At 39.9% G+C, this 450000-nt stretch overlaps 1 protein-coding gene across 4 annotated transcripts; it reads right to left on the minus strand.

Moving 5' to 3' along the window:
* Positions 1 to 14346: 14346 nt before the first annotated feature.
* On the minus strand, positions 14347 to 354605 carry LOC149156912 (elongation factor P (EF-P) family protein). Of its 4 annotated transcripts, XM_089438785.1 has the most exons (11): positions 354118 to 354605; positions 279128 to 279158; positions 278958 to 278971; positions 278695 to 278745; positions 251884 to 251953; positions 220049 to 220115; positions 219778 to 219845; positions 169361 to 169484; positions 82597 to 82636; positions 28678 to 28745; positions 14347 to 14680 (listed from the first exon to the last, which is right to left on the minus strand). In XM_089438785.1, the coding sequence occupies exons 1-11, from the start codon at positions 354271 to 354273 to the stop codon at positions 14665 to 14667; spliced, it is 705 nt and encodes a 234-aa protein (XP_089294911.1). In that variant the 5' UTR covers positions 354274 to 354605; the 3' UTR covers positions 14347 to 14664. The 4 variants fall into 4 exon arrangements, with proteins under 4 accessions (XP_089294911.1, XP_089294908.1, XP_089294910.1 ...); XM_089438782.1 differs by lacking the exons at positions 278958 to 278971; positions 279128 to 279158; XM_089438784.1 differs by lacking the exons at positions 278695 to 278745; positions 278958 to 278971; positions 279128 to 279158.
* Between the last annotated feature and the right edge of the window lie 95395 nt (positions 354606 to 450000).

Below are 450000 nucleotides of genomic sequence, written 5' to 3' on the forward strand. Positions count from 1 at the left end.
TTACTAATATTGGAGAGCAAGAGAGACAAGGTATGATGTTTTCTACAACTTGAGCTAAAGATTAAAATGGTTTACGATTTCAATTGTCCTTTTCATATAATCGATATGAAAAGATGACAAAACTAATAAGGGTGATGGGACTAGACCAATACTGTTTGGACTATCAATAATTAAATGATTATAAAGTGTTACAACTGTAGCTTAATGTGTGATTACCAACCCCTCAGATATTTCTGGAAAGTGATAGGCGGCATTTATTTTGCAATCAATGTTGTGTACTCACCTCGGGTCGCATTTTCCCGCTTCTTGGTTTGCCAAAACTCCTCCTCTGCCGCTCATTCAGTCATTTGGCTTGTGGTCGCCGAGGGTTGCTCTGGTATGGTTTTGTTAGTTGGGTATGCAGCTGCGCTGCAACTTCTGGGTGCGCCTTCTGGTTTGTTTGTTGGTCTGACTGTGTGACTCTCGTGCTTGTTTTCTTTATGCCTGTGTGGAAGGTCTTTGGCCCTGGTTCATTGGGCAACCGAGAATGTTTCTGCCGCCACCTGGGTAAGTGGTTTTTTGTGCCTTTTTGATTATGGGCTCAACCAGTTTTCGTTCTTTGAGCTCGTGCCCCGGTATGATGTTATCTTGTTTGCAAAACTCAGTGGTTGGCATGCATTCAGGGCTCGGAACAACGATGTTCTTCGGTCTTTGGCTTCAATGCAGGTAGCCTCTTCTCTCCTTGATTCAAATTGCCACTTTCTTTCCTCCGTTTCTAATGTAACTGCTCCTTTGTCTCAGTCGTGGGTTGGTACTCGTGGGTTGATGGCTCGTCCTCTGTTCTCACTGCAAATCCTTCAGGTAAGGTGAATGTATCTTCTGTTTATTTGTTTTCATGCACTGTAATTACGTTTTCCTCTGTCAATTTTGCGTTGACACCTGTGTATGTGCTCCTATGCAGGTGTTAGGGTTTGCGGTTGGATATGTTGGGAAAAAACACCTCGGTCTCTATTCGGTAGGCTCTGCCAACATAATTTGTCTTCAGTTTGTTTCTTGTCTTTAGAACAGGCTTGTGGGTATGAGGGTTGTCTCCCATCGATGCTTGTCAAATGTGACTCTCAATCGTAGCAGCAGTGTTCTGGCCGTCTTGTTGTCTTAGGCTTTCATCGTCTGGTGATTGTTGACTGCAACTTACTATGTATAGAAACAGTTTTCAAAACCCTCACCTAGGGTTTGTCGTCCATTGGCTTATATGTCTGTCTGTGATTTATCTTGCAAATCTACTGTATATTCTCATACATTTGTTTTTGTAATTCGAAGAAAAACTTACAGGAAAGAACGTTGGGTTCGATTTACCTGAATTTTAATTATATGATTAGGCCGTCGTTCTTTTCAATCTGGATTCTACGCCTTCGAACTTCAGTTGTTGTTTTACGGCTGTGCTTGTAATGTTTTTGCACGAACAGGAATTTCTGTGGTTGCTCTGATAATTTGTTTGACGGTCGATTTCAAAATTAAAAGTTATCGTATGGCCTGTGGATGCTTTACCCATCCTGGAACTTATTTGTGTTCGCTCCTATTCAATCAACGTTGTTTTCTTCTGTGGAAATACAAACCCTTGCTCTGGAATTTGCATTTCTGTCTCGCTGTCTGGACTGTCTTCTCAGGAAACAAAAAGAATTAAATGAAATGATCTGTGAGCATCATATTGTCTATTCAGATGTTCAGTTAATTAGGAAGCACAACGAAAGTATAGTAGAACGCACAGATGGATTGAATTGTCTGCTCTATTATTATTATTATTTGAATGCAAGAAATGTTGAACCCTGTACATGACTTCCATTGTTACATTTATATGCTTTTGTCTACAGTTAATGAAACTGTGCAGTTACCTTCAGTTGTAGACCTTATAGTTACATAACTATTAAGTATTCGGTTCTGTCTTTATGACAAGATTTTCCTTTTAGACACATTTGTCTTTTCCTCTTAAAATGACAGGACAATTATTAATCCACTGTTTATTAAAGACAGACAAGTAAATAACCCTAACCGACCAAACTACCTTTGACTAATACAGAGATTAAGATAAAAACAAAATCCTACCTCCTACTCTGACAAACTAAACATATAAGACAAACAAGATGCTAACTCCACTCTCCAACCTAGCAGAGAGAAACACGCGGTCATGGTGCCTTAGTTGGATGCTCCTGCATTAGGCTCCCGAGGCAAAAGGAAATCATGGCTCCTGTCCATGAGCTTCTCGACTAAAGAACCTGTCTGCTCAATCTGCCTGGCATCAAGCCATGAACTGTCCTCATAGGACGGTTCTTCCACTTGACCAGGTATTGCAGATACTCCTTCCGCCGAGTTCGTTTGGCCACCTAAGTGTCGAGAATGCTCTCAATCTCGGGAGGCTGAACGTAAGGCATCTGTCTCATCCAAGCTTCTCCTCCATCCTGGGTATTCCATGTAGGCCATGTGGTTCTGTCTTCTTCTTCTTCTGGGTCAGCAGTGTAAGGGAACAGATCTGCGACATTAAATATAGGCAAAATGTCTATTTCAGGTGACAATTGTATCTCATAGGCATTCGGTGAAAATTCCCGGAGGACTTTGCAGGGACCTATCTCTTATACTTTAGCTTATTGTACGCCCTTTAGGAAAGCGTTCCTTGTGCAAATGCGCGAGGACTTCATCTCCTATGTTGAAATGTACTTCCTTTCTCTTCAAATCTGCTTGCTGCTTATACTTTTGGCTGCTGTCCTACAATTTAATTTTCACCTGCTCATGCAAATCCCTCATCACGTTAGCGAAATCTTCTCCATCTGCGCTTCGCCTTTCTTGCAGTCCAAGATCTCGCAACTCATGCACTCCGCGAGGATGCATGCCGTACAGGATCTGAAATGGACTGTAGCCTGTGCTGTGATTAGGCAAGTCGTTATAAGAGAACTCTACCTGTGCAAGCACTCGATCCCACATTCGCGAATTCTCACCAATCAAGCTTCGTAGTAGGTTTCCTAGACTCCTGTTTACCACCTCTGTTTGTCCATCGGTTTGTGGGTGATAAGCAGAGCTGTAACTCAGCTGTGTATCCATTTTCTTCCACAGGGTATGCCAAAAGTGCCCTGTAAACTTCACATCCCTGTCCGAAAGAATAGACTTAGGCAACCCATGTAACCTAACAATCTCTGTGAAAAACAAGTGGGCCACGTGAGTGGCATCACTGGTTTTTCTGCAAGGGATAAAATGCGCCATCTTCGAGAATCTGTCCACTACTACCATCACCGAGTCATAACCTCGCTGTGTCTTAGGTAGACCCAAGACAAAGTCCAAGCTGACTGAGTCCCATGGTCTGCCTGGAACAGGTAACGGTGTGTACAGTCCCGTGTTTTGACTGTGACCCTTTGCCAACTGGCACACTTTACATCTGTCACAAATCGTTGTACATCTCTTTGCAACTTTGGCCAAAAGTAGAAATGACTGAGTTGCACGAGTGTCTTGTCCATGCCGAAATGTCTAGCTAGACCTCCACTGTGTTTCTCCCGAATAATGTTCTCCTTCAACGAGCAGTTAGGAATGCATAGCTGTCCTCCTCTAAACAACAATTTCTCTTGCAAGTTGTAGTTCAACCATGGACTATTATCTCTCACCAAGGGATTCTGACATGCCTCATAGGCTTCTTTAAAATCTGTATCAGTCTGGTATAAATCTTTAAGTGCTCAAAACCTAACACTTGTATAGTACTCTCCTGTAGAAGTAAGGCCCTCCTACTCAACGCATCCACCACCTTGTTGGCCTGCCCGCTGATGTGTTTCAACACGAAGGTGAAATTCTGCAAATATTCAACCCATTTGGCATGTTTGTGGTTCAGCTTATGCTATTGCATTACATATTGTAGCGCATAATTATGTGAAAACACCACAAATTCATTTCCCAGCAAATAATGCCTCCATTGTTTCAATGCCCGTACACAACATAGAACTCCTTATCACAGGATGAATATTTCTATCTGCTTTCATTTAGCTTCTCGCTGAAAAATGCAATAGGTTTGTCCTCCTGGCTAAGTACGGCCCCAATAGACGTACCACTAGCATCACAACAAACCTGAAAAAGCTTCTTGAAGTTTGGCAATCTCAGGATCGGACCTCTCTGTGATCTTTTTCTTTAATAGCTGAAAACTTCTCTCCACTGCATCAGTCCATCAAAAAGGCTAACTGGCCTTTTTAATGGTGTCCAAAATAGGTGCTCAAACTTCACTAAAATTTCTTATGAATTTCCGGTAAAAACTCGCTAGTCCATGAAAGCTACGTACCTCAAATAAACTTTTCGGAGATGGCCAATTAACTATCGCCGCAATCTTCTCTAGATCCATCTTCAGTTCGTTTTCTGCTATTACAAAGCCCAAATAAATCAATTTCTTCTGTAGAAAAGTACATTTTTTCAGATTTATCAGCAGTTTGTTCTATTGTAATTTTTCCAGCACTTTCCGAACATGTCAAAGGTGCTCCTCCCTTGTCCTGCTGAAAATTAGTATGTCATCCAGGTACACTATCACAAATTTTCCGATGTACTCCTTCAACATCTCATTCATTAACTGCATAAATGTACTGGGCGCATTGCTCAGTCCAAATGGCATGACCAGCCATTCATACAGTCCCTCATTCATCTTAAAGGTTGTCTTCCACTCGTCCCCCTCTCGTATCCGGATCTGATGATACTTGCTCTTCAAGTCTATTTTAGAAAAATATGCTGCCCTGCTTAAACAATCCATCATGTCGTCCATCCATGGCAGTGGAAACCTGTACCGGATGGTGATTTTGTTGATGGCTCTCGAGTCTGTGCATATTTGCCACTCTCCTCCTTTCTTGGGAGCGAGAACCGTTGGAACTGCGCAAGGGCTCAAACTCTCCCTTATCAATGCTTTGTTTAGCAGTTCCTGCACTTGCTTCCTAATCTCTTCATTATCCTTGGGGCTCATTCGGTATGCTGCCTTGTTCCGCAAACTAGCTCCGGGTATGAAGTCAATATGGTGACTTATGCTTCTTTGGGGGGTAATTTTTCTGGCAATCATCCACCACTATGTCTGTAAATTCCTGCAACATTTGTTGGATTTTTGGAGGTAAATCTGATACCTCTGTATGCAACAAAACTATTTTTGTTCTTCTTACAACTGCATAACCCATCTCGCTGTCCTCAACTTGTTTCAGAAACTGGTTTCCGCTAACCAACACCACTCTTAGCTCACTTGTTCCTGTTGTCCCTTCCTCTTTGATGGGCACAAGCGTATGCTTGATTCCATCCTTGACAAACTTATAACAGTTTGTCAATCTGTCATGTACCACCTTTCTGTCGTACTGCCAAGGTCTGCGTAGCAATATGTGACATACATCCATCGGCATTATGTCACAAATGACTTTATCCTTATATTTGCCTATTTGAAACTCCACCTCGCATTGTTCATCCACCAGAAACTGATGGCCTTTTTGTAGCCATGAGACTTTGTAAGGGGTGGGATGTTTCAATCGCTTCAATTCCAAATTTTCCACCATCTCTGTGGACACCAAGTTATCTGTACTACTGTTGTCAATAATTAACTTACAACACTTACCATGTGACTTAAAAACTGTTATAAACAAAGCCTTCTGCTGTGTTTTTTCGGTGGCTTCCTTGGCTGGTTTCAACAACACCTTGTTCAGCACCAGGGCTTCCCCTGTTTCTGGAGCATTTTCTGCTTCGTGGGGAGGTGCCTCTGCTTCCTTTGGTTGTGCAACATACACACCCTTTGTCTAGCTTGGTCTGCCTTAGGACACTCAAATGATATGTGCCCCATTTATGACACCTATAATATTGGTAACCAGCTCCCCTGCCTGGGCCATTTCCCCTGCCTCGCTGGTATGGCCTACCACCTCTCGCATTATCACCTTTGTTTGCTAATCCGGAAGCTCTGGAATTGCTGCCTTCCTCATTACTACTAGCAGTCCGCCCTCTGCCATATGACTGGCCTTTTCCCCTGCCAAATCCTCATCCTCTCCTGGCATTCTGCCTTCTAGTAATTTTCTCTTCAGCCTTTATTGCACTCTGATATTCTTCTTCAATGTTCTTTGGAGACATAATACTAATTTCATCCAAAATTTCTAGTCTTAAACCATTTACGTACTTGGCTGTCTTTTCTGAGGTATCCTCTGTATATCTAGCTCTTAGGTTCACTCGATAGAACTCCTCAGTGTACTCCCTCACCGTCATTCCTTTCTGTTTCAGATTCTGCACTTGTCTGTGTAGTGCAATCTGATAGTCTTTCGGCAGAAATTTGCCCTTCAACTTGGCCACCATCCTTGACTAGGTTCTGATCAACAACTTGTTCAATCTCCTTCTCTCCGTTTGGACACTGTCCCACCACAAGGTCGTGTGTCCCTTCAACTTCATCGCAACGAACTTAACTCTGCAGTTTTCACTGACCTCCTCGCACTCGAAATACTTATCCAGCTCATGATCCAATCCAATAGAACCTCTATGGACAGGCTGTCATCATAGGTTGGGAGTTCTGGTTTGGGTTTACTGCTTGCCACTAAAACAGATCTCAATAGTCTCACTTCTGGGGTCTCACCATCCGATCCATCTATTGTTGCTTCAGCTTCCTCTTCGTTATCATCGCCTACCTCAGGGTCTCTTCTTCTCCCTGCTTCGACTGCCTCCAAACGAGCAGTAAGAATCCCGATCTCCTCTCTCAATCCTTCCTCTGCTATCCTCTAAACACCTCTTCCACGACCTCTCCTTCCTACCTCCATTTCTTCAGTCAATTTAACCTGCTCTGATACCACTATGATGGGACCAACCCAACACTGTTTGGACTATCAATAATTAAATGATTATAAAGTGTTACAACTGTAGCTTAATGTGTGATTACCAACCCCTTGGATATTTCTGGAAAGTGATAGGTGGCATTTATTTTGCAATCAATGTTGTGTACTCACCTCAGGTCGCGTTTCCTGCTTCTTGGTTTGCCAAAAATCCTCCTCTACCGCTCATTCAGTCATTTGGCTTGTGGTCACCGAGGGTTGGTCTGGTATGGTTCTGTCAGTTGGGTATGCAGTTGCGCTACGACTTCTGGGCGCGCCTTCTAGTTTGTTTGCTGGTCTGACTGTGTGACTCTCGCGCTTGTTTTCTTTATGCCTGTGCCGAAGGTCTTTGGCCCTAGTTCGTTGAGCAACCGAGAATGTTTCTGTCGCCGCCTGGGTAAGTGGTTTTCTGTACCTTTTTGGTTATGGGCTCAACCAGTTTTCGTTCTTTAAGCTCGTGGCCTGGTATGATGTTATCTTGTTTGCAAAACTCAGTGGTTGGCATGCATTCAGGGCTTGGAACAATGGCGTTCTCCGGTCTTTGGCTTCAATGCAAGTAGCCTCTTCTCTCCTTGATTCAAATTGCCACTTTCTTTCCTCCGTTTCTAACGTAACTGCTCCTTTGTCTCAGCCGTGGGTTGGTACTCGTGGGTTGACGGCTCGTCCTCTGTTCTCACTGCAAATCCTTCAGGTAAGGTGAATGTATCTTCTGTTTATTTGTTTTCATGCACTGTAATTACGTTTTCCTCTGTCAATTTTGCGCTGACACCTGTGTATGTGCTCCTCTACAGGTGTTGGGGTTTGCGGTTGGATATGTTGGGAACGAACACCTCAGTCTCTATCCGGTAGGCTCTGCCAACGTAATTTGTCTTCAGTTTGTTTCTTATCTTTAGAACAGGCCTGTGGGTATGAGGGTTGTCTCCCCTCGGTGCTTGTCAAATGTGACTCTCAGTCGTAGGCAGCGTTCTGGCCATCTTGTTGTCTTAGGCTTTCACTATCTGGTGATTGTTGACTGCAACTTGCTATGTATAGAAACAATTTTCAAAACCCTCACCTAGGGTTTGTCGTCCATTGGCTTATATGTCTGTCCGTGATTTATCTTGCAAATCTACTGTATATTCTCATACATTTGTTTTTGTAATTCGAAGAAAAACTTACAGGAAAGAACATTGGGTTCGATTTACCTGAATTTAAATATATGATTAGTCCGTTATTCTTTTCAATGTGGATTCTATGCCTTCAAACTTCAGTTGTTGTTTTACGACTGTGCTTGTAATGTTTTTGCACGAACATGAATTTCTGTGGTTGCTCTAATAATTTGTTTGACGATCGATTTCAAAGTTAAAGTTATCGTATGGCCTGTGGATGCTTTACCTATCTTGGAACTTATCTATGTTCGCTCCTATTCAATCAACGTTGTTTTCTTCTGTGGAAATATAAACCCTTGCTCTGGAATTTGCATTTTTGTCTCGCTGTCTGGACGTCTTCTCAGGAAACAAAAAGAATTAAATGAAATGATCTGTGAGCATCATATTGTCTATTCAGATGTTCAGTTAATTAAGAAGCACAGCGAAAGTATAGTAGAACGCACAGATGGATTTAATTGTCTGCTCTATTATTATTATTATTTGAATGCAAGAAATGTTGAACCCGTACATGACTTCCATTGTTACATTTATATGCTTTTGTCTACAGTGAATGAAACTGTGCAGTTACCTTCAATTGTAGACCTTATAGTTACATAACTATTAAGTATTCGGTTCTGTCTTTATGACAAGATTTTCCTTTTAGACACATTTGTCTTTTCCTCTTAAAATGACAGGACAATTATTAATCCACTATTTATTAAAGACAAACAAGTAAATAACCCGAACTGACCAAACTAACTTTGACTAATATAGAAATTAAGATAAAAACAAAATCCTACCTCCTACTCTGACAAACTAAACATATAAGGCAAACAAGATGTTAACTCCACTCTCCAACTTGGCAGAGACCGACACCCGATCATGGTGCCTTAGCTGGATGCTCCTACGTCAAAGGGTGACAATAAGAATAGTAGAAGAAAATAGTTTGAGATTGATCACAATAAAGATTATTTGTAATTGACTACATTGTTATTATTCACATTTTCTATCATTTAACACTATTACATTGTCACTTTACATTCAAAATTTGTATTTCATCATTAAAGTTATTAACAATATTTATCATCTCAACAAACTGAGGTAACTAAGCAGATTTAAAATTGATAAAACTAATCATATCTTCCCTAGCCACACACAGACTAAAACCAACTTAGATCCATCTTAACTTTGGATCTATCAAGTGCCGGGAGGGATCAAATCTCTTTCCTCAAGTTTTTGCAATCAAAAAAGAGGTTTGCAGCTCGAGAGGTTTGATCCCTCTCGGTGGTTATAGATCCGAAGTTAAGATGGATCTAGGTAGCTTAATAGAAAAATTCTATCAATTAATTTTTTTCTTTAGCCTAACCTAGTTAGAAAGAGATGTTGTCACGTAAAGTTATATTTAAAAATAATAAAATAATACTAATAATACTAATAAAATTAAAAAATATTTTGAAATTGGAGACATAATACTAATACAATAAAATAAAAATATTTTGAGATTGGAGACATAATACTAATAAAATTAAAAAAATATTTTGAGATTTTTCAGAGAATTTAAATATTGATTTTGCATTTCCTAAATATTAAATGTAAAATCAATATTAAAAAAATACTAATAACCAAAAAAAATGTTGGCTATAAATAAAAAATTTCAATTTCCATCTTAATTTTACATCAAAATTTATATAGAAAAATAAAATAATTGAAAGTAAAAAATAATTAATTTACCTTTTAATACAAGAGATGTAATTTCTTCATTATTTAATATGGAGTTGATAAATGACATTTACAAATAATATTATTGATACTACATGCTATGTAATTGATTATAATGTTTAGTTAACATGTATGATTTAACACAAATATATTAAAAACAAAAAAATATTTTACCATAATTTTATATAGAAAAAATAAATTAATTAAAATTAAAATTTTTCTTATATTTTATTTTCCATTCTTAACATAAAGTTCATATATAATATTAAGAGGGATAGAGTTCTTATTCCATAATAAGTTCTTTCTAATTCAAGGTATGATAGAGATTTGTAATTCCTTCCATATTTAATATGGAATTGACATAAAACATTTAAAAAAGAAATAATAAGGAGAATAATTATATATATTATACAAAACAATTGAAAAATAAGTGTGTATTTCAAAACTAACATAGACCTATCTTAACTCCAGATGTATACAAAGTTGAGAGAGATCACATCTCCAGAAGTAACCTTTTTTCAAAAAGAATTATATCTCTAGAGGTGCAAATCTTTCTTCAACTTTTGCATTCAAAAATAGGTTTGCATCTTGAGAGATTTGATCCCTCTTGCTTGGTGGTAGATATGGAGTTAAAATGAATCTATGATGTATTATAATAGTCATACCATTGTACTAATGTTAAATTAACTAATAATAAATTGAAATAAATATGTCAAATACATCTTAACATAAAAAATGAAAAGCTAATTAAAAAAGAAAAATAAAAATAAAAATAAAATAACATAAATCTAAATATTCACAGGTTTATACCTAGACATCTTTTTATCTCTCTTGATGCTTAAAATGTATATGGTCAAACATAATTTATGTTAATACTAATCTTTTATTGTATCAAAGTATTGCTGAAATCATATAGGAGTCATTATAAATAGGAAATACATTGGGTGATAATGATGGAGGGGCAATCAAGCCTAGTTTTAGGACATATGGGGGAACACACAATGCAAAAATTGAGTGAAAGAGATACATTAACCAGAGATAAATGTTAGAAGTTAGAGATTAAAGCATTGCTTTAGTGCATCTTGAACAAGTCAATGAATATTGCAAGAATTATGGGCATACATGTGAATAAATAATTGAAAAAAAAAAGCATTTGTTATCACAAGAGGTTATTCTTATGGGGTGATAAACATTAAGAGTAGAAGATTATCTAAGTGTTGAATTATTTGAATTTCAAGTTTAAACTTGGATAAACCATTTTTATAATTTAGATACACATTTATTCACACCAAGGACACAAGTGGGAGATAATGTATATGTAAACTAAATGAAAACAATAATAATCCTTCAACATAAAGTGTCATGCATATAGAGGTTATGTGAGATACATAAACATATTTTATTGCTAGAGAGAATCAAAATTAATGAAATGTTTAGACTTGTTACTCCTGTTTATTTGATGTTAAGAAAATAAGTTAGACATGGTGGGCTAAGTCATCTTGGTAACATGAGGGTTATTTATTATTGAGATGATAATGGAAGTTTTGCAATATTTCATGCAAAACAATGTAATGTTCATTATCACCAATATGACATTTGTAACATAAGTGACGAGCATCGAAAAATAGAGTAGAATTCAAAAAAGATCCCCAAATGTGATAAGAAATCTTAAAATAATCATTCCTTGGATACCAAAGCTATAACATCTAGAAGTAGCATGATGTGTTTGCAAAATTGTAGTAGTGTGCTTAGTTATTGGACTTTGATGTTGGGTGCATGATTATTCATTAGGATAACAATTGATTTCATACATGTAGCTATCACAATGTTGGGCCGTGACTATTAGGTGATGTGGTGTTAAAAAAACACATTCATGCACAAGTGCAATAAATTATATGTAAAAGCATGGATATGGGTTTCAAACCTAGAACAACAAAGGAAATTGAGTTTGTTTATTGAGATTTAATAGATGAAAGTTGCAAACATAAAAATCATAGAGTTGAGAAAATTTCACAAGCAAGTAGACATCATGAAACAAGAGTTATTGCAAGAGGTGATAATAATAGTCTTGGAGTCAACCATTATGTTGGGAGAAGTAAAATAGAAGGTAGGTAAACTTTTTTAGGGGACATGCTTTTATTAAATATATGTTACATGAATTGTATAATAGGGGTATGTTGGGAATGTGGGTATAGGTATCTGATATTTCTAGATTCCAAATTTGTAGGAAATGATAGGTCAAGAGATGCAATAATATATTTAAAAATAAAATAAATATAAAAAAAAAAAAAACTTAAAAAAAACTATTAATTTCTAATTGATAAATTTAAATTATAATATCACAATATTAGTAACACAAACATAAAAAGTTTAAAATTAAAAAATATCATTCACAATTCCATGAGAGCACAAGTCACAATAACATTTTTGAAATTTAATATGACACTTAAACCATAATGATAAATGTACTCTTATATTTATTTATAAAATGTATTAGTGACCATTTACATTGTCATGCTATCAACATTTGTTTGCTTCATATTAATTAGGAAGCACTTCAAAACTTATTTAATATTGATTAGCAATTCACAACACTTCATTAAATTGCTCTTTAAAACAATTGCATTTTGGAATCTCATAACTTTGGTGTGAAGCACAAGAGGATAAAACAAAGATGGTGTGTTGACCACAAATGTAAAATCATTACAAACTATCCAAAATGCCACACTGTTGCTTGGGAACACTAATTTCAATCTTGAAGGGTTGTAAAACATTACAAAATTCCAACAAAGAGCTAGTTAATAGTAAATATTAAGAGTCTTCAACATGTAAATTTGGAAGTTGAGCAAAATCAAAATTAAGATGAATGGATAAGAAAATAGGAAGCTAGCACTATTTGTGATTAAAGAACATGTCCCAATAACTTACATGAAATTTGATTATTATCCTACTGCGGTATTCGTCTTAAATTAAAAGCGGACAATCTTAACTTTGTTTTAGGCGTATATGATGAGGCCCACAAGCTTGGGTATACATGGGTGCTCCGTACTTGATGAGTGTGTTGGAGCTTCCCAATAAAGAGGATATACAAGTTCCCAATAATGAACCTCGATCAAACCCATTACCAACCTCTTGAACTCAATTGCTAGATGTTCCCAATTTTTTCCCACACTCCGGTAATTGCTCTCACCAAATTTGGAATGTTTCGTAACCTTTCCCAAGCTCTTTGGAACACTAGAACATCAAGAACTCATTCATAGAGGCTAAGAGTGCTTCTCGTGCAACTAGTTTAAATATACTCACTTAAAACAATGACAAGTTTTCCATTAAATGTAATGGAGGAAGGAGCAAGAAAACATTAAGATATTCATCAATCATAATTCAAATTTAAGAAATAGTTATATTTGGACTAAAATTTAGTTAATTCTTTAACAATGGTCCTGATTCCATTCTAATTATTAATATTTGTGATAAATATTTATTTACAAATGACAAGATAAATTATTTTTATATTTATAAATTCTTCTAATTAATATATTTTATCATAATTCACATAACATAATTAACAACAAAAAGTATTGCTAATAATCAACAAACAATTACAAAATCAAGATTCAATGTCTTTAACCAACACAAAACTTTAAAGACCCCTGGAAAAAAATTAAATCCTCTAAATGTATACTACATAGAATTGTAGACTTCAAAGGTTTTTACAAAATCAAGATTCAATGCCTTTAACCAACACAAACCTTTAAAAAATCAAGATTCAATGTTTTTAACCAACATCAACCTTTAAAGACCCCTGGAAAGAAAATTAAATCCTCTAAATTTATACTACATAGAATTGTAGACTTCAAAGGTTTAACAAATTCATTTATAAGCAAAGCCATGTGTATTTCGTTTTTCTATAAAAATCCAAGAAGCATGTGTTAATCATCATCAGAAGCCAAACTAAAATAAACTATTAAAAAATAATAAAAAGATAACAAAAAGTTATAATGTTAAATTCATTCAACTAATATAAAATACCCATTGTGAAAATAAATCTCCTACTTCAGTACAACCCTTGCCCAAAGAATTACACATTAAAACTAAATTCATTATTGTCTAGGTTACCATTATACATTTATATAGAGTTCACATGGAAAATAAGGTTGAGACATATTAATGGAGTAAATGGTGATTTTGACCAACCATGATTTCTATAAAGCTGAGACTCAATATGGAAACTTGTGCATGAAATATGAATTTATCAGGGAATCCAATTCTTCGTGGATTTATTAGTGGGATTTGCATTGCAACAACCTTTCAGCAATAGCCTCCTTCAAACTATCAAATCCTCCTTAAGACATTATGGACATGCTAGTGGTAATTTGATAAAGAAGCTGTTGATCAATTATGTATTGTAGTTCAAAACTGCTCACAACCTTTAAGTTTACTCCTTTGTTGAAACTTTGTAAATCATAAATCATATTTTAAAGGACCTGTGTGCCTCTTGCTATTCTTGATCTCAATATTACTTGCTTTATTATAATAACTGTCTTAAGAAAGGATTTGCATTGCAACAAAATAAGGATATAAATGTTACCCAATTACTACAATAACTCATCGCAGAATCATGTATCATATGATACCCTAAACCCATTGTATCCATAAGTGGATTATACGAAGAGAAAATAGCGCCATAATAAATTCTAAAGTCACTAAATTCTACTACCGAATTATAAAGAATACTTCTAAGAATATTTTACAATATCAGCAAAGTCAAGTCCCTTGAGGCTTACGAGAACCAACCAAAACCATATTAAAAACAATGGCCCAACTATAACAACAAATGGAACTAAAGATCTAAAGAGGCTAAATCCAATGTGCAATGCAGACAATTCTAATCTTTATTAGTAGGAGCAACACCATTACATATTACACATAAAATCAGCAATAAATTCAAAATCTCGTGTAGATTGAATCCACAAAATAAAAACCTTCCCAATTGTAAAGTTGCTCCGCTAGCTTTTGGAAGCCCTGGCAAAATAGTGCAAGCAGATCAAGCCAGTTCATGAGAATTGAGATCATCAATGAATAAATCTCAACACTCAAAATCAAATTAATAAAAAATGGTTAACACCTATTATTAATTACAAAATCTGAACCCGCCCGTTGAACAAAAGAGTAGCCAGTTGCAAGTTCAAGTAGATCATAATTCAAGTTAAACCATATAATTTCATTTCTCACACACAAGGAATGGAGAATCGTGTGAAGAAATGCATGTCATCCATGAAGGGTATTAATAGACTAAGGTTTCTGATCTAAAAAAGAAAACCAAAAAGAATAATACCAAAAGGAATAATAGATCATGCCCTTCTTTTGATCTCACACTTTTTTCTCTTCCACAATCTGCTTCTTATATAAATTTGCTTGGCCAAAGATTTGGCACACATTTTCCAATTATTTTCTTTATATATTATTGTTGAAGTATTTTATGTATATCCGTGCTCAGTTCTTTTTGAGTTAATGTTAAATAGAGTAACTTCAAAACTAAAAAAAAAAAACATGTATATGCTATTTTGGTTGCATAATGCTGGTTGCCACCATAGTTGGTCTCTCTCAATGAGAGAGATTGCTTGTGTGTCTCACAAACAAAACAATATCTTGTCTTCTCTCAGCAACTTCACATAATATTGTGTGCATATCTAATTTGGTACCAAATCCATGTTCACTGGCATCTGGGAGGGTCTAAGCCCAGCTTGCTGGCACCCAGGTATCATAACGAGTGTTCAAAACATTGTGGCCATGAAATTGTGACACGCATGGAGTTGAATTTACACAAGGAAATTAGGGCATGAGGCACATGAATCAAAGTTGGAATCTGTTATGTGAAGCATGAGGAGGTAATTATAATTTCACGTGTTTGTTAAAAATGGTAAAAAATAAATTAATATTTCCTTAAAAAAAGGAAAAACCAGACAGCATTCTGAAAGACAACTGAACAATTGACAACAATGACGATTGACATGAGAGGAGCGTACAGAGCAATGCTTCGATACATGTGGCATCAACATGATGTCACGAAGGTAATTTAAATTTTACTAATTTTTAACTTGGAAAAAACATAAAATTTTGGTTTTTGCAGGAATGAATTCATTAATGGCAATGATGATGTGAGGAAAAACAACAAATTAGACCACTGCGTCACAATGAAAATAGACCAGACTAGTGACAAAATTAAGTTAGATATGACATTAGTAGGCAAAACGATAACTAGACATACAAATAACAGATCAACAGACTCCTAGAACTAACCGTCAACGTGCCAGCAAGTCATACAAATAATGAATCGAGGAATTGTATAGAAATCACCAAAAACTAGTGTGACAACTAAGGAAAGCAGGAGATGACAAAACTAGATTGCAGAAAATTACTAAAATTCTATAAAATAGCGAATGGTGATGTTTTTCCACGTGAGCAATAGAAGAGGTGTCTAACAGAATTAGTTGGTCATTCCTTTGCGAGGGTTTGATAGCAATGATGGTTTCACAAGTTTGTTTGAAGATGTCACCACTCAAAATGAATTTGTCCAAAAGTTCATCTTGATTGATTCGACATTGGCAGATTGTGGGTTCATTCTTCATTGACGGTTCATGAGTGATTTAGCTAGACTTAGCACATGGTTGCCGATAATCAATCTCAGAGTTGAACATTGAATAGGTTTCATGCAGGAAGATCTTCATAGCAGTTTTATCCAGGGACTCATTAAAAATAATTAATAAAACTGTTTCCGGGTGGAATTTCCCAAAACGCTTTCTGGGTTCTTTGGAATACACGTGCCCAAGCCTTCCTGCAGAATTTGAGACTTAGAGCACAACCGATGCTACCAAAAATCAACACTCCCTCTTAGGTAGGAATGTGCTCTAGGAATGCCTACCACTGAAGCATCACCCTGACTCATAACATCGTCCTCTACACTGCTGATGTTTGACATGCTATCCACCAACCACTGCGCTACTGCTGCTAACACTGCCACTGTCAACACCACATCCATACTACAACTCCCTCTAAATTTCTGCATCCGTGTTGCTGCTGGCACTGCCACTGCAAATTTCCAAACTGTTGCTGCTACTGCATCAACAATGGAAAAACATCCCAAATTACTGAACAAGTGTTCAACATAGATGCATCTCGATGTTGAAGATCTGACTGCTGCTAGTCTCACGCTATCCCTCTGAAGCCACTGTGCTACTTCTGCTACTGCACTATGCCTCCCTACACTGCTGCAACTCTGCACTACGCTGCTCAGACTTGGCGTTCTAGCCACTGCATTTGTCGCTCCAACACTCCTCTGCACCAACTGACACCTGATCCATCCTGCTACTGCTGATCTGGGCTCACATAGCAAGGTATTGATCCGAGAGGTGGACTCCTCAAGGATCCGACCCATATGTAGCTCTTTCGAACTACAGCTCTAAATCAGCCCACCTCCCTCCTGCAGGTATCTCAACTGTCTTGGTGAACTCCTCCTCGATCTTCACGGGTGTAGCCTTTAATTCATGCTTCTCATCTTTGTCCTTCTTCTTGAGAGGACACTATGTTGCATAGTGACCCATTTCACCACACTTGAAGCATTTGATCTTCGAGACATCCTTCTTCTGCCTTCACTGCTCTTGCTGCCCCTTGGATGCAAGGGTCGCATTCTCATCCTCCTCCTTGGGCTTCAACCAACTGTTGTTGCTTCCGTCAAGCTTACACTTGACTAGGTCTCTCCTCAGCTCTTCTTGCTTAAAAGCTGCTCACATCTCATCCCAATTTGGCAAAATCACCCTGCCCAGGATACTCTGGACAAAGATTTGCCACTCATTTGAGACTGAATTGAGGGCTAATCTAACCAACTCGGACCCTTGAGGTGTAGACCCCACAACTGCTAACTCGTACCAGGTCTCCTGAAGCTTCGTGAGGAATGGATGTATGCACTCCCCCTTCTGCATCCGTGTAGATCTTAGTTTCTTCTCTAAGTACATCTTCCACTGCTCGACAGATCCTTGATATAGAGTTGCCAAGGCATCCCACATCTCCTTAGCAGTCCCTCTGCTAGCGATGTGATAGACTACATGATCCTTTACTCCATCCAGGATCATCCTCTTGGCCTTTGCCATTTCTGCGCAGTACTTCTTCAGCGATATTGATTTGCAGGCACAATCACCACGATGTTGACATAGGTCTTGAGAGAATGCACATCTAGAAGGAATGACATTCTTGCCTTCCAGATGACGTAGTTGGATGCTCCATCCAACCTGTCTTGATCTCTCAGCCCACTGGTTGCCATCTCTGCCATGATCTCTCAGCCCACTGGTTGCCATCTTTGCCACGAAAATGTCGAATTGCTCCTCTCTGCTTCCTACTGTTGTTGCTTAGCCAATAAGAAAACAAACTTCTTGGTAGGAAGTCTACTGAGGAAAAATTCCCTCACTGTGCTTCTCTTATCTCTTCTGGCATCTTTCTGCTCAGCGAAATGACTTGCAGAAAACTACGTTCCACCACTCTTCCTCACACTGAGGCTCAACATTGCTCCCTCTGCTACGACAAAATTTTGATCTAGAAGCCCTTCCTCTCTATCAACTAACTCAGAGAGAGACTGCCTTGAAAATTCATCCCTCCGGCTTGGACTGCGCAAACACCCTGGGCATTCGAACTGCTGCCTCCTGCAGTTATTTCGATATTCTTTTCTGCACAGCGCTAGGTTCTCTGACACTATTCTTCTTGTCTCACTAGCACTCCTCTGATACCATGTGAAAATTCCTTAAACTCGGGAATCCCTACTATAGCAATTGATGATGTTTCTCCTGCTTGTTAGATTTACATGAACAAGCTATTTGCAGTTTCCTACAACAAACATCGAAATCGATACACTGCAGCTTACACCAATTAAATAATATGCCGAAACAAGAAACTGAACAATAGAGAGATACACACAAATGACACAATTGTTTTTGGACAAATGTCCCAGGAAAACCCCAATGCGGGAAAACTGGTGTAGCAGATCTCAGGGTTTTTATTATTAATCTGAAGTTATTTCTGAATACAATCTCTGGATTCCTTGTTGGCAATCCAGTACAGAGAATATCACTCGACAAAAGAAATTAGTGAGATTACCTCACTCTACATTGCAAGTCTCGGCTGATCCGACAACTTAACCAACGAGTTCCCCGACTACTTCTGCGTTGCCCCTGCGTGGGCCTGCGTCAACCTCTAAGGCACTGCGTCACCTCTGTTGGGAATCGATTTGCCTTTTGGAGCTGATTCCAACCCTCCCGACTTAGAAACGTCAACTTCCTTAGCAAATTCAGACTTCTGCATGGGGCCTGCATGAGCCCTTCCTGGTTCTACGTCACCCTCTCTAGCCTATGCGCTGCCTCCTCTGTGTGTCTCTCTGCCTCTCTGCTGAGTATTCTTGGCTCCAGAGAAGATCCTCCAGCCAAAACTCCCTCTGCCCCTCTCTGTGTGATCACTACAAATCATTGCGTTGCCTCTAACTTCAACAATTCGATTTGACTGATCAACTCTCTGTGTTTTTCCAAATGACCCTCAAGCCTACCTAAATAATCTTCTCGTTGACATTCAACGGCCCAGATTAGAAGCTAACCAATGGCTAAGATCATTTTTGCTTGATCCTCGTCTTCTTCTAGAAGTTACACCCATAGTTAGATTAATACCCATTAATTACTTTAATTTCCTAAGTTTAGACTTAGGGACCCATTAAAAATAATTAATAAAATTGTCTCTGGGTGCAATTTCCCAAAACACTTTCTGGGTTCTTCGGAATACATGTGTCCAAGCCTCCTTGCAAAATTTGAGACTTACAACACATTCAATGCTACCAGAAATCAATAGTTCCTTATTTGGGGGTTTGAGTTCCTTGTTGTTTTTAAATGATACTAGTGTTGTAACAATGCCTCCGAGCAAGGGAGTAATTTAATTTTCCTATTAAATGATATATACTGTGCGTGGAATTTTATGAAGAATCGTCATTGTGCCATTTACTAATGGTCTCTGCTTGCATTTTCTTTTCACCATTTCGCCTTTGGTTAGCACCCTAGGTTGCTTTGGTATGCAATCTCATCTGCTTACAACATTAGGTCGCAGGTGATATCTACTGTTAGCTCGATTTCTGTTTCCCCATACAATGTTTTCATCCTCAGCTTTTTACTTTACACTGACTGCCTATCATGTACGCAACTATGGTCTGTTGTAAATGAAATGTAAGAACATTTTGCTTAACGTATGGGGCATAACCATAGTATTGCTATACCGAAGATTCTACTAGTACTTTGTTTGATGGGTTGCTTTCAGTACTTGTCCTACTGCTCAGAAATGTATGCCATTAGTTTGCTTGATGAATGGTTTCCCATAATCGTCTTACTATGCAGAAATGTATAATGTTAATTTTCTTAAGGAAATGATTTCCACCAATGGTCTTACTTTTTCGAAATGTATGTTATTAATTTGCTTAATGAATGGTTTCCAGCAATGATCTTACTGTTCAGAAATGTATTACAGTAATGACCTTGCTACAATAATTTTGAATGATTTGCTACCCTAGCGAATAATTTGACCTGTGGGCCGTAATTTTTAAATAAAATAAAGAATGGTCATAATTTTTGTTTTTGAACCGAATGAACTAGTCGGATACTCTTAAATGATTCACCAATTCAACGTGATCCTAGCAAACTTGTTAGGACATGATTCGCTAATCGTATTAACTCTGGTACATTGAATTAGACTCGCCTCTACCTCTGCTTGACCAACGTGGAAGTTCCTCTCTTTTCTGGGAATGAGTTGGAAGTTAATCTTCCACCTAATTCAATTCTCTGACTGAGTTAAAGACGCGTATGCCGCTTAATGATGACTTACGTCCCTGTTACATAAAGACTATGCATACAGATTTTTTTGCACAACATAACTGTCCCCTCTAAATCCTTCTCCGACCTCAGTTGCCTCTAACCCTAGTTCTACAATAATTTTAAGTTAACCAATTTACTCTCTAATTCCCTTTCTTAATACTCATTTTCTGCGTCCAGATTTTACCCCTCTCAAAGATCATTTCTTTCCTTACCTAAATTTAACTTTAGATTAAATGTATCTTACAATTCCACTAGCCTACCACTGAGAATGATAACACTCCCTTAAGCAGGGTGCTGCACAGGGAGGAATAGCTTTTCTAGCTACGTGAGTTGGGATTTCTCAACCGCACTTCTCCATTGCCAACTAAATCTACTATTCAACTCTTAACAATATAGGGTGTTTACTATTGGAATTTCTAAGTTTAACTTGCTAGAAATTCTTCCTGTACTATCTGATTTATTTCTTCTTACTTGTTCAGTTAATTAACAAGTTATTTACCATGTAAATACTGAAAATGAATACAAGTACAATTTCAACACATACAGATCATAAACTGAAAGAAACAAGCACACAAGTGACACCGTTGTTTTTGGACTAATGTCTGTGGAAAAACCCAATGTGGGAAAACTGGTGCAGTTATTCAAAGGGTTTTATTATTATGCAGTTTCAGAATACAACCAGGGTGCTAGAAATGGCTCACCCAACAGAGAATGCCCTCGGCAGTAGTACCTCTCAGTTGGAGACAGATATTTCGGCTAAATCACAGGATGAACGATCCCACAACAAAAACACAACTTCTGCTGCTCTGCATCACCCTATCCAGCTCTCCAGCTCCAATCTGCGCCACGAAATCTGCTAGCACTGCCTCTAGGGTCTGCGTCATCCTATCTGGCCCAACGTCAACCTCTAGAGCCTCTGTGTCTCACACGTTGGCCATCCTCAGGCTCTCCGTAGCTCTTGATTGCCTCTGCGTGGCCTCTAGCTGGCTCTACGTCAACCCTCTCCTGGCTTCTGTGTTGATGCTTTCAGTACTAACTTTGCCTCTCTGCTATGTATTCACTGCCCCTCAGCTGCAACTCAGATCACTTCACTCAATTTCCTGAGCAAACCCTGCCCCAGAAAATCAAGTTCTTGATCTCTCTTGGTGTATTCTCAACCTGACCCTCAAGCCTCCTCTTATAATTTTCTCATTGGTCCATCAACGGCCAAGATTAAATCTCTCATACGACTAAGATTAGATTTGGCTTGATCTATGAATTTTGGACCATTCTAACTCAGTTTTATATTAATTCACATTAATATTTTATTTTTCCTAAGTTTAGACTTAGGAATTCCATTAAAAATATTAATTATTTTAATATCTCCCAAACTGGTTAGATTCTACCCAAACTATTTCTGGGCCTTTGAGATCTCATGTGCTATAACCTCTCCACCAATTTTCGTGGCTAGAGCACATCCGATGCTACCCCAAATCAACACTCCCTCTTAGCGAGGATTGTGCTTTAGTAATACTCCTCACTGAGTATCACCCTAATCATCCAGCATTGGTCCCTGTGCTGATGCTAGGCCTCCCTGCCCAACATCCTCTACATTGTTGCATCATGTACTGCTACCCATGGCCTTGCCATTCCCACTGCTGCATCCGTACGACAACTCCCTCTGCATCCGTGTTGCTACCCATGGCCCTGCCACTGCCACTGCTGCATCTGCACTGCAACTCAGTTACTGAGAAGTAAGTAACTGATCCTCCCAACTCTGAAATCTCTGTCAGGCTAGAGACACTCCCGACGCTGAAGCTCCCTCTGTCGTTGACAAGTGCTCCCTCTCTGATCTTTGCGCTGTTGCAACAACTCCATGCATCTCGCACTGCTGCCTCACACTGTCCTGGGACTCCTGCACTGTAAATTCTTTGTCGCTCCATTCGCATCCGTCTCTACCGACATCCGCCAATCCTGCTACTCTTTGGGGCTCCCGTAGCCAGGTATAATCCAAGAGGTTGGGTACCTCGAGGATCCTGCCCCTCATTGCCTGTAGTCCGTCTGACTACAACTCGATGTCTCCACACCTCTTCTCTCGAGGTGCATGAGCACTCATGACATAGTCGTCATCAGTCTCCACTTTGTTCTCCGCCTTAGCTGGCGCAACCTTGGTCTCAGAAGCCTCTCCCTTGCTCTTCTTCCTAGGACATTGGTTCGCATAGTGACCGAGTTCCCCACAATGGAAGCACCTAACCTTGGAGAGGTCCTTCTTATTTCTTTTCTCCTGCTTTCCCACAAATGTGAGAGTCACATCTTCTTCTTCCTCGTTCTCGATTTTGACCCCTTTTCCGCTACTCCCTGCCTTGGACACCCGTTTGATCTCTTCTTGACGAAGAGCCACCCACAGTTCCTCCCAATCTAGAAGGCTCATCCTGCCCAGTATGCTCTAAACAAATACCTCCCAATCCTCTGAGACTGCATTCAATGTTGTCCTTACCATCAGTGCTTGATTCGGTGTGGTCCATATGGAAGTTAGCTGATCACGGATCTCCTTCAATCCACCGAGGAAGACATCTATCTACTTTCCCTTCTGCATCTGATATGACTGCAACTGATTTTCAAGTAACATCCTCCTCTGCACGGAAGTATGATGGTACAAGTTCTTTAGGGCTTCCCACATCTCATTTGCCATTTCCTTCTCAGCAATATGTGGCACCACATGATCCTTGACACCATCAAGGATGATGCACTTTGCCTCCTTGTACTTGTCATTTTCAGCTGGGTCAACTGGGATCGTTATCGTTTTCAAGGCGAAGTGTTTGATGCGATACCTATCTAGAATGGACAAGATCCTGGCCTTCCAGACTACGAAGTTTGAAGCTCCGTCCAGTCTATCCTGATCTCTTAGCCCATTTACTACCATTTTGTTGCTCCTCTTTCGACTCTTTCAAGTCTCTTTACTTCCCATCTGGAAGTTCTCGGTTTGACTCCCTTTGAGCCTTGATTTCCCATCTGGAAATCCCTCTGCCAATGTTGAGATGCCCCACTTTGATTGTTTGTGCAACTGCACCACTGATCCAGATTTCTTGGCTAGAAATCCTCGGCAGCAACTCCCTCCTCCTTGGTCTTGCCCTATTAGGTACTGTTCTAACCACAATACCCCACCAGCTTCGCTCCACAACTTACCCACAGCCTCCTATGCCCCAACAGTCTGAAGGTTAAAGCCTCTAGGTTCTGCGTAATCTTGGCACCAGCACAATCTGCACCTCGTGGCCACAGCGTCGATCCTTCCTAGCTGAGAAAGATGACTGGGCACTGCGTAGGTCAGGTCTGCTCCTCTCTGCCTCAGCACTGATCCTCCTCCTGGCTCGAACTGATGACGCAGGCTCTCTGCGTCACCCCTTTCTTGCTGCTTTCTGCTAGGAACAATTTCTGTCATTCGGAACAACTGTTTCCACTGCTACTGCTCTGCTCGGTTGATGCCTTCAGTTATCTTGTGATGTGTAACCACGCTTTGATAACATGTTGGAATTTCTAAGTCCATCCGTCATAAATTCTACCTGTACTATCTGATCTATTTGTTCCTACTTGTTCAATTACTTAACAAGTTATTTACCATGTAAATACTGAAAATAAACACAAGTACAATATCAACACATACAGATCATCAATTGAAAGAAACAAGCACACAAGTGACACCGTTATTTTTGGACTAATGTCCCCGGAAAAACCCAATGTGGGAAAACCGGTGCAGCTATTGGAGGGTTTTATTATTAAGCAGTTTCAGAATACAATCTGGGTGCCAAAAATTGCTCACCCAACAGAGAATGCCCTCGGCAATAGTACTCTCAGTCGGACACAGATATTTCGACTAAATCATCGGATGAACGATCCCACAGCAATATTGCAACACTTTTGCTGCTCTCTGTCACCCTGATAGGGATTGTGTCACCCTATCTAGCTCTCTAGCTCCAATCTGTCCCATGAAATCTCCCAGCGTCAGCCTCTCGGGGCTCTGTGTCAGCCTTTAGAGCCTCAGTGTCTCCCACATTGGCCCTCCTCAAGCTCTGCGCAACTCTTGGTTGCCTATGTGTGGCCGCTAGCTGGCTTTGCATCAACCCTCTCCCGACTTTTGCGCTGATGCTCCCGATACTATCTCTGCCTCTCTGCTACTGTATTCACAGCGCCTCAGCTGCAACTCTGGTCACTCCTTCGATTTCCTCAGCAAGCCCTGCCCCATAAAATCGAATTCTTGATCAACTCTGTGTGTTCTCCAATTAACTGTCAAGCCTCTTCTTATACTTTTCTCGTTGACAATTCAACGACCGAGATTAAGTCCCTAATCAACGGCTAAGATTAGATCTGGCTTGCTCCATGACTTTTGGACCATTCTAACACAGTTTTATATTAATTCACATTAATATTTCATTTTCTCTAAGTTTAGACATAGGGACTCCATTAAAAATATTAATTATTTTAATATTCTCAAACTGGTTAGATTCTGCCCAAACCATTTCTGGGTCTTGGAGATCTCATGTGCTTTAGCCTCTCCACCAATTTCCAAGGCTAGAGCACATCCGATGCTACCCCAAATCAACAGGAATATGAGTGAAGGAGAAGGTTAATTGTCAAGAGAACTTGTGTCTTGATCCTGGAGAGGCTACTAGGTCAAGGGTCTTCGTCTTGGTATTCGTTAATTGGAATTTCTAGAAGAAGAATTTGTGTGGGTTTTCCTCTCAAAGAGAAAGGTTTTGGCCCTGGCTCATAGCCTAAATGGTGTGTCTCTTGTCTATTTACGTTCATGCCTTGATTACTGTTTAATGAAGAAGAACACTAATAATCTAACATGAAGAAGATCCTAATCTAAACAAGTACAAAGAAATCACAAACAGTCGCTAATAGAAGACATATCACCTAATGCTAATGCCCTAGATTTCTCAACATGGCGTCAGAAGTGGGAGCTTAGGTACATTCCCTTTTGGTAGGAATGAGTACATTCCTTTATTGGAATATGTCCTCCCTATTTGAGAGGGAGAGATAGACATGTCATTCTGGTCTTCACCTGGGAAGATAAAATGGAGGATTGGGCATCCAATACTCTTTGGGGATCAGATAGGGCATCCAATGGAAGAGTATTCATGGAGGACCGATATTCTTTGAGGGTTGGGGAGTCCAAGATAAGAATAGTCCTCATGGAACATATCTTGAGAGAACCCAAGTGGGGTATGTTCCGAGAGAGACAATGATGAGGGTGTCTACAAATCATTGGTCTCGCCAGCATTGAGCTCAAATCTTGTGGAGATAAGGATTTGTTAGTCAAGGCCTTGCTATGTAACGATGTTGGTTGGTATGATGCTATACAAATGAGTTATCAATCCAAAATCTTCATATGAGAAATTCTTCAGATTGAGAATGACCAAGTACCATTATGAATACCTCCCTAGTTAAGAGGGAGTGTTGAAAAGTATAACTAGTTTCGGTCTTCATAATGACATGTAATTGTGACTTTTGTAAATGATGTAATGAAGAAAATACAAATTATTTTTGTAAGCCTTGCTTCATGGGTTTCATGAGCAAGTGCTTTTATTTTAGAGGGCTCCCATTGACAACCTAAGGATTCATCATTAAAAGTCAAAGGGTCAATGTCATGTATGAAGAGCTGTTCTTGGACATATGTCAAATGTATATGAGTCAATAACATTGTCAAATAGCCCTCCAATGATAAGCACAAGTCCTCCTCTTCATGTTGGCTTTAGAAAGGAGTAACAAACTCATGTCGCTCACAGTTTGAAGAAAAACTCACAGTTTGAAGAAAAACTATTCATAAGTTCATGTCGGCTTAATATGATGGATAAACCACTATAAATAGGCACCTCGGCCTATTCCACAGGTACAAAATTTCGGTCACATGCCTCTAAGTTTTTCGTATGGGTAGCACAAAAGACAGGTTTGAATGAAAGGGACAACGAAGAGGTGAAGAAGGCTAATCTCAGTCAACAGAAGTTTGGATCCTTTTTCTCAGTTTGGATTGATACATCGCAATGAAAAAGAAGAGGGAGGGGGGAAGCAACATAGGTTGGAGTCATAGGGCCACATACATCAGAGTGAATAAGATCCAAGATTTCTTTCGACCGCGAAGCACTGCTTCGAAATGGTCTCTTGGTATTCTTACCCAATGCACATCCCTTGCAGACACCTTCATGATCTTCCTTTAGATTTGCGATTCCATCTACTATGGAATTTAAAGTTGGAAGAATTTTGAAACGTAGATGACCAAACCTTTGATTCCAAAGTTCACATGGACTAATCTCAATGTGAACTAGGGCTTGGTTTACAGGAGATATTAATTTGTAAAGCCTTCCTTCTCGGATACCAATAACTTTAGCTTGATCCATGCTTGAGTCTTTTCCCCAACCAACTACCTTTCCATCAATGGAGGCTACTCTATCTCCTTTATCTTCTAAACTTGAAATAGAAAGTAAATTTTTGGAACAAATAGAATGTTGTTGAGGTGGATGTTGCTTCCATCCTTGAGTTTTATGGAAGTTGATCCAATGCTCTTCACTGGATAGCTTTTGTTGTCTCCAAGTTCCACAGAGTAAGCGGATTTTTCTTTTGATAAGGTCTTCAATTGGTTAGAGTGACCGGTCATGTGCCTTGATGCACCACTATCAATTACCTAGATGTCTTCGTCTTGGAATGTACCAGAGATAGCCGAAAAGAGACCTTCATCTCTTTCATTGATTGATGCCTTCTTTGAAGAAAATAAGGGACTCCATGCATCCTTGATACCTTTCTTGAGATGGCTTGCAATATTCTTGATGAACTTCTTCATTGTAAATGAGATCTTCATGATGCCCTTAGAGAACCAAAGCTCTGATACCATGTTGAGAATTCAGTAGGGCAATGTATATGCTAATTCTCTTAACTTGATAACTGTTTGTGTTATCCTCTTAATTATTAGCTTTGATATTTATTATTCCAATATGCAATACATCAAAACACTACCAAAACAATAAGAATAGTGACATAGTATATAGGCTGCAAGCCAGGGCCAAAACCCCTCCTCTTGAGGGGAAAACCTGGAAATCTATTCTTTATCTTTCATATATTTCAATTGACGAATACCATGACCTAGACTCAGACAAATACCCTCCAAGATCAAGTCTTCCATGGCTTCCCACTGCAATATCTTCGACCTCCCAGTAGATCTGAAATTCTGCTCCCCAACAATTGCTGCTGCTTCTCTAGGAGACTTCGATCTCCCCCTAACAACCTTAACTTGTGTCTTGATCTTGGAGAGGCTGTTAGGAAACATCAATCTAGGGAACCTCGGCCCTAGATTGATGTTTCCTAACAGCCTTAACGTGATTCCAACAACTAATAACACACTGGATACACGTTTAACATATAAAGTGAGAAATATTGATGTTTCCTAACAATAGATTATTGAGTGCTACTGCTCTAACAATAAAATCATCATCTCTCCCAACTATAACATCTAACAACACATTGGTTACATGTTTAACATATAAAGTGACAAATATTGATGTTTCCTAACAATACATTATTGAGTGCTACCACTGTAGCAATAAAATCATCTTCTTTAACAAAATAATCATCTACCATTGTGCACAAATCTTTCCTTTGCTTTAATTCCTTTGCTCAACATAGCTTATCTTTTTCAGGATATAATATTTGACCATATATCAATTTACAATACAGCCTACAAAGCTCTTCAATTAACTGTTGACATACAATAAGAATCACTAAAAAAACATTGAGCTTGTTGGCCTTCAGTAAAAATTTAAAAAATATACATAGCAGGACCCTTGACAGAAATTTCAGGTGAAATGAAGCAAAACAAAATTTTCTTTTGTTTTATTTTAATTGGCAGTCTGCAATGGTCCTAAATGCTAAATCAGGTCAATATCTATTCTGTGGGCCTTTATCTTTAATCCTATTCATAACTTCAACGTTAAAGAGAATGGAACTGAATATATGATTCTTATGATGGCCAATACAGTTTTGATCAATTTTCGACTAGATTGTAGAGACATGTTTGTGTATGCAGTATTGACCAAGATGCAAAACCAACACATCTTCATTTGTCCAGTGCCCAAAAGTTAAAAGTTAAAACACACGTACCTAGCCATATAGGATTCTTCAAGTGTATTCACAACTATCTTATCACCAACATCTAAATAAGTAGGTCCCTGCATACATAATTGTGTGAAAAGTTACTTATTGAGACTGACATCTATGTTGCCAGAAACATTTACAAACATAAAGGATCGGTCAACTTATCATGAATTTTCTTTCATGCTCAAATATAAAACAGTATATGATTCCAAATATAAAGGTGAATACCTCCTTTGAACATAAAAAGTTGAAACTAGCCTTAAAAATAGCATTTCAGAATCTGAATTTGAAATGAAATTGGTTCTACTATTCCAGTGACGGCATTGTGCAGATGCCAGCAAATCTGCAACACTAAAGTTGCATACTCTTAAAATTGCACTCTTGATTGCTTCTTTGGAGCCCATATTATTAGAACTGGACTGATCATCAAACTGGTCAATCCCAGAAACCAGAACTCGACAAAAATCACAAACAAAACTGGACATAAAACTAATCAAACAAAAAAATACATAAAATATTCAAATTGAAAAAAAAAAATATGTTTGTGGATCCATGTGAATCCAAACATTTATACATAATATGCATGTGCATCCATGTCAATCAGCTCTCCAAACCAGCCCATGAAATTCAGCTCAAAAACTCCAAATTGCTCAAATGAATTGTGCGAGTCAAATAGAGGGCGAGGACCTCTTTAAATAGCATTTGGTTGGGGGAGGGGTGTCCTAAGGTTAGATTTAGTGTCTTACTTTTTTTATTAATTTTTTTTAATTAAATTTAAGTTCAAGTGGTACCTGTTATCACAACAACTCGCACATCATGAGATAATGCACTAAACCTCAAGTGCAGTTTGACTGCAACTAAGAGGGAGGCCACTATCATCTCACCAATCCTCTTCTTCACTTCAGGTCTTTTGTTGCCCAAAGTGTACACCTAAGGCGCAATGCTTAGAGTAGGGGTAGTCACCTATTCCCTACTCACTCCGTTTAAGCTCTTTCTTAGACAAGCTATGGTGGGTAGTCCCTAAAGATAAATGAAAGATGAAAACTTGTTGGAACAACAAGTTCTAGGAGACTAAGGGTAGGGCAATTACTCCTCTAGGCAACCTGAAGTGAAGTTAACGGAAAGCAAGATTATTATTATTATTGAGCAATGTGGATTCTTAGAGATAGAGCCGATTAAATCAAATTGACACTTAACAAGATTAACAATAATGAGACCAATGCCTTAATAACAATGTTCAAATACAAATTAAAGTACTTGCTCAAAATAACTATATCTAAAGTCACAAGACAAGAAATGCTACAAGACAAGGTTTGTATGGAGAACAAAATATTACAACAATTGGATAAATGAGCAATAAGAGATAAACAAGTATAACAATCTAAAACCCACATGTAAATGAAGTAAGCTCACAATTCCAATCACAATAACCAATTGATATGCAAGATGATGATGCAAGGTCTAACTATGTGAGATGCAAGATCTTGGTAAATTTTAATTATATGCTTGTTCTAAGGTGAAGGCCTTCTCCTCAATTATTGAAGCAAGTCTTAGAACAAGGTTGTTGGGAGAACTGCCAAGGAAGGACGCTAAGGCCTCATTAATGATGCCTACCTAGGTGTTCTAGCAACCCAAGAGCCTTTGTTCCTGTTACCCACCATTTTGTGGGTGATATCCCTAGGAGAATTTTTTCTCCAAGATGATCCTTAGCCTGCAGCCACCAACTAGCTCCTTGTGCCACTTCGCCATCACCTGAGCCAGCCATGTGGTCCCTCACCCATCTGTGATGATCGTATGTTTGAAGGTGGGCCTCTCGAACCAAAATGTATGCCTTGTCATTTGGTGATTGAGTATTGTAGTTTTCTTATCATGGACACTTTAGGGCATGGATTAATGGGGTGATTCGGCAGAAAGAATGGGCTAGGTTTGTGCTCTTGTCCCCTAGACCCCCTTTGGGATATCAACCTTGGATTCTAGTCAAGTGGGATCTCTTTTACTAACCATTTGGCTTTAGGGGTGGTATTCCACGGGAAACCTTGATTTTGGTTGCATAGTCCCACTCCCTCATCCGCACACATTACCCCATTTCCACTCATTATTACCAAATTCATCATTTCTCCCACCTGGGACCACATTCCTCCGCTAGGTTCACATAGGGCTAGTTCTCCCCTTCCCCTTGCCCACATCTTGGGTCAGGCCTAGAATGATACCCCGGGGTTGATGCAACTAAAAAAGAAAAGTAAAAGCATAATTAGCCACATTCAATAGGAAAATGTACCACAAAATGCAAAAGATGGTCGGGACAAACACATTTAGAACGTGTGAAAAGCCAATACATGAGCTCTACCCCATCATCATGACCATCACCCTGGTTCCTATAGGTTCTATGAGCCTTCTTCATCATATAAGAACCCATGATTGTCCCAACCCCTGGGGGCAATGAACTGCCCTACCTTAAAAGAGGGTTTTCACTGCTACATCTCACACATCATGCTCTTACCCCTTGAGCCCTGAGCAATTAACTAAAGAAAAATCATAAAAGGGCAAAAGGCATATAAAGAAGGGTGGAAAAATCAAGGTCGAGGCACCTCATGTACCATGATTGCTCCCTCTATACATTATATACCCAAGTGTGGGCTTCCCTTTTATTAGCTACCCTTGTACCCCATCATGTGGCACAGGGCTGCCTACTTCATTCACCTCTTTATCACATACCACCACCTTTTAAAGGATGTACCGTGGACACATTATCCTCTTTAGAAGTAGAAACCACCTAATAGGATACTTGGTTAACCCCATTTGGAGTTTGGAGACATTAGCACATCCCGAAACCCATTATGGAAGGGCAAGCCATTATGAACTCCCCACCTGTGGTCCATGGTTTGTAAGTTCTTTTACTTGATTTCTTTGATGAATTGATGTACTGGAAAGCCAAGGTACGCATTGGATCTTATGCAAGATTGCAGATGGTTTCCATCTTGGGTTTGGTCTTCCTATATGGGGCCCTAACCGTCCAGAGGGCTACATTGGCACATGTACGTTGTGTGTCGAGAGCAATGGGCCTCCACAATAGTAGACAACACTCCAAGAGGAGTTTTGTATGTGGATGATCTTTTAATGACAGGATCATCAAGGCTCATAGAGGACTACAAGAGGAACTTGGCATCAGAGTTTGTTATGAAGGATTTGGGGTTGATGTACTATTTCCTAGGATTGGAAGTATGGCAGAAGGATGGGGAGATCTTCCTTGGGCAAGGAATATATGCTACAAATATTCTGAAGAGGTTCAAAATGCAAGATTCTAGACCCTTGTCTACACCCATGATCACCAACTAGAAGAAGATAAATGCATCAAATGACAAGGATGTCGACCCCACCTTGTAAAGATAGCTTATTGGGTCTCTCATGTATCCGGTCAACACTAGGCCATATATTTGCTTCGCAGTCAATACTCTTATTCAATTCATGGTAGAGTCGAAGAGGGTACATTGGGTAGTAGTGAGGCATATTCTGAGGTATGTGCATGGCACAGTGGAGTATGGGTTGACATATACCCAATGGTATGACGTCAGACTATGTGGGTTCACAGACGCAGATTGGGTAGGTAGTTCAATAGATAGGAAAAGTACCTTCGGGTATTGCTTCAGCTTTGAATCAAGGATGGTTTTGTGGTGCAGCAGGAAGCAGAAGTCGGTAGCTCTCAGCTTTGCAGAAACATAATACATGGCAGCAAGCACAACTACGTGCGAAGTTATATGGCTTCGAAAGCTACTAGTAAGTTTGTTCAGGCAGAGGATGAGGCGACCAAAGTCTATTGTGATAATTAGAGTTGCAAAAAGCTCTCGGAGAATTCAATGTTTTATGACAGGTCGAAACACATAGATATTCGATGTCATTTCATTAGAGATTGTGTACAACGTGGGTCGGTCCAACAATAATATCTTCCCACAAAAGAGCAGGTTACAGAGATACTCACAAAAGCTCTAGGGAGAGCTAAGTTTGTCTATTTCAGAGAACAAATGGGTATGGTGAAGAACCCATTTTAGTAGCAGGGACAGATTTTAAGTTGCAGATGTTGTAGTTGCGGCAGCAACATATGAGAGGGAGTTGTAGTGTTAGCAACAATATGGCAGTCTCAGCAGCAGCAATAACGCAGCATCAAAGTTGCGCAGTAGGTGGTGGGCAATAACAACCAGACATCAATAACGTGACAGGAAATGATACAAAGACAGAGTGTTGTGGCAGGGTGTGCAACACTAGAACACATTCCTCGCTAAGAGGGAGTGCTAGTTTTTGTAGCATTGGATGTGTTCTAGCCATGAAATTTGGTGGAGGCTAGAATACATGAGATCTCAAAAACCTAGAAATCGTTTCTAGAAATTCCACCTAGAAATGTCTCAATTAGATTATTAACTGTTTTTTTAAATATTTCCTAAGTCTAAGCTTAGGGAATATGGTTAATTAATTAGTATTAATTGAGATAAGGTGAGAATCATCTAGAAACTCACATGAATCGATCTAGAAATGATCTGACCCATCAATTAAGATTTAATCTTGGCCATTGGAGCCCCAATAGGAAGATATAAGAAGGGATCGATGTTGTGATGGAAAATACACCAAAGCAGATACTCAGTTGCCCGTAGTTTGATTTTCTCAGTGGCAGAGATTCAATAGAGAAGATAAAGCTAGAGGGCGAGTAGCAAGTGGTAGAGGAGGGTAGCAGCATTCCAGGAGGAAACATTCTAGTCCCGAGAAGAGGTAGTGAGAGGAAGGCTGAAATTCCCAAAGATTTTGCGCAAGCATTGCGCATAGGGTGATGCAGAAGGCTCAACGTGTGGCTAGGGAGGCAATTTCGGTGGCATAAATTAGCTATGGGGTGAGCAAAAATTCTCACAATAATTTAGCTAGTTTTCTCCTCATATTGGATTGCCAGTGGAGCATCTAAATTATTGTACTCAAAATTGTTGTTGAAGAATAATAATAAAACCCTCATCTGCTGCACCGGTTTTCCCACATTGGGTTTTTCCAAGGACAATTGTCCAAAAATAACTGTGTCAAAATTCTTATGTGTGCGCTGAAATTTCTTAGTTTCCAGTATTTTATTTTCCACAGTATTTTCATGGTGAAAATTGCAATTGTGATTTTATTCATTGTTTCTCATAGCAACTGCATAATTTAATTTATAGTTAGGAGAATAATTTCCAGTTGTTACAATCGATGAAATTTTCACATTCCATATATGAAAATGACTCTTATGACTTGTTGACTCAAAGGCAAGCCCTAAAATCACTCAATGGGTGCTGAACTATAAAATAAATTTCCCTTGACCATGAAACCCATGCCTCAAGAATGACAATAATGAATTTATTTTTCTCTTTGCATCAAATACATAAAATCATGATTATATTTGTCATTGCGAAGACCAAACCTAGTTACATATTTCAACACTCCCTCTTAACTAAAGAGGTATTCATAATCCATCCAAGGTACTTGGACATTCTCAAACTAAAGAATTCTCATAATAAGAGTCAGATTGGTAAGTCGTCTCATAAGCTACTTCCTTAGCTAATGCTAGAGCATCTCATCATGCCAACCAATATTGTCACATAGCAAGGCCTTGACTAACAACTCTATCTCTCCACAAGATCAAAGCACAACGTTGGCAAGACCAATCATTGGCAGACACCATCATCATTGTCTCTCAAGGCACATACCCCATCTGAGTGTTCACAGGTTATGCCCTTTTAGAACAATTCCTATCTTGGACTAATACATCCTTAAGGAATTTCCTCTTCGACTACTTTTACATCTTGGATTCCCTACCACATCCTCAAAGAGTATCAAAATCAATCTCAGATGCTTACCCAATCCTCCATTCTTTCTTTGTAACATGAAGCCAATAGTGATGTGTCTATCTCTCCTCATGGTTGTATCCAAGTCTTACGGATGTTAGTCTTGGTCTAGTGCATGACACATGAAGTAGAGAACCATATCTGTCACTCCCTTTAAAACAAGGAGAATCAACTCATTCCTATAAAGGGAATATACCCAAGCTCCCTCCTAACCAGGGACTTTTCCAAGCTCCTCTCAACTAGGGACTTGTTGCCAACAACAACTCTTTGGTGGAGATCATGGTACTATCAACTGCTTGTAGAGCTCCTCCTTTCGATGTCATGAATTTCATCTTCATTATGGAGCCTTCATCTTCTAGTTCTTCTTCGTAGGGCATCAACCATCCATTACTTTCCTTCAACGAATTATAGGATTCAACCAATAGTCATGTCATCCTTCTTTTTATCAAAAAGTGATCTTTCAGTCCACATCTGGCTTTTCTTCATACAACTACATTTTCCAAGCCATGTTTCCTTTAGGATCTTCCATCCAATCACATGAGTGCTAGTTGTAGGTTACATCTACAACTCTCTCTTGGTAGCCCTGTAACAACCCAACCAGAAGTTGTTCAAAAAATAAAAATTAACATAAAATCAAAGTTACCTTTTATGATGGCCTTTCATCATAACATCTGCTTGCTTGCAACATCAACATCCTGCACATTCATAGCCATCTCCAAGACATTCAATGTCAAGGGTCTCCTTCCTTTACAGACTTTATCAGAGTCTTCATGTCTTCTCCATGGAGATGTCTTAGCCAATTCTCTAGTCATCAGATGTTGATCACTTATCTTTATCTTATGTGACAATAGTTGCATTTCTCACAAACTTCTCTTCCTTTCCTCACATATTGTTCCTAGGAACTTCTATACATAGTTCCGTTGTCTTTTTCAAGCACCTCATCTTCCATAAGAGGATATATTATGTTGATTTTATGTTGTAAATATGTGAACTAGTTCAAAACATATGCCTTCATGCATCTTTCCAAAGGAAGAGATTCTTCTTCTTCAATCATGCTCATGAGTTAGAGCATTTAACCATGTTATCTGCGACTATATGATGACATGACATAAACTATCAAATGTATACATAATTATTTTCATCTTTTGGTCATCTAGACTTCTTTCGGAAGATTCTTTTCCTTGATTGTAAGTACTTCAACCATCTTGACATGCAACACTACTATGTCATCATACCATCATCCTTCTAAACAAAGGATCCCACACAAGGTGGAATGTAGACCATTAGCAAGACACTTGCTTCTTCCAAGTAGAGGTGAACCTTCTAATGAAGATTTGAATGGAGGATCTTGATTATCCTCTTCCTCCAAACGCTCCTTCCTATTGATGATGTATGGTGATTTCTTTCTATGCTAGTTCCAACCATATATACATGTTTGGTATGAGCTACTATCATCATGATTGCTACAACCATGTAGACTTTTACTTCAACTATCCTTTCAAGCTTCTATAATGATGTCATGAGCTCTCGCTTCATTCGTATGCTTCTAATATGATGACATCTCCTAATCTGATGCATCCTTTCATACTTACAATGCTTCTACCATGACAAATATCTTCTGCAAAAACTGATAAGGACTAACTGAAGGAGATTATCTCAGTCATAGTAGAGATCTTTCACTTCCTCCTTTGATTTCTTCTTCTTAGGTTCTTCCACTTCTTTAGTGACATGAGCTTCATTCCTTTCTTTCCTTTTCTTGATGTCCTTCTTGAGTTTCAAACAATCTATCTTGAAATGCCCATATTCCTGACAACCATAGCATTGGATTTTTGACATATCAATCTTCTTCTTTTCTGAGGACCAAACTTCCCAAACTTTCCTTTTCTCTTAGCCATGGCAGCAAATACTTGAACTTGTTCACTTGGTCCTACATCACTTTTTGCCTTAAACCTGGTCTCATCATTTTTACACAATCACCATAGTTTAGCTAGTTTAGACTAAGGAACTCCATTAAAAATATTAATTATTTTAATGTCTCTCAAACCAATTAGAATTTGCCCAAACCATTTCTGGGTCTTGGAAATATCATGTGCTTTAGCCTTTCCACCAATTTTCATGGCTAGAGCACATCCGATTCTACCCCAAATCAACACCCCCTCTTAGCGAGGACTGAGCTCTAATAATACTCCTCACTAAGCATCACATTGATTATCCGGCACCAGTACCTGTACTGATGCTAGGCTGATCTGGATTTAAATAGGAACGCAACAAATTACAGATATAACCATACATATAGAGAGGAAGCAGAAATAATACTTCATTTCATTACTGTAAACTACTGAAATATGCTTACAAACATAAATCGAAATAAACTAGCTAGGGCGATGGTAGCTTATCTATGAGAAGAGATGTGGCGACTACATGCCTCTAAACTGTGTTACAATGAGGCTTGAAGGCCTATTTATTGTTGAGAAACAATCAAAAACCATAAACATCAAAAAACCTAACCCTAGAAGATGAAATGCCAAACTTTGGGCCCCATTTGGGTAAATTGGTACATCAACTTCCCGAGATTGTAACTTTGGCATACGATCTCCTAGTTTTCCAAAAAAATCGTTTAGGGCCTCAAAATGGCTCCAAAAGTTCAGGATTTGAAAAACTGCTAAAAATAGTAAATTGTGCTACAATTAAGGAAACTAAAAAGTTGAAAGAAACAATGGTGGGGGTCCAAGTGGACTTGGCGGGTGGCCACCAATGTCCACTTGGATCATTCCTCCCCCCTTAGGAAGCAATGGTCCCCATTGCGTTGAGTTCCTCCATGAGATGAGGAAACTTCTGCTGAACTTGGTCCCTGGTGAGCCACTTGCCCAGGTGAAGGAGTTGGCTTGCTTTGACAACTCGATATAGTTGGATATTCTGTTGGCGAGTGTGCTTGATCTGTGTGTCCATGATCCGATCAGTTGTAGCTTGTTCCATGCAATCTGGATTTAACTCTGTGGGTGTGAGTTGTTCTACAATGTCGGATGTGTCTAGTAATGGTGGAAAGTATGGCTGAAGGCGTCCACATTGAATACTGGGTGCAAGCTAAGGAATGGGGTAATGCTGAGCTCAAATGCATTGTCTCCCACAACCTTGGTAATGGTGTAAAGACCATATTAGAGTGGTTTGAGTTTCCGATAGGTTACGATAAGGCATTCCTTTTGCAAATGCAACCAGAGTTTGTCACCCACCTGAAACTTGTGTGGCACCCGATGTTGATCATGTCGCTGCTTGTACTTGGCATTTGATTTCTCCAGAATGTCATGGACCTGCTAGCGAATATGTTGGATGTGCTCAATGAAGCTATTTGCCTTATCTGTTTCGGACTGGACATGAGCCGAATCTGCGTGAGTAGCTGCAAATGGCATGGCCACATCAATAGGACATAGTGGCTGGAATCCCAAGCCCACATGAAAAGGCTGTGGCCAGTCGAGTTGTGGAGAGCCCGATTGTAGCTGTGCTGAACATAGGGGAGGCTCTTGTCCCATGTGCGTGGATGCTTTGAGTTGTACATGCACAAAATGTGTACGATCATCCTGTTGACAACCTCTATTTGGCCATCACTTTGAGGATGGAAGGATGTGGACTTAGTGAGTTTGGTGTCCAGCATCGACCAGAGACTGGACCAAAATGTACTGAGGAACCTGTTGTCCCAATCTGAGATGATAGACTATGGGATCCCAAAGTGTACCTACACTCGTTCAAAGAAGAGTTTAGCAGTGGCTTCTGTTGTGATATTCTTCTTGTATACTGCCATAATGGCCATCTTTAAGAACGTGTCGACAACCATAAAAACACAGTCGTTTCCATGCTTAGTGGAAGGAAGGCCCGACATGTAATCCATGGAGATGGATTCCCAAGGTCAACTAGGGGTAGGCAGTGGGGTATGGAGGCCTTGCTTTTTGATGGTTGGTTTGGCAATGGTGTAGGTAGTGCATGATTTGATGTACTTCCCGACATCTTGTCGAAGATTCGGCCAATAGAAATACTTTTGCAGCACTGCCACTGTTTTCTAGACCCTGAAATGCCCAAAAGCCCGACTTTAGTGTGCTTCCCAAATCATCTTGGCACGCTCGCTTGAAGGAACACAAAGGTGACCCAAGTGGCATAACAGGGCATCCTGGAGGTGAAAATCTGGAACATGTTGACCCTCCAAGAGTGTCTGGTATGCGTGGCTGAATTCTGGGTTGCTTTTGTAGAGAACTGGCCAATCAGAAATCTCGTGCCCACAAGAGTTGATCACGATGGTTAACGCCATGATCGGTGGTCGACTGAGGCAATCTGCAACATTGTCGGTGCTGCCCTTCTTATACTTAATATTCAAATGGAACTGTTGCAGGTATGTGGACCACTTCTGATGGCGATCATTCTGCAATTTCCCTTGGGTCTGTATGAACTGTAGGGGTCGGTGGTCTGTGTGGATGACCGTTTCCTTCCCCAAAATGTAATGCTTCCATTGTCGGCAGGCCTGCACAATGAATACATCTCTTTGTCATAAGTGGGATACTTTTGGACTATGTCTGAAAGTGTCTCACAGTGATATGCCACTGGATGCCCGTGTTGAGTAAGGATTACTCCAATAGCATAGTCAGAGGCATCTATCTTGACCTCAAATGGTTGTTGCAAGTCTGGTAATGCGAACACTGGTGCTGAGCAAAGGCGATCTTTCAACTCTGTGAATGCTTTTTGTTGAGATTCAGACCAAAAGAATTTTGCTTTCGCTCCTCCCTTGGTGACTTGACTCAAGGGCCAAGTGATATGAGAACATCCCAACATGAACCTGTGGTAGAAGTTGGCAAGACCTAGAAAGCTGCGGAGCTCTGTTAGAGTGGTTGGAGATGGCCAATCCCGAATGACTTGGATCTTGGCTGGATCCACATGCACCCTTTGTTCATCAATAATGTATCCCAGATATTGAACCTAGGTCATGCCAAAAGTGCATTTCTCCAAATTGGCACATAACTTGTGTTGCCGCAGTGTTTGAAGAACCTGTTGGATGTGCTGGAGGTACTCTTCCCAACTCTGGCTGAAGATAAAGATGTCATCCAACTATACCACTACAAATGAGTTGGTGAATGGCCGCAAGATGTCATCCATTAGCTTCATGAAGGTTGCAGGAGCATTCGACAATCCAAAAGGCATAACCAACCATTCAAAAAGGCCCTCCTTGGCTTTGAAGTCAGTCTTCCACATATTGGAGGGTTCAATTGGTATCTGGTGATATCCTGACTTCAAATCGATCTTGTTGAAATATTTTTCCCCCTTCAGTTGGTCCAGGAGCTCATCAATCCGTGGGATCGGATACCTATTACGGACAATGATCTTGTTCAATGCCCGATAGTTTATACAAAGTCTCCAAGTCCCATCCTTCTTCTGTACCAACACGATCGGGCTCCCATAGGGCGATGAACTCGGACAAATGTGACCTTTTTGCAACAGCTCCTAAATCTGCCTCTTGATTTCATCGTTCTCTAGAACGGAGCGCTAATAGATTGGTCCATTATGCAACGATGCACCTGGGGTCAGATCGATGGATTGCTTGACCTGACAGTGTTGAGGAACCCCTGCGGGGGAGTGAAGATGTCCTCGTACTCCTCCACGACCTTGTCCATCTGTAGTTGTCGTGCGAAGGGGCCCTGTCTGGAGGTCGTGGCCACCATCTTCTTCTTTACTTGAGGGCGTATCATCAGGAAAATAAATTTCCCGGTTTTGGAAAGGAGCTTACTGCATTGTTTTGCAGTAACCAGAGAGATGGTGATAGGCGGGGCTACCCCCGGTATCCCGTACAACTTATTTTCCAAAGTACCAATAATAGCACAGGGCCATGATTCATACACAGCGTGTCGCTTCCACAAGTATGGTTGTCCTAATAATACATCCCAAACTTCAAGGGGAGCAATGTCACACAATACCTCATCCATGAAGGGCTTGATGTTGTATGGAAGACAACACCACTGGCTTATGTGAAGATCCCGTCCTTGGTGAAGCCACCCAATGGTGTACGGTTGTGGATGTGTTGTGGTCGGTAAGCCCAGCCGCTTCACGACCTCTGCCAAAATGAAGTTCTTTTGGCTCCTACTATCGATAATAAACTGTAGTGGGGAGCCCTTTACCCAAATCTGGGAGTGGAAGAGACGCTCCTCCTCCTCTGGATCTTCGGGTTCCTCTTTCTAGATCTTCGTGGTGGCAACGGTGGCGTTGGGCTCCGCATCGATAATCTGCGTCCCTTTGTCATTCCCCTTGTCAGGTTTTGACTCAGAGTCAGAACATGCATCTGATTCTGAAACCTTTACCTCAACCACCAGTGACTGCTTGGCCCGACACTCAGTTGTGTTGTGAGTGGAGCTCTTATGTGTAATATTCCTAATTAGCCAAGGCTAATTGGAATATTCGATTTTGCTCAATTTTGCCTTCTATAGTTATTTATAAATAAAAAGGTGAGGAAAAGGGGGACATAACTCACCTTTAGAATAAAGTCACTTCCTAGTAGCACAACGTTGTGACTTAAAGGGGAGCCAAGCGGGCCAAAGGACCACGCAAAGATGGAGCCCACGCAAACACTTGGAGGGATTGCGCAGATGGAAAGGAAGACGTGGCAATAAAGGGACTGTGTTGGAGGAGATGGGATTTGGGATTGAGAGAGGCCAACGCTATAAAGGAGAAGGGAGCCTCCTCATTTTGTCATTCGATTATGTGCATTTGAGCTAGTCACTCCGACTTAGAGCACACTAGCTATTTAGCTAGTCTGCAGCACTGTTTAGTGCATCGAGTGTCTCCGTTCAGAGATCTCACCCTTAGCCCCAAGGGACTTCGAGTGCCTGCTTGGGCAAGGTAGTTTTCAGCAGTCTTTTGCAGAGGGGTTGATCTTTGGAGGGAAGAGGAACTGAGCATTTTGGATAACTGCGCAGTCTTGAAAGAGGGAGGCAGTTCTTTTGGTGGGAGTTCCAGATTGAGGGTTTTGCGGAGGATTTGAGTTGGGAGATTGAGCAGGGGATCAACCCTTGCATATTAAAGGATTTTGGCAGAGTTTTAGGTGGAGTTTTGGAGGATTCTATTCAGTGGCAGCACAGAGCCTGGAGGGACAGCGTAGATCCCCTAGGGATTGATTTTTGGGGGTCGGTTATTTCAGAAAAGCTTTCTGGGTTTTTCTAGGTTTCTTGAGTAGAGTCTGATTCCAGAGTTTCAGCATTTTCTGAGGAGGAGAACAACTCCAAATCCTCATTTGATTTCCAGCGGTGGCAGCAACACAGCAGTTCTCCAGCAGCTTGGACGCAGTTCAGAGAGAGGCCATTCCTTTGCTATTCTGAGTGTATTTCTTTTGCCTTGTGCAAGTCGAGGTGCTACCTGTTTGATCACCTCTTGTACTCTTTCCATTACTCAGTATAATAAAATGGCTTAGCATTTCTCTCTGCATTTCTTGAGTATCTGTTTATATTTCATGTTCACATTATTATATGTTGTACCACTGTTATTTTTAGCATTTTGAGTTTCCTAGTCACTATATCATTTGGACGGGTTTGGTTGGAGTTTGCTTGGGTTTGAGGGATATTCCGGAAACGGGATATTACAGTGGTATCAGAGCATAGATTTGGTTCAGCCTGTGGAGCTAGCAATCTATGACACCGGGCAAAAAGCCCTACATCTGTTACAGAGGTAAGAGATATAGAGACATTGGGCGTAGCTTGGAGAACACCTACGGAGAGGGAGACTGTGTTCGGGTGGTGGACACAGAACAGGAGGAGCCTGCGGTGGACGCAGAGCAGGAGGAATCGATGACAGATGATGACGGGAAGAAATTTGCGGACATGCTCCTCAAATTAGTGTAGGATCTGTCAAGGCAGATCGAGGTGATGGAGCAAAGATTCACAACAGTGGAGGCTAGACACCGTGAGAGCCCACGACTTTTCCAGGTTGGAGAGGGATCGGGTGCATCTCACCATTTGCTAGAGCAGGGTGCCACTCAGTGTGATACTACTCAGCAGGTGGCCACACATGCCCCTATACGCTCTACCATGCCCACTTTCCTAGGAGCGGTTACGGGGACCGGAGCACAGCAGAAGGCATAGCCCGGTCATATGAGCAATTATTTTGCGGAGTACCAGGCATATGGGCATGAGTTTACGGATGCTCTCTCATTTAGAGACTTTGTTTAGCTCCAGCGGGATAGTAGACCCCGCGACCATCACAGAGGATACCGACATTATCATGATGGAGACACCCACCGCACAACTAGATTTCACTTGCCTACATTTGATGGCTCATCAAACAGTCCGGCAAAGTCCTGGGTGGAGAAGCTGGACATCTATTTCCAGCTTAACCAGATGTCGGAGACGGAGGCCATCAATGTGGCGACATTACATTTGGATGGTGAGGCCCAGGATTGGTGGTTCCATGGGTTGGTTACACTCGGACACTCCACAATGACAACATATGCCGAGTTCACTAGGAGACTGATAGAGGGGTTCGACTAGAGGGATCCGGAACAACATTTTGTTGAGTTGACGAGCCTCAAACAGACCGGAAACCCAGATACCTACATTGCAGACTTCTTGAGGGTTTCAGTGATGGTGGCCGATCTATCCACGACACGGAGGATCTACATATATGTTGAGGGGTTAGCAGAGCCACTTCGGGGTCTAGTCAAGTCCACTAGACCAGCCACACTCCAGGATGCTATTAGCAGGACCCGGGACTTACAAGATGCCTTACCCAGGACTCGGACACCTTACCCCCAGAGACAAGCTTTCCAGCCTAAGGGGAAGGATGTGAGGATTCCGCCTCCAAAGGGGAATCTAGGACGAGCACAGATTGATGATGATGCCAGGAGGGAGTTGAAGAAGAAGCGGTTGTGCTTTACCTGTTAGGAGCCGTGGGCACCAGGACATAGATGTGCTACTGGCAAGGCACATTTTATTGAAGTCTTCTCCGAGAGCAGTGGGGAAGAGGATGAGGAGGATGAGGAGGATGCAGGAGGTAGTCATGCTGCGCAGGATCGCTTGCCACCTCTACCACCACCAGTAGGGGGTGCAACTTTTGCACCTACTGGAGGGGCCCTTGCAGCATTGCGAGGAGTCCCCAAGTATTTGACGCTGTGCATACGGGGGACAGTACGTGGCCAGCGGGTATCAGTTTTGGTTGACAGTGGGGCAACCCACAACTTCATCGATGCACAGATGGTTGAGCAGAGAGGTATACAAACAGAGAGCTTCGATGGCTTTTCAGTTTTGGTCCAAGGAGATCAGACTATGGTGTGTGCTCGTTATGTTCCAGAGTTATCAGTGACGATGGGCACCTACACACTGACTGACCACTTTTTCGTGGTCGATATTCCGGACACCAACATGATATTGGGTGTTCAGTGGCTTATCACTCTAGGGAAGGTCACGACAGATTGGAAGACCCTAGAGATGGAGTGGGATGATGAGAAGACAGGGAAGCATGAGAAGATACGGGGACAGCACACATATTCGCCTCAGACTGTTTCGGCTCATCGGATGTGTTAGTGTCAGTCTTCCCAGCCTTCCTTCAGTGATCAAATGTGCTCTTACAAAGTTATTTTGAAGTGTCAAGGTCAAATTTTGTCATTTCAAAGAGTTTTCAAGCAAAATTTGGTCACTAGGCATTAGGTCTAGGGTTTGCCCAAATGTCAGTCCATGTCATCATTCAGCTGAGCCTATCATCATTCAGAGGGTTGTCATTATCATGTCAGTGTCAAATGAGTCATTTTACACCTTATTCATGCTTCAGTTGTGCCTAGGTAAGGTCATTTCCCTCTCCTAGGGTTTTGAAAGCTAATTTCTCTTGGACGGTCAAATCATCGGCAAAACTTGTTTCCAGATGTTCATACACCTTCCCCTATCCTTCATGTACCTTATCAAATGCTTCCCATCACTGAGATCCCCCAAATTCCTCATTTTTGCACAAACCCTAGTTTCTAGCTACAACCTGGCAATTTTCTAGGTTGGATCTGTGTTTTGCCCTTTTGGACCCCTTCCCCTCACTCAATCTCTGAGATTCCACTTTCCCCTACTCCCTAACATCCCTCCCTACTTCCAAAAATTTCCCCAAGAATTTAGAAGCCCCCTATCCCCTTCATTTCGCTCCATTTCGACAAAGTTCCTTGTTTCACACATCGGGACAAGTTTCACTCAAAGGATGTTTCAGAGCAATCAAGGATGAATTTTGGGAAACTGAGAGAGGTTTTTGTCCACAACATGCCAAGGAAGAAAAACCTCCTTCACTTTTTGCACAGGTGTCATGGTTTAAAAGAAATGTCAAGAATACCGTTGCCTCAGGAGAATCAAAGACACCTCTGAAGTGACCTTGGGAAAATCAAGTTTTCTCCTAGCTTGGTTGGCCAAATGATTTTCTTGATGGGTAAAATGATAACTAGACACAAAGAGCTTTCCAATGAGCTATCATGAGCTCAATTTGGGGTTGAGGAAGGCATTCAAAAGTTGACTGCAACAACACTCTTCCTTGAGGCAGCCTCATTTGGCACTTTTTGACCAGTCTTGGGAGATTTGATTTTTGACAGGTCAAATGAACTCCAAATTGAAAAATTCCACTTGGGTTGGAAAGTAGACTCAAAGACCTTTCCAACGAGCTATTGTGCACCCGATTCCGACACCGGGAAGGCCTCCAAAAGCCTCCTGCAAAAGCGCGACCCGTTGAGAGCTCTTCTGCAGTTCAAAAAATCAACGTGCGCGACCCGTTGGGAGGGGCGCGACCCGTTGAGCCGGCCTGCTGCAAACTTCAAGGAAATTTCCTAATCTTCCTCCAAATCATCTAATTTGTTCGAGGTAGGCTCTTTCAACATTCTTTTGTGGTTGGTGATGAATTTAAACCCTGATGCTTGTATTATAACCTCAAAATCATGCAAGTGAAAGGACATTATATGGCTGCAATGTTCATGAGCAAACTGTGCTAGGGTTTGTGTTGTTTCAAGGTATTTCCCTTGGTAAATTGTTTCCCTCCTTCCCTTTGTACTCATATTTGCATTCATGTCTATTTTCCCCATGCTATGTTGTAAATAATTGCAAACCCTACCCCCTCCCAAAGCATCAAAAACTCAAACCCTACTCTTGCTTCACCATATGCATGCTATAAACATAAAAATTTCTTGGTGAATATGTGAAAGGTTTTGTAAACAAGTTTCCAAATGTCCCCTTGATACATACATGTGTTCCCTTATGTTCACTGTTTTTCAATGGATTCCCATATGCAGTGATTTGGTAAATGAGTCCCTATATCCTTGTTATGTACATGTATGCCTGTATATATGCAAATATTTGTTTGCAATGTATTCCCTAAATTCTCTGTTATTCATATATTCCCATTTCCTTGTGCAAGAGGTCCCTCCCCTAACATTTCCCTCATGTCATTGTCCCCTTGAAACAGCATAGAGTTCAACACTTTTACAAGCAGAAACAGTAGTACATTTTGTCCACTCTGCTCCTCAAACATGTCAGAAACCGAAACATATGAGCAGAGTGATGACCAAGCATCAGTTTCCGAGATTGAGGTACAAAGGAGGCTACATAAGGGTGGCAAAGGTGGCCATCACAACAGTATATATGCAGCAGCTAGGCGAGTACTATCTCCACAGCAGGTGGAAGGGGTCTCGCCTTCATCTTCAGCTCAGCGAGTGTTATCTCCACATCAGGTGGAAAGGGCCTCGCTTTCTTCACCAGCACAGGTACTACAGAGGGGCAAAGAGCCCATGATTCATGAGGGTCCGGTGATTGATCTTGAGGCCAGTTCTCCTAGCCAAGAGGCGAAGGAGATCATTCAACATCTCAGGGCTGAAAATGATGTTTTACAGAGGAGACTTGAGGGTGCCCAATGGACTATTACTTACCTGGAGCAGCGGAACAAACAATTGGAGGAGGAAAAAGCACTTGATGAGCTATGGAGGATTCGTAGCGACCGAGTCTTGATCCGAAGAAGACCCGGTGATCCATTGCCTGCTGACCGAGAGTCCATGCTCGTTCAGGTGAATGCATACTTAGAGAGGCTGCTGGCTAAGGCCAACCAAGAGAAAAAGCCGCTGAGAAATATGAAAAATCATTATTGGGCAAGGATGCATGTATGTAAAGCCAAAATGAAAGTTTTTCAAAGGAGGTTGACTGAGGCTCAAAAACAGAGAAAGAAGCCAAATCCCCTCCGTATCTTGGCTGAGGCTTCACTCAAGGATCATGGCACTCAATAGCCTAGCCACAGCTCAAATCCCAAAATTTTTTGAGAATTTTGGGTAATTTTGGCAATTTTTGGAAATTTACAGGTTTTGGCTCCTCAACGGGTCTCACCCCCGATGAGACCCTTTGTCATGGCAGCTCCTTTTTGCAAAAACTCAGCATTTCTAGATTTTTTATGCAAAGTTACATATGCCCATGGATGGACTTGAGTTTCTATGGGGTTTTGGGCCTCCATAAGGTCAAAATACAGGCAAAATTTGACTTTCTGCCCCTTTTTTGAGTTGCAGAAAGCTGTCTTGGGAGAATTGAGTATTGACTGGGCAAATGACCTCTAAATCCAAAAATTCCAGTTGGGTTGGAAAGTAGACTCAGAGACCTTTCCAACGAGCTATCCTGCACCTAATTCTGATACCGGGAAAGCCTCCAAACAGAACTTCCAATGTGCGCGACCCGTTGAGAAAATGTGCGCGACCCGTTGAGGAAATTGTGCCAGATTTGACCAGTTCAGCCAAGAAAACGCAGTTTGGCTCCAGTTTGACTTTTTGAGGTTGATCGTGGTCCTCTTGGATGTAATTGTGACACTTTTTGGATGTTTTTACTCTTGTTTAACTCTTCCAGAAGATTCTTTCAGGTAAAGGGTAAAAATTGAATGTATGAACTGGTTTCCAAGTTTATAGAGGCAAGTTGTTTTGACTGCCTATTTTGTAGTGCTTAGTTTAGAAGTGGTTCAAACAGCTCCTAGGATAGTGAGCTCGACCCATGGAGGCAGGGAAAGATGTTAGATCATCTATATTATGTACTTTCTTGCTCATTTTCATGGTTGGACTCTTGAGGGAGAAGCTATCATTGTATTATTCACTTGTATCTCTGCAATTTTTGGCTAAGGAAGACCAGGGTTTTGCAGTCATCTTTTGGATTCTTGTGGACTCATGTGTTGATGATGTGTATCTTAATGTACTTGTAAGTGTGTTTATGTGTTTCATCTCCTTTCCTTTCTTCTGCATATTAAACAAATGAAGTGTTAAAGTATGAATTCATGCTAACCATGCTCTGCTTTTAAATTTGTTTAATTTCCATGTTTTCTACTGTCTAAAGGGAATTCAAAGTCATTGTTTGCTCTCTTTAGCTCCTCATCTTTCATTCCTGATCATCCATCTCAAGTTAAGGCATCAATACGGTCTCCTACCTCGCCCCAAAGAACCCCCTGCAGAAACTGTGTCAAATCCCCGCACCCAAAATTGCAATTCCTCAATTTGCCACCAAAAACCCAAAAAACCCCAAATCAACCTTTTTAATCAGTTTACTAGCCTAATATCAGTGTTACCTTGTTGGTCATCTCATCCCATTGAAGATTTGCCGAGATTGACCGGAGAGAGCCTTCTCTTGCCCCGTAGGGCTAGCTACGAGGCTAAATGGTTTGATGTAGCCTTGAGGTTTACCTTTCTCAGCCTGAGGTGAAATTTCAAGCGCTAACAGGATGGAGGCAGTCTTCCGGAAGAGAGACGTAGAGTGGGCAATGGAGCTGCGTGCATCAGAGGCAGGGACTACAGGGCAGACAATGAACCCAGAGATACAGTGCATCCTTGACCGGTATGCCATAGTATTTGGGGAGATTCCGCGAGGACAGCCACTAGACTGGGGGTTTGAGCACACCATTGAGCTTGAGCAGGGCATACAGGCAGTGACTACTACCCCCTATAGGCATCCCAAGGCTTATCGAGATGAGATTGAGCAGGCCATTCAAGAGTTGCTGGCTCTTGGGCACATTTGGCTGAGCACGAGTCCTTTTGCTTCTTCCGTGGTGTTGGTGAAGAAGAAGGATGGCACATTAAGGATGTGCATTGACTACAGGGCCTTGAACAAGAAGACCCTAAAGAACAGGTACCCCATACCCAGGATCGATGAGTTGAGAGGAGCCCGGTTCTTCTCCAAGATTGATTTGAGATCTGGGTACCATTAGATTCGCGTGAAGGAACAGGACATTCCCAAGACCGCCTTTAGGTGTCACTATGGGCACTTTGAGTTTTTGGTGATGCCCGAAGGGCTAACCAACGCCCCAGCTACATTCCAAACTTGCATGAATCACATCTTCCGCAGTCACTTGAGGAAGTTTGTGTTGGTATTCTTTGATGATATACTCATTTACAGCAGGATTTGGGAGGAGCATCTCCAGCACATTGAGACAGTGTTGCGCATCTTGGAGGAGCAACAGTTCTATGCCAAGCTCTCCAAGTGTGAGTTTGGATTGACGGAGATGTTGTACTTGGGACACATCATAGGGGTGGACGGAGTGAGAGTCCACGAGGAGAAGATTAGGGCCATCAGAGATTGGCCGGAGCCGAGGAATGTGACGGAACTTCAGGGATTCATTGGTATTTGTACTTACTACCGGAAGTTCATCAAGAGTTTCTCACAGCTTGCTGCACCCCTGACAGATTTGACGAGGAAGGGGGCATTCAGTTGGTCGAATACAGCGCAGCGAGCCTTTGACAGGCTCGAGGATGAGCAGCTGCTTGTATTGCCAAATTTTTCGCAGCCATTTGTTTTGGAGTGTGATGCGTCGGGAGAGGAGATCAGCGCAGTATTGATGCAGGGAGGTCACCCTATAGCCTTTGAGAGCTGGAAGCTACTTCTGCATGAGAGGTTGTATTCTATATACGACAAGGAGATGCTGGCCATCATGCATGCATTGGCCAAGTTCCAACTGTATTTAGTGGGTAACAGGTTCAGGGTGAGGACTGATCACAACAACCTCAAGTTCTTTTTGGAGCAGAAGTAGCTACAGGAGAGGCAACAAAAGTGGATCAGTAAGATCCAAGCATATGCTTTGACATTGAGTATGTCAAGGGTAAGAACAACGTGGTAGCTGATGCCCTTTCACGTAGACCAGCCACATTGTCTCTTATGAGCTTGGACACAGACTGGAGGGCTCGACTCTTAGTAGAGTACTCCAAGGATAGATTTGCATGTGAGATTCTGGATGGGCAGGTGGTGGATGACAAGTACAGGGTGATCGATGAGATCATTTACTATGGGGACTAGATCTTCTTGACTAAGAGATCTCAGCTCAAGAAGAAGATACTCCAGGCATCACATGATTCACCTTTGGCCGGCCATCAGGGGTTTACCAAAACCTACAAGGCCATTAGAGAGAGGTTCTCATGGAAGGCCCTCAAGGAGGACGTACTCCAGCATATCCGGGAGTGCGAAGTTTACCAGAGGAACAAGGGGGAGATGAGCCATTCCACAGGATTATTGCAGCCTCTTTCCATTCCAGAGGGGAAATGGGAGTGTATTTCTATGGACTTCATCACAGGGTTGCCCATGGTACAGGGCAAAGATTGCATCTTTGTCATCGTTGATCGACTGATGAAGTACTCACACTTTTCGCCATATCTGCACACTACACAGCAGCACAGGTGGTCGAGTTGTTCTTTAGAGAGATCTTCAGGTTACATGGTCTTTCCAAGACCATCACCAGTGACAGGGATAACTGTTTCATGGGCGGATTTTGGCAGGAGCTTTTCCGGTTGGTGGGGACGGAGTTGACACTGAGTACCAGTTATCACCCATAGACGGACAGGCAAACAGAAATAGTTAACAAGTGGCTGGAGGGCTACTTGCGTAACTATGTCAGTGGGCAGCAACGAGCATGGCTGAAGTGGCTGCATCTGGGGGAGTACTGCTACAACACTACACATCACATGTCCGTTGGTATGTCACCATTCTATGCTTTGTATGGATATCATACCTTATCTTTTGCTAACGTGATGTTTGGTGCTAGCAAGGCTCCGAGAGCCAAGATTTGGATCCAAGAGAGTCAGGATATTCTCCGAGCTCTCGAGGATAATATGGCTACAGCTCAGAACCAGCAGAAGCTGTATGCCAACAGGGGTCGGGTGGAGAGACAGTTTGAGGTAGGGGACTTGGTCTACCTACGGTTACAACCATACCGACAGTCTTCACTGAAGCAGAAGGGGGCTAAAAAGCTCAAGCCCCGCTTTTATGGGCCATACACGGTGATACGCAGGATTGGATAGGTTGCGTATGAGTTGGAGCTGTCCCAAGATGTATTGATCCTCATAGCTTTCGACAGGGTAGTATTGCTCCTTGATGGCAGTCCGAAATGAATTCCAAGTGGGTGCGACTGAAAACAATGAGTTTGTACTTTCATCCTTTTGCTCATAGTAGGTTTCCCACCAGTCCTTGACGTGGGGGGCAACTTTGAGAAGCACAAAAGTAATCTTTTCCCGGTCGGAAAAATCATGCACAGAAAAATACCCTTCTAGCAGATTTAACCATTTATCTATGGCGTCTGCATCTATTTGACCCTCAAATATGGGAATGTCGAAGTTAACTTGTACCTTAAAGGGTGTGGCCCTTCCAGAGTAGCTGTTGGAAGTAGATGTGTCGCCCCTGGGTAGCCGCTGAAGGAAATGGGCAAAGTTGTCCATCATCTCGTTCCTTTGTCGCTCGAGGGCCTCTTCGAGCAAGATTTTGATAGGATCTCCTGCCCCCTCGTCTTTCTTTTCATCCGCCATGGGAGGCCGTCAGGATTTATGAGGTTGGTCTTGCAAAGGTTTGACCAATTCAAGCCTTAACTCATATCCTGAGCTTGTTGGGGACATGCAAAGAAAAACAGAGAAAGAGCAGACCACTCTGATACCACTAATCCAGATTTAAACAGGAACGCAACAAATTACAAATATAACCATACATATAGAGATGCAACAGAAATAATACTTCATTTCATTACTATAAAATATTGAAATATTCTTACAAACAGAAATCGAAATAAACTAGCTAGGGCGATGGTAGCTTATCTCTGAGAAGAGATGTGGCGGCTACATGCCTCTCAACTGGGTTAGAATGAGGCTCGAAGGCCTATTTATTGTTGAGAAACAATGGAAAACCCTAAACATCCAAAAACCTAACCCTAGAAGATGAAACGCCAAACTGTGGGCCCCGTTTGGGTAAATTGGTACATCAACTTCCCGGGTCGTAACTTTGGCATACGATCTTTGTTTGACGCACACAATATCTCGTTAGAAAGATCTATCCGAGAACTACAACTTTGGAAAAAACAACATCATTCAAAGGACCCATGTTGCTCCGAATTTTTCCAAAAAACATTGTTTAGGGCCTCAAAACAGCTCCGGAAGTTCAGGACCCAAAAAACTGCTAAAAATAGTAAACTATGCTACAATTAAGGAAACTAAAAAGCTGAAAGAAAAAATGGTGGGGGTCCAAGTGGACTTGGCTGGTGGCCACCAATATCCACCTGGATCATAGGCCTCCCCACCCAACATCCTGTCCATTGCTGCATCCTCTACCACTGACCATGGCTCTACCACTGCCACTACAGCATCTGTATGGCAACTCCGTCTCCATCCGTGCTGCTGCTAGTCCATCCTCCCAACACTGCATCTACACTGCATCCCCTCTCATCATGTTGCATCGTGCTACTGCATATTGCTACTGCACTGTAATTCAGTTACTGAGAAGTAAGTAACTGATCCACCCAACTTCTGACATCTCTGTTAGGCTAGAAACACTTCCGATGTTGAAGCTCCCTCTATTGACCTCTGCGTTGCTGCAACAACTCCCTGCATCTCACACCGTTGCAAACCTCTTTATTCCATCCTGCACCGTTGCAACACTCCCATGCCTCTCGCACTGTTGCACCCTGCTGGCCTCGCACTGCCTGGGGACTCCTGCACTATAGCACTCTTTGTCGCTTCATCCGCATCCGTCTTTACTGACATCCACCAGTCCTGCTACTCGTCTTCGGGGCTCCCGTAGCAAGGTATAATCCAAGAGGTTGGGTACCTTATGGATCCTGCCCCTCATCACCTGTAGTCCTCATGACTACAGCTCGATGTCTCCCCACCTCTTCTCTAGAGGTAAGTGAGCACTCATGGCACAATCGTCATCCTCCTTGACTTCTTTCTCCGCCTTCGCTGGTGCTGCCTTAGAGTCAAACCCCTCTCCCTTGTTCTTCTTCCTTGGACATTGGTTCGCATAATGACCCAGTTCCCCACAGTGGAAGCACTTGACCTTGGAGAGGTCCTTCTTCTCTCTTCTCCTGCTTTCCCGCAGATGCCAGAGCCGCATCCTCTTCCTCTTCCTTCTTGATCCTGACCCCGTTGCTACTACTTCCCACCTTGCTCAATCCCCTGATCTCCTCTTGATGAAGAGCCGCCCACAATTCTTCCCAATCTGGAAGATCCACCCTGCCCAGTATACCTTGAACAAACGTCTCCTACTCCTCGGAGACTTCGTTAAGTGCGGTCCTTACCATCATCTCTTCATCCGGCATGGATCCTATGGAAGTTAGTTGGTCCCGGATCTCCTTCAACCAACCGAAGAAGTGATCTATCTGCTCCCTCTTCTACATCTGGTATGACCTTAGCTGATTCTCAAGTAACATCTTCCTATGCACGAAGTATGCTGATACAACGTCTTTAAGGTGTCCCACATTTCCTTTGTCGTCTCCTTCTCGGCAATATGTTAGACCACATGATCCTTGACCCCATCAATGATGTGATGCATTTTGCCTTGGCCATTGCCTCCTCGTACTTCTCCTTAGCTACCGGGTAATCTCGGATAGCCATTACTCTCAAAGCAAAGCCCTTGATGCGATGTCTATCTAGAATGGACAAGATCCTGGCCTTCCAGACTACAAAGTTGGATGCTCCGTCCAGCCTGTCCTGATCTCTCAGCCCATTCCTGGCCATCTCTCTGCTCTTCTATCGACTCATCCAAGTCTCTCTACTTCCCTCTGGAAGTTCTCCTTTCGACTCCTACTGAGTCTCTCTACTTCTCGCCTGGAAGTTCTCTATTGGACTCCCTCTGAGTCCCAATTTCCCTCCTAGAAATCCTTCTGCCAATCGTCAAGCTGCCCTTCTCCGATCGTCTGTGCACGTGCAACACTAATTTGGATTCCTTAGCTAGAAATCTGCCTCGGCAACAACCCCAAGGAAATTGTACCAGCATACTTCTGTGTAGAGAAGGATGTTACTAGAAAATCAGTTGCGGTCATACCAAATGAGGAAGGGAGAACCGATCGACATATTCCTCAGTCGATTGAATGAGATCCGGGATTAGCTGACTTCCATACCCTAAACGCGGTCTCAGAAGACTGGGAGGTATTTGTCCAAAGTATATTGGGTAGAGTGACCCTTCCACATTAGGAGGAAATGTGGGCGGCTCTTCGCCAAGAAGAGATCAAAATGCTAAGCAAGGCGGGAAGCAGATGCAAGGGGATCAGAGCCAAGAAGGAGGAGGAGGATGATGCCCTAGCATTTGAGAGAAAGCAAGAGAAACAGAAGAAGAAGGACCTCTCCAAGATCAAATGCTTCCACTGTGGGGAGTTGGGTCATTATGCGACTTAGTGTCCAAGGAAGAAGATCAAGGGAGAGGCCTCCGAGACCAAGGCAGCGCCAGCAAGGGCAAAGAAGGAAGTGGAGACCGAAGATGACTATGCAATGAGTACACACACGCCATTTGAGCAAAAGTGGGGAGACATCAAGCTGTAGTCAGGAGGACGACAGGTGATGAGGGGCAGGATCCTTGAGGTGCCCAACCTCTTGGATTATACCTTACTACGGAAGCCCTGAAGAGAAGTGGCAGGACTGGCGGATGTGGGTAGAGATGGATGCAGATGAAGCGACAGAGAGAGCTACAATGTAGAATTCCCATGACAGCGAAAGGCTAGCAGGCTGCAACAGTGTAAGAGGCACGAGAGTGTTGCACCAATGCAGGATGGCACAGAGAGGTGTGCAACGTTGCAAGATGTAGGGAGTTGTTGCAGCAACACAGATGTCAACGAGGGAGCACTTGTTAGCGGCAGAGGGAGCTTCAACATCAAGCGTACTATAGCCTGACAGAGAGGTCAGAGTTGGGAGATCAGTTACTTACTTCTCAGTAATTGAGTTGCAGTGCAGCAATTAGTAGCGGTAATGCTATGGGCAGCATGATGAGAGGAGATGCAGTGTAGACACAGCAGTGGCAGTGGCAGGGCCATGGGCAACAACATGGATGCATAAGGAGTTGAAGTACAAATGCAACAATGGCAGTGGCAGGGCTATGGGCAGTAGTGCAGAGGATGATGGGCAACAGGCCTAGCACCAACACAGGGACCGATGCTAGATGATTAGGGTGATACTCAGTAAGGTGTATTACTAGAGCACAGTCCTCGCTAAGCGGGAGTGTTCATTTGGGTTAGCATCGGATGTGCTCTAGCCATGAAATTTGGTGGAGAGGTTAGAGTTTGGGCAGATTCTAAACAGTTTGGGAGATATTAAAATAATTAATATTTTCAATGGAGTCCCTAAGTCTAAACTTAGGGAAATTAAAATATTAATGTGAATTAATATAAAATTGTGTTAGAATGGTCCAAAAGACATGGATCAAGCCAGATCTAATCTTAGTCATCGATTAGGGACTTAATCTCGGTCGTTGATTTGTCAACGATAAAAGTATAAGAGGAGGCTTGAGGGTCACTTGGAGAATACACCAGAGTAATCAGTCATTCTATTCTCTAGAGCGGAGTTTGTAAGAGAGATAGAATAAGTGATCAGTTGCAGCGAGGGGCAGTGAGTATGAGGCAGAGAGGCAAGGACAGTGCCGAGAGATCAGTGCAAAAGAAAAGAGAGGCAGACGCAGAGCCGGAGGGAGCCACACAGAGGCAGCAGAGATTGCACAGAGCCAGAAGGCCTGTGTCATCCACGCAGACGCTACAGGGGTGACGCAGAGAGCCAGAAAGGTTGCGCAGAGCCTGAGTAGGCAGACACAGAGGGTTTCAAGCTGACGCAGAGGCCAGCAGGGCTGACGCTGAGCTTCAGATTGTGCTGGAGAGGGATTTCGTGAAGCAGGCTTTCCGAATACCTGTTTCTGAAGAGAGGTATTGCAGCCATATTTTTTATCTCTATCGAGTTAGCCAACTTGGAACCCAGTGTACTAAGAAAATAACTGCTTAATAATAAAACCCTCAGATAGCTGCACTGGCTTTCCCGCATTGGGTTTTTCTGGGGACATTTTCTGTTTCCTTCAGTTGATGATCTGTAATGTGTTGAGCATGCACTTGTATTTATTTTCAGTATTTACATGGTAAATAACTTGTTAATTAAAAGAACAAGTAGGTAGAAATACATCAATAAAGTGCACGAAGGGTTTCTAACTGTTAGACTTAGAAACTTCAACAAATGAATCACTGATCACTTTGGTGTATTCTCCAACTGACCCTCAAGCCTCCTCTTATACTTTTCTTGTTGGTCCTTCAATGACCGAGATTAAATCTCTAATCAACGAATAAGATTAGATTTGGCTAGATCCATGACTTTTGGAACCTTCTAACCCAGTTATATATTAATACCCATTAATATTTTATTTTTCCTAAGTTTAGACTTAGGAACTCCATCAAAAATATTAATTATTTTAGTATCTCCCTAACCGGGTAGAATCTGCCCAAACCATTTATGGGTCTTTGAAATCTCATGTGCTTTAGCCTCTCCACCAATTTTCATGGCTAGAGCACATCCGATGCTACCCCAAATCAACATTACGGAGAAAATTTCTCCTAGCTTATCATAGATGTCTTTTGAAATTTCCAATTTTGCAACATAAGGGATTAGGGGATCCTTGATTGGTTCTATAAGGATTATTTGAGCCCTTATTTCCCCTTTCATATACTTCGACAATGCTTGATCTTCCTTTTGTGATGGTTTGGAGATTGAACCCTTGACATGCCCAATAACTTCATTCTCTATGAGGATCAAATCTATCCTCTTTTCCATGCAACGAAATTCGATGACCCAACCAATTTATTGTTTTCCTTGCAGACTGAAGTCATTTTGATAATAGATTCAGACATAGATATAAAGATACTTGTCAAGTGAAGACGCTCCTTTGATGATGATATCTTCAACTTGATGCCTTCTTGATGTTGATAATAGAAGATGTCTTCCTTCGAGTATGCTTTGAAAAGTGATCCTTTCTTCAATGAGAGGGAGATTGCTTTGATTTCCTTGATGATGATGATGGCAATGCTTCTTCTTGCTTTTCTTGGATATAGAGACTTCAAGATGCTTCAATGTGTAGTCCTTCTTTGAGTGGAGAAAGGGTTCTTGAGGTCTTCTTTTCCTTGAGCTTCCCAAGAATGTTTCAATTGTAGAACCCTTCTTGGGTTTTTGAGGTATTCTCAGATACTCCTTAGTTCCTTCCTTCAATATGATGAGTGGTTTAGTCCTTCTTGATGATTTCCTTGTGCTCGACCCTTATGTATCCTTCTTTAATAATGGTCTTCAAGCTGCCTTTTCTTCTTGTCGTGGTCACCTTAGCTCTAATACCATGTTGAGAAATCTAGGGTAACTAGATTAAATGATTTTTCTTACTTTGATAACTGCTTGTGATGTATTTTTACTTAACTTGATTAGCTTCTTCTTTAACTTGATTATTATTTTGTTTTCTATCATTAAACAACTACCAAACAATGAAGATAAAAGAGACAAGAGGACAAAATGTAGGCTGCTAGCTAGGGCCAAAACCTCTCCTCTTGAGAGGAAAACCTGCAAGAATTCTTCTCTTCTTATAGAATCTTCAAATGACAAATTCCAAGACCTAAGACCCTTGACAAAGACCCCTCCAATACCACGTCAACCTTTCTCCTTGATGAGCTTTCTTTCCAGCAATTTTGACCCCAATAATTTCAACCCCAGTAGTTTCTTCTGCAACTTCAACCCCAACAGTTTCTTCTACAACTTCAACCCCACCAGTTTCTTCTGCAACTTTGACCCCAACAACTTTCCAGCGATTCGTCTTGCGAAACAACTTTCCAACGCTTCGACTTGCCAAACAAATTTAGAAACCCTAACACAAGAGAGAGAGAGAGAGAGAAAGATCCAAAAACTTCGATCTTGCTTTTCTTCGACCCCAACAGTTTCTTCTACAACTTCGACCCCAACAACTTTCCAGCAATTCATTTTGCTAAACAGCTTTCCAACACTTCAACTTGCCAAACAAATTTAGAAACCCTAACACAAGAGAGAGAGAGAGAGAGAGAGATCCAAAAACTTTGATCTTGCTTTTCTTCTTCTTATCCTTAATTTTCATCCTTTTCCAACTTCCTTTTTGAGGAGATCGAACTTGCTTGTTATGTATCCAAATGAGGTCGAGTTCCTTCTTATATATAGGCTTTCCATGGGTACGGATTGCTTCCTTGAGGCCGACTTGCTTAAGGCACCATGACAAGGTCTTGGAGGGTCTTTGACTCTAATTTGACTCAAATAAAATTTTCTTTACAATATGTAACATGCCCAAAAGGGTCTGCCATACATGATAATGATTCTTATGCCTTGTTGACTCAAAGACAAGCCCTAGAAGCACTCAATGGGTGTTTGACCTATAAAATAAATTTCCCTTGAGCATGAAACCCATGCCTCAAGAATGACAATAATAAATTTATTTTTCTCTTTACATCAAATACATAAAATCATGATTATATTTGTCATTATGAAGACTGAACCTAGTTACATATTTCAACAAATCAAAGGGAGGTTCCAAAATTTAAATGTAGGCCAAAATTTGGATGGCGTTGTAGCACCGACAACACCTTCCAAAGGCAAAACGTACTTACCCTAGTTGAATTTGGCCCTAACTCTAGGCTAGCGGCTTGCCTTAAGGGCCGAAAATTCGAGGAGAGAGAAGAATTGGGTTTAAGGAGATTTTATGGTTTGATCACCTATGTGGAAAGGCTAGTGCTTGATCTTGGGTGATGGAGTCAATAGAGATCTGCTTATGAAAAATCAAACCCTAGAATGGAGTAAGGGGTAATGGAAAACCCTAGTTTTCATACACTATGATGCAGGAGCATCACAAATAGTGAATTCATTTTGACTGCAATGGTCATAAATTTTATTTACTACAGGAAGTGGGTTTCCTGAATTTAGTTAATTATTTGTAATATTTAGAAAATTAGTGGTTAGCTAAAATATCAATTGTTTGTTATAGAATAGGATATTGTTGTAACTGATTTTCGAGAGGTATTTGTATTTAGTTTTAATTGATAGATATCTTCTAGATTTAGGAATTAAATCCACAATTACTAGATCTTAATATATTGTTTCTTTTGTGCTTAAACAAAACTTGTAGCTCAAGAAAAGGCTTCAAAAAGCCATAGATTTTGAGGTTCTGAATTTTCCTATGTGCAACAAGAGATTGAGTTAAATGAAATATTCATAGTTTTCTCTTAATTGTCTTACTGTGATCATTTTTTCTGGTGTGGTCTTGATTAATTAGATTGCTTTAGGTGTAAATTTTAGCTTATAATTCCTGGAGTATGTTGATTTCTTGGTTTTAAATTCGGCCTTTGACCACATTAGATCATAGGGAGAGAGCCATTAGTGGGTTGGCGATTATTGTTTCAATTACAACGTAGTTTTGCTCATTACAAAGTCAAAAACTGTTGATCATACTGGAAGTGCTTAAGTTATATGCTTTTCCCAAGCAGGAATTCTTTTACTCCCTGAAATGATAGATAAACGAAATATTTGAAGTTGTTCGACGTGAGACCCATTGGTCAGGCCATTTCGTTGTTTGAACACCCGACCTTATTCAGGTCATTTATACTATAGTCAAGACCAACCTTTCTCGACTCTTTTCCTAGCTGAACCAATTCTCGACCAACCCGACCCTCGACCTTACTTGGGACGTAAGGCGTATTCGAGCATTTTTGTATTGATTGGGCCCGAATAGGCCAAACTCCTTAAAGCTTGATTTTTTTATGATTATTTTAAAGCTTAAAGCTTGCTAGAGCCTTGGATTCTGGTGCGTAATAAGTGATTTTTGAAGCAGGGTGCTTTGAAAGACCAATTCAACATCACCCTAGCTATTCATTTCATAATGAAATAGAGTCATTGAGGAGAGCTTAACATGAAGGATAACTAAAGGGATTGTCACACAAATCTTAAAGGGTAATGCATACAATACTTTACCAAGATTTCTTAGAAAAATATTCAATAAAAACTAGCAGATAAAAACCCTAACAATATCCATTCCATGCAATAGGCATAAAGGCATTCAACATAGAATACTTACAAGAAAATGCATGAACACATCCATTATTATTCCAAAATAATGTCTCCAAAGCAAGAGAATGAATCCATAAGAAAATACTCCACAAGAGATCACATTTCCATAAGAGACACATCTATTTCAGTGAGGCTGAAATCTCTCAAAGAGGCTGAATCGATTCACAAGTGATCACGAAAAGACAAATGAGGTGACGTCTATTTATATGAGGTCTACCTCAATGAATTTATGACTAATGAAGCCCCTAAACCAAGTTTTACACTAAATAACCTTGGGTTACAAGCCAACCCACTAGCTAAGTGACAAATTAAGCCATAAATGCCCACACGTGTGAGTCGTAGCCTCCAAAAGTGCTGATGTCATGCCCTTTTAGGGCTCCAAATGCCATGTCAAGGTGTGATGAGGTGTGAAAATGTGTCATAGTGTTGCAATCATCCAAAATTTGAGGAAGGTCACTCAAATCCACGTCTCAGGTCCCAAGTCTAGCTGGGGTGCCCTCATGTTAGCCCCATTGGTCTCCAACTCTTAAAATAGGGCCTCCTTTGTCCAACATTAGGGCTTCTCTAGGTGCAACAAGCCCTCCCAAGTCTCTCAATGGGAGATCATCCTCGTCTGGACTCTAAATCAAGCCCTACCAATCAGGTTGTGTCAAGGCCAACCTGGGGACATGTTGGATCTAGTGGTGTCATCATGAAGAATCCTCAATTCTACGTCAAAGTAGACCAACATCGTGGGTTTTGAAAGTGCTCTAGGACATGTAATATCTGCTCAAGTCATCAGGAGGCTGAAATCTCTCAGCATCTACTAAGCCATCTATCTCTCTGAAGAGGCTTGGGTACTTGTGGATTAGGTGCCCTCAAAGCCTAGGCTGTTGTGGACCACTTGAAAAAACAATATGAACTCAAGTTAAAACAACCATCCATTAGAGAATAAGATCATATATGCATCTAAGTGGACCAAACTTGAATGTTAAGTGAATATCAATACTTCAAACAAGGATCACGTTCTGAATCCTGATATCTAGCTAGACCAACTGACACAAAGGTGTTCCCTACCTTAATAGAGGTGGCTAAAGGTCAACCCTATTAGGTACTTCCAACCATCAAGGGGAAGTGACAGTTCCAAGGTCAACCCCTCAATTAATAGGTATTAGTGTAAATCTATGATAATGGAGGGGAAAAAGGCTTCATGGCCAAGTGCCATGGTCAAAGGGACCAACTGATGGGGTATCCACATCCTAATTGTATGAATGTAAAGGAACAAGCAATTGTGGAGGCATGAGCTACCCTGCTTGGTTTGCTTTTTCCACCCCTCTTGTGCGCCTTTTACTTCTTCTTGATAATGCTTTGTATTACTGCATATAGCTCAAGGCTTATAACTTTCTTTTTATGATGTAGCATTTATATTACCCCTTGAGATGAGACAGTTCATTGCTCATCAGGGTTGGGACATGCATGTGTTCCTTTTGATGTGAAGGGGCATCATGTGCTCAGGAATTGGGTGATGGCTAATGAGAGGGTAGAGCTCATGCTAGGCTTTTGCCCACATGCTAATTGATGTCCCCAACCATCTTTTGCATTTTGATTTTCTTCCTTTTCTTTTGTCTTGGCCATGATATGCTTCTTCATTCTTTTAGCTGCATCAACCTTTAGGGCAATTATTTTTTGGCCCTACTCAAGGAGTGTGGACAAGTGGGTGCCAAATCCCAAAGATCCAATGACAAGTTAGACCCAAAGAATGGAGGTGGTATATGGGACTTGTAATTTGGGATAGAAAGTAACAAGTGTGGTATAGGGGGTAATGAACACGCGATCTCAATCCAGGTTTTCCAAGTAGTGCCCCTCTTATAACTCTAAGGCCTCACGTGAGAGAACAAATTTACAGTCAAGATCAATCAATCTTCCATATCACCCCTTTATCCATGCTAAATGCCCACAACAAACAAGTATAAGCACCCAATTGCAAAATGATCAAAGTAACTTTTGAATGTTAACCCACCTTCATCCAAGTGGGTAATGCTAGATGGTGAGAGGTGTATGGTTGATGCAAATGGTGGAGGCACATGGTATATCATCGTCAAATAGTGGATGTCAGGGGCTGCTGGTTGGTTGGTTGTCCAGCTGGCTGTCAAGTGCAGGGTAAAAGTTTTCTCCTATGGGGCTACCCATTTTGGTGGGTAACATGGAGGCTTATTTGCCCTAAAAAGGTATGTTGTCATGCTTGAGAGGACTTTCGACCCACACATGTGGGCTTTTGGTGGTTTATTTTATTATATGGAGCTATTGGGTTGGCTTGTAACCCATTTTCTTCATGTACACTCAAAATTGAACTTGTCATAGGGATTTTAGGAAAATTAATGTAAGTGATTGACCTCATATAAATAGAGGATCACTCCATTCTTATTTCTCATCAATCTTGGATTTCGGCCTCCTTTAGAGAGCTCTACAGTCTACTTAGCCTAGTGTAATTCGTTACTTCTGAAGATGTGGTTTTTTTGAAGTTATTGCTATTCGAGATTGGTTTTGGTCTTGGAGATGTCTTTCTGGGACTGAAAGAAGGCTATTTCATGGAAGAAATGCAATTTTAATTGCATATTTTTATTGCTTCTTATGTGAATAATTAATGTTGGGGTTTTTCTTATTCCATGCCTAAATGCATATTATTTATGGAAAATCTTGGTTGAATGTTGCATGTTAAATTCATCTTGCTTGAAATCCATAGGGGACCTCTTAGAGAGCTTCCCCTATTTAATTTCCTCCCCTCACAAAGAAGATAGGTAGGGTTTATGAAGTGAAAATTAGGCTTCTCCCCCTTACTCCAAACATTAATTCATATTCTATTAATAGTCCTAAAGACTCCATCACCCAAGACGGAAAAGGCATTGGGAATCCTTGTGTTGGTAAAAAATTGCAAAAGCTTCTTATTTCCTATTCTTTTAATTTTATAAGTCCCCAAGGAAAGCTGCCACGACTAGTTTGTAGGGATGAATTCAATTAGGGCAACTCTATGTGGACTTTGCAGCTAAAAAGCTTGATCTTAACCTTGTTGAACCATCTCACTAAAAATCTAGTATTTTACATGGTTAATTTTTCCCTAGAAGGGATGATGTCATCCACCCTAAGTAATTTGTGCCTTCAAAAAAGTTAGAACCCTAACCTTAGCTAAGGCTTCAACTTAGGGCTTAATTTGAGGGTTTTCCTTCTACTTTGTTGATTACATCATTTGCAAATGCGTTCCTTGGTGCTTGTATGCCTAGATGTTACTTTATTGGTCTATATCTTGAAACCCTAGGTCACACATGCCTCTTTTAGGGTTTGGTATATGATACACTTCTATACAAACATAATTGTGTCTTTGTCCATTGAAGAGTATCTCTACCTAGTCTACATCTACATCACCTTGAGCCATATAACATAGAATATCCTTTAGGCGATTACTAGGAAACCTCCCTTGTGCTACAATTCCACTAAAGAGTACGAGGAAGATTGTTGAGGTGACAATGACAATCTCCCTCATTACTACATCAAGGCCTAGCTTTCGCCTTGTAAGGCCTCTCACAAGGCATGTTAGATTTGGAGGCAACAAGGACTCTCCCTTGACCATTAGGAGGTTGTTGGGTTTTAACAATGAGGGCTTGGGCTATAGTAACAGTGGGTCTGTTAAAATTGGCAACTAGGGCCAAATTCCACCTTAGGACAACTCATATGATGGAGATGATTATTGCATTGGATTTGTCAGGCGAGGAAGTAACTCCTCAAAAATGAGATTGTATTATTCATTTAAGTTATTCATTATTATATACAAGAGGGAGTAACTGTTGAGTTTCATCTCCCGATGACTCTCCATTTTCTCTATTATTTATTTACACTATTTACAGTTGTTCACCCAATCCCTATCATTAGGTGTCAAAATTCCCTGCCTTAATCTGAAGGGATGTTGGTGAGTCCAAGCATCATTCTGAATCTTTCAAGCTTTTCTCTTCCAAGCGCTTTGGTGAAGATGTCTGTAATCTGCTCATTAGTGGAACAATGGCGAAGATGGATTGTTTTGGCCTCAACATGATGTCGAATCAGATGATATTTTGTATTGATGTGCTTCGTTCGATCATGGAACTTTGTGTTCTTGGCCAACTTTATTGCCAAGGTATTGTCAATCATGAGTGGAGTCGAATTTACTTGTTTTACCTGCAAATCTTCCAAAATTTTCCTGAGCCACACAATTTCTTTTGTTGCCTCAGCTGCTGCCACATATTCTGCCTCTGTTGTGGAATCTGTTGGAACTGATTGTTTGCATGATCTCTAGGAGACAGCTCCTGATCCAAGAGTCATAGCATAATCCTAAGTACATACCCCAGTTTCTTTGTCTCCATCGAGGTCTGAATCAGAGTATCCAATCAAGCTGAAGTTGCCCACCTGTGTATACTTGAGTCCAAAGTCTTGAGTTCCCTTCAAGTACTTTAGAACTCTTTTTGCAGCAGACCAATGTCCCTCACAAGGCTTTTGCATAAACCTGGAGAGGATTCTAACAGCAAACGAAATGTCTGGTCTGGTAGTAGTTAGGTAGTTGAGACTTCCTACAAGCTGTCTATACTTTGTTGCATCCTCAAATTCTTTTCCTTCAATGGATGTGAGCTTTAAGTTTTGTTCCATTGGAGTAGTCAGAGGGTTGCATTCAACCATGCTAAACCTGTTCAACAGATCTCCAATGTACTTCTTTTGAGAAAGGAATATGGACTTCGAATGTTGAGTTACTTCAATACCAAGATAGTAATGAACATAACCCAAATCAGTCATTTCAAAACCTTTCCTCAAATCCTTATTTATGGATGCAATGTAGCTCTCATTGTTCTCCGTCATCAAAAGATCATCTACATATACCACAAAATATACAACTGTTTTGCCAACTTTCTTGACAAACAAAGTTGCATCATCAAGATCATAATGTTTGAAATTGAGTTTCAGAAGATGCTAAGTTAGTTTTTCATGTCAGGCTCATGGTGCTTGTTTGAGGCCATACAAGGATTTCACAAGTTTGCATACTTTATGTTCACGTCCTTTCACAACAAATCCTTCAAGCTAGGACATAAAAACATTCTCTTTTAGATCTCCATTCAACAAAGCAGTTTTTACATCCATTTGATGGACTTTCCAACCGTTTTGAGCTGTTAGGGCAAAGAGTGTCCAGATGGTAGCCCATTTTGTTGTGGGGGCAAAAGTCTCCTCATAATCGACCCCTTCCTTCTGTGCAAAACCTTTTGCCACAAACCTGGCTTTGTGCTTCTCAAGTGAGCCATCAGCTTTATACTTGTTCTTGTAGACCCACTTGCAGCCAATTGGGTTGGTTCCCAATGGAGGATCAACCAACTTCCAAGTGCCATTCTTTATCAAGACATCATACTCCTTTTGCATCGCTTCTTTCCATTCATCATGAGAAGCAACTTCTTTGAAGGAAGTTGGTTCAAAATCTATAGACAAATTCAATTCACAATCATAAGAAACATCCATATCAAAAAGTGAATAAAAGTCATCTACATCACCTCCATTTTGTCGGGTTGAATTTCTAGTTCCTGTCTTTTCAACCTCATCAGGATGAACACTTTCAAGTGTCTTTGTCAACCACTTTGGGGGACCTTTCTGAGATGGTCCAGGCTGCTCCGTTGATTGAGTTGGGATTGAATCAAGATTGAGTCTTCCAATTCTATCAATAACATCACTCAAAGTATCATCCATTGTTGGAGTTTCATGCGGGGGAGAGAGTGCTTCAGAAGAAAATTCCATAGGTTGATCTAATATAGGAATCCCCTCTTCAAGATGTGGAATTTGATTATCAAATTCTTGAAATGATTTTGCATTTGCGAATCTATCCAAGCAATCAAGTTGTTGCTCAACAACATTGTCAGTTTTGGATGATTCAAGAAAGATTACATCTCTAAATACAACAAACTTTTTATTGACTTCATCATAGATACGGTATGCTTTGGAGGTGCTTGAATACCCCAAGAAGATACACTTCTGACTCCTTGCACCAAGTTTGTTTCTATGTACCTTTGGTATCGTCATAACATGTGGAACCAAAGACCCTGAGATGCTTTACCAAAGGAATGTGCCCATACCACATTTCATAAGGAGTCTTGTTTCTAATAGCATTAGATGGACATCTATTCTTTATATATACAGCACATAGAACTGCATCAGCCCGAAACATCAATTTTACATTCTTGAAAAACATCATGGAGTGTACCATATTTAAGATTGTCCTATTCATTCTTTCAGCTACTCCGTTCTGTTGGGGATTATAAGGCACAGTTGTTTGATGTTTGATCCCATGTTGGCGAAGATAGTTTTCAAAATCATTTGACGTGTATCCTTTTCCATTATTAGTGTGAATAGAGCCAATATGAGATTGTGCATCATTTTCAATCCATGTATGAAAGTTCTTGAATGTTTGAAAAGCATCAGATTTGTTCTTCAATAAATAAACCCAACACATTCTGGTGTAGTCATCAATAAATGTCATCATATATTTATTTCCATTTGCATAAGGAACAGGCATTGGACCACATAAATCTGAAAGAATGAGCTCAATTTTTCTATGTGCTCTAGAATTTGAATCATGAAAAGACTATTTGCTATGCTTTCCTAGAATGCAAGCATCACATTGCTTAAGTTTCCTACGAATTGTAGGCAAACCAGTAACACCATTTTTCTTCAAAAAGCGAAGGCTGTCATAGTTCAAGTGTCCAAATCTAGCATGCCATAATAAACTTGATGGCAATTTACCTTCTTCATAATGAGAATTCTATGAGAAATTTTGTGCATGGGCAGAGGTACCTTGCAGCTTGAGAAGCCTTTTTTCTTCTATCCCCGTCATGACAAGTGAGTGGTTTGATGCTTTTCTCACCTCAACCTTGCCCTCAAACATATGAATGGAGTGTCCTTGCTGGCGGATGTGGACCAAGGACAACAAGTTTCTCCTCAGCTATGGGATATATAAAACATGATGCAGAAGAAAGTCTGGAAGACCAGGGAATTTAAGCCTAATTGTGCCAAGCCCTGATGGCTTGAGTTTTGATTTGTCTGCAAAGTATACTGCTCCATCAACATTGTCAGTAAATTCTTCAAAAAAATCTCTTCTAAAAGTCAAGTGGCAAGTTGCTCCTTAATCAAGCAGCCAATCATTTTTCCAAGAAGCAAGTGAAGCATTAAATAAGTCTTCATTTACTCCAATATTATAGTGTGCCACAACATAGTGAGCGGATTCAGGTGCTTTGCCTTTCTCTTTGTCATTAGTTTTACCTTTGGGTTGGTTTCTTTCTTGCTCAATTCTGTCCCAAGGCAACTTGCATGTGGATGCATCATGTGATCCATCTCTTTTGCAACATATGCAATGCAAATCTGACTTTTCTCAAGAGTGTCAGCCCCCCCTACCTCTGAAATTTCTTCCTCTTCCTCTTCGACCACCTCTTCCTCTAGAAGAATCTTGAGCAAGATTCTTCTCTCTATGTGCAAGACACACAACCTCTTCAGAAGACTGAGGAGTTGTCTTCTTCCCAAAAGCTTTCTCTCTTTCAGCAAACTTTTTTACAAGGGAATCAAAGGTAATATCTTTGAGATTTCCATTTGCTTGCAATGACTCAAGATAATTTGAGTAAGTGGGATAAAGTGCCTTGAGAAAAGCTATCAAAGGAATGTCCAGTTCAACATTAGTGACTTTGATATCATGCATAATAGATTTTACTTTTGATGCAAGAGCAAGAGGATCATCATTTTGTAACAGACCAATCTTGAACGCCCGGAGAATAGCAACACAATCCAGTCTTGAACGCTTTTCGAAATAATTGGAGAGGACGGTTTTCAATAATTGGAGCAGCATTGACCTATGCGATATCACCAAATATGCACTCATCATACCATAGTACAGTCAGAGATATCAGTTCTGCAATATGGGCAGAACATAGGCAGAATAGGCAAATAGGCAGAAAGGGAGTTACAAGGGCAGGAATGCTAAAAATAGAGCTAGCTCTGATACCATCTCAGGCTAGAAGGTAACTCCTCAAAAATGAGATTGTATTATTCATTTAGGTTGTTCATTGTTATATACAAAAGGGAGTCACTGTTGAGTTTCATCAGGGAATCAAAGGTAATATCTTTGAGATTTCCATTTGCTTGCAATGACTCAAGATAATTTGAGTAAGTGGGATAAAGTGCCTTGAGAAAAGCTATCAAAGGAATGTCCAGTTCAACATTAGTGACTTTGATATCATGCATAATAGATTTTACTTTTGATGCAAGAGCAAGAGGATCATCATTTTGTAACAGACCAATCTTGAACGCCCGGAGAATAGCAACACAATCCAGTCTTGAACGCTTTTCGAAATAATTGGAGAGGACGGTTTTCAATAATTGGAGCAGCATTGACCTATGCGATATCACCAAATATGCACTCATCATACCATAGTACAGTCAGAGATATCAGTTCTGCAATATGGGCAGAACATAGGCAGAATAGGCAAATAGGCAGAAAGGGAGTTACAAGGGCAGGAATGCTAAAAATAGAGCTAGCTCTGATACCATCTCAGGCTAGAAGGTAACTCCTCAAAAATGAGATTGTATTATTCATTTAGGTTGTTCATTGTTATATACAAAAGGGAGTCACTGTTGAGTTTCATCACCTGATGACTCTTTATTTTCTCTATTATTTATTTACACTATTTACAGTTGTTCACCCAATCCCTATGATTAGGTGTCAAAAAGATTCCTCTTTTTGAAAGGTCCAATTTTGATATAAAGATCGTTTAGTTATGACAAGAAGAAGTGGAATTTTGAATTTATTCTCTAATGCACAAATTGTCAAGGTTAACCTCAATCAAATAAAGCCCAAGAGATGTGTCTCCACATCTTCAGTGACTTGTATAAATAGGAGGCCACGTGTGGAAGGAGGCCGAATTCTTACCACCAATGCAACCTCTCTCTACTTCGCACTTGTGGCAGGAGACCGAATTCTTCTAGGGCAGAACAAGATGAATTTCCAGAAATCAAACCAGTGTTGACCAAAGCTCATTTGACCTCAGTTGACTTCGATCTTGAGGGCATAAATTAGATCTTTGGAGGCCGATTTATTGGCACAAATATCGAGGAGTTTGGCACAGTTTGACTAGGGTTGACTTTAGATTTGATCGCAAAAATTATAACACTGTTTTCTCTCTCCTTTGACTGGGTTTGACCAAACTGTTTTGGGCTGACTTTGACTCTTCTGGAAGGCCGAATTGGACTGTTGTTGACGAAGCTGCTTGGAGGACATTTTGACGCTGCTTTGACCAGTGTTGACTTGTTGGTTAGGGTTGCAGTTGATCGCTGATTTTGACAGTATTGTTTTGGGCAAGTAAATTTGATATTTGTACTCTCTCTGCTAAACTATGGAGTAATAATAAGAAAATTTGATCAAAGGGTTTTTCCCTAGCATCCGCCAAATCTTGTGTCCTCTTGTCTTGGCTTGTCTTCTGCACATGTTTTTATGTTCAATCTGCATTTACTATCAATGTGTTTAAGTTAATGTGATTGCTACTGGATATAATTGGAAATTGTCATTGCGCTGATAAGGAACATTGAACTTTGAAGTAAATTGTGCTAAAGCATAGAACATACCATTGTTATCTAAAATTAACATGGTATCATAGCTTAGGTGAAGTCAAAGCCCAAGCAAGAGTAAGGAAAAGAAATCACTAAGGGAAGTTGTTGGACAAGAACTTGGAACTAGTCCCAATGACAACTACATCTTACTTCAAATCCAACTATCATGCATGGAAGATGTCTCTAGATTTGACATTGGAAGAAAATGATGCCATGGACTATGTCAAAGGAAGAATAGTGGAGCCTCCTTCAAATGCATCTGCAGCTGCACAAACAAAGTACAAGAAAGGTGAGGTTAAAGCTAAGAAAATTATTGTTGATTCTATTTACAGGCCTTTGATTGTCTATATTTCTGCTTTGGAATCCATTGAAATTTCTAAGTCTGACACATCAGAAATCCCTACTGCATTATCTAGTTTATTATCTCCTACTTGTTCTTTCCATTAACAAGTTATTTATAAATATAAATACTGAAATAAACACAAATGCAGGCTTAAAACACATACAGATCAACAATTGAAATAACTGAGACAATCACACAAGAGACACCGTTATTTTTGGACAATCATCCCCGGAAAAACCCAATGCGGGAAAACCAATGCAACAAATATGAGGGTTTTATTATCATGCAGTTTTTTGAATACAACTAGGGTGCCAGAAATGGTTCACACTTCAGAGAATTTCCTTGGCAGAAGTACCTCTCCTCAGAGATAGATATTCCGGCTAATCAGCAACCGGATGATTGATCCCACGGCAACTTAGATAGTGCCTTAGGTGCACAGCGAAAGCTGCTCCAAGCTTCTCTCTGGAATTGTGTCACCCTCTTCTGCTCTGCATCTGCCTCTCAGCTCCCAGTCTGCCCACGAAATTACCTCAACGCTGCCTCTTCAGCTCTGCTAGCCTCTGCGTCAACCTCTTGGCCCTCTGTGTCTTCTGCACTAGCCTGCTCAACCTCTACGTCAGTCCTGGCTACCTTTGCGTCATCCTTCCTAGGCTTTGCGTTGTCTCTCCGGCAATTTCTCTGCCTCTCTGATATCTATTCTCGGCCTTCTATCGAACTACCCCTCGCTACAACAGATCACTAACTTGATTTCTTAGCAAACCCTGCCCCAGAAAATCGAATTCTTAATCAACTTGGTGTATCTCCAACTGACCCTCAAGCCTCCTCTTATACTCAATGTTTTAAAACTCCGACTCCAACTCCAACTCGGCCAAGGGTCGACTCCGACTCCGACTCTGACTTGGTATCGACTCGGCTGGCTCGATTTCAATGACTCGGTCGTTGTAAAAAATACATTAAATATTTATTTTTTATAAAAATACATAATTTTAAAGATTTTCATTCATGTTTTCAAACACACAGCATTAGAATATAGATAGAAGACAACATATGATCAAAGTAGGCTCATGAATATATCCATTATATCAAAATGGCACCCGGTGCACTGTCCAATACATACACGGTGATGATACACAGATCAAAACAAAAACACATAACCAAGGAGGCTATAAATGGCCTCTACAACAAAAGTTTGTAACTAGTACTACTGGCTACTGCTAGAGTTGCCAACATCATCTAGCTCAGTGTTACTTGGGAGCAGGAGCGAAAGCGGGGAGCGAGAGCGAAAACGGGAGCGGGAGCGACATTTTTAGAAGCTCCCAGTTTGGGAGCGAATCCCGGAGGAGTTTGACAACCAATGTCACTAACATCAAGGTAAATAGAGGGATTGGTACTCTTGATTAAATACGAGTTCCATACCCTAATACATGACAAAATTCAATGGAAACATTGCAATCCCCCAATCCTGAAATCCTGAAAAACTGATAAGTCTGCTAGATTTTGAATGAAATCTAAAATTCTACTTTCTCCATATGAAATCCAATGAGGTCGGAACCACTCTCAAACATCCTGAGTCATTTCATGGTAATGTTAAAAATTTAAGTGAAAGGATGAAAATCAAGATTAAGGAGAATGTCACTTTTACTTTAAGAATTTAACATTACCATGAATAGCATCTCAATACTAGGAAAGGGGAATGGACCCCAAAGACCAACAAACCAATTAATAAAACCATTTGGAGTCCCCCACACCCAGAAAAAAACATAAAAAAATCAAAAAATTTGCGTTTCTGGGGGTTCACTGGTCGCTTTCCTTGACCCGGTGAGTTTGATATGGACTCGGCCGAGTTAATACCGAGCCGGCCGAGTCATGCAATGACTTGACCAGCTCGGTATTAACTCGGCCAGCCGAACCAGTTCAACCACCAAGTTGAAATTTTTTTGGCCAACTCGACAGAGTCGGTTCTGAGCTAGCCAGATTTAAAAACACTGCTTATACTTTCCCTATTGACAATTCAACGACCGAGATTAAGTCCCTAATCAATGGCTAAGATTAGATTTGGCTTAATCCTCGTTATTTAGAACTTTCTCACCCATATTATATTAATACCCATTAATATTTTAATTTTCCTAATTTTAGACTTAGGGTCTCATCCGGGTGGAATTTCCCCAAACAATTTCTGGGTCTTGGAGATCTTATGTGCCTTAGCCTCTCCACCAATTTTCATGGGTAGAGCACATCCGATGCTACCAAAAATCAACACTCTCTCTTAGCAAGGAATGTGCTCTAACAATGTTTCACTATAGAAACATCACACTGATCTTCTGCATCGGTACCTGTGTTGATGCTTGGTTTGCTGCCTCACATCCCCTACATTGTTGCTTCCTATAATACTGCCCATGACACTGCCATTGCCACTGCTACATCTGTACTGCAGCTCCTTCTCAATATGCTGCCCCTAGCACTGCCACTGCTAATTGTTGCATTGCAACTCAGTTACTGAGAAGTAGGTAACTGACTTCTCTGAAATACTGACATCCCAATCATTCAAGAAGCCTCGTGATGCTGAATCTGCCTCTAGTGCTATCCCGTGCTCCCTCTGCTACCACTACGTTGCTACAAACGCCTCTGTGCCTCTCGCATTACTGCAACCTCTGCTACGCTGCTAAAGACTTCTTCACTCTAGCTTTGCCTTACTTCTCCACCACACTTTACTCCACCCGACATTTGTCATCATGCTACTGTCGTTAAGGGCTCCTGTAGCCGGATGTGATCCAAGAGTTTGGGTATCTCAAGGATCCTGCCCAGTGTTGCACGAATAGCCCCCCCCCCCCCCCGGTTCCAAGCCCCGAAGCGCGTCCCGTACGGAAGCGCCTAGGAAGCTTGGCCGGAAGCGCGCTTCCGAAATTTTTAGACGCTTCCTGGAAATTTGGAAGCGCTGGCGCTTCCGAAGCGCCGAAGCGCGCTTCCCAGACGCTTCCCAGGAGCTTCCCAGACGCTTCCCAGACGCTTCCCAGACGCTTCCGTACGCTTCCAGAAAAGCTTCCGGAAAAGCATTTAGAAAATCGTTTTTTTTTCAATTTTTTTTTTAATTTTAGGTGAGTTTGCTTGTTGGGGGTGGGTCCACCTTGGGTTAGGGTGACAAATGAAAGCAAAAAAAAATATAAATATAGCAGATGCTCCCTCATGGTAATGTTAAATTCTTAAAGTAAAAGTGACATTCTCCTTTATTTTTCATTTTCATCCTTTTACTTAAATTTTTAACATTACCATGAAATGACTCAGAATGTTTGAGAGTGGTTCCAGCCTCATTGGACTTCATATGGAGAAAATAGAATTTCATATCCTATTCAAAATTCAGCAGACTTAACAGTTTTCAGGTATTCAGGATCAATGGGATTGTGGCATTTCATTAGATTATATCAAGTATGAAGGTATGCGATTAGCATTTAATCAAGAGCACCAAGCCCTATATGTACCCTGGTGTTGGTGGTGTTAATTGTTGAACTCCTTTGTCACGCGGCACGCCCTTAGCAAAAAATTACCTTTCAATCAAGTCAAAATCATCGATCAAACATGTTAAGCTTTTTCTACCATATTTTAAGTCTTGAATTAGGTAGTTTGATCAAAATTGGGCAATGTTGACTAATATCCCTAGACAATCGAGGTAGAGGCAAAGGCTAGACAAGAGGAGAAGAATCTAGATTCTAGATCATTGATGTACAATGGATGTTATATCTATCTTGATTTATGCAAAAATATGCATGTTTTCATGTCTTCTACAATTAATTTGGTATTTGGGATGTTTGTTTTGAGTATAAATGCAAAAAAATATAAAATATATATATATAGCAGACGCTTCGCTTCCTAGATTTTTGGAAAATGACGCTTCGGCGTCCCCGCTTCCAAAAAACGCTTCCGCTTCGCTCCCGCTTCGTGCAACATTGATCCTGCCCCTAGTGTGTAGTCCTCCTGACTACAACTCGATGTCAGCCCACCTCTTTTCTAGAAGCGCATGAACACTCATGGCACAATCGCCATTAGTCTCGACCACTTTCTCCACCTTAGCTGGAGTTTCCTTTGAATTGGAAGCCTATCCCTTATTTTTTTCCCGGGACACTCGAATGCATAATGTCCTAGCTCCCCACAATGGAAGCACATAACCTTGGAGATGTCCTTCTTCCTCTTCCCTTGCTGTCCTGCAGATGCTAGAGCAGCATCCTCCTCCTCCTCTTCCTTGATTTGGCCTCCCTTGCCACTACTCCCCGCCTTGGTCATCCTCATGATCTCTTCCTGGCGAAGAGCTACCCACATCTCCTCCCAATCGGGAAGAGTAGCCCTGCCCAAACAAAATACTTTGGACAAATGTCTCCCACTCCTCAAACACAGTATTCAGGGCAGTCCTGACCATAAATTCTGGATCCAGTGTAGACCCCATGGAAGTAAGTTGGTCACGAAACTCCTACAACCTGAGAAGGAATGGATCTATCTGCTCTCCCTTCTGCATCTGATATGACCGCAGTTAATTCTCCAATAGCATCTTCCTTTGCACAGAAGAGCCCGGGTATAAGGTGGTCAGGGTGTCCAACATCTCCTTTGCTGTGTTCTCAGTAATATGTGGTATGACATGATCTTTGATCCCATCTAGGATCATGCACTTCGCCCTCGCCATTACATCCTCATACTTCTCGTTCTCAGCGTGGTCAACTGGGATAGCCACAGTTCTAAAGGCAAAGTCCTTGATGCGATGTCAATCGAGGACTGTCAGGATCTTGGCCTTCCAGATGACAAAGTTGGAAGCTCCGTCCAACCTGTCCTGATCCCTTAGTCTGTTCATTTCCATTTCAGCTCCTCTTTTGGATTCCCTCTTAGTCTCAACTCCCCTCCTGGAAATCTCCCTTTAAGTCCTGATTTCCTTTCTAGAATTCCTGTGGCCAACTATCGAACCGCTCCTCTCCAATCCTCCTTGCAACTGCAATTCGGATCTGGATCCCTTGGCTAGAAATTCATCGAGGTAGTGATTCCCTCTACCTTGGTTCCATCTCCTTAGACATTGTTCTGCTTTGACAGAAACAACATCCCACCAGCTCCACAAATCACAATCTGCCACAACTCCCCAAGCTCCAGCAATCGAAGAAACTGAGCCTTTCAGGCTTTATGCAATCCAGACAATGGCTGAATCTACACCTCTTGGCCATAGTGTCGATCCTTCCTGGCTAAGAAAGATGATCAGGCACTACGTAAGTCTGATCTACCCCTTTCGGCCTTTGCATTGACCCTGCTCCTGGCTCGAAATGATGACGCAGGCTCTACGTCACTTCCTCTCTTGTTGCTTATGCTCTGGAATAGTGTTGTCTCTCGGGACAGCTGCTGCTGTTTCAAATCTCAGATTTTTGTTGGTGCCTTCAATCCTCCTGTGATCTGCAATGCTCTGATACCATGTTGAAATTTCTAAGTTTGACATATTAGAAATCCCTACTGCATTATCTAGTTTATTATCTCCTACTTGCTCTTTCCATTAACAAGTTATTTATAAATTAAGCCAAAAATTAAATAAATGGAGAAAAATAAATATCCACACATGCTAAATGTCGTGGAAATGAGGTGGAAAATTATGGAGGAGTTAAAGTGAAGTCTCAAGGTGATGTGGACTCCTAAAATCAAGGAAAGGACATGTGCTCAAATAAAATCGAATTTTTGGCATTAAATGGGAAATCTACTTACTTGGAAATTCGAATTTGTGAAATTAATGCACATTTGGGAGGGGATTTGGGAGAATATTTGGTGGAGATTTCTATGGGAAATTGTCCCCACATGGGTTACCACCCATCTACACTTGTCATTCCATCATAAAATTCGAATTTGGCACATAAGGGAAGAAGAAAATGATGTCTACTTGCCAGAATTCAATTTTTACACTTGGCATTGAAGCTCCATTCAACAAATTCGAATCTCTTTGGCATTGTCACTTCATGCCACTTGTTTAATCACTTCTACATTGGGATTGGCTCCCATAGTTCTATATAATAGAGCCTTGAGCTCTCATTTGTATATATTGTTACTAGCTATTGTACTTGCGAAAACATTGTTGCCTTGTACACTTTCAGAAATATCAATAAAGACTTTGGGGTTTCACTCATGAGGTGTTCCTCCTTTTCGAGTGTGATGAATTATTGATCATTGGTATAATTCTTTTTACTCATGCTTTGAACTAATTTATTTTCATATGTTCTTGTAGATTTGTTAATGTAGAACTATCTTGCATTGGCATTTGATTTAGAAGTATTATCTAGGTATAGAATGCTTTAGTTGGTTTTAAATAAATCCCTAGAGTTTCTTATCATTGTTTATTGCTAAATCTATATGGAACTAATTCTTTATTGAAGTTTTGTAGAGGGAACATCTTGTTGGGATCATAGAATCAAGTGTGAGGGGAAGTATTTGGAGAGACCAACCCACTCTTGATACATTCTTAAAGGAGCTTTCATTTGTTCTTTGAGCCTTCATAATCTTATCTTACAAAGTGGTTTTGCAGAGATTTTGGCACATAGCTTGTACACAAGCCGAGCACTTCTAAATTTAAATCTCTTTAGGAAACATTGTACTTCATTTCTTTTATTTGCTATCTAAGAGCTTGAAGATCGCTAAGCAAAGACGAGAGTTTACTCTTACTCTTTAGCTTAGTCTTTTGTAAATTATAATTGTGCATATACATTTTATCTTGTTAATAGTTTCACTAATACTTAACTTATTTTGCAGTCATTGTTTGGATTGTTTGCTAACTCTTGTGTCACAGATTTTGAAGAGCAACCTCCCTCAACATCTAACAAGTGTTTGCAGGACCTTTGGCAAATGTTGGGGGTTCAGTTTCCAAGGATTTCGTGAGCCCTTTTGAGACTTATTTTGGCCAAGTCGAGTTCACTAGAGGGCTGCCCATTTTCCTCTCTAAGCCGTGGGCATTTGGAGGAAACTCGCACCTTGTTTCTCTTGCATAAGCTTTGTGAGATCTTGTCACTACTTTCTCAAGAAAGGAGGTCTAGTGTCCAAGTTTCAAGCAATTATTTTGAGGACTATCCGTGAAGTTTAGTTGAGGACTTTGAAGGGCCCTCTTCTCATTGTAATATTAATAAAAGATCTAATTTTCTTGTGGGAGCGTGGGATTTCTCCCATGGTATCCTATCTCCCCATTTCGAGGGAGGCTTCTCTTGGGTGGATTGACATTTGCATGGTTTAATCTTTCATGCTTCATTCACTTATATGCATACTTTAATTGGCAATTAACACAACCTCAATATCACATTTCATTAAGTTAAAGTTTGTTACAATTTCATTTGAGCTTGCATTCTCTACCTCATTGTTGCTTGAAGCTAAAAGCTTACATTTTACTTTCGGCAATTCATCATTTACATGCAAGCATTTTATATTCTTAATAAACTTTGATTCGTTTCCATTTACCTTGGTAAATTGTTTCATGGGCACTTGAATGCATGTTTCATTTTTATGCTAAATTGTTATCTTAAATATTGGAGCAATTTATTGTCATTGCCTATTTGAAACAAATTTTACTTTCAAGCAAATTACCTGTGTCATTTTAATTCATTAATGAGACACATGTAACACTTGTAAGCTAATTTTATTCCTCCAATTGAAGTTAAAATTGCAACTTATGTTGAACACTATTTCATTTTCAAGCATTGCAAATCAATCTCTTTGAAGCATTTGCATGTAGCATTATTTTATTTTAGGGAAAAAACTTACATGCATTTCATTTAGGCATTTTAGTATAGGAAGGCCCAAAGTCTCATTAGATTTTTACCTCCAACATAAGTTGGTTGAAGTAGACATCTTAGGTATCTTCTACTCCTCTATTGACTCCTTACTGTGAGATTCATATCTTTGGGCGAGGGTGAGGTTTGAGGATTGAAGATTTAAATTGTAATTTTGTTGTAGAGATAATTAATAAAATTAACCAAGAGCACTTTCCATTACATTCACTTTACTTGTCTCTTGATGGTTTGAGTTTTCATATGCAAAGTATATTCCAAAAACAAATATTGTAATCCTTTCAAACTAGTGCTTTCTTTTCATGCTTCAAGTTTAATTGCATATTGATGTCTTGGTTTAACACTTCCTTTCTTTTACATTTCCAAGTTAATTACTAATTTTTGGGTTTTGGCACGATATGTTTCACATGTTTTGATTTATAAAGAGTATTCTCTCAAAAACATTTTGTATCTTACATATCTTGTGCTAAAAATTTTTTTTACATTTTAGGGTTACTTTGCTTTCTCTTTTGAGAGCATTACATTTTACTTTGAGCAAATATATTTTGAAATTGTTGAGAAAATTCCTTATAAGGCACTGGTTTTATGGGTTTTGTCATATTAATGATTGGCATTGTTATTTCAAGTTGCTCACTTCATATTTGCTCATAAATCTTTAAAAGTCATCCATTTTCACTATAACACTCTCTTAGAAACTCACATCTTTTAACTTAACTTTTCATTAGGAACTACCCCCCTTAGCTAACCTAGGAGATAGCTCAAACAGAGAGAGTCGGGATTAGTGTGAGAGCCCCTTCTCTGAGTTCCCTGCCACCAACCACACCTTGTGGGATTGAAGGTTTTTCTCACTAACTCGTAGGTAGGAGTAGGCGGCAGGTGACAATAGAGCCTACAACAAATGGATGTCCAAACTGCCTTCTTGCATGGCTCGCTTAATAAGGAAGTCTATATAGAACAATCTGACGGGTTCAAAGTTCAAGATCATAAGACACATGTATGCAAGTTCAGTGAAACCCTCTATGGTTTGAAGCAAGCCCCTAGGGCTTGGTATGAGAGGATTGATAACTATCTTATGAAGTTGGGATTCACAAGGAGCAAATGTTGACTCAAACCTATACTTCCAGTATGAAAAGGACAAGCCTTTCATTCTGGTATTTTATGTGGATGACTTCTTTCTAGCAGGTGATGACCCTCTCATTCATCAATGCAAGAGGGAGTTGGCCTCTGAATGCGAGATGAAGGACCTACGACTGGTGCACTACTTCCTAGGGATGGAGATCTGGCAAAAGCCAGGTGGGATTTTCCTTTCTCAAGGAAAATACATTGTGAAGCTACTTGAGAGATCTGGGATGGTGGACTGCAAGTGCGTATCTACTCTGATGGAACTCTACTTCGAGAAGTATGTGTAATTGTTGAGCGAACCCTTTCGAGGATCGTCAACTTGTGGGGGGCCTGATGTTCTTGGTCAACTCTCATCTTGACATATGCTTCGTTGTGAACACGTTGAGTCAATCTATGGTCGAGCCTCATCACATTCATTGGATGGTTATTAAGAATCTCTTGAGATATCTACGGGGCACAATCCACTATGGTTTGAGATACACTGTTGGGAACTGGAGACTACATGGATATTCAGATGCTGACAGGGCTGGCAGTGTGGTGGATCGCAAGAGCACGTCTGGGTGTTCCTTCTCTTTGGGGTCTACTTCTATATCTTGGATGAGCAGGAAGAAGAAATCGGTTGCTTTAATCACTGTCGAGGCCAAATACATTGTTGCAAGTATGGCCTGTTGTGAAGCTGTTTGGTTGAGGAAGCTCTTGAGTGAGTTATTTGAGCACGTGCTAAATACAACTGTGATCTTCTGCGACAACCAGAGTGGGATTCTCCTATCAGAGAATCCCGTGTTCCATGACTGCTCCAAGCACATCGATATCAAGTACCACTTTATCTGGGATATGGTACAACAGGGAGAAATAAGGCTCCAACACATTAGAACAGATGAGCAGGTCATAGACATTCTCATGAAGCCTTTGGGGAAGGTCAAATTCTTAACCTTCTGGGAGAGACTTGGAGTCATGGAACGACCCTCCTATGAGGGTCCCGTATAAGTTGGACAATGAGCTCTGCAAGCTCTTGGGGGCTTGGGGTACTTCTTGGAGCGATGAGCAACCACAGCGTGAGTGGTTCACCTTCCCCTAATGGTGCGCTAGATACAAGGTGAGTGGTTCATCTTCCCCTACCATTGTAGACACATGTATGTAGGGTGAGTGGTACGCCTTCCCTTACGATTGACATATGCATAGGATGAGTGGTTCACCTTCTCCTATGGCATATGAGCAGGATGAGTGGTTTGCCTTCTCCTGTCGATGCCCCAACACACATCCTACCCATGGAGTTTGGAACTCATGAGAAGTACCTCGCATCTGGCTAATGAGATGGGAAAAGATGCTTAGGGACCATAGCACTATCGATGGACGCATAGTGTATTGCCGTACTCCCTATGACTAAGATGCATGGTGTTCAACAACTTGATTTGGGATCAAGGACTGACTTTTGTCAGTGGAGAGTGGTATGATCTTATTACTCACTCTCGATCACTTCTTCATTATTACTTCATGGTTCAACAAAGAAGTGATGATAAAGATGGTACATGATGACAGGATGGCATGATGATGACATATGGATTGGCAGGTGGAATTCTCCCTAGTTGAGAGCAGGTGGAATTCTCCCTAGTTGAGAGGGAGTGTTAAAATTGGCAACTAGGGTCAATTTCTACCTTAGGACAAATCATATGATGGAGATGATTATTGCATTGGATTCCTCTTTACGAGAAGTCCAATTTTGATATAAAGATCATCTCATTATGACAATTAGAAGTGGAATTTTGAATTTCTTCTCTCTCATGCACAAATTGTCAAGGTCGGCCTCACTCAAATAAAGCCCAAGAGATGTGTCTCCACACCCTCAACAACTTGTATAAATAGGAGTGACCTCTCTCCTCATTTGGACATCAATCATCACATCACACATCTCTCTCTCTCCTCTCTTGATTGGTTTGTATAGCTTGGAGGCCGCCTCTCTCTACTTCGCACGTGTGGCAGGAGGCCTAATTCTTCTAGGGCAAAATGGGTCAAATTTCAGGAAATAAACTAGCGTTGACTAGGGCTCATTTGACCTCAGTTGACTTCGATCTTGAGGGCAGAAATTCGATCTTTAGAGGCCGCATTTATTGGCACAAATATCGAGGAGTTTGGGACAGTTTGACTAGGGTTGACTTCAGCGTTGACTTCAGATTTGACCACAGAAATTACAACGGTGCTTTCTCTCTCCTTTGTCTGGGTTTGACCAAATTGTTTTGGGCTGACTTTGACTCTCCTGGAAGGCTGAATTGGGTTGCTATTGACTGAGCTGCTTGGAGGACATTTTGATGTTTCTTTGACCAGTGTTGACTTTATCGTTAGGGCTACATTTGACCGCTAACTTTGACAGGCTGTTTTGGGCAAGTAAATTTGATATTTGTACTCTCTCTCTCTCTACTAAACTATTGAATAATAATAAGAAGATTTGATCAAAGGGTTTTACCCACATTGGGGTTTTTCCCTGGCATCCACCAAATCTTGTGTCCTCTTGTCTTGGCTTGTCTTCTGCACACGTTTTTATGTTCTATCTACATTTACTATCAATGTCTTTAAGTTAATATGATTGCTATTGGATATAATTGGAAATTGTTGGGCCGACAAGGAACACTGAAGTAAATTGTGCTAAAGCATAGAACATACCATTGTTATCTAAAATTAACAGGGTCCCTACCCTCTATGTGCCCATCCAATAGGTTTGCTAGGATCTCAACAACCCTTCTCATCAGATTGGTAACAGGTCCATAAATAAAAACAAGTTAGAACTTGACAAGGGTGCACATTTTGAAAGCTAATGATGGATTGCATAAGGAAACATGAAAGTGTTCGAAATCTTCAAAAAACTAAAACACATCTTCATTACTAGAAGGATGATGCAGAGCACTTGCTAGTTTTGGAAAAAAATAAAAAGCAAACAAGCATGTGCTCTCCAATCATGACAGAAAAATGGCACACATACTGTCCTCCATAAAGGGTATCCAAAAATATTATCAATCTCAAAAAAAAAGAAAAAGCCTCAATTTTGCCCAAATCTTTGGTGCTCTTCAAATTGTCACCTACATTTCTGCATAAAGGGTATTCAAAAGATCAGTTTCTGAAAATATGGCCTTTTTAGAAATAGAAATTAACCCAAAAAGTAGTCTTGGAAAAATTCATAGTACTCTTTTGGAGCTCCCGCCCTCCCATGCATGCATAAAATATTGAATGTCAAATGCAGGCACAAGTAACCTATTGAATTAAAAAAAACTATTAACTCCGTTACTTGTATGAGCATGAAGTGATCCCTAAAGAAAGATGGTCTGAAGACCTGAAGCAAGAGACCTATGCAATCTTTGACTTTGAGAATGAATCTTTGCAGCCATGTGCTAAGTTTAGCAAAAGCACTCATGAACCATCAATGCCAAATAATGAACTTTTGATGATAAGTTCATCCTGTAATGTATCCACAAACTGTTGATCTGAATGATGAACTTCTGATGAAGAATTCAGACTGTAACGTATCCATAAAATAATCAATGCCAAATGACAAACTTTTGATGACAATTTCATGTTGTAGTATATCCATGAACCAACAATGTTGATCCAATCACAATGAACTCTTTGAAAAGTTCATTCAAAAGTGGTAACAATTAGTACAAGCTAGTTAGGTTTGATGACTCCAACATTCAAGTGGGATTTGCCACAATAATATGGCATCGGGGTTTACAACTCCCCCTTCATTTATAAAAGCATTTACCCTTACAAAAAAAAAAAACAGTTTTTGTATCATTTTATATAAATTTATAGCTGGAACAAGAAACAAAAGCAAAATGAAAAACCAAAGAAATTAAAGGTCATAACAAAAGCCCATCAACATACCATCACTGTTCGTCCATTTTCTAGGATGAGCTTTTTATATCTGCAATGAGACAGGTACAACAAAACATTATCTCATGAAATAAGCCACCAAATGGACAAATGGAAGAGCAATTAAAAAATAGTAACTTGCAAGCCAAATAAGATGAAACATTTGCTTGACAACTAATAAAAAATCATTTTAATGTTGACAAATGGGTTATGTGGAACCATATCAAATAGATACAAAGATTATAAAGAATATTCCATTATTGACCCAAAAGCATCAATGGCCATAGATGGACAAATACAATATGAGAATCAGGCAAATAAGAAGAAAATAAAACCATTCAGGACATCACAGTCAATTGATGAGTAATAAAAGTTCTACTTCACATAAGATTTCTTTGGAATTTCCTCAAATACCATTATAGTTATTAGGACACATTTTTCAATCGACTAAAAGGCAAGAACTGCCTTGAGAAATATATTTATTTCAGATCTAAAAAACAAAGAAATTATATGAGTATCTAAAAATGACCAAAAACAGCAAAAGAAATAGTAATTTTATCTATGGTCAAAACAAAGATAAGGATATGTATAAGCTAACAAGTAATGTTTTACAACTAATCCTACTATTGTGAGGCTGGAGTAAACTGACACATATTGATGTGATTAGAATATCATTTATGACTAAATTTTGTCGACAACCACTAGTATTTCATCCAAGAAGTTGAATAGAGATAAGGAGCCCAGAGAAGCTAGATTCCTTAGAATAATGCCATGGAGTGGGTGAACCTTACTGCAATCATGTCTTTCTACAGATATATTCCGAGTTTGTTGCACCAAATATCAACAACTTACAAATCTTCATTTTCTTTTTCTATGAATGTGTAGGTGCACAATGTTGCAGCCCCATCTTCAGTATGCATCATAAAGTACAACATCATTCCATGCAGACAGTGTTAAAGTTATGTTCCTCATATAATTCCAGAATTTGAATTTAACAATGGTTATGTATGTCACTGTAAGACCAATTGTTGGATTTGAATTCTAACTTTGGAGTATAAACTATTCTTTATAAATTCTGTTCAAAATAAGAAAATACAAGCCTAGACTATGTGCTACAAGTGTTAATTTCTAAGTACCATCTTCTGATTTTTGTTTCTTACAGCTATTTTGTTCCCATAAAATATCTTTACTCAACAATTAATTTTCTACTGTAAAGTAAATTCTAAAAGACTATAAAACAGAAATACTCTAGTACTCTCAACTCAGAAATTTTGCAGCGGAATTATTCAAATTTCAAAAAAACTGTCACAAAACAGCCACACAATACATATTAAATTTTCCCTCCAAATTTCTCTTCATTAAATTTTTCTCAAAAAAATTAAGGGCTCCCTTCCCAGGGAAATTGGCCCACAAAAATACAGAAAATTACAGCAAAATAACCTGGAATTTTTTCTGAAATTTCCCAACAGCAGCAGCCCCTCTCTCCCACATGTCCCACGCCCCAGAACCTTCCTGGCCCCATAATTGGTCTCCCAAGTTTATGCAAACTACTATCCTTGCACCTTGGTAAACTTCTGCAGCATTTTTTCCTATTTCTTCAACCTCTCAAACCTGCAGTGAACTCATACAAGTCTGCTAGAATCTCTCCAAAAACAATTGTCTTCATCCTCTCCCTTAAGCTCCTTCTATAATTTTAAATTGAGCAAAATCCTTAACCTTCAATCTTCGAAGTGATAGACGACTAGGATTAAATTCTAACACACTTAGATATCTAAATATCTATCCTTGGAAATTTACTCAATTTGCCAACATTACTTAATTTAATTAATCAATGTGCTTTTCCTAAATTAGACCTAGGAAAGAAATCATATTAGTTGCTCCTCCAGAAAAACCTGTTAGAATTTCTGACACAAAACTCTACTGCAGTAACTGATTTATTTCAACTACTTATTTCTCACAATAAGTTGTTTACAAAAACCCTTCAGCAAACATTAAAATAAATTCTACTGCAGTTATCACATAATAGCATAGAGAAAAATAACAGTGATATACAGGCATAAGAATCAATCACATCAACAGAATTATTTTTGGACAATTGTCCCCCGAAAAACCCAATGCGGGAAAACCAGTGCAGCAGATGGGGATTTATTTATTATTCTTCAGCAACAATCTCTTTACAAGGAATAATTTTGCAGTATATAGAGACACCTTCAAGAAAACACCTGGGATTTTTTCCTCCTCGGCTAGGGGAAATTCTGACACCACAAAGACCCTTTATCCTACACAGCATCACCTCTGCATCATCTGTGTGAGCACTGTGTCATCTCTGCGTCATCTGCGTGAGGGTTGCGTGTGATCTCGTCCCTGCCTGCGCTGTCTCTCAGAGCTCTCCCTCTATGTTGTCTCTCTGAGGCACTGCGTCACCTCCTCCTCAGTCTCTGGTTGATGCTGAAACCTTCCTCTTCCTTCACCCTGCAACTCTCCCTCTGAAATTGAACTCCTTCTCCTTGAGAATCGATTTCCCTCGAGTTACTGAGTATTTGCCCGATGTGTCTCCAAATAACTCTCAAGTCTTCTCTTATACTTTTACTATTGATGAATCAACGACCGAGATTAAGTCTTTAATCAAGGGCTAAGATTAAAACAAACTTGATCTTCGTCTTTTAGAAGTTTCTCACCCATATTTTTACTAATACCTATTAATATTTTTATTTTCCTAAGTTTAGACTCAAGAACCCATTAAAAATATTAATCATTTTAATAACTCCTTATTTGGGTGGATTTTCTCCAAACGATTTCTGGGTCTTGGAGATCTCATGTTCTAGCCCCTCCACAAAATTTCGGAGCTATAGCACATCCGATGCTACCCAAAATCAACAAAAACACTTAAAGGGAACTTCTTCTCCTGTATGCTAAACACAAGACTATGCAAAAGACCTTCTAAAGCTACAAAATCAACACTCCCTCCTAACAAGGAAGGGATTCTCCACCATCCCCAGCTTGTCCACGTAGAACAAAAACTTCCCCTTCATTAGAGGCTTGGTGAGAATATCTACGACCTACTCATCTGCAGATATGTACTGTAATCTCACAACACTTCTTTGGGCCTTGTCACTAATGAAGTGGTATCTGATCTCTATGTGTTTGGACCTGTCATTAAACAATGGATTCTCCAAAAGCATGATGCAACCTTAACGATCGTAGTGAATCACTATAGGTCCCATCTCAAGAGCAAATAAAACTACAAACATTTTGGAAAGTTGTATGGCCTTGTAACTGGCCAGACCTGCAGCGATGTACTCGGCCTCTGCTAAGCTAAGTGCCTTGAGTGTTGCTTCAAGCTAAAGCCTAAACCATGAGATCATACTTGATCCCAAGATGAAACAATAGTAGCCCTGCAACTGCGTTCCACCAACTTTGACATGCCTAAGTCCATACTCCAATGTGCTTCACAAGTACTGGTGCACATGTTTCACTGCTACCAAATGGACCCTCCTTTGCTCCACCATGAATTGGCTAAGTGTGTTCATAGCAAAACAAATATTTGGTCTGGTATTAACCAAATACATCTATCAGTGCCTGTACAAGGTGGGATCCACCAATACACTCTCAAAAGCATTAAGCTTCCTCAAGTTGGTAATCATAGGTGTCAGCATCAACTTGCAATCCTCCATTCTGAATCTCTTCAAGATATCAATCACATTCCTACCCTACCCAAACAATATCTCTCCTTGCTACTGCGACACCTCCAACCCCAAAAAGTATTGCATCATTCCTAAGTCCATCTCAAACTCCAAAGCAAGGTCCTCCTTGCAAATATCTAAGAGCCTCCCAGATTTCGTTAGAAAGAGATCATCCACATAGAGCACCAAGATGAGTAGTTCACCATCGACAAGTACACAGTACAAGTTGGAATCAACCTCACTCTTGGTGAAGCCCAAGCCAAGCAAGTACCCATCAATCCCTGAGTACTATGCTCAACGTGTCTGCTTAGGTCTGTACCAATGTTGCGACTATCTCGATAACATCCCGATTTTATTTCGAAATCATGATTTTTTGGCCTAGCCAACGTTTGCCGATTTTTAAAGATATTTTTATGGTATCTTAATTTTGCCGACTTTTTACTGATATTTTCCCGATTTTTCAGTTTTCTAGACCCTTACTTATTTTATCCCGATGTCGATGTTCGCAACATTGGTCTGTACAAAGCCTTCTTCAATCTGCATACATGGCACTCTCTCCCATGCACCTCAAATCCCTGAGGCTACTCAATATATACCTCTTCCTCAATTACACCATTTATGAAGGTAGTATTCACATCCATATGATGTATCCTCCACTCCATCTTTGAAGCAATGGAAATGACTAGCCTAGTTGATGCATGTTTGGCGACAAGAGAACCCTCTCACCAAAAACCTCATCTTATACTTCTCAACACTGCCATCAACTACATGTTTGATCTTGTAGGTCAATCGAGAAGTGATTGTGGACTTCCCCTAAGCATCAGTACAATCTCCTAGACATATTCTTCACGAGAAAGTTGGTACTCCACCAGAGCATCCCTCCAAACCTATTGGTTTGTTGCCTCTCCAAAAGAAGAAAGCTCAGACTCACTTATGTTTCTCATTAAGGTTATGTAGCTAGAAAATCTCCTCGTAGTCTACTCTCCCTAAAAGTGCTACAAGCAACCTCCACATGCTCCTCAGCCTCCCTCAAAGTCTGCTTGGCTTATCTCAGCCTCCTCCTAACATATATCTTGATCCTCCTCTTGATAATAAAACTATGTTCCAGGACTTTGTGAGCCTGTCACCCCAGAGATAGGTGATCCTCCTGACCCTGGCGTACCACGTAAAGATCCTGATACTTGTGGTGTGGCTCCCTGCTGAGGAGCCTGCTACTCTACTAGATCAACCTTCTGAGACCTCCTCAAGGCCATCTCCTACTCAAATCTCACATCCCACCTCAAGACAAATTTCCTCTGTGCACAAATGAATATGCAGTAGGCCTTGTTGGTCTCACTATAACCTGCAAAGATACCCTTCTCTGCAATGGGTTCCAGCTTCATTCTCTTTTCCTCAGGGATGTGTGAATATTTAAGGCACCCAAAAATCATGATGTGTCAAATCTCAGGCTTCTTCCTAGAAAAAGCCTCCTCGTGAGTCTTACTCCCCCAGGCTCTATGTGGACTCCCGTTCTGCAAGTACATTGCAATGTTACATGCCTCAGCCCATAAAAAGAAAGGTAGCCTTAGATCATGCAACATAGTTCTCGTTGCACCCATTATGGCCTTGTTCTTCCTCTCCACCACCCCATTCTCCTGGGGGTTATAAGGCATTATATACTCCCTCCTGATGCCAACACTCCTAAAGAACTCCTTCATCTCCTTGGAGGTATACTCGACCCCATTGTCTGAATTCAACACCTTGATCTTCTTCCCCATCTAGTTCTCCACAAGAGCCTTAAACTCTTGGAACCTCTTGAAACCTGGATCCTTGGTCTTCAGAAAGAAAATCCAAGTCTTCCTAGAGTAGTCATCAATGAAAGTCACATAGTACTTGTGTCCACTCAATGATATGTCAGACGTACGGCCACACACATAGGAGTGTATCAGGTCTAGGATACTAGCGACCCTATTGTCTCTGCTTGGGAAAGGTGTCTTGGTGTACTTTCCCAAAGCACACCCCCTGCACACATCATGATGCTCAGTGTTGAACTCAGGTAAACCTGTAACCATCTCCCTCAACATCTTGAATGCTCCATGGTGCAAGTGGGCCATCCTCCTGTGCCATATCTCGCACAAATCACTACTATTGGTTTGTGCCGCTAAGGCTCTAGTAAGTTGAAACATAAACCTATAAAGCCTCGCACTATGCACTCCAATCATTCTAGCAGACGTGATACTAGATCCCCTGGGATATATAAGCACTTGTCCTCCTCGGAACACCACCTCATACCCCCTGTCCTCAATACTGGAGACTGAAATCAAGTTCTTCTTCAGCCGAAGAACATAAAGAACATCTGCCACTTTCAAAGGAGGTGATGACTCCCTCTGAAAGGACATTGTCCCCACTCCTACTACTCTGACCTTGGAGTTATCTCCAATTGTTGATTTGAGGTAGCATCGAATGTGCTCTAGCCATGAAAATTGGTGCAGAGGCTAAAGCACATGAGATCTCCAAGACTCAGAAATGGTTTGGGCAGATTCTAACCGGTTTGGGAGATATTAAAATAATTAATATTTGTAATGGAGTTCTTAAGTCTAAACTTAGGAAAAAAAAATATTAATGGGTATTAATATAAACCTGGGTTAGAAGGTTCCAAAAGTCATGGATCAAGCCAAATCTAATCTTAGCCGTTGATTAGAGATTTAATCTCACCCATTGATGGACCAATGAGAAAAGTATAAGAGGAGGCTTGAGGGTCAGTTGGAGGACACACCAGAGTGATCAGTCATTCAATTTTCTAGAGTGGGGTTTGCTAAGAGAAATCGAATCAAAGATCAGCAGCAAGGGGCAGTGAATACATTGCAGAGAGGCAGAGTTAGTACCAGAGAGACAACGCAGAGCCTGGAGAGGTTGACGCAGAGGCAGTTGGGTGTTACGCAGAGGTGGCTGGGAGCTGCGCAGAGCTAGAAGACGCCAGCGTGGGTGACGCAAAGGGCCTAAGGGCTAACACAGAAGCTTCAGTAGCTACGTAGAGGCCGGCAGAGCTGACGTAGGGCCAAGAGCCAACGTTGGGAGGATTTTCGTGGGGCAGACTGGGAGCTAGTGAGCCGAATAGGGTGACGCAATCCCTATCAGGGTGACGCAAAGCAGTGGAAGCTGCAATTCTTGTTGTGGGATCGTTCATCCGATGATTATTCAGTCGAAATATCTGCCCCCGAGGAGAGGTACCACTGCCAAGGGTATTCTCTGTTGGGTGAGCCATTTCTGGCACCGTAGTTGTATTCTGAAAACTACATAATAATAAAACCCTCTGAATAGCTGCACCCGATTTCCCGCATTGGGTTTTTCCGGGGACATTGGTCCAAAAATAACGATGTCACTTGTGTGCTTGTTTTCTTTCAGTTGATGATCTATAGATGTTGATATTGTACTTGTGTTTATTTTCAGTATTTACATGATAAATAACTTGTTAAGAAATTAAACAAGTAGGAAGAAATAAACCAGATAGTACAAGAAGAATTTCTAATGGGTTAAACTTAGAAATTCCAATATGGTATCTGAGCGTGGCTGCAGATCACAGGATAACTAAAGACATCAGCTAATAGAACAATAGCAGTAGATTCAGCAGTCCCAAGTGAATGAGTTGATCCTTGCAGGAGGCGACAGAGGAAGGAGTGATGCAGACTAACTGCGTCATCATTCTAGACCAGAGAAAGGTATTGTAGAGGCTAAGGGAGGCAGTATCAGTCTCATGCAGAGCCACGCAGAGGCCAGGAGGGCTGACGCAGTTGGCTGGGGGAGTTGATTTTTTGGTGTCAAGATTGCCCTAAGCCAAGTGGCTCAATCCTTCAGCTGTTGGGGTATAGGAGGCTATGGGAAATTTGCGGAGCGATGCTGGTAGGGTACTGTGGTCAGAACAATACCTAATAGGGCAAGACCAAGGTGGAGGGAGTTGCTACCGAGACGGATTTCTAGCCAAGGAATTCGGATCAGTGGTGCAGTTGCACAGACAATCGGTGTGTGGCAACTTGACGTTGGCAGAGGGATTTCCAAAAGGGAAATCGAGACTCAGAGGGAGTTGAACCGAGAACTTCCAAACCGGAAGTTAAGAGACTCAGTAGGAGACGAACAGAGGACTTCTAGGAGGGAAGTAAAGAGACTCGGAGGAGTCAAAAGAAGAGCAGTAAGATGGCCATGAATGGACTGAGAGATCAGGATAGGTTGGATGGAGCATCCAACTTCGTGGTCTGGAAGGCTAGGATCTTGTCCATTCTTGACAGATAGCACATCAAGGACTTCGCCTTGAAAACAATAGCGATTCCAGTTGACCCAGTTGAAAAGGAGAAGTACGAGGAGGCAATGGCCAGGGCAAAGTGCATCATCCTTGATGGGGTCAAGGATCATGCGGTGCCGCATATTGCCGAAAAGGATACGGCAAATGAGATGTGGGAGACCCTGAAGAAATTGTACCAGCATACTTCCATACAGAGGAAGATGTTACATGAAAATCAACAGTAATCATACCATATGCAGAAGGGAGAGCAGATAGATGTCTTCCTCGGTCGATTGAAGGAGATCTGTGACCAGCTAACTTCCATAGGGGCCATGCCGGATCAGGAATTGATGGTGAGGACTTCATTGAATGCAGTCTCAGAGGATTGGGAGGTATTTGTGCAAATCATACTGGGCAGGACGGGCCTTCCGAATTGGGAGGATTTGTGGGTGGCTATTTGTCAAGAAGAGATCATACGAGTGACCAAGGCAAGGAATAGCGACAAAGGGGTCATAATCAAGGAGGAGAAAGAAGAGGATGTGGCTCTAGCATCTGCAGGAAAGCAGCAGAAAAGAAAGAAGAAGGACCTCTCCAAGGTCAAGTGCTTCCATTGTGGGAAATTGGGTCATTTTGTGATCCAACGTCCCAGGAATAAGAGCAAGGGAGAGGCTTCTGAGACCAAGGCAGTGCCAGCGAGGACGGAGAAAGAAGTCAAGGAGGATGACGATTGTGCCATGAGTGCTCATGTGCCACTTGAGAAAAAGTGGGGAGACATTGAGCTGTAGTCAGGAGGACTGCAGGCGATGAGGGGCAAGATCCTTGACGTACCCAACCTCTTGGATTAAACATTGCTACGGGAACCCCGAAGAGGACTAGCAAGACTAGTAGATGTTGGAAGAGACGGATTTGGAAGAAGTGGCGGAGAGTGCTACAGTGCAAGAGTCCCCAGACAACGCGAGGCTAGCAGGCTGCAACAGTGTGAGAGGCATTGGAGTGTTGCACCAGTGCAGGATGGCACAGATAGGTGTACAACAATGCAAGATGCAAGGATTTGTTGCAACAACACAGAGATCAGTGGAGGGAGCACTTGTTAGCGGCAGAGGGAGCTTCAGCATCGGGAGTGTTTCTAGCCTGACAGGGATGTCAAAGGTTGGGTGGATCAATTACTTACTTCTTAGCGCAGTAGCAATATGTAGTAGCACAATGAACCATGATGAGAGGGGATGCAATGCTGGGAGATTGGACCAACAATAGCACGGATGCAAAGGGAGTTGTCATACGAATGCAACAGTGGCTGTGGCAGGACCATGGGCAACAGTACAGGATGCAGCAGTGCAAAGGATGTTGGGCGAGAAGGCCTAGCATCAACACAAGGACCGATGCTGAATAATCAGGGTGATGCTCAGTATGGAGTATTACTAGAGCACAGTCCTCACTAAGAGGGAGTGTTGATTTGAGGTAGCATCATATGTGCTCTAGCCATTAAAATTGGTGGAGAGGCTAAAGCACATGAGATCTCCATGACCCAGAAATGGTTTGGACGGATTCTAAACAGTTTGGGAGATATTAAAATAATTAATATTTTTAATGGAGTTTCTAAGTCTAAACTTAGGAAAAATAAAATACTAATGAGTATTAATATAAAACTGGGTTAGAAGGTTCCAAAAGCCATGGATCAAGCCAAATCTAATATTTGTCATTGATTCGAGATTTAATCTCAATCGTTGATGGACCAATGAGAAAAGTATAAGAGGAGGCTTGAAGGTTAGCTGGAGGACACACCAGAGTGATCAATGATTCAATTTTCTAGAGCAAGGTTTTCTAAGAGAAATCAAATCAGTGATCAGCAGCAAGGGGCAGTGAATACATTGCAGAGAGGCAGAGTTATTACCAGAGAGACAGCACAAAGCATAGAGAGGTTGACTCAGAGGCAGCTGGGTGCTATGCAGAGGTAGCTGGGAGCTGCGCAGAGCCAGAAGGCTAGCGTGGGTGACATAGAGGGCCTAAGGGCTAACGCAGAAGCTTCAATAGCTGCGCAGAGGCCAGCAAAGCTGACAAAGGGCCAAGAGGCAGCGCTGGGAGGATTTTCGTGGGGCAAACTAGGTGCTGGTGAGCCAGATAGGGTGACGTAGTCCCTATCATAGTAACGCAAAGCAGTGTAAGCTACAATTTTTGTTGTGGGTCATTCATCCAATGATTATTCAGCCAGAATATCTGCCTCCAAGGAGAGGTACTACTACCGAGGGCATTCTTTGTTGGGTGAGCCATTTCTGGCACACTAGTTGTATTCTGAAAACTGCATAATAATAAAACCTTGTGAATAACTGCACCGATTTTCCCGCATTGGGTTTTTTGGGGACATTGGTCCAAAAATAATGGTGTCACTTGTGTGTTTGTTTTCTTTCAGCTGATGATCTGTAGATGTTGATATTGTACTTGTGTTTATTTTCAGTATTTACATGGTAAATAACTTGTTAAGAAATTAAACAAGTACGAAGAAATAAACTAGATAGTACAAGAAGAATTTCTAACGGGTTAAACTTAGAAATTCCAACACCAAGCACAACCTCCAAGTCAATATTGTCCTCTTTGAGATTCGTTATATGCTCTCTCACTCCAGTCATATGGCAGGAAGCTACACTAACTACAAACCACACACCGAAAGACGTGACGCTAGTGGCAAGACTCGCCACTAAAGCAAACTCTGTGTCAAACCTGGTGGACAACTCATCCACCTCTTCCAAAGTTGCAACACCCTTTTTCTTACCCTTCTTGTTGGGACATTGAATAGCGTAGTGACCCAAATTTCCACAAGCAAAGCATTTCACTTTGCTCTTGTCCATCTCTTAGGCCTTTTGCCTCGCCTTCTGTTGCTCGTCCCCACTAGAAGACCCCTTCTTGACCTTCTTCTTGCCCTTAGCTATGAGGGCAACATTCTCCTCCCCATCTACCCCACCACGCTAGTTGTCACTCTTTGCACTCCTCCTGGTCTCCTCCTAAATGAAATCATCCCACATCCTCTTCTAGTTAGGAAAACGCTCTTTGCCAACAATGTCATCTATGAATCCATCCCACTACTTGGGAAAACCATCTAGAGTCATCTTGACCAATTGGTTCTCAGGGATAGCCTCTCCCACTGCAGCCAACTCATCTCTCACCTGTGTGACCTTGGTGAGGTATGAGGTCATTGTGTCAGTCTTGGTCATCTTGGTGTTTCTTAACTTTTGATGCAACACCATCTTCTTTAACGACCAAAAGTTGTATACACAGCAGAAATCTTTAAAATACTTCAAAGACGTAAATGTCCATTGTAAGACATGTAACTGTATGTTGAATATTGTGTATTGAATTGATATAATATATGAGATGATTACAAATGAGGATAAGGCCTCGTCCTTATATGAATGGTCATGTCTCTAAGACATGCCTCTTCATTACTAACTAACTAACAATTAGTTAATTAATTATTAATTATTATTATTACATTTATATTTATATTTTATATTTTTATTACGAATTATATTCATAACATTGCCTCTCTCTTCAAGAAGCTTTGTCCTCAAAGCTTACTGATAATATCTTTTTGTCTTTGAACTTTCATCTTCGTTGATACAAGATGATATGCTGCTCTGAGTGATAGACAAAATTGTCGTACTGAGAACGGATCAAACCATCCTAGATTAATCTTTTGTGGAATCTTCTAATCTCTAGAAATTTGTGATGAATAATTATTGGAGGACTGAACTCTTCAGACTTTAGTGTTCTTGGGAACATAAATTTGACATTTATGTTCTGAATGATACTAGTACGTAGATTGATTGGAAACTCTGCTCTTATGATTCGAATGTCAATAAGGAGTTCTTCTGGTTGGACTTTCCCTTATCATGTTAGTGGCAATTCCCTGATTTCCTTCAGGTGTTGTTGTTGTTGAGTTGGCATCATCAATTGGAATGTCCGTTGTTTGAACTGTAATTTCTAAATATGTTTTAACTTCTTTTAGTTTCTTATCCTCTTGAGTTGTGAAATTAACTGGATTGGTATTTATTCCTTTATCTTCAACTTGGACTAACGACTTCGACACTTCTTTTGTGATAAGTTCTTCTAACTTGTTTTCCAATGATTTCCTATCATCCTTAAGTTTCTTAATTTGAATGAGTAGACTTCGATTATGGTTTTTGAGACATAAAAGTTCCTCATTTTCTGAGTCAACTTTATTTTGGTATTCAAGCTTCTCATCTTTTAAACACTTGATTTGTTTTAATAACCTTTGGTTAAGATTCTTTAAGCATAAACTTTCTTCCCTTTTTCCTGATAGACTTTCGTTGAGTTTCTTTTCAGAAATTTTCCTTTTCTTGTTCTAACTAGGATTTCTTAGCTTTACATTTTCTTACTTCTGTAAGTAACTTATGATTATGCTCCTTCAAACATGAATTTTCCTTATTTTTGTTGGAAATGACTTCTTCGAGCTCTTTTTGCTTCTTTGATATAGTTTCTAGATTCTCTTGAAACATTAGTGTTAAGTTACGGTATGTTCTATGCTTATAACAGTTTACTTCTTTTCCTTATTATATTCCCCAGATTAGCAATCACATGTACCTAAAGTAAAGTGCAGATAGAACATTAAACGATCGACAGAAAACAAGCCAAGACAAGAGACACAAGATGTGGCAGCTGGCCAGGGACAAACCCCACAATGTGTGGGGAAACCCTTTGATCAAATCTTCTTTTATCTTCAATAATTCAGCAGAGAGAAATAGTACAATAAATCTGATTCATATCAGCAATAGCAAACCCTAGATCAGTAGCATCAGCATTAGCGGCTTCATCATCAAACTAGGGCAAACAATATCTCACAAACCGAGCATCGGATCGGCTTGATTCCACTACCAAAAGTTGCAGCTTCCAGAGGAGGTTCAGATGAACCTACAGCGCAGTTCAGATGACAAGATCTTCTAGTTCGTGCAGGTCAAACTTTACTTCTGTAGTTGCGGCTTCAGTTTTGGCAGCTTCCGGCTTCAAACTAGGGCAGTCGATATCTTGCAAACCGTCCGTCGAATTGACTTGATTCCAGCACCAAAAGTTGTGGCTTTCAGAGAAGGTTCAAATGAACCTACATCGCAGTTTAGATGAGGAGATCTTCTAGTCCACGCAGGTCAATCTTTACTTCTGTAATTGCAGCTTCAGTTTTGACAGCTTCCGGCTTCAAATGTGTGAGGGAGAGACCCTTTTCTGCGCAATAGAGAAGAGACTCTTTTCTGCGCAGTACAAAGAGAGATGTGATGAGATGAGTGAGTCCAAATGAGGAAAATTCCTCCTGTATTTATACACAACGTTGGTGTTTGAATAGATGAGATTGTTGGGCTTCTGAGCCTACATGAGTTGTAGGTCGGCTTGATAATAATTCCATAATCAAAATATATTCATATCTCCATGAATACTTATCGGAATCGGATGATCTTTATATCAATCCTACACCTCTCGATGAGAGGAATCTAATAAAAATATTATCAGCTATGAATAAGATGACCCACATGAAGTTTTGCTCTAGTTGCCAATTTTATAAATTAGTCTCGAAATATCCTTAAAGTCTTTTGCTAAAGGCAATATCAGTTTTGATTTCGTTGTCATGGCTTGGAACGTGACCATCTTCTTCTTGTAAGGGAACATCAAGAATTTGTTTTTTGTGTTTAGAATGAATGTACCTAATTCCTTGAACCAAGGTCGACCGAGAATTATGTCAACTTCTTTGTCAAGCATAGTTACGACACATAATTGAGATATGTACTCATAAAGATCAATTGTCACTTGTAAATCATTAATTTCATATTATTTTCTGCCAAAAGATTTTTTCTTTCTCCTATGCTTGACTTTGGAATTAATAGTTGATTTGCCAAATTAACATTGACGTAATTTTCCTCGATACTTGTGCTAATAGCGATATAGATCTCCTTCCCTTGGGTATTCGCTTTTAATATAAGTGATCTACAATCTGCAATTGAAAGACCGTTATAGGAAAAAATTTCTCCCCTTACTTCTAAATTGGACTCCATTTGTTCCTCGACTATTAAATACCTTGGAAACTTACTATTCCTTCAACATAAATAACCTTCCTTAGTGTGTATATATATATATATATATATATATATATTAACTTGATACTTTGAATACACCCTTGATTTTTTTTAATTAAATAAATGAATTGATTAATTATATAGTTGTAAAACTATATATTATAATTGTATAATTATAAAATATAACTATATAATTAAAAATTTATATAGTTTAAAGTTTACATAATTAAACTTTTATGATTTAAACTTATTAAGTGGGGAGACACAACTTAATAGAATGACGGGCAATGATTGATGGCTTTCACGTTGGTTGACTAAGATAATGCGGCTTGGTGACAGGACAAACGGGCAACGAAAGACAGAGATGGGAGTTGGTTGGTTTGTCGGTATTGAATCATTGACAGAGGGAGCACGCAACACAAATGTCAAGAGTTGTCAAAAGCGAATGATAAGTCAAGGGACAAGGATGGCTTGACCTGCGTAAGGCACGGACGATAGTTGTGGTGACCAGTGCGGACAAGATTCCAGTAGCAATTCAAACAGGAATTGTGGCAGGGGACGTACGGTGCGGTGGCAGTGTGGACACTAGTCGGTAGAGGAAGCGACTACTACAACAACAAAGGAGTGGCCTATAGCGAGTTGTGTGCAACAAGAGAACCGGTGGTCAAGGCAATGGTATTAGGGTGTGACTACGTCGAGGTAGCGGACGGTGTTGGTAGTCTCAATGATGGAAGTGTTTAGCAGTGAGGTGTACCGACAGGTGTGGTGGAGACAGTAGATGGTTAAAGGATGGTTAGAGTTACTGTGGACAATGATTAGTACAACTTAAAGATGGACAGGGTAAGCAAATAACAGTGTCGAGGGTTGTGATTGCAGCGACAATTGTGATTGCAATGATGGCTGTGATGACAGCAATTTAGAGGGGGCAATGGCTACAACAGGCAAGGCACGAACGGCGAGTGGTTGCACGATTTTGCAGGGCAGCAAAGGCGAGATCGGTAATGAATGAGGCTATGGACGCTAACACTGTTATTCGTATGGCAATCGTTGATTACTGTTGTGAGGCCCGTTGTGGCGGCTACGCGGTCCGCGGGTGGGGCTTTGTTTTTTTCTTTTCTTCCTTGCTACCTTTTGAACGACCGCTTCAATGGGTTATGAATCTCGGTGAACCAAGGTTATATAAATTTTTTTTATTAATAATTTTTTATGACTTTCTTTTAAATAATCTATATATATATATATATATATATATAATATTATATTTTATCCCTTTTTTTTAAATAATGGCCAAAGGTTTTTTTTTTTAATAATTTTTTTTTAGCCTTTCTTTTTCAATTTCTATATATATATATATATATATATATATATATATTTTTTTAATTTTTTTTTTTAAATGGCCAAGGGCCTGATAACAAAATGGAGAATCTCCAAAAATGTGTAGCGAAACACTTCGATTATGACAGCAACAAAGTTGACGAAAATTGATGGCTAAAGGCCGTGATTAACCAACGTGGCTCTAATACCAATGTAACGACCAAAAGTTGTATACGCAGTGGAAATCTTTAAAATACTTCAAAGACATAAATTTCCATTGTAAGACATGTAACTGTACATTGAATATTGTATATTGAATTGATATAATATATGAGATGATTACAAATGAGAATGAGGGCCTACTTATATACCCTAGGCAGGTGCCCTTTCATGAATGGTCATGTCTCTAAGACATGCCTCTTCATTACTAACTAACTAACCATTAGTTAATTAATTATTATTTTTTATTATTATATTTATATTTTTTATTTTTTATGTGGATTGGATAATTGAATAATTGTCTATGGAGAATTGGATAGAGGTTGTGGAATAATTGTCCAATATTAGGTGAATTTTTAATGACGAAAGGGACATGGTCATTGAGTTGTATGGAGAAAAGCCTTCTCCATATCAAATCTTGGAGATTGCAAAGGACAAGGGATTGACTTATCAGCGAAAGAATAAAGAGCAAAGTGAGACTCAAGGTGCCCCTAGGCCTTTTAATTCCAGTTTGAATATTGACTAGGGAGGATGAATAAATAATGCAAAGATATTTGTTCCAGTAATGGATATGTTAAAGTTCGCCTCTCAAAAGTCGAAATTATTGAAGGTCGTTTGATGCTCCTCTCAGTAGGAAGCCTAAAGATCCCCATCCGGATGCTCTAGTGATTTTGCAGAGTATGGATAGAGGTAAAGGTAATAAGGATCATCAACCATTCTTCATCACCTTGGTGATCAATGTTTTTCGCTTATATAATTGCAAGTTGGATTCATATAATATTCCTAATGGAAAATAACAGTGAATACCAAAAACATGAACTAGCAACACAATTAAAATTAAAGTCCAAGCACCCAAATCAGAACACCATAGAAAATAAGTAGAATAATAGAACCATTTTATTAATCAATGGGAATCTGAGTACATAATGAGTGAGAACAATGGAACCTGGACTTGCTATGCAAACTATGCAAACCCCAGGTGAAATATCATTGACCCAACTACAAAAATGGCTTCAAACTGATAATGCACACTGCCCATAAAATCTACTACAGGCTGCCAAATGGAACTGGAAGTTCTGCTCAAAATAATGTTTGGAATGGTCTGAAATTGTAACCACGTGCTCCTCTCCTCAAACCCGAAAATACCCAGAAAATGTTTGGTTTATCCCCAAGCCAAAATCGAACCCCCAAAGTGATGCAAATTCCCCAACTAACTAACAATTCGCCCTAATATAAGAATGAGCATTTCAAGCCATAATATCGCCGGAAATTTTTTGTAAAATCAATTGGAGACTCCTCTCCATAATCCCAAAAAAACCCAAAAAGGGTTTGAGCTAAATCCACCAACCCCCGGTGACCCCCAACAAATGCAAATTGCCCAATTTGGCTAGAACACACCCCACAATTTTGATGTTGTGAATTAAGCCCAAATACACCACTGGAAATATCTCCCAACTCTTGCTAAATTCTCCCTTGAGGTATACCTCCAATCTCCAACCCTTATCTCTCCTCAACCTCTATTCCTCTAGCCCTTGCACAACCCTGCCTAGACACCTCTGCACACTTCCAAAAATGTAGAATTTCGACCCCAAGAATTCCCTCAAACTCAACCCTACTAATCACCACAAAATCTCCAGATAAAATAATGGAAAACGCTTGCAAATCCTCCAATGTCCTGCTACTCCATAAATTATCTCCCCACAACTAATTTGAACCACTTTTAGGCACTAGAAGAAACACACACTAGCTATAATAACGTGCAAATATGCCAAATGGAAACTCTGAATTGAGCTCCCCAAATTTGCCTCACTAGGGAGACACTCGCAATTCTCCAAAATGAGGGTGGAATTGTGCTTGGAAATCCTGTGCTAAACAACTCTTCTTGTGCTAAACAACTCGAAGAGAAGATGTAATGTGAAGTGTAATAGTAAAAAATATGATCAACAAATGAGTTCCTCATCCTTTTATAATTTCTCTCCATGCTTCTAGACTCCCCTTTTAATTATTATTTTATTGGTGGGGGGCATTTTCCACTAAGTGACTTTTTCCTTCATTTTAATAAATTAATAATTTGTCACCAATCTCCAATAAAATAATACTTGTCACCTTTCTCCAAAATAATATTTGCCCCTTTTGATTAATGTTACCAAAATTGGGCAAAATTCTCAAGCTCACAAAATTTGGGATATTACAGTCCTCCCCACCAAAAATTGCTTGTCCTCAAGCAATGCCTAAACAAGTGCCTCCACTATCTGTTGGCCCAAATGGCCACTGCAAACAATTACATGATCCCAAATGTTCAATTGAGTCATCCCTGTCCCATGCACTATCTTGTCATTAAGGAATACCGCGATACCAAGATCCCAAGTCATCTTGATCAATGTGAAGCACCCTTTGCTCCACCCTCTATCCAACTAGGTTTAATCTCTAGAAGTCATGCACAAACTATCAATAAGTAGAACATCATGATAATGTAGGACCCTGTCCAACTCCCCATGAAGCTGCGCTACCAAGTAGTCCACCTCATGCAGACCAAGAGTAAACTCCTGAAGATACAACCCAATCCCTATGCGGACGAAGTCTCTCCCGCATGAGCTCCTCCTGATATCCTCCTACTAACCAACCTGCCATGTTGATGAAGTTCCCCACGCCATCAGCAAGTCACTGATGCCCAATGGAAGATCTGAGTGATCTCTCCTCGTAGCAACCAACTCATCCATAAAGGTCGTTGAGCTGTCAAGTGTTGTCATGCCCGGGTCCCATGCTAGTCTCAGAAGGGTGCCACCATGTTGTCGTTGCACCACTCTGACTCTAACAAACTACCCATTGTGCGCACACTGTATCCTCCTCCCCTGAAACTTGATGGCGAAATATCGATGAAGGCCAAGCTCATCCTGCCCAAGTATCTCTATGATGTCAATATCTACCCATTCGTGGCTAATCCCAATCCTGAGCTGCAACTAGAAAAACCTGCCTCACCATACAATGGAGGCATCAACGATCCCCCATGCGTCAACCCCAAAGTGAGGTAGATCACCCTTTGTTATGGTCCTGCACCTCATGAAATAGAGTGTCTAGTCAACAGACTGAATCCTTGGATCCCATAACCAAAACTACTGCAAAGTAGTCCTGATGACTATTGGAATCCATCTACCCCACATCTTTGCTCCCTACATGCAATCGATATATAGGCTCCATACGTCATGAATCAATTAAGTGCACACAAAGTTGCCTTACGCCCACCATACCACATCGTTTGATCTGCTATCCTATCTCTTGGAAGCGCACCCCGATACTACCCAGAGACTAAACATCCGCTCATAAGAAAGATCAACCACCTACTATATATGCTCCTTTGACACCTCAGAGTGCCTCGCCAAAAACATGTCATGCATCCCCTTAAGTGTGAACTCAAGGGTGGAAAATATGCTACCTCTGCAACAAACCATGCACTCACCAAACTTGTACCTATGAGCTCGTGCCTTGACCCAATGCCACCGCTGAGAAGTCTCTCCCCTGGTGCGTTGAGCTACATCCAAATATCTCAGGTGAGCTCCCCACGCCATGTTGCTCATGCCTAGAGTGTCAAAGGACAACAACCAAATCATTTGTGCCTCTAAGCGATGTAGAAGAGGGATAGGCATATGAGTTCGCATGGATACCATCAAATGTCGCTCATCTACGTCCTCATCGATCCTAGGTGAACTACACCCAATGTCACATGGTTTTGGTTCGAGTTTGGGTTCGACAATGAGTAGGCTCGTTCTGAATTCGAATTTTTGATGAGGTTCAAATGAGGTTTGCCATTAAGTTCGTATATATATATATATATATATATATATATATATATATATATATATATATTTAGAATTGGCAAGCAGGGCAAAACTTCATGTGGGTCATCTTATTCATGGCTAATAATATTTTTATTAGATTCCTCTCGTCGAGAGGTGTAGGATTGATATAAATATCATCCAATTCCGATAAGTATTCATGGAGATATGAATTTATTTTGATTATGGAATTATTATCAAGCCGACCTACAACTCATGTAGGCTCAGAAGCCCAACAGTCGCATCTATTCACCCACCAACGTTGTGTATAAATATAAGAGGACATTTCCTCATTTGCACTCATCTCATCACATCTCTTTTTCTCTACTGCGCAGATATGAGTCTCTTCTCTACTGCGCTGAAATGGGTTTCTCTCTCTCACACATGTGAAGCCGGAAGCTGTTGAATTTGAAGCTACAACTGCAGAAGTAAAGATTGACTTGCGTGGCGTACAAGATCTCCTTTGGAATTGCGTTGTAGGTTCATCTGAACCTCCTTTGAAAGCTGCAACTTTTGGTGGTGGAATGAAGTCAATCCGACGAACGGTTTGCAAGATATCGACTGCCCTAGTTTGAAGCCGGAATCTGCTGAAACTGAAGCTGCAACTGCAGAAGTAAAGATTGACTTGCGTGGCCTAGAAGATCTTCTCTTTGGAACTGCGTTGTAGGTTCATCTGAACCTCCTTTGAAAGCCGCAACTTTTGGTGGTGGAATGAAGTCAATCCGACGAACGGTTTGCAAGATATCGACTGCCCTAGTTTGAAGCCGGAAACTGCTGAAACTGAAGCTGCAACTGCAGAAGTAAAGATTGACTTGCGTGGCCTAGAAGATCTCCTCATCTAAATTGCGTTGTAGGTTCATCTGAACCTCCTCTGGAAGCCGAAACTTTTGGTGGTGGAATGAAGTCAATCTGACTGTCAGTTTGTGAGATATGGTCTGCCTTAGTTTGATAATGAAGCCGCTAATGCTTATGGCACTGATCTAGGGTTTGCAAACGCTGATATGAATCAGATTTATTGTACTATTTCTCTCTGCTGAATTATTGAAGATAAAAGAAGATTTGATCAAAGGGTTTCCCCACACATTGTGGGGTTTGTCCCTGGCTAGCCGCCACATCTTGTGTCTCTTGTCTTGGCTTGTTTTTTGTCGATCGTTTAATGTTCTATCTGCACTTTACTTTATGTACATGTGATTGCTAATCGGTGGAATATAATAAGAAAAAGAAGTAAACTGTTATAAGCATAGAACATACCATAACCTAACATGGTATCGAAGCCGAGGTGAAGACAAAGCCCGAGCAAGAGCAAGAGCAATCATTGAAGAGAAGATTGGCAAGGCTATCCTAAAAGAACTATGGGGTCCTCAACACTCTTTCCTACCGAAGACAAGCTCCGTGAGAAAGCTGACTATCACGGATGGAAGATGTCTATCGATCTAACCCTTGAAGATCAAGGAGTGCTGGACCATGTAAGAGGCAATATTGTTGAGCCTTCATCAAATGCATCTGTTGCTGCCTGGAACAAATGGAAAAATGGAGAATTCAAAACAAAGAAGATCATCCGGGACTCTATCGACAAGCGCTTGGTGGCCTACATCTCTGATCTAGACACCTCCAAGGAAATCTACGACAGACTGGTGAGTTTATTTAAAGTTAATGATGCAAATCAAGTTTTGTTTCTTAGAAATAAGTTGAGGGAAATCAAGAAGGGTAAAGATGAAAGTATGCAAGCATACTTCTTAAGAATCACCGAGATCAAGAACGATCTCCCGGGAAACCATTACTGACAGAGAAATGGCACTCACAACTCTCGGAGGATTACCATCCGAATGGTATGTGTTTAGAACTACTCTTCTGAACAATAATGTAATTCCTAGTTTCGAGGAATTAATGGCTAGATGCATTCAAGAACAAACAAGGGTAGAAGAGCAGGAAATGCCCTTGCCGAAAGGTCCTCCTGCTGCTTTTTCTTCTCATGCTAAGAAAAGAAATAATTCTGGGTCTAAATCGAAAAGAAAGGCTGGATTTAAGGGTGGAAGAAAAGGACGATGTTTCATTTGCAATAAAGCAGGTCACTATGCAAGGGAATGCCCTGATAGAAAGGACTCTCACCGTGACGATGATCAAAATCCCTCTCATGGTAATCGAAGGAATGGAAAATTCAACAACAAAGGAAAAAGGAATGCGGGAAATCAAGGAAGAGGGCAACCATTCAAGAAGGCTAGAAATTCCAGGTATGAATCTAACACTATTGACGATAAGCAGGCTGAATATTATCTACCAGCTGCTCTATCTACCTCCGCTCCTTCGGACTCAATGGGAATTTGGCTCATTGATAGTGGTGCCTCAAGACACTTCACTGGTTACAAAGAAGTACTCTATAATCTGGTAGAGAAAGAAACTAACCTGGAAATTGTCCTTGGAGATGACATGAAATACCCAGTGAAAGGTGTAGGCAATGTTTCTCTTAAATTGAATCAAGGTAATACGATTCACTTACAAGATGTATTATATGTCCCTGATCTCAAAAAGAACCTGGTATCCATCTCGGCAATGGAAGACAAAGGCTATAAGGTAACCTTCAGCGATGGTAAGGTACGCATATGGAAAAATAATGTTAAAGATGCTTTCACTCTTGGGTTTCGAGTTGATTCTTTATATCAAGTCGGTGGAAGTCCGCTAGGTGTCATGTCTTGTGACACAACGCTTCAGTCTGAACTTTGGCATCAGAGGTTTTCCCACCTTCATTACAAAGCTCTACCCGATGAAAGACAGATGGTAACAGGGATGCCTGAATTCCAAGTAGAGAAAGAAGGTGTATGTCTGGGATGTGCCGAAGGAAAGCTCAAAAGGGGACCATTCCCTTCAAGTCAAAGCAAGACCTCCGATATATTACAACTAGTTCACTCAGACATATCAGGTATGATGCCTGTGAACTTCTTGGGAGGATACTCATATTATCTCACTTTTACAGATGACCATTCTCGAAAGACCTGGATATACTTCTTGAAAAAGAAGGATGAAGTGTTCCCTTGGTTCCGACACTTCAAAGCCCTAATCGAGAATCAAACCGAAAAGAAGATCAAGATCTTAAGAACTGACAATGGGACTGAATATGAATCTAATGAGTTCCATGATTTTTGTATAGAGGCTGGCATCAAGAGGGAGACTACTACACCATATACTCCTGAACAAAATGGTGTGGCAGAAAGGAAGAACCGCACAATTATGGAAGCTGTCCGGGCCATGCTACATGATCAAAGTCTTCCTAAGTTTCTATGGGCTGAAGTTGCAAACACTGCCGTATATGTACAAAATCGATGCCCTCATCAAGCATTGGGTTCCAAGACTCTTGAAGAAAAATTCACCGGTAAGAAACCTGATGTTTCTCATTTTAAAATTTTTGGAAGCCCTGTATACTTTCATGTGCCGAAAGAGAAAAGAAATAAATTGGGAGCATCTGGAAAGAAGGGAATTTTCGTGGGCTATGGTGAAAATACTAAAGGCTATAGAATCTATGTAGCCGGTCAAAGGGAAGTCATAATTAGTCATTATGTCACCTTTGACGAAGATATGGCTCTCAGCAAGGTGATCAATCTTCTGACTTTGAGGAGCTCTCAAGAAGCCGACACCAGGGAACCGAAAGAAAAGGATGATGAATCAATGCCTGATGTAGAAGAACCCATGGATCCGATTGATCCTCCTCCATATGAGCCTTCCTCTTCTAGGAAGAGGCCTTCATGGCTTAAGGGGTTACTTGATGATGCTGAAGGACATGCTGCACCCCGAGGAACCTTTCGTGAAAGTAAGAAACCTAATAGGTATCAAGGATACCTGACCATCATGAGCATGATCATACAAAATGAGCCTTCAGATGCCGTCAAGCATCAAGTATGGAAGGATGCTATGACCGAAGAATATGAGTCTATCATAAAGAATGATGTTTGGGAAGTAGTTCCCAGACCCCAGGACAAGACTGTTGTTACTTCCAAATGGCTTTACAAGATAAAGCGTGCAGCAGATGGAAGCACGGAAAGGTATAAGGCTCGTTTTGTTGCTCGAGGTTTCTCCCAAAAGGAAGGTATAGACTATGATGAGATATTTGCACCTGTTGCCAGATATACGACCATCCGTTCGATCATAGCCCTTGCCGCTTCACAAGGATGGAACCTACATCAGATGGATGTCAAGACTGTGTTCTTGCATGGCTCGATCAAAGAAGAGGTCTACGTGGAGCAACCCGAAGGATTTGAGATTTATGATCGAAAATCTCATGTATGCAGGTTGAAGAAAGCTCTCTATGGGCTGAAGCAAGCACCCCGAGCATGGTATGAGAGGATCGATAGCTACTTGATGAAGCTGGGATTCACTAGGAGTGAAGCCGATCCTAACCTTTACTTTAAGGTTGAAGATGACAAGCCTCTCATACTGGTGTTGTATGTGGATGACCTCTTTCTAACAGGTGCAGACCCTCTCATTCACAAATGTAAGAGGGCGCTGGCCTCTGAATTTGAAATGAAAGACCTAGGACTGATGCACTACTTCCTAGGACTTGAAGTGTGGCAAAAGCCAGGAGAAATTTTCCTATCTCAAGGAATATATGTGGTGAAGATATTGGAAAGATTCGGAATGGTGGACTGCAAGCCTGCAACTACTCCGATGGAGCTTGACTTCAAGAAGTTAAGCGGTAGTGTTGCTGGACCTGTTTTACGAAATGCTACCGAGTATCGGCAACTCGTCGGAGCATTAATGTTCTTAGTGAACTCCCGTCCAGATATATTCTTTGCAGTCAACACGTTGAGCCAGCATATGGTTGAACCCCACCGCATACACTGGATTGGTGCCAAGAATCTGTTGAGATATCTTCGTGGCACTATCACTTATGGGTTAAGATACATTGCCAGAGATGTGAGGCCTGGATTGATGTGTTCTCCATGGCAATTGTAGCAGGATTGATGTGTTCTCCTGTGAGGCCTGGATTGATGTGTTCTCCATGGCAATTGTAGCAGGATTGATGTGTTCTCCTGTGAGGCCTGGATTGATGTGTTCTCCATGGCAATTGTAGCAGGATTGATGTGTTCTCTTGTGAGGCCTGGATTGATGTGTTCTCCATGGCAATTGTAGCAAGATTGACGTGTTCTCCTGTGAGGCCTGGATTGATGTGTTCTCCATGGCAATTGTAGCAGGATTGATGTGTTCTCCTGTGAGGACAGGATTGATTAGTTCTCCTGTCGAGGCATCCTACCCATGCAGTCTGGGATTCATGGGAAGTACCTCTCATCTGATCAATGAGCAGGGAAATGAAGTTAGGGACCATAGTAGTACCGATGGACGCATCGTTGTAACTACCGTACTCCCTACGCTAGGATGACCTCCATTGATCTGGGATCAATGATACTGGTCTGGGACCAGTGGTAGGAGTTGTACCATACTATGACGCTGACTTCGGGTCGGTTGAGACTGGTCTGGGATCAGTGGTACATACTCTAAGACTGACTTTGAGTCAGTGGAGGATGATATTGGTCTGGGACCATTGGAGTTGTACTCACTATGACGCTGACTTTGGGTTGGTTGAGACTGGTCTGGGACCAGTGGTACATACTCTAAGACTGACTTTGAGTCAGTATGATACATCCTCGATCATTTCTTCTTCTTCATAATTCGGACAAAAGCAGAGTAGAACAGAAAATGCAAGAGCAAAGCAGAACAGAACAAAAAAAGTTCAGATCAGTGCAGGGCAGAACAAGACAAAGCAAAACAGGCAAAATAGAGCAGAGCAAGGCAAGGGTCAGGTTGTACAATGCAGTGCATTTGATGGATGAATAGTAACGACCGATAGACAGATTGCAGATGAAGCTCTCCATGGTTGAGAGGGAGTGTTAAAATTGGCAACCAGGGCAAAACTTCATGTGGGTCATCTTATTCATGGCTAATAATATTTTTATTAATTCCTCTCGTCGAAGAGGTGTAGGATTGATATAAAGATCATCCAATTCCGATAAGTATTCATGGAGATATGAATTTATTTTGATTATGGAATTATTATCAAGCCGACCTACAACTCATGTAGGCTCAGAAGCCCAACAGTCGCATCTATTCATCCACCAATGTTGTGTATAAATATAAGAGGACTTTTCCTCATTTTGACTCATCTCATCACATCTCTTTCTCTCTACTACGCAGATATGAGTCTCTTCTCTACTGCGCTGAAATGGGTCTCTCTCTCACACATGTGAAGCCGGAAGCTGTTGAATTTGAATCTACAACTGCAGAAGTAAAGATTGACTTGCGTGGCCTAGAAGATCTCCTCTTTGGAACTGCGCTATAGGTTCATCTGAACCTCCTTTGAAAGCCGCAACTTTTGGTGGTGGAATGAAGTCAATCCGACGAACGGTTTGCAAGATATCGATTGCCCTACTTTGAAGTCGGAAACTGCTGAAACTGAAGCTGCAACTGCAGAAGTAAAGATTGATTTGAGTGGCCTAGAAGATCTCCTCTTTGGAACTATGCTGTAGGTTCATCTGAACCTCCTTTGAAAGCCACAACTTTTGGTGGTGGAATGAAGTCAATCCGACGAACGGTTTGCAAGATATCGACTGCCCTAGTTTGAAGCCGGAAACTGCTGAAACTAAAGCTGCAACTGCAGAAGTAAAGATTGACTTGCATGACCTAGAAGATCTCCTCATCTGAACTGCGCTGTAGGTTCATTGAACCTCCTCTGGAAGCCGAAACTTTTGGTGGTGGAATGAAGTCAATCCGACTGTCGGTTTGTGAGATATGGTTTGCCCTAGTTTGATAATGAAGCCGCTAATGCTGATGCTACTGATCTAGGGTTTGCTACTGCTGATATGAATCAGATTTATTGTACTATTTCTCTCTGCTGAATTATTGAAGATAAAAGAAGATTTGATCAAAGGATTTCCCCACACATTGTGGGGTTTGTCCCTGGCTAACCGCCACATCTTGTGTCTCTTGTCTTGGCTTGTTTTCTGTCGATCGTTTAATGTTCTATCTGCACTTTACTTTATGTACATGTGATTGCTAATCGTGGAATATATTAAGAAAAAGAAGTAAACTGTTATAAGCATAGAACATACCATAACTTAACAATATATATATATATATATATATATATATATAAAATGAATTATAGGATAAAATAATAAGAAATCAACATCAGTATACATCAAAAATGCTATCATGGAAATGGAAACTGCAAGCATAAATTACAAGCTTGACTTGTAACATGAAGTCATGAGTTTTGATCTATAGACTTGGTCAATGGCTATGAGGTTCGATGAGGTTCGTTGAACCCCAAAAAAAATTTAATGTTCACCAAAATGTGAACCTCAAGGTTAAAGTTCAACGAACCATGTGACATAGACTGCACCCAAAGGTGTGCCTAGTGTCCCCGTTCATAAGTCTCCTTGGAGACAACACTCCAAGAGCTTGTGCATCACCATATGCCCCTGCATACCACCGTGTATCCTTGTACTCCTCGGCATGCCATTGTACCCTGCGGCCTATCCCTGTACACGACTGGATACCTCGTGCTACTGTTATACATCCTTTACCGTCTTGTATCCTCCCTGTGCCACTGTACCTGACATTCCCTGCATGTACTCAATGCAATGTGAGTCGCTCCTCCTACTATAGGCCACTGCTCATCATTCCATGCCCCTATACAACATTGGATGTTAGGGACTAAAATTGGGTTTGTATGCATCAGGTCACATTCCTCTACATAACACTGGACTCTGCGACATATCTTTATGCATCCCTGGGTACCACTGGCTGTTGTCATACGACCTTGTATCATATGCCATCCCGCATGTGCCAACACATCCACCACTCTATTAGTAAGCCCTCCATGATGTGAGCTATATCTCCTCATCTTCCCAGATAGACCTGAGCAACCTAACTCCTCATATGCTAACGTGAATGACACTACTAAGCATATCCTCAGTAGCTCTTGTGTCCAATATACTAGTGAGAGAGCACTGTCTCCATACAATGCCCTATCTGGTGGCCTACCGATGCAACCTCCTCTTACCAACTCCTACCAGAGTAGGCTAATCATGCTACAATCCCATGTACGCCCAACATGCCATGAGAACTCATGAAATCAACCTTCTCCCCTATCAATCAATCTTGTCACTAGTGTTGTCAAGAACTCTGAACGAGATATGAAAAGGTGTGTGCCCAACCACCAAGTCCACCACGCAGCTACTACCATCACCTACCGACTCCACAATGTGATGGAGAATCCCACTTGGATCCCAACAAAAGTTTGGCCCTCGAGCCCCTCTAGTAAACCACAGCCTCTACTGAACTGTGGCCATGGATGCATCTAACCTCCTAACTAGCTCCACAGGATACCAACTCAATATTTCTTGCCATCCAACCCCGAGAGAGGGATCGAATGCACGAACAACCAAACACAGAACAAGTCCTCCATCCTGCAAATGTTGCACCCAACGCTAGTCTGGCCAATCCATGTAATCTACCTAAGTAACCCGACCTCTCTCTCACCAACATGCGAAGGTGGCCCAACAATGTTGCAAGCCCCATCAATGCATGCCTGAAGGGGACTGTCATTTGAAAGTACGACAACTCTTCTGGTTGTCAATGCACCTGACAGCTCCTCATTGATGGCTAACTCTAAGGATGGCTACTCATCCTCCTCCACCATGGGCTCAAAATGAGCCACTAACTGCCCCGCCACAGATAGCTCATCATGCATAACATCCTCAACAATCAGCGATATGTAGCTACCATCTAGAAACTTTGTCACGACTCTGGATAACTTTGCACCTACCGGCACTTTGTCATTGGACATGTCTCTAGGCACCTCACCAATTTGTTATGGGCTATTATCACCTGAAAACTCAAACATGGCCTTGGACACCTCATCAATGGATCCCTCAACAACGGATGAAACCTCATCCATGGGTGGCACCTAATCAATAGATGGCCCTCTAAGTGTAACTCTACTCTCTCCACTAGGGTGTCAACCGGAGCTACCAAAGGGATCTCCAACAAGGGTGACTTCTACGTCACACTGGACACATCGACAAGCTCCTCACACTCCTATTTGCCCATAACCTCATGCTCAACCTCCTCCTCAGGTTCCTGATATCTAAAGCCAAGGCCCCACTGGAAAAGGTGCCTTCTGGTCTCACCATTTAACTGTCCTTGTCCTATTTGCACCTTTTGAGGAGATTCGGTGCCCTGATTTTATCAACTTTCCCCACATAATGTAGATGGTTGCACCCCCACGGCCTATGCACCTCTATTGTCTCTGTTGTAAGGATGAGGATGGATTTGGTCTGTCACCTTCCTCAACTAGGCCAACCTCTCTTCGTTCCAGCGGATTCCACCCCAGAATTCCTACATATTGAATCTTCATTGAGCCATGGGTTGGTCTATGGTTTCACCCGTCACTATGCATACATGCCCAAATCTTCCATGATCTTGCTGGCTACCCCACAACTAGCCAAGATCGTGCTCGGATACCACTGTAATATTCCTAATTGGAAAATAACAGTAAATACCAAAAACATGGACTAGGAACAGCAATTAAAATTAAAGTCCAAGCACCCAAATTAGAACACCATAGAAAATAAGCAAAATAACTGAGCCATTTTATTAATCAATGAGAATTTGAATAGATAATGAGTAAGAATAATGGAACCTGGGCTTGCTATGCAAGTTATGCAAACCCCAAGTGAAATCTCGTTGACCCAACTACCGAAATGACTCCAAACTGATAATGCACACTGCCCCGGAAAATCTACTAGAGGCTGCCAAATGGAACTAGAAGCTCTGCTCAAAATAATGACTGGAATTCTCTGAAATTGCAGCCACGAGCTCCTCTCCTCAAACCCGAAAATACCCAGAAAAGGCTTGGCCTATCTCCAAGCCAAAATCGAACCCACAAAGTGATACAAATTCCCCAACTAACTAACAATTCGCCCTGCTATAAGAATGAGGATTTCAAGCCCAAATATCACCCGAAAAAATCTGTAAAATTAATTGGAGACTCCTCTCAATAAACCCACAAAAACCCAGAAAGGGTTTGGGCTAAATACATTGACCCCTAGTGAACCCCAACAAGTGCAAATTGCCCAATTTGGCCAGAAAATGCCCCACAGTCTTGATACTATTGAATTAAGCCCAAATACACCACTAGATATCTCTCCCAACTCTTGTTAAATTCTCCCATGAGGTATACATCCAATCTCTGGCCCTTATTTCTCTTCAACCTCTATTCCTCCAGCTCTTGCACAAGTCTGCCTAGAGACATCTATGCACTCCAGAAATGTAGAATTTCGAACCCAAGAATTCCCTCAAACTCAGCGCTACTAATCACCACAAAATCTCCAAATAAAATAACTAATAAATGCCTGGAAATCCTGCGATGTTCTGCTCCTCTGTAATTGATCTCCCCACAACTAATTCGAACAACTTCTGGGACCTAGAAGAAACACACACTAGTTGTAATAACCTCTAAATATGCCCAATGGAAACTCTAAATTGAGCTCCCCAAATTTGCCTCACTACAAAGACACTCGAATTTCTCTGAAATGAGGGCGGAATTCTGCTTGGAACTCTTGTGCTAAATAACACTTCTCTTCTTGTGCTAAACAACTCCAAGAGAAGATGCAATGTGAAGTGTAATAGTCAAAAAGATGATCAACAAATGAATCCCTCCTTTTATAATTTTGCCCCATGCTTCTAGACTACCCTTTTTAATTATTATTTTATTGGTGGGGCTCGTTTTCCACTAAGTGATTTTTTCCTTCATTTTAATAAATTGACAATTTGTCGCCAATCTCCAATATAATAATACCTATCACCTTTCTCCAAAATAATATTTGCTGGTTTTAATTAATTGTGATATTCCCAGTTAGCAATATTGCTAAGGGGAAATGTCAATTTTGTTATTTTTGTCATATTTTGGACTAATACTTAGAAAAAGTCGGTTGCGAGACCCCACTTGGAGTTTTGAGCTTAGGTAAGGGCCCGACATAGGAGAAAAGGAGAAAATCGATGGCTAGTAGATGGTGGGGGCCACCCTTAAAAGTGAATACACTCCCTCTTCGAAATACACACTCTTGGAGGGAAAAGTGAGAAATTCGATGGATGGGTCCCACATGGGGGAAATTGGAGGCTCAATGACAAAATAGGAGGCACTCATTCTTGGGGATCTTTGATCATTTGAACATTCAACCTTGACTAGCACGCTTGAGCTGAGAGCCAACTCTGCATGTGTTGTTGAGCACACGAGATTTTCATGCAAGAATCTCACCCTACCTTCGGTGGACTTAGAGTGCGAGCCCTAGGAGGTGTTTTGCATCCTTTCAAATCTGTTCGGAGAGTTTATACAGTGAATTCGTGGAGTTGGGGAGCAAGTGGGGTGCAAAAGAGGGACACATTGCTTTTGGAGGAGTCAGTTGTAGAGGAGGGATTTTGTTGGGCTTTCAGAGACAGCTTAGGGCCTCAATTTGCTGAAGATTTAGAGTATTTCTAGGGCCCAAATTTGTGGGAGCTTACAAAGCCCAAGAGATTCGTACCAAGCACTCTATGGGCCTACGCAGTGGTACTTTTGTGCCACACGTGGGAGCTGGGGAAGAGAAGGATTGAGGGTTGTAGCTTGTGGGATCATTCCAGAGGGACATTTGCTAAGTATTGCAACCATTTTGGGGGCCTTCAACAGTGACATTTACAAGTGGGTCAAAATACCCAGCAGAGAGTGGAGTGAGGGGAAATTGAGCAGAAATTTTGGGGTAACATTTAGCCAAACCCTTTCTGGGTTTTGGTGGGTTATTGGAGGAGAGACTGGATTAATTTCCCGAAATTTTCTGAGCATCGGAAGGGGCTCAAATCAACCATTATTCACAGTCAACAGTTTAGTTTTTTGGGGATCAACGCAGAGCCATAGAGAGGTCAACTATGCAACAGTTGGGGCACTTGCTTTCATCACTTGGGCTTTGCTAGCTTGCCTTGGGCAAGCCGAGGTGCACACCTTCCAAACATCTATTGTAACCCCATACTTTTATAATAAATGGCTCAGAGCAGGGCAACTTTTGGCTTACTTCATGGTGTCTGATGTGTGTGTGATTTTTGTGGGTATTTTTGCTATGCATGCTTTGTTTGCATTGTAAAATTTCCATAGGGATATTACAGTGGTATCAGAGCTCATAATCTTGACTCAACCTGTGGGAGCAACTTAGTCTATGACACCAGAGGATAAGCAGAACGTCACTTACAGGAGGCATAGGTATAGAAGCAGGGAAAGGCAACTACAAATCACTCCTGATCCAGTGACCATTGAACCAGAGGTTGAGAGGCCAAACATGGGGGATAATGGGGGAGACAAGATGAGTAAAGAAGAGGAGTTTGCCCAACATCTTCTGAAGGCCATCAATGATCTATCTAAGGGCATTGATGAGCTCCGACAACAAAATTGCAGCAACAACATGGGAAAAGGGATTCAGGGAGAAATCCATTTGGGTGAAGGCTCAGGCACTTCACACCATTAGGCAACAAATCCACCCAACGCACCACTTATTTCTAGCACACCGCCCAGGTCTACCACCCCTACATTTCTAACATCTGGTGCTCGAGGACCACAAGGGCAGGAGGAGATGCCCATGGGGGACTATTTTGTTGAGAATCAGTCCTATGGGTCTGATTTCAGAGAAGCCATCACATTCAGGGACTTCTGCTAGCCTAAGGGTAACAATTGGAGTAGAGGGCAGAGTGGTGGAGGCTACACACATGGCACAAACCTGTAGCGTAGGATGGGGAGATTATTCCTCCCAACTTTTGATGGCTCACCCAAGACCATAGCCTAGGCATGGGTTAAGATGTTAAATGTTTACTTCTAGCTCAAACAAATGACTGAGACGGAGGCAATCAAAATTACCACATTGAACTTAGAGGGGGAAGCCCATGATTGGTGGTTCCACAGGTTAACCACCATGGAACATGCAGGTGTCATGGCCTATGAGGATTTCACCCAAAGGGTATTGGAGCGTTTTGAGAGGAGAGATTTGGAGGAGCACTTTGGAGAGCTGACACGACTCAAGCAAACAGGGAGTGCTAAGGCCTATATCTCTGAGTTTTTGAGGTTTTCAGTGATAGTGACCGATTTATCAGAGGCCAGGAGGGTTTTCATGTTCTTGGATTGGCTAGCAGAGCCGCTGAGGGCTCTGGTGAGGTCCAACAAACCCACCACTTTGCATGACGCAATTGGAAGAGTCCGAGACTTGCAGAATGATCTACCCAGCGCCAAAATGCAGATACCGCCCAAACAAGTGTTCCAGCAGACAGGGAGAGACACTAGGGCTCCACCACCGAGAGCCAACCAGGGGCGTTGATAGTTGGATGAGGAGACTCGGAGAGACCTCCGGAGGAGGAAGCTATGCTTCACCTGTCAAGAACCTTGGGCACCAAACCACAAATGCACAGCGGGCAAGGCCAGTTAGATTGAGGTCTTCTCTAACAGTGACCAAGAGGACGACGTAGAGTTGGAGGTAAGTGGAGATGGCAGCATGACACATGTGGAGAGGCGACCACCACCACCAAGGGGAGCCCCTTTTGCACCAACAGGAGGGTTCCTTCCGTCCTTACATGGGTACCCAAATTTTTTACATTGAGGATCAGGGGCAGCGTTCAGGCACAGTGTGTCTCATTTTTGGTGAAAACAGTGTCTTAGTTTTGGTGAACAGTGGAGCCACCCACAATTTCATCGAGATGCACATATGGTTCAGAGGAGGGGTATCACGACCAAGGAGTTTGAGGGATTCTCAGTCCTTGTGTCGGGGAACAAGACCATGCAGTGTACGCGATATGTTTATGCTTTGACAGTGACCACGTGGAACTATGCAGTGACGGACCATTTCTTCGTGGTGGATGTACGAGACACCAATGTGGTGATGGGTGTTCAGTGACTCTATTCTCTTGGTCGAGTCAAAAATGATTGGATGAGGTTGGATATTGATTTATAGAGCCGGATGGCAAAATAGTTGTTCTTCAGCGCATGCATTCCTACACTCCACAGACAATCTCAGCACACATGATGGAGGCTAACCCGAGGCATGGTGACATTGAGTGGGTAGTTTAGTTGAGGATTTTTTACGCTGGGGGTCAACTATAGGAATTTACAGGGTAAGTTCCTTAAATAGAACACCAAAACAAATGGCTCACAAACAAATCACAGATTAGTACACCAGTATCTTGACGTGGTTAAAACCCTCAAAGAGGGAAACAGTGAATGGCCTAAGCCAACACAAAAAAAAATACATAAGCTTTTCTCATGAACGGTCACCTAACAAATGACCCTCCATGCTCTTTAAATAGAGATCATGGACCAAACGGGTGTTAAGCCACACATCAAGTGTCGATAATACTGAGGAGAGAATGAATCGTCAGATCACTCCATGTCTAGAACATATCGTGACTAGTTACAAAAAGTACATAGTAAAGAAACACACTTTACCCAACTATACACTATGTGAAAATTCTATCACTGTAGCAACTGATTTATTTTTCCTACTTATTCCATAATAAGTTATTTGTGAAATTACTTCAATAAACATTAAAATAAATATTTTTGCAGATATCACACCGTAATACAGAAAAAAAACATATGCACAAGCATTAACACATTGACACAAATATTTTGGACAACAGTCCCAAAAAAACCCAATCTGGGAAAACCGGTGCAGGAAGGGAGGATTTTATTATTCAGCAATTCTTCTGTAGCACAGGGTGCCAAACTGGCTTACCCATAGAGAGAAATAATTCTCCAGCACTTCTCCCAATCCCAGCGTCAGCCTAGCTGACCTCTGTGTGCCTCTCAAACCCTCTGCGTCAGACCTCGGCCTTTCTGTCACTCACGAAGGCCCAACAAGTGACTGCGCAGTCTTCTGTTGCCTCTGTATCTGCCTGAAAAGCCCTGCGTCTGCATCTCCTACCTCAGTGCTGATCTCCAGTGGCTCATCCCGCCTCTCTGCTCTGTACTTGCTACCTCCTGACTACTCACCAGACCACTAGTTCAATTTCTCAGCTAATCCCACTCCAGAAATTGAACTGACTGGTCTCCCTCAGTATATTCTCCAAGTGACCCTCAAGCCTCCTCCTATACTTTTCTCGTTGACAAATCAAAGGTTGAGATTAAGTCCCTAATCAATGGCTAAGATTAGATCTGGATTGATCCACGACTTTTGGACCATTCTAACACAATTTTATATTAATACACATTAATATTTTATTTTCCCTAAGTTTAGACTTAGGAACTCCATTAAAAATATTAATTATTTAATATCTTCGAAACTGTTTAGAATCTGCCCAAAGCCTTTCTAGGTATTGGAGATCTCATGTGCCTTAGCCTCTCCACCAATTTTCGTGGCTAGAGCATCTTCGATGCTACCCCAAATCAACACTCCCTCTTAGCAAGGACTGTGCTCTAGTAATACTCCTCACTGAGTATCACCCTGATTATCTGACATTGGTCCCTGTGCTGATGCTAAGCCTCCCTGCCCAACATCCTCTGCATTGCTGCATCCTGTACTATTGCTCATGGCTCTGCTACTGCCACTGCTGCATCTGTACGACAATTCCCTCTGCATACGTGCTGATGTTGATCCTTTCTCCCAACACTGCATCCGCACTGCAACTCCCTCTACATCCTTACAGTTATCACTCCCATTTCTGCTACTGAAACGGGTTCTCTACCATCCCCATCTTTTCCCTAAAGTAGTCAAATTTTGTCCTTCCAAGGGCCTTGGTGAGGATGTCCGCCACCTGTTCTCCTGTAGGAGTGTAGCTCAACTATACAGCTCCTTGTTGGACACAGTCCCTGACAAAGTGACACCGGATATCAATATGCTTCGACCTATCATGAAACATTGGATTCTCAGAGAGCTTGATGCAACTCTGATTATCATACATGATCCTGGTCGCCTGCATATTCCTTCTAAATAGGTTCACAAGTAGTTTTCTAAGCCATATGACCTCACACGAAGTTGTGCTTGCCACCATATATTCTGCCTCAAATGAGCTCAGAGCCATGGACTTTTGTTTCCTACTACACCAAGAGGTCATTCCTGATCCGATCCACTAAACTTCCTGCCCAATATGCGTCAGTAAATCCACTCAATCTGATATCCTTACTCCTGGTGTACAAGAGTCCATAATCGACTGTTCCCTATAAATACCTGAGAACATGTTTGGTTGCTGCCCTGTGCGCCCTCTTCAGTTCCACTATGAACTGACTCAGGGTGTTGACAGAGTAAAAAATGCCTGGCCTGGTATTGACCAAATACATCAGGGACCCTATGAGTTGCCTGTATAGGGTGGGATCGACATCCTTGTCTTCTGATGCATCAATCTTTTTCCAGTTGGTGATCATTGACGTAGCCATAGGTCTACAATCCTCCATCCCAAATCTTTTCAAGATTTCTGTAGCATACCTCCCTTGCCCAAGGAAGATTTCTCCCTTCTGCTGCCAAACTTCCAACCATAGGAATTAATGCATTCATCCCAAATCCTTCATAATGAATTATGTTGCTAGATTCTTCTTGAGGTCCCCAATGACTCTGGATGATCATGCCAGAAAGAGATCATCCACATACAATACTAAGATTAGCAACTCGTTCTTTACAACCAGATAGTACAAATTCGAATCCGCGTCACTCTTGACAAACCCCATCTTCTGCAAGTGGCCATCTATTCGACCATACCATGCTCTCAGTGCTTGTTTCAGCCCATACAAGGCTCTCTTCAATCTGCATACATGAGACTTCTTCTAATGAGTTTCAAAGCCCTCTGGTTGTTCAATGTATACCACCTCTTTTATTACCCCGTTCAGAAATGTTGTTTTTACATCCATTGATGGATCTCCCATCCCATCTGGGCTGCAAGAGACATCACGGTCCTAATAGATGTATACCTAGCTACCGGGGCGAATGTCTCCTCGTAGTCAATCCCTCCCTTTTGACCATACCCCTTATTTAATTGTTATGACTTTAAGTTCATAACACAAATACTGACATCTCAGTCAGTCTGGAAGCCTCGTCATCTTGAGGCTACCTCTGTTGCTATCCTTTGCTCCCTCTCTTGCCACTACGCTGCTACAACCTCCTATGTGCCTCTCGCATTGTTCCAACCCCCATTGCGCTGCTACAAACTTCTACACTCTAGCACTGCCTTGACGCTCCATCACACCTTGCTCCACCCAACACCTGTCATCATGCCACTGTCGTTAAGGGCTCCCGTAGCCGGATGTGATCTAAGATTTTGGGCATCTCAAGGATCCTGCCCCTGCATGTAGTCCTCTTGACTACAACTCAATGTCACCCCACCTCTTCTCTAGAGGTGAATGAGCACTCATGGCACAATCGTCATCAGTCTCGACATCCTTCTCCACCTTTGTTGCAGCTACCTTCGAATCAAAAACTTCTCCCTTGCCTTTCTTCCTGGGGCACTGAGATGTATAATGTCCCAACTCCCAACAATTGAAGCACTTGACCTTGGAGATGTCATTCTTCTTCCTCTTCCCTTGTTGTCCGGCAGTTGCTAGAGCCGCATCCTCCTCCTCTTTCTTGACTCGAACTCCCTTACCACTACTCCCCGCCTTGGTCAACCTCCTGATCTCTTCCCGTCGAAGAGTTGCCCACATCTCTTCCCAACTTGGAGAGTCGCTTTGCCCAAAATGCTTTGGACAAATGCCTCCCAGTCCTCGGAGGCTGCATCCAGAGCAGTCCTGACCATAAACTTTGGATTCGATGAAGACCCCACGGAAGTAAGTTGGTCGCGAAATCCTTGCAACCTAAGGAGAAAGTGATCTATCTCCTCTCCTTTCTGCATCTGATATGACCATAGCTAGTTTTCCAATAACATCTTCCGTTACACAGAAGAGCCCTGGTATAAGGTGGTCAGCGTCTGCCACATCTCATTTGTTGTGTTCTTCTCAGCAATATGTGGTATGACATGACCCTTGACCCCATCTAGGATCATGCATTTCGCCTTCACCAAGGCCTCCTAATACTTCTCATTTGCATTCGAGTCAACTGGAACAGCTACGGTTTTCAAGGCATAGTCTGTGATGCGATATTTATCTAGGATTGTCAGGATCCTGGCCTTCCAAATGACAAAATTGGAAGCCCTGTCCAATCTGTCCTGATCCCTCAATCCTTCCACTGCCATCTCTGCTCCTCTTCGAGACTCCCTCTAAGTCTCATCTTCCCTGCTGGAAATCCTATTGCCAACTGTCGAATCACTCCTCTCCAATCCCCCATTGCTGCTGCAACTCGGATCTGGATCTCTTGGCTAGAAATCCATCGAGGTAGTGCTTCCCTCTCCCTTGGTTCTGTCTCCTTAGACATTGTTCTACACAGACAGAAACAGCATCCCACCAGCTCCTCAAATCATAATCTACACAACTCCCTTAGCCCCGACAACTTATGAATCTGAGCCCTTCTATCTCTGCGCAATCACAGTGAGAGTTGGATAAGCTCCTCCTGTCCTCGACGCCAATCCTTCTAGACTGAGAAAGATGACCAGGCACTGCGTAGTCCTAATCTGCCCCTCCTCTGCCTCTGCGTTGGCTCTCCTCTTGGCTCAGAATGTTGACGCGGGCTCTGCGTGAGCCTCTGCGTCACCCTCTTAGCACTGTGTCACTCCTCCTCTTGCCTCTTCAACTCTGGAACAATGTTGTCTCTCGGGACAACTTCTTCTTTGCTGCAAATCCTCGGATTTCTTCTGTTGGTGTCTTCAGACCTCCTTGATCTGCAATCACTCTAATACCATGTGAAAATTCTTGAATCTAGCACATCAGAAACCCCTACTGCAATATCTGATTTACTATCTCCTACTTGTTCTTTTCATTAACAAGTTATTTAATAACATAAACATCAAAGTAAAACACATTGCAACCTTCACAAATATACAGATCAACAATTGAAATAAATTGAGACAACACAAGGGACACCGTTATTTTTGGACAATCGTCCCCGGAAAAACCCAATGCAGGAAAACCAGTGCAACATATAGAGGGTTTTATTATTAAGCAGATTTTGAATACAACTAGAGTACCAGAAATGAATCGCCCTTCAGAGAATATCCTTGGTAGCAATACCTCTATCCGGAGACAAATATTCTGGCTGATCAGCAATCGGATGAACAATCCCACAATGACTCTAGTTGTTCCTTGTGTTGGACAGCAAAAGTTACCCCACGCACTCCTTTGGAACTGCGTCACCCTCTTTGGTTCTGCGTCAACCAATCAGCTCTCAGTGTGTCCCACTGAATCACCTCAATGCAACCTCTGAAGCTCATTGCATCCTCTGCATCAGCCTCTATGGCCTTTGTGTCAACTCCTTTGGCGCTCTGCGTCCTCTGCGTTGGCCTCCTTAGTCTCTACGTCAACCCTTGTTGCCTTTGCATCAGCCCTCCTAGGCTCTGTGCTGCCTCTTTCGACACATTGATGCCTCTCTGATATATATTCTTCAGCCTTGGATTGAAATCCCTTGTTGAACTGCCCCTCGCTACAACTGATCACTCACTCGATTTCCTCAACAAACCCGTGTGTCTCCAACTAACCCTCAAGCCTCCTCTTATAGTTCTCCTATTGACGATTCAACAGCCAAGATTAAGTCCCTAATCAACGGATAAGATTAGATATGGCTTGATCCTCGTTGTTTAGAACTTTCTCACCCATATTATATTAATACACATTAATATTTTAATTTTCCTAAGTTTAGGCTTAGGGTCTCATTAAAAATATTAATTATTTTAATATCTCTTTATCCGGGTGGATTTTTTCCAAACGATTTCTGGGTCTTGGAGATCTCATGTGCCTTAGCATCTCCACCAATTTTCATGGCTACAGCACATCCAATGCTACCAAAAATCAACATCATTCTATTATGCGTCAAAGTGAGGTTATCCTGTAAGAGTTGAAGAACTTGTTGTTGATGCTCGATGTGATTTTCCACTACTTCAACCTTAAAATGATCGTCCAAGACCTTTTGGAGATCTAGAGATATAGATGATTTCATTGTTTGAACCTCTAGTGAATATTATTGTGCAATTACACCCCGTTGTTTTTTCTTTAGAAGTTTTGTCATGCCATTAAAGTTGATTATCTTTCCTGGTTTCCATGCGATACCCCTTAATTCAACTTCCCTTCCCTCCCAAAAAAAATTCAAGAAAAGTTCTTGCAAATTAAAAGCTATCGTACCCAAAGATTGTAACCATTGGACTCTTAGTACAATATCAACACCACCCATTGGAATGGAAAGCATTGGACTATTCAATACATATTCTCCCATGGACAGCTTGATATTATGGCACTTTCCAGAGAAACTTATGGTTCCTCCATTTGCAACAATCACTTGACACTCTAGTGCTGGATATAGGAAGCAATTCGATTCCTTCGTTATCTTAAAATGAATAAAATTATGTGTACTACCCGAATTAAGGTAATAGTGAGAGTTGGGAGATCGGTTACTTACTTCTTAGTAACTGAGTTGTAGTGCAGCAGTTAGTAGTGGTAGTGCTATGGGTAGCATGATGAGAGGGGTTGCAGTGCAGATGCAGCAGTGGCAGTGGCAGGGCCATGGGCAGCAACACAGATGCAGAGGGAGTTGCAGTACGACAATAGTGCAGATGATCGACAATAGGCCTAGCATCAGCATAGAGACGATGCCGGATGATCAAGGTGATAGTCAGTAAGGAGTATTACTAGAGCACGGTCCTCGCCAAGAGGGAGTGTTGATTTGGGTTAGCATCGGATGTGCTCTAGCCACGAAAATTGGTGGAGAGACTAAGGCACATGAAATCCCCAATACCCAGAAAGGGTTTGGGCAGATTTTAAACAGTTTGGGAGATATTAAAATAATTAATATTTTTAATAGAGTCCCTAAGTCTAAACTTAGGGAAAATAAAATATTAATGTGAACTAATATAAAACTGTGTTAGAATGGTCCAAAAGTCATGGATCAAGCCAGATCTAATCTTAGTCGTTGATTAGGGACTTAATCTCGGTCGTTGATTTGTCAACGAAAAAAGTATAAGAGGAGGTTTGAAGGTCACTTGGAGAACACACCAAGAGATCAAAATTTCGACTTTTTGGGGTTGGGTTTGCTGAGAAGGTTGAGAGAGTGATCAGAGTTGCAGCTGAGGAGCAATGAATACAGAAGCAGAGAGGTAGAGATAGCACCAAGAGGATTAGCGCAGTAGCCGGAGAGAAGGACGCAGAAGCAGCCAAGGGTTCACACAGAGCCAGCCAAGGCTCACGCAGAGCCAGCCAGGAATTGCGCAGTGCCTCAGAGAGCCAGCGTGGGTGACGCAGAGGGCCAGAGGGTTGACGCGGGCCAAGCCCGAGTGACGTTGGGCTAACACTGGGCCAGAGAGACGCTGACGTTGGGGTTTCGTGGGGCAGATTGGAGTTGTCGAGCTGCCGGAGTGTTTATCCGAGGTTTCAGCCGAAATATCTGCTTCCAAGTAGAGAGGTACTGTTGCTGAGAGTTTTCTCTGTTGGGATGTCGGATTTAGCACCCAGATTATATTCTGAAACTGCTTAATAAATCAAACCCTCATATAGCTACATTGGTTTTCCCGCATTGGTTTTTTTCGAGGACATTAGTCCAAAAACAACGATGTCACTTGTGTGCATGTTTCTATTTCCTTCAGTTGATGATCTGTAATGTGTTGAGCATGTACTTGTATTTATTTCCAGTATTTACATGGTAAATAACTTGTTAATTAATAGAACAAGTAGGTAGGAATATATCAGTAAAGTGCATGAAGGGTTTCTAATGTGTCATACTTAGAAATTCCAACATTACCAACCGAATGCCTTCTCCAATGAATCAGGTTCCCAAAGACAAACCTCATGTTGGATGTTATCCTTTAAAGTCCCTATGAAGACATCAATCCTAAGCTCCTCTAGAATATCATTTACCCTTATATTCAATTTTTGGAAGTCTTCAATATGCTCCACCATTGACCTCTTTTGTTTGAGATTTATCAATTGGCTAAAGGAGTTTCTCTTCGTATCCTCATAATGTACTATCGTTTCCTTCATAAAAATTGACCAAGTGACAATTTGTTTACGAGAGCAAAGCCATCGATACCATGCAAATTGATTGGATTCTAAATATAAAGTTGCAATGCATACCTTTTGTGTGTTTTGCACATTATGGAGATCAAAATATTGCTCCATCTGTAGTATCCATGTTACAGGATCCTTGCCATTAAACTTCCTCATATCTATTGTTGGAATATGGTGGGTTTTCAATCCAACATTAGAGCCTATGAAATCATGATTAACATTTCTTTTGTTCTCATCATGAGTTTCCTCTACTACCTTTTCGCCATTAGGAAGCATTTCTTGTAGCAAATTTGTCAAGTCTTTCTTCAAATCCTCCATGTTGCCTTTCAGTTCTGCTTCTATACCATCAATCTTAGCTTCTGTTACTTTTTGTGAGAGCGAAATGTGTTTCACTTGGTCTCGCAATTTTGATATATTATGTTGCATTTCTTCCTCTTCTGCACGTGTCATAGTAGAGCTTTCGGGTTGCTTACTAAGTGTTTCCATTTTCTTTCTTCGGGGTATCAATTAATGATAATTATGCTTCACTATGCCCCTTGAATCACTTCAAACTATTTTCAAACAAAACTTATGCAAATTTAAAAACTACAACTCTTTTTTTTCATTTTATAGGACCTAGATATTGAATCTGTTGTAATTCTGTAATTTCAGATCTCCAAGGTCTAAAATTTTGTCCTATGGTAGCCCTTTAAGTCCTTTTTCCAACCCCACAAGTCTGATTGAGATTGGATTCTCCAAGAAAGAGTTATGCCCAATCTCCCACGATGACTTGAATATAGAATGGTTCAGTAGATAGAACTTGTATGAAGTCCCACGTGTCATTGTTTCGATCTTCGGCCCTGAAAACGATACCCAACAATCAACAGTCTGTCCTGTTTCTATCTCTTTTTACAAAATTTGAATCTGATGCTTAGAGAGAAAGTTATGACGATTTTCCCAATGTCACCTGTTTGAGGTGGAATTCGAGAGCCTGCAAAAAGCCTAACTTCCTTGGATCATATCTCCGAAAATATAGCGAACCAAGATCTGAAATTTTTACTCAAATTTCATCAGGATTTCGGCTCCTTGAGATAAGAATTTCAACTTTTGAACCTTCGTAGAAAAAAAGTTATAACACAAATGCCACGATGACCTATTTGAAGCAGTGAAACCCTAGAATCTAAAGCTCTGATACCAAATGTTATGCAACCAGCTACCGAAATAGAAGAAGAGATAGATCAATGACTTCAAAATTAGCCTCTTCGAAGGGGCAGCTTCCTTTACATTACACAAATGAACAATTCTTGAATCATTCAAATGACAAAACCTCATTTCTATATATAGGACTCTAAGGGGTCACAATATAATCATAGTCGACATAACAATAATAATGTAAGGGCAAAACAATAACAATAGTGGGCTTCTATGGGGCACAATAATAACAATAAGGGGACTACATGGGCACAACAATAACAATAAGGGGGCTACACTAACAATAACAATGAGGGAATACACTAGTATTATAGGGACCTAACATATTTCCTATGTTTTTATCTTAGGAAAAGTATATTGATAAATTAATTGACTAATATAGACCTTGGGCTAATGTTTTTCCAAGGATAATTAATTATAAGTGAGTTATATCCAATCCCCAAATTTGATCAAAGGAAGCTAGCATTTAATTCTAGCCCTCAATCACTTTGGAGATTAGGATTTGGCCTATGTAGAATAATAAAAGTAGCCTAAGGGAAAGGACGAAGACAAAACACGAGAGATTCGAAGAGAGACTTTCTAAAGAATTTGCATGACCCATAGTGCATATTCGGTGAGTGAGAGATTCACAAGCTCAACAAATTAGAAGAGTGTGCAGCTGGGAGATTAAGTGAGCATAATTTTTCAAGTGGAGCGCACAAGAGGAGGGTCAAGATTCACTTAACAGTGAGGCCCAGGTGTGCTGTAAGATTGGTGAGGCCAAGAGGGCCAACGCTGAGTTTGTAGAGTGGTTCCATGAGTGCAAGGAGCCAAAGAGGGTTGAGACGAACTAATGGAGGGGTTGAGTTGCTTCAGGAGGGCCAAACTTGTGAAAGACAACCAACAAAGTGCAGGACAAATTTCTGGGGGTTGATTTTTCCCAGTTCCATTAGTTGTATTTTCTGTTTATTTTCAAGGCCCATTTCCCCTGGGAAGTGTTAGAGTCGGTCTAGTAGCCCTCCACCCGAGATCAAAGCTCTTTGCATTTCATGATTAGGTGTCCCATCAGTGTGATCATGTTGCATTTCGTTAGGCATGCCATAATCCTGGTGGAGGGAGTTTGTGTCTTTTATTCCCCTCTTGTTTGGCACTGCTGGTTCAGGGTTGTTTAAGTAAATAAAATCTTCAAAGGGTCATTCATCTTGCTTTAAGTTTCGAGGTCTTAGGTCTAGGGTTGAGTCCATTTTTGTCTTGAGAAGTCATAAAGGACCAGCAGGCCAGAGGGATGTTCTTCATAAAGCATCATTTCAACAATTCTCACTATTGTACAGCTAAATTTTCACCTTGTTTTCAAAACTCTGTTTTTGAAAAACACAGGTCATTATCTCATTTTTTGTAAAAATTCTCAAAATTTCAAACTCTCCAAATGTCGAAGTGTAGCCTTGGTCTCCTTTGCCAAAGCACCTTAGAAGCTATCCCTGCAAAAATTTTTAGAAGAAATCATCATTTCAACCAATTTTTCAAAGAAAAGAAACCAAAAGTCAGAGCCAATTAATTCAAAAAGTGTCAACACTCAAAACATTATAAAGTGGGTTTTGGGCAAGTAAAAATCTAAAGGAAGCCTATAAAAGCACATCACTCTTCATTAGCAACTCATTTGCCTCTCACAAGCTAAGTGAATCCTTGCAAAGGCGATTTTAGGAGTTCTTGAGTAAATTGAGCAGTTTCAGAGGCGCGCTACGCGTCAGGCTGCCTTTCTCAGTGTTATTTTGCACGTGCGCTACGCGTCAGAGGGGCGCTACGCGTTGGGCAAGGCGCACTACGCGTTGGGTTTTTCGCTCAATCAACTGCCAGCAAGCTATCAAATCGACTTTTCTCTCAAGCAAATTGCAGGTAGGCCTCTCCTCCATGGCTAGATTTGGTTTTGCAAGATGAATGAGAAAATTAATATGTTTAAATGCCATGAAAATGATAAGTCAAAACCCTACATTGTTGTGGAAGATTTAAAGTCTAAATGGTGCTAGGGTTTCAAATTTTTTTTGCTGTCCAAGGTTGCCCATTTGTAATCCCTCTTTTCCCTCATTTTCATCACCATTCTCCTTCAAATTTTCCCATGAAATTTCATAATTCTCCTCTCTAAAATTCCTAAAACCTACTTAATTCCCAAACCCTACTTCACTTTAAAATCCCACAATTTTGTGATTTCCCATGTTGCCTTCCCTAAATTCCTTCTTTATGTTTATTCTCCCTAATTCCCTCATGTTCCCCTAACCCTAACAATTCCCTTGTATTTATGTCCCCTTGGTTACAGCATTTGAAAAAGTCAAACAACAGTTAATTGGGTGCAAAGTCAGCAATACATTTCAGCCTTCTTGCCTTCAAAACCATGTCAGAAACCGAATCAGATTATCAGCAGAGTTATGACAGTGATTCAACACCAGAGGTAGAAGTGCCAAGGAGGCATCATAAGGGTGGTAAGGGTGGTCGGCATGTCAGGGAGGAGCCCACTTCTTTGGCTCAATTGCAAGCTTGTCCACTTGCAATGACATGTTTTCAATATCAATCATGCTTTGGATATTGTGAGAGGATCTCACAAATTCAACACCATAGAGAACTAGTCTGCTTGTTTGTCCTACATTTGCACAATGGCCATGTGAACCTTGCAGGAGTGGATTTCACCCTATCACCTGAAATTGTTGCTCAAGCCACCGGGATACCAAATGTTGGGGAAGAGTGGACCAAGCTAGACAAATTTCATTATCAACCATACATCAAACCCGGATGCATGAGACACCTAACTGTTGTTTTACCTTTCAGATTCCTAAGGGATGAGTATGCACCCTTGATGAGGCTCATTATGCACTATTTCACTTGTGAGGGCAGGTTTTCACGTTTATATTCATACCATATCTGTTTGTTGATGCATTTCACCTGGGTACGAATGATGAACATTCCATTTTTCATGTGTTGAAATATAGAGAAGATGGTGCCCGTAGTGCAAAGGAAGAACCTCGCACAGCAACTCAAAAGTATATATCATTATGCACTGATCGAGATCATAGTGATGCATCAGTTGGCACAGCAGGGTATTGCTTGGGAAGATTTCATTTCTCGCGATTTCTTCATAGTGCCACAGCCACCTCCCGAGATTGTCCATGATGAGGGAGGGCCTTCACATCAGTTTGACATTCCTGAGCCAGAGCATGTCAGCGCTCCTCCATATGTTACATATCAGAGAGGCCACAAGGTCTTATTTGCATCTGCACGGCGAGTATTATCTCCACACCAAGTGGAAGGGGTCTCGCCTTCTTCATCAGCACAGCGAGTGTTATCTCCACATCAGGTGGAAGGGGCCTCGCTTTCGACAACAACACAGGTACAAGAGAGAGGCAAGCAGCCCAAGAATGATGAGGGGCCATCAGGTGATCCAGACATAGATATTGTTGACCTTGATATCAGTTCTCCTAGCTTAGAGCTAAAGGAGATCATTCAGCAACAAAAGGCTGAAAATGACTTGTTGCAGCAAAAGTTGGAAATGGCAAATTGGATAATCACATACTTAGAGCAGCGCAACAAGCAGTTGGAGGATGAACATACTCTTGATGAGTTGCAGAGGATCCGAGAAGACCGGAACTTGGCTCCCAAGAGACCCGGTGATTTGACACCTATTGAGCAAGGGTCTATGCTCATTCGGGTGAACACTCATTTAGAGAAGTTGCTAGCCAAGGCAAACAGGGACAAAGACATGCTCCGCCACATGAAGAATCATTATTGGGCCCGCATGCATGTGTGAAAAGCAAAAATGAAGGTACTCAAAGCACGCTTGGCCAAGGCACTAAAACGGAGGAAAAGACCCGATCCACTTCAGATTTTGGCTGAAGCCACCTTGAAGGAGCATGGTGCTCAATGATACACCTCCAGCTCAAAATTCAGGAAATTTGGAGCAATTTTGGTCAATTTTGAATTTTTTTTTGTTAAAAACAGGTTTTTGCCCTCAACGCGTAGCACGCCGCACGCTACCCTTAAGTTGGGGAGGTCCATTTCACGAAAACTCAGCATTTTTGGATTTGTCATGACAAAATACACTTGCTCAGCCACTGCCAAGACATTTCATTGAGGTTTGGGCCCTCAAAAGGTCAAAAAACAAGCAAAAAATGACCTTCTGCCACTTTTTGGACACACAGGAAGCAGTCTTGGGAGATTGCATTTTTGGAGGGGCAAATGGCCACCAAATTGAGAAATTCCACTTGGGCTAGAGAGTAGACATCCAGACCTTTCCAACAAGCCCACTTGTGCCTCATTTGGATGTTGCGAAGTGCCCCAAAAGTGGGCTCAAAGGCGCGCTACGCGTTGAGAAATGGCGCGAGACGCATCAGGGAAATTTGCCAGTTTTGCACCTTTAGCTCAGGAAAACGCAGCATTTGACCAGTTTTGACTTTTTGGTGGGATTTTTCATCCTCCTTGATGTAATTGATGTAATTTTATGTTGACATGACACTTTTTTACTTATTCTAGAAGATTCATTCATAAAATGACAAAAAATTAATGAATGAATTGGTTTCCTAGCTTATAGAGGCAAGTTGTTTTGATTGCCTAGATTGTAGTGCTCAGTTTAGAATTGGTTGAAACAGCTCCTAGGATGATGAGCTCGACCCCTAGAGGCAAGGAAATGTGTTAGCTTGCCTATATTATGTACTTTCTTAGTCATTTTCATGGTTGGACTCTTGAGGGATAAGCTTAGACTGTTTTACACTTTGTATCTCTGCAATTTTGGCAAAGGAAAGACCAGGGTTTTGCAGCACTATTTGGGATTCCTGTGGTTATTTGTGTTGATGGTGTGTTTCTCTCATGTACTTGTAAGTTTGTTATGTGTATCATTTTCTTACTATTCTCTTCTGCAAATTAAGTAAATGAAGTGTTAAGGTAGAATTCATGGTTTCTATGCTCTGCCTTTAAGTTTGCTTAATATCAATGTTTTCATATGTTTAAGGAGAACTCTCGATGGTTTCTTGCTCTCCTTAGCTCCTCACCGGTCATATCCATCCATTCACTTATTTCAAAGGCATCAAGACAATCTCCTACCTTGCCCCAAAAAGACCTCTGCAAAAACTGTGTCTCATCCCCGCACCCAAAATTGTCGTGCTCAGTTTTCCAACAAAACCCTAGAAATTTAAAATCAAACTTTTCCTATCAGTTTACTAGCCTAAAATCAGTGTTCTTTATTGGTCATCTCAGCCATTTGAAGACCTTTTGGCGAGATAGACCCGGAGAGAGCCCTCTCCTGTCCCCGTAGGGCTAGCTACGAGGCTAAGTGGTTTGATGTTGCCTTGGATTTTGTCTTTTTCAGCGTGAGGCCAAATTCAAGCGCTAACAGGAAGGGAGCCCATAATTTCTCTGAGAAAATTTAATGAAGAGACATTACAAGGTTAAAATAATTCTTGTTCTTGTCTTATTTTTTCTGGCTTATTTTTCTGAGATGTTTTCTGGTGCTATTTGCCAAGTTATAGTGCCAAAGAATTTTCTCTTTGTAATTTTCATATTTTATTTACTATGGAAAAATTCATTTACTAGGTAAAATAATTTCTGAAGTAAACTAACTACATAAGACATAAATTCTAAAAAAATCACTTGAAAAGTAACACCACTTAAGCTCACTTTGGTCCCTAATCGGATGGAGGGATTTAGGTGAACTCTCTTTTGGACTCCTTGTTTTATGGGAGCCTGTATTTCTAGGGGTGATCAAAAGTCTATGGGCACGTCCAGTCCACGTCAAGGTGCACCTATATCATTCCACATGGTTAGAGTTTATCGAGTATGTATTTGACCTTGGCCTTGGTGCGATATTCCTCATGACAACTCTCACATCGTAACAATCTCTTTTGACAACATTCACATTTCTTGAGGCAATTCACGTTTCCCAATGCAAAGTGGTTGCAGAGGTCAAAAAGTCAACACAGACTCAGATTATAGAGTTTGATGACAAGATTCCATGCCATGTGCAATTTTCCAGTTCTGAGTATCTGGTGGCTACTTACTACTTGGTCAAACTTGGTCAACGACTTAAGGAAAATTTTCAAGGGAAAAAATAGGAAAAGCATTAGGCAGAATCAAGCATGCAATATGCCAAAAGTGATCAACACGAAGAAACAAACAATACCCATGTGTCAAATTTTTAAAAGTAGCTAAGTTACAAATCTTGCTCAGAGGAGTGATGATGTGGCATACAGGTTGATGATGTGGCAATGTCCGAGGTGATGTGCAAAATCAAAGATACCCAGTACTAATCAAGACATATGGGGCAAAACCCAAGTTCCAGAATTGCTAAGCAAGGACATAGGATATCTAGTAGTAGGGTGACCAAGTCGAGATACTAAAGGAAAAGTCCAGTTAAACTAGCCATTGAAGATCAACTAGCCATTATGGATGAGTCAACCAACCATTGTAGCTAAGAGGCGCCAAGAAGTTAAGTGATGCACCAAGGAAACTGTCGATATAACTAAATTATTCTCTAAGATGACCAAGTCAAGCTACAAGGATAATTCATACCACCTTTTTGAGTAAGTTGAGTTGAGGGTTGGACCAAGGAAGTCGAATATTGGAGACAAAAAAGATACTATTTTGGGGACGAAAGAACAATCCCCCAAATGTTCTCTTAGTGGCTTGCTCATTCAACCACTTGTTTCTTCCTTTATTTCTTTGGCCTTCCTTAAAAAAAATTCCACTCGTACAATCTTGGCTAACCCTGGCGCTCGTGATTCAGATATCAGCGCCTCAGTTTACGATCTAATACCATGTTAAATTTTCTTACTCTGGCAATCAAACAATTAGTTCCGAGAGTATTTATGTCTACTGAATAAAAGCACAGCTAGGGTATTAAGTTTTAACAAAATAAATTCAACAAAAAGAAAAATGTACCAATCTCAATCACCAAAATGAAACAACACATTTCAGCTCAATCAAAGTTCTTCATTAAATTGTTCAAAGCTTACTTGGGCTCCCTTCCTCAAAAAAAGGCCCAACTGAGAAAATACATACAACATTGGACCGGATCCAGCTAATCACGCCCTCATTGGCTAATATGGATCTCCTTGCTGCTCCTTCCTGGACCCAACACACTCACTGAGATGCCTCTCTCAATTTTATGTGCTTGCATGGTGTCTTCTCCTTCTTCCTAACCTTGCTTTTATAACTTTTCTTTGAGCTAAATCCATAACCACAATCTCTAAAGTGATTGAAAGCTAAGATTAGATCTTGCCTCACTTGACATCAAGTGTTAAAATTAAAACATAATCACTAAAGTAATTTACTTTACTTTTCCTAAGTTTACTTTAGCTCAATAAGCCAACATAATAATTATGTGATTTTACTAAGTCTAACTTAGGCTAAGTCACAAAAACAACTTGTTCACACTACAGTAAGTTTCTAAGGAGATCATTGGGCAGCTTCTGCATGCCTAGACACTTAGGCCTATGCAAAGGTACCTGCCCAAGCTACAAACCTTAACAATTCTTAGTATCGTCATCCTCTCATCATGCGTCTACCAACACTTTATTGATTTGGGGTAGCATCAAATGTGCTCTAGCCATGAAAATTGGTGGAGACGCTAAAGCACATGAGATCTCCAAAACCGAGAAATCGTTTAGGAAAAATCCATCTAGATGAAGAGTTATTAAAATAATTAATATTTTTAATGAGTTCCTAAGTCTAAATTTAGGGAAATAAAAATATTAATGGGTTATTAATTAACATAAGGATGAGAAGCTTCCAAAATATAAGGATCGAGTCTATTTTAATCTTAGCCGCTGATTAGGGACTTAATCTTGTCCATTGATTCATCAACAAGAAAAGTATAAAAGGGAACTTGAGGGTCAGTTGGAGATATACTAAGGGAGACCAGTTCGTACGATTTCTAGAGCGGGGTTTGCTGAGAAATTCGAACTAGAGGTCTGGATTGCAGCAAGAGGTAGCGAGTATGGAATAAAGAGTCGAGAACAGTACCAGAAGATCAGCACAGAGATTAGAGAGGCAGATGCAGAGGCCATAGCACTGCGCAGTCACTTGAGGACCTGTGTGGGTGATGCATAGAGGCCCAGTGCTGACGTAGAGAGGCAGGAGTTGACGTAGAAGGTCTGGGAGCTACGCAAAGGCCAGCAATTCTGACGCTGAGTCTGGAAGAGGTGTTGGAGAATTTATCTCTGTTGGGTAAGCCAGTTTGGCACCCAGTTGTACTCAAGAATCGCTGATTAATAAAATCCTCCTCTGTTGCACCAGTTTTCCTGCATTGGGTTTTTCTGGGGACAATTGTCCAAAATATTTGTGTTAATGTGTTTGACTCTTGTGCATGTATTTGTTTCTGTATTATGGTGTGATATCTGCAATAGAATTTATTTTAATGTTTACTGTGTTAGTGTCAGTCTTTCCAGCCTTCCTACAATGATCAAATATGCTCTTACAAAGTGATCTCAGAGTGTCAAGGTCAAATTTTGTCATTTCAGTGAGTCTTCAAGCAAAATTTGGTCACTAAACATTAGGTCTAGGGTTTGCTTTCACTCTGTTCAAAGTTGCCCAAATGTCAGTCTATGTCACTATTCAGCTGAGTTTATCATCATTCATAGGGTTTTCATTATCATGTCAGTGTCTAATGAGTCATTTCACACCTGGTCCATGCTTCAGTTGCCACCCAGGTAAGGTCATTTCCCTCTCCTAGGGTTTTGAAGGCAATTTCTCTTGGATGGTCAAATCATCGGCAAAACTTGTTTCCTGATGTTCATACACCTTCCCCTATCCTTAAAGTACCTTAACAAACACTTCCCATCCCTTAGATCCGCCAAATTCCTCATTTTTGCACAAACCCTAGTTTCTAGCTACAATCTGGCAATTTTCTAGGTTTGGCCTGTGTTTTGCCCTTTTCGACCCCTTCCCCTCACTCAATCTCTGAGATTCCACTTTCCCCTGCTTCCTAACATCCCTCCCCACTCCCAAAAATTTCCCCAAGAATTTAGAAGCCCCCTATCCCCTTCATTTCGCTCCATTTCGACAAAATCTCTTGTTTCACACATTGGGACAAGTTGCACTCAAAAGTTGTTTCTGAGCAATCAAAGATGAATTTTACAAAACTGAGAGAGGTTTTTGTCCACAACATGCCAAGGAAGAAAAACCTCTTTCACTTTTTACACAGGTGTCATGGTTTGAGAGAAATGTCAAAAATACCGGCGAGAACGAAGGTGCTCCAAGGACGGTTGGCCAAAGCACAAAAACGAAGGAAAACGCCCGATCCACTCCAAACTTTGGCCAAAGCCTCTTTGACTGAGCATGGTACTTGATTGGGGACTCCCAGCCCAAATTTCAAGAAATTTGGAGAAAATTTTGTCATTTGTGAATTTTTTGTGCAATTTACAGGTTTTGCCCACGGTTTGGTCTCACCCCGGGTGAGACCATTTTGGAGGACTGCTCGGAATTTTGAAAACTTGGCATTTTTGGAAAGGGCATGCAAAAAGAAAAATTACCAATGCTTGGGAGAAGCCTGGTTTTGAGTTTTGAGCCTCCAAAAGCTCAAAATACACCTAAAAAATGACTTTCTGCCCACTTTTTGAGTTGCAGAAAGTGACCTTGGGAGAAATGGTTTTTGAGGGGTCAAATCAACACCAAATTCAGAAATTCCACTTGGGATGGAAAGTAGACAGGCCAAGCTTTCCAATGAGCCATCTTGCACCTGATTTGGACTAGTGGAACCCACTCAAAAACAGCTGTGAAGGGGCGCGACCAGAACTTCCAGGGGCGCGACCAAAACTTCCAGATTTGCCAGAATTCACATTTTTGGTCAAAAAACACTGTTTTGACTATGGTTGACTATTTTTACTTGTAGATGAAGGATAAATGTAATATTTTCATGGCACTTTGGTAGATTTTATCTTTCTTTACCCTTCTAGAAGCTTCCATGATGTAAAAAGTGAAAAATTAATGCATGGATGAGTTAGCTAAGTAATAGAGGCAAGTTGTTGGGCTGCCTATTTTCTAGTTCTTAGTTTAGAATTAGTTCAAACTGCTCCTAGGAAGCTGAGCTCGACCCCTAGAGGTGGGGAAAGAAGTTAGATGGTCTAGATGGTCTATATTATGCTCTCTCCTTCTCATTTTCATGGTTGGACTCTTGTGTAAGGAAGCTTTATTGTATATTGTGCATCTATTTCTGCAATTGAAGGCAAGGAAAGCCAGGGTTTTACAGACATCTTTGAGGATTCTTGTGGATTTGATTGTTGATGGTGTGTTCTCTACATGTTCTTGTAAGTTTGTTTATGTGTTTCACATCTCTCTTATGCTTCTAAATTGGACAGATAAAGTGGTAAAGTTTGAACTCATGTTTTGACATGCTCAGCTTTTTAGTTTGTTCAATTTTAATGTTTTCTACTGTCTAGAGAGGATTCGAATTGTGTGTTTGCCCTCTTTAGCTTCTCCTCTATCATCTCTGATCATCCATCTCAGATTCAGGCATCAGCACTCATTCCTACCTTGCCCCTTAGATCCCCCTGTGAAAACTGTGCTCAATCACCGCACCTTGAATTGCACTTCCACCAATTGCCACCAAAAACCCCAAAAATCATTAAATCAACCCCCTTATCAATTTACTAGCCTAAAATCTTTATTATTAATTGGTCAGCCTAATCATATTGAAAGATCTATCGAATCTGACCCGAGAGAGCCTTCTCATACCTCGTAGGGCTAGCTACGAGGTGAAATGGTTTGATGTAGCCTTGAGAGTTTGTCTATCTCAGCCTAGGTGAATTCCAAGCGCTAACATACTGAAGAGTTTACGTAAATAACTTATTGGAAAAGAAGTAGGTAAAATAAATCAGATGGTGTAGTGATAGAATTTTCACATGGTATTAGAGCAAGTAATCAGATACACGAAGGGAAAATCAATTATGGGTCATGACCATGATGCAGAGGCATCTACATCAAGAGACTCGCAAAGATTTTCAGAAAATTGCACAAGAGGCAGTAATTTCGATTTCTCTATGTTGGCTTCCAAATTGGAAGAATAAGTCGCTTATGTGACAAGCTCTACATCATTAGAGGTATGGTATATAGACAGTGGAGCCTCCTGGCATATGACGGGAATCCGAAAATGTTTCTCAAATTATCAAGAGGAAGATCACCATGGGGAATAAGGCAAAGTGTACTCCAGTAAGGAAGGGTACCATAGATTTTCAAACAGAAACAGGACAGCAGTTCCGTGCTACCAATGTGCCGCATGTACCAGGACTGGGGATGAACTTACTTTCCGTATCGCAACTTCAAGGCAAGGGCTATGATGTTTTCTTCATCAAGGAGAAAGTATACGTCAAACACCCAAGCTAGAAAAAGAAAGTACAGATCGGGATCATAAGTAACAGGTTGTACAGATTACAACTAGAATCACCAATGGCACTGATAGGTAGTCATGGCGACAAGGATTTGAACGACCTATGGCGCAGAAGAATGGGACATTTGCACCATGGGGCTCTGAGAATTCTCAGGAAAACTGTAACAGGAGTTCCAGATCTTAGTACAGAACGAGATGATGTATGCAGAGGATGTGCTCTGGTAAAATATGCCAAAGGGGCATTTCCTAGAAGTAAAAACAGGGCGAAGAGTGTATTAGGATTGATACACTCAAATATTTATAGACCTATGTCCACTAAAGCTCTTAGTGGTGTCGAATACTTCGTCACCTTCAGTAATGACCACTGAAGGAAAACTTGGAATTATTTTCTAAAAACCAAGGACAAGGTTTTTTGTCAATTCAAAGAGTTCAAGGCTCTGGTGGAGAATCTGACAGGGAAGAAAATAAAAGTTTTGCGCTCAGATAATGGTGGAGAGTATGTCGATAAGAACTTCACTAATTTTTGCGTTAAAGAAGGCATCAAAAGAGAGTGGACAACTCCTTACAATCCAGAGCAGAACAGAGTAGCAGAAAGAAGGAACGGGAATATCATAGAAGCAGATAGGGCCATGATGTATGATCAAGATATGCCAAAGTTCCTGTGGGCAGAAACATGAAGTTCAGAATAGAACTCCTCATCGGGCGATTACTCTAGAGAAAGTCTTCACAAGGAAGACACCTAAAGTCAGCCATTTCAAGATATTTTGGAGCTTAGCATATTACCACATACCCGAGGAAAAGAGGAAGAAGCTGGATCAAACAAAAGAGAAATGATATCTAGTGAGATATAGCGAGAACGCTAAGGCATACAGAATCTATCCTCCACGGAGTAGGAAGGTACTAGTTCGATGAGATGTGAAGTTCATGGAGGACAGGGCCTTCAAAAAATCTCGAGAAATGCCTTCCAAGGAGCAGTCAAAAGATGAGTTGTGGGTCAAACCACTTCAACCAATGGAAGTAAAAAATTCTTCCTCGGATCAGGAAGAATCACAAGAAGAGGAGGAGCTGACAAAAGCACCTGCTTCCAGAGGAAAAATGAGCAAGGAACTTCGTCGGATTCTGCGAGACGCAGAGGATTTCATCAGTGCACCAAGAAACAATAAAAGGGAGCGAAAATAGCCAGATAGATATCAAGGATTAGTAGCTCAGGATGGGAAGCCTGCCAGTTTTCAGGCGACTGCTCAACATCAGGTTTGGTTGGATGAGATGGTAGAGGAATACAACTCCATAATGGTGAACAATGTCTGGGAGGTAGTGCCGAGGCCTCAAAATAGATCGGTGGTAGGTTCAAGATGGATCTACAAGATTAAATACGCTGCAAACAGCAATGTGGAAAAATACAAAGCCAGGTTTGTGGCTAAGGGGTATGCTCAGAAGGAAGGAATTGACTACGAAGAGACCTTCGCCCCAGTAGCTAGGTATACATCTATTAGAACCGTGATATCTCTTGTAGCACAGATGGGATGGGAGATTCATCAAATAGATGTCAAAACGGCATTCCTGAATGGGGTGATAGAAGGGGAGGTATATATTGAATAGCCAGAAGGTTTTGAGACACATGAGAAGAAGGCTCATGTACGCAGATTGAAAAAATCCTTGTATGGGCTGAAACAGGCACCTAGAGCATGGTATGGTCGAATTGATGGCAACTTTCAAAAGATGGGATTTGTCAAGAGTGACGCAGATCCAAATCTCTACTATCTAGTGTAGAGAATGAGCCTCTAATCCTAGTATTATATATGGATGCTCTCTTCCTGACAGGATCATCCAGGCTCATCGGGGACTGCAAGAAGAATCTAGCCACAGAATTTCACATGAAGGATTTGGGACAAATGCATTATTTCCCGAGGTTGGAAGTTTGGCAGTAAAAGGGGGAGATCTTCCTTGGGCAAGGGAGATATGCTACAGAAATTCTGAAGAGATTCAGGATGTAGAATTGTAGACCCATGGCTACTCCAATGATCACCCACTGGAAGAAAATTGATGCATCAGAAGACAAGAATGTCGATCCCACCTTACACACGCAACTCATAGGGTCCCTGATGTATCTGGTCAATACCAGGCTAGACATTTGTTACGTTGTCAACACCCTCAATTAGTTCATGGTGGAACCGAAGAGGGCGCACTGGGCAGCAGCCAAACATGTTCTCAGATATATACAGGGAATAGTCGATTATGGACTCTTGTACACCAGGAGTAAGGATATCAAATTGAGTGGATTTACTGATGCAGATTGGGCTGGAAATTCAGCGGATCGGAAAAGTACCTCTGGGTACTGTTTCAACATTAGATTGGGAATGACCTCCTGGTGCAGTAGGAAACAGAAATCCGTAGCTTTGAGCTCAACTAAGCAAAATATATGGCTGCAAGCATAGCTTCGTGTGAAGCCATATGGCTTAGAAAACTGCTTGTGAACCTATTCAGAAGAAAGATGGAGGCGACCAGGATCATTTGTGATAATAAGAGTTGCATCAAGCTCTCTGAGAATCCAATATTTCACGATCAGTCAAAGCATATTGATATCAGTGTCACTTTGTCAGACACTGTGTCCAACGAGGAGTTGTACATTTGAGTTACACTCTTACAGGAGAATAGGTGGCAGACATCCTTACCAAGGCCCTTGGAAGAAACAAATTTGATTATTTCAAGGAGAAGATGGGGACGATAAAGAATCCATTTCAGTAGCAGATATGGGTATGATGTTGCAGTGCAATAGCAGTATGCAGTAGCATGATGAAGCATGATGAGAAGGGGTTGCAGTGCAGATGCAGTGTTAGGAAGGACCAGCAACAGCACGGATGTAGAGGGAGTTGTAATGCAGATGCAGTGTTGGGAAGAAGGACCAACAGCAGCACGGATGTAGAGGGAGCTGCAGTACAAATGTAGCAGTGGCAGTGATAGAGCCATGGGCAGCAGTACAGGATGCAACAGTGCAGAGGATGTTGGGCGGGGAGGCCTAGCATCAGCACAGATACCAGTGTCGTATAATCAGAGTGATGCTCGGTGTGGAGTCTTACTAGAGCACAGTGCTCGTTAAGAGGGAGTGTTGATTTGGGGTAGCATTGGATGTGCTCTACCCATGAAAATTGACGGAGAGGCTAAAGCACATGAGATCTCCAAAACCCGGAAATCGTTTTGGAAAAATCCATCCGGATCAAGAGTTATTAAAATAATTAATATTTTTAATGAGTTCCTAAGTCTAAACTTAAGGAAATAAAAACATTAATGGGTATTAATAAAGATAAGGATGAGAAGCGGTTGCAGTGCAGATGAAGTGTTGGGAAGAGGACCAGCAACAGCACGGATGCAGAGGGAGTTGCAGTGCAGATTCAGTGTTGGGAAGAAGGACCAGCAGCAGCACGGATGCAGAGGGAGTAGTACTACAGATGTAGCAGTGGCAGTGATAGAGACATGGGAAGCAGTACAGGATGCAACAGTGCAGAGGATGTTGGGTGGGGAGGCCTAGCATCTGCACAGATACCAGTGTCGTAGAATCAGAGTGATGCTCAGTGTGGAGTATTGCTAGAGCACAGTGCTCGCTAAGAGGGAGTGTTGATTTGGAGTAGCATCGGATGTGTTCTACCCATGAAAATTGGCGGACAGGCTAAAGCACATGATATCTCCAAAGTCCAGAAATCGTTTTGGAAAAATCCATTTAAATGAAGAGTTATTAAAATAATTAATATTTTTAATGAGTTCCTAAGTCTAAACTTAGGGAAATAAAAATATTAACGGGTATTAATAAAGATAAGGATGAGAAGCTTCCAAAATATAAGGATCAAGTCTATTTTAATCTTAGCCATTGATTATGGACATAATCTCAGCCGTTGATTCATCAACAGGAAAGGTATAAAAGGGGACTTGAGGGTCAGTTGGAGATATACTAAGGGAGACCAGTCAGTTCGATTTTTGGAGCGAGGTTTGCTGAGAAATTCGAACTAGAGGTCTAGATTGCAGCAAAACGTAGAAAGTATGGAAAAAAGAGTCAAGAACAGTACCAGAAGATAAGTGCAGAGATTATAGAGGCAGACGCAAAGGCAGCAGGACTTCGCAGTCATTGGAGGGCCTGCGTGGGTGACGTAGAGAGGCCCAGTGCTGACATAGAGAGGCAGGAGCTGACGCAGACGGTCTGGGAGTTGCAAAGAGGCCAACAAGTCTGACACTGAGTCTGCAAGAGGTGCTAGAGAATTTATCCCTGTTGGGTAAGCCAGTTTGGCACCCAGTTGTACTCAAGAATAGCTGATTAATAAAATCCTCCTCTGCTACACAGGTTTTCCCGCATTGGGTTTTTACGGGGACAATTGTCCGCATGTATTTGTTTCTGTATTATGGTGTGATATCTGCAGCAGAATTTATTTTAATGTTGACTGAAGGGTTTTTGTAAATAACTTTTAGAAAATAAGTAGATAAAATAAATCAATTGTTGCAGTGATAGAATTTTCACACACTTCACTACTTATGCATCTTGATTAGCTTGAGTAGCTTTATTAGCTAGGTATTTAGTTCTTAGTTGTAAGTTTTGTTCTTCTGATTTTAAAATCTATGTAAAAGTGGCTTTCACACTCCCACATTGTAATCTAGCTTTTGGATGTACTTTACAGTTCCATTAACCTACCTCTGTGGTCATTTGTTGGATAGTAATAAGAAATTATATTATCTTTATTTTATCTCAGTATTTAGTAGATGAGCCTGCAACTCAACTGAAGGAATGCACTACGGAACAATTCTCAGGTAACAAATGATCTGTTAAAGCATAATGTTTTGGACTCTCTTAGAACAATCCCACTCTAGAGTCTATATGCCCAAGACATTGTCAAAAAATCTTACGGCTGTAAAAAATTGTATACTTGATGAATGAATGAAAGGTTTTGTGGATTCTTCTTTCTATGTCCAAACTTTATTGTACAACCTTAATTGCTATCATGAGAGGGTCAAAAGGTGATTTCCTCTTTACATTTGACGTTATCATAGATGAAAATTCTTTTTGGGATGGTTGCAATCAAAGGTTAAACAAATTCCTTGTTGAAAAATCTAGGGCAAATGTAGTTAATGTGATTCTTCTTAGCATGATAACTATTTGTGAGGTGTTTTTCAATTTTTCTTCTTATTCCAATCTTCATTGATTATTATTAGAGTGTGTCTTCGTTAGTTCATCAAATAGCTACCAAAACAAAGAGACAAGAACAAAAGATGTTGGCATCCTACCAGGGCCAAAACCACTCCCTCTTGGAGAGGAAAACCCGCATAAAATTCTTCTTATAGAAATTCCAATTGACGAATACCAAGACCATGACCCTTGACCTACTAAGCCACTCCAAGAACAAGACACCAATCCTCTTCTTCATCAACGGTGAGATCATCATCACTGCTGCTCCATCACCAAGGTCTTCATCAATGAGATCTTCATATTGAAATATGTATAGGAGAGTTGCATGTAGATTCACAGATATCAGGACAGTCTCATCATGACTAAGATCATGACCTTTATATCTTCATCAAGAACGAGATTGTGACTACACCTCAATGTATGCCGAGATAGTGTGTTACTATGAGTTCCTTTCATCATGCCGAGACAGTGTGTTACTATGAGATCCTTCCATCATGCCGAGACAGTGTGTAGTATATTAGGATTCCTGAGATCATCCTTACTACGGTTATGACAGCACTGAGATCTGTACCAAAAAGGAGATTGTTTTCTTCTTGACACCTAGTCATTCTTATGATGAGAGTATCTCACTGTATTACCCATCCGAAATCATAGTGAGACTTCTCCATCCGAGGTCCTGAACTACTGTCTTAATCCGAGATTCCTGCACCTCCTATACCCATCCGAGATTGCAGATAAGTCCGAGATTTCTGAGCTTCTATGATGACCCTACACGCCTATTTATAGTTGTTATGTCTCCATAAATAAGGCGACATGTCCACTGAACCAGTGTGTCACCTTTTATGAGCAGACTTGACAATTATATATGTATTGAGGCCGGCATAATTGTTCTTCTTTATTGTTTAGCTTGCATACTTCTTGTGCTTGTCTTGGAGGATTGTGCTTGTCTTGGAGGGTTGTTTAGACACATGACATTGACTCTTTGACATCCTAAGGCTCTGAATGGGGGCCACTAAATAAATAAACCTCTTGCTCATGAAACCCATGCAGCAAGGAATAATAAATTTATTTTACAAAAAATCATAATTACAATGTCATGAAGACCGAACCTAGTTAAACTTTCTTCAACACTCCCTCTTAACTAGGGAGGTATTCATGATGGTACTTGGTCATTCTCAATCTGAAGAATTTCTTATAAGAAAAATCGAATTGGTAACCCATCTGTTATAACATCATTGTAACCAACATTGTTTCCATGGCAAGGCCTTGACTGACAACTCTATCTCCAATTAGATCATAGCACAATGTTGGCGAGAATAATGACTATAGACACCTTCATCATTGTCTCTCAAGGTACATACTCACTTGGGTGTTCACTGAGTATGACCTTCTAAGACTATTCTTATCTTGTGTTCTCCAAAGAATATCGGTCCTCTTGCCTACTCTTGTCTTAGATGCCCTACACATCCTTAAAGAGCATCGGATGTTAGATGATTACCTAATCCTCCATTCTTTCTTCCAAAGTGAAGACAAGAATGTTGTGTCTATCTCTCCCTCTCAACTAGGGAGGATATCATGTGTTTACATTTCTCTTCATGGCCTTCACCTAGACTTACAGTCGTTAGCACATGAAATAGAAAAACACAATTGTCACTCCTTTTTAATCAGGGGTGATCAGGGACCTGTTAGATCTCCTTCTTAGCTAGGGACTCTTCTATACATCAGCAACTTCTTCATTGTGGGTCCTTCAACTGCTTGATTAATTTCTCTCCTTGATGTCATGAAAATCAGTTGAGCTTCTTCCTTGTAGGGCAACAACCATCGATCACTTTCCTCCTTCGTTTTGTGAAAATTCCTAATCCTCAAGGAACCCTTACTACAGCAAATCTGAATCTACTTCACCTACTTGATTTTAATATACATTATCAAGTTATTCTCTGAATACTTAAGAAAATTACTTCTGCAGCCTACACTACTTTAATATTTGATTACATGAAACAAAAAACTGAGCAAAGAACAAGATACATAGGACATAGTTATTTTTGGACAAAATAGTCCCCGGAAAAACCCAATGTGGAAAAACCAGTGCAATAGCTCTAAGGGTTTTCTATTATTAAGCAGTAGTTCTGAGTACAAATGTTGGATGCCCTCCCGGCAATCCAGTGGCAGAGGAAATACAATGGCGGAAAAATTAAGTGAGTTTTACCTCACTTCACCCAGCAGATTCCGGCTAATCCGGCAGCAAAACTGGCTAACCCCAACTACCTCTACGTTGGCCCGACGTAGGCCCTACATCAACCGTACAGGCTCTGCGTCAGCTCTACGTTGTCTCTTCTACCCACTGCGTCAATGTTAAAATTGGCAACTAGGGCCAAACTCCATGTGGGTCATCTTATTTATGGCAACTGATATTTTTCTTGGATTCCTCTCATCGAGAGGTGTAGGATTGATCTAAAGATCATCTAATTCCGACATGTACTCACGGAGATATGAATTTATTTGTGTTATGGGACAATTCGTCAAGCTCGGCCAGCAACCAAATTGCCCCCACTTATCCTCCACGTTTTAGTATAAATAGAAGAGGACTTTAAGTCATTTGTCACACACACTCTTGTGATCTCTCTTCATTCTGTTTTGGGTTTGATGAAGATGAGATCTAGAGGGAGTGACCTAGGTGATACGTTGCCTTAAAAGGAGATGCCCTAGAAGCTGTGATGAAGAAGGCTCTACGCTATCATGGAGAAGGCTCTATGCTGCCCTAATGGAGAAGCCTAATGCAGCCAAGGAAGAAGCCTTGTTGTTATCATAAAGAAACACCTACACTGGCATTGAAATGATGCCCTAAATCTAATACGTTGTCATGTAAGGATAACCTAGACTCTAACACGTTCATGGTGAAGAAGGCTTTAACACAGTGGAGAAGGCATCTGTAACGTTGGTCTAAGAAGAGACCCTAAGTTGTCCTAAATGCAGGTCTAAGAGACCCTATGACACTGATCTATGAGGCCCTAAATCTGCTACCACAATATGCCCTAGCCGCAGGCTTATGAGAAGATCTATTAGCAGAAAAGAGGAGACATATATACAGCCTATCTAATGTTGTCCATGTGCCCTAAAAGCAGGTCTAAAAGGAGACCTTAAGACACTGTCAAAAGGAAGCCTATACGCTGTCCTAAGGGTGCTATCTACAGCAAACCTATATCTTGTTCAAAAGACACATAGCCGCAGCAAGGAGTAATGTCTGGACTCATACACTCTTGGAATGGATCTGTCTTCTTGTTATCCATGTTAACCTCACATGACAAGGAGCAATATCCCTGTGATCTCTCGGAGGAGACTTCGGACGAGGACATTGTATTACAGTATATGGATCTGCCTCCTTGCAATGTATATCAGTGATATCACAACAACTCAGTAAATAGCCTTGGTATAATATATATATGTATGTATGTACTCTTTCATCTTTTGATGATTGTAAAGTCACAGTCTTTATATGTTTCGAAGACATTCTCTTCAGCATTACTATGTGTTAGGCCACAAGCCATAACGCCATAGCTAGGACTACCTTGGGGCCGTTGTCTTAGTTTGAAGAACAACATGATGATGAATGTTGCAACATAGTGAGGTACAACATAATGTAATAAGGTGTAGCATGATGTAATGAAGTGCAGCATGATGTGACGGATGCAACAACATGAATGGGTGCAGCAGCATGATGATGACGTATTGCAGTATGCATTGAGTGCATGATGGGTGCAGCATAGTGCAATGAAGGGTACAGCATGCTGCATCATGAAGGATGCAACAAAATGGTGATGATGAGCAACTCAGTAATTGGGCACAACACAGTGACGGGTGTAGAATGATGACGAGATGCAGCACAATGAGGTGCAGCATGGTGATGGAGTCACCTTGGAGGATCAGTTGAAGTAGTATGCCTTCACCTAAGTTCAGATCAGCTACCTCATGTGTCATCTTCTTAGAGAAGATCTCTGCTCTTATTTTGACAAGTCAAAATGTTGACTTTTGATGTATATGTACTATCTCTCTCTCTCTGCTGAACTATTGAAGAACATATAGGAAGAATTGATCAAGGGTTACCCCACATTGGGGTTTGTCCCTGGCTGGCACAACATCTTGTATCCTCTTGTTTTCTGCGATTTATGTTTATGTTCTATCTGCATTTTACTATTATCCTAAATGTGATTGCTAATCTGAAATTGATATTTAGCTAATATAGAAAATTGAAGTAAATTTGCTCTCAGCATAGAACATACCTAAAATTAACAGTTAGCCTTCCAGTAGTTTCGGCAGTTCTAGCTTTCTGCATGGAGAGCAGCTTCAGCTTTTGCACTGGCCCTTCTAGCTCTGCGTCAAGCCTGCGTGAACCCAGATTGGCCCAGCATCAGTCCTCTTAGGTGTTGTGCTGCCTCCAGTAGCTTCTCTACGCCTCTTTGTCAGTACTCCCGAACTATCCTGCCCCTCTGCTGCAATTGATCAACTCAAATTCTCAACTTCCTAGCCCTAGAAATCGAACTCCAGATCAATTCGTTCTCTCCATGTGTGTTTCTAAACGAACCCCAAGCCTCCTTCTTATACTTTTCTCATTGAGACTTCAACGGCCGAGATTAATTCTCTAATCAACAGCCAAGATTAAGTCTCTAATCAATGGCTAAGATTACAACATGACTTGGTCAACTTCTAGATCATTCTCACCCATATTTTGATTAATACCAATTAATACTTTAATTTTCCTAAGTTTAGACTTAGGAACCCCATTAAAAATATTAATTATTTTAATAAAATACAATCCAGGTGGAATTTCACCAAACGGTTTATGGGTTCTTTCCAACTCATATGCCTTAGCCTCTCCACCAAATTTCATGGCTAGAGCATATACGATGCTACCAAAAACTAACAAGTTCATCTTGTCATTCCTTTCTTCATGGAAAGTGGCCTTCTTCATATCTGGAACCTTCGTTATATGACTATTTCTTTCTCATCATGCTTCTTCCATCCACCACATGAATGCTAGTTGTACTTGTAAGTAGCCTTGTATGAATTTATCCAGATATTATTCAAGAAACATATCATTAGTCAAATCATACCTTACTAGATGGCTCTTCATCATGACATCTTCCTGTCGGTATCAGCATCCTCCGTACATGTCGACACATCTCCCAAGGATATCTATTGTCAAGGGTCTTCATCTTTTCCATCAGAGTCTTCATATCTTTCCGGGAGATTTCCTAGTCAAGTCTTCTTGGTCTTTTGGATGTTGATTGCCTTCATCAGGGTTGCTTATCTCATGATCTCTTCCTTCTCCACACATTCCATTCCCAGGTGTTTTTAATCAAAATTTCTTAGTTGTAGTCATATTATGTTGATTTCATCTAGTGTGTCTTATGCCTTCCTGCATCCTTTCAGAGGAGGAGATCCTTTTTCTCTTGATCATGCTTCTTAAGATAGAAGATATGATCCATGTTACCTGCAACCATATGACATGACATTATAATATTATACATACCTTATTTTACCTTTAGGTCATTGAGGCTTCTTCCAACAGCTTCCTTGGTTGAAAAGATCTTCAATCCCTTGATTTGCTTCATGTCATCACATCATCATCTCATGAATTCCTAAGTTGGAGCTCCTGTTGAAACACTTGCTTCCTCTCTAGATTAGTGAACCCTACGATGAGAATTGCATTAGAGAACTTTTGAGGATCTTGTATATCCCCAACTGGCAAATGTTTCCTTTTTGACTTGATGTATGATGAACCTTGTCCTAGATGACTTTTTCCTTTCCTTCAATGTCCACTGAGGTTCCCAAGAGCTATATCCTTCATGTTTTGTCTGTCATGGATTTTGTCCTTCATGATTCCCATGGTGACGTCATGAGCTCTTGGTTTCAATGCTTCCATGATGCCAAGATGCATCTTATCATCATTGTCATATCTTATAGCAGAAGCTTATGATAGGACCCTTTTGTGAGGGATACCATCTTACTCATAGGAGAGATTTGTTACTCCCTTTTTCCTTGACCCCTTTCTTCAGCTTCCTCCATCTTTCCAATGATATGAGCTTCTTTTTATAATCTTTCCATAGTATTGAATCTTAGCTATACTTATTCTATCTTGCTTGAGGACCAAAATTGCCTTTCCTTTCTGCACATGTTTTAGTCCTTTAACCTTCAATACTTTTGCCATCAACTTGTCTTTCTTTATTTAGCATAGAGACCATAAGTTGTTGAATAAGGTAACTTTCTTATCCCATGGATAATTGTTACCTTGATTACCTGTTAGTGCATTACAGATTAGTAATGGTTATCTTCCTTCCTTGGTCTTGTAGATGAGACCTTATGAAGATATCCTACATCCTTTGATACCTTTACCTCCATGTAGATCAGCTTTAATGTGATCTTCATTGCATGAGTTTATCATATACGTCTCTTTGACGTCTCCAATGTTTCTATATGAGGGGATCTTTTCATAAGTATCCCTTTCCATAAATTCAGAGGAAACCTTTTGATATGCTCAATGACTTCAGATTTTTAGATGACTATGTCTATCTTCCTTCTTCATGCAAGGAATCTTGATGACCCATCCAATTTATAGATGTCTTTGCAATCATCAAGTCATTTAACCAAACTTGATTATAGAATGAAAAGATACTTACTTGTCATGTGAAGATGAAATCTTCACCTTGAATCCTTTCTTGAATGATCTCCTTCAATGAGATTCTTGCTTGAGTGGTCTGGTACAACTGACTTCTAAGACTTTTCTTGAGACTTCCTTGAATTGTTCAGCACCAAGCACTGTTGCTTTTATAATATATTGAGATCACTTGATTTCTTGATTATAAGGGTATGAAATCAAAATCAAGAATTTTGAGAGTATTGCCATGATGCCCATCCGAGATGTAGCATTGTATTCTCCTTCTTAAGTGATATTGTTGTAATGTATGATGTGATTGTATACCCTTCTAGCCTTGTTGTGATGCTCCTTGCTGGAGTAGAACCTTGCTTGAGTTGACTAGCATGAACAAAGATCTCCTTTGAGACCTTCGAGCATTGTTCAATACCAAGCATCGAAACTACTTCAGACTTAACTTATTGAGATCTCTGTGGTATGACATAGCTTGTAATGACACCCAATTCGGGGCTAGCACTTAAACTGTGAGAGGTACTACGTTTTCCTTCTTTTGATTGTGATCCGAATTCTGAGCACAAGCATTGGGACTTCACTTTAACTAAGATTACTTGATCTTGAATTGTCTTGATGTTGTATACTCCTTGTTGAAGACTGATCTTTCAATTTTGATGCCCTTCTTGAAGCTGATCCTAAAGTGTCCCTTTTTGTTGCCCTTTCCTTGACTTTAGCACTTTCGCTCTGATACCATGTTGAACAATCTAGGGCAAATGTAGTTAATGTGATTTTTCTTAGCATGATAACTATTTGTGAGGTGCTTTTCAATTTTTCTTCTTATTCCAATCTTCACTGATTATTAGAGTGTCTTCATTAGTTCATCAAACAACAACCAAAACAAAGAGACAAGAACATAAGATGTTGGCATCCTGGCAGGGCCAAAACCTCTCCCTCTTGGAGAGGAAAACCCGCATAAAATTCTTCTTATAGAGATTCCAATTGACGAATACCAAGACCATGACCCTTGACCTACTAGGCCACTCCAAGACCAAGACACCAATCCTCTTCTTCATCAATGGCGAGATCATCATCACTGTTGCTCCATCATCGAGGCCTTCATCAATGAGATCTTGACCTTTATATCTTCATCAAGAACGATATTGTGACTACACCTTAATGTATGCCGAGATAGTGTGTTACTATGAGTTCCTTCCATCATGTCGAGACAGTGTGTTACTATGAGATCCTTCCATCATGCCGAGACAGTGTGTAGTATAGTAGGATTCTTGAGATCATCCTTACTATGGTTATGACAGCACTGAGATTTGTACCGAGAAGGAGACTGTGTTCTTCTTGACACCTAGTCATTCTTATGCCGAGAGTATCTCACTATATTACCCATCTGAAATAACAGTGAGACTTCTCTATCCGAGGTCCTGAACCGTTGTCTTAATCCGAGATTCCTACACCTCCTATACCCATTTGAGATTGCAGAGAAGTCTGAGATTTCTGAGCTTCTGTGGTGATCCTACACACCTATTTATAGTTGTTATGTCTCCATAAATAAGTCGACATGTCCACTAAACTGGTGTGTCACCTTTTATGAGCCGACTTGAGAGTTAGATATGTATCGAGGCCAACATAACTGTTCTTCTTCATCGTTTAGCTTACAGAGTTCTTCTTGTGCTTGTCTTGGAGGATTGTGCTTGTCTTGGAGGGTCACTTAGACACATGACATTGACTCTTTGACATCCTAAGGCTCTCAATGGGAGCCACTAAATAAGTAAAGCTCTTGCTCATGAAACCCATGCAGCAAGGAATAATAAATTTATTTTACAAAAAATCATAATTACAATGTCATGAAGACCAAACCTATTTACACTTTCTTCAACATTACCCACCCAAGAAAAGGTGTGTCCGAGTTAAGTTGAATCATGGAAGGAGGTTGAATGATAGTCAAACATATTCACATACTTCTTTTGTTTTAAAATATTGTTTAGTTTTCCTAAAGGAATCTATTGGGTGCATTTCTCATCATGGGGACTACTGCTGAAAATGTGAAATCCCTAAACTGGAATCCCTACTGCAACAATTGAATATATTTCTCCTATTTGTTAGATTTACATGAACAAGTTATTTGCAGTTTCCTATGGAAAATATTGAAATACATACACTCCAGCCTTCACTTAATTAATTTATATGTGGAAACAACAGACTGAGCAAGAAAGAAAATATAACACAATAACATCGTTATTTTTGGACAAATGTCCCCAAAAAAACCCAATGCGGGAAAATCGGTGCAGTAGATCTGAGGGTTTATTATCATTAAGCAGTAGCAAATTCTAAATACATCTCTTAATACCTCCAGGGTTATTCAGTTACAGAGAGAGATATACTAGCAGAAAGATTTGTGAGAGTACCTCACACAATCACTGAGAAAAATCTCGGCTGATCCAGTCACTGGATGAGGTGCCTTTGGCAAGCCATGCGCTGCCTCTGCGTAGTCCTCACGTAGTCCATGAATCAACCCCTTCAGGCACTGCGTCACCCAGCCAGCTGATCGATTTGTTGCCCAGAGTCACTGGGCTCAACCTCCCGGTCTCAAACCCTCGCTCCCGGCTTCTGAAACTGACTCTGCTGCAAAATTTCAGACCCTCTCTCACCCTATGCGCTACCTCTGCATGGACCTGCATCAGCCTTTACATGAGAGTTGCTAGATCACTCTCTACCTCTCTCTGTTGATGATTCTCCGACTAAGAAAATCTCTCTCTCTTCGGATGCTATCCCTGCCCCTCAATTGCAAGAAACCTACTCGATCAGAATTTCCTCCTCCAAGTGCCCATCAAGCCTTCTTTTATAATCCTCTCTCTAATCAATCAACAACGAGATTAGATTATAATCAATGGATAGGATCATATTGACTTGAACTTCGCCTTCTTCTAGAAGTTTCACCCACAGTTTATATACCCTTTAATTATTTTAATTTCCAAAGTTTAGACTTAGGGTCCCATTAAAAATAATTAATTATTTTAATAAAACTTTCTCCGGGTGGAATTTCCCAAAACTATTTCTAGGTATTGGAGAATGATGTGTCTAAGCCTCCCTGCAAATTTTGAGGCCTAGAGCACATTCGATGCTACCCCAAATCAAAACTCCCACTTAGCAAGGAATGTGCTCCAGCAATATACGTTGCTACATACTGCTATGACTCTTAAGCATCATCCTCTACGATGTTAATGTATGACATGTTATCCACCAACTACTGTGTTGCTTGTTGCTTTGTACTACTGCTAACACTGCCACTATCAACAATGCATCTGTACTACAGCTCCCTCTCAAATGCTGCATCTGTGCTACTACTAGCACTGCCACTGCACTGCAAATTGTTGTTGCTTCTTCAGCAGTAATGGAAAAACACCCAAAATTACTGAGCTAATTCAGAATGATACCACGTGAATGTTGAAGTCTCACTGTTGCTAGTCTCTGCGCTAACCCTCTGAATCTACTACGTTGTTACTGACCTCTGCTCTATGCCATCTGCACTGCTGCCAACTCTGCTCTGCGCTGCTCAAACTCTGGCTCTCCTGGCCACTGCAACTGTCTCTTCGACACTCCTCAGCACCATCTGACACTAGTCCATCCTGCTACCACAAAATTGGACTCCCGTAGCTAGTAGGTATTGATCCAAGAGGTGGACTCCTCAAGGAGCCCATTTGTAGCTCTTTCGAACTATAGTTCTAAATTAGCCCACCTCCCTCCTAGAGGTATCTCGACTGTCATGGTGAACTCATCTTCGATCTTCGCAGGCGTAGCCTTCGGATCATGCTTCTCATCCGTATCCTTCCTCTTAAGAGGACACAGAGTAGTGTAGTCACCCATCTCACCACACTTGAAACACTTCATCTTCAAGACGTCCTTCTTACGTCTCTGCTTCACCTGTTGTCCCTTCGATGCAAGGGCTGCATTATCCTGCTCCTCCTTGGGCTTTGACCCACTGCTGCTACTTTCGTCATGTTTAACCTTGACTAAGTCTCTCCTCAACTCCTCTTGTTTAGAAGCTACCCACATCTCATCCCAATTCAGCAAGGTTGCTCTGCCCAAGATACTTTGGACAAAGACTTACCACTCATCTGAGACAAAATTGAGGGCTAGTCTAACCAACTTTGAATCTTGAGGTTGTGAAAATTTCACTATAGTGATTGATTTATTTCTCCTACTTATTTACAATAATAAGTTATCTACAAATATTTCAATAAATATCAAAATAAATTCAACTGCAGACCTCACAAATTAAGAACTGAAAATTAAATAGGCAAGAGAAACACCAGCATATGAACAATCACATTGACACACTTGTTTTTGGACAATCGTCCCCAGAAAAACACAATGTGGTAAAACCGGTGCAGCAGATCTGAGGGTTTCTATTATTGGCAGTAAATTTTTGAATACAATCTGGATGCCCTAGAGAAAATGGCAATCCACTCAGACAAGATAACTGATAGATAAATAGTGAGAATTTTCTCACACTGAATCTGCATATTTTACACTAGCCTCAGCTCCTAGATGACCCACTGCGTAGTCTATGCGTGAGCCTATGCAGTCATTGCGTGGCTTCTGCGTCGAGACTCCCCTCTGACTGCGTCACCATAGTTGTTGTTGGTTCGATTGCTGAGAAATCGAGATTTCTCTAGCCAATCACCCACAGTGATTCCCTGGCACTGATCTCTGCTATCCCCTAGCTGATCTACGTCAACCTCCTCCAGTTGTTGTGTTGTCCCTCCTTAGCACTGTGCTGGCTCTTTGTTCCTTCACTGTCTTCTCTAAAGCATATTTACTGGAACTAGAAATCACTTCCTTCCAATACTGCCTCTAATCCTCGGACCTCACTGCTTGATCACTTGTTTGAATTCCTTAGCAAACCTTGCCCTAGGAATATTGAACTCACTGATCAACTCTCCCTCTTGCAAATGAACCCCAAGCCTCATTCTTATACTTTTCTCATTGAGACTTCAATGACCGAGATTAAATCTCTAATCAATGGCTAAGATTAAATCTTGACTTGATTTGCTTTCTAGAACATTCTCACCCATATTTTAATTAATACTCGTTAATACTTTAATTTTCCTAAGTTTAGACTTAAGAACACCATTAAAAATATTAATTATTTTAATAAAGTACAATCCAGGTGGAATTTCACCAAACGGTTTCTGGATTCTTTAGAACTCATGTGCCTTAGCCTCTCCACCAATTTTCATGGCTAGAGCACATTCGATGCTACCAAAAACTAACACTCCCTCTTAGCGAGGAAAGTGCTCTAGCAATAATGTCCAACTGCATGTTGCTCTGTCTCTGAAGCATCTCCTTTTCCGCATTATTGTTGCCACGAACACTATGCTTCTACTGCTACTGTACTGCTTCCCATGCCACTCCCACTGCCACTGTTGCATCTGTACTACAGCTCCCTCTCAAATGTTGCATCATGCTATTGAAAGGGATTTTCCATCATACCCATCTTCTCCAGAAATTGAACAAGCTTTGTTCTTCCTAGAGCCTTGGTGACTACATTTGCTACCTGATTTCCTGTGGGAGTATACTCCAACTGTACCGCCCAACACAGTCCCTCATAAAGTGACACTGAATATCAATGTGTTTGGAGCGATCATGAAACACTGGATTTTCAAAGAGCTTGATACACCTCTTATTATCACGAAAGAATTTTGTCGCTTCCATTCTTTTCCTGAATAGATTGACAAGCAGTTTCCTTAGCCCTATAGCTTCACATGTTGCTTTGCTAGCTGCATATACTCAGCTTTTGCCGAGCTCAGTGCTACAGACTTCTACTTCTTATTGCACCAAGAGGTCATCCCAAATCCAATACTGAAGCAATACCTAATGGTACTTTTCCTGTCTACTAAACTTCCTGCCCAATCTGCATCAATGAATCCACTCAATTCGATATCATCGCCCTTGGTGTGTCTTAATCCAAAATTGACTATTCCTCGCACATACTTGAGAATGTGCTCCGTTGTTGCCCAATGCGCCCTTTTTGGTTCCACCATGAACTAACTAAGGGTGTTAACAGAATAACATATGTCTGGCCTGGTGTTGACCAAATACATAAGTGGCCCAATGAGCTGTCTGTATAAGGTGGGGTCCACTTCCTTGTCTCTGGAAGCATCTATTTTCTTCCAATTGGTAATCATAGGCGTACACATAGTTCGACAATCATGCATTCTGAATATTTTCAAAATTTCTAACGCATATCTACCTTGGCCAAGGAAGATCTCACCATCCTGCTGCCAAACTTCCAATCCCAGAAAGTAGTGCATTAGCCCCAAATCCTTCATGTCAAATTTTGTTTCCAGGTTCTTACAATCCTCTATGAATCTGGATGATCCTATCAAAAATAGATTACCCACATATAACACCAGAATTAACGGCTCACCTTCTACCAACAGATAATAAAGATTGGGATCAGCATCGCTCTTGATGAATCCCAACTGCTGTAAGTAGTTGTCAATTCGACCATACCAAAATTTGGCTGCTTGGCCCATACAAGGCTTTCTTCAATCTACATACATGAGTTCTCTTTTAATGTGTTTCAAATTCACAACCTTCTGGTTCTTCGATATATACCTCTTCTTCTATCACTCCATTCAAGAATGTTGTCTTCACATCCATTTGGTGAATCTCCCATCCCATCTATGCTGCAAGGGATATAATGGATCTGATAGAGATATACCGAGCTATTGGGGCAGAGGTCTCTTCATAGTCTATTCCTTCCTTTTCAGCATATCCTTTTGCTACGAACCTAGCCTTATACTTATCTACGCTGCCATCTGCAGCATACTTGATCTTGTAGATCCATCTCGAACCCACAACTGATTTTTTCTCTGGTCTTGGTACAATTTCCCAGACATCATTTTTCATAATGGAACTGTACTCTTCTACCATGGCATCCACCCATACCTAGTGTTATACGGCTTCACGAAAACTAGAAGGTTTTTCGACCTGAGCTAGAAATGCTTAATCACTGTCAAGTTGTCTATGCTACCTTTTCTCGGCTCTAGGACCTCCAATGAATTCCTTTGCGTCCCTCAGAGTTTGTCGTACCTCTCGGCTAGTTCTTCCACTGGTGGTGGGAGGTTCCATCTGTTCCTCTTCTTATTGTTGCACCTACTATGACAATCCTGGCTCCTCTTCTCTTGAAGAGATGCTAGTATTGGTTATAGTGCTTGAACCAGATACCTGTCTTCCTGCTAAATCTAATCCCTGTTGCTGGACCAGAGGAACATCCTCAGCCTGTTCTTCAAAAGGAATCTCTTGAGATTTCCTAAAAGCTCTATCTTCCATGAACTTTACATCCCGCCTCACTACAATCTTCCTACTGCTCGAAATGTAGATTCAGTACGACTTTGAAGTCTCGTTGTAACCCACGAGATATCCAACTTCGACAATCTACTCTAACTTGCTCCACTTCTCTTCTAGAACATGACAATAAGCCACACTTTCAAATATCCTGAGGCAACTCACTTATGGCTTTTTTTTGTGAAAACACCCTCTAGAGTCTTCTTTCCTAAAGCCCTATGAGGAGTCCTATTCTAAATGTATACACTCGTGTTGCATGCTTCTGCCCATAAAAACTTGGGTAGATTCTGATCATATAACATCGACTTCACCGCTCCAACAATAGTTTTGTTCTTCCTTTTTGCGACTCCATTATGCTCTGGATTATAAGGTGTTGTCCATTCTCTTTTGATACCTTCCCTTGCGCAGAAATCTGTGAAGTTTTTATCCATGTATTCTCCATCTTTGTCTGAGCACAATATTTTGATATTCCTTCTTGTCATGTTTTCCAGTAGAGCCTTAAACTGCTTAAACCGACCAAAGACCTCATCCTTGGTTCTTAAGAAATAAATCCTAGTTTTCCTGGAATGATCATCTATGAAGGCGACAAAATACTCAACACCACTGATAGCTCTTGTAGACATTGGACCATAGATGTCTGAGTGTATTAAACCCAATACACTCTTAGCTCTATTGTTGCTTCTAGAATAAGCTACTTTGGCATACTTGCCTAGTACGCAACCTCTGCATGTATCATCATGCTTGGTAGTAAGCACTGGAACCCCCGTAATAGTTTCCTTGAGAATCCTTAATGCCCCATGATGTAAGTGCCCCATCCTTCTATGCCACAGTTCATTTAAGTATTTTTCGACACTGACCTTATTGCTTATCAGTGCCATAGGAGACTCGAGCTACAACTTGTATAACCTGTTGCTTCGAGTTCCAATCTGGGCCCTCTTTTTCCACTTAGGATGCTTGACATATACTCTGTTACCGATGAAGTACACATCATATCCTTTATCTTGTAATTGAGATACAGAAATCAAATTCATTCCCATACCTGAAACATGTAGTAAGTTAGTGGCCCGAAGACTATCACCTGTTGTTGTCTGGAATGTAACAGTTCCCTTTCCTACTAGGGTGCATTTCGTCTTGTTACCCATCGTGATTTAGAAGTTCATTTGTTCCTCCTGATAGCTCGAGAAATATTATTGTTCTTCAGTCATATGAGCTGAAGCCCCGCTATCAATGTACCAATCCTCGGCTAATGCAGAACTCGATAAGAAAGCAAATTCCTCTTCCAGCCTGGAAGCTAATTCAAAAATATTTTGATCCCTATTATTCTCCATGCTCTTTTTCTCTACTACCATCTTGCCTGAACCTTGCTCTAATACCATGTGAAAATTTCATTGTAGTGATTGATTTATTTCTCCTACTTATTTACAATAATAAGTTATTTACCAATGCTTCAATAAATATCAAAATAAATTTAGCTGCAGACTTCACAAATTAAGAACTGAAAATTAAATAGGCAAGAGAAACACTAGCATATGAACAATCACATTGACACACTTGTTTTTGGACAATCATCCCCGGAAAAACCCAATGCGGGAAAACCGGTGCAACAAATCTGAGGGTTTCTATTATTGGCAGTAAATTTCTGAATACAATTTGGATGCCCTAGAGAAAATGGCAATCCACTCAGAGAAGATAACTGATAGATAAATAGTGAGAATTTTCTCACACTAAATATGGAGATTTTACACTGGCCTCGACTCCTAGATGAACCAGTGCACAGTCTCTGCTTGAGCCTATGCATTCACTGCATGGCTTATGCGAGGAGACTCCCTCTGACTGTGTCACCCTAGCTGTTGTTGGTTCTGTTGCTAAGAAATCGAGATTTCTCCTACCAATTGTTGAAATTTCTAAGTTTGACACGTTAGAAACCCCTACTGCATTATCCGATTTATTTCTCCTACTTGTTTATTCCATTAACAAGTTATTTATAAATATAAATACTGAAATAAACACAAATGCAGCCTTAACTCATATACAGATTATCAACTGAAATACTGAAACAAACACACAAGGGACACCATTATTTTTGGACAATCGTCCACGGAAAAACCCAATGCAAGAAAACCGGTACAACAGTTCTGAGGGTTTTATTATTATACAGATTTCTTGAGTACAACTAGGGTGTTGAAATGGCTCACCCAACAGAGATTGTCACACGGCAGTAATACCTCTTCTCGGAGACAGATATTCAGGCTCTCAGCTCTAGTCTGCCCCACGAAAAATCGTTCTGGTGCTTCCTCTTGGCTCTGCGCAGCCCTGCTAGCCTCAGCGTAGCTCCCAAACCCTTTGCGTCAGCCTTTTGACTCTCTACATCAGCTCTCTGGCTCTCTGCGTCACCCACGCATGCCCCTCAGCCTCTGCGTATTCCCCAGCTGCCTCTGCATGGCTCCTGCTGCCTCTGCATAGCTCTAGTTGCCTCTGCGTCAGCCACTTTGGTCACTGCGTTAACCCTCTGGCACTATCTCTGCCTCTCTGTTATGTACTCACTGCCCCTCGCTGCAACAGATCACTTGTTCGAATTTTCTCAGCAAGCCCCACTCCAGAAAATTGAACTGACTGATCAATCTTGGTGTCACCCCAACTGACCCTCAAGCCTCCTCTTATACTTTTCTTGTTGAGTCTTCAACGGCCGAGATTAAGTCTCTAATCAACGGCTAAGATTAGATTTGGCTTGATCCATGTCATTTAGAACATTCTCACCCAGTTTTATATTAATACACATTAACATTTTAATTTTCCTAAGTTTAGACTTAAGAACCCCATTTAAAATATTAATTATTTTAATATCTCTCCAACCGGGTGGAATTTCCCCAAACCATTTATGGGTCTTGGAGATCTTATGTGCCTTAGCCTCTCCACCAATTTTCATGGCTAGAGCACATTTGATGCTACCACAAATCAACACTCCCTCTTAGCAAGGAATGTGCTCTATTAATGCTCCACCACTGAACATCACACCGATCCTTCCACATCAATACCTATGTTGATGCTTGGCCTGCTACCCAAGATCCACTGCATTGTTGCTTCCTGTACTGCTACCCATGACACTACCACTGCCACTACTACATCTGTACTACAACTCCCTCTCAATATGCTACCCATGCTGCCCCTAGCACTGTCACTGCTAATTGCTGCACTGCAACTCAGATACCGAGAAGTAAGTAACTGGTCTACACAAATTCTGACATCATTGTCAGTCCGGAAGCCTCCTGATGTTGAAGCTACCTATGTTGCTATCTTGTGCCCCCTCTGTTGCCTCTGTGCTTCTGCAACCACCTTTGTGCCTCTTGCATTGTTGCAAACAATTTTGTGCCTCTCGCACCGCTGCAACCACCTCTGTGCCTCTCGCACTGCTGCAACCCCCACTACACTACTACAGACCTCTGCACTCTACCACTGCCTTGTTGTTCCATCGCATTTTTCTTCTACCTGACATATGTCATCCTGCTACTGTCGTTAAGGGCTCCTGTAGCCAAATATGATCCAAGAGTTTGGGCACCTCAAGGATCCTACCCCTCGTATGTAGTCCTCCTGACTACAACTCAATGTCTCCCCAACTCTTCTCTAGAGGTGCATGAGCACTCATGGCACAGTCGTCATCGGTCTCGACTTCTTTCTTCGCCTTAGTTGGAGTTGCCTTGGAGTCAGAAACCTCTCCCTTGTTCTTCTTCCTGGGACACTGGGATGCATAATGACCCAGCTCCCCACAACGGAAGCACTTCACCTTCGAGATATCCTTCTTCTTCCTCTTCCCCTGCAGTCTCGCAGATGTTAGAGTCGCATCCTCTTCCTCCTCTTTCTTCATTCGACTTCCCTTACCACTACTCCCCGCCTTGGTCAACCATCCGATCTCTTCTTGACGAAGCGCTGCCCACATCTCTTCCCATCCTTGAAGATTAGCTCTACCCAAAATGCTTTGGACAAATGTCTGCCACTCCTTGGAGACTGCATTCAGGGAGGTCCTCACCATGAACTCCTGATCCGGCGTGGCCCCTTTGGAAGTAAGTTGGTCACGAATCTCCTGTAATCTGAAGAGGAATAGATATATCTACTCCACCTTCTACATATGATACATCGACGGTTGATTCTCTAATAGCATCTTCCTCTGCACGGAAGTGCCCTAATATAAGGTCGTCAAAGTATCCCACATCTCCTTTGTTGTGTTCTTTTCAGCAATATGTGGTACGACATAATCCTTGACCCCGTCAAGGATTATGCACTTTGTCCTCGCCATTGCATCCTCATACTTCTCATTATCATCTGGGTCGACTGGGATAGCCACAGCTCTCAAGGAGAAGCCCTTGATGTGATGTTTATCCAGGACTGCCAGGATCCTGGCCTTCTAGATGACAAAGTTGGAAGCCCCGTCCAACCTGTCCTGATCCCTCAGTCCGTTCACTGTTGTCTCCGCTCCTCTTTCGGACTCCCCTTGAGTTTCGCCTTCCCTCTGGAAATCTCCCTCTAAGTCTTTGATTTCCTTGCTAGAAATCTTCCCGCCAAATGTCGAGTTGCTCCTCTCCAATCCCTTTCGCAACTGCAACTCGGATTTGGATTTCTTGGCTAGAAATTCGTCAAGGTAGCAATTCCCTCTACCTTGGTTTTGTCCCGTTAGGTACTATTCTGCTTCGATAGAAACAACACCCCACTAGCTTCCCAATCCACAATCTGCCCACAGATCCCGAGGCCCCAGCAACTGAAGAAATTGAGCCTTCCAGCTCTGCGCAATCCCAGCAAATGCTAAATCACACCTCTGGCCAACTACGTCAAGCCTACCTCGCTAAGTAGGATGACGTGGCTCTTCGTGAGCCTCTTCTGCCTTTTTCTACCTCTGCATTGGCCCTCTCTCTGCCTCGAAATGATGACGCAGGCCCTCTACATCACTCCTCTACTCCCTTCTGCTTAGGAAGAGCTTTGTCTCTCGGGATAGTTGCTACTGCTACAAATATCCGATATCGTTGATGCCTTCAATCCTCTTGCGATCTGCAACCCTCTCATACGATGTTGAAAATTTCTAAGTCTGACATGCTAGAAACCCCTACTGCATTATCTGGTTTATTTCTCCTACTTGTTTATTCCATTACCAAGTTATTTATAAATGTAAATACTGAAATAAACACAAATGCAGCCTTAACTCATATACAAATCATCAACTAAAATATTGAAACAAACACACAAGGGAGTGTTGAAATTTCTAAGTATAACCCGTTAGAAATTTTATCTATATTCTCTGGTTTATTTCGCCTACATGTTAATTACGAAAAAGTTATTTAACCATATAAATACTGAAATAAACACAATACAGTCTCAACCATCTACAGATCAACAGCTGAAAGAAATATACAAACACACAAGTGACACCGTTATTTTTGGACAATCGTCCCTGGAAAAACCCAACTTAGGAAAACTAGTGCAGCAATTATGAGGGTTATTTTATTATGCAGTCTTTCTGAGTACAACTGGGTGCCAAACCGGCTCACCCGACAAAGAAAATAATCTGGCAGTAATACCTCTCTATTCGGAAGAAGATATTCCGAAAATCTGCCCCATGAAACCCTCTCCAGCACAATCTGAAGCTCCGCGTCAGCCCTCCTGGCCTCTGCATCAGCCCTCTGAGGCTCTGCGCAACCTAGGAGTGGGCAGGCCCTTCTGGCCTCTACGTAGCCCCTTCTGCCTCTGCGTGAATCCCTCTGGCTCAGCATCTGCCTTTCTCTGCTTCTACGCTCGTCTCTCGACACTATCTCTGCCTCTCTGCCTCGTACTCACTGCCCCTCGCTGCAACTGATCACTGATTCAATTTCTCTTAGCAAACCCCGCTCTAGAAAATCGAATGACTGATCACTCTGGTGTGTTCTCCAACTAACCCTCAAGCCTTCGCTTATACTTTTCCTGTCAGTCCTTCAACGGCCGAGATTACATCTCTAATCAACGGCTAAGATTAGATTTGTATTGATCCATGTCATTAGGACCTTCTAACCCAGTTTTATATTAATACCCATTAATATTTTATTTTTCCTAAGTTTGGACTTAGGAACTCCATTAAAAACATTAATTACATTAATATCTCCTCAACTGGGTAGAATTTGCCCAAAACATTTCTGGGTCTTGGAGATCTCATGTGCTTTAGCCTCTCCACCAATTTTCATGGCTAAAGCACATCCGATGCTACCCCAAATTAACACTCCCTCTTAGCGAGGACTATGCTCTAGTAATACTCCACACTAGGCATCACTCTGATTATATGGCACCCGTACATGTGTTGATGCTAGGCCTCCCCACCCAACATATTCTGCACTGTTGCATCCTGTATTGTTGCCCATGGCCCTGCCACTGCCACGGTTGCATCCGTACGGCAACTCCCTCTGCATCCGTGTTGTTGCTGGTCCTTTCTCCCAACTCTGCATATGCACCGCAACCCCCTCTCATCATGTTGCATCGTGCTACTGCTAACTACTATTGCACTACAACTTAGTTACTGAGAAGTAAGTAATTGATCCACCCAACTACTGACATCCCTATCAGGCTAGAAACACTCCCAACGTTGAAGCTCTCTCTGTCGCTATCTCGTGCTCCCTCTATTGCCTATGCGCTGCTACAACAACTATCTGCTTCTCGCACCGCTGCAAACCTCTTTGTGCCATCCTGCATTGCTGCAACCTCCTTTGTGCCTCTCGCACTGCTACGGCCCTCTTCGACTGCCCAGGACTACTGCACTGTAGCACTCTCTACCGCTTCATTCGCATCTATTTCTACCGACATCCACCATCCTTTACTCTCACTTCGAGACTCCCATAGCCAAGTATAATCCAAGAGTACGGGTACCTCAAGGATCCTGGCCCTCATCGCCTGTAGTCCTCCTGACTACAACTCGATGTCTCCCCAACTCTTCTCTAGAGGTACATGAGCACTCATGGCACAATCGTCATCCTCCTCTACCTACTTTTCTGCCTTTGTTGGCGTTGCCTTAGAGTCAGACGCCTCTCCCTTATTCTTCTTCTTCGGACACTTGTTCGCATAATGCCCCAGTTCCCCAGAGTTGAAGCACTTAACCTTGGAGAGGTCCTTTTTCTTCCTCTTCTCCTGCTTCCCTGCAGATGCCAGAGCTGCATCTTCTTCCTCCTCCTTCTTGACCCCTTTGTTGCAACTTCTCATCTTGGACAACCATCTAATCTCTTCTTGGCGAAGCGCTGCCCACAATTCTTCCCAATCTGGAAGATTTGCTCTGCCCAAAATACTCTGGAAAAATGTCTGTCACTCCTTAGAGATTGCATTTAGGGCATCCTCACCATGAACTCCTGATCCGGCGTGGCCCTTATGGAAGTGATCCATCTGTTCCCCCTTCTACATCCAGTATGACCGCAGCTGATTTTCTAGTAACATCTTCCTCTGCACGGAAGTATGTTGGTAGTACATCTTCAAGGTGTCCCACATTTCCTTTGTCGTCTCCTTCTTGGCAATATGTTGGACCACATGATCCTTGACCTCATCAAGGATTATGCATTTCGCCTTGGCCATTGCTTCCTCGTACTTTTCATTGTCAACTAGGTCAACTGGGATAGCCATTGTTCTCAAGGTGAAGGCCTTAATGTGATGTCTAACTAGAATGGACAGGATCCTGGCCTTCCAGACGACAAAGTTGGACGCCCCGCCCAGCCTGTCTTGATCCCTCAGTCCATTCATGGCCATATTTCCGGTCTTCCTTTCGACTGCTCTGAGTCTCTACTTCCCTCCTAGAAGTTCTCTCTTTGACTCCCTCTGAGTCGCTACTTCTCTCCTGGAAGTTCTCAACTAGACTCTCTCTGAGTCTTGATTTCCCTCTTGGAAATTCATCTGCCAACCGTCAAGTCACACCTCTCCGATCTCCTGTGCACCTACAACATTGATCTGGATTTCTTGGCTAGAAATCCGCCTAGGTAGCGACTCCCTCTACCTTGGTTTTGCCCCGTTAGGTATTGTTCTGTCTCAGCAGCAACAGCACCCCACCAGCTTCACTCCCCGCAAACTACCCACATCTTCCTAAGCTCCAGCAACCGAAGGAATGAGCCTCTAGGCTCTGTGTAATCCTGGTTGGTTGAAATGCTCCACTAGCCAACTCCGTCAACCCTCCTGGTCTCTGCGTGGCTCTTTGTGAGTCTTTTCTGCCCTCCTCAGCCTCTACACTGGCCTCCCTCTGGCTCGAACTGATGATGTGGTCCTCTGCATCAACCCTTCTTCGTCGCTTTCTACTAGGAACAAATTCTGTCACTCGGGACAGTTGTTTCTGCAGCAAATTCTCTAATTTAGTTGGTGCCTTCAGCTCTCCTGTCATCTGCAATGCTCTAATACCATGTTGAAATTTCTAAGGATATCCTATTAGAAATTTTATCTGTATTCTCTAGTTTATTTCACCTAATGTTAATTACAAACAAGTTATTTAACCATATAAATACTGAAATAAACACAATATAATCTCAACCATCTACAGATCAACAACTGAAAGAAATAGACAAACACACAAGTGACACCGTTATTTTTGGACAATCATCCCCGGAAAAACCCAACTAGGTAAAACCGGTGTAGCAATTCTAAGTGTTATTTTATTGAGCAGTCTTTCTGAGTACAACTGGGTGCCAAACTAGCTCACCCGACAAAGAAAATAATCTGGCAGTAATACCTCTCTATTCGAAAGCAGATATTCGGAAAGTTTGCCCCATGAAACCCTCTCCAACACAATCTGAAGCTCAGCGTTAGCCCTCTTGGCCTTTGCGTCAGCCTGAAACTCACTGTGTTAGCCCTCTGAGTCCCTGCGCAGCCTCCACAGCCCTCTACGTCGCTTCTGCAGCCTTTGTGTGGATGACGCAGGCCCTTCTAGCCTCTGCGCAGTCCCTTCCGCCTCTGCGTGGCTCCCTCTGGCTCAGCGTCTACCTCTCTCTACTTCTGCGCTGGTCTCTCGGCACTATCTCTGCCTCTCTACCTCGTACTCACTGCCCCTCACTACAACCGATCACTAATTTGATTTCTCCTAGTAAACCTTGCTGTAGAAAATCGATTGATTGATCACTTTGGTGTGTTCTCCAACTAACCCTCAAGCCTCCTCTCATACTTTTCCTGTTGGTTCTTCAATGGTCGAGATTACATCTTTAATCAACGGTTAAGATTAGATTTGGCTTGATCCATGTCATTTAGAACCTTCTAACCCAGTTTTATATTAATACCCATTAATATTTTATTTTTCCTAAGTTTAGACATAGGAACTCCATTAAAAATATTAATTATTTTAATATCTCCTCAACCGGGTAGAATCTGCCCAAACCATTTATGGGTCTTAGAGATCTCATGTGCTTTAGCCTCTCCACCAATTTTCATGGCCAGAGCACATCCGATGCTACCCCAAATCAACAGGGTCACCGTTATTTTTGGACAATCATCCCTGGAAAAACCCAATGTGGGAAAACCGGTGCAGCGATTCTGAGGGTTTTATTATTATACAGATTTCTTGAGTACAAGTAGGGTGCAGAAATGGCTCACCCAACAGAGATTGTTACACGGCAGTAATACCTCTTCTCGGAGACAGATATTCAGCCTCTCAGCTCTAGTCTGCCCCATGAAAAATCCTTTCGATGCTTCCTCTTGGCTATGCGTCAGCCCTGCTAGCCTCAGCGTAGCTCCTGAACCCTCTGCGTCAGCCTTCTGACTCTTTACATCAGCTCTCTGGCCCTCTGCATCACCCACGCAAGTCTCTCAGCCTTTGCGCGGTCCCCAGTTTCCTCTGCATGGCTCCTGCTGCCTCCCCGTAGCTCTAGCTACGTCTGTGTCAGCCTCTTTGGTCACTGCACTGACCCTCTGCCACTATCTCTGCCTCTCTGCTATATACTCACTACCCCTCGCTACAACAAATCACTTGTTCAAATTTTCTTAGCAAGCCCCGCTCCAGAAAATCGAACTGACTAATCAATCTTAGTGTCACTCCAACTGACCCTCAAGCCTCCTCTTATACTTTTCCTGTTGAGTCTTCAACGGCTGAGATTATGTCTCTAATCAACGGCTAAGATTAGATTTGGCTTGATCCATGTCATTTAGAACATTCTCACCCAGTCTTATACTAATATCCATTAACATTTTAATTTTCCTAAGTTTAGACTTAGGAACCCCATTAAAAATATTAATTCTTTTAATATTTCTCTAATCGGGTGGAATTTCCCCAAACCATTTTTGGGTCTTGGAGATCTTTTGTGCCTTAGCCTCTCCACCAATTTACATGGCTAGATCACATCCAATGCTACCACAAATCAACACCAATCACCCATAGTGATTCCCTGGCACTTATCTCTTCTATCCCCCAGCTGATCTGCGTCAACCTCCTCTAGTTGTTGCGTTGTCCCTCCTTGGCACTACATTGGCTATTTGATCCTTCATTGTCTTCTTTGAAGTATACTCACTGGAACTGGAAATCACTTCCTTCCAGTACTGCCTCTGATCCTCGGACCTCACTACTTGATCACTTGTTCAAATTCCTTAGCAAACCCTGCCATAGGAATATTGAACTGCCTGATCAACTCTCTCTCTTGCAAATGAACCACAAGCCTCCTTCTTATACTTTCCTCGTTGAAACTTTAGCGGCTGAGATTAAGTCTCTAAACAACGGCTAAGATTAAATCTTGACTTGATCTGCTTTCTAGAAGATTCTCACCCATATTTTAATTAATACCCATTTAATACTTTAATTTTCATGAGTTTAGACTTAGGAAACCTATTAAAAATATTAATTATTTTAATAAAATACAATCCGGGTGGAATTTCACCAAACAATTTATGGGTTCTTTAGAACGCATGTGTCTTAGCCTCTCCACCAATTTTCATGGCTGAAGCACATCTGATGCTACCAAAACCTAACAGAGGTGTATGCCCCGCAGTAGACATTTCATCACGAGACTTCTTAAGCTTCGTGAGGAATGGTTCCACACACTGCCCCTTTTGCATCTCAACAGATCTCAGCTTATGCTCCAAGTACATCTTCCACTGCTCGAAAGATCCTTGATATAGCGTTGCCAAGGCATCCCACATCTCCTTAGCAGTCCCTCTGTTAATGACATGACACACTACGTGATCCTTTACTCCATAAAGGATCATCCTCTTGGCCTTTGCCATTTTTTATCAATACGTCTTCAACGGATCTACATTTGTAGGCACAACCACCACACTGTCGTCATATGTCTTGAGGGCATGCTCATCTAGAAGGAATGACATTGTAGCCTTCGAGATGACATAGTTGGATGCATCGTCCAACCTGTCCTAATCCCTCAAGCCATTGGTTGTCATTTCCGCCAAAAAATAGAAATTCGAATGACCTCTTCTCTCCTTTGTGCTGTCGCTGGGCTAGCCTATGCACTCCCTACTAGAGCTAATAAAACTGTTGCCCCTTGTTGCTGCTCAGCTCTAGAGAATTCGAATTCCTTCGCTAGGAATTCTCCAAGGAATAAATTTCCTCAGTCGTGCTTCTCTTCTTTCTTCTGAAAATTTTTTGCCCAACAAACTGCCTGCAGAAAAACCTGTGTCCCACCATCTCTCCTCATGCTGAGGCTTCAACGCTGCTCCCTCTGCCCCGACAAAAATTTGATCTAGAAGCCCTTCTCTCCGTCGACTCTCTCGGAGAGAGACTGACTCGAAATTTCAGCCCTCCAACTAAAAACTGTGCAAACCCTCTGGGATTTCGAACTGCTACCTCCTGCATCTTTTCGATTTCCCTTTTTTGCTTAGCGCTGGATCTACCGGCTCTACTCTTCTTGCTTCACCTGCAGCTCTGATACCATGTGAAAATTCCTAAACTGGAATCCCTACTGCAGCAACTGAATATATTTCTCCTACTTGTTAGATTTACATGAACAAGTTATTTGCAGTTTCCTATGGCAAATATTGAAAGTACATACACTGCAGCTTTCACTTAATTAATTTATATGCGGAAACAAGAGACTGAGCAAGAAAGAAAATACAACACAATAACATTGTTATTTTTGGACAAATGTCTCGGGAAAAACCCAATGCGGTAAAACCGGTGCAGCAAATCTGAGGGTTTTTTATTATTAAGCAGTAGCAAATTATGAGTACATCTCTTAATACTTCAAGGGCTATTTAGTTACAGAGAGAGATATACTGGAAGAAAGATTTGTGGGATTACCTCACATAATCACTGAGAAAAATCTTGGTTGATCCAGTCACTGGATGAGGTGCTTCTCGTAGGCCCTGAGTTGCCTCTGCGTAGTCCTCATGTAGTCCATGCATCAACTCCTCTAGGCACTACGTCACACAGCCAGCTGATCGATTTGATGCCCAGAGTCACTAATCTCAGCCTCCCGGTCTCACACCCTAGCTCTCGGCTTCTGACACTGACTTTGCTTCAAAATTTCAGACTCTCTCTCACCCTTTGCGCTGCCTCTACGTGACCTTGCATCAACCTCTACATGAGAGTTGTTGGATCACTCTCTGCCTCTCTCTGCTAATGATTCTCCTGCTGAGAAAATCTCTCTCTCTAGATGCTATCCCTGCCCTTCAACTACAATAAATCTACTCGATCAGAATTTCCTCCTAAGAACTTCTCACTTCAGAAATTCGATCTCTTGATCTCTCGGTGTGTTCTCCAAGTGCCCATCAAGCCTTCTCTTATAATCCTCTCACTGATCAATCAACGGTCCAGATTAGATTCTAATCAATGGCTAAGATCAGATTGACTTGATCTCTGCCTTCTAGAAGTTTCACCCACAGTTTATATTAGTGCCCTTTAATTATTTTGATTTCCTAAGTTTAGACTTAGGGTCCCATTAAAAATAATTAATTATTTTAACAAAACTGTCTCCAGGTGGAATTTCCCAAAACTATTTCTGAGTATTGGAGAATGCATGTGTCTAAGCCTCCTTGCAAATTTTGAAGCCTAGAGCACATCCGATGCTACCCCAAATAACCAGGGAACAGAATCAGAGAATGGGTACATTTCCCACATTATTGGCCACACCCAATTTTGCAAGGATGAATGGTATTTCTCATTGCACAAGGCAGATACAATTTGAAAGCTCCTCGGAGTCATCTCACAAGAAATTTTAGAATAGTTCCCTGAGTCTACACATTTAAGTTGAACAGAATCAAGATGCCTAGGCATGGCAACCCATATCAACTATTCTTAGTCAACAGAAAAAAGGAAAGGGATCAATGAGGTTGCCTAATTCAAGATCCATTCCAAAATGGGAAACTGGCGTCTTTTATCCTAAAGCATTTTGATATTTGAATCGCTTTTGGAGGGAAATTTTTTGCATACTCATATGACATAAATTATAAATATTTAATAAACTAAAATTTTTCAAAAGAGACAACATAAAATTTGCACAAATGTGTTGATTATGAAATTTTAAGCTATAGCAAAATGTAAAACATAAACTTGAGTCTTCTTTAAATTGCATGACAGTCTGAATTATTAAAATAGTAGAAAAAAAACTTAAAACTACTACTGAAAAAATTGTACAGTAAAGAGCAAGAGTTATGTAACATACTGAGCAGATGCAGATTGGCCTTTAAAGGAAGGTTCAGCTTGAACAACTCTGCAAGTTACACGAGTTGGCAGAGATGCAGACAATGCTCTTCCTTCATGAAAGCTCACAGTAACTGGCATGCCATCTGTTTATAACAAATATATCAAATACAAGCCCTTGCATAAGACTAGTTAAATTTCCATGAAGCCTAATTAATAAGACACCATAGGTTCCCAATATTCCAGGTCAAATGAAAAATTAATTTCTAGAGATGTTACATGTCTAAGTGTACCAAGATAAAACAAGCTATATTTGTTTAAATTCTCAGTAATAGGCCTACTAAATACTTCAGAGGAATTAGGTCAAGGGTAGAATAAACCAGGCTATATTTCCTTAAAGACTCAATGAGAGGCCTGTTAATGTATAATATTGATATATGTCTTAGACTGCAAGAATTCCAGAGACAAGTCCACAGCAGACATTTTCATCGGTCCACTGTGAACTTATCTCCAGAAATCTCGCAATCTAATTCTACACACCAAAGGAATGGAAAATCTATTATGACTTCTGTTTTGTTCTCATTAATATTAAGAGTATAATATATTATTATTGTTATTACTATATACTTCAAAGTTCAGTCACACCCCCTTCCTGTATTGCACTATATAATTGGGTTATTTCCCATTGAATTAAAAACATCATTCATGGAATAGTGTGCTTATTGATATATTTGTCAACAAGCACGTCATGGAGTTTAGTTACATAGCCATCCTTATAAAAAAGGGAATCTGGCTTAAAACCACTAGCTACCCCTCATAGCATGAGGATTGTCCTGGTTGAACACACTATCCAAGCAAGCTACGTTTGGAGGTTTTGTTTCTTGGTGGATATTGGTTGCATTCATGATGCATATTTCCTCATGGATTATCACCTTTCGTTGGCATCATCATTCCATATTTTGTGGCCCAGAATTTTGTTCTTGATGGAGCAGTAGACTTGATGAGTGTTTTGCACTCATGCTTACTCATTTGTTGACCCCTAGCACATCCATGGAGCAGGAAACCCATCAACCAATGGTTTTCCCTAAGTATTATGTCTCACTGCGTGATTTGAATTATAATTGAGGTAGTGCAATGGCTCGTTTAGCGTGTTGCTACTTAAATCGGTCTTTGTGCACCTTGAAAATGAACACCCTTCAATGGACAGATTCTTAAGCTTTTGGCATGGTATTACTTGAGTTACGCACCTTAAGAATTCTGATGGCTCATTCGCATGGATGAGATGCTTTCTAGAAGAGCGCTCCACACTTTTGGCATGCATATTTAGAGGAAGTGCATCTTTTCATCTGATAATTTCTTGAAGAGGAAGAGCATCTTTTGAGGGGTGTTTCTCTTGTACATGCTTCCTTAGAGTACCCATCCACCCCCACCCCTCCTTTTCTTTTGTGGTCTTTAATGGCTAGGTTTGGTCAAATACACATAAATCAGCAAATTTATCTAGAGTGCCCTAGCTACCTTTGCTAATTTGAACATAGCTAGCTACTTTGAGGTAGTTGATAACTTGATTCCTTAAGCAAGTTGAGTGCACCCTATTTTATAGCATCTTGGAACACTTATTGAAGAGACATAACTACCTTGGACATCTCTCTAGGGCACTGACTTTCGGAGAGATTATTTTAATATTTTGTGGCCCTAGATCTAAGGGGAGACAATGCCACCACTTGCATGAACTTCAAGGACACCACACGTTGGTTGTTTCTTAATTGATGAAGATATGGTCAAGGAAGTCCCATAACCACCTTTTTGCACATATTTCTAGGTTTCGCCTCTTCTAAAGGTTATTTTACATTATATGGCTCAGTGAAGAGATTCTTGGAAAGCACCTTAGCTAGCATGGTGGACACTTAGCAGAAAATAAAGATTATCGTGAGGATTGAATCCCTCTCAAGGATAACTACTTCCCAAGCCAATCTCTCATTAGTGTGTTGCTGCTTGCTTGAGCTCTCTTGCTCATATTCTCCAGACTAATAGTCTTCTCATTCACATACATGAAGATCTTGCCTCACATCACTCTTCAATAATGGTATATCAGCTCTTTTCTCTTACACCTCATATGACACATTGCACTAGCAAATGGTACACTATGCTTTCATTGCACATAGTCATGGTTCTTTGCTTTAGATTGTTTACTTCACTTTTTATGTTATGTTCTTGTATGTGGGTTTGATATTTAGAGATGGTGTTATAACTTATAATCTAGTTGTGAACATGGTAAACACTAAGTATGATCTAATAACACTTTCTGGTAGAATTGGTCATTATGCTTCTAAATGTCCATTTGCAGAGGGATCAAATAGTGATGAAGAAGAAAGTTATAAGAAAGAAAAGAAATATCAAAAAAGAAACAAAGGAAAGAACAAGGGAAAATTCTTCAAGAAGAAAAGTCTTTATTCAAGAGAAGATAGTAGCTCATCTGATGAAGATGATGATAGTGACCATGATTTCGTTAGAGTGCTCTTCAAGGCATTAATACTCAGAAAGAAACTCCTGAAAACTATGAAGGCGAACATGAAGAAGAAGAAGGAGAAGTGGATCTTGAGGCAGAATTGATTAGTGCCTTAAGTGATCTTAGAAGAACAAGGAAGAAAAATCTCATACTCAAGGAAGAGGTAAAGAAACTAAAAGAATGTTTACAAAGTCCTAGCAAGAACTCTGAAGAGACCAAGCGGAATATCATAAATTTGAAATTACACTTAGAAGAAGCTAGAGTGATTGAAGAAACAATCAAAAGACAGTTGGAAGAGAACGAGAGAATAACCAGGAATCTAGAAGCTAAGATAGTCTCCCTGAGGAAGGAACTACAAAAGAAGGATAACTAGCCGAACCTTGGCAAAAGTACAAAAATACTAGATGAAATCATCAGCAACCAGAAACCATTCAATGACAATTCTGGACTAGAATATAAACAAAGTAATATTGATAAAAGTTCAAGCACTATGATGACAGGAAATTAAGCAAAGCAAGGATGTTATGTTGATGCACTCAGGGGTCCTATCAAGAAGGAAGAATACTATTGAAAATGTAACTAGAGTTGGTCTTCATAATGTAATATAAATTTATTATTGATGTATTTATTATATTATTTTATTTTGGTCAAAGAATGTTCTTTATGCTTATAGAGTCAAAAAGAGTCAAAAAGAATTTATTACGACTCAAAGAAAATGCACTTGAGTCATGTCCCATTTGGACATTTGTAAGAAAAAGAAATTTGAATTTATTGAGTCAAAGTCCACCAAAAATTGTCAAGTCAGCCCTCCTTGGGAACAAGTCGGCCTGGGCCTCCAAGAGCCACCTATTCGACCTCCTAGACAGATATATATATATATATATATATATATATATATATATATATATATATATATATATCAGTGTTGATAATATCGCCGAAATATCGGCGATATTCGCAAATATCGCGATATTTTCGGCGAGCCGAAATATCGCCCCGAAAAAATCCCGATATTTGCCTGTTTTGAATTTCGCGCGAGATTTGCGAGATTTCGGCGATATTTTCTAAAATATCGCGCGACGATAGTAAATATCGCCGGCGGGCTGTATAAATTTGGTTTTTGGTTTTTTGTTTCACCGTTCACGTCATTTCGTTTTCGTGAGAGCTGGAGATCTCTCTGTCAAATGCTTGCCCAGCAAGGTTACAACTTCCCTGGCATGCTTGTCTCAGTCATCATATAAACTCTCTGTCAAATGCTTGCCCAGCAAGGTTACAACTTCCCTGGCATGCTTGTCTCAGTCATCATATAAACAAGAGTACTCAATCATGCCATTTCACATAGGTGGCTCCAGATCTGAACTCTGAATCTTTATCAATAACAACACATTCGTATCACTGATCATAAAAACATTCATTAGCACATCCTTGCCATCGGTATTAGCTATGGTAAAGGACCAATAACATTTTTCAGCTAAAAGGACAGATTTGCAGGAAGAACTAATAATCAGCATTTAGGACACACACACGCTTCAATGTTCTGGGCATCATAATGTTTTCAACTCTGTCACATCGCTGTTACATACTGCAATGTGTTCTTAACAATGGTAAGCAGAATATGAATAAAAACCTAACAGCTGATGTAAGCTTCAGATGATTAATAAGCCAAAGTATGTCAAGTCAGGTCTGCTGATGTAGGATGTGCCACTGAAGATGTCCTGAGGTATCTCTGATCTTAATGTCTGAAAATGTGACAAGTGCTTTCAACCAACTACACCGCAACCTCTATCCTTGTGGAAACATCTTGAAATAGTGTTACATAAAGGGGCCTTGATCAACTACAGGAAGATCCAGAAACAGACCTTTGATGCCAACTCGAACAAGCTTCAAATATGATCTAACAATTTATCTTTCTAAGCAATAGTCTTGGATCTAGCACGGTACAAAATTGGTCATAAAGAGTTTGATCGACTCAGAATAGCTTCACGAATAATGCAGAAGGCCTGTCACTGAAAAAACCATTAAACCAGCATTTGACTCAGCCACAGAACTGATCCACTCAGCCACCACAGATTGCTCCATTACACGGCTGCATGGTGTTTTTTGGGGCAAGCAATAAGCCACATATAGAATACCTTCCCAGAACCTTGCAAATGTGTATGGTCCCATTATCCATATGCCCAGCCTGTCAAATGAAGGTTCTGAGCAGAAAATATGCATAGAGCTTATTGCTTGTGCTTAAGAATTGCCTTATCTTCCCTCAATCTGATACCAGGGAATCGGGATAGCTTCCAGGTGTTTGACTTTTGTCAATCCCCTTGCTTGTGACCTCAAACTAGTACTAAAGTCTAATATCACCTCCAAGTGTCTCTCTCCTTTGTCAATCACCTTCCTTATAAGTTATAACCTCAATCTAAGTACTAATATATGATGCTTCTAGGTGTTTATCTCCTTTGTCAATCAAAAGTTAAAACTAGTACTAATATCAAATTCAGATGTCTATGTCCTTTGTCCAATGTCAATAGCCTGCTGCCTTACTATCATATCATGTTTCCAGGTGTTATCTCCTTAGTTAATCCCTTTGCTTTTGAGGGTCAACAAGTAACCAACATCAAAGTAATAGATGCTGTATAGGTTAGGATATACAGCATTTATTACTCTGCTGCAGGGTGCATGATGTTTATCCTTGCTTGGACAATTATCAATTTATCACTATCAGGGATCAGCAGGATTTGGTATCGCCTTTGAAGTTTGATGTATCATTTCTATTTGACATCATATATATCAATGCCTTCTTCATATTTATGTGCCAATGTGTTTAGTTCATGTTGTTATTGCTTTATATGTTTAGAAATCTGAAAAAAATGAATATATTATGCATTTTTTATGCTTGCCGATATTTGCCGATATTTTGCCGATATTTTCGCCGATATTTCCGATAAGATATTTTCCGGGCCCTCGCCGATATTTTCCCGATACCGATATTATCAACACTGATATATATAGAAGACAATTCGATCACATTGAGGCATACATACTCACTCATCATCATATACATCTTCTACACCCTATTAGTTTTTGTAGCATTAGACAGGTGTTCTAGTCTCAATTTGTGTCAGAGACTACGAACATGAGATCTTCAAAACCCAAAAAAGGTTTGGCGAGATAAGCTTGTGAAACGCCTTAATTAAATTAACTAGCCATCATTTAAATTTTTCATAAATCTAACTTAGGAAAAATTGGTTAATTAAGTAGGAATTAATTAAAGAAAGTTGAGAAAGCTCTAGAAACTCACACAAATTGAGTTTGAGATGATCTTAGTCATTGATAATGATTTAATCATGGTGATCCAACGAGAGATTATCAGAGCATGTCGATGGGGATGGAAATAGAGACACTTGAGCACAGTTGTGAGACGCAGGTAGAGTGATTTCCTTCGCAGATCGAGCTATCCAGTTGTAGAGTTCGAGCGAGAAGGAAGCAGAAGTAAGAGGGAGAAGAAGCAGTGATTTCCGGTGAAGTTCCAATGTTGGAGAGTCAGCAACAAGAGGGTCGCATTATTTCCTCAGTGAGGCTACACAAAGGCAACGCATAAGCTTCAGAAGGCAGATCGATTCAGTTGAAGAGGAGGTCGATTCAAGTGCTAGTGGCTGGGAAAATTTCCAAGAGGCCAAGCAAGTCATCTCTAGAGCCAGAGTTAGGAAGAACGGGTGATTCTAAGCAGCTCCACAGGCAGTGCGAGTAGGGCTTGCGCAAGGCGTGTGTAGAGGCTAATGCAGGGGCATTCGAGTGTCCCACACAGAGCCAACTTTTGGAACAGGATCAATTGTCGGGTGAGACAAATTGTTTCACAAATATTTTGGCCAGATTATTTTGTTGGAGGATTGCCAATCAAGCATCCAGATTATTGTACTATGATATTGTTGTTGCATAATAATAAAATAAACCCTCATCTACTGCATCGGTTTTCCCTTTGGGGTTTTTCCAGGGACATTAGTCCAAAAATATTGGTGTCTATTTTAATGTGTGTGTGCATCTATTTTCTCAGTTCCAGTTTATTTTCCGCAGCGTAATTTTATTGTGAAGAATTGCAATGTGATTTATTCGTTATTTTCCATAAAAAATAAATTGCATAATTAATCAGTTAGAAGAATAAATTTCCAATTGCTGCAATTTAAGGAAATTTCACATGGTATCAGAGCATTGAAGATCAGATTAGAGGCTTAATAGTGTGAGGGAAAAAAATTTGTAGGTTCAAAGGAAGATCTGAAGCAAAATTTCTTAGATTTACGCAAGCGACCAGGAAATGCGAATTTGCAAAGGCAGAGGGTTCAATTTCCAGTTCCAGGCAGGAGAAAAATTCAATTAGTCTCAAAGCCAGAGATTTGCATGTTGTGGTTGCCAGAAAGTAGTCTTAGAGAGCAAATCAGTCACATCATTGAGCAGATCTAGGCACAGTTGGTTTACAGCAGGTTTTGCAGTAGCAAATCAACACCGGGTGGAAGAGAAAAGCACACAGAAGAGGAATTTCCAAAATTTCTCAGAGGGTTTCCAAATCCATTTTTCGGGAAAGATCTAAGATTTCCAGTTGCAATGGGTTGTAACAGTTTTTCTAGTTAGTGAGTGCGAGCTTCAGGAGCAGTAGATCATGTGTCGGATTCCAGAGAAGGACTTCCAAAAGGTTGAGCGAGTTGTCCAATTGAGGTAGTAGGAAATGTGAAAACTAGAGGAGGACTTCCGAAGGAAATCAGTAGTAGATGTGCGCATTCCTAAGGGAGTGTGAGTAGCAGAAAGAGGTCGAGCAGGAAAGGGAGGAGATTCTTGTTTATTTCCTAGTTTTTGAGTTTCACAGAGATGGTCGCAGCAAGTCTCAGAGATCAGGATAGACTTGACGGAGCCTCGAACTTTGGTATCTGGAAGGCTAGGATGCAATTCCTGTTGGATGAGCATGGCCTGAAGGAGTTTGTGACAGTACCGGCAAACCCTATCCAGTTCCACGAGTATAGGAAGGATATGGCCAAAGCCAAGAGGATGGTCTTGGATGGAGTCTGAGATCATATTGTCCCGCATATTATAGAGAAGAATACGCCAAAGGACATGTGGGATGTCGTTGTGAAGTTATACCAAGATCCATTTGAGAATCAACATATTGTTCTGAAGGAGAAGTTGACGACTGCAAAGATGATGAAGGGTGAAAGCGTAACTCCATATCTCACCAAAATTCGAGATGTCCGAGATGAGCTAAAAGTTGTACGGGAGACACCAAATGATAGCAAACTTGTGCAAATAGCACTAAACGGGTTTGCGAAAGAGTGGGCCACGTTCATTCAGGGAATTACTGGATGAGATAGAATGCCTCATTGGGAACGAATATGGAGTGATTTCATACAAGAGGAGCTAAGCTCAGTCTTGTCCAGGGTAACTACCAACAGATGTGGCAAAGGGCCGAAGGTAGAGAAGCAGGAGGAAAATGTAGCCCTTGCTAGTAAGGGAAAAGCGAAGAAGGGTCTCATCCAAGGACAAAACTCAAAGGGAGGAGAAAAGAAGAAGAAGGATTTGTTGAAGATCAAACTCTTCAAGTGTAGTAAGTTTGGTCGCTGTAGCACCCAGTGTCCTAAGAAGAAGAAGGGCAAGAAGGAGGAAAAACAAACAACAGCTTTAGTAGACATAGATGAGTTAACCTCCAGGTTAGAGGAATTTGCATAGATACTGATTATACCTCCAGATGGAGGTGGAGCCTAGTACTTCAGTGTTGCAAGATTGGCTAGGGTCCAATAAGGACAGCATCAGACAGATGTTCCCTCATGGATCATCACCTTGGCTACAGGGTCCACAGTTTTTAGTAGTCGGAGGATCAATGTCAGTAGGCAGTCAGATCCTGAGGGACAATTGCAAAGACTAGTTGTATTCAGTTACTAGAGGGGCGCAGGCAATTACTTAGTATATAGTGCAAAGACTAGTTGAGTCAAAGACTCAAGAGGGTTGCAGAGCCAATACAGGGACACAGTGGATCAGTAAAGCATTCTCAGTTATAGTGGTTGCAGCAGCAACAACAGCATGAGAGCAGTTGCAATACAGGTAGTGTTGGCAGCAACATAGGGTGGCACAGTGTAGTGTCAGCAACAGCGCAGGGTGGCACAGTGTAGTGTCAACAATAGCGCAGGGTGGCACAGTGCAGTGTCAGCAACAACGCAAGGTGGCACAGTGCAGTGTCAACAACAACACAGGTGCAGGATGGTTCAGCTATAGGGTTAGCAGATGAATCAGAGTATGTGCAATAGCTTGGTGGACAGTGAATGGTTGTTACAGTTGTCAGACATCAGTGGCATGAGGGAAAATGTTATGGGAGAGAACATCTTCCTAGCCAAGAGGAAGTGTTAGTTTGTAGCATCGGACAGGTGTTCTAGTATCGATTTGTGTTAGAGAGGCTAAGAACATGGGATCTTCAAAACCAGAAAAGGTTTCACGAGATAAGCTTGTGAAATGCTTTAATTAAATTATTATACATCATTTAAATTTTTCCTAAGTCTAACTTAGGAAAATTGATTAAATGATAGGAATTAATTAGGTTGATAAAGCTCTAGAAACTCACACAGATTGAGTTTGAGATGATCTTAGTCGTTGATAACAATTTAATCATGGTCATTGGTGATCCAACGAGAGATTATAAGAGCAGGTCGATGGGGATGGAGATAGACACACTTGAGCACAGTTGTGAGACACAGGGAGATTGATTTCCTTGGCAGATCGAGTTATCCAATTGCAGAGTTCGAGCCAGAAGAAAGCAGAAGTAAGAGGGAGAAGCAGTGATTTCCAGTGAAGTTTCAATGTTGGAGAGTCAGCAACAAGAGGACCGCATTATTTCCTCAGTGAGGCTACACAAAGGAAACGCATAAGCTTCAAATGGCAGATCGATTCAGTTGAAGAGGTGGTCGATTCAAGTGCTAGTGAACAGGAAAATTTCCAAGAGGCCAAGCAAGTCTGTTATGAACATAAATTGGATAAAATAAAATAAAATAAACATAAATAGATATAAATAAATGTAAACACTAAATAATCAAGTAATGATTATATTAAGCAGTCATTAGTTAAGTGAAAAGGCATGTCTAAAAGGCATGCCCAGTCATGAAAGGACACCTGCTTAGGTATATATGTGGGTCCTCATTGTGACATTCTACATCACTTGTACAATTTTATATATAATAAATTATTATTACAAATACCCCTTGTGTATTTTTACATTTAAGTCAACAAGCTATAAGTTTTATTGCTTCAGTGGTATCAAAGCCATGGCGCACAATATAGACATGCAAGTCTTTAAACGTTGTTCGTTGCACAATATGCCATTACATTCACGTCCTAAATTCATCGAGCATTTTAGTAAAATTCAAGAAGCATTTCACCGTTTAAAAAAATCATATGCAGAAGTTAAAGCATGTCGAAAGGAAATCGATAATAAGGAAGATAATAGCGAAAGTGAAGAACAAAACAAGGTGAAGCAGGAGAAGAAGATTTTGATCAGAATGATGATAATGAAAATGAAAATGTAATAGATAATCATGAAAATGATATCGATCCAGATGAAGATGATGTGGATGAGGACTACCTTGTAACGACCCATCTATAAATATAAAGAACGCAAGAATAATAGCAGGCATACGGTACATGCATATGATAGCTACATATGCATGTGTCGCATACACCGCACTAGTATTTCATACTAAATTAATTATAAGTGTTAAATACCATGACACTTCTTGAATGGAGGTTCTACTCATCCATCAATATTGCTTAAAAGAGGACTATATAAATTATGTAACGACCCATCTATAAATATGAAGAACGCAAGAATAATAGCAGGCATACGGTACATGCATATGATAGCTACATATGCATGTGTTGCATACACCGCACTAGTATTTTCTACTAAATTAATTATAAGTGCTAAATACCATGACACTTCTTGAATGGAGGTTCTACTCATCCGTCAATATTGCTTAAAAGAGGACTATATAAATTATACATTCCAGTTTATTGATAAAAAATTATTTTATTAATTTATTAATATAATTTTTATCAATAAACTGGAATGTATAATTTATATAGTCCTCTTTTACATTCCAGTGTATTGATAAAAATTATATTAATAAATTAATAAAATAATTTTTTATCAATAAACTGGAATGTATAATTTATATAGTCCTCTTTTAAGCAATATTGACGGATGAGTAGAACCTCCATTCAAGAAGTGTCATGGTATTTAGCACTTATAATTAATTTAGTATAAAATACTAGTGCAGTGTATGCGACACATGCATATGTAGCTATCGTATGCATGTACCGTATGCCTGCTATTATTCTTGCGTTCTTTATATTTATAGATGGGTCGTTACATACCTTGAGAAACAAGAAGATGAACAATATCATAACAATGAGGAAAATGCTAAAGAAGACATTGATGATTCTGAAGATGACAAACTTTTAAGTCATGAGGTATCTATATTTCCAAAAGGAGCTGCAAAAAAACACATTGGCCAAAGATTCAAAAAAAGGTTTCAATTTGTTGCCTACTAGCAAATTTATTCAGCTAAAGAATCTATGCAAACAGAATCTGCAAAGTCTGAGAATGATTCAGATGATGATGTTCCCTTGCGTATGAGGTTTCAGGCAAAACAATCAACAAAACCACCCAGTGAAGGTTTCCCTATGCGTGGTGTTGACTTCGAGAATAAGAAGCCTTTAGTGTTAAGACATGACTCAAAACCCAAGAAGGGTCTCTTTGAATATACAATGACTCTATAAACGCAAGATTAATCTTAGGAGTCCACAATGGGGACTTTGACTAATATAATGATGACCCAAGCATGAAACCCATGCTTTAATAAGTCTTATTACAATAATAATAGTTATTTTCTTTATTCTTTTGACAAGTACATTTCATGATGACTCAAACAACTTTAAATGAAGACCAAACCTAGTTACAATTTCCAACACGAAAGCCAGGGATTGGATACAGGAGAGCTAGGACATCCTTAAGCTCCTCAAGGAGAATTTGTAGACTGTCCAAAACCAACAAAAGATGCATGTGGACTAGCACAAAACAAAATGTAGCTTCGAGGTAGGAGACCTTGTTTGCCTAAGATTACAACCATATAAGCAGTTTTCAATCAAAAAGAACAATGCAAAAAAACTAAAGACAAGGTTTTATGGCCCTTAGACTAGAGCTGCCATAAGAAAGAAAAATTCACAACATCTTCCATGTATCATGTCTAAAGAAGGCCATTTTTCAGCAAGTCACTACTTCCATTACCCATTTGGATGAAGTAAGGCAACTAGAATTGATTCTGAAAACAATAATGGTAGTTTGAGAAAGAAGATTGAGGTGCAGAATGATTTCAGAATATCTCATTAGATGGAAGAACCTACCTGAAGAGTATGCCACATGGGAAGGAGAACAGATTTTGCAACTCACGAATTTGCAATTGCTTGAGGGTGTTGAGAAACCTAGGGCATAGAGATTAAGGGATTTCTTTTCTATTAGTAACTGTTTGTGAGTGGTTTTTACTTCTTTAGATTAGGATCTTCTTTTACTTATGTTATTAGTGTTACTCTTCATCAAACAACTAGCAGTGCATAAACCATAAAGAGACAAGAGACACAAAATATAGGCTATCATCTAGGGCCAAAACCTCCCTCTTTGAGAGCAAAACCGGAACAAATTCTTCTTCTTATAGATATTCCAATTGACGAATACCAAGACCAAGACCCTCGACCTATTTGACCTCTCCAAGACCAAGACACCAAGCTTCTTATCTTGCCCTCTTGAGTCAATGATAGTTAACTACCTGCTCATTCCTTTCGCGTCGACTTCCTTTCAAATCTTGGCTTCCTTTCATCTGCTTCAGGCCTACAACTTCTCGGCCCTAAATCAGAAACCCTAGCACGTGTAGATGATCGTCCTTTCAACCTTGATTTTCTTCACTTGAGGTGGAGGATTCCTCTTTGGCAACTCAACTTGTGTTGCACCTCAATTTTCTCCTAGATCCAACCTTCAAGTATCATAGCAGAACCTCGGCTTCTTCTACAGTGGACAACACCCTTTCCTCGCACTTGTGAAGTGGATTATCCCAAAACATACCCAAAAATATTACCACAGACTTCGCCTTTTCTTTCCTACTCCTCATTGGTCATGAGACTCCTTCCTCGCACTTCCTATTGCAGATTGTTCCTTGACCGAAAATCTCTGAAATTTTGTCCTCTGAACTTAGGCTGAGTTGCCTATTTATAGTGGTTTGCCTCTGTAAATTAGCCAACATGAGAGAGTTGAGCTGACATGTCTCTTGGAGTAGGTTATTTATTCCATTTAGTAGCAGACTTGAAGGAGTTATTTTATGCTTGGTTTTGGAGGGCTTACATATTGATTTAACGACTCAAACAAAATGTAGCATACCCAAGAAGGGTCATTCATACATGCCATTGACTCAACTTGACTTTATGAGCAATCCTAAGGACTCACAATAGGAGTCATACTAAAAATAAAATCCCTTGCTCATGAAACCCATGAGACAAGCATTACAATAATTATTTTATTTTCTTCTTTGCATCAATTACATAAAATCACAATAACACATGTTGTTATGAAGACCAAACATAGTTACATTTTTCAACACTCCCTCTTAACTCGGGAGGTATTCATAATGGTACTTGGTCATTCGCAATTTGAAGAATTCTCATAACAAGAGTCAGATTGGTAACCCATCTATATAGCATCATATCAACCAGCATTGTCACATAGCAAGGCCTTGACTAACAACTCTATCTCTCCACGAGATTTGACCATAATGTTGGCGAGACCAATGATGTATAGACACCCTCATCATTGTCTCTCTCAGAACATACCCCACCAGGGTTCTCAGGGTGTGTTCCACCAAGACTATTCTTATCTTGGATTCCCAGTCCTCAAAGAATATCAGTCCTCTACAACTACTCTTATCTTGGATGCCCTAGCTCATCCTTAAAGAGTATCAGATGCCAGATGTTTACCCAATCCTCCATTCTCTCTTCCCAAGTGAAGACAAGAATGATACGTCTATATCTCCCTCTTAATTAGGGAGGACATATCTATTCCAATAAAGGAATGTACCTAAGCTCCATCTTGGATTAGGAATTTCCAAGTTTCTTCCAAGTAAGAAACTTGTTTCTAGGCTCCCTTTTAATTAGGGACCTACAGCAACTCCTTGGTGGAGATGATGGAAAAACCAGCTGCTTGAAGAACTCCTCTTCATGATGTCATGAACTTCTTTTCGTTATCTAGGAGTTTTCATGTTTCGGACTTCTACAAGGACGCCGACCATCCATCACTTTCATCCATGAATCAGCCATGTCATCATCAGAAAGTGATCCATCGGTCCATATCTGGCCTTCTTTCATGCCATGTTTACTTAAGGATCTTTCATCCTACTACATGTGCATCGGTGGTGGAAGACATCCATTGATATTCCCTTTACCATGGTTGCATATTCCACGATCTCTTCTTTCCTTTCTTCACACATTTCATTCCCAAGAGCTTCCAATCAAAGTTCTTCAAATGTAATCAACCACCTCATACTTCATATGAGGACATATTACGTTGATTTCATCAAATGAATGTGTGACCCATGCATTCCTACATCCCTTTGAGGGAGGAGATCCTTTCTTCTGATCATGCTCTTAGGATAGAGCGTGATATTTGCAACCATATGACATAACTTCCAAAGTAAGCACACACACCTCATTTTTACTTTGGGTCATCCAGACTTCCTACAGCAGCTTCCTTGATTGAAAGAGCTTCAATCCTTTGATCCGCTTCACTTTATGTTATCATACCATCATCCCATGAATTCCACAAGTTTGGAATTCTTGATGAAACACTTGCTTCCCTTCTTAATCGGTGAACCTTTCAATAAAGATTCCATCAGAGAACCTTGAGGACCTAAAGTATCCCCATCAGCATATTTTTCCATTTGACAGATGTTTGATGAACCTCGTACTAGATGACCTTGCCACTTGTGTTTTTAAATGAGATTCCCAAGAGCTATATCCTTGACTTCCATAGGTTCTAATCATCTTTCATGTTTCTCTATGATGATGTCACGAGCTCTTGCTTTCAATGCTTCTATGATACCTTGATGCATCCCATTATTTACTTAGTGAATCATGATAGCCATATCCTAGAAGACTTAGGAACTTGAAAAGAACCTATGTGAGAAAGACTATCTCAATAGTGGAGATCTATTACTTTCTCCTTCTTGGATTTCTTCTTTCAGCTTCCTCCATTTCCTTGGTGATGTGGGCTTCTTCTCTTCCTCTTATGTTATTGTCCTTCTTGAGCTGAGGACAATCTCTCCAACAATTCCCATATTCTTGACACCCATGGCATTGTATTTTAGCCATGTTCTTCTTTTTTCTGAGGACCAAACTTTCCAAATTGTCCCATTCTTTTTGTCATTGCAGCATAAGCTTGATTTTGCTCACCTGCTCCCACATCAGATTTCGCCTTTAGTCTAGATTCCTCAATCTAACACAATGACCATAGATATTGGAATGGAGTAGCTTCTTTCTTGCCATAAATACTTGAAGTAAAGTTACCCCACTCCTCTGATAATGCATTTAATACAACTATAGTCATTTCCCTATCAGACATGACTTCTCCCAAATCTTGTAGTTGATCCCAGATCTCAGATATCCTCATAAAGTATGATGTTATTCCATCTTCCTTTGACATCTTCAGCTTGTAGAGTTCTTTCTTGTTGATTTGGGGTAGCATCGAATGTGCTCTAGCCATGAAATTTGGTGGAGAGGTTGGGGCACATGAGATCTCCAATACCTAGAAAGGGTTTGGGTAGATTCTAAACAGATCAGGAGATATTAAAATAATTACTATTTTTAATGGAGTCCCTAAGTCTAAACTTAGGGAAAATAAAATATTAATGTGTATTAACATGAATCTACGTTAGAATGGTCCAAAAGACATGGATCAAGCCAAATCTAATCTTAGTCGTTGATTAGGAACTCTCGGTCGTTGATATGTCAAAGGGAAAAGTATAAGAAGAGGCTTGAGGGTCACTTGGAGAGGACACCAGAGTGATCAATCATTCTATTCTTTAGAGCAGAGTTTGCTAAGAGAGCTAGGATTAGTTATCGGGAGATGCAGCTAAGAGGCATTTGAGTATAGAGAGACAGAGAGGAAGAGATAGTGTCAGGAGAGCAACACAGTAGCCAAGGAGAGTGACGTAGAGCCAGCCAGGGCTCACGCAGGGCCACGTAGAGGCAGCTGGGAGTTGCGCAGAGCCTCAGAGAGGCTAGCGTTGCTGACGAAGAGGGCTAGAGGGCCAACGCAGGGCTTCCCAGGGCTAATGCAGACCCATCCAGGGTGACGCAGAGCCAGCGCTAGGCAAAGAAGGGCTGATGCGGTCCAGAGAGAGGTTGACGCTAGGTCTTCTGGGGCAAATTTGTGCTGAGTAGCTGCTCGAAGGTTTATCCGGGGTTTCAGCCAGGAGATTTGTCAGAAACTGAGAGGTATTACTGCCAAGGAAATTCTCTGTGGGTAGGCCAGTTTCGATACCCAGATTGTACTCTGATATTGCTTAATAAGAAAACCCTCAGACAGCTGCACCGGTTTTCCCACATTGGGTTTTTCCAGGGACATTAATCCAAAAATAATGGTGTCATATGGCGTGTTTGTTTCTGTTTCTTTTAGTTGTTGATCTATAATATGTTGAACATGCACTAGTGTTTATTTTCAATATTTACATTGTAAATAACTTGTTAGGGAAAATAACAAGTAGGTAGGAATAAATCAGATAAAGTGCATGGAGGGTTTTTAACTAAGTAAACTTAGAAACTTCAACATGGTATCAGAGCGTGATTGCAGATCACAGGAGGACTAATGACATCAGTCGAGCGAAGCAATAGCAGCAGAAAACAGTTGTCTCGAGGTGACAGAAGTTGTTTCTAGCAGAGCAGCAACAAAGGAAGGGTGACGCAATGCCTACGTCATCAAGGGTGAGCCAAGAAGAGGCAGCGCAGAAGCTAAGGAGGCAAAGGGAGCCTCACGCAGAGCCACGCAGTAGCTGGGAAGGCTGACGCAGTTGGCTGAGGAGGATGGCTTGCTAGTGCCAGGATTGCGCAGAGCCTAGGAGCTCTCACCTTAAGGTCGCTGGTGTTTAGAAGGCTATGGGAAGATTGCAGAGTGGAGCTGGTGAGGTACTTTAGTCAAAACAGTACCTCAAAGAGCAAGGCCAAAGGAGTTGCTACCGAGGGTTTCTAGCCGAAGAACTCGGAGAGTCGGATCAATAGTGCGGTTGCACAAGACGATCAAAGTAGGGGGCATCTCAACAGCGGCAGGATTTCCAGGAGGGAAATCAGGACTCAGAGGGAGTCCAGAAGAAAACTTCCAGACAAGAAGTGGAGTGACTCAGCAGGAGTCGAACCGAGAACTTCCAGACGGGAAGTAGAGAGACTCAGCAGGAGTCAAACCGAGAACTTCCAGACGGGAAGTAGAGAGACTCAGCGGGAGTCGAACCGAGAACTTCCAGACAGAAGTAGAGAGACTCAGCCGGAGTCGAATAGAGAACTTCCAGACGGGAAGTAGGCTCAGCAGGAGTCAAACAGAGAACTTCTAGGCGAGAAATAGAGAGACTCGGAGGAGTCGACAAGAAGAGCAGAGAGATGGCCATGAATGGGCTGAGGGATCAAGACACGTTGGATGATACATCCAACTTTGTCATCTGGAAGGCCAGGACCCTATTTGTTCTGTGTGCCATGAGTGCAAATGCACCACTTGAGCAGAAGTGGGGAGACATCGAGCTGTAGTCAGGAAAACTACAAGCGATGAGGGGCAAGATCCTCGAGGTACCTAGCCTCTTGGATTAGACCTTGCTATGAGAGCCCCGAAGAGGAGTAGCAGGACTGGCTAATGTGGGTAGAAACAGATGCGGATGGACTGGCAGAGAGAGCTACAGTGCAGGAGCCCCGAGACAGCGTGAGGCTAGCAGGTTGCAATAGTGAGAGAGGCACAAAGAGGTGTGCAACGATGCGAGATGCAGGGAGTTGTTGCAGCAGCACAGAGGTCAGAGAGGGAGCACTTGTCAGTGGCAGAGGAAACTTTGGCATCAATGGGTGTCTCTAGCCAAACAGGGAGGTTAGTTGGGAGATCAATTACTTACTTCTCAGTAACTAAGTCGCAGTGTAGCAGTGGCCAGCACGATGCAACATGGTGAGAGGAGGTGCAGTGCGGATGCAGTGCTGGGAGAAAGGACCAGCAGCAGCATAGATGCAGAGGGAGTTGTCAGACAGATGTAGCAGTGGTAGTGGCAGAACCATGGGCAGTAGTGCAGAGGATGTTGGGCAGGAAGGCCTAGCATCAGCACAGGTACTAATGCCAGATGATCAGAGTAATACTCAGTGAGGAGTATTGCTAGAGCACAGTTCTAGCTAAGAGGGAGTGTTGATTTGGGGTAGCATCGGAAGTGCTCTAGGCATGAAATTTGGTGGAGAAGTTGGGGCACATGAGATCTCCAATACCCAGAAAGGGTTGGGCAGATTCTAAACAAATTAGGAGATATTAAAATAATTAATATTTTTAATGGTGTCCCTAAGTCTAAACTTAGGGAAAATAAAATATTAATGTGTATTAATATGAATCTGCGTTAGAATGGTCCAAAAGACATGGATCAAGCCAGATCTGATCTTAGTCATTGATTAGGGACTTAATCTCGGCCATTGATATGTCAACGGGAAAAGTATAAGAAGAGGCTTGAGGGTCACTTGGCGAGGACACCAAAATGATCAGTCATTCCATTCTCTAGAGCGGGGTTTGTTAAGAGAGATAGAATTAGTGATCAGGAGATGCAGCTGAGGGGCATTTGAGTACAGAGAGGCAGAGAGGCAAAGATAGTGCCGGGAGAGCAGTGTAGTAGCCAAGGAGAGTGACGCAGAGCCAGCCAGGGCTCACGCAGGGCCACGCAGAGGCAGTCAGGAGCTGCGCAGAGCCTCAGAGAGGCCAGCGTTGCTAACGCAGAGGGCCAGAGGGCTGACGCAGACCCATCCGGGGTGACACAAGGCCAGCACTGGGCAGAGAAGGGCTGACGCGGTCCAGAGAGAGGCTGACGCTGGGGTTTCTGGGGAAAATTTGTGTTGAGTAGTTGCCAGAAGGTTTATCCGGGGTTTCAGCCAGGAGATTTGTCAGAAACTGAGAGGTATCGCTGTCAAGGAAATTCTCTATTGGGTAAGCTAATTTCGGCACCCAGGTTGTACTCTGATATTGCTTAATAAGGAAACCCTTAGATAGCTACACCGGTTTTCCCACATTGGGTTTTTCCGGGGACATTAGTCCAAAAATAATGGTGTCGTTGTAGAATTTTGTAGAATTTTTCCTACATATCAGCTAGCTTTGATACCATGTAGAACTTTTTCTACAAACCAGCTAGCTCTAATACCATGTAGAAATTGCCCACCTGTAGATCAACCTAGTAATGCAATGTACTAAAGCAAAACACTTGATCTACTTCTACAAACAATTTAGCAGAAGCTTAACCAACCATGAGCAACATCAATAAGAACACGTATAACTGATAAGAAGGAATCAATCACACATAACACAGAAGAATTTACCCAAGGAAAGCACCTGCCTAAAAACCCTATCTCTATATTATCATCCAAATGGAAATATAGTCTGGATTACACAAAGGCTAAAGCCTTAGCTCGGAAGCTATCTAGCTCTCAGTACAATCCCTCTGCTGCTCATAAATAGTCAAAGGCTTCTCACAAATCTTCTCCTCTGCCCTCCAAGCCTCCTATTTCCTTGTGCAATTTCCTTGGGGTCCAGTGACGTCACATGTGTGAATTGGCCTCTTCACACACTCACTAACCTCTGATCTAACAGCACAAACTTGAAGGAGATCAATCCTCATCATGGATGAGCTTCCTTTATAGGAAAAATATTCAGCCAACTGATAGTACAATGTCCCTTCTCTGATCTCAACTGGGTCTCTGTCTGAACTGTCATGCATCAGCGATCCATGAAAGAATACTCAGTTATCTGAAAATAACAATTGTCACATGCATGCAAGCATCAACAAACTGTATCTCATTAATTTAACAACTTGTTAAATTAAACTAACTAAACTTGACTAAGTTAAAGTTCCAGAGTTGCAGGGGAGCGCTCCCCCCCTTTGAACCCGCTCCCAATCCACGCTCCCGGCGGGAGCGGCTCGGGAACGGGTCAGGAGCGCGCTCCCAATAAAAAAAATTCCACTCCCTACCAAAATCGGGAGCGTCGCTCCCGTCGCTCCCGGAGCGAAAATTACAGATCGCTCCCGAGCGTTAAATTTTCGCTCCCGGAGCGATTCGACCGACGACGGGAGCGATCCGGCAGAACAACAAATAATTAACACAATAAAAAAAATAGAAAATAAAAATCGCGGACGCCAAAAAAAAAATCAAATTCAAAAAAAAAAAACAAAAAAAAAAAATATATATATATATATATATGTTTTAAAAACACAATGGAGCAAAAAAAATTTCATTATCACTTGAATGAGTTAAGTAGAAGCTGGAGAGCAAGAGCAAAGGAGCGAGGAGAAGCGAGGAGCAAGGAGCAAGCCTGCAAAGAGGTAAGTAACTTAGTAATTTAGTTAGTTTAATTTAGTTTCTTAACTTTATTTAGTAAAAAAAATTATGAATCTAAATTAAATTAATTAATCTAAATAAATTAAATTAATTTGCAGATTCAAAAGCCTACAAATATCAAACATCTTGGACATGGCTATATTTCTTGGCATTTTCCTCTTCTTGGTCCCTTTTATGGTTATTATGGTGCTGGAGAGTAGGAAACGGAGGGGCCAAAATGAAGAGGGGGATGAAGAAGTTGGAGAAAGTGGATTTGATGAAAACCCCAGTGAGGAGGAGCTGGAGGAGGGTTAACATGACTCTCAAAAAACTAAACAAGACCAAACCCTATTGTGGAAATATGTTAACAAGCCTGAAGCAAGGAGAGGGGGTGGAACCACTAAATTTCATTGCCCCCATTGCAACAATGTTACACAGGTTCATACACCTGTGCCAGAAAACACCTCTGCGGGAAAAGGCCACGGGATGGAGACAAACAAATAGGAATCAAAACTTGTCCAGTGGTGTCAGCAGCGGATAGAGACAAATATATCAGGGAAGAGGAGGAAGCCCAATACAAATCAAAAAAATCAAGGGGTTTCTTTGAACCAAGCTCACAATCACAAGCACAAAGAACTCCTTCAGCATCCTCCCAAGGCAGTGAATATGGAGGCACAGGGTCATCAGCTTTAAGGCGTAGAACCATATCAGATTTCCTTGATGACGGGTGTAGGAATGATGTGGATTCAAAGGTTTACAGGTTTCTCTATGTATGTGGGATACCATTCAATGTTCTTCGCTCACCTTATTGGCACAAAATGGTTTCTGCCATAAATGAAGCCCCTAAAGGATACAAGAGCCCTGGGTATGACAAGGCAAGAACCGTTGGACTTGATCATGAAAAAGCAAAAATATCACATTCTTTGAATAGAATGACAAGTTCTTGGACTGACCATGGCGTGTCCATTGTATCTGATGGATGGACAAATGTAAAAGGCAAGCTATTGATAAGTGTTCTTGCTGTGTTTGTTAGTGATGCCATCTTTCTAACTGCACATGATTACTCAGACAAGTTCAAGACCGCCATCAACATTGCAGAAGCATTACTTGAAACAATTGACCGTATTGGGCCATACAATGTCATCCAAGTCATCACTGATAATGCTCCTAATTGTAAGGCAGCGGGAGCAATTATTGAGGATAAATACCCCAACATATTTTGGTCTGGATGTTTGGTTCACACATTGAACCTTCTGATGCATGATGTTGTCAAGAACAAAAATGCACAATACAAATGGATTGGTGATTTGTACAAGAAAGGCAAACAAATGATAAAATTTATTACAAATCATAGCAATACCCATGGCCTTTTCCGCAGTCACTCGAGATTGGAGTTGTTGAAGATTGCGAAGACCGGATTTGGTAGCTACTACCTCACCTTCAGGCGCCTTTTGAAGGTAAGAGAGTCATTGGCTAGCATGGTATCAAGTCCACATTGGCAGGTATTAAAGGAAAGGCCTACAAATGCAGCTGACAGGCGAGGTTTTGAACTGGTGGAGGAGGCCGCTCTTGATGGTCAGTTTTGGAAAAGTGTGAGGCAAGTATTGAATTTCACCAAGCCCATTTATCACATGATTCGGTTTGCAGATACAGACAAACCAGTGACTGGCGAGGTGTATGAGCAGATGGATACCATGTTGGGGCAAATAAAAGATATTGTTCATAACAGAGATCCCGACTTGTACAAATTGATTCACGATTGTGTGTGTGAATGGTGGAATAGACTTAATCTTCCACTACATTGCTTGGCGTATATCCTTACGCCAAAATACTACTCTACATCTTGGTTGGGCCAACCTGCACCAGGGGGTGGGATTAGGACCAAACCCCATTTAGATGCAAAGGTAACTAGTGGATATTTGCAAGCATTAGAAAAGTTGATACCTGACAGGGAGGAATGTGCAGTCGTACGCCTTGAAATAAGCAAATACTTCAGTGGCACTGGTTTGTTTGGTACCTTCCATGCAATGGAAGACAGAGATAGATTTGATGCTCTCACATGGTGGGAAACATATGGCGGCCATGGACTTTTGCCAAAATTGGCAAAAAAAGTTCTATCACAGGTTGTAAATACTTCTTCCGCAGAGAGGTGTTGGAGCACCTACAGCTTCATACATAATGTGAAAAGAAACAAACTCAATGAAAACCGAGCAGAAAGCTTGGTTTATGTGCACTACAACTTGAGGTTGTTGAGTCATTACTGTGATTGGGCTTATGAGGATCCCACATATAAAATTTGGGACAATCACCCAGAGGATGACAATTTGAAGGATGGTATAGTGCATCTTGAAGAACTGGAAGAGGAACTTATAAGGGAAGAAGATGAAGCAGCTGCAGCATGCCACCTCTACCTCCACCATCCAGTGGTAGTACTCGAGGTCCGAGTCTTGTTCCTTTGTTGTCGCCACCTCCATCTACACCCTCGCGTGGAAGGCATGTGCCTTCTAGTTCTGGTCGTCGATCTATGCGGGAGACTCCTAGAAAACCACCACGGCCTGCTTATACTCCTGGAGACTCTTGTGGCAAGGGCCACATGTAGATTTACAGTTTACTTGTCTTTTCTAGTTTCTATTAGTTTTCATAACTGTTGAGTCTTGAGTCCTTGACTCTTGACTCTGGACTCTTTCATATCATAATGATATTTTTTGTAAACAATATATGACTGTGACAATGAAAATTTGAAGTTTGAAGTTGGCAATTATAACTCATTGGTACTGATTGTGAATTATGAATATGATGCTTCGTGAAAGACTAAAGTTGTTTCATTTCATTATTCATGTTTCATTTTATAACATTTCATTTCATGTTAATAGTTAGAAGTTAGGACTTAGAAATATCTAAAATATTATTTCTTGTAATGGTTAAACTTAGCTTACAAGTACAACTTTGGTGATCAATGATGATAAATGTTATATATTGAATTTTCAATTTTGAAAGCTTGAAGTTGAAACTTTAAGATTGAATTTGATGAATCATGATTCACAAGACTCAACATGTTGCAGTTGTAATATGTATTTTAGTAACTTGTGGACATGGTTGATGAAGATTATAACTTCTAGATGATTGATGTGATATGGTTCAATGATCAATTTATGTTTTTTTATGTTTTTTATATCTAATTCATCATTCTACATGTTTTTTTTTGAAATATATGTATTAAAAAATAAAATATATATATATATATTTAAAAAATCGCTACAGGATTCGCTCCCAAACCGGGAGCTTCTGAAAATGTCGCTCCGGCTCCCATTTTCGCCCCCGCTCCCAAGTAACATTGAGTTAAACTAAGTCAACTGATCCTCTCAATATAGAACTCATCCTTAATTCCTCAATTAGTGGAGCAAATCAAGGACACATTCCCCAATCAACGGAGAAATTATTGCATGTTCTCACAAAGACTTCAAGTTTGATTTTCCTTAACTAATTAACTCATGGAGAATTAATTAATTAATATTCAAACTGTTGGTAAGACCAAATTCGAATTTTACTTCCTATTTTAGACCAGGGACTGTCTAAAAATAGGAATCCAACTTGAACTACTAAAAATAGAACTTCTATTTTTAACACTTCCATTTTTCATTCCCTATTGCCCAAACTGCTATTTTTAGAAGTGCTATTTTTAGCACTTGAATTTTTAGCAATTTCTTGTTGCCAATTTTCAACACTCCCTCTCAACAAGAAAGGCTTCCTCGCGTACCCAATCCTGTACCTCTGGAATGTTCTGCATGCAACACATCTACCAAGTGTGGTTGCTCCAGGCTCCAACAACTCTCGAAACAAAAAAAAAAAACTCCCAATTGACCACTCTGCAGGGCTAGAAACATACTCTGATGTTGAAGCTCTACCTGCTACTGACAAGTGCTCCCTCTCTGACCTCTGCGCTACTGCAACATCTCCATGCATCTCGCATCGTTGCACCCTTCTCTGTGCTACCCTGCACAGTGCAACACACTTGTGCCTCTCGCATTGCTGCAGCCTACATATTCTGCATTGTCTTGGGTTCTTTGCACTGTAGTTCTCTTGCCACTCCATCCGCTTCTATCTCTACCCAATCAGTCAGTTACTACTACTCCACATCGGGGCTCCCATAGCAAGGTCTCATCCAAGAGGTTGGGTACCTCAAGGATCCTGCCCCTCTCCATAGGACGATCACTCCACATTGCCCCACCTCCTACCTGGAGGTATGGCTGCATGTGATCCCTCTGCCCACCTGGCTCGAAGTTTCCCCCTACTGGAGGTCTCTGCATGAGTAGATGTCTCTACTCGATCTCCTCTCAGCTTCCCCTGTTGTGGCTACTCCACAACCTCCTGAAGCTGCTGCACCAATCGTGGCTCCTCCACAATTGTCTGAGACTTCTTCTGGTGCTGCATGTTGAGAGGTAATATACTCTCCCTCTCAACCACCAAGTCTGTAACCTTTGCCTTGCTCCTCAAGGCTTTGCATGCATCTTGTACCTCAAGTGCATACAGGTTCTTGGCTAGCACACCAATCTATTTCCACTTTCCGTCGTCACAAAATTTTCTAGAAAAAGAGTTGATTATAATCAGCGATATCTCCCTCATCTGAACTCCAATTCCGCTGATTTTTTTTTTTTTTTGGGTATTTTTCCGCAAGGAATCCAAATCTGCTATTTATTTCTGAAAATTTTGTACAAAAATTTTCAGATCTGCTCTGCAAACTCTCGGCCCAAAACTCAAAACTTTGAAATATCCTCTCAGTATACTATTCTCTCCTTGATCACCTGTGCTCGGATACCATGTAGAATTTTTCCTACAAATCAACTAGATTTGATACCATGTAGAACTTTTTCTACAAATCAGCTAGCTCAGATACCATTTAGAAATTCCCCCCTGTAGATCAACCTGGTAATGTAATGTACTAAAGCAAAACACTTGATCTACTTCTACAAACAATTTAGCGGAAGCTTAATCAACCATGAGCAACATCAATAAGAACACATATAACTGATAAGAAGGAATCAATCACACATAACACAGAAGAATTTACCTGGGGAAAGCACCTGCCTAAAACCCCATCTTTGTGTTATCATACAGGTGGAAATATAGTCCGGATTACACAAAGCCTTAGCTCGTAAGCTATCCAGCTCTCAGTACAATCCCTCTGCTGCTCATAGACAGTCAAAGGCTTCTCACAAACCTTCTCCTCTGCCCTCCAAACCTCCTATTTCCTTGTGCAGTTTCCTTGGGGTCCAGTGATGTCACATGTGTGAATTGGCCTCTTCACACACTCACTAACCTCTGATCTAACTGCACAAACTTGAAGGAGATCAATTCTCATCATGGATGAACTTCCTTTATAGGAAAAATATTCATCCAACTGATAGTACATTGTCCCTTCTCTGATCTCAACTGGGTCTCTGTGTGAACTACCATGCATCAGCTATCCATGAGAGAATACTCAGTAATCTAAAAATAACAGTTGTCACATGCATGCAAGCATCAACAAACTGCATCTCATTAATTTAACAACTAAATTAATCTAACTGAACTTGACTAAGTTAAAATAAGTCAACTAATCCTCTCAATATAGAACTCATCCTTAATTCCTCAATTAGTGGAGCAAATCAAGGACGCATTCCCCAATCAGTGGAGAAATTATTGCATGTTCTCACAAAGACTTCAAGTTTGATTTTCCTTAACTAATTAACTCATGGAGAATTATTTAATTAATATTCAAATTGCTGGTAAGACCAAATTCGAATTTTACTTCCTATTTTAGACCAGGAACTGTCTAAAAATAGGAATCCAACTTGAACTACTAAAAATAAAACTTCTATTTTTAGCACTTCCATTTTTCATTCCCTGTTGCCCAATCCAACACTGATGCCCAAACTGTTATTTTTAGAAATGTTATTTTTAGCACTTCTATTTCTAGCAATTTCTTGCTGCCAATTTTCAACAGTCATATGGCGTGTTTGTTTCTGTTTCTTTTAGTTGTTGATCTGTAATATGTTGAGCATGCACTACTATTTATTTTTAGTATTTACATTGTAAATAACTTGTTAAGGAAAATAACAAGTAGGTAGAAATAAATTAGAATGTACATGGAGGGTTTCTAACTAAGTAAACTTAGAAACTTCAACATTTCCTTAATGAGATGACTTCTCCAGCAAAGCTTATGAAAGACAACTCTACCAGTTTGTCATAGATTTCTTATGAAGTTTTGAGTTTAGATACATATGGGATGAGGGGATCCTTGATGGATTCTATGAGAATCCTTTGAGCCCTAACTTCCCCTTTCATATACTTGGCAAGAGCTTGAGCATCTTCCTTTCTTGGTTTAGTGATAGAACCTTTGACATGTTCCATAACCTCATTTTCAATGAGATTCAGATCTGTCCTTTTCTTCCATGCAAGATAGTTTGAAGCCCCGATCAATTTGTTTTCCTTGCAAAAAGACATTTTGACAAATTTAGATGTGGACATAAATAGTCTTACTTGATAGGATGCTCTTTCTTGTTGCTTCCTTGATGTTGATGATGATATAGAGGATAGAAAACTTCTCCTTGATGAAGGTAGTTTTCTTCAAGAATTATCTTTGATCCCACAGAGAGTGAGATGACATGGCTTTTTCATCTAGCTTCCTTTCGATGTTTAGTTTTCAAAACACTTTAACTTGAGTAGATGTAGGGTTTTGGCCTTCGTCCTCTTGATAATGATCCCAATACTTCTTTCTAGACTTCTTTGATCTAGGGTTATGATGCTTCTTTTGCCTTCAAGATGATATTCGCTTTGATGTCTTCCTTGAAATTTTATCCTTGAGTGTCACTTGATAAGATGTCCTTCCTTGACTCACCTTAGCTCTGAAACCATGTTGAGAAATCTAGGGCAAAGAGATTAAGTGATTCCTCTTGTATTAGTAACTGTTTGTGAGTGCTTTTTACTTCATTAGATTAGGATCTTCTTTTACTTAGGTTATTAGCGTCCTTCTTCATCAAATAGCAATCAATGCATAAACCATAAAGAGACAGGAGACACAGAATATAGGCTATCAGCCAGGGCCAAAACCTCTCACTCTTTGAGAGGAAAACCCAAACAAATTCTTCTTCTTATAAAGATTCCAATTGACGAATACCAAGACCAAGACCAAGACCTATTTGACCTCTCCAAGACCAAGACACCAAGCTTCTTATCTTTCCCTCTTGAATCTCTACCGGCTCCTTCCTTTTGCTTCAACTTCCTTTCAAATCTCAGCTTCCTTTCCTCTACTTTAGGCTTGCAACTTCTCGACCCTAAATTAGAAACCCTAGCACATGTAGATGATTGTCCTTTCTACCTTAATTTTCTTTGCTTGAGGTGGAGGATTCCACTTTGGAAACAAGGCTTGTGTTGCACCTCAATTTTCTCCTAGATCTATAATGTCTCCATTTGTATTTTCCTCCATGGTACAGCGAGAGTGGATTTCCAGAGTAGGTGATGGCCAGGTCAGTGGAGCAGGTTTATGTCATCAGGGGTCCTGATGGAGTTTTGAGAATTTTTTATGGGATATGATGGCATTCGCTTGGCATATTCCATCATCCACACAGTTTGCCTTTTGTTCCGTCGCATTCCAACAACTTCCAAAAATTAGCATTATTATGGGACCTAACTTAATTAATTATGCTCTAAGGTGGCACTCTGGGGAGATTAATTGAAGGAACACCACAATGTAATAGCTCGTTGGAATCAGAACGAGAAAATATACAACATGGGATGCTGAAAAGTGACTCACAATGGCCAAAGAGAACATGGTGGGCGATTTTCCATTTTCCTTAATTAAAATTAACTTTAATTAGTCATTTAATTAAGGAAAAATAATTAATTAGAGGAAAATGGGCCAAAAGTGACTTAAGTAAAATAAAATAAAATAAAAGGGTCACTTAAGATAAAGTCAATGGAGGAGCTTCTAGAATAATAATAAAATAAGATGCTTCTAGAGGTTTGGAGATTTATCCATCAAATCTATAAAAGAGGAGGAGAAAGTCATTTGGAGACATCTTGGATTTGATATTGTTTCTGGTATGAGAGGTTGGGAACCTGGTTCTCTACTCCATTGGTAGCCCCAGGACTGAAACCCTCAAGTGATTCACTAACATTGGGCAAGCACCCATCTCCCCTTGGTGGATCCATTCAGAATCCACAGGTGTAATGATTGATTTATTGTTTCAGTTTGGAGGTTGGCATTAGCATTATTACATATCTTGGAGGTCCATGTCCAACTATTGTATTGGCATGTATTTATATATAATAAAGTTGGATTTTGTTGCTGCATTTCTCATGGTTCCGCATGTTGTGATCTTTTAATGAGATTTTATGTGCAATTTATGGGTTTACTGTTTGGGTTTTACATGGCAATCTTCTGTTGTGAATGGAATTTTTATCTGGAGTTTTTTTTAGTTAAAAATTCGAGTTTGTTCCAATTTTATTTCATTTGGGACATTACAGTGGTGTCGGAGCATTGATCTTGGCTCAACCTGCGGGTTTTCAATTTTTAGTTGTTGCTATTATGATTCAAGGGTTTCAAGATTACTTGTAGAAATTCTTCCACTTTCTTGGAGCCATTAATATTATTTTGGCCAAAAAGGGTCGAATGTCATCCTGAGACTGAGCCCGCATTTGCAATAGGAGATGGAAGTGTTGGGGTCGATTTTGCTCTAGTGGAGTGTCAAAAACAATTTCCTCAATAGAATTATTGAAGTTGAGTTTGTTGTTGAGAGGGGTGTGTTTCCTCTTGTTTTGCCGCAAACCGAGCCCCGATTCGAGCTATCAATTTTCCCTTCGTTGCTATTGGCTAAGTCTTGACGTAGGGGAGAAAGTCGTGATTGAACTTCTCGTCTGGTGTGGTTGTGTGTGTGACCGAGTCGATTTGAGCCATCAAACATGGAACATATTTTCCCTTGCCTGAAGAGGTGACGCAAGGAGTGTGGCCGAGTTATTTGGCCTAAGTAACCAAAGGGTCGACATTGCTTTAGTCATTAACGCAGAGATCTATTATGGAAACCAATCGCATCCTGGGGGAGGACTGGACTTCAAGTGCGATAGGGATCCAGTTATACACAGGAGAAGATGTAGAATTAATTTATGCACCAACAATGAATCCAGAACGTGATTTGTCGAATACTGGGTTGAAATCAGAACCAAACTCGCACATGTCACCTCTGGAATCTGAGTCAACCAGTAGAGTGATTAAACCAGTAGAGTGATTATTTGTCCAAATTGTTCGTCTGCAAGTCGCCGTCAAATCGATGGTCTTGCCACATCTTGGGCGGAGTTTAACAAATGAGCTAGAAATCAATGGCATATGTGTGAGTTGTTGTCGACCAGCTAAAGAATGAATGCCAGTGGATTAGGTCGATGCTGAGAATCAATCCAGTGAGCATGTTTATCTACGCATCGGAAGGGCATGGCCGATTAGAAGGTGCCGAGAGCCGAGTTCGACAATTCTACAACAAAATTCATCTAGGTTGGATGGGACAAAGCCAGAATTTCCAGTGTGAATGAACGAACATACTTGAAGACTTACATGTGGATCAAGAAGTCCTGGGCTAAGATCCCATCAATTTCCACGTTGAAGAGTCGAATTGGCATATTCGCATGGGACGCCAGTCGAAGATCGGGCCACTGAGTCTCTTGCGCACTGGGGGCCTCAGTCAATAATCCACGTAATTCAGAGCCTCTGGAAGTACGGATCTCAGGGGGGCAATTCTGACAGCCACGTTAGCTGATTGGAGTGACTTAGCCAAGTAAGTCAGCAACGGCAATTGTGTTAAGCTAGAGGAGTTGCATGATCATTCGACTGAATGCTACTGTGAAACCTGCAGTTGTGCTTCGAATAGCGCAATGATGTGAAATCCAGAAGTTAGAATGCGCATGGGAGCTTCAGCAGTTTTTTTTAGCGCAAGTGTGCCACGACCTCACTCGTTTGAGTTGTTGGTATTAGAAATTAAGAACTGAAGTGGGACATTGTCAACAGATCCATCCAAGTTACCAGGTTCTCATAATCCCTTGCTCACTTTGTAATATTTGACCATAAATCTTAGTGTTTTCTAAGGTTGTAATCAGTCAAGTAATTAGTCTCCTGTCTCAATTGTTTCTGCTGAGGTAGTAGCAGCATTGGTTATTTATATCCTTGTCCTGTCCATCTAAGTGTGAGGGAAGTTGTCAAAGCCTGCATGTGGAGTCACCTAAGCTCGTTGTTGTAACTAGGGTTTGTAAATGAGGTGTTTAGAGTGATTGTATGCCATGGACTATTAAGCCTATTCAAATTATTCCATGAAGTCAGCGAAAGATTGTCATTTCCATTGTAAGGTTGTTGGTGAGGTAGTACGATGCAATGAGCAAAGTATTATGAGCTAAATGAGAGAAGTTATATGTTTGTTGTTGTAAATGTGCAGGATGTTAATCTAGGTTGTCATTGATGTCAATATAGCAGTGTTTGTGATGGCAAATTCTTTGATACATGATTGCCCATTGATGCCCATTGATCATAATGCTCATAATGATGAAAGTTCGATATATGATGATATGATGAGATGGAGGACAATTGAACAAAAAATGACGTAGGAGGTCAATTGAACAGCAATTGAACAGCGAATGACACAGGAGGTCAATTGAACAGCAGGAGGTCAATTGAACAGCAAATGACGCAGTAGATCCAGTAGAGCAACAGCGATAACAAAGGAGTAAAGAAGAAAACTATCGGAAGAGAGGAAGAGTGAAGAGAAGTCACAAGAGCAACATCTATCGGAAGAGCGGGGTTAGGAAAGTACGGACTTCCTTGATCGTGGTTGAAGTCCTGCACTCAATCCTAGTCGTCGATCTCATAGTCAACCCTTAGAGCACGATCAACTGCAGGGGTTAAGGCCATTTTTAATCAATGTGCCAGTCGAAGTCCTGCAAACTGTCGATTGCGATAAGGCTGTGGACCCGATGGATTTATTAACAACTGTTTATTGAAATACCACCACATCACAAGCCTCTTTAAAGCCTTGCCACATTGAAATCCGCCGATTACGATATGTATGCAGACCCACTGCACCATTATAATACATCCTAAAGAAATATCACATCTGTCGCATATCGCAAGTCTTGAAGAAATGTAACGATGGTAAACTGCGATTGTAATAAGGCTTGTGGACTTCACAAACCGTCGATTGCGATGGAGCTATGGACCTGACGGATCTATTAACAACTATTTAATATTATATCATGTCCATTTCATCGGCAGTATGAATATCGGCCATGTTACATCGGTGATGTTAAGAGTTGCGATTTCGATTGATGACGTGGATGTGGGACCTCATTAGGTACGGTCTCTCCTATGAAATTCTCCGTAAATAATGAGTCTATTGTATGAATATTAAAAAAGGCCTCTCTGATATAATTTTAATATGCAACATCTATTGTAATTCGGCCTCTCTTCCAAATGAACGTGTCTTTTGAGTATTGGTGAACTCAAAGAGGTAGAGGAAGCCGAAGATCGGGAAACCGAAGGTCGAGCAAGCGCAGAGGAAGACAAAGATCAAGCGAGCGAAGAAGGAAGCTGAAAGGTCAAGTGAGCACAGAGGAAGCTGAAGATCAAGCGAGCAAAGAAGGTCGAGTGAGCGCAGAGGAAGCCGAAGATCAAGCGATCGAAGAAGGAAGCCGAAGGGTCCAGCGGAAGAAGAAGGAAACCGAACATCAAACATTCTGTTGACTGGGTTATTTATTGAAAAGCTTGGACCTATGTTTTAAAGTGATTTCTGATAACAGTTCAAAAGGACGCTCTGCAGATCTAAGAAGATTATCTGAGCATGAACAGGGCAGGGTTGTTTTTTAATTGAATGCACAATATGAAATTGCAACAGTCACTCCTCTTAAGAAGTCATTCTTGAAGCAGTTACTCCTAAAGCCTCACTCCCGAAGCAGTTACTGTAACAATAAGAACAGAGGGTCGAAACAGAGTTGTTTTGAAAAGACATTGAGGCCTAATGCAGATATCTTGTTGATAAGTATCAGCAGATCTTGGAGACATTATTGGAGATCATGATGGCTAATTGAAATCATCATGAGGTAACTTTGCAGACCCTGTGTGGGCAATAGGAAGAGTTGTGAAGACTCCTTCATATGAAGGCAGGTTGTCATTGATGATGTAGCATGGAGACTACAGTGAAGTTGTAGATTGACAAAATTCAGTGAAGAAGATTTTGGGAGCAGAGAATTACTACCAAACATATCCAGACAATATATAGCAGAGGGTTGGAGCCCTTGGGGTTGGTGCCTCAGAATTGGAAGGATTGGTGTCCTTGGAGTTGGTGCTCCTAAATCCAAGGTTGGTGCCTTGACAAGACAAAGTTGGTGCCTTGGAGGTTGAAGCATTTATTCCTTTTGTTCATTTTGTGTTCTAAATATAAATGATTTAACTCGTAAAAATAACAATTGAAAAGAAATACTGATTCACCCCCCCCTCAGTATTTCCAACACAGGACAGATGTGAGGGTGATAGTCTTGTTGACAAAGTTGAAGTGTCTTGTATATGGCATGAGTCTTGTTGTTGTTGTTGATGCTGGTATACCTGAGAAGACAATTTATTGTGCTTTTGGGTGGCTATGGGTGGAGTCAATTTTGTCCAAGTGATTTCTAGTTTTGTGTCCCCAAACTTTGAATATATATTACTAAAGTTAATATTTGAATATGCCAACTTATATGCCAAGAGTGATGACATTTTGCTGAGATTATGCCAGTGATGGAATTTGTAAAACACCTCGTAAATCAGCACAATAGTACCTCCATGGACTGCCATATAAACTTTTTGTCAAGAGGGATTTATGCCATTCTTCAGAAGGAACAACCAAGAGATGTGCAGAAGGAGCAGGAAATAGGGCACAAAATACTTGCAATTGGGACAAGTTTAAAACAAATGAAAATCACATGGAAAGTTCTTTCCAAACTTGATGAACTAGATGCCCTCCTCTCCAAAGTGAGACAGTTAGAAGGGAAGAAATTAATTTGGGCTCTAAAACTAGCTATGTTTGCTCTCTTACAACCCAAGTTCTTGGAGGAACCTTGCGAAGGGATCAGACTTCCAGTGGCATCTTGCCTCAGTAACATCATGATACCTAAGTAACCTGACATGGGGATTCGGGATTCGTAGGATACGGGGATTAGAGTGTCGGATTTGGACTCGTTGACCCCCCGGAATAGGACACATTGGGATACGTTATATATTATTTTACTAAAAATATATATATATATATACATATTAAAAATTAGATATTTCTTACACAAGTTCTCATTAATGATACAAATTCATTGATTTCAAACATAGATCTTGATCTAGATGTAAGTTTTATTGTTTACAAAGTAAGTTAGTAACATTATAGCATGCATAGTACATACAAAATTCAAATACATGTCACATAAATGATAAATCAATGAATCATAAATTCTAAATTCATAAATGATAAATCATAATACATATTCAATTCATCAATGATCCAATAGGATAAAGACAAGATAGTAAGATAAAGACACTGACAGTTGTAGTTTTTTCATTAAGTCATCAAAATCAAAATGTGTTACATAGGTAGTGCAATGTCAATGGAAAATAGAAATAGAAAATACAAAACAACTACAGGTATAAAAGCCTCAAGGCAGTAAGTAGCCCATGACTCATGAGTCATCAATCCTCATAGTCATCATCAGAATCAGCATCATTGTCCTCATCATCATGGTCACCACTACTTTCCTCTGCATCCTCCTCCTCCCTTGTATCCATAGTTGCCTCTGCATCTGCTAGTGTGGAGCATGACTCCTCTACAGTATCACCGTCATAAAATCTAACAGCCTCTAGCACTGGATCAATGAGATCCATGTTGGCCAATGCCAACTCAACATTGTTGTCCAGACCCATAGCATAAAGAAAGACATCCCACATCTTTGTCTTTCCCTTCAACCACTCTTCCCTCTGACTGTAAATAAGACGAAGGTTGGTGTGCACATAAACCATTGTCTTTGCCTTGGATTGTTCAAGCCTGCTCTTCTTAACACTATACAAATTCCCATATGTGCTCCAATTCCTCTCGCAACAAGAGGATGAAGTCACCTGAGAGAGGAGCCTCATGGGTAATTATTGTAGAGGAGGGCTTGTTGCCCCATGATTTGCCCAGCAAGAATAGGGCTTCTTAGCCCCCCTGTCTCTAATCACATCATACCCTACAAATCGACCAGTGCCAGTGGAAAACTCTGCAAAGGCATCCTCCACCTCATCAAGCAATGCTCTATCCTGAAAAACTCGCCTGAATGCACCTTTTCTCCCCTATGAGATTTCACCATCCATGTGAGGAGGGAATCTGCGGGAAGGTCCACCATTCAGCCACTCGTGGTTGTAGTATTTTGGGTTCAGTGAGTGAGCCAAACAATGTAAAGGTGTGCAATTCTTGTCCCATCTTCTAACAAGAATATCCTGTATAGTACCACATGAGGCCTCTGGTGATGTCTCATACTCGGGGCACTCACTCTATAGAATAATGCTCCTCATAGACTCAATCATGGAATCCCATCCCTCATAAACCTCTCCTAGGATGGGTTTGTCTGTATCTGCAAATCGAAGCAAAGAAATGATAGGGTCCATGATCTGAATAATTAGATCTACCCTCTCCCACCAACCATCATCTAGCACTATGTCCTTCACTCTTTTAGAGGCTACTTGATCTGTCTTTCTCCAAAAATACCAAAACTCTGAAATAACCATGGCCCCAAGAGCGGTCTTGACCTCCCTCAACATGATGAATGAAGAGGCACACCGTGTATCAGCAATCTTTAACAATGATAGATTGTTGTACTCTTTGTAGATAATGAGGGCATTTGTACGATTTTGTACAAAGTTACGGATATGTCGTGCATCCCCAATAATGTTACCAATCCAAAGCACATCAGAAGCAATGGATTTCAATGCTAAGTTCAATGAATGGGTAATGCAAGATGTCCAAAACACTTGTGGATATTTAGCTTCCACAATCATGCTAGCAGCCTTGCAAACAGATGCATTATCTGTAATGATTTGCACACAAGAATCAACACCTACCTCTTCAATAACTTTAATAAATAGCTCACCCATATATTGTGCATCCTTGTATTTTCCAAGTGTATCCACTGTTTTCAAGAAAACTGGACCATTCAAGGAAGACACCATGAAGTTGATGAGTGGGTGTCGTGCTAGATCTGTCCATCCATCGGAAACAATGCTAACCCCAGATGTTGGCCATGATGCTTTAATAGGCTCAAGCATTTTTTGCACCTCTTTTTTTGGCTTTGTCAATAGTGTGGTTCTAAGCTTCTCTGAACCAGGGGGCACATACCATGATAGAGACCCGTGAGTGAGAGCTCGACACAACTCAATAAATAGAGGTGAGTGTGCAACATTAAAGGATATGAAGTTTTGATAGAAAAAAAGGCAATGGTGAGATCAAGCTCTTCCCGTTTCTCCTTTTGAAAAATCTTATCCATTGAACCAAGTGAAATTGCCTTTCTTTTTGCTGCTTGTCCCCCAATAGAAATCTCAGATGGAAACTTGGTGGTGCCTTTCCTAAAAAATGGAAGGGGGTCATCATTCTTGGTTTTTTTTATTTTGCAGCCACATTTTCCATACCAACAATGAACTCTTTTTCCATTTCTTTCCTCTTTTTTAAAGGAACTTGTGTACAAACTCCAACTCCACAACTTGGTAAAGCCAACAAATGGCCTTTCACACGAAAATATGTGCTTGTGAAAGTATTGTGGCAAAAGTTGCATCTCCAATTCACATTGCCTCCTCCCTTCCCCTTGCTGCTTGGCCCATCCTCTCTTGTGACATATTTCCACAATGGATATTTCTCAATGTTACCTTTAAAAGGAATTCTTCCCTCAACATTACTTGCAGCAAACTCTGATGATATTGGGGGAGGAGGGGCATTCTTCCCCTTCCTTTTCCCCCTACCTGCTGCCCTTGCTTGAACCATGAATACTATAAAAAAAATAAACAAAACATGGACAAATTTGTAAAACAAATGCATATACAAACTGTTGTAATACAAATGCAAAAAAATAAAGAGGTAATGCACTTACTTGTTGCTTGAATCTCCTTGAAAACGCTCCAAACCCTTGGCTCCTTGCTCCAAACTCCTAACAGCAAACCCACAACTCACTTCTTGCAAAAGGAATGACACAAAATGATCAAAAACATAAGCTATTTCGCCCTTTTATGACTGCACAGGTTCTGATTTGCCGGATTCGTGTCCGGATTTCGTGACACGATGTATTCGAACGGGACACGATCCAGATTCAACCGTGTCCCATTCAAACACGATGTGTCACGAAATCCGGACACGATTTAGGGCGAATCGAATCCGATTCGCCGGATTCGGACACGTGGCCAAAAAATAACAAATCTGGTTTCACTGCTTGAGACTCACTGCCCCTATAGCTCCCTACAATGATGATGTTATGAGGAGAGTCTTCAAGTTGATGGCAGACACCTTACAAGACTTAGACAACTCCATGGATCCTACATTTGGGAAGAAATTTCGGGTTCTGAAAATTATGACCATGACTAGGACATATGAAATCATGTTAGATCCAGAGTGTGATAGTTTGATCTTGAAGATATTCCAATGCTTCTTCAGCATTAGGAAACATCATCCTGACACAGCCATAGCACACATGCAGTCCATCTTGTCATCATGTATGAGAGGTCGTGATGCTATTTGTCGGGAGATGCAATCTCGATTGTTGTCCATTTGGAGGAGAGAACAGCTGGTTTGACCTGCTGCTTATGAATTAGCCGAGAGGTTGGTTGAGCAGAACATTGGGTTTCTCAGGAGACAGTTGACCAGGGAGGAGCTACTCAGGTTTGGTGGATCATGCAGCCAAAATGAGCTGAGGAGGAAAGGACTTTGCTTCATCTGCAAGGGACCTTGGGGACCTAACCACTCATGCCTGAGTCATGCTGAGGAGACAACAGAGGTAGAGCAAGTGGAGATTCCTTCTGACCTTCAGGGAAAGGATTCTTCTTTGGACGAGTACAAGGACGAGGAGCATGAGTCATGTTGAGTCGTTGACAGCAGGCCAAATTCATATGATGAGCAATCAGTGGATCCTAGGAAAGACATTCAGGATGTCACCAGTGGTGATTCAGCACGAGCAATCATGTGAGGTTGATGACAGTAGCCCAAATGTGCATCCATGTGTGGTAGAGGAGTACGACGAGCAACTAATTGTTGCCACGAGGGAAGGAGATCCAGGAATAGATGAGTGATTGATGATTCAGCATAGAGAGCACATAGAGGAGCATAAGACAAATGACACACACAATGTGTGGGATGGACCAATGTTGGAGAGTCAGCTACTGGCTCATGTTGAGCCCATGATAGAGGATGAGTAGACGCCCTTGGAACCAACCATTGATGATGAGCTGAGAGATGTACACGCAGCTAGCAGGGTGGCAGTATTTGCAGACATATGTCTTCAGGAGGTGCTAAAGTATGACAAGACAGTTTTGCAGGAGATTGGTGGGTTGGAGGAGCGTGGAGTTCCCATCAAACGAGGGAGATGGCAGTGCATCCATCTTTTGGTTTACCCATTGATGAGGTGCAAACAGATGGAGTGGCAGCCAGCAAAGTTGCAACATTTTCAGGCAACAGCCCTCTCTAGGAGTACATAAACAAGGCTTGCACCACACTTTGCCCACTTTTTCCCATTAGAGGGAGAAAGGTAGGATTTCTGGGACAAGTTTTGATTGACCGGGTAGAGTATCAGGAGTTGAGCGTGGACCAATGTCAGCATAATAGACGTATTCCTTGCACAGGTGTCCATACATTAGATTGGCAGGAGATCATGAGTTGGTATCCTATTGGAGTATCATTTTTAGTCACGGGCACTATATTGCAGGAGCCCTTAAAGGTGAGGCATATTACATGCTTCAGTTGGCAGCAGGATGTAGGTTGGCCACTCACCGAGTCACCAGTATTTCAACGCAGCATCAGTATGATGAGATTGACCTTGGTTTATGCCAAGGGTTGGATTGGAGAGAGGTGATGAGTTGGTACGTAGTGGATGGAGTAGCATTCACAGTCGGAGCTATAGCACAGCAGGAGCCGTGGAGCATTGATGCTCCTTCTAGGATGCAATGGGATCAGGAGGATTTGTTGATGACAGGTTCAGTCGGAAATTGATCTGGGATCTGGGCAATGAGGGGTCCGTTCATGATGGGTTGACACAGGAGCAGAGTATCACCTAGTGGTTCGTATGGGATCCTGGCATTGGGCGGGAAGACAGCGATGTCCCCATTTGTATTTTCCTCCATGGTTAAGCCAGAGTGGATTTCCAGGGAAGGTGATTGCTAGGTCAGTGGAGCAAGTTTATGTCATCAGGGGTCCCGGTGGAGTTTTGAGGAGCTTTTATGGGATTTGATGGCATTTGCTTGGCAAATTCCATCACCCGCACAGTTTACCTTTCATCTGAAATTAGGCCGAGCTGCCTATTTATAGTGGTTTGCCTATGTAAATTAGCCGACATGAGAGAGTTGAGCCGACATATCTCTTAGAGTAGCCGACTTGAAGGATTTGTTTTGTACTTGGTCTTGGAGGGCTTACACACTAATTTAATTACTCATACAAAATGTAGCATACCCAAGAAGGGTCCTTCATAAATGACATTGACTCAATTTGACTTTATGTCCAATCCTAAGGACTCACAATGGGAATAATTTTAAAAATGAAATTCCTTGCTCATGAAACCCATGAGACAAGCATTACAATAATAATTTTATTTTCTTCTTTACATCAATTGCATAAAATCACAATAACACATGTCGTTATGAAGACCGAACCTAGTTACATTTTTCAACAGAGGACAAGCAATGTTAGGAAGGGGGGACTACAATGTCCTCTACTAATTTATTGCCCAAGTGAGGACGAAGTAGCCTATCCAAACTCATAGGCTATAGACAATGATAAAGCGGGAAAACTTGTGCAGGAGGCCGGAATCAAGGCTAATTGGAGGGAAACTTCAAACCTTTCAAATTAAAATAAGGAGAAGAGACCCCAAAGGGATTCTATAAATAAGAGAGAGAAGAACCATTATTTGCATCATGGTTGTTGGACATTTTTGTTTTGTGAGTTGAGGCTCTGAGGGTTTTAAGACGCATTTTTCCTTTGATTGGTTTCGATGGTGAAAGATTACACCCTAGCCAATCCCTCTCTCTATTTTGATCTGGCATAATTCATCTTAAGCATCTTTCATCTAGGTTTTTTGGCAAGCAAGAGGAATTTTTTTGTGGCTAGTTTGGCTTGAGGAGACACACTATGACAACTTTTATCTATTCCGAGATTCCTGAGGCATAAATCAAGGACAGTGAGGTTATTCTGGAGCATTAAACCCCCATCTGAGTCAGCAGAGGCCCTTTGGGGCAACATCTGAGGCAGTGCACCCTTCCTAAACACTTGCTAGAGTAGTGGATTGATACTGGGGCTCATCCTAAGGTAGTGAAACCCTTTAAGGGCTAGTCTGTGGCAAGTGCAGGGTTTCTGAGGCCCAAATCAGGGTTGCAGATCACGTACAGTAGGCAGCAATCCACCTCCTCATTCATTCTAAGGCAGTGGCATATCCCTGGGAATCAGACAGCAATGTTAGACCAACATGGTGACCAATTCCTGAACAGCTAGGTGTCTTATCAATTCTCTGCGGGAGCAAAGTAGTTTGGAGGCAGTGAAGGCCCATAGTAGCACCAGCAACAACCTCAAGGTAATTTCAGGAAAGAGTAGTTTGCAGCAATAGAAAGCACAAAGTATAAAGGCAATAGGTTGTTGAGGCATGTGAGCAGTAATAGCAGGATTGTAATCTGGTTCGTTGTTGTTGATAGGACAGTTAGTGTGATACTATTACCAGATTAATGAGGTTGTACAGTAAACCCTATAGGCGCAACAGCCATAGGAGTGAATGCTGTAACTTGATGTGTACTATTAAAGATCATTTACATGTTTTAATTGTTATGTTTTCACTATCATCTTTGTTGAATTGAAAGGTTAGTGTGATACCGGAAAAAAAATTGTCATATGTTCTTTGACACTAAGGGCAATATTCCACAAGGGATATTACAAAAACCTAGAGTGAAACTAGTTAAGATGTGTGATTTGTTCTTAAATACACTATTTCTTCCGCAATCATTACAAAAATACATTGGACTTCTTCGGGACAAATGAACCAAGTCAACCCCTTTAGTGGGCATATCATTGTAACTAAAAATTAGTTTTGTAATTTCATTATTCTCCGACATGTGGATGGCAAGTAAAAAATATTATTTTTGGGAGAGGTTCAACTAGCTATTAACTAGGCATTAGAAAAGAAATTTCAAAATCCTAGTCTCTCCTCTTTTTCAAGTTGTTGATTTGTGAAATCACTATATGCCATAATTAAAAACTCATTGTGCAACGGTGCAACCCTTTGTGTATATACATTATGTGGGTTGGATTTTCCTATTTTGCATTTTCTTGATCATTGTTGTACTTAAGTTTTAATCTAAAGCTTTTACACATTAAGAATCAAGATTACACGACAATGGGAGGAACAATTAGTTGAGGGGATACATAGCCATATGAAAAGGGTCGACTAAGCACTAGTCTACACCATCTCTTTTGTTGCAGGCGGGTTGTTTGGACAATGGTAGGACCAATCTTTTAGGAGGTAGTTTCAACCGAGAGAAAATAGCACTCACCGAACAGTTGTATTCGAAGGTGTGGAAAAATGTTAAGACATAAGTGGGTGCAATATTCTCTACTCGACACCAAGCCCACTTCATTGTCCTAGATACAATATCGATCTAAGTGCAATGTTAGTTCACAACCAGAGAAATTGAGGTAAATTGTTGTGGTACAAGCTAAGGTAATCTTCAGCAACCACTTTTATAACAAAAACCAAAATCTTTTATTTTTTGTTTTAGTTTAGCATAATTTAAAATTTTAAACTAACTGACTGATTTTTCAAGTTTTATATTTTTTATAGCTATTTTTTAAACCTTGCAGTTGTGAGCTATAAAGTTAACTCTTAAACAAGGAACGACATACCAAGTCTTAAGTTTTTATCACACAGACATTTTACAGTATGTTGATTTTTTTGTTGTAGATTTGCATTGTTTTCTTGTTGTAACCTAACGCACACGCAAGATTTTCCAGGTCCAAAGCATGTCACAAGTGCTTTTTTGAAAACTTGTAAGTAGGCTATGTTACCACAAAATATAGCAGGCCTTGAACAGGGGTACCCTACAAGGCTATTACTAGACAAAGAGACAACAATGGGGTAGTGACCCACTGTCACCACAGCTAAACCCCCCTGCTCTTTATGGACTTTCACCAATGGGAGGATCCCCCGTATAAGGTCGCCTACAAGCATAGTATTCAAAACCAGTTGGTTTGAACCGTAAACCAGTCAAATCAACCAGTTCATTAGCCAATCCCACCAGACCAGTAGATAAACCGGGTCAAACTTCTCTCCCCGCCGGTTTTTTAAGTCAAACTGGGCATAAACCGGCCTGTTTATTACAAAACTGACCCATTTATGATGGAACCGACTGGTTTTCCCATAAACCCGTCAGTTCTATCATAAACTGGTTGGTTCGCTGTCGAGGCCCCACTGAACACGTTTTTTTTGCTTTTGAGGTGGTTTTGAGAGAAACTGAGGGTTATTTCCCTCCAAAAACAACCCCTCCAAGCCAATAGAAAGAGGTCTCCCTTCTCATTTGCCTCACACATCTCATTTAGAGCTTTTGTGAGCTTCATTGAGAGCTTGGAGAGTGTTGAGTTCTTATTGGAGTAGTCATCTTGGAGGCTTGGAGTTGGACTTGGAGCTAGTTTGGAGCTATTAGTGGAGTTGGCATCTTCAAGAGGAGGCTAAAGGAGTTAGTTTTCATTTCCAGGTAAGGATTTCCGCTTGAAAAAATCCATATTTCATTGCTATCAATGTATTTAATTTTTTTATGTGTTCTATGATATCAAATTTCAAGTTCAACTATTAGTTTTCAAGTCTTACATTTTGTAGGCTAAATATGCCAATTTGTTTCCCAAATTTATCTTAGGTTTTCCATTTTACTTAGCTACATTATTTTTTTGTAATTTGTAGATTTCTTTCATTTGCAAATTTCAAATATTTCTACCCACCATGCCTCCAAAAGCTAGGGACATTGCATTGGCTCATTGTGATGTGATTAATGGAAAAATGATCTGCAAATTTTCCAATAAATTTATTGGAGGGGGGGAGGGGTATTCTATGTTTGAAACAACACTTGACTAGGATAAGAGGCCAAGTAAAGCCATGTCAAGCACCAAAGGAAGTGATAGGAGATGTTAAGGAAGAATACCTCGCCAAGTTTGAGAAGTTTGAGGAGAATAAGGTTAGGGATAAGGCTATCCAAGAAGAAATTGTAAAGAAGAAGAAAATTTTACAAGCCACGAGAGATGGTGGTTATGAAGATTCTGAGCTTCAAGATTCCTATTCCATCCCTTCCACCAATGACCCCTTTCAAGATGTTCCTCCTGCTCTTGGGTCTTATAATGAAGGCCAACAATCTAAAGGAAAAAAGAGGATGAACATCCAGAGTTATTTCTAAACATCTACCTCTGCTAATCCCACTTCCTCCCAACCAAGTCTAACTCAACGTCAACCCACTTTAGATGACCATTGGAAAAAGCAATGCAAAGAATCTTCTTTTCAATACATTGCTAGATGGTGGTATGATGCAAATCTTATTTAATGTTGCCCGCTCACCTTATTACCAAGTTATGTGGGACTCTGTTATAGCTGCAGGAAAGGGCTTCAAAGGCCCTAGTGTGCATGACTTGAGGGAAGCTCTTTTGCAAAAAGATATTTGTTCCATTAATGAGTATTTCACTGAGTATAGAGAATCATGGGCCAAAACAGATTGTTCCATCATGTCAGATGGATGGACAGAGGGAAAGAATCGCACTATCATTAATTTCCTTGTTTCTTGCCCACAAGGAACCATGATTTTGAGATCAATTGATGCATCTGATAAGGTGAAGGATGCAAATCTTCTATTTGAGCTTTTGGATGAGATATTCAAGCAGTGGGGGCAGAGAATGTTGTACAAGTCGTCACAGATAATGCCTCAAACTATGTTCTTGTTGGAAAGAGGCTAGAGTCCAAATATAAGACAATATTTTGGACTCCATGTGTTGCACATTGCATAGACCTCATGCTTGAAGACATAGACAAAGTGGAGTGGGTAAAAAACATTGTAGAGCATGCCAAGTGCATCACAAAATACATCTACAACCACTCATGGGTATTGAGCCTAATAAGGAAAAACATTGGGAGCAAAAAGCTTGTTAGGCATGCAATTACGAGACTTGCAACTCACTTCCTTACGTTGCAATGCCTCAATTCTCAACAAAAAAACTTGCAGAAAATGTTTTCTTTTGATGAATGCACTTCAGCTCGGTGGGCTTGTAGACAAGATGGCAAAGACACCAAAAAGAAAGTTTTTGACAACTATTTTTGGAAAAAGTTTGCAGAGATTGTGAAAATTACCAAGCCACTTGTTAATGTGCTACAGATAGTGGATGGGGAAAAATTGGCCATGGGCTACATGATACATCTATGAGGCAATGGATCAGGCAAAGGAACATATACGTGCAACTTACAAGGGCAAATTAGCTAAATATTGGCATAGTTACGAGATCATTGATAACAGATAGAACAATCAACTCCATTGTCCTATACATGCAGTTGGGTATTTTTTGAACCCAAAGTATCATTATAAACCTCGGCTAGGAGATGTGCATGTTAGGGAGGTCAAAGATGGGTTCTATGACTGCATGGAGCACATGGTCCCTAACCATTCCAACCAGTTGGAAATACATAAACAACATACTCTTTTCACTATGGTAGCAGGTACCTTTGGCAAAAACTTGGCAAAGATGGCAAGACATGTGGATCAACTAGGTAAGCAATTCCAATTTGTTTTTCTTTTGAAGTGCAATTGTTTACAAATTTACAATTCAAATTGTCTATAAAAACTTGTAAATAAGTAATGAAAAGAACTAAGTTACTAATTAATGTCTTTTTCTTTGCAGCACATTGGTGGGAGTCATTTGGCAGCCAATATCCTCAATTGCAAAAGTTTGCAGTTATAGTCCTCAACCAAACTTGCAATGCTTCAGGTTGTGAGTTCAATTGGTTTGTTTTTGAGCGCATACACACAAAGAAGAGAAATCTTTTGGAACAAAAACAGTTAAATGATCTTGACTTCGTGCAATACAACCTTCAACTAAGGTGCAACCTGATCTAGATCCCATTTTGTTGGATGATATTGATCCAACATCAGAATGGATGGAGGAGACAGAAGCGCCTAAGTTTGATCCTAATTTTGATATCGACATGGAGTTACAGGGGGTTGATCCCAATGCAGATCTGGGAGCGCCATTGGAACCAGAACTAGTAGTTGAATCAAGCAAAGGAAAACAACCAATGGAAGGCACTAGTTGTGCAGCTCGACCAACTTGTGCTTCCATTTGGTCTAGTTTGATTGCTACTGTTGCTACTACTAAGGTTGTAGATGAGGTTGAGGCATCTTCAGGCTCTGATCCAGATGATGTTTATGTAGCTCCTGGTGATGATCTTGTGTCTAGTAGCGTTGATAAGTTTGATTATGATGAGGAATGATCTTGTTGATCAATGATCATTGATATGTACTTGTAGACTTGTAGTCTTGTAGTAGGCCAGTGGCCCCATAGCTTGTAGCATTGTTTTTGGACTTTATTAGCCATTTAAAGCCTCATTGCTTATGTATTTTGTCGATGATATGAATTGCACTCAGTTCCATTTTGATATATTCACCTTTACATGGTATATAGATGAGCAAACTTTGCATATTTTGTCTCTATTGTTTGGAATCATGGTTTGAAGTCTAAAAAATAGTTTTATTTCATTACAAATTAATTATTTCATGTATTTTTTTTTAAATTGGTTGATCAAGATCTGACCAGTCACAGTTTGACCAGTGTTGGTTTGAAACCTGGTTTATTAGGTGGACCGGTCGACCAGTCCAGTCACTAGTTCCAATTTTGAATACTATGCCTACAAGAGATGTCCAAGGTACTAAGGGTACAAGGTGACTACAAGGCCTTTAGGGAAAGGCACAACTTAAGTACAAGGCTCTTATCAAAGAGTAACGCAATTTGCTTTCCTTAGAGCAACAAAATATATGCACAAAAGACCTAGGGCTTCACTGGTAGGCTGAGAGTTCGTGTGGCCAAAGGTCGAGGTGAACAGAAAGGATTTCCCACAATTTATTTTAGCAAGTTCAAGGCATATGAAACCCTCAAAATGCCCCCAAGTTGAAGTTATCACTAAACTAGGGTTTACCTTAGAGCAAACAACTAGGGCAAAGAAATTTATGGATGAGATTGAAGTGAATGCCAACCCAAAGGGGCAATTTTGTGGCAACCACTATCCTCTTGATATTTAAACTCTCCAAACTCCAAAATTCTTCGTCCCTAGGAATTTACACCAAGCACTAGCTTGGATGCTTGGTCTTAAACATGGGGGATTCACTGGGGGAGAAATACCATACCACGTCGGTTCAAATTGGGGGATATATATTGAGGAAAAAATGACATAATATATTAGGGGATATATAGGGGGTGAAGGGTTTTTATATTGACGGGTATAAAAAATAGAGCTTAAAGTTAATGAAAAAATATAAAGGGGTATAAAAAATGTTAATGAAAAAATGGATACCTACAATATCTAATGAATGTAGAGGTTTTTTAAATTGGGAAAGTGTATTGGGTTCGTATTGGTAGGGGGTTAAACAATGTGATTTTTAGAGGTATTTTCCAATACGTAGTCAAATTAGGGGTATTGTTTAGGATGCCACAACCGCACGTGATATGTCAGAGGTTCACTGAGAGAAGCCCCTATGGTCTTAAAGGGGTTAAATTAGGTCAAGAGGGAGAAAGAGAAAAATTATGGATAAAAAGCTAAGATGATCATTGACAAGGAAGGCTAGTGCCTAGTCCTAGGGTCAATGGAGTCTATGGGTTCTTAAGATTGATATTATCTTGCAATGGAGTAATGTTATTTTGATAACCTAGCATCAAAACCCTAACTACCACATTTGTGAGGGATCAAAGGTCATTTGGGAGAGCTAACATGAGGTCACCAAGGGGATTTCCATTCACAGATACTATGTGTAATGCATGAAATAATATGACCTAGTTTCCAATAAATTGATCTTCAACAAAATTAGGGCACAAAATTACTCTAGATCATCAATTCATTCCATACATTAGATATGAAATCAAAAATTTGCAATAAGCAAGGCACTTACAAGACAATATGCATGAAACAATCCAATGTTTTGATCCAAAGCGACTTCTTCGAAGACAAGAACAAATGCTCAGCAGCTCAAGATAATTTTTGCCCCATAGATCACACATTTGCCATTAGAACAAGAGGTTGAAACCTCCAAAGTGGTAGAATTATCGAAGTCCAAGTGATGATGATAAACATAATGATCTTCTCCTCTATTTATATGAGGAATGATATCTATTTAGTCTAAAAGCCCCTAAATCTCAAGTAAAATTACAATAATAAATTGGGTTACAAGCAATTGTTTTATCCCTTAATGTTGAGGCAGCTCATTGCCCATCGGGGTTCGGACATGCCAGGGTTCCTTTCATGATGTATGGGAGCAATATGGTGCTTAGGAACTGAGTGATGACCATAACGAGTGAGATAGAGATCATGCTAGGCTTTTGCCCACATGCTAATGTATATGTCCAAACCATCTTTTGTATTTTGACATTCTTTCTTTTATTATGCTTGTGGTCAATATATGCTTTTTCCTTTTCTTTACGCTGCATCAACCTCCGGGAAAAGTTCTGGGCCCTACCCAGGTATGACAATGTATGGGTGTCAAATCCTCGAGAACAAATGGTGAGTTGAACCCGAAGAATGGAGGTGGAGTATAGGGTTTGTAATGTAAGATGAAAAGTGGTAAGTATGGAATGGAGATAGATGGAACACGCTATCTCAATCAGGGCTTCCCAAGTAATGCCCCTCCTATATCCATTGGGTCATTAGGGGAGGTCCCACTGGACTAGGTTTGAAGATTAACCCCCCATTTAAGGTGAGGGAACAAGATTACAGTCAAAACCACTCCTTCCTCCAGGTCACCCCATAATCCATATCAGAAGCCCAAAGTACAAACAAGCATAAGCACCTGATTGCAAAATGAATAAAGTACCTTTTGACAAAAAGCCCACCTTCATTCATGTGCTCTTGCGAGATGGGTGAGAGACATATGACTGATGCAGATGGCGAAGATGAATAGGAGCACGTCATCGGCTAGTGTTGGTTGTCAAGGGCTGCTCGTTGGCCATCTGGATGTAGAAGAATAGGAGAAAAAATTCTCCTATATCATTAACCAATCTTGGTCGGTAACAGGCTCTATATTAAATATGCTTTTCTTATCTTTCATTTCTAGACTCTGAGAAAACAATTTCCAGCTACTATAGATAAAAATTCCTTGCTGGAAATCTTTTGGGCATGATACCTAGTGGCATTTGATCCCTTAATCTCACAAGAAAAAATTCTAGTTTGTTGGAACTTGCAAGTTGTATATTGTTGCTGGTTATGGGCTCTAGAGAGATCTTATACAGTCTATTTAACATATCCTAGGCTATCCATCCCTAGATCATTAATCTAGAGTGTCAAGAAACTGTTTCGGTGGCCATTTCCAAGGCAGTTTGCTGTTGTCTTTATGTTTTATTACATATTTTACAATCTGCAGTCATAGGACAGCAAGAAAAATAACTTTGAAACCCCTCTACCCAAAGCTACAATCACAAAAATAACGTTAGACTACTCATTTTGATATATCTTGTATATTTGAGTGTTATATCTTGCTGGTTGTAAGTTATTTTCTGTAGATTTTATACAGAAACCAGTGGGGCAACCAACAATTAACTCTTCTACCTCATCCATAGACCCCATTTAAGGCACAAGTCTTTATTTGGTTGGGTGAGGTATCAAACGAGAATCCTACCATAGCCTTTCCAAAGGAAGTTGGGCTTAAAGAGAGAGGATTTGAGCCAAATTGATAGTGGACCCTCATCCTGTGTGCCAATCATAGTGGGTTGCCAGGACCTTAGACACCCTACTAGTTTGAATGGTAACAAGGCCTTCACCCATTTTGAGCCTTGATTTCTCCACTCCTTGGTTCCGATACCATATTAGAAAATAAAACTAGAAGAGGAGAGTAAGAAAACCATACAATTGGGAGAGAGAACCCTTGTATATTTGTTCATTAAACTTAGATAGGTCTTCTTACATTTATACAAGCGTAAAGGCAAAGAAGTTGCATGATGAGTTCCCATGAATTTATTCATTATACTAGAGTACTATAATGTACTTTTATTTACGTAAAGTAAAAGCTCTTGAGTGGGCCTAATGGTTAAGGGCATGTGTTTCCTCCTAAGAGCTCACAAATTCAAAACCAGAGGAGGGTTAGAGTAGGTATGCCTTCGTAGACTTAGCAGTCAAATCTCTGCGAAGAGGTGGGTCCCTTGTCCCACAAACAAGGGGATCTCATACACCAATTTGGTGTCTGGCTTGGCTGTGACCTTAAAATTGGATAATAATAATAATAACTAAAGATGTCCATAAATATTAATTATACTAACACAAAAAGTGTTAAAAAAATCCCCAACTATGTAAATTAGCTCCTACATTGAAATTGATGTATATGTATCAATCTTGTCAAACTCAAGCTTGACAAAATCTCAGCCAGCTTGGGACTCACTAAAACTTGACAACACATCAAACTCAACTCAAGGCTCAGCAAAGCTTGGCAAAAAAATGAAAAAATTCTAAATACAGGAAATTTGTGCAAAAAAATAATAAAAAAAATGAAAAAATTCTAATTGCAGGAAATTTGTGCAAAAAAATAATAATCATAGACTTGGGCGATTTTGGTCAAGTTTTGGCCAAGTCTTGGTGAGTTTGGTGTTTAATACTCTTTTCAAGCCAACTTGACAACATTGGTTAGTCTCTGTTGAGTCTCAAAACAATGATGTGTATACAAAGAAAAGATGGCATTAGAGCCCTCTACAATAAGCTTTTCTAGAATGACATGATCCTTTTGAAAAGGCATTAGTTTAGCATTAACTTATATTTTAACTAGGACTATTTATGGAACATGATACACACTAACATGGACTTTGAACATTCAATTTGGATTGTTAATATGTAATCAACTTTAAGGTAAATAATTAATAATATTCACACAAAAATGAATTAAAGGTCTAACCTTGCCAAAATCTGCCATTAAGCATTGTAATGATGTAACCTTAGCCCAATTGTCTTTAGTTTCTTATTAATAGTAATAGCCTTCTATAAGGGTATGAGCTATGGGGACCAAGCACATCTAGATATTGATAGAATCAGATTGAAAGGTTACAAGAACACACGATAATAAACTTTCTTAGATTAAAGGTACACACACCCTGTGAGATACTTTTGGTGGAAATGGGTTTGTACCCAATAGAATGCAAGGCAATAAGGAAACTAATACTATACAGATAAAGAGTGGCAGGAATGAATAGCAAAAGAATACCCACGAAGATCTGCTAGGAAGACTTAAAAAGGAGGAAAGACACATTGATCCTACAATGGAAGCAGTTGCTCAGCAACAGGGACATAACAAAAAGGCTTCCCATTATATAGGAAAGAAGGGAAAACCACATACATGACTGCTACATAATAGGGAGGAAGCAACAATTCTACATGGATCAAGAAATCAGAATTCAAGCCTACTTCAAACAAAACATCCCACACAGAGAAAAACAAGCTTTAGGTCAAATAAGAACCACTCACATAGACAAAGATGCCAAACAGGACAATGCAAAGAACCAAAAGAAGAATGGGGCATGTCGAGCATGTGGAAAGTGAGAGGAGGATACCAAGCAACTTTACCTAATTCAATGTTAGACGTATAACCACCACAAAAGAGTTAGCTTTTCAAATGTGAAAATTTATTTTCATGTTTCCAACTCAATTCACAATCTACTTAGAAACAATAGAAATTAAATAAGAAATATTATTTGCATAGATGGAAGAATACTAGCGATAACTTAGCATCACATATGAAAGTCGTGCTAAGAAAAACTGCGAAGACTTTGCAATTATTAACATACCTGCCAAATATGCAGCTCGTTTGCCAAAAATCTCCTTTGGAAGCTCTACTTGCTCAAAAGTTTTAGGGCTATGAAGTGGCAAATAGCAAAGATTGTTGTTAGCAATATAGAGGAAGAGTTAAACTTCCATTAAGAAATGCTAATGAAAGAAAAGAAAAGTATGTCGCCTAGACCAAAAGGGTACGACTTAGAGAGATTGCTAAGTCATCTCCATACTAAAGCAAGAAATAAATATTCAATAACAAATCACACCACTTTTTCTTCTACTTACTCCATTACAAATATGATATCACCATCCTCGTACAAATAATGAAAAGACTTGTCTTCAACATGAACTCCTGCATGCCAAAGTTAACAACTAAATACAATCATAGAATCGTTATATGACAACAAAGCCTATCATGGAAATTCTAGAGCATAGAAACAACCTGAACATTATACTCATCTAAAGATGTTTATTCCTCAAGGTGATACATGCTAGTTAGTATAAATAAATGTTAAGTTTTTGCAATCATTTAAGAACAAAAAAGAACATTGTCACCAAAAGAAAATGTTGACATCTAATCCTTGTGATTGGGTAAATATATGTAAATAAATAAATAAGAAATGTGAACAGTCATCGGGAGATGAATTGAACAGTTTCTCCCTCATGTATATAACAGACCTACCTGATGGAATAGATAATACGAATCAGTTTTTGCTTCATGGAGTTACTGCCTGGCCTGACATGGTATCAGAGCCAGCTCCTTTTTCAGCCTTTATGTCTTTGTAACTCCTAGTCTGCTCCTATGCTCTCCATATAATTCAATGATTGATTACCTACGCTCTCTATCTGACATTACCTGCATTCTGTCTGCCATACCTGCGCTCTCTATCTGACATTACCTGCATTATGTCTGCCATACCTGCGCTCTCATTGTCTGACATTACTTTCATACTTTGCGTTTCAATCACATTGCTTGGGTTTGGCTTTCCATTGACATCGCTTGGGTTTTGATTTCCTTTCAAGTTGCTTTGTTTTGGCTTTTCATGCACATCTGTACGGTTTGCAATATCAACCAACACATCTGTCACATGGAGGAGCTGCGGTGAGCATGGTCCCGTTTGGAGTCTGGTGGAGAAGCTGGGTATTGTGGAGATGCGAACGCTGGATATATGAGATTAATGAGATTAGATGCGAACGCTGGATTATTAATACGCATATATTTTTTTGTTGAACGTTGTTACAGTGATTATTAATACGCATATATTTTTTCAATGAAAACACCATTCCGTTGAACGTTGTTACAGTGATTATTAATACGCATATAGTCTTTCAATGAAAACACCATTCCGTTGAACGTTGTTACAGTTATTATTTGCCCGAAAGCTTCCATATGTTCTGCCGCTCCTGCGCGTGAATATTTGGGGAGACAGCATGGCTATGCGTGGATATGGACGGGATACACGCTTTGCTTTGGCCATATTTCCGTAATTTTCACCACAGTTTTTATGATTGTATCAGCGCAGAAGGTTAAAGGAGTAATAGTTTATTTTTGTGTGGTAGATGTTAAGACTGTGAAGGTGTTTGAGCAGAAACAATTTTCCTCAAGATTTTCCTTATTTTATTAGTCATTCTGGATTTAAGGAATACCATATATTGATAATGGTGCCATGAGCAGTTCCTTCTTGTCAAGGGCATGGATGCTTGATGTATTGTATGAAATAAGGTTGAAAATACAAATGGTGATATTCTATATGGATAAAATATAGTTTTGCTCTTTGCTAGCAGAAGTATTTTTTTACAGTACACAGATTTTTTCTTGCTAGCAGAAATATTTTTTCTATCAGCAGAAATAATTTTTTACAGAATGCATTCAATCATATCAATGGTGGGAATAGTTCTCACTTGCAAGGAGAACTATCCTGAATGGTCCCGGATGATAAAGCACACCCTCATTTTCAATGAGTTGTGGAAAGGAGTGTGTGTCAGAGAAGGAGACAATGACCCAGTACAGCCTACCTCAGACAAAGAGCTCGTCATTTGGGAAAACAAGAACAGCAAAGCTTATGCATTAATCGCAACATCTGTAAATGAAGAGGTGAGTCGCCATATTTCGTCATATTCAACTACCTTTGAAGCCTTACAAAAGCTGAAAGAACTCTATGACTCACATTCTGCACTTGAAGTTGTCCAACTCATGATTAAACTCTTCACTCTTCAACTGCAAAATAATGATCCTCTTACTCTTGCATCTGAAGTAAAATCTATAATGCATGATATCAAATCCACTAAGGTTGAATTGGATATTCCTCTTATTGCTTTTCTCAAGGCACTTTATCCTACTTACTCCAATTATCTTGAGTCATTACAAGCAAATGGAAATCTCAAAGATATAACCTTTGACTCTCTTGTGAAAAAGTTTGCTGAAAGAGAGAAAGCTTTTGGAAACAAGATAGCCCTTGAATCTTCTGAAGAGGTTGTGTGCCTTGCTCATAAAGAAAAGCATCCTGCTCAAGATTCTACAAGAGGAAGAGGTGGACGAAGAGGAAGAGAAGATATTTCAGAGGCAGGGGGGGCAGACATTCTCAAGGAGAAAAGGCAGATTTGCACTGCATTCGCTGCAAAAGAAATGGATCACATGATGCCTCTACATGCAAGCTACCATGGGACAAAATTGAGCAGAAAAGAAACCAACAGAAAGGTAAAACTGATGATACAGACAAAGGTAAAGCACCCGAATCCGCTCACTATGTTGTGGCACAATGTAACATTGGAGTAAATGAAGATCTATTTAATGCTTCACTTGATTCTTGGAAAAATTATTGGTTGCTTGATTCAGGAGCAACCTGCCACATGACTCATAGAAAAGATTTTTTTGAAGATTTCACTGACAATGTTGATGGAGCAGTGTACTTTGCAGATCAATCAAAAATCAAGGCATCAGGACTTGGCACAATCAGGCTTAAACTGCCTAGTCTTCCAAACTTTCTTCTGGATCATGTTCTATATCTCCCACAGCTCAAGAGAAACTTGCTGTCCTTGGTCCACATCCACCAGCAAGGTCACTCCATTCATATGTTTGATGGCAAGCTTGAGGTAAGAAAAGCATCTGACCACTCACTTGTCATGAGGGGAATAGAAGAAGAAAGGCTTCTCAAACTTCAAGGAACCTCTGCTCATGCACAACATTTCTCATACAATGCTCATCATGAAAAAGCTACACTTGGACATTTGAACTATGACAGTCTCCGCTTGTTGAAGAAAAATGGTGTTGCTGGTTTGCCTACAATTCCTAGAAAACTTAAGCAATGTGATGCTTGCATTCTAGGAAAGCATAGCAAACAGTCTTTTCATGATTCACATTCAAGAGCACATAAGAAACTTGAACTTATTCATTCAGATTTATGTGGTCCAATGACTGTTCCTTCTGCAAATGGAAATAAATATATCATGACATTTATTGATGACTACACCAGAATGTGTTGGGTTTATTTATTGAAGAACAAATCTGATGCCTTTCAAACATTCAAGAATTTTCATAAATGGATTGAAAATGATGCACAATCTCATATTCGGTCTATTGATAATGGAAAAGAATACACATCAAATGAATTTGAAAACTATCTTCGCCAACATGGGATCAAACATCAAACAACTATGCCTTATAATCCCCAACAGAATGGTGTAGCTAAAAGAATGAATAGGACAATCTTAAATATGGTACGATCCATGCTCTTCTTCAAAAATGTAAAGATAATGTTTTGGGCTGATGTTGTTCTATGTGCTGCATATATAAAGAATAGATGTCCATCTAATGCTATAAGAAAGAAAACTCCATATGAAATGTGGTATGGACATGTTCCTTCGGTAAAGCATCTCAGGGTCTTTGGTTCCACATGTTATGCTTTGATACCAAACGTACATAGAAACAAACTTGCTGCTAGAAGTCGTAAGTGTATCTTCCTGGGATATTCAAACACCTCCAAAGAATACCGTCTCTATGATGAAGAAATATAAGAAGTTTGTTGTATCTAGAGATGTAATTTTTCTTGAATCATCCAAAACTGACAATATTGTTGAGCGGCAACTTAATCGCTTGGATAGATTCGCCAAAACAAAATCATTTCAAGAATTTGATAATCAAATTCCACATCTTGAAGGGGGGATTCCTATACTAGATCAACATGTGGAATCTTCTTCTGAAGAACACTCTCCCCCACATGAAACTCCAACAGCGGATGATGCTTTAAGTGATGTAATTGATAGAATTGGGAGACTCAATCTTGATTCAGTCCCAACTAAATCAACGGAGCAGCCTGGACCATCTAAAAAAGGTCCCCCAAAGTGGGTGACAAAGACATTGTTGGCCCTCAGTTTTGGTCTATTTTTACTTAGGGAAACCTACTTAATCCTTATATTTTCCATCCATTTTCCATCACATCCATCTCATTTTGATGTATTTTATGCATATTCAGGTGTTTAATTTTAGTTTTGCAATTTCTAGAAGTTTTTATGAAAATTGAGTTTCAAGTGCAATTTTGGACTGAATCAGAAATTCCCATAATAGCTATGTGGATGACATGTTTGCAGGACACTTGGGCTCGAGTTTGATGCATGGATGGACAGCTTGGGAACTAGGACTAAGCTAACTCCACTTGGTTCGGCCAGAACAAGATTTATTAGGCCCGGTCAAGGCTGGTCAAACATGACTAGTCACCAGAAAATCCCTAATAAATAGGGCAGTTTTGAGATTTTATGGGATTGACCATATTTCTTGGGATGAATTGGATGAGTTCGACTTAGATAGGTGGATATGAGTAGATATGAGTGTTAGAGATAATATAGATCAGTTTGTTTCATTAAACCTCTATTTAAAGCCAAGACTTTGATGGCTTTTGTAATGGAAATGGAATTTGTATGTCACTGTTGTATACTTTGAGTTGGGAGCTAATTTGAAGAACTTGTTTCATTCCAATTTGTTGTTCATGCTTGGTTGATTTACTAAAGTTGCTGTAGCTGAGATTTCTTCAAGTGTGCAAGGCAAGGGTGGAGGTCCCCCACACCAAGCTAAGTACACTTCTTGGTTCAATTTTTGTAGTTTTCATAGACTAGTTTTTGTTTCAAATGTATTTAGATGTGTGATGATTGCTGAATGAATATTGGTTTAATTCTAATCTACATATGAAGGGACACACAAGAATCTAAGTTAAATTCTCCTTCTATTTGATCTTGAACTAAAACTGAATTTCATTCTCCATTTCTTATTTGAAGTTATTTCTGCATTTATGGTTTGAAGCAATGGTGATTGTGATATAGTAGGATTGTGAAGAAGGACAATTTGGACCTCTTAGTTAGGAGCTCTTCTTTTTACATCTTCGGGATCATAAACCATTGTTAATTAGTGCTCTTAGATTCATCTTCATGAAAGTAGTATTGTAGGGAAGGACAACCTGGTTCTCCTAAGTTAGGAGCCTCTTCTCTTATATATTACACAAATGAATTAGAAATTGTTAAAATAGGTTTATATTTGTAATATGTACTTCTTTAAATCTCCAAACCTTATCTTCTAAACTTGATTATATCTGATGTCCATATACAATGGATTTGTCTCCAAGTTTTACAAACCCGGATTGATAATTAAATACTTGTGTTTAATTTAGTCAATAAATTTGCTCAACATTTTGGCACCGTTGCCGGGAAGGTAATTATCAGCATAGTCAAATAGAAGATAAATAAAAACACTAAAAATTTAGTTAAGATACAATTCTCTTAGTTATGTTTCTTTATGCCTAGAAATAGAGATCCTAAAATTAGGTTTCCACAACAAAACCCCCCAACAAAAACATAAAATCAAAAAAAAATAACTACAAAATCCATTTTCAACAACAAGATCTAAAATATGATGTTAAAGAATAGGCTACAACACTACTCCATTCCTCAACATTCTTTCTCATCAAGTCCTTATGATCAAATAAATTTTCATGTCCAAAATTTCATTAAAGTATATTTTTCAAATTTGGATATGAGTTTACTTATGATCTTGTTACGAAAATGGATGCACTGGAAATTCTCTTATACTTGAGAGAATGAATTAGTTTTCTAAAATAGAATAGGATAACATAGAATAAATAAACAAGTAGAATGAATTCACAATAAGACTTCCATAATAAATTTGTTTCAAACAATTTCTTCAAATCACGGTTCAATATTCATTTGAAAGGACTACATGGCAAAATGCAGTAAGAGAAAGCCTATTTTGGGTAGTCATATAGGATCATTTTGAAATCATGGTTTATTTTACATATCTCTTGAAATCTAGTTTTGGAATCCATTTTGAAGTTTTCAATTTATATCACAAATAAAAATGTGATCAAAATCAAAACTAGGTCTCAAGTGAAATGTTGAGGACAGAGTTAGTACAGCCTATATCTGAAGTGTCTAATGGAAACATTTTTATCTGAAATTCATAGGGAAGATAGCCCTTTGAATCTAGTTTCCAAATCAATTTGAATCACTTCAATCAGGTATTATATGAAAAAGTTATTCTTGAAATACTAACTGCTTGTCGAAAAATCTGCATGGTGACAATTCTAGGTCTTGACTGTTCATTGGCATATTTGAAATACCAAATCATCTTCTTTTCAAAACCTGTTTATATGGGAGATATATATTCAAGTCTAGTTTAAGACACAATTTGAATCATCCCATTTGGAAGTGAAATGAAAATGTTATGCCACATTTAGTGACTACATGTCTTCAAAACAATATAGTAAAACTTTGCCTCCTAGGCTTGTTCATCACCAATTTTGTGATATCAAACCTAAGAATTTTTAAAACCTGTTTCTACTGGAAATACAAAAATGAATCTACTTTAATCTCCAAGTGGAATTACATTGATTTGATCTTTATCAAAGAAGTTACACTTCAAACAATGATTGTTGGCCTAGTTAAAAATTAACAAGCAGCTCTATCAAACATGGCACTCCTTATGATTTTTACCATATCATTTTAAACCATTTTGAAAACCTGTTTATACTAGAGGTAGCCATATGAACTCACTTCAACTTGGCTTTGGAATCACTCTAATAGGATATCAAACAAATATTTTGTAAGCAAAATACCACTAGGAGGTTTAGGCTGGCCACCATTCCTCCAAGGGGTAAATAAATGCATTATGTTTGTCTATCATATTTGGACTTGTTTTTTAAGCAATGCTTGTAATGATTTACATGTTTATTGGAAGAAGAGAGACTGTACACCTCTCTTCCTCCATCATCTAATGTTGTATTGCAGGCAAGTGCTATGTTTTTGCAGGTCATAGGAAGAATGAAGGAGTGAACTCCATGGATAAAGTAATTTTCCAAATCAAATTCATATTTTAGAATATGAATACAAATGTTCAAGTCAAAGAAAAGTGAAGATACACCTGATGTTGAGTTCATTCAATGAAACTCAAACTCTTGAAGCTTGCTCTTTAATGTTGACCAACAACACCAATAAACCCTACAACATGATCGAGATCAAGGCAAAAAGACATGACGCTAATCATTAGAAGAAGCAGTCAAGTTCAGTACCATGTCAAGTCACATCAATCTCCGAAGAAGCCTTTCATATTGAATTCATATTGTTCATGATTTGATCATCATCATTTGTTCATGATTTGAATTCATATTGTTCATCATCCATATTGTATGTTAAGCTCCACGACCATGCATGTTGAAGTCCAGACTTATTATCTATCCATTTACTACTTCAATATAACCTATTTTCATAAGCTTTTCAAAATTCCCTACTCCATTACACCCCACCTCCATCTAGAAAAAGAAAAAAAAAAAAAAATAGAAAAAGATCAAAAATAATAAAGGAGTTTGGTTGTGAAAATCCATGAAAGCGGCACAATACAAACTCGAATTCATCTTGGAAAACCAACCAGCTTGGCCAATATGAATTCTCTATTTTGTTTTATCATTTCTTCAATTTGAGTTTTCAGGAATCATCCTCCAAAATAAACAAGACTTGAGGACAAGTCTTCCCATCAGCAAGGGGGGAAGATTCGCAATAAGAAACTTAGTTGTGCAGCTAAATTGACGACAGAACTTGTATTGTTGGCAGTTGGGACCTGAAATATTTTTCAAATCAATTGCAGAGGGACCTGAAATGTTAGCAAACACACATGTATATATTGCATAAAAATGTACATGACAGAAGGGACCTGAGTTATTATGAATCAATTGCAGAGGGACCTGAACGACATCAACAATCAATGGACCAGAATCAATGAAGGATGCTAGAATAGAAGGCAGAAATAAGCTCTATGTTTCTATCTATCTACGATATTCGAACAAGACAATTTCATCCAATATTGTTAAAGAAGAGCAGCATTCATCCAATACTATCAGGGAAGTACAAGTATAGTAAGTTCTCTTGCTCTTGTAAATTCAACTTTTTGTAGAAATTTTTAGACTTTGTTAAAATTGAGTTAATACCTGAATGCATATATTCATTACATCACCCATTATCTTAGACCTAATCTTATATTTACATTCCATTCATTATAATTCATATCCATTATCCTTTCCTCCATTAACCACATTCCTATTCATTATATTCATTTCCATATTCATTATCCTACCCATTTAACTATCATTCCATGTTCATTTCATAACCCTAACCCTAAGTATCTTTCATAAAGCAAAAGTGATGAAAGTGAGGATTTAATAAGTTAAAACCTGCACCACAAATAAAACATTAGTATTATGGGAAATAATTTTAAATATGACCAAAATGGTCATTTTAAAATTAAAGAGATATTGTAAAACATAAGGGATGTGCACATTATGAAATATATTTCAAGAAAATACAAAATAGGAATGATTAATGTATTAAATATATCATAATGCATGAAATGGTAATACGATATTATCATAGCAAACTTTATGAAAATACGATGTGATGGTGCAAGGTTATTATACCAAACCTTATGATAATACGGTTATTATGGTAAGCCGGTGGTAATGCATTGAAATACGATGGTATATATGATAGTCAACAGATAAGTCACGGTAGTGTGAGTTGGTATGCAGAAGGACAGCCATGGTATGGATTGAACGACGGCTTCAAATGAATCACGCATTGGCAAGGCAAAGACAGCCACAACCGGCATGAAGACAAACCTGTGATTAAATGATGCAAGCAGCTGTAAGATTTATGCAACCAATGTGGAAATCAAAACAAACAATATATACAGCAGTCACGGCATATCAATGAAACGATAAGGTGAGACTGGTCAAAAGAACCGACAATTAGCCAATAAGATTTGAAAACAGTCAAGCAATTGAGAACAAATCCTCTGCTCCTCTCAGAAATATTTTGCTGGTTGCTAAATGCATTTTTTTTGACAGAATAGAAGGATGGCTTCAAAGGTGAATGCAAATAATAAAAACAACACAGTATAAACGGTCCTATTCAGCAGTCAAATGGAGACTATACACGGCATAATGGACAAAACAGTGAAAAGGTCAAAACGTTTTGAACAAGCAGAAAAACCCTGTGCGTATTAACAGAGAAGAAAAATGTTTGATGCTCAGAACCCTCTGCGTATTAACAGCTCTGCCACTGTTGCAGCTCAAAATCATAAATTTGCTGCCATCACAGCCGTTGAGAGGCTCAGGAAAACAGTAGATGCCATTAGCATATGGCTGAAAGAAGTGAAACGTTTTGACAGAAGCAGCAATGTAGAATATATAAGCACGCTATGAGAAGAATAATGCATTGGTTCAAAGAGATAGGAGAGCGTAATTCTCTCAATGTTAGCAACGCTCCACCAGACTCCAGAAATCCCGTGAAAGAAGGTAAGAGATTGCCTCCAGTTGTTAGCAGATTTCAAGGAAAAATACTCGTGTTAGGCATTGCATTGTGAGCTAAAACTTCAGTTAAGGATTTATCACAATAGATACACGCTGGCCACCTGTAGATTTTGAGATACACGCTGCCACAACATTTCCCAGAAATTCCTCATGCTTATTCGTTTTCTTTGGTTCTTTCATTATATTTTTTTTGTTTAGGTATATGTTAATCATCTCGATATTTTATACATCAGTTATAAGATATGCATTTACCAGTGTCACGACTGTCATTCATTGAGACTCTTCCATCAGCAAAGCCATAGGGTGTTTAAATGCAGTTTAACAATGGAAAACGCAGTAATTGGGCCACGTTGCAGAGGAATCACGATAGTTCATCACAACCAGTGAGTTTTCTTGCACAAATAAGGCACGGGGAATGCGTTGTTAGCTGTAAGGTGAAAAAAATCAAAATAAATCATTTGACAGATCCCGGTTCTCCATGAAATAAAATGTTTATTATGGGTTGACTGCATGCTGAAGTAATGAATAAAAAGTTTGAGTGAAATCTTGAAAACATGTAGTTCGTTGAGCCTAAACTACACTTGTACATGCATTTCTATGATCAAACAGGCAAGTTTCAGCTTCGATACGTGAAGGGATGGGTCTTTAAAAACAAAGTGTGGGCTGATGTTTAAAGATTTGCGTTCATATTTGCTAACGCAAAGCCAAATTTATATTGATTATCATATTTTGATTGAATTAAACAGCGCAGTGGTGTATATAGGTCATGGAGCAATGAAATGACATATGACGATTGTATAAACAATGCAATGTTTTATATTGGTCATTGAATGATGAAGGGTCATAGTTATATACAATGCTGAAGATTGATTTATACAGAGAACAGAATTTACAGTGGGCAAAATGCGTTTCATCCATGTATGGTTTGGGCAAATCCGTTTCATCTATGTGCACAGTGAAAAAAATTCGAACCAGAGAGGGGATTTTGAGTTAAGAAGCAATGAAAACATGTTCAAAATGTTTTCAAGATCTTTGTATACAAAGAGCAAAATTATTTTTTTGTTTTTATCAAAGCAATAGACTCCTTTTTACAGTAGAAGACATAATACAAAAATTTAAGGCAAAGAAAAATTGATTTCATTGCTAGAGATGGATTGTTGGTAAAGAAAAAAATCAATTTCCTCTAAGATTTTGATTTCTCAAGAAGCAGCAAACACATGTGCAATCAAAGATAGAAGGAAACGAGTCAACTGCTAGTGGAGGTAACAGATAAGGAATCAGGGACCATATCTTTTAAAAAATTCGAAATTGCTAATAAGCCATTATTTTTCGTTGTTTTTCTAAAGCAAACTAGAATGAAATTTGAAAAACGGAGACATGGGTTTTCTTCAGAACGAGCCTAATTAGGCTCCATGCAGGCAAGTTTTTTCAAATTCATTTTTATTTGGGGATATTTTTATGGTTCTTTTGACCCCTATTTTGCAGATTGCATGGGTAAACGAGTGGCTAAGTTGAAAGTGAATGCCTAGACATAAAAAAATTTGCTTCTTTTAATGAGATGTAAGGGCAACTAGATATTGGATCCTTTGAGTAAAATTGTTGATTTGAGAGGGACATGAATCCTGTGTCGGAATGTATTGCAAAATTCAAGTTTTATTTGTTGTCAGAAGCTGCTCATCCAGAATGATATATTGGTAAAGAAAGTCATCCACAAGAAAAGAGAAGAAGTAATGAAAGCATAGATATCCTTTTACAGGTAGCTCAAGAGAAAGCTTCATCTTCAAGGGACAGAGCCATCGATAGAACAGCAAGGGAGGTCAGCGTACAGAGGCAGAAGATCAATGAGACAAAGACAAGCATGAGGACATGCTTGAAGATCAGCAAAGGGGAGATGTTGGCCCTCAGTTTTGGTCTATTTTTTCTTAGGAAAACCTACTTAATCCTTATATTTTCCATCCATTTTCCATCACATCCATCTCATTTTCATGTATTTTATGCATATTTAGGTGTTTAATTTCAATTTTGCAATTTCTAGAAGTTATTATGAAAATTGAGTTTCAAGTGCAATTTTGGACTGAATCGAAAATTCTCGTAATAGCTATGTGGATGACGTGTTTGCAGGACACTTGGGCTCGAGTTTGATGCATGGATGGACAGCTTGGGAACTAGGACTAAGCTAACTCCACTTGGTTCGGCCAGAACAAGCTTTATTAGGCCCGGTCAAGGCTGGTCAAACATGACTACTCACCAGAAAATCCCTAAGAAATAGGGCAGTTTTGAGATTTTATGGGATTGACCATATTTCTTGGGATGAAATGGATGAGTTCGACTTAGATAGGCGGATATGAGTAGATATGAGTGTTAGAGATAATATAGATCAGTTTGTTTCATTAAACCTCTATTTAAAGCCAAGACTTTGATGGCTTTTGTAATGGAAATGGAATTTCTATGTAACTGTTGTATAATTTGAGTTGGCAACTAATTTGAAGAACTTGTTTCATTCCAATTTGTTGTTCATGCTTGGTTGATTTACTAAAGTTGTTGTAGCTGAGATTTCTTCAAGTGTGCAAGGCAAGGGTGGAAGGCCCCCACACCAAGCTAAGTACACTTCTTGGTTCAATTTTCATAGTTTTCATAGACTAGATTTTGTTTCAAATGTATTTAGATGTGTGATGATTGCTGAATGAATATTGGTTTAATTCTAATCTACATATGAAGGGACACACAAGAATCTAAGTTAAATTCTCCTTCTATTTGATCTTGAACTAAAACTGAATTTCATTCTCCATTTCTTATTTGAAGTTATTTCTGCATTTCTGGTTTGAAGCAATGGTGATTGTGATATAGTAGGATTGTGAAGAAGGACAATTTGGACCTCCTTAGTTAGGAGCCTCTTCTTTTACATCTTCTGGATCATAAACCATTGTTAATTAGTGCTCTTAGATTCATTTTCATGAGAGTAGTATTGTAGGGAAGGACAACCTGGTTCTCCTAAGTTAGGAGCCTCTTCTCTTATATATTACACAAATGAATTAGAAATTGTTAAAATAGGTTTAGATTTGTAATATGTACTTCTTTAAATCTCCAAATCTTATCTTCTAAACTTGATTATATCTGATGTCCATATACAGTGGATTTGCCTCCAAGTTTTACAAACCCGGATTGATAATTAAATACTTGTGTTAATTTAGTCAATAAATTAGCTCAACAGACACTTGAAAGTGTTCATCCTGATGAGGTTGGAAAGACAGGAACCAAAAATTCAAACTGGAAAAATGGAGGTGATGTAGATGACTCTAATTCACCGTTGATATGGATGTTTCTTATGATTGTGAAATGAATTTGTCTACAAATTTTGAACCAACTTCCTTCAAAGAAGTTGCTTCTCATGATGAATGGAAAGAAGCGATGCAAAAGGAGTATGATGCCCTCATAAAGAACGGCACTTGGAAGCTGGTTGATCCTCCATTTGGAACCAAACCAGTTGGCTGCAAGTGGGTCTACAAGAACAAGTATAAAGATGATGGCTCACTTGACAAGCACAAAGCTAGGCTTGTGGCAAAAGGTTTTGCACAGAAAGAGGGGTCGATTATGAGGAGACTTTTGCCCCCACAGCAAAATGGGCTACCATCCAGACACTCTTTGCACTAGCAGCTCAGAACGGTTGGAAAGTCCATCAAATAGATGTAAAAATTGTTTTCTTGAACAGAGATCTAAAAAAGAATGTTTTTATGTCCCAGCCTGAAGGATGTGTTGTGAAAGGACATGAACATAAAGTATGCAAACTTGTGAAGTCCTTCTATGGCCTCAAACAAGCACCGCGAGCCTGGCATGAAAAACTAACTGACCATCTTCTAAAACTCAATTTCAAACATTTTGATCTTGATGATGCAACTTTATTTGTCAAGAAAGTTGGCAAAACAGTTGTATATCTTGTGGTATATGTAGATGATCTTTTGATGACAGGGAACAATGAAAGCTAGATTGCATCCATAAAGAAGGAATTGGGGAAAAATTTTGAAATGACTGATTTGGGCTATGTTCATTACTATCTTGGCATTGAAGTAACCCAACATCCGAAGTCCATATTTCTTTCTCAAAAGAAATACATCGGAGATTTGTTGAACAGGTTTGGCATGACAGAGTGCAATCCTCTTACTACTCCAATGGAACAAAACTTAAAGCTCACATCTATTGAAGGAAAAGAATTTGAGGATGCAACAAAGTATAGACAGCTTGTAGGAAGTTTCAACTACCTAACTACTACCAGACCAGACATTTCGTTTGCTGTTGGAATCCTCTCCATGTTTATGCAAAAGCCTTGTGAGGGACATTGGTCTGCTGCAAAAAAGGTTCTAAGGTACTTGAAGGGAACTCAAGACTTTGGAATCAAGTATACACAGGTAGATGACTTCAGCTTGATTGGATACTCTGATTCAGACTTCGATGGAGACAAGGAAACTGGAGTATCAACTTCAGGATATGCTATGAGTCTTGGATCAGGAGCTGTCTCCTGGAGATCACGCAAACAATCAGTTCCAGCAGATTCCACAACAGAAGCAGAATACGTGGCAGCAGCTGAAGCAACAAAAGAAATTGTGTGGCTCAGGAAAATTCTTGAAGATTTGCAGGTAAAACAAGTACAATCAACTCCACTCATGATTGACAATACCTCTGCAATAAAGTTGGCCAAGAACCCAAAGTTCCATGATCGAACAAAGCACATCAATACTAAATATCATCTGATTCGACATCATGTTGAGGCCAAAACAATCCATCTCCGTCATTGTTCCACAAATGAGCAAATTGCAGACATCTTCACCAAAGCGCTTGGAAGAGAAAAGCTTGAACGATTCAGAACGATGCTTGGACTCACCAACATCCCTTCAGATTAAGGGGGGGAATGTTGACACCTAATCCTTGTGATTGGGTAAATATATGTAAATAAATAAATGAGAAATGTGAACAGTCATCGGGAGATGAACTGAACAGTCTCTCCCTCATGTATATAACAGACCTACCTGATGGAATAGATAATATGAATCAGTTTTTGCTTAATCGAGTTACTGCCCGGCCTGACAGAAAAATCCAAGAAAATACAAGACCAATTATTTGTTGGGAAAAGTATATGGAATATTACAATGAATTTCTACAAAAAAAATTCACAACCGTCCCTCGATAAGGAACCCCTAGTAAAGTCTCTGCCAGCACATCTTCATAAATGTTTTCTTAAATAATATGTAATGGTATGTATTCTCTAAACAATATTTGTGCACTCTTATTTTGGTATCAATGCCACAAGTTTATGCATTGGTAGGTAGGTTGATATTAATAGATTTTTACTGACATTTTTTTAATTTAATTTAATTTAGATATTAAAGTCTACTACCTTGTTCAATTGAATTAGTATGAAAATAGCCAAAAGATTTTCCAAGGCTAATTTTAACAAGACAAAATGATGGATGAGATACTAACAAATAATTGGACAAAATGCATAATCCTATTAGAATATTCCTATTTAGTATTTAATACTCAGTCTTTTAGATGTTGCTATTTTTTCTTTTAAGCAGTTTCTTAGATGAAACTGAGTGTTTCCATATTCTACATAGAAACCTGATGTTTCTATTATTGTAAATATCTTTGTATTATCATTGAGCTGTTTGCTCATTCTGAATTAATTCATTCGATATTCTTTTATGGTATCAGAGCCAGAAAAAGAGATTTCTTGAACAGTTATTTCCTCTGCATCCTAATCTCTTGAGCTCTTTCTTTCATTCATTTCTAAGGTCGAGCCCTCTGTAAGCCAGGTAGCCTTCACTGAGTCTTAGCCTCGGCTTTGCTCACTGTGATAAAAGCTTACAGTCGTCTATCTCGATACAGAAATGGATTTTTCTTCCTGCGTCTCTATTGTGCTCTCATAGGACGGCAATTTCTCCTTTCTTCTACAGATTTCAAACCAGAAATCCTCGCCGGCACTTTCATTTTCAAAGGGCCTGTGGCTCAACAGTCTTCGGGCTGTCATAACCTGCGACCCTGTCAACGTCGAATTTATGCTCAAGACACGCTTCTGCAAACTTCCGGAGGGACCACGCTGTGACGCGGATTCATTCTGCTCGATTATTATTACAGTTGCTGTGCGAATTAAGGGAGCTGCCGTGTAACACGACGCTACCGTATTTGGTCAATCGCATTTCTCTCCGACAGTGGAACCACAAATCGACGGCAGCGTGGGTGTATCAAAACAAAGACGCATCACGTGACGGCATTCTACGACCGAAAGACTCGAAACAAAGACGCATCACGTGACGGCATTTTCCACCGAGTACTTTCGATTGCGATTATAGTCAAGCATCTGATACATTATGGTCGATACACAGTAAAACTTGTTCAGGCTTCCGCAAGGGTCTTTCTGAGCTCCGTTTGGGTTGTGTTTGCTTAGCGATCGAGTTCCAGGAAGCTTTTGGATCGATGCAGGCTAGGGTTTGAAAAACAATTCGGTGTATTATTCTATGGCCTTGCATTTTGTGGACTGAACGTAGAATTGCACGGTTTACGTCGGCTCGGCTCGGGTTTCAAAGGAAGTAAACAGTGGCATTCAATTTATGGAACGCTCAGCTTAGTATGATCTAATTTGATTAAAGTTTATTTTGATTTTCTTTGAAGCGGTGGGACCCGAACAGCAAATATAATCGTGGACAGCTCACGATTTCAGTCTACGTATTTTTTTCTCCTCTTCAAATCAGCTTTAATTTTATGAAGATGCATGCGACCTCTTGTCATGGTTTTGGTCTGGTGTTTTGATCTGGTGCACTGATACAGATCTGAGTTATTTTTTTTGTGCAAGCCTATTTCTTTCAAAGCAGAATTTGTTAAGGTTCGGTACAGTCATCTTGATATTTTCTTGGAATTTATTTGCGGCTCCTTCATTTGAAAAGGCATCACCTGAAAGAGGAATTTTAAGCAGGCAGCTACATTTTTTTTGTGTGTCAGACTTCTGTATTGTCTTTGGGAAAATGGCCACGCTCACCAATCTGATGTTAGAAGGAAATCAACGCTTTAATGGCAGCAACTATAACATTTGGAAACAAAGAATGCTGACCATTTTTGAATACAGGCGTCTTGATCAGCTCATTTTGGGCAAAGAGCCTCGTCCCGGTACAGCTGGTACCGATCAAGATAAATTTGATGATCGAAATCGAGAGGTTGTTATGCTTCTCAAGCTCTCTGTCGCTGATGATCAGTTACCACAGATTCCTTCTGGCAAGACAGCTGTCGAAATCTGGCAACAGTTGAAAGAACTGCACGAGACATCTGACAAAAGCAGAGCATTTTTTCTCAAAAATCAGTTGTTCTCCATCATGATGGATGAACATGTCTTTACAGGAACATCTCAACAAAATTAAAGACATTCGAGATCAGCTCGAAGCCATTGGTCGGACCATGGAGGAAGAAGATATGGTAGTCATTACTTTGAAAAGTCTACCGAAATCTTATGAACACTTCATAGAAACACTCAACATTACCACCACAAATGTTGATCTGAAGTTTCCAGAGTTATGTACCAAACTTCTGCAGCAGGATCGGTGGAAACAGCAGTTTGGTAGTGGTGCTTCATCAGTGTCCTCGGAAAATGCATTTGCTGCAAAATACCAGTCCTCTCAGTCCTTTCAGCAGAAAGGCTCTTCTCAGCCTTTTGATCCTGCTAGGAAGAAAAGTGTGCAGTGTAATTACTGTCACAGGTTCGGTCACATGAAGAAAGATTGCCGATAGAGGATTGCTTCTGAACAGAAGAAACAGGGAGGGCCACATCAGACAGCAAATGTTGCAGAACATTCCGAGCAAACGGATTCTGCCTTCTACGCCTTTATGGCTAAAAGGTCTTCAGAACATGTTCCTTCCTCTGCATGGTACATTGATTCTGGTGCATCATGCCACTTCTCTCACAGGCGTGACTGGTTTATTGACTTCTCACCTTTCAGCGATTCCGTGGTATTTGGCGGAGGTGAAAAGTACACTGTAGCTGGCAGGGGTACAGTTCAAATTCAGTCTGGTGGACGCACACTCATATTTCTGAATGTATACTATGTTCCTGGTATGGAAATTAATCTGCTATCTGTCAGCCAGATTATGAGGAATTCTCCTCAACTTGATGTTGTGTTCAGTGCACACAAGTGCTCCATCATTGACAGGGAGACCAGTCTAACAGTTGCTGTTGGCCTAGAGGACCATGGTCTATACAGGCTACTTGACATCGGTGACTCTCCAGAAGTGGCTCTAGCAGCACGTGTCTCTCCCATCAGCACTCTATGGCATCAGCGATATGGGCATCTAAATATGCAGTATCTCTCTCAGCTCTCTCGGGAGGGACTTGTGTCAGGATTACCTGATATTCAGACTCAGCAATTGGGGGTATGCAGCGCCTGTCAAGCGGGAAAGCAACATCGGTCTTCATTTAAAGATGGAGAATCTTGGCGCGCATCTAAGGTACTTCAGCTACTTCATGCTGATATTTGTGGTCCTATGAATACAGCTTCTATCACTGCTTGCAAATATTTTTTACTTATTGTAGATGATTTCAGTATAAAGATGTGGGTGTATTTTCTAAAAAATAAATCTGATGCTCTTAGTACCTTTCAGAAGTTTAAAACCTTAGTTGAAAAAGAATCTGGTTGTAATATCATGACCCTTAGGACCGACAATGGGGGGGAATTTTGTTCCTCAACTTTTGCCAACTTCTGTGATATTCATGGCATCAAACGTCAATTAACCACACCTTACACTCCCCAGCAGAACAGTGTTGTCGAGCGTCGCAACCGCACGGTTGTTGAAATGGCTCGTTCCATGTTACAACACAGGAGTGTTCCAAACAAATTCTGGACTGAAGCAGTATTTACTGCTGTTTACCTTCTTAACCAATCACCTACTCAGGCTGTTAAAGGGAAGACTCCTGAAGAGGTTTGGTCTGGTCGTAAGCCTAAGATCAGTCACCTCAAAGTATTTGGCTCAGTTGCATATGTTTGGATTCCACCTGCTAAGCGCTCTAAGTTGGATTCCAAAAGCCAGAAACTCATGATGACAGGTTACAGTGATCATCACAAGGCCTATAGGCTGATAGATATAGCCACCGGTCGTCTTAGCTTCAGTCGGGATGTAGTATTTGATGAAGACAAAGGATTTTTTCAGTCTTCTTCTTCTAAGCAGTGTTCTGAGGATCAGCCTCACAGTGTTCTTCTTCCGGTCGGTCCACCTGATGGGAGGGATGATATAGCATCAGTATTTGATAATACTCTATCTGAGCTTCCTCCAGAAAACAACCCTCCTCTTGATGCTCCTATTGCTCTTGAATCTTCTCCACCTCCTCCTGATATTGGTTCCTCTACTCTTCGGCCAAAATGGTGGGCTAAAACCATTGGTGATCTCCGAGATGATGAGCTTCTTGAAGGTAGAACTTCTAGACATAAGAACAAACAACAGTCTACAGTCAACTTTGCTCTTATGGCTAACCTTCACAATATTTTTGAGCCTCAAACCTATTCAGAGGCTAAGGGTACATCTGAGTGGGAACAGGCTATGGAAGCCGAATTCCAGAGTCTTCAGAAGAATCACACCTGGACACTTTTTGATCTTCCTGCAGAGAAAAAGCCCATAGGCTGCAAATGGGTGTATAAAGTGAAATACAAAGCTGATGGAACCATAGACAAGTATAAAGCTCGTCTTGTGGCTCGAGGGTTCTCACAGAAGGAAGGCATCGACTATGAAGAGACTTTTGCTCCTATAGCCAAGATGAGTACCATAAGTCTTGTCCTTGCCCTAGCAGCTCAGTTCAATTGGAAAGTTCATCAGATGGATGTAAAGAGTGCTTTCCTAAATGGTGATCTCCAAGAAGAAGTCTACATGACGCAGCCTTCAGGATTCAAGGTTGCTGGTCAAGAACAGAAAGTGTGTCGATTAGCTAAAGCTATTTATGGATTGAAGCAAGCTCCTCGGGCTTGGTACATGAAAATTGATCAGTATCTGACAGATCAGGGTTTTCAGCGGAGCCCATCTGATGCAAACCTGTATATCAAGCATACTGCTGATGATATCTTGCTTGTGGTTGTCTATGTGGATGACCTTATCATTACTGGCAGCTCTGCACATTTGATCCATGGGATCAAACAAGATTTATGCAGAACTTTTGAGATGACAGACTTGGGACTTCTTCATTACTGTCTGGGGGTTGAAGTTTGGCAGACTAAAAATCATATTTTTCTCTCTCAGTCCAAGTATGCAAGAAATCTTGTGGACAGGTTCAGAATGCAATTGCACAGAATGCAGGATTGCAAACCAGCCACGACTCCTATGGAACCAGGGCTCAAACTTTCATCACAGTCATCCTCTCCCCTTGTGGATGAAACTTTATTCAGGCAACTAGTGGGCAGTCTCATCTATCTTACTGCCACCAAACCTGACATCAGTTTTGCAGTAAGCTATATCTCTCGCTTTATGTCAGCTCCTAAAGCTGATCATTGGATAGCAGCAAAGCGTGTGCTATGATATGTGCGTGGTACTTTTGATTATGGCCTCTTATATACTCGCAGTTTCAATCCTATTCTCAGTGGCTACACTGACTCTGACTGGGCAGGTTCGGTTGATGACCGTAAATCTACAGCTGGGTATGTGTTTAGTCTAGGATCTGGTGTTGTTACTTGGACTAGTAAGAAGCAACAGGCAGTGGCTCTCTCCTCAACAGAAGCATAGTATTGGGGAGCAGTTAAGGCATCCTGTGAGGCAGTTTGGCTTCGTCGTATGCTTGCAGATATGCATGTTTCCCAGACCGGGCCTACTTCTTTGTTTTGTGATAATCAGGGAGTTCTCAAACTTGCCAAAAATCCAATTTTTCATGAAAGAACAAAGCATGTGGAAACTCATTGCCACTACATTCGCCAGCTTGTTGAAGACGGCTCAGTTCAGTTGCAATATGTTCCCACAACAGAGCAGCCCGCCGACATCTTCACCAAGCCTCTTGGTCCTGATAAATTTGTAAAATTCATAGGGTCTATTGGTGTTGTAAATAGATTGAGTATTAAGGGAGGGTATTAGAATATTCCTATTTAGTATTTAATACTCAGTCTTTTAGATGTTGCTATTTTTTCTTTTAAGCAGTTTCTTAGATGAAACTGAGTGTTTCCATATTCTACATAGAAACCTGATGTTTCTATTATTGTAAATATCTCTGTATTATCATTGAGCTGTTTGCTCATTCTGAATTAATTCATTCGATATTCTTTTAAATCCAACAACCTCTCAAGTGGCATCAAAGAGTTTAAAAGACAATGTTGTCGTTAATAACTTGCAAACTCTTGGAGAAGTTGGGCATGGAGAAGAAAATGCCAATGGAGGGTGCGCTCGAAGATCCTCTATCATTAGAAATTCCAAGATTGAAAAGAAGATTGGTTTTGGAGGGAAGTATATTAGATTGTAAGGGCCATAATAGCTAGCAAAGCCTTCACCATTACTCCATCAAAGTCCTTATGGAAGGGCTCACTAAATGGAAGTGTCAGTTCTTCTTGTCCTCTACAAAAGCCACATTTTGTGTTAAATTATTGTATGTTCTATGCTTAGAGCAGTTTACTTATTTTCTTTAATATTATCCACAGATTAGCAATCACATGTGCATAAAGTAAAGTGCAAATAAAACATTAAACGATCAATAGAAAACAAGCCAAAACAAGAGACACAAGATGTGGCAACTAGCCAGGGACAAACCCCAATATGGGGAAACCCTTTGATCAAATCTTTTTTTATCTTCATTAGTTCAGCAGAGACAAATAGTACAAAATCTGATTTCTGAAATTTTATATCAGCAGCAGAAAACCCTAGATCAACAAAGTCAAACTTAATCAAATGAGTGAAAATTGACCTCCAATATGCTTGGTCAATTTCTAGTCAACTTGCCCTTGAACAGCCTGAAGAAGCAACCCTGGAACAGCCCCAAAAGTTCAGTCAAAGTGCAGATTTCTGGAGTTGACTGCAGCCCTAAACTAGGGCAATCAATACCAGTCAAATCTAAGGTCAGATCACCTCAAATTTTGTGCCAAAAATTGTGGTCTGTCTAGGAGAGGCAACCACACCTAATCCACACTCCTTGAAGGGTCAACGCTGATCAAAGATGCTTGTTGTCCTATTTCTGCGTCCTTTTTTCCCTAGGATGACTTCCTTTTCATCCACACGTGTGAGAGAGAGAGACTCTTTCTGTGCTGGAGGGAGAGAGATGTGTGTGAGAGTGAAGTGTCCAAATGAAGAAAAGAGCTCCTTGTATTTATATGCAAAACGTTGAGGTTAAATAGACATGACTGTTGGGCTTCTGAGCCTACATATTGCTGGCCGACTTTGATAATTTTTCCATAATCAAAATAAATTCATATCTCCATAAATACTTATCAGAATCAAATGATCTTTAGATCAACCCTACACCTCTCAATGAGAGGAATTACGAAAAATATCAGTAATCACAAATAAGGTGATCCACATGGAGTTTGGCCCTAGTTGCCAATTTTAACATTCCCTCTCAACTAGAGAGAACTCCATCAGAAATGCATCTGATTGTTGCTACTATTCATCCATCAAACGCACAGCCCTATACATCTTGTCCCCTGCTCTGCCCTGTTTTGCTTTGCTCTGCTCGGCTCTTGCTCGAACCATGAAGAAGAAGAAATGACTGAGGATGTATCATACCATCCTCCACTGACCCAAAGTCAGTCTCAAAGTGTGTACCACTCTCACTGATCCCAGATCAATGGAGGTCATCCTAGCATAGGGAGTATGGTACATACAGCAATGCGTCCATCGATAGTACTACTATGGTCCCTATCCTCATTTCCTTGCTCATTGATCAGATGAGAGGTACTTCCCATGAGTCCCAGACTGCATGGGTAGGATGCCTCAACAGGAGAACGAATCATCCTGTCAGTGTATGCCACGGAGAACAAATCATCCTGGCCCACAGGAGAACGAAACATCATGTTCCACAGTCACCACGGAGAACGAATCATCATGTTCCACAGTCGCCACAGAGAACGAATCATCCTGGCCCACAGGAGAACGAATCATCTAGTGCCACAGTTGCCACGGGGTATCACAGGGGAAGGTTGAACCTTTACCCTGTACATAGTGCACCACCAGGGTATGGAGAGTCGCCCTGTGGTCACTTGTTGCTCCAAGAAGTACCCCACGCCCCCCTTGAGCTCCCAAAGCTCAATACATCATACTCGACCCTCATCAGAGGGTCTCTGAATGACACCAAGCCGTTCTCGAAAAGTCAGGAATTTGACCTTTTCTAGGGGCTTTGTCAGAATGTCAGCGACCTGTTCATCTGTACCAATATGTTGGAGCCTTATTGCTACTCGTTGCACCATATCTCGAATATAGTGGTACCTAATATCGATATGCTTGGAGCGATCATGGAATATGGGATTCTCTAATAAACAAATCCCGCTCTGGTTGTCACACAGGATCAGGGTGGTATCTAATGTAAATCCAAACAGCTCACTGAAGAGCTTTCGCAACCAGACTACCTCACAGGAGACCCTCACTGGCAGCGATGTACTCTGCCCTGGCAGTGCTCAAAGCTACCAACTTCTGCTTCCTACTCATCCAGGATATCGAGGCAGATCCCAAAGAGAAACAGCACCCGGAGGTGCTCTTATGGTCCACCACACTGCCTACCCAATCAGCATCAGTATATCCAAGTAGTCTCACATTTCCGGCAATGTATCTTAACCCATCAGTAATTGTGCCATGAAGATATCTCAACAGATTCTTGGCACCAATCCAATGTATGTGGTGAGGTTCAACCATATGTTGACTCAATGCGTTGACTGCAAAGCATATATCCAGAGGGGAGTTCACCAAGAAAATCAATGCTCCGATGAGTGGACGATACTCGGTAGCAATTTTGTAACACAGGTCCAGCAGCACTACCGCTTAACTTCTTGAAGTCAAGTTCTATTGGGGTAGTTACGGGCTTGCAGTCCACCATACAAAATCTTTCCAATATCTTCACCACATATTTTCCTTGAGATAGGAAAATCTCCCCTGGCTTCTGCCAGACTTCCAATCCTAGGAAGTAGTGCATAAGTCCTAGGTCTTTCATCTCGAACTCAGAAGCCAACTCACTCGTACATTTGTGAATGAGAGGGTCTGCACCTGTTAGAAAGAGGTCGTCAACATAAAGCACCAGTATGAGAGGCTTGTCATCTTCAACCTTAAAGTAAAGGTTAGGATCAGCATCACTCCTAGTGAATCCCAGCTTCATCAAGTAGCTATCGATCCTCTCATACCATGCTCGGGGTGCTTGCTTCAGCCAATAGAGGGCCTTCTTCAACCTGCACACATGAGATTCTCGATCATGAATCTCAAATCCTGCAGGTTGCTCCACATAGACTTCCTCTTTGATCAAACCATGTAAGAATGCAGTCTTGACATCCATCTGATGTAGATTCCATCCTTGTGAAGCAGCAAGGGCTATGATGGAGCGGATGGTGGTATATCGAGCAACAGGTGCAAATATTTCGTCATAGTCTATACCCTCCTTCTGGGAGAAGCCACGAGCAACAAAACGAGCCTTATATTTTCCTGCACTTCCATCAACTGCATGCTTTATCTTGTAAAGCCATTTTGAGGTGACAACAGCTTTGTCCAGAGGTCGGGGGACCACATCCCAAACATAGTTTTTCATAATGGACTCATATTCTTCGGTCATAGCATCCTTCCATACTTGATGCTTGATGGCATCAGTGAATGATGAAGGCTCATTTAGGATGATCATGCTCATGATGATCAAGTATCCCTGATACCTGTTCAGCTTCTTACTTTCACGGAAGATTCCTCAAGGTGCAATGTGTCCTTTAGCATCATCAAGTGTCCCCCTCAGCCATGAAGGCCTCTTCCTAGAATAGGAAGGCTCAGGCGAAGGGGGATCAATAGGATCCATAGGTTCTTCCACATCGGCCATCGTCTCTTCTTCCTTTTCCTTTGGTTCCCTAGTGTCAGCTTCTTTAGATCCTCTTTGAGTAGGAAGATTGTCTACTTTGCTAAGAGCCATATCTTCATCATAGGTGACGTCATGGCTAATTTCTACTTCCCTTTGACCAGCCACATAGATTCTGTAGCCCTTAGTATTTTCGCTATAGCCCACAAAGATTCCTTTCTTTCCAGATGCACCTAATTTATTTCTTTTCTCCTTCAGTACATGAAAATATACAGGGCTTCCAAAAATTCTAAAATGAGATACGTCAAGTTTCTTACCAGTGAACATTTGTTCGGGAGTCTTGGAACCCAATGCTTGATGAGGGCATCGGTTTTGTACATATACGGCAGTGTTTGCAGCCTCGACATAGAAACTTCGGAAGTCTTTGATCATGGAGCATAGCACGAACAGCTTCCACTATTGTGCGATTCTTCCTTTCCGCCACATCATTTTGCTCAGGAGTATATGGTGTAGTAGTCTCCCTCTTAATGCCAGCCTCTTTACAAAAGTCATGAAACTCATTGGATTCATATTCAGTCCCATTATTAGTTCTTAAGATCTTGATCTTTTTCTCGGTTTGATTTTTTATCAAGGCTTTGAAGTGTTGAAAGCAAGAGAACACTTCATCCTTCTTTTTCAAGAATTATATCCAAGACTTGCAAGAATAACCATCTGTAAAAGTGAGATAATATGAATATCCTCCCAAGGAGTTCACAGGCATCATACCTGATATGTCTAAGTGAACCAACTACAATATATCGGAGGTCTTGCTTTGGCTTGAGGGGAATGGTCCCCTTTTGAGCTTTCCTTCGACACATCCCGGACATACACCTTCTTGTTCTACTCGGAATTTGGGCATCCCTGACACCATCTTTCTTACATCGGGTAGAGCTTTATAATGAAGATGAGCAAACCTCCGATGCCATAGTTTGGACTGAAGAGTTGTGTCACAAGACATGACACCTAGCGGACTTCCTCCGACCTAATATAATGAATCAACTCGAAACCCAAGAGTGAAAGCATCTTTAATATTCTTTTTCCATACATGTGCCTTACCATCGTTGAAGGTCACCTTGTAGCCTTTGTCTTCCATTGCCGAAATGGACACCAGGTTGTTTTTTAGATCGGGTACATATAACACATCTTGTAGATGAATTGTATTTCCCTGATTCAATTGAAGAGTGACATTTCAAATGCCTTTCACGGGATATTTTGTATTATCTCCAAGAACAATTTCCAGGTTGGTTTCCTTCTCTATCAGATCATGGAGAGCTTCTTTGTAACCAGTGAAGTGCCTTGAGGCACCATTATCAATAAGCCAATTTCCCAGCGAGTCCGAGGGAGTAGTAGTAGATAGAGTTGTTGGTAGATAATATTCATCTTGCTTATTGTTCACGGTGTTAGATTCATACCTGGAATTTCTTGCCATCTTGAATGGTTGTCCTCTTCCTGGATTTCCGACGCTTCTTTTACCTCTTCCTTTCGTCCTGTCATTCTTTTGATTGCCTTGAGAGGGATTTTTATCATCGTCCCGGAGAGAGTCCCTTTTATCAAGGCACTCCCTTGAATAATGACCTATTTTATTGCAATTATAACATCATCCTTTTCTTCCACCCTTTGGTCCAGCCTTTCCTTTGAATTTAGCCCCGGAATTGTTTTTTATTTTAGTATGAGAAGAAAAGGCAGAGGGATGACCCTTAAGTATGGGCATTTCTTGTTCTTCCATCCTTGTTTCTTCTTGAATGCATCTGACCATTAATTCCTCGAATCGGGAATTACGTTGTTGTTGAGGAGAGTAGTCTTGAATACATACCATTTGGATGGTGAGTGTCATTTCCCTGTCAGGAATTACTTCCCCAATAGATAGGAGATCATTCTTGATCTCAGTGATCCTTAAGAAGTATGCTTGCATACTCTCATCTTTGCCCTTCTTAATTTCCTTCCGCTTATTTCTAAGAAACAAGACTTGATTTGCATCATTAACTTTAAATAAACTCACTAGTCTATCGTAGATTTCCTTGGAGGTGTTCAGGTCGAAAACGTAGGCCACCAAGCGCTTGTCGATAGAGTCCCGGATGATCTTCCTTGCTTTGACTTCTCCCTTGGTCCATTTGTTCCTAGCAACATCGGATGCATTTGATGGAGGCTCAACAATTCTGCCTCTCACATGGTCCAACACTTCCTATTCTTCTAATGTTATATCGAGAGACATCTTCCATATGTGGTAGTCAAACTTCTCACGGAGTTTGTCTTCAGCAGGGAAGTGTGTTGAGGGCCCCATGATTTCTTTCAGATAGCCTTGCCAACCTTTTCTTCGGTGATTGCTCTTGCTCTTGCTTGGGCTTTGTCTTCACCTCAGCTCTGATACCATGTTAAATTATGGTATGTTCTATGCTTAGAGCAGTTTACTTATTTTATTTAGTATTATCCACAAATTAGCAATCACATGTGCATAAAGCAAAGTGCAGATAGAACATTAAACGATCAACAGAAAACAAGCCAAGACAAGAGACACAAGATGTCGCGGCTAGCCAGGGACAAACCCCAATATGGGGAAACCCTTTGATCAAATCTTCTTTTATCTTCAATAGTTTAGCAGAGACAAATAGTACAAAATCTGATTTCTGAAATTTTATATCAGCAGCAGCAAACCCTAAATCAGCAAAATCAAACTTAGTCAAATGAGTGAAAATTGACCTCCAATATGCTTGGTCAATTTCCAATCAACTGCCTTGAATAGCCTGAAGAAGCAACCCTAGAACAGCCCCAAAAGTTCAGTCAAAGTGCAGATTCTGAAGTTAACTGCAGCCCTAAACTAGGGCAGTCAATACCGGTCAAATCTGAGCTCAGATCACCTCGAATTTTGTGCTAAAAATTGCGGCCTGCCTAGGAGAGGCAACACACCTAATCCGCACTCCTTGGAGGGTCAACGCTGGTCAAAGATGCTTGCTGTCCTATTTCTGCATCCTTTTTGCCCTAGGATGACTTCCTTTTCATCCACACGTATGAGAGAGAGGAAGACTCTTTCTGGCAAGAGAGAGAGAGAGAGATGTGTGTGAGAGTGAAGTGTCCAAATGAGGAAAAGAGCTCCTTGTATTTATATGAAAAACGTTGAGGTTGAATAGACATGATTGTTGGGCTTCTGAGCCTACATAAGTTGCTGGCCGACTTTGATAATTTTTCCATAATCAAAATAAATTCATATCTCCATAAATACTTATCGGAATCGAATGATCTTTAGATCAATCCTACACCTCTTGATGAGAGGAATCTAGGAAAAATATCAATAATCACAAATAAGGTGATCCACATGGAGTTTGGCTCTGGTTGCCAATTTTAACATTTTGCAATAGTTGATGCTAAAGAAACCCATCATTGAGTTACATTTTCTAGAGTTGCAATCTCTAGAAGTCAATATATATTCATTATCTAAGTTTTTTTGTGAGAATGGAAAGGAGGTATTGAAGAAGCAATAATGCGCTCCAATGATATATTGAGTGATCATGTTTGTTTATAGCTCACTGAGCTAGCTCAAGTGGCTTGAGTTCCTTGAGCTTTATGTAGTAGATCTTAGGGTCAATCTCTCTAGCTCTTTGCCTCTATTATGTGCCTGACTCAATATACTTGTCATGTCGAGTGCCATAATTAGCATAAATAGGTTCAACCCACGTACCATCCACAAAAAGTAGCATTATACCTTAGGGGTTTACTATGAAATTTCCTTAATTGTAGCAACTGGAATTTAATCTTCTATCTACTGGAGATTATTTGTCTTCATAATTAAATCGTAGCAAAAAATGATTAAATCACTACTACAACTTTCACAAATAATAACAAGAACTGAGAAATAATACACACACACAAAATAATTGACACTAGTATTTTTGGACAAATTGTCCCTGGAAAGACCCCAGTGTGGGGAAAACCAGCTCTGCAAATGAGGGTTTTATTATTTATCTTCAGCAAAAATCGAGAATTACAATTTGCTTACCTCTTACTGGTAAAGCTCTGGCAAATATTTTCTCCACTGGCCAAATCGATCTAGAAACACGAATTTCCCTTCTACAAAACCTCACGACCTCCACTGAGTAATTCGGACTCCCTGCCTGCTACACGCACCGACTAACCTGGAAATGTGTACAGCCCTCTCTGAAACTCGGACTGCCTCAGGAAATTCGTTCTGATAATGATCTATGCCTCCTGCAACGTAACTGAGCAACTCGCACCTCCTCTGGTATCTATCTCTGGCAACTGGAAATCGAAATTGTTGCCCAGCTATGCGCAATGGCTAGTATGACCTCACTGAAGAATAATCCGGCCTTCCTTTCTCTCTCTGAAAACTGGAAATCACTGAGAAAATTCCTCCGAAAATTCTCTCCTCAATCATTTCTACTGAAACTCCTTTTTCGGTGTCTCCCTCACACAAACTACGCCCTTGCTATCACTGCAAACTCGGTGATTCGAACTCCATGATATGTCTCCAACTAACCTATCGATTTTCTCTTATAATCTCTCATTGACGAATCAACGGCCATGATCTAATCACAATTGATGGCTAAGATCATCTTGACCCCATCAAGTGACTTTTCTATAAGTCTCTAGAGCAAAATTGATTTACCTCAATTAATCTGATTTAATTAAGTTAGACTTACGAAAATATTTAGTTATTGGCTAATTAATCAAATTAAGGCATTTTCCTTGGAAACTTTTTCTGGGTCTTCGAGATAATTATCCTCTTGTGTTCCTTAGCCTCTTAGACACCAATAGAGACTAGAACACCGGGTCTGAGCCACTCAAAAACTAACATTTACCCTCAAGGTTCTCCTTGGAAAAAATATATTGGTAATATAACATCACAATTAATGTTAAGGTTAAGTCATTGCATGGCATTAACCACCTTAGCGAGTTATAATTGGTGGAATGTGTGACGAAATAGTTGGGAGAGTGGTACCCTAGCCTATGTTAGGTTAATGTTGTTGTGTATTCTTACAACATTATTAATAATAAATGGAATTTAATATTCTCTCCATCATATCTTCTATTTATTTCCATGTGCATTGTAGAAAAAATTTAGGTCCATGTAGCCCCTCCAGTTTTAGCTTGTTTTGCACATCACAGTTTAATGCCCACAACCCATTTCACTATAGCTGATATAAGAAAGAAAGAAATAAAATTAATGTGGGACTTTTCCCACATTAATCTAGGTGCGCATCCTAGGCAACAACTGGGGATGTTACAACTTATTACATAGAAATCAATTAAAAATCTCATTCTGCGGGAAAAATTTAATTATTAAAGATTTCTAGAAAAACCTAATGCAATTCCGTAAGACTATGGACAATGCCTAGGAGATAATATACATTGACCCTAGTCTTAGAGAACACAGTCAAGGCCCAGTGATTAAGACGCACTCCATCTTTAGAGGTTATAAGTGAAAAACTAAATTATTTATTTTTAAAAAGCAAAAATAATTAATTAAGTGAAAAAAACAGTCTGAAGCAACTTCCTTAGTAATCAGGTCCCAAGGGTCTAAGTTTTTTATACATAAGTTCATCATTCTAGTGTCATTTTATACAATTCACCCTGGGGGTACGGAATTTACATAGAAGATAGAGAGAGAAAGAGACAAATTTGCCTTGATGCCTTCTGAACTACAAAAATTTTATTGGCGTCCTGTCCATTGGGCAATGGGGTCTTCATTCCCTTCTAGGTACATCTGAGCAGTTAACACCCCCTTTCAAAAAGGGGACTCCTAGGAGATCCCCCCATGAATTTTTCCCAATGGCCCTAAAAATAGTCTTTATTTTTTTTAAACACAAAAAAAAAATCAAAAAACTAAAGGCAAGTGTGGATTTCTTTCATACTTTCATTGTTCATGTTTGTCACTTGTCATTGTTTCTCATATATTTATTTTTTTATATTTTAGGATTTTGGATAGAGCCCCTATGTTAGGGACCCCAAAATTTCTCATGATGTTCCCTAAAATTTGAGGGGTGTCTCCACAAATCCCCTTGACACATTTCCCTATTCCCATAACCCCCAATCTTAGAAACTTGCTGAAACACTGTTCAGAATTATAATGTTGCCAAATTGTATTAGGCTCGGGTTGTTGCTGTTGAGTATAATGTGCTCATTTCTCCCCTTCATTGGAAAGGCATTATGTTTGGGGGATGAACGGATGATTCAAACGGTAAGTAGGGAGATGAGCATTTATTTCTTATTGAAACGACAATGTTAGTCAACTTTTCATTGGTTGAACACTTTGTTCAATCTAGAAGTTATATTTAGTAAGATTTGGCTATCCTTTAAGCCAAGATTACCATGTTTACAAAATATGTAGAAGGCCTTGAAGTGGGGTTCAAAGCAGATAGGTCATCTCTCCTTATTTATGTAGGGAAGGGGATCTTGTCTAAACACTCGTTGGTTTATGGATCTAAACATATTGATGTCCATGTATATTGATTCCCAATGTAATATATGCAATCTTCCACACAAATAGAATGAAACAAAGGTGGTGCTATAGAACTCAACATCTTTGGAGTTTGATTGGCCACTGAGCCAATGCACCATGTATTATTAATGAGGCTCGACCTGGAAAAGTAAGGTAGGTCAGCGGAAATGTTGTACCAACTATCGTTGAGATCACAGATATTGTAGCTATAAATCTTGGGGACTGGGCAACAGCGTGAGAAGAATAAAGGTGACAGTTGGGATGCCTCAATATTTGCGCTGCCAACAAAACATGCATGAAACACTGACTGGCCAATTTGTGTATCTGAAGTCATTATTGTGCTAAGCTTCATTTGTAATTACTAAATCACTCCCTTGTGCTGTAACATTTATGTTAGGTCACATGATTGTTACATTTTACATAAAACTTAATGCCTTTTGGATTTTGGAGACTGTGGAACATATTGACACTAATTTTGATAGTCATTGCACATTATAAGCACATTTTTGCATTTAATCCAACCATGTATGGCATATGCATGGCCCAGAGACTTAAGGTTTGCTTAATGTCAGCCAACTATTTTATAATATATGTTGTACTATTTTGTGTATTTGATAATAGAAAAGTTAATTTCAATTGAAAATAAAAAAGAACGGTTAGGTCACCACTAACCAAAACATAAGAACAATACTCACATTAGGAAAATGAACCAACATCTTAATCATCAAGAAAGAAAATCAGTCCTAAATCAAATGCAAAACTAACCAAATATGACAGGTTCTAAGGGATGGCATACGTTCAATAGTTTCAGATGTTCGCAACCTCTCAGTGGACTTAAGCCCACTATCCAGATCACGAAGTTCAACCTACAATAAACATATAGTTCACAAATCAACAAAATAGATGGCACATAACTTACGAATTATCCCTACCTTGACAAAAAAGAAATGACAAACTTAGAGGCAATAAACTATTGTACAATAGTACAGTAATGATGATGCTACTACAACAATTTTATTCTTAAATCTATTCAAAAGCTAGCCTTCTTCTTCTAGCTATATTTTAATCATTTTTCAAATAAATAGAATTTGGTCTTTATTACGTGAATTCATTATCCAAGACACGTAAAAGACAACAACAAAAAATTAGAAATAATATGCATCAAGGTGCCACATCTCTCTGTTGGTGATTGCCTATATATCTCTAAAATGGCGATGTCTGAATCTGTGTAGTATGTACAAAATTGAATTGTCATGTGTTCCATTAAGTTTGCAGTGATCCAACAGACCATTTGTAATCATATTCTCAGAATCTGTAGCACAACAAAAACAGAGAAAGACTTGTCCAGTAGGTTGCAAAACACTAACCTGCATAAAAAGGTTGTAAAACATCATATTCTAAATACTGGGATTTTAATTATTCATCATTTTCTCAAACTACATGCAATTTCAATGTGAACTGATGCATTCATCAATTCTTGTTTAAGACTAATCATTAAATTTGTAGAGCCTCCTTGCAATATGTTTAATTACTTAATGGACAAATCTCTGAATCTAGATAAGGAAATGTTTTTTTAAAGATACTAGCCGATCAGTTGATAAAACTTTGCAATCTTATGGAATTTGAAAGATGTCAATGCTGGGGCATTTAAACTGATTTACTATTAGTAGAACTCAGTCTTATCTTGGGTATCTCTTGAACTGTGAACTGACCATTTTTTATGATTGTCAGAGATCTGGATCCTGATGGATTTGATGGAATTACATTCCCAAGCTATGTAACATGCCATGAGCACCTTGTTAATGTTTTTGCAGCATCAAACAGGCATTCTCCCATGGGGTCATGCTGATTTGACTAGGGGAGAATGATACATTCACCCATGGGGCCATGCTGATTTGGCAAGGGGTGAATGGCCCAGGGGCAGCCTTTCTCCCATGGTGCCATGCTGATTTGGCTAGGGGAAATTGGCCCATGATCCTCACGTTGCTTGCTCCAGGATGGAGTGATTTTATAGAGTGGGTTTGATTTGTTAATTTGCTGGGGGTTTTGCCCATTAGTGGAATAAACAATTCTAGTCTAATGCTGGGTTGTAATGTACACTCCATACGAGAAGGGGTCTCTTGGGATGAGGAGCCACCTAATGGGTCTCCACTAAAAACATTAGAGCTTTATATAAATGGCCAAGCATGTGAGGAGACAAATCATAAACATAGCAAGCTCAATTGACCTTTTATAGAGGAGGAGAAAATTCGGCTAAGGAGAAATCAGTTGGTGGAGATCTTTATCATTTCTATCTCTCTTGGAGGCCGCATGTGTGAAGAAGGACAAGTTTGACCAGGCAGCATTGACTGAAGTTTGACCAAGATTTGACCAGCATTGATCGTGATTGTTTGACTGCAGCCCGTACAGATCCGCACATGTGAGTTGACCCCACACGTGTAAATTGACCACTGGGCCGAGTTGACCGCAGGGCCAAATTTTGACTTCAGACTGAAAGTTTGACCAGTGTTCACTTCTGATTTGATTGGTTTGACCTGCAGCTGTTTGACCAAGTTTGACTGGTATTTTGACTTGTAAAGTTCGCTCAAATTTCTAGACAAATTCTGATTTGTAAGCCTTGCTAAAAAAGACAATTTCTCCTTAAGAAAAGATTGTTGGGTGTTCTCCCAAGGTTTGGTTTCCCAGGGTAAAAATTATTGTTTCTATTGTGCATGGTTGTCTTTCTATGATCTTTATTATTTCTGCTGCATTTACTGTTGAGATTTTATGTGTGTAATTATTCAATGATATTAGTGGCATGAGAAATACTATTTGAAAATCATTAGGAAGTAATTATCAGATTAAAAAATTGTATTCTACTGCACTTGCCATAGAATTTCAACATGGTATCAAAGCTTTGTTGAAGGTCAACCATTGACCAGCATCATATTTCAATAATCAGCAGCTTGGTTCGGTCATTTCCGGTTCGGACCGGTTTTGCCTCCAAACCGATCGGACCGACCAGTTTTGCCAGAACCAGTTCATTTCCAATAACACTCCTTTCAGCATTATTGCATGGATATTTAAGCTACACCCCACATCTTTAATCTTCATTTGAAAGTGCCCTCACCTTTTTCACTTGGCATATATATATTATTTTATTTGGGGTGGCGATGGAGGCTTGTTATTGGGAGGCGTGTGGCACATGAGGAGGGTCACACATGACTTAGCATGCACATGTACATTGTCTCCTTGCTATTTTTAGATATACTTGGAAGGGTTTTTTAGTACACCTTTTCTTGTAGAGGGCTCCATCTGCTTCGCATCTCGTAAATTCATCAATGGAGTTTGTTACTTTAGAAACCATGCATGTGTAGTGGTTGCTTGCATGAGTGCATTCCATGTGGAAACTTGGCATTTCACTTGGTTTGATGCCTATTTTTGGTGGTGCGTCCCCTTCATGAGCATTATTTGGCGCATACTCTTACTATTTTTGGATGAGGGCAAATTGCCGTAGAGCTCATTTTCCACATGTTGTAACTTGTAACATGGTCAACCATAGATTTGGGAGAGATCTAATTACTCCATCAATATAACATTTTTTTGACTCATCATGGAGTTAGTTAGAAGATAATAATATTTTAACGTATGAGAGAAGAGACTCACTCCATAAAGGCAGAGCTCCCTCTCAATTGTAATGATGGGAAAATTGGGAATTGAGGAACTCTCCCTTTGGGCTACATTGTAAATCATTTTGCAAGCTTAATTCAAGATTGGATGTATTGTATCTATCTTATATGAGGCTTTATTTATGCAATTTTTTTCACATGTTTATTTTGTCAAAAACCCTCATAACTAGTCACAAAGGCCTTATAATGGTGTATCTACTATTTGGATAATGGAATGTCAGAATTTCATTCTAATTATATTCATTGTTGTTATATTAAGCCTGCATCTGACGAAATAGGTTGCTGCTTGAATTAATAGTTTGTTTTAGAGTAGCACCCCCTGGCTCTCCAAGAAAAATTTTCTGCATGCATCAATTTTCAGCAAGTTATCGCTAATCGGTGGGATGCATAGCAGCCCTTATTTGCCTTACATATTCATGCATTAGCCCTCTTAGACCCATGTCCTTTTTACTCCATTTTGAACAAGATTTGAGAGGCAATAATCATAGGATTTTCCATCACCTTTTGTTCTCACAGCACTTAATAATCCATTATACTACTAACATAAATTTTGTTAAGGCTTACTCTTCAAAAATCACCTTGTGCCTCCACTCCATATCCTTAGCAATCTTATTTTTAGGGAATCCCGCCTTGAATTTGAGAAAAGCCAACCAAAAGTGAGAGAAAGAGCTATTATAGTGACAGTGGATAGCCTTCTTGAGTCCACAAAGCTAGCGCTTGCAAGGATACATATACTTTTTAGTGCAGCATTCATCACCATTGTAATCCCAAGGTCACAAGTCAAAAGCCATGTAAAAACCATGTGAGGGCTTGTATTAGGCATTCTAGACCTGTGTCTTTATCATTGAGTATATTTAATTGTTTGCTTGAACCATGCCCTATCCCATGAAGTTCCACTTAAGGTCACTTTTGTCCCTAACCAGATTGGAGGATTTACGTGAACTCTCTTGTGGACTCATGGTTTTATGGGAGCCTACATTTGTAGGGGTGATCACCGATGTATGGGCCAGTCTAGCCTATGTCAAGGTGCACCTATGTCATTCCACATGGTTAGAACCTATCAAATTTATAAGTGGCCTTGGCCTTGGTCTAGTTTTCCTCATGACAGCTCTCATGGCATAGCAGTGTCTTTTGACAACATTCATGTTTCTCAAGGCAATTCATGGTTCCCAATGCAAAGTGGTCCTGATGGTCAAGAAGTCAACTTGGTCTCAGAATGTGCAATTTGAAGGGAGAATTCCATGCCATGTCAAATTTTTCCAATCAAAGAAGACAGTCGCTAGTTACATCTTGGTGAAACTTTGTCAACAGGTCAAGACTCAAAACAGGTTTGCATGTAACAAAACAGGGGCAGCATTGGGTTGTTTGTGACATGCATTACATCAAAAGTGGTCTACTCCATAAAAAGAACAAAACCCATGTTTCAGATTTTGCAAATCCTCAAAGGCATTAGAGATAATCACTTAGGCATGATGATGTGGCAGAACAAGATGCCATGAGGTAGAACAGGGGTAAATCTTGACCGAATTTTGTGTAGTATGTCGAAATTGATCTACGGAATAAGAAAGACAAAACCCATGACTCGATTTCTCCAAATTCCCAAGGGAGTTAGAGATCCAACACGGGGCATGATGATGTGGCAAGCAAGTGATGATGTGGCAATACTAGACAATATATGAAGATTCAAAGAGATAGCAAGTTCTACGGCTATCCCACTAAGTACCTTCATTCTAGAACTTTGTCATTTGCTCTAAATTGTTTAAAAAGCATTATTTTCATTATTTAGAATAATTTTCCTTTATTTCCACCCATCTATAATTGCATATTTTGAATCTGGAAATTTCTGGGTACACTTTAACACAAGTCTTTCACTGAGAAATCTAAAATTCAATTTCCAACTCGCTGGAAATTCAGTTTTCAGTCAAAATTTATTAGAGAAGAGGCCCCAAAATGCTCTATATTAACCATTTAACATTTCCACCCCCTAAACTAACCCTCTAAGAGTGTTTACACACTTGTAGGGTGGTTGTAATAGTCAAACCAGATTGTTGTTCCTGTGTCTTTTGCAGACTATACACTCTGTCACACAAGACAGCAAGTTGTTTTAAGCCATATTTCCTTGACCAGTCACCCAACTAAAAGATAACATCATTTTTTTATTATTTTCTATGTAGAACGAAATCCATAGATTGCATGCTATATGTTTAGTGAATTTTGGCTACTGATATTTGTTGTTTAGATTTTTGCTACTACAGTGACAATTTTACAGCTAGGAAGTAGCTATAAAGTAAACATGTCCACCTCAATTGACTCCATATAAGGCACTAGTGTTGTATCAAAGTTGTTGACGATAATTTAGGGACTCCTCCCTTGGTTGTTTAGGGGGCATTGAGCATAGCAGCAGGGGCTTGGACTGCAGTGACAGTATCCATCCCTGCCCTCTCTGTTCCCATCTAGCAGGTTGCCAAGACCTGAGCAACACTGCTAATTTCATCAGTAACAAAACTTTACACCATATGGGATCCTAGTTATTGTTGTAACAATGTCCACTAAATCAGATTTATCTTAAGAGGAATTTGAATTAGGAAATACCTCTAAATTTACAGGGAAGTGTCCATCTATCATCAAATCATACATTCATTAACAATCCTAATTAAGAAATTATGTACATAAATACATTCCCAGTACTTAGTTGCAAGGAGATGAGAGAATAAGATAAGAGAAGATAATTATATTGATGTCCAACAAATGACCATAAAAGTAGGTCAATAGGACTACTAAGTACAGTGATGTTAATACAAAGCATGAGTACTAAGAAATCCCCTATATAAAAAACAAGAAATAAAGTAGAAATGTGAAGTTTATATGCGAAAACATGAGAGAGTCCTTGAATCCAGATTCAGGCCACTACAACAAAAGGGAGATGTGCAGAGAGAAAGGATCGTGGGACTAAATCATAATCCACCACTTTTACTTCTTCTAACATCCAAGGCCAAATGAAGAAAACTCAAGATAAGATGATGCCCTGAAGAAGAGTTAGGGGAAGGTCTAGACCATCTCCTATGCTACAAATTGGCCACTGTATCTTCTTCTTGTTGTCTAGGTGATATGATCTACCTTCTGGTAAGGAATTTGGTCCGACAACGTCTCTGAGCTCTCTGTGGGGAGAATGGTCCCTCTGCTCTATTACCGTGTCTTCTAGCATAGGTACTGTTGCACACTTTTTGTCAAAGTTCCAAGGACGCAGATATGCCAGAAAAAATTCAAAGGATCAGATCATCAATCATCAGTTTTATTGAATCATTGTAAACCCATTTTGCAAATTTATAATGAAAATTATACGAATAGGACCATGTGTGCATGTGACAACCTAGGTAAGCCTATTATTTTGGCGAAAGTTTCATCCTAGGAGGTTTTCGTCTCACTGATTCATTTGTGTTTCTAAACACAGATGGTCGGCAGAGTTTTTCCCTCCAACCTCACCCCAAAGTTAGGGTGGGCTTCTTCATCAAAGTCTTAGGTGAGTCATAGTGTTCTAGTCGAGTCTTATGTAAAAGTGGTTTGGGAATAATTTAAACTAATTGGCTAAATTATTTTATTACAAATCACTTGGTCTACTAGATCATATTGTGTCGCAGAATTGGGTATGTATTTTGAGGGTCTATACCAAATGGGTGTTCCCCCTTTGAGGGTTGAATTGTAAAAATCTTATGTAAAAAATATTTTAGTGCATGGTCCCTCATACTTAGACACCATGGCTAAAATATTAGAGGGTGGAAAAAATTATTAATCCCCTCAAGTGTCAATTAATTAAATTTTCTAGCAAAATAAATTAAAATTGTAAGCCAAAAAATTAATTAATAGAGTCAAAGTTAATTGTCTAGAGAAATTAAATTCTCTAAGTAGAAAAATTCGTGGGTCTAAAAGGAATTAATTTTTGGAGGTCCCCCACCAAGAAAAATTGGACCCTTGGACCTTGGTGGTAAAGTCAAAGTCAATCTTAAATTCCTCAAAAATAATTATTTCAACAGCAGAGATTACAAGTTGATCGAAGATTTATCGACGGCCAAGATTATTTTGACGGGGATCATGCCAACTAGCCCTTATTTTTCCACTTGGAGGATTTATCTATAAATTAGAAAGTCATTTGAGTCTCAAGCAATTAGATGTTTGGCTAAGGAAATTCTGCAGAAAAACTGATGTAACGTTACTGTCCCGCTGGGAACATTATTTGAATCATAATAAAAACTTTGGGGTGCAGTTCATGGTGTTTATTGTCTATTGATTTGTGGTATGTGCTGGGTATAGGCGTTCTTATATTGTGCTTAAATATTTTTTAAAGTTTGTTTTTCATTAGATGGGGATAAGATCATTCTATTGGTAGATTTTGGGTTTATCTTAGGTAATTTGATTCGCCATATATCTAACAAGATTTCTTGAAAAAATTATATAGTGTTTGCAGGTTCCCTAGTCCTTGGGCTCCCAAGTTCACAAACTGTGGATGTATGTTGACCTTGTTTGAACTCTGAATATTTATATAGTTTATTTAATTTAGCTAAGGCTATGGGTTGCATTTATGCTTAGAAATACACTTAGCCATTTAATAAAAAATTTCTAAAAAAAATATTTTCCAAATTTTCTTTCAAAAACCTTGTATATTTTTAAATTTGTAAATTAGTTTCCCTAACTACGGTTTTGGCATTTTGAAAATTTATATATATATGTATTGGGGTTTTGGGCATTTGTGAATTTATTTTTGTAGGTGTGATCAAGCAAGAAGAGTTGGAATAGAGTTAGATCTAGGCCCTTGAGGGTAAGATCTAGCCTCTAAAGTTATTGCAAGGCCAGTCATCAAAGAATTTGCTAGTAAAATTCAGATCTGAAACAAATTAAATTTCTTCAGAGCTGGGGTTTCAAGTTTCAACCTTCCCGGGTCTGGATCTAGCCTCTCCAAGGCCAGCGTCTTCCTCCTAAGGCCCTACGTTAGCCTCTTAGGCCCCTGCGTCATCTTTTTCTGGCCCCTCCAGGGCTGGTCGTAGATCCTAGGCCTCTCGGCCTTCCTCCTCTTCCTCAGCATTAAGGGTTTAAGGCCTTTTCAAGCCTCATTGTGCCTCCCAGGCCACTCCGCCCCCTAACTTGACCCTAGATGGTTGCCTTTAGGGCAAGTCGTGGGCTTTTTAAGCCCTTTCCTACCCTCTTCCTCCTTCGTCCCCCTCTCATCCTCCTCTTCCAGCCTTCGCTCTCTGTTTTTGGCCTCTCTTTGCTCCCTTTTCAGCCTTCTTTCAACCTCAAACCCTAGCCGCTAGGCCTACTAGGTCTTTCCTAACCCAACACTAGCCCCTAGGTTGCACGAAACGGGGAAATGGGTACGAGTTTCCGAAACAGGAACTGATACGAAAGGCAACCTCCCCAAATTTTGGAAACGGGGAAACGCGAATATATATATATATTAGGACATTTAAGAAATATGTGCAATCATAAAGCATATATGATACATTCTAATTTATTACATTATGATAAAATTGTCAATTGTCAATGCATAAACTATAAGTCTCTAAATTTACATCACATTTACTCATGAATGATCACATAATGAAAATAGAGATATCCAAAATCAACCACGAGAAATTTCTAATTTATGTCGTGTGCTTGATTGGGAGTCTCCTCCTACATAGTCGAACGACCTTAGTGCTCTTGATTAAATACAAGTTTCATACCTTAGTACCCTACATGCTCTTGATTATTGGGAGTCTCCCCTACATAGAGGGCTTGGTTCTCTTGATTTAATACAAGTTCCATACCCTAGTACATGATAAAATCCAATGGAAACATTGCAATCCCCCAAATCCTGAAATCCTGAAAAACAAATAAGTCCGCTGGATTTTGAGTGAGATCTAAAATTCTACTTTCTCCATATGAAATCCAATGAGGGCAAAACCACTCTCAAACATCCTGAGTCATTTCATGGTAATGTTAAAAATTTAAGTAAAAGTGATCTTCTCCTTTATTTTTCATTATTTTTCATTTTCATCCTTTTACTTTAAGAATTTAACATTACCATGAACTGCATATGTCTCAAACTTCCTGATGAACTGCATATCAACACTAGGGCAAAAGTTCACTTCTATAACTTTAGACAAGCATCTAGAAGCAACTAGAAGTCACTAGGATAACCTAAAAATAAATTAGAAAACAAATTAAAAAAAAAATGAGGTAAAAAGCTGAAACGTGAGTCGTACGGCCCTGAAACGCGTTTCAGGCCGTACTGGCCACGTTTCAGTTTCGTGAAACGTGGCAGTACGACCTGAAACGCGTTTCAGGGCCGTACCACACGAGTTTCAGCGTTTCATACTCGTTTCCGTATGGAAACGCCCCCTTGCCCTATGTTTCCTGCAACTTAGACTAGCCCTATTGGGTCTAGTGCTTCACTTCTCTATCCCTTATTTGCCCTCTCTTCCATCTCTGTGGCAAGTTTGATTTTGGGACTGAAGTTTGGTGTGTTTTGCAGAGAAATTGGCTCAAAATTGTGTTTTCAAGTGGCATCTCCATTGGAAAATTTTGGGCAACTTGGACAAGTGATCTACAAGGCATTGGCTTAGGATTTGTTCTCTAAACCCTCATTTTCTCATTGTTTTGTTACAGTTGTGATAAATTATTCACTAAAACCCCTAAAATCACATCCAAGTGGTCTAAACATCCTAAAACTTTCAAAATAAAATTTTGCTAAATTTTTGGCCACTTAAGCATTGAATATCTAGCCTAGATCTACTTGTTAGCTCGCTGGAATATCTCTGCATAACTGAGTAATCAGATCTGATATTTTCTGAATAACACATCTTAAAGGGCTAAAAAATCAAATTTTTCGGTTTGGCAAGCATACTCTAACATTCGGCGATTTTTCGCACTTCTTGTTGCATTATTAACTCATTGATTGTTCACTTTCCTTACTGTTGTAATAAGTGTTTCAGATCTAATATAACAGTGAGTGACTCATCATAAGAAGGATAATTAACATGCATTTTCACTTGGCAAGTTGTTAGGCACCTTATTGCTCAATTTTGGTTCATATATGCTTATTATTGCCTAAATCTAGAGTGAATTGTTCACTGTTGTCCTAAGGTTAATAAGTGTTGATAATCCTGAAGTACTACTGCAATTATTGGTTATTTGGAATCTAACATTTGTTTGTCTTGTCTTAGCTATGAGAATTATCAAAGTTGGTACTTAAATCACTCACACATCTAATCTCTAATCTTTTAATCTTATTCATTATTTTAGGCACTTGAAATCCAAATGGCATTGTAACATTGGCATAAGATCATTGGTAATCTTGTTACAGAATCATCACTGGAATATCTTGAATAATTGTGATGCAGAACTGTAGGCTGATGGCTACTCCAATGATTACCAATTGGAAGAAAATTGATTCATCAGAAGACAAAGATGTTGATCCCACCTTATACAGGCAGCTCATAGGGTCTCTGATGTATCTGGTCAATACCAGACCAGACATTTGTTATGCTGTCAACACCCTCAGTCAGTTCATGGCGAAACCGAAGAGGGTGCATTAGGCAACAGCCAAACATGTTCTCAGATATATACAGGGAACAGTCGGTTATGGACTCTTATACACCAGAAGTAAGGATATCAGATTGAGTGGATTAACTGATGCAGATTGGGCTAGAAGTTCAGTGGATCGGAAAAGTAACTCTGGGTACTGTTTCAACATTGGATCGGGGATGACCTCCTGGTGTAGTAGGAAACAGAAATTCGTAGCTCTAAGCTCAGCTGAAGCAGAATATATGGCCACTAGCACAGCTTCGTGCAAAGCCATATGGCTTAGAAAACTGCTTGTGAACCTATTCAAAAGAAGGATGGAAACAACCAGGATCATGTGTGATAATCAGAGTTGCATCAAGCTCTCTGAGAATCCAGTATTCCATAATCGGTAAAAGCACATTGATATTCGGTGTCACTTTGTCAAAGACTATGTCCAACGAGGAGCTATACAATTGAGCTACACTCCTACAGGAGAACAGGTGGCAGACATCCTTACCAAGGCCCTCGGAAGAACAAAGTTTGCTTATTTCAGGGAGAAGATGGGGATGATAAAGAATCCATTTCAGTAGCAGAAATGGGTATGGTGTTGCAGTGCAGATGCAGTGTTGGTGGGAAGGACCAGCAACACAGATGCAGAGGGAGTTGAAGTGCAGATGCAGTGTTGGGAGGAAGGACCAGTGGCAGCACAGATGCAGAGGAAGCTACAGTATAGATGTAGCAGTGGCAGTGGTAGAAGCCATGGGCAGCAGTACAGGAGGCAGCAATGCAGAGGATGTTGGGCAGCAAGCCAAGCATCAGCACAGGTACCAATGTCAGATGATCAGAGTAATGTTCAATTGTGAAGCATTACTAGAGCACATTCCTTGCTAAGAAGGAGTGTTGATTTGGGGTAGCATTGGATGTGCTCTAGCCATGAAAATTGGTGGAGAGGCTAAAGCACGTGAAATCCCTAAGACCCAGAAATCGTTTTGGAAAATTCCATCCGGATGAAGAGTTATTAAAATAATTAATATTTTTAATGAGTTCCTAAGTCTAAATTGAGGAAAATAAAAATATTAATGGTCATTAATAAAGATAAGGATGAGAAGCTTCTAAGAGACGAAGATCAAGTCTATTTTAATCTTAGCCGTTGATTAAGGACTTAATCTCGGTCGTTGATTCATAAATAGGAAAAGTATAAGAGAAGGCTTCATGGTCAGTTGGAGACATACTGAGGGAAACCAGACAATTCGATTTCTGGAGCGGGGCTTGCTGAAAAATTCGAACTAGAAGACTGGATTGCAGCAAGAGGTAACGAGTACGTGATAGAGAGGCAGGGATAGTGTCAGAGGACCAGCACAGAGATCAGAGAGGCAGACACAAAGCCACTCAGCAAGATGCAGAGGCAACTAGACTACGTAGTGACCAGAGGGCCTGCGTGGGTGACACAGAGAGGCCAAGTGTTGACGCAGTGAGGCAGAGTGCTAACACAAAGGGTCTGGGAGCTGCGAAGAGGCTAGCTAGACTGACGCTGAGCCTAGGGGAGGCGCCGGAGAATTTATCTATGTTGGGTGAGCCAGTTTGGCATCCTAGTTTAACTCAAGAAAAGCTGGTTAATAAAATCCTCCTCTGCTGCATTGGTTTTCCCACATTATGTTTTTCCAGGGACAATTGTCCAAAATAACTGTGTTGATGTGTTTGATTCTTGTGCATGTATTTGTTTTTGTATAATGGTGTGTTATCTGCAGTATAATTTATTTTAATATTTACTGAAGGGATTTCGTAAATAACTTATTGAAGAATAAGCAGGTAAAATAAATCAGTTGTTGCAGTAATCAAATTTTCAAACCCAGTACACCTGATACATTTAGCTAGAAAAATGATTTGTTATGGTACAAAGATCACTTATACCTCTGTAAGAATTCCCAAATCAAACAAAAGATTATTTTGGAATTGCACACCTCCCCCTAGGAGGGCACTCGGGATTTTTAAAAACTTACCATAGGGTTAAGAAGGAATTTTGTTGGGATGACCTTAAATCTGATATTCAAAAGTTGTGGTGGAATGTTTGGTTTCCCAACAACATAAAGTTGAGACAATTAAGACCCTGGGTCTGTTACATCCTTTATCCATTCCAAATCAACGTTGAAAGGAGGTTTCAATGGATTTTATCACAGATTTACCCAAGTCCGAAGGAAAGAGTGTCATCATGGTGGTAGTTGATAGACTTACCAAGTATGCACACTTTTGTGCATTATCTCATCCATTTAAAGCCAATATAGTTGCTACTACATTTATGGAAACAATTCAAAAGCTACATGGAAACACAAAGATTATTGTAAGTGACAGAGATCCCATTTACATTGGAAATTTTTAGACCAAAATTATTTTCTTGTTTGGGTACTCAGTTAGCTCATAGCTCATCTTATCATCCTCAATCTGATGGGCAAACTGAGATAGTGAACAAATATTTGGAAGGATATCTTCGTTGCTTTGTATCTGATAAAAAGACACAATGGGTCAAGTGGTTGCCTCTGGCTGAATGGTGGTATAACACTTCCTTCCATACTGCAGCAAAAATGACCCCATTTATGGCACTTTATGGCTATCATCCACCATCCATCACATCATATTCAAGAGAAAACTCTAAGGTTCAAGCAACGGAAGATCACATCAATCATCAACAACAAGTTCTCCAACTCTTAAAGGATAACCTCACCTTGGCACAGAATCGAATGAAAAAACAAGAAAATCAACATCGCAGCAAAAGAAGTTTTGATGTAAGTGATTGGGTATTTCTACGACTACAACCATACAAACAAATGTCCCTCAAGCAAGCTAAGAAGGATAATAAATTATCACCAAAGCATTATGGTTCGTACAAGGTGTTGCAAAGATTGGTACTATGGCATACAAATTGGAGCTTCTTGCATCTTCCAGAGTGCACCCAGTTTTCCATGTTTCATGCTTAAAGAAGGTTATAGGTGACAAGCTCTCAGTTCAAAAAATATTGCCAGAACTTGACGAGGAAGGAAAAATCATATTGGAACCTGAAGCAGTCACAGAAACAAGAACTCGACAGCGACGAAATCGATCAATTTCATATTATCTTATCAAGTGGAAGAACTTACCCACTGAAGATTCCACATGGGAGGATCAAAATTTTATACAGAAGCATCCATAACTATTCAAGCGTTGAGTACAACACTTTTTTTAAGGAGAGGGGCATGTTAGGTCCCTGTAATACTAGTGTATTCCCCTTATTATTATTGTCATTGTAGCCCCTTATTGTTATTAGTGTGCCCCTATTGTCCCCGTATTGTTATTATTGTGCTCCATAGAAGCCCATTATTGTTATTGTTGTGCCCTTACATTATTATTGTTATGTCGGCTCTGATTATATTGTGACACCCTAGACTCCCATATATAGAAAGGAGGTTTTGTCATTTCTATCATTGAAAAATTGTTCATTTAAAGTCGTTGATCTATCTCTTATTCTATTTTGTGAGTTGGTTGCATAATAGATGGCTTCCCACATAGCCTGATTCTTCTTCATAGACAGGTGAGGTATGATGTGGTCATTGACTCCCTCAAGGATAATTCATTTGGCTTTCGCATCTTTCTTATTGTGCAAAGCCAGCTACTGAGGATCAACTGGTTAGGCCAATGGATGATCCACAAACTCCCAAACACCTTGCTCCTCTAGCACTACACCAATCCTCCCCCTACAAGAACATAAATTTGAGGCCCCATTCAAGAAGTCCTCAAACCTTAACCCCAGATATGCCATGCTCTTGCTCGAACTTCTCAGAAAAACCCTAGCAATGAGCTGAGTGGTAAACTATGCCTTTACAACCTTTAACCTGCTTCTAAGGAAGTAAACACTTGTAATCTGGTCTTCAATCAGAGGTTGAGCTTTGATACCATGTTCGTTTTTAAATACACAGCAACTAATTAGTGAATTCACAACCATGAAAGAAACTGAAATTGAAACCTTCAAATACATTCACCAAACATACTGAGTATTCTAACCTAACATCCATAGCAGAAAATAAAATTTGAAGACAATAACACCATAAAAATACAATGACACTAGAGATACCCAGGAAACCCCAACTGGGGAAAACCTGTAATGTATGTGTTCTTATTTCTTCTTCAGCAACTGTTCTTTCAAAAAATTACAATGAAGAGGGTGAAATTGCCCTTTCAGTCAACAACTTCTGAAAACCCTTTGTGCCCAAATTAGACTGCACCTTTCCCTCTTGGCCTTATTTACCTGCACATGGCCTTCTTTGTTTGCATGTTGTATGGAATTCGTACGGATTCGTATGACCCTCTGCATAAATGAGCTTAGTATGGCTAAAGTTGACATTGGCTGGAAAACCTAAGGGGTGTATGGCTTCTTTTCTTCTACCCTTCAGCGCTGGAAATGATGCCGTAGAGCTAAGAAACTTGGCTGCAAATGCTGAGAAGAACACACACATTTCTGATGCCCGAATCAATCTTTCCACCAGTTGCCTTATCTCCCCTTTATAAATCGACTTGGGCCCCACCTAGTGTTGGAAAATCAAGATACTTATGTATTATAGATTATTTTCCTTAACTTGATAATTACTTGTGATGTATGTTGCCCTTTTATTACTTTGGAAAATCAGGAGACTTATGTATTAAAGATGATTTTCCTTAACTTGATAATTACTTGTGATGTATGTTGGCCTTTTATTACTTTTATTAGATCTTGTCCATCAAGCAATTACCAAAACAATGAAGATCACAACAAGACAAAGTACATAAGATATAGGCTCCAAGCTAGGGCAAAACCCCTCCAAGGGGAAAACCCAAAAAGAATGTTTCTCTTCTTATAGAATCTTCTTACAATGAGACTTCCAAGACCCAAAGACCAAAGCCCAAGATCCTACCCAACGCCAAGTCAGCGCTCGAGCAAGTTCTTCTTCAAGGTAGCTTCCAAACTTCAACCTACCGCAACATAATCCCAAATTTTCATCCCTCCATGCGCACCAAATAATTTCGGCCTCTTGCAACTGGCAGCAACAAAACCCTAACTTCGCATGTGTGGAGAGAGAGAGATGATCCCAAGAAACTTCAACTTATTTTCTTCCTTTCTTCGTCCTTCCAACTCTTCTTCTCCTTCACTATTGCAGATCGAACTTGATGATGAGTGAGTGTGCCAAATGAGGTCGAGCTCCTTGTATTTATAGCCTTCTTGTGTTGAAATTTGGTACCGGAGGACAGGTGGTTCCCTTAGGCTTTGATCTTTGGCCTAGGGAAAAGTGTCCAAAAGAATTTAATTTTTCTCCTAAAGTGACTTTATAATTTTATAAAGTTAAATCTAATTTAAAAGTGACTTTAAGTGATAAAGTTATTAAGTCTAATTTTAAAGTGACTTTTATAAAGTCAATGAAAAATTAGAAAGGAAAAGTGACTTTGGAAATAAATGACTAAGTGGGTCTTTATTAAAGTGGGTGAATTAAAAAATAGAAAGTGAGATTTAAATGAGCATTTAATCTCAGCCATTGATCTAAATCTATTTCAGCCATTGGATTTAGAGATCACCCAAAAGTCACTTGGAGTTATATTAAAGGAGGAAAATGATGAAAAGGTCATTCATTCTTTCATGAGCAGATTGGGAGAAGGAGAGCAAGAGAGCAAGAGAGATTTCTGAGCAGGGAGGAGAAGGAGACAGCAGCTTGGCACACATTCCAAGGCAGCAGTTGAGCAGATTTGTACAGCTGATTCAGCACATAGTGAAAGGCAGATTTTTGCACAAAAATCGAGGAGCAGTTTGCTGATTTTTCTGCACACAAAACGGAGGCCATACAGCATTTATTGTTGTCCTGTTTGCTGTAATTTCCAGATTGTTGTGAGGCACGGGAAAGGAGATAAGTTGTTAATTTGCTTGCTGATTTTTTACTGAATAATTCTCACTGTAAAAAGACAATTTTCAGAAATAAAGAAGAGCTCTCAAACTGGTTTTCCCCAAGAGTTATAGGGGGTTTTTCCAGGGTCAAGTTGACCAAAAATATCAGTGTTTTAATGTGTTTTAATGGCTGTTTTTGATTGCTGATTTTTAATTCTGCAATTTCCAGCATTCTGAAAAATTTCCAGGATTTGTGTTTTCAGCAATATTTATTTTTTTCAGTCTGTTAAATGTATGGTTATGGGAATGGGCATTTAACTACATGGGAGAAATAAGGAGAAACTGAAAACCGGGGTGGGAAAACAGAAATTTCTTCATGGTATCAGAGCTTGAGTGCTGAAGGGCAGTTTGGGACAGCAAAAGGAAAAATTACAGTTGCTGATTTTTCACTCAGAAAATTCCAGCAAGCTGATTTTTTCATAAACAGCAGTTTTATCTTTACTACAGCATTGCTATTTTTCAGTTTTAGGACAGCAGGATGTCATTGGGATTGAGGGTGGAGGATAGGTTGGATGGGCATACAAATTACAGTGTTTGGAAGGAGAGAATGCAGAGTATATTTGAGGAGGCAGAAGTCTGGGATATCATGGTGCATACCGCACAGAACCCTGTTGTTGTGCCCACTGATGTCACTCAGTTGGCTGAGTATAAAAAAAAGAACAATAAGGGTAAGAGGCTGATTCTAGACGGAATCAAAGACCATTGCATTCCTCATGTGAGAGGAAAGAGCAATGCCCATGAGATGTGGACAGCATTGTCCAATCTCTACCAAAGTACCAATGAGAACCGGAAGATGGTCGTGAAGGAGAAGCTGAAAAACATTAAGATGGGTAATGATAGTGCAGCTGGATATCTCACAAAGATTACTAATGTGAGAGATGAGTTGGCAGCGATTGGAGAGGCCATTCCACCCACTGAGTTGGTGCGGATTGCAGTGAATGGCCTCCCCTGTTCATGGTTGAACTTTGCTGATGGGGTTTGTGCACGTGAGACCCTTCCCACATGGGAGAGGTTTTGGGATGATTGCATTCAGACAGAGATCAGGAAAGGTCAGCTTGGGGCAGCCAAGCCAGTTGAGCAGGATGAGGATGTAGCACTGGTGGCAGGAGGCAAGAAAGGCAAAGGGAAGAAGCAGGCTTCCACAAGCGGTGGTGGAGGCAAAGGCAAAGGTAAAGGTAAACAGGGTAACACACAGAAGGACTATTCCAAGGTGAAGTGTTGGAATTGTCAGAAGATGGGACACTATGCAGTTGTGTGTCCGGAGAAGAAGAAGAAGAAGGGGAAGGACCAGGATGTGGCAGGTTCAGCAGAGATTGAGGACTTTGCTGGTCGTTTTGAGCGAGAGTTTGTGTTCACTACGTGTGAGTCCTCTAGTGCAGGATCACCTGCCACACAGGTTCAGAGGGAGCATGCTTTTCCCTCGATTAGCGGAGCATCTTCAGGTATCTGGTATGTGGACAGTGGGGCTTCACGTCACATGACAGGAGTCCGTGAGTACTTCTCAGAGCTTTCAGAGAGTGGCACTGATATTGAGGTAGTACTCGGTGATGACAGAGTTGTTAGAGCAGTCGGGGTGGGGACAGTGACATTTCAGAGGGAGTCCAAACCTCCCTTGAAGATGTCAGAGGTTCTTTATGTGCCAGGGATGAGGAAGAACCTCATATCTGTCTCAGCTTTGGAGGACGGAGGATATGAGGTACTGTTCAGGGGAGGACAGGTGTTGATGTATCCCAGGGACACTCCAGCTGATTCAGCTAGAGTGATAGGGGTACGCCATGCAAAGGTGTACAAGTTTGCATTCCAGCCCCTTTTGGCATTGAGCAGTAGTACCGACAGCAGAGCTAGCAGTTCTGAGCTGTGTGAGATTTGGCACCGCAGGATGGGACATATGTATCATGGAGCCTTGAGGACATTGCGGGAGATCACTACAGGTGTGCCAGATTTCAATACTGATCACTTTGATACTTGCAGAGGTTGTGCGATGGGCAAATTTTCCAAATCCCCTTTTCCCAGCAGTGACAGCAGAGCAACGGGGATACTTGATTTGATTCATTCCGATGTGAGCGGTCGGATGTCTCATGTTTCCTTGAGTGGATATGAATACTATGTTTTATTCATTGATGATCACTCCAGGAGGACCTGGATTTATTTTTTGAAGACCAAGAGTGAGGTCTTCAAGCGGTTTCAGGAGTTCAGAGTTCTTGTGGAGATTCAGACAGGTCGAAAGATCAAGTCCTTGAGGTCAGACAATGGAGGAGAGTACACCCTTGGAGAGTTTGTTGACTATTGTGCGGAGGCAAGCATTAGGAGGGAGTTCACTGTTCCTTACAACGCCCAGCAAAACGGGGTTGCAGAGAGGAAGAACAGATCCATCATAGGGGTTGCAAAGAGGAAGAACAGATCCATCATAGGGGCTGCCAAAGCCATGTTACATAATCAGGGGTTGCCATTGTTCTTGTGGGCAGAGGCCTGCAACACAGCTGTTTACTTGCAGAACAGGAGTCCGCATCGTGCCTTGGGGCACATGACTCCGGAGGAGGCTTTCTCTGGGAAGAAGCCTGATATTGGTCATCTTCATATCTTTGGATGCATTACATACTCCTATATACCCAAGGAGAAGAGGACCAAACTAGAGCCCACCGCAGAGAAGGGTATCTTTGTGGGCTACAGTGAGACCTCAAAGGCCTTTCGGATTTACATTCCTGCACAGAGGAGAGTTGTTGTCAGACGGGATGTGAAGTTCGAGGAGGACAGGGCCTTTAGGAGGTCACGGGAGTTAGAGTATCTGGATCAGTCAGACCCTCAGCAGCAGTTGAGTCAGTCGCAGGGATCCAGTGGGCAGGGATCAAGAGGATCCGGAGGTACATCTATGAGGATGTCAGGTCCGTCAGTGAGCAGTGTCTCGCCGAGCCAGAGGGGTGGTGCTCCGGGCAGCATGCAGAGCAGTTCACAGAGCAGTTCACTAGGGAGTCCACTGATGGACAGTTCACACGGTACCTCAACTTCTACAGGTTCAGGTGCAGGCAGGAGGACAGCAGACAGACAGTCAGGAGTTCAGGCTACTGATGATGATGAGGAGGATGAGTTTCATTCTCCGGTGGGAGAAGTGCGCTCAGGGAAGAGGAAGCCCAAGTGGCTTCAGGACACCTTGAGAGATGCCACATCTGTTGCTGAGTCGAAGAGGCCGGTCAGAGAGAGTAGACCACCTGAGAGGTTTTGTAGCTATATGGCGATGGTTACCAGCATCCTTGACTCTGAGCCTTCTAGCTATGAGGAGGCAGCTAGCCAGCAGGTCTGGAGAGAGGCCATGCAAGAGGAGTATTCTTCTATCATGAAGAATGATGTTTGGGAGGTGGTGCCGAGGCCTGACGGCAAATCAGTGGTTACTTCCAGATGGCTTTACAAAGTAAAGCATGCTGCAGATGGCAGCATTGAAAAATTCAAAGCGAGGTTTGTGGCTAGAGGGTTCTCCCAGGTAGAAGGAGTTGATTATGAGGAGAACTTTGCTCCCGTGGCTCGATATACTTCGATCCGCTCCATTATATCGTTAGCAGCAGAGATGGGTTGGAAGATCCACCAGATGGATGTTAAGACCGCATTTCTCAATGGCTTCATACAGGAGGAGGTGTACATTGAGCAGCCACAGGGCTTTGAGGTGCATGGGAAGGAGTCCCATGTGTGCAGATTGAAGAAGGCCCTTTATGGCCTGAAGCAAGCTCCCAGAGCTTGGTACTCCAGGATAGATGCATACTTGCAGGGGATGGGTTTCACAAAGAGTGAGGCAGATCCGAACCTTTACTTTATTGTGATTGGTGAGGAACCTCTCATTCTGGTGTTGTATGTGGATGACTTGATCATTACAGGTGCAGAGAGACTCATAGAGCACTGCAAGAGAGATCTTGCGGCGGAGTTTGAGATGAAGGACATCGGTTTGATGCATTACTTTTTGGGTTTGGAGGTGTGGCAGGAGGAGGGGCATTTCTTCCTGGGGCAGGGGAAGTATATTGTGGACATCCTTAGCAGATTCCACATGGAGGATTGTAGACCCATGTCGACACCGATGATCACCAACTGGAAGAAGCTTCATGCTTCGGATTCCGAGTTGGTGGATCCCACATTGTACAGGCAGCTGATTGGTTCCTTGATGTATTTGGTCAACACTAGACCAGATATCTGTTTTGCAGTCAACACGATGAGTCAGTTTATGTGTGAGCCTAGGAAGGTTCACTGGGTGGCTACAAAACACATTTTGCGGTACTTGCAGGGGACAGTGGATTATGGTCTGGACTACAGGAAGGAAGATGGAGTGAGATTGGCAGGATACACTGATTCTGATTGGGCAGGTTGTGCTTTTGATAGGAAGAGCACTTCAGGGTGCTGTTTTGGGTTGGGTTCAGCAGTAGTGTCATGGTTCAGCCGGAAGCAGCAGTCAGTAGCACTGAGTTCAGCGGACGCAGAGTATATGGCAGCCAGTCTAGCTAGTTGTGAGGCTATCTGGCTTCGCAAGATGTTGTTTGGCTTATTTGGTCAGCCGTTGAGACCTTCAGTGATTTACTGTGATAATCAGAGTTGCATTAAACTCACGGAGAATCCAGTATTTCATGACAGGTCAAAGCATATCGGGATCAGATATCATTTCATCAGAGACTATGTTCAGAAGGGAGCTGTGAAGCTTGAGCATATTTCCACTGATGAGCAGGTTGCAGATATTCTTACCAAAGCCTTACCACGGGGCAAGCATGTCTACTTCAGAGACAAGATGGGTGTGGTGAGGAACACCTTCCTCGGTAAGAGGGAGTGTTGAAATTTGGTACCGGAGGACAGGTGGTTCCCTTAGGCTTTGATCTTTGGCCTAGGGAAAAGTGTCCAAAAGAATTTAATTTTTCTCCTAAAGTGACTTTATAATTTTATAAAGTTAAATCTAATTTAAAAGTGACTTTAAGTGATAAAGTTATTAAGTCTAATTTTAAAGTGACTTTTATAAAGTCAATGAAAAATTAGAAAGGAAAAGTGACTTTGGAAATAAATGACTAAGTGGGTCTTTATTAAAGTGGGGTGAATTAAAAAATAGAAAGTGAGATTTAAATGAGCATTTAATCTCAGCCATTGATCTAAATCTATTTCAGTCTTGGATTTAGAGATCACCCAAAAGTCACTTGGAGTTATATTAAAGGAGGAAAATGAGGAAAAGGTCATTCATTCTTTCATGAGCAGATTGGGAGAAGGAGAGCAAGAGAGATTTCTGAGCAGGGAGGAGAAGGAGACAGCAGCTTGGCACACATTCCAAGGCAGCAGTTGAGCAGATTTGTACAGCTGATTCAGCACATAGTGAAAGGCAGATTTTTGCACAAAAATCGACGAGCAGTTTGCTGATTTTTCTGCACACAAAACGGAGGCCATACAGCATTTATTGCTGTCCTGTTTGCTGTAATTTCCAGATTGCTGTGAGGCACGGGAAAGGAGATAAGTTGTAAATTTGCTTGCTGATTTTTTATTGAATAATTCTCACTGTAAAAAGGCAATTTTCAGAAATAAAGAAGAGCTCTCAAACTGGTTTTCCCCAAGAGTTGTAGGGGGTTTTTCCAGGGTCAAGTTGACCAAAAATATCAGTGTTTTAATGTGTTTTAATGGCTGTTTTTGATCGCTGATTTTTAATTCTGCAATTTCCAGCATTCTGAAAAATTTCCAGAATGTGTTTTCAGCAATATTTATTTTTTTCAGTCTGTTAAATGTATGGTTATGGGAATGGGCATTTAACTACATGGGAGAAATAAGGAGAAACTGAAAACCGGAGTGGGAAAACAGAAATTTCTTCATCTTGATGGGTTGAATAGACCTCCCTTGGGCCAACTCGTCCTTGACTCGGGCAGACTTGGTCTTGGAGGAATGAATGGCCTTTTCTTGGCAAAATAAATATTTTCCTTTGTTACAATGAGTCTAAATGGGACTATATAATACATGACATAAATTCTTCTTTGTCCTAGAAAGACCTAGAAGAACGAAGAACATGCTTTTGACTTAGTTTTGAGCATGAAACTCATGATTTACATAAAGTATAAATTTTATTTTCTTTCTTTATACAAAGTATACAATGTCATGATTACAAATAGGTCATTATGAAAACCGAACCTAGTTACAATTTCCAATAGTTCCTCCTAACTAGGGAGGTATTCATAATCCCATCACATGGTACAAGGAATCTCATCCTTGAATCATTCTCATAAGAAGAGTCGGATTGATAAGTCACCTTTGTCAAGCATCTATATCATTACCAGCATTATCCTTGAAGGCCTTAACTAGACAAGCTCAACTTCATTCAAGAGTATTATGTTGGAGGCTTTACGTGATCTGCCACACTACCTCTAAGGCACATACCCCATCCGATGTTCACCGGGTATGTCCTTTTAGTGCTATTCTTTTCTTAGCTTTCTAATCTTGAATCCTCCGAGCTGCATTCTTTCTTTTGGCCTTCACTAAGACTTACAGCTATTAGTCCTAGTCTAGTGCATAACCCATAAAGACAAGAACTATCCAACATCACTCCCTCCCAATTAGGGAGGATATGTGCACCAAACCAAGCTTACCTCACAGGTACTCAAGCTTCTTGTTTGGTAACGCTTTAGTCAAAATCAATGTTGCATGAAGCAGGGACGTTTTTTGGAAGTGAATCCGCGGAAGCGACATTTCCCAAAATCTAGGAAGCAAAGCGTCTTGAAAGCATCTACTATATATAAATATTTTTTTGCATTTTTATTCAAAAAAAACATCCAAAATACCAAATTAGTTGTAGAAGACACGAAAACATGCATATTTTACATAAATCAAGATAGATATGGCATCCATTGTACATCAATGATTTATTATTCCAGCATCAACCATCTAGAATCTAAATTCCTCTTCTCTTGTCTAGCCTTTGCCTCTACTTTGATTCTCTAGGATATTAGTCAACATTGCCCAGTTTTGATCAAATGGCCTAATCCAAGCCTTATAATACTGTAGAGAAAGCTTAACATGCCTGATCAATGATTTTGACTTGAGTGAAGGGTATAGTTTTACTAAGGCCATGACAAAGGAGTTCAACAATCAACAACACCAACACTGGGGTACATAGAGGGCTCGGTGCTCTTGATTAAATGCCAATCACATGCCCTCATACATGGTATAATCCAATGAAACGCCACAATCCAGTTGATCCTAAAAACTATTAAGTCTACTGAATTTTGAATGGGATATGAAATTCTATTTTCTCCATATGAAGTTTGATGAAGTTTGATGAAGTTGGAACCACTCTCAAACATCCTGAGTCATTTCATGGTAATGTTAAAAATTTAAGTAAGAGTATAAAAATGAAAGATAAAGGAGAATGTCACTTTTACCTTAAGAATTTAACATTAACATTAGAGAGCATCTAAGAAGTGTCTAAGGAACATCACGGGGAACCTCGAGAGTATTCAGAAAGCATAGTTCCTCACATATCAGTTCGAAATTTCCAAAAAGAAACAAAAAGAGCCCCATGGAACCGTGTGAACCACCCACCTTCTCTCGGATTTGTTCGTGATCTACAGTGGATACACGCCCAAATCTTCACAGATCCACAGCCGATCCTTTCTAGATTCGTTGATCGGGCAGCAGGAACCGTGGATCCAATTTTCTAGGAATCGCCAAAAAATGGCAGAACACCCGATCCGATTTTCGAATTCGCGGTTCTGCAGGAGGATCGGTGGCAAATTTGTACAGGATGTGGTTTCGCCTCCTGATCCTTAAGGAGGGGACGGTTCCTGCAACTATGGTCAAAATATCTGTTACTTGTTAATCTGTAGGTAGATAGTGTAGCTCCACAACCCCATTCCGTACCAAGCTTCTGACATAAAGGTACTTATTATTTATATGCTTTGTCCTAACATGAAACAGCATGAAACACCAGCTCTTCTGTCAATCTTATGCAACTTTCATTATCACAATGCATCCGTGTAGGGCTAAGGCGTCCTTCAAATAAATCTGATAGTGACTTCCTGAGCCAAACTGCTTCTCGACAGACTTTGCTTGCAGCAACATATTCAGCTTCAGCACTACTCAAAGCAATTGTATCCTACTTTCTGCTCATCCATGAGACCATGGAAGATCCTAGGCTGAAGCATCCACCTGTTGTGCTTCTTCCATCTATCTCACTGCCACCCCAATCTAAATCTGTATATCCCATGAGTTGGATTTCATTACCAGTATACTGGAGGTAGTGATGTATGGTTCCATGCAAATATCTTAGGATATGCTTGGTTGCAATCCAATGGTCATGTTTTGGCTCCATCTAAAACTGACTAAGGACATTCACTGCAAAAAATGTCAAGTCTTGTATTTACCAGATACATCAAGGACCCAATCAATTGTCTGTAGCAAGTAGGATCCACCGAACTAGAATATGAACTCCTCAACTTCTTTAGATTGGTAATCATAGGAGTCATCATAGGCTTGCTATCCATGATGCCAAATTTTTGAAGAATCTTGATCACATATTTACCTTGACCAAGATATATTTCACCTAGCTTCTACTAACTCCTCAACTTCTTTAGATTGGTAATCATAGGAGTCATCATAGGTTTGCTATCCATCATGCCAAATTTTTGAAGAATCTTGATCACATATTTACCTTGACCAAGATATATTTCACCTAGCTTTTGCCAAACTTCTAGTCCCAAGATTCTTCATATCAAACTTGGCTACTAATTGTTTCTTGTATTTCTCAATTCAATGCTCTACACTTGTGACAAGTAGATCATCCACATACAAGAGTATGATGACTGGTTCACCCTAGACCACCTTGATGTATAGGTTAGGATCTACAAAACTCTTGGTAAAACCAAGCCTCAATAGGTATGCATCCATTCTTGCATACCAAGCTCTAGGTGCTTGCTCAAGCCATATAAAGCCTTCTTCAGCCTACAGACAGAAATCTCCCTCTGATATATTTCAAATCCTTGAAGTTGCTCAATGTAAACCTTTTCATCAATGGTCCCATTTAGAAATGTTGTCTTAACATCTATTCAAAGGATGTTCCATCCCATAGTAGCAGCGAAAAATACAAGCGATCTTATTGTTGTATATATAGTTGTAGGAGCAAAGGTTTCTTTGTAATCAGTAACTTCTTTCTGTGAGAAGCCTCTTGCTACAAACCTTGCTTTGTATTTATTAATGCTCCCATCTGCAGTGTTCTTTATCTTGTAAATCCATTTTGAAGTGATAGGATTTGTCATTTAAGGTCTAGAATTAATGTCATGTATGAAGAGCTCTTCTTGAGCCTATGTTTAATGTATACAAGTCTATAGAAATGTCTAGATAGTAGAAGCCCTCCAAAGACAAGCACAATCCCTCTTGAAGAAGTCGACCTCCAATCAATAGCAAAGGAAGTCAAGTCAACTCACATATGAAGACACACCCATTCAACATGACATGTCAGCTCAAGTGTAGAGGCAAACCACTATTTATATGTGGCTAGGGTCACCACAGAAGGCAGATAATTCGGACAAGGCCCTTTGTGTTTTTCAGATGGGTACCACCACAGAGATGAAGTCTCGACCTCCTCATAGTCTCGGTGATCACAGTGTCGGCCTACCAAAATAGTGATCACAGAAGCAACCTCGGATACCACAAAAAAGGGCTCGGACCTATCTCCTTGTAGTCTCAGCATATTTGTGATGAGGAGGATCTCAATAATCTCACAATGACACACTCTGTCTCGACATACATTCTAGATGCAGTCATAATCTCGGCATAGATGTAATCATGATCTCGGTATAGATACAGTCATGATCTTAATGGAGACATAGTAACAAGGTCTATATCTTGATGAAGATCTTGGTGCAGCTCTCATATATATATATATATATATATATATATCAGTATAGAGATCTCATTATTATGATGAAGATCTCGGTGAAGATGCAATAGTGAAGATCTCGGTGGTGCAGTAGTGATGGCCTCGGTGTTGCAACAGTGATGACCTCAATAGTAGTGATGATGATCTCAGCAATGATGAAGAGCATTGGTGTCTTGGTATTGGAGTGGCCTAATAGGTCAAGGGTCATGGTCTTGGTATTCATCAACTGGAATCTCTATAAGAAGAATTTGTGTGGGTTTTCCTCTCAAAGAGAGAGAGGTTTTGGCCCTCACAGAAAGCCAACATCTTGTGTTCTTGTCTCTTTTGTTTTGGTAACTATTTGATGAAGTAAGAAAAACACACTCTAATAATAACAAGAGAAGATTGTGCTAACAAGAAAATAAAAAGTACCTCACAAATAGTTATCATCGTGAGAAGAATCTTATTAACCTAATTTCCCTAGATTCTTCAACAATGTGAAGGGTGCTACCTAATGAACATTTTTTGTATGTCAATACATACTAAGTTTATTTCAAGTCATAAAAGATAGTCTTTAAAAAAACAAATAGCAAACAATTTTTTGCCTATTACCTGTATCATTGCTCCTCCTCGCCCATGTTGAGTATGTTGTGCCTTTATAACCTGAACAGCCAAGTTCATATTTATTGTCATATGAAAAAACGATTCAATCAAAGAGATTATTGCTTAACCTAGATAAATTAAAGACTCCTTGAGCATAACAAAAATAAAATGTTGAATCTTTTAGAAATCACATTTTAGTTCTAAATGATTATTTTTAGGGAGCTATGATTTAGCTTCCCATAGTAGCTAGTAGAATAGTGGAAGATTATTACCTCATAAAGATGCCCTGTCATAAACAATTCCAAGTGAAATCAGTGAAGCAACTAAATAACCTAAACACTCTATCCAAACTACATAAGTTACATGAATAACAAACATATTACTCAACAAAATTTGTCCTTTGGAACACCAAGATATATGGTATTTAAGTTGATACACTTACCATTCTTCTCAATGATGTTCCCAAGTTTCACCTATGCATGAAAATTGCAAGAAAGGTTATTTTCTTGATGTCAATTTCATTAACACAAAACAATAAGAGCCAAAACATTATATGTTGAAACAATAATAGCATCATTGCTCTAACTAATCTAAACTACAAAAGCCAAAACTAGGCAAGTACTTCATAAAATGCAAAGCACTAGTGTCAATTGGGTTTATCTCATGTGGTTGGGAGGAATGATTGTTATCCTCCCCACCTAGGTTCAACTCCTACAAATGACATGGTTAGCTTTGTTGTAATAGTTTTGAGCTTTGTTGTTGACTCTGAGTAGTCCCTTAAGGACCAAAACATGTATATTCCTCATCTGAAATATAAATATATTTTCAATTAGAAAAGAATGTAAAGCACAAGTAGTTATTAACATAAAGAAAATTTGCAATTCACAACAGCATGCAGCCATTTTTCAATGGAGGTGTATTCAACTAGAATCTCTATTAAACTTTTAAGTTTAAACTAGTTGCAAATAGCATAATGATTAATGTAAATCAAATATGTAAGTAGATGCATACAAAAATTGCAAAAAACAAGTGTCCTATTAACATCAACTTAAAACAATTGACTTGTTAGACACGTGACAAGTCCCTTTGATGAAAGAGGAAGAACCAACTCCTATAGGTAAAACACCAAGAATGAGTAAGAAAACCATGTAAATTAATAACTCCACATTCCAATACACATCTTTTATGTAGGTACATTGAGTGACTAATTATTAGTATTTCCATAATAATATGTTAGGCACACTAAGTGATCAATTGTTTGTATTCCCATAATTAGATGTGGATACATCGAGTGATTAGTTGCTCAACTTGCTCGTATTCCCATTATTAGATGTTTGGTATATTGAGTGATTAGTTGTTCATATCTCATAATTAGAAACTAATTACACTATGCCAAATATAACATCGACTTTATTAACATAAGGCACTTTATTAACCTAATATACAACTTAACTATAGTTAAGTTATGACTGTTGGAATAATCTAGCTAAAATACCCACTCTAAGTCGTCATATGGACACTAAACATTTATCTCAAAATACAAATGTATCTCAATCAAGCACATTGAAAACTAAACATTTATCTCAAAATACAAACTTATATCAATCAAGCGCATTGAGGATGTTTCCAACCCACCTCTCAACTGCTCTCAAAAAATCAAACTCCACAACCTAAGTTGCACGATCCGGGGAAACGAGTATGAGTTTCCGAAACGGGTACGGGTACGGAACTTGACCCCCCCCCCAAAATTTTGGAAACGGGGAAACACAATCTATATATATATATATCTTAGGAAATTTAAGAAATATGTACAATCATAAAGCATACATGATACATTATAATTTACTACATTATGATTAAAATGTCCAATGTCAATGCATAAACTATAAGTCTCTAAATTTACATCACTTTTACTCATGAATGATCACATAATGAAAATAGCAATATCCAAAATCAGCCACGAGAAATTTCTAATTTCTTGTCTCGTGCTTGATTGGGAGTCTCCTCCTGCATAGTCGAACAGTCATAGTGCTCTTGATTAAATACAAGTTCCATACCCTAGTACCCTAGGTTCTCTTGATTATTGAGAGTCTCCCTTGCATAGAGGGCTTGGTTCTCTTGATTAAATACAAGTTCCATACCCTAGTACATGAAAATATCTAATGGAAACATTGCACCCCCCCCAGTCCTGAAATCCTGAAAAAAAATGATAAGTCTGTTGGATTTTGAGTGAGATCTAAAATTCTTCTTTCTTGATATGAAATCCAATGAGGGCGAAACCACTCTCAAACATCCTAAGTGATTTCATGGTAAAGTTAAAAGTTTTAGTGAAAGGATGAATATGAAAGATAAAGGAGAATTTAACATTACCATGAACTGCATATCAACACTAGGGTCGTAGGCTTGAACATTAGGTTGCCCCACTCAAAAAAAATTGTTTCCAATATTTAATAGCTCCCTCTATCACTCTTGAATTGGCAGGGAGTGAAAAGAAAAAGACAAAAAGAAGAAAAAAAAAAACTGAAAAATAAGTCACTTTATCGCTGAAACATGGTTGTACGACCTGGAAACACGTTTCCGGCGATACTGGGCCACGTTTCCCCCACGTGAAACGTGGCAGTACGGCCTGAAACACGTTTCTGTATCATTTCTGCCTAGAAACGGGCTCAGGCCCAGTGTTTCCCGCAACATAGTCCACAACTATCACCAAATGAAAGTAATGTTGTGTAATGTTCTATTACGGAAATAATAATGAAAGTAATGTTGTGTAATGCTCTATTATTGAAAATAATAATAATAATTCATGTTATTATGGAATTAATAATAATAATTAAAGAAATAAATAAACTAACATGGAATTTTTAATAATAACAATAAAATAAAGTGAAATTCATAATAAATAAATAAATAAAACTATTTTATTAAAAAAGTAACATAAGTAAGTCTTTGGGGTGCAGCGCAATTGGCAATTGCCATGATATGAAGTATTATGTAAACAATGAGATTCAAGGTTCAAATCCCCATGGATCGAGCCAACAAAAAAAATAAGACTAAATCTATGGAAAAAATCAAGTTAATAAAAAGTAAAATAAAGAGTAAATTTATAAAAAAAGTGAAGTTAATAAAAAGTAAAAGAGTAAAATAAGTACGAGTAAAAAAGCCAAGTTAAGGAAAACTTGAAATAATAATAAAGATTGTAAGATGACATGCGGATTATGTACATGAAGATTTTCTTTCCATTTTTTGAACAAGTTGTTATATTTAATGGATGAGGAGGAGGATGTGAGGCATTCTTTTGCATGTAGAGAATTTTAGAAAAGGAGGGATTCACAGGCAAGGTTAGCTGATTGAAGGCTCGGGGGTGGCTAGCTATAGAAAGACAGTGGAGCTAAGTTTGTGGTTGGATGGAGAGTTATCCCCAACACATTGGTTGCAATTTGTTGGATCAGAGGGTGGTGCATGTCAATTCAATCTCTACAAGTTGCAAGTGAATCAACTTTTTTCATCTCACATGTATGTTCTCATTGCCCACTACAATGATAGATCATGTAGTTATGAATAAAAAAATTACATTTATTAGCTAACGGTTTAAATTTTTGTATATAACTTGTGTTTAATTATATTTTAAATTTAGACCATTACATATGATATCAGAGCATAGGTTCTAACCCATAAACCTATTCTCCATGGTAGGAACCCACTAGAAAGACAAATCTAAATCTATGAAGCAATATTTCCCTATATAACTTGGAACCCATCCCTCTAATTTGAGCCTTGTTATAAACTCATCCATATCTTCACTTGATCCCTTCCCTCTAATTTGAGCCATATTTGTAAACTCATCCATATCTTCAGCGTTGTACTTGAATTCTCTGATGTACGATGTTTTTATTTTCCTTGAAAAAAGGGGAGGGGGGTGAGCAGGTGGGTTACATCACTGCGTTAGAGTTATGTTTCCACTCATGAAGCCCCATGGGCCAAATCTTCCATACATGGAAGCAATAGCCTGTAGTGCAAGTCCTATTTCCATAGACCAGAACTTGCCGACAATGGTTTCACCTTTCCAATGTGAATCATATTCTTGCTTATCCTTTGCTTTCGTTGTACTCAGTCTTTCTACATCCTGGTCACATCCTTCAAGTGTGGTTTTTGTTTTTATTTTCTCCATTGAAGTCTACACTCCATTGTTATCTCTCCAACTATATGTAGCAGGTTGACTCGTTGTTGCAGTGCGTGAAGTATTTGTGGACTTAAAGATACATATTAGAAATTAGAAATTGTCTTATATCGTAAAATCCGACGGTGGCCCCATGTCGCAGCGCTCTGCTAGGGCTTTGAGTTGTAGACTCTAAAGCATCTCTGCAGCCCTGGTGTTGTATTCCTTAACCGTATTTTATTGCTTCCAACCATTTCCTGACAGGCCATATGAGTGATCACATTGGGAGGGGAGAGATCCCCTCCTACCGCAATGTTGCAATGGGAGAGTCAAGCAACCAAGGCAGGTTAGCGACGGCGCATAGCAATGATGGCGGAGCTAAAGGTAGCCCAGGGGCACAATGGCAAGCCCGTCTAAAGGGTCAATGTATGTCGCGCGATGTGAAAAAACACAGATTCGTGATACCTAACTACAAACTTGAAAACTACCGAGAATTCATGAAAGACCGCGCTTTGATCTACAAGTTTATAGGAATTTGGCCCTCATACACAGATTTAGTTAAATGGACCGGTGTAAATGGCAACCCAAGGGACATATCGACCTAAAGTTGGGAGCCCGAGGAATTTTTACCAATCTAGAGGATAAGGAGAGGGTTTTTGAGAATGGGTCATACTTTTATAATGCTAGCCTTTTCATGCACCATTGGAAGGAATGTTATAATTCGGATCAGAAAAACTTCATGGCAACCCCTGTTTGGGTAAGATTATTTGCCCTTTCGGTTCTGGAATACAGAAATACTGGAAGGAATTGAGAACTCTGTCAACAGATTTGTCAACGTAGTTGAATCCACTCGAAGAGGGTGCTATACCTCCTATGCTCGTATTTGTGTCTACATGAATATTATTGAACCCCTTCTTGAATTCATAGAGCCAGAATACCAAGACCAAGTGTGGCAACAGCCACTAGACTACGAGCACATTCCATTCCGGTGCAGAAGATGTCATGAATACGGCCATCTGTATCATGAATGCCCTTTCAATCAAGTTGAAACCATGGAGATTGAGACTTCAAAAGAAACAGCAAAACCACAGGGAGATCATGAAGGTTTTCAAGAGGTTCAAAAAAAAAAAGCAGAATCCCAAAGTGGCGCCAGTCAATACACAATCTACATAGAAGAAAACCTCGACAAGCAATAATCGCTTTGAAGCACTGATAGTAGATAGTGAAAACCCTAAGGAGCTAGAGCAACAGACAAATAAGGAGCCAGCTAGGTTTCCACCCAAGGGGACTCCTAAACCCAAAAGGAAAGCCCACGAAGAACCACAAGAGAAGGAGGAAAGCGAACAAATCAAGGACCAAGAAAATATGGAGATTGATGAAACACGGGAGGAGCTAAGCATTAAGGAACAACTCTTAAAATGTCTCCTGAATGAATGGAGGCATTTGGATGAAAGATTTATTCTAGAAGACCAAAACCAGCTATATCGGGATACCTTTCAACAATATCGAGCTAAGGAAGGCTAACTCTCTTCAGATCAGCCAGAGCATTTGGGTTCACAACAAAACTCTGGGCCAAAACAAAATTCAACAGGAAAGGTGGAAAAAGAACGAGGTAGGAAGAATCTGCAGGAATCAATCTAGATCGTTTGGGACCTACTGATTAATTCGAGAGGGTGTGTAGTGCCCTGCTCTAGTCGACTGACAGCGATATGACATTAACATTTATTTAGCCCTAAGGCCCACCCTTGATTATTTGAGGACCTCAGGTTGAGGATACACATGACTCTATTATTAGTGGTTGTGATGTTTATGTATGTTCTCCATTGATATATGATGAAGACAGCATTAATGGTTATGTATGTTATCTATTGGTATTATGATGATTATAGCATTAATGGTTATGCATGTTCTCTATTGATATTATGATGATTGTAGCATAAATGGTTATTTTTGGTCTCTATTGAATTTATGATGATGATAGCACTAAAGGATATGTATGCTCTCTATTGATATCATGATGATGATAGCTTTGGTGGATAGGTATGTTTTCTATTGATGTTGATAGCTTTGATGGATGTATGTTTCCATTGATGTTATGATGATGATAGCCATGATGGATGTGTCCCCTACGTTACCTACTTGCATTAGTTTTGGTTCACAATGAACAATGATGTGAATGACTAGGTGATGTTGATGATGCTATTATGGCAATGACTAACACTGAGAAACCTTGTTACTAATGATTATTGAGTATAGCTGGAAACCACCAGAGGCACTCGCATATGACGAGTTGATGACACCTGGTTTGCTAAAAATTTATATTTTGTCTTTGAAATTCTAAGTCAATTTTGAAACCTACTATATATGTTTATCTATATTCTGATAATATGTTAGTGGTTGCAGGCACAGATTAGTTTCTTGGCCGGATAACTCATATATGGGTGATGGGGTTGTACAATTGGATAGAACTACATGGGAGGGGTGGGATAGTGTCCCTGATCTCACCCACTAGCACTCCCATCGTGACTTGGGTTGGAAAGGTTGAAACACCTTTGCCTTGAAGATCACGATGTCATGGGGGCAGGTCCCACAGTTGGGTCGCTCATGAGGATTTTATTGGGGGGTGGGCATCAAGACAGATTCCTTGATCCCTGACATCATTAGTCTCAATATAGTAGGGAACATAAGAGATGATAGTGGTCTCTGTCGTTGCACCTATACTTTCCCCTCGTAGCCACTTAATGCTTGAAGGGAAAGTGGTGTGGCACCCTTGGAACTTCAAGGGAATTTCATGAAGGGCACAACCAACTTGGCACCCTTGGCATCACAAATAAACTATTAGGCGTGACACCCTTGGAACTTCAAGGGAAGTTCTTGAAGGGCATGACCAAACTTGGCACTCTTGGAATCATTAAAAATAAATAAATTAATAAATATTATCAAGATATGAAAACCAAGTGAATTCACATCAAGGGTAAATGATGTTAGAAACCGAGGTAATTAAATCAAGAATAAAACTTGGGTTAAGAGGATCATAGGAAGAAAGAAAATATTTTACCTTAAAAACTCTACCCTTCCCATGTTGGAAAATATTAGGTAGACAATGTAATTTAATTAGGTAAAAGGGGAAAAAGGGACATAAATGTAAGGATAAATATTAATCCTAAAATAGTTAAACCTAAGTCAGAGAAGAGGATGGTGAATTAAAATAAGATTTATAAATTAAATTTCAGAGAAATTTAGAGAACCTCCATGTGGCAACAACCAAATAAGAATATCCATCTAAGAGATAACTTGAGTTAAATTAAGGAGTAGATAGGGGATCAAATCTTGAATTATCAATTGACTTTAGTAATGAACACAAATTAAGGAGTATAAGGGGGATCAAGAGACAACTAAGAGAAGAAATAGGAATCTTGTTGAGGTGAGGAAAAATATTATTTTTAAATTAAAATCTAAGTAAATAATTTTGGAGATCCTTGATGAGAAAGTGACAAATGGGTGGGTGAATAATCAAACTATTGGATTATCAAAAATAATTAATTATGTATGAAATGTCAAGTGTCACCTATGAGGACTCCTATAAAAGAAGAGGTAGACCATGGGAGAAGGGATTTTTCTTTACTCTATTGTTGGATGGATGAGACTATGTCGAAGTAGTGACTACAAGCAATAGTGAGTTTGGTGAGGTAGAGGATTTTAGAGAGGGGACTCTTGAGCCAAGGAGTGCTCTCCTCCACCAGCAAATACATTCCTCCATTGTACAACCCCATTGTAGCTCGGAGTCCGTGGGGAAAAGAGTACCCAAGGAGTAGGCTGGGAGGTCAACCGGTGCGTCATTACATTCAGATTAAGCACGTCGACAATCACACTTGGAGGCGACCGACAACAAAGGAGGGCAAACAACGGCAAGTCAAGTTTGAATCTTGTCTCTTGGTGAATGGTACCTATGTTGTTATAATATTCTTTTGTATGACTTCATTATGGGTTTAATTAATAACATGTAAATTTGATGATATGTTCAATGAAGTGAAATTCAGGAAAGCTTTATATAATGCTTAATAATTTTTGAGTTCCCAATGCTATTTTCTTATGGTTGTATTTTTAGTTTAGTACTTCAAAAAAATAAATATATATATAGGGTTGGTCCCTACAGGGTCGTACCGCTATCGGCGGTGCTCCACCAAATCAATAGACCTTCTCAATGATAATTATCCCCTGGAATGTGAGAGGCCTCAACAATCGAGGCAAGCAAAAAATTTGAAAGAACGAACAAAAAAGGAAAAACCGAGTATTATGTTAATCCAAGAAACTAAACTCTCGGAAGATAGATTAAAATCCATTGTCTGCGGAATCAAACCTCGGATTGTTGAGAAATTAAGAGTCATTTAAATATTCGATTTCTCTTAACTGTGATAACTGCTTGTGATACTATTTCTTTAGATTCTACTTCTTATTGATTACACAACTTATTATCATCAACCAGCTACCAAAACAAGAAGATCAAAATGCACAAGTACACAAGATATTGGCACCAAGCCAGGGCAAAAACCTCTCCTAAACTTGAGAGGAAAAACCCTTTGAAATATTTCTTATAGAATCTTTATTGAGAAATTACATGACCCAAACATTGACTCAGAAATGCCTTCAACATCAAATGACAATACCTCAAAGAGGTACCCAAACAGTTTCTCTTTCTGTAGTTCTAGACAATATGCTAGGTTTGTAACAAAAATATGACAGTCAGCGAATATAGTCTAGGACAGGCTCATCTAGCCTTCTCTTATCCTCGCACTTCATGTAGACCCTTCATACATCTGACAAACTGTTGATTAGAGCTGGATCTGAGATTTCGTAATGCCAAAGGTGTGATTGTTCTAGTGTAGCAAGAACAGAGTCTTTTGTTTCAGAATGTAGGCACATGTTAGGGCTCTTCTATCCCTTTGTTTCCTTCGATCTCTTTGGCAATGGCTTCTACCTTCCAACTGCAGCTAGAATGGACCTACAACCCAACAATATACTCATAAAACATGAAGCCCTAGACCAGATCAGATTGTCGCAGACATGATGATGACTTCACATTAGGGAACAGACCTCCTCAACGACTGCGACTACCTTCTTTCGTTAATCCTTTCACTTCGCTTTTCTTCAAGAACGAATGATGATGAATGTGTGTCTTGAGGAGGTGTCAAGCCAACCTTTAAATAGGTTTGCCTCCTCATCTCTAAGCCGACGAAATCCTTCGATTAGGCCGACGTGTTCCTTGATTGGGCCAACGTGATAACAAGAGGCTTCCAGAATTTCTTCAAGCGGTTTCTTTGCATCAATTCCGTGCGTACATGTTTGAGTATTTCATTGATGATCTAGAAGGACTTTTTGACAAACATCAATTCCATTTACACGTGTAACAATACATGTTTGTATTTCTTTTCCATGACTCATCCTAAGGCTCTTCAATTGGAACCACAACTAAATCAAAAATATAAAAGAATTTTCTTGATACAAAATTACATTGAAATTTTACATGATGAAGACTGGACCTAGTTACACTATTTTCAACAAGTATGAGGTGACAACCCTTGATGCAAGAGGAAGCGCAGGAGAGCTAGCTATCCTCTGGAATCCTGCTAAGACTATATTTGAAAATTGGATAAGCTTGCCTCAGATACTCTCTAGGAGATTCAGATACATTGGAACCTGAGATTGGGCGCTAATAACTATAGTCTATGGGCCTCACATTCCGGAAGAAAAAGAGGCTTTCCTTCAAATTTAGGAAAGCTGAGAAGTATATGTATAGAAGAGATTTGGATAATTGGAGGAGACTTCAACTTAATCTCCTCAAATGAAGAAAAGAAGGGAGAAATAAGTCGTACGGATGCATAAATGGAAGCTTTCAATGACAAAATTAAAGAGTTGAAATTGGTAGACATGCGAACCATCAATGGGATCTACACATGGAATAATCGACGAGGAGGCTCTCGTCAGATAGCCTCACGCCTAGACCGATTTTTAGTTTCAGAACACCTGATCAGCAGGGACATCTTCCTGGAAGCCTCCATTCTTCCTTGCATGGGTTCTGACCATTGGCCAATCAGGCTGGAGATGGACCTAAACATGGCCCCCAAAAATAGGCCTTTTAGGTTTGAATCGTTTTGGCTTAGAGATCCCACATTAATGAGCAAAGTGAACTATGTTCTTGCCGGTAAACTGTTAGAGGAAAAACACAAAACCATCTTTTGGACCCCATGTGTTGCACATTGCATAGACCTCATGCTTGAGGATATTGGCAAATTAGATTGGGTCAAAAACACTGTAGATCATGCCAAAAGCATAACAAAATTTATCTATAATCATTCATGGATTTTGAGCCTGATGAGAAAACACATAGGGGGTAAGGATATTATTAGGCTTGCCATCACTAAATTTGCTACTCATTTTTTGACATTGCAATCTATGCTTTCACAACATAGAAACTTGCAAAAGATATTTTCCAATGAAGAATGGAATCAAAGCCAGTGATCTCACAAATAGGAAGGCAAAGAATTGAAAAAGAATGTTAATGAAGAAATATTTTGGAGAAAGGCAGCAGAGATTGTGAAGCTTGTTGAGCTAAGGTGTTGTAGTTGGTGGATGGGAAAAGATTGGCTATGGGCTTTTATGAGGCTATGGATCAAACAAAAGAGAAAATAAAGAGGGCATACAACGATAAAGTGGCTAAGTATGGGCCCATTTGGGCAATCATTGATGAAAGTTGGAACAATCAACTCCATCGCCCTATACATGTAGTTAGGTATTTTTTGAACCAACGGTATCATTATAAAGCTAAGGAGACAGGAGCTTCGAAGGGGGAGGTTACAGATGAATTGATTGACTGCATTGATCGCGTGATCCCATTGGAGTGTGATCAATTGGAGATACACCGACAGGCGACGATTGGAGATACACCGACAGGCCACAACCTTCAGCAATGCCTCAGGTACCTTTGGGAAGAACCTAGCAAAGATTGCAAGGGAAGCAGATGAGCCAGGTAAACAAAAATTTCAATTTTCAAATTCTTAATACTTATTTTGTTAAATCGTTTATAATTTGAAAGTTGGATATAATTTGTAATTCTGTTGAGCTAAATCATTACACTCCTATGTTTTTTGCAGCACAATGGTGGGAGGCTTTTGGTAGCCATTGTCATGAATTGCAGAAGTTTGCAATTCGTATTTTGAGTCAAACTTGCAGTGCTATTGGGTGTGAGTGCAATTGGTCTGTCTTTGCGAGGGTTCACACGAAGAAGAGAAACCGTTTGGATCAAAAACGGTTAAATGATCTAGTCTATGTCCAATACACCTCCGGCTTAGACGCAACCAATTGTTGAACAAAAGCCTGATTTAGATCCCATTGTGTTGGAAGATATTGATCCAACATCAAATTGGGTAGTGGAGAGTCATCCAGCAAAGTTTCATTTTGATGAGGATATTGATTATGATTATAAGATGATAGCATCACTCGAACATAATGTTCAGTTGAATCCAGACCCTGATCCACTTGTACCGGCCTCAGCCTCAGGGCCAACAAGTCCTCCAATTGCAAGCACTTCCTCTGCTCAGCCACGACAAAATCACATATCTCGTCTATCTTAGCTTGCGGTTGCTGCACAACCTGCTAGTGCTACCACTTCTACAGTTGCAGTTGGAGATTATGATGAGGAGGAGCCATGGGGCCCCATGTTTGACTCAATCCAGATGATCTTGGCTCCTCTAGCATTAGCCAGTAGTACTGGTCACATCTTACTTTTGTTGTAGTACATCTTACTTTTGTTGTAGAGGCCATTTCTAGCCTCCTTGGCTATGTGCTTTTGTTTTGATCTCTATATCATCATCATGTATGTATTGGACAGTGCACTAGGTGCCATTTTGATACAATGGATATATTCATGAGCTACTTTGATCACATGTTGTCTTCTATCTATATTCTAATGCTGTGTGTTTGGAAACATGAATGAAAATCTTTAAAATTATGTTTTTTTATAATAAAAAATAAATATTTAATGTAATTTTTGCAATGACCGAGTCATTGAAATCGAGTCGGCCAAGTCGATACCGAGTCGGAGTAGGAGTCGGAGTCGACCCTCGGCCAAGTCGGAGTCGACCCTCGACCGAGTCGGAGTCGAAGTCGGAGTTTTAAAACATTGCCATGAACCCCATGGTGATGCGAAGTGTCGGAGCCCTCGCCAATTTAGAATTCCTCTTGAATCCCTTTTCCCCTGTTGTTACTGCAATTTTGCTACCTCAGCTCCTCAATACCCTTAGGCAAACCCTGAATGGCCTTGAGAAGATGTTGGGAAAACTCCTCCTCTTTACTCCTTTTATCTCCCTCATTATCCACCATGTTTGGCCTTTCGACCTCTAGTTCAACTATCACTGGATCTAGGGCAACTTGTACTTGCCTCTCTCTACTCTGGTACCTCTGCCTCCGGTAAGTCACGTTTTGTTGGTCTTCTGGTGTCATAGACTGATGTTGCTCCCACACACTGAGCCGAGATTATGAGTTCTGCCATTTTAATATTCCTAGTGTAAATTTACAATGATAAACAAAGCAAACATAGCAAAAACACACACCAAAATTTACAACACATTAAACAACCAGAAATCTCCATAAACTGCGCTAATCTAGGCCATTGTATTGATATAATTGTTGGGTACAAAGGTAAGATCAGAAAGCATGCGCCTGGGCTTTCCCAAGGCAAGCTATCAATGTCTAGGTGATGAAATCAGCTTCTCTGACATGCAATGTGGTTGTCCCCAACAATCTTTGTGTTGTCCGAGTGAAAACTACATTGTTGGTTGCAAACAACAGCTGCTAGGGCCTCCTCTGGTGCTCAGAAAATTCTGGTAAATTAACCATGGGCTCTCCACCAATAACCCACAAAAACCCATGAAGGAATTGGCCAAATGTTGACCTTGGAAATTCGGTCCAATGTCCCCTAGCTCCTCCAACAGCTGGGTATTTCCACCCACCTGTGAATAACGCTGCCAAAGGCTCCCAAAATGGCTTAGAAACTCAGCAAAACTCCCTTCCAGGTTGCTCCCACGATCTCAGCGCCAAAATCGATCTCCTCTAAGTGTCCCACGTGTGGCAAGTGAAGGGAATGCGCAAGCCTACACTATCTTCGTTGACGTTGCTCCAAGAACACGTTGAAATGCCCCTGGATTGTTGAATTTTCTAAGTCTATCCGTTAGAAAATTAATCTGTAATCTGTTGGTTTATTTCTTCTACTTGTTTAAATTCAAACAAGTTATTTAATACATTTAAACACCGAAATAAACACAATACAGTCACAACATCTACATATCATCAACTGAAAGAAAACAAGCACACAAGTGACACCGTTATTTTTGGACAAATGTCCCCGGAAAAACCCAATGCGGGAAAACCGATGCAACGATTCAGAGGGTTATATTATTATGCAGTCTTTCTGAGTATAACTGGGTGCCTAACTGGCTCACTCGACAGAGAAAAATACACGGCAGCAATACCTCTATATTCAGAAACAAGTATTCAGAAAACCTGTCCCACGAAACCCTCTCCGGCACAACTAAAGCTCAACGTTGGCCCTTCTAGCCTCTGCGTTAGCCTCCTGTTTACCTGCGCAGCCCTCTAAGGCACTGCGCAACCTCTAGGACCCTCTACGTCACTCCAGCAGCCTCTGCGTGGATGACGCAGTCCCTCTGGCCTCTGCACTATCTCTGCTAGGCTCTGTGTAGCCTGGACTGGTTGTTGCTCTCGCTCTCTCTGCTTTTGTGTTGGTCTCTCAGTATTGTCTTTGCCTCTCTGCCTCGTATTCACTACCCCTTGTTGCTAATCATTGATTCAACTTTGCTTAGCAACATCGCTCTAGCAAAATGAATGACTGATCACTCTGATGTATTCTCCAACTAATCCTCAAGCCTCCTCTTATACATTTCTCGTTGGTCCTTCAACGACCGAGATTAAATATCTAATAATGGCTAAGATTAGATTTGGTTTGATCCATGACTTTTGGAACCTTCTAACCCAGTTTTATATTCATACCCCTTAATATTTTATTTTTCCTAAATTTAGACTTAGCAACTCTATTAAAAATATTAATTATTTTAATATCTCCCAAACTGGGTACAATCTGTCCAAACCATTTCTGGGTCTTGCATATCTCATGTGTTGTAGCCTCTCCACCAATTTCCATGGCTAGAGCACATCCGATGCTACCCAAATCAACATGGATCGATCTGAAGTCTAATGGAATTCCCTCCTAGGGCTGGCACTCGAAGTCCACCGAAGCAAGGGGTAAGATTCTCACTTGAAAATCTCTTGTGCTCGACAGCGCATGCAAACTTGGCCTCCAGCTCAAGTGTGCTAGTCAAGGTAAATGTTCAAATAATCAAGAATGCCAAAAATCAATGCCTTCCTCCTCTTTTGTCAACGTGCCTCCCAATTGCCCATGTGGGCCCAGCCATCGAACTTCCCATCATTTTTCACTCCAAGGAGTATGTATTTCCTAGGGGAGTTGTATTTCTCTACGGGTGGTCCCCACCTTCCACCAACACTTCGATTTTCTTCCCTTTCTCTAATGTTTTAGGCCTTCTCTTAGCGGCCCCATAACCCACCTTTCCTAAGTACGAATGCAAAATAAGACAACATGGGCAAAAATTGACATTTACCCTTAGCAATATTGCTAAATGGGAATATTACAACAACACAATAGAATCTTCTCCTTGAAGAATTCTTCAAGTAATCGGCTCACTCAACATGAGGAGATGGAAAACTTGATGGGGATCACTTCCATTCCCTCCTCTCAGAACCCCAACCAGACCGTTCCGAAGTTATTCAGAGAATCACTAGTTATATCCCGAAATATGGCTTTGATGAGGGCAGTTACTCTAGAGGAGATAGAGAATATTGTCAAGGGGATGGCCAAGCTCCGAGACCAAATGGATTTACTGCATGACTATTGTAGGCCTGCTTGTTGTATACTCGTTCCTTTAATCCTTTCAACCTGCTTGTTGTATACTCGTTCCTTTAATCCTTTCAACCTGCTTTGATGTCATTGAAGAAAGATCCTTGTATGTCTCTTTTGCTGCCCTTCATTTGACTTAAGCACCTTAGCTCTGATACCATGTTGAAGAATCTAGGGCAAATGTAGTTACTGTGATTCTTCTTAGCATGATAACTATTTGTGAGGCATTTTCACTTTTTGCTTATTAGCACAATCTTATCTTGATATCATTAGTGTGTGCATTTCTTACTTCATCAAACAGTTACCAAAATACAATAGACAAGAACACAAGGTGTTGGCTTTTTGCTAGGCCTAAAACCTCTCCCTCTTGGAGAGGAAAACCCGCACAAAATTCTTCTTATAGAGATTCTACTTGACGACTACCAAGACCATGATCCTTAACCTACTAGGCCACTCCAAGACCAAGACACCAATCCTCTTCTTTGTCACTATTGAGATCATCTTCATTGTTGTACCATCGACGCCATCACTACTACATCACTTCATTACTGTTGCAACATCTTTGTTGTCCCTTCACCGAAGTCTTCATCAACTAGATCTTCCATGTTGAGATATGTATTAGAGAGCTGCCTTTTTGATCCATCGAGATCATGACTGTCATCTCGTAGGTTTTACCGAGATCATGACCATGTGAAGATCATGACTGCACCTTGACCGAGAATGTAACTATGTATCTACAGCGGTCATCCTTATCCGCAGCTATGAGAGTATGTGAGTGTGTACAACATCCACCCTTATCTGAAAATCTAGAGGGATCCTTCTCTTAACCGAAACACAGTACTACACCTTATTCCAACACTTCTGTAACCCTGAACTTGACCGAGATTTCAGAGAGAAGTGCGAGGATCTTACTATCCAAATGCGAGGGTGCAAGCTCCTTTATATAGTAGTTTGTCACTATATTTGAGCTGATATGTCCACCGAAAGTGTTGTGTCTCCTTTGTGAGCCAACTTGTCATTTATATTTATCTTGAGGCCAACATGACTGCCTCTCTTCATCGTTTTGCTGGCAGACATCTTTGTGCTTGTCTTTGGAGTATTGTGCTTGTCTTGGAGGGCCTTTTAGACAAGTATATATATTTACACATATGCTCAAGAAGATCTCTTTACATGTCTTTGACTCTTGGACTTTCCTAGACCTATGGAATAAGCAAGAAACTCATTCTTATAATTTACAAAAATAATATTTCTTTTTCTTGACAAGTACAAAGATCAAAGTTACATTGTAAATACCAAACCTAGTTACACTTTCTTCAACACTCCCTCTTAATTAGGGAGGTATTCATAATGGTACTTGGTTATTCTCAATCTGAAGAATTTCTCATAAGAAGAATCAAATTGGTAACCCCATCTGTATAGCATCATATCAATCAGCATTGTCATAGTGCAAGGCCTTGACTAATAGCTCCATCTCTCCATGAGACCATGAGCTACAATGCTGGCGAGACCAATGATTTATAAACACTTTCATCATTGTCTCTCAAGGTACATACCCACCCGAGTGTTCACTGAGTATGACCTTCTAGGACTATTCTTATCTTGGGTTCCCAGCCCTCAAAGAATATTCGTCCTCTTGCCTACTTTTATCTTGGATGCCCTACACATCCTCAAAGAGTATCGGATGCCAGATCATTACCCAATCCTCCCATTCTTTCTTCTCAAGTGAAGACAAGAATGTTGTGTCTATCATGTGTCTACATTTCCCTTCATAGGCTTCATCTAGACTTACGGTTGTTAGTCCTGGTCTGGTGCATGACACATGAAGTGGAAAAACACAATTGTCACTCCTTTGTAATCAAGGGTGATCTAATTCAAACTCCCTCTTGATCAGGGACCTATAAAAGCTCCCTCTTAGCTAAGGACTCTTTATACATCCGCAGCTTGTTCTTCGTGGGCTCTTCAGCTACTTGATCAACTTCTCTCCTTGATGTCATGAAATTTAGTTGAGCTTCTTCCTTGTGGGGCAACAACCATTCGATCACTTTCCTTCTTATTTGTCATGTCATTTCTTTATTTATGGAAAGTGGCCTTCTTGGCATACATTTCGAACTTTCTTCATATGGCTACTTCTTTTCTCTCCATGCTTCTTTCAAGGGTTTCCATCCATCGCATGAGTGTTGGTTGTACTTGTTCTTACAAGTCTTGTTCTAGTAGCCCTACATGAACTCATCCAAATATTACTCAAAAAATCAAAACATCATATTAAATCAAATCATACCTTACGAGATGATTCTTCATCATGACATGTTGACACACCTCCCAAAGATATCCATTGTCAAGGGTCTTCATTATCAAAGTCTTCATATCTCTCCGGGAGATTTCCTAGTCAAGTCTTCTTGGTCTTTTTGGATGTTGTTCGCCTTCATCAGGGTTGCATATCAATCTCTTCCTTCCTCACACATTCCATTCCCAGAATCTTTCAATCAAAGTTTCTTAATTGTAGTCAACCACATCATACTTCATATGAGGACATATTATGTTGATTTCATCTAGTGTGACTTATGCCTTTTTGCATCTTTTCAGAGGAGGAGATCATTTTCTCTTGATCATGCTTCTTAAGATAGAAGTGATGATCTATATTACCTGCAACCATATGACATGACATTATAAAATTAAAACACATGCATACATACCTCATTTTACGTATAGGTCATCTAGGCTTCTTCCAGAAGCTTCCTTGATTGAGGAGATTTTCAATCCCTTGATCTGCTTCATGTCATCACACCATTATCTCATGGATTCCATAAGTTGGAGTTCTTGTTGAAACACTTGCTTCCTCTCTAGATTAGCGAACCCTACGATGAGGATTCCATCAGAGAATTTTTCAGGATCTTGTATATCCCCAACTGGTAGATGTTTCCTTTTTTACTTGATGTATAATGAGTCTTAGATGACTCCTTTCTTTTCTTCAATGTCCACTGAGGTTCCCAAGAGCTATATATCCTATATGTTTGTCTGTCATGGATTTTATCCTTCATGACTCCCATGATGATGTCACGATCTCTTGTTTTTAATGCTTCCATGATGCCATGATACATCTTATTATCATTGTCATATCTTATAAAACAAGATTTAGGAGCTTATGATAGGACCGTTTTGTGAGGGATGCTCTCTTACTCGTAGGAGAGATTTGATACTCCCTCTTTCCTTGGCCCTTTTCTTCCATCTTTCAGTGATATGAGCTTCCAAAATCTTTTTATAGTAATGAATCTTCACTATATTTATTTTTTCCTTTGCTTGAGGACCAACCTTGCTTTTCCTTTCTGCACATGGTTGAATTCTTTTATCCTTTAATATTATAGACCGCGACTTGTCTTTCTCTATCTAGCATAGAGACCAAAAATTGTTGGATGAGGTAACCTTCTTTGTTTATTGATATTTGTTACCTTGCTCATCAACGATGACTACCTTCTCATCATCTTTCCTAGATCCTCATGAAGTTGTTCATTCATTCTTTGATACCTTTACTATTGTATAGGGTCTAAGTGACCTTCTTTACTTTAATTTCCGAGAGTATATATAGCATTTCATATATCTCTCTTTATGTCTCCTCTTTTGCTATTTAGGTCCGAGAGGACTTGTGAGTGATATCATATGAATCCTATGAATCTCTTGATGGATTCAAACAATGCTTGACCTTCATAGACCTTTTCATAGATATCAATGATTTCTCTTTTCTATGAGGATTATGACAATCCTCCTTATTCTATGCAAGGACTTTCGATTACTAACCTAAAGGTAAAATGAGGTATGTATGCGTGTATTTAATTTTATAATGTCATGTCGCATGGTTGCAGGTAATATAGATCGTCACTTCTATCTTAAGAAGCATGATCAAGAGAAAAGGATCTCCTCCCCCAAGACCATGATCTTAACCTACTAGGCCACTCCAAGACCAAGACACCAATCCTCTCTTTTGTCACTATTGAGATCATCTTCATTATTGCACCATCGAGGCCATCACTACTGCATCACTTCATTACTACTGCAACATCTTTGTTGTCCCTTCAATGAAGTCTTCATCAACTAGATCTTCCATGTTGAGATATGTATTGGGGAATTGCCTTGTTTATCCACCGAGATCATGACTGTCATCTCGTAGCCTTTACCGAGATCATGACCATGTGAGGATCATGACTGCACCTTGACCGAGAATGTAACTATGTATGTACAACAGTCATCCTTATCCGCAGTTGTGAGAGTATGTGAGTGTGTATAGCAGTCATCCTTATCTGAAAAGCCAGAGGGATCCTTCTCCTAACCAAAACACAGTCCTGCACCTTATTCCGAGACTTTTGTAACCCTGAACTTGACCAAGATTTCAGAGAGGAGTGCGAGGATCTTACTGTCCAAATGCGAGGGTGCAGGCTCCTTTATATAGTAGTTTGTCCCTATATTTGAGCCGACATATCCACCGAAAGTGTTGTGTCTCCTTTGTGAGTTGACTTGTCATTTATATTTATCTTGAGGCCAACATGACTGCCTTTCTTCATCGTTTTGCTGGCAGACATCTTCGTGCTTGTCTTTGGAGGATTGTGCTTATCTTGGAGAGCCTTTTAGACTAGTATATATGTTTACACATATGCTCAAGAAGAGCTCTTTACATGTCTTTGACTCTTTGACTTTCCTAGACCTATGGAATCAGCAAGAAAGTCATTCTTATAATTTACAAAAATAATATTTCTTTTTCTTGACAAGTACAAAGATCAAAGTGGGTAGCATCAAAGGATCTAAATGATCACAGAGGCAACAACTCGTTCGGGGGTAAAACACTCAAGAGCGGAGAAAGCATTTGATAGAGAGCCGAGAGCATGCAGGGGGGATTTTCAAAAAAAAATTCCCGCGCGGCCTTCCATGGCGGCCATGACTGAGTTCCTGGAGTTAGTTGCTGTGGGACCGAAGGCGATAGCGTCTAGGGAAGTTGATTTTTCTGTCTGGCAAAGATGGTGTCGGTTTCAGGTGAAGCGCGGGTGTGCTTTTTCCAAAAGGAGTCGTTGGACATCGATCCGACACCCGAAGACCTCCTCGCCTGTTGGGGTCTGGAAGAATCAGAGGAGAACCTGCATCATTTCTTCCCGATGCAGGCAGTGATGTCAGTAAGCGTGGAAAGGTCAGCGGATGCAGGAGTTAAGGTAACAGATGCTATCGCCCGGAGCCCTGGGGGAACTATAATGCGGGAAGGGTGGCTATCTAGCTCTGCTCGGCCCTCGACGTTTGAAAAGCCGGGAAGAGATCAATGTTTTAAGACTCCGACTCGGCCAAGGATCGACTCCAACTCCGACTCCAAAATGGCAATGACTCGGCCGGCTTGATTTCAATGACTCGGTCGTTGTAAAAAATACATTAAATATTTATTTTTTTATAAAAAACATAATTTTAAAGATTTTAAACATAATTTTAGAGATTTTCATTCATGTTTCCAAACACACCTACAACTGGAGTCCTTGTTGGCTGTGAGACTGAGGATGGTGGATTGGGATCTGCATTCAACTGAACAGCATGTTCAAGTTCAATTGATGTCTTGATATCTAAATCTAAATCAAGATCCTCATCAAGATCAAACTCTGTTGGACGACTCTCCACTACCCAATCTCATGTTGGATCAATGTCTTCCAACACAATGGGATCTGAATCAGATCTTTTGTTCAGCAAATGGTTTCGTCTGAGCCGGAGGTTGTATTGGACATAAACTAGATCATTTAACCGTTTTTGATCCAAACGGATTCTCTTCTTTGTGTTACTTGGGAGCAGGAGCGAAAATGGGAGCGAGAGCGACATTTTCAGAAGCTCCTGGTTTGGGAGCGAATCCCAGAGGAGTTCGACAACCAATGTCAGTAACATCAAGGTACATAGAGGGATTGGTGCTCTTGATTAAATAAGAGTTCCATACCCTAATACATGACAAAATTCAATGGAAACATTGCAATCCTCCAATCCTGAAATCCTGAAAAACTGATAAGTCTGCTGGATTTTGAATGAAATCTAAAATTCTACTTTCTCCATATGAAATCCAATGAGGCCAAAACCACTCTCAAACATCCTAAGTCATTTCATGGTAATGTTAAAAATTTAAGTAAAAGGATGAAAATGAAGATTAAGGAGAATGTCACTTTTACTTTAAGAATTTAACATTTCCATGAAATTTGAATAGCATATCAATAGTAGAGAGCATTTGAGTGTGTTAAATAGGGTTTGGGAGGGGGAATGGACCCCAAATGACATTTAGCACATAAATTCATATAACACCTTGGAGTCCAAACCAATCAGAAATCACCTTAAAAATCCATTAAAAAATATTGAATTGTTGTTTAACGTGTTCTGGGCCGGCTTTTTGTGACTCGGCCGAGTCATAACAGAAACGGCCGAGTCGAGTTGGCGAGTCATGGCTGACTCGGCCAAACGTACCGTTTCAAAGGCCGAGTCATGGCTGAGGGTATCGGCTCGGATCAACTCGGCCGTTTCAATATCGAAACGACCATTTTTAAAACAATGGAAGAGATGTTAAAGTTTCAGGAGAAGGAGGTCAAAATCTAAGTTATCTGGTAGGATCGGTGGGTGGGGGTTCCAGGAGGGCTGAGGAGCCAAATGAAGGCATCTATCTACAGACTGATAAGCGTTCTGAGTCTTTCGAGGCTGTAGAGGGAGGAGATAAGCCGGAGGATCTGGGTGGAAAGAGGAAGAAGCCCAAAATTTGCAGGAAAAAGGCGGCAAGACCCAGTTGTGTTTTTGGAGTGGATATCCACATAGACAGGGCGTTGGAAGCATCAGAAACCCTTCTTGTCGGCAGAGTTGGTGGAAGGAAGTTCTCAGTGGCCTTCATTAAGAAATGGGCACTGGCTGAATGGAAAGAAGCTCCGGGACAACCAGAAGAGGTCAAGATGCTTGACAGAGGCTGGTTCTGTCTTCGTTTTGGGCAAAAGGAGCATGTTGAATGGGTGTTGTCAAAGCACTGGAGCCTAGGGAAGAGGCCTATCTTATTCAGGAAATGGACGCCTCTCTTTGATGCCCAGAAAGAAAAATCAGAGGAGTTTCCAGTCTGGGTCAAACTAATGGGACTTCCTATTCATTTCTGGACTGACTCGGTTTTTTCCTCAATCGGAAATACTCTGGGTAAGTTCCTTGATGCTGACAAATCCTATTTACATTCTCATGACTGGAGCGCAGCCCGCCTTATGGTAAGTTTAAATCCAAAAGAAGGTTTGGCGGATGATATACTTTTAAAGTATCGCAGCCAAGAGTTCATCCAAACCCTGGACTACGAAAACCTCCCATTCAGATGTCACCGGTGCAAAGTATATGGTCACCTGGCTCAGGATTGCCCTCATGGTCATCGTAGACGTCGAAGGCAGAGGAAAAGGAAAAAATGAAGATCACTGCTCAGAAGGAAGAGTTTCAGTCCAAGGAGGCCGAAGCTCTGGCAAATGTCCAGGAGTTAGGACCGGAACCTATGGAGGGCATTGGAATATCTCAGTCGGAGTGCTGTTGTTTCAAATCAGCTCTCTGCAGCTGGTTTCTCAGCAGTCATTGCAATGGAAGAATTGAATCAGGCTTGTCCTCCCCCCCTAAATACTCCTCCCCTCTCTTACCAAGCGCTTTGCATGTGTCGTGTAGTGGTGAGTTAGATCGTTTATGCCAACTCTCAAAAGATATGACAGACACGAAGAAGGGACTAATCACAACTGACAGTGTTCTAATGTCGTTTCCATCCCCCCCTCCTCTTGCTCCTACGCATTCCGGAGATGGAGGACGTGAATCTCATTACAATCTAAGGCCTTTAGCTACCAGAAAAGGAAAAGAGTCGGTAGCAGGCGGTTTGGCAATGGATGAGGTGTCCATAGGTCCAAAGAAGTTAAGAGGGAGGAAGTCGGACTTATCGAAAGCCAAGCTGAAGGCTATCATTGATATTGCTGGAGGAAAGCAGTTGTCACTGCCAGGGGTGCTTAGAGCAAAGCAATCACCTCCCGAAGGTTTTAAATGATCATTTTATCTTACAATTGCAGGGGTCTTGCTAGTACCCCCAAAAAACTAGCTCTGAAGGATCTGGTCAGGGCTAACAAACCTGATATCCTCTTTCTTCAGGAAACGCTTGGGAAAGGAGATGATATTATAGGCTGTCTGCATAAGCTTTTGCCGGGATGGAGTTTTCACGCAGTGGATGCTAATGGGCATTCTGGAGGTGCGGCTCTGGGGTTTAATGTGAAGGTAGCGCGTGAAATCTCATCATGGGGAGCAGAAAACGTTTTGGCGGTGGAACTCTATTCCAACGAACTCTGTATTCCTTTTCTTTTTCTGAATATCTATGGTCCTAATTCGGAGCGGGAGAAGTTCTGGAACTCTTTCTTTGCGAAGTCCTTTTTGGCGCATCCAAATCTTATTATTGGTGGAGACTTCAATTTTTCGTTGGGTCTGACTGAATCCTGGGGGGTTAATGCTAGAGCAGATCCCCTCTCTGCTTTCATTCATCAGAAATTGGCCTTGTCGCCTCTTGTCGATGTTAACCCATCAAAGATGCGCCCCTCTTGGAGCAATCACAGGATTGGCGATGACTGGATTGGGAAGAAATTAGACCGCTTCTTAATAAGCGATATGCTGGCGGAGAAACTACAGGCGTTCAGGCATTGGGTTGGAGATGGTGGCCTCTCTGATCATTTCCGGTTCTTCTGGAGGTGAAAGGTGATTTAACTAAGCCAGGTATCCCTTTCAAGTTTAACTCTTCTTGGCTTTTGGATGCATCTTACATTAGTCTTTTTCATAAAACTTGGAGGAAAGCCGTGGTAAATGAGAATGAGAACCGAAGTCAGCTGTTTATGGAAAACTTATTAAGGATGAAGGCCGCTTCAAAATGTTGGGCTCTTCAAAAGAAGCTAAAGGAGGAAGAAATAATGCAAGCGGTGATCTCAGAACTTGCCCTTCTCGAGGATCCAGACAGTCAGGGCTATGGCTCAGGTGCATCTCGATCGAGGATACATGAGTTGGAAATGGAAAGAAGGAGAATTCTGCAGCTCAGGGAGCAAAGCTGGCGTCTTAAAAGCAGAGCGATCTGGTTACAGGCAGGGGACGAAAATTCCAAGTTTTTCCAGAATTATGCCAAAGGGAGAAAAAACACAAATACAATATGGGAAATGAAGAAAGCAAACGGTGACTTAGCGCTCTCTTTCGAAGATTTGGCTACTGAAGGGGTAAACTATTTTAAACACCTCTTTAAAGCCCCAGGTGAAGCCACAATCGCAGAAGTTATTAGGGTTGCCCAGCTTTTTCCTCGGTTCATAGAGGAGGAAGACAATGAATTTCTCATGGCACCTATTTCTAAAGAGGAGGTTGCAAGCGTCCTCAAATCGATGCAAAAAGAAAAAAGTCCCGGCCCGGATGGCTGGACTGTTGAATTCTTCCAGCATTTCTTTGAATTCATTGGTGATGAGTTAGTGGAGGTGGTGGAAGAATCCAGACTTTCAGGTTCTATCTATCAACCCTTTAATGCTACATTTTTAACTCTCATTCCCAAGTCTGATCTCCCAGGTTCTTTTGCCGATTTCAGGCCCATTTCTTTGTGTACCTGTGTTTACAAACTTATTGCTAAAATCATTGTTGTCAGGCTAAAACCCTTCCTTTCTAAAAATGTTTCCCCGGAACAGTTTGGCTTTTTAGATGGCAGGCAAATACATGAAGCTGTGGGAGTTGCTCAAGAAACGCTCCACAGTCTCAAAGTTGGAAAGAAAAAAGGAGTCGTTGTAAAAATAGATTTATCGAAGGCTTATGATAGAATCAGCTGGTTGTACCTGAGACTCTTGCTAACTCATCTGGGCTTTAGTTTTGAACTTGTAAGATGGATTATGAGCTGTGTCTCGTCTTCTTCCATAGCTGTTCTGATCAATGGAGCAGCCTCCAGTTTCTTCAGTCCTGAACGTGGCCTGCGCCAAGGCTGCCCTCTATCTCCCCTCTTGTTTTTGCTGGCAGCAGACGGAATCAGTCGTTTGATCCATGAAGCAAAAAGTCAAGGTTTGTTGAAAGGAATAGAAGTTGCTCCAAATTTCTGGGTCACTCACCTTCTCTTCGTGGATGATATTATACTCTTCAGCAATGGCAGCCTTGACGATTGCAGGATGCTTAAGAGGATCTTGGACCTCTTTCTAAAAGCGACTGGCCTCTGTATAAATGAGAGAAAATCTACTATTACCTGTTCTGGTCTGGCTAGAGAGGAGGTGCGTAGGGTGACCTTGGTTCTGAACTTTGCAGTTAAATCGCTTGAGGATTCTTTCAAATATCTGGGGTTCTATCTGAAACCAGATAATTACAGGATAAAAGATTGGCAGTGGATCCTTGTAAAATTGGAATCGAAATTGAAACATTGGAGCCACAAGTGGCTCTCCCGGGCAGGTAGGCTTGTTTTAATAAAATCTGTTTTAATGGCAATTCCAGTGTATTGGGCGAGCTTGACTTGGGTGCCCAAAGGTATTATAAACTCAATTGAGAAACTTTGCAGCAGCTTTCTGTGGGCGGGGTCAAAGTCTGAGAGAGTTACCCCGTGGATCGCATGGGATAAAATTACTCGCCCTAAAGAGTGGGGGGGCTGGGGTATAAAAAACCTTGCTAATTTCTCCCAATCCCTTGCAGCAAAGTTGGCTTGGAGGATCATTACAGCGGAAAATCTATGGACTATAGTGACTAAAAGGAAATATATAGATCCATTATCAACGCTAGATTGGATCAGACTGCCGCAAAAGTCGTCCAAAAATTCCTCGGTGGTCTGGAAAGCAGTGGTCGCTTCCGTTCAAATCATTGAGAAGGGGTTGACATGGTATGTAGGAGATGGAACTCAGATCCGCTTGGGGCGCGATCCTTGGATTGGTTGTTCTGAGGGGTTTAATCTATCTCAAGGTTTGGTTGCAATTTTAAAAGACAGAGGTTTATTCACTTTAAACCAGGTAGCTGATCCCCGGGCCTCTTCCATTTGGAATCAGGGGTGGCTTAAAGGACGAGACTTAGATTTGACTGAAGACAGGTTGGAGGAATGGGACAGGTACACAAGGGATCTCGTCAACTCTTCGGTTGGGCTTTCTGACTTTCCGGATGAGTTAAAATGGGTTTTTGCTCAGAATGGCTTTTATTCCCCAAAGGAAGGTTACAAATGGATGATGTCTCAAAAGGGTTGGGAAATTCCGGACTGGTGGGCTAAACCGTTATGGAAGTTAAAAGGACCAGCTAAAACGAAATTGTTCTTCTAGTGTGTCCTTTTCCAGAAAGTTCCTACGTGGGATTTCCTTCAAAGAAGAGGCAGAATTGGTCCTCGTAGATGTCCTCTGTGTAAAGACAGCGCCGAAACTGTTCAGCATTTATTTCTCTTTTGCCCTTTCAATTCCAGTCTTTGGGCAGCAATGCTAAGCTTAATAAATGTTCCTCATAGATGGGATGGGCAGGGACTCTTAGAGGCCTGGCAGAGTTGGTGGAACATTTCATTAAACGAAAGGGAACGATCCATTCCTTTACTCATTACATGGGGGACCTGGCTGGCCAGAAATCAAGCTATTTTCAAGGACTCTGCTTTCCCTATTGGAAGTCTTGCCGCTGAGGGAGCGGCCATCTATGAAAGCATTCCTATCCCTCAAGCTCCTAATTCCTCCAGAGCTGTTTGTCAAGAAGTCATTAGACACTCTATGCCGTGGGCTTATTTTGATGGGGCTTCGGATATTAATGGTCGGTGTGGGGCTGGCTTGATCATACATTTTTCAGAAGAGAAGATTGTTAAAGCCTCAGTAGGTCTGGGACAGGGTTCAAATAATTTTGCCGAATTGAAAGCCCTTCATCTCCTCCTCTGCTGGCTTATTCTCCGTAATGTGCGAGAAGTTCAGCTTTTCGGGGATTCCATGAATGTGGTGCAATGGTTCAACGGGGCTCATCGCTGCTACAATCTTACTCTGCTTCCTCTGTTTAGAGAAGTTTCTCGGCTCAGGAATCGTTTCATGGAGATTTCTCTTAGTCATATATACCGGGAAAGGAATTCTGAAGCGGACCGTCTTTCTAAAGAAGGAGTAGACCGTGAGATGGGGTCGTGGGCTGTCTCAGAGGTTGATAATGGGTTTGTTCGGCCTGTTGAACAACCCATCTTCGCTTAATCTTTCTTCACGTTTCCTCTGTTCCTATAAATATATGTGTGTGTTTCTGTTTTTTTCATGTCTCCATCTCTCTTATTTTCTCCCCTGCCGGATTTCTTGGGCTGTTTTCCCTATTTGTGGATGCCCGGGCAGTGGTTCTAGTATTCTCGCAACGGCTTCCAAATCCTCAATGATATTGTGGATGTTTATTGTGGATCCGCGTGGTCTTTTCTTCCAACGTTGCTGGTGGTTTTGGGGGCTTTGTTCCCCTTGCGGTGGCTCTTTTTTTATTAGCTGCGAGCCGTTAGGGTTGTGCTCAAATGCTTTGAGCGGTTTGGGAGGAGTTCTTCCCTCCTGCGACGGGTGTTCTGTCAGCGAGCAGTTTTGCTAGCTGAGTCTCGCCTTGTTTGCTGGCGGTTTCAGGCTTGGCGTCTTACTTACATATTTTATGTAACCCTTTTTATTAATAAAAGGTTGGAATTTTTCTGTGGAAAAAAAAGTACAAAGATCAAAGTTACATTTGTAATACCAAACCAAGTTACACTTTCTTCAACAGATTCATAGCAACAAAGAGAGAAAATTTTCAGTAAACAAGATCTAGGAGACATATTCCTCTTCATTAATGATCAGAACTGCTCCTCAGTGAATCAATTTTGGCGGCCATCCCAACTAGATTCAATGTGGCGACAATGGAAGGGTCCCCAGGACTGGGCTAACCCTCCAAACACCAGTCAATGGCATATCTGGGATAAGGAGCTACAGTCCAAGAAAATCATAAAACAAGACGGCCAGGGCATCCTAAGATGGGGCTATGCCACCAGAGGAATGTTCAATATAAAAAAGGCCTACAGATTGGCAGTTGATGATCACCAGAATCATTTTAGTCCCATCTGGAGAAAGATATGGACGGGATACTTATGGCCTAAAGTTGTGCATTTTTTATGGTTGGTTTGTTGAAGACAAATCCTAACCTAGGATTAGCTCCAGAAAAGGGGATTTTTCAGCCCATCATTATGTGTTCTATGAGCTTTCCAAAATGAAGATATGGAACATCTCCTGAATTCTTGCTCTTTTGCTGATTAGCTATGGAATAAAATCGGCCACTTGTTTGGCTTCCTAGAACGGGACCAACATAGCATCAAAGAATCCATAGAAATATGAAGAACACGACTCTTCTCAAGTCTGGTCTTGTACTGCGCATAGGGTGTAGCCTAGGATTCCTTCTACAAGCCATATGGAAAGAACGGAATTGGCGAATCTTCAAAGGTCAACAGCGCACACAATAAGGGGTATGGAAAGGAATCATAAAAAATATAAGAGAAACAATATTGGCTGATAAATGGCACCCAGATGATTGGCAAGTTTCTCCTCATGAAGCTAGGATCCTCCATCTTTTGGATTTATCTCCCCAAATGATTGCCCCATCCTTGTGGAAACCGATGGTTCCCCCAGTTTCTCTCCCTCTTTTTATTCTGCCGCACCGACTGGTTTCATGAAGTTGAACTTTGATGGGGCATCCAAAGGCAATCCAAGGCCGGCAGGGCTTGGTGGTCTTTTCAGAGACCCCCAAAATCAGACCAGATTTATTTACGCAGCAGATTGTGGTCATGCAGCAACAATAAGGTTGAATTCCATGCAGTAAAACAAGGCCTTCTCATCACCAAACGATTAGGCTACAACAGAATGGTGGTTGAAGGAGACTCCGAACTGGTGACTGATACCATTAAAAAACTGAACAATGGCTCCAAATGGGAGAAGCTTAGTCACAGCTGGAGAACAACCTGCCTGGTCCAAGACATAAGAGAATTGTTACCTTGCTTTGATTATATTATCCCTTCACACGTTAGACGCAAAGGCAACAAAACGATAGATTTTTTAGCGAATTGGGCATGCTTATTTAAGGGGCAGAACCTAGATATACCATGGCCCCTCAAAACCCGAGTGAGGAAATGAATAATTTGAGAAGAATAATGGTTCAGGACGCTAGAGATGGAAACCAGTCAAACCAAACTCTGAACCAGCATCCCCGATCGGGGTGCGATCCAGTTGTTTAGCATCATGCGACGAAGGGATATGACAGGGAGCATGAGCGGCGAATGGAGGTCCTGTACTCCTCACACGCTCAACAGGTTGGTAAGGGTGGCAGTCTGCATGCAACGAATTTATGACGAGAGAGAAGTTGGCAGGGCCATTAGCAATTTAGAAATTTTGAAAGGAGTTGCTCCATCAAGTCTCCATAACCTTCAAAAGGGAAGAGTGGTCCTACCAGTCACAGAGTCAAATGATAGATGCTAGCAAGAGTTGGAGACCACCGTGGCCCGTCAACCGCAAACAGCGGAGTTGGTTCCTTCGGCTATCTTCTCCCGCTGGTATGTACCTATGGCAATCTTTTATCTTATAAACCCCTCTATCTGTTCTTTGTTTGTGCATTTTCGATGGCAAAGTCTAGTGATAGGAGGAAGGAAATTACGGTTTTCTATGGTGAACTGGTTGTTGCTCCGTCTATTGTTTCTATATATTTCGGAATTTTGCTTATGCGTATGGGATAAAGAAGACAAGGAAGAAATTATGAAAATTTTGAGGCAAAAAGCAAAAACACCTTTGCATAAAGGCAACATTCTCTTATTCAGTGAAGGACTAGTGACAGATGGGCAGGGTGGCCAAATTGAATCATAACAGTATGGAATTGCTAAGATTTAAGAAGTTAATTAATGCTCAAATGACTCCTTGGAGGGATGTAATGAATAGCATGGAAGTGCTAGGGGAGCTATGGAATGGAGGAAATCATTGAACAAATTATGTAAGTGGTACTGATTGAGCAACATGATGAGATGAGCTAATCTTGATTAAAAACAAATTCTCGCTAACAAATAAATCATGAGGGCTTAACAATCCCTTTGTGTAATTGGATTAAGACTGACAAAACAATTACACAATGATGACCTAATGTTTACATGTGATTGAAATGATAACAAAAGAAGTAAAGTGATGAAAAAAGTCATGGGACTTAATTTTTATAATGAGAATTTAAGGAATGCTAGTAAGGTTAGTAATAGATTAATGTTGGATTTCTCCAAATTTCTCTCGAATGGAAAGAATACATGAGTAGAGATTGAGGCTCTAGATGATAGGGCTTACTTGAAAGTTCAGTGGCGTACTTACATAAGGTAAATACATGAAAATTTGAGCATATTGATAAGGTGACTATATCTATCCTTTAAGTTGTCAACTTCCTTGTTGGAAAAAGAAGAATTAATTATCAAAAAGTAATCGATCTCTTAATGAGAACATAACACTAACAGTATTGATGGTCTAACCTAGATTCTAAATTGATGTCAAATAATATTATTTCATTAAATGTAATAGTTGGTATTTATTGTTTATATAGGCTAATGAATCTGATTTTTGTTGATGAATCATGATAAGAATGCTTGAGATGTGCTGAGATCATTATCATATTTATGATGTTATGATCAGTGTTGCAGGAACTATCCCCATCTCCCCATGGATCAAAACCCAGAACCGCAAACCATGTGGATCCGCAAGTGAATTGCAGATAGAACCGCGCACCTGAATTTCAAAACCATGCTTTGCTTGAAAATTTGTGATTCCTAGACCTATGGGAACCATGACAGTTCCATTCGTGGTTCTGCAGACCAAACTACGGTTTTGCCACGCTTCGTGTGCGGTTCTAGAAAACACTCACACGGTTCCATGAGGCACCTTTTTTTTTTGAATTTTCGAACCACTATGTAAGGAACCGTGCTTCCCGAACACTCCCAAGGTGCTCCCTTGATGCTCCTTAGACGCTTCTTAGATGCTCCCTAATGGTAATGTTTAAGAATTTAAGTAAAAGTGACATTCTCCATTACCTTTCATTTTCATCCTTCCACTTAAATTTTTAACATTACCATGAAATGACTCCAGATGTTTGAGAGTGTTTCCAACCTCATCGAACTTCATATGAGAAAATAGAATTTCATATCCCATTCAAAATTTAGCAGACTTAACAGTTTTCATGATTTCAAGATTGATGGGATTGTGGCATTTCACTAGATTAATCACGTATGAGAGTATGTGATTGGCATTTAATCAAGAGCACCAATCCTTATATGTACCCTAGTGTTGGTGGTGTTGATTGTTAAACTCCTTTGTCATGGCCTTAGCAAATATGTACCCTTCACTCAAGTCAAAATCATTGATCAAGCATGTTAAGCATTTTCTACCATATTTTAAGGCTTGGATTAGGCAGTTTCATCAAAATTGGGAAATGTTGACTAATATCCCTAGAGAATCGAGGTAGAGACAAAGACTAGAGAAGAGGAGAAGAATCTAGATTCTAAATGGTTGATGCTCGAATAATTAATCATTAATGTACTATGGATGCCATTTCTATCTTGATTTGTGTACAATATGCATACTTTGATATATTATGCAACTAATTTAGCATTCAGGATGTTTTTTTGAATATATATATAATAGACACTTCTAAGGATTTTTGGAAAATGACACTTTTGACACTTCGCTTCCAAAAAACACACCCGCTTCTTCCCTATTTCGTGTGTTGACCACTAGCGTGGCACCTAATGATTATATGAAGACTCCACGCCCACGGATGATCCAGAGGACACTTGTCCCATCATATATTATCAGCCAACTGAGTTTTTTAACTCCACTTCTATCTTCTCATCATCTTTCTTGTACCCAGATTCCACACCCTGCAGGGAATTGTAATAATTGACACTAGTAATGATGAGTTTTTCAGTCTGTAACAGGCCTAGGATGTTGGGACTCGATTAGAAAACGAGTACACCTTGGAGTGTTTTTTTATCTGGTTAATTATCCCTTCTTTTTCAGAGACGGATGATTTTATGGGCTTTTTCATTCACTTTTTACCCCAAAGTAGGGGTGACGGTTTGAAGGTTGAGTCCCTAACACATCTTAGTGTCTAGAGTCGATGTATATCACCATACGAGATCACACAAAAGTTCGTGGAATTTGGTTAGGTCTAGCTAGTTATATTTTAAATTTTTAGATTTTCCGCACTGCAGAAATTGCTAATAAAATTGTATTTATAATGTAATAAGTGATGTCTAGAGAAGTTGTATGGGGTATGAATAATGAAATTCGCACCTCTCACCCTCAACTTTCTACTATGACACACTTTGAAAGGTTAAAAATGTGTTTTTAACACTCAAACCCCACTTTTCCCAAGTTTAGTGGGAAATCTGGTAATTAATTAAGCTAGAAATTAAATAAATGGAGAAAAACAAATATCCACACATGCTAAATGTTGTGGAAATGAGGTGGAAAATTATGGGGGAGTTAAAGTGAAGCCATAAGGTGATGTAGACTCCTAAAATCAAGGAAAGGACATATGCTCAAATAAAATCGAATTTCTAGCATTAAATGAAAAAGTTGCTTACTAAAATTCGAATTTGTGAAGTTAATGCACATTTGGGAGGATTTGGGAGAATATTTGGTGGAGATTTTTGTGGGAAATTGTCCCCACATGGGTTACCACCCATATGCACTTGTCATTCCATCATAAAATTCGAATTTGGCATATAAGTGAAGAAAAAAATGATGTCCACTTGCTAGAATTCGATTTTTACACTTGGCATTGGAGTTTCATTCAACAAATTCGAATTTCTCCTTGGGATTGTCACCTCATGCCACTTGTTTAATAACTTCTACATTGGGATTGGCTCCCATAGTTCTATTTAAATGAGCCTTTGTCTCTCATATTGTATTTTTAGAATGAGCTATTGGGCTTACAGTAACTCTACTGGATTTTGTATTCATTTTCATATAATAAAAAGACTTTGGGTTACTATTGTGTTGTTGTTCTTCCATTTTTTGAGGTGATATTATTTCAATTATTGTGTTTTACATTCTACATGTATGTTGGATTATGTTAGTTATCATTTTGCCAATTGTTTGGATTAACATATGCAAGCTATCTTGTATGGTTTTTGGGTTAGAGAAATATTCTAAGAAGAGGAGCACTAGAAGATTTTTGGTGAAATCTCTAGTCTTCTCCTCCATTGTATAATTTAATCCCTTTATGATTGTTGACATCTTTTTCCAAGTGTGTAGAGATCTTTAGATTTGGTTGAAGGATTTACTTGGGCGTGGGATAACTCTCCAATAGACGAACTAACTCCCAAGATCAAGAATAGAACGACCCAATCGGTTTGCCTCAAGGATCTCATCAAACAACTTTGAAAGGGGGAGTTTCTTTTCCTCTAGCCTACTAAGATCACATAAATTTAAATTCAATATTTTTCTTGATCAATATCTTGTGCTTTCAAGGATTTTATTTGCTACCTAAAGCATGGTTTTAACTAGACAACTATAGAGTTCTACTTGCATGTCTTGATCTAGTTCTTGTACACTAATTGTAGATTATCATTTTAACTCTTTTATGTCATCTTTCCACTCATTTTGGATCTGTTTTGCAGCGCCTTTCGAGCAGATTTGAGACGAAAATTCAAGGAAGTTGTGAGTATTTGAGGCATCATTTCTCGAAAGGTCGAGTTCTACTTTGAAGGCAGCATCCTTCTCTCACTAGGCTATGGGCTAGAGGAGGCTTAGCCTCTCTCCTTAGCGTTGAATACAACTCTCTTTGTGGCTGATTTGATTGCTGGAAATTTGTTTCTTGTATTTTCAGATTTTGTCAAAAACTCTCCTATAGTTGTTACTTGAAGAGATCTAGCCCTTGAAAGTGGCAAGTTGTAAAGACTCATTTGGTTCCCTTGGGAAGTCTTCTCAAAAGGCATTTTCTTTATCTCTTTGTAACCAATCTCTAATAAAAAGATTATTTTTTCTTGTGAGAGAGCTTGGGATTTTTCCCATGGTATTATTTCTCCCCATTTAGAGGGAGGATCATTGCTTGTGGGTGGACTAATCTCTTAGTTTAGTTACTCCAAATTTCTTTGTTAATCTCATTGCTAAACTCATTCGTGCATGATTAGTTTCTTAACATAACACTCACATCCATTCTCATTTTAGCATACATTTGAGATTAGTTTATGTTTGCCATTTCCATTTCTTGAATACTTGTATTGGGCAATCTACTACAACACATGCAATTTTTCTTTTGATGCAAGCAAGTATTTTATATTTACTGGGCAAGCTTAAACTAGTTTAATTTATCCATCTACTTTGGTTTCACAAGTCTCTTGAGCACATTGCTTTATCATTGTCAATTTATATTATGTGGCATTATCATTATTGTTGGGTCTTTCTTGTGTCACTCCATTGAAGCAATTTGAGATTGATTTCATTTACTTGCAAAGCAACATATTTGAAACTTGTGGAGCTACATTGAGCTAATTGTTTCACTTTCCCTTTCCACTAAAAGATATTGGTATTGTTTATTTGAGCATTTTCTTATATTTTGAGCACTAATATCAATACTTTCTTGGAAGCAATAGCACTCACTCATGCATTTCATCTAGGCATTTTAATATAAGTAGGCTTCCAATCCAGGCCCCAAGCCTCACTAAAATTAACCTCTAAGCATAAGCTTAGTTGATAGAAAGTACAACGAAAAAGACTTTCTTGGAAAGTTCTTCCATTTGGTACGAAGTAAGGTAAAAGCGTTGTGACCCTGCAGTTATGAAGGTGGTTTGTCCCTTTGTAAGAATAAAGGCACATGCTAGCTCGTAAGACTCAAGGAACATGTATCATTAATGGCACCTTCGTGCCCTCGCCCCCTCTTTCTTATAGTCGCCCCAATTTTTACCTTTGGTAAAAGCTCAAGAGAAGGACTTTTCATTTAGATTAGACATTTTAGATTAAAAATAACCAAGACTAATTGCATTCCAATCTAGTATAGGTGCATCTCATGCTAATACATCTTATGGTTTCATTTGCAATTGTCCCTTTTACTTATCATTATTGAATATTTTATGTTGACAAGCATTGTTTTATTTTCCTTTTGCAAGTAGAACACTAATTGATTTTCATTTTGCAAGATATCTCTATATGCTTTAATTTAGGCATTGATTATATTTTAAAACCATTTTCTATCTTATATCGATTCTCATGCTAACATTTTTGTCTCCATTTCGGGATTGCTTTGCTTTCATTTTTTTGAAGCATTCTACTTTTGTTTTGAGCAAATATATCTTTCATTCTTGTTGAGCAATTTATCTTAAGGCACTGGTTTTATGGTTTTATTATGTTAATGATTTTTATTGCTCATATCATATTTTGTTCATAATTCTTAAAAGTAATCCACTTTCACTTTAACATCTCTCCTAGAACCTCACATTTCTTTTATCTTAGTTTTCCATATTAGCGATCACCCCTATAACTAACCTAGGAGATAGCTTAAACAGAGAGTGGGGATTTAGTGTGACAGCCACTTCTCTTAGTTCACTGCCAACAACCACACCTTGTGGGGTTGAAGGTTTTTCTCACTAACTTGTAGGTAGGGTCAACATCGTGCAACATTGGTTATGATATGTTGTTATATTAACATATGATTCCATTTATTATGTGACGTATTGATATATCTTTGATAAGGATATGTTGATGTTATAATTTATGATGGTATTTCATGATGTGATGACATGTGGTAATTGTATGCAGATTTTATGAAGAGATGTATAATGATGGCATGCATAAGCATGCAGTTCCTTACTACTCGGGGTTTTGCAACAACAATGGCATAGTATTCTCATGATGAAGTAACACCTACAAGGGATAATATGTAACACCTTATGGGTCGGGGAGCCCATACCTACAAGGGATAATATGTAACACCTTATGGGTCGGGGACAAACTCAATCAACTACTTATGTCAGTGTGTCTTTTGCCTTGAACAATTCTCGATGGGACGTGTGACCATCTTGAGAAGGTCGAGTGTCTGATATTGGAGTTGGATGCTAAAGTCCAAGAAATAGCTAGAGTTATGGGATTGGACGTTGATTCCTGGGGTTGTGTACCTTAGTGAGTAGTGGCAAGAGTTGGGCCAGCCTTTTGAGATGCCTAGGGTATGTAACTACTAGCGAAAAATCTACTTGGGCAGATGAGGTCTAAAACCTTGGGGTCATGATAGACCAAGATGTTTTTAAGCCTAGTATTCTGAAAGTAGAGAAGTGCTCGAGCTTTGCTCACACTTCCTCGGAACTTTTGATGCTTGTTTTCCAAAAGTAATGAAGTGCTAGAGCTTTGCTCACACTTCCTAGGAACTTTCGATGATTGCTTTCTGAAAATAGTGAAGTGTTGAGCATTGCTCACACTTCCCGGGAACTTCCATTACCTGTTGTGCTCCCTTGGGGTGGCCTTATACTAATTCAACAGAGCGTGATGTGGAAGATATATGAATAAAATTTAAAGAAACAAAAATTTAAGAAAAGTAAAAAAAATCTTGAAGAGGGAGTAAGTAATGCCCCGTATTATGGAAATAACAATAATAATAATAATTTGTGTTATTATGGAATTAATGATAAAAATAATAATAAAGGAAATAGATAAATATAATAAAATGAAAATTCATAATAAATAAATAAATAAAATTATTTTATTAAAAAGCAAAATAAGTAAGAGTAAATTTATGGAAAAAGTCAAGTTATTAAAAAGTAAAATAGTCAAATAGTAAGAGTAAAAATACCAAGTTGAGAAAAACTTAAAATAAAAATATAGATTGTATGATGACACATGGATTTTGTACATAAAGATTTTCTTTCCATTTTTGGAACAAGTTGTTTTATTTAATGGATGAAAAGAGGATGTGAGGCATTTTTTTTGCTTGGAGATAATTATAGAAAAGGAGGGTTTCACTAGCAAAGGTAGTTGATTGAGGGCTTGAGGGTGGCCAATTGTAGAAAGACAGAGTTTCACTGAGCCTGTGGTTGGGTCGAGAGCTGTCCCCAATACATTGGTTGTGATTTGCTAGATCAGAGAGTGGTGTTGTAATATCCCTAATGGAAATTTAACAGCAAATACCAGGAATAAGCTTGAATAGAAAAATAATCGTAAATAGACACCCAGCTAGCAAATTGATACACAAATAGATGCCAATAAAATCATTGAGCCATTTTATTAATCCACTGAAAAGAGTACATCACCATGAAGGAATAGTGGAACCTGAGCTTGCCAAGCAAGCAGAGCAAAACCCAGAAAAAGATCTTTGACCCAACTGATGAATGACTCTAGCAATGATGTAGATGGCCTGGTGAGGAGACTACTGCAAACCTTCTACGAAAAAATTGCTCTTTCCAAAACTCCAAAGAAGCACCATGAGATTTCTAAGTGAAATCTCCTCAAGAGGGTTGGGTTTTCATCCAGCACCCACTAGCAAACCCGAGGGTTTCCGTCCTGGGGCTACTGTTGAAGTAGAGAACCGGGTTCTCAAACCTCTCCACAAGAAGAAACACAAATCCAAGATGTCCCCCAATGGCCTCCTCCTCTTTTATAAATCTGATGGACCACTCTAGAACCTCCTATTATTATTTTAATCATTGAAAGCATTTCCCTTTTTTTATTTCAATTAAAATATTCTTTTTAATGTGGGAAAATGGAAAAAAAAACCACCATGCCTCCTCAGGTCACTGAAAATCACTTCTAACCATTCCATCATGTAGTTCTTCTCGTTCCGGTTCCAACGAGCTATTATACTAAGGTGGTCCATCAAATAATCTTCTCGGAATACCACCTTGAGCATAATTAATTAAGTTAGACCCCATAATATTGTTAGTTTTTGAAAGTTGTCGAAATAAAACTAAACAAAAGGCAAACTATGCGGATGATGGAATATGCCAAGCGAATACCATTAGAGCCCATAAAAACTCCTCAAAACTCCCCCGGGACCCCTAATGATGTAATCCTGCTCCTGCGGCCTGGCCATCACATACCCTTGAAATCTACCCTGGCTGTACTATAGAGGAAAATAAAAATGGGGACATGACAGATCCTCCCGCCCCAAGTTTGCTTGCCCTCAAGCAATCCAAATCTGTCCACTATAGAGGCATCTGCAAACTAATATCAGGATCCCATATGAACCATTGTGTTATGCCATGCCTCCATGCTAACCAAACATGAACGGATCCCTAAATGTCTAAAGCCCAAACAAATCTCTTGCTCATCGTGCTATAAATAGATCTGCCTGGATCCCAATGCCAGTCTAACCAATCATCTCCATCTATATCCCATGGCTCTAACTCAGCTCTGTCTCTCGCCATAAAATTGCTCCACCAATAGAATACCAACTCATCACCTCTCGCCAGTCCAACCCTTGGCACAGACCAAGGTCAACCCCACTCTGTTGATGTCGGCCTACTGAAAATAGTAAATTGATGAATTGTCGGCCAAAATCCCTCTGTCGACTGAAACGTACAATATCTACATCCCTCTGCTAACTGAAACATGCAATATCCCTTACATCTAATGGCTCCTGATATACTACGTCCCTAAATAAAAACACTGCTCCATCAATAGGATACCAACTCATGATCTCCCGCCAATCTATCATGAATGCGTAGGCACCTGTATATGGAACAAGTCCCCTATGTTGCACCACGCCCATCTCACATAACTCTGTCTGGCCAATCAGCAATATCCATCGAGAGAATCTGGTCTCTCTCCCTATAATGGGTACGCGTGGCCAAACTGTACTGCACGCCCTATCCATGTACTCCTGGAGAGGGCTACTCCCTAAAAGTACTGCAGCTCTACCAATTGCATGTGCATCTATCTGCACCTCATCAGTGGGTTGGCCCAAAGATGGATGCACCACGATCTCCAAAATATCCTCCCTCATCTAACCGAAAACTCCATGCTCCTCGAGTCTACCAGCCCCCTTCCAAACTAACATGTCAGACTCCAGCACCTCCTGACGACAAGTGCCTGTAATTACTACAACCTTGCTAGCTATCTGTGCATTTGTCTGCTTCTCATCAATGGTTGGTCCAAAAGATGGTTGCTCATCTTCCTTTATCATGGGTTCAACATGAACCCCCAACTGGCACTCCCCATTGTGCATATCGTCCCCCTCAGCTAACTCCTGCTCCTCTATGTGCTCTCCATGTTGAATCATCAGTCGCTCTCCTGGCAAGTATGCTCCCTGGACAATATGTTGCTCATCGCACTCCATCTCACATGAATGCATACCTCAGCTGCTGCCAACATACCCATATGACTGCTCATGCTCCTCAGGGGTATCCTCATATGAACTCATGGGCTCAACGATAAAAGCAGAATCCTCATCCTGGAAGTCAGAAGGGATCTCCTCCTGCTCTACCCCTGTCATCTCCTCAGTTTCACCCATGCATGAGTGGTTAGGTCCCCAAGGTTCCTTGCAGATGAAGCAAAGACCTGTCCTCCTCAGCTCATTCTTGTTGCATGATCCACCAAACCTGAGCAGCTCCTCCCTGGTCAACTGTCTTCTAAATAGCTCAACATTCTGCTCAATCAACATTTCGGCTAGTTCATAAGCAGCAAGTAAAACCATTTGTTCTCTCCTCCAAATGGTCAACAATCTAGTCTGCAACTCCCTACAAATGGTGTCACAACCTCCCATACATGAAGACAAAATGGACTGCATATCTGTAATAACCATGTCAGGATGATGTTTCCTAATGTTGAAGAAGCATTGGAACATTTGGAGAATCATGTCATCACACTACAAATCAAACATGATGCCATAGGATCTAACCTAGGCCATGGCTTTTAGAATCTCAAGCTTTTTCCCAAATGTAGGACTCTCACTGTTATCCAAGTCCTGAAAGGTCTCTACAATCAGTTTGAAGACTCTCCTCATTATGTCATCACTGTAAGGAAGTATAGGTGCAGTCAGCATCACGATACTATTGAGACATGAGGCAACTGGAAGTGTGACCCCTTCACAAGGGTACTCGAAAAACTTGTTTTGTATTAGGGCAAGCATAGATGGTTTTAGGGCCCAAATTAATTTATTCTCCTCTAACTGGTGTACTTTGGAAAGGAGTGCATCCAGTTCTTCTACCTTGAAAAGAGCTTTCACCGTGACCCTCATGTGTTTCAAATCTGTCCCAAGTTTAAAGGTTTTGTCTTATCTCATGTTCTTTCTGCAACTGTTCTTGCTGTAGCAAAGTATTCCCTTGGAAAGAGATTTGTTGATTGTTGCAGCTAGTTTATTAAGGGAATTTAAGAAGGTTTGATCTATGTTTAACTCTAATGGTGACAAGTGCATGATTGTGGCCGTGAAATTCCCAATTGGAAATAAATCAAGTTTACCAATGAATTTCTGAGTTTCACTATCCTCTCTAAGTGTGAGATTTTGTCAAACATGTCACTAATATACTGTTGTACGTAAAGTTCATCTATTGGTGCCAAACATAAACACAGTTGCATACATATAAGGAATCCAAGTCCTAACCAGCAAATCATATCAGTGGAGAGAACACATTATTTGAGTGTACAGTGGAACCTGCTTTCGCTTAGCAGTCCAATTGAATACTTAAGAAGGGGAGCAACTCCATCAGCAAGTGTGACGCCTTCCAGCAGTGATAAAACGTCCCACAGAGACAGATCAAGCACGCAAAACAAGTATTGTAGAGGAACAGTGCTTGTTTATAGGCATAATTCAGTCCAATTATAAGAAGTTTTGTGGTGCCCACACTCAATACCTATCAATGTTGATGCCATAAGTCACAGCCTTCACCAATCACAGTGATACAGCACACTATAGGAAAGGCTCGGCCTATGGAGAATTCAATCACCAATTGTTGGATCGAATTGTTGGTGCAAAAATGAGCTTTTGTCCTTCAATGAGTCTGTGTTAAGTTGCTGCCTGTGGAAGAATATAAATAACACAGCCCTCTTGAAATAATATTTCAGCACTTGGTTCAGAGATACGATGCCCAAATGTAAGTTGGTAGCTCAAACTTCAAGCACAGAATACACTGTCACCCAATGTTGTCCACAAAACACTTCAGACACCATTCCCTTCTGATGAATAGACTCAGCCACACGCACAAGACAATATTTTGATTCCAATATATATCTGAACTCATCCTATGATGGCAGAAAGACAGACTTTGGCACTCCCAGAAATGATCCACTGTGAAGGAATACGCTCAGCAACAATCTATCAGAGACCTCGGTTCTATAATTGATGCTGTCAACAACCAAACTTCTCCATGTCAACTACTACAGGCATAAAATAATTCAGCCTTTGATCAAGAAGTTGCTCCAGGCATACAAGAAACAAATCCAAGCAAAACCTCAGTTTTGGATACAGCAATCAGTCACTGTCTTATCAAGGGAAACGCCCCTTCACACTCAGGGATCAGTCCTCCTCAAATCTGGAATGGTTTTCTTAGACGCAGCAACCAATCTAAAGAATAATGTCACCTCTGCCTTCCTTCTCAAAATAGGTCAGGCTCAATATCTTTATTTTCCGGGTGGTATTTGGGTTTGTCCCCACAACAATGTATACGTCCCCTTCCAACAACTCGTGGGTTCCAAAGACTAGAGTTTTGACTTCCCCTGTACACAAGCCCGTTCTGGTGGCTCAAATTTGCATTTGGACTCTCACCTTGTCCTATAGATAGCAATTCAACATGCAAGTAATATATATGAGGAATGTCTGCCCACACAGTGAAGAAATTCAGCCTTTTTGATTCTCTGCTGAAGGAAATATTTCCAGCCAATATAACTCAGTCTCAAAGATTTCAACAATTCACAGTTTTAACTCTGAAATTTATGTTTGATTGTTCTCTTATGGGTTCAGGGGATTTGGCATGCTTCTATTGTATATTCAATTGCAAAAATTACTCGGCCCTCTAGCGCTTAAATCAGTGTTGATAATATCGGCGAGGTTCCAGATAACATCTTATCGGCAATATCGGCAAAATATAAGCAAATATCGGCAAGCATAAAAAATGCATAATATATTCATGTTTTTCAGATTTTTAAACATATAAAGCAATAACAACATGAAATAAACACATTGGCACATAAATATGAAGAAAACACTGATATATATGATGTCAAATAGAAATGATACATCAAAGGCGATACCAAATCCTGCTGATCCCTGATAATTGCCCAATCAAGGACTCAAATGTGGAAAACCAATACAAAATAACATCAAATATATAAAAGTATCTCATCATCATGAGTTATATGTAGCAAAAACAATAAAAATAGCAGCTATCTATCTGAAATCACTGCCCTCTCCCCCTTTTACGGGAAAACATGATGGGTTGTTTTCCAGGCCTGCCCCTAGTAGTAGAAGGCCCTGGCCCTGCCTCTGCACCTAATGTCAAATAATGAGTGCTAGGTATGGACCTGTGCTCTCCTATATCTATAGCAGATGGTGTTGATGCTAATGCTCCCACAGTGTCCTCCTCCTCCTAGTGTTGCTACTCCTCCGAGTCCTCCTCCTCTTGCTGCCCCTGTTCTAATGGATCATCTAGGTCTAACCATGAAGGTGACTCCTCCAAGATGGGCTCCTCAAACTCCACCCTCCACTGAGACAATACATCAATATTGTCTAAGCAAATGGCATCTGGATCCATTGGTGCTTCTATTTGCCTCACTCGAAGTCGAATGTTGTAATGCACATACACCAAATCATTGAGGCATGCGAACTCCAACCTGTAAGAGTGTCAAAAAAACTAATGAGTCTTGACTCTTGACTCTTGACACTTGAGGTCATAAATTAAAAATTAAAAATTACAACAAGTGTAATTGCTCAACTTAAGGTTGGAGCTCAAAGTTATACATGTTGCGCTTTTTTGCATGTATTTTCTCAAATACACTCCAATTGCGCTCACACCCTGAAGAGCTACATGTTTGACTCAAGATTCTTATGGCAAATTTCTGCAAATTTGGTGCCCTTGCACCATAGCTTCGCCACCAAATATCTACAACAAAATAAAGAAATAAAAAATTCAAAAACTTAAAACATAATTAAACTTTCAAATAAAAGTTAATTGTAAAAAAATAGAATTATAAGTAAGGAAATTCTTAATTGAAAATTCTAATTTCTAATGAGTGATGACTTGTCACTTACATCGCATGAAGAGGGTCATTTCCCTAATAGCATCATCAAAGCCAAATAGGCCAACACAATCCCAATAAAACTGTATCTCGCAATTGATTTTGCTACGAAACTCGGGATCAGGTACCATCCTATGAATACAGGAATGGAGCCCTTCCATCACCTCGCCATCAAAATCAAAGCCGCATTTGTATGAAAATGCGAGGTTGAGGAAGAGTGTTGCTGCATGAATGGGTCGATGAAGCATCCCTGTCCACCGACTATCAATCACATCCCATAACATCATATGCCTATCAAGGCCAGCAGAACCCTGTCTGCATAATAAGAACGAATGGCCTTCTTGGCCCTATCCATGGCCTCATACAAATAAGCCATTGCAATCTTCTTTCCATCTACCACTCTAAGAACCTTTACTATAGGTTCACTAACTGAGCATGCTTCTACTCCACGCCAAAACGTCTCAGAGTACACCATTTTTGCAATGGCTTTCCCGTCCTGTCTCCTGCTGTATCTACAATTACGCCAGTCATCAGACACAAACATTTGCTTCAACTCGAACTGACATTGAAGCAAAGACTAAAGAGTGATAAAGTTTGTGGCAAAACATGTGATCGCAGGACGCTACAACTCCTTATTTCTAGTGAACTTCCTCATGCGGCTAAGAACAAAAGCATGGTTATAAATAAACTTGGGGACGCTCCTAGCCATATCAACCACCTCCTTGATGAAAGAGAGTTTCCCCATATCCTCAAGTAGCAAATCGAGACAATGTGCTACACACGGAGTCCAGAACAATGTGTGATGCCTCTCCATAAGCATCTTGCCAGCAGACACATAATTAGTTGCATTGTTTGTTATGACTTGCACCACATTCTGCACACCAATCTCCCAACTGAACCCATCTAACAACTCACCCATCGTTGCTGCATCTTTGATATGTTTTGATGCATCCACTGATTTAATAAACATGGTACCTTTAGGACAATGTACCAAGAAAGTTAGAAGAGTCGTGCCCTTCCTATCTATCCAAACATCAGACATCACTGTGCATCCAGTAACTTCCCATGTTTTTTTCAACTCCGCCAATCTAGAGTTGATGTCTTGCCTTTCTGTTTGAAGAATTGGCCCCCGCAACTTCTCATATGTAGCACTTTTGTACCCTGGGCCCACAACAGCAATAGCATCACACATTGGCTGCCAAAATGGATTGGTTTTGGTGATGCTGAGAGGTAAGTCGCTCCAAAAAAGACACCTCCCCATGACTCTATCTGCTTCTTGCTTCTCCTTTTTTTTAACAAGTGATTTTATGCCAGGTTGTGATCCATGTCCTGTTTGTGGAACAAAAAATGATGACCTCGCACTAGCAGTAGTAGGTGATGCTATGGAGCCCCTCCCACTACCCTCAGCATCAAAATCAGGAGAGGATATCCCAAAAGGTCTACCTGCACGTTCAGCCTTGTTTCTTTTTGTCTCTTCCTTATTTCTGTCTTTTTCATGAATTGCCTCAAGAGCTTTTTGTATAAGCTCTGGACTAGAAACTGTACAAATCCCAACATCATGTCCAATAAGTCTAACCAGATGGTATTTCAATCGTGTAACCCCTCTTATCATCTTGGTCCCACACAATTTGCATGTAAGATATGCCCGATTTGTCCAACCATCAGGCTCCCCATACACCCAAAATGGGTCCAAGGCTTTTGACATATTTGAATTTTGTAGTGAACTAACTCAAACCTACAACACCAAAAAAAAATTGGAATTAATAAGTAATAACCACCTCATTTTACAAAATAATTTTTTTGCTACATTATTTGCAATGTGAATTCAATGAAAAACCATAAATGACAATAAGAGGGTGCATTTGAAAGTTAAAAAAAAATGGAGTTTGCTATCCAAATATGGAGAAAACCCTTGCATTTGCTCATGGGCATGAAAATCATAGCAAATGGAAAAAAACAAGCAAAATGTTTGTAGGAAAATAGGCAAGCAAGAATAACCCTAAAACTATCAAAAAATTCATTAACACACGGGTTTATTTGAACATATTTGTTAATGGAAGAAATGAAATTGTCTCATTGTTTTTCAATCTTAGATCAACAAAATCTTCGTTGTTGGTGGCGATAATGGCTATTCAACACTCAAATCCTCCTTGGCAACTAGCACATAACTCTCCCCTTCCTTCTCCAGCAATCAGAAATGAAAATGAATGAAAAAAACAAAAAACAAAATTGGCCTTTTCTAGCCGCGGTGGCAATTTTTTCCTATGCCTGGGCGACGTAGTGCGATATTTTCCCGGGATATCACTAATATTTCGGAAATATCGTGATATTTTCGAGGAGACAAAATATCGCGATATTTCCTCAACAATATCTCATCTCCTCAAAAATATCGCAATATTTGCGAATATCGACGATATTGTCAACACTGGCTTAAATAGATCACAACCTCCCCAAGACGATTTGAGTTGTTATAGCATTGCTCAATTGATTTTTAAAGTTGGGCAAATTCAATCTCTGGCAACAAAAATCCCTCAATGCAGCTTTGATTCTGGAGATAAAACCCTCAACTCTTGGTTTCGAACAAGCAAAACGAACCCTACGCTCAAAATGAAGACAAACTCAGATTACCTAGAGAAATTAGTGCTCCTTTAATGCTTGCGGATAATAATTGGACGGCCCTTTTAATTTATAAGGTTTAGCTTTGAAATAATTTCCACTTGAACAATAGTTGGTCCCATTCAATAGTTTGACCAAATAAGTATTTCGACCCTCTTTTAAATAATTTGACACCCAAAAAAATTGCTTACAACCCCTTTAAAATTCTTGACGACACTCACATTCCATTAAATTTGATAAAATTCGGACTTTCAAAAATTAAATCATGGCTTAAACTTGATAACTGTTTGTGTTACCTTTTTACTTATTAGCTTTGGTCTTTATTATTCTAATGTGTGATACATCAAACAGCTACCAAAACAGTAAGAACAGTGACACAGTATATAGGCTGCAAGCCAAGGCCAAAACCCCTCCTCTTGAGGGGAAAACCCAAAAATATCTTCTTATCTTTCAGATCTTTCAATTGACGAATAGCATGACCTAGATTCAAACAAATACCCTCCAAGATCAAGTCTTCCTCGGCCTCCAACTGCAATATCTTCGACTTCCCAGTAAATCTAAAATTTTACTGCCCAGCAACTGTTGCATCTTCTCTAGGAGACTTCGATCTCCCTCTAACTACTCTTCCCTTGACTTCGCTTGCCTTTATTCGAGTCCTAGGGCTAGTAGGAAACCCTAAGGGACCTTCGTTTGCCTTCTTGCTCTAAAATCAAACCTTAGACTTCCCAGTGCAAAAACCCTTACTTCATGCTTCCAAAAGAATCTGCTACTCAAACTTTGCACTGCCCCAGAAGATTCTACTGCCCAGAAGAAATTGTTGCCCCCATTTCGTACTACCCCAGAAGATTCTGCTACCCAGATTTCGTACTGCCCCAGAAGATTCTACTACCCATAATTCGTATGAGAAATGACTGAATGAATGATCCAAATGGAGGACGAGTACACTTATATATAGGCTTCCTTCAAAGGTGGGCGTGGCTCTTCATGTAGTCTGACTTGACAGCTTATGTAGGCCAACTTGACCTTGGAGGTATTTTTGACATTTTTAAGACAAAATAAATTTTCTTTTACAATTTACAATGTGTCCATAGGGTCTTTCATATATGACAATGACTGTTATACCTAGGGCAAACCCTAGAAGCACTCAATGGGTGCTTGACCTATAAAACAAATTCCTTGGGCAAGAAACCCAAGCTCAAAAATAATAATAATAATTTATTTTTCGTTTTATATATACAAGAGTGCATTTCATAATTATGAAGATCAAACCTAGTTACACATTCTTCAACACTCCCTCTTAACTAGGGAGGCATTCATAAGAGGTACATGGCTATTCTCAATCTAAAGAGATCTCATAAGAAGAGTCGGATTGGTAACCCATCTGTCTAGCATCATAATAACCAACATTGCCACATAGCAAGGCCTTGATTAACAACTCTATCTCTCCACAAGATCAAAGCACAACGCTGGTGAGACCAATGATGTATAGACACCATCATCACTGTCCCTCCAAGGTACATACTCCACTCGAGTGTTGACAGAGTATGACCTCTCGTTGGACTATTCTTATCTTGGGTAGCTAATCCTCAAATAATATCGATCTACGACTACTCTAATCTTGAATGCCCTACCACATACTTAAAGAGTATCAAATGCCAGACGATTACCCAATCCTCCATTCTTTCTTCCCAAGTGAAGACAAGAATGTTGTGCCTATATCTCCCTCTCAATTAGGGAGGACAAATCCACCAAACCAAGCTTGTCCCTTAAGTATACAAGCTTCTTGTTTGGAAGTGATTTCGTCAATATGTCAGCTACCTATTCATCAGTGGAGAGATATATCGTAGCTGCACCACACATTTTTGTACTAGTTCTCGTATATAGTGATACTTGTTGTTGATATGCTTTGTCTTCCCATGAAACACTGGGTCCTCATACAAACGAATACAATTGGTGTTATCACAATGTATCAGTGTAGGGTTCATCGGTCCTTTAAACAAGTCAGATAGTAGTTTCCTTAACCAAACTACTTCCCTGTTAGCTTCACATGCTGCAACATATTCTGCAATCGGATCTTTCTTTCCTTCTTTCAACAGCACTACAAAATGTATTCTCCAGTTTCCTTTTCTTGCTCATGGCCTTCACTCAGACTTACGGTTGTTAGTTCTAGTCTAGTGCATGACACATGAAGCAGAGAACCATATTTGTTACTCCCTTTCAACCAGGAAGCACCTCTTTATCTGGACTCCCTTTAAATCTTAGGGAGATCTCTTCTATTCATGCTTCCTCCAGGAGATTAGCTTCTTCTTTTTCGACATAGGAGAATATTTTTGTGGCTTCCAATCATTTCATTGGAGTTATCATCAACCTCATCATGCTTGCCACATCGAGCATCTTCACCAAGTTGAAGATTGTGTACCTGCACTGTTAAAATTGGCAACTAGGGAAAAACTTCATGTGGGTCATATTTTTCATGGCTGATAATATTTTTATTAGATTCCTCTCGTCGAGAGGTGTAGAATTGATATAAATATCATCCGATTCCGATAAGTATTCATGGAGATATGAATTTATTTTGATTATGGAATTATTATCAAGCCGACCTACAACTCACGTAGGCTCAAAAGCCCAAAAATCGCATCTATTCAAACACCAACGTTGTGTATAAATACAGGACTTTTCCTCATTTGCAGTCACTCATCTCATCACATCTCTCTCTCTACTGCGCAAAAAAAGGTCTCTTCTCTACTGCGCAGAAAAGGGTCTCTCCCTCACACATGTGAAGCCGAAAGCTGCTGAAACTAAAGCTGCAACTGCAGAAGTAAAGATTGACTTGCGTGGACTAGAAGATCTCCTCATCTGAACTACGTTGTAGGTTCATCTAAACCCCCTCTGAAAGCCGCAACTTTTGGCAGTGGAATCAAGTCAATCCGACAGACGGTTTGCAAGATATCGACTGCCCTAGTTTGAAGCCGGAAGCTGCCGAAACTAAAACTACAACTGCAGAAGTAAAGATTTCCTGCGTGGACTAGAATATCTACTCATTTGAACTGCGTTGTAGGTTCATTTGAACCTCCTCTGGAAGCTGCAACTTTTGGTGGTGGAATCAAGCCGATCCGACGATCGGTTTGTGAGATATCGTCTGCCCTAGTTTGATGATGAAGTCGCTAATTCTGATGTTGCTGATCTAGGGTTTTCTACTGCTGATATGAATCAGATTTATTGTACTATTTCTCTCTGCTGAATTATTGAAGATAAAAGAAGATTTGATCAAAGGGTTTCCCCACACACTGTGGGGTTTGTCCCTGGCTAGCCGCCACATCTTGTGTCTCTTGCCTTGGCTTGTTTTCTGTCGATCGTTTAATGTTCTATCTGCACTTTACTTTATGTACATGTGCTTGCTAATCTGTGGAATATAATAAGGAAAATAAGTAAATTGTTATAAGCATAGAACATACCATAACTTAACATGCACAGCTTAGATAGCAAGTACAACCAAATCTATAGAAGCATGATGTTAGTCATATCAAAATCATGGAAGCATTTCAACTTTATACAAATCAGATACCCAGACCTTTTAAACAAGAGACATATACTCTTCAACATCCTGCTAGGGACTTTTGTTATACACCCTAGACTATCTCATAACAACATTCACTCCATCTAGGGTTTCAATTTTACTTCCAAAGGTATGACATACCTTACTACAACATATACCAAACCCTAGAAACAATTTAAATTATATATCTACAAAGCATCTAACATTCCTTCAAAAATACACGTTAGAATTCTCACTCAGGATTCATACAAATCCTAGATTTCATACAAAAGAATCAATCAAAGTCAATCACAGCTTAGTCATTATCATGACCAGCTTCCACTAGAGTTGGTTCCAACCCCTAGATTTCTAGCCAACCATCAATCAGTCACTAACATGACCAACTACTACTAGGGGTAGTTGCAAACCCTAGATTTCTAAGTAATCATTAAACTCAACCAAAAATTCAAATTTCAACAATTTCTTTTATAAGTCTAATATTATATTCAACATTCATCAGAGATTTCTACTTCAACTAAGGTTCAACTCCAAGACCTTAGAGTTTCATTTTCACAAATTCAACAATCTTACACAAATCTCAAATCATCATATTTCAGAGATTTTTCTTTGACTGAGGTTTAACTCCATAATCTCAACAATCATTACATACATAGACCTCAGATTGTTATATTTCACACTAGACAATGTTACTACTAGAGTCTAGGATTTTACTGTAGAATCCTAGATTTTCATTTCCAACAATCAATTAATAGATTTCGAATTGTTATATCACACACACTAGACAATTTTAACTTCACTAGGATTTAGCTATAACACCCTAGGATTTCAGATATCATCATCCTAGAATCTTAAACAAGGATTCCATTAAATCCTAAAACTCATGACCATCAATGATTAGGTCAACACATACCTAGGAATTCATAACCATACATAAGCATATCATATGTCTTAACAACATTAATACATATTGACCAAAATCATCCTAGGATTTCAGCCAAAGGACATATCTATATATGCCTAGATTTCATCATCATGCAAATACATGTGTTATTCAAAACCAACTTCACAAATATCAATAAGAGTTAGACTCACAACCATCTTGATTACACTAGGGTTTGATCAGACAGACACACATACCAAGGAATTCATTTCTAAAGACAATGTAAGGGTCTTGCTCACACATTCCACCAAACCCTAATGAGCTAGTGTTCCAATGTAGAACACAACAAACCCTACATTACCAAAACTTCAAAGGTTTAGGATTTTGGACTTTATCATTCATCCCTAACAAGTTAGGTTTTCCTAATCATACCAAAATCCTAAACATGACATTATCAATAAAACTTCAACTACAATATCCCTAATCATCTTAGGGTTTCAGACATTCACAATAGCATACCCTCCAGTTAGGGTTTACCAGAACCTGTCTAGGGTACTACAAAATCAGATAAGAATGGGATGGGTAGATTTATCAAGATATGAATCACCCAAACAAGAATCACTAAGATTCAATACAGCTAGTCATAACAAGGTCAGTAATCGATCATCAAATGAATAATTCTTTCAATCAATGTATTCAAAGCATACATTTGCTTCTTCGCTAATCTTGCTTTGAGAGATCCTCCTTCTTGCAGATGACTTTCCTAATCAAGACAACAAAGGGAGAAGGGTGATTAGTATTTAATATAATCAAAACTAAATGAGTACATGAACCCAAAACTAAAAAGACATGAGATACTTATCTTTGAGTTGTTGGGGGCTCCCTCCAAAGCTTGAGGGAAACCTACAAACTAGAACAAACGGAACGTTGTTGAGGTGGATGTTGCTTCCATCTTCTAGCTTTATGGATGATGATCTAATGCCTTTCACAAGATAGCTCTTGTTGTCTCCAAGCTCCACAGAATATGCGGATTTTCCTTTTGATAAGGTCTTCAATTGGTGGGAGTGACCAGTCATGTGCCTTGATGCATTGCTATCAATCACCCAAATGTCTTCATCTTGGAATGTCCCAAAGAGAGCAGAGAAGAGTCCTTCATCCCTTTCTATGAGTGATTCCTTCTTTGAAGAGAATATGAGACTCCATACCTCTTTGATGCCTTTCTTGAGATGGCTTGCAATCTTCTTGATGACCTTCTTCATTGTAGAGGAGATCTTCATGATGCCCTTAGAGAACCAAAGCTCTGATACCATGTTGAGAATTCAATAAGGCAATGTATATGTTAATTCTCTTAACTTAATAACTGTTTGTGTTACCTTTTTACTTATTATCTTTGATCTTTATTATTCCAATGTGCAATACATCAAACAGCTACCAAAACAGTAAGAATAGTGACACAATATATAGGTTGCAAGCCAGGGCCAAAACCCCTCCTCTTGAGGGGAAAACCAGAAAATCTCTTCTTATCTTTCAGATCTTTCAATTGACGAATACCATGACCTAGACTTAGACAAATACGCTCCAAGATCAAGTCTTCCCCAGCCTCTAGCTGCAATATCTTCAACTTCCTAGTAAATCCGAAATTTTGTTGCCCAGTCACTACTGCAACAACTGCTTCTTCTCTAGCAGACTTCAATCTCCCTCTAACTGCTCTTCCCTTGACTTCACTTGCCTTTATTCGAGTCCTAGGGCTAGTAGGAAACCCTAAGGGACCTTCATTTGCCTTCCTGCTCTAAAATCGAACCTTAGACTTCCTAGTGCAGAAACCCTAACTTCGTACTCCCAAAAGAATATGTTGCTCAGACTTTGCAATGCCCCAGAAGATTCTACTACCCAGAAGAAACTATTGCCCCAATTTCATACTGCCCCAGAAGATTTTGTTGCCCAGAAGAAACTACTACCCAAATTTTGTACTACCCCAGAAGATTCTACTGCCCAGAATTCGTATGAGAGATGAGTGAATGAATGATCCAAATGGAGGACAAGTTCTTCTTATATATAGGCTTCCTTCAAGGGTGGATGTGGCTCTTCATGTAGGCCGACTTGATCCTGGAGGTATTTTTGACATTTTCAAGACAAAATAAATTTTCTTTTACAATTTACAATGTGCCCATAGGGTCTTTCATATATGACAATGACTCATATTCCTAGGACAAACCCTAGAAGCACTCAATGGGTGCTTGACCTATAAAATAAATTCCTTGGGCAAGAAACCCAACCTCAATAATAATAATAATAATTTCTTTTTCATTTTATAAATACAAGAGTACATTTCATAATTATGAAGACTGAACCTAGTTACACATTCTTCAACAATTCGAACAAGCAGAAGCGTGATTTTGAATTTATGACCACACATATGCAAATTATTCAAGTCGGCCTCAGCTTAATATAGGTTCAAGAAGCCTAATGGATGTGTCTCTTTACCCACAACAAAGTGTATAAATAGAAAAGACCTCTCACATCATTTTGACATCATTCAATTACACATTTTCTTCTCTCTTTTCATCAGATTGGTTCGTACAGCTTGGGCAGCCTCTCTCTCTCTCACTTGTGGCAAGGTGGACGATTTTCTGGGCAGAAAATTACACGCCAAATTTCAGACTTTGGGAGCAGGTTTGACCAACGTTGACCAAGGGGCATTTGACTAAATTTGACTTCGTTTTTGGGCCAAAGATTCGATTCTCTCAAGCCACATTGCTGGGCACAAAAATCGAGGAATTTTGGATTGGTTGACCTAAGTTGACTTCAAGTTTGACTGTTGTTTGACTGCAGAAAATTACAGAGTCTTCTCTCTCCTTTGACTGAGTTGTTTTGCGCTGAATTTATCCTCCTGAGTTTGACCAAGGAAGACTGCACTGCTTCAAGGAAGAATTTATGTTGTTTTGACCAGTGTTGACTTTCTGGTTACAGTTGAAGTTTGACTGCACTTGACTACAAAATTTGACAGGGTTGATTTGACTTTGTATTGGGCCAATCTATTTGACGTTTGTACTATTTCTCTCTTCTAAACTATTAAATAATAATAAGAAGATTTAATCAAAGGGTTTTTCCCGCGTTAGGGTTTTTCCCTGGCATCTGCCAAATCTGGTGTCCTCTTGTCTTGGCTTGTCTTTTGCACTTGTTTTATATTATATCTACATTTATTGTCAATGTGATTAATGGTTAATGTGATTGCTACTGGAAATTATTGGAAATTGTTATTGGGTTGCTAAAGGAACATTGAAGTAAATTGTGCTAAGCATAGAAAATACCTTTGTTATCTAAAATTAACAATTTTTCATAGTCATAGGTCTTCTACTGATAATTACTTCTAATGGCATTCATTTTAAATTATTTCATATTCACATTAGTCATTACGCAATTACACAGAAAAACTTCAACACTAAACATTAAGATCATAAAGAGACAGTGATCCAAATTGGATCATTATATTGTTTGTCATCCATCTCGATGCATTTGGAATGGAAAAAGTGGAGGAATCAACTCACGGGACCGTTTTTACGGCAGGATCCAATTTGGCAAAACGAGGTCTAAAACCTTTCAGAAGTGCTTTGAGGCATTAAACGACGTTTTTTGGGGGTAAAACTTTGTCGCTTTAACGCGACACCATTTCATGGTGTTTTACACACAGAGGTCTTTCCAACGGCGCAAGAAGAGCGCCAATCAGAGTTTGTATGCAAAAGTCATGCCACTCAAAAGTTGACCTTTCAGTTTTCACACCTATAGTTCGAGAGAAGGTCGCGTCAGCCCCCATTATTCATGGAAAAGGGGCTAGCCATGTGTTTGTGATGTAAAAGACTCTAGAAGAATCTATATTGTAACTCTAGTTAAGAGGTTGATGTAGTCAAAATTAACCACTGGTAGGCTATCGGGTTGTGTTATAACCGGGCCATTAGGAGGAAGAGATTTCCATTTTTTCGAGAGCATTTTGTTCCATAGCTGAGCAAAGATAGCCAAGAGGGATAGGATGTAGAGCACACAATGAGGATTTGTGCATTGTAGTAGCCCACGGGCCACAGGCATTACTTCTTTGTACCTGCAGCCATATTTCCAAACAGAGAAAGAGAGTGAAGAGGCCTCACCTTTCAGCTGGGACTTTTCCGAAAGGGTTTCCCAAAGAGCATATGTGTGTGTGAACTTATTTTGTCGTTCTCTACTTTTTTGCATAATTTCCATTCGCATGCACGCACTAATTATAGTTAAATCTACAAATTTTAAAGTTTAATAAAACTGTAATAGTGTAGAATCTCAGATTTTTAATATAAGATTATTAGATCTGTTGTGACGAACTATCCAGTGGAATATCCACGGCAGTTTACAAATCATTTGTTATCAAAGCAGGTTTCTTCGGGTATTTTGTGGAGATTGCAGGGATCTAGATCAACAGGGCCAAAAATCGTACAACCTTAATCATGGCTGACGAATCTGTAAACGAACCTCGTGATCTTGCAGAGGTGAGGTTTACGCGGTTGGAACAAGAAGTCGCAAATATCAACTACGATGTAAGCCTCCTCATGGCGTCCTTGAATAGCAAGATGGGGATATTTGGAGAAGATGGGGGTTTGAATGTAGAGGACAATTATGAACGGGGATCAAAAGATCGAGGAGAAACGGAGAACTAGTCGAAGAAATGACCCGAAAAAGATCAACCCAGTTCAAGTGTCGTGAACCAATCACAATCCCTTTTTGAAATGGAAGCAAAAGTCGATATCAAGTCGTACCATGGCGAGATCGGCGCTCTAACGCTCGCTGAACCACTAGTTGCAGCAACTAGAAGTTTATTTCAGTGTCCATCAGATCGAGGAAGGGCAAAAGATCTCATTCACGCGGCTGAAATTAGAAGGCCATGCATTGACCTAGTGGGAGACACACACAAAAACCCTGAGGTTGGAGAGAGAACCTCCAATGACTAAGTGGGAGGATTTCAAAACCCTCATTAGGTCACAATTTTATCCCATTGGGTACGTGGAGGACCAATGGATCCAGTGGCATTACCTCAGGGCCGAAAGCGTGCAGGAGTACACCACAAAATTCAGGAAGATGACTATAATGTTGGGTATCTCTCCAAAGAACCCAAATGTACTCCTCAAGTATTTGGGAGGTCTGCACCACCATCTGCGTAAGAAAGTGATGCTATTCAAGCCCAAATTGGTGGACAAGGCTTGTGTATAGACACAGTGCCTGGAAAACATAGGCCTGAAGAGAGCGCAATCAAGTGGATCGAAGCAGAAGGAGCAACAAGAAGCCTCTAAGAAGGGGAAGAAAAGGCAAAAAGGGGGAAAAGATAAGAAGATGGCAACCATAGCACACCAGTGCAAAGATCCTAGCAACCACTGCAACATTGATGGCCATACAGAGGAAAAATGTTGGAAGTTGCATCCAGAGCTAAACTTGAAGAACAAGAAGAAAGATAACAAGAAGAAGAATCTCATGGCCACTGATTCGAGCAACCAAGTTGAAAGCAGCTCGGATGTGGATGAGAAGATCGTTTATACGTCAGTACAAAAGGAGGTGAATCTGAGTAGCCTTCAGCAACAAGAAGAGAAAGAAATGACCAAAGTCTTCCATATAAAGATACAGGTCAAGAAGACAAAAATTGATGCTCTATTTGACTCAGGATCGCAGGTGAATCTCATTATAGCAGAGTTGGTCAAGAAGTTGGGGCTGGAAGTTCGTGATCATCCAAACCCATATCCATTGAGGAAGAATCTCATGGCCACTGATTCGAGCAACCAAGTTGAAAGCAGCTCGGATGTGGGGATGAGAAGATCGTTTATACGTCGGTACAAAAGGAGTTGAATCTAAGTAGCCTTCAGTGACAAGAAGAGAAAGAAATGACCAAACTCTTCCATATAAAGATACAAGTCAAGAAGACAAAAATTGATGCTCTATTTGACTCAGGATTGCAAGTGAATCTCATTGTAGTAGAGTTGGTCAAGAAGTTAGGGCTGAAGTTCGTGATCATGCAAACCCATATCCATTGGGATGGGTTACGGGTAAATAAGGATGCAGAGTTGAAGGTAACAAAACAATGTAAAATTAGATTTGCTATCAATGTTGATTTTATTGATGAAGTAGATCTACATGCAGTTCCTCTTGATGTATGTGGAGTTGTGTTTGGAAGTCCATACATGTACATGCGTGATGCAATATTCATGAGGAGAGCTAACCAGTACCGGCTCGTCAAGGATGGAAAATCATTCATCATCAACGCGCATAAAGGCAAGTCAAAAATTTCGCTAGTAAGTGCCAACCAAGCCAAGAAATTGATCAGTTCCAGCAAGAAGTATGTTTTATTGGTTTTAAGAGAAAGTAGATCTGTAGAGGAGTCAATAGGAGGCAAGGCATCCCTAGAGGGGTGTACGAAACAGAAACAACAATTGGAGGAGTAGTTATAGGCATACAAGGATGTGTTCAGAGAGCCTAAAGGGTTACCACCTAAGAGAGAAGTGGAGGACGAGATCCAGCTATTACCAGACTCCCCATTGCCAAATATTGGGTTGTATAGGCAATCTGTTATAGAAGCAAGTGAGGTGAAGAAACTAGTGCAGCAACTACTGGAATAGGGTGTCATTCGACTGAGTACATCACCATGTGGGTCACCCATCATCATTGTGTCGAAGAAGGATGGGACTTGGCAGATGTGTATAGATTACAGGGAATTGAATAAAATCAATGCTAAAGAATAGATACCCCCTACCCAGGATAGATGATTTGTTGGATCAGTTGTAGCAAGCAAAATACTTCACCAAGTTGGACTTGAAGTCTGGATATCACCAGGTTCGAGTCAAAGAAGAAGATACATGGAGGATTGCCTTCAAAACTAGGCAAGGTTTGTAAAAGTGGTTAGTTATGCAATTTGGCCTATGTATGCACTAGCTACATTTATGAGATTAATGAAAGATGTATTGCGCCCTTTTATAGATTCATTTGTTATTGTCTATTTGCATGATATATTGGTATATAGTGCGACCTAGAAGAAGCATATTTCGCATTTGACGCAGGTGCTAGAAACATTGAAGAAGCACCAGCTACTAGCAAATCTCAAGAAGTGTGAGTTTGCGTAGCATTTTTTGGTGTATCTAGGGTATGTGATCGGTGGAGGAGCACTGAAGATAGAGCCTTACAAGATGGAGGCCATCATGAAATGGCCAGTTCCTACTAATGTTTCTGAGGTCAGGAGTTTCATTGGGGCAGCACAACACCTGAGGAAGTTCATAGCCTCATTTTCAGCGGTAGCGACACCGTTCCACACCATAACAACAAGTGGCAAGTGTTTCCAGTGGGGAAAAGGTCAGCAACGGGATTTTGAAGAGCTAAAGAAGAAGATCAATCAAGCACCAGTTCTAGCATTACCAAACTTGCAGCAACCCTTTGAAGTGGAGACAGATGCGAGTGGGTATGTTATGTCAGTTGTCTTAATGCAGGGAGGAAAGCTTGTATCCTACCATTCTGAAGTATTTCATGGGGCAGTCCTTAACTACCCTACCTACGCCAAGGAGCTCTATGCCATGGTGTAAGTTGTGAAGAAGTGGAAGCATTATTTGATAGGAAAGGAGACAATAGTCCACACAGATCACCAACTGTTACAGTACTTGCAAGCCCAGAGTAAGCTACAACAAACCAAGCATTACAAGTGGATGGGGTTTTTACAACAGTTTCATTTGGTAATCAAATATAAGAAGGGTAGCACAAACAAGTTGGCCGACATGCTTTCAAGGCCACCCACATCAAAGATTACAGCTTTGGGGACTCTTATGCACATGGAGCCATTCACCCATGATGGATACAGAGAGGCATGTTCAGAGGATGAGGACTTCAAGGAGGTGTATTAGCAGTTGTAGAGTCAGAGTCATGTGCACAATAGCGACAGCACCGTTGACTACCATCTCTAGGATAGGTTACTCTACAGCCTGGATAAGCTATGTGTTCCTAAAGGTGAGCGATTGCAGCTGATTAGAGAGGCTTAAGCCTCCAAGGCTGCAGGGCACTTTGGTGTAGGGAAGATTGTGGCTAACTTGCAAAGGTATGTGTATTGGCCCAAGATACAAGAGTAGGTGGCTAGGTTCATAAGAGGATGCATGCTTTGTTGTACCAGAAAGCCTAGCAACAGGAAACAGGGTCTATAACATCCCTTACCTGTACCTACTCGTCCTTGGGAAAGCATTTCCATGGACTTTGTGGGAGGTTTACTGACAACTAGGACGGGACATGACTACATGTTTGTGGTAGTTGGCAGGTTCAGCGAGATGTGTATTATGATGCCCTATAAAATGACCATCAGCATGCAAGAAGCAGCAAACTTGTTCTTTGGACAGGACTAGGTGCACTTTAGGATACCAAGGAGCATCATTTCAGATGGGGATACAAGATTTCTCAGTGCATTATGGACTACATTGTGGGAGAATATGGACACAAAGTTGAAGAGATCTACAGCATTCCATCCACAGATAGATGGGAAGACAGAAGTAGTCAATAGGACTTTGGTGCAGCTTCTAAGGAGATACAACCAGAAGCATCCAAAGACCTGGGATGAAAATCTGGTATATATACAACATTCTTACAATAGAGCAATCCATACTTCTACAGGAAAGTCCCCATTTGAGACTTATTTTGGATATTCTCCACCTTCACGTTTGGATATTGCATATGGGCAACAAGGAGGAGTGAGCAAAGATCTTGCAGGAGATGTTTTTAGGGCTGAAAAAAATATAGAGAAGATCAGGGAGATCCATCTACAGGTACAAGAAACATTGCAAAAGTCACAGGAGAAGTATAAGGTCATGCATGATCAACACAGAACAAAGAATTCATTTAAGGTGGGAGACAGAGTATGGTTACAATTGAACAAGAAGAGGGTGAAGGGGCTTCGTAAGAAAATCAAGGCTCTGAGGTATGGTGCCTTTGAGATACTAGAAAAGGTGGGTGATAATGCCTATCAACTCAGATTACCACCATATATGCTCATTTACTCAATTGTGAATGTGGAGAATTTGAAACTCTGTGAGTCTTCCATGTTGGATCAAGAAGAGGAACAGGTCATACCTTTTGTGGAGGATTTGGCACAAGATGCTCAGGTAGAGTTGACAAAGATACAGTTTTGCAAAAGAGGTTTAGGACTACAAGACAGGGGCAGCATGACCTTTGGCAGATTGGATTGAAGGAACAACTTCCAAGCAAAGCTATACAGTACACCAGAGAGAAGGTGGAGGAAATTTTTCCTCACCTCCTTCGGTGGAAGCTTTTGGGGACCAAAAGCTTCCCAAAATGGGAGGTGTGATCCGAATTGGATCATTATATTGTTTTTCATCCATCTCGATGCATTTGGAGTGGAAAAAGTGGAGGAATCAGCTCACGGGACCGTTTTTACCGGCGAGGCCCAGTTTGGAAAAACGAGGTTTGAAACCTTCCAAGAGCGTTTTGAGGCATCAAACGGCATTTTTGGGATAAAACTTTGGCGCTTTAGCGCATCACCATTTCATGTTGTTCTACACACGAAGATCTTTCCAACGACGCAAGAAGCGTATCAATCAGAGTCTATATGCAAAAGTTATGCCACTCAGAAGTTGAACTTTCGGTTTTCACACCTATATTTTGGGAGGATGCCTCGTCAACCCCTTATTCATAGAAAAGGGGCTAGCCATGTGTTTGTGATGTAAAAGACTCTAGAAGAGTCTATATTGTAACTCTAGTTAAGAGTTGATGTAGTCAAAATTAACACTAGTAGGCTATCAGGTTGTGTTATAACCGGACCACTAGGAGGAAGAGGCATTCCATTCTTTCGAGAGCATTTTGTTCCATAGCTGAGCAAAGATAGCCAAGAGGAATAGGAGGTAGAGCAAACAGGGAGGATTTGTGCACTGTAGCAGCCCACAAGCCACAGGCATTACTTATTTGTACTTGCATCCATATATCCAGACAGAGAAAGAGAGTGAAACGGCCTCACCTTCCAGCTAGGTTTTCTCCCGAAAGGGTTTCCCAAAGAGCATATCTTGTGTCTTATGTGTGTGTGTGAGCTTATTTTGTCGTTCTCTACTTTTCTGCATAATTTTCATTCGCATGCATGCATTAATTACAATTAAATCTACAAATCATAAAGTTTAATAAAATTGTAATAGTGTAGAATCTCAAATTTTTAATATAAGATTATCATATTTGTTGTGACAAACTATCCAGTGGAATATCCACAGCAGTTTACGAATCAGACAGCCAAATCAAGAACACGAGCATTTACCATGGGAAAACCAACATGGGAGAAAAATCCAACAACCTTTTCCTTAGAGAAATTCTTCAGTTCAAAAAGAGACACACCTAGATCATCTAGTCAACCACAAGGTCAAACTGACCAACAAAGAGAGCTTGGTCAAACCTGGTCCAACTCCTTCCTAGTCACGTCATTTGCCCACTTATCTTAGTCTGGTTAGGTTTGTTGTTGCCTCGTCCTCATACCTCATATGATCCAAATTATCTATGAACAAAAGAGATTTGAATTCTTGCTTTGGAAGGAGGTCGAATGCCTCAAACTAACTAGTCGAATGGGTGCCTTTATGACTGGGTTGACTTGACTAGGAGGCCCGACTTGGTTTATTTAAAAAACTAACATGAAGAACATGTCATATATTTCTTCCTTTGACAAGGTCATGAAGAACATGTCTTATTTATTAATTCAAATACATCAAAAGTTAAAATATTAATTATGAAGACAGACCATAGCTACAAAATTCAGCACTACCTTATAGCTAGGAAGTTATTTATAATGACTATCTAGATGGTCTCATGGTGACAAATTTCTCTAAGAAAACGTTATAACAAATCCAATTACCATAATCTAGTCAACAATTATGACACATGGTAAATGAACAACATCAATAGGTTACCATAATTTGGTCAACAATTATGACATGGTAAACCAATAACATCAACAAGTTATTATAATTTTGGTCGGTACCTCTAACCTATGGTGCATCCTCACCATAATCCTAGTCAGTACTTCTGACACATGGTACACCATTTAGCATCAATTAGTCACCATAATTCTAGTCTATCTAACATTCTAACATATGGTATACATATTAGTCTTGGTTCACCATTATTTCGGTCAATATCTTTGACACGGTGAATCTCCAAAGGCCACACTTTATCAAGAGTGATTCGGGGCTTGATGCTCCAAGACCATTCTTCCTAATTCGGGTCAGCATACTTGACACAAGAAGAATGATTGTCCTCTACCAAACCATTCTCCCTAATTCAAGTCAATATACTTAACACAAGGAAAACATTTGTCCATGGCGTTATCTCATCAGCACTCCCTCTCGCTAAGGGAGGCATTCTCAACAAGTCCAAGCTTATCCCTGGAGTATATGTAGACTTCGTCCTGGGACAGAAGCTTTGCCAAAAAATTTGCTATACTGTAGAATAATATAGAAGCCATGTTGCTTCTTTTAGTACCATGTCTCGATACTCGATCTCACTGTGCTTCGACCTATCATCATGGTCTTCACCTGCACCTAATCAAGACAGTCCTGCAAGTAGCCTCTGAAGCCATATTGCTTCTCAACTTGCCAATCAAGCTGCAATATACTTGGCCTCTAAGTGCAACAAATATCTACTTCCTTCTCATTCAAGAAATCATCACGAAGCTCAAACTAAAGCAATATCCTGATGAACTCTTTCTGTCTTCAACACTCTCTACCTGATCTGAATCTGTGTATCCATGCAATTGTACTTCACTATTCGAGACATATCTCAAACCATGACTAATTGTGTCGTGACGAACTGTACCATGTTGAGCTTCATGCCTTAGCTCAACCATAAGTTGATCGACTACTTTCTAGTTACCCTAACTAAGTGTTATTTCTTAAACAACTTCTTGTAGAAATTCCCACTGTAGATCAACAAATTATGCAGTATACTAAAACACAATACAAAATCTACTTCTACAACACTTTGCGGAAGCTTAATCGAATTGAGCAAGATCAATTGAACACATATAATTGATAAGAAGAAATCAACCACACATAACACAAAAGAAATAACCCGGGGAAAGCCTCAGCCTAAAACCCCAACTCTGTATTATCATACAAGTGGAAATACAGTCCAGATTACAAAAAGAATCAGCTCACAAGCTATCCTACTCTCTCTGCAATCCCTCTACTGCTCATAGACAGTCAAAGGCCTCTCTCAAACCTTGTTCTCTACCCTCCAAGCCTCCTATTTCTTTGTGCAATTTTCCTTGGGGTCCAGTGCAGCCACTTCTGTGAATTGGCCTCTTCACACACTCACTAAGATCTGATCTACCTGCACAATCCTGAAGGAGATAAATCCTTCTCCATGGATGAGCTTCCTTTATAGGAAAAAATCCATCCAACACTGGTACCCAAACTGCTATTTATAGCAGTGCTATTTTTAGCACTTCTATTTTTAGCATTTCTTGTTGCTATTTTCAACACTCCTTCTCAACAAGAAAGGCATTCAACTCGAACCCAATCCTTTACCTTTGGAATGTTCTGCATGCAACACTTCTCCCAAGTGTGGTTGCTCCAGCAACTCTAAAAACAAAAAAAGCTCCCCACTGACCTCTTTGTTGGGCTAGAAACATACTCTGATGCTGAAGCTCCCTCTGCCACTAACAAGTGCTCCCTCTCTGACCTCTAAGCTGCTGCAACACTCCATGCATCTCGCACCGTTGCACACCTCTCTGTGCCATCCTGCACTGGTGCAACACTCTTGTGCCTCTCGCATTGTTGCAGCCTACTAGCTCTGCATTGTCTTGGGATTCTTGCACTGTAGCTCTCTTTGTCGCTCCATCCGCATCTGTCTCTACCCACTCAGCCAGTTCTGCTACTCCTCGTCAGGCTCCCGCAGCAAGGTCTAATCAAAGAGGTTGGGTACCTCAATGATCTTGCCCCCATTCTAACCTTCTTGGGACTCTCACTCCACATCGCCCCACCTCCTACCTAGAGGTATGGATGCATGTGATCACTTTACCCACCTGGCTCAAAATTTCTCCCTACTAGAGGTCTCTGCATGAGTAGATGTCTCTACTCGATCTCCTCTCAGCTTCCCTAGTTGTGGCTGCTCCACAACCTCCTGAAGCTGCTTCACCAATTGTGGTTCCTCCACAATCGTCTGAGACTTCTTCTGGCGCTGCATGTTGAGAGGTAATTTACTCTCCCTCAACCACCAAGTCTCCATCAGTTGCCTTGCTCCTCAAGGCTTTGCATGCATCTTGAACCTCAAGAGCATACAGGTTCTTGACCCGTGAACCGATCTGCTTCATTTGTCTAGTGATGATGTGTCTAAGGAAAACCTTTCCCTTACTGAAGACTACATCATAGCCTCTATCTTCCAGCATTGCGATCGACACCAAATTTCTCTTCAGTCCTGGTACATACTTGACATCAGTCAAGGTATTGCGAGCTCCATGCTCCCTCTCAAAAACAACCATGCCTACACCTGCGACACTATACTTTTCATCATTACCCATCGCTATGAGTATCTAGAGATCTTTCTCCTCCAAAGTATTGAACAAACTCTTGTTGTCGGTCATGTGGAAAGAAGCTCCATTGTCAAGAAACCAACCACTTCCCACCATGGATGAAACCATGCATGCGAACAATGTGAAATCCAACTCGAAATTTCTCCTTACTGGAGGTCTCTGCATGAGTAGATGTCTCTACTCGATCTCCTCTCAGCTTCCCTAGTTGTGGCTGCTACACAACCTCCTGAAGCTGCTTCACCAATCGTGGCTCCTCCACAATCATCTGAGACTTCTTGTGGCGCTGCATGTTGAGAGGTAATTTACTCTCCCTCCAAGTCTCCATCAATTGCCTTGCTCCTCAAGGCTTTGCATGCATCTTGAACCTCAAGAGCATACAGGTTCTTGAACCGTGAACCGATCTGCTTCACCTGTCTAGTGATGATGTGTCTAAGGAAAACCTTTCCCTTACTGAAGACTACATCATAGCCTCTGTCTTCCAGCATCGTGATCGACACCAAATTTCTCTTCAGTCCTGGTACATACTTGACATCAGTCAAGGTAATGCGAGCTCCATGCTCCCTCTGAAAAACAACCATGCCTACACCTAAGACACTATACTTTTCATCATTACCCATCGCTATGAGTATCTGGAGATCTTTCTCCTCCAAAGTATTAAACAAACTCTTGTCGTCGGTCATGTGGAAAGAAGCTCCATTCTCAAGAAACCAACCACTTCCCACCATGGATGAAACCATGCATGCAAACAGTGTGAAATCCAACTCGAACTAAGAGGCCAGTGCCTCACCTTCTTTCTGTCACAGTTGCTCCCTCTGACACATGAGTCTTTTTCCTTCCATCAATGACAAATCACATGAGATCAAGCTTGACCTATCAATCAAAAATATCAAGCCCAACGTGTCCGCTTGTAATCATACAAGACTTCTTCAATCAAGAAACTTCTTCTCATGTACCTCAAAGCCCTGAGATACCTCTATGTACACTTCTTCCTCAAAATGTTTTATGCATCCAGCTGGTGCAATTTTCAAAACAATGTTAATAGAAGTGTAACTGGAGCAAGTGTCTTGTCATGATCCTCTCCCTCTTTCTGGGATAACCTTCTCAAATCTCACTTCTATGATGTCATCTACTACACACTAGATCTTGTAGATATATTTGGAAGTCAACATTGTGATTGACATCTCTTTGGCACAATCAAGGTATACTTGATGATCTACTTGCTCCCTTTGAACTCGGATCTCATCTAGTATAATCTCTCAACACGGATCACAATTCTGGGAAAGTCCTCTTGTCACACGCTTTGCTTCATTCTTCCACTACTTTCATTAGCTGCCAAAGCCTTGATAGCTTTTACTATGTATACCTGCAATCCTCACTAGGAGGTCATGGAAGAACAATTATAACCAAGCAAAGTATACAAAGACAAGAGACTAACTAATAGTGAAACAACATCAATAATCAAGGAAGAGAGATATAGGATACTTATCTTTCGAGGATTATAGAAAATGTTAGCTCCCTCTTGATCTTACCCTCCTTGCATCCATCTTGCAACTTTAACATCCTTGTCCTCATCATCAGCATAATGTCATTCCTTCCTTGCATGATATAAGGTTTATTCCTTTCAATGGAAACGTGTAGCTAGGGTTTTATTGCCAAACCCTAGGACTTCATTATCCTTCAAAATTAATCTAGGGTTTACAAACCCTAACTTTGCAATACTCATTTACACCTTTTGCAAGGTCCACCAGGCTTTGCAAATTCTCTTTTTCAATTGTCCAAATAATATACATAGAATCTTCATGCCTCAGAATCAGAGATGTTCCATCTTGATGTCAATCAAGTATCTTTCAATAAGTTGTCTTCATTAATATAGGTAATATGACAGAGCTTCTTGATCCAAAAGGAGCAATAATTTGAGAACTTTTATCTCCAAATCAATCAAACCCTAGTTCAAAACACTGCCAAAATCCTAATGGCATATAGACTCAGGTTTCTCAAAACAATTTTGCAGCTTGCTCATCATACATATTATCAGGTAATCAGTCCTTTAGCAGTAATCTCTTTCACTGAAAACTTTGTATCAAACCATTCTGCAATACAAAGCTGAATCCAAATGTACCCTTTACTAGAACACGCCTCTGACTATAAACAGTAGTATATCAATATGTTTGGCAATATCTGCATACTTATAATCTTTCTCAATCAACACATTCAAGAGACTGACAAACATCCTCATTTCGTAAGATAGGTCCCATTCTTTAGAATTTAAATACCCTATCAACAATCAATGGTAACAGCATATTAATGCATTTTTCAGTGAGGAGTTTATGACAACCAATAGCATCTTGATTCTGAACACATACAAAGCAATGTCTTCAAAATAAAACATGAAAAACGTTCAGCATATCTGTATGTATCATATATTTCCCTTACTGTTTTTTTCTTGCCTTGAGCCATAATCCAAAACTCCATACTATGTGTAGTGATTGTGACATTGTTTCAAGCATCAAGGATTTTGTAACAATGTTAACATCCTTAAGGTCGTCCTCATTGCCCAACATCTCTTAGCACCATGTAAAGATGATCATATCTCAAACACAATCCACGAGTGGATTAAATCCATTAGAGGCACAAGATAAACGTTGCATAAAGGTATGTCTTCAAATTGAGAATCTATATATACTTCAGAAATCTCAACAAGGAGTCTTTCCTTCAACCAAGAGATAGCAAGAATATCATCTCAGTACTCACCATTATTCTCATAGGGTGCATGCTTGGAATCAACTACAGAATTTAACCATCAAACATATCCCCAATTTACAAATGCACCAGTAGCATCATACAAATGATCACAAATTCTGAAACTTGTTCTATGCTTGGAAGTTTGAGCAAGGTCTACAACTCAAACATAGTAGATCAAACAATATAGAAGTTCTTTGTCAAACTAGTGAATTTGTCATAGTTCATTTTATGTTCACCTTGGCTTTAGGCATCAGAACTTCAGAGCAAAACCAATCATAAATGAAAAATGTTACTTCATCAATAGACCTAAGTCTCGGATGAACTTAGATTGAATCACAATGATGTTTGAAGTTATTCATCTTAGCTCAACTTCGTACTAGATCTTAAGGTCTTTAGATCTAAGGCCTTTCGGCCTTCCTAAGATTACATCTGAGGTTTAGATCTCTAATACACTCACGATTACATCAGCATTTTTCATCACAAATTCAACCTCAACCATTATTCAAATATGTGACCTGATTACACCATAAAAAAGGAAACCAAAATAAATTAAATTAGTCATTTTGGATACTCTAAGGTCCTCTATGAGACCTCTAAACCAATGTTGCACTGATCGTTATCGGATTAATTCGGCGTGGGGAAAAAATCGGAAAAAATCGTTTGGTACAAAAATATTCATTTTTTTCAATTTTTTTAATATCTAAACCATCTACAACATAAAATAAATACATTGACACATAAATATGATAAAAGAACTAATATATAAGATGTTTAATATCATTTCTAGTGCTAAAATCACACATAACAGTGAATCATGTCCTCAATAGTAAGTCCTGACTCTTATAATAATGTATCTCATATCATGAGTCATAATGTCATATACAATGAAATGAACCAAATAACTAAAGTCTAATACTATTGATTTCCTTTGCCCCTCTAGATGTAGATGTCAGTGGAGTTGGCAAGTGGACTCTGCTATGCTCTAAAAGCTGAAGAACTAGGAGCTAAAGGAGCTACTTGTGACAGGGGTAGCTTGGGTCACCTTCTCCTCCTCATTAGAATATATATATATATATATATATATATATTCTCTCTCTCCACGATTTTTTCCCTAAAAATCGGCACAAAAAAACCCCCCGATTTTATCCCTCGATTTTATCTTCTTTTTGAAAAAAATCGCGATAAAACGATTTTATCGCTATTTTTTGGCGATTAGTGCAACACTACTCTAAACCCTTTACCATTAATCCAGAGCTCTTCGACCTTCTTGCAACAAGAACGAAGCAACCTCGGCCTTCTGAAGTAATTGTCTGACACTGCTTTGTCAACAAACTGAGGCTCTCGAACCTCTGTAATTCTCTGAGGTAACTTCGACCTTTGTACTAGTCCTAAGGTTTTGAGCTTCAGCATTATGCAATATGCTCTTAGGCCTTCTCAGCCTACTGAAAATGAATTGATGTTTATTTCGGCCTAAACTCACTAAGGTTTTGATCTTCTCCCAAGTATGTTTCAGGCTTAAGGATGGATAACGATACCTTCCTATATGAATCTCAATACAGGTTGAAACTTAGGCCTACCAGTAGTAAGACAGAGGTATATCATTTTAATCTTCTTCATAATCTTGAACAGTGTCACATACGCATCTCTGGAATATACTTTGTTGAACTCATTGGCCAAATGGGTGCCTTTATGACTAGGCCAACTTGGCTAGGAGGAGGGTCAACTTGGATTCTATGGAGCAAAAAAATCAAATATAAAAAATTCAAATTTTTTTCTTTGAAAAATCGACATGAAGAACATGTCGTATTGTAATATCCCCAATTTTGTGAGCATGGGAATCACCAAGGAATTTTGCTTCACTTTGGTAATATTGATTAAAAAGGGACATATTATTTTATTGGAAAATGGCAGCGAATTATTATTTTATTAAAATGGCGACAAAAGTCACTTAGTTGAAAATGGTGCCCACCAATAAAATAATATTAAAAAGGAGTCGAGAAGCATGGGGAGAAATTATAAAAAGAGGACTGACTCATTTGTTGATCATCTTTTAACTATTACACTTCACATTTCATCTTCTCTTGAAATTGTTTAGCACAAGGGCCAGAATGTTTTTTAGCACTAGGGTTTCAATCGAAGCCCAAGCCGGTTTCGAAGGACTTCGAATGCCTCCCTAGTTGGAGATTGAAGGAGTCTACTTCAAGGCTTCTACAGAGCTTAACCTTCACCAGTTGGATCAGCAGAGCGCATTCCTGGGTACAGAAAGAAAATCTATTTGGTCATCTGCGCATGCTGGAGAGGAGATTAGGGAATAATACTTGCAGGGATTTTATCTTGTAGGGAAAGCGAAATTTTGGTGGCAATTTGTGGGCCTAGAGCTGAGACATTTTTATGGGTCGAAGTCACTTGCTTTTGGTAGTGCGTGGGCCTTTCTAGCAGAGCCTATACAAGTATAGAGAGGAGCAGATTGGGAGGCTAGAGAGCTAGTGGTTTTGGCATCCCTAGAGGGAGATTTTTAGTGAAGAGTGGATTCTTCAGTGGAGGAGGTTGTGGATTGTTCCAGCAAATAATTCTTTCAACAAAACGTAGCAGCAGCTAGCTAGGAAACTCGCACCATTTTGTGGGTTTCCTCTTAGCTTGGAGTGTAGCCAAACCCTTGCTAGGTTTTTGTCTATATTTGGAGGAGAGGCCATAGTTGAAGTTTCAAAATTTTCTTAGCACTATATAGGGCAAAATTCTAGTAGGGCATATAGCCAACTAGAGAGCCACTTGCACCCTTTTGGAGGGCTTCTTCATCATCTAGATTCAACCCAAACCATTTCTAGGTTTTTTAGGGTTTAGTGAGAGGAGTCTGGGGCTAAAATTTCAAAGAATTCCAAGGAGTATTCGACCTTGAGAACATCATTTCAGCCAATAGCAGATTATTTTTGGGTAGTGCACATTTCTTGTCCCGGGTCATTTCCCCTTCTGGGTTCGAGATCTATCATTTGGGTCTTGCATAGCTTGCTTGGCAGGCCCAGATTCATTTCAGCTCATTTTATGTACTCATTCCCCATATATTAATAAAATGGCTCAAAATCTTTTGTTGGTGTCTATTGTGTTTTGATTTGGGTTGTGATTCTTTATCTATTTTGTTGTTCCTTGTACATTGTTTTGGTATTACTGTTAATTTTTCCATTAGGAATATTACACATATTTCTTCTTTTGACAAGGTCATGAAGAACATGCCTTATTTATTAATTCAAATACATCAAGAGTTATAATATTAATTATGACAACCGACCATAGCTACAAAATTCAACACTTTATTCATGTTGGTAGAAATTATTTGCTCATGTAGGTATCAATTCCTTGTTAGAAAGTCAAGGCCGGGAGGTCTTCTTCAGATTGTTCACATCATTTAATCTATCTTGAGAGCTCTATTGATGTTTGTAGCTCGAGCAAGTACTTATGCACAGGCCTATGTGTCTAGGCATGTAGAATTCACCCACAATCTCCTTAGGTACTTGCTCTAATGTGAACAAGTTGCTAATGTAACTTAGCCTAAGTCTAACTTAGGAAAAAGCATATATTATTATGTTGCCTCATTGACCTAAAGAAACTTATGAAAAGTAAAGTGAATTAGCTTAGTGAATATGCTTTAATCTCAACCGTTGATCTCAAGTCAAGTGATATTTAATCTTCGTCGTCAATCACTTCGAGGATTAGGGTTAGGGATTTAGCTCAATGTAAAGTTATAAAAGCAAGGCTAGGGAGATGGGAAGGACACACCACATCAACACAAGAATGAGAGAGCCATCTCAATGAACAGTGTGCTAGGTCTGAGGGACTTCATGGAGGTTGGAGATCCAAATTTGCAAAGAAAATCAAGCACCGATCTAGGGTAGATCTACTGGATTAGATCCAAGGTTATATTGCATTTTGTATTTTCTCAATTAGGCCATTATCCCAGGGCAAAAGCCTAAGTTTGGTTGATTAATGAAAAATTTTGATTGGGCACAATCTATGTGTCATTTTATGAGATTGGTTATTTTATTTGTGCTATCGTTGAATGTTACGAACCTACATGTGTAAGTTATTAAGTAGATCTCACTTACGCAAAGTTAATAATTTACCGGTGCTAGGTTTAACAAAATCTAGCATGGTATCCATGCCTAATCTCTGAAAACCAATCTCGGAATTAAAAGAAGCGTTTGCACAATATCATCGAGCCAGGTTCGGCCACAATTGTACAAAGACAACCAAAAAAAAAATTAAAGGGGGTTGAGATCATAGGCCATACAGCGTACGATCCGATCGGCTGAAGAAAAAAAGGAAGGGGCTAAAAATTTATTTTGTGGTCGTAAAGAGTTTCAGTAAAAATTAAAAATTAAAAAAAAGGAACATAGGGGGGGAAGGTGCCAAACAATCCTGACAACCCACCTCGTCGCCACAGCAATGACCAAAGCCACTCAGCTGACAGTCATGCCCAACAAAAGCAAAGCCATCAAGGCATATGCAACCGGTGACACAGAGCACGAGACAACCAGCTACCAAAAGGAGTCAAGACTTGTGTGTGTGGTCCTAGTAGAGAGTCAATGTCTAAGTGCACAGGGGTGTCGGGGAGCCCATGAAAGGGGAGCCTTATGCCACGGGAGCAAAAGGCAGCCAGCCACAGAGAGACTTGACAGCAACAAAGAGGTCGTGGGTAAGTAACAGAGGGTTGATAGGCCAAGTAAGACATATTCGTCACCAAGCCACACGAAGAGACGTGCATGGAGTGTAGTTGGGCACGAAAGGGATAAGCTGAGAGCACCAACAAAGGATCAGTTGGAGGTCCAGTAGGGGTTTGGGCAGCTAGCGGTGATAGTTGGAGGCCACAATCAAGATGTGGAGAAGAGAAGACTACAAGGGGAAACACAGGCTGCAAGTCCAAGAAATTGCCGCAGTAGCTGCCAGGAGCTGCGGGCAATAGGGAGGTCGCAATCAGAGCTAGAAGACAACAAACCGCAAGAGTTGGTCGACAATCTACAGAAGGTCAAGGCAATCATTGAATACATCGAGCACCAGTCGTAATCATAGACAGAAGTCACCAGAGTGACAGCAGACTAGTTTGGGTGCCTAAAGGCCTAGGTAGAATATTATTTAAGTCTTTGGCAAGATTTGATTAAAAATGGTCGTAGTGGATCTTCAGTACGACGATAGATTAGACAGAGAGTCAAGCTTCCCACCTTGGAGTGCCAAGGTCACCTTGGTACTCAAGGAAAATGATCTTTAGGAGATTGTTGAGACCAAGATCCCAAAGTCCTTAGGTCATCAGAAGAAGGCCCTTCTAGCAAAGAAGGAGATAAAAGCATAGAGGCTACTTATGAATGTCGTGAAGGAACATTTTATCCCTCACTTAACTGAGAAGACGATAGCCAAAAAGATGTTCAAAGCGTTGGTAGGATTATATCAAAGCAAGACAATAAACAGGAAGATGATATTGAAAGATATGCTCCAGATTACACATATGACTAGATCTGACTTAGTGATGAGTTATCTAATGAAGATCGTGTAGATTTGTGATCAGCTTGCAACAGTGAGAGAAAAGGTAGAAGACACAATACTAATAAATGTGGCATTGAACAGATTCTCAGAATCATGGGATTCGTTCATCAGAGGAGTCTGTGCTTGAGATGAACTACTCACGTTTGATAGGCTCAGTGATGACTGCATACAAGAAGAAGTTAGGTTACAATCAAAGAGCAAAATCAACAAGCAGGGAGATGAAGAGAACATGGCTCTAAAGAGTTTGAGCAAGAGTGAGGAGTTGGCCTCACAGCCAAAGAACAACTGACTAAGGTGAAGTGTTCATCTTGTAATAAGACAAGACATTATGCTTCATGATGTTTGGAGAGGAAGAAAGGGGAAAAGGGTACGCAGCCAACTGTAGCTATGTCAGCAGAAGCTCACGAGGAGTTTGCCAGGAAGTTCGAGACAAAATTCACACTTGTTTCCTATGTTACCTCAAGCACATTACCAGTGAGTGCGTGGTTGCTAGATAGCAGAGACATAAGATATATGATAGGAGCACGAGAGTAGTTCACCACCCTAACCGAGTGGGACTCAAAATTGGATGCGAAGTTAGCAGTTGATATGAAGGATGCAATTAAGGGGGTTGGCACAGTGTTATTCTAACTTCAATCAAGAGGTTGGATGGAAGCAAGGCATGTGTTATGGGTGTCAAAACTCAGGTGGAGTTTGATCTCAGTCTCAATGATCGAGAAGAAAGGGTTTGGTGTATTGTTCTGGGATGGGCAAGCACTAATCAAACGCAGGGGATCTAGCTCAGATGATGGCCACATCATTGGAGTTAGAGAGAGCACCTTGTATAGGCTAAAGGACCAGCCTATTCAAGCAACAAAAGGAAGCAAAGTAGTGACAGAGAACGGGGAGCAAGTAGTCTCGAAGGTTGACCAGCTCAGAGAGAGTCAGCCTTCAAGTTCAGGAGGGGAGGAGCAGTTGTCAACTTCCTCCCAATGTATTAAGAAGGTATCTTGGTATGACATGACCTTATAGGATGTTCAGGAGCAGATCTTCGAGGATGATGGCAAGGAACTCTTCCAATTTAGAGGGAGCACAATAGCAATGGATGCAGGTCCAAGATCAGAGCCAGTTCCAGGTGGCAGAAGTACCTCCATTGCTAAGAGGAAGTGTTGATCTTTGTAGTTCAAGCAATTACTTCTACATAGGCCTCCGTGTCTAGGCATGCAAAAGTCGCCCACAATCCCTTAGGTGCTTACTCTAGTGTGAGCAAGTTGCTAATGCAACTTAGCCTAAGTCTAACTTAGGAAAATAGGAAAAAGCACATAATAATATGTTGGCTCGTTGAGCTAAAAAACTTAGGCAAAGTAAATTACTTTAGTGAATATGTTTTAATCTCAATCGTTGATCTCAAGTGAGGTGAGATTTAATCTCGACTATCAACCACTTTGGAGATTAGGGTTAGGGATTTAGCTCAATGTAAAGTTACAAAACCAAGGCTAGGGAGATGGGAAAGACACACTACAACAACACAAGATTAAGAGAGGCGTCTCAATGAGCGGTGTGTTGGGTTCTAGGGAGTGTGGGGAGGCTGGAGAGCCAGATCTACAGAGAAGATCAAGCATCGATCTAGGGTAGATCTACTGGATCAAATCCAAGGTTATTTTGGATTTGGTATTTTCTCAATTGGGCCATTATCCTAGGACAGGAGCCCAAGTAAGTTTGGATTATTAATGAAAAATTTTGATTGTGCATAATCTATGTCATTTTATGAGATTGGCTATTTTACTTTTGCTTCCATTGAATGTTAAGAACCTAACTATGTAAGTTATTTAATAGATCTCATTTTCGCTAGGTTAATAATTTACCAGTGCTAGGTTTAACGGAATCTAGCAAGCTCCAACACTCAATTGAGTTTCATCCTTGGACCAATGGTGAGATAGGGATGGCGAAGTAGACTCTCGTACAACTTTGCATATGTCCAATCATCATAACCCTCATAGTCGGACCCTAGACTCACCCAGCTTAACTACAATTAAACAATACACAACTCCATTGGAGACAACCTTTTGGAATCTTACCTTTGCTTCCAAACATGTCTCCTTAGACGTTGCACACACTGTTCTTCAAACTCCATCAATGCCACAAGTAGAAGAAAGAAACAATAGAGTCCATTCCATATATATAAAGAGTTCATACTCATAGATAGGTTGAGAAAATCCTCCCACGATCCTAGAAAAGTTTAAGTAGCATGATAAATGTCGCATTGTTTATACATTCAAAGGGGGTGAACAAGTCTAGGTGCACTTAGAAAAGAAAGGTTCACTAACCTGCGATAGGAATTAAGACCACCTCAGTATGGTTGTATTATCCTCGATGCAGTTAAAAACTTAAAGGCAATGAATATCTATTGGAAATTCCTTCATACCCCAATATACATCCAGTTTTTAATGATGAACAACTCAAGTTTTATGACTCTCCATAAAAATCACTCAATTTGGATGCAAAGTAAGATACCATTCACCTCACTCATAGCCGCACAGGCAAGCTCATCCAAACAGCAACCATTATGTTATGTTAAGTAGCTAAAGCTGAGAAATACTCATATTAGACTAAATGATATACTTTAGAACATCTGAAGCTGAAGCGTCCTCAACTGAATGTGGAAACAATGCAGACCCTTACTCTCCAAGTGGGGGAGTGGGGGAGTGGGGGGAGGCGGCCATCATTGAGCTACTCGGAGATACGGACTGCGGTGTGGAAATAGATGGCTTACTACTGTTGATGATGTAATGCCCAATTTCAAATGAGCGTCTTACTTTGCCAATAGAACTAGAGATAAGATGAGATAGGACAGATAGTTGAGGAAAAAAAGGTTTATTCTAGGGTGGCCTACTTTTGGCTGGATGTTTGGCCTACTTTTGGTGAAATTTAAAGCCTTCTTTTGTGTCTAAGCTCTGAATCACAAGGGCTGCTCTGCTCTGCCTGATACTGCAGAGTAATCACAATATCTTTGGCAGAATATCTTGAATTCAGACTGTTGGAGTATCTCAAAAAAGTGCTTGTAGCAATAAAAATTCTGCTCCAAAAGGGCTAGTAGGACTATTTTAATATACCCTGAACCCCAAGGTGTAAGCAAGGTGGTGAAGGCAAAGTGCGTTTTGTCGGCATGAAACGTGTGCATTGTAATGAAATTCGATCTGACAGACATTTCAGTGTTTAAGCATAAAATAGATCAAAGAGAATAGAAGAGAAGAGTAACTAAGTGGGTATAGTTTACATACATCTGATCCATTTACTTTAACTCCTCGTTGTTGAAGAGCGAGGCAGGGGAAATCGAGAAGCCGGTGAGAGTAAGAACTTCCGGTTTTGCTTGAGGGACGAATGTGAATGGCGCTCCATATTTGTTGGGCCACACGCCTCCTTGCTCCGCTCATCATTTCGCCCGCAATGTTATATTGCAATTGAAGAAGCAGACAGAGCTCTCCAATGCTACTGTTTATCAACTGTTATAATAGGCAGTCTCTAGCGATTCCTCGACGCCTTTCAACCCACTGTCATTCATCTGATTCAGTACACCCTTAGCGATTCCTCGACGCCTTTCAACCTACTGTCATTGATCTCTGATTTAATGCGGCCTTCCATATGTCATTGCATCGAGATTTGCTTTGTTTTCTATTTGGTGTACCTTGGTAGTGGGCTTTAAATACATAATGAGAAATATAATGATGACATGATGCTAACTCTGGCTCTGGGATGGATTGTAAACCGAATGCTTGTGGGTGTATTTGTTGAAAAAAGCCTATGCACATTGTTTTATAACATACATATTATTTTTATTCTCGTTAAAATATCATTTCACTTTTTATGGTTTTTTATTAATTGGTTTTTTTCCACGAGATCTTCCTTCCTCTCTCAAAGAGTATAATTTATTTTAGTTTATTTTATATGGGTAATAAATTAAACTAAATTATTTTTTATCTATTTTAATTCTAGATTTATTAGATTGAGAAGGTTGAAATCTTTTTTTATTAAAAAAAAAATTATATTTCAAGAAATTTGATGTTAATATTTAGTAGATTGATAAATTTAAAATAATTTAATTATTAATTATAATTATTGGTTTTTAATATAATTTAATCATGAAATATATTTATCTACATTATGGATCACAAAAGTCTCAGATCTAACATTATTACCCTACACAGAAAGGAAATGGCTAATGAGGCTCGACAATTTGACCGAGCTCAATTACAAGTGGCTAAAAAGAAATCTGATCTTATGGTTCTCAAAAGATGTAGGGATGCATCATTAGTTCCAGTGTTTGCTCGTATTGCTCATCCTTTGAACCATGACCCAATCCTAAAGATGTGATTAATCTGAAAGACATTTATCTACATTATGGATCACAAAAGTCTCAGATCTAACATTATTACCCTACACGAAAGGGAAATCGCTGATAAGGCTCGACAATTTGAACGAGCTTGAGTGCAAGTGGCTAAGAAGAAATATGATCTTACGTTTCTCAAAAGATGTAGGGATGCATCATTAGTTCCTGTGTTTGCGCATATTATTCATCCTTTGAACCATGACCCAATCCTAAAGATGTAATTAATCCGAAATACATTTATCTACATTATGGATCATAAAAGTCTCAAATTTAACATTATTACCCTACACAGAAGGAAAATGGTTGATAAGGCTCGACAATTTGAACAAGTGTTGAATTGAGGCTTCTATGATCCATAACATTTATAGGAAGAGTATCGGCGTAAATCACATGTAGAAAACCTTTGTCGACGCGTTTTGAACCAACTAGTGTGGTTCATCATCAAGACAAGTCGAGGAGTCAGATCATGGCTGCCAATTAAATAGGGAGAGCAGATCTTCCAAACGGCTAGGTTGACTAAGTTGACCATCAACGGCTACATAAAACGGCTAGATTATATAATAATATTAAAATGTTAATAAGTCAAAGGTACTAACTTATATTAATAGAATAATTATAAATAATTTTCTTCTAATAACTAATTATAATATATTAGTTATTCTAGGTTAATTTATTAATATATTTTACTTGGGTTATTAAATTAATTAATTTATTTAATCATATGACTGTTAGAGATAAGTAAAGGGGTTTTTTTATATAATAGATTGTTATACTATTTTATTTTATTTATATATTAAATTACCTAATTCTAATTTATTTAATCAATTGAATCACTAGGGATAAGTAAAGGGGGGTTTATATATTAGAAATATATATAATTTTATTTTTTTTATTTTTTTATTTTTTTTAATTAATTTAATTAATTACTTGTAACTTTATTTAATCGTTTAAATCCCTAGGGATAAGTAAAAGGTTTTTAATAATATGATTTAATGGAATTAATAAATTATTTATGGGTATTGGCTAAAATTAATTTTATTTTTATTTTATTTATACAGTAAAGGCAGAAGCTTAATAATAAATAGGATTAATAATACTAATAAAATTTGATTAGGACGAGCGACAATTTTTTTTAAATACAAGAAGGACAAGAACAGGACAATAAGTAAAAAACTTAACCAAAGGAGAAATCCTAGGAGGATGGAAAAGACAGCTCTAAGGAGAAGGAACCAGGAAATTATGGGGAAACCTCGGCAAGACTAAGAAGAAAGGGCAGGGATCCAGCAACGACTGATCTTCCAGTCGTCATCTCTATTGAGATTGTTAGGCCTTTTTTCAATTTCAATCGCTTCCCTGAATTTACGGTGATGGAACTGCGCAACCTTGGTAATAACCTTGGCCTCCTCAATACAGACATGATGCTTGGTCTTTTTCTGCATGCTCTGCTAACGCTGAAGACTTGGTTCTCCCATGTCTTAGGTCGGCTGCATGTTCATTTATCCTCTGATGGATGGAGCGCCATGTTTCCCCGATATAGGGGGTCCCACAAGAACAAGGGATCAAGTAGACACCCTTCATGTCCTTAGGGTCAATGGAATCTTTCACCAATCGGAGGGATTTACGAATGGTGTTGAGGGGCCTAAAGGTTGAGGGAATATTATACTTCTTAAGGATCTGAGCAATCTTGTCCGTGGTTCCCTGGACATAGGGAAGATGGACACCTAGCAGGCGTTCTTTAGGTTCTTTTTTAATTACCGAATTTTTAGAGGCTTTAAGGAAAGCCTTATGACCTAGGCGCCTACTATAGCCATTCTCCACAAAGACATTAAGGAGATGCGATTTCTCCTTATCGAAGCTCTTATTATCAGGAATCCTAAGGGCACGAGTAGCGAGGGTGTTAAGAACCCCCAATTTCTGAGTAGGGAAATGATGGGAATCAGCATGAAGATACTACTCAGTATGCGTTTTCTTCCGGAACACTGAGTGGGAGAGGGAACCGTCCTTATTCTTAGAAATAAGAATATCCAGGAAGGGGAGGAAACCATTGACTTCTTTTCCCATGGTGAACTTAATGGCAGAGGATTGATAGTTAAGGTGATTGAAGAAGAGATCCAACTCCTCTTGGCCATGGGACCAGATGACATTAGTGTCATCAACATACCTTTTCCATAGCTTGGGTAGGAGACGGGCCGAGGCTAAAGCTTTGGCTTCGAAATCTTCCATAAAAATATTCGCAACAATAGGGGATAGGGGTGAGCCCATGGCAACACCACAGGTTTGTTCAAAGAACTCACCCTCGAAACAGAAAAAAGTGGAAGTGAGACAAATCTCAACCAGCCGAGCGGTATCGGGATCTGTTAGGTGATAGATCACTTCCAAGGCCTCCTTTATAGGGATACAAGTGTAAAGGGAGACCACATCAATCTGATGAGGATGTCTTCAGGGTCAAGCTTTATGTCCTTAAGCTCATTAATGAAGGATGCAGAGTCTTTCACGAAGGACTTTGTACGGCCAACTAGGGGCTTAAGCTTAAGGGCAAGGAACTTAGCTCCTAACAATCTAAATAGAGATGACGGCTGGAGGATTAGTCGTTGCTGGATCCCTGCTCTTTCTTCTTAGTCTTGCTGAGGTTTCCCCATAATTTCCTTTTTCCTTCTCCTTAGAGCTGTCTTTTCCATCCTCCTAGGATTTCTCCTTTGGTTAAGTTTTTTAATTATTGTCATGTTCTTGTCCTTCTTGTATTTAAAAAAGTTGTCGCTCGTCCTAATCAAATTTTATTAGTATTATTAATCCTATTTGTTATTAAGCTTATGCCTTTACCATATAAATAAAATAAAATTAAAATTAATTTTAACCAATACCCATAAATAATTTATTGATTCCATTAAATCATTATTATTAAAAACCCTTTACTTATCCCTAGGGATTTAAACGATTAAATAAATTTACAAGTAATTAATTAAATTAATTCAAAAATAATAATAATAATAATAAATAAAATAAAATCATACATATTTCTAATATATAAACCCCCCCTTACTTATCCCTAGCTATTCAATTGATTAAATAAATTAGAAATAGGTAATTTAATATATAAATAAAATAGTATAACATTCTATTATATAAAAAAAACCCCTTTACTTATCCCTAGTAGTTATATGATTAATTTAATTAATTAATTTAATAACCTAAGTAAAATATATTAATAAAATAAAATAGAATAACTAATATATTATAATTAGTTATTAGAAGAAAATTATTTATCATTATTCTATTACTATAAGTTAGTACCTTTGACTTATTAACATTTTAACATTATTATATTATCTAACTGTTTTATGTAGTCGTTGATGGTCAACTTAGTCAACCTAGCCGTTTGGAAGATCTACTCTCCCTATTTAATTGGCAGCCATGATCTGACTCCTCAACTTGTCCTGACGATGAACCACACTAGTTGGTTCGAAACGCGTCGACAAAGATTTTCTACATGTGATTTACGCCGAAACTCTTCTTATAAATTTGAACAAGCTCAATCGCGAGTGGATAAGAAGAAATATCATCTTACGTTTCTCAAAAGATGTAGGGATGCATCATTAGTTCCAGTGTTTGCACGTATTGCTCATCCCTTGAACCATGACCCAATCCTAAAGATGTGATTAATCCGAATGACATTTATCTACATCATGGATCACAAAAGTCTCAAATCTAACATATAGCAATATATGATAAGTATCAAAACACTTATATTATAATACATTTCACATTACCAAAAAATAAAAATACAAAAATTAACTAAATTATATATATATATATATATATATATATATAGATAGAGATTTAATCTCATTTTATTATAGAGGTTTTTAACTAACTTGTAAATATGTTTTGTTACAATATCATGATCAATACCTTATACCTAAAAATCCATAATTTTTTTGATATGGCAATTGTTTGTATGATTTTTTATTATTAAATTTAATTAAAGGAATCACATAACTACTTTTTAGATAAATGTCAACATTTGATCTTTACAGACTAGTAAATGCTTGACCCAAGTGGATCTTCAGATACAATGGCATGGAAAATTTCAAAATTCAAAGTGGCAGAAAAGCAATTATCTTGACATCAGATTGAAGTGCTCGTCGCCCTGATTCCAACGGTGCGAACAACACTCCAATCTGAGTCTGGATGATGAAGTTAACGCGAAAAGAGTTTGTCTTTGTTCCTTTGAAAAAGGAGGCATTTCTGCTAAAAATGGACTTAAAGCCTTTAAAAGGAAAATCGCAATCGTAGAAGTCAAAAGGTGGGCTTAGCGCAAGGGTGGAGGAACCCCCGATTAGCGATCTCCAACTAATCGCAATCAGAGGCAAGCGATCAGCGATATCGGGATGGAGCGATCGGATTGACGGATCAGGTTGGCGAAACCCAAGGTATAGGACCAGGACCCCTAGGCCGTAGCGATGCAATATGTCGATGCAATAGGACCGTAGCGATGCGATAGGGCCGATGCGATACGCCGATATCAGCGGTCGGCAATCCCCCGCTAACAGGACTATTGAACCAGTGATATGTTTATTGGATATGGGGACCAGACCCGATTATGTTATAAAGCCCGATTTCATATAATTTGAAATCCGGGTAAAAGGCTTTCGGTCTAGTTTTTCCAATGTTTTGTGTATTATCTATTTAAGCGGAAAAAGGCCATTTTAAAGGGGTTTGTTGCATAGAAAGGTCGGACGTCGACCCACCGATCCTTTCGAGACAACGGCTTCTATTATAAACAAAATAACCTTCGATTTAAGCACGCCTGTAACCAAAAGAAATGTATAAAATCCAATGCACGTAGAAGTGCAGGGAGAGAGGATTTTTGGCACACAGTTCAAGGCAGCAGCTTGCAGGACAGGCAATTGATCATTTTGTCTGAATTGGGCAAATTTTATATGGTTTTTGTCTTTCTCGACACCACGAATGCATTGGTGCTATCCATTTCTTCATCTGATTTCTCCTCTTCTCAGCCATTTTTTAGAATGGAGGTATAATACTCCTTTTATGTAACTGTTGATTGTATTCTCTTCTTTTCATGCCATTTAATGAACAAAGGCCTCCCCATTGATCGAGCAGGGCCTAGAGACGTAGTCCAAGTTGGACGAACTCTGTTATCAAGTCTTGTTGTCTTATTTTCATGTCTTTCATGTGTTTTTTTCTTCTTTCTCATGCGCACATTAAATTTCTATGTTAAGCTGCAATTTTCACATGTGATTCTTTTGATACATCTATAAGAAAAAGATCCCTAGATCAAGTGGTATCAGAGCAGGTCTTTTTAGATGTGAATTGCATGTTTGTATGCGAACAAGAAACAGGCTCCAAAGAGGCGAAGGGGAGCTAGAGCATTTCGATCCTGAAGCGATGCGTGCACATCGAAGGAGAAACATGGTAGAAGATGAAGCTCATTTTGAAGAGGAGCGCAATTTCAGAAAAACCTTTTATTCAATGGCAGAGAATATCGGTCAATTGGTTTTAAGGCTAAGAAAGCAGAAGGGAGAAAACCAAAAGAACAAGGTTCAACACATGGAAATGGTGGAGAAGAACCCCCTCCTTCTCCTTCCATGAGTGAAAATTCTTCTTCCTCTCACCACCATAATCGTAGAAATCCAAGGGATGCATCTAAGAAACCTTTCTTTAAATTAGATGTTAAATTTTATCTTCCCGTGTTTAATGGTGAAAGCAACACAAAGAAGCTTAATAATTGGATTAGGCGGATTGAGGTCTACTGCAGGATTCAACAGATCGTGGAGGATGAGGCAAAGATTCAGCTGGCCTCTCTATGGCTAAGCAACACCACTCTCGTTTGGTGGGAGAGGAAATTTGCAGAGCAGTAAGAATGTGGGTAACCTCTTTTCCTATGGCCTGATTTTATTTCTGCTTTAAAGGAACAATTTTATCCCTTGGGATACAAGCAAAAAGCTTTAATGAATTGGCAGTATTCAAGGCAATGCAAAGGTCAGGATGTCCAGAGTTTTACAGAGGAGTTTAGAAAGCAAGCACTGAATTTGGGTATTGCACTTGATACACCTAAAATAATAACTAAGTACATTAGCTCATTACATAGTTACATTAGGCATTCATTATTGTTGTTTGAACCAACCACTATTGACTCAGTCAGCATAAAGGCAATTCATATTGAGAACAGGGGCAAAAATGAAAGAGATGATCATTCCAAAAAACCACCGTTCAAACCTCCCAATGGCAAATCTAAAGCGAAATGGAAAGGAAAGGAGAAGAAGATGGCAACAGCCAAAGAAGGAGAAAAGTTGTATTGCAATCACTGCAAAAAGGAAGGCCATGATGACAATCACTGTTGGAAACAACACCCAGAAAAGCGTCCAAAGAAGTATGGAGGAAAAGGGAAGCAGAAGACAGTGGCAACTGTGCAGCAAGACCTTGGATTGGATTCCGAAGATGAAGCATTAATCACAGCCGCGGGAACAAAAGGTACTCTTACACCTCATGTTAATTCTGAATCGCATGAAGGCACTAGTTTTGTAAATGAGTCCCTTCCTAATGATCGAAAGAGAATTGAACTGTTTCATATCAAAGTTGTCATAAATCATACTAAATTTGAAACTTTGTTTGATACTAGATCCCAAGCAAACTTAACTGCAGAATCCTTGGTAAAGAAACTCGGCTTAGAAACAAAACCATATCCGAAACCTTACCCTCTTAGATGGATACATGATAAAGCAAAACTGAATGTAACCAAACAGTGTAAAGTAAAATTTGTAATCGCTTCTAAGCTAGTGGACAAAGTAGAACTAGATGCGATCCCATTGGATATCTGTGGCATGGTGTTAGGGAGTCCGTATATATATGATAGAAAGACAGTGTTTTTCCGTCATGAAAACAAATACCAAATCACAAAAGATAGGGTAGAATATATTGTAAGGGCTCATCAAACTAAAATCAATGTCATCCTTGTAAGTGTTGGACAAATGAAAAGGCTGGTGAATTCCAGTAATGGTTGCATGTTGATGGTTGTAAGGGAAAAAGAGGCAGAATTAGCGGATGCTTTCCAGGGCTGCGATCAGGAACATAAACAAGAATTATGTGGATTAATTTCTAATTATGATGAGATGTTTCAGGAACCGAAGGGATTACCTTCGAAGAGGGAAATCCAGCACGAGATCCATTTGCAGCATGATGCTCCTTTACCAAATATTGCCATGTATAGGATGTCGACTATTGAGACGGAGGAAATCAAGAAACAGGTGCATGAATTGCTGGACCAAGGGGTCATCAGGTCGAGCACCTCTCCATGTGGCTCACCGATTGTCTTAGTCCCAAAGAAAGATGACACATGGAGGATGTGTGTGGATTACCGTGCACTAAAAAAGATCTCGGTGAAAAATCGTTACCCTCTTCCACGCATAGATGATTTATTAGATCAGTTAAAGGATGTTGTTTATTTCACCAAATGGGATTTGCGCAGTGGTTATCACCAGGTCTGAATTGCAGAGCAAGACGTGTGGAAAACCGCCTTTAAGACCAAACAGGGGTTGTTCAAATGGATGGTGATGCCATTCGGACTTTGCAACGCTCCAGCCACTTTCATGAGGGTCATGAATGATCTCTTTCGGCCTTTCATTGATGAAATGGTTATTATATATTTAAATGATATACTTGTCTTTAGTAAAAGTTGGAATGAACATGTGTGTCATGTGAAGAAAGTGCTTGATGTATTGAAAAAAGAAAACTCTTTGTAAAATTGTCAAAGTGTGAGTTCGGGAAAACCTCTTTGGCTTACCTAGGTCATATTGTTGGTCATGGTCAATAAAAAATTGATCCCTCTAAAGTTGAAGTAATTGTAAATTGGCCTAAGCCTACTAGTGTAACCAAGGTCCGCAGCTTTTTAGGTGCAGTCCAATATTGGAGGAGATTTATTGCTAATTTCTCTGTTATTGCAACACCTTTGCACACATTGACAAGTGTGAAACAGGTCTTCCAATGGGGAGGAAGACAACAGAATTCCTTCGAGACATTGAAGGAAAAGATCAGCACTGCGTCAATCTTAGGCTTACCCAATCTCCAACAGCCATTCGAGATCGAAACCGATGCTAGCAATTATGCCATGGGAGTTGTACTGATGCAACAAAAGTAGCCGATTTGTTACCATTCTGAGAGGTTTTCTCAGACTATGATAAACTATCCCACTTATGACAAGGAGCTTTATGCTTTGGTCCAGAGTGTGAAAAAGTGGAAACACTACCTGATCGACAAGGAGACCATCATCCATATGGATCATCAGCCCTTGCAGTACCTTCAGTCACAGACCAAGTTGTAGCAATCTCGTCATTTTAGGTGGATGGGTTTTCTTCAATAGTTTCATCTGGTAATACAGTATAAGAAGGGCACTAGCAATAAAGTGGTCGATATGCTATCTCGCCCTCCTATTTCTGCTTCTGTTATTTTGCATAATGCTTCGTTGTCTTTTGAGAATTATGCCGAACAATATACTAACAATGAGTACTTTAAGGAGATTTATGCAAAACTAACCCATGGTTCACAGGTGGACAACTATCACTTGTAGGGAAAACTGTTGTATCACCTTAGCAAATTGTGTATTCCCATAGGGGAAAGAGTACATGTAATTCGAGAGGCCCACACCTCTCTTGTGTCTGGACACTTTGGTGTCGAAAAGACTTTATGTCATGTACAAAGATTTTGTTTTTAGCCTCATATGAAGAACATTGTGACTCGCTATGTAAAGGGTTGTGTGATGTGTTCTGTTCCAAATCCCTCTAATAGAATACTTGGGCTCTACACACCACTCCCTATTCCGAGTCGTCCATGGGAAAGTGTGTCAATGGACTTTGTAGGAGGTTTACCTTTGTCTAGAAAGAGTCACGACTATTTGTATGTTGTTGTTTACCATTTTAGCAAGATGTGTATTCTAATGCCTTATAAAAAGCAAATCACTGCAGAGCAGACTACTTATCTTTTCTTTCAGCATGTTTGGGTCCATTTTGGATTACGCACATCGATTGTGTCAGATCGGGACTCTCACTTTCTCGGAGAGTTTTGGACCAGCTTAAGGAAGATGATGGACACCAAATTGAAAAGAATCACGAAATTTCTTCCACAGATTAACGGACAGACAAAGGTGGTCAGCCGCACCATGGTACACTTATTACGAGGCTATTGTGTGAAACATCCTAAGTTGTGGGATGAGCATCTCCCATATGTACAACATTCCTACAACCGAGCAGTGCACTCATCTACGCAGCGTTCACCATTTGAGACATGTTTTGGTTACCTCCCAAAGGACCCTTTTGATATGGTCTTTGGAAGGGAAGATGACTCCAGTGGACGTAATGATAGGGACAAAGCTCAGCAGTTCATTCAACGAATCCAGTTGATTCACCAAGCAGTACAAGAGCAGTTGGAGAAAATTCAATCCTGTTATAAGGCTCGACATGACAAACACCGAGTTGACCATCAATTCCAAGTGGGCGACAAAGTGTGGTTCCACATCAGCAAGGACAGGATGAAGGGAGAAGGGAAGAAGTTGCGACCAATCCGGTATGGTCCATTCACCATTTTGGAGAAGATTGGAAACAATGCCTTTCGTCTTGATTTGTCGATATATATGCAAATGTACTCAGTAGTGAATGTGGAGAACTTAAAGCTGTATGAACCACCATTGATCATGGACACCGATGAGGTGGGCACAGTTCCTACAGTTGATGATTTTGCACCAGAATATCTCGATGAGTTACCTGAAGACATCATCCTTGACAGAAGAACCAGGACTTCACGGCGAGGAGTCGTGGAATACCTTTGAGTTGGTTTCAAGGGTATGCACCCCAGCAAGGTAAAATGACTGGAGAAGGAAAGGGTGAGGGAACAATTCCCTCACTTGCCAATTAACTAATAATGATTTTGGCGGTCCAAAAGCTCCTCAATGGGGAGGATTGATCCAAGTGGATCTTCAGGTACAATGGCAAGGAAAATCTCAAAATTCAAAGTGGCAGAAAAGCAATTATCTTGACATCATATCGAAGTGCTCGTTGCCCTGATTCCAATGATGCGAATGACACTCCAATCCGAGTTTAGATGATGAAGTTATCGCGAAAAGAGTTCGCCTTTGTACCTTTGAAAAAGGAGGCATTTCTCCTAAAAATGGACTTAAAGCCTTTAAAAGGCAAATCGCAATCGGAGAAGTCAAAAGGCGGGCTTAAGGCAAGGGCAGAGGAACCCCCGATTGGCAATCTCTGACTAATCGCAATCGAAGGCTTGCGATCGGCGATATCGGGATGGAGCGATCGGATCGACGAATCGGGTCGGCAAAACCCAAGGTATAGGACCAGGACCCCTGGACTATAGCGATGTGATATGGCGATGTGATACGCCAATATCGACGATCAGCAGTCGACAATCCCTCGCTAACAAGACTATTGAACCAACGATATGCTGATTGCAATATGGGGACCGAACCCGATTGTGTTATAAAGCCCGATTTCATATAATTTGAAATCTGGGTAAAAGGCTTTCGGTCAAGTTTTTCCAATGTTTTGTGTATTATCTGTTTAAGCGAAAAAAAAAAAAGAGAGGCCATTTTAAAGGGGTTTGTTGCATAGAAAGGTCGGACGGTTGTCCCGCCGATCCTTTCGAAACAAAACAAGCTCTGATTTAAGTGTGCCTGTAACCAAAAGAAAGATATAAAATCCAATGCATGCAAAAGTGCAGGGAGAGAGGATTTTTGGCACACAGTTCGACGCAACAGCTTGTAGGAGGGGTGATTAATCATTTTGTGTGAATCGGGCAAATTTTATATAGTTTCTGCCCTTCTCAATGCCACGAACACAGTGGTGCTATCCATTTCTTCATCTGAGTTCTCCTCTTCTCAACCATTTTTCAGAATGGAGGTATAATACTCCTTTTATGTAATTGATGATTGTATTCTCTTCTTTTCATGCCATTTAATGAACGAAGGCCTCCCCATTGATCGAGCAGGGCCTGGAGACGTAGTCTAAGTTGGACGAACTCTGTTATCAAGTCTTGTTGTCTTCTTTTCATGCCTTTTGTGTGTTTTTTTCTTCTTTCTCATGCGCACATTAAATTTCTATGTTAAGCTGCAATTTTCACATGTGATTCTTTTGATACATTTATAAGCAAAAGATCCCTGGATCAATGCTCTAAAATATTCTATGAAAATTTAATCCCAACTATCCATCTAGTAATTATTAATAATCAAATTAAATTTTTAGAAGTCCTATTCCAAAATAAATAAGCATATTGGCATAGTAAAATATGAATTTTAATAATATTTTTTTCTTTAAGAAGAGTCTTTTTGGTAGAAATAACATAGGAGAAAATTTTGCCAATGTGTTTCGAACCAGCTAGTAATATGGCCCATAGAAGCCTGAATTCAAAAACAAAAACAAAACTTTTACTTCTTTTATATTTTATATTTTATTTTTATTTTTATTTTTTTTGTAAGTCGAGGATCTATTTATTAATAAAAAAAAGAGTACGTAGATATCAAAATGCAAGTAGTCTCACCCCAACTGGGTTTGTTGACCAATGCTATAACCATATTACAAAAGTTTGTTGTCGAAACTGCCCTAACTAGTCGAGGCTTCCCTCTGCATGGGTTGGGAGCAAGAAATACGCGGCACAAGTTGCATGGTGAGTGCCCAAGAAGATGCCCCTAATACAAGACCTACAATGTTCTTCAGAACCTCTTGACAAGTTGTGAACCAAAGCGAGTCAGACTCCAACCCCAAATTATCACGCTGGAGCCTTCCCCTCAGAGCTCACAACCACCACACACCAGCCAGGAGGGAGGCGTGCTCACCCACAATTAAGTGTCGTTCCAGCCAAACTGATGATTCTTCCTCACCTCTGACATGGGAAGCACCTGGGAGAAAAAGGTGCAAGTAAAAAGACTTGACACTGGAGCATAGACACTCGAGAGGTGAACTCAAGCCAATTAAAATTCGAAGCAAACTCCAACAAACCTCCCTGCAACCTTTGAGACCAATCATTGCTCACGCAATTATGCGTCTCGAAATTTTAGGATAAAATCGTAGAGAGAGAAGTAACCAAAAGATTTACAAGAGACAAAAGACCCTTGCACCATCCCAAACACAGAAAACACTCAGGGAAAAAACTATCGAGCAACACAGGTATGGACACTAAGACTGGCCATCTTACCATGCAAATTGTCCTCAATCCACTGACAGAAGCGAGGAACTATTATAATGTATAATATTATAATTTTAATATTAAATTATTATTATAATATTGTAATATTTATTGTATAGTAAATTTAATGATTGAGAATATATATTTTCTCTTAAATTATTATATGTTTAAATCCTAGGAGATAGAGTGTGATACAATCTTATAAATTTTACTAACCAAATCTTTATATATAGGTGTTTCGTATTCTACAAATAAGGGAGGTCTTATATCTCACTTTAGTATTTGGCTCAACTTTAACCTTAAAATTAAATTATTATTATTAATAATAAATTTTAGATGGACATGGTTTCCTTTCTCAAAGATTTATACTAAATAATATATTAAAGCATAATAAGTTAATTGTAATGTTAAATATAAACTATTTTAATGTTAAATAGTTTTATAATATTATTATATTCATAATATTAAATTTTGTATTTGTGAATTTTAAAAATAAAATTTGAAAGGAAATTCAATTAGCTGTAGTCTAATCAGACTACTTTTTTGCCCTCAAAATCATGTAAAATTCTGGTCATATTTTGATAAAATCTGGCAAGATTTTTTCTAAATTTAAGTTATTGCTGTCAAATTTCAGTATTTTAGGTGTCCAAGAGGTTTTTGATGGTGCTGAATTCATTTCCACCATCAAAAACATTATTCAAAAACTGTTACTGCAAGATTTTTTGAACTTTTTTTGCCCGGATTCCGACAACTTTTGATCGTCCGAGCAATTTCTTCGCCTCGGTAGATAACTCCATTGAATTATTATAAATATTATATAAATCATAATTTCAATGATTAATTATATCTGAATTTAGGCTTTTGTGATTCATATTTTAGTAAAAAATCACATTCAGATTGTTGAGTCAACTCGTTATAATGTAAAGATGGAAAGGAAATTGATCCCTAACAGTGGGAATATAACACTAAAAATATATATAAATATAATAATTAATCAAGAGTTAATATAACATTCATAAACATAAAAATAAATAAATAAAAAGATAATTAATAATAAATAATAAACATATAAATAAAGAATATGGTAATATAAATAAGAATAAAAAAACATGACTTGTTAAAAAAATATTTGAAAAAATACAAGTAGGTTTATATATAGAGGCCAATATTTTTTCGAGAGTCAAAATTCTTATTGCTCAGTTAAGGACTAATTCTCATCAACTCCATTGTGAAACAGGCGTCGGAAAAGGCCAAAAGAAGTGTGGGAGGAAAGAGTATGCATTTTTTGTTCTTCTCGAAAAGTGGAAACATAAGAACATTTCATTTTAGAATGTGAGGCCTTCAAAGACAACAGGGAAAATTATGCAGATATGTTGACAGCTAGCGCTTGGGATAATCTATTTAGTGAGGGGTTTGTCGAGAAGCTCAGAGTGATTATTTTGAAGCTTCACAGAAAAACGGACAAATACATCAAGCAAACGAATAAGCAATTTGTCCCATAGGCTATATTTAGCCTTGTGGACATTAAAATAATTTCTTTCTTTATTTCTATATACACTTATTAACAAATTAATAAAAATATAAAAATCCAAATATATACATATATAATTAAAACTGAATTTTAGTATCTATTAAGTATTAAGTAGAATTAATTAAAAGAAATACTAAAATATTTTAATACGTAAAAGGTACACTAATAAACTAAAGAATAAGTAAAAAAAAATCTTGAATATGTATAAAGAGAAGAGAAATTATATCAAATAGTTATATGAATTAATGAAGGATAAAGTTATTTAAAAACTAAGAATTGAGAATATTGATAATAAATATACAAACAAGAGCTACATAGTAGTTAGTACCTCCAGCTTAGCTTAAACATAGCTTAATTAAACTAAAAAATAATAAAGACAAATAATTCTTAACAAAAATAAAACAACTAATAAAATGTATTATTGTTGAATGTCATACCAAAAATTAAGAAATATGATTAACTAATATTGTTTATATTAACATATATACACTTCAATATATATATATATATAATTGACTAAAATGTGTTTTTAATATAATAACAAGGGCTACATAGTAGCTAGTACCTGCAGCTTAGCTTAAATATAGAATAGAATATAGCTTAATTAAACAAAAAAATAACAAAAACAAAGATTTCATCACAAAATAAAAAATAAAACAAGTATAATATGCAGCATTGCTGCTTAGTACCTACCTATTATGTAAAAAGTAACTGATAGTTACTTTAGATTAATTTAAATGGTTATAGAGTTAAAAAAACTCCAAAACCATCTACATATAAAGTATGCTACATAGTAATTATAAACCTAAAATTAAAGTAGTCTTGGATTTATAACTTTTCTTATAGTTAAATTGTTATACATTAATTGGACAAAACATGTTATAATGTAACGATAAACCCCAGTTTAAGGTATTTACATATAAAGGGAGTAGTATGTTATGAAACCAACTCACAAAAAGATAGAAAAGATATATCAACAACTTAGAAATCATCCTCTTCGAGGGGGAAACCTCCTTCACATTACACAAATGAACAATTCTTAGATGATACAAATGACAAGACCTCCTTTCTATATATAGGAGTCTAAGGGGTCTTAATAAAATCCAAGTCTACATAACAATAATATTGTAAGGGCACAACAATAACAATAGTGGGCTTCTACTGGGCATAATAATAACAACATGGGGACTATATGGGCACAATAATACAATAAGGGGGGTGCACTAATAATAATAAGGGGTTACGCTAGTAGTATAGGGACCTAACATGCTCCTCTTCTTCAAAAAGTGTTGTCTTCAACGCTTCAGTAGTTTTGGATGCTTCTGTATAGAATTCACCTCCTCCCATGTGGAATCTTCAGCGGGTAAGTTCTTCCACTTTATGAGATACTCTAAAATTGATCAATTTCGTAGTTGTCAATTTCTTGTTATTTTGATTACTTCCGATTCCAATATGATTTTTCCTTCCTTGTCAAGTTATGACAATATTGTTTGAACTGATACCTTCTCACATATAACCTTCTTTAAGTATGAAACATGGAAAAATGGGTGAATTCAGGAAGATGCAGGAAGTTCCAATTTGTATGCCATAGTAACAATCTTGTGTAACACCTTGTACAGACCATAATACTTTGGTGATAATTTATTATCCTTCTTAGCTTACTTGAGGGACATTTATTTGTATGATTTTCGTCGTAGAAATACCCAATCACCTACATCAAAACTTATTTCGCTGCGATGTTGATATGCATGTTGTTTCATTCTATTATGCGCCAAAGTGAGGTTATCCTTTAAGAGTTTGAGAACTTATTGTTGATGCTTGATGTGATCTTCCATTCCTTGAACCTTAGAATTTTCTTTTAAAGATGATGTGATGGACGGTGGATGATATCCATAAAGTGCCATAAATGGGGTAATTTTTGCTACAGTATGGAAGGAAGTGTTATACCACCATTCAGCCAGAGGCAACCACTTGACCCATTGTGTATGTTTAGCATATACAAAGCAATGAAGATATCCTTCCAAACATTTGTTCACTATCTCAGTTTTCCCATCAGATTGAGGATGATAAGATGAACTATGAGCTAACTGAGTACCCAAATATTCCACCTCTTGCACTCCAAAGAAACATTTGGAACTTTTTGCATATAATTGTCTCTCCTCCAATAGTTTGAGCACCCTGTCAACATGTTGAACATGATCCTTCCAGGACTTACTGTAGATTAGTATGTCATCAAAAAATACTAACACAAATTTTCTAAGGAAGGGTTTGAAAATGGAATTCATCAAACCTTGAAATGTAGAAGGTGCATTAGTAAGGCGAAAAGGCATGACCAAAAATTAATAATGACCCTCATGAGTTCTAAATGTTGTTTTTGGAATGTCTTCAGTCTTCATTCTGATTTGATGATATCTTGAATGAACATCCAACTTACTGAAGTAAATTGCTCCATGTAAATCATCCAATAATTCATCAATGATAGGAATAAGAAATTTATCTTTAATAGTAAGTTTGTTGAGCTTCCTATAATCCGGACACATGCGCCATGATCCATCCTTCTTGTGTACCAATACCATTGGAGCAGAGAAAGAACTTTGACTAGGTTGAATTATACCAACCTCTAGCATTTCTGCAACTATAGGTTCAATTTCACTCTTTTGGGCATATGGATATCTGTGAGGCCTAATGTTTGGGGGAACAATTCCTGGAATCAAATGAATAGCATGATCATCATCACGAAAAGGTGGGAGGCCTTTGCGAGTCTCAAATACATTGGAATAATTGTCCAAAACGTTTTGGAGATCTGGAGAAATAGATGATTTCGATGTGGGAACCTCTAGTGAACATAATTGTGCAATCACACCCCATTATTCTTTCTTTAGAAGCTTTGTCATACTATTAGAGTTGATTATCTTTCTGGGTTTCCTCGTGATACCCCTTAATTCAACTTCCTTTCCTTCCAACAAAAAAAATTCAAGAAAAGTTCTTGAAAATTAAAAGCTATCATACCCAAAGATTGTAGCCATTAGACTCCTAGTACAACATTTGCACCACCCATTGGAATGGAAAGCATTAGACTATTTAAGACTTATTCTCCCATGGATAGCTTGATATTATGGCACTTTCCAGAGCAATTTATGGTTCCTCCATTTGCAACCACTACTTGACATTCTGGTGCTGGATATAGGAAGCAATTCAATTCCTTGAATATCTTACAATGAATAAGATTATGGGTACTACCTGAATCAATCAACACTATTACCTCTTTTTTCTTGATATGCCCTTTTATCTTGAGAGTTTGAGGAGTGATAATTCTTGTCAATGCATTACAAGATATGGTCATATTCATTTATTCTTTCTCCGGGATTAGTTACTGGTGTATATCCTCTTCTTTTGACGTTTCTTGTTCCTTTTCTTGCTCCTCTTCCCTATCTATGTAAATTAATTTCTTCTCAGCACACTTATGACCTTTAGTGTATTTTCTATCACAATTGTAACAAAGCCCTTTTTCTCTTTTTTCTTCCAATTGTTGTGGTGAAAGGCTAGGAACAACAACACTTCCATCTTTATAATTGTGAGTGGTAGGCCTATTTATTGCCATAGTTTGGCTTTCCATTTTTCTTGCCAACCTGAATGCCTTCTCCAATGAATCAGGTTCCCAAAGACGAACCTCATGTTGAATGTTATCCTTTAAAGTCCCTATGAAGGCATCAATCCTCTGCTTCTCTATAATATCATTTACCCTTGTATTCAATTTTTGGAGGTCCTCAATGTGCTATGTCGTTGAAACCTTTTGTTTGAGATTTATCAATTGGCTAAAGAAGGTGTTACTCTTTGTATCATGATAATGTGCTATCATTTCCTTCGTGAAAATTGACCAGGTGACAAGTGGTTTACAAAAGAAAAGCCCTTTATACCATAAAAATTGTTTTGGTTCTAAATATAAAGATGCAATATGTACCTTTTGTAACAGTTGCACATCATGTAGATCAAAATATTTCTCCATTTGTAGTATCCATGTTATGGGATCCTTGCCATCAAACTTCCTCATATCGATCTTTGGAATATGACAGGTCTTCAATTAGATTCTATGAAATCATGATTAACATTTATTTTTTCCTCATCATGAGTTTCCTCTACTACCTTTTCGTCATTAGGAGGCCTTTCTTGTAGTAGCTTTATCCCACCTTCCTTCAAACCTTCCATGTCTTTCTTCAAATCTTCCATGCCTTTCTTCAAATATTCTTCCATACCATCGATATTAGCTTCCATGGAACACATAAAACTATTTATCTTAGCTTCGATCGCATTCTCCAAATCATCCATCCAATTTTTCTTACTAGGTGTTTCTATTTTCTTGATTCCAGTCATTATTTTTCTTGCTTTTAGGAGCTCAATATTCAAATGACTTTAACTCTATAATTTCATATCTTCAAGTTTTGTAATTTCTGCCTATGGTAGCCCTCTGAGTCCTCTTTCAAACCCCACCAGTTTGATCAATATTGGTTTCTTCAATAAAGAGTTATGCCACATCTCCTACGATGACCTGATTATAGACTGGTTTAGTAGAGTGAACTTGTACGACCTGTCACGTGTCATTGTTTCAACCTTCGACCCTGAAATCGATACACAGAAAACTACAGTCCGTGCTCTTTTTGTAACTTCTTACGAAATTTCTTTCTGATGCTCAGAGAGAAATTTATGATGATTTTCCCAATGTCACCTGTTTGGGATGTAATTTAGGAGGTTGTAAAAACCATAACTTTCTTGGATCATATCTCCGCAAATATAGAGAAACAAGATCTAAAATTCTGGCCCAAGCTTCATAAAGATTTAAGATCAATGGGTTTTAATTTCAGAGTTTGAACCTTCGTAAAAAAAATAATTATAGTGAAAATTCCACGATGACCTGTTTGTGATGGAATTTTGGAGCGTGCAAAATCCCTAACTTCCTCAGATCATATCTCCGTAAATATAGCAAGATAAGATCTGAAATTTGGACTTGAGGTTCAGAATAATTTCAGCTCAAATGGGTTTTTGTTTTAGATTCTGAAACTTTGTAAAGAAAAAGTTATATCGAAAATGCCACGATGACGTGTTTTGAGCAGTGAAACCCTAGAATCCAAAGCTCTGATACCAAATGTTATGAAACTAACTCACAAAAAGATAGAAAAGAGAGATCAACGACTTAGAAATCAACCTCATCGAGGGGGAAACCTCCTTTACATTAGACAAATGAACAATTATTGGATGATACAGATGACAAAACCTTCTTTCTATATATAGGAGTATAAGGGGTCCCAATACAATCTTAGTCTACATAACAATAATATTGTAAGGGCACGACAATAACAATATTGGGCTTCTATGAAGCATAATAATAACAACATGGGGACTATATGGAAATAATAATACAATAAGGGGGTTTCACTAATAATAATAAGGGGTTACACTAGTTGTATAGGGACCTAACATAGTCTTTAAGTGCGACTTTTTGGAGTTTCAGATGGATTTTTGGCTGGAAGCGAAAATTTTTGTGGCCAAATCTTTGTTTGTGTTGTTTAAACTGAGTTTTTTACTACATATATGGATTCAACACCCTCAAAAACCCCTAGAGCACTTCCCTAGAACTCTTAGATTATGAAGAGTTCACCTGTCAAACTTTTGATTTCAATGAATCCCTGTCGAATTCTAGACAAATTAGATCGGAAAATAAATGGGAAAACTTTCCAAAAAGTCGCACTTAAAGACTACTCACATATAAAATATGCTACATAGTAATCATAAACCCCAATTCAAGGTAGCTTTGGGATTTATAACTTTTCTTATGGTTAAATTATTATATTAATATTGCACACCATATATTACATGGTAATCATAAACCCTCGTATAAGGTAGGCTTGGAATTTTTGAATATCTACCTCAATGCTTGTCCCACAAATAGCAAGGAACTAAAGGATTTTGTTATGGAGATGTTTTGTAAACTGGTATGGGGAAAAGAGTTGGGTAGAAAGAATAAGTACCACATTGAGGAATTCAACCCTATGTCTGATCTACAAAAAAAAGAGTTCATTGGAGCTAGGATTCTGTGGAGGAAAAAGGTTCTTATTCCTCAATTAAGAACCAACTCACATCAACTTTGGTGTGAAACATGATGGTGGAAAAGACCTAAAGAAACTTGGGAAGAACAACTGTGTACATTTTGCACATCTCGGGCAGTGGAATCGGAAAAACATTTCATTTTGGAATGTAATGCATTCAAAGACATCAGAGAAAATTATGCGAATATGCTAGCATCCGTTTCTTAGCATTGTCTTTTCAGTGAGGGGATTGTTGGAAAGTTGGGCCAACTCATCATCAATTTAAACAAGAAAATTATTGAATTGCAAAAGACGAAAAGCGTGGAACTAATAATCCCATAGACTATAAAGACGAAAAGCAGGGAACTAATAGTCCCATAGGCTATTTTTAGTCTCGTGGATGTTAAAATATCATTTCATAATTAATTAACGTTGAATAAAATAAGAAATGAAGTTTTTGATTATTAACTAAGACTTACATGACTTTAAATTATTATAAAGTTAATGGCCTCCATTTCTAATTAATGTTGAATAAAATAAGAATATGAAGTTTTTGATTTATTGACTAAGACTTAGATGAATTTAAATGGTTATAAAGTTAAAGACCTCCAAAACCATGCAAAAGTGGAAGCCTATTCACATTACCCTTGTATATGTTATGAAAAGTTTAGGTTGAATAATGTCATGTTTGGACTAGCTAAAGTACTATAAGGGTGAGATTCATGTCCTTAAGGCATCATGTTACTTTATTAACCTCTTCAAACCACAAGTAAAGATATGTAGATTTGTATGTTCATGTAATTAATTTTATGCATTTTTTCTGGTTTTTACCCAAAAATATATTTACATGGTATTTTTCTTTAACATGGTAAATTATTTTATATGAATATTATATCCATTGTGAAAATAAATTGTTGTTATTTTAGCTTAATAGTAATTTTAAAATTAAATTATTATTATTATAAAATATAAAAATGTATTAAAATTTTATAAATATATAAAGTTTGAAAAAAATATAAATATTCTATCTAAGTTAGTTAATTTAAATGAATGCTATAACCAAAGATATACAAAACAAAATTAATTATATATATATATATATATATATATATCAGTGGACGTTAACCATCATCATCATCATAAATAATCTATCTCGATTAATTAATTTAAATGAATATTATAACAAAATATATATTATTATTTATTTTATATTAAATTCATTGTCTTAATTATTAATTTAAAAATTAAAAATAATCTAAATTTCTAATTATCATATACATTACCCAATATAATATAGATGAAAAATAAGATGATATAATATAAAAATATGAATATTAAAAAATATATATTAACCTACTTAATAATTTTACATGTAATTACATAAGGCTTTGGTCCCACATTACACATATATCCAAGCTTATAAAATTACTTGTATTTATAGATTTATATCACATATCTCGTAAAACGGGTATATCTCTATTAATACAGTTACAAAACAGGGCGCTGGAAAGGCCAAAGGAAGTGTGGGAGGAAAGAGTATGCATTTTTTTTTCTTCCGGAAAAGTGGAAACAAAAAAACATTTCATTTTAGAATTCAAAGATTGTTGGGAAAGTTATGTAGATATGTTGGCAGCTAGCTCTTGGGATAATCTATTTAGCGAGGGGTTCGTTGAGAAGTTTGGAGCATTTATTTTGAAGCTTCACATAAAAATGGTTGAATACATCAAGCAAATGAAGAAGCAATATGTCCTATAGGCTATCTTTGACCTCGTAAATGTTAAAATAATTTCTCCTTCTTCTTCTTCATAGACTAAATTGCCTACGTAGAAAGCATGTCTATTTATTCTGTGTGATCACGTAAACTTGGCAGGAAAAACGAGTGTGCTAAAATGAAACACGCTTACCAAAATTCAAACTTTACATCAGTACATGCATCACATCACTTAATAATTATAGGTTGATAATTCAAATTAAAATAATTAAAATTATATAAAAAATAGTCATTCTTAATATTTAATAATGGTTATAGGACATATATCATTTTTACATTATTATTATTATTTAATTTATATTTTATAAATTATTGTCTCACAATTCCAAAGTCCCACTAAAATTGTATTTTCAATAGTTTAGAGAAATGAAAAAAAACAACTTTGAATTTTACAAATTTTAAAAATAATTTTAATTTTGAAAAAAATCATTTTAATCTGATAAATCTTATTAAATTTTACAAAACTTACAAATATTTTTAAAATTTTGTAAATTAATTAAAAGTCAATGTATATTGACTCATATTACAATATACATCGCCTACGGCACGTATAGAAGTATAACTTAATTAAATAAACAAAAAAACAAGACAAAAATTTCATCACAAAAATAAATAATAAAATATTGTATTGTTAAAAAGTCATTACTAAAACTTAAGAAATATGATTAACTAATATTGTTTATATATATATATATATATATATATATATATATATATATATATATATATTTTTACGTGTGGCTCACGAATACCCATGGTCACTAGGTAGCCGCTACATCCACGGTAAGAACTGGGTAGATCGACCCCGAAGGGGATCACACTCCTCGGCCTATTTACTGACCTGACCCCAAGAGCTTTCGGGAATTGACCCTGTGAGTTCCCGATTGGCGAGGCACTGATTTGACCGTTGAGCTAACTCTTGGCGCTTTAACATACATATATCTATATGTGTGTTTTATTTTTATTGATATATATAGTTGTTTATTATTAAATTTATTAAAATATGTTTTTAAAATAATAATAAGTCACCTTAAATTGAAAATATTGTGAAAAATTTATAATTCATGAAAATAAATATAAAATAAATAAATAAAACTAAAAACAAAAAAATGGTAACTAATAGAAATGGAAGTTACTAAACAACCCATAATAAGACCTCAACCAATCGAATGGTAATTACTTTATTGATTAGCACGAAAATCAACTTTATAGTCGAGGGGGAAAATGGAGAGGGTTCGAGCGCAGGGGCGCAGGCCATAACCAAGGCCCGCTGGGCCTAGATCCCAGCAAGCTAAGTTAGCAGAACACGATGACGAAGGCGGACAGTACGACAGAGGACAACGATAGTGTTAGTGGGGCAGGTGGCGGTCTATAATACGAGGTAGACAGTTGGGGAATAACCGGTAGGTAACACTTTGAAACGAAGGTTTTTACTATGCAAAAATAAGGAGAAAAGATTAATGTGCTGGCACTTTCCCTATAATAGACCCAACATCGAACCTGCAAAAGCTTCAAAGACCTGAGAGTATTTCTAGTGACCCTTTGCAATAACCATGGTTAACCCTATCGAATTTGTAGACTTGGACCCAGCTCCGGAGGACATCTTATCGGTCTGGGGGAAGGATCCAACCGTCCAGAATTCAAAATGGTATTTTGGAGCAACAGAAAGTCGCGGAATCGGTTCTCTCTCTCTGGAAGGTTTAAGGAATAACAAGCAGTGCAAACTCTAGTCGGAAGGGAACTTAGATAGGAACGATTCAAGCCATCATGGTATCAAGGGTTTGTAGCAGATAAGCGGGTCGGAGGAAAACGAGCTGCATGCAAGCTTTCTACATCCCATCCAAGACAATAAAGGTAAGTTTTTCTCTACCGACCCCGTTCTTTCAGGAGGTCTCGAGGACATTGTGAATTATGGATTGTCATTAGGGTTAAGATTTGATGGGGGTAGTGCAAGGGCGTCGGTAGTCACCAGGGCTTCCCTTGCCAAAGGGTTGGTAAGCCCCAGCAGGAACGAAGGATGGAAGGAAGTTGGATCTGGTGGAATCTTGGAACCACGAAAGAACCCATCAGGACTAGAAATTGAGAAGCAGGAAGCGATTCTTGTTCAATCAGGGCCAGTAAATGCTCCAGGCAGCAAAACATTAACAGCCTCCACCGCGCCAAGGAGCCCTTCTCTGGAGAGATATGAGCCGAAACAGCAAGATAGGAATGAGGCGAGCGAGCCAATAAGGGAGGAGGGTTACGGGATCAGAAAGTCAGGGGAGAAAAGAAAAAAGCAGAGGCCGATAAATTCGAAGGACTTAGAAGCAAATTTGGTTTTGGGAATGGATGTGCAGATAGAAGAGGCACTGGAGGTGGCTGAATGCACCCTAGTAGGTAATGCGAGAGGGAAAAAATATTCAACCAATTTCATCAAATCATGGGGAGAACAAAATTGGCAGTCAGATCTAATCAGAAGCTTTAAGGTATCAGTCTTAGCAAAGGGTTGGTTCATGGTGAGGTTTGAGAATAAGGAAGCGGCAGATTGGGTTGTAGGAAGGAATTGGGCTTTCGGAAATATCCCTGTTCTTTTAAAAAAATGGAGTCCATTGTTCGACGCGATGCACGAAAAGACGGATGTCTTTCTGATATGGGTTCGGGCCCCGGGGTTGCCCTCTTTCCTCTGGGTAGAATCTGTGTTCAAGTCTATAGGAAATATGCTGGGCACCTACCTGGAAGCAGACATGTCCTTCCTGCAAACCCAGAACAAAGCGATGGCAAGGATCTTAGTCAGTCAAAACCCTCGTGGAGGACTAGCAGAGAAAATAAATATCCAGTACAAAGAATACGTTTTTGAACAAATTCTGGACTATGAACATCTGCCTTTTAGATGTCATAGATGCCACGTCTATGGACATTTGGCTAGGGATTTCCCGTTGGGGAGGCGACGTAGAAGATACCAAAAGACGACAACTCAGATGGAGAAGATAGCAAATCATAATCAGTCTCTCCAGAGGTTAGAGCCATCAGTTTTTCAGACCATAGGGGATATGGAGGTGGATATCCCTCAGGAGGGGAAGACATCGGAGGAAGCCAAACAAGTCACCCCAGACAAAAGGGAAGAAACAGAAGTCGAGCTTGGGAACAGAGCAGTAATCCAGGAGCCCATCAAGGAAGCGGCAGCCATTCCAAATCCTATTCACAGCGAGGACTCAAAGGGTATGTGTCTAGATTCAAGTAACACACCTTTTCCTACTTTCGAAATAAAAGATGCTTGCTTGGTTCCTGGAACACATATAAGAAATTTCATCCCTGAAAATAATGTTTTTGTGGAATTTCATGATGTAAATTATGTGGAAAATTATGTTGAAAACATCTCGACAGCCATCCCTTCCTTAGATCTGAATCGTGAAGATGATCCATGTGAGGAACCTAAACTCGTTCCCGCTACTCCTATATGCCACTATAATCTCAGATCCCTAGATAACAAACCTGAGTCCTTAGGAACAATTGGTGGAATAGGTCTGACCCCTCCTCAGAGTCTGAAAAGGAAAACAAGGGGAAGAAAATCCAATCTTTCCAAGGCCCAGGTAAAAGCAAAGTATGATGTCGCGGATGGTAAACAATTGTCAATCCCAGGGGCACTTAGAGCAGTGCAGGCCCCCGAGAATGTTTTAAAATGATTTTTGCATCCTGGAACTACAGGGGTTTAGCTAGTAAACCCAAAAAACTGGCCCTTAGGGAGATGATTATGAACTCAAAAACGGATATCCTTTTACTCCAAGAAACTTTGGGGAAGAATGCAGAAGTAGAAGCAACGTTAAATTCCCTCCTCCCGAGATGGCATTTTACGGCTATAGACTTCGTTGGACACTCCGAAGGCTTGGCTATAGGTTACAGGGAAGGGCGAATGAAGATTGTAAACCAATGGGGCATGAAGCAGGCGATGGGCATTGAAATTCAATCCCCTGAATTTGGCTTCCCTTTAACAATTTTAAACATTTATGGGCCATGTCAGGGGAGGGTGCTTTTCTAGAATGAACTACTGTCAAACTCGATAGTGAAATGCAAAAATTTGGTTTTGGGCGGAGATTTAAACTTTTCAATTGGAAGTGCGGAGGCTTGGGGACCAACGGCTAGAGAGGATTCCTTTTCGGATTTCTTCCAAAACTCTTTAATCTCCAATAATTTGATAGATGTAGACCCAATTAAGCTAAAACCGACATGGAGGAACAGAAGAGTAGGAGAAGCAAGAGTTACAAAAAGGTTGGACTGCTTCCTCATAAGCGAAGAGCTAACCTCCAGGATTCCTATGTTTAGACAATGGGTAGAAGAGGGAGGATCTTCAAATCACTTTCCAATCTTTCTAGAACTTTCAAAGTCTCCTCATAAGCCGTCAGCACCTTTCAAGTTCAACGCATCATGGCTGCAAGAGGACTCTTTCATTAAATTGTTTAAAGAAACATGGAGACATCCAGTCAGAAGTTCTACAGAGGATAGGGGGTTTTTGTTTATGGAAAATCTAAAAAGATTAAAGAAAGCTACTGTTGAATGGGCAAAGGGTAGGAAGCAAAAACAGAATGAGGAATTAACTCAGAACAATGAGGAATTACAAAGGCTGGAAAGTACAGAGGAGGATGGCTATGCCTCTCAGGAATCAAAGGAGAAGATTCTCTCTCTTGAAAAACTCAAAAACCAAATCCTTTTGGCAAGAGAGGAGGAATGGAGGTTAAAGAGCAGAGCGATAGCTCAAAGCAGGGGATGAAAATACGAGATTTTTCCATAACTATGCAAAAGGGAGAAACATTGCGAATACAATTTGGAATCTCAAGAATGAGGAAGGTAGGGAGGCAAACACCTTTGAGTCTCTATCAACCCTCGGGCAAAGCCATTTTCAGAACTTGTATGCTGATCAAGGTGAGATTACCATTGCAGAAGTAATCAAGACTGCTCAAAGTTTCCCTCGGTATGTGGAGGAGGAAGAAGCGGAGGATTTGATGAGTGAAGTTACAAAGGAGGAAGTAGAAAGTGTCTTCAAATCTATGGCAAGAGACAAAAGCCTTCGACCGGATGGGTGGACCATAGAACTCTTCCATCACTTCTTCGACCTAATAGGAGTAGAAATAACTAAAGTGGTGGAAGAATCTAGAAGGAAGGGAGAGGTTTACAGTATGTTGAATGCAACTTTCATAGCTCTCATCCCTAAGAAGGAAGTCCCTGAAACCTTTGAAGACTTCAGACCTATTTCGTTGTGCAATAGTATATACAAGATTATTGCAAAAGTGATTGCGATCCGAATAAAGCCGATTTTGTTAAGGTGCATTTCCAACGAACAATTTGGGTTTTTGGATGGGCGACAAATTCATGAAGCTATAGGTGTGGCGCAGGAGACTTTGCACAGTGTAAAGCAGATGAACAAGAAGGGAGAAGTAATAAAAATCGCCTTATCTAAATCCTATGACAAAATAAACTAGATATATCTCCGGATGCTTCTAACACACTTAGGCTTCAAAATGGACTTCATCAGCTGGATCATGGGGTGTATCACAAATGTCAGCTTTGCAGTTCTCATCAACGATGCAGCCACTCCCTTTTTCAAAGGACAGAGGGGTTTGAGGCAAGGTTGCCCCTTGTCACCTTTGCTTTTTCTCTTGGTTGCAAAAGGATTGAGCCAACTGATTCAAAAGGCCAAAAGGGAAGGCAAGGTAAATGGCCTAGAAGTGGCGGTCAACATGTTCATATCTCATCTCCTTTTTGTTGATGATATATTGGTGTTCTCAAGTGGAAACTCAAAGTAAATAAAGGAATTAAAAAACATTTTTGACCTTTTCTTGAAAGCAACAGGAATGCAAATAAACTTCAGAAAATCTCAATTAATTCTGGAAGGTTTGAACAAACAAGAAAAAGCACAGATTTTTTCAATCTTCCCCTTTGATATGCGTAACATGGAATCACCTTTCAAGTATTTAGGCTTTTGGCTTAAGCCCAATGCCTATAAGAAAGAAGACTGGAACTAGTTGATTGCCAAAATTGAAGCCAGAATTAAGCATTGGAGTTACAAATGGTTGTCCAGAGCAGGGAGATTGACCTTAATCAAATTAGTGCTACTAGCCATGCCGGTTTACTGGGCAAAATTAACATGGGTACCTAAAGGGATACTGGAGAAGATAAGAAGAATATGCTGCAGATTTCTTTGGGCTGGTTCAAAGGAGGATTCTGTTCTTCCATGGGTTGCCTGGGAAAAAGTGGCAAGGCCAAAAGAGTGGGGAGGATGGGGAATCAAAAATCTTCTTGACTTCAGCCTCTCTTTGGCAGCTAAATCAGGTTGGAGAATTATTAAGATGGAAAATCTATGGATGAGAGTGGTAAAGAGAAAATATATAGACCCAGTTCCTTTAGAAGATTGGATCAGAAACCCAAGTAAGAAAAAGAAGAATGTTCGGTGGTTTGGAAAGCAATTGTGGAGTCCTTCAAAGTGATTGAACAAGGTTTGGCATGGAAGATTGGAAATGGAGTAAATATGAAGATAGGAAAGGATCCCTGGGTTGGCTGTAATGAAAAATTTTCCCTTTCCCCTGGATTAATCAAACACCTAGAATCAAGAGGCATTCTCTCCTTAAGTCAGGTGGAGAAAGTTGGCTTCTCTACAATATGGGGACAAGCTTGGAAAACTCGAGAAGATTTAGATTTAGAGGCCACCTAGTGGAACGAATGGAATGATTATATCCAAGAACTATCCAGATCAAATGTCAAGTTAAAAGACAGATAGGATCAACTGGTCTGGGCCCATGCGGACACTGGAGAGTATTCCCCACAATATGGATATAAATTCATCATGTCAAGGAAAGGATGGGGAGAACTGGAATGGTGGGCTAAGAATTTATGGAAACTCAAATGTCCAACAAAAGCTAGACTTTTCTTTTGGTGCATTCTAAAGAGGAAAATTCCTACATGGGACATCCTTCAATCCAGATATATGCAAGGACCAGGGAGATGTACTATATGCAAATCTGAAGCCGAAACCATCAATCATATATTTTTAACTTGTCCAGCAGCTAAAAATGTGTGGATGGAGGTAGGAAAATTGATGAACAAAAATTTAGAATGGATAGGGGAAAATCTGTCAAATGGTGGAAACAATACCCAGAAGGAAACATGCGGAACCTACCTCCCATCATTTGTTGGGGTCTTTGGATCGCCAGGAACCGGAGTATATTTCAGGACAAGGAATCTCTTGCATCATCTATAGCAATCCAAAGTTCTTCCATCTACTCAAATATCCCAGAACCAGAGGAGAACAAAACTCCAAGACAGATAAGGGAAGAACAGATAAAAGAAGGCATCCCTTGGGCATACTTTGATGGGGCCTCGCTGAATAATAGGGCAGGAGCAGGAATGATCATACATGTAAACGCAAATCAGTCTTTAAAAGCTTCAGTTGGGCTAGGGACTGGATCCAATAATTATGCAGAGATGACAGCCTTAAAAATCCTCCTTTGTTGGCTCATTCAAAGGAATATCTTCACGATTCAGATCTTCGGAGACTCTCTAAATGTTATAAACTGGGTTAATGGCCAAAGCACATGCAAAAATTATATGATCAAATCATTACTTGAAGAAATACAGTACCTAAAAATCTCTTTTAACAGTTTCTCTTTGTGTGATATTTACAGGGAATGTAATGAATCAGCAGACAAACTTTCTAAGGAAGGTTTGCAGCAGAATTTTGGCAGCTAGAAAATTGTAGAGGAGGATCATGGACAGATCCGTGTGTCAGATCAGACACCTCACAGCTAGATCCAGGGATGTCGTTTTCAATTTTACACTTCATCACTGTTCCAATGCTTTCAACTTAGTCTCTTTTTTGAAATTTTGCAAAACTGAAAACTAAAAAAATCATAATGCACAATATCTTTTACTGTAAGGGTTGTTTTCCTCTACTAAGGAGACCCGTTTTTAGACTCTTTCATGACTCTTTTTGGAAGGCTTCTTAAGGTTTATGGCTGGGAAAGTTAAAAGTTTAAGACTTTAATGTTTTCAGCAGTTTTCATTGACAGGTGGTCCTTCTGAGGAAGGACAGTTTTGTTTGAAACAACTGTATGGTCTATTTCATAACAGCGAAAGGAATGCTATGGCATATGCAATGTAACTTTTTATCATTCCAATAAAAAGTTCACTTTTTCCTCCAAAAAAGAAGAAGAAGAAGAAGAAGAAGACCTGAACTAATCACCTCACACATAAATAAATCTAAATAATAATAATAAAATAACAAAAATTGAATTCCTAATGTTAAACTATGGATAAGCGTCATAATTTTTTGGTCAAAGACAAACTAATAGCAAGTAAAAGGCAAAAAAGAATGGGTTAAGTTATCTTAAATTGAAAATATGGAGAAAAAAATATAATTCATGAAAATGTAATTAATAGGAAAACGAAAAAAAAAAAATCAAAATAAAAAAGATAAATAAAAAAGAAATAAATATAAAAACAATAAAAATTGGTAACTAACAAAAATCGAAGTTACTAAAGAGCCCATAATAAAACCTCAACCAATCACTTTACAAATAAATAAATTTAAATAATAAAAATTGAATTCCTAATGTTTTTTTTTTTTTACAAGAACGGTTATGAGATTTCATTCACTGATTGGCTAAAAGCCACACATTTGGTTACAAAAGGAGGAACAAATTTCAGCATGCCTTTCCAACAAGAGGAAAATGGCGCCTACTCTTATCAACTTCCTCTTCTTACAATTGTTAAAGTGCACTTCTGCTGCTAATTTTCCGAGCTGAAAGATACAAACGAATTGGTGCAGGAGAATGCAGTAAAACATGACTCTTTAAGGAATTGGTTCCCAAAGAATTTCCTTATCTTTGAGAATGGTATCAGCATCTAAGTGGACTGCCTTGTTTGCTTCAATGTCTGCTCCTTTATTATTTGTTCTCAAGACATGAAAATAATTCAGATTTAGGGACTTTGTCATGCTTTTGATCCTTGTAATTAGCCTTGCTTGTTGTAGATCCGCTGGATTGGAGTTGGTCGCCATTGCTTTTATGATTACTTGGGAGTCCCCAAAAAAATTGAATTCCTGATGCTAAACTATGGATAAGCAGCATAATTTTTTGGTCAAAGACAAACTAATACGCAAGTCAAAGCAAAATTGAATGTGTAATAACATGTCCGCAGGTATAATAAGACTAAAAGGAAAAAGAAAAGAAAAAAAATTAAACAATGAAAGTTTTGATCATTTAAATTTAAACACCAAAATGAATATTGTGCATATTGCTCATGACTTTTATCATAAAATCGTTTGTTCAAAAACACCTTAAAAACACATTTAAGTGAATATATTTACAAGATTCATCATATGAAAAAAAATGAATAAGTTCAATACAAGTACCATTTATTTAAATTTGCTCTATTCTAAATAATACAAGACAAAACTTTGAATAATGGGGAATTTCATAGTTTATAATATGGATATTTTATAGAATTTATTTGAATCTGAGTGCCCTTTACTTAGTGGCCATTTGTACAACTGTTCTCTTCTACATAATGAGGAGATCAAGTGCCAAATTCAATAGCTTCTATAGAAAGGAAACATTCAACCAAAATCCTCCCCTTGCTAGAGCTTTGTCATGTTAGTTTAAGAGAATTATGGGACTTAACTCTACAATGATAATAAAACCTTAAACAAAATCATTTTCAAGAACGAATACCCCATCCCTTGAATTGACAGTCTACTCAATCAACTCAAAAGTGTCAACTTTGCCAATGAGATTGATCTTAGGTCATGCTACCACCAAGTGTCAAGCTAGTGAACTAATGTGTGGAAGACAACCTTCAAGCCCAACAAAGGCCTTTTCATGTGGATGGTCATGCATTTTAGTTGATTAATGGACCAACAACAATTGTGAGGATAATGGATGATATTTGCAACCATTCAACAATTCTTTTGTGGTTGTATACATGAAACATCCTCCTCTCCTCCTCTTCAACAAAATATGGGAAGAGCATCATAAGCACATTTGACAAGTGTTGAGCACCCTGAAGTAACACAAATTATACACCAACCTAGATAAGTGCTCATTAGGCATCTAAAGAATTTAATATATGTGGTACATCATGGTTGCATGTGGTTATGGCCCAAATCTATGTCATCCACCACTACTTCTCTCATCTCACTTTACCACTAAGACTCAAGTCAATGCCACGTTCGTCTAGGCTGAGGCAAAAGAAAAAGCATTACAAGAGCTAAAGTTTCCCCATGTATAAAACTAGTTTTGATTCTTATAGATCTGCGACAACCATTTGAAAATTAAATGAACACCTCGAAATATGTTCTCAGTGTAGATCCCACATTATATATACACATAGTGGCCTACCATAGCAAGACACATTCTAACATGATTTGTAGATACCCCTCCTACGACAAGGAGATCTACTCCATTATCTGAGTATGTGATGGAATCCAACCCACACTCCGATGTATAACTTGACACAGTGTTTTTCTAGCGCTATTGATGAACTCAGATTTGGTTGATGATTTGGCTTTTAATTATTGTTATGATCAATGGATATTTTTGGTAGTGGTTGCAATCATTTATTAAGGATTGTAAATGCGAAACCGACCTGTACTCCTGCCTTGGTCCTCGTTTCCTGCTTGGTCATTACGCAAAACCCTTTGCCATTTTGGTCATTTCGACATTTTCGTTCTCCTGTGAGAGCTCCGCGAGGGTTTCTATGGTGATACTCTGTTTTGGTTCTGTCTGCGAATGAATGTGGTTCCACGAGCTCGCTTGTCCTGTTGGCAACTCTATTCCTTGTTGTATGGTCTTGTTATGTGTTCTGGAGGTTGGTATGTTCGTTTTCCTTCGTACAACTGGTTATTTCTTTTGTTTCAACACAGAATCGATTGTTGGTTGGCTCTATCTCGTTTCCAACCGTTCCTTCTTGTTTTTGGTTATTTTGCTACTACTCTGCTGCTAAAATCGTTTTGTTATTGTTCCCATGTGCTTAGTTTACAGGCACAATGGCTCGCTTGGCTTGTCTTTCAGGTAATTCGTCTTTCCTTGATTTATTTCTGCCTTCTCTTGGTTTGAAAACTAACAATGTTTGTTCCTTTTGTCTCACGTCATTCCTGTGTTATGTGTCTCTGTGGCATGCGATTTCTTGGTCAACACACTCCCAGGTAAGATTATGTTCTTCCCTTGCTTGTATTATAACTCTGCTCGTTTCACTGTTATGTGTGGTTTAATTAACAACGGATTGTTCTGGTTGCACAGGTCAAAGTTCAACCTCGGGCGTGGATGGCTTTAATGCTTCAGTTTGCAAACTCTTTGGTGCCTTTCTGGTAGGCTCTATCACCACAGACATGTTAGACTATAGCTAGGGTTTATAGTTTTCTGGGCCGCGCCTCGGCATTCGTTAACTGTCTTTTGTTTGAGTTGTTACACGACCTAGGCACACCTCTGTTTACAATTCTAGTTTGTAATTCGTACTGGTCGAACTCTTCGATTAGGTACGAGGGTTACACGATGACAAACCCTTGCTAGGGTCTGCCCTGTGTTACGGTCGCTGTTTACTCTATTTGCTTTGACAATGTAATGTTGGACCCTTATGTAATAACAATTATATATTTTCTTTGTCTCTATTTCATTTGGAAAGGAAAACAAATGGTGTATAACAGATTGTAATGAATTACCTTTGTTTGGTTTGTCCAATCGATACTCGAACTCTGATTTCTTTGTTCAATTGTTTTGTTGTGTTGACATTCTCCTAGCCACGAGCTTGTTTACTTGTTCATCCGTTCTGGTCCTGGAAACTTGTATGCATTCCACAGTACTTTGTTCATTAAGAGAGGAAAAACACAAAATTGTACGTCTGCACTTTGTTTGTCATTGCTGAAGCATTTAATAATTGAGAAATGAAATTACACAGTATGAAGATGATAGTACAGATGGATGAATGTTAAATTTGTTCTCTGTCTTCTTTTATTTCTTGTCAATGATTTTCAATGTTACATTTATGTTCTTTGTCTACAGTTAATTGAACCGTGTAGTTAATTTTTCAGTTGTAGACCTTATAGTTACATAACTATTTAGGTATTCAGTTCTGCCTATATGGCAATATTTTACATTAGACACATTTGTCTTTTTCCTTTTAAAATGACAGGACAATTATTAATCTGGTGTTAATTAAAGACAACAAATAAATGACCCTAACTAACCAAACTACCCTTGACTAATACTGAAATTAAAAATAAAATAAAAAAATCCTACATCCTACTTTGACAAACTGAACATAAAGAAATCCAATATGCTAATTCAACTTTCCACCCTGGCAGAGACCAACAATCGGTCATGGTGCCTTAGCTGGATGCTCCTGCATCAGGCTCTCGGGGCAAAAAGAAATCATGACTCTGGTCCATGAGCTTCTCGACTAAAGAACCCGTCTACTCAATCTGCCTGGCATTACGCCACGAACTGTCCTCAATAGGACGGTTCTTCCACTTGACCAGGTATTGCAGATACTCCTTCCGCCGAGTTCGTTTGGCCACCTGAGTGTCGATGATGCTCTCGATCTTGGGAGGCTAAATGTAAGGCATCTGTCTCATCCAGGTTTCTCCTCCATCCTGAGTATTACGTGCAGGTCATGTGGTTCTATCTTCTTCTTTTGGGTCAGTAGTGTAAGGAAACAGGTTTGCTACATTAAAGATGGGTGAAATGCCTATCCCTGGTGGCAACTGTATCTTGTAGGCATTCACTGAAAATTTATGGAGAACTTTGTAGGGACCTATATTCTTATACTTCAACTTATTGTATGCACCTCTGGGGAAGCGTTCCTTATGCAAATGCGCGAGGACTTCATCTCCTACATTGAACTGTACTTCCCTTCTCTTCAAATTGTAGAAATTTTGAATAATATGACACATATTCACAGAGATTATCCTGATTATACACTTATAAGAGGAACATGCATAATACATAACCTCCTCTACGTTGATCATCAATTTACAAAAGCAAAAACATTCACAGGCGCACATAGAAGCATCAATCACACATATCAACACAATATTTTCCCGGGGAAAGCATCTCGCTAAAAACCCCACACTATCTATATATTATATTGATTGAATCATGTAACATTACAAAGTACAATGCTTATCACAAGCAATCCAGTACCAGCTCCACCTGTTACACACAATACAACTCAGATCTGATCTCCAAATCTATTCCACTGCTTGCCTGCCTCTCCAGCTCAATACCTGCTCAAGAACTGATGAGAATGGCTTACCAAACTTGTATTTGACCTGAAAATAATCACTCACACTCTGTTGGACGTGAGCACAGGCTACAATTCTTGATATTGGCCAATTCATTGGCATACTCAATCCCTCTGATTGTGCAAATCATCATGCACAACTATAGTCACAACTGATAGCAATCTGATCCTCTAACACTTGTCCTTGTTGAACTGAATATGCACTGACATGAAACTGAGTTAACTGATGTATTCTATAGCTGCATTATGAGTTAATAACTTGTGAATTAATTAACAACTAATTCACCCAACTCATCTCTATTCTATCGATCAGTTAGACTAAATACAACTAGTTTAACAAAGCTAAACTGAACACAACTCCATCAACTGCACCTCCAGTCCACTAAACTCAACTCACTTGAGTTCTAACTGAAGTCCTGCATCCAAATATTAGTCATCCCATAGGTAACCACGTATTTCCCTCTGGGATTTGCATGTACCACATCCGTAGCTCATCCTGAAGTGCTCCAAGAGAATAAGATCAAGTTTATAGTCCAAATATTATTATGAGACAATAATATTTGACTTTTCTATTTTTGACAGCCAGTCTAAAAATAGACTTTGATCACCCACACTGTGATCACTCACACTGTGGTCACCCACACTGTGGTCACCCACACTGTGATCACTCATACTGTGATTATCCACACTGTGATCAAAAATAGAACTTGCGCCATAATTTGCCTGCAGGCCCACTTAATGAAGGCGACTCTTTTCACTAAGCTCCATCATCTTGTTGCATTCTCAACAAGCATTTCTTGTTGCACACTTTTCAACACAAATCTGCTTGTTGTTTATACTTTTCGCTGCTATCCTGCAATTTAATTTTCACATGCTCATGCAAATCTCTCATCGCGTTAGTGAAATCTTCTCCATCTGTGCTTCGTAGTTCTTGCAGTCCGAGATCTCGCAACTCATGCACTCTGCGAGGATGCATGCCATATAGGATCTGAAATGGATTGTAACCTGTGCTGCAATTAGGCGAGTCGTTATAAACAAACTCTACCTGGGCAAGCACTCGATCCCACATCTGCGAATTCTCTCCAATCAAGCTTCGTAGCAGGTCTCCCAGACTCCTATTTACCACCTCTGTTTGTCCGTCGGTTTGTGGGTGATAAGCAGAACTGTAACTCAACTGTGTGTCCACCTTCTTCCACAGGGTGCGCCAAAAGTGCCCTGTGAACTTCACATCTCGGTCAGAAATAATAGACTTAGGCAAACCATGTAGCCTGACAATCTCAGTGAAAAACAAGTGGCCACGTGAGTGGCATAACTGGTTTTCCTGCAAGGGATAAAATGTGCCATCTTCGAGAATCTGTCCACTACTACCATCACCAAGTCATAACCTCGCTATGTCTTAGGTAGACCCAAGACAAATTCCAAGCTGACTGAGTCCCACGGTCTGCTTGGAACAGGTAATGGTGTATACAGTCCCGTGTTTTGACTGTGACCCTTCGCCAACTGGCACACTTTACATCTGGTCACAAATCATCATACATCCTTTCGCATCTTTGGCCAAAAGTAGAAATGACTGAGCTGCTCGAGTGTCTTGTCTATGCTGAAATGTCCGGCTAGACCTCCACTGTGCTTCTCTCGAATAATTTTCTCTCTCATCGAGCAGTTAGGAATGCATAGCTATCCTCCTCTAAACAACAGTTTCTCTTGCAAGTTGTAGTCCAACCATGGACTGTTATCTTTCACCAAGGGATTCTGGCATGCCTCATAGGCCTCCTTAAAATTTGTGTCAGTCTCGTATAAATCTTTTAAGTGCTCAAAACCCAGCACTTGCACAATACTCTCCTACAAAAGCAAAGCTCTCCTACTCAATGCATCTGCCACCTTGTTGGCCTGCTCGCTGATGTGTTTCAACGCAAAGGTGAAACTCTGCAAATATTCCACCCACTTAGCATGTTTATGATTCAGCTTGTGCTGTTGCATCACATAGTGTAGTGCAGAATTATTTGAAAACAACACAAATTCATTTCCCAACAAATAGTGTCTCTAGTGCTTTAATGCTTGTACGATAACATATAACTCCTTGTCATGGGACGAATATTTTTGTCTGCTTTCATTTAGCTTCTCGCTAAAAAATGCAACAATTTTATCCTCCTGGCTAAGTACAACTCTAATAGTTGTACCACTAGCATCACAGCGAACCTGAAAGAGCTTTTTAAAATCTGGCAATCTCAGGATCGGTCTCTTTGTGATCTTCTTCTTTAGTAGCTGAAAACTCCTTTCCGCTGCATCAATCCATCGAAAAGGCTGACTGGCCTTTTTAATAGTGTCCAACATAGGTGCACAAATTTCGCTAAAATTTCTTATGAATTTCCTGTAAAAACTAGCCAGCTCATGAAAACTACGTACCTCAAATAAGCTTCTCGGGGATGGCCAATTGACTATCGCTGCAATCTTTTCCGGATCCAACTTCAGCTCGTTTTTTGCTATTACGAAGCCCAAATAAATCAACTCTTTTTGCAGAAAAGTACACCTTTTTTTTTTCGAGATTTATTAGCAGCTTGTTTTGCTGCAATTTTTCCAACACTTTCCGAACATGTCGAAGGTGCTCCTCCCTTGTCCTGCTGAAAATTAGTATGTCGTCCAAGTATACTATCACAAATTTTCCAATGTATTCTTTCAGCATTCCATTCATTAACCGCATAAATGTACTGGGCGCATTTCTCAATCCGAATGGCATAACCAGCCACTCATACAATCCCTCATTCTTCTTAAAGGCTATCTTCCACTCATCCCCCTATCGAATTTGGATCTGGTGATACCCACTCTTCAAGTCTAGCTTAGAAAAATATGTTGCCATGCTTAGAAAATCCACCATGTCGTCCATCTGTGGCAGTGGAAACCTGTATCGGATGGTGATTTTGTTGATGGCCCTCGAGTCTGTGCACATCCGCCATTCTCCTCCTTTCTTGGGAGTGAGAACTGTTGGAACTGCACAAGGGCTCAAACTCTTGCTTATCAGTCCTTTGTCTAGCAGTTCCTGCACATGCTTCCTAATCTCTTCATTTTCCTCGGGGCTCATTCGATATGTTGCCTTATTCGGCAAACTTGCTCCGAGTATGAAGTCAATATGGTGACTTATGCTTCTTTTGGGGAGCAGTTTATCTGGCAAGTCATCCACCACTATGTCTGTAAATTCTTGCAACATCTGCTGAATTTTTGTGGGTAAATTTGATGCCTTTGTATGCAACAATACCATTTTTTCTCTTCTTACAACTGCATAACTCACCTCGCTATCCTCAACTTGTTTCAGAAATTGTTTTCCACTGACCAACAATGCTTTTGGCTCACTTGTTCTTACTGTCCCTTCCTCCCTGATGGGCACAAGCGTGTGCTTGATTCCATCCTTAACAAACTTATCGCAGTTCGTCATTCTGTCATGTACCACCTTTCTGTCATACTGCCATGGCCTGCCTAGCAGTATGTGACATACATCCATCGGCATGATGTCACAAATGACCTTGTCCTTATATCTGCCTATTTGAAACTCCACCTCGCATTGTTCATCCACCAGCAACTGATGGCCTTTTTGTAGCCATGAAACTTTGTAAGGGGTGGGATGTTTCAATCGCTTCAATTCCAACTTGTCCACCATCTTTGTGGCCACTAAGTTATATGTACTACTGCTGTCAATAATTAACTTACAACACTTACTGTGTGACTTACAAACTATTCGAAACAAAGCCTTCCGCTATGTTTGTTCGGTGGTTTCCTTGGCTAGTTTTAGCAATACCTTGTTCAACACCAAGGCTTCCCCTATTTCTGGAGCATTCTCTGCTTCTTGAGGAGGTGCCTCTGCTTCTTCTGGTTGTGCGACATACGCACCCCTCTGTCCAGCTTGGTCTGCCTCAGGACACTCAAATGATCTGTGTCCCCACTTATGACACCTGTAACATTGATAACCAGCTCCTTTACCTCGACCATTTCCCCTGCCTCGCTGATATGGCCTACCATCTTTCGCATTATCACCTTTATCTACTGATCCGAAAGCTCTAGAACTACTGCCTTCCTCATTACTTCTAGCAGTCCGCCTCTGCCATATGACTGGCCTCTTCCTCTTCCGGTTCCTTGTCCTCTCCAGGCATTTTGCTTTCTAGTAATTTTCTCTTCAGCTTTCATAGCACTCTAATATGCTTCTTCAATGTTCTTTGGAGACAAAATACTAATTTCATCTAAAATTTCTAGCCTTAAACCATTTACATACCTAGCTGTCTTTTCTGTGGTATCCTCTGTATATCTGGCCCTTAGGTTCACTCGATAAAACTCTTCAGTGTACTCCCTTACTGTCATTCCTTTCTGTTTCAGATTCTGCACTTGTCTGTGTAGTGCAATCTGATAGTCTTTCGGCAGAAATCTACCCTTCAACTTGGCCACCATCCTTGACCAGGTTTTGATCGGCAACTTGTTCAATCTCCTTCTCTTTGTTTGGACATTGTCCCACCACAGGGCTGCGTGTCCCTTCAACTTCGTCGCAGCGAACTTAACTCTGCGGTCTTCACTGACCTCCTCACACTCGAAATACTTATCCAGCTCGCTGATCCAATCTAATAGAACCTCTATGGACAGGTTGTCGTCATAATTTGGGAGTTCTGGTTTGGGTTTACTGCTTGCCACTAAGACCGATCTCAACAGTCTCATTTCTGGGCCCTCTCCATCCGATCCATTTATTGTCACTTCAACTTCCTCTTCACTGTCGTCACCTACCTCTGGATGCCTTCTTCTCCCTGCTTCGACTCCCTCTAAACGGGCAGTAAGAATCCTCATCTCCTCTCTCAGTCCTTCCTCTACTATCCTTCGAACACCTCTACCACAACCTCGCCTTCCTACCTCCATTTCTCTAACTGACCTTAAAAAAAAATCCTGCTCTAATACCACTATGATGGAACCCAGCCCACACTCCAATGTATAACTTGACACAGTGTTTGTCTGGCGCTATTGATGAACTTGGATTTGGTTGATGATTTGGATTTTAATTATTGTTATGATCAATGGATATTTTTGGTAGTGGTTGCAATCATTTATTAAGGATTGTAAATGCGAAACTGACCTGTACTCCTACCTCGGTCCTCGTTTCCCGCTTGGTCATTACGCAAAACCCTTTGGAATTTTGGTCATTTCGACATTTTCGTTCTCTTGTGAGAGCTCCGTGAGTGTTTCTATGGTGATACTATGTTTTGGTTCTGTTTGTGATTGAATGTGGTTCCATGGGCTGGCCTGTGCTGTTGGCAACTCTATTCCTTGATGTATGGTCTTGTTATGTGTTCTGGAGGTTGGTATGTTCATTTTCCTTGGCACAACTGGTTATTTCTTTTGTTCAAACATAGAATTAATTACTGGTTGGCTCTGTCTGGTTTCCAACCGTTCCTTCTTGCTGTTGGTTATTTTGCTACTGCTATGCTGCTAAAATCGTTTTTTTACTATTCCTGTGTGCTCAATTTACAGGCACAATGGCTCGCTTGGCTTGTCTTTCAGGTAATTCTTCTTTCCTTGATTTATTTCTGCCTTCTCCTGGTTTGAAAACTAACAATGTCCGCTCCTTCTGTCTCAGGTCATTCCTATGTTCTGTGTCTCTGTGGCATGCGATTTCGTAGTCAACACACTCCCAGGTAAGATTATGTTCTTCCCTTGCTTGTAGTATAACTCTGCTCGTTTCACTGTTATGCGTGGTTTGATTAACAGCGGCTTGTTCTCGCTGCACAGGTCAAAGTTCGACCTCGGGCGTGGATGGCTTCAACGCTTCAATTTGCTAACCCTTCGGTGCCTTTCTAGTAGGCTCTGTCACCACAGACTTGTTAGAATGTAGCTAGGGTTTATAGTTTTCTGGGGCCGCGCCTCAGCGTTCGTTTGTTGTCTCTTGTTTGAGTTGTTACACAACTTGGGCACACCTCTGTTTACAATTCCAGTTTGTAATTCGTACTAGTTGAACTCTTCGGTTAGGCACGAGGGTTACAGGATGACAAACCCTTGGCTAGGGTCTGCCCTGTCTCACGGTCGTTGTTTACTCTATTTGCTTTGACAATGTGACGCTGGACTCTTATGTAATAACAATTATATATTTTCTTTATCTCTATTTCGTTTGGAAAGGAAAAGAAATGGTGTATAACCAATTGTAATGAATTACCTCTGTTTGGTTTGTCCAAATCGATACTCAGACTCTGATTTCTCCGTTTAATTGTTTTGTTGTGTTGACATTCTCCTGGCCACGAGCTTGTTTACTTGTTCATCCATTCTGGTCCTGGACACTTGAATGCATTCGACAGTACTTTGTTCATTAAGAGAGGAAAAACACAAAACTGTATGTCTACACTTTGTTTGTCATTACTGAAGCATTTAATAATTGAGAAATGAAATTACACAGTATGAAGATGATAGTACAGATGGAGGAATGTTAAATTTGTTCTCTCTCTTCTTTTATTTCTTGTATCCGAAAGTGTTTAACCTTGTCAATGATTTTCGATGTTACATTTAGTTCTCTATCTATAGTTAATTGAATTGTGTAGTTACTTTTTCAGTTGTAGACCTTATAGTTACATAACTATTTAGGTATTCGGTTTTGCCTATATGGCAAGATTATACATTAGACACATTTGTCTTTTTCCTTTTAAAATGACAGGACAATTATTAATCTATTGTTAGTTAAAGACAACAAATAAATGACCCTAACTGACCAACTACCCTTGACTAATACTGAAACTAAAAATAAAAACAAAATCCTACATCCTACTTTGACAAACTGAACATAAAGAAAACCAATATGCTAATTCAACTTTCCACCCTGGCAGAGATCAACACCCGGTCATGGTGCCTTAGCTGGACGCTCCTGCATGAGTATGTCGACAATGGAAAGTGATATTTTGGGAAAAAAAAGATCATCCACATCAACCATATGCCTCCACAATTTATATAGACATAGGGCAAGTTACTAACCTTTCCTTGTTAGGAGTTGTCTACATGCCTTCATCAATTCCATTGTTAGGAGTTCTCCACATGCCTTCATCAATTCCACTTAAACATCAAGTACAAGAAGGGAGACACCAATAGATTTGCAAACCACATTAGCCAACATCCATTTGTGGCATTAACCACAATCTTGAGTTCTTGCAAACTCAAGACTTCAAAGTAGCCTAAGTTGTATGAAAACAATCCTAACTTCAATGATATGTACCAAATAGTCATTGCAAATAAACAAGTTTTAAAATTTCACCACCAAGATGGACTTTTATTCCATTTAAGCCATATACATGTTCCTTCCAGTAGTGTGAGAAGATGATTTGATAACATGATATAGTTGATGGTGGGGAAAATGTAACAATAATGTTGCAAAAGTACTTCCACTAGCCCAAGATCTAACAAGACATCGACAAATATATTAGATCATGCATTGTCTATGCCATCCCTAATCCTACATTTAAAAAGCAAGGAATTAAACTTCTCTTCCCACTCTAGACAGGCATTATTTGAGTCTCCATGGCTTTATGTAAGGTATGCCCTCATCCAACCATAATCATGATTGCATTTTCATTATTTTTGATTAATTATTTTATATGGCAATTATATCACCCCATAAGAAGAGTATCATGGCAGAAGCCATTCTTAATAAACAACATGATGCTTCTAAATATATGGCTATCCCAAAGAACATCACAAATTTCTAGTGGGCATAGTCACATAGTACCTCTTCTTGAAGGCTTTGATGTTGTATTACAGGGAAAATCGTTGATTGATGTGGATGTCTCGTCCCTAGCTTAATCAATTGTTGGTGTATGGCTAGGGATGTGGCCTGGTCGACTTCATCTTCCTAATGACCTATATTGAGATTAGATTCATTTGATTTTCAATGTTAACAATTGATGCGATAATGTCTCCTTCACCCACGTCTGTGAGTAGGAGGAACTTATGTTTCTTTGACTCCTTAGGTTCCTCTTACTACACATTTGTGGTAACAAAGTAACAATGGGTTCCATGTTAATGATTTCTTCCCTCCTATACATGGAAACTATGTAATGTCGGGGATGAATAAAAGTTTGTTCCTTTTATCTCAACCAATAATGACCATGTGGTGCAACACCCACCATGCTTGTGCCAAGGACTGTTGTAGTGGTCAAAGAACTTTCCCATGTCCTCCTAAAAATATCCCATCTATTTTCTTTCCAGCAACTTTGAATCATTGTCTAGACAGTGCTTATCCTTGTTACATCCTTTATTTTGAGAGCCAAGGTTAGCATTACCCTTCTTATGTTTCAAATAGATTTTACCTCCAAACTCTTTGTTACCCTTTTATTAAAAATTGTGTCCAATCTTGATGGCATAGTGACAAGCAATTCCTAGTGAAGAGATGTCCTAAAACTCCATTTCTATTTGGGTGTGTCTATGCAAGTCACCATCAGGTTAATTTAGAACCAAATGTCATTCAAAATCCCCAATAGCTACTTTTGTATGCAAATTATGAAATACATCAATGTACTTTGATTCTAGTCTTTACCTTAGTGTGAGATTATCCATCTTCTACACCAATATTCGTAATTCCCTCCAATTAAATGCTTCTCCTCAAGGGTGTCAATGAATTTTGCCAGAGTGGGTTTGGTAACACACGTTTCCAAATCTGTAGGTTGTTGCGCATAATAAGTATCCCAACAATCTTTAACATTGGAAGGGCCCTTTAGGAATGTAAAAGCAATATTCTCATTAGTGAAAAGTTGTGAATAAAGAAATAACTTTCAAGTAGTTTAACCACCTCTCTAAAGCTTTAGTGTATATCTTGCCTTCAAATAGAGGGATGCCAAAATCAACTTATACATTGAAAGGTGCCATCCCCTAAAATTCTTGTAGAAGGTGCCTCTATCACGACTAGGAGTCATTGAAGGATTTGGATGAAATGGCCCATCCTATGATTCCTCTCTCACTCAAGAGCTTGCTAGAGCAACATATTAATAAAATAACATGCATCATTGTATTTATTTTCTCCATTCACCATGTGAGGTCACTTCTATAAAATCCCTCGTAACCTACATCTCCCCTTCATACCTACAATATATTGACTTAAAAAAACCCTTTTATGAATGAATGTGATAAGATATTGGTCAACAAGGTGAAGACCTCTTGATCACAATAAAAGTATTTCTTGAACCTCTTCCAAGAGATCCTCCTCTCATTATCATGCCTACATTTCCTTAGCTTGTCCCACTAATTTGCAAATCACACACACATAAAATGGTTTCCAAAGTGAATGCATAATTATGTAGCTAAAGCTACTTCCTTATCCATATCGACTAGGATTTAATAAACTCTCCCATATTGTTTTTACCATCAAAGATAAGAGGCTTATTTTTCTTAAGCTTTCCTTGTGAATTGTCCTCTTCATGCATTATCCTTTAATGTCTAATTGGGGATACTTTTGGGTTGCTCTATGATTATTTGGATGCATATGAGTTCCCAAGTGAAATGTTGGTGAATAATGATTCCTTTGAGTTTTGATAACAATTCTTGAGTGCTTATATCTTCCACGATTTTCTTTTCTTGAATGAAATTTGCCTTCTTACCTATGCCTTAAGCTTGTTGCTTTCTTTATTTGTCCCTACAATTGATGCAAGCTTTGCACTAGCTAACTATTTAGTTGATTTTCCTTCTCCCGACCCCCTATAATTCTCTTATTACCAACTCTACAACTTCGTGCTTCCATCTTCAAGCCCCTCACAATGCTTATCAACTCTAATGGGTAAATCCTTTATTTGTGCCCATGGGATTCAATGTCCTCATTCCAACACTACTACCAAGGTCTCCATCTTCTTCTTCATGATTGTAGGGATCTTGTCCATCCTCCATGTTATCTCTTCAGTGGTACTATTCACTATTATTATTAACTTAGCCATGTTGGAGCACCAACTCTTTAGGAAGTGATCATACAAAAAATATTGTTCATTACATCACGAGTCACTCTACAACTAAATGCAGGGGATATGTTGTAGTGGTTGTAAAATGAAGCATTAGATAAAATATAATAAAACATAATGTCAGCTTAATTCAAAAAGTAATAAAAAAAAGGTATTTAAAATAATTAACCAATTCAATTCAATTTGCTATATTGTAATTTTATTTTATTAATAAAATTACAAACGAATTTTCAAAATAAAAATTCATAATATGTATATCACATTAAATTTAATTTAATAATAATTCATATTTGCAATCATTTATTTATTTATTTAACGAAAACGGTTATAGTTTGTATTAAAATAAATCCAAATCCTACTGGCCGGATACATTTAGGAAGCCCAAGAACCGTCTGTCCTCAACATATAGATAAACTAACACCCTAATCTTAATGTTTTGAATCTTTTTAACTCCGTTAGCAAAGTCGATTTCCCGAATTTTCCCATGCTTGTGAATACAGACAAACTGCTGAAGTAAAAGACAGTAATACATGAGAAACATAATTAAGGGATTGGATCCCAATCTTCAACCCTGTCTCTTATCCGAATGCCTGCAGGAAGGAGGACAGCTTTGTTGGCTTTCGCATCCGCTTCCTTATTATTCTGTCGAAGAATGTGGAAAAAATTCACCTGAAGAAAGGAGCCAACTAGCTTCCTTATTATGGCAACCACTTTTGCTAGCCAAAAGTCCCTTCTGGACGTGTTATCCACTAGAATTCAAATCAAGGACTGGGAGTCACCAAGAATATTGGCTTTCACAATACCAAGATCCTGTAAATACTTAAGACCCTGCAACAGAGCCATGGCCTCTGCTTGCATATTGGTACTGTGACCTAGATCCCAGGTATACCTGTTCTCTATGCAACCATTTGCATTCCGGATGACACCTCCAGCCCCAGCAATTCTCAGAACCTTTGGCGGCCCCATGAAAAAACAAAGAAGAACTGTCACACTTATGGAGCCACATGCGGAAATCACCCTCAGCAAGCCTGATCTGCCAGTTTTTCAAAGTTTGGAACTGTCTGTCATCCTTAGAAAACTAAAGTCCAAGCTTGCTCCCCCACACCAGTTCTTGAGGACTTAAATTTTTATTTTCCAACTTCTCACCGAGAAATTCCTTGAGCAGGCTGTTGGCTTTTGACAAAACAAGACTACCCTTCTGCACTTTCTCTTGAAAGATTCTGTCATTGCGCTCAATCCATATTTGCCAGAAAATGATTTACGGATAAAGCAGGCATGTTGCCTTAAACCAATTGTTTTTGGGGAACTTTTCGAGATAAAGGTGAGCCCAATCAGCAAAGAAACCAGCAATCGAGTTGGGCAGACGAACAATGGATTTCCATGAGGAAATCACGTCAGCCCAAATACTCTTGGCGAACCTCCATTCAATCAATAAATGAGAGGCATTTTCCTCATTTTCCAGGCAAAGGTTACATCTGGAAGGTCCCAGGAAGCCTTTATTTTTAAGCCTATCCTCAATTAAAATGTTGTTGTGCAACAACAACCAGCTAAAGAAATCGATTTTTGACACATATTTCTGCCTCCAAAGTCCTCTCCAAGTCGCAGGGCAGCAAGGAATGTGAGGAATTTTTCTGAGCTGTGCATAGCCTTGAGCAACAATATAAGAACCAGTTAGAGAGCCCCAACCTCTCTTGTCTTGTTTTCTGATGCTAATCGGGCTCATACTTTTTAGCTTATTCAGCGGAAATGACCACGCCTGATCTAGAGCGTCCAACATTTGGAGTTTCTTCTAGCTTTCCCACGCATTATCCTTCTAGCTAGATATATCCCACAAATTTTTGATGTCGTTGTTCAATGTCCAGCTTCGAAGCTTTGGAATTCACCCAAAGGTTCTTTGCTCATGATTTTATCAGTTCAGATATTTATGAGCTTGCCATTACCCGGGATCCAAAAGGAATGCTTTTGTATCAGTGGTAAGGCCTGCATGCAAAGCCTGTGAATTTGAGAACCTTTAATGATGTGGATGGGGTCATTCGAGCTTCGTAACCTTTGACCCCTGAAATATTTCTTTCATAACGCCTTTTGAGCCTAGCTCGGTTTCGGGGCTATTTTTCTCCACAGAATCTTAGCCGCCATAGCAATATTTTGTGTCCTCAGGTTCTTGAAGTTCAGACCTCCTTCTAGCAAAGGTTTAGCAACTTTGCCCAGACTAACAAGGGGGATCTTCCTGTCATTTTGCTTGCCTCCTTTCCAAAAATACCTTTGAATCCACTCCTCCACCTTCTTGAAGATATTGGAGGGAGCCAACATGGTCGAGAATTAAAAGATGGGAAGACTAGTTACGACAGACTTAATAAGCATTGTCTTCCCAACAAGATTCAGGCATGAGAATCGCCAAGACTAAATTTTTTTCTTGAATTTCTCGACCATTGGTGGCCAATATTTACTGGAGTGCCTCCTTTGGAAGATAGGAAGGCCCAAATAGACGAAAGAGTTCCAAGAAGTAGAGCCATCGAAACCCAAACATCTGGAAATTGATGAAAGCTCGTTGTTGGAGATATTCCAACCATAAAAATGACATTTCCCTTCATTTAGTTTGCTGCTCGAAGTACCACAAAAATCTTCCAACACTTTCCTGAATCTAGAGGTAGAGTATATGAAGGCAGCACTCAGCAAAAGAGAATCATCAGCGAACAATGCGTGATTAATGTCCTTGACACCTCGAGCAAGCCTAAGACCCATAATCTCTTGATCCTCCTAGGACTTTTCTAAATAAAAACTTAGAATTGAAGCTTGCAAAACGAAAAGAAGAGGAGAAAGAGGGAAGCCCTGGTGTAGCCCTCTAGAGGCTTTAAAGAACTCTGTTTCTCTTCCATTCACCAGAGGGGAAATCCAGGGCTCAAAGATGCAAGCTTGGACCCATCTAATAAACTCCTGACCAAACCCAAACTTGTGCATCACATCAAAGAGGAACTTGTGACAAACTTGATCAAACGCATTAGCTAGATCTAGCTTGACCAGCATACCTTTTTCTTTCCGCTGCAAGCTAGAATGAATAGCCTCTTCCACAAGGATTATGTTGTTCACGATCTGCCTACCCTGAACAAACCCCCCTTGGTTTTCAGGAATAATGGAGGGCAAGAGGACCTTCAATCTGTTGGCAATCACTTTTGTTATGATATTGTAGCCAATGTTGCATAGCGAAATCGGACGAAAGGCAGAATTCATGCTTCCTCCAATTTTCAAACAGTATTGAGATTTTGAAACCATTCTGTGCAGGTCCTTCTTCACTATTTGCCAATCGATTTGGATGAATCTGGCAGTGAAGCCATCCGGGCCCGGGGCTTTGTCCGGCTCCATTTCATAGAGCGCAACCTTTATTTCTTTTCTGGTAAGTTTAGCTTCCAGCTGTTGATTCATATTTGAAGAGATCTTGGGGGGATAACATCCAAGAACATAGTGTCCTGGCTCATTACCTCGACTTCACTATATAGTTTCTCAAAGTGGAAGAAGGTAGCCCCTTTGATACTTGTGAAATCCTTGTGAGTAACAAGGTCTTCTTTTATTTTAGAAATTGTCCTGAAGGACCTTCTAGCTTGGGCCTACTTGTATAAGAAGGAGGTATTCCTGTCTCCCGCTTTCAACCATAGGCTACGAGATTTCTCCCTCCAATATTATTCCTCTTGCAAACATGCTTTGTGGAATTTTTGGTGCAGATTTCATTCTATGACTATAGATTCCTTCGTGGGGTCTTCCTCTTCCATCTGCAGTTGGTGCTTCTCGAGGGAGGCATGGGCCATCCTCCTATCATTAGCCGAATTCGGATGAGTTTTAGCCCAGCTCTTCAAAACAACCTTTACTCTTCTTAATTTTTCTTCCCATACAAAGAAAGGAGACCCTGTCACAGGTCGTTTCCAGCTCTCTTTAACTTTATTCATAAAGTTTGGATGCCTAATCCATAGAGCACTGAATCAAAAAGGAATGGGCCCAAAATTTCTGTGTGCTGAGAGCTCTAGCCTTATGGGTTTATGATCTGAAATGTTGCATGATAGAATGACCATCCTACCTTCTAAACCAAGGAGAAGATAGGAACTTTGAATAAGAAATCTATCTAATTGCGCGACAATATGGCCAGGACCCATTCATTTATTTGACCAAGTATACTTACCTTTCAAGGGTTTGATGTCGAGCAGATCCCATTCTTGCATGATGTCCTCCACCCATTCCCTCGTTGGATCTCTTACTATGATACCACCTCTTTTCTCGGAGAAAATTAAGGTTATATTCAGATCCCTTGAGATAATAATATTTCTCTGTGTTTCTTCCTTAGCCATGAGCTTGATTGAGTCCCAACACTACTTCTTTTCCCCTGCGTTTACCTGCACATAAACATTAAAGAGACTAAAGGCCTCCCTTGTTTCTCGGCTTATGAATTGCATAAGCTGCCAATGGGTATTCTGTTTTCCATTTACCAATTCCAACTTGTCTTCATTCTAGAGAGCTCCTAGCCCTCCCGATGCACCTCGGCCTGAGACAGCCTACCCTCCACTTTTTCTCCAAAGGTTCCTGCTTACTTGGAGGAAGCTCTTCTCCTCCAACTTAGTCTCCTGGATCAGAAGGATATCTGGGGTTTCTATCCTAATCAAACTTCTCATTGCTTCCTCTTTTTGCTTGCTCCCCAACCCCCTGCAATTCCAAGGGACAATATTCATTATTTACCTTTCTGAGATTGGGTGGCCCCTTTGGAACCCTGTCCATGACTTCTTGTAATCTTTGGTGTTTTTGCTAGCAGCTTCTCCAACGTTGGTTGGCTGCCTTGGAGTTTGTATTTATATGTTTCTCGCTCTCTTTTTTCTCGGTCAGACTTCCTTCCTCTTGTTGATCTGCAGGACAATGTTTGGGAGTCTCCTATTTCTCCTTCCCCTCAGATTATTCTGAATCTTGGTCTTCCTCTTCCATATTTGTGACCTTTCCCCTTAGGGCTTACTGTTGCACTCTCACCTTGCCTGGAGTTTTTGAGAGCCTCTTTCTCATTTGCCTCCTTCTGTTGTTATTCTGTTTCTTGCACTTCAATTGATACTGAGGAAAGGGGGGTGAACGCATTCTCTTGTGCCTTTGGTCGCTGTCCTTGGCCATTAGAAAAAGGCTGCAGCCCTTTTCCTTTCAAAGCTCCAAGAGGGTTTGAGGGTTTAGAGTTAGCCCTTGATCTTTTGACCTGCTTCCATCCTTCTTCCTTTCCTTGCACCGCCTCTTCACTTTTTGTACAGTTCTTGGCAAAATGTCTGTATTCTTGGCACTTGTGACACTTGAAAGGAAGCTACTCGTAGTCAAGTTTTTGCACATGAGTCCAACTTCCTACATTTATCTTTATAGCCTTTGGCAGCCCCACTTCTAGATCCACTTCAACACAGATCCTAGCGCAGTCATATTGATCCTTGGTGTTTGCACGATCTATGAATTTTCCCAGCGCGTTGCCTATATGTTGGAGGGAATCCTAGTTCCAACAATGTATAGGAAGATTTGAAAGCCTTACCCACACTAGAATTGTCGACGAAACATCTTCAGCTATATCAAAATGGGGAGTCCATCTATTCAAATAGAGGCCTTGAGGGCCCATAAAATAGGGCCCATTCCCGAAGATTATATCCTTGTCTTCTTTTGAAATGAACTCGAATAGGAAATATCCTTGCCCTAGAAAATACGAGGTGACACTTTTCTTGATTAGCGGTCTCCAGTTCCTGCAGGCCCAGGCTTCCGTGGCTTTGGGAGAAGGCCAAAGGCCAGTGAACTGTCTTACTGGGGCCCTCTCATCCAGCGACAAAGCTATCTTGATCGGCCCTTCCGAGGGAAGGGAGACCTCCAGTATATTTTCCAGCTTTTTAACAGACTTCGAAGCATTCGGTTTCTTCTTGGCTGGCAACGAATTCAAAAGAGACTAGAAAGCGACATCTTCAGCCTTAGGGGAGGGCGGAAGACTGATGGGAGGAACTTGGGACGAGCCCAACTCATCCATGGCAGAGGGGCGCAGCCCTAGCACGACCAACCAGCCCATGAGAGCTCGCAGCAGTTCGCAGAACTTGGGGAGGCGACAAAAAAAATAAAAAATAATACTTCTGATAAGCGCGTATATACACACCATATTTGCAATCATTTATATTACTTTATATTTATTTAATTAATAAGCATATAAAAGCTTAATATTTTTTTTTTCTCATATTTCTCTTATATATATATATATATATATATACTAAAACATGTATATGTATTACAAGGGTTTTAATAAAATAAAATAAATAAGAATATTTCTATATATAGATAGATGTCAAATTCAAATAAATATAAATATTATTAACAACCAACATAGATCCATTTGAACTCAAAATCTACAAAAGGTCGAGAGGAATCAATCTATTGAGGTGCAAACCTTTCTTCATGTATTGCATTCAAAAAATGTTTGCATCTTGAGAGGTTTGATCCCTCTTGGTGCTTGGTAGATATGGAGTTAAGATGGATCTATACTAGTTTCTAAAGAATTATGAACCACTTCTCAAAGATCTTAGCCATCAAAATTATTCCCCTCTAAATTAGCCTTCAAATGACTACACCCATACCAATTTGTGTTTCTAGCCTCGAAGTTATGGCTCTGTAGAGTCCTCTCTCTCCCTACATATTTTGTGAAACACTTAGCCTACAAGTTATAATTTCCTAAATTTTTCACAAAGCTAACTATGAAATTTAGATATTTCCTTCATTTAGTCCCCCATAAACTACCTAAATACTTTGACAACCTTCCAATAGGTAATTGTCACACTCACCTCAACATTTGCAAGCTTCAAACCCTTTTTTTATTATTCTTGCAAAGAATTTTCATCAAATACTTGTCAAACAAATTGCAATTCTTCATATGCAATTGACTTTGAAGTGCGAACAGGGTATTGGTCGAGGATATGTGGTACTCCCTTGACCACCCAAATTCACCCCGACTTTTGCTCTGATACCAGAATACAACATACTTGAGCATCTAATTAAGCTGATATCCACATTTTTCATTGGAATTAATAGACAAATAACACTAAACATAACTAAATGATGGAGTATACAATGTCCACATATAAATTACATTTTATACTCACACAAAGAATAATAACAAATAATACATATAAATAGTAGTATACATAACCAACACTTCCCCAAAAATGTAACTACAATTCCTTTGTGATTATTGCCTTTTCTCCTTTATCCATAAGGTCATTTACAACAAACTAACACGACTTTAAATATAGTTCATAACAGAGGCATAATTTTGACTTGTCCATTACAACAAACGATTGTAATAGCCTCAAGTTTGCACACAAATATATATTAGATAGTTAGGAATGCCTCTTGAGCCAAAGCCAACTTCCTTTTTTTGTTATCTCCACAAATAAAAGTACGTAATTATAATATATAACAACAACAACATCATCATAAGACTTCATCACATCAATAATAAAATCTACAATACTTGTTTGTTTGGAATTTGTTGACCAATTCACTATAGAAGAAGGATGTTCTACCCAAGCATAGGCTCTTTTTGTTGTACTTAACCTCTTTGCGATAGAGGCCACCACTACACTCAGGCTATGAATCCACAAGGTTGCAATCCTCCTATGCTTAGCTCCAAATTTTCTTCTCACAGACTGATTCCTAGGTTCACAATTAATATCTACACTTATAACAATCCAATCCACAACAATCTTCCCCATAAACTAGCCTAGTCTAAAGAATGAGACCCCCTTCATTGCTTACACTCTCTTAGGCTATGCCACTTCCCTCTAGGGCTTTAACATAGGTTGACTAGGAAATCTCATTGTTGGGATTTTAGGGATTATTAATTATAGAGAATTTCTCAATAACAATATTTATCTTTCATCTGTTGATTTGAGGTAGCATCAGATGTGCTCTAGCCATGAAAAATGGTGGAGAGGCTAAAGCACATGAGATCTCCAAGACCTAGAAATGGTTTGGGGAAATTCCAGCCAGTTAGAGAGATATTAAAATAATTAACATTTTTAATGGGTTCCTAAGTCTAAACTTAGGAAAATAAAAATATTAACGGGTATTAATATAAAACTGGGTGAGAAGGTTCTAAATGACATGGATCAAGCCAAATCTAATCTTAGCCATTGATTAGGGATTTAATCTCAGCCGTTGATTAGGGATTTAATCTCAGCCGTTGATTAGGGATTTAATCTCAACCGTTGAAGACTCAACAGAAAAAGTACAAGAGGAGGCTTGAGGGTCAGTTGGAGATACACCAATGATTAGTCAGTTCGATTTTCTAAAGCGGGGTTTACTAAGAGAAATCGAACTAGTTATTAGAGTTGTAGCGAGGGGCAGTGAGTATGAAGCATAGAGGTAGAGATGGTGCTGGAAGACTAGCACAGAGGTAGAGATGCAGACGCAGAGCCAGAGGGAGCCACGCAGAGGCCAACAGTAACTACGTAGAGGCTAGAAGGACCTGCGTCACCCACGCAGAGGCTGCAGAAGTGACGTAGAGGGCCAGAGAGACTGTGCAAAGCCTTAGAGGGCTGACGCAAAGGCCAGGAGGGTTGATGCAGTGCTTCGAATTGTGTTGGAGAGGGTTTCGTGGGGCAGACTTTCAGAATATCTACTTCTGAAGAGAGGTATTAATGCCAGATTATTTATCTCTGTCGGGTGAGGCAGTTTGGCACCTAATTTACTCAAGAAAAGCTGCTTAATACCTCCAAAGTCTTTATTCTACTGATTTTTGCCTCGAAAGTCTTTACCTAAGTGCATGTTGGACTCTACAGACACTCCATCGGTCTACAGGAGGAGATCTAGGGGTAGTAGGAACCCGTAATCACCACGTAAACTTCAACAATAGCACCATAAAGAGAAGAGGTGCTATGCTAAAGAACCCACAACTCAAATTCGAATGAATGCGACCCAAGTTGGACCTGTCTAAGATCGAACCTAGGGCCCTCACATCTTCCAAATCAGGTTCCAGGCATCTGAATACGTATTTTATCTAAAGATTGATGCGAGATCAGGGCGTGCAACTCGAACCCTTACACTTTGGGTTAACCGTGTACGGGTTTTCAAATCTGTAAGGTTTCTATTTTATTTTCTGAAGTTGTTTTCGTAGTAACCCGATGTTTGCAGGAGGCAAATCCTGCTCTGCCGTGAAAGAAATCAAACTTTTGACGCTTGGGTGCGAGAAATTTTTGCAAATCAAATCTCTTTTTCTTTAAACCACATTCTTCTGGAGGGGCATACATAAGATTGGGAATCATCGGTCAACCTTGATCCAGATGGCTCCTAGTGTCGTGAAGATAGCTACTAGCTCAGTTCCATCCGCCTCTGGGGGGCAAGCTCCTGCCCATATCGGCAGTGAAGCCCCAACTCCCATTGTCCAGGTGGTCCAGGCCTCACTCGATGAGGCTTTGAAGTTTTCTGAAAGTGCCCTAATCTATCGGTTCAATGGTTTTTGGCTATGGCTGATAACTCTCCACAGTTGGATCTCAGAGGTATGGAAGCCTGTCATTTCTGATGAAATTAATATCTACCCCTATGCTAGGGGTTTCTTTATAGTAGATGCATTCTAGATTTCAGCCCTTGGTTTTGGGAAAACTCAGGCCTATTCATGAAGCCATGGAACCCATCATTCGATCCCTCAACAACAACCATAACCTTAGCACCAGTTTGGGTGAGATTACCAAACCTACCCTTGCATCTCTGGAATTTCTCCTCGCTAAAAGCCATTCAAAATGCAATTGGGAAATTTTACTATAGGTGCCTAGAAATAGAGGAATATGACAGAACCACCTATGCACGCATTTGTGTGGAAATGGACTTCAGTGCCAAATTCCTAGCTGAAATAAACCTAACAAGTAAAGACTATGTGTGTAACCAAAACTCGATTATGAAAGTGTCCTCTTCAGATGTCGATCCTGCTTTGAGACAGGCCATCTAGCCAAAAATTGCCCAAAAGCCTCCCAGAAAAATTATGCTAGAAAGAATCACCATAGATCTACATGGTGGGAAGGAGCACAAAAAGAACATTACACTGTCATAAAGGAAGAATACTCTCCAGAAAACTTTGAATCGCAAGAAATCGGGCAAGAAGGAAACAACTCTCAAGACAAGCAAGGGGAAAGCCCCGCCCAACAGCAAAAAAATGAACTCGACAACCCCTCAAGCATCAATAGTTACGAGGATTCGAATACCGCACGAAATAAATCTTCACTTAACAACAAAGTAGATCTCCCAGACCAAACTTCTTCTCTACGAACACAGCAGATCGCAGAGCTAAGACACCAATGTCCCAAGAACCAGAAGAGATGAAGGATATGCAAGATAAAGGAAGTTGGAAGATCGTAGAGAAAAAAAAAGAAAGCTACAACACCAATCTCGCCAAGAAAGACGAGAAGCCAAACAATTAAGAACTAAGAAAATTATAGGTCCGACAAACCAATCTGGTCTTAGTGGACGTTAACCACCACCATCATCATCATCAATAATAAAACCCTCAGAACTGTTGCTATGGTTTTCCCAAGTTGGGTTTTTTGGGGGATGATTGTCTAAAAACAATTGTGTCCCTTGTGTGTTTGTCTGTTTATTTCAGTTGTTGATCTGTAGATGGTTGAGACTGTATTATGTTTATTTCAATGTTTATATGGTTAAATAACTTGTTAGTAATTAAACAAGTAGGCGAAATAAATGAGAGAATACAAATAAAATTTCTAATGGGTAATACTTAGAAATTTCAACATGGTATCAGAGGGTTGCAGATCACAGGAGAGCTGAAGGTGCGAGCTGAATCAAAGAATTTGCAGCAGAAACAACTGTCCCGAGTGACGAAAGTTGTTCCTAGGCAGAAAGCAGCAGAGAAGGGTTGACGCAGAGGGCCTGTGTCATCAATTTGAGATAGAGAGAGGCTAGTGCAGAGGCAAAAGAAGGTAGAAGAGGCTCATGAAGAGCCACACAGAGACCAGGAGGGTTAACGTAGTTGGCCAAAGGAGCAAATCAGCCTTCCCAGGATTGCGCAGAGCCTAGAGACTCAGTTCTTCAGTTGCCAGGGCATAGGAGGCTGTGGGTAGATTGCGGAGAGGGAAGCTGGTGGGGTGTTATTGTTATTGAGGCGGAACAGTACCTAATGGGACAGAACCAAGGTAGAGGGAGTCGCTACCTAAGCGGATTTATAACCAAGAAATCCAGATCAGTGCTACAGGAACAAAGAGGATTGGAGAGGTGTGATTCGACTGTTGGCAGAAGGATTTCCAGGAGGGAAATTGAGACTCAGAGGGATTTTGGAAGAGAACTTCTAGGAGGGAAGTGGAGACTCAGAGGGAGTCGAAGAGAAGAGCGGAGATGGCAATGAACGGACTAAGGGATCAGTGTGCGATGAGTGATCATGTACCTCTAGAGAAGAGGTGGGGAGACATTGAGCTATAGTCAGGAGGACTACAGAAGATATGGGGCAAGATCCTTAAGGTGCCCAAACTCTTGGATCATATCCGACTACGAGAGCCCCGAAGGGACAATAGCAGGATGGCGGATGTCGGTAGAAGCGGATGCCGATGGAGCGGCAAAGAGAGCTAGAGTGCAATAGTCCATGGCAACACAGAGAGGTCTACAATAGTGTGAGAGGCACAAAGGAGGTTGCAACAATGCAGGAAGGCACAAAGGTGTTTGCAGCAGTGCGAGAGGCACATAGGTGTTGTAGCAGCGTAGAGGCAACATAGGGAGTACAGGATAACGAGAGAGAGAGCTTCAACATCGCCAGGATTTCTAGCTTGACAACGATGCCAGTAGTTGGGTAGATCAGTTACTTACTTCTAAGTAACTGAGTTGTAGTGAAACAATAGTGCTATGGGCAGCACAATGCAACATGATGAGAGAGAACTGCAGTGCAGATGTAGTGTTGGGAGGAAGAACCAGCAGCAACACAGATGTAGAGGGAACTGTCATACAAATGTAGTAGTGACAGTGGCAGAGCCATGGGCAACAGTATAGGAGGAAACAATGCAGAGGATGTTGGGCAGGAAGGCCTAGCATCAACACAGGTACCAGTGTGTATAATCAGGGTGATGCTCAGTGGTGGAGTATTACTAGAGCACATTCCTTGCTAAGAGGGAGTGTTTATTTGTGGTAGCATCAGATGTTCTCTATCCATGAAAATTGGTGGAAAGTATAAAGAACATGAGATCTCCAAGACCCAAAAATGGTTTGGGGAAATTTCGCCCGGTTAGAGAGATATTAAAATAATTAATATTTTAATGGGTTCCTAAGTCTAAACTTAGGAAAATAAAAATATTAATGGGTATTAATATAAAACTAGGTGAGAAAGTTCTAAATGACATGGATTAAGGCAAATCTAATCTTAGCCATTGATTAGAGATTTAATCTTAGCCGTTGAAGACTCAACAAAAAAGGTATAAGAGGAGGCTTGAGGGTCAGTTGGATTTTTTAGAGTGGGGGTTGCTAAGAGAAATCGAACCAATGATCAGAGTTGCAATGAGGGGCAGTGAGTACGAGCCAGAGAGGCAGACATAGTACTGGAAGACCAATGTAGAGCCAGAGAGGCAAACACAGAGCGAGAGGGAGCCACACAGAGGCCAGAAGGGCCTGAGTCACCCACGCAAAGGCTGCAGAAGTGACGAAGAGGACCAGAGAGACTACACAGAGCCTTAGAGGGCTGTCGCAAAGGGTTTCAAGTTGACGAAGAGGCCAAGAGGGTTGACACAATGCTTCAAATAGTGCTTGAGAGGTTTTTGTGGGGTAGAATTTCAAAATATCTACTTCTGAAGAGAGGTATTACTGCCAGATTATTTATCTCTGTCGGGTGAGTCAGTTTGGCACCCAGTGTACTCAAGAAAAGTTGCTTAATAATAAAACCCTCAGAACTACTACACCGGTATTCCCAAGTTGGGTTTTTTTGAGGACGATTGTCGAAAAATAACGGTGTCCCTTGTGTGTTTGTCTATTTATTTCAAATGTTGATTTGTAGATGTTTGAGATTGTATTGTGTTTATTTCAGTGTTTGTATGGTCAAATAACTTGTTAGTAATTAAACAAGTAGGCGAAATAAACGAGAGAATGCATGTAAAATTTATAACGGGTAATACTTACAAATTTCAAAATCATATAGCCACAATTCATAGCGGTAACTTTCCATTATTCGGTATAGGATGTTCATGGCAATTAACTCAATGATAAATCTATTGGTCCATAAATAAAATGGTAATTCACAGAGTAGCTTGAACTTTTGATAGTTGGTTCTTTGATAATTTTAATGGCACCCAAAATTAGAACTACCCCTATGTACCTTCAACCGCTGAACAATAGTTTGCTTGCATGGAAAAAGTAAAGCTTTTAATTGTGTGGTATGAAGGGGCCATATATATCCTTCATGCATTAGTCTCACCATGACTTAATAAAATAACGATTAGCTAAAATAACAAAGGGACTGTTGTACCTTAAGAAACCAATTTCCTAGCTATGGAGAAATTGTTCTTAAGACATTAATGATTATTGTTTATTGTCACTTATTTGTCACTTTATTGTTTGTTGTATTCTCAAATGAAGGACCTGGAAAACTTGGTCTTTAACCCTTAATACATGTATGATCGAAACATCTCAGAATGCCATTTGTTGCTAGATATAAATGATGAATGAAGAAAGTTGGAAGGAGAAGTTAAAGATAAAATGTTGCTTAACACAGAACATACTATCCGTCACTTAGAAGAATTATGAAAATGAGAACCGAAGCATAGACAATATGATACTTAACACAAAAACTACTATCTGCGACCCTTGGAGAAGTTAAAGATAATATGTTGCCTTGCACATAAACTATTATCTATAACTTAGAAAGGAAGGTGAAAACTTCAAGTATAAGAGTGCTCTTTTAAGGAATTTTAACTTTATCTACATAAGCAAATAAAGACCTGCAACTTCATTACTATACTTGAAAGAAGAAAACATAAGATGACACATGACAGAGAAAGTTACAAAATTATACCCAACAATTCATGGAAACTTTTGATTCTTTCATTAATCAACAGTTGTATAAGGAATACAATGGCTTACTCTCCGGGTTCTCCAAACTTCCAACAACCCATTCTTTGTAAGTTTTCCTCCTTTTATACATTTGTGAAACAATTGCTAATATTTGAAACTGTCAAACTACTAAAACTGTTTCTCTAACTATCTAAAGTAAGAATTATTACAAAATATTACACAGAGGGTAAAGACATCTCAAAGAACATAAAATAACGGAAAATAACTGAACATAGAAGATGACAATGACTGCTGGCTTTTTGGCTCTGTTAATCGGCTCTTGAGTTCTTCTGTAGATGCTTTAATAATGATTAATCTGCTTTAACCATAATAAACAGTGTTTGACTTGTGTAAACCTGGGCTTACGCATGTATCAAGCGCATTTCAATTGGCCAAAACACCAAGAAACTCGACCAATTGCCTTTTCTTCAGATTCGGCTTTAACACTGATTTTCCCTTTATACAACAAAATTAATGCAAACCTTTGGTTTACCGCGAAACTCAAAAAGAATTAAATCTGTTGCATAAACCCATCGGTTCCGCCTTTTCAGCGCTCCGTTGACTTCCCATCGCAAATTGCAATCAGCTCTTTCAAATGCTATATCGACCCAATCCTTTACAACTTGCGATATGGCATACACGTCGAAGTTATAGAACATAATATAAAAACTATCGGATCCGACATCCTTATCGCAAATCGCTATTGGAAATAATACTGAGAGGGGGGGTGAATCAGTATTATCAAGTTCTTTTAATAAATCTTCCTTATTTATTCTTTGAATTATTTTTGCATGTCAGTACCATAAAATAATGAGCATGAACAAAGAAAACAGATAGTCACACCAAAGAACACAAGATGTAAGGTGGAAACCCATTGTGGGTGAAAACCACCTGCTGCAATATGTCTCTATCTTCTTTCAAATTAGAAACTCCTTTTACAATGGTTTTGTACTGGTGCAGTCCTTTACCAGTACGCAGGCTGCAACCTGCAGAGAGCTACAACTCTCTCTCGTTTTCCAGTCTCTCCTGGAAGGGAGCTACAACCCCCTACTTCTTTTCTTTCAAGGACCACTTTTCATAAATTTTCAAACTGGATCCAAGAACATCAAAAACCCATCAACTACACTTGCATCATCAATCTCTGATTTCACCAAAGCCAACCCGCATACAGATCTGCAAATATTTCCTTATAACTTTGCAGTTGTTACATCAGACATACCCAGATCATAACATGTGTAAAACATGCATCAATAATTCAGACCCAGATTATTAGATTTATAGATCAAGCGTATGCCACATATCAGAGATTAAAATCATATAGAGATACCACTATTCTAGCGTTAAGATTTTGACCCATCAATAGAACTTATCCTTCTCCTTACGCTCAGGTTCCTTCTTCATTCAGATCCAGATCTGCGCCAAAACCCAATCACAATATTCCAAATCTAGCACTTTATCAGATATTCGATTATTCAGAAGATGCTTTGCCAAATGATCTCCTTCCTCTTTTATAGTCTTAGGCCTTTCACAATACCACGAGCCAAAACCATAGGATCAAAAAACTGTTGGACTAATACCATGAACCAACCATGAAAGTACGTGAGATTAACACTTTTGGATGCAATACCACTGGCCAAAACCATAGGATAAAAAATTGTCGGACTAATACCATGAACCAACCATGAAATTGCGTGAGATCAACACTTTTGACGAGGTACCATGGTCCAAAACCATAGGTTCAAATACCAAGGACTAACTACCATGGACCAAAGGTAAGTTCTCCAACATATACGCACTTTTCGTCATAGGTTCAAATACCAAGGACTAACTACCATGGACCAAAGGTAAGTTCTCCAACATATACGCGCTTTTCCTCATAGGTTCAAATACCAAGGACTAACTACCATGGACCAAAGGTAAGTTCTCCAACATATACGCGCTTTTCCTTGCATGAAAGTGCGTGAACTTTTCTCTACATGAAATAAACTTTTCTCTGCATAAAAGTGCGTGAACTTTTCTCTACATGAAATAAACTTTTCTCTGCATATAAGTGCGTGAAATTTTCTCTACACTATAATTTATTATCTGAGATGAGTGGGTTGCCATCAAGTACAACATATGTATCATAATGCCAACAATCTCCCCCTTTGGACTTGATGGCAACAACAACCAATCACTCTCCCCCTTTGACATCAAGGGCAAAGGGTTATGCTCCCCCTAAGAACATGCTCCCCTTGACTATAAACCAGATCTGCAAAGAAGAACCATAATCCATGACCATGAAAGAGATAGAGACGTATTGCAGCAATATTCAGACCAGCATCCATGATCTCCTTCTGTACTTCCTCCATAATGCCAACAATGCATGATATGCTCCCCCTGAACCTGTGCCATTCGATCTTTGACCAATCCGCAACCCAGCACATGTACGCATATACTTCAGATGAACCTTGCGTACAACCAACAACCAGAAGAGATTCAACAACAAGATGATGCATCAACAACCCCCAGCTTTTGCCTGAGGTATTCAAAGGTCTCCCTAGGCAATGGTTTGGTGAGTATATCAGTAACTTGTTCCTTAGAAGGAACATACTCCAACTTGACCTTTTGTTCCAAAGGAGTTGAGTGCAGCAAGATGCAGCAACAACATATTCTGCTTCAGTTGTAGACAAGGCAGTCTAACTCTGTTTCTTGCTGAACCAAGATACTAATATGGAACCCATAAAGAATGCAACACCACTTGTGCTTTTCCTGTTATCCACGCTTCCGGCCCAATCTGCATCTGTATAAGCATGAAGTGTGAGATCTGTATCTCTAGGATACCATAAGCCATAGTTTTGAGTCCCTTGAAGATATTTGAAGATTCTCTTTACTGCCTGAAGATGAGTTTCCTTTGGATTTGCTTGAAATCTTCCAACTATTCCGACTGCATGCATGATGTCTGGTTGGGTACCTGTCAAATAAAGTAGACTTCCAATCATAGATCTGTAAGTTGGTTGATGCACTGCTGCTGATTCATCATTTGCACTGAGGTTACATCCTGTGACCATGGGTGTACATACTGGTTTTGCTTCTTCCATACCATATTTCTTCAAAATTTGCTTGAGATACTTGGTTTGAGACAAGAAGATCCCTCCTTCATTTTGTTGGATTTGCAAACCAAGAAAATATGTCAGTTCTCCCAGCAAGGACATTTCGAATTCTTTCTGCATCACCAAGGCAAAGCTTTGACTCATAGCTTCTTCATTGCTGCCAAAGATAATGTCATCTACATACACAACAAGTATCAGCAATTTGTCATTTTCAACTTTTATATAAAGATTGTTGTCTACTGATCCTTTTGAAAAACCTTCTTGATGAAGATATTTGTCCAAACGATAGTACCAAGCCCTTGGAGCTTGTTTGAGGCCATAGAGAGCCTTTTTCAATCTGCATACAAGATTTGGATCATTTCCAAGAATGCAACCATCTGGCTGCTCAATGTATACTTCTTCTTCCAAGTCTCCATTCAGAAAGGCTGATTTCACGTCCATTTGAAATACTTTGAAGTTTTGAAAGCTTGAGAGAGCAAGGAACATTCGGATGGCCTCAAGTCTTGCAACAAGAGCAAAAGTTTCTTCAAAATCTATTCCTTCTTGCTACGCATACCCTTTACAAACAAGTCTGGCCTTGTTTCTAATTACTTCTCCATTTTCATTCAATTTATTTTTGAAGACCCATTTTGTTCCTATAACATTCTTATCCTTTGGTATAGGAACCAGCTCCCAAGTGTTGTTCTTTTCGATCTGCTCAAGTTCTTCATCCATTGCTTTGACCCAACATTCATCTTTGCATGCCTCTTTCACATTTTGTGGTTCAGTGGAAGAGAGTAATGCCAAATATCTTGAAGCTTCTGCAATTGTTCTTCTTGTTTGCACACCTACTTCTTTCTGTCCCAAAATCTGAGATTCTGGATGATTCTTCTGAACATATCTGGATGGAGTCTTCTCTTCTATCCTTATCTGCTCCTCTGGTTCTTCTTCTTCATCATTCTGTCTTTGAGGATGGCCTTCATCTTCTTCGATATCTTCATGATTTACTTGCCTAGGAATGTATCCCTTCTCATCAACCACTACATCAATGCTGTCAATAATACTTCCAAGTCTTTTATTATAGCACTTGTATGCTTTGCTGTGTGGAGAATAACCAAGAAGGATGCCTTCATCTGCTCTAGGTTCAAGTTTGCCAAGTTGCTCGTCAGTATTTTTAATATAGCATTTGCTCCCAAAGATTTTGAAGTGCTTTACCGAAGGAGTCTCACCATACCAGAGCTCATGAGGGGTTTGAGTGTTGTTCACTCAGACATTTGTTTTGTTGAGAATAATAACCGCAGCATGTGCTGCTTCACCCCAGAAAGTTGCGGGAGTTCCAGATTCATCAAGCATAGCACGAGCCATTTGTTGGACAGTTCTGTTCATTCTTTCCACCACTCCATTCTGCTAAGGAGTTCTAGCTGTAGAGAATTCTCTTCTTATCCCATGTTCTTCACAGAAATCGAAAAATTCATTTGAGGTAAACTCCCCACCTCTGTCGGATCTAAGACACTTAATTTTTTATCCTGATTCATTTTCAACCAAGGCTTTAAAGGATTTGAATTTTTCGAATGCTTCATAAGTCCTAACCAGACAAACCTGGAGAAATCGTCAATGAATAATATCAAGTATTCTTCTCCTCAAGGTGTCCTTTTCCTGAATGGACCAGATGTATCTGTATGTACTAGCTCAAGAGGCATGCTAGCTGATCCTTCCTTTTCCGGAAAGGTAGTTTTGGTTTGCTTTCCAAACTGACATGATTTGCATATGGTGTTGTTTGGAACTTTGATATCTGGAAGACCACGAACTGCCTGATATTTGCATGCTTTCCTTATTTGTGAAAAGCTTAGATGCCCCAACCTCCGGTGCCATAACCAGTGCTCATCATCCTTGCTCAGATAGCATTGTTGTTGTCCTTCTTCAAATATGTATAGATTATTTGGAGTTCTTTTACCTTTTATCACTGTTTTACCTGTATCAAGATCACGAACAAGACATCCATTCGATCTGAATATCACCTCGGTTCTTTGATCACATATTTGGCTGACACTTAGAAGATTATGTTTCAATCCATCAACATACAAAACATTTCCAGCTTTGACCTTTTCTTTTAACTGAGTAGTGCCTTTTCCTTTTATAGTTGCAGTAGTATAATTCCCAAAAGAAACTTTCTTTCCTTTTTCTAGAGCAGAATATGATTCAAGTTTTTCTTTATCACCTGTCATATGCTTCGAACATCCACTGTCAATGTACCATAGATTTTCCTGTCCCTCTGTGTTAGGACTCCACTATGTACCATTTTTGCTATATATTTTGACACCACTCTACTCTTAAACCATGAACTTCAATGTCTTTTTCATCCACTTTATCCCAAGGTATATAGAAACCTCTTCTTTATTATATGTTTAATCTGTCTTACATTTAATTCCACAATACTCTTATATTTTATCATTAATTGAAGTGCATTGTTGCTAACACAAGTCAAAGATCGCAGATAAGTTATATGCCTTGTTGGGAACGAGCGGCCGTTGCTGAGACAGCTGACTCCGTTGCTGAAACAGCTGACTCCGTTGCTGAAACAGCTGACTCTGTTGCTGAAACAGCTGACTCCGTTGCTGAAACAGCTAACTCAGTTGCTGAAACAACCGTCAAGCACGCAAATTCCGTTATGCGTAATTTGCGATTCTGGAAGAACTTTTTGTGGAATAGTAGCAGCAGCCCGAAGATACGGTTACCTGGATTATCCTGAAGATAGCACTTCTGTTGTCTCGGTTGTAACAGTATCTCTTTTTTTAAAGAACAGCTTCTGTTGTCTCGGTTGTAACAGTATCTCTTTTTAAAGAACAGAATAGCCCTGTTTTGGAGAAGGAAACAGAATCGAGATATTCGCTCTCATGTAAATTGTAAAAGATGTCTCCTCTTTAAAAAGAGGAGACATCATCATTAGAGGGGGATTGAATTGTAAGTCACAGAACAGTATTGTGTGAGAACAGGAGCTAGTCTCCTTCTGTAATGTATCAGTTCCTTGACAGATGAATAAAAACTTCTTTTGAGCGTTCCAATTTAATTCTTTCTCCTGGGGAATCTTGTGAGAAGGAAAGGGCCCGCCTTCCTCACAAGATTCACCCCTTTGGTTCCTGTAGTTTGTTTATTTCTTTATGTGTTTGCACTTTCCTTAATCCTGTTGTTGAAACACTAGTTACACAGTTTGCAATACTCTGTTTCTTAGCGCTACACGTATTGAATGCATGAGTGAATGATGTTGAGAGCATGTGCTGAAGATCTCTGCATAAAGGGATAGGGTCTTGCTCCCATTGATTGCTTTCCTTTGCCTGCAGTGTGATTAGAAACAAGAGGACAAGTGCTGAAGGTTCCTGTTCCTGCTATGGTTGAATGATTTCTTTCCTTATAGATTGATTTTCCTTTGCTGTAACAGATTTAATTGACTTCAGCTTTAATTAAGTAGAGTGTGAATTAGCAGATTGATGAATTTAGCAGGTGTGTGTCTTTCTTTTACTACAACATCAATCCCGCTTTTGGAATTGAGCATATCCAGTGCGTTATTATCTTTGAAATAAAAAGACCTTCTCGGGTTGACAATTTATGTGGAGCTCGAATTGTGAAAACAATTAGAGCGACCAACATTTTGGCGCCGTTGCCGGGGAAGGTAATTATAGATTTCAAAAGCATTCATTTTTTTTTCTTTTAATTAGCAGATTGCATGAGAGGACGAGGAAACCAGAAGAAAAATAACCGCACAGGTGGCAAGGGCTGGGGAGGACGAAAAACGTTTATTGACGAGATTGTATCGAAGGCTGAATCATCACAAAGATTAAGTTCTCGGAAATCAAAATTTCAGCGTTATCCTCAGTCAGATTACAGAACAGAGGAAGTTGTGGGTCCTGAAAATACAGAAGAACCAGCAGTCAGCGCTGAAGAGTCAGAGGGAAGTATTAGCAGATCAGTAGAACACATTGAGGAGATAGTAGAGAGCGTTGGACGACCGGTAGAAAACATTGAAGAACCAATAGAGGATTCTGACGATCGAGAAAGTGCAGTAGGAGGGCCAACAATGGAAGATAACAATGATGCATTCATCTTTGGAGGAGGACGTGCAGGTCCTGAAGAAGAAAGAAGGGATGAAAATTCCCTTTCTACCTTGGGATTTCCCATCAGTGATCTTCCTGCAGGAACAATGAAAAATATCCCATTGTCTGCTCTACCTAACTTTCATGGTTTATCCACTGAAGATCCTGACGAATTTCTTTTTGAATTTGATATCTTATGCAGAAGTTATGATTATGTTACTAATGCTCAAAAGTTGAAGTTGTTTCCAACCACCTTAAAAGGGAATGCCTTAAGGTGGTTCATGAGCCTTGGAAGTCAGGTAATCACAACATGGGAGCAGATGAAACAAAAATTTCTGCTTAAATATCAAGACTACTGCCGGACGAGAGAGAAGAAGGATGAACTATTCAATATGGCACAAAAATCGGATGAAAGTCTGGAGGACTACATAGAAAGGCTGCAATACAACATACAGAGATCCGATCATCCGGATATAAGTAAGGAAATTCGTAAAACAATATTACTTAGAGGTTTAAGGGATGATTGTTTAAATATGTTAAATATGCTTGCTAAGGGAGATATATCTAAAGAATCATATGATGAGATTTGTGAACTTACTAAAAGGTGCTCTAGGGGAGCTGCAAGAAACAGAATAAGAGATTCCACCTATTCAAGGGTGCAGAAATCAGCCAATGGAGGAGCAACAAGAGCAGAAATAGGTAATTTACTTGAAGAATTTAAAACCGAAATGTTAAGTTCTTTTGCCTCGTAGATTGACACTTTGCAGGTTAAGAAGAAGCAGGCCGAAGCAGAAGCAACTCTGGCTGTCTATTGCCCGAAATGTAGAGACAAACATCCACTAAGGGAATGCCCAAGAGATAAAGTACCAGTCTGTACCCTTTGTGAGAAAGATCATGAGACAGAACAGTGTCCATCTCTACCAGGAATAAAAGCAGCGTTGCAGCCAACGGAAGAAGAAGCTGAAGCAGTTTACCTGCTAACTCAAAGAAGACAATGGCAACCTAAAGGGCAAGGTACGAACTCTGGTATGCCATTTAATCGTTGGAACAATTATTCTGCTTTTGGCCAAACAAGTTACCCCCCTTCAACCAAATGCAATACCCACTTTTCAATCAAATGAATTTCCCACCCATGCAAATGCAAAAACCTCCCTTTGTTGACCCTTCAATGTGGACTCCTTGGCCTCCACAGCAGCCACCTCCTTTCAATCCTTGGAACCCAAATTGGAATAGTCAATCACTCCCGTACCCAAATCAAATGCCTCAATTCCAACAATCACTCTCTCTGCCATCAAATGCTCCGCCAAACAACCAAATGAGACCCCAACTACCTGTGCAACCAAATCCTAACCCAATAATAAAGTTGTGCAAGTCATTGATATTCGGAATCAGTCTATATTTCCTACTATGCAATGTAATGATATTCATCTGAGATCTGGAAGAATAGTAGAGCCTATTATTGATGACATAACTGATTCAGATAAAAATGAAACCGAGAAACAAAAAGAAGCTCAACCACCTCCTAACAAAAATGTTGAATTAACAGAACCACCATTCCCCGAGCGTTTGGTTTTAACCAAAACAGCTGAAACACCTGCTTTTAATTTTATGGGGGAATTGCAAAATTTGTATATTAAAATTCCACTTTTACAAGCATTAAGAGATGTACCAATTTATGCCAAAACATTAAGGGATATTTGTGTTAAGAAACCTGGTAGGAAAACCAAGGATCCCCTTACAGTACATGTGATGGGAGACTTGTCTGCATTAATGTCCGGAAAAGCCCCTCCTGTAAAATATGGTGATCCTGGCCATCCTACTGTCACAGTTCAGATTGGTAAAGCAATGATTCCCCGAGTTCTGGTAGACTTAGGTGCAGCAATTAATATAATGACTCTGGAAACTTCACAATTGTTACAGCTGAATAACACAATCAGAGATACACCCACCATCTTAGAGTTAGCTGACCGTTCCACAATTAAGCCAGAAGGGATTGTTGAAGACCTACTCATTTCAGTTGAATCCTGGAAATATCCAGCTGATTTTGTTGTATTGCAAACTAAAACAAAGCTGGGGGGACATCCCTTAATTCTAGGAAGGCCATGGTTGGCCACAGCTGATGCATTTATTAGTTGCAGATCTGGTTCAATGACAATTTCTAATGGTTATGAAACAAAACAATTAACTCTTTATCCTCACGCTACGCGAGTAGTCAATAATGAAGATTCTATATGGATGGATTATGATGATAATGCTGTTCAGCCGATTCTAACTATAGGACAAGCTTTAACTCTTAAAGACAATACAGAGGATGAGATAATCAATAATTTTATTTGTGAGCCTTCTTCTGTCATTGCTGAAACACACAATCAATTAACTGCAATTTTTGAAACTGATGCACAAGAAAAAATTGAACCTGAAGATTCATCTCAAACTTTAACCACGATCTCATCTAAAAGCATAACAGTTGAAATTGAACCCGGTAAGACATTAAACATAAATCCTGATCTAACAGATGCTGAAACACAGCAACTAATGAAGTTATTACACGAATATAAGGAGGCATTTGCCTGGGATTACACGGACATGAAAGGTATTTCTTCTGAATTATGTACTCACAGAATTTACATTAAAGAGGGATGCCGACCTGTTTGTCAACCCCAAAGACGAATGAATCCTAATTTACGAGAAATTGTTAAAGAAGAACTTCAAAAACTGCTTAACGCAGGATTTATATACCCCATATCTGACAATGAATGGGTTTCCCCATTAGTAATTGTTCCTAAGAAAAACGGGAAATGGAGGGTATGTGTCGACTATAGAGCTTTAAACAAAGCTACTCAAAAGGATCACTTTCCCTTACCTTTCATTGATCAGGTGTTGGACAGTCTTGCAGGGAAGAAATTCTTTTCTTTTCTAGATGGATTAAGTGGGTATAATCAGATAAGAATTGCACCCCAAGATCAAGACAAGACCACTTTCACCAGCCCCTGGGGAACTTTCGCCTATAGAGTTCTTCCATTTGGGTTGTGCAATGCACCAGCAACTTTTCAAAGAGCTGTTATAGGAATTTTTCCGATATGCTGAATGATTGTATGGAAATATTTATGGATGATTTTACCCCCTATGGTGTGTCTTTTGAAGAGGCATTACAAAACCTTGAGAAAGTACTTAAAAGATGTATTCAAGCTCACCTCTCCTTAAGTACCGAAAAATGCCATATGATGATGAGTGAGGGAATAGTGCTTGGACATTTCATTTCATCTCAAGGTATTCAGGTAGATCCATCTAAAATATTGGTCATTCAGAATCTTTCTGTTCCTAAAACTCAAACTGATGTGAGAAGTTTTCTAGGACATGCTGGTTATTACAGGAGATTTATTAAAGATTTCTCTAAAATAGCTTCTCCATTATTTGTATTGCTTATGAAAAATGCTGAATTCAAGTGGACTAATTCTTGTCAGAAAGCTTTTGAAGAACTGAAGCATCAGTTGTCTACTGCTCCTATTTTGAGGGGGCCTGACTGGAATCTTCCGTTTCACATATCTTCTGATGCTTCAGACATTGCTATTGGAGCGGTTTTGGGACAAGAGGAAAATCATCTTCCTTATGCTATATACTTTATCAGTAAGAATATGACCTCTGCTGAGCTTAACTATACAGTTACCGAGAAAGAATTCCTTGCAGTAATCTATGCCATTAATAAATTCCGACACTATATTACTGGTTATCCTACTTTTGTGCACACTCATTATTCAAATATTAAATACTTAATGAACAAATCTGTCACAAATGCTAGAGTTACCAGATGGCTATTACTATTGCAGGAATTTGATATTACAATTGTAGATCGGCCTGGTAAAGAAAATGTGGTGGCTGATTTTCTTTCACGGTTAAAAACTGACAATGATATTCCAGTAGATGATAGTTTTCCTGACGAATATTTGTTTGCAGTTTCTGCTCATTCTCCATGGTATGCAGATATTGCTAATTACTTGGTTGCAGGAAAACTACCAGCACACCTGTCATATAGAGAAAAGAGAAGAATTGTTCAACAAAGTGCCAGGTACAGCTGGATAAGCGGGTGTCTCTTCTATACTGGGCTTGATCAGGAGATCCGAAGATGCATTAGAGAAGATGAAGTGTATGACATATTGAAAGCTTGTCATGATGGCCCTTGTGGAGGCCATTTTGCTGATAAAAGAACAGCACATAAAATTCTGAGGATGGGTTACTATTGGCCCTCATTATTTAAGGATGCAAAGAAGTATGTAAGGGCTTGTGACAGCTGCCAGAGAATGGGTCAACCCAATCATAGAGACCAAATGCAATTAAACCCCCAGGTAGTTTCTGAACCATTTGAAAGATGGGCCTTGGACTTCATAGGACCCATTAACCCTCCATCCAATCAAAGAACCTATATATTAGTCTGCACAGACTATATGACTAAGTGGGTGGAGGCCAAAGCACTTATTAGAGCCAATGAAGAGGTTGTTCTAGCCTTCTTGTTTGAAGAGATTTTCACTAGATTTGGAATTCCCAGAGAGCTAGTTACTGATGGAGGACCTCCATTCAATTCTCATGGTTTTAAATCTACCCTTCACAAATATCATATTCAACATAGAATGACTACACCATACCACCCCCAGGCCAATGGGCAGGTGGAAAGCACAAACAAAGTTTTAGAGGCCATTCTAACTAAAACAGTGAAGGACAACCGAAAGGATTGGTCCCAAAGGCTCCCTGAGGCATTATGGGCTTACAGGACTACTTGGAGAAACACTGCAGGTTTTTCTCCCTATGAATTGGTTTATGGTAAAAATGTTGTTTTTCCTGTGGAATTTGAAATTAAAACTTTAAGGACTGCTTTAGCTGTTAATCTTGATTTGAATGATGTGCAGACAGCTAGATTGCAGCAGCTTTTGGAGTTGGATGAAAAGAGATTAGATGCCATTCATCAAACAAACATGATTCAGCAACAAAGGATGAAGTGGCATGACAAAATTATCAAACACAAGCAGTTCCAAAAAGGTAATTGGGCCTTGTTGTATGACTCTCGGTTTGAAAATTTTCAGGGAAAGCTACGTACACGTTGGCTTGGACCATATGAAGTAGATGATGTCTTTCCAAACGGAACGATAAGGCTTGTAACAATTGATGATGCTAAAACACCTCTACTAGTCAATGGCCATAGGCTCCGTCTATATAAGCGCCCTGTTTCTAAAGAGGATTTCAAGACTGCTTGCATGACTGATATTCATTATCTTTTTCTAGGGGAGTCTTCTGCTCCTCACAACACTTAATTTTCTGCACTATATTTTTAGTATTAGATTAGATTTAGCACTAATAATCCCTGTCAAGGATTGGCATATTACAATTGAATTTTGCAGATTCTGGAAAAAGCAATAAGGAGGACAGATTCATCATGAGAAGATCTGAAGCTTTAAATCAAGAAGCTTCTCCCCATCATTTTACCCTTTTTCCTAAAGCAATATCCCTCCATACCCATATGACTCCTATTATTCCCATTCCCACCACCCCTGAAATATCCTCCTTCAGTCAGTATTTCCCACCCTTACTGCTGAAATAATCCACAGACCTAAGTCAGTTATCCCATTTCTCTGATTTTTCCCGTTGCTGAAACACCTGTTTCAGCAACGTATCACCGACTTTTTCCGTTGCTGAAACAGTATCATTGATTCTTCCCGTTGCTGAAACACGTATCATTGATTTCCCCCGTTGCTGAAACACCTGTTTTAGCAATGCATTATCGATTTCTCCCGTTGCTGAAACACCTGTTTCAGCAACGTATCGTTCATTTTTCAGTTGCTCAAACACCAGTCTCAGCAACTTGTTATCATCAAAACAGTATCCCTCTTTGCTGTCATATGAGCTTTCTGGTTCTCCACGATTATACTTCAGATCCTTTTGGGTGAAAACTATTCAGCATGTACCAGATTCAATTACACCTCCGTTCTAAAAATCTACAAATTCTTCCATGTACATTAAAGCTATTTTGAAGCAACCGACACTTCGAATTATTAAATCAAAGGTAAAATGTAAGGTATAAGGTTTTAATGTAATTCGGTTAAATCATATTAAAGAGAGGATTTCATTTCATAATGATTGCATATCTTTACACGTCCAATCATTATTACACCATACGTAGGGGGGGGAATTCCGAAAATAGAATAATCATTTCGCATGAACCAAACTGCCGCCCGTTATCATATCTATTTCTGCCGTCATTTAGACTATGCAGCCTCTGTTGCAACAACTAGTGCGATCATGGTCTGAGTTTACTGTGTCGGTGCCTCTGCGGAAAACTCGAAGCTACAACCATGGGAGGGTCGGCCGTTAGACATGATCCCGGCTCCATAAGTCTTCTTCAGTTGTTTCCTGAAGTTTATCAGATCTTCCAACAAGCGGGATGGACAGTATATTTTGAAAGGTTGGGGGAATTTAACCAGGAACAAGTATTAGAATTTGCACAAAACCTTGAAGACAATTTTTCAGTGGTCCAAGGGGTTCGCATTTCAGTGACAGAGGATGACATAGTTCAGGTATCAGGGTTGCCAGCTGAGGGCACTCGCTGGTTTAGCAGGAAGCAGGTCGTTCTTAACGCACAGCAAGAATTTCTGCGCCCGGACGAGCAAGTGGAACCCAGAGGCCGCGGGGTTAGTCTGCACTCACTTCCTCAACCATGGCCATCAGTGGCAGAGTTCATCAAACACTACTTAACATGTGAGGGGCGTTATCAGGTAGTGTACAATCATGATTTTGTTTTGATGAATCACTTGAGGAATGGACGACTGATTAATATCCCCTATTATCTGCTTGGTTGTATTAAAAACATGTCTTATTATTGTAAACGAGCCAAATCTCCAATGTCATCCCTTACTCATCACCGTTTATGCCAGTTGCTGATACAGAGGGGTTTTGCTCAGCAAAATCCCCCTCTGCACGCCCCACCTGAAATTCCCCAACCACCCGAAATTCCTCAACAAGCACCTGAAATTCCCCAGCCGCCCGAAATCCCTCAACAAACCCCAATATCCCAACCACTCGAAAATTCTCAGGATATTCCGGAAATTCCTCAGCAGGACCAAACGCCTCAACCATCTGAAAGTCCTCATGACATTCCAGAGATTCCTCATGAAGAACAACAGGAAGAAATCCCGCATTCCCCAGTCGACCCAACCCCGAGCTCGCCTCATTTAGCAGAGCCTACTGCCTCCACTATTTCGGTCCCTAGTGACGATTCTCTAACACCCCCTTCCTCACCCGTTAAGAAAAAGAAGAAAACCTCAGCAGTCGTAGGCTCCAGACCACGGACAAGGTCCACATCTCAAATTCTTACCACTCCAGAAAACCCTGTCCCCAGAAAAAAGCCCTCCCTTTCAAAGAAAAGGAAGGGCAGCAATTTTACTGCCTTCCTACCAAAAAGAAAAAGGAAAACGACTGTTGAGACAAAATCCACCTCCATTTTCCCTGACCCTGCCACTATTCTACTAAAACCTTTATCCCCATCCCAAATTTCCCAACCCGTCTCGTCCGAAGGCACTGCCACACAAGAACCAGTGCCCCGGGATAATACGACATTGTTTATGGGTCAAGAAGTGACTGCTCCACAAGAACCAGTCACTTGCCCAGTGACTGAAACACAAGAACCAGTCACTGAGGCACAAGAATACACCAAGCAGGACGATAGTGGGAAAGGCCCAGTGACTGAAACACAAGAACCAGTCACCTGCCCAGTGACTGAAACACAAGAACCAGCCACTGGAGCACAAGAATCCATTTCTAGTCCGGTGGATGAAACACAAGAACCACCCACTGTGGTACAAGAACCAGCTACTACTGTGCATCAACAAAATATTCCAACAGAGCCAATCAGCACACAAGGTTCACACACTATGACATCTCTAATGGAGGAAAATGAGTTCCTGAAGTCTGAATTAGAAGCTTACAAAACTGAATTAACCATGGCTCGAGAGGCTTTTGAAAGAGAGCTGAATCTCCATACATTAGCACACGTAGCCTCAATGCAAAATAGGAGCCATGTATGGAATATATGTGCAAGGAGTATGGCAGCATTTATCAAGATGCAGGCTACAAAGTAGTTAAGATTCAACTCCCTGAAACATCTACGACAGGTGGAATAAAAGAGGAATGCCCTACTGCTCCACAAGAACCAGTAGGACCCTCTATAAAGCAAGAAGAAGAAGAAATCAAACCACAGATATCCCATCCTTTGCAGGCTGATGCAGCCATCCCGCCAGAAGAAACAATGCCCCAACACATTACTTCTGATGCAGCCATCCCGACAGAGGAAACAATGCCCCAACACATTACCTCTGATGCAGCCATCCCGCCAGAAGAAACAATGCCCCAACACATTACTTCTGATGCAGCCATCCCGACAGAGGAAACAATGTCCCAACACATTACCTCTGATGCAGCCATCCAGACAGAGGAAACAGTGTCCCAACCCACTACTTCTGCCAAAAAGACACAGACTCTGCCATGGAATCCATTGGAACAGATGAACAGATGGAAGAAGCAATATGCTGAAGAACAAGATATGATATTACAACAGCATAAGTTGCAATGGCAGAACCATGTATATGCTAACTGGGATAGCTGGGACCAAATACTGCAAGAGCACAGGGAGTATAAGAAGGAAGCCAGACAGTCTAAGGCACGGATAGCCTTGATGTTTTCATTAGTACGGAAATTGATGGTTACACGTAAACCCTCTGTAAATTACTCTCTCTTTCTTTCTGAACGATTAGTTTATTTTCAATTAAAAGCAATAGCAAATGGCAGACCATATGAATTAATGACTTCAGAGAAATTTGTTGAGACCTTTAAGGCGGCCCCTGAAAGTGACCAGCATCTGCTGTGCGAACTCTACCTACATAATGAGGCCATTCCTGAAGATAGGAGAGTTAATCTTATTCCAATTACAGGCGATATACAAATCAGGGCATTTGCTTCGTTTTTGTCTAACCAGCTCACTTGGCAGACTGCGTTCACTGCAAGCAGTCATAATGAGGAGAATAAACTCCTGTGGATTAGACCAGAGCCTGTAGGCCCAGCTACGTTTATAGCACAATATTATGAATTCTTGCAGAAGCCAGGAATGAACGAGCACATACAGCAATTACAGGCTTCAATACTTTTTAAGTGTCAAGAGCACATTAGAATGAAGGGTCCTGCTGCATTGAAGGCCAATGATATCTTTTGGCAGCAGTCATGTAAGGAAAGACAGGATTATCATCCTTTTAACCCTCTCAATCTTCAAGCTGCATTATCCAGGGTCCCTAAGTACATTGATTGCATTCAACATTGTGGAGTAAACTGGATTGGGTATCATTTCCGTTTTCCAATTTTATGGCTGCCTTCAGACAAATATCAATGTCATTATCAGTTGACTGACAGAGAGGAAGCCTCGGCATGGCAACAGTTGCAGACCAACAGCGGATTCCGAGCTCCTACAGATGCCACCTTCTCCAGCTACTGCTTGAGTAATTTGCATGCTCAGTCCCAGTACTCAGACTCTGATTCAGACTAGGGGTTGCCTGAGGACATGCAACATTTTTAGCTGGGGGGGATGTTAGGACTCCACTATGTACCATTTTTGCTATATATTTTGACACCACTCTACTCTTAAACCATGAACTTCAATGTCTTTTTCATCCACTTTATCCCAAGGTATATAGAAACCTCTTCTTTATTATATGTTTAATCTGTCTTACATTTAATTCCACAATACTCTTATATTTTATCATTAATTGAAGTGCATTGTTGCTAACACAAGTCAAAGATCGCAGATAAGTTATATGCCTTGTTGGGAACGAGCGGCCGTTGCTGAGACAGCTGACTCCGTTGCTGAAACAGCTGACTCCGTTGCTGAAACAGCTGACTCCGTTGCTGAAACAGCTGACTCCGTTGCTGAAACAGCTAACTCAGTTGCTGAAACAGCCGTCAAGCACGCAAATTCCGTTATGCGTAATTTGCGATTCTGGAAGAACTTTTTGTGGAATAGTAGCAGTAGCCCGAAGATACGGTTACCTGGATTATCCTGAAGATAGCACTTCTGTTGTCTCGGTTGTAACAGTATCTCTTTTTTTAAAGAACAGCTTCTGCTGTCTCGGTTGTAACAGTATCTCTTTTTAAAGAACAGAATAGTCCTGTTTTGGAAAAGAAAACAGAATCGAGATATTCGCTCTCATGTAAATTGTAAAAGATGTCTCCTCTTTAAAAAGAGGAGACATCATCATTAGAGGGGGATTGAATTGTAAGCCACAGGAGAGTATTGTGTGAGAACTGGAGCTAGTCTCCTTCTGTAATGTATCAGTTCCTTGACAGATGAATAAAAACTTCTTTTGAGCGTTCCAATTTAATTCTTTCTCCTGGGGAATCTTGTGAGAAGGAAAGGGCCCGCCTTCCTCACAAGATTCACCCTTTTGGTTCCTGTAGTTTGTTTATTTCTTTATGTGTTTGCACTTACCTTAATTCTGTTGTTGAAACACTAGTTACACAGTTTGCAATACTCTGTTTCTTAGCGCTACACGTATTGAATGCACGAGTGAATGATGTTGAGAGCATGTGCTGAAGATCCCTGCATAAAGGGATAGGGTCTTGCTCCCATTGATTGCTTTCCTTTGCCTGCAGTGTGATTAGAAACAAGAGGACAAGTGCTGAAGGTTCCTGTTCCTGGGAATAGGGTCTTGATCTCTTGAAGTTACTTTTCTTACAGTGTGACTAAGTGCAAGGCAGCAGGTGCTGAAGTTCCTCACCAGGGAATAGGGTCCTGTTCCTGCTATGGTTGAATGATTTCTTTCCTTATAGATTGATTTTCCTTTGCTGTAACAGATTTAATTGACTTCAGCTTTAATTAAGTAGAGTGTGAATTAGCAGATTGATGAATTTAGCAGGTGTGTGTCTTTCTTTTACTACAACATCAATCCCGCTTTTGGAATTGAGCATATCCAGTGCGTTATTATCTTTGAAATAAAAAGACCTTCTCGGGTTGACAATTTATGTGGAGCTCGAATTGTGAAAACAATTAGAGCGACCAACACTCTGCATAAAATGCTATCCCACATCTTTCTGTTTGTGGTTCCTTTATTCTCCATGTTTTGGTGCTTGAGGCTTGTTCCTTTGTCTGCTGAAACCTGCTCCTGCATTCAGAATCTTCATGACCAAAGTTATTGCAAATAGAAAATTCAACTTCATTTTCAAGAACCGAAAAGTTGTTATAGGTCCTTTTTGTAATATCGGTCATACTTCTTTGTTTTTGAGCTTCTCTAGTCATGATCGTTTTATATGCAACACATTGAGTTGCTTTGTGACCAAAGTTATGGCAAGAAAAGCATTGTCCATTGAAGAAATTTCTGCGGTTATCAAATCTTCCGGCCAAACGATTGTAATTTCTATTGTCATTCATTCTTGAAGCAAATTGAGAGGATTTTACCTGTGGCTGGTTGTAGCTTTTGTTCATCCTTAAGACAGATTGCCCCTGATTTGCCTGATAGTCTTTGTTTGTAATTGGTCCCTGCTTTACTTGGTGATCTCCATTGTGCTTTTGCTCATTCCTTCTTGCTGCATCAAGATAACTCTTTGAGGTGGATGCTTGAGAAGTTTCTCCATTATAGCCCAGACCTGTCTTGTTTAGAGGAGAGCGTTGTACATTGATGATCTCATCCAGAGTTTCAGATCCTTTGACAAACTTAAGATTAATAGCCTTTGTTTTCTCAATCTCTTTTCTAAGACCAACAATTTCGCCTTCTAACTTTTCAAGATATTTTTCTTTTTCATCAATTTGATGTTGTAGAGTATCAATGATCCTATTCTTTTCTTCTATACATGTCTTGAGTCTAGAAATTTCTTCACAAAAGCTATCCACATCTATAGCATCCATGTAATCATCATCTTCAAATGCCATTAAGAGTTTATAGTCATTACCTCGTTCATCTTCGTCACTATTTGATAGACCATCACTATCTTCATGAGTGTAGTAGCTTTTCTTATTTGCAATCTGTTTCTTGTTCCATCTAGCAGGTTCCTTTCCTTTATCCTTATGAGGACATTTTGCAGCATAATGACCTACTCTTCCACAAGAAAAGCATTTAAAAGGTAACTTACCTCTACACCTTCCAGTTCCCCTTTGAAGATTTCTGACAAAATTTGATTCTTCTTCTTCTTCTTCTGGCACGTGACTTGCTTCATAATAGTCTCCTTTGCCCGAAGCCTTGAAAGCAGCTTCTCTTCTGTCTGATGGACCTCCCTTTCTCATTTCATAAGCAGTTAGAATTCCGTGTAGCTGAGACATAGTAAGAATTCGTAGATTTTCCTTTTCTTCTATTGCAGACACTTTAGATTCAAACTTGGGGGACAATGATCTTAGAACTTTTTCAACCACAATAGCCTCGTTTATTTCTTCACCCAAGTTTTTCATGCAATTAACAATCTCATCTACCGAAGGAAATAGTTAGCCACACTTTCATCATTATACATTCTGAGATTCTCATACTAAATCCTGAGGGTTTGAAGTTTAACACGCTTTACCTGTTCATCTCCTTCGTAGCTCAAGACAATCTTGTCCCATATTTCTTTTGCGGATTTATATTGCATAACCTTCACGAATTCTGTTTGAGATAAGCATCCCAGCAGAGTATTGACTACTTTAGCATTTGTTTCATATTTCTTCTTTTCGGCCGTATCTGTAGGAGTAGCTGAAGGAAAAGTGTAGCCTCTATCTATGACATCCCAAACTTCTGTACCAAGAGATTGAAGATAGGCAGTAACTCTTACCTTCCAATGATTGAAGTTTGTCCCATCAGAAATTGGTGGCCTGATTGATGCTTCCCTCTCGTAGTTGCTCATGATGAATGATCTTCCTTCAAGCAATCAAGCTTCTCTGAAGGACCTGGCTCTGATACCAATTGTTGGAAATAATACTGAGAGGGGGGGGGGGGTGAATCAGTATTATCAAGTTCTTTTAATAAATCTTCCTTATTTATTCTTTGAATTATTTTTGCATGTCAGTACCATAAAATAATGAGCATGAACAAAGAAAACAGATAGTCACACCAAAGAACACAAGATGTAAGGTGGAAACCCAATGTGGGTGAAAACCACCTGCTGCAATATGTCTCTATCTTCTTTCAAATTAGAAACTCCTTTTACAATGGTTTTGTACTGGTGCAGTCCTTTACCAGTACGCAGGCTGCAACCTGCAGAGAGCTACAACTCTCTCTCGTTTTCTAGTCTCTCCTGGAAGGGAGCTACAACCCCCTACTTCTTTTCTTTCAAGGACCACTTTTCATAAATTTTCAAACTGGATCCAAGAACATCAAAAACCCATCAACTACACTTGCATCATCAATCTTTGATTTCACCAAAGCCAACCCGCATACAGATCTGCAAATATTTCCTTATAACTTTGCAGTTGTTACATCAAACATACCCAGATCATAACATGTGTAAAACATGCATCAATAATTCAGACCCAGATCATTAGATTTATAGATCAAGCGTATGCCACATATCACATATCAAAATCATATAGAGATACCACTATTCTAGCCTTAAGATTTTGACCCATCAATAGAACTTATCCTTCTCCTTACGCTCAGGTTCCTTCTTCATTCAGATCCAGATATGCACCAAAACCCAATCACAATATTCCAGATCTAGCACTTTATCAGATATTCGATTATTCAGAAGATGCTTTGCCAAATGATCTCCTTCCTCTTTTATAGTCTTAGGCCTTTCACAATACCACGGGCCAAAACCATAGGATCAAAAAAATTGTTGGACTAATACCATGAACCAACCATGAAAGTACGTGAGATCAACACTTTTGGATGCAATACCACGGGCCAAAACCATAGGATCAAAAACTGTCCGACTAATACCATGAACCAACCATGAAATTGTGTGAGATCAACACTTTTGACGAGGTACCATGGTCCAAAACCATAGGTTCAAATACCAAGGACTAACTACCATGGACCAAAGGTAATTTCTCCAACATATACGCACTTTTCCTCATAGGTTCAAATACCAAGGACTAACTACCATGGACCAAAGGTAAGTTCTCCAACATATACGCGCTTTTCCTTGCATGAAAGTGCGTGAACTTTTCTCTACATGAAATAAACTTTTCTCTGCATAAAAGTGTGTGAACTTTTCTCTACATGAAATAAACTTTTCTCTTCATATAAGTGCGTGAACTTTTCTCTACACTATAATTTATTATCTGAGATGAGTGGGTTGTCATCAAGTACAACATATGTATCATAATGCCAACAATCGCAATCGGTGAATGAACCAACACATATGCATTCGACGCTTTACGGACCCGCCGACATTATAAAATGCAATATATGTTTTTTCAAGTCCGCCAACGCAAATTGCAATGAGCGCTTTTAAATGGTATATCAATACAAACCTTTACAATCTGCGATAAGATGGACACGTTGGAAGTATTAAACACAATATATAAAATATCGGGTCCGTCCATCACATATCACAATTGGGGAACCCATATATATGTACGTGAGGCGTTCTGTGATACGGCAGACCCGCCGAGACTTTTAAACATAATGCATATATTTTTGAGTCTGGATTTACCATCGCTCATCGCAATCGGCAAGTGTTATGCGATATTGCGAACCTGCTGAGACTTTAAAATATAATATATATGTTTTCAGATCCGCCTATCGCAAATCGAAATCGGCGGAACCAACATCCAATGCTCTGCAGAGTGGCAGACCCGCCGGGACTTTAAAACACAATGTATATATGTTTCGGGTCCGTCTATCGCAATCGCAACCAAAGCACCGCCCTTATTACTTGTTTCTCTTGATTATTTCCAATACGCAATATACTTTGTGATACGTATACATTCAAATGTGTTTCCATATACTTTCTTTTAGTGATTTCAATATGTAATTATCACAAGCACAATACTTCTTTACTTTTAGGCTTTGCGGGGGAAGAGAATATAAAGGAGCATCATTGAGGTTGAACCCTTGTGTTGATTTTTTAGACCACACATTGTGATAAAAGTGATAAATAAGCTTGAACACAATATAAGGTACAACATCTGACTCTAACTGGGGATAGTGCTTTTGCCACAGAAGCACTAAGAACCGCAGATTAGTGCCTTCACTTTAGGCATGGAGTCATATATTGCTTCGCCAAACTTAGCTGTGTGAAAAATTTGTATAGTGACCGCACGCTAATGTCTGCAGTGATAAGATGCTTGTACTTTGATAGCAAAATATTGAGAATCATAGAGTTCAGAACTGTGAAAACCCTAAAATTTGACAAACTGAAACCTGACATTCTTGAAGTCTGAAACCTCTGCAAACCGGTTTCCAACTGGGAAAGTCACCCTTATTCATCAACTAATATTAAATTGAAGAACTGCAACTGGAAACCAAATGCTCAACCCCTGAGCTTATTTATGTACAAGTTCCTACATATGTACATGATTGATTTCCATCAGGTGAAGTCAATATTCCAATGGTACCAGGTTAGCATTTGAGTGCCTAATCTTGAACCATTTTGCCAGTGAATTTTAAAATACAATTCATCCTGAACGGAAAATAAACTATGCATAAAGGCATCTCACAACAAAAATTAGAAGTATATCCACAAAATGATATGTGTAGACTGCTGATAAATTCTTCCATGTAATCTGCGACAGGATTTTCAAAAGTATAAGAAAAAATATGGTTCTAATCAGCTCCAAAAAATAAATTCTCTATGTATGAAGGTTCTTGCTCAAATAAACCTTGTGTTGGGATAATATGCTCAACAGAACAATCAGCAACATCTTTAAGAAAATGATCTATGTCGCTTTTATGTCTCCACTTTTCATCTCTAAGCTTTGATTGAAAATAATTTGAATTATAACCTTGGGAAGAAAAATAAATCTTTTCACATCACTATATGACATATGGTCAATTTCAAATAGATTGTTTACCTCTGATCCATGGGCATCGTTGTCTTCTTCAATGCAATGATATGCAATCTCTTTATCAACTTTCTTTTTACATGAGATAGCCTCTTTTGCTATGATAATTGGCTCAATATATTGTTGTCCAACATATCCCACTTGCTGGTTTCTTCCTGTATGTTCAACACCTAACTGATGAACTTGAAGAGCTTCTTCATCTGGTTCCCCATTTAAACCATTTTGATTATAGATAGGAGGATCATCAAAATTAACAAAATAGGAACTCTGGGGATTTATTTGCAACTTAATTATTTCTTCCTCTTCTCGACTACTGAGCATAAATTCTTGATGCATGTTTGAATTTTCCTCCATCTGAATACTCTCTTGATTTCCTTTATTCACTTGTTTTCTAGGCTGAGATTCTTGTGGAGTCGGCTTTGGTGAGGAAGTTGAAACTTGCTGCTTACTTTTATTTTCTTGACTTCTTGATCTTTTCCTCAATCTCAAGTCATATTTCTTATGTAGTTAGTCTGCATAAAATCAGAGAATCGCTTCCAATATTCATCAATTTTATTTTCATCATGAATGGCATTTGTTTCATCATGTTCATACTCTTCTCCTTCGATACCAAGTTCATCTTCATCTACTGCATATAATGTAAGTCTCTGAGAATTCTTATTTTCTAACTCTAACTTATTCAACTTATCCGACAAAGTTTTAATTACATTACACATATCCTACAATGTTTGACTTTGAGAGGATTCCATCTTTGCCTTTCCCTTGTCTTGGATAGGCTGTGTCTCTGGTGCTTTTCCTGCAACCACCAGATTTGCTTCTATCTCTAATGCGTTTGTTTGGATCTAATTAATCTGGCTATAACCTCTCTGAATGCTTGATATATTATCAACAAAATCATTAGTTTCATCAACAAGATTATCTTGAGCCTTTAAAGTTTCTTTAGCATCATAGTATTCACAACAACCTTCAAAAAGAAACTTGTGAGGATAATAAGTTCTACAATAAGAATTGAATACTAAATGGAAATCTTTCAAAGATGAAATGCTTGAACGAGGCAGAGACCTAAACCAAACCCTAGCTTCTAGGTCCAAAGAAAACAAAAACAACTTCATCTTCACATCTTCATAAATGATGCCCTGTTGCTTCGTGCATTCATGAAACTCTTGGAGGTGTTGAGCTGGATCTTCATATTCCCTTCTACTGAATTTTGGAAGATACTCATTCCAGACATAAAATGCAGACATATCATGAGGATAGCCGGTGATCCCAGTAAAATCAAATGGATCAAATTTATGGACTAAGAATGCAGGGAGAGCCATTCAAACCTAGAAAAGAAAACTTCAAAGTGCAGTAGAGTCACCAATTAATGTTGTAAGTGAAAATCACAGGTGTGAATGTACGACCAACTACTGAAACTTGTCGCTGTCAAGGATCAACTTGAAACTTAATAAACCTATGGAAAAGTGTTCTTATTCAATTTTTTTGCAGGTTGTGGTCTCGGTTGTTATGGAGTAGCCTTTTATTGATTTTATTCAAAACAACCAAGTATTTCCTCCTCACTGAACAACCATAGGAAAATAGTGAAAACCCAGGGAAAAGTGTTCTTGTCTTCTCTCCCCGGCAACGACGCCAATTAATGTTGTACCTTAAGAAACCAATTCCTAGCCGTGGAGAAATTGTGCTTAAGACATTAATTATTATTGTTTATTGTCACTTTATTGTTTGTTGTGTTCTCAAATGAAGGACCTGGAAAACTTGGTCTTTAACCCTTAATACATGTAAGACTCGAACATCTCATAATGTTATTTGTTGCTAGATATAAATGATGAATGGAGAAAGCTTGAAGGAGAATTTAAAGATAATATGCTGCTTAACATAGAACCTACTATCCGTCACTTAGAAGAATTATGAAAATGAGAATTGAATCATAGACAATATGCTGCTTAACACAGAACCTACTATCTGCAACCCTTGGAGAAGTTAAAGATAATATGTTGCCTTACACAAAACAAAATTATACCCAACAATTCATGGAAACTTCTGATTCTTTCATTAATCAACAATTATATCAGGAATACAATGGCCTAGTCTCCGGGTTCTCCAAAATTCCAACAACCCCTTCTCTGTAAGTTTTCCTCCTTGTATACATTTGTGAAACAGTTGCTGATCTTTGAAACTGTCAAACTGCTAAAATTGTTTCTCTAATTATCTGAAGTAAGAATTATTACAAAATATTACACAGAGGGTAAAGACATCTCAAAGAACATAAAATAATGGAAAATAACTGAACATAGAACATGGCAATGGCTGTTGGCTTTTTGGCTCTGTTAATCAGCTCATGAGTTCTTATGTAGATGCTTTAATAATGACTAATCCGCTTTAACCATAATAAACAGTGTTTGACTTGCGTAAATGATCCGAATTGGATCCTTAAACACTCTTAAAGTTCCCTGAACTCTGTAAAACTCATATCGAAGTTTCAAAGTATTATGGATGTTGAAGCTTATCAGAAATTACCTCTGAACAATGGTAATTTGTGGTCAGCACGGAACAATGAGGACCCTCGATCGAAGCGCGCAGACCGTTGGCCCATGGTGACTGCGCACTGGCACAAATTGACAAACGGGAGGTCAAATCCAAAAACAGAGGTAGTTTCTGATACGCGATTAGCGCTAATCGCGTATCGCAGGGCATCCCCCTCAGTGAAGGAAAGCCCCAAGTGCTCAGTCACGAGGAAAATCATAAAACCGTTCGGAAATCGTTGATTCGGTCCCGCGCTAAAACTGGCAGGATATCGGAAGGGCTTCAAGCGGTAAGCGGGTTCGTCCGAGTCCCACCCGATGCCATACATTGGGTGACACGCGTCCAGCAGATCAGAGAGAAAACCGCTCACATCGCATGGGTAAAGGTCATGTTACTTACCCAATATGGGCGAAGACCATAGGATCTGGAGGATCCAGATCAACGATGGAGAAATGATCCGATGGATTACCAGATTCGACGAGGAAATAGGTTGAGTCATATAAAGATTTGAGGTCCGACATGACCAATGAGTTGGAAAGGCAATCAGTTTCGCAGCCAATCTTGGAGCAACAGAATTAACGACCATTCAAAGAGAACTGGCACTCAGTTCGTGAGAAAACAAGTGGCCACCTCTCTGTGAAGTGTTACACAGTGATGGTGACACGGAGCAGGGGAATTCAAGTGGACAGAGGCAGGATATCCAGAGAGCCGGGAAGAAGAAACAAACAGTTAGGGAGCAAATTGGCTTTGATCCACGAACAAACAAGCAGGGAAAGGAGGCAGAGAAAGAGAAGCAGAAACCCGAAAGGCAAGAAAGAAGTAAACTGCAAAGAACAAAGAAGCCGAGCTGACCTGTAGAGCAAAGGTAGCATCGAGTAGATAAAGACAGAGAGAGTCTGAGAGTCTGTGAACTCTAGAGAAGGCTTGAGAGGTTCAAGCAACTCTTCTGTGTATACTTGTCAGGTATTGAGTACCAAATTGGACTCATACCACTAAGACCAGTTGAGGTCGAGATTCAGTAAGGGGAGTCTGTGTACTTTAGAGACTTGGGGAATCCAAGTACAATCCTACTTATTATCATCTGTTAAGTGAGACTCAAATTGAGCTCCTTATTGTAAAAACTATGCTTTAAGACACAATATAAAGGCCACCACTGAAGGTTGGACCGAGAGACGTAGCCCAGGAGGATTGGGTGAACTCCTTATTAAATTTGTTGTGTTTATGTGTTTGCTATTGTGTTCTCTTACTGTTTCAGTGTTTATGTATTTCACAATCTTATCGACCCGTTTCATAAAATAACATATGCACACCCCAACACTTGAGTTTGTAATACCTTCATTATTTCTCTGAGGTCATTTACAGGTGATTTCAGATCAATTGGTATCAGAGCTCTAGGTTGTTAAGGTTAGACAAGCTTGTGCTGGATTTTGTTGTTGAATGCTAACTAGATCAAAGCCTAAATTAGGAGAAGGAGAGTTGGTTGAAACTAACCCGAAAATTGGAAGAGTTTATCCTCATAAGAAAATGTTAGAAGAAAGTCCCTTGGGACCAGACCCCTAATTTATAGATAGTTTCCTGGCCATGAGGTCCATGGTAGAGGAAATGTATAGGGGCTTTAGGAAACATAAAGATGAAGATTCATCGGGCTCCAAACAAGATAAAGGAGAAGAAGAGTCTCTCCTCCATGACCACTCCAAAGGCAAAGGGAAAGAAGAAAACTTTCTCACACCTCCTAATAGCCCTGAACAAAAAAAGAAGACAACTTTGATTAAATTAGATGTTAAATTTGATTTACCAATATACGATGGAGAGTTGAATGCAGAGAAGCCGGATAATTGGATCAGACAGATTGATGTTTATTGTAGAGTGTAGAGTATTGACTCAGACAAGAGTAAGATTCAGCTGGCCAGCCTATGCCTCAGAGGCACTGCCTTGGTATGGTGGGAAGGCAGGACACAAGCCGACACAAAGAAACAAGGTAAGATTCTTTCCGTCTGGAGTGAATTTGTTTCTGCAATAAAAAAGCAGTTCTATCCACTAGCTTACATGCAGCAAGGCATGATGAGCTGGAAAACTCTTCGCCAATTGAAAGGGCAAAGTGTACAAGGTTACACCCTAGAATTTAGGAAAAGAACTTTGATTCTAGGAATTTCATTAGACTCACTTGAGACCCTGTTGAAGTACATAGGTGGTCTACATAGCTACATGAGGCGCACTGTTATGAAACCAGCTCATAAAAAGATAGGAAAGAGAGATCCACGCCTTAGATTTCAGCCTATTCGAGGGGGCAACCTCCTTTACATTACATAAATGAGCAATTCTTGGATGATACAAATGAAAAGACCTCCTTTATATATATAGGAGTCTAAGGGGTCATAACATAATTAGAGTCGACATAACAATAATAATGTAAGGGCATAATAATAACAATAGTGGGCTTCTATGGAGCACAATAGTAACAATATGGGCACTACATGGGTACATCAATATAATAAGTCGGTTGTACTAATAACAATAAGGGGTTACACTAATAGTATAGGGGCCTACACGCCCCTCTCCTTCAAAAAGCGTTGTCCTCAACGCTTGAGTAGTTCTTGATGCTTATGTATAAAATTCTTGTCCTCCCATGTGGAATCTTCGGCGGGTAAGTTCTTCCACTTGATGAGATATTCTGAAATTGATTGGTTTCGTAGCTATCGGGTTCTTGTTTCTGTGACTGCTCCAGGTTCCAATATGATTTTTCCTTCATTTCTGGAAATATTGTTTGGATTGGGATCTTTTGCAACTTTTGAATAAGAGGCCATACTTCTTCATCCTTCTTCCATTCATCCCTTGCTTCATTTATCCAATCTGGTTGGATCATAGAAATAGCACAAAACAATGCTTCCACATCCTCATCCTTGAAGAGTCTTCCCATTCGGTAAGGTCACCATTTTTTAAGTGCATGTAGTATTGCCAACATTTCCTTCTCATAAATAGCTTGCTTGAGATGTAGCAGTAAAAATACCCAATCACCTACATCAAAACATTTTTCACTACGATGTTGATCTACCTGTTGTTTCGTTTGATTTTGCACCGAAGTGGCATTATCCTTTAAAAGTTGGAGAACTTGTTGTTGATGCTCGATGTGATCTTTCACTGCTTGAACCTTTTTCTTCTTGAGATGTCCTTCTATCTCTAGAGTTTGAGGAGTGGTAATTTCTTCTAATCCTTTACAAGATATGGTCGGATTCATTTCTTGATGCTCGATGTGATCTTTCACTTCTTGAACATTTTTCTTCTTGATATGTCCTTCTATCTTAATAGTTTAAGGATTGGTAATTTTGACCAATGAATTACAAAATATGGTTGGATTCATTTCTTCTTTCTTGATGTGATCTTTCACTTCTTGCACCTTTTTCTTCTTGATATGTCCTTCTATCTTGAGAGTTTGAGGAGTGGTAATTCTTGCCAATGCTTTACAAGATATGGTTTGATTCATTTCTTTTTTCTTCAGGGTGGGGTCCTGGCGTATATCTTCTTATTTTGGTGTTTCTTGATCTTTTTCTTCCTCCTCTTCATATTGTATGTAAAATAATTTCTTCTCAGCACACTTATGACCTTTAGTGCATTTGCTATCATAGTTGTAACAAAGCCCTTTTTCTATTTTTTCTTCCAATTGTTGTGGTCTAACCCTTGTATGTTGTGGTGTAACCCTTGTAAGTTGTGGAAGGCTAGGAGAAACAACACTTCCATATTTATAGTTGTGAGGAGTATGCTTCTTGGTTTCCATAATTTTGCTTTCCACTATGTCACAAAGCCCTTTTACTCTTTCCAATTGTTGTGGTGTTGCTCATTGTATCCTCATAATGTGTTATCATTTCCTCCGTGAAAATTGTCCACGTAACAAGTTGTTTATGAGAACAAAGCCCTTCATACCATAAAAATTGATCCGGTTCTAAATACGAAGATGCAATACATACCTTTTGTAACAGTGGTGCACCATGTAGATCAAAATATTTCTCCATCTGAAGTATCCAATTTACCGTATCCTTGCCATCAAACTTCCTCATCTTGCTTTTTCTTGATTTTAGGAGCTCGATCTTGAAACAACTGTAACTCTATACTTTCGGAACTTTAAGTTCATAAATTGTGACCTATAGTAGCCCTCTGTGTCCTCTTTCCAATGCCACCAGTCTGATCCAAATTGGATTCTCCAAGAAAGAGTTATGCACAATCTCCCAAGATGACCTGATTATAGACCTTTCCAGAAGAGAGAACTTGTATGAAGTGCCACGTGTCACTGTTTCAACCTTTGGCTCTGAAAAATATATACAAGAAACTACAGTTCATTCTCTCTCTGTACCTTCTTACGAAATTTCAATCCGATGCTCAGAGAGAAAGCCATGACGATTTTCCCCAGGTCACCTGTTTGGAATGTAATTCAGGAGTCTGCAAAAAGACCAAATTCCTCAAATCATATCTCCGTAAATATAGCGCGAAAAGCTCTGAAATTCGGACCCGAGATTCAACGCGATTTTTTCTCAAATGGGTTTTTTTTTAGCTTCTGAAACGTCACAGAAAAAAGTTATAGTGAAAATTCTACGATGACCTGTTTGGAGCAGCGAAACCCTAGAATCCAAAACTCTGATACCAAATGTTATGAAACCAGCTCACAAAAAGAGAGAAAACAGAGATCAACGCCTTAGAATTCAGCCTCTTCGAGGGGGAACCTCCTTTACATTACACAAATTAACAATTCTTGGATGATACAAATGAAAAGACCTCCTTTCTATATATAGGAGTCTAAGGGGTCATAACATAATCAGAGCCTACATAACAATAATAATGTAAGGGCACAATAATAACAATAGTGGGCTTCTATGGGGCACAATATTAACAATATGGGCACTACATGGGTACTTCAATATAATAAGTGGGTTGTACTAATAACAGTAAGGGGTTACACTAGTAGTAAAGGGGCCTAACACGCACTATCTTCATGTTTAATCCCACTAGTATAGATGAGGTATCTGTTCAAGCTACGCATTTGGAAGCTAGAGGAAAGAATGGGAACCCAGAAGTTGGGGGATCATCCAAGCCCATTGCAAGCAAGAATAAGGAGAAAATAAAATAGAAATGGAAAGAGAGGAAGGCCAACACTGCACAGAAAAGCAAGTCTTCATGCACTTACTGTAAGAAGGATGGGCATGATGATGAGCATTGTTGGATTCTGCATCTGGAATTGAGACCTAAGAAGTTCGAGGGCAAGAAGAAGAAGACTGCTGCAACTATTCAGAAAGATTTGGGGTCAGACTCGGGAGATGAAACAACAATTGCAGCCACAGATATAAAAGGTAAAAATTCTGAAGCATCTACTAGTAATTCTACACAATCCACTAATAATGAAGAAAATTAGAGAAAAAAACATGAGCTTTTCCATATTCGAGTTATTTCCAAGCATCAAAAGATTGATACTTTGTTTGATAATGGCTAACAAGTAAATTTAATTTCTGAAGCAATTGTAAAGAAGTTGGGATCACTGACTACACCTCATAAGAAACCATACCCATTAGGTTGGTTAAGTGATAAAGCACAACTACAAGTGACTAGACAGTGTAAACTTAAGTTTTCTTTTGGGTCAACATTTGTAGATGATGTTGAGTTGGATATAGTTCATTTGGATATATGTGGAATTGTTTTAGGAAGTCCCTATTTATATGATAGAAAAGCTATTTTCTATAGAGCTGAGAACAAGTATCTCCTCGTTGAAGATGGAATCAAATATATTGTAAGAGCTCATAAGCTCAGGAATAATTATACTATCATAAACTCAAGGCAGATGAAACAAATTGTAAATTCACGCAAACAATTTTTACTGATGATTGTAAAGGAAAAGAAACCTGATAAAACCAATGTATTTGAGGGCTGTGATGCTAAACAACAAGCTGATTTAGAAAAAGTTGTTTCAGAATATGATATCTTGTTTCAAGAACCTAAAGGTCTGCCACCCAAAAAGGAAATAGTGCATGATATTAATTTGCAACAAGATGCTCCGTTGTCTAACATTAGAATGTACATGCTGTCCGCTTTAGAGAATGCAAAAATCAAGAAGCAGGTGCAAGAGTTGCTCGAGAAGGGGTTCATCAGACCTAGCACATCACCATGTGGGTCTCCAATCGTTTTGGTGAAAAAGAAAGATGGCTCGTGGAGAATGTGCATTGATTACCGAGCACTGAATAAGATAACAATAAAAAATTGTTATCCCCTTCCTCGCATAGATGATCTATTAGATCAGTTAAAGGAAGTTGTTTACTTTTCCAAGTTAGACTTGCATAGTGGATATCATCAGGTCAGAGTTGTAGAACAAGATGCATGGAAGACTGCTTTCAAAACAAAGCAAGGATTGTATGAGTGGTTGGTTATGCCTTTTGGCTTAACTAATGCTTCAGCTACTTTCATGAGAATAATGAATGATGTACTCAAACCTTTTCTTGATGATTTTGTTATTGTATATCTGGATGACATTCTTATATTTAGCAAAACGTGGGAAGAACATTTAAAGCATGTTAAGCAGACACTAGATGTTTTGGAAAGAGAAAAACTTTATGTTAAACTCTCAAAATGTGAATTTGGCAAAACATCTTTGAATTATTTGGGACATATAGTAGGGGGTGGTGAATTGAAGATAGATCCTTCTAAGGTGGCAGTCACTGTAAATTGGCCTAAACCCAAATCTGCTACAGAAGTTAGTAGCTTCTTAGGAGCAACACAATATTGGAGAAAGTTCATTTCTAACTTCTCCTTAATTGCAGCTCCCTTACATGCTTTAGCAGGATTGAACAAGGTGTTTCAGTGGGGAGGCAAACAACAGAAAGCCTTCAACACCTTGAAAGAAAAGATTAGTACAACACCAGTACTAGCACTGCCCGATCTTCAAAGACCATTTGAGATCCAAATGAATGCTAGTGACTATGCCATGGGAGCACTATTGATACAACACGGTAAACCCATATGTTATCATTCTGAGACATTTAATTCTGTAGTAGTTAACTATCTCACATATGATAAAGAATTGTATGCATTAGTACAGAGTGTGGAAAAAGTGGAAACATTACTTGATGGGCAAAGAGATAGTTATACATACTCATCATCAACCACTTCAATATCTACACTCCCACACTAAGTTGCAGCAATCAAGGCACTATAGATGGATGGGTTTTCTATAGCAGTTTCATTTAGTCATTAGATATAAAAAGGGCATACACAATAAAGTTGCAGATATGTTATCTAGACCAATTATAAACGCATCTACTATACTTAAGCATAACTCAGTATTGCATGAGAGCTACATGGAACAATATGCTCAAGATATAGATTTTAAAGATGTATATGCAACTTTAAGTCAAGGCAAATGAGTAGAAGAATTATATTATCACATTAAGGACCAACTCTTGTATCTTTGTGGGAAGCTGTGCATTCCACAAATTGAAAGAGTAAAGATAATTCGAGAAGCACACACTTCCCTAATATTAGGTCACTTTGGGGTAAGTGAAACGGTTGCACAGTTGCAAAGATTTTGTTATTGGCCAAAAATGAATGAGACAATTTCTAGATATGTAAGAGGGTGTACCATGTGTGCTAAAAGCAAGCCCAACAATAGAAAACTAGGCTTGTACACTCCACTACCAGTACCTTCTCATCCTTGGGAAAGTATTTCCATGGACTTTGTTGGAGGATTGCCTAAATCTAGGAAAGGTCATGACTATTTATATGTTGTTGTGGATAGGTTCAGCAAAATGTGTATTTTGATACCTTGTAATAAACAGATTATAGCTGAACAAACTGCAAAATTGTTCTTTCAGCATGTAAGGGTTCATTTTGGATTACCCACTTCCATTGTATCTAATCAAGATTCCCAATTTGTTGGGAAGTTTTGGTCGAGTCTGTGGGAATTGATGGACACCAAACTGAAGAAAAGCACAACCTTTCATCCACAAATAGATGGCCAGACAAAAGTGGTCAATAGGACAGTGATCCAGTTGCTCAAACGCTATTGCAGCAAGCATCCCAAACTTTGGGATGAACATTTGTGTTATGTGCAACATGCTTACAGTTGAGCAAAACATTCTTCTACACAATGATCTCGTTTTGAGACTTGTTTTGTTTTCACACCAAGGTCTCCCTTGGATTTTGTCTTTGGTAAAGACATAACAGTTGAGGGACACAGTGATGTGGACAAGGCAACCAAGTTCATTGAACAAATCCAAGAGATTCACCAGGCAGTACAAGAACAACTGGAAAAGAGCCAAGCCAAATACAAGGCAAGGCATGACAAGCATCAGATGGAGCATAGTTTCCAAGTTGGTGATCAAGTATGGTTGTATATCAACAAAGACAGAATGCAAGGTGAAGGTAAAAAGCTAAAGCCAATAAGTTATGGACCTTTCAAGATACTTGAGAAAATTGGTGAGAATGCTTTTCGCCTTGATTTACTGGCTTACATGCACATCTACTCAGTCATTCATGTAGACAGCTTGAGACTATTTGAACCTTCATTAATTGAAGATCCTGAAGAGCAGAGTCAATTGCCTTTTGTTGATGATCTATTACCTGAATATTTCAATGAATTGTAGGAAGATACAGTTCTAGACAGAAAGGTAAGGACGACGCGCAAAGGAGATGTTGAGTACCTCAGGATTAGACTCCAGGGTTCAAAGCCAAGCAGTCCAAAGTGGATAGAGATGGGACAAGTGAGACAACTATACCCTCACTTAGTCGATGCTTGAAAACAAACTTTTGGTGGTCCAAAAGCTTTTTCAGTGGGAAGGCCATGATCCGAATTGGATCCTTAAACACTCTTAAAGTTCCCTTAACTCTATAAAACTCATACCGAAGTTTCAAAGTATTATGGATGTCGAAGCTTATCAGAAATTACCTTTGAACAATGGCAATTTGTGGTTGCACGAAACAACGAGGACGCTCGGTTGAAGTGCGCAGATCGTTGGCCCATGGTGACCGCGCACTGGCACAAATTGACAAACGGGAGGTCAAACCCAAAAACAAAGTATCACAGGGTGTCCCCCTCAGTGAAGGAAAGCCCTGAGCGCTTAGTCACCAGGAAAATCATAAAACCATATGGAAATCGCCTATTCTGTCAGAAGGCGGTTCTCGTGCTAAAATTTGCACGATATCAGAAGGGCTTCAAGTGGTAAGCGGGTTTGACCGAGTCTCGCCCGATGCCATACACTGGGTGACATGCGTCCAGCGGATGAGAGAGAAAACTGCTCACATCGCGCAGGTAAAGGTCATGCTACTTACCCGCGCGATATGGATGGAGACCGTAGGATCTAGAGGCTCTAGATCAACGACAAAGAAATGATCTGATGGATGACCAGATTCGACGAGGAAATAGGTTGAGTCATATAAAGATTTGAGGTCCGGCATGACTGATAAGTTGGCACGGGAATCAGTTTTGTCAGTAATCTTGGAGCAACAGAATTAGCGACCGTTCAAAGAGAACTGACACTCAATTCGTGAGAAAACAAGTGGCCACCTCTTTGTGAAGTGTTACACAGTGATGATGACGCAGAGCAGGGGAATTTCAAGTGGACAAAGGCAGGAGATCCAGAGAACCGGGAAGCGGAAACGAACAGTCAGGGAGCAGATTGGCTTTAAGCCACGAACAGACAAGCAGGAACATGAGGTAGAGAAAGAGAAGCAGAAAGCCGAAAGGCAAGAAAGAAGTAAACTGCAGAGAACAGAGAAGCCGAGCTGACCTATAGAGCAAAGGCAGTATCGAGCAGACAGAGACAGAGAGAGTTCGAGAGTCCGTGAACTCCAAAGAAGGCTTGAGAGGTTCAAGCAACTCTTCTGTGTATACTTGTCAGGGATTGAGTACCAAATTGGACTCATACCACTAAGACCAGTTGAAGTCGAGATTTAGTAAGGGGAGTCTGTGTACTCTAGAGACTCGGGGAATCCAAGTACAATCCTATTGATCATCATCTGTTAAGTGAGACTCAAATTGAGCTCGTTATTGTAAAAACTCTGCTTTAAGACACAATATAAAGGCCACCATTGAAGGATGGACCAACAGACGTAGCCCAAGAGGATTGGGTGAACTCCTTATTAAATTTTTTGTGTTTATGTGTTTGCTTACTGTGTTCTCTTACTGTTTCAGTGTCTGTGTATTTCGCAATTTTATCAATCCATTGCATAAAATAACATAGGCACACGCCAACACTTGAGTCTGTAATACC

This window comes from Pinus tabuliformis, chromosome 9 (genome assembly GCF_031772625.1).
Source record: "Pinus tabuliformis cultivar Carrire ecotype Pingquan chromosome 9, CPIR1, whole genome shotgun sequence".
Taxonomy (NCBI): Eukaryota; Viridiplantae; Streptophyta; class Pinopsida; order Pinales; family Pinaceae; genus Pinus; species Pinus tabuliformis.

What these genes read in the sequence shown, in the direction of transcription:
- LOC149156912 (XM_089438785.1), bottom strand. Translation starts at nt 354,273, where the DNA reads ATGATGAGCGGAGCAAGGAGGCGTGTGGCCCAACAAATATGGAGCGCC. An exon ending in GAGGAGGAGCAATGATACAG is followed by an intron (nt 251,954 to 278,694) that starts GTAATAGGCAAA and finishes TGTTTATTGTAG; the next exon opens with GTTGAACTTCGTGATCTGGA. An exon ending in GATATCATATTTGTAATGGA is followed by an intron (nt 219,846 to 220,048) that starts GTAAGTAGAAGA and finishes GCCACTTCATAG; the next exon opens with CCCTAAAACTTTTGAGCAAG.